The sequence below is a fragment of the Pelodiscus sinensis genome, chromosome 9 (assembly GCF_052426305.1).
Source record: "Pelodiscus sinensis isolate ZL-2025 chromosome 9, ASM5242630v1, whole genome shotgun sequence".
Classification (NCBI taxonomy): domain Eukaryota; kingdom Metazoa; phylum Chordata; order Testudines; family Trionychidae; genus Pelodiscus; species Pelodiscus sinensis.
In genome coordinates this window covers 41,363,091-41,939,806 of record NC_143060.1, presented here as the reverse complement: position 1 = coordinate 41,939,806, position 576,716 = coordinate 41,363,091, and the positions used below count along the sequence as shown (strand labels likewise).

The 576,716-nt window shown below is 43.5% G+C and overlaps 7 protein-coding genes across 14 annotated transcripts; 4 read left to right on the top strand and 3 right to left on the bottom strand.

Moving 5' to 3' along the window:
- Positions 1-151,672: 151,672 nt before the first annotated feature.
- On the bottom strand, positions 151,673-154,331 carry S1PR1 (sphingosine-1-phosphate receptor 1). The gene has a single exon (XM_089780546.1). The coding sequence runs from the start codon at positions 154,329-154,331 to the stop codon at positions 153,189-153,191; it is 1,143 nt and encodes a 380-aa protein (XP_089636672.1). The 3' UTR covers positions 151,673-153,188.
- A 2,807-nt stretch (positions 154,332-157,138) lies between these two features.
- LOC102450245 (putative oxidoreductase ZK1290.5) lies at positions 157,139-277,707 on the bottom strand. Of its 4 annotated transcripts, XR_016350267.1 has the most exons (10): positions 277,576-277,707; positions 249,114-249,362; positions 208,820-208,921; positions 191,844-191,935; positions 184,985-185,167; positions 184,339-184,398; positions 170,875-170,987; positions 168,403-168,553; positions 157,857-157,917; positions 157,139-157,177 (listed from the first exon to the last, which is right to left on the bottom strand). XR_016350267.1 is itself a non-coding variant. In XM_089780548.1 (8 exons), exons 1-7 carry the CDS (start codon positions 277,688-277,690, stop codon positions 170,886-170,888), a joined length of 903 nt encoding a protein of 300 aa, XP_089636674.1. In that variant the 5' UTR covers positions 277,691-277,707; the 3' UTR covers positions 164,224-168,553; positions 170,875-170,885. The 4 variants fall into 4 exon arrangements, 3 of the variants coding, with proteins under 3 accessions (XP_089636674.1, XP_075792733.2, XP_089636675.1); XM_089780548.1 differs by lacking the exons at positions 157,139-157,177; positions 157,857-157,917 and having other exon boundaries at positions 164,224-168,553; XM_089780549.1 differs by lacking the exons at positions 157,139-157,177; positions 157,857-157,917; positions 168,403-168,553 and adding an exon at positions 182,385-182,488 and having other exon boundaries at positions 170,850-170,987.
- On the top strand, positions 277,496-314,638 carry DPH5 (diphthamide biosynthesis 5). Of its 2 annotated transcripts, none has more exons than XM_075936620.2 (8): positions 277,496-277,596; positions 278,153-278,319; positions 280,810-280,934; positions 286,515-286,623; positions 306,880-307,000; positions 310,326-310,365; positions 311,340-311,443; positions 314,395-314,638. In XM_075936620.2, exons 1-8 carry the CDS (start codon positions 277,593-277,595, stop codon positions 314,616-314,618), a joined length of 894 nt encoding a protein of 297 aa, XP_075792735.2. In that variant the 5' UTR covers positions 277,496-277,592; the 3' UTR covers positions 314,619-314,638. The 2 variants fall into 2 exon arrangements, with proteins under 2 accessions (XP_075792735.2, XP_075792736.2); XM_075936621.2 differs by lacking the exon at positions 277,496-277,596 and adding an exon at positions 277,687-277,819.
- Positions 314,639-315,604: 966 nt separating this feature from the next.
- Positions 315,605-369,432, bottom strand: SLC30A7 (solute carrier family 30 member 7). Its single transcript, XM_075936615.2, has 11 exons — positions 369,228-369,432; positions 368,954-369,055; positions 357,948-358,061; positions 351,768-351,855; positions 349,067-349,193; positions 346,427-346,582; positions 345,108-345,158; positions 342,467-342,602; positions 327,798-327,888; positions 326,603-326,752; positions 315,605-322,807 (listed from the first exon to the last, which is right to left on the bottom strand). Exons 1-11 carry the CDS (start codon positions 369,305-369,307, stop codon positions 322,760-322,762), a joined length of 1,143 nt encoding a protein of 380 aa, XP_075792730.1. The 5' UTR covers positions 369,308-369,432; the 3' UTR covers positions 315,605-322,759.
- An 88-nt stretch (positions 369,433-369,520) lies between these two features.
- On the top strand, positions 369,521-386,378 carry EXTL2 (exostosin like glycosyltransferase 2). Of its 3 annotated transcripts, XM_075936617.2 has the most exons (6): positions 369,521-369,868; positions 370,799-370,843; positions 373,614-373,702; positions 379,797-380,224; positions 383,739-383,809; positions 384,479-386,378. In XM_075936617.2, exons 3-6 carry the CDS (start codon positions 373,698-373,700, stop codon positions 384,968-384,970), a joined length of 996 nt encoding a protein of 331 aa, XP_075792732.2. In that variant the 5' UTR covers positions 369,521-369,868; positions 370,799-370,843; positions 373,614-373,697; the 3' UTR covers positions 384,971-386,378. The 3 variants fall into 3 exon arrangements, with proteins under 3 accessions (XP_075792732.2, XP_025038742.3, XP_089636673.1); XM_025182957.3 differs by lacking the exon at positions 370,799-370,843; XM_089780547.1 differs by lacking the exon at positions 369,521-369,868 and having other exon boundaries at positions 369,959-370,843.
- A 4,457-nt stretch (positions 386,379-390,835) lies between these two features.
- CDC14A (cell division cycle 14A) lies at positions 390,836-519,799 on the top strand. Of its 2 annotated transcripts, XM_014571899.4 has the most exons (16): positions 390,837-391,318; positions 391,797-391,887; positions 406,227-406,302; positions 422,193-422,285; positions 436,209-436,288; positions 459,323-459,389; positions 463,706-463,768; positions 469,422-469,509; positions 476,689-476,919; positions 479,439-479,577; positions 493,546-493,663; positions 498,218-498,333; positions 500,479-500,526; positions 504,647-504,775; positions 505,454-505,784; positions 517,385-519,799. In XM_014571899.4, the coding sequence occupies exons 1-16, from the start codon at positions 391,228-391,230 to the stop codon at positions 517,412-517,414; spliced, it is 1,791 nt and encodes a 596-aa protein (XP_014427385.3). In that variant the 5' UTR covers positions 390,837-391,227; the 3' UTR covers positions 517,415-519,799. The 2 variants fall into 2 exon arrangements, with proteins under 2 accessions (XP_014427386.2, XP_014427385.3); XM_014571900.4 differs by lacking the exon at positions 505,454-505,784 and having other exon boundaries at positions 390,836-391,318.
- Positions 519,800-538,159: 18,360 nt separating this feature from the next.
- GPR88 (G protein-coupled receptor 88) lies at positions 538,160-540,499 on the top strand. The gene has a single exon (XM_075937130.2). It carries the CDS (start codon positions 538,362-538,364, stop codon positions 539,454-539,456), a length of 1,095 nt encoding a protein of 364 aa, XP_075793245.1. The 5' UTR covers positions 538,160-538,361; the 3' UTR covers positions 539,457-540,499.
- Positions 540,500-576,716: the final 36,217 nt, after the last annotated feature.

Genomic DNA, 576,716 nt, shown 5'->3' with positions numbered 1-576,716 from the left:
CCCCCAGCCCTCCCCCTCTTGCCGGGACCAGGCTGGCGGCTCCCGGGAGCTTGCCCGGGACCGCAAGAGGCGGGCACCTTCCTGGGCTAGTGCGGACATCGTGGACCTCGTCCACGATCTCCGCACTAGGCACAGGAAAGTGGCCGTCTAGGGCAGGAGAGCTGCCAGCCTGGCCACCCAGGACCAGGTGTGCATGAAAATCAAGGGGGTCCACTGAGACCCCCGACACTGAGCCCTGAGCTTACAATGGCCGTACTGGGTCAGACCAAAGGTCCATCTAGCCCAGTAGCCTGTCTGCCAACAGCGGCCAACCCTAGGGACCCTGGAGGGGATGGACCGAAGACAATGACCAAGCCATTTGTCTCGTGCCATCCCTCTCCAGCCTTCCACAAACTTTGGGCAGGGACACCACTCCTACCCTCTGGCTAATAGGACTCCATGGACCCAACCTCCATGACTTGATCTCACTTCCCTTTAAACTCTGTTCTAGTTGTAGCCTTCACAGCCTCCTGCAGCAAGGAGTTCCACAGGTTAACTATTTGCTTTGTCAAGAAGAACAACTTTCTCTTACTAGTTTCAAGCCTGCTACCCATTCCTTTCTTTTGGTGTCCTCTAGTCCTTCTTTATGGGAACTCAGGAAGAACTTTTCTGAATGCACCCGCTCCACCCAACCCCTGCTTTTAGAGACCTCTATCCTGTCCCCCCTCCATCTCCTCTTTTCTAAGCTGAACAGTCCCAGTCTCTGTAGCCTTTCTTCATCTGGGACCTGTTCCCAACCCCTGATCATGTTAGTTGCCCTCCCCTCTCCCAGCCTTTCTCTTCCCCTCTCCCACCTCCTTTTCCCAGTCTCCCCCAGTTTTTTTTCAATAAAGACAGAGTCAATGTTGGAAGAAACGTTATCTTTATTTTGTACATCAATAAGAAGGGGGGCTAAGGAAGGGTAAGTGGAAGGAGGTGAGGGAGGAATGGGGTACGAGCCCCCGATGGGGAGGACTGGGCTGGCTCTGCGGGCTTCTGGGGGTGGAAGCTCTCCTGCAGCCCCCCCAATTACTCCCTCTCCCCAGATGGCAGCCTGCGGCAAGTGCAGCCGGGCTGATGGCCGAGTGGTGTGATGTGCCCAGTGTGGGCACTCAGGGCACTCCAAGCCAGAACTTCTTTGCAAGCGGGGCACCCCTTAGAACTGTGTGTCCGGGGTGGGGGTCGGGACCCTTTAAGCGCAGCCCTCGGCTAGCCTGAGACAGCATCTCCATGCTCTAAGTCCTCCTTTTATGCCCTGCCGGCACTGCTTCCGGCCATCCTTAAGCCCTGTTCAGAGTCCACTCAATGTGGACTTGCTAGTTCGAACTAGCAAAACGCTAGTTCGAACTAGTTTTTAGTTCTAGATGCGTTAGTTCGAACTAGCTTAGTTCGAATTAACTAAATCGAACTAAGTTAGTTCGAACTAGCGCTGTAGTGTAGACGTACCCTATGAAACTATCCCACACAGTATACAGAAGAACAAAAAATCAAGCAATTTCTCATCTTGGATTCTGCTTTATCTCCCATGCAGACATGCAAAAGTTCAGAGAAAGACAGACAGGGTTCTGCAATGATTGTCTGAAGCATTCACTATTATCAGTCTTTCTCTATGTAAGCCTGTGAAAAGCTATTAAGAGATTTGCTATTCCTAAGAAAAACTCTTTTTCTGTAAGAATGTCTGTTACAGGGTCAGAGAGCTGTAAACTTTACATGTGGGGCATGCAATGCCCAGGATCTCCTTCATACACAGTAAAAATATTTTAAAAATGTATTTTCCTGTAGCCTTTGGTTCAATATACTGGTGAAGTATACATTGTTTAAGTCTGCCACAGTGGGAAAGGGATGCATTTCTGCGACTGTGCCATGCAATCTGCTCCCATTGTGACTTGGCGAACATGGCTGGTGGTGAATAGGAGGGCATCCGCTGAGCAAGACAGATGCAGGGAGGGGAAAGGAAAATAGGTAGATGAGTGTAGACGCCCTCCATGACATGGGTTTGAAAATGGTCTGTTGTAAGAAAATTAGCATGAGACAGAGGCCAATTGCTGGCCAAAGGCATTGGTGCCATTTTGAAAATAAAGAAGGGGTTGAAGTGAACAGGCATGAATAGACAGCATAGGCAACTGGGGAGAAAGGGAGGGTAATGGGAGCTAGAGACTTAAACGGTCCCAGAGCACATCCGTCTACAGTATCTATGACTATATGGTACATGTAACAGAAGCTAGTACAGCCATATGACATGGACTGGATTTTTTACTAGGAATTTGGCTCATCTTCTACCAGGCCAACACTAGGGACCTGAATCCGGAAGATATGTGGGTTTTCTGGGACCAGCTCTTCATTGCCCTATTTGTATTCATCCCCCAATGAGTCCTGCAGCTCATCCTGGAAGATCCACTACTCTTTTGGGTTAGGTAATAGTGTAGTTGATCAAAATCTTGTCCAGCCCCTCATTGGACAGGTCACATTTCTATTGCCAAACCTGTTTCCTGGCATCCTGCAGTTTAATGTACATTCTCTTCAACTGTTACTCCTTTATCCTGTACTCATCAGGGTCCCGGTGTGGACTCTCAGAAATCTGCTTAGCAATGTCAACAACAAAAAAATCTTTATTCCGATGACTAGCCACAACAGCTTGCTGCCCTGATGCTTCTCTTCTGATGGTGAAGCAATTCAGGGTCTCAGCATGGCTCCAAAGGGCTATGGAAGAGATATTGTAAGGCTTCTGGTGTAATACCACAGCAAGGCTGATATATTACAATCCAGTCACAAATGGGTACATTCTGGCCCTGATCCCTGTTTTAAATGGGAGAGGGACATCTGGTCAACCTGAAGTAGTGAAGTGCACACAGGTAAACAGATGGGTAGTAGTGGTCTCCCACAAATCCGTGTAGGATAGCAGTTTCAGCACTGCTAGAGTAGCAAGTGTTGAATGTACATAAACCTTAAACCAAACTCCATTCAAATCAAAATCAGTTCATTTTGAATGAATACTCTGAAGTTCATTAAGCATGTTGAGCTAGTATTCTGTGATGATTTGCGTTGCAGGATGTAGGCAAGTGTCTTCAAACGGGGCTTAGTACAGGAGATCTTCAATTTCACGTATTTGCAGATCCACCCCTCCTCAAGCCCAGCCCCTTCCTGCCAGCACCCTGCCCTCTTACCCATTATACCCTATCCCCCAGGCTGAGGGGGAGAGGATCAGGCCTCAGGGTGGCCTATAGTGGGATGACAGGAGCAATCAGCCCCCCTTCCCGCCCCACCTTCTCCTATACTCACCATGGCAGAAGGGATGTAAAATCCCATCCCATTTGACATCATTAGGAATGTAAAATCCTATTTAAATGTCTAACCAATTAGCCAGTTAAAGGGGAGGTGGACGGGGGGGGGGCCTCTCCAGCCTGGCTGGCCTGAAGGAGCCTCCCCCTACAGTTTGCCTGGGGTAAGCCCATCATGGACAGTGGCTGTAACAGACAGACTGGAGTGCACCTGCCCACGGCAGGCCCCACAGGGCTGGAGCAGCACCCTGCCCACAGCAGACAGGGAGCTGCTCTAGCCCCCACCAGTTAACTGGTTAACCATTCACACCCCTAGAGCTCACTGTGGGGGTCCCACCACCTGAATTCATAGATTTTGCCATTTGCAGCCATGTCAGGAATGTATCCAGCATAATTGGCGAGGGTTTCCGGTATCATTTAAACCCCATCTATACATGCCCTTAGTTTGTTCTTGTCATTGTTCCTGATTATTTTTCTCCATGGGTATGTCTAGACTACATGCCTCTACCTACCGAGGCATGTAAATTAGACATACCGACATAGTCAATGAAGCGGGGATTTAAATATCCCCTGCTTCATTAGAATAAAAATGGCCACCGCGTTGGGCTGGCTCAGCTGTTTGTCGGCACGAAGCAGCAGTCAAGACGGGGATCGGTTAGCAAGGAAAGCATTTGCTGATTGATCCCTATGCCTTGTACAACGAGGTTTACAGGATCGGTCAGCAAAGGCTTTCCTTGCCGACCGATCCCAGTCTTGACTGCCGCTTCGTGCCGACAAACAGCTGAGCCGGCACAATGTGGCGGCCATTTTTATTCTAATGAAGCAGGGGATATTTAAATCCCTGCTTCACTGACTATGTCGGTATGTCTAATTTCCATGCCTCGGTCGGCAGAGGCATGGAGTCTAGACATACCCCTATGTATTGAGTAATATGTATGTTTTCCTAGCAAACATGAACACATGTCCTACATATATCTGTACAATGCAATGGAGAATCAGAGCTACAGTTTCTTATCCTGCTTACTCTAAATGTCAATATCAAAAAACCTCAGTGGCCCAAATCCTCTACTGACATAACTCTGCATGGATGATGATAAAGTTATGCCACCAGCAGAGACAGTGGTATTGGACACTTTTAATAGTGGAGGTACTGAAGGCTAGCCCACTTACCCCTGTCTTTGCCTGCCCCCAGCTGGGGTCGAGAGCAGGGTCCTGTCTCCAGGAGGTGGGGAGAGAACCCAGATGGCTGAAGGGGCCAAGACTGGTTCCGGCTGTTGGGACTTCTCATATGGGGCTGGAAATAAATTCCTACACGAAACCTGGGAGTGCTGCAGCTTCCCTCCCTTCCCAAAGTTCCTGGGCCTATGAGCAGAGAATTTGGCCCAGTGACATAAATGGGAATTGGACTGAATTAATAACAGTTTATTGAGGAATCCTGTTTTCACTTATTTCGATGGGAATTCAAATTTAAGCAAGGACCTGCAAAGAAGTTATTTTCCAAATTTCAGTTGTCTTAGTAATAGAGACAACCGCGTCTTCTACAATATCTCATGAAACTCCATTTTATCAAATGAAGCTTGTGAAGATATTTAACTTACTGAAAAGGAAAACTTCCGTCTGCCAAATAACCTTGAAAACAGCAGCAAGGAAAACTCTTCTTCCTCTATTAAATTTGCAGATTTCTCGGAACTGACACAGTAGAAGTGCAAAAAGCCCTACTAGCTACAACTGCTAAAACAAGATCAGCACTCTGGGGAAGGATGCCGGGCCATACTACAGAGAGGAAGTAATCAAGAGCTATTATGCAGAGGAAGCTAGAATTGTGGGCAAATGAGAAATCTTTCCCCTGCTGTTTTGTGTCCTCCTCTTCACCATAGCATAAAAAAAAAGAGGAGAAAAAGAAATTATCACAAGCAATCCTGAAGTGAAATGAGGAAATATTGAGAAAACAGACACAACAAAAATCAAATCAGCAGACCTGTAAATGATCCCTGCACCAGCAGCACTGCTCCAGGCTGTAGATAAGATCTGTTGTCTGGCCTCTTCCTAAAACAGCATTTATGTGGGAGTGCTTCCCTCTTTTCTATTTCTAATACAAGGTGTTTCCTCCACCACCTCCCCTTCTTGATCGTCCTCCACCTCAGATCATTAAGCAGTCTCTAGGGAAGAGAAGCTGGTTACTTCTTGTTCCTATAATTTCTCTTCCTCACAGAGAGTTTCCTACACCTTAACTGTGGTTTCTTTTGAGATTCCCAAGCCTTCTTTCCCACATTGAATCTTAACACCTTATTCTCTAGGGACCAATCATGCAGACATTATTCAGCCCTACATTTACATATTCTTTGTTTTAGACCTTTGCCTGAGAAGCATCCAGGATTTGGTTCCAATTAATTTTGGTGTGATTAGGTGAAATATGAAAAGGAAAAAGGAAATGGAGGCTAATGCTGCATGTTTGATAATATTTTTCCGACATGTCTTAAGTAATTAAATTCCCTTTTAAAGTATAGAAACCTGAGATTGAAAGTACCTTAGTGTTAGGCTAGAAACGTCTCATTCTATTCCCTTCAGGAAGCGGTATGGGGCCAGAGCCAGGGACACATCACCACAGCAGCCCAGCAGGGGGCGGTGGGCTGGGGGACTGGTAGCAAGGGACCTCTTTGTCTGACAAATTCCCTCATTTGGGACCAGTCAGGTCCTGAAGACAACGGACCAGAGAGGTCCAAATTGTACTAATCATCTCATTGGCAATTTTGTCGTTTGTGAGTGCTGGAAAAGACATGTATCAGTGTCACTGCTCCATTTCTCCTGTGCTTTCTCTGTCTTACTAGTGCAGTGTTTCTCAAACTGTGCTCCACGGAGCCCCAGGGTTCCGCAAGACATCTCCAGGGGCTCCGCGAGGTTGACAAACTGGAAACATCGATAGGTACAACACATACAATCAGTGGACCATTGGCTTGCTGCATAAATTTTTACGCATGTAAAGGGCTCCAGAGCCAAAAAAGTTTGAGAACCACTGTACTAGTGTATAAGTTACAGCAGATCCATACCATTTGGTCAGTTTTACACATTATATCATTACTTCGATCATTCAGTAAAATGTCTCCTTATGGTTCTTCATGGCTTATGCTATGTGCATTTGTATATAATTATATCATATTTGTATGCTTTTATACACAATGGACAACTTCCCAACACCATCACTGTTGCTGCTCACAATTGCTATTTTGCCAGTTGCTAGTGGTACATTCTGCTACTGTTCATGAAGTGTCCTAGTAATAGAGTGTCCAGGAACAGCATAAGCCAGAGCAACAACAGCAGGAGCACTCAAGTTGATGACCTTGTAAGGCTTGTGAGAATGGAACTGGCTATGTTATTTCCTGCTTTTCATTACACTTAATTTTTTTGACTCATTGTGATCAGTTATGATCGTAAACAAGTGTAACTCACACCAAGATACAGAATAATCAGAAAAACACGGGGAAATAGAAGTGAAAGAGATAGAAGGGCCCCTTTTAAATTCTATAAAAGGGGCAAGGTAGAAAACTCTACATTATTTCCTTCATGCACTTCACATGCCTAATAGCTTTCTCCAATAATATACTCTTTACTTTGTGTGTGTTTTAACGTGATATCAGTGCAGCTGTATGAATGGGTAGTGAAATTAAATGTGTTGCTGATATGCAGGACAATGCAGCACTTTTGTAAAAAAGCAGCAAAGTCTTTTTCTTCTGACAAGGTGTTGAATAAAGGATGTGACTTTCTTGTTAGTAACGAAGCAATGAAAAGAGTGATAAAAATATAAATGTCTCATCTTCATATACTCCCAAACAAGCACACAAAAAGACTAACAGCGTTGGGGGGGGGGGTTGGTTTTGGGTGGTTTGGTTTTTTTGTTTGTTTGGTTGGGGGTTTTTTTGTCTGCTGTGGTTTCACTTTAGGATGAGTGACTTTGAAATCAGTGCCAAATGTGTCTAGCTTCTACAGAACTATCAATCAAATCAAATTTACATTATAAAGCATCCTTTATGCAAGCATTCCAGGGCATTGAACAAAGTCACTTTAAAAATAAATCCAATCTAATATTAATAACCTAAGCCAAACAAATACCTCCTTAGTTTATATTTTTTTTTAAAGAACAGTTATTCTGTACCTGTAATAAAAATGCAAATTAAATTCCACAATCAAAGATTGTAGTTGTAGATAAAAGCATGCAGTCCCAACATGCAGACCAAGGAAGTGACACAGCAGAAACAGCAAGCCCGTGAAGAAAGAACTAGGCGATTGCTCACACAAAATGGAACCAAGCTATGAACATATTTTAAAAGAATGACAAATGAGATGATTGACAGTGCAATTGTTAAATAGCCTGTTACCTTTGAAGATGTAGGCCAAGATTTTTCAAATATACTGTAGATGCCTAAATATAGGAGCAAAATGTAAGGCATTCAGTTTTGACTGAATCTTTGACATTCATTTCAAAGTCATGAAGGACATTTGTGTAAATGTATGATAGATTTATCTTAGATATCACTAAACTATTTTGATGCATCTCACATCATTATTCAGGCAAAGCCCAGAGCTGGAATTGAAGGATATTGCAAATCAGTACTCAGATGTACTAACTATTAATACAGATGAACCTTTGTTTGCCATGGGCTCTAAGCTGTATGTAAGGATGCTATAGATTACTATATTTAGTGCTAGTAACCCCTCACTTTCATGACTCCATTAAGTTCATTCAGAACATTTAAAAGAAAAAAGTATGAGGAGTAAATACTAAGATTTTATTGGACTTTATTTTATTCTTTATTGAACTATGGCAGTGTTTCTCAAAGTGGGTCACAGGCAGCACTATGTTGCTAGCAAAGCCACTAGCAGGCCAATTCTGCATTGTTTACATAAAGGGTCCGTAGTCATGTCACCATTTCCAGCCAAGGGGAGTCAGAGGAACCAGAGCCAATGGGAGTCATGAGGGTCCATGGCTACAGACCCTTTAGGTAAACAAACCAGCACAGGCCAAGATGACTGCTGGAAACATCTCGGAGTGAACAGGAGGAACAATCAGATCCAACTGGGACCCTTTCCAGCTGTGAGAAAAGTTTATTAGAAGTACTGTTAAGGAATGAAATTGTACATAACAAATTTCTTAGACTATTAGACTTAGCTGGCATGCTTTGTTTAATTCTGCTTATTAACTTACTTTGATCTGTCTGCTACTATTTGCAACCACTTAAATACTATTTCTTATTCTTAATAAAATCACTTTTGCTTATTAATAAACTCAGTGTAAATCACTGTTACCTGGGGTGGGGAACCACGGCGTATATCATAGGCTTGCTTTGCTGTGAGCTGTACCAAATGGCCCCTCACCAGGGCCATTCTAAGTTATTCCTCCCCAGTGCCTCCTAGGGCTCTAAATCAAGATAGCAGGTCTACATTAGTGAAAACTGCCTCAGACTAATTGTGAGGCTTCCCTGAAGTGTAGACGAGCTATTTTGAAATAAGCTATTTCATGCTATTTCAAAAGCTATTCTGAGAGGCTAAGATGAAGGGGAAAGGAGTCCAGGAGAGCTGGCAGTATTTTAAAGAAGCCTTACTGAAGGCACAGGAACAAACAATCCCAATGCACAGTAAGAAAAGTAAATATGGTAGGCGACCAGATTAGTTTACCAGGGAAATCCTTGGTGAGCTTAAACAAAAATAGGAAGCTTATAGGAAATGGAAATTGGACAGATGTCTAGGGAGGAGTATAAATATATTGCTCAAGAATGCAGGAAGGCGAAAGCACAACTGGAATTGCAGCTAGTAAGGGATGTGAAGGGTAACAAGAAAGGTATCTACAGGCATGTTAGCAATAAGAAGGCAATCAGTGAGGGTGTGGGGCCCTTACTGGATGAGGGAGGTAACTTGGTGACAGATGATGCGGTAAAAGCTGAAGTACTCAATGCGTTTTTTGCCCCTGTCTTCATAGACAAGGTCAGCTCCCAGACTACTACACTAGGCAATGCAGTATGGGAAGGAGGTGGGCAGCCCTTGCTGGAGAAAGAACAGGTTAAGAACTATTTAGAAAAGCTAGACATACACAAATCTATGGGTCTGGATTTAATGCGTCCGAGGGTACTGAGGGAGTTGGCAAATATCATTGCAGAGCCTTTGGCCATTATCTTTGAAAACTTGTGGAGATCGGGAGAGGTCCCAGATGATTGGAAAAAGGCAAATGTAGTGCCCATCTTTAAAAAAGGGAAGACGGATAATCCAGGGAACTACAGACCCCAGAAAAGTCATGGAGGGGATCCTCAAGGAATCCATTTTGAAGCACTTTGGAAGAAGGTGGCCCCTCTTCCGATCTGAATTATTCCCTGCTTCTTTATTTGAAATTACCTTTTTTTATAAGGTTTCTTCTATTGTCTGAGTAATGGGAAGGCAGAATTGGATTTGTGAACACCCTACTGTTTTTCATATGACACCTCGGTGTGATTTGGTGCCTGAATGTACTTAAAGTTGACTCTGAAGGAGGACTAAGTGCAGCATGGACAATCTTCACAAATGGTTTAGCATGATCAAATTTACATTTTTCGGTCAGAATAGTCCAGCATAAAATAAATATGACGTACTTCAAGACTCCTCTCAGACCAATTACTGCATTTCAGGGTAAGTAGTAACAGAAAAATACAGAGAAACTTTATAATGTGGCAGCTTGTTAGGAACATGCTGAACTGAAGGACACTTATTTGCTGGATTTTCTAACCCTTCACTTTCAGCTAGACCTAAACTGCTGAACAAAAATGAGCAGTTCTCCCTTCAAGAATATGTTTGTCTCTCTCATTTTCTTTCTCTTTGCTGTGTTTAATTAAATAACAATTTAAGACTTGCTTGAGTCATTGGAAACTCCACAAGCAGATCTCACCAAGGCTATACACATTTTCTTGTAGATAAAAATTACATTAATGACAGTTTGCACCAGGGGAATTCATTACAGCAATGAAACAAAGCTACTGAGAAACAAAAAAGAACATGAATTTACAAAGGGAATCATTTGGGATGAATATCGTGAATAAAAAAAATCAAAATATTCCATAGTGTATAACAAACCTGGAGAGAACAAAAGAAAGAAAATAACATCTGTTCTGCATGATGTAGGTACTGGAGTCAGTAGAGAGGGATTTATGGTCCCCCGTGTGCTAAATAGTGATTTGAATCAAACCTGTATACACATGTATCATTACTGCTGTGTTTTGTATGTGTGTGTGTGTGTACTGAATATGCAAAGCAGTTAAAGCCTTTATTTCCAGCTAGTACTTGAAGAATTAAGATTGTCATTCAGTTAAGATTCATTTCAAGTTACAAAACCACTACTTGAAAGAGCAATTTATCAGCACATTCTCTCAGCTGTTTGGCTAATTGTTCTTGGCATGGGTCAAATGTCTTCTAGCACCCACATCAGTCAGGGAAGTTAATACAGAAGAAAAGGCTCTCATCTATAAAATTGTCATATTGAAGCAAAAACTTTATAATCTGTCTTTCTTGGTTATTCTTTGACATATGCTACAGTTAGAAATTTAGATTATAGCTCTTGGAGGGATTACAATAAACTGGTGTTGCTCAAAGGTTCTCACATTCTGGGCATCTACCTGTTAATTTTCCTCTTCTCATGATTAAGAAAATTGTGGGCAGCATTATAATCTCAGTTGAATAGTTGTGTAGATCAGATCATAATCTGATCCTTACGTTATTCTTTCAGGAAGCAAGAAAAGCCTTGAGTTCATCTGGTATTTTGAAAGATTATATATGACCTCCATTTTGTAGCCACAGTTTAGCTGGATATATAGGATTGCCTCTGTCCAACCTAATTTATGGCATATATTCCTGGAGTCACCAAAAAAATTTGGTCTTCAAGGATCTAGAAGGATCCTTCACAACTGAGATTTTTTTTGAACGCTTGCTATTTTGATCATTATATCCACCTTTAGTAATCAAAACGTTCTGGGGTGAGAAACACAGGTAGATTTTCTTAAAATATGCATTCTATATATAAAAATGTGTTTGTGAATGCATCTGCACAGTGGGTCAAATGAAGCTTATTACTCTAAGGCTGTGCCTAACACTCCCAAGTTATTTCAAAATAATTTATTTCAAAATAATATCTCCCAAAATAACTATTTTGAAATAAGCTTATTCCTCTTCACAAGCAGGCATTATTATTTTGAAATAACAAGCCCATTCTTTTGAAATAACAGGCTTGGTAGTGTGGATGCTTGCCTTGTTATTTCGAAATAACTCCCCAGTGTAGACATGCCGTATCCTAATCATTCAGTCACCGAGGAAAGTAAATTGTGGAAGTCCTTGAGGAAACTGAGCAACCCTTGCTGATGAAAACAGCCTGACCATATGTAACATGCATCTTCACACTGGAAACAGTGGCAACAGGAAGAGTCACGAAGGCCTCACTTATAGTCCTTAGCTGCATATCTGATCACTATATTTGAAGCAATTGGGCTTACTTAAAGATGACTTGGATGGTCAAAACTAGGAGGTGCGTCTACACAGCAGGGCTTAACTAGAAATAAGCTACGCAAATTGAGCTACGTCAGTTGCGTATCTTATTTCAAAATAGCTTTATTTCAAAATTGTCTACACCGCCCTTATTTTGAAATAGTGCACTCTTCCTCCAACTTCTCTTACTTCTCATACAATGAGGGTTACAGGAATTGGAGTAAGAAGTCCTTCAGCTTGACAGTTTTTCGACATTATTTCGAAACAACTGCCTGCTGTGTAGACGCAGACTAAGTTACTTTGAAATAACGTTCGTTATTTTGAAATGATGTTGCTGTGTAGACATACCCTAGGATCTATTACTAGAAAATCATTGGCTATGTTTAAAACATGTTCTTGCCACCCAGCATGCCACCCAGAGGAGAATTGTCCAAACAAGATGCCTCCAGCTAAAATAATGGCTTGCTGGACTAAATGCTTCTTCAAATGGGGTGGCTGTGGCATGTCTTACATCGTAAGGAGAAAATTCTTCAAGGCCTGATGTCAGGAAGGGTAATGTTGGACAGAACAGGTAGACAGTCCCATGGTGCCTGTTATATGCATGGTTTAATTCAGCTGAATTTCTGTCCTATGCAAAAAAAAGCTGAGTCACACCAAGGAGCAATAATCGGCGACTTAACAATGCAAGGCAAGCCCCAAATTTCTTTGTATCTGTGAACTGGCTTTCCAGGTAGAACCACTAGTTTGTTGATCGGATTGTTTCTTGTTTATCTTTTCAGTGAGATCTTTGTCAGACGTTCCTTGAAAGTCAAGATGCAGCCTTTGGGTCATGTCCATTCAAGAAGATGTCAGACTGTTTGGTGCTAGGTTTAAGGTCCATGCCACCTCTTCAATTGTTAGCATTCAGAGCATCTTCTAGATGTCTGAAATTCTGGCCCTTTACTGCTGACAGAAATTCTGCTCCTTTACAGCACAGATAAAATGGCTGGCAGTAGTATTAGGAAGGTCAGTTGTGATCAGGACCAGTTCTAGGTTTTTTGCTGCCCCAAGCAAAAAACTTTTTGGCTGCCCCCCACTTTTTTTGTTGGCTTTTACACATGTTTGCACTTTGCAATTTTGTTTGTTTGTTTGCATTTTCATTTTTGTCCCGGCATTTAGCCCTATAAATAGCAAATATAATTTTAATTGTTTTTTTTTCATAAAGACAAAGGTGCTTCAAGTAAACTCCCCCTCCCCTTTCACTCGCTGCTGGGTCACAACAGCCTTTTCCCTGCCCTGTTCAGCCCCTCCTTCTGAACAAGCACCCCTCACTACCAACCCACAGGGGGAGCAGGGTGCAGGGACAGCACCGAGCCAGAGAGACATGGGGAACCGGGGGAGCAGGGTTCACCGTGGGGAATGGGAAGCACAGAGCCAGAGGGGCGTGTGGACTGGGGGAAGCAGGGGGACTGGTGTGCGCAGAGCCAGAAGGGTGTGGGGAACAGTGGGGGGGTACAAGGGTGGCATGGGGAATGGGAGGCGCAGAGCCAGAGGGATGCAAGGATTGGGAGGAACAGGGTGCGGGGTGTAGGGGAGGCATGGGAATGGGACACGGGGAATGGGAAGGGCAGAGGTATTGGGGTCCAGGGGCAGTATGGAGAATGGGGGGCACAGATCCAGAGGGGTGCAGGGAAAAGGGGCAGTGGGCTGCAGAGGGGGGAGCAGGGTGCAAGGGTGGCACAGAGCCAGAGAGTCGCAGGGAACAGGGAGAGCAGGAGGACCAAGTTCCAGGAGAGCAGGGTGTGAGGCACAGGGGCAACATGGGCTGCACAGAGCCAGAGGGGCGCAGGGCAGGGTGGGGCGAGCTCAGCGATCCGGGCTGCTGGCAGGGAGTGGTCTCTTGCCGGCGAAGGAAGCTGGGGCCACGATAGGACTGGAGCCAGTGGGGTGGGGCGGAGCGTGGCCACGCCACTCTCTGCAGCCAGCTCCCGAGGACACGAAGCCAGAGCTGAGCTTCTGCGGCTCTTTAAAATCGGCGGGATGGGGCAGGGCGGGGCAGGGCCGGGCATTGCCTGGGGCGACTGCTTACCTGGAAACGCCACCCCTGGAAATGTGCCGCCTTTATTTGCTAGTGCCTAGAGCCGGCCCTGTTTGTGATGAGGTTGAGACACGTTAGTGCTAGAACTGAGTCCTGAGGTAGATGGTTGTTCTGCAGGAGCTGTGGTTCTTTGATGGTGGTGGTCGTGGTTTGTTTTGTTTTGTTTTCAGGAGGAGGGTTTGTCCAGTCAAGTGAAACTTGGAAATAGTGATCTCAGTAGCAGTTCAAGTCAACCCATTTCAGTAATACCATTGACAGCTTGTACAATAAGCCTGTACAGTCAGGGCTAGGGTTAGGGTTAGCATGCCTGCTGTCTGCCTGACAGGCTTTCAAGTCATTTGTACATGCAGCTTACCCAAAAAAGCGAGTCAACTTGTTACAAATCAGTGGACTCTCTCAAGATTTGGCAAGGCGATTATTTTAATTCTGTGCCAAATCTTAGATAGTTTATTCTCCTGGATCACTCTAGACTGAAAAATGACTAACCATTGGCTTCTAGTTTTTCCCAGGTTCTTCAAGAATGTTGGGGAGATGTTACCAAAGCCACAGGCTTTACCTCTTTTCATTGCCCTTTCTATTTAATCTGCGGTGAAAAGTATTGCCAACATGTCAACACTTTCACACTTGTTTTTGTTCACCTGTGTAACATTTGCCAGATGAGTGGGGAGGAATAGAGCAATTCCACATTTTCTGATTAGTGCCCAGGCTTTTCAAACAGATGGTATGATATTTCGTTCCAGGCTAACTTGCCCCCATCTTGCTCGTATAGATGTGTTCATGTCATCTGAATGATGTGTTGTGAGGTCTAGATTGCCACTTCCTTCACATTGCTTGAGGAGTCTGCACATTCTTCATCTAAGAAGGGAATGTAGGACTTCCCACAAGTCAGTCTTAAAATTGACTTGGTGATAGCTTTCTAGATAACTTTTGAAAAAGCGGCGAGGAGTCCTGTGGCACCTTCTAGACTAACTGCAGCGTAGGAGCATAAGCTTTCGTGGGCAAAGACCCACTTCGTCAGATGCATGTAGTGGAAATTTCCAGAGGCAGGTATAAATATGCAGGCCAGAATCAGGCTGGAGATGATGAGGTGGATCCAATCAAGGAGGATGAGGCCCACTTTTAGTAGCTGATCTGGAGGTGTGAATTCCAAGAGAGCAGAAGCTGCTTTTGTAGTTAGCGAGCCATTCACAGTCTTTGTTTAATCCAGAGTTGATTGTGTTAAACTTGAACATGAACTGTAGCTCAGCAGTTTCTCTTTGAAGTCTGGTCCTGAAGTTTTTGTCTGAGGGTTTGGAGCATATGCGGTTGTACCTCAGTGCTTGGCTGTAAACAGACAAGAGACCTACACCTACAAGATCTTCAACAAGCATTCTGCAAACTGCAATACCCACACAAGAAAGTGAGGAGACAGATTGACAGAGCCAGACATGTACCCAGAAGCCTCCTGCTACGGGACAAGCCCAAGAAAGAAACCAACAGAACACCACTGGCCATCACCTACAGTCCCCAGCTAAAACCTCTCCAACGCATCATTAGTGATCTACAACCCATCCTGGACAATGATCCCTCACTTTCACAGGCCTTGGGAGGTAGGCTGGTCCTTGCCCACAGTCAGCCCTCCAACCTGAAGCATATTCTCACCAGCAACTACACACCACACCATAATAACTCGAACTCAGGAACCAATCCTTGCAACAAACCTCGGTGCCAACTCTGCCCACATATATACACCAGCAACACCATCACAGGACCTAACCAGATCAGCCATACTGTCACAGGTACATTCTCCTGCACATCTACTAACATAATATATGCCATCATGTCCCAACAATGCCCCACTGCTATATACATCGGCCAAACTGGACAGTCCCTACATAAAAGAATCAATGGACACAAATCTGATATTAGGAATGGCAACATACAAAAACCTGTAGGGGAACACTTCAATCTTCCTGGACACACAATTGCAGATCTAAAGGTAGCCATCCTGCAGCAAAAAAAACTTCAGGACCAGACTTCAAAGAGAAACTGCTGAGCTACAGTACATCTTCAAGTTTGACACAATCAACTCTGGATTAAACAAAGACTGTGAATGGCTTGCTAACTACAAAAGCAGCTTCTGCTCTCTTGGAATTCAGATCAGCTACTAGAAGTGGGCCTCATCCTCCCTGATTGGATCCACCTCATCATCTCCAGCCTGATTCTGGCCTGCATATTTATACCTGCCTCTGGAAATTTCCACTACATGCATCTGACGAAGTGGGTCTTTGCCCACGAAAGCTTATGCTCCTACACTGCAGTTAGTCTATAAGGTGCCACAGAACTCCTCGCCGCTTTTGCAGATTCAGACTAACACGGCTACCCCTCTGACACTAGATGACTTTTATAAACCTCACATAAGGTGCTTCAGTAGAGATGTGCAGAATAGGTGTGTTAGAGTGTAAAACGAGACCAGTTTGCTTTGGGATCATTTCAGCAAGAATTTTTATTGGTGCTCACAATAGATATGGAGAACGTTGAATATGTGGGAAGTTTTTCAATACACTGCTTCTATACTGAACGGGATGGCTGCCTGCGGTTGTGGTTCAGGTGAGATTAGGGAAGTAGTCTTGCTTTCATCTGGCAGAATGAAAGTACCTCGTTGTTTTAGGTCAGTGGTCCCCAACCTTATTGGGCTGCCAGGCTCTCAGCCGCGTGCCCGGGGGTGGCGCTGCGCATGCACCGTGCACCCGAGCCAGGGGCCGTGCATGTGCCGTGCGCCTGGGGATGGAACCGCACATGTGCCATATGCCCGGGGCAGGGGCCACGCATGCGCCAGGTGCCTGGGGCCCGGGGCGCAAGAATGGCTCAGGCTGGCCCTGGTCTCTAGGCAGGTGCACATAAATGGCCTGGCAGATGCCATGGCACCCACAGGCTCCGTGTTGGGGACCACTGTTTTAGGTCACGGATGAAGTGAATGTCATGAAGTGAATCATATTCAAAGATTATTTTAAGCCTATGAGTCTTTTGGTTCTATGAAGTCCAAACTTCTTGTGATTTTTGTTTGCCTGAGCTTACTTGATTTATAAACATGTATTTTCTGAAACTATACGCAAGGTCTAAGGTCTTAAACTGCAACTCATTGTGATCTTTATCAATCCTTGGAACTCATTATGATCTTTGTAAAACTCTGTAATCTTTGTAATTCTCAGAAATTTACTGTAAGCTGCAACTTTGTAATCTTTGTAACTCTCAGCCACCTTGCTTGTAACTTGCTCTAAACTGCATTCTCATAAGAACATAAAAACGGCCGTACTGGGTCAGACCAACAGTCCATCTAGCCCAGTATCCTGTCTACGGACAGTGGCCAGCACCAGGTGCCCCAGAGAGGGTGGACCGAAGACAATGATCAAGCGATTTGTCTCCTGCCATCATCCTTCTCCAGCCTCTGACAGACAGAGGCCAAGGACACCATTTTATCCCCTAATAGCCTTTTATGGACCTAACCTCCATGAAATTATCTAGCTTCTCTTTAAACTCTATTATAGTCCTAGCCTTCACAGCCTCCTCTGGCAAGGCGTTCCACAGGCTGACTACACCCTGTGTGAAGAAGAACTTTCCTTTATTAGTTTTACACCTGCTACCCATTAATTTCATTTGGTGTCCTCTAGTTCTTCTATTTAGGGAACTAATAAATAACTTTTCTTTATCGGCCCTCTCCACACCACTCATGATTTTATATACCTCTATCATATCCCCCCTCAGTCTCCTCTTTTCCAAACTGAAAAGTCCCAGTCGCTTTAACCTCTCCTCATATGGGACCCGTTCCAAACCCCTAATCATTTTAGTTGCCCTTTTCTGAACCCTTTCCAAGGCCAAAATATCTTTTTTGAGGTGAGGAGACCACATCTGTACACAGTATTCAAGATGTGGGCGTACCATAGTTTTATACAGGGGCAGTAAGATATTCTGGGTCTTATTTTCTATCCCTTTCCTAATAGTTCCTAGCATCCTGTTTGCCTTTTTGACCACCGCTGCACACTGTAGAAGTTTTCAGAGAACTGTCCACGATAACTCCAAGATCTCTTTCCTGATTTGTCATAGCCAAATTTGCCCCCATCATACTGTACGTATAGTTGGGGTTATTTTTCCCGATGTGCATTACATTACACTTATCCACATTAAATTTCATTTGCCATTTTGTTGCCCAATCACTCAGTTTGGTGAGATCTTCTTGGAGTCCCTCACAGTCTGCTTCTGTCTTGACTATCCTAAACAGTGTGAGAGTGTTTGTGTTTGAAGAAGACTGGGAACAATGGAGCACATGGTGATGAGGCATCACAGACGGCTGCTTTTGCTGGATAAAGGGAAGTCTGGGCATGCTCCCTGATGATGCGGTGAATGAGTCACAGGAGCCAGTTAGACACTATTTAAGGAGAGGGAGCACATGTGAGACTCTCTCTTTCTTCCCCTGTGCCTGAGAAACTCCTCTCTACAGCCAGTGTCTCTCCTGACCAGCTTCCCCAGCCATGATGAGCAGACCGACATTCCAGAACCACCATGCCTTGGCTCCTTCTGCAACCCATATGCCTGTGTAAGTGTGTGAGTGCCTGAGGGCAGGAATGAATGGAGGGGTGTGTCCTTACTTGTTTGTGTGTGTGAGAGAAATAGCTTTATATCTTCCTTAGTTTAAAAACCTTTGGTGGCTGCTCTCTCCTCTTTAGTTTTACCTAGTGGAAATAAATCCATACTAGTGTAACCCTGGGTGGTCTCCAGTGAGGATATTTTGGGGGTAACAATTGTAGATTTTGAAGTTCTGATCCTCTACCATGTTACAAAAGTTTTATGCCGCTTCTGAATTCAGTGGAGCTACATGATCCCCAAACCAGTGTAGTGGAATGGACAAATCAAGTCCTAGCTCCCACAGACCTGCTTCTTACCTTGGAACTTACATTAATAGAGGTGGTCTTACTATCTTGGTTTGAAAGCAGATTCTTTGAAAATACAGGGCTTATTTTTAGGCATTTCAAAAAACAATTAGAATTACTAAAAGTGTTGCAAGCTGTACTGCTGTCAGTGCTAGAAGAAAGCCAATTTCCAAAGAGTAAACAAAATAAACACAGCAGGTGGTATAGTGGAGCTCAGCAAATCATGGTTGTTTCCAGAATGAGCATACATTCTGTAGCCCTACACTTTTGTTTCCTTCCTGGTAGGACTAGAAATCTATGTACTAACTCTCCTACTATTGCTCGATAGGGTTGATTATGTGAATTTGAGAGGCGATTTAATAGGTATTGGAATTTTCTCAGTATTGTAAGTTTAAACCTGCCACTCTTGCTCATATGAGCAAATCTTATTCATCTGACTACCACTGTTGAAATCAATGCGACTGCTCAGATGAGCAAGTATTGTGGAATTGGATCCGAAAATAATAAAACATTTTTCACAGGACAGTATAGTTCAAGTCAGATTGGCAATGGCTGGGCAGCTGGTGTACTGTGACTGATGCTTATTACATTTATCATAATTGTCTCTCTGTTACTTTGTGCACTCTCCATCTGTTTGTTGCATCCATTTGTTATCAGTCCTCTGATACTTAATGTAAGATTTCTGAAGCTAGAACTTTGTTATGTATGCACACAGTGCCTGCTACAAAGGGGTCCCAGTACTGATCAGGGCCTCTGAAGTATAACTAACAATATCTAATAATGACAGAAATAAAATCTCTTTCAGATAGTTAGCAACCAAATTTCTTTCAAATGATAACACAACCCAGCGGAAGAAGCATCCAATGCAAGACTCTCCAACATACAGTCTGGGCCTGTCAGTACTTGAGAGCTCTTTGGTTTTGTGACTGAGTGGAATATGTAATAGGGCCAGATCTAAACTGCAAAATTCAGCACTTGGGCTGGATTTCATTCACCCCCCAAATTCAGGTCTTGTTCACATCCAGGGCTTTGGTTTGGTCCATTATAGAGATCTGGGCTAGTTGTAAAACGTGAGTCATTTGGGGTTCACGTGAACACTCCCATTCTCCTCAAGATCGAAGGGTGTTCAAATCCAGAAGTTTTATTTGTGGCTTTTACAGTTTCCCAGTTACATTTCACCGTATATGGCAGAGGAACACCAGTAATTGAAAAGTATCTCGCGGTACTGCAAAGGGTTATTTTCTCCACTAATTTCATAGATCATTACAACTAACAACAGTGGCTCTGCAGAATCAATAGGTCCTCTCCTTAGCACAACGTTATGGAAGAAATATATACACTGTTATTTTGATTTTGAAAAGCAATCAGATTGGGCATGCATTTCATTTTCTTTCCACTACAGCTTCACCAGCAGCCTTAATAGCATCAAGGCAAATCTCCTACCCAAACAGAATAGAAAAATTCTAATTGTATTGTCATTGTTTGAGTGTTCTGCATTGTTCAGAGATAATAGTCACTGACTTAATTTTACTGGCTTTAACCACCTATTTCACATCCTATCTTTAATATACACTTAAATTCCAACTAAATGTGAATTAGAGAAACTATCAGCACTGCTGGTGCTGTTCTGGCTAATATCCCTTGGGTACTGCTCTCTTACAGAATGAATTCTGAGACTGAAAGTGCTGAGAAAACCATCCCATAAAATTAAACGTCACCAGAGGTCATACATTGCCTGCCAGCCCATGCGAAGATGGTGTCACCAGGAGGGCTTTGGCTTCCTCGACCATGGGGTGATATTCCAGGAAGGACTGCTAAGCAGGGATGGCATCCACCTTTTGAGAAGGGGGATACAGAATGGCTAACCTAGTGAGGAGGGCTTTAAACTAGGTTCGACGGGGACAGGTGAGCAAAGCCCACAGGTAAGTGGAGAACATGGAGACCTGGGAGATGGGTCAGAAATGGGAGGGAGTGTGGGCTACAATAGCAGAGAGAAAGGAGGGTCAGGGCAAAATTGGGAGGCAAGGTCAAATCAGGATCTTAGATGCCTATATACAAATGCGAGAAGTATGGGAAATAAGCAGGAAGAACTGGAAGTGCTAATAAATAAGTACAATTATGACACTGTTGGCATCACAGAAACTTGGTGGGATAATACACATGATTGGAATGTTTGTATAGAAGGGTACAGCTTGCTCAGGAAGGATAGACAGGGAAAAAAGGAAGGAGGTGTTGCCTTATATATTAAAAATGAACATACCTGGAGTGAGGTGGAGATGGACATAGGAGACGGAAATGTTGAGAGTCTCTGGGTTAGGTTAAAAGGGATTAAAAACAAAGGTGATGTCAATGCTAGGAGTCTACTATAGGCCACCTACCCAGGTGGAAGAAGTGAATGAGGCTTTTTTTTTAAAAACTAACAAAATCATCCAAAGCCCAAGATTTGGTGGTGATGGGGGACTTCAACTATCCAGATATGTTGGGAAAATAACACTGCAGGGCACAGACTATCCAATAAGTTCTTGGACTGCATTGGAGACAACTTTTTACTATAGAAGGTTGAAAAAGCTACCAGGGAGAAAGCTGTTCTAGATTTGATCCTAACAAATAGGGAGGAACTGGTTGAGAATTTGAAAGTGGAAGGTAGGTTGGGTGAAAGTGATTATGAAATCATAGAGTTCATAATTCTAAGGAAGGATAGAAGGGAGAACAGCAAAATAGAGACAATGGATTTCGGGAAGGCGGATTTTGGTAAGCTCAGAGATCTGATAGGTAAGGTCCCATGGGAATCAAGACTGAGAGGAAAAACAACTGAGGAGAGTTGGCAGTTTTTCAAAGGAACATTGTTAAGGGCCCAAAAGCAAGCTATTCCAATGTGTCGGAAAGATAGAAAATATGGCAAAAGACAGCCTTGGCTTAACCACGAGATCTTGAATGATCTAAAAATAAAAAGGGGTCATATAAAAAATGGAAAGTAGGACAAAATTACAAAGAATGAATATAGGCAAACAACACAGGAATGCAGGGGCAAGATTAGAAAGGCAAAGGCACAGAATGAGCTCTAACTAGCTTCAGAAATAAAGGGAAACAAGAAGACATTTTATAAATACATTAGAAGCAAGAGGAAGACAAAGGAGAGGGTAGGCCCACTGGTCAGTGAAGAGGGAGAAACAGTAACAGGAAACTTGGAAATGGCAGAGATGCTCAGTGACTTCTTTGTTTTGGTCTTTACCGAGAAGTCTTTAGGAATGCCTAACATAGTGAATGCTAGTGGAAAGGGGGTAATTTTAGAAGGTAAAATAAAAAAAGAACAAGTTAAAAATCACCTAGAAAAGTTAGATGCCTGCAAGTCACTGGAGCCTGATGAAATGCATCCTAGAATACTCAAGGAGCTAATAGAGGATGTATCTGAGCTTCTAGCTATCATCTTTGGAAAATCATGGGAGACAGGAGAGATTCCAGAAGACTGGAAAAGGGCAAATATAGTGCCCATCTATAAAAAGGGAAATAAGAACAATCCAGGAAACTACAGACCAGTTAGTTTAACTTCTGTGTCAGAGAAGATAATGGAGCAAGTAATTAAGGAAATCATCTATAAACACTTGGAAAGTGGCAAGGTGATAGGGAACAGCCAGCATGGATTTGAAAAGAACAAATCATGTCAAACCAATCTGATAGCTTTCTTTAATAGGATAACAACTCTTGTGGATAAGGGAGAAGCGGTGGATGTGGTATACCTAGACTTTAGTAAGGCGTTTGATACAGTCTCGCATGATATTCTTATCAATAAACTAGGCAAATACAACTTAGATGGGGCTACTATAAGGTGGGTGCATAACTGGCTGGATAACCGTACTCAGAGAGTAGTTATTAATGGTTCACAATCCTGCTGGAAAGGCATAACAAGTGGGATTCTGCAGGGGTCTGTTTTGGGACTGGCTCTGTTCAATATCTTCATCAACGTTTTAGATATTGGTATAGAAAGTACACTTATTAAGTTTGCACATGATACCAAGTTGGGAGAGATTGCGACTAATCTGGAGGATATGGTCATAATTCAAAGTGACCTGGACAAATTGGAGAAATGGTCTGAGATAAACTTCATCTTATTTAATAAAGACAAATGCAAAGTGCTCCACTTAGGAAGGAACAATCAGTTTCACACATACAGAATGGGAAACGATGGTCTGGGAATGAGTATGGCAGAAAGGGATCTAGGGGTTATAGTGGACCACAAGTTAAATATGAGTCAGCAGTGTGATGCTGTTGCAAAGAAAGCAAACATGATTCTGGGATGTATTAACAGGTGTGTTGTGAGCAAGACACGAGAAGTCATTCTTCCACTCTACTCTGCGCTGGTTAGGCTTCAACTGGAGTATTGTGTCCAGTTCTGGGCACCGCATTTCAAGAAAGATGTGGAGAAATTGGAGAGGGCCCAGAGAAGAGCAACAAGAATGATTAAAGGTCTAGAGAACATGACCTATGAGGGAAGGCTGAAGGAACTGGGTTTGTTTAGAAAAGAGAAGATTGAGGGGGGACATGATAGCAGTTTTCAGATACCTAAAAGGGTGTTCATCTTGGCCTCTGAGGATAGAACAAGAAGCAATGGGCTTAAACTGCAGCAAGGGCGGTTTAGGTTGGACATTAGGAAAAAGTTCCTAACTGTCAGGGTAGTCAAACACTGGAATAAATTGTCCAGGGAGGTTGTAGAATCCCCATCTCTGGTGATATTTAAGAATAGGTTAGATAAATGTCTATCAGGGATGCTCTAGACAGTATTTGGTCCTGCCATGAGGGCAAGGGACTGGACTCAATGACCTCTCGAGGTCCCTTCCAGTCCTAGTATTCTGATTCTATGATTCCTCTTTTTCCTTTGTTAAAATAACTATTAAAAGATGAAGAAGACCTACTGCAGGCATTGCCAGGGATTCAGAAATTGCAGTGTATGTAGAGCAACTTGATTTCAAATTGTTAAAAAAAATCAGGGTGGTGGAGTAGAGATAATAGGCACATATATAACACAAAGCCCCAAATACAGTATCAAGATTGTCCCTATTAAAAATTGGAACAGCTAGACACCCTAAGTATGTGCTGTGTACAGTAGCCCCAAAAATACATCAGTCTGGTAAGTTTCTTTGTAAGCATGTAAAAACATCCCAGGCACTGAAGAGAGCTTGTGGAATGGAGGAGCAAAAGCTGGAAGAAGAAATCGTCTTGCGTTTTGACAGAAGGTGATTATCAACCAGCCATGGAAATATTTCTTGAGGAAGGGCTCTGCAGATAAAGTGCCTCCTTAAAGTTATTTTCCAGGTTCTTGGTACAGGAGAGACCAGTGCCAACCCATGCCTGCCAATAGTGGTGGGTCACAGTGAGGGCAGTAGCTTCAGAAGATGATCTTAAGCATGCTCAGTACATGTGAGTATGCCCAGCAGAAAGCAAGCAGCAAATGAGGGGAGGTGCATGATTCGGCATGCCCCCGCCATGTTTCACCTCCAGCACAGCCATTAAATTAGACCTTAAGCATGGGGAGCAGATGGCCTCAGACTTTGTCATAATCACATAGGGACCATCATAATCACATAGTTTGAAGACTTCCATGACACAGAATCTGACTGAACCACTTAACTCTGGCCTAGGGTTGGCTTCAGCCAGGCTTTGGCTCTCTAAATTCTTTCAGTATATATAGCACATGTGTGTTGCCTTTAGCTTCTGATTGCTTTTCTGTGATTTCGGACATTAAAACTGAAAATACACTAGGAAAGATACAGGCACCAGATTTCTGCCCACTTCAGATCTCCTGTTCTCTTTACCAAAGAATTTTAAATTAAGGTTTATGGGCCTGATCCTAGTGCTGTTAATCTAGACTCCCTTTGACTCCCCAAAGGAAACTTGGCCTGAATAATGACTGCACAAATCAGTACCTGCTCCTCACCATCCCTCCCAGAGCCTGAATGCCATGAACAGCTGATTTGCACAAGTGCTAGCAGGGCAGGATGAGTTGGTAAAAATGGGGCCACCAGCGCATGAGGGGAACAAGGGAAGGGGGCAAAGAGGGGAACTTCGTGCCCTTAGGAACTCCAGCCTCAGATCACCCATGGAGTCAGTGCCTATGCATACTTCAACCAGCTAAGAGAGGCAAAACATATTTTTAAAATTATCCTTTACCCCTTTAAAATATATGTGAATATATATGGATCTTGGCAGCTAGCTGTAATGTATGAGCTTTTTTCTTAAATATGAGAGCACAACATTTCCCTCACGCATCACTGATAAAAAGTTATGGGGCCTTTGGTGCTTTTAAAAGCAATTTCTGCAATCCACTACTATCTATGAAGAGTCTTCAGACTTTGTAGTGGAGTCAGTGGAAGTTACAGTAGCTCACTTTCAGCACATAGAATATTAGCTGGATTCTGTTTTACATTCTGTTCAGTAACGGTTGGCTAATAACAGAAATGTTGTCTTTCCAGTCACCCTTCTGCCAGAGAATGCTAGTTTAAATGGAGAGTTTCGCATGAGAGATGTTTGGAGGAAATATTAGTCATATAGCTCCACTGCAAATTTAGTCTGTATATGTTTCCACAAAAATGATAAAGTCCTCTTGCAGCTTTGAATTCTATTCCAGAGTAACATTAAACGATTTAAGAAGGCGCTGCATAATTCAAAAGAAAAAGTGAGTGTGCCATAGAAGGAAAACTGTATAATGTTGTGGTTTAATGTATTAGAAGTCAGCATTATCTGGAACTTTCTAATCATAATTTCAGCCGTTAAAGCACTAGGGACTCCATCAGTATAGACACTATATTCTGACTCAATTACATTATGCATTAAAAAAATGGTGGTTTACAGCATCTATTAGACTTGTTATTACCCTTGTGCCATACTCAATTGACCAAAGGAAGAAAAAAAAAAGGTCTCTCCTAGAAAAGGAAAAACAAAAAAGCAAATTCAGTGAAATGCATTAAGAGGTGCTCCCTGAGAGAAGACCGTAGGTTTCAGTTCATTTCTTCCCAAGATGAGTATTCCTACAAAATTCATCAAAGTAAACATCATGCCTCATTACCCCTTTCTATTGTTCATACCACATAGAGATAGGTATAGCACTGATTAATGCAAATAAATTACAGTCTACTATGACTGAGAATAAGCAACTCCATATGCTTAGCTGGAGTACTGGCATGAAAAGAATTTCTAAAATATCAAGTTTGGTAGGAAAATAGTCTAAGCCCTGTCCGTGCCAGGTGGACAAGTGGGGGATATATTACCTGGAACTTGAAAAGCCTGTTCAATGCCTTCCTACTGTAAGAAAACAGAAAAGACAAGATGGCTGGCTCAGAAGGTACTTTCTTTAGCAATTTCTCGCCATTGTGAACACAAGCATGGCAGCTGTGTCATTTTGGCTGGTAATCCTAACTCCATCCATCCAGTGCCATGTGCTGGGAAATAACCTGCTCCCAGCAATAAATGCAGCATTTCATTGATTATATGTTTCATGCACCCAGGATACTCTACCACCACTGGAAAAATGGACCAAAACGCAGGCTCCACTACTAGGACAAGCAAGGCAACACCACATTTCTTGCAATCACTGTTTATAAACTGGTCTCTATGTTGCATTCCTAATGACACTTTGGCTAAATGTGTGAGAAGGAAAAATCCAAACACCATATGCCTATCATAGGATGCTCTACTCAAAACTAGAGTGCTCACTTGTGGCCACAGCTGGGGATTAACTCTGCCTCTCCTGAAAGTGCATGTTCCATCTTTTTCTTGGAATGCAATAATTCCCTCTTAGTGGCTTAGCTCTCCAGCCAGGTGACTGTAGTTTCTCCTTCCAGGAGAGGGGGGGTGCATATCAAAGTTTCCTAGAACCCAGTGGCCCAAGCAGACTTCTCTTTCACTGCTGATAGGGAAACCCAGGCTGGTCTCCACACTGTGTTCTAGCCCAGGGACCCTACAGCAAGCAATCAAGGACTACACAGTTCTGATTCTTACTGCTATATACCTGAATAGCATCCTACTTATTTCTCTTCCCCTGAGCCCTGGTCTAAACTATTACATTAGGTCAAAATAAGTCAAATTAGGTCAATTTGGTTCTCATGGGGGACTTTAATCACCTTGACATCTGTTGGGAGACCAGTATAGCAGTACACAGACAATCCAGAAAGTTTACAGAATGTTGGGGATAACTTCTTGGTACAAGTGCTGAAAGAACCAACCAGGGTCATGTGCAGATTGACCTGCTGCTCACAAACAGGGAGGAACTAGTAGGGGAAAGAGGTGGGTGACAACCTGGGAAGCAGTGATCATGAGATGGTAGATTTCATGATCCTGACTGAAGAAAGAAAGGAGAGTAGCAAAATACACACCTAGGATTTTAGAAAAGCAGACTTTGACTCCCTCAGAGAACTGATGGGCAGGGTTCCCTGGGATGCTTACATGAAGGGAAAAGGAGTCCATGAGAGCTGGCAGTATTTTAAAGAAACCTTATTGAAGGCACAGGAACAAACCATCCCAATGCACAGTAAGAAAAACAAATATGGTAGGCGATAAGATTGTCTTACCGAGGGAATCCTTGGTGAGCTTAAACACAAAAAGGAAGCTTATAAGAAGTGGAAACTTGGACAGATGACTAGGAAGGAGTATAAATATATTGCTCGAGAATGCAGGGGAGTTATCAGGAAGGCGAAAGCACAACTGGAATTGCAGCTAGCAAGGGATGAGAAGGATAATAAGAAAAGTTTCAATAGGCATGTTAGCAATAAGAGGGTGATCAGAGAGAGAGTGGGGGCCCTTAGTGGATGAGTGAGGTAACCTAAGGTGTGTCTAGATTTCATGGCTCCATCGACAGAACCATGTAAACTAATTTACCCAACATAGTCAATGAAGTGGGGATTTAAATAATCCCCGCTTCATTAAAATAAAAATGGCCACCATGCTGTGCTGACAATCAGCTGATCTGGCACAGCGCGGCAGTCTAGACGCGGATTGGTCAACAAGGGAAGCCTTTGTCGGCCGCTCCTGTAAACCTCGTTTCACGAGGCATAAGGGAGCGGTCGACAAAGGCTTCCCTTGTCGACCGATCCACGTCTAGACTGCCGCGCTGTGCCGGATCAACTGATTGTGAGCCAGCCATTTTTATTTTAATGAAGCGGGGATTATTTAAATCCCCGCTTCATTGACTGTTGGGTAAACAAGTTTACATGGCTCTGTCGATGGAGCCTTGTAGTCTAGACACACCCTTAGTGATAGATGATGTGGGAAAAGCTGAAGTATTCAATGCTTTCTTTGCGTCTGTCTTCACAGACGAGGTCAGCTCCCAGACTTATGCATTAGGCAACGCACTATGGGAAGGACATGGACAGCCCTTGTTGGGGAAAGAACAGGTTAGGAACTATTTAGAAAAGCTAAACATACACAAATCCATGGGGCTGGATTTAATGCATCCAAGGGTACTGAAGGAGTTGGCAAATGTCATTGCGGAGCCTTTGGCCATTATCTTTGAAAAGTCATGGGCTACGTCTACACTGCAGGCTTCTTGCACAAGAACTGTTTTACACAAGAGTTCTTGTGCAAAAAGTCTTCCACAAGAGTGCGTCCACACTGCCATGTGCTTTTGTGGAAGAGATGTGCTTTTGCGCAAGAGCATCCATGGCAGTGTGGACACTCTCTTGTGCAAGAAAGCTCTGATAGCCATTTTAGCCATAGTGCTTTCTTGCACAAGAAACCCCTGTTGCCTGTCCATACTGTCTTCTTGCGCAAGAGGGCTTATTCCTCATGAGGAGAAGAATAACCCTTGCACAAGAAGCCCTGTTTTCCAATGCTTTACTGTAAATTTACTTGCATAAGAACACGCATGCAGTGTGGATACTCTGCAAGTTTTTGCACAAGAACAGATGAGGTGTCCGGTAGACTTGCAGGAAAGGTAACTAGACTATAGAATCCTGCTGCACCCATTGCTAACCCACTTGCCTTCTTCACCAGGTTCCATATCCTCCTCTTCCAGATTTCCTAGAGTGCAGGGGAGGACAGCCAGAGGGAAGCCCCAGGATGATTCATACTGAAGGCTGTCTTTCTCACTACTTTGATTGCTATACAGAGTGATTGTAATAAGCTATGTGGCCTTATCCTTCCTCCCCCAGCTATGTATCAGACTCTTATTACACTCATGTTTCTTTTACTATTCAGTGGTGCCTGTGTCCAGTATTTCTTAGCGTAAATAAAAATCCATAGATCCAGAACAACAGGATCTTTATTCACTGTGCCAACTGTGGTTGGGGGTAGAGGGAGCGGGGAGAACACCACACATACATGTCACATCAGTAGCTGGTCATTCATGAAACAAGTTTTCCTTGACTCTGTGATAACAAAGCGCCTCAGCGTGCTTTTCTTATTACTCTGCTGTCCAGCTGCTCATAACTAGTCTGCCTCAACCTTCCACCACCTGAAGAAACTTTCCCTTTTATTTTCCCAGATATGGAGTACACAGCAAGCAGCAACAACAGTGGGAATGTGGCTTTCACTGAGGTCTAACTAGTCAGTAAGTTGTGCCAATGCCCTTTTAAATTTTCAAAGGCACATTCTACCACCATTCTGCACTTGCTCAGCCTATAGTTTAACTGCTCCTCACTGTTGTCCAGGGTGCCCGTGTATGGCTTCATGAGCTACAGGAGCAAGGGACAGGCTGGGAGTCCAAGGAAACCTATTGGCTTTTCAACGTCTCCAACAGTAATTTTCCAGGAGAAAGTTCCTTCTTGCAACTTTCTGAAGAGACCAGAGTTCCTAAAGATGAGCGTGACATACACCTTTCCTGACCATACCACATTGGTGTTGGTGAAACAGCCCTTATGATCCACCAGTGCCTGCAACACCATTGAGAAGAACCCCTTGTGTTTTATGTACTCTTTGGCATGGTTCTCTGGAGCCAAGATAAGAATATGTATTCCATCTATTGCCCCATTACAGTTAGGGAACCCCATCATAATGAAGCCATCCACTATGTCTTACACATTCCCCAGAGTCATTAGCTTTCCTATTAGAAGGGTTACTGGCTGGCTACTTGGATCATAGCAGTCCCCCAGAATAGATTTTACCATTCAGAATTGCTTCCCAACTGACCAGTAGCAATCTGGCATTGCAAGCTCCCATGGAACTATCACTATGCTGTCCCCATCAGCCTATACTTGTTTCCTGGGACCAGAATCAGCATTCCACTGTGTCAACATGCCCAGATGGCACCAGCATATGCCAATTGCTTTATTCAATGGTTTCCAGCTGGTCTATGTAGGTGGCCTCCTCACTTTCTTCCTTGCCCTGGCAGTTCCTGGCTATACTCTGTACATACTGCAGGATAATGCGTGAGGTATTTGCAATACTCACAACAGCAATGTACAGCTGAGCAGGGTTCATGTTTACAGTGTTATGATGTCTGCATAGATAACCCAGAAAATAAAGTCACAGAATGATTATTTGCCATTTCTTTCAAGGTGGCAAAGAGGAGGGAGGTAAATGCATCATGGGAGACTGAGGACATGTACCCCCAAACCACCTGTGATACATTGGGAACCTAGCCCAGAATTCAAATGGGCAGCAGGGACTGTGGAATCACTACCCATAGTGCATTGTTCTGTGAGTCAATGCTAGCCATGGTAGTGATGTTGCACATTGCCAACCAATTGTGCATAGTACTAATGTGTCTAATTGCAGTCTCTTTTTCTGTAATCCCCTTCTGCTCACTGCTTCTGGGCTATATATAGGCTACTCCTATTCCTGTCCAGCTGAATTAGTCCTCATTGCTCCCTGGCCCTTCCTCCAGATGCAACTTGAGTAATTAATTGGCCCACCTGCCACCATTCAGGCCTTGTCTAGAGTGTACACCTCATCACCAACCCTCCAGTCAGAGCTCAACAATTTTTCCCCTGGAGCACCGGCACCTTTTTTTTTTTTTTTTTTTAACAAAAAAAGCACTGCACTTAAGTATATAATACAAGCAAATGAAAGTCAAGCAAAGAGATACTGTTTTTTAAATCAACAAAAAAGATTTGAACATCAATTAAAATCTGCATACCACTTAAAGAAAAGGAGCAGTTCATGATACCTTCACTATTTTCATCAAGTATTCATAGATCTTCCAAAACATCTTAAGATACCAAGCTATGAAACAAGTGGATGTGTTTCGCAGAGCAGGAAAGAGTCTGATTTTGCAGTACTTTCCTAAACATATAGCACCCACTTCCTCATTGTCAGTCTCCCCCTGTTGTGCTTAGTCCTAAAGGCAATAACAATGTTAAAAAGAGGAAATCTAAATAATCACCTGTTGGTATCATCCACTACCATTTTGAAGTCCATGTAACTTAACATTCAAAGACCAACTGGACTCTAACTTAAAGTAGCCTGCAAAGTGTTCAGATATTTTCAGAGAAAGTCAGAGGCTAGGCTGAGTTTTAATTTATGGAATATTAGCTAAATGCCATATTAACATATGGCAGTGAAAAGATCGCATATTAGACACTGAGGATATTTTATAAACTGATGACTTATTTCAGTAGGACATAAAATGTTGGTCATGGCTATTCATTAATTTACTACAAAATAATTTTGTCCTTTAGTCACTACGGCCATGTCTACACTAGGAAATTATTTTGAAATTACTAAATTTGACCTAACTCCCAATTCAACAAATTCGAATTAGCATGTCCACGCTATGAGGAAGCCTCAAAATTGGTCCAAGGCAGGCTCTGTTAATGTGGATGTGCTACATTGGACTTAGAGCCCCACAAAGCACAGGACAGTAATTAGTTCAAATTACTCAGGGGAGTAATTATTTCAAAATAGCTGCAGTGGAGCATCCATACTACAGTTATTTCAAAATAACTATTTTGGAATTAGCGTTATTCCTGACAAAAAGATTTTTAATTAAGCGGTCTGTTATTTCAAAATAATGGGCTTGGTAGTGTGGACTTGCCACTTATAAATTTTACGTTGGTGAGGGTTATTTCAAAATAAAGTCTTAGCGTAGTCCAGGGCTTAGACAACATAAAATAAAATAATTTAAAATGCATACTAAGCACAGCACCTTTCTGCCACTTCATGAAAATGTGGTAAATAACCTTTGTTACCCTCCTTAAGCCTATGCTTGTAAGGCAGTGTTTAATCCCTGTAAGTCCTGCAATATGTGAAAAATGTTATTCAGAAGTAAAGGTAGTCTGAAATGGGCTCTCATTTCAAAAAGAGCCCAAGTTCCAAAATGCACAGACTGATTCTCAAGTGAAGGTTTTACCATGCCTCTGCATGCACCACTGCACTTCTCATGGAGCGTTCTTTTTTCTTTTTGTTACACTGGCACAGATGACATTTTCACAGTAGTGCTCACCTACCAGGTTCTGACCATCTGTTTCTTTGCTGCAATGTGTCCTTTTTGGAAGTGTATTATACAGTATACAGATTCACTTTCACCATTTGTGTCAGGGAAAAGATTGTGGTTGATAAATGCCCCCTTCCTGACAATGTTTGAACATCATTTACAGACTGCAATTACCTCTAAACATGGAAATTTTATAATAAATTAGGTTTTGATGAATAGTTATCCATCACACTCTTTTCCCTGGTTTTGAGGGCTAATCTTGCTCCAGTTGAAATCTGTGGCTACAAGGGCCACCTACTTTCCCAATCGAATGGCCTTTGCAGTACATGGTGTCCAGTTGGGAATTTGGCAATTCTAACTACATCCTTACTGGCATTGATGGGTGAAAATATGGACCTTTAAGTTGGGTCTTCCCTCTAAAGCTGAATATTGGCAGCCAGGGAAGCCTAACCCAGGTGTGAGCAGACAATATTCAATTTACTATGACATCACTGTTTCTGCACTCCTCTTATGACTGGGGGCATTTCCCACAGTCCTTTGTGTCGATACGTTCTTTCTCTTCACTACAGTGTAGACAGGTGCTAGCCCAAGGTAAAGCAGAAGCAAAGCTCTAACCTACACCCACAGCTGAATAAACTAACCTGGGTTTAACTCACTTTGGGTATGTCTACACTACAAAGTTAATTCGAACTAACGGATGTTAGTTTGAATTAACTTTGATAGGCGCTACACAAGCGCTCCGCTAGTTCGAACTTAATTCGAACTAGCGGAGCGCTTAGTTCGAACTAGGTAAACCTCATTCTACAAGGACTAAGCCTAGTTTGAACTTACTAGTTTGAATTAAGGGGTGTGTAGCCCCTTAATTCGAACTAGTGGGAGGCTAGCCTTCCCCAGCTTTCCCTGGTGGCCACTCTGGCCAACACCAGGGAAACTCTACTGCCCCCCTCCCGGCCCCGGAGCCCTTAAAGGGGCACAGGCTGCCTACGATGCCCGTGCCAGATGCAAGCCTGCCAGTACCCAGCCAGCAGACCCTGCACCTGGCACGGCTCGAGCCAGCCACCTGATGCCCCCCAGCCCTCCCCCTCTTCCCGGGACCAGGCTGGAGGCTCCCGGGAGCTTGCCTGGGACCGCAAGAGGCGGGCACCGCCTGGTCTAGTGCGGACATCATGGACCTCGTCCACGACCTCCGCACTAGGCACAGGAAAGTGGCCATCGAGGGCAGGAGAGCTGCCAGCCTGGCCACCCAGGAGCAGGTGTGCATGAAAATCAAGGTGGTCCAGTGAGACCCCCAACCCTGAGCCCTGAGCTTACAATGGCCGTACTGGGTTAGCCCAAAGGTCCATCTAGCCCAGTAGCCTGTCTGCCGACAGTGGCCAACAATGGAACCCTGGAGGGGATGGACCGAAGACAGTGACCAAGCCATTTGTCTCATGCCATCCCTCTCCAGCCTTCCACAAACTTTGGGCAGGGACACCTCACCTACCCCCTGGCTAATACCCCCTGGTCCACTCCATGGACCCAACCTCCATCACTTTATCTCACTTCTCTTTAAACTCTGTTCTAGTTCTAGCCTTCACAGCCTCCTGTTGCAAGGAGTTCCACAGGTAGACTATTTGCTTTGTGAAGAACAACTTTCTGTTACTAGTTTGAAGCCTGCTACCCATTCCCTTCCTTTGGTGTCCTCTAGTCCTTCTATTATGGGAACTAATGAAGAACTTTTCTTGATGCACCCTCTCCACCCCACTCATGCTTTTATAGACTTCTATCATATCCCCCCTCAGTCTCCTCTTTTCTAAGCTGAAAAGTCCCAGTCTCTTTAGCCTCTCTTCATATGGGACCTGTTCCAAACCCCTCATCATTATAGTTGCCCTCCCCTCTCCCACCCTCTCTCTTCCCCTCTCCCACTGCCTTTTCCCAGTCTCCCCCAGTTTTGTTCAATTGTCCTTTATTTTGTACATCAGGAAGGGGGGCTAGGGAAGGGTAAGTGGAAGGAGGTGAGGGAGGAATGGGGTACGAGCCTCCCGATGGGGAGGACTGGGCTGGCTCTGCGGGCTTCTGGGAGTGGAAGCTCTCCTGCAGCCCCCCAATTGCCCCCTCTCTCCAGATGGCAGCCTGCAGCAAGTGCAGCCGGTCTGATGGCCAAGTGCTGTGATGTGCCCAGTGTGGGTACTCAGGGCAATCCAAGCCAGGACTGCTTTGCAAGCGGGGCACCCCTGAGAATTGTCTGCCTGGGGTGGGGGTCGGGTCCCTTTAAGCACAGCCCTCGGCTAGCCTGAGACAGCAGCTCCATGCTCTAACTCTTCATCTGATGCCCTGCCAGCACTGCTTCCGGCCATCCTTAACCCCGGTTCAGGGTCCACTCTGTGTGGACATGCTCGTTCGAATTAGGAAAACGCTAATTCGAACTAGTTTTTTAGTCTGGATGCGTTAGTTCGAATTAGCTTAGTTCAAATTAACTAATTCGAACTAAGTTAGTTCGAATTAGCGCTGTAGTGTAGACATACCCCTGCAAAGTGAGATAAAATGCTTTTGTGTGAGGACAGTAGAGGAAATTGGGCTAATACCCAAGAAACAGCCCAGGATAACTCTGTCATGAAGACGCATGTGTAGGTCCCAATCCAACAAGGGTTCCACAGAGGTGGAGTCTGAGCCTACTGGTATGAATAGGGCCCAACTTGGACACTGGGATTCATCTGCATGGAGCACCTTGTACCATCAGAACTTTAGTGAGCAATTCCCAAATACAGACACACATACCCCATTCCCTGCGTGTGTCCCCTCTCAAGCCTTTGCTTTGCCAAAACACACATATATAGAAACATTCCATGGACTAGATCCTTAACTGGTATAAACTGACATAGCTACTGTGAAGTTAATGGAGATACACTGATTTGCATAAGCTTCACAGTTCTGAGGTTCACTCCAAATCAGTAAGGGGTTATATCATCACCTACTCTGCACCTTTAGGTGTTTTAAATGCTGTACTTCTATGGCTCACATAAGTATGCAAGTCATATGCCACCTTCCTTGTACAGGAATACCCACAGTACCCCATTTCCTCAAAACTTTCTCCTGTAGTAGTCACCATTTCCAGAAATGCTAACAGAAGTTACGTTTATTGTTCTTTTATGTAGAGAGTAAACATCAGCTCATTAATTTAACTGTGATTTGCCAAATACTTATTAAACTCTCAGTAATGTGTTGGTTATTACTCAAAGAAGAACAATCTTATTAATCCAAAAGGCATAGATTTAAGTGATACCAACCATAAGAGGAAAAGATAGAAAATTACAGGTAAACAATAGCAAAAATAGTCTTCTAAGATTAGAACTTAATTTCAGCAAATTACAAACTTTGCCTAAGCAGTTCTCACCAATAAATATTCAGTTCTCAGAGACATCAACCCCTTTGCCTGAAGGACCCATTACTTTGTGATTTCAAGATCTCCTCAGGTGATAGCTGCCAAAATGGCTTTCTGTTCTTGCATCTGTCTTCCAAAGTTCCTCTATATATAACTTCCAAAGTTCAGACCAAAGGTCCATCTAGCCCAGTATCCTGTCTTCTGACAGTGGCCAGTGCCAGGTGTCCCAGTGGGAATGAATAGAACAGGTAGTCATCAAATGATGCATCCCCTGTGGCCCATGCCCAGCTTCTGACAAACAGAGGCTAGGGACACAATTCTCCATGCTGGCTAAGAGCCATACATGGAGCTATCCTCCGTTAATTTTTCTAGCTCTTTTTTAAACCCTGTTAAAGACCTGTCCTTCACAATATCCTCTGGCAAGAAGTTCCACACATTGACTATGTGTTGTGATAACATTTGTCTTGTTTGTTTTAAACCTGCTATATATTAATTTCATTTGGTAACCCCTACTTCTTGTGTTATGAGAACAAGGACATAATTTTCCTTATTTACTTTCTCCACACCAGTCATGATTTCAAACTGCAATCACATCCCTCCTTAATCTTGTTTTTTCTAATCTGACTCTGCCAAATGAGGAAAGATTAGTAATGATTCCTAACATTCTGTTTGATTTTTTGACTGCTACTGCATATTGAGTGAATGTTTTCAGAGACCTAACCACAATGACTCCAAGATCTGTCTCTTGATTGGTCACAGCTAATGTAGTCCCCCATCATTTTATACATATAGTTGGGATTATGTTTTCTAATATGCATTACTTTGCATTTATCAACAGTAAAATTCCTCTGCCATTTTGTTTCCCAGTTACCTACTTTTCTGAGATCTTTTTGAAGTTCTTCACAGTCTACTTTGGACTTAACTATCTTCACAGGTGATTAATCAGCCCTGCTCAGTCAATCAGCTTCCTGCACAGAGGCCTGAGCCTGTGACTGAGCAGGGCTGATTAATCACCTGTGAAGCTATGCTGCCACACAGGTTAGAAGGAACACTGTTACTGAACCCCTCAAATAACTCTTGTAGCCTGGTAAGAAAGCTTTCCCTTTACAGAATCCAGGTTGACTTTTCCCCCAACAAATTATGTTCATCTATGTGTCTAAAAATTCTGTTCTTAAATATTGTTTCAACCATTTTACCTGGTACTGAAACTAGATTTACCAGTCTGTAATTGCCAGGATGACCCCTGGAGCCCTTTTTAAAAATAGCATCACATTAGCTATCCTCTGGTCATTAGGTACAGAAGATGACTGAAAGGATAGGTTACAAACCAAAATTAGTTATTCTGCAGTTTCACATTTGAGTTCCTTCAGAACTCTTGGGTGAATGCCATCTGGTCCTGGTGACTTGTTACTGTTAAGTTTATCAATTTGTTCCAAAACCTCTTCTACTGACACCTCAATCTGAGACAGTTCCTCGAATTTGTCACCTAAAATGAATGAGCACTTTCTTATATGTGACTAATTGTAGCTGTGAATAAGAAGTCAAAAATAAACTAGGGAATACGATAAAAAAAAATCAGAGTAGGGAGCTGATAGTTAGAAGGCTGACAGAAAAGAGAGAGGGAAAGGGAAAAGCCAGTATTTTTAACAAAATATCTGAGGTGCTGTTTATCTTTCACTTCTATTCTAGAGAATGTTAGGGCAGTGTTTCTCAAAGTGAGCTGTAGGCCAACTTTGAGAAAGCTGCTAATGGGCTGTTCCAGTTTACTGTATTTACTTAACAGCTCTGCAGCCACAGTGCCTTGCAGCTCCCCTTGGCTGCAAAAGGTGAACCAGAGCCAATGGAAGACAGGACGCTCTGTGGCTGCAGAGCCAGTAGGTAAACAAATGTGAGTGGCCTGTTAGCAGCTTTCTCAAAGAGGGCCTGGGCTCACTTTGAGAAACATTGTGTAAGGGAGATACCAGGCTGTGTTAATGTGGAGATCTGTAGAGAAAGATATGAGCATAGGAGGAAAGTAGATTTTTAGAAGTATTTTTAGAGCAAAATATTTATATAACCAGTGGGCCTGATGAAAAACCCATTAAAATCAGTTGGAATTTTTCTTCTGACTTTTCTGGCCTTTGGATCAAGGCTAATATGAACATGAAGGGGCTTATATAATTAGACACTTCTCATCTTTTCTTCTGTTAATAGTATTTTAAGAAATAGGATATATGTTTTAACTCCAAAGGTTGTTTTAACAGCAAAAGAAAAACATAAACTAAAGCATTTGTGGTGCTGCTATTCAGTATATATGAACTGCTAGTCTTCTCTTCTTAGTCTGCACAGTTAGACTAACAGATGCTGATTTGACTGTTCTTCTTGAGGATGAGAATACTCTAGCCTTGTCAAAATCAGTGAAACTATGTGAGACACCATTAATTTCAACATGCTGTGATATTTCAAAATCCAACAGAGCAGGGCAACCTTGAATGTTTGACACAAGGTTTTAGAAAGGAACTAATCTTTCTTGGTAATTTCTATTAGACTTGGGTCCCAAATCAGGTTCCTGGATATTTTAATAATACACAAACTGGCACTCTGCCACTCTAGTCCAATAAGAAAGAGAATAAGAATGCATCTAACATAATCTAGACATAAAGAGTTAACCTTGTAATAGAAATGATACCATCTATTCAGTTCTGAAGGGATTATATTGATTTTAGTGTATTTAGGATTTCACATTCTCTAAGGCAGAAAAAGAACTCAGGCATTTTCTTGTGAGAAAGTGATAGTGCACAGAAGGGAAACAAACACCACTTTGGATAGAATGAAAACATCTGATCAAACTAAAAATCATATTATATGCCATTGTACAGAGCCAAGATTTGACCAATGACTGTGGCTAACAAAGAAATTGGAAGCTGACCATCACAGATGGCTGAGGAAGATATTATATGTTTTGTGGAAAGACAAACTAACAAATGTCAAAATAAGGAATCTGACAGAGCAGGGTATGTTTGAAAACGTATCAATATAATACAACTTGCCTTCTGTGAGTGAGGAGACCCTTCCAGCTACCTTAATTTCTGACATTTTATAACCAAATCTGTCAGCTACTCAGCACTTCCACTTCTGCAACAGAATTAGACTGAAAGTGGCATTACTGAAGTGCAAAGAATGTCTTGATTCATGTAAAGATGGAGGAAGGGTCAGGAGAAGGAAGGAAGGAAGAGAGAGAACTTCAGGATTATTCTTTCTCTTTCTCCTTACATTTCTACTATGTATTGCATAAAATCCTCCTTCCCCCCCATGCAAAGTCTTTCAATTATTTTTACATGTAATTTAAAAATAAAAACCTACAGTAGCAATAAGCCATATCAGAGTGCTCATACCAATGACATTGATACACTTCATGGCCTTTGGCCTTATGCCTCACAACATATTTAGGGCATGCACCAGTGGCCCAGGAATACAAGCCCCATTGTGGCTTATCACTTAATTGGCAATTATAATTCTATAATTAACTATAGAAAAAAGCCTCTTGCCGAAATGTGAGACATCAAATTCCTCCTAAAACTAATCAACATAGACATTCATCTGCAAATAAATAAGCAAATTGCAGCAGAGAGTTAATGTTGTCAATTACAGCACCCAGTCAGGCCTCTCAGATCATGTGGCTCATATCAGTTCAAAACAACAGAGCAACCATCAAACTGATACTGGCCTTAATAGGTCATTGGCAGTATCCTCAGAAATCAAAAAGACTGAGAAACCCAAGTCACCTTGTCTCTGTAAACACCCTCATATAATCTCCTAGTCGACAATCACTTACAGGAGCAGTGGTCCAATAAATGAGCTCTTGACAATGTCACTTGCAACAGCACATCAGTGGGCTATAAGCCAACACTGATTGGCAACCATCATGCTGAACTTGACTGAATCCTTCACACCAAGCAGCAATACTAATTATTTGAAAACACACAGCTGCAACCCACTTATTCTTTTTAACAAGGTAGCAGACAGGCCAAGACTATGAACAACAGAAAATATATTCTAATAAGATTCAGCTAATCCTTTGGTTTTGGATATTTAAAGTTTTTCCCCATTTCCTCACACATGTGGGCTGTCTCTACACTGGCACCTTTTTCCAGAAATGCTTAAAACGGAATACTATTCTGTTTTCAGTTTTTCCGGAAAAGGAGGGTCTACATTGGCAGCACGCTTTTCCGGAAAAGCAGAAGCCCGGAGCCATTTTGAAGAGGGCAAAGGCCACCAGACCTTTCCGGGGGCGGGGGCGGGGCCAGACCGCCGTTCAGACACGTGCTTAAGGGGGTCTCGCCGGACAGCCGTTGGTCTCCTGCTCCCGTGCCTTGGGGCCACTGCCAGGGACTGACACCCTTAGCAGGTTTGGTGGTTGCCCTCTGAGCTTTGGGGACACCACCCTTTGGCCCCCAACTGCTTTTCTGTGAGTTTTGTTTTGTCTGCCCTGCTCTGTCTGCTATGGAGCCGTGGGTGGCCATGTGCCTGGTCGGACAGGTGCCTGCGGCTCGTGCTGCAGGCCGGTGCCCTGCTGTTCATGGACCAGGAGGCAAAGATAGCCTTGACTGCCTCACCAGGGAGGCTGTGGCAACCGTGTGGCATCAGCACCCGACTGTAGACAGGCCCGTCAGGAGTTTGGACAGCAGCACCGACTGATGGGACTGGGTGGTCCTCGGACTCTGGGACGACCACCAGTGGATCCGGAATTTCTGGATGAGAAAGCGGACCTTCCTGCAGCTGTGCACCTGGCTCACCCCCGCACTGCATAGAGCCACAACCCGGCTGAGGGCACCCATCCCCGTGAAGAAGATGGTAGCCATCGCGCTCTGGAAGCTGGCCACACCGGACAGCTACCGCTCGGTGGCCCAGCAGTTCGGGGTGGGAAGATCAACCGTCGGAGTGATCGTCATGGAGGTAAGTGGGGGAGTGGGATGGGGGGGAGGGTGCTGCACTCCAGGCCCAGGGACAGCCAAGACTCCCGGCTGGGTCGCCCAGGGGTTTGGGCCGTCCCTCCCTTGCACAGGCCCGGTGGGGGGGGTGTGCGGCGAGGGGGGCCCTGGGGTGTGTGTTTGTATGTGTGTGTGTGTGTGTGTAAGAGAGAGAGAGGACAGAGGGAATCAAGGGGGGGGGCCCAAGGGAGCGCACACTCACCCCTGCCGTATGTGATGCGTTCCCTTGTGTTTCTCTGCACCCTTCTGCAGGTCGTCCACGCCATCAACGACATCCTGCTCCCGCGAATCATCCGCCTGCACAACGTGGATGATACCATGGCCGGCTTCGCTGCCCTCGGGTTCCCCAACTGCGGGGGAGCCCTGGATGCCACCCACATCCCCATCCGGGCCCCGGAGCATTGAGCGGGCCATTTCATGAACCGCAAGGGGTACTGCTCCATCATTCTGCAGGCCCTCGTGGACCACCGGGGCCACTTCGTGGACATTTACGGGGGCTGGTCCGGCCGGGCACACGACACCCACATCCTCTGGAACTCTGGACTGTTTCGCAGGTTGGAGGCGGGCACCTACTTCCCCCGGCGAGACTTGACTGTCGGGGATGTGCCTATGCCCATCTGCGTCGTCAGGGACGTGGCCTACTCCCTGATGCCCTGGCTAATGCGGCCCTACACGGGGCAGCCGGACCAGAACCGGGCCCAGTTCAACGACCGCCTCAACCGGGCCCAAAACCCAGTGGAGCTGGCGTTTGGACGTTTAAAAGCCCGCTTCCGTTGCTTGCTCACCCGTCTCGAGATGGGTGAGCAGAATGCAACGGAGGTCCTGGTCGCGTGCTGCGTGCTCCACAACATTGTGGAGCGCAGTGGGGAGGCCTTCCTCCCTGCATGGATGGCAGCTGAGGCACAGACCTTGGAACAGCCCGACACAGCTGCCGTCCACCAGGCGCACCAGGATGCGGTGCGCATCAGAGACATGTTTGCTCAAGCCCGATAGTAGGACAAGCCCCTATCCTTCCCCACCCCTTCCCCTTACCTCCCCCCCAATTGTAAAGCATCGGGTTAAAGCACATCGGCCGTCATCGAGACTGTTCGTCGGGTGCGTCGGGCTTAGCTAGGGTTTTTCTTTTTAGCTTAGGCTAGGGTTTAGGCCACCATCGCCTGTCCCGAAGAACAGCCACGAGGATTCGGGGTTCGTGCGGAAGGCTGAAGTCAGCATACCTGATTCCAGTCATCTTCCGTCGAGGGATCTCCTGGCTGTTCCTCTCCTGAGGCCCGGAAGGACCAAAGGATTGAGGTGGCCAGCAACACCATCAATCGTCCTCCCTGAGCCTAGACTATGTTTAATTAACTGTAGAAACTTGCACAGATACAGACAGACATCATCTTTCTATCCAAGTGCAAGAAGATGGACATCGTACCCAAAGGACTGAAAGTGAACAATTTCATATGTGTTCATTTTTTTTTTAATTGTATCCTTTGGTATATATGGTTGTGACTATTTTCTTCCACTATTTGATCTGAGGAAGTGGGTCTGGCCCACGAAAGCTCATCATCTAATAAACCATCTTGTTAGTCTTTAAAGTGCTACATTGTCCTGCATTTTGCTTCAGCTACCCCAGACTAACACGGCTACATTTCTATCACTTAACTGTAGTGTGCATCTTGTAACCGTTCTTGTTAGCTATGTAAATATAGTTTGTTAGCTATGTAAATATAGTTTGTGGTTTACATTTTACTGAAAAGTCTCAGTATTTATTTATGCACCACAAACCACTGACCACTTAAGAAGGGCCCCCCCAGTGATAGAGAACAGATTTTGTTGTCCACAGTTTGCAACCATGTTAAAGTTAAGTGGCTACTTGGCATCCCACATCATTTCTTACACTAACTAGAGTTACACAATTACCAACACAGGAATGAACAGCAAAATAGAGAACTGTTTATTTACAAGGGGGGGGGGAGACCTTCAACTGGGACGGGGGGGGAGACTTTCAACTGGGACAGGATGGGTGGGCAGTTACTGGGACGGGCGGCCCCTGCGAGTGCTCCTCTGGGGGCCAGCCTGCCCACGCTGGGCAGACCGCGTCGGGGCAGGCTGCACGCAGAGGTGGCCGGGGAGGTGGGCAGGCTCAGGAGCAGGAGCAGGGGCAGGGGCAGGAGCTGGGATAGGAGGAGGGACAGGAACAGGGGCAGGAGCTGGGATAGGAGGAGGGGCAGGAACAGGGGCAGGAGCTGGGATAGGAACAGGGATAGGAGGGGGCATGGGCTGTGCTATGGGAGGGATGGTGGGGGCCTGGGCTTCGCCCATGCCATAATGAATGGCATGCACAACATGTGCCGTCAGCGTGTCCATAGTGGCGCGCATCCCTCAGCACTCGTCCAGGAAGGCAGCCCAGCCCTCCTACAGCCACTGCAGGTCCCCCTGCACCCGCTCAGTGATGGAGGCCTGGATTGCCTCCACGGCGTTACGTGCCGGCGAAGCAGCTGGTCCCTCTGTCGGAGCCTGTGCCTCCGGGGTTGGCCAGCTGGGGGTGCCGCTGCTGCTGGAGTCGAGGGTCTTGTGCTCGGTCCCGCTGCAGGGAAGACAAGAAAGGATGGGTCAGTCAGGCAGGCCATCCACTGTCCCCACAACACATGCCCTCCACCCCTGAGCCCAAGTGACCCCACAGTTGTGTGGCTTGGGCCCACTCGGTTCCCCTACTGCCCCCGTGTTGTATGTTTGCAAGGAGAACCGCCCCTGGAGTAGGGTCCTCCCTCCAGTATTGTAAGCACCGGTCTGTATCCTGGCCCCGTGGACGGCGGGAGGGTGCTTGTGCTGCGTTCACCTGTGGAACTCCCTGCCGGTGGAGACTGTGAAAAGCTTTGGGCTAATCACTGGTGTTTGACAGGGAGCAAGATGCATCCCCACGCAGTGCCTGGGAGCACATCTGGCAGAGGCGGTCTGGGCTCTCAGATCCCCTTGCATGGGATATCTCCTGGATGGAACCAGAAGAGTGACTGGGTGGGGGGATGTTCCATCCTTGCAGCAAAACTCAGGGGCCCTTCTCCCTCCCGCTATCCCTCCCGCAAGCCCAGGGACATGTGTGGTCACAGTGGAGACTTCCCTCGGGGAGGCAGCCAAGGCACCGGGAGCAGGCGAGGGGCTCGGTGGGGGTCCACGGTCACAGGACCGTGACACTGCGGTGTACCCAATAGCAGCTGGCTGTGCCTCACAGCAAGGGACAGTATGCTGTTCTCCGTGCTGCACCCTTGGCAGAGCTGCGGGCTCTGGGCTGAGTCCCTGGGGCCCTGGCCGGTTCCAGCCGGCATCCACCCTTTCCCCTGGTCCCGCCGAATGTGTGTGAGCAGCACGGTCCCAGGCGTGCCCTGCAGCTGCCTGCCGCGGCCACGTGCCGCTTGGTCACCAGGCTGCACGTGGTTGCACGTGCTGCTTGCTGCCTCATGCTATGCAGCATGCAGCTCACGTGGCCTGAGTGACGTCCTCTCCCCGTCCTCCCTCCGGGCACCTGGCTCCCCCCCACCTCCACCCCCCACCCTTTGGGAGTGCAAACTGCACAAACTCACCAGTGGGTTCCTCCCTGGCCTCAGCCTTGGAAGAGCTGCTGGAGGGGGCCTGCTGGGCGGTGGCTATGCTGGCCTCCTCACCGCCGGACGCGCTGGCGCTGTCCTCTCCCTCCCCTGGCTCGGTGGGACGGTTGATGGGAGGGCGCTGGCAGGTGTCCACGGGGATAGCTGGGGCTTCTGGCTGGCTGGCCCAGAAAAGAATTCAGCCGGTTATAATAGGGGCAGGCATCGGGTCCTGCCCCCCTACCCTCAGTGGCCCGCACATACCCCAGCTGCAGTTCTTTAACCTTTGAGCGCACCTGCTCGCAGTTGCGGCCGGGGGGTCCCTGCTGCGCCAGGTTCTGTGCCAGCCGCCTGTAAAGGTCCGCATTACGGCGGCGGGACAGCAGGGCCTCCTCCTCCTGCCACAGGTCCAGGATGGGGCCCGGCGTTTACGGCCCCTGGGGGCTTCCTCCTCTGCGGGTGCAGGTAGCTCACCACCCAGAGCTGCCATGCTGGGCTGAGAGGTGGCTGTTGGGCAGCACAGCGGCACGTGGCAGAGCTGAAGCAGCAGGGTCTCCAGCAGGCTCCTGCCACGGGCGCCCAGCAGCCTCCGAGCTCTTTAAGAGCTCGGGTTAGCAGGAAGTCCAGGGCTCCTACGGGGTCTCGCGGCGTCCAAACTGCTTTTTTCCGTTTCTTCTGCTTTTCCAGAAAAGCTGTCTACACTGGCCCTTTTCCGGAAAAGCTTTTCTGGAATAAGGACTTATGCCCGAGCGGGAGCAGCGTAGCTTTTCCAGAATAGCGGCTGATTTTGTACAGTAGAGCATCGTTGCTTTTCCGGAAATTCAAGTGGCCAGTGTAGACAGCTCGCAGCTTATTCCGGAAAAGCGGCTGATTTTCCAGAATAAGTGTCCCAGTGTAGACACAGCCAGAGTGAACAATTAATCCTTTTAAAATCAACAGGTCTTCTAAGTCGGTGGTTTTCAAAGTGTGAGTTGTGACGCAGTACGGAGTCATGGAATGTAAGGCATTGGGTTATCTTGCTCAGCCTCCCAGGGACTCTAGTCATTCTGGTCAGCATTGCTGACTGGGCTGTTAAAAGTCCACTCAGTGGTGCTGCCTGGCTAAGGCTGGGTTATGACCCTTTCTTTGAAAAACCACTGGGCTAGTCCCAATAGTTTCTGACACTGTGCTGCACTCTGGAAGTGACCGGCAACAGGCCCAGCTCCTAGGTGGGGGGGCCACAGGGCTCTGCACAATATTCCCCTCTCCCCCCACCCTCCCCAATGACCAGCTCCACACTTCCAATGGGTTGGAATTGGCCAATGGGCACTGGGATGGCAGTGCTTGTGGGTGACAGCTGCATGAAGCTGATTGCCCGCCCCTAGTCATTAGGTTCCAGCAGAGGTCCTGGAGGCCTTGGCGGATCCTTGGGCCGTGGCTGCAGTCTCTGGGGTCCGGGCCAGTCGCTGGGATCTGGCAGGGGGTTCTGTCAGCCCAACCCAGTCCTCCCGTGGGGAGCAGCATGGCTGGGCCTGTCTCTGCAGGAACTAGGACCAAGCATCTGGCCTGTTCCGCCATCGGGCTTCAACTGAGTGCTGAGCTATTATACCCTCGATCCCACCTCCCTGCTTCCTGTGGGTGGGGCTGGGCCGCCCACCAAGGGTTCTTAGAGGATCCTTCCTCTTCCAGGTCAGAGGGAGGCCAGGTTGTTAGCCTAGACCCCTTGCACAGCCATGTCATTGTTATATTTGTGCGGCAACATGGACTAGAAACCAGAACAGCCATCAGGATGATTATCCCCAGCAAAGGAAAAGACGACATCAGCATTAAGAGCTGTAATTGTACTTAACTGCATCTTTACATCTTAATATCATTTCCAAAGAAATTTGCTTGCCCTTGGTTTGATACTTCACCCTCAGATGATCACAGAGCAAGGCCTCTCCTCAGCACCAGCAGATCCTGTTAATCTCTCACTAAGGAGTGATTTGACAGCCAGGGTCCACCAGTTGCCTGCAACAATGGTGTCATTCCACGTACTGCCTACCAAATATCTTGAAACAGTGTTGTACCTGCAGTATTTTGTTTGGAGTTGTATTATTTTTTTATTGCCAGGGTACATATTTGGGTTGGGCCTGTGTTTCAAACCCAAATTGTCAAAATCATATCTCACTATTGTTTACCATTCGGGTATGTCTACACTACAGCACTAATTCGAACTAACTTAATTTGAATTAGTTAATTCGAAATAAGCTAATTCGAACTAGTGCATCTAGACCTAAAAACTAGTTCGAATTAGCGTTTTGCTAATTCGAAATAGCATGTCCACATTGAGTGGACCCTGAACCGAAGTTAAGGCTGGCCGGAAGCAGTGCCAGCAGGGCATCAGGTTAGGACTTAGAGTGTGGAGCTGCTGCCTCAGGCTAGCCGAGGGCTGTGCTTAAAGGGACCCAACCCCCACCCCAGACATACAGTTCTCAGGGTTCCCCACTTGCTTGTCTAACTCGATGAGGGACAGCAAAGCAGGAGTGCCTGGAGTGCCCTGAATGAGGAATGAGGAGTAACGGTAGTTCAGACTAGGAAGCCTACTCCGAACTTCCTAGTTCGTGCCACGTGTAGCCGAGTGGCACGGGGTTCGAACCAGCGGGGTTTTAAAAATGGCGGCGCCCAGTTTATGCAAATGAAGCCCGGGAAATTCAAATCCCGGGCTTCATTTGCAAGTGCGGTATGCCTACATTACCCCGCTAGTTCGAACTAGCGGGGTAGTGTAGACATACCCTTAATGACCATAGATAATGCTTTGTATTATAGTTTCCATTGGATGGTTTGCATGTGATACTGAAAAGGACAATGGAACAAAGATTTTGCTTTCAGCCTTATAATGTATTGGAAAAACACTGGTGCTTCAATTTCAAAGTCTCCTTGAAGAAGATCAGGACATTTTCTTGTTAGTGGCGTGATACCATGTGCCTTCTAGTACTGATTTATGCATTTTTAAAATATGGCATTTTTCTGTTCAATCTAATGAATTATGCATGTTGAAAATGCATATTTTAAAATACTGAGTAATTTTCAACCTGTGCTACTACATTACACATTTTTATTATTATTCCAATGTTTTTTCATAGAAAACTGACAATCAAAAGGGTGAGTCCCTCATTTCTACCCAGCTTCAAGAGAGTTGTAAATTGAAAGACATATTGAAAATGGTATGTAGCACTTTAAAGACTAACAAGATGGTTTATTAGATGATGAGCTTTCGTGGGCCAGACCCACTTCCTCAGATCAAATAGTGGAAGAAAATAGTCACAACCATATATACCAAAGGATACAATTAAAAAAATGAACACATATGAAAAGGACAAATCAAATTTCAGAACAGAAGGGCGATGCAGGGGAGGCCGGGAAAGGTAAATGTCTGTGAGCTAATGGTATTACTTTCAGACAGACCCAAGAAAACCAACAATAGAACACCACTTGTCATCACCTACAGCCCCCAACTTAAACCTGTCCAACACATTTCAATAAACTACAGCCTATACTGGAACAGGATACTAAACTCCAACAGGCTCTGGGAGACAGACCCATAGTCTCCTATAGACAACCACCTGACCTCAAGATGATTCTTACCAACAACCACAGGACATACCACACTAATACCAACCCTGGTACCTTCCCTTGCAACAAACTCCATTGCCCGCTTTGCCCACATATTCACTCTGCTGATACCATTATTGGACCTAACCAAGTGAGTTATAAGATCAAGAATACATATTCCTGCGCATCCAGAAATATAATTTATGCTATAATGTGCCGAAAGTGTCCGTCTGCTATGTACATTGGACAAACGTCTCAGACACTTCGCCAAAGGATCAATGCCCACAAAACAGATATTAGAAAGGATCACAAAGAAAAAACAGTTTCTTGCCATTTCAACCAGAAAGGACACTGTCTCAACGACTTAATTACCTGCATCCTGCTTCAGAAGCCTTTTAAATCTGCACTTGAAAGGGAATTCTCTGAACTGTCATTCATGCTAAAATTTGACACTCTACGCGTGGGTCTCAACAAAGACCCTAGCTATCTTACCCATTACAAAGATAGCTTCCCCAATTATCACCTCTAATACCATTAGCTCACAGACATTTACCTTTCCCCACCTCCAATACCATTAGCTCACAGTCATTTACCTTTCCCCTTCCCCGCCCCCCCCCCCCCCGCATCCCCCTTCTGTTCTGAAATGTGATTTGTCCTTTTCATATGTGTTCATTTTTTTAATTGTATCCTTTGGTATATATGGTTGTGACTATTTTCTTCCACTATTTGATCTGAAGAAGTGGGTCTGGCCCACAAAAGCTCATCATCTAATAAACCATCTTGTTAGTCTTTAAAGTGCTACATAGTCCTGTATTTTGTTTCAGCTACACCAGAATAACATGGCTACATTTCTATCAATATTGAAAATGGGGCTTTTGGCTTCTTTCTCCATTCAAAGCAATAGGAGACAGAAAAACATACAAGCTAGTATTTTTCTAGGCAGACCGCTAAATCCCACTTTTGGAACAATACCACCATTTAGCTTATGTTTTATTACAAGCAATCTGAATCTCTCTCACAGATTGAAATTATGCCATATGTGGTTTCACAGCATATATGATGACACTTTTCTCATTTTTTAAAATAGTCATTTGTCCACTATTTTAAAATATTTTATTTTAGGAATTCATGATTAGTTGGGGGTATTTTTATCTCTCAAATTTGAGATGTTGGAACCATATTGAAACTTTCATAATGTCAATGGCTATTTCAAGAAGTGTCCATGTTAACATTAGACTAAACGACATGCTGTTACACCCTATTTAATTACTCATTTTACTTTATTAACTATAAACAGAATTGTTCCGTCTGTAGGAAATTACAGTAGTATATCTCCTGGAGTAAGGTGTGGATTATTGTTTGGCTTTCCATCCTGGTTATTTTCTCTTGGCTCACTACTTTTTCTAGTAGCATTCATCACCTTGCCAAAATGCAGCGCTTTTTCTCATGCCAATCCATCAGCCAGCTAGCATGGGGTGGACTAAAAGCTGCAGCTTTCTCAGAAATTCCACATCTCACCCAGCTTCCAAGAGGTCACAGAAATAGCAAACATGGGACTTCAATCTGCTTCCAAAGAAGTCAGGGGCAAAATTCCTGCTGATTACAGTGGGAGCAGAGAGGCACCAACCCAACTCACACACTGTTTAAACATTAAAGAATTCAAATCCTGATTTTAATCTGAAGTATATAAACCATGAGATGTTGAATTTTATATCTCCATCTTACAATTCAGTGACAAAGCCTGCCATTTCTCCTACTCACATGAAAAAACCTGGCTCTCGTAACAGATTTCAAACCCCCAAGAATATCACAGCAGGTTTGAATTTCACATAAGTCATTGTCCCTTATCTGCGTAAAGTGGTCAAATTCTGTTCTCAGTTGCACTAGCAGAAACATGGAGTAACTTCATTCACTTACCTGGTGAATTCTAGATTCACAGTGGTGTAAATAAAAGGAAATTTGCCTTGGTGTGATCAAATTTTCTCTTTTTCCTTTATATACTATTCTAGTTTACTGAGAAAATATCAACATGCTGAATTAAAAGTTATATAGGACATGAAAGTGAGAATAGACCAGGCCAAATTCAGAGGTGATTTGTAAGTAATGTAAATTAGTCCAACTTAAATTCCCTTATATTAGACTTCCTTCTATTGTTAGATTCCTTTAAAACATCTTATACCCATTTACCAATGCTGAGAGCAAGGTACTCTGAGTGGGCATAATCTAAATACTGAGAAGTCAGAAGAGATAGATGCTCGTGTAAGGGGGCGGGGGTAAATCCTCAATTTCTGTGAGCTGGCATAGCTGCCTTGACTTTAGTAGAATCTTGCCAGTTTATACCAGATGAGGATCAGGGCCACTTTGATGGCCTACGTCATTACAAACCTCTTTTTGGCTACTTTTCTTGATGCACTTTCTCTTCTAGCCCCCATCATATGCATTAAACTAAACTAATGTGGACTCCCTATAAGTAGCTAGACTAAGTGGATGATATTCAAAGATCACTTGAGACAAGTAACGTAAATTACATATTGGTAGGTGGGTGAGAGTTTAAATAAACCAGAGGGAGTCCAGGCGGATATAATTTATAAACTGAGTGAGACAGAAGAAGCTGCAAGTCACTCTAATTTAGATTCCTTCCAGACTTAGACTGATTTAAACCCACTATTGAATTTGACAGTGAGTTTACACATATAGCAAAACCAGAATCCCTGTAATTACAAAATGTTCTAATGGCTGTGGAGTGTAATATTTAAGGGATGTTCAAGTCAGCACATTAATACTTGTGTCTTTTTCAAATCTTTGCCCTTGTTCAGATTCTGACAAGACAGCAGGGCAATTCCTTCTCTGATTTCTATTTCTTTACTTTACTTGGTACTAAAGAAGGGATGTTCAAGTCAGCACATTAATACTTGTGTCTTTTTCAAATCTTTGCCCTTGTTCAGATTCTGACAAGACAGCAGGGCAATTCCTTCTCTGATTTCTATTTCTTTACTTTACTTGGTACTAAAGAAGATTCTGTTTTGCCAGTTCTATCTGATTTAAAAGCTGTGTGTTCTGGACTTAATTCCCTTTGCCCAAAACAATATCAATCTAGTTTCTTGCAAATTGCTACCCTCAGTATCAGGAAATAAAGAAGGATTCTCCACATTTGGTGTAAAAAGGTATTGTATCAGTCTTTGCCAAATCTATAGCATGGAGACTTGGCACATATTTGTTCAGTTTTACATGAATTTTCTTCGGCGGAATACTAACTGGGAATGTCTGCTCTTCCTGAATGCATCATTACCCCTTGGTAGCAATCATATTTATGCAACAAGATGAACTTGTGGTTAAGACACTGGATTAGGGCTCAGGAGTCTGGTTTTGGTTCTGCCACAGACTTTCTGTGTCACCTTGGGCAAGCAACAACTTTTTCTTGTGTCTAAGTTCTCCATCTGTCACATCAAAATTATAACAATTCCCCTCACACACCACCTCACCTGTTACCTGTTTTGTAGACTGTAAACATTTTGGAGAGAGATTGTATCTCATTATGTTTCTACCGCATCTCACATGAGGCAGCAGCTATCTCATTTGCAATCCCTAAATCCAACTTATTATGCAAATTGTTACGGGGTGTGATGCCACCACAGAACAAAGTTCCATATAAGTGTTACACTTGATGCACACTTATGTGTATGGTTTAGATACATTTAATTTGAACCAGGTGTTCTGAAATGATTTTGCACTCAATTTGTACTGCTGCAAGCCTTTCAGATTCCCAGAGAAGTTAGGTTTGCATGTTGCAGCATACAGGCCAGGAATACATGGGTCCTGCTCCTGGCCAAAAAGAAGCTCATCATGCTCTGGATGACGCAAATGTAAATCACAGGTGATTGCTCTGTCTGCTCCACGATTGGAGCAACCACAGGAAAAAATGAGTGGGTGCAGAGCACCTACCTGTACCAAGCTCCCCTGCTTTGCCCATGCCTTTAGTGCACCAGCAGCCCTGCACTTGCCTACTCTGTCCCTTCCCTCCAGCACTTCCAAAGTGCCACAAACAGCTGATTCATGGCATTCATGCTCCAGGAGGGAATGGGAAGAGTGGAGGGAGGTGGGAAAAAGGAATGGCAGGGGTAAGGGCTTAGGGGAAGGGATGGAATGGGGTCAGGGCCAAGATTGGGTGTGGGGGGGAGTGAGAAGTTTACACCTATGATGGAAACTACAGTATTGGATGAAGGCCCAATCAATTGCACTACCATAAGAAAGGGCATGTGTGAAAAAACAACAACGTTGTAAAAAAAGCTCATCAACCTGCTTCTAACGTATTTTGGACCTAACAAGATATATAACAACTTGTATAACCCACTGGGCTATAAACAAAAAGGAATAACAGTCAACACAGGGAAACAGCACAGCAAATAAAAGTTTATTAGGCTTGACAGTGTTAGATATCTGTGAAAAATGTACCTGATGACATTCCTAACATACCCAAGAAGTTAAGTGATCTGTCTGAATTCATTGCATTCCAAATCCAAAACAGGTTTTGCTATTGCTTTAATGGTTGTGCTGTCCATTCACTCTGATTCACTTTTATTATTGCTCAGTAAAGGATGTGCTCTAAGCAGGTTAGGAATGTACCAGCTGTGCCCATTTTATCACATAAACATTATAATAAAATCTGTTACAAAAAAATGCAAGGGAAATAGCAACATAGGATTAGCCATGCCGGATCAGACCATCAGTCCATAAAGTTTGGTATTCTGTCTCCAGAACTAGCAATACCTGATGCGTCAGAAAAACATACTTAATCTATTCTGCACTGCTGTACAATGAAAAAGATCCTTCTTGACCTCTAGGGCAATCAGTTTATGGTCCAAAACTTAAGAGTTATTTAGTCTTATTTTAATATGAAGCACTAGGATAGCCTCTGCAAAGCTGTCCTATACTCACTCCTTCCTTGATGCTAGTTGGCTACTATAATTCTCGATTATGGGAAAAAGAAACATTAGTGCATCATCAAGCAATTAAGCATATGAACATAATCTCACTTTTAATGTAGTAGGTGAGACTGGAAAGTTACATACACTTTATTTTGTATAGGACGCTTATTCCCCTTGCCTGGGTTTTGGACTTTAGATATCCTACTACAAACTCCTTTTTTGTAATAAGATTTTGTATTCTAGTATCTTCCAACAGATGCAGAACTTTACTGGTGACTCAGGGTAATGCCAGAAACTAGGACTCAGGTACACAGACTTATTTTTGCTGACTAAACCTGATGTCGGACAAGATAGGTCTTATTAAGCATCAAACTACATGGATGTTATTAGCAGGAAAAATGGATTTTACACAATTTTTTGTTAAGGAATGGGACTGTAGATGGTTCGGTATAATTACTTCTAAAAGTAGCTCACTTCCACTTTCCTAGCAAAGACATACTGTATTGGGATGACAGTGAATGCATTCAGATTTGGATTTTACTGCTGGTGTAGTCTAATTAGACAAAGGAGTTAACCTTTGCATCAGTGCACTAGGGACTAGCTGGTATATAACTCTGCTCTTTCTTCCATCATGCTATTCACATCTATAGAAAACGAGCTCTGCTCCCACTCTACCCTGTAACCTTTTCTTTTATTTGTTTTCAACACCTGGGTAGTTCACAAAATGAAGTGTAATGACTAGCACCTCCACGCCAACCTGCAAGAGGCACAGAAACAAATCAAATGCAGCACTGCTTACCTTTTGACAGCTGTAATGAATTAAATTGCATACCCACTTCAATTCATTATGTCCTCCAGGAAAGAGAGTTATATGCAAAATGAGCAATCTAAAAACACATTCTGCATTTTTATTAATGTAACACAGTGAATTGTTTTCTATATTGTAAAACTAATAATCCCTGCCCTCACGGTGCTGCATCATGGCATAAAGCTGTGGTGCCTGCCCAATGAAAAGATGCAAAGAGGCAATATAGGGATCAAGAAAATGTCACCTTCTAAGGCTGACTTAGAAGCCACCAGCCTGTGAAAAATGTATTTCGTTTGTTTAGGTGCCTTCATGTACCTGCCACATCTGTGCCATTTAGTTCCTAAATGAATCCAGTATCCTTTTAGTTTCACTGATAGAAATTATCTTTACTATGCAGCATTCCAATTTCTCACTGTTACTCACTGCCATCTACTGGAATTTTAGAAACTTTCAAGCAAAATATGTGTGTATTGTTAATTCTGCACATGCTCTTCCAAGTCGAATACTCTGCCGCTGCATTTTGCTGCTGTTAAAAAGGTTTCATGATTCTTTTTTTATTTGTAGTTTTCCTTACAGTGAGAGTTAAATTCTGCCCTGTTATCCTGCAGCAGTGCCTAGTGAAGCCACACAGGGGTAACTAAGGGCAGAATTTGCTCTATTATTGTTTTGCCATGTAGCTGTGAGTACAGTTAATATTTTAACAAGCCCTATACTTTCGGTTGGGAGCATTATCCTTTTATCTAAAGGCAATAAATGGGTTAATTTATAGGCTCCATATTTTTTAGAAAGGGAGCAACTCTAACTTTACTTTTAATTTTATCTTATATATTTTGCATGCAAAAACTGAGGGGAAATTGTGTTTTGTATGTACATATTATATCGAGTAAGTGGTGTCCCAGGCTTTGATTTACAGAGACAATATGTGATGATACTAAACAGCTGAGCAGTGTTTAATCTTAGACCTTATCGACTTACCCTATGCATAGCTGAAGACAATATACTTATCACAGTGTCTTCCTCGCAGTAAGGTTAGAGGGAGCTGTTCTCCTGTTGACTCCAACTACTCTTCTCATCCTGGTAGAGTACCGGAGTTTACGGGAGAGCACTCAGAGATTGATTTATTGTGTCTAAGCAGACATGATAAATCAACCACCTGTGGATCGGTCGCTGCAGTGTCAATCCACTGTGCCATGGAAACAAGGCCTTACAGCTAGACAGCCAGAAAAATTGCAAGTTCTCTTTGTATCCAACAATCTGGTGTCAGTAGTTAAGGCATTAAAATGGGAATAATGAGATCTGGGTTCTACTCCTGAGAGTACCAGAGACTTCTCACGTGACACTAAGCAATGCTATGCCTCAATTCCCCCCATTGTAAAATGGTATAAATTATACTTCCTCCTACTTTACCAAAGTGATGTGTGGATAAATTTGCTAATGTTGCAACAGCATCTTGAGATCCATGGAGAAAAGGTGATATAGAATCCAAATGTGGCGGTGGTAGTGGTATTATTTTATTTTATTACTCACAAAAATGTAGGGTTGGAAGGAACCTCAAAACTCCAGTCCCTTGTGCTGAGACAGGACGAAGTAAATCTAAACCATCCCTGGCAGCTGTTTGTCTAACTTGTTCTTAAAAACTTCCAGGACAGGGATTCTACAGCCTTACTTGGAAGCTTATTTCAAAACTTAGCTACCTTTAGAGTTAGAAAGTTTTTTCCCAATATCTTAACCTAAATCTTCCTTGCTGCATATTAAACCCATTACTTCCTGTCCTATCTTCACTGGACATAAAGAACAATTGATCACTGTCTCCTATAATAGCTCTAAACATATTTGAAGACTGTTTTAGGTCTCTCCTTCAATTTTCTTTTCTCAAGGCTAAACATGCCCTTCTTAATCTTTCCTTACGATATATTTTTCAAACCTTTTCCCATTTTTGTTGCTATCATCTGGACTGTATCCAGTTTATTCACATCTTTCCTAAAATGTGGTGCTAGAACTGGACATGGTATTACAGCTCAGGTCTCACTGGTGCTAAGTAGATCAGATCAATTGCCCCTCATGTCTTATGTATTACATCTTTTTAATATACCCTGGAATTATATTAGCCTTTTTGCAGCTGCCTCACATTGTTGACTCATATTCAATTTGTGATCCACTCTAACCCCCACATATTTTTCAGTGGCACGATCATCTATCCATTTATGCCCTATTTTGTAGTTGTGCATTTGATTTTTCCTTCCTAAGTGTAATACTCTGCACTTATCCTTATTGAATTTAATCTTGCCAATTTCAGACCAATTCTCTAATATTTCAAAGTAGTTTTGAATTCTAGTCTTGTCCTCTAAAGTGCTTGTAACAACCCCTATCCCCACCCAACTTGGCGTCAAACACAAATTTTATAAGCATACTTTCCACTCCATTCTCAAAGTCATTAATAACAATATTGAAAAGTACCAGACCCAGAACTGACCCCTTTGAAACCTCACTAGCTATACCTTCCCACTTTGACAGAAACCATTAAATATGGTCTTTCAAGCATTTATGCAGCCACCTTATGTTAATTTCATCTAGATCACATTTCCCTGGTTTACTTATGAGTATATCATGTGGGATTATGCCAAAATCCTTACTAAAATTCATGATGTCTACTGCTCCTCCACCTGCATTAGGCCAGTAAATCATGTCTACTGCTCCCTCACCTGTATTAGGCCAGTAAGTCTGTCAAAGTAGGAACTTAGATTGATTCGGCATGATTTGTTCTTAACAAATCCATGTTGGCTATTATTTATAACTATCTTCCCCTAGGATCTTACAAATTGATTGTTTAATAACTTTTTCCAATATCTTTCCTACTATCAAAGTTAGCCTGAAAGGTCTATAATTCCCCAGTCCTCTTTGTTTCCCTTTAAAAGATAGATACTATGGTTGCCCTTCTCTTGTCCTCTGGGACCTCACCTGTTCTATGTGAGTTCTCAAAGATAATAGCTAATAGTTTTGAGATTGCTTCAGTAGTTCCTATTAAGTGCCCTAGGATGAACTTCAGCAGAGTCTACCAATGTGAATAGATCTAACTTATCTAAATATTCTTTAAGCTCTTTTTTCCCTGTTTTAGCTTCTGTACCTTCCTAAATTCCCTGTGTTGAGTTTCTGGACACCATTAGCCTTTCTAGTGAAGACTGAAGCCAAACTGGCATTAAATACCTCAGCCTTCTTGATGTCATCAGGTATTATCTCCTTCCCCACTAAGTAAAGGACCTATACTTTTTTTCATCTTTCTCTTGCTCCTAATTGTTTTTAATGAATCTCTTTTTATGAACATTTATGTCCCTTTCTACTAGATATGTCTGATTTTTGTCTTAGCCTTTCTGATTTTGTCCTTATATGGTTGTGTTGTCCTTTTGTACTCCCCCTTAGCAATTCATCCATGTCTACCTCTCTTCTGAGATTCCTTTTTTATTTTCAGATTATTAAAGTCTCGTGATAAAACCTAATTAGCCTCTTACTATTTTTATTTTGATTTCTGATTAGATAGTCTGCAGTTATGCTTTCAACATAGTGTTTTTAACAAAATGCCAGCTTTTCTGAAGTCCTTTACCCTGAGATTTCTCTTCTCAGGAGATCTTCCCTACAAGTTCTCTGAGTTTATCTGCTTTTTTAAAAAAATCCATAATATTAACTTTCCTACCCTTTCTCTTTCCTCAGAAACATGAAATGTACCATTTTCAGATCATTTTTACCCGAATTGCCTTCCACCTTCAGATCTGAAACCAATTCTTCCCAATTGATCAGAATCAAGTATCCCTGCTTACTGAATCCACTTTCTGAAACAAAATGTTGTTCTGATTACATTCCAAGAAGTTATTGGGCTTTGTCATATTACCTTTACCACAGAGATGTGAATAGTTTAAGTCCCCGTTTACTATCAGGTCTTGTTCGCTATCCTCTGGTACTGCAACAGCATTGGCAACTGGAGCCCTGGTCCTTCAAATCACCACTTGAGCCCCAGGTGGTACACTCTGGTCACCTGTCTGGGCAGGGGCCCAGTGAGGTGAGGGTACGGCAGAGGGCTGGCTCTAGCCATGCCCCTTCTGCCCAAGGCCTCATCCCTTCCTGGAGTACAGAGCCATGCCCCCCGCTCCCACCTTGTTCTGGGACCCAGCAAGTTTGTCAGCTTCCCAATCGATAGCAGATCTCTATAATGGTATCGCCTCTATTTGTTCTCCTTTTAGCTTTACACAATGACTTGCAACTGTATGTCTCTCACATCCCTGTGGCTTTCAGACCAATTGTATATATACTTGGTATATAATGCATTACCCCCTCATTTTTCCTGTTTGCCCTTCCGGAACCAAGATATACCCCTCTCTACCACTATATCAGCCATGAGATTTACCCCACCCACTCTGCAATGTCAATTAAATAATAATTTAGATTATGTTCTGTGGCAAAACTCTGGCCATGCCCTGAGGGTCCTGCTTCTGGTGGATAGTGTTTGCCTCAGAGGCTTGCTATGACCCTCCGCTCATACTCTTCTTTTCTAGAGGCAAAGATCACACCCTACGGAGCCATAATCTTCATAGGATACGCCAATTTGGGGTGAAACTTACTCTCTCCTGTCAGGGAAAGTCTCTGTAGTGGTGTGGGGACGGTTGGGGAGGAACCGGGCCCATCCACTACTCTAGGTAGTGGCCCAGGAACCCTAAGGCAACAGCAGCAGACAGGGTTTCAGCTACTGCCAATCTGGTAGCTTCTTTTCTGGGCTACTTACCCAAACAATCCCTCCCAGTACCTATTCTCTAGTAGGTGAGCAAGTCCATCCTGCTCCTCCACAGCACTCTGCCTTGCTTGCAAACCACAGCTTTCACCCAATGTACACATTCTCACTCACAGATCTTAAGCTCCTGTCCTCCCTGCAAGGAGACCTGATAAACAAGCCCAAGGCCTTAATGGGCTACAGGTGCTCTGATTAGCCTGCTGCCTCTGGCAAGCTCTTAATTGGCCCTGGGTTCCTGCCTGATTATGCTGTAGCAGGCTCAGCCCTGTTTACTAAGGGTGGGAGGAAACTGTTCACCCAGAGCCCAACATATCTGCCCTCCATTAGAGTGTGACAGCCAGCTGGTCTGGGTCCGTCACAGCACTAATACTGCTACTTCTTGTTCCCATACTACTCGTATTTGTGTATAGGCATCTAAGATGTTGAGCAGATTCATTTCCCTCTTGTTACTCCAATGACCCATTTGTAATTCTCCATGCCCACTGCCTCCTCTACAATCTAGCCTTCTTTTAAGGTTGCCTTTTTGTGCTTATGGGTGGGATTTTTTTGTCTGTCCCCTTTGAACCTAGTTTAAAGACTTTCTCCCTAAGTTGATAAGTCAGTGCACAAAGGCACTGGTCAGAAGGCCCTATATTTTCTCAGCAGTCCTCCTTCCCAGAACGTGGTCAAGGAAGCTGAAGTCCTCCCATTGACATCATCTGTGCAGCCATGCATTCACCTCCAGGATACACCTGTCCCTTCCTCCATTACCCTCAAGCTGAAGAGACTCCTTGCCTTGACAGAATGCTCTGAGGGAAGTCACGCTATCCAGAGTCCTGACTGGCTTCAGACAGAGCAGTTCCAGAGCAATGGATCTGTGACTCCAATGCTGTGGCTTCAAGAAATGTTTTAGATTTTTTCCCCAAGTGGACACTGATTCTAATTTATTCCATTTTAAAGCATAAATCAGGCATGTTGTTGGTCATTTTAATATAAACTAGCATCTTCAGTATCTATTCCCCCTTTCAGTGCATAAGTCCACTTCCACTGACACTAATGGAAGTTATGTATGCATCTCAAGCAGAGAATATACCTCTTAAGTCTTTAAAGGCTAACTGTTCTATGCGCTCTTTTGAGGTAGGGGCATTAAGCAGAATTTGTATAACGGTTTAATGAATATAATGATGCAATGCGTGATTTGTTTTCCATGTTGTTCTTGTAGAGCATTTTATGTTTATGGATGGATATAGCCTGCAATTCACCAAGCCATTGTTTTCACACAATGCATGGCTGTCTTACATATTTGTATGGATAAAATGTTAATCAATATTGGGAGCAGGAATTTAAATGTATGAAACCTGACAGCTACTCCCATTGTAGTGAACTCTTTTTGTCTATTCATTTTCTTTAGTATGGATTTCTTTTCTCACCCTGGAAACAACAACTCACTTTATTTTGAATGGTCCAGTTTGGTTTTGTAGATATAGAAACAGAAGGAAAATGTGTCTTGTTTGTTTGTGACTAAAAACCTCTCTTTCTTTCTTAGTTGTTTCATTTACTCATTGCGCACACTCTGAAACAAAGCTCTCTCAAAGCTCTAGGTCTTGTTCTCCTCTGTAATACTCCAGGGCCAAACACCTTAACAGCCTGAAGCTTTTTATCTTGCAGTGTCCCAAGCCAGTCTTTCTTATAGCCTGCTGTCAGTGCTGCTTTCTCTGCAGCAGCCCAAGCCAGATTGGAGTTACTGACTATAGGTATTGATTGGAATACAAATATCATGGTGCTGTTACCGCTATAAATATATTGCAAGATGCACCCACTTCGGATAAAGGTGACATTAACATTTAATGAAACCTTGAAACTAATCCTAAAATATAATATAGGATTTCTATTCCATTTTATGACCAAGTAAGAAAGCCTTGTATGCTCTCAAAGTACTGATGTATGAAAAATCCAGTGATCATAGCATGTCAAAAGCCTGCTTCAGCTGTTACCCACACTAAAATTAATTTAATATCATTTCAGATATTAGTATATCAGATTGAATATGGGAATGTAAATACATGTTTAAAATGCTGGCCGTGCTTTCAGATGGAACATATTAATATATGTATAGCTATAAACGTACATAGGGAGGGAGAGACCTCTCACACACAGACTAAAAGTATGTGTAAATGAGTGCTTAAAATTGTTTACCAGGTCTTATTTATCTTTTTTACAGCTTTTAGAATTGTAAAAAGCAGTCATTCATTCTTTACTGCTTGCAGTCTGAGCATTTGTGGTCTTGGCAAGGAGAATAGATTGTGCAGTGACTGTGAGCATATGTCTAGTAAACGCCATCAAACAACCTACATTAAAGTAACATTAAGGTTTTGACTCAAAGTGACAAAAGTGCAGAAGCTCAGGCCTTGTCTTCATGGCTTAAAAAGAAAAGTGCCTTGTTTTTTTACCTGAGGGTAACTCACATGCATGAGTTATGTGGTAAAAACACAGTGAAGAGTAGGGATTTTACTTTTACCATCTGTTTCTTTTACCGGGTGAACAGAACTATATACCCTCCTGGGTTTCAATGTGGCAAGTTTACATTATGATAAAATGAAGTGACTGGTCTTCACTATGGTTTTACCTCAGAATAGCTCACGTACATTACTAACTCTGAGGTTAAAAAAATGCACCTGTTTAGCAGTGAAAACAAGACCTCAGAGTTAAGTCTGTCACTCTATTTTAACACCCAACCCTTCAGCCACCTTCAAAGGAAAGTAACTCTTAATTGTCCTGACCCTGCTTACACTAATACTCCCTTCACAGGCAAGCAGTACCCTGCTTTAGGCCTAATCCTCAAGTCTTTACTAAGGCAAAATTCACATTGAAGCTCACAGAAATAATGGCTGAATAAGGAATTTAGGATTTGACCAGGATTCATGGGATTTCTCAAAAGAGTGAGGATTATTCCTGCGTGAGAACTGTAGCAATCGAATTAACGTTTGTAATAATACGTGGGCAAGATAGGCTGAGTTAATGGGATGCAAGAAACTACTTAGAATTTCTTTGTTTTGTATAGATCAGGGATCTGCAACCTATGGCTCTAGAGCCAAATATGGCTCAGTATGGAACCAAATATGGCTCTTTTGTCATTCCCAAAACACACACAACATTTTGAATTAAAATGAAAAGTAAATTCAAACATTTAAAATCACATAATTACACATTTCAAGATGGTCTTCTTTGTGTCTATTTCACCTTTAACTATGCATTTTAACAACCATTCACTCATTGGGGTGGTTGTACATATTCTCTTTTTATTTGAGTGCTCGAGAAATCTTTTTGCCATCATACATGATGGTGAACTCTGTGGCCCTCAATAGCAAAAATAGTGAAGAGAAAGAAAGATGACCAGTATTGGATTTTTTCAAAGGGAGCAGACAGACTTGTATGCATGTGTAGCTAGCTATGCAGCCCCACACTGTCTCATTTGTAGGGTGAGCTGTCCTCCAACAAAAGAGAACTCAAAGTTAGAATGGCATTTCATGACAAAACATGTAGCATTTGCTACAAAATACACCGAGTTTGGCACACGAAAAAAGGCCTGTGAGGAGCAGCAGCGAAAAATGAACATTGGGCAAAATAGCCTGGGACAGGGTCAAAAAAAGGTGGGAGCTTAAACTCCGCAAATTTTGCAGGCTCATACACCGTTATTCAAGAGGGGAAACCTTTTGTTGACCAGGATTGCATGAAGAGATACATGCTAAAAATTGGTCATGAACTATTTGATGAGTTTCACAGCAAGGACAAAATCTTACAGAAAATTCTAGACATGCCATTATCTGCAAAAATAGTTCATGACAGAGCTATGAAAATGGCCCATCAAATCAACAAGGAACAAATGCAAAATTTGAATATAGCTACTTATTTGTGTTTTCTTTGGACGAGACAATCAACATATGTGACCCTAATCACTTGTATATACTGGGATGATATATGTGTGGAAATGCTATACACAAAGAAATGATTGAGATATTACCAATGAAAAATCAAACAAGGGGTGAAGACAGCCTTAAAACTGTGATGAACTTTGTAAATGAGAAAGAAATACAGTTGGATCATCTTGTGATTGTGTATATGGACAGTGCTCCTAACATGGGAGGCAAACACAGGGGATTCCCTCTTTTGTCAGAATAGTTAAACTGCCTGCTTTTGAACTTTCATTGCATTGTGCATCAGGAGGCACTTTGTGCACAATCTTGTAGAACCGAACTCGGAAATGTAATGGGACTGGTTGTTCAAGGAAGTAAATTCTGAATACCCCAATCTAATAATGCACAGCAATGTTCACTGGTTATGTCGCGGCAAAGTTTTGTCTCGTTTTGCCTCCTGCATTAATGAGATTAAGTCATTTTTGGATATGAAGGGTGTCAAACAACCCGAGCTTTTAGACTGTGACTGGTTGCTCAAGTGTTAGTATCTCGTCAACATTACTGGTGATTGAATGAGTTGAACCTTAAGCTACAAAGGCCAGGAAATACAGTCCTGACTCTGTTGCAGGCAGTGTATGGATCTGAGTCAAAACTGGCTGTCTTCATCTAAGATATTGAGATGGGCAGACTGGCACATTTTGAAATATTACAAATGTTTCATGATTTGTGTCAGAGAGAAAATCCAAGTAACAGCCTTGATTTGCAGCAGCTTGCCAGTTTGTTTCTGAGCTCCTGATGGCATTCAAGTCTTATTTTGTTGACTTTTGCAAACACCATGCTCTGTTTAAATAAATGATTCATTCACACAAAGCATCCATTGAAGAACTGGATTTGACAGTTATTCCAGGCATCTCAGTCAGCATTTTGGAAATGGAAAATAGCAGATTTCAAGGAGACCCATATCTGGGTGGAAAAAATCGTCCAGCTGAATTCTGATTTAGAATGCCTTGCTTGACAACATGCAGAATTGGCAAAATTGCACAAGTGGGATGACATGAAGAAACTGGAGAACAATGATCATCTAATTCTGAAAACTTGGAATGAACTTCCTGTCGCCTGCAACACCATGCGGAATGTCAGCTTGCCTTACTTTCAATGTTTGGCTCCACCTATGTGTGTGAGTAGGCTTTGTCTCGTTTGAATTACATCAAAGGTAAATTGCGCTCAAGACTGACAGAAGATTGCCTCCTGAAGGCGTGCATGAAGCTGAATTTGACCAGTTATTACGTAAACTTTGAAGAAATGTGTGAAAAGATGCAGCAGCAGAAGTCCCATTAAATAAAGTCTGTGAGTACAATGTTTCATTTGTGCTATTATTAATCATCATGTCAATTATCAATAATATTAAGTTGTGTATTTTCAGTCATGCAAATGAGCATTCTTAAACTGGCTCTTTGTTGACCACTTGTTCTGAATTTCGATGTAGTTTGGCTCTTTGGTTTGAAATGGTTGTCCACCCCCAGTATAGATCAAAGGTCCCCAAATTGTGGGGCATGCTGAGGAATGTTATGAGGGGCATGGGTAGGGCTCAGCCCAGCTCCAACAGGGGACAGAGAGAGATGCCACCAGCTCTTCTCTTCACCCTGGTTGCTGGTCCCAGCTCCCAGTCCCACACCAAGTACTCCTGCTGATGGCTCTGTGCCCTGGGGCTCTGACTGCCGGGGATCTGAGGCTCTGCTCCCGGCTTTGCCGCAATCCCCAGCTGTGACCCCAGCCTCAGCCCCTGTGTCTGCATCTCTACCCTCTCTCCCAGATTACAGTCCTGCTCCTGGCCTTAGCTCTGGAGGTAGAATAAGGGAAGTGCAAGGTAAAACGTTTTGGGGACCACAGGTATAGATTATCCTATACCCTTAATATTTTAAATAGTTTATTGTTGTTATTAGTAGTATTAAATATGTGTCTATAGGCCCCATTTGAAATCATGTCCTACTATGCTAGACACTGTACAAATACACAGCAAGTAAAAGTGCCCACCACAAAGAGCTTTCAATGTGATTTATGAAGAGCAGAAGAAAGGCAATATTATCTCTGTTTTTCAGAAGAGGAACCATCCTAACTCACACAGGGAGTCTGGGGCAGAGGTTTGCTGAGTGCCAGTCCCTTGTTTTAACAAAGCAATCTGTGATGAGGGGGGCGGGAGCTACCACATAGAATGGAACAAAGACCTAATATGATTCAGCAAACTTGACCCACCTAGAGGGTGGACCAGACCTAATTAATGACCCACCCAGCCGGAGCTGGAGGGAAGGGCTGTGTAATGTTATAAACAGAGGAAGTATGGAATAGAATAGGGTGGAAAGAAAACATTCTATAGTCACTTTTCTGATAGTTGGAATGTAAGGGACCTGTGAGAAACAGGAAGCCTCTTGGGCTATGTCTAGACTGCAAGCCTCTTTCGAAAGAGGCTCTTTTGAAAGATACTTTCAAAAGAGCCTCTTTCGAAAGAGAGCGTCTAGACTGCACGTTGAACTTTCGAAAAAGCGGCTTGCTTTTTCGAAAGAAAGCATCCAGTGAGTCTGGATGCTCTCTTTCGAAGAAGCCCTATTTACATTCAAGAACGCCTTCTTTCGAAAGAGGAACTTTCGAAAGAAGGCGTTCTTCCTCGTAAATTGAGGTTTACCGCCATCGAAAGAAAAGCCGCGTTCTTTCGATTTAATTTCGAAAGAACGCGGCTTGAGTCTGGACGCAGGTGAAGTTTTTTCGAAAAAAGGCTACTTTTTTCGAAAAAACCCCTGAGTCTGGACACAGCCTTGATGGCTAGGAGAAAGCCTAATAGAAAGAAGTTCAGGGAGGAGGCAGAAAAAAGTTTTGTGGACTGAACATTGGCTACCTATCCTAAAGTCACTGGACTGAAACCCTGGTTTAAATAAACCTGATGTATAGGATAAATACTTCTCCAGTTGTGTATATGTAAGTAAAAATAGATTTTGAAATAGTTCTGAATTATATGGCATAAAGAGAGCATGTGTTGGAACTTGAGTACAGAATGGACAAAATATTATTGTGCGAGTAATCTGATGGGGGAGGGAAAAAAGAGGGAAAAATCCAAAAGATGGGTAATGAAAACCTGGTGGGGGAAGGTAGGGAGAACAAGGCATTAAATAGTAAATAAATTATTGCAAAGGCAATGAATCAATTCTAGTAAGAGTTGGAAGCTCTTAGTATTCTTCAAATAACCTTAGTTCCTCAAACCAGCTGAATATGTGAAAATCTGGGTATTCAATTTTTTTCTTTAAATGTCTTGTCCTCCTAGTTGTTTTCCAGCAATTGTTAACATGAAACTCAAAAGGCTCAAAGTCAAAAGCAAACATCTAGTATTTAGGAAAAATAAGTGAGTAACACTTGGGATGTGAAAAAGTCAGTGATCTAAATGGTATTTGATGATAATCTTTTGTCCCACTATATAACTTTTCAGTCTTCAAACTTTGCTGAGTTCTGGGATAATGTTTCAAATTATAAAGACAAAATAATTACTTCACTATTTGGAAAGATGAACACTCTGACTATAGGAGAAGATTATAATCCATACAGTCACATTCGGAACATATTCCAGTGTCAACTTCCAAAGTGGGGAGATGGATTAGATAACCCAATAGGTTTTTCCATATATTAGTAATGAGCACGCTGATCAAACAAAGTTAGGCCTAAGTGTATGGGTGGGTCTAGACTGGCATGATTTTGCGCAAAAGCAAAAACTTCCCAGCTATCTACACTGGCCGCTTGAATTTGTGCAAGAGCACTGACTTTGTAATGTACAAAATCAGTGCTTCTTGCACAAATACTGTCACGCTCCCATTCAGGGATAAGCCCTCTTGCGCAAGAATACTTGCACAAGAGGGCCAGTGTAGACAGGCACCTTAATTTTTTGCGCAAGAAAGCCCGATGGCTAAAATGGCCCTTTTTTGCGCAAAAGTGCGTCTAGATTGGCATGAATGCTTTTGCGCAAAAGCATCCGTGCCAATCTAGACGCGCTTTTGCGGAAATATTTTTAAAGGAAAAACTTTTCCGTTAAAAGTATTTCCGCAAAATCATGCCAGTTTAGACGCAGCCTATTTGAATTCTATTTTGAGTTTTTTAACCACCTTTTTTTCAAAATCCTTATGATACTTCGTTACTATTATGAAATACTCACATTTAATAAAGTAAATACGCACAGACTCATTATTCTTCAAGACTCCTTCAAATTCTCCTCTGCTGCAATGCCTATAAAACTTGCAATGATTAAGCAGCTGAGATGCTGTAACAGCATCTTATAACGATGTCTAGTATTGTTTTGTTACCCTATGTCTGTCTGGCACCTAGATTACAAAATCTCGGGGGCGGGAGTGCAGAGACCATCTTTATCTATGTATTGTACAGAGTGTGGCACATAACTGACTACAAATGGAATCACTCCTATTACAATTGAAACAAAGGCATAGAAACCAGAGCTTTGAATATAATTGGCATGACCTGTGTGTGGTTCTGCTCATCATGAGAAGAGAAAAGTTTACTATATTTTGTGAATGCATCTATGGTGCCCCAGCCATAAATGATCTCAGGAAGGAATGGATACCAGTCAAGAAAGATGATCTCAGGAAGGGATGGATACCAGGCAAGACACTGAAGTAGTAAAACAGAGGGGCTACGTCTAGACTGGTATGATTTTCCACAAATGCTTTTAACGGAAAAGTTTTCCGTTAAAAGCATTTGCAGAAAAAAGCGTCTAGATTGGCACGGACGCTTTTCCGCAAAAGCACTTTTTGTGGAAAAGCGTCCATGCCATTCTAGATGCGCTTTTGCGCAAAAAAGCCCCGATCGCCATTTTCGCCATCGGGGCTTTTTTGCACAAAACAAATCTGAGCTGTCTACACTGGCCTTTTTGCACAAAAGCTATTGCTCAAAAGGACTTTTGCCCGAACAGGAGCAGCATAGTAATTCCACAAGAAGCACTGATTTCTTACATGAGATCGTCAGTGTTCTTGTGGAAATTCAAGTGGCCAGTGTAGACAGCTGGCAAGTTTTTCCGCAAAAGCAGCTGCTTTTGCGGAAAAACTTGCCAGTCTAGACACAGCCAGGTTCTTTTCCCATTTTTACCTTCTCCAACAGATGGAAGAGTATGCTTCTAGCTACTTTTCAAACAGACTCAATAATTAATATCTTTCCCCATTAATTATTTGGTTTGCCCATGGGCTAGAAAGCCTGGGGCTAAGCCAGTCCTAATTACAAGATCAGTTACACCTGGTGGGCTGAGCCCAGTGATCCCAGGTAAAAGGCTGTAGAGATGGGGCTCCTGCATTAAGACAGCTGGAGGGAAAGAGAGAGTGTCTCTTGCTGTGGTCCATGAAGAAGGAACAGTTTCTCAGGGAGGAGATGTTTACACTGCCTAAGCCAGGGTGGAAGAATGTTCTTTTGTGTTGGTTTTCAGAGCTTAGTTAACATAATAATAAAGACCATAAGGAGGGCTGTCATTGAAAGAGACTAGAAAGTTTGTTTAAGAAGCTCTAATGAAGGGCTAAACAGGAACAGGGCATGCAGAGGACCCTCTGGCCACAAAGGAGTATGTATGTGGTTACAGGTTCTATTATATCATCCCTCCTGGGGAAACTGAGGAAAATACAGTGTTGTTACTACCTTCTCTGATTTTTAAAACCCAAACGATAGCTTGTGACAAAAAGAATACCAGAGAATGTTATATATCAAAGATGCACACAATTCCTACAGCAATATTAGATGAAAATGAGCAACAACGTAGAAATGCATAATTTATCACAATACAAGAAAAATGTAGGAAAGCCATTTCTGCAGAAAGCACTTTCTGAATATAAGGCACTTTTGAGACACTTGGCCTTTGACTTATTCTCTTGTCCATGTTTATAGTGATGGATGGACTGGGCTATTTTATTGACCGTGAATAGTATCCTGCTATCTTATTCGAGTAAGTGTCACACAGAGCCATTGGGCCAAATCTGAAATCCTCACACGGATGTTGAAAGCAAAGAGTATCTGCCTGTGCAAGGGCTGTCATCTATTTACAGATTCTGCTCTTGAGGGACTCTGCCCTGGCTGGAGGTTTCCAAGACATGTCATTAAACTGGGCGATGAGGATAAAGAAACATGGGAAACTACTTTGTGTTTGAACATAAGCGGCAACACTGGGTCAGACTGATGGCACATCTAACAAAGGGCCCAGCTACTTCTGAGAGTGGCAGCTGCTAGATGCTTCAGAGGGAATAAACAGAAGAGAGCACTTAGAGCAGTGGTCACCAACCAGTAGATCCGGATCTACTGGTAGATCTTGGAGCCTCTGACAGGTGAACCTAACTGGTTTGGCCAAGAGGCTATCAAGTGCCAGCACTTCATCTGCTCATCTCCTGCCCTTGGCTTTGGAGCTGTCCCCTTAGGAGCCGCCTGCTCACTGGGCAGGACAGGGGAGGGAAAGGCAGGAGCTGATGTCAAGGTGCCCCTCTCCGACTCTGTATCCATTCTCCTCAGAACAGAGAGGGGCACAACAGGACTTGGGAGGGAGTTTGCTGGCTACTTTTGGGAGTGGTGCAGAGCCAGGGTAGGGGCGAGCCTGCCTTAGCCCCACTGCACCACTACCCAAGAGCCACCTGCAGTAAGCAGTGCCCAGCTGGAGCCCACATCCTGAAACCCTAACCCAGTCATGAACCCCCTCCTGCACCCCAAACCCCTGCCCTAGCCCCAAGCGCCCCTGCATGCAAACACCCTACCAAAGCCTGCACCTAGAACCTCCTTCAGCACTCCAACTGCCTGCCCCAAGCTAAGCTCAGAGCCCCTCTCACACTTCAAATCCCTTAATCCAGGGCCGGAGCCTTCATCCCATCCCTCTGCCCCAGCCTGGTGAAAGTGAGGGACGATAGGGGACAGAGGGATTATGGAGTGAGCAGGAGCGGGGCCTCAGAGAAAGGGCGCAAAGGAGGCCGGACAAGGGTATTTGGGTTTGAGGTAAATCTTGAATTACACTTAAATTCAAAAAGTGATCTCGTGCTTAAAAAGGTTGGCGACCACTGACTTAGAGTGATCCAGGCCCAGCTTCTGGCAGTCAGAGGCTTAGGGACACCCAGAGCACGGGTGTAACAAGTCTCCCCTCTCCCCAGGGGTCCAGTGGTCCCACGATACTGCCAACCGTGGACCCAATCCCCTTGGCTCCTCACGTCCTGGAGCTTAGTCTCAATGTTTGTAGGTTATGGTTGCATCAACCCTCGTAATTCTGGTGCCTGGATGGGCAGGCGAGCACCCTTTGGCTTAACTCCAGCCAGGGTCCTCGAATTGCCTCAGCGATGGGGGAAGAGGGCTCGGGCCCACCCTTTCTTCAAGCCCCAGCCCAGGGCCCTATGGCAGGGAATTCTATCCCTGCTCAGCGGAGGGTACCGTAACCCCTAATCTCTCCACTCATGGGTTCCACAGCCCTGCCCTGGGCTACTTCTTCCCCCCATCCCCGGACCTAGTTCTGGCTCACTGGATTGGGGCCAAGACTCACCGCTGCCGTTCCCCGGTCTGAGTCCTCTAGCTGGGCATCTGTCCCTCCTTCCTCTTCCCCGCGCCTTTTTAAGCTCCCCGCCGGTGCACCTGGGGACATCATCCCCCCCGCGTCTCCATCCCCGCCTCTTGGCATCCTCAGCATGATGCTGTGGGTGATGTTATCCGCAGTTGGCTCCAGTGGTGGGTGCACCATGCCTCTCGCTCCGCTGCCGCTCTCTGCCCCGGCCGCTTCCCTACCGGGCCGTTCCGCCACACCTCCGTCACTTCCTGCCCCTCCCCCCTTGGCTCTCTGGCTTGGGGTTCAGGGCTTCCTCAAGTGCAGGGTGGAGCCGCCCCATCACAGCGGGGTTGTGTCCATGTGCATGATGTCCTTCGTGTGATTACTCTTTGAATTTGTGCTGCGCTCTAATACTAGGGTGGCAAGTGCAAAATCATTGAATAGCTCAAATATTTCATCCTACCTAATTCAAATGTTGGTCTGCTCATCTTATATGGGGAAAAAATCTACTTGATATGTATATTCTTATGGTGTAGTCTACTACTCTGCTTTAGCACTTGGACATAACGCTGACTGAACAGTTATCTGGCATCAATCTACCTTTGTCTATTCTGCTCAGCATTTCTGAATCCTGTTGAGAATGTAATCAGTGAGGGTATGTCTATATTACAGTGTTATTTTGAAATAAGCTATTATTTAGTTAATTCGAAATAGCTTATTTTGAAATAACGCGTCTACACACAAAATGCATTTCAAAATAGCATTTTTCTACTTCAAATAGCACGTCCACACTGAGTGGATGTTGAATCGCATTTAAGGCTGGTTGGAACCAGTTCCGGCATGGCATCAGGTCAGAAGTTGCCTTTTGGCCAGGGCGGCCAGCAGGGCACCCTGGGAAGGGTTGGAGGCCCCCTATTTCAAAATAAGTGTCTACACAGCACTTAATTCGAAATAGCATTTCAAAATTGGCACTATTCCTCGTGGAATGAGGTTTACCAATTTCAAAATAAGCCCTTCGCTATTTCGAATTAATTTCCAAATAACGGAATGGCTGTGTAGACGCTAGGAAAGTTATTTTGAAATAACTCTGCAGTGTAGACATATCCTGAAGGACTAGGGATTGCCCCACAGCAGGGACAAAAGACCCTCCGTTCCCCAATAAGTCTACTACCGAGGGCTCTACTTCCCACACTTGCATAGTGCAGCTCCTGTCATGGGCCTTTTCCATGCTATGCTAATTCTCTGCCAGCCAGCCCCTCTCCTCTGTACCGAAGGGCAAGCACTTCTGTTGACACAGGAAACCTCTCCTGGTTAAGAAGGCCCTATGTCATTTAAACTTTAAGGAGAACAGGGATATGTCTACACTACCCCGCTAGTTCGAACTAGCGGGGTAATGTAGGCATACCGCAATTGCAAATGAAGCCCGGGATTTGAATTTCCTGGGCTTCATTTGCATAAACTGGGCGCCGCCATTTTTAAATCCCTGCTCGTTCGAACCCCGTGCTGCGCGGCTACACGCGGCACGAACTAGGTAGTTCGGACTAGGCTTCCTAGTCCGAACTACCGTTATTCCTCATTCCACGAGGAGTAACGGTAGTTCGGACTAGGAAGCCTAGTTCGAACTACCTAGTTCATGCCGCGTGTAGCCGCGCGGCACGGGGTTCGAACGAGCAGGGATTTAAAAATGGCGGCGCCCAGTTTATGCAAATGAAGCCCAGGAAATTCAAATCCCGGGCTTCATTTGCAATTGCGGTATGCCTACATTACCCTCTGTGACGTAGTGGGGGTACTTGCTGGGCTGTGGTGACCCCTGCTGTCTGGAGCAAGACCCAGCAGGGAAAACCTCACTAGGCAGAGGTAATGCCAAACTTGTTGAACCAGTGGCCAGACACCCCCCATGGAGAGGAACAAAGGGAGGTGGATGCTGCCCTGGCTGGGGGGCAGGGCTGGAAGTTAGTGAGTTGGTGGCTGGCTGTCGGAGGGCATGGAGGAGAGCCTAGGGGAAGGGGCTGGAGTTTAGGGGCCCAGTCGCCCCATCTCAAGGGGGCCTGAGGCATCCTAGCCCAGTTCCTGTAACCAGATTACATCTGTGCTGCGCTGTGCTGGAGGAGCAATAAACCACCCTCAATTCCACTGGCTGGTGCAGTCTGTTTGTGCCATTTCGGGGTGCAGGAGACGGGGAACCCCCAACGCGCCGTCACACCCTCCTAGTTCGAACTAGGAGGGTAGTGTAGACATACACCAGTTTAATAATGGAGGGGTGGTTTTCACTACTATTGGTGATGTGATACTTTAAGGTAACTTTAAAAAGAAGTGTGGATTAAGTGATCAGAACTAAACTGTACTTGAAATAATCAGATTCTATTAGATAATTACAAATCATGCTTCTGTTGCAGGGTGCAGGAGGAAGGAGCGATACAATGGTAAAAATGAAGTCTCATAGAATTCCCTAATTTTTGGATACCCCTAAACCAGCCCCTGACAAAATTGCCTCTTAACTCTCTCTCATGTGAATGCTTCTGGATAGCCAATATTATGCCTTTGGAATGCATGAGAAGGCACCAAACAAACTGAAATTTCCCAGGAAAGGAACCCATCCCCTCGTACATCATTTGGTAGATTTCTGTAATCCCTAAATAAGATTTTACTAGCTGCCTATGGTAACAATTTTTCTAACAAAAGATACCTCAAAGCTAGTTCAAATTCCTTGTTGCAATAGAGCTAAGTTCTAATGAGTTCCCTGGCCAGTGCAAATAGAGTAATACAGTATCATGAAGCATGTGTTTTCTTGATTTGTTTTGTGTCCAAACCCATCTCATCTGAACACTACATAGTTAGCTCCTGGCTGTGACGGATTTTGACACTCAGCATCATGCAAGTTTGCTGTGACCCAAAAAGAAATAAAAAAAATTTAAAAAATTAACATTCTTCTAAAGGTTCAATGACAGGAAACATTTTCTGGAATATAATTGAGACCCTGGCAGCAGGTCTAATAATATAGTGCTAAGCTTTAAAATGCTGCAGTTATCAGTCAGTCACACAACAGAGCAGGTCATGCATAATAAACAGCTGCTTTATTAGCTTGATGGAGTATGCAGCAAATATGAAATGATAGAATGCTGCTGCAAAGCAAAAACCAAGGAGCTGATGCAAACTATGCTGTTATGGACCAGATAATGCATGCCATTTACAATAATGTTGGAGATCCATTCTGACCATTGCATGTTTGTTATCTGTAACCCCTTAAAAAAGGACAGTGAACAACCTATCTGGGCTTTACACAAGAGAGACGGCAAATCAAACTGGACTCTTTTTTTGTAGTTTATATTTTTTTTCCTGGGAGCTGCAAGGCATAATAAACAAACATGTAACATGAATAAAGATGAGTTGTTCAGTGGCAATTTTTCATGATAAATTAGTAAGGGTAATTGGTGATTTGTTACCATGCTGCTCTCTTTTCTTGTCCTTTTCTGAAACAGATTGAAGTACTTCTTCTGACTTTACCAGCCAAGCAACAGTCATTTATATTGTCCACAGAAGGTGCAAACTAGTTTTCAGGAAAATGAAAGGAATACAGACTGAAGAAAAGCAAGAACCCTTCCTTTTCTGACAAGCAGTATATCTACCATTGTTTGGGTTTTTTGAGTAAATTTCATAGCTTATCAAACATGCTATATATCAGTGGTTTCTCAATTACCTGTCTTTGTACTGGTGCCAGTACCTGAGATTTCCCTGAGACAGTTTAAAAAGGGAAAAAGCCAGTTCCTGGTATCAAAAAGCTTAAACACTGTTATATCTGCTTCTGCAGGCAGCCAAAGAAGTGTTGGCATCTTTTTTTGCACACACATTCTGATTTAATGGTCTCATAAAAACTACTAGGTTGGTCTCAATATGATCAAAGCTAGTCTTTTAAACATGAAAACACAAGAATTGCCATATGAGCTCAAATTCCTAATTCAGTTAGTTTCTCTGACCACGTCTACACTTCGGATAGGATCGAAGCTGTCACAGTCGATCTTCCGGGGTTCAAACTAGTGGATCTAATGAAGACATGCTCATTTGAATTGAGAGGGCACTCCCAGCAATGCTGATAACTCCTGCTTCTATGAGGAATAAGGGAAGTCAAAGGGAGAGTGTGCTCCCTTCGACATCCTGCAGTTTGGATGGCGCCAAAATTTGAGTTAAGATACTTTGACTTATGTTACACAATTAACATAGCTAAAGTTCTGCATCTTAATTCAACCTTATCCCCTAGTGTAAACCAGGCCTCTAACAGTGACCAATGCTAGTTGATTCAAAAGATACCAGACCCCATGAGCACGGGGTTCGCACTAGCCGGCTTTTAAAAATGGCGGCGCCGGCTTTATGCTAATGAAGCCCGGGAAATTCAAATCCCGGGCTTCATTAGCAAGTTCGGTATGAATACATTACCCCGGTAGTTCGAACTAGTGGGGTAGTGTAGACATACCCTCTCTCTTACCAACAGAAGTTGGTCCAATAAGACAGGGTATGTCTACACTACACCACTAATTTGAACTAATTTATTTCAAATTAGTTAAATAAGCTAATTTGAAATTATGCATCTAGACCCAAAAACTAATTCAAATTAGCGTTTTGCTCATTCGAAATAGCATGTCCACACTGATTGGACGCTGGGTCGCATTTAAGGGCAGCTGAAACCAGTTCCAGCAGAGCATCAGTAGTTGCTTTGTGTGGCTGCTGTCTGAGGCTCGTGCTTAAAGGGACTCCCCTGGACAGCCAGTTCTCAGCTGTTCCGCTTGCTTGCCTATCTCTCCGAGGGACAGCAAAGCATTTTCCTCTGCCTGCCTGTGTTGGTGGTTCCCATTGGGGACGCTGCCACAGTTGGCACCATGGAGCCAGAGCTCGCTCTGGGCATGCTGCTCCAGTTTTTGGACTTGCTGCTGCAAGCCCACCAGCAATGGCTGGAAGCTGCCTGGCTCCATCTAGTGCACATCAGCCCTATGGCTCTCCCTCTGGCCTCCCTGGGGGCCGTGGAGGAGCCACAGCAGCGCCCGGATGCCAGCGTGCCCCGCCACATCTGGCTGCAAGGAGGAAATAGGCCATCCCAGGGAAAACGGGGGGGGGGAAGGAGGCGAGGGTTTGGTCTGTCCCGGCCATACTACACGCCACCCACGGCGGCCAAGATTGCAGCGGGGTTTGTTTCCAGGAGTGGGGAGCGGGGCAGTGCCAGGGAACGAACGCTCCCAGCCACCCCGGGTGCCCCAGTGATTTGCAGTTTGCTGTGTCTCTCTGCAGGTGGTCAAGGCCATCAACCGGGTGCTGCTCCGCAGGGTGGTCATCCAGGGGTTCGGCGCCCTCGGCTTCCCCAACTGCGGGGGGGCCATTGACAGGACACACATCCCCATCTATGCCCTGGAACACCAGGCCTCCCAGTACACCAACCGCAAGGAGTACTTCTCCGTACTCCTGCAGGCCATGTCTGACCACTGGGGCCAGTTCACGGACATTAATGTGGGCTAGTCTGGCAAGGCACATGACGCCAGGGTGTTTTACAACTCCTCTGTGTGCCAGAGGCTGCAGGCCGGGACCTTTTTCCTCGACCACCACATCAGAGTCAGGGACATGGACATTCCCGTCTTCCTGGTGGGGGATGCGGCCTACCCCCTACAGCCCTGGCTGATGAAGCCCTACACGGGGCACCTCAACCCCTCCTGGCAGGCCTTCAATGCCAGGCTCACCAGGGCCTTTGGACACGTGAAAGCCCGATTTAGATGCCTCCTCACCCGCCTCGACCTCGCTGAGCACAATATCCCTCCCGTGGTGGCAGTATGTTGTGTGCTGCACAATTTATGTGAATGGAAGGGGGAAGCTTTCCTGTCAGCCTGAATGGCTGAGGCTGACCGCATGGCTGGCCAGTACGCGCAGCCCCGCACCACCGCCATCCAGGAGACCCAGCGGGGGGCCATCCAGATCCAGGAAGCCCTGCAGGAGAGCTTCCATATGGAGGAGGACTGAACTCTCCCTGCATGCCCCACTGGGGCCTTCTTCCACCCTCCCCTCCTTCCCCTTTCCCCTCCCTAACCCCCCTTCCTAATGTCAAATAAAGACACCTGTTTTGCCAACAAAAAATCTCTTTTTATTTTATATAACTGGGGAGGAGGGAGGGTGAGAGAGGGGAGGGGGAAACCTGAGAGGAGGGAGCTGGAAGGGGAGGAAGGGAAGGGAAAGCTCAGGGTTGGGGCTCTCCCTGCTGGCTCTCTTGTATCACAGCACTGTGGGTGTGGGGGTGTCGGGGGGGAGTGGGTGTGGAGGATGGGGCAGGAGGGATGGGGAGTGTGAAGGAAGTGGGAGGGGGAGCAGGGGTGGGAGGAGGAGTGAGAGCTGGGGTGGCCGCAGGGGCTGGAGCAGGAGGAGGCAGGGACCTGTCCACCAAGGTCTGGAGGTGATCTCTGAGGGCACTGCCCTGCTCCTCCAGCGCCTCCAAGCTCCGTTGCCACACCCACAGGTCCTTCTGGACCCAGTGGTCCTGGGTGCGGAGCTGGTGCTCCAGTAGCCACAGGTGCCACCGCTGGTAGTCCTCCAGGTTCCTGGTGCACCTGTTGGCCCGGAGTGCAGCAGGGGCTCATGCATCGCAAGGAGCCCTGCAGCAGGGGGCTCAGGTGGCATGGCAAGCGCTGTGGCAAAAGGGTCCAGCAGCGCAGGTAGCAGTTCTGAGGTTGAGGGGTCCAGCAGCACAGCTGGCTGAAGGCAGTGGGGGCCAGCTGGGGCCAGGAATGGAGCTGGCAGGTGCCTGGGAGGCTGGTGACAGGGAACCTCCCCTGGTCCAGTGAATTCCCTTGTTCAGGACTGATTAGGTCCCAAAGGTGCTGGATCCTGTCCAGCCTGTATATAATCTGAGGGTGTGTCTACCCTGCAGAGGTGTTGCTGTGCCGCTGGAGCACTTCAGTGTAGACAATACCTCTACTGACAGAAGGGCTTCTCCCATCAGCACAGGTAATTCATCACCCTGAGAGTCAGTAGCTAGGCTGACAGAAGCTTCCATCAACTAGTGCTGTCTACACCAGGCATTAGGGTCCATTTACCCATGTTGCTTAGCGATGTGGATTTTTCACATCTGTGAGCAATGTATCTGAGTTCACATTAGTGTAGACCTAAACTAAAGATTTCTTGCTTCAGATGTAGCCCATTTCTACTTGTTTTACCTTTAGTGGACATAAGAACAGTTGATCACTATCCTCTTTATTACAGCTCTTAACATATTTTAAGATAGTTGTATCAGGATCTTTCATCTTACTCTTCTTCTAGTATTGTTATAGACTATTTATAGTACGCTTCCTTTCTATACATCACCCCAATCTTAATAAACTGCTTCATAATAGAAATGCAGATAGGCAGTACTGATATAGGAAGCAATTTTTAAATCAGATTTTAGTTCATAAAAGAAGCAAGGTTAACAGGAAATGTATCACCACTAAATATAGAATCATAAACTATTATCTACCACATCTGATGAAACCTTTTTCTTCTCTAGTCAGACAAAAATTACCTGAAATAATAGATCTGATGCACTGTGGTGCTTTGTGCTTTATTGGTGTATTTGGAGGAAAGGTACCACTTTTAGCTGAGGAACAGTGCACAGGAACTACAATTTGGAATCCCTAAGTGCACCTCTGTAGATATACCCAACATTAGCCTGTGATGTTACTTCAAGGAATCAAACGAAAAGTGGCCCTAAAAGAAATAGTTTTGAGTCACAACTACTTTGATGCCAAGAATGATACAAATGACTACTGACAAATTGATAGTCTGATATTTCTCCCAGCAGACAAAGAATTGAACTTCTCTCTTCTAGCTGAGGATATTTATGTAATGTATTGAGTTATAGAAGGGTATTAAGGGATGAGTCAATGTACTCATCATAAAGTTCAGTAGTTCTCTAATCTTATTAAATGTATTTTACTTGATTCAGGCATTACTGTGCCTATATTCATGCAGACCATTTTCTTTTTCATTTGATAATAATAGGGCAACATGTTGTGTGTGTGTTTAAAACACACACCTTCAAATGCTAATGGTAAAGTAAATATCGGGGTTTGTAGAGGCACTTTATTTACTTCCAAGCATTGTGTCGTTCAACATGATAACCCAGCGCCTTAAGTGCTCCTTTCACACTTTCATTTGTTGTGTGATGGAGTGATAACCACACACAAATTTACCATAGCTCTGCATTTAAAGTTTGGAGACAAATAATAGCAACATAATTTGTAAATATGGAATTCAAAGGGAATTAGCAGTATGAGTTGACTATGAGCAATGATCCTACTGAATTAGGAGCCATGTTTCCAACCTTTTCTTTTCTTTTCTTTTCTTTTCAAGGTTATCTTTGTACTGATTTTGTACATATTTGTGAACTAGTCACTGGCTGTGAACCTTTGTGGGGAAACAATGTATAAAATATGATTCTGTTCCACTATAGTCATTGGTAGCTTTGACTGCCATTGACTTCAATGAGAACAGGACCAAACCCTGTATTTGGCCACTAGTAAAAGTGCACCAAGGTTTCATAGAAGGTATTTAATTTCTTACCAGGAGAAGAAGTGAAGGTTACTACTGAATGAGGTTTGTCCAGGCAGCTCTCTCTACAACTAGTTTTCTTCTTTGCCCTCAGGTTTTAACTGAGGGCTTGAAACAGCTCCAGTCTAACAATTTCCTTAGCCTTCCTCCCATCTCTGAGGCTTCCTTAGCTTTCTTGAACTTCTCCTTGGTTCTCAATATTGTTCCCTGGACTTTGTATCTTTGTGCTTTCCTCACTCCCATGCTTCCTATCAATCCAACTACAGACTCTGGCTTCTGTAAATCCAGTTCAACTAGCCTTAGTACTTTGCTCTCGTCCATTGCTTTTCATCCATAGCCCTCAAAGCGCTTTACAAAGGGGGTCAATGTCACAGACTGGTGTCACTCCCCTTTTTGAGGTGGGTTTTTTTTGTTTACAATTTAGAAAACCGAGGCACAGAGCAACGATATGATTTGTTCACAGCCAATTAGCAGGCCTCTTGCTGAGCAGGAAACAGAGCCCGTGTCTCCTGAATCCCAGCCCAATGGTTCATCCATTATTCCCATTAAGGAATGCTCAAGAAGCCCCATTTCAAACACTGAGACCCTTCAGGGAGCAGTGTACTGCTCAACGAGCTTATATAAGCAGGGTCAGGATAAGCTCTACTCTGACATCTGGTGGTGAATTGTGGTGAGTGGTGCAAAAAAACTTCAGGGGCTGATCTTGTTTGCATAGGCACATCCACCTCGCCTAGTATGAGCTCACAGCAGCTCAAATAGTCATTTTGGCCACTGTGGGATCCCCAGTCTCTCTGTTATTGAAGCAAGGGGGATAAAGTGTTGCTACTCTGATTATGTGAATCAAGGACAGTGGAACAGTGGAACTGTTTTATGACAGAGGGATTTGCCATCAACTAAGTAGCACTCACTAGAGAAGGGGCATGGGTTCCAAACCCAGTGAAGTGAGAGAGGCTGGGGATGAGTATTTGTACCTGGTGGTGGGGCCCCTGTCTGAGGTCCTGAAACACTAACTGCACCCCCTTCTCTCTCTACTGTAGAATATCAGAGCTAATTTGGATTCCATCAGAAGTCTAGTTACAGGCTGCTGAGCTGATTTCACTTTGGGCCAATGGTGCACTAGCACTGAGGCTCCTCTACTATGAGCTGAAATTGCTAAAGAGCTGAAACCTACTATGAGCTGAAATCACTGAGTGCTAGATTGCTGAGCTGCTAGCAAAGCAGTTTGCGGGAACGACCGGTAGGAGCAGCGGCAGGCAGATTGCAGAGTGGCTGGTGGGAACGACCCGCAGGTGGCTGGTAGGATCAGTGGCTGGCAGCCAACAGAGCAGCTTTGGGAACGACCAGTGGGTGACCAGTGGAGTGGAACGAGATGGAGAGGCAGAGCAGGGCAGTTCGCGGGACAGCTGGTGGAGTGACTCATGTTAAAGGCAGCAGCAGAGCCCTGCGGAGAGGCGAGGCCATCAGTGGACCACGTAAGGCATATCAATCCCCCACCCCCTCCGTTCCACCCAGGTTGGGAGGTAAGAACCCTGCAGGTAAACTTTTGAACCCTGGAGTAGCACTGATCCAGGACCGAGACTTTTGGGGTGTTGGACTGTGGGTGATTTTTGGGCTGCTGGACTCAAGAGACTCTTGGGCTGAGTCTACATTGGCGTGATTTTGCGCAAAAGCTGCTGCTTTTGCGCAAAAACTTGCTGCCTGTCTACACTGGCCATGAGTTCTTGCACAAGAACACTGACATTCTAATGTATGAAATCAGTGCCTCTTGCGCAAGAACTAAGATGCTCCCACTCAGGAATAAGCCCTCTTGCACAACTGTTCTTGCGCAAGAGGCCAGTGTAGACAGGCAACATGAATTTTTTGCGCAAGACAGCCCTATGGTTAAAATGGCCATCAGAGCTTTCTTGCACAAGAGAGCATCTACACTGGCATGGATGCTCTTGCGCAAAAGCAAATCTCTTGCGCAAAGGCCCATGCCAGTGTAGACGCTCTCTTCTGGAAGAGTTTTTGCACAAGAACTCTTCCGGAAAAGAGTTCTTGCGCAAAATCATGCCAGTGTAGACGTACCCTTGGGATGTTGGACTCTTGGGGACTTTGGGTGTTTCTTGGCTGGGTGTGGGTCTTTGCTCGTTGTTTGGTCTATGAATCCTAGTTGTGGTGTTTTCCCAATTTAAGGCTGATGTCACTTACCTCATTTTATTAAAGATTTGCTGCTATACCAAGGCTCTGTGCTTACGAAAGGTGAAGAATTGCCTCTTTGAGGTGCCCGGGAGGTGTGTAAGATTTCCCAGGTCACTGGGTGGGGGCTCGAGCCAGTGTTGCATTACTTTGTTGGGTACTGAACCCAGCCCTTCCTGCTATTAACTCAGCCTAGCAGAAGGGTTACACTTATAAGTAACATCCAGAACTATCCATGAAACAGAAGAAAACAGACATAGCTGACCTTGACTGTTTAACACCAGGTTCTTATACTTATCTTGATATAGTAGCACCTCACTATCCATGTGGTTCCTTTAGCGTCAGTGGATCTGCCTGTGCAGTAAGATCTGTTTTAAATAAAGTAAAGCAAGAAAAGGTATTGAGTGTTGTTGGGAGGGGTGGTGACTAGAAGCAGTTTTGCAGGCAGTCATGGGCTGCTGAGGTTTTTGTTGCTTTCATTAACTCACATCTCTCTGTTCCACCCTTGCACCTCCCCAGTTCTGGGGTTTATTTGCCAAAATAAATGGTGCAAGACTTTGACTCTTTCCCCTTTACTAATTGTGAATTACTAGAGCTATATGTAACCCAGACAGGCAGTGTACAAACTGCATCACAGAGCTCTGCCAATATACTTTTATCTTGACCCACTAAACTTGTACTGATCTAGTCCAATGTATATCTTGAATGGAATCTGACATCTGTGTGGAGCTTCTGAGATATTTAGAGACTACCATATAGGATAAGCAACCAGATGCACTTTTCTTTGTGCCCAGATTCATGGCTTGATTGTTTATTTATATCAATATAGCATGAAGGCGCCCACATGGATCGGGACCATGTCTGTATGGGGAGGGAGCATTGAACAAACGGTGTGTGAAAGGGGGATGCGGTGGCACCCTCTGTTCCAAATAACTTTCAGTCAAAAATCTGAACTGATTTTTTTTCTAGATGCCAAAGTCTAATGGCTTCAACCAGTAACCCTAGATAACCTCTCTAGTCTTGCACTTGCCTGGGACAGACAGAAGGTATGTCTACACTGCAGAGTTTTTCAGAAAAAACTTCACTTACATCCACACGCAATCACGTTCTTTCAAAAAAAATCAAAAGAACAGAGAGGTTTTTCCGACATTGGTAAACCTCTTTCTATGAGGAAGAAGCCTTTTTCCAAAAGAGCTCTTTCGGAAAGAGGCATGTGTGGACAGGGAAGAGGGAGTTCTTTTGAAAGAAGAGGAAAGAGGAAAAAAGCACAGGTGCCCTGGTGGCCACTCCCTCCATAGTAATCACAGCTTAAATGTGAGATAGCTTCCATTCAGTGTGGATGCTATCTTTCAAAAAAGATGTAGACACTCTCTTTTGGAAGAAGTTTTTTCAGAAAAGCTCTTGCAGAAAAGCTTCTTCCGAAAGAAGCCTGCAGTCCAGACCTAGCCAGAGAAATGTGTATTGAATAGCTGGGAAAAATCATAAAAACTTGATTCCGTGCAGTGCTGCCATAGGAAGAATCTTTGTAAGAGTCAAAGAGTCCATTGAAGTTCAAGACTGTTTTATCTTCAGACCTTCAAGGCCTGATTCTTCTCATTTTCCACCATTCTAAGCTGGGGTAACGTCACTGAAAATAACTGGAGTTATGTGATTATAACTGAGATCTTATTTCAGTCCCTTTATAATGCAATGTGTTCTGGCAAGTGTTTTTCAGCATTTCATATCTTGGTGTACTCCCAGCCAGAGGAAAAACATCTTTTATTCATCACTGAATATGTAAACGTTTATTGATACTGTAGAGTTAGAGGGAAAAATGAGTAGCTGACATTTTACACCTACTCCAGTGCTGAGTACAGGATACAGGATAAGACAATGGCTAGTTAGTGAATGGAAAAGATACTTTGTTTAGATTTATCATTCTACTTAAATCATACTTAAATTTTCTACTGCAACATCGGATGCACAGATTGAACTTTCAAGGCATGGCTCTCCATATACAATCCCAAAGGAGCCGGGAGTCAACCACCTAGCGTCACAGGGGAATTAGAGTGTATGTGGAAATAGCCCTGCACCCTCCAGGGATTGAGAGTCAAATCCCAATGTTCCCTGTCCCCCAAATGACTGCAGTTCCTGATTGGGTCACAAGGTGGAGTGTGGCCATAAGTTAAAAATGAAGAGATTCTCTGCTTGAGATGAATCCCAGAACTAGCTGAACATCTTCCAACAGAACAGTTTTCCATCAGAAAACTAAAACATTCCAGGGGCTTCATGTTTAAACTTTCTACCAAAACCACACTAGCTGGCTGATCTGCCTGGTTTCCTGCCAGCTCACCTGGCTCCCTGGAATCCTCACTAGCCCACTTAGGATACATCTACACAGCGGCATTATTCTGAAATAACATCGTGCACATCTACACTACAAGCCTTTATTTCAAAATAATGTTACCCTGAAGGACTTCTTACTCCAACTCCTGGTAACCCTCATTTCATGAGGAGGAAGGGAAGTCAAAGGAAGAGCACTCTTCCTTTGACTTCTTGCTGCGTAGACAGCGCCAAAACCTGAATTAAGATGTTTCGACTTAAGCTACGCAATTGATGTAGCTCAAGTTGCATAGCTTAATTCAACTTTAGCTCTGCTGTGTAGACGTACTCTTAGAGGGGATGCCAGATTCCAGACACTAAGCTATCCACTTCCCCAACTATCCCCACTTGGCAGGCTGTCAAGTTGTCTGGGACTCCTGGTTCCTATAGCCCACATGGTGGGCTGCCAAGGAAGTGGGGCTTCCATGATCTTTCCAGGGGATTTATGCTGCATGACACCATAGTTCACTGGCTGGCAGTGAGGATGCCTGGCTCCACAGTTTCTTGGATGGCCAGCTCCTCAGACAACTGGCTCAGTTTCCCACCTGGTGGATTGCTGTAGAATTATATATTTTGGGGAGCCATGAAGGCAGCTGGAGAACAGTGGATTCTGACCCTCTTGCATTTTGGAAACACCATTTTCCACTGCCTGGGCATTTGGAGCACTGTTTCTGAAACACAATGTTTCCGAAATTCCCCTCCTATTAACTATGTAAATTCTTTGACCTTTCCACTGGATTTGGAATGAGAATTATTTTCAGAACTCTAATTTTTTTTTAATAGGAGTGAAACTTTCTTTCCTGGCAAGCTCTAATGAACACATTACAAGTGAAATGGCTGCACTGCACTAGAAAATACCAAAGCTATGCTGTCAACTGCTTTTAACAGCAACACACTCTATGCCTAGAATGCAAAAGCCTTCAATTCATTTAAAAAAATTATCAGAGGTCTCTTAAAGAATGGTTTTTCATTAGAAGAAGCAACATGAAAACAATTTCCTGCCATTACTGTGTGTGCAGAAAAAGTCACCATCTTCATTTTGCTGTATTTCAACATTCCTGATTGTGCAGAACAAGATATACTTTTCAAATGCGCTAAAACTTTGATAAACTTTAAATGAACTCTGTTTCTGAACAAAATGAGATCAATAACAAGAACCAGCTCCAGCAGAAAAGGGATCAATAGCCTAGTGCATAATAAATGAGAAGAAACCTTCAAGCATGTGTCAGGTGAATACTTCCTAGGGAGGAAAGATTTATAGGCTATATTAATTTGAGGGAATGTGAAATGGAGACTTGAGATACTGTGTATGAACTTTTAGCTTGCGCACAAACTACAATCCCTCACAAGCTTTCCTTGTAACCAGAGCCATTGTGCTCTGTCACATGAAAATAACTAGCAGTTGGATGGCAAGAGGCTATGTAAGAATGCAATAAAACAGGAGTGATTGACACATGAGAGAAGGACACTTTCTGATGAGATCAGTAGCACTTCAGGATTTAATAATATTATCATGGAAAGCTGTATTCAGTTCTGCTGAACTGGCTGAATGTGTATTGTTTTGAAAATAGCCCCATATAATGTGATGGCTTTATGAATATAATGAGAACACTATGCAGCAGCAGAGGAAGGTTTGTGATTGCTGCAATCCATGTAGCCATCTGAACAGCAAAAGGTCAACATAATTAACAGCTTAGACACAGGTGATGAAAAAGTAGAGACTAGGGCATATAGAAGAAAAGCTATAAAACAGGAAAGTGAATGGTCTGCTGTCAGAGATAGGGCTGCTAAGAGCTGCCTCAGAAGAGACTATTTCTGTAATAGAGTTGAAACAGAAAAATTGTGTGATGACCCCTGATTTCATCCCAGAGGTCACAGCAAGACTAAAAGCACTGAACATGCAATATTTTTTAAAGATCTGGTAGCAGGACATCAATAAACATTAAGTTTTACAGTCAGGTTAAAAATAAACTTAGATCAGTTTCCAAAGCCAGGTCAGGGTGTTAATCCACCAAAGTAACTCCTTCTGATTCCAGATCATCTCCCTGAGAGGGTTACCTTAAAAATAAGTATTGTGACTTAACTGCATTAATACTATAAAGATACGGAATTCTATATGCTTAGGTAAACATTCAAGGGATCACAGGAAATGCTGAAAAACACAACATGGAAAAGGGTTAGTTTTGAATTATACATGAGTTGGGATCGAGAACAGTGATATGGGTTTAATCAGGGGTGAGCAATAATTTTTGAAGGGGAGCCACTTCATGAATTTCAGAAGTGGTTGGAAGCCACCCCAAAAGTTGCAGGGCCTCATGCAGAAAGGGCGGGACCAGGAGATTTTGCATGCTCCCTGCCCACAGACCCGACTTTACTTTACTCCCTGCCCCTGCCCCTGCCCAGGTGCACATGGCATCTTGAACAGCTGGCAGTTCCCTCTGGTCCCATGCACCCCTGGCAGGGGGAAGGAAACTTTGCACACTCTCCCATCCCTGGGTCTTGATTGGCCTGGGAGCGGGGTATTGGCAGAGCAGCCGCAGGCTGAATCAAAGAGTTCGGCAGACCAGATCCAGCCCATGGAGGCTGCCTTCCCCACCCCTGGTCTAGATTCACATATGTAAAATGCAAGCTGCTATCACATTGTAGTGTAGAGATTCCCCGACAGTGGACTATGGACCACATGGTGGTGATCTCTATGGCAACCTGACTGGTCTCATGGCATCAGCACCTCTTTATTTCACCTTGCTAAACTGCATTAAAGACCGTTTTAAATGCATTGCAGGCTAATTTCAGCAGTTCTTAGCGGGACCAGACCATGTTAAAATGAGGTCCACGTCGTATAAGACCTCGTAATACCAAACCTTGTCTTCAGCATTGATTCAGTTTGATTGCCAATGCTAGCCTCTTGCTTTGTTGGCATGTGCATAGTCTCTGGGTTGAAGAAATGTCTGGTATCACTCGACAGTGTCCAATCAAGCCAAGGAAGGAGTGACAGTGAAGAGTGCAAAGGAGAACTCCAGCCACTCTTCTGGAAGGTTGGTGACTGTCACATAAAATGCGAGTGATGGCTTGAATGGGAATAATTGTGAGACTTCTGATAAGTGTATCAGACCAAGTACGGGCCAAGAGACAAAATGACAAGCTGCTGAATGAATCTGACTTAATATGTGAGCTTGCAGCAACACTGCTGAAGTCAAAAGATCAGATAACCAAATGAGGGCTGTTTTAATGGCAAAATGGCAATCGCCTGCTTCCTAGGAGGAAAAAGTTAATTGAGCTAGACTGTCAGCTGGTAGAAATCAGTATAGCTTCACTGCAGATTACAGAAACTATGCAGATTGCACTAGCTGAGAGTCTGGTCCAGTAACTTCAGCTTGAATCATTAATGGTGAGTCCGGAACATGTATTAAGGAATTTAGAACACTTATGGAAATTGAATGGGCTTCTCTGGCAATTTATCTAAAAACCTGTAGAAGGAGATAGGGCAGAGAGATCCTTTAGTTTGGATGAGCTGTTGATCCAGCCTCTGGCAGGACTATAACTCTCTTGAAAGTACAGAAGCTGTGCATAGAAGGAATAAAAGGTTGCAAGGTTAGAGTTATTTCAACCAGTAAGTAAGGGTATGTCTACACTACAATGTTAGTTCGAACTAACGTCCGTTAGTTCGAACTAACATTCATAGGCGCTACACTAGCGCTCCGCTAGTTCGAATTTAAATCGAACTAGCGGAGCGCTTATTCGAACTAGGAAAACCTCATTTTACGAGGATTAAGCCTAGTTCGAACTTACTAGTTTGAATTAAGGGGTGTGTAGCCCCTTAATTCGAACTAGTGGGAGGCTAGCCCTCCCCAGGTTTCCCTGGTGGCCACTCTGGCCAACACCAGGGAAACTCTATTGCCCCCCTCCTGGCCCCGGACCCCTTAAAGGGGCACGGGCTGGCTACGGTGCCGGTGCCAGGTGCAAGCCTGCCAGAACCCAGCCAGCAGACCCTGCACCTGGCACGGCACAGAGCCACCCACCCGATGTCCCCCAGCCCTCCCCCTCTTCCCGGGACCAGGCTGGCGGCTCCCGGGAGCTTGCCCGGGACCGCAAGAGGCGGGCACCTTCCTGAGCTAGTGCAGACATCGTGGACCTCGTCCACGATCTCCGCACTAGGCACAGGAAAGTGGCCGTCTAGGGCAGGAGAGCTGCCAGCCTGGCCACCCAGGAGCAGGTGTGCATGAAAATCAAGGGGGTCCACTGAGACCCCCGACCCTGAGCCCTGAGCTTACAATGGCCGTACTGGGTCAGACCAAAGGTCCATCTAGCCCAGTAGCCTGTCTGCCGACAGTGGCCAACCCTAGGGACCCTGGAGGGGATGGACCGAAGACAGTGACCAAGCCATTTGTCTCGTGCCATCCCTCTCCAGTCTTCCACAAACCTTGGGCAGGGACACCACTTAGGCCCCTGGCTAAGACAACTCCATGGACCCAACCTCCATGACTTGATCTCACTTCCCTTTAAACTCTGTTCTAGTTGTAGCCTTCACAGCCTCCTGCAGCAAGGAGTTCCACATGTTAACTATTTGCTTTGTGAAGAACAACTTTCTCTTACTAGTTTGAAGCCTGCTACCCATTCCTTTCCTTTGGTGTCCTCTAGTCCTTCTTTAGGGGAACTCATGAAGAACTTTTATGAATGCACCCTCTCCACCCAACTCCTGCTTTTAGAGACCTCTATCCTGTCCCCGCTCCGTCTCCTCTTTTCTAAGCTGAACAGTCCCAGTCTCTGTAGCCTCTCTTCATATGGGACCTGTTCCCAACCCCTGATCATTGTAGTTGCCCTCCCCTCTCCCATGCTCTCTCTTCCCCTCTCCCACCTCCTTTTCCCAGTCTCCCCGAGTTTTGTTCAATAAAGAGAGATTCTATTTTTGACCACACGTTTTCTTTATTTTGTACATCAGGAAGGGGGGCTAGGAAAGGGTAAGTGGAAGGAGGTGAGGGAGGAATGGGGTACGAGCCCCCGATGGGGAGGACTGGGCTAGCTCTGCGGGCTTCTGGGGGTGGAAGCTCTCCTGCAGCCCCCCAAAACGCTAATTCGAACTAGTTTTTAGTTCTAGATGCGTTAGTTCGAATTAGCTTAGTTCGAATTAACTAATTCGAACTAAGTTAGTTCGAACTAACTTTGTAGTGTAGACATACCCTAAGGGTATGTCTACACTACCCCGCTAGTTCGAACTAGCGGGGTAATGTAGGCATACCGCACTTGCAAATGAAGCCCGGGATTTGAATTTCCCGGGCTTCATTTGCATAAGCGGGGAGCCGCCATTTTTAAAACCCCGCTGGTTCGAACCCTGTGCAGCGCAGCTACACGGGGCTCGAACTAGGTAGTTCGGACTAGGATTCCTATTCCGAACTACCGGTACACCTCGTGGGAATCCTAGTCCGAACTACCTAGTTCGAGCCCCGTGTAGCCGCGCTGCATGGGGTTCGAACCAGCGGGGTTTTAAAAATGGCGGCTCCCCGCTTATGCAAATGAAGCCCAGGAAATTCAAATCCCGGGCTTCATTTGCAAGTGCGGTATGCCTACATTACCCCGCTAGTTCGAACTAGGAGGGTAGTGTAGACATACCCTAATAGTGTTACTATGGGTATATCTAGACTGCAGTCTTTTGTCGACAGATTCTTTGTTGACAGATACTATCGACAAAGCTTCTGTCAAAAAAGAGCGTCTAGACTACAGCCAGTTCTGTCGACAAAGCAAGTCGCTTTTTTGACAGAGAGTCTAGATGCTCTCTTTTGAAAAAGCACAGTGTGGATGCACTAGCGCCTTTTTTCGACATAACTCTGTCGAAAAAAGGCATTATTCCTCATAGAATGAGGTTTACCGCTGTCGACAAAACTGCCGCGTTCTGTCAACTTACTGACGACAGAACTCAGCGGCAGTGTAGACGCAGATATAGTTTTGTCGAAAAAAGTCCACTTTTGTCAACAAAACCCTATAGTCTAGACATACCCTATGAGCTGAACAGAGAATCAATAACTTGTATACAGGAAAGCTCTGTGTGGATATTAAACAAATATGTATCAGTGCCACCTAACCTGAAAAACCAAGAATTCAAGATAGAGGTGGTACAGTTAAATACAGTAGGCTTCCGATAATCCGGAACCTATGGGACCTAGGTGGTGCCAGATTATCAGATATGCCAGAGTATTAAGAGGTACTATAAACTGGTTATGTATATACTGTATACAGTATACTGTAATGTTTTAGTTTTTTTAACCCTTTTTTACCCTTTTTGCTCAGTTCAGCTGCTGCCACTGTTACCTTGTGATTCATTTTTTGCCGAAGCTCACTCACTAGGCTCTTGCCATTTTGATGCCGGACTATCAGGAGTGCCGGACTATTGGATGCCAGACTATTGGAGTTTTACTGTACAATGAAAGGGTTGCTCTTTCTCACAAAATTTGTGCTTGACTTCAGTGGATACATGGACTTACTAAATGTGGTGACTGATTTAACGTTTTGTTCAAGTGTGGATCAGTATCTTATCTATAGGCCTCAAAACTTTAATCAAAGTGTCAAAGTGCTATAAGCTTGTTTCAATAATAGCAGTTAATAATACCATCCTCTGAATCAGCTTCACCTCATTATTAATACATAGAGGCTTGAGGCACAAACACACTCTTCAGTACCATTTATAATGGAAAAATTCCCATTGACTTCAAAGCCACTATAAAGCAACAGTATTCTTTTCAGACTAGCTTTTCTGCAAAGCATTGTGAATGGCATCTGAGTGATTATGTGTAGGCTGTTTATTAGAGGACATGGATAACACCCTCAGGAGCAAGCACGATTTCTTCTATGGCTTAGGAAGGCTGGAGAGATCAATAATGATGGCATAGCTGCAAATCAGAATTTATTCATGGAAGTGGGATAAGTTTTCCAAGGTGTAGGGTTTGTTTTAGTTTGGTTGGTTGGGTTTTTTGTGGTAACAGAACCCGGTTAAAATAGTAAATGAAACCCTAGGCCTACCAGAGAGAGTATTCTGAGAGTTTTCTTACTTGCATTTGTAGATTAACACCTAGTTCTACAATCTTCTCTCAGCTGGCAACCCTTACACAAGAAGTTTCACTGACTTTGTCAACTTTGCACAGTAGCCCCAAACTTGTGCTTTTTCTAAGTGAGCCATAGGCAAGGATTGGATCCAAGACATTAGCTCAGAGCCAGCAAATTACATGTAATTTTTCTTCCTCTGCCTTTTGGCAAAAGCTGCAAATAAATGATCTCTCTGAGCTCAAGTGAAAATCTCCATAAGTTATGATATCATTCTTCAGGAATCACCTACAGACATTTTCTATCAAATGTGAACTGTATCTATGCCCCAGATTCAATCTGCTATTTCCATGGCTCTTTGGATGACTTTAGAGGTAACAAAAATAAAATTGAGTTCATAATGGCAACTCAGCTGAGACCTTAACAGAGGCATTTCTGCCATTATGCCATAATTGACTAGCATTGCTCTAAATTAATACAGTAAAATGACTGGTTATTAAAAACATTAATCTTTGGTTTATATATCTGCAATTGACAAAATGATTTCAAAAGCTAATACTCAAACCATAATTCCAATTGCAGGGGGTCTTTTGTTTAATACACAGTCATTTTTCCATTACATCGCAAGAACTAGATACATGGTACCAAAACAAATAATTTCTGTTAATTTTATAATTGATCATTCCTTTGCTGATGCATTGTGCTTGTACTATCTAGAGAAAGTGGTGATATTCTTTTAAGTGACCTATACCTTAAACTAACTTTAACCTAGAAACTGATCCAGCAGCAGCCACACTTGCAGAATATAGCTACCCTCTTATTCCTAGGGCAAGGGACTTACAATGTCAGTTTTCTTGCAACTCATAAATGACATATGAAATACTGAATTGATGTACAAAGTCCTTAATCTTTACTCAGTGTTTGAACCATTTCTTGTATGTCTCACCCAGGAAATTGTAGTCACCAAGAATACTTATCTTGGAATTAGTTACATTTTAACCAAGTTTCTTCATGGGTTTAGTATGGTTTTAGTCTTTGTTTCCCAACATTATGCTTCTGTGATGGAGCAACCAACTTCATGAGGTACATCCCTGGATGGTAGATAGCGGTATATCCACAGATTCAGGACTGCTGCACATTTCCAAGAACCAGTCATGGACTAAATGGTAGTATCTTAGTGGTGTGATGAGGTGGCTACCTCTATAAAATACCACACCTGCAAGGTCCCCTTAAAGAAAGTCTTGGTGGAGCAGATAGGGTTCAATAGTTCCTTTAAGAGGAGGAAAACCCACATGTCAAACCAAAATGTATCAGGTCTGGATAGTTGTTATCCCATGGATATGCTCAAGTGAACTGTTGATGGTACTGCAGAGAATCTCCAATATATGCTAGTGTGATGGCACTGCCTGGACGGGCCATGCTGAGAATGCCAACTCTGGATAGGCTGCAAGAATTAGGGCAAACAATCCCCAAAGATTGGGGATTTATTCCACAATTAGATTCACTCAAGCCAGTAGCAACAACTTCTGTAATACCCGTGGCTAACCAGAAGTAAATACCATCTCCTTTACACAGTACAGCCTTTGGTTCCCATCTAGACAGCTAATACTAATATAGTGAGGGATTATTGAAAACCTTATTCATAATGCTTAAAATTCCACCAGTCCCAAAAGACCCTGACCCATTGCCCCCCAGGTCAATGAATATTCCAGATCTCACCCAAATACATGTTTATCCTTGTTAACTAAATTTAAAATATATTCATAAAAGTAAGAGAGTTACAATGGTTCAGAGATCATTATACACATAAATATGTATAAAGTCCTAGGGATTAGCTTCATGGCAGAGATGATGAGGTTGCTGATTTATAGGTCTTTCTGGAATTCAAAAGTTATAGTCCAATAGGCAGTCCAGGTGCAGTTTGTTCAAAAACTTCCATGAAAATTCCAGAGTAAACCTGGAGATCTTGGTCTTGTGTTGTATACCTTCCCTGTCAAAGTTTAAGCAGATCTGAGATAAAAGAATCAGGCCCAAAGCTTTATTTATAGAAGAAGCAAGTGGAATGCTGTCAGGTAATCCCACCAGATGGTCTTTGATGAAAGTGAGCTGACCATTTGATCTCTATTTACTGGGTCCTTTCTGAGACAATGCATTCAGCAAAGGCCATTCAAATGACTAAGAGAGTTCACTACATCAGATAATGAAGCTGAAAACAATGGAAATACTATTAGTTCCCACAGAATCTTACATCTGTGAGTCAATAGAATACTGTAATGAAGATTAAAATTCAGAGTCAGGATTTTAGCATCTACAAGCTAACTAGAACACATTGTTAAACTCCTAACAAGATGTAAGTAAACACAGATAAATACAATTAACATCTCTTCTTGATTCTCTAACAACACAGGCAAACATGTTAAAGATTTGAGTCTACTTAATATGGCTTTGATAATCTAGAAGGCATGGCCCTATTTACCATTTCAATATCCTCTTAATATACCCTTGAGGGTTGCTTCCATGTCATCAGTCTTGCCATCAAGTGCCAGCAATGCCCCTCTTCCATGTATATTAGCCAAACTGAACAGTCTCTATGATAAAGGATTAATGGACACAAATCAGATATTTGAAATGGTAACACACAGAATCCTGTGAAATGGTCAAATAGTTGGATACTTCATGATTAAAAAATGTGGTTGTGAAGGGGCTAATGTGGATTGTCCCAACTGAAGATAAATTGCAGAAGTCTAGGCTATATAGAGAAGGCTATATCCAGCAAACACCTAAGTTACATTGATAGGATGGCCCTTGCAATAATTGTGGATGGAAAATGACCAAAAGAGAGGCTGAAGACTCATGTGTGGGCCTGATATCAGTGAACCTTAGACCATTTTGCACAACTGTGATGTATACAATCATGATGTTTAGAAGAAGGCTGTAAAAGTCACCAACCCCAAATAGAGATGAAGCAAGTGAGGAGGAGGGAAGAATTTCCCAGTAGAGATGGGCCTGCGCCAAACTTTATGAGCACCCCGGAGATACACAATTTTCAGACCCATCTCTAGTTGCATGAGAACCAAGCTTTGAGATGTCAGATGCCAGCAGTTTTTAGGAAAACAATCTCTTTGATCCCATGTCCATCAAATCAAGGAAAATGCTAAGAAAAAAACTATGATAGATGGAGTTATTAGTTGTTTAATCCTTTCTAATACACTTCTGTAAGGAAAATGGTGCATTTGTTTCATGAGTTGCAATAATGTAAGTTACTCATTTATGAAAATATTGATAAGTCTCAAAAGTTGCAATTTTTAAACAAGCAATATTTCTATATATATGTTTTCAGGTCAGTTGCTACCCAGGTTTTGAATACTCAATAGGTCATTCCTTAAAAGACCTCAACATTTGCCCTCTGAAAATCAGGCCCCTCTAAGAACTGAGCAGCCAAAATTAATAATCATGTTTAAAAACTTAAGCCGTGGTTTTGAGCTGATCCAATCCCATACAATGTTAATATTCAAACTGAACAATTCATAGACAACCAGCAGGCAGCGGCGGATTTGGGGCAGGGCGAGCGGGGCAGCTGCCCTGGGCCCTGCGCTTGCAGAAGCCCCGTGCATGCTCCGTGTCAAGGGGGGAGGGCCCCGCGAAATTGTGCTGCCTGGGGCCCCGTGGCACTCTCATCCACCCCTGCCAGCAGGATTCAAATTTTTGTTGAAACTATTCAGCTGTGATTTGTGAGGAACAAAGATATTTGCAGAAATCAGGACTGGTTGGCAAATGGTGTGCTAACCAAAAAAAGACTTAATTTCTTATATCCATAAAACAGTTCAAACAGCTCCATTTTATATTAGTGTTAATCTGAACACTGCAGGCTTTGTCTTCACTATTCACAGCATAATCAAAATGAGCTCTCTCAACACAGCTCCCAACATGCAACAATAGTCTTATATTGAACAGAGTATTCTTTTTTCACATTTGAGGCCAGATCCTCAACTGGTATAAATTGTCATACCCCGTTGATTACACTATAGGTGGGATATCCCTGACTGGTCCTGGATGAAGGATTTTGCCAGAGCAGGAGAGGTCATATCTGGCTCCCGCATGCTATGTCCCCCTCCCCCAGCCCTGGACCAGCCACTGGCCTCCTGACTGCATTCCTTCCCCTGCCAGCTCTACTACCCTGTCAGTTCTCCTCCTCCCCTTCCCTGCTAAGCCAGGCAGACCAGCCTTGGGGAGCCCAACTGCCAGCCTTCCACCAGGACTTTCTGGTCCTGGTACATCCGTGGTTCTGCCGGATCACAGATGTTGCCAAACAACAGCGTCCTGGTTAACAGAGGTTCAACCTGTACTAATTTTCACTAGTTTAGGATCTGGTCACATGTTCTTTTTGAATGAAGCAGTGTTTGTAAGAGGACTATAAATTCTTCAGGATTGTAAAATATAGCTGGGTTCCTGTGTCTTGTCTGAATGGTATAACTCTGCAAAGCAGATAGAACTTAGTTAGCTCTGTGTTCATGGAAAAGCAACTTATCTGGGGAACATACTTGCAGATTACAGGAGATGTCAGCACAAAAATCTGAGTGAGCATCATGAACCATGATGGATTATGTAAAAAGGAAAATGTTGCTATTTTAGTGGCAAACTTTGAAAATGAGCAGCTAAGAAGACAATAGCTGTCTTGTAGTAGAAGAAATCCTTAGGTTTATGTATTATACTTTTGGAAACAGACTACCCACTGACTTTTCAATAAATATAAGATCCTTATATATCACTACATGTTCACTGGTAGTGGCTTGAGGCAATCTTATTTTGCCAGTTATAAAAATGAAAGGACTTGCTATATGAGTGAATTGATGTTCAGCCTCCATGGAATCAGGCTTCCTGCATTTTTTAAAACTATTTTGCAGAAATGGGCTATCCCAAAACACTGCCTTCAGCTCCCATGGGGAGAGGGTATGACGTTCATCATGTCCCCAAAGAGCAAGAGATCATATTTGCCACTGTGCAGCTCTGACTTTACAACAAATGCATGTGCTAGTGTGCTCTTTTGAGGCAACTTCCATAATACCTCCGGGTATGCCAACACTAGCTCGGTAGTTCGAGCTAGGTAGGCAAATGAGGGCAACCGGAGTTGCAAATGAAGCCCAAGATTTAAATATCCTGGGCTTCATTTGCATCTTCCCGGGTGCCACCATTTTTAAATCCCCATTAGTTCGAACCCTGTGCCCGCGGCTACACACGGCACGGAGTAGGTAGTTAGAATTAGGATCTCTAATTCGAACTACCGTTACTCCTCGGACTAAAGGGGATTTAAAAATGGCAGCGCCCAGGAAGATAAAAATGAATCCCAGGATATTTAAATCCCGGGCTTCATTTGCAACTCCGGCTGCCCTCATTTGCCTACCTAGTTTGAACTACTGAGCTAGTGTAGACATACCCTCCCATATCAGAACTATGTCAAAAAGAGCTTGGAGTTAACATAATGTGCATTTGGTGTACAGGTGCACAAAGGATTACTTCTCATCATCATCCTACAGTGGAATATTTATAGCCTAACACAGCATCACACTTACCTGTCAACAGTGTCTTTTGCAAAACCACATTTCTCCAAAACACTGTGAATGTTACTTATATACACATGTGTAGTGTTCCCCCTTTCTTCACCCAAGTAGTTACTCAAAATGTTGCGTTTTGGGTAGGATTGCCATCTGACTGGTATTTGGTTTGCCTGGATGGTTTTTGTATGGAATTGCTGGTTACTAGAAAAATAATTCATCTGCTGGGATTTATTTGCATTTTCATCACAATACACTGGGGCTACTTCTACATTGGCATGATTTTGCGCAAATACTTTTAACACAAGAGTTTTTGCATTAAAGAATCTTGCACAAGAGAGCTTCTACACTGGCATGTGCCTTTCCGCAAAAGCATCCGTGCCAGTGTAGACGGTCTCTTGTGCAAGAAAGCTCCGATGGCCATTTTTGCCATCAGGCTTTCTAGCACAAGAAATTAATGTTGCCTGTCTATACTGGCCTCTTGCACAAGAACAGTTGCGCAAGAGGGCTTATCCCTGAGCGGGGACGTCAGAGTATTTGTGCAAGAGGCACTGATTTCCTACATTAGAACGTCAGTGTTCTTGCGCAAGTACTTGCGGCCAGTGTAGACAGGTGGCAAGATTTTGCTCAAAATCTTGCCAATGTAGACACAACCTGGGATAGCTAGTGCTAAGTTTGTGTCCAGCTAGAAATGCTGTGGTGTTTCCCACTTCTGCAGCTTAAATGATAACAGATCAAAAACACTGAAAATACAGTAGGTGTCTGCCCACCGAGCAAGCAAACTGTACATGTCTGAGAGGATTTGGGTCATGTAAAAGTGAAGGGTATGCTATGTTATCAGTCTTATCTATATGTCTTACTACAAGCGGTGGTTGTTGGGAAAGGGGGTTGCAGAGTTGCACTGTGGGTGGGGTTGCAGCAGCCTTGCCTTGTGGGAGAGGGAAGGAATGCATAGTTTTTTGCATTTTGAATGTGGTAACCCTACCTGTTCGATGATGTTCCAACTGGGAGTAAAATGTGATGGAATCTGACATTTTCTTTGATGCAGTCTTGTTTACAATGACTGTATAAAGTCCTGCTTCTCTGAATGAAGGAGGAATCAAAACTAAAGGGATCAAGCCCAAATTTCTTCCAGCCAGCATCGCCATCCCAGCACCAGTTGGGGCTTCTCCAGCTGACAGACTGTTTTCTTGGCTTTCTTGCTCTGCCTTAGGCCATATCTACATGACAAGGTTCAGTTGATGCAAGTTACATTGATGTACAGCCACCAATTTTTGCATATTGTTTGGGCACATGCATGCTTGCATCTGCACTGTATGTACTCATCACACATGCTTCATCAATGTAAAATGCAGTGCACCATGGGTAGATATCCTAGTGTGCCCTGTTCTGCTATCCAGTTCAGTGCCTTGTAGGAAATTTCACAGAGCTTTGTGGCATACCAGTGATTTTGCCATGGGATTTCTGGGATCTAGGGCTCAAGTTCCCACCTTAGCACTTTCTCCATCTCATAATGCTTTCCACATCCCATAACCTGTTTTAAAATGCTTACAAGCTCATACCACTTACAGTCTGATAGAAACATGACCCCTGCAGAGCTTAGTACAATTCTCATGAGTATTGCTAGCACAGAGAACAATTCTCCTGAATGTGAAAAACTTGAAAGAATACAACTACAACCAGGATTTCAGAAAGGAAGTTGCAGAGTTTGTTTCAAAGGGTGCATCTACACAGCAAGTCTTAACTCAAAATAAGCTACGCAAATTGAGCTACATCAATTATGTAGCTTATTTCAAAATAACTTATTTTGAAATTGGGAGCACTTATTTCGAAATAGAGCACTCTTTCTCCGACTTCCCTTACTCCTCGTACAGTGAGGGCTACAGGAGTTGGAGTAAGAAGTCCTCCAGCTTAACAGTATTTCGACATTATTTTGAAATAACTGCCTGCTGTGTAGACATGGGTTAAGTTATTTCAAAATAACACTAGTTATTTTGAAATTGCTGTGTAGAGGTACCCATAGATTCCAAAGCTAGAAGGGACCATTGAGATCTAGTCTGACCTTTTGTATAATACTGTCATGGGCTGATTCCCTACTCTGGCATGATAAATGCAGAAGTGGGGGGCCTGCAAATGTCCCCCAAAACCTTATCTCTCCAGGCTTTGGTATAAAACTTCCCCGCAAAATCCTAAAAACCTAGATTTTGGGGACAAAAATCTGCTGCCATCATGAAGTGCTTTTGAACTCACAAACAAGGGTGGACACTTGAAACCAACCCCAGAGCACCCCAAGCTCTTTTCCCCAAAGAGCTTGAAAAAGAAAAAAGAAAATACAAACTGCAGTCTATGGCTGCTATCCCCTAGTCAGAGGCATGCAGATCCCACAGATTTTCCAGGACACAGAACTGAACCAATGACAGGTTAATAAAAAAAGAAAGAACTTTTGTTATCAAAACAGTACTCCTGTTAACAAGCATAATGACTAGATCGAAAAAGTCTCCACTTAATATACTGATGGTAATTCCCTTGGTCCAAAACGTAGATACAAAAGAGAGGAAAACCCATTTCTAACAGCACAGATATCAGATCCAAAGTCCCACAACAGAAAACAATAAAACATAATGGGCTCGTCTACATTGGCCCCCTTTCCGGAAGGGGCATGGTAATTTTTGAAATCGCAATAGGGAAATGCGCGGGGGATTTAAATATCCCCCGCGGCATTTAAATAAAAATGTCCGCCGCTTTTTTCCGGCTTTTAGAAAAGCCGGAAAAGAGCATCTACACTGGCCCCGATCCTCCGGAAAAAGCGCTTATTCCTACTTTGAAGTAGGAATAAGATCCTCCGGAAAAGGGCGCTTTTTCCGGAGGATCGGGGCCAGTGTAGACGCTCTTTTCCGGCTTTTCTAAAAGCCGGAAAAAAGCGGCGGACATTTTTATTTAAATGCCGCGGGGGATATTTAAATCCCCCGCACATTTCCCTATTGCGATTTCAAAAATTACCATGCCCCTTCCGGAAAGGGGGCCAATGTAGACGTAGCCAATGGATGTATCTAAACTTTACCCTACTTACACATTATGAAGAGTCTTTTTCTTAGAGAGAGACATGTCTTCTGTCTCCCTCAGTATCTAGAGCAAACCAGCCTAGAGACAAAGGATGGAAAACCCAAAAATTCCTTTGTCTCAGTTTGAAATCCCTATCTGCATTTCTATTGGCTGACTGCTACCTGGCTAGATACAGTTAACCCCTTAGTCCCCAGGCTGCTGGCCATCCCTCATAACCATGACAAATACAAATCCCAAAGCTTCCCAAAACAATTTCTAGAGCATTTTTGTTTGTCTAAGGATTTATCTAAAAAGAACTGATTGTCAGCATTTCAGACACTAGTGGTAGGATTAATATGTGGAGACTTCACTGCTTAAATCTGTCCAGAATCCCAAATTAAAAATATAGTGGAAAATCAAACTGGAGATGATTAGGGATTGGATATGAGGGTATTTCTAGACTACATGGCTCCATCAGTGGAGCCATGTAAACTAGTTTACCCGACATAGTCAATGAAGCGGGGATTTAAATAATCCCCGCTTCATTAAAATAAAATATAGCCACCGTACTGTGCCGACAATCAGCTGATCTGGCACAGCACAGCAGTCTAGATGCGGATCGGTCAACAAGGGAAGCCTTTGTTGACCGCTCCCTTATGCCTCATGCCGGCAAAGCATGGCAGCCATTTTTTTTTAATAAAGCAGGGATTATTTAAATCCCCGCTTCATTGACTATGTCAGGTAAACTAGTTTACATGGCTCTGTCGATGGAGCCATGTAGTCTAGACATGCCCTGAGAGAAACTAGAAGGAAAATTCCTCACACACATAAATACTCAAATAAAATCCCGTAAAGAACAACAGATCATACACCAGTCTGGTTACTAACCACTGTTTAGTTGGTTAGTTCTTAACTCCTGACAAGCCAGAGCAATTTCTAATTGTCACTGACACAAAGCTGAGTCTTGTGTTATAAACTGATGACTCACTTATCCACATTCCCAGATTAAGAAGAAATTAATTATGCTCTCTAGGGATTGTTTTCTAACAAACTGTGCATGTTGACTGGCTAGGTGATGAGAAATAGTAGGTCTTATGCATATAGGTGTAAATCTTGAGCGATGTTTCAGTAATCACTCGGGCAATAGGAGCCTATGAAGATCCGTTGAACCCAATGGGAAGATGTCTCCAGAAGAGTTGAGTTTAAAGGGGAAAAAATGAAGAATAGCAAGGAACATTCTTTGACATAATGCTGACTCTAGCCAATTCCAGGTTCTGCCTGCAGAGGACTTAGAGACAGTGGATCTAATATGGTTACACAGTGTTCAATGATTATAATGATGCTGGGGCCAGGGAATAAAGACAGTGCTCCCGGGTGTCATGTTAGCACAGCATCAGAAGGAAATTAAATCTTAGGCAAAAAGGGACAAACGAAGCCACTGAAACTATGCCTGCAAGAAAGCCTGTCCGGTTGCATTCACCTCACGAGTATCTGCTGGTGCCTGAGTGTAATCCTTCTTCCTTTCTCTGCTCTCTGTGCCCCATGCCGTCCATTGCCTTTGTCAGGTATATCTTCAGAGGCTCAGCCCTCCAGCTAGGGCACACAGCTAATAGGCAGATGGAAGAACTCCTTCTGGGGTAACAAAGATCCAACAGGCCTATTGCTGTGCTCTAGTTGGTGTCTTCAGCCCTGTCTCTGGATTCAGTTCTCAGTCCTTATTTTAAGAGGAATAAGGGATCTTTCGGAAAAGGCTTTATTTTCTGAAAGATCCGCGTCTAGACTGGCGCTTTTTTCCGGCAAAGCTCCGAGCCGGAAAAAAGCGGCAGCCATGTTTATGCAAATGAAGCGGGGGGGATTTAAATCCCCGCTTCATTTGCTATTGCGATGTGTCTAATTTGCATCCCTTTTATGGAAAAGGGATGCAGTCTAGACACAGCCGACTGGTAATCTGGCAGTTTATTGACTATTTTATCTACACTGTGGGCATGTGTCACAACTGCCCTGAAAGTCACATTGGCAGAGGCAAAGACAGCCATCTAACAACGCCTAAGAAACAGCACTGTTTCCTAAAGTCATCCAGCAGGCTGCTGAGATGGTGCTTGTTGGTTGTCGGAAAGAACACATGCCCCCTCAACACAAGGAGTGGCAAACAGCTTAATGACCAAACAGGCCACTTTAGAAGGAACTGTTTTGAGAACAAGTGACATGCTCAGAAAGCCACTGAAGTTCAGAAAGTCGATTGTTGGCAGGTGTTCAATGAAAGACCAATTGGTCACCCTCTCTGTTCAGAGTTCAAGTTCTATATCCTAACTTCCATCCTAGATAAAGTTACTGGTTCTATTTGTTCTATAGTTGTTTCGTTGACATATTTTATTTCCATTTAATTAGTATTAAAAACAAAAAGTTATATGGTAGGGCCACCGAAGTCAATGAATACTGGTCCCTGCCATGTTTAAAGGGGTAAACATTTGTAATCTTGATGAATGTTATGAGTGGGGCTGGGAAAAGAGGCCAATCTTCCCAGCATCTCTATGTGTCTCTGGAATCTTGTTATTGTAACAACTCTGAGTCTGTAATTGATTGCTTCATACAGTGCAGTATGAAAGGGCTAGTGCTTACAAAGCCCATATTGAATTTCTCTTAGCACTGGAAATCTCACTTTAATCCCTTCCATAATCAGATTGGATTGGAGTCTAATGCAGTCTGGCCTTTCATATGCACTTTTTTAATTAATTTGCTTCCTGATTTCTACCCTCTTATCTCTCTGGAAATGATACAGTAGACTGAATCTTTTGCATTGGGATGGTGTGTTCCAATTCTATAAAAGCAGTAGCACCAAAACTCAGTATTTTATGTATGTAGAATTGATATAATGAAGAGTAACAGTTTACTTCAGTGTTTTTGGAGATGAAGCTCTGCGTGTAGACAGTGTCACAGATCATCAGTTTCAGAACTATTTTACAAACAAGTGGTTGTAATTAAAGTGCAATTATGAGCTAATTCATGTGTGATTTTTTTTCTAATGAAGTATAATGAAGAAATCATCATTTTGAGCCATTCCTAATTCCTAATTAGGAAATCAGTAGCAAATCGTAATATTTTTCACAGCTCTTATTTTATTGCTTTTGACTTACAGCTAGAGGCAGCTTTCTAGTTACCCATGAGAATACTATATCTGAATGTGACATTTGTTTGGCTTTTTCTGATCATGCGTTACTTTATACTTACTTCATTTTTTAGTGAGTTTTGCCTTTTTTAACAGCTTTTTATAGATGCATTTCTAAATGAAGCCAGCACTGAACTTTTTGACAGTACAAATAGTTTTATCATCACATAATGATAGTTTAGCTGGTTGCAGACTTAGCTACATTTAGTGCAATGTAACCTAGGGGTTTGATTGAGAAATAGAGTGGAATTTTGGATATGTCCTGATTTTAACATAATTGGAGGACAGCCATAACAAATGGCTTTAAGGAAATAATCTGAGTAAGGATAAATGCTAGGTAATGGGAAATGTATAAACACACCTATTACTTCCACTTAACCTACACTATAATGAGCTCTACACATTAAAATCAATAATCACTATACAGTTCTTCTGTTAATGTAAACATTAAGAGTGGAGCCGGGGGGCAGGTATTGCTCTGAATCTGTTCAAGTGCAATATATTTTTTGCCAGGACAGCCACTTTGTTTATGTTCAAAATATCTAATATACTTGACTTCTGACTTGGGACACATATTGTATTGCTCTTAAAGTCTGTCTTCTAGTGACACAGATGCAAATTCTGTACGTTGACCATGATATAAGAGCTATGAAACCTGAGCCTGTAAGCTTCAGAGAACCTTCTGTGAGGCAGTAAGACCTTCCCACTCCCTTTTGAGCAAGGGACTCAGCATCTGGCTGAACTGGGCCAACAGACAATACAGAATGTGGAATGATGTCAAAGGCATATCCACACCCTGCCCCATTTGTGGCGTTTTAATGTCACTGTAAGTATGGATTCTCCTTTGTTTGTGCCCTAAAGTACAAATACCAAAATTCTTATTGCTATCTGTACAGGAGTCCGGGGGGAAACTTGAATCTGGACAAACGAGAGGATCCCTGAATTCTTTACCAAACTATTGTGCACTCACATAAGCAGCCATAAGGCAGAGAAAATAAGATAAATCAAAGAAGTTATCGGGTGAATCGGCAGATTTAAATTGATGTCAGAATAAGAACACTTTTGGGGCAGCAGATGTAGACTGGTGCCTTAACTCCTGTTTGCAGACTGAAGACATAGTCTAGAAAAATTATAATGAAAACTACGTGCTGCATAAAATCTGCACGCTGAAATCCCAAACCACATGCAGTCTGTCTAGTTTCAGGCTCTTTTACAAATTCCATACCCAGGAGTTTACTGAGATTTTCTAAGGTACACAAATTTTTCAAGTGAAAAGGATCATTATTTCAATGAACTTCCTCTCTGCTCCCCATCCGGTGATGTTTGTGGTTTTTCATGTGAACTAACCAGATCAGCCATACTGTCACTGGTTCATTCTCCTGCACATCTACTAACATAATATATGCCATCATGTGCCAACAATGCCCCACTGCTATATACATCGGCCAAACTGGACAGTCCCTACGTAAAAGAATCAATGGACACTAATCAGATATTAGGAATGGCAACATACAAAAACCTGTAGGGGAACACTTCAATCTCCCTGGACATACGATTGCAGATCTAAAGGTAGCCATCCTGCAGCAAAAAAACTTCAGGACCAGACTTCAAAGAGAAACTGCTGAGCTACAGTACATCTTCAAGTTTGACACAATCAACTCAGGATTAAACAAAGACTGTGAATAGCTCGCTAACTACAAAAGCAGCTTCTCCTCTCTTGGAATTCACACCTCCAGATCAGCTACTAGAAGTGGGCCTCATCCTCCCTGATTGGATCCACCTCGTCATCTCCAGCCTGATTCTGGCCTGCATATTTATATCTGCCTCTGGAAATTTCCACTACATGCATCTGACGAAGTGGGTCTTTGCCCACGAAATCTTATCTCCAACACTTCAGTTAGTCTATAAGGTGCCACAGGACTCCTCGCCGCTTTTGCAGATTCAGACTAACACGGCTACCCCTCTGAGAAATGTGAACTAAGTTCAGCACACTTTCCCCCTTTCCTTAATATTGGTACTGGCCTGTAAAAGAGGCTGGTGTGAGAAGATCAGTTTTTACCACTTGTGTCTCTTCTGCTGTCTGGGTTCCAAAAAGTAAGAATTCGTGAGGTGGCAAAGAGCAGCTTTGGTTCATGTCTCTCCCTGATCTTTTTCTCCTGGTTATAGGATGGAGTGCTGTGCTAAAGTATAGGCAACTAAGATTTCTGAAAAGATGCAATTTCACGAAGGGCAATGCTGAAAAGCCAATTATAATTAAAGTTCAGCTTCACTTTCAGCACTCTTTCAGGTAGCATCACTTCCGATCATCAAGCATTTTTACTAGCTTTGAAGACATTATGTGGTGCACCTTTCTATAGACTTCTGAAAATCCAAAGTCTTCACAATATAGCAAAAGAGTACCCTGATCCAAATTTTTACATCCAAAATGAATCTTTAATGGTCATGATCCAGATTATTCTGGTGTACATGCCATGGTAATCTGGCCAGCAGCACATAAGTACTAGCCATCAGCACTGGTAAATTGCAGTTTACTATTAGTTATCTTTACTTCTAAAGAGTCAGCACACCTTTTTAAAACTTCTTAGTATAGCTGTGCATAGCTGCACATTTCTTGGGTCTTGTAGTCATGCACAATGAGGCCCCACTTCTGGGCACATTTGTTTGGTGTGATTTCATCTTAAGACTTCATGTATGCATGAAAGGAAAAATTTTGTTATGCAGAAGATCTCCTCTTATGAATGATGCATGCTGAAAGCTTTGTGTCTAATCACAGAAACTGCACAGCAATGATGAGCTTTGAGTCTATGAGGCTGTGGAGTTTTGAAAACCACTTACCATATGTTGCAAAAGAATAAAGGAAACTAGTGTCAAGAGTAAACGTTCAAAATAATAAGAGTTTTAAAATTCAGTCAATCATTTTGGTTTCTGAATGTGGGAGTAACATAATAGGGGTATGTCTACATTAGCCCCCTAGTTCAAACTAGGGTGGCTAATGTAGGCATTCGAACTTGCAAATGAAGCCCAGGATTTAAATATCCCGGGCTTCATTTACATGTTCCCGTGCGCCGCCATTTTTAAATCCCCTTAGTTCGAACTGACTGCCCGTGGCTACATGCGGCAGTCAGAAATTAATCTGAACTAAGTCCTTAGTTTGGATTAACTGTTACTCCTCCTGCAATGAGGTGTAACAGTTAGTCCGAACTAAGGATTTAGTTCGGATTAACTTCTGACTGCCACATGTAGACGCGGGCAGCCAGTTCGAACTAAGGAGATTTAAAAATGGCGCCCGCCCGGGAACATACAACTGAAGCCCAGGATATTTAAATCCCAGGCTTCATTTGCAAGTTCGAATGCCTACATTAACCACCCTAGTTCGAACTAGGGGGCTAGTGTAGACATACCCTAGGAGTGAACAGAAGAGGCACAAGAATTGCCAGGCTCCTGGGCATGATGAGAGAGGGAGGCTGGCTAGGCACTCCCATAAGAGGTGGGGCCTCAGGCAGAAGGGCTGGGGCTGGGGCTAGCCTCTTCCCGCCAGTTCTTCAGCACTGCCCAGAGTATGCCGCCTGGGGCTCTGGTGGTGATTTAAAGGGCCCAGAACTATAGAGTACAGGGGGCTGCTAGAGAACCCCATCACAGAGGAATCTTGGCACTTCTAAGTGGCTGAGTGGTTCGAGATTAAGCTTAGAAGTGTCTAAACCCCTGATCTGCAATGGGCTGGGCTCTGCATAGGCAAAGACAGAGGGTCTACTGGAGTGGATGAGGGCAGGTCCATTGGGTCTTGATGTCACATTTATCCAATCACTACAAACTGGAGGTTGAGCAAGTGCAGAGGTGAGCACAATCCACCTCTACTCAGCTGATTAGCAGAGGTGCAAACTTACAGCTCTCAGTGCATGTTCAGCTGCACCTAGCTCCATCCTGCAGCTGACCTGCTCCCAGGATTCTCCTGCAAGCTGTGTAGACTGGAGGAGAGAAGAGGGGAGGAAAGTGCTGAAGTCAGGGTGTCCCCCTGCCCCTGTATCCCAGAGGTCAGAGGGAAGGTGACACACAGCAAAACTGCTCCAATCTGAAGCAAGGGTGGTCAGTGACTCAGAGGAGCGCCTGTCTTAAGAGGATTACAGAGTTTCTAAGATTTCAGTGCTCTCTCTCACACACACAGACTTCCCCCCATAATCCATCTCTGCAGAGTGTGGGAGGGTGGCAACCACAAAGCAGGACAGCTTTCCCTGTCTTAAAGAGACAGAGTGTTGCTTCTCTCAAAAAGTTATCCAGCAGCTGTCAGCAGATACACTCTGCGTCACTGTCATACACACCAGTCTGTGCTGCACTGTCACTGTACAACACACACACAGTCACTGTCACTGTGCCACACACACTCTCCCATTTCTGTGCCACACACACTAAATCTGTGTCACAAAGTCTGTCTCTCACACAAAGTGTCTGTCTTTCACAGTCACACACTCCTTTTTCTCTCTCTTTCACCCCCAGTCTCAGTCCTTCTACCCAAGGCCTCGTCCTTCCAAGGGGTGGAGCCAACCTGTGACCACATATCAAAATTTGTGAAGTGGTCCCCTTATAAAAATTATTGCCCACCCCTGAGCAAGACTCATCGCACCTGTTCCAGCATAGGGCTGGAATGGAGGAGGCTACAAAGAGATTGAGAAGTTGCCCATAATTCTGTCAGCGGCTGGGAGTAGATTCCATTCCCTGAATCTTCATGTAATTCCCTAGAGCAAAACCTGTTGACATGTGGTGGAGTGTGTAACATTCAAAATACTAAAAGGGTACAGATCAGAGGTTCTCCATCTGGCCCTGCTTCCAGCATAGGGGCTGCTTTAATCTGCTCCCTCTTGCAACAATCTCCAATGGACTATCTACTATCAGAGCAAAAGACGACCATACCACCAAGCTTGAGTTACTTGTCCTCCCTGCCTCATGCATTTGGAATTGGCTACACCAGATCTATGCTTACTGTGGACTCTGTCACACTAGAGGGTTTCCAGTAATAGAATTGGGAATAAATTCTGTACCTTTTCCACTGCAAAACACAAAATAGATGGCTTAGGGCCGTGAATGTATTCTGTACGTTTATAAACTAATAACTTTCCATTCCTGTGCTACTAATGTCCTAGATTGTTAAAAGGGAGTGATTTTTAAAATCCCATTAAAAGAGACCTTCCAGATAATTACATTGAAGGCCACAGCTCACCAGCATGGCAATAAGTGCAATTGTAACCAGCTATAGCAAAAATTTAACACCCTGGCACTCCAAAATCGCGAGGCATATTATAACCAAATGGTGGATAATGTTGAATTTTGCTTAGCCAGTGATGACTTAAAGCAAGTATTCTGTGCTATCGGCAATCTCAGCAGTCAAGAAGTCACTATAAACATTTCTATGTCTATACTATGAACTTTTTGCGAAAGAAGCAATGCAAATGAAGCGCTCATTAGCATTTTCTTGTGCTTCATTTGCATAATATCTTCCAATCCGTTTTGCGCAAAAGGTTTTTGTGCAAAAATAAGCAGTGTGGATGGGTCTATTTTGCACAAAAAAACCTTTTTGTGCAAGATACTTATGCCTGAAAAATAGAGGCATAAGGATCTTGTGCAAAAAGAGGGTTTTGCACAAAATGGACACGTCCACACTGTTTATTTTAGCACAAAAACCTCTTGTCCAAAACTAATCAGAAGAGATTATGCAAATGAAGCATGAGAAAATGCTAATGCATTGCCTCTTCCACAAAAAAAACATAGTGTAGACAACGCCATAGTGTGGAGTTTCCTTCCTTCACCTCCTGACCCTCCTTCCTTTTTAAGATCCTGGGTCCAATCCTGTATTGCCTCAACATAAGTTAGAGCAGCCTCATGGCTGCTTTAATTTGCACCAACAATGACACCCAGGCCCCTTCCCCAGGCCACTCACGTCTAGCACATTCCCTATACTGTGGGTGAGAAGAGGGTGTGGCATTGAGCTGGTTATACTATACATGGATTTCACTGGGCATTGTTACCAGTTCAGATATGATCTTTGTCATTATTGGCCAATAGTCAGTTGTTAAATGTGTTAGTGGTAGTAATACTGTCGGTAATGTCCGTATTTTTTTAAAAGCCACATAGTGGTGGTGTCCACAGAGGCACTGCTGGGATTCTGTATCACCACCTAAGTCCTACTTAGTCCCTGCTAATTAGGGCCACAGCTTGCTGCTCTACCACAGTGAAGATCATTTAGCCAGTATCCATGCCATGTCTGACTTGTGGCTAACCTGAAGATTTTCTTGTCCAGGTCCATCAGTCCTTCACAAAAATAAAATAAAATAAAATAAAATAAAATGGCCAGGGAAACTACAGCAATTTTAGTATGGGGGGAGGGAGATTTGCTGTTTAGTCCCTAATGATTCTGACTAGAAAAAGCCAACCTATGGTTTTAGGGTTTGCCTTAATTATAGAATCGCTGTAGCTGCTCTTCCAGTGGTTTACCTTTTTGTTCGTGACTTTATTTTGCAACTCATTAAATTTTATGGCATTAGCAGGGATTTGAAGCACCAGATTTAATCAATATTTCTTACATCAGCATTTTTGTTCAATTCACTGTATAGTAAGTGATATTTTTAGTATGTCGTCTGACCTTTCCCTCCCCAGCCTGCACTTCCTAATTATAACGTTCCTTGTTTTTATATGATCTATAAGCAAATTCAAGTGCTGTCACAGCACTTGAAAATTTTCTCAAGGGAGGGAAGGGTCACAGAGATGGCCTATCTACTTGCACAAAAGTATATTTGGATTATTTGCATATGTTTGAATTCATGAGATTTACAGTTCTAGGATGCAGTCAGGAAAACTGCTTTAGTTTCCTTTTGCTTGCTTTGTGTTTCAATCACTGTGCTTACTATCACACCCTTTTTTAACTATAACTACATTTTGCCTGATAATTCCCTTTCTATCAATCCCTCTGCCTGTCAGAGGATATCTTTTTGAAATTTGCTGACATAGCAGCAAAAAATGTTTTCTGGGTGATATCTTTGAAGTTTTAATTGCATTAAAAGGTAGTTTATTTTTCTTTGTAGTAGTTTATTTTTCTTTCTTTGAAATGTATTTTTTTCATGTATCAGAGAAAGACAAATGAAATAAATTGCTCTATACCTTCATAACACATTGTTATTTTAAACAGTGGGCAAGTTAAACTCTGTGTAGAAGTATGCCCTTAAAGGTCAAATCCTGGCTCAGATAGTCACTAGCTCCCAAGTCAAACCCTAACCCTAACCCTAACCCTAACCCTAGTCACTAGCTCCCAAGTCAAATCAGATGGAACAGGAAGCACAAATAATTCCATGAAACTGAGACTGAGGCACTTGGGGAAATGTAAACTACCGTATCTGGTGTGAAGAAAGAAACCGGAAAAATGATAATGCTGAAATAAACTATATGGGTATGTCTACACTAGCCCCCTAGTCCTGCAAGCAGATTTAACAGGTAGTTCGATTTAGGGGCTTTAATTCGAAATACCGGATCCCTGCCACATGTAGACGCAGGCAGTTAGTCCGGACTTGTAAATTTCAAAAATGGCAACCGGCCGGGAAGATGCAAATCAAGCACAGGATATTTAAATCCCGGGATTGATTTGCAACTTCGAATGCCTACATTAGCCTCCCTAGTTCGAACTAGCGGGCTAGTATAGACACACCCTATGTGACCACAGAGAGCAAATCAAACATGACTTTGGAAAATATGGTAACAAAAGAAATCAGTACAGGTTTGGACTGCACATGTAAGGATAGTACATGAGCAAGGAGGAAATGCACCTAGATACCATATTAACTCTGAGTGGTTATGAATAAATTGGAAGAAAATCAAAAAAGGCTTCCTAAAAGGGCCTGTGCAAGGCTGAAACTCAGTTTATCCTAGCTTCAGTGGAATTTGAGTGGTGCTCAGCAATCTTCCACAAGACTGACCCAAAAATTATTAGGGACTTGAGAGGGACTGGTTTAACTATATATTCTGTGGCTTGGCTAAAAACAGTTATGTGTAGTCAAATAACTGTATAAGTATATGAATGGTGTAAGCCACAAGAAAGTAGTGGAATTATTTAGGATGATAAAAGGGCCAAACAAGATTTTATGAAGTGAAATGGTAAATGCCAAATTCAGGTGACAATTTTCATAATGAGGCAGTTGTAGAGTACAATAAGCCCTGTCATTTGGGACCATTAAGTTTACATTTAACAAAGTTTTAACATTATACATATTTAATGCTAAATTCTTGTCAGTTGAATAATTACTTTGATCTCTGTGGGAACTAGCAAAGTTTGGCAACAATGGGATCATTATACTGAAATTAAATAATTTACATATTAGCTGAAATGAGAGATTAAGGTGGGATGTTCAAAACAGCCTCTCACTTAGTCACTCAGCTATCATTGAAAGTCAAAGTTAGCTTCTCGTTCAGGAGGAAAACACTATTTATATATATTTTTTTAAAAATCTGATTTGAAATGTGGGTCTAGCGTAGTAGTGGGTAACCTGCAGCCCATAGGGCATATGTGGGCTATTAGGGTGTGTCTAGACTACAGGGTTTTGTCGACAAAAGTGGACTTTTGTCAACAAAATTATACCTGTGTCCACACTGCCTTTGAGTTATGTCGACATAACGTCGACAAAACTCAGCAGTTTTGTCAACGTATGTAAACCTCATTCTACGAGGAATAATGCCTTTTGTTGACAGAGTTCTGTCGATAGAAGGCATTATTGCATCTACACTGTCTTTTGCATCCACACTGTTATGTCGACAAAGCGACTTGCTTTATTGACAGAACTGGATATAGTCTAGATGCTCTTTGTCGACAGAAGCTTTGTCGACAGTATCTGTTGACAAAACTTCTGTCGACAAAACCCTGTAGTCTAGACATACCCTTAGAGAGAACCCACAGGACATTGTTTAGTGTTGCCCACATGCAGGGTTGCCAGATTCTGTTAGTTTCCATCCACATAGGATTTTCCCTACTGATACTAGTAAAATGACACACACATAAAGCAAAGGCACATGAAGCAAAGTGTGTGCTGACTGCACACAACATTGACTGTGAGAGCTGCGCACTTCCTCTGCGTTCAGTCAAAGCGCTGATACAGTTCAGTCAGCACAACGGGCAAATTCTAGGCATGCTAGTACAGTTACCAACACTACCCTCTCCCGGGAGACTGTCTTGGTTATAACAATCTTGAGGCCCACAGAGATGAAGAAGGGACACTCATGTGGCCTACCTAGGTGGCTCATCAGTGAGTTAGGGCCATGCCTTCCCAGGGCTGAAGCAAAGATTCAACATGAATGGCTGTCCAGAGCCTCAAGCAAACAGAGGTTTTTAGTGAACAAGAAATGTCAAGCATTTTACCACAAAAGCTGTGTTCCTGCTAAGCAGGCCATTGCCAAAGAAGCCTAAGAGAGCTGCAGGCTCAAATCCTCTTAGAGCTGTGGGAAATTGTTGAGTGAGGAAGTATAAAGACTAAGCAATAAAATGTCTTGAAGTGCTATGCCCATGCAGAACAGTGAGACAAGGAGGGTGATCACCAACATAGTGAAAGACACAAGCTTATGAGCGCCACACAGCACTCATCTTCAGGCAGATCAGAGTAGGCCTCAAGAGCAGCAGAAGCTACTGGCTGTGAAAAGCTGGGACTTGCAGTAGCTATACCACAAGTCTCCTGACACCTGTCATTGTAAGGTAATGCACTCTTTGAGTGTGCAGCACGTTGACATCACTGCTATTGGGTTCCAGGATCTGACCAAAAAAAACAATTAAAATTAATGGAAAGATGCCCATTGACTTCGGTAGACTTAGATCAGGCTCCAGGAGTGCAAACAGTCATGTTTTGGCAGACTTCCATATGAGTATGCTGAGGAAGAAACATCTCCTTACCCTTCTTCTGCCTATCTCATCTCCGTGCAGGAGCAACCATAATTTGACCCTACACCTGCGACTGATGGATCACAGATTAATCCTACCTAGCTAACTACATAACAAATAAATGTTACAAACACTACAGCATTAGAGCATTCCTAAGCCCAACTCCCACTAGCAATCACTTCTTTAAAAAAACCAAAAACTTAACAGCATAATTGCTATTTTACAAATATTCCAGAAGCACTTATTATGTTGCTAGCTGAGTTTAGTTTATATGATATTTCATTATTTTCACCTAATGTATTAATATCACATGGAACTATTAATCTCATCTGAAAATTGGTGATTGATGAGTACAGAATCCATTGATCTGTGTATAGTGCCCTACCTAGTGGACCAAGCCCACCAATGAGAAAGGGGAGGGGAACCAAGAGGCAGTTGTCTCAGGGCCTAGTGATTTTAAAGGGCTCGGGCCTCCAGCCAACACAGATGCTACTGTAGCAGCAGTGGCACCTGGAATCACAGACCCTTTGGAACTCCATGCAGCACTGAGGGTTGTGGGAGGGACGGTGCAGCATGCTCTCTGCCCCACCCCTTCCACTCGAAGCCCTGCCCCTTCCAGGATCATGAAGCCAGACCCCTCCACCCATATCTTGCCCAAGGGCCCAGTGTGGCTGTTGGCTCCCCTGGACTGAACCATATTCTCTCTGTGGAAAGATGTGCTGCACTGCCTCAGGCCAATGCTTTCCACTATAGCACATGCATGCACATTTACTCACCATCATACTATCCCTCTCTACAAGAAAGCAGCACAATAGAATATTGTTCCTCATAAGTAGTCTGTCCATTCCTTTACCGGAGTGCAATTTATACCTTTTTTTCCATGCACTGCATCATGCAATGGATAGGACACCTAAGCTGAAAGATTTCCAAATCAGTGAGAACCTTTTCATAGACTCATAGAGTCATAGAACACTAGAACTGGAAGGGACCTTGAGAAGTCATCGAGTCCAGTCCCCAGTCCTCACAGCAGGACCCAGTATACATTTTTATACATTTTCAAATGTATAAAAGCTCTTTGCCCTTCCCCAAACAGGAGAGACGTTGATTGATTCCATCTGCAAATACCTGATCTGAATTTCAGTGACTGGACAGAAGTGCCTTTATGGACAAGTGCCTAATGAACAGGTGGATATTTCAGCTCTGGATCGCCACTGTCTATAGAATACTAATTGTGTATCTTTGTATACACAGGTATATACCAATAACAGTCCAGTTTTGTATTACACAAAGGATAGTACACAATGTAATGCATTTAGCACCATTTGTGATTAAGAGTATACTAAATATGTTTGGTCAAATTTAGTGTAACTTTGACTACATTTTCATGTGCATTGATTTCAGGACAGTTACACTAGATATTAATTTGATTCACTCATTTATATTTGCACTATCACCAGGTTTTAATAAAAGCGACAAGGAGTCCTGTGGCACCTTATAGACTAACAGTTGTATTGGAGCATAAGCTTTCGTGGGCCAAGACCCATTTCGTCAGATGCATGTTGTGGAAATTTCCAGAGGCAGGTATAAATATGCAGGTGAGAGATAACGAGGTAAATTCAGTCAGGAAGGGTGAGGCCAACTTCTAGAAGCTGATGTGGAGGTGTGAATTCCAAGAGAGGAGAAACTGATTTTGTGCTTGGCTAGCCATTCACAGTCTTTGTTTAATCCTGAACTAATGGTGTCAAATGTGCAGATGAACTGTAGCTCAGCAGTTTCTCTTTGAAGTCTGGTCTTGAAGTTATTTTGCTGCAGGATGGCTACTTTTAGATCTGCTACTGTGTGTCCAGGGAGATTGAAATGTCCTCCTACAGGTTTTTGTATATTGCCATTCCTAATATCATAGAATCATAGAATCATAGAATAATAGGACTGGAAGGGACCTCGAGAGGTCATCGAGTCCAGCCCCCCGCCCTCAAGGCAGGATCAAGCTCCGTCTACACCATCCCTGACAGATGTCTATCTAACCTGTTCTTAAATATCTCCAGAGAGGGAGATTCCACCACCTCCCTTGGCAATTTATTCCAATTTATCCAATTTATTCCAATATCTGATTTGTGTCCATTGATTCTTTTACATAGGGACTGTCCAGTTTGGCCGATGTATATAGCAGAGAGGCAAGTTTTAATAAAAAGTGCTTGTTTAAAAGAATCCAAGGGAGAGCAGCTTTGATTTTAGTTTTCAATTTGGAAGGGCTTTGATAAGTACAGAACACCCAAATGATGAAGCTAAAAGATAAAAAGGCTGCTTTCTGAAAAGCACAGGATTAAGTGAATAACTGTGTATTAACATCACGTAGCAATTTATTATGCACAAATAGTGTGTTTAGCACTGTAGCAGATAGCCCTTGCCCCTGACAACTTAAAATTCAAACTGACGATATAGAACACAAAAGGAGAACTACAGATAGGTTCTGCTTACTAAGGATTATTATTTGTTCATGGCTGGGCTGGGGACAATGTTCTTTACTATTTGGATTAGCAGCTGGGGCGTCCACAATGGTTGAAGGGCCAAAATCCCAATAATGAGTATGTAAGATCTTGACCACAGTCTCTGTTAAGAATCTTTCACATATGCCTAAACTGGATGGGCCTGGTCTGAGGCCTGGCTAACAACAGACAACACATGGCTAAAAAGAAACAGAGCTAAGCAGAAGACAGGCCTTGTTTGTACAACTAGCCACGAAACAAGCTGAGACAGCAGAACCCCAGGTTGACAGTGGTTGGGGCCTTATCGCGAATTATAGACACATAACTCTTAGAGAGTGGCCTTGAAAGTCTGTCTCACAGGTTCAGGAGGAGATAGCAGTGTATCCTCCCCACATACCAGCCAGCATTCGGGGAGAGGAGAGGGCCAGCATGCCAGCATGAATAAATATATCCATCCCTCACAGATGCCAATCCAGTCCAAATGGGTACATTGATAAATATATACAATTGCCAATGTATATATTGTTCTCTTTGTTTTAAGACCACAGAGGAATGTACCTGTGAGCAAACTTGTCTGGGAGATGCCACCCATTATTTCTATGAACCTGGAATCAGGATTTAACCTATTTACTGCAAAAATGACACTTAAGCCATAACACCTGTTTATTAGCATACATGTAAATCTGAACCATGGGAGGAGCAATTATATAATCTTTTAGACGATTGGCTTATTGTGCTCATTATGTCTTACTGCTAGAACCTATCCAGGGGCTCGGGAACTCCCACCCCATCACTTCTCTCAGCCCATTGGCACCCTATATAATCTTTAGTAATCCATTGTTTGGCATTGAGGCTACATCTACACTACAGCTGTGTCTACACTGGCAAGTTATTCCGGAAAATCAGCCGCTTTTCCAGAAAAACTTGCCAGCTGTCTACACTGGCCGCTTGAATTTCCGCAAAAGCACTGACGATCTAATGTAAAATCATCAGTGCTTTTTCAGAAAAACTATGCTGCTCCTGTTTGGGCAAAAGTCTTTTTCCGGAAAACTGTTCCGGAAAAGGGCCAGTGTAGACAGCACAGTAGTGTTTTCCGCAAAAAAGCCCTGATCGCAAAAATGACGATCGGGGCTTTTTTGCGGAAAAGCGCATCTAGATTGGCCACGGACACTTTTCCGGAAAAAGTGCTTTTCCGGAAAAGCATCCTGCCAATCTAGATGCACTTTTCCGGAAATACTTTTATCAGAAAACCTTTTCCGTTAAAAGCATTTCTGGAAAATCATGCCAGTGTAGACGTAGCCTACGGGTTTTGCCAGAAGAGGCAATGCAAATGAAGCGCTGATTAGCATTTTTTCATGCTTCATTTACATAATCTTTTCCAATCCGTTTTTGTGCAAGGGGCTTTTGAACAAAAACAAGCAGTGTGGACATTTCCGTTTTGCGCAAAAACTCCTTTTTGCACAAGATCCTTATGCCTCTCAGGACCTTATGCCCCCTGAGAGGCATAAGGATTTTGCACAAAAAGGGGTTTTTGCACAAAACGGAAATGTTCACACTGCATGTTTTTGCACAAAAACAGATCGGAAGAGATTATGCAAATGAAGCAAATGAAGTATGAGAAGATGTTAATCAGCGCTTCATTTGCATTGCCTCTTCCAGCAAAACCCATAGTGTAGCCGTAGCCAGAGAGAAAGGAAGAGCAAGAAGGAGGAGGAACTCTCAAATAAGGTGCTAAGAGTCGATTGAAGCAAATAAACAGTATGGAGGTCATTGGAGGAAAAAGATCAGAGGAGAATAGAAAACATCAAAGTATATTAAAAGGATCAAGGAAGTTGAGGCTGGAGAAGAGGACATGAGACTTGGCCGATAAGAATCATTGCTGAGGATAATTTTGGTGCACGTAGTGAATGGACATACAGGAGGAAATTAGAGGAGAAGGTAAAACATCAGGTGTTCAAAGTATTTGCAACTACCTAGAGGTAAAAGTGAGGAAAGAGATGGTGTAGTTAAGAACAGCTGTTTTTTGTCCAGAGTTGTTATTCAAAGTAACATTTGAGCTGGCTTGGATGCTGAAAGAAAAGCTAATCTTGTATCTTTTTCAGTCGTGTTTTTCTTTAAAGCCAACCATATGCTGTACTACTTCAGCTGCTTTATAGCTTGCTAAGAAACATTACAGTAAAGCATATGTGAAAGGAAAACAGGCTGAGGAATTTGAAATGTTTCAGTAGTGTACAAACTTTTAAATACACAAGGTTTGCCATCTTCCCACTAATATGTAACATAGCTAGCAAAATCTGATTTTAGGAAATGAAAAAGCTATGAGCTGTCATAGAAACAATAGCAATTTGTACCATTGTGTAAACTGATATTGGAAGGTGTCACAGGCTGACCATTTTCCAAGCATACAACTGAGAAATACTGAAAGGCTTAAAAATAGCAATTTAATTTCTGCCAAACAAGTTGATCTACCACTTACTTCCCCAAGCACTTTCAAATTGTTGCCAGTTGTTGTGGATCAATTACAAAAGCCCTGGATATGGGAATGATCTGAAAAATTGTTTTCTTGTCTCCCCCAATCAAAAGATGGTATTTGGTAAGTGTTTCCTGTACTCTTACATGCATGAGGCTACATCTACACTGCAGCTTTCTTTCAGAAGAAGCTTTTCTGGAAGAGATCTTTTGAAAAAATTTCTTCTGAAAGAGAGTTCACACTGCTAAAGCACATCGAAAAAGTGATCTGCTTTTTTGAATGATAGCATCCACACTGAATGGACTCTAGTTCACATTTCAGCTGTGATTACTATGGAGGGAGTGGCCACCAGGACACCTGAGCTTTTTCTTCTTTCCTCTTCTTTTGAAAGAACTCCCTCTTCCCCATCCACATACGCCTTTTTCCAAAAAAGTTCTTTCAGAAAAAGGCTTCTTCCTCATAGAAAGAGGTTTACCAATGTCAGAAAAAAAAACTCTCTTCTTTTGATTTTTTTTTTTTTTTGAAAGAATGCGATTGCAGTGTGGACGTAAGTGAAGTTTTTTCTGAAAAATGGCTGTTTTTCCGAAAAAACTCTGTAGTGTAGACATAGCCTCAGTCTCTATTCTGTTGCAGAAAGGTTATTCAACCTCAGCACATTGTTTCCAGCTTTCATCAGTGAGAAGATGCAGTCGATTTAAGGGGCCTATAATTAACCCTGTGATAAAGATCATCTTTAGAAAAGCTGTCCCAAGGGTGAAGCAGCAATGGCAAGGATCACCACTATCTGAGTAAAAGCCAATGTGTTCATGACTTCTCCCTTCATTTCTGACCCCTTTGATGTCTCTAAAATGGCTTCCCCTGTAAATCATTAAGACCACATGTAATTCTGGACCAAACAGTATGACTACGTCTACACTACAAGTTTTCTCAGCAAAAATATGCTAATGAGGGACTCATTTGCATGAGTCGCGATCTCATTCGTATATTTTCTGCCAATCTGTTTTTTCGCTGGGGTTTTTGTGCAAAAACAAGTAGTGTGGACATTTTCTTTTTGTGCAAAAACTCCTTTTCCCATGAGATCCTTATGACCCAAAAAAGGAAGTTTACTGATCTTGCGGAAAAAGGGGTTTTTGCGCAAAAAGAAAACGTCCACGCTGCTTGTTTTTGTGCAAAAACCCCTAGCGAAAAAACGGATTGGCAGGAAATATGCAAATGAGATTGCGACTTGTGCAAATGAATAAAAAGTCATTAGCATACTTTTTGCGGCAAAAGCTCATAGCGTAGACGCAGCCTCATAGGTCTAAATAGCTACATTCTCCTCATGGCTGTAGGGATGAGGAAGGCTTATGCTGGGAATATGATGTGCAGAATTACAGGACATTAGGAGACAAGATTAAAAGAGGTAATATCTTCTATTGGACCAACTTTTGTTGGTGTAAACTATATGCAACAATTCTGTGGGCTCTGTGGCTGAAATACCCATCAGGAAAAAAATAGCAGGTGTTCAGCATCCACTGGTATCCAGGCTGTCCCTTTGCCCCTTTCCTGCCCATTGCTGGTCCCACTTGTCTACTCCTCCCCCTTGCTCCCATCAGCTCATGCCACTGTGAAACAACTGCTTCAAAGTATTCTGAGGCTCCAGGAGGGAGGAGGAAGAGTGAGGATGCAACACACTTGGGGTGTGTCTAGACTACATGCCTCCTTCGACGGAGGCATGTAGATTAGCCAGATCGGAAGAGGGAAATGAAGCCGCGATTAAAATAATCGCGGCTTCATTTAAATTTAAATGGCTGCCCCGATCTGCCGATCAGCTGTTTGTCGGCAGATCGGGGGAGTCTGGACGCGATGCCCCGACAAAGAAGCCTTTCTTCATCAACACAGGTAAGCCTCGTGAAACCAGGCTTACCTGTGTCGATGAAGAAAGGCTTCTTTGTCGGGGCATCGCGTCCAGACTCCCCCGATCTGCCGACAAACAGCTGATCGGCAGATCGGGGCAGCCATTTAAATTTAAATGAAGCCGCGATTATTTTAATCGCGGCTTCATTTCCCTCTTCCGATCTGGCTAATCTACATGCCTCCGTCGAAGGAGGCATGTAGTCTAGACACACCCTTAGGGGAGAGGGTGAAAAGAGGCAGAGCAGGGCTTGGAAGGGTTGGAACAGGAGCAGGGCCTAGTATGGGGTGGGGAGATCAAGCACTCACCGTCTACAGCAGAAGTTGGTGCCTCTGGTGTGAACAACGAGCTTTTGAGCATTACAGAGCTGTTCCTCAGAGTTTCTGAGATAAATACCAGATGGAATAGATTAAGCAAAAGGGTTTCACACATGCTGTAGAAGACAATTTTAAAATGAAGTAGGCAATTAAGGGTTAGCAGGCAGTCGGATGGATTGCAAATTGTAATGAACTGTAAAAGCTGTGTTTCTGAGTCTATGATTTTATAGTGTCCAGCAGCATTATCATTTTAAGTTTCCAGGCTTGTCTTGTGAAAGTGTTATCAATGAAGCATGCGAGTGCTTTGAAAGAGCTCATTTTCTCCAAATAAACAGGAAGGCTTCTTGCGCTGGAGATTAAATATACTTCTGGTGTCTTCTTCCAAAACTCAGATTCCTTCCACCCCTCCCTTCTTCCCAAGCAATGCCTCTTACAGGTGGCAAAGTGAAATATTTTTCTGCAGGTGTTACACACCATCCAACACTTTGTAATGTACTTTTCAGACAAATATCTCTGACTAGAATAGATTATGCACAAGCAGCAATAATCTTAGCTTCATGAAGGCCATGAAAATTAAAAGCGGTATTAAGTAATGTTCCATCTGAATGAAAACTATCACAATAGCCTATTTTTTCTTCCCATCTGTTCCAGATAGTTTAAAACCCTGTCCCATTCAGCAAGGAAATCCCCCTTGTAGAAGACAAAATGACCCAAAAGGCTGTTTGTTCTACGTGCAGAAATTCTTCCATCATATATTCAGTGCAGCGTCTTGATTTTGTCGTGCATGCTGTCAGGCTTCATCTGTAATCTAATGTCAAACAGTTCATTGTTCTTCACAACAATACTGTAAACTCACTTTTTTCTTATCAGGGAATCTGCTTGCATGAGAGAGCACCATTTCATCGCCTTTTATCTCTTAGTATTACCATCCTCAAATGCTCAAAATGCATCAAGAATTGTGAACATGCAATTATTCAATTTCCAGCTCCCTGAAGCCATGAAAATGAATGTGACATAAACAGAGCCATGAGGGAAGTGAAGTAGAACTGCTGAAGGGAGCTGTTCCAATGAGAGTGCTGTTCTTATATTTTAGCCCACAGAGTCTAATCCCACTTTGGATGACAGCCTAGGAACAGACTAAGCCAAATCTCTGCCAAGGTGCTTAGACTGTTCCAACTTGTACTTGGGCCCTTCATATTAATATGTATGGCCTGGTCCAGCAATGGTCTGATACAGGGCAGGAGTGAGTAGGCAGCTGGGGGAGGGAGGAAGGGTTAATAATTTTACACTAACTGCTTTTGTATTGTGTGGCTATATGAAGGGAACAGCAGGGTGAATGAAAAAGCTGCTGCTTTCAGATTTTCATTACTTACTGACTATTCTGCAAGTCCTCTCTTTGGTAAACTTGATAAAATAATCAATCCAGATCCCCCCATTTGCTGTACCAGGTAGGAGGCCTGTTGTGAGACCAAATTTTAACCTAATAATAGATTAGAATCACACAGTGACTTTTAATTTACTCTCACATTTGAGAGCAATCTGTGGTGACTGTCCTTTTTATTTTCTTGATGCTGTATAAAGAAGGCCTAAAATGTGATGAGTTTCTAAATATAGAGGAGGGTTCATGAGAAATTGACCAGGGGAGAATGAAGTCGCCTTTTTTGAACTATTCAAATCCCTACACCTAAAGGCTCAGGAATCTCCCAATCCACATCGCTGAGCCTCCTGGGACCCTCATCAAAATATGGGAGAAATAGATTTGACATTCTGATATATCTAAGATAAATGGCAAGCAGGAAACAAAACATAAATAACCCAAAAGCCCAGGCTTTGAGGCCTTCTTATCTACCACTGAAAAGTCAGAAGCCAGTTTTTTCCCATTACACATCTCATTCATTCATTGAAATACACCAGCCTAGATCATTCCATGGGAGTTAGGTGCCTGACTCCCTCTGGGAATTTGTCCCTAATAAATTCATATATTAAAACACAGGTCCTGAAATGGTGCTATATGAAAACATGGTCAGCATTAGCTCAGCTGACACTTCTTATGCAACAGAGGTAATTTGCAACATGAATGCAATACTTGTTATCCAACATGTACACATGACATGTTATCCAAGTAGAGTCGCACGGTGGCACAACTGGTAAAGTCCAGGTATTTTTCTTAAGATTAAGGGGCATCTGTCATTCATTGCTCTAGCCATAATGACAGGCAGCCAGAAAGAGATGTGAGATGATTTTAGTTAATGAAAAGTTCCAGTAATTAAAGATAATAGGTTGTTTGAGTGTGTATAGATTCCTTATATGAGAGGATATCACTGGTACTTTTTGCTATCTACATAAAAGATGCATGAAATGTCATCAAATCATCTCAATCTATATTATAAAGCAATTATATAGCAAAAACACATAGAACACACTGATACTCAAATAGCTATCATGTTGCTATTAAGTTATGCAGATTAGTTATTAATCCATATTAGCTAAATACTCACAAAGGGAGTTAATGTCTATTATAAATTCACACACACACCCATACCCATATGAATACCGCCAAGACTGGGTTCCTGAAAAACAGCAAATCTGTCTCACTTCATGACTCATGTGTCAAAATACAGTGGCTCAGACACAACAACAAACATACTCATGATCCCAAAGTTTATATCCATTATGTTGCCTCCTTTTTGGAGGTTCATTAGTACGTGAGTATGAGGAATAAGGAAACCGGTAAAGATAAAACCAGAACTGTCCTAGTTCTTCATTTTAAAATGTTAACAAGCCAAAACCAGATGTGGAGAAGGGAAACCAGTTCCTGCTTTTGGAAGTGATCTACCACTGGGATGGTGTTCTCCCCAGCTCAGATGCTTGGATATCATTGTATAAAAATAAACCACAAAATGTAGTCTAGACAAACCATCTGGGCTGTTCTATTTATTGCAAAGCCATATTCAGTAGTTATCCATGGTTAGATGTCAAGCTGAAGCAAAAGGTGAACATAGGAGGATGCCAGAACTTCCTGAGGGTACGTCTACACTACAGCGCTAGTTCGAACTAACTTAGTTCGAATTAGTTAATTCGAACTAGCTAGTTCGAACTAACGCATCTAGAACTAAAAACTAGTTCGAACTAGCGTTTTGCTAGTTCGAACTAGTAAGTCCACATTGAGTGGACTCTGAACAGGGCTTAGGATGGCCGGAAGCAGTGCCGGCAGGGCATAAAAGGAGGACTTAGAGCATGGAGATACTGTCTCAGGCTAGCCGAGGGCTGCGCTTAAAGGGTCCCGACCCCCACCCCGGACACACAGTTCTAAGGGGTGCCCCGCTTGCAAAGAAGTTCTGGCTTGGAGTGCCCTGAGTGCCCACACTGGGCACATCACACCACTCGGCCATCAGCCCGGCTGCACTTGCCGCAGGCTGCCATCTGGGGAGAGGGAGTAATTGGGGGGCTGCAGGAGAGCTTCCACCCCCAGAAGCCCGCAGAGCCAGCCCAGTCCTCCCCATCGGGGGCTCGTACCCCATTCCTCCCTCACCTCCTTCCACTTGCCCTTCCCTAGCCCCCCTTCTTCTTGATGTACAAAATAAAGATAACGTTTCTTCCAACATTGACTCTGTCTTTATTGAAAAAAACTGGGGGAGACTGGGAAAAGGGGGTGGGAGAGGGGAAGAGAAAGGCTGGGAGAGGGGAGGGCAACTAACATGATCAGGGGTTGGGAACAGGTCCCAGATGAAGAGAGGCTACAGAGACTGGGACTGTTCAGCTTAGAAAAGAGGAGACGGAGGGGGGACAGGATAGAAGTCTGTAAAAGCAGGGGTTGGGTGGAGAGGGTGCATTCAGAAAAGTTCTTCCTGAGATCCCATAAAGAAGGACTAGAGGACACCAAAGGAAAGGAATGGGTAGCAGGCTTGAAACTAGTAAGAGAAAGTTGTTGTTGTTGACAAAGCAAATAGTTAACCTGTGGAACTCCTTGCTGCAGGAGGCTGTGAAGGCTACAACTAGAACAGAGTTTAAAGGGAAGTGAGATCAAGTCATGGAGGTTGGGTCCATGGAGTCCTATTAGCCAGAGGGTAGGAGTGGTGTCCCTGCCCAAAGTTTGTGGAAGGCTGGAGAGGGATGGCACGAGACAAATGGCTTGGTCATTGTCTTCGGTCCATCCCCTCCAGGGTCCCTAGGGTTGGCCGCTGTGGGCAGACAGGCTACTGGGCTAGATGGACCTTTGGTCTGACCCAGGACGGCCATTGTAAGCTCAGGGCTCAGTGTCGGGGGTCTCAGTGGACCCCCTTGATTTTCATGCACACCTGGTCCTGGGTGGCCAGGCTGGCAGCTCTCCTGCCCTAGACGGCCACTTTCCTGTGCCTAGTGCGGAGATCGTGGACAAGGTCCACGATGTCCGCACTAGCCCAGGAAGGTGCCCGCCTCTTGCGGTCCAGGGCAAGCTCCCGGGAGCCGCCAGCCTGGTCCCGGCAAGAGGGGGTGGGCTGGGGGGCATCGGGTGGGTGGCTCTGTGCCGTGCCAGGTGCAGGGTCTGCTAGCTGGGTGCTGGCAGGCTTGCACCTGGCACGGGCACCGTAGCCAGCCCGTGCCCCTTTAAGGGGTCCGGGGCCGGGAGGGGGGCATAGAGTTTCCCTGGTGTTGGCCAGAGTGGCCACCAGGGAAACCTGGGGAGGGCTAGCCTCCCACTAGTTCGAACTAAAGGGCTACACAGCCCTTAGTTCGAACTAGCTAGTTCGAACTAGGCGTTAGTCCTCGTAAAATGAGGTTTACCTAGTTCGAACTAAGCGCTCCGCTTGTTTGATTCAAATTCGAACTAGCGGAGCCCTAGTGTAGCGCATAGGAAAGTTAGTTCGAACTAAGGTCCGTTAGTTCGAACTAACTTTCTAGTGTAGACATACCCTGAGTGTAGGCAGGGCCAGCTCTTGGTTTTTTGCTGCCCCAAGCAAAAAAATTTTTGGCCACCCTTTTTTTGTTGGCTTTTACATATTTTCACTTTGCAATTTTTTTGTTTGTTTTCATTTTTGTTTTTGTCCCGGCATTTTAGCCCTATAAATAGCAAATATAATTTTAATTGTTTTTTTCCATAAAGGCAAAGGTGCTTCAAGTAAACTCCCCCTCCCCTTTCACTCGCTGCTGGGTCACAACAGCCTTTTCCCTGCCCTGTCCAGCCCCTCCCTATGGACAAACACCCCTCACTCCTGACCCACAGGGAGAGCAGGGTACAGGGATAGCACACAGCTAGGGGGGCATGGGGAACAGGGGGAGCAGGGTTCACCGTGGGGAATGGGAGGCACAGAGCCAGAGGGGCGCAGGGACCAGGGGAAGCAGGGGGACTGGGGTGTGCAGAGCCAGAGGGGTGTGGGGAACAGTGTGGGGGGTACAGGGGTGGCACGGGGAACGGGAGGTGCAGAGCCAGAGGGATGCAGGGATTGGGGGAAGCAGGGTGTGGGTGCAGGGGAGGCATGGGGAATGGGACGTGGGGAATGGGAGGGGCAGAGGGATTGGCGTCCAGGGGCAGTGTGGGGAATGGGGGGCACAGACCCATAGGGGCGCAGGGAAAAGAGGCAGTGGGGTACAGAGGGGGCACAGAGCCCAAGGGGCACAGGGACCGAGGTGCAGGGGTGGCGCAGGGAATGGGTGGCGCAGAGCCAGAGGAGCGCAGGGATTGGGGGGACAGGATGCAGGGTGCAAGGACAGTGCAGAGCCAGAGAGTCGCAGGGAACAGGGAGAGCAGAGGGACCCGGGGTGCAGGGGAGCAAGGTGCAGGTCTCAGGGGCAGTGTGGATAAAGGGCAGTGCGGAGCCGGAGGGGCGGGGCCGAGCATTGCTGGGGGTGGCTGCTTACCTGGAAATGCTGCCCCTGGAAATGTGCCGCCCCAAACACGTGCTTGATTTGCTGGTGACTAGAGCCGGCCCTGTGTGTAGGATCAAGTTTTTACCACTTGTGTCTCTTCTGCTATCTGGGGTCCAAAAAGTAAGAATTCGTGAGGTGGCAAAGAGAAGCTTTGGTTCATGTCTCTCCCTGATTTTTTTTCTCCTGGTTATAGGATGGAGTGCTGAGCTGAAGTATAGGTGACTACGTTTTCTGAAAAGATGCAATTTCATGGAGGGCGATGCTGAAAAGCCCATTAAAATTAAAGTTCAGCTTCACTTTCAGCACTCCTTCAGGTAGCATCACTTCTGATCATCAAGCATTTTAGTAGCTTTGAAGACCTTATGTTGTGCACCTTTCTATAGAATTCTGAAAATCCAAAGTCTTCACAATATAGAAAAAGAGTACCTTGATCCAAATTTTCATATAGAAAAGCCAGGCCTAAAATTGTACATGAAGACAGAATAAATCTGAAGTGAATCTTTAGCGGACATGATCCAGATTATTCTGGTGTGTATGCCATGGGAATCTGGCCTGCAGCATATAAGGATGTGACACTAGTTCTAGCCATCAGCACTGGTTACTGAAAGAAGAGTTCTAGTAAGCTCTGGATAACCAAACAAACCAAGTATCAGAGGGGTAGCCGTGTTAGTCTGAATCTGCAAAAGCGACAGGAGTCCTGTGGCACCTTATAGACTAACTGAAGTGTAGGAGCATAAGCTTTCGTGGGCAAAGACCCACTTCGTCAGATGCAAACAAACCAAACAAACCAAAAGCTCAAAAATCCTTAGGCACATCTTCTCTTACTGGAAAAGGACCAGTGGATGACACTGAGTAAACATTTCTGGCCCTGGATCACATGATGAGGGTTGCAGTCATAGTTGGAGAATGGACTCAGGCAAGTTTATCATGGACAACACCACTGTTGCTTCCAGAGGAAAAAATATCAGCAGAATTGCTCTGCTTTCTAAATGTAAGATGTTCTGGCAAGAGGCCTGGAGTTAACTTGTGTTTATGCATCATTTATAAATGGTAAAGCATTATGAAAGTAACCAAAGAGGAGCAACTGGAAAGGGAACAGCTGATGTCATGGCTTTCATATATCAAAAGAAATGCACTACAGGGTAATTCTACATGTCAAGTGAACAGCTGATGCTGTGAGTTTTGGCTCTGCTTTAGCTCTGCTTTTACACTAGAAGCTTTTTTATGGTTTTATAATTTATTGCAGCAATACATAAAACTTGCAGCTACTGGTGTTTTTATGGTAGAGCTTTGTTTTGCAAATACTTACAGAAGTTGTGAAAGACAAATCAATTTGTACCCTCTGCTGGCAATATGCATCATTGCAGAAGCTCTACCATATGCAGCAGACCTTTCTCAGCACAAACAGGTAGAAATTTGGCGAGCATGATACCTTTCCTGTTAGAACAGATTGGGGTAATTGAATCTTTAGAATAATTGCCCCAATGATGGAATTCCTCTGATATTCTGAGTGACAGATATATGCCTAGAATGTCCAGTATCATATTTATCTGCTGTGTAAATACTGAGTGTAAAATCCTTAACTTAATGTCCAATTTTCTTCTCACTTGAATTGAAGGAAATCAAAAGCAACTCACGGAAGTCAATGGAGTTATACTGCTTTAAAACTGGCTAAGTGACAGGAGAATCAGACCCTTAGTTTTCTTTAGGCATGTGTCTTATCAGATATATTTCTATACCTTAAATTTTAATCCCCCTAAAATGTCTGTGTGTATGCAGTAACAAAGTACTGATCAAAGTACTTAATCAATGGAAATAAAAATTAAACTGAAATGGCTGAATACACAAAGGCTGTGTCTACATTGGCACCCCTTTCCGGAAAAGGGATGCTAATGAGACACTTCGGAATTGCATTTACATGGCTGCCGCTTTTTTCCGGCTTGGGGATAAGCCGGAGAAAAGCGCCATTCTAGACGCGATTCTCCAGAAAATAAGCCCTTTTCCGGAGGATTTCTTATTCCTACTTGAAAGAAAGAATAAGAAATCCTCCGGAAAAGGGCTTATTTTCCGGAGAATCGCGTCTAGACTGGCGCTTTTCTCCGGCTTATCCCCAAGCTGGAAAAAAGCGGCAGCCATGTAAATGCAAATGCCGCGGGGGATATTTAAATCCCCCGCGGATTTGCAATTCCGAAGTGTCTCATTAGCATCCCTTTTCCGGAAAGGGGTGCCAATGTAGACACAGCCTTTGTGTATTCAACAGCCCAATCAGCATACTGACAAACATCTCCCACACACATTTGGATTGAGGATGATGATGAATGGTTGGCTGACTTTGAGAAGTAGTGTTGGAGAGATGCTGGTCCCAGGATATGAGAGACACAAGGTGGCTAAGAAAATGATGTTGGTCCAATATAAGATATTATTTCACCCGCTTTCTCTCCGTCATTAAGGAGAAAAGCACAGACTGAAATGTGGCTAACAAAATCAGCATTCAGAAAGGAATCCATCCTCTTAGCCTGCTCCAGGGGGTGAGAGAGGAGGGCTGATACAACAGGAATACTGATGGCAGTGGGGAATCTTTCCCATGGCTGGTCCTTATGCTTCTGTACATATCTGGCACTAACCAGCTTCCCTTTCCATCCATTTTGTGTGGATAGAGCTCTCCTGAACCAATGTTATCAGAAGATGGTTCTTTTTCTTACAGATTTTAAGTATGTGTTCTAAGTTTTTACTTGCTTCTCTCACTCACTTCCACAGCTCTGCTAAATTTATTTAGAGATCTGGGCAACTGAGGTTTGGTCTACATAAAACTATAAATCAACCTAAATTCCACTACTTCAGTTATATCAGTTACATAACTGTAAGTAAGCCTATGCCAATGGATGACACTTTCCCACTGATTTACCTCCCACCTCTCAGGTGCTGATGGGATAGCACTCTGCCATTGACTTAGCTTGTCTTCCCCAGACTCACTAAATCAATACTGTTTAGCAGTGCCGATTTAGCCTTATTTCCTAATAGACTTAAAATATGACAGAATAACAGTATTGATATCAGAGAAAAGACAGTATGCTATTAGCAAATTTTTCTTTCAGAGATGCTTTTTTCTTATCCCACTCTACTCCCTGACACCTGGGGGGGGTCTCCGTGCTACCTTTTTAAGCCAAACCCCTTCGCTGAGCAGATTTTATTGAACCCTCTAACTATCAATCCATTAATTAACATTTAGGATTTATTCTATAATTGTAGATCTTTAACCTACCCTGAATTCATCTTGCCTTCCACACAAGTTTATCCCAAGCCAAGCAAGTCTCAGAGAGTCCTCGTGTTTTTCTAAGAATGAATTTATCCATGGCAATGTTCCTTTTCAACTTGGTGTGCTAGAACAATGTGTATAGTGTGAGTGCTGAGAGCCATTGAACCAAGCTGCAAACCTTCTATATGATGGAAACCACTTCAAGCCAAGCGTGTGCCTATGTTTGCTGTGTACCGTAGTCCTTTAGTTGTGTGTAGTAGCATATACAGTAAAACCTGTGTTATTCGGCATGCCTGATTAGGATTAGGGCATTCTGGTTATCTAGAAATTCCGGTTATCTGAGGGTCCCATCAACCTAGGAAAAACCAATGGACAATAATAGTAAAACTCAAGTTTTTAATATTGGTAGTTTTGTAGTGTGAGGCAGTTGGTTTCACATTTCTATTTTGAGTTAAAGATGATTAGTGCTTCTTACTGTACTCAGAATAATCAAAGATCTGCCATCATTAGGGGCCTTACCACATTCATGACTGTGAAAAGCGTGTCATAGGGGACAGCAGGTCTTTTGTATACTTGTACCCTATAATATTGAGTGAAACCAAACAAAAGTGAAGAGTTTCTCAACATGGGGGTCCCAACCCAAAAAGGGGCTACAAGGCTATTGAGGGGAGGTCATGATATTGCCACCCTTACATCAGTGCAGCTGGCAATGGCATGGCCTTCAGAGGTGGGCACCCAGCCAGCAACTGCTGCTTTCCAGTGGCCCGGCTCTGAAGGAAGCGCAGACATGTGAGCAATACTGTGACTTCCCTAAATAGCCTGGCAATTGTATTTTGGATTGGGCTCCCACTCTGAGAAAGGCCGAGTCTTAAGAGCTTTACATGTTTATACTTTGCTGTTTTAAAATAATATCCACCAGGAAATTTCAGAATTAAATATCTGAAACCATGACTTTTAAGATTTTTAAAATGCTATGACCATGACATTTACAAAACTGAACTGTTAATTTGGTTAGGGTCCTAGTTATCGTAAGCATAAATGCAAAGGTATTATACTTGTCTTCCAACACTTCATTGCATCCATCCATCACAACTTGGTTTCATCCATTCCCAGCCTTCATGTTCTATTTTACTTATAGTTTAATTCTTCTCTTACTTCAGAAAAAAATTAAAGGAATAAAGTGATCTGATTTACTACTAAGCAAAGCTTTGATCATGCCAGATTTAAGATTGTATACCTTAATCCGACAGAAGGGTTCTGTCTAGATGCACCTAAAGAGTAAGAAGTTGAACTGATTAAGCAGTTCCTTCAGGTGGCAATGGAAGAAAGGTTTAATGGGACTTTTGAATCACTTACCTGAATGTCTTTTTACAGTAAAGTTTTCTTCCTGAATTTACTGAATTCTCTTAATATCGTGTGTATGTTTAGTGGTCTCATTTTTTAGCACATGCTGTGTCTGAAACTCAAACCATAGGGCCTCTTTCTCTTTATGCATCTTGCCCTTCAAGACTTTCCATCATGACAAATTCAAAACTTGTTTCCTGTGATCATCCATTACTACTTCATTCCTGACTCTTTTCATTGATCCGTTTACCCAGGGTTTTTCCTCTGTCTGACTACTTCAGACTCTCTTTATACATTGTTGACCTTTTATACACTAGAGGTCACATTCTCCTACTGCAGATACAATGAATGTTTATTGATTTTGGTGGGAATTTTCCCAATACTGACACAGAAGAATAGGTCTTTGAGGGTCATTGGCATTGTATAGCTTGACTGCTATTAGGTGCCAAAAAAATGGATTCTTAAGTATTTGACTTGCTAAGACTACTACAAGCCTTGGTATCAGCTGCTTGTGTCTGATGTGTAAGAAAGTAGTGGGCTATGCCATGATGAATTGCATACATTGAAAAGCTTTTGAGAACTCTGCCTCTGCTCTTTATTGGTAATTTTTCCAGATGGGGAGAACCTGGGAATATTCAGTTCAATAACATACCAAAATGGAGACAGAAAGGGCAGTTCATTTCTGTCACCTACCACAAAAGGATACAGCCAATAAAACTGTTTTCATTACTCTGGCTGTACTTCATTTTTAATATTCTCTGCAGTCATAAATATCTGAATTTCTGCAAAAGTTAATTTAACTGGCCCCACAAAGAAAATACAGGAGAACTTTGAAAAGCTCTGTGGCTGGGAAGAGGGAGTTAAACAACCCTTCTGCAGTCAAACAAGAACAGCAATTTTAAGTTTTTTCTCCATGAAAGGATTACAGCAGTGTCACCATTTTTCCTTTCTAGATTATTTTACAATTTGTGCTAAGAAAGTAAATGAGGACAAACCATAGATGTAAAGCTAAGAAGGCTTCCTAGTTTCAGGCTGTCATCAGCTTGGGCTACTGTGTGGGGGTATGTCTACACTTGCCCCTTAGTTCGAACTAGGGAGGCAAATGAAGCATACCGAAGTTGCAAATCAAGCGTGGGATTTAAATATCCCGTGCTTGATTGGCATAATTGCGGCTGGTCACCATTTTAAAATGCCGGTCGTCCAATTTAACTCGCCGCGTATAGACGCGGTAGTTCGATCAGAAACCCTTCCCTCGAATTAACTGTTACTCTTCATGCAATGAGGAGTAACAGTTAATTTGGGGGAAGTGTTTTAAATCGGACTACTGTGTCTACACGCGGCAAGTTAAATTGGGTAACCGGCATTTTAAAATGGCGACCGGACGCGATCATGCTAATCAAGTGTGGGATATTTAAATCCCACGCTTGATTTGCAACTTCAGTATGCTTCATTTGCCTCCCTAGTTCGAACTAGGGGGCAAGTGTAGACATATCCTTGTAGAGTACCACATTTTATGGATAGATTGTTCTGCTAGGGTTCACCAGGGACGACTCTTACACATAGTCTTCCACATTAAGAAATGTGGAAGAGATGGAGTCTTGGTGTGACCCTGGTGCAATGAACTGCACTCTGCTGATGCTCTCGGGGCAGTTGGCCTTCATATCCCCCAGCTCATCACATTTAAAACATGGCCCCATTGGCTTGTCACTGGAGTGAGGTGGGTTGTTGAAAAATGGGGTGACAGGACAAATCAGTATCTGGGGTGTCCTTTGTGGTGGACAGGGCTCCTCCCTGTGAGGGTCCTTGGATTGCCCCTGGGGTTGGTATACCATCTCTGGATGCCCCTTCTCATACTCCCACAAACTACTATTAGTTCTGTTCCTCTCAGTCATCTCCACTAATCTGGCTCCAATTTCCCTCCCTCTATTATGATTTTGGGCTTCCCATCTAGGATGTATCTTTGTATCTCTTCAGAACACCCTCTAGGAACTGTTCTCTCTCATTAGGAGAGAGAGAGCTCTTTCTATAGTCTTATTATTTGCTCCCAATATCCATACGTCTCCATTTTTTTTCAATCTGGTAGGCATTTTGGGTGAATGCCACATCTGGTTTCCACCTTAGGGACTTGAAACAGTGACAGGAATGTTCAGGGGTGAGCCCCATCCTAATTCTGGCCTTTTGTTTAAAAAGTTCGTAATCATTCATGTTTTTTCCCAGGCATTTCAGCTGCCACTTCCACTAAAGGTGCACTGAGTTGTAGCCTCAGCTCCACCATGTACTGGTCTGTAGAAATGCTGTACCCAAGGCGGGCCCTTTCAGAATTCTCTGCATCATCTCCTACCTTGTATACTGAGTATTTCTTGGGTGGGGGAGCATTAGTTGGAGCAGGGTGGTTAATCAGTGTAGCGGGAGTGCCCAGCCTCTCAGCTTTCTCCAACTTAAAGCACCTTTGCTTTTCCTTCTCCTCTGCTTCCGCTTCTAAGCACCTTGTATCCACTTCCAAACACCTCCTCTCTAGGAAGAACTCCAACTTGTCCTTAGTTAAGGTCTGCTGCCTTAGAGACATCCTCCCACCTTGGTACCTGTGGTATGGAATGGACATGACCACCACCAACAGCTACTGGCCTCTCATAGACATCCTTCCCCCCACCCCCCATCCTCACTGTACAGGTCTGCCCTAGGGGTAGATACCTTGTCCTGATCTAGGGCCGTTTCCACCTTGGTGTGCTGCTTTGGGAAGGTTGGTTGCTCCCGGGCTATTCTGCCCAACCGCAAATGCATGCACTGAGCTGCTTTCCTGACCTACACTAACCTAGCTATCTAGTTGCCCTGAAGTGGGGGAGGGGGGACAACAAACAAAATATTTGGTTTGGACTCTCTGGCTTTGCAGGTTGAACCTTCTGTGCCTTTTCCCCCTCAGGCAGCAAAATTAAAAAACAAATCCCAAAACTTCCAAACAGCCAAAAGGGGTAAAAAAATGTATCCTTTTAAAATCCTGAGGTCTGTGCTCCTGGTTCAAAATTATACCACCTGCCCTGCCATTATGTCAAGGCTGTTCCCCACTCTGACACTTTGAGTGCAGAAGATGGGAGCCTGCAACAGACCTTACAAATATCCTGCCATTAAAGGCTTCTGTTTAAAAAACCTCCCCAAGACCACAGATTCCCTGACCTTGGTTGGTAGGCTGCCACCACCACTTCTTCCTGTGGAGTAACCCCAAGCTTTTTAAACCTCCCTCAGGAAAGCTTGAAAACAAACTGTGATATCTTAATAGCTGACTTTCTGCCAACCACAAATTTAAAAAATCATGAGTCAGGCTCACCAAAAATCATGAGATTGGCTTTTACATAATGGGATTATGTAAAAATACTAGATTTTGTGTTTTTATTTATTTCTGCTTTTTGAGCCTTTACGTTACACTGGGCTTACTTTTTAAACTTGCTCACAGGCACGAGGGCTAGAAACTTACGTTTTCTTTAAGCATAAAGGCTGAAATCACCAAACATCCACTTGTCTCAAGGAGCTGTGACCTTAAGGAAAACAACAGAGATCATGAGACTCATGACAAGATCATGAGAGCTGATAGTACCAGAATAATCTGTCTCACCCATTAGAGAGAGAAGCCCAGCTGTGTAATCTGTCTGTAAGCTTCTCCATAGGTCAGTGAAGTTTGGACCTGATTCTGGTTTGGACCTACTTTCAATCATTAATTTTTGTGAACAAGAGGAGGGGTTGAATGTATTTTCCATTTTGTAATTTGCTCCTCACTACCCTTAAAGTTAATTCTCAAGAAACAAAAGACCCAATACACACTTTCTTAGAAACAATAAGTAATCCTGTGGCACCTTGGAAACTAACAAATATATAGAATTGTGAGCTTTCATGGGTAAAGCCCAGTTCATCAGATGAGTTGGAGTGGAAACAACAGAAACCAAGATATCACTAACAGCAGTAGCAGTTGTCTGTTAATTGGAGGACCCATGTTAATGAAGCTATTTAAGCAGACTGGATCTGTTGCATTCATAGCTTTTGATGTGAAAATGTGAGTGGTACAGAGTATAAGTGAAAAGGGGGAAGAAAAAGTGAGGGCAACAGAAAAGACTTTGACTTTGAAAATATTGCTCTTTGTATGTCAGAGGGGCCTAAGGTGACAGAACGTGCTTCGATATGACATAGAAAACTCAGTAGGGCCAGCTGCAGCAAGTTTTTAACCTTTCAGTCCACAGTGCCAGTTTTACCTTCTGAGATGAGAGCCCTCCATAGGGGTGGATGGGTGTCACTGACTTTCTACATCAGTTACCACTGCCTGCATTTTTGAAAGTATGATGTTAATTTACATCTTAATAAATGAGGTGATATCGTGGCCTCACTCTTCTTTTGAATAATTTCCTGTAGAATTTGCAGGCCAGGTCAAGGAGAAGCCACCACTTTTCAAATAGTACCTCACAAAGCCTGCCCTCTGCAAAGATCACCATTGCAGTGCGGGGGAGGGTGAATAGCAGGGTATACTCTGTCATACCTGCATAAAAAGAGAAAAAAACCAAATTAACGAATAGCACGTTGTGCTCTGGTTTAGAGGTCTCTGAACAGGTTTAAAGCAAACAGCCACTAGATGGCCACCATGTCTCGTTAACAGAGAAACTTCCTGCCCTGGAAACCTAATTAGGAATCACACAGACACTTTGCAGCAAAACCTCAAATACAAATTACTTAATTATGCTGGAAGGCAGTTAAAAAGTAACACCTGAAGAGTCTTGTTTGTTATATTATTGCTAATCCGTCACCAATGTGTCTGAGGTATTACGGCTAATCTGCCTATCCGTTTACTAGCTAAGGTCTTGTGGGAGATTGCTACTTCTGTTTCTAGCATATTGACTAGTTTCTCTTTAGAGCTGCATTTTTTCAGCTGCATACATTCCCCCACTGTAGTGCAGCATTCTTAATAGGATAGGGGGTATAGGAAGGGGTTTCTGCTTCTGGGAGGGGATGGGGCAAGAGAGGTGGTGACAGTAATAGTAGTAGTAGTAGTCTCCTAAACTCTGTCTACAAACAATGCTTCACTTAAAATACCAAAAGTAGATTGTCTAGCTCACTCATAAAATGATTACCCCTCTTGTGTGTGGATCAGTTAACAGTATAGACATACAAACTACCATCATTTGGGATTCAGAGTTAACACACATTGGGATAATATGATACTTTCATAACTAGTGTATCAGGCTGTGTTCAGACTAAGGCAGGCATCACTGTAACAATGGAGGCTATTTAAGCAGAGGCTGTGGTTCAAACTTTGAAAGTTGCATTCACAAAGAAAAGGCATAGCAATTTCATAGTATTCTGTTCTGAGCAACCATTTCTTGTCCAGTCCACTGAATGGATAGTTGTAATAGGTCTCACTGTGTGTATGTGAAAGTCTCTGACATTTGGAACAATGCTCTGCTTAGTTCCATGCACTAAATCTCTCTCTCTCTCTCTCTCTCTCTCTCTCTCTCTCTCTCTCTCTTTCTCATCCACACACATTCCACCTATCAAAACCCCAGCATTAACAACCCCTGGGTTATGTCATTCAGCTTCTACTTAGTGTTGCCATGTGTTTGTGTTTCTGGGTGTTAATGCCATTGTATCAGTAACCCAAGGACAATGACTTCTTTCCATTTATGCCGAATAGATATTAATAGCTGTGCCTGACTCATAATAGTACTTACCTGAACCACACTGACCACCCGTTTCTTCTCATTACAACTCTTTGTGAGTTTAGGTTCCCTGGTGTCACATACTTTGCTTTTATGAAACTTCTGATAGTTCAGATCCCACTTTACAGGCTGACAAGAGGAAAGATCTCACATTTTGTATGGAAATCATTGGGCACCAAAAAGATAGAATGCCATCATAGGATTTTTCCAGAGTAATTTGAAAAATTGGTTAGAGTTGAGAGACAAGCTATGAGAATGATCAAAAGATTGGAAAACATTCCTTACAATGATAGATTCAAGAAGATTAATCTATTCAGCTATTACACTCAGGAAGCCAAGACTAAACTATGCTGTGCTCTGGCAACCCCAAACTCATATGCTGTATTTTGGAAACTGTTATCATTTGAGGGTAGGGTTGCCAGGTGTCCAGTTTTGAACCGGATAGTCCAGTATTTGAGCTTTCTGTTCGGGAAACAAAATGAGAAAATATAAATGTCCAGTATTTTTTAAATAAGATGTAATATAGATTGTGTTGTAATGTCAAGTGTGTCTGGTATTTTAGTTGAAACCATCTGGCAACCCTATCTGAGGGATTTTAGAACTGCCCTCAGACTGCTGACTTACTCTAACCAATTCACTATCCTCTCAGTGAAGGAGACAAGTTCACGCAAAGTCTGTAGACTACTTAAAGCACAATAGACTTTCACTGAACAGAGCAATGGTTGCTTTTAGCTGTATATCAAGGTTTTCTCCTTAGCTAGATACATTCATGGAGGTTAGGTCCATCGATGGCTATTAGCCAGGATGGGTAGGAGTGGTGTTCCTAACCTCTGTTTGTCTGGAAATGGATGACAGGAGAGGGATCACGTGATGATTACCTGTTGTGTTCCTCCCACTGGGACATCTGGCACTGGCCAGTGTCAACAGACAGGATACGGGGGTAGATGGACCTTTGGTCTGACCCAGTATGGCCATTCTTATCTTCTTATGTTAGTTGATCTAGACAAATGTTACAAACAATTTTTTTGCAAACAGTTGGGACAATATTAAAATCTGTTCACTTTGACAGTGTGCATACTAAGTTTGTGTTCATGTTCTAAAACAATTGAAAGATCATCTTACTGAACAGTGACCATGGGGAATGAATTTCAAAAAATTGTGAGTATTTTTTGAAGAACCCCTGTTTTAATTATGCATGAGAAGTGCAGGTTCACTACCCAATCAAAGAAAAAGATCCCTTGTGATGACCAATCACAGGAAACAAAAGTAGCATGAAGTGCAAATACTGAATACTTGTAAAGAAATGTTCATGATCAATTAACTTAATTAAACACAGCCAAATAAACAATGCATAATTCTAAATAATTCAGGGAAATCATTATCTGAAAGTGAAAGGAAAGGGCTTAATCATTGAATACATTTATAGATTAAATAATTTACTCAGTTCCAGTCCCTAACATACATGAAGGTGCTATCCCGAATGGGAAAATCCATGTTTGATTTCTAGTTGACATTGGAACACTAGGAAACAGATCTGAGAGGCCTACTAGATATATGTTTGTCATCTTACACATAAATACCCTCAGCTAAGAGTTTCCTTTGCTAAACAGGATACTTCTGAACAAATTTGCTAGGGCTATTCAACTACCTCTAATACCAATTCATGTGCACATATAACTCCTATAGTTGAATAACGCAAAGAGGTGAGACAAATCCGTGCAAGAAATCAGAATGGAATGCACAGTTATGAAGGAAACATGACACACATCCGTCAGTAACACAGACACAATGAGATCTGAATTTGGCACATCACTGTGATTTATGACATACTCAAAGACAGACTCCTAGAACAATTCAATATCGGCAGAGAGTTAGCAAATAGGAGATGACCTACTAGAGCTTTTCCATTTCTAACCCACACAGGGACTATTTTCATGAGAGGGGGCATGAAATTTGGACTCAATTCCTAGCTCAGCATGCCCTTATTGTGTGACTTAGGATAGGTCACTTAGCCGTGGTCTACATTAGGGAGTTATTTCAAAATAACTTCCCTTATCCTGAGATAACAAGTGGAGCATCTACATTACCAAGCTCATTATTTCAAAATAAGGGGCTGGTTATTTCAAAATAATAACTCCTGCTTTCCACAAAGAATAGCGCTTATTTCGAAATAGCAGTAATGTGCATGCTCCACTGCTGCTATTTTGAAATATCTACTCCCCAGAGTCATTCAAAGTAATGACTCCCCAGTGCTTCCTAAGACTAAGCCGAGGTAGCATGTCTACATTAAGGGAGCCTGCCTCGGACTAATTTCAAGGCTTCCCAGTAGTGTGAACAAGTGCTACCAGACTATTTGTTGTTTTTTTAAGTGTATACTGTACAGACTAACTTGGCTACCCCCTGAAGCTTCTATTTCAAAATAAGTTATTTTCATGGGCAGTTGGTGAAGGCAGGGCTGAGGGAGGCAAGCTCCCAGCCCCACCCCTTCTGCTAGGCCCCGCCCCTTTCCCATCCCCAGGAGGTGGGACTGTGCATTGTACATGTGTCCCTCCCTCCCCCCCGCCACCACAGAGAGGGGATGGGAGGAGAGCGGGCACACACTTGCTGCAGTCTCCCCAGCCCAGAGGAAGGTGCACCACACCGTATGGCCTGGCTAAACCCAACCCAGACTTGAGGAAGGGATGAGGCAAGGTGTGCTGCATTGCGAAGTGTGGCCCCAGCCTCCCCAGCCCCAGAGCACCAGGGAGGGAGGAGGGTGCACCGCACTGCCCAGCCTCTCCAGCAGTGGGAGGGCAGGCGCTGGGGGGCAGCAACACTCCACCCTTAGAATTCCTACAGCAGGTGTTCTGGAGATGGAGAGTGGGCGGGGCTATTCCAGGTGGTTTGGGAAGACAGAGTCTTCCCCTGCCTTACATACCCAACTCCCATGGTTATTTTAAAATCATTTCCTAGTGTAGACATGCCCTTAGGCCTTAGGCTGTGAGAGGTTGAGAGCCTCTGCAAGGTTCTTAGCTCCTTCGAATCCTATGGACTTCAGGGGGAATAAGCAAGCTCAGAACATTGTAGGGTCAAAAGTGCCTACCAGTTTTGAACAATGAACTTAGGATACATGGGCAGCTGCAGCTTTGGTTGCTCAGCACCTCTGAAAACTAGGCCCTAGCTGTTTCAAATGTAGGCTCCCTAAATAATCAGGGAGAGGAGAGGCTCCAAGGAGTATGCCTTTCCCTAATGACAGGATGTTGTGCCATGAAGATAAAAATAAACTGGAAAGAGCCTTAGAATGATGGAGGGCTGTATTAAGAGAAAATGGCTTATAAATCAGCTGACAAACAACTGAATACCGGTGATGATTAGTTAAAAGGGACAGCGAGAAGCCAGGAAAACTAGCTGGTAATGCTACAATGCCTTAGCTCAGTGTTGAACCATGATGGGAAGGTGGGTGGGGATGTCAGAAGCCACATGAAGAACACTTGTTGGAAGTGAAGAGAGTTGACAGGCGTTCTCTGTGATAAGAATATGCCCAGTAAACTCAAGAGTAAAGTGTGTAAGAGCGTGAAGAGGGCAGCTATGACGGATAGGTCAGATGGTGGAAAATGAGGAAGAGAAAAGAACTACTTCATGCTGCTGACATGAGAATGGGTAGGTAGATGCTGGGTAAAAGGAGACAGACCCATTTAGTTTTGTGAAGCCCCCTATGACATGCTGTTCCCAGTGCTGGCCCTGGCTATTAATGTATTGGATATACAGAAAAACATTTTTGAGGCACAGGTAGGTGTTCTGCAGAGCTATTATAGCATGGGGGGAGGGCTTAATACTGGGCTAAGATGGGCCCTTGGTCTGACCCAGCTTGGCTATTCTTCTGGAACCATAATCACAACAAAAATTAGAAAATGCTGCAGCATGTGAATACAGTTCTAAATAGAACTATTCCATCCTGGTGGGTGAAATAAGTGTTGTGGGAAAGGGGTCTTTACTGCATAAATAAACTGTGAAGAGAGGAGTTTTTTACTGAAAAGCAACTCATTTGTGTCCATTTTATTTTCTATTTACTTTCAGGAGAGCCTGCAACACTACAACTATGTTCAAATTATTTTCTAATCAGATGACCTTTGAGGTGACTATTGCACTGTGAATACATGTGGGTTGGTTACCAAACTCTGCATTAAATGTTTTGTGTTTCCACCACAACACCACTTTTAGTGTTGGTTTCATGCCAGATAAGAAATCATCTGTAACTGGTGTGTGGTTTCTTCTTGTGATTAGGGTAATCCGAGAACAGCACTTTTAGAAGAAATCCTTTTAAACTATCAGGGTATGTCTACACTACAGCGCTATTTCGAATTAACTTATTTCGAATTAGTTAATTTGAAATAAGCTAATTCGAAATAACGCATCTAGACACAAAAACTAATTCAAAATAGCGTTTTGCTATTTCGAAATAGCAAAACGCTATTTCGAATTAGTTTTCGTGCCTAGATGCGTTATTTCTTTATTTAACATAACTGGGGTAGGGAGAGGGGGAAATGAAGGTGGGAGAGGGGAGGGGGAAACCTGGGAGGAGGAAGTTGGAAGGGGGAGGCAAGGGGAGGAAGGGGGAGGGGAAGCTCAGGGTTGGGGGTTTTGCCGGCCTTCCAGTCTCGCAGCACTGTGGGTGCTGGGGCCTCGGCGTTCCCGGGGGGGAGTGGGTATGGAGGGTGGGGCAGGAGGGATGGGGGGTGGAAGAAGCGGGAGAGGGAGCAGGGGTGGGAGGGGGAGCGATAGCTGAGGTGACCGCAGGGGCTGGAGCAGCAGGAGGCAGCGATCGGTCCGCCAGGGCCTGCAGGTGCTTGCAAAGGGCATGGCCCTGCTCCCGCAAGCTCTCCCACTGCAGCTGCAGGTGCTTTTGCACCCACTGCTCCTGGCTGTGGACCTGTTGTCCCTGCAACCACAGCTGCTGCCTCTGGAACTCCTCCAGGTTGTGGGTGCACCTGCTGGCCTGGGTGTGGGTGGATGGTCCAGGCGGGGTGGTGCATCCTGCTCTCACAGGTGCTGCAGCTGCGGTAGAACAAGAGAAGTGGTCAGTTCTCCCTGGAGACACAGTGGGTGAAACCCAGCCCCCTTCTGCAAGGCGAGGATGGTAGGTCTCCGCACCATCACGTCCTGCTATTCCCAGGAGTGTGAGCTGGCCCAGGACTGCACCCCAGCCCCTGTGCTGCCTATAGTGTAGTGTGTGGGGGGAGAAGTGCCCTGCCTCTGTGTAGAGGGGGCATCTGGAGGGAGGGCAGTGTGCAGTGTCTCTCCCCGGGGTCAGGAGCCTGTCATGTGCCTTCATGCGTAGACACATGTGGGGATTAGGCCAGGGCCCCTGCATGGTACCTAGCTGGGGCCACATGTCCTAGATGGCATGACAGATGCACAGTCTCTGGGCTCCTCTTCCCTACCTCTCCCCCGCCCTGCATAAGGGGGCCGTGATGTCACTCACATGTGGAGGCCTCCCTGGCCTCAGATTAGGCTGCTGACGGGCTCTCCGATTCAGCTCAGGGATCCTGGGTGCAGCGCACACTCCCTGCAGGCTCCTGGCTGCTGTCGTCTTCCTCTTCCTACTCTTCCCCTGTGTCAGGGGCAGGGTCCTCTGCCCCAGGGTTGATGATGACCAGGGGAGCATGGACCGTCTGACCCCCCCCAAGGATGCGGTGCAGGGCCTCGTACTGTGGGCAGGCCTCTGGGTCAGCCCCTGGTTGGGAAGCCCTGGCATAGGCAAGCCGCAGTTCTTTAATTTTGCTGCGCACCTGCTCCTGGCTTCGCACGTGGCCTCTGGTGGCCAGGCTGGCAGCCATACAGTTGTAGACATCTGCATTCCTGTGCCTAGTGCGGAGATTGTGGGCATTGGAGGCCTCCCCCCAAACCTCAATGAAGCCCACGATCACCGCACTAGACCAGGAAGGCGCCCACCTTTTGTGGCTCCTGGCAGGCTCCTGAGAGCCACCAGCCTAGTCCTGGGGAGTGGTGGAGGGCTGGGTGGAAGTGGGTTGCTGGATCATGCTGTGCCAGGTGCACAGTCTACTGGCTATGTGCTGGCAGGCTGGCAACTGGCACAGGCACTGTGGCCAGAGTTTGCCCCTTTCAGGGCTCCGGGGCTGAGGGGGGAGCAGACAAGTTTTCTTGGTTGTGCCCCGAGTGGCCACCAGGGCTCCCTGGGAAGGGCTGGAGGCCTCCTAATTCGAAATAAGTGTTTACACAGCACTTATTTCGAATTAGCTATTTCGAATTTGATGTTATTCCTTGTAGAATGAGGTTTACCACATTCGAAATAAGGGCTCCACTATTTCGAATTTATTTCGAAATAGCAGTTTGTATGTGTAGACGCTATTAAAGTTAATTCGAAATAACAGCTGTTATTTCGAATTAACTTTGTAGTATAGACATACCCTCACAGAGATGCTATTCAGCACTGGTCTACAAATCCATCCCACAAAGAGTTAAAACCACTTTTGTATTTCCCACTAGTGCTTGCTCAGGACTTAAGATAAAAGTTTACAGTGCCCCGTTTTTCCTGCCAAAGCACTTTTTTCGCAATAGTTAACTAATGGAATTGAGAGGAGAACAAAGATTATTTTCTTATCTTTAGAAATAAAATAATATAGCATTTCTAGTTGGAAATCAAACTAATCTGTCAGCAAAAGCAGGTCTTGCTCAGATTCATTAATAATACGGTGCAGAAGGGTGTTTTTTTCTTTTCACTACCTTGCTGAAAAATGCGGAGGCCTTGAAGAGGATCCAGGGAAGACTAACAAAGCATAAAAGCTGTAATAGGATGAACTAACATAAAAGACTCACTGAGCACAGCCTTTTCCCAGCAAAGCCAAGGAAAACTGGAGACACAATATTTCGGCCTACTGATAAAACAGTTTCAGTGGAGTGGATAATACCAAATGCAATAAAATTATTCAGATGAAATTCACTCAACACACAGACCAAAATCTCAGTCTTGGGAAACAAGAGACAGTTTCATCAAGAGTTTTTCAAATTAGACTTTAGCTGAACTTTTGAGGTATTTTTAAATGACATTCTTTTTAAAATACTGTTTAAATACCAAAGACACTTTTTTAATTGTGAGCCTAGTTTTTCAACATGGCTTTCTCTCTAGGATTCCCACATCCTAAATTTGGGCATGCAAGCCAGCACTTGGGAGCGTATAACAGGTATGTACAAAGTGTTTAATTTGAGTGTCTCAGTGGGAGGGGGGCAATGTTGGAACATTGGAACATTTTAGTCTCACGTGTGGATTTAATGCTTGTTATAGGTGATGGACTTACAGCTATTCACTCCTTCATCTCTGTCATGAAGCAGCCATCAAGGTACAAATCACTGCCATTGTAAAGTAGCTGTTTGTTTGCTAGGAACAGGATTTAAACCACTAACCAGCCCTCAGATGATAATAACTTTCAGCTACCATGAAGACCTGGACTGGATTAGCCAGTGACTTGGAGATGAAAGGCAATTCCTCTGAGCAATCCAGTCCATTTTAAAAACTAGTTAAATCATTGATTTCCCCCTTCCTCCCCAGCCTGCTGCTGTCCTTTGCTCCCCTCTAATTTATTTTATGATCCCATTTTCTTTCTGTTTACTTTTGCCATCTCCTGTATTTTGTTGCCTGTCTCCCTGCCCTCAACCTTTCTCTTCTGTATTTTCCTTTCCCCTCCCCTCCTGTGTTGTTTTCTCCTGGCTGTGCTCTGTTCTGCCTTGGCAGAAATACTTGCTAGAATTCTGATCCCTGAATCACTGAGCTACAGAGAGCAGGCTTCTTTGAAGTTTTCCTTACTGTGTTCACAGTAGCCTAGTGGTATTCACTGATTACAATTGTACCCTTGTACCATTTGGAGGTAGGAGGTGGAATGCAGAGTCTGCTGATGTATCTCTTGCATTGGGAGGCTTTTCATGAAGATAATGAGTCAGTAATTTACAAAATGGAAAGAGGCTTTCACTGAAATGCACTTGTACCTCTCGTGGGAACGAGTGTGTTGTGATGGGGAAATCAAGCTCACTTGAAGAATTTAAAGATCTTTAAAACAACAACAAAACCCACCAAACTTGCTGGTCATTTTAAAAACTGGTTTTCCATGTCCACCTGGAATAGGGAAGCCAGATCTAGAGTGCCATTTTAAATGGTGATCCTGAGCAACGCAGTGATCTGCCTCTTCATGCCATATGAGGTATATGGAGAAGGAAAAAAAATCTACATGACTGACACATGCTAAAAAATTGTATTGATTCAAATGTAGGTTGATGGCTGAACTCTGCAACTCAGAACAATAGTGTTCAGATCCACCTTAGTATGGCCTGCAGTGCAGAATATAAGATTTGGGGTTTTAAAACAATTATTTCTAACCCTTGTGCTTCTGAAGGAAACTTTAAAACATGACCAATGCTTGCATCTGTGGAAAACCTAAAACAATCATGCAGAGAGGGGTGAACTCTGGAACCTAACGGTGACAAAGTAAGTGCAGGGGCTTCTGGGGGAAGAGGTTGCGCCAAGGGCAGTCAGCCCTTAGCACCACCCAGACCACAGCATGCCCCCTTCCAAGCCCTCAGAGCCGCATGGAGTGGTGCTGTCGTGATCCAGCAGAAATTTAAAGAGGTCTGGAGCTCCAGCCTCTGCCACTGCTGCAGCAGCTGCGGCAGTGGTCTGGAGATCCGGGCTTCTTTGAATCCCTGGGCCCTGGGGCAATTGCCCCCTTTGTACCCCACCCCTGTCTCCCATGCCTTTCTGATGCTAGAACAGGGGTGGGTGATAAGCAGCCGAAGGGCTAGATGGAGTTTGCCAGGGTTAGCCCCAGGCAGGCTACCAGACACTTTATCCCTCCATGTCCACAGATACGGCCTCCCACAGCTCCCGTTGGCCATGGTTTGCTGTTCCCACAGTTCCCATTGGCTGGGAAGATCAATTCTTCCATGTTTCTCTGTGAAAAACCTCCAGGTTTCCTCTGACGACATTTTAATGTGTTTTCTCCACAAAATGTTTGAAAGATACTGACTGTCTGGGGAAATGTAAAACTGAAAACAGCCATGCAAATAGCACAAGTGACATTGCTTTAATGATCAGGTTACGTTCCATCTAATTTATTTAGATTTAGAACTTCTATTTTTGCATTTAGCTGACTCAGCCACACATAGCTCAGCAGGTTTGTAACAGTAGAGGGACTATTTGGGGAGCATGGAGAAATCAAACAAATCCCCATTCCTGTGCTCTTAAAAAGATCAGCACTGAAAACTATAAAGGCTCAGATCAACAAAGGAATGTAGGTTCTCGGTTTCTGCTAAACCAGATGGCAATGGACAGAGGGATGGGCAGTGAGTGGGACACAGTTAAGTAGGACAAAGCCACGTAAATCCAAGATCACTGTGATATAATTTAGGTTTATGTACCACAGAGGGACCAGGGCATTGAATATGGTCTAAGTGGCGAGATGCATGCATCTGATGAAGTGGGTCTTTGCCCACGAAAGCTTATGCTCCAACACTTCAGTTAGTCTATAAGGTGCCACGGGACTCCTCGCCACTTTTGCAGATTCAGACTAACACGGATACCCCTCTGATACTTGAATGTGGTCTAGTATCTCCATTCAAATAATGCTGAAAAAGACTCTGCATGTTGTGCATTGTAGGTGCATTACCCTGTTTTGTTAGATGCAAATACGTGCTATTCTGAGAAGGTATTATTTAGAGCATGGTGTGAAAAGTGTTAGAATGTCTAAAAATAAACTGTGTAAACACTTAAGAATGTTTACCCAAAATGTGCAATACCTTACAGAGTTCTGAACAGCTGAGGAATGGAGGTTCTTTGTCAAGTCAAATGTTTGTAACTCTGAACAAAATGTCACTGTTGTTATTCCAGAAGTGTGCAACTGAACATTGATTTACAACAGCTTTGAAACTTTACTGTGCAGAAGAAAAATGCTGCTTCTCTTAATTATTTAGTATTCCTCCTCCCCCTCTTCCCCTCGAAGCTTGAAGTCTCCCTGAGGTCTGTGAGGTTAATACATGGTACAGTATTGCTTTTTTAGTATAGTCAAGGGTTTGATAACAAGGGTAAAACTGATTGTTTGAGTACAACATAGCATCCCCAGAATGTGAAGATCAGATGAACGATTTCAATAGATTAAAGGATTTTTGTCTTTCAAAAAACCTTTATGACTGTCAAAATTCTTGCCAGTCCTTCCTGTTGATTCGTTTCAGTTTACTTTAGCCTCTCAACTGTAAGTGAACAAAGCACGTTTATTTTCGCTGATGAAGATCTTTTGTTTCTGAAAACAGTTAATTTGGGTGTTATAGTGAAGGGTGGGGCTCAGGGTCATACTGTCTCATTCTGAAACTCCCAGACACAATCAACTTTGCTCGTGCATAGCAGAGAAATTCTGCAATCACTAACAGGAGTAAGTGCATGCAGTGGTAAGATATTTTTTAAAGAGTGATATTCAAGCAACTCAGTGGATCTTTGTTTTTCACTATGGGCCTGATGATATTCCCACTGAAGCAACGCTAAAATTCCTATTAACTTCAACGGCGCAAAATCAAGACCTTTAAACCTTCAACTAGCATCAATATATCAGTGGTTAAACACTGAATGTTTTGGGTATGTCTACACTGCAACTGAAAAGCTATGGTAGGCTCATGTCAGCTGACTAGGGCTTGGGCTTAGGGGCTGCTTAATTGTGGTGTAGATGTTTGAGCTCAGCCAGGCAAACAGGCTCTAGGATCCTGTGAGGCAGGAGAGTCCCAGAGCATGGGATACAGCCCCATCCAGAATAACTGCTCCACACTTAAACAGCCCCTTAGCCTCAGCCAGTTGGCATGGACCAGGTGCAGGTGTCTCATTGCAATGCAGACATACATTTAGAGCAGTGTTTCTCAAAGTGCTTCGCAAAACCACTTTGAGAAACATATTAACTCACCGCGCTGGTTTGTTTCTTTACCGGCGCCATGGCCAAGGATTTCCATGGCTCCCATTGACTCTGTTTCACCATGTGCAGTCAAGGGGAGCCGTGGGAAGCAGCGTGGGCCGGGACGCCATTTCCCGCAGCTCCCTTAGGAGCCACCAGGCTCCTTGGCCGCGGTGCCAGTAAATAAACCGGCGCAGCCAGTTAACAGGTTTCTCAAGTGGCTTCATGGACCACTGTGAGAAACACTGATTTTGAGATTCATGCATAGCTCTGGGTAAAGTGGGCTGAATTTCTATGGCCTTTTATTGGAATTCCACCTTGTTTTGCCAAGAGTGACTTTGCTCAGGGGAATATACATTACCTCAGTATTGCTTGTTTAATCATCCTGTGCTATCCTTCCCATACTGGGAATGTCAGTTGTACTCCCCAAAGCTACAACTTTCACGTGCTCTTCATCCAAAGACACATGGCTGTCAATTTTCACTTTTCATGTCTAAAAAGGCTAGTTGAAGGGTGCCCTTTAGGGGTCTGTGCACAGCACTTTGTGGTAAAGTGCTTCACGAGAATTAATATTAGTGGAGCTCCTAAGGGGTTTGCTTCCAGTGCAGAGAACTCCGGTGGCGGTGAAAATGAAAAGTCCAATGACTGGGTTCCCGCAGTGTTTATTTCATTTTCACAGCTGAGACACAAACTAATTTCAATTTCCCCCCAAATTTTACTTCTAATAGCCACTCTGTTTACATAACCACAAGTAATAACCATACACGGAAATGCAGTAAAACATCTGCAATGAAAAGAATTATTTGAGAAGAAAATTAGATCATTGCACCAGAGCGTCATGTGAAAGTACAGATGGAAATATGCAATACGTCCTGTTCTTGCATTTCTTTCCTCATTTGCACTGCTTACGACACTTTAGCTCTGTGACCTCTATAATCTATGCAAGTGTAACAGATTGCATACACATGGGTGGGAAAGCCACTAAGCATAGTCTATTGCCTTGAGTTCATTTTGCATAGTGGCTGCCTGGAGGACAGCTCACCCTGCTGTGAATTCTGGAACTGGGAGAGAGCAGGTGCCATGGGTAGCAATTCCACCTTCCATAGAGGGGACTTCTAATAGAAGGTGCACTGGCACTGGCTGGACACTGGCTGGCAGACAAAATTAAATGTTGGAAAGAAAAAAGCTAGTGTTGTGAGAGTCCAAAGAGAATGCCATTCTCTCTGTGCATTTGGAAAACCGTTAGCTCGTTAGGTAGTTACAATGAGGGATGTCAGAGAGTGAATTGGAGCTGGGGTGGGGAAGGTGGTTTGTCAAGGGGGTTGGATGATGTCCAGATCATAGCTGCTTTTGTGCCTCCTCGGTGTTGGCCCCTGTTCTCAGCATATTTTACAGCAGCTGTAGCAATTGCTTTTCCTTAGCATAACTTTGAACATCCCAAATTGACTTCTCCATTGGCCCCACACATCTGAAGTGTAGAGCACTCTGGTTACAGCTCCTCCATTCCTGAGCGTGCTCACTACCATCCCCTACAAACAGGCCCAGCCAAAGAGTTTGCGGGGGCCAAGGCAGCGTGGCTGACCCACAGGGTCCCATTCTAGGCAGCGAGTGAGCAACTAGGTGGGCGGGGCCGGGAGCTGGGCAGTGTGGGGCCCCGAATGCACGGGGCCCAAGGCAACCGCCTTGCTCACCTTGCCCAAAGGCCGGGTCTGCTTACAAACACTGGTCACTACAGGATAGCACAGGAATTTTGCTCACTCTAACTCATCTACAGTACTCTCTGCACTAGGGGACTACCCTGATACCAAATCCAGCTCTTTTTAAGACCCTTTGTGGCCCAGAAACCAAACATTGAAGGAGCCAGATGCCAACCCTTCATGACTTGTGAAACCCAGCGGCTTTGCATCAGTAACTAATTAGAATGCAATGTAGGATTCTGTTGTTGTTCCACAGGAAGGAGTACAATCCAGTGCCCTCTCTTGTTGCTGCATTGGCTCAGCCAGGCTCACAGGACTGTAAATCAGCAACAAACTTATTTTTCCATGAAAGTGAAATGGATTTGACTCACATTCTACAGGGAGCAGGAGTGTGAAGTTGGAAGGGGCCTGTTCGCCAGCATAACTTTTCAGGGCAGAATGCTCAATAGCAGGCAGAAATCTGTTTATTTTGCATATCTCTGGTGCAAGATTGTGCCAGTGTAGACATAGCCTCTCAGTTTCCCTACTATCATTGTCCAGCTAGATTCAATCTTACAGGGTTTTTCACCACTCCTCGGCAGAGTCAGTCACTAGCTAGGCACTTTCCCTAACTCATTTCTCCCTCCCAGCCCATCCTACCGGCTGGTTCCTTCCCAGCCTTTATAGCTTGTGGCTCCTCAGGCCAGCAGGTGTTGCCAATCTTGAAGCAGGCATCAGACTTTTCCACCAGCCCCAATCTGTTCCTCTTGATTGGAGTTGAGGGGAAGGGAGCTAATTAGGTGCTCTTGTACCAGGCACTTCAAAACATACTTCCCTGCTTAGCCAGTGCCAGGCATGATCTTGCTTGGCCTTGACTTCCTCTGCCTGGGGAGTTACTATGGGGAAGCCCTTCCGACCCACCTACAGGAGTCCCTGTGTGATTCTGGCATTCCCCACCCACAAAGGCTATGTTTACACTGGCGGGTTCTTGCTCCAGAACCCACAGAGCGTCCACACTGCCTGCCCACTCTTGCGCAAGAAGATTTACAGTACGGCGTCAGAAAACAGGGCTTCTTGCGCAAGAGCTACACTCTTTCTCACAAGTATAAGCTATCTTGTGCAAGAGCTCTTGTGCAAGAGGGCTGCCATGGATGCTCTTACACAAAAGCACATGGCAGTGTGGACATGTTCTTGCACAAGAACCCACCAGTGTAGACACAGCCAAAAGGTGCATTGGATAGGAGATGGGGCATCCCACAAGTCCAGGTGTTCCCAGGGGTCATCACACCAGTCACAACCCTGAGGCAAACTACACCCAGGCTGCCCAGTGTCTCAGGCTCTGGGCCTTGATCTATTAAGGTTTGGGCTCCCCTTTTTGGAGGCTTCTCTTGGGGCTTCCTTTGGCCTCTCTTCCTCTTGCTCTCTGGCATTAACTCTCCTGGGTGGTCCAGCTCAGGGTGCTCTAGTCCCCTGTCTGTAACTCACATCATGTCTTGACCTCAGCTGTGTTGTCTAGGTCAGGGTGGGGAACCTAAGACCCAAGGGCCGGATGCATCCCTCAGCTTGCCTGGGTCTGGGCCCTGAGGTGCAGGGCTCTCCCTCAGCATTAGAGATCTGGGGATGGTGTTCCAGCCCCACACTGTCCCCCCATGGGACTGGAGCACACAAAATCTACTAGCCTGGGCCCATCAAGGCTCTGGTGTGGGAGGGGTATGTGGGGAGTGTCTTTCTCCCCAGTCAGAGGCTGCCTCAGTGAAGGGGTTTGAGGTTTTGTGGTTTGTTTGTTTGTTTTATTTTTGCTTCTCACTTGTGTGCGGCCCCTGACTGATTTTTCTGTGGATTAGTCCCCCTGACCTTAAAATAGGTTCCCCATCCCTGGTCTAGGGTTTCTGTCTTCTTCCTCTGAGGGTCATGGGGGCCCCCCTCTTTCCCAGGGTCCACCACAGTTGGGGCATCATTCCCCCTTTGGGTTCCTCTCACTCCTTTTCTCTTTTGGTCTCCTACTCATGCTGTCTTTCCAGTTAGGGGCAGGGTCCCAATCCATCCTCAGGACCACAGGGCAAGACAACATTTCTACTACTCCCACCCATTTCCAGACAAACATTCCCTGTATCTCCACAGGCACCCGGGCCATGGGACAATACTCCTTACCCCCATGGATGCATTTAAAGAGCACCCTGTCTCCAGGGATAAGCCAATGTGGCTTTACCAAGTGCCAAGCTGTATGAGAGAGTCGGCTGAGGCCATATCCTCCAATCCCCTCTGGAGCTTTCTCCCCACCTGCACAGGAATGGTAGTTAACCTACATCCCCAAGCCTTAGTCCAATCACAGAACCCAGTGACACCACAGTCCATCACCAGACTATCCCTCCCTCTTGGTCTCACAGGGTCCAATGCCTCCACATATTCCTCTGTCAATTTGACAGCAACTTCTTGTATTCCTATTTGGTGTCTCCACAGCCAGACCCACTTGTGTTTAAAAAGTAAAATTTTAAGACTTCTTCTCAAGTCACTAAAATTAGGAAGATTTTGCTCAATGGAAATTGACTTCCATTGTGCAGGAGGCCCCGCACAAACTGTTCCAGGATCACTTGGTCCATGATCTGCCCCACTGTTTGGGCATAGGCCTGGGACTGCATGCCACCTGTCCACCAAGCTGACTGAAATATTTTCTGGTACTTTTCAGATAAAAGCCCCAGACAATCCAAGATGGCTGCCTTTACTAGGTGATAGTCCCTGGCCAAGGCATCCGTCAGAGTCATAGAGGCTGCTTGCTCTTCCCCATCAACATATGGGGTGCAGGCTCCAGGTTGTCCTGTCTCACCCAACATTCGGGACCACCCATTCAAAGGTGACCAGAAAGGCATCAAGGTCATCAGAAGGAGCCTTTTTAGAGAGGCTGAACCCCAGAGGGTGGGTGCTGTTTCCCTCTGGTGGACTTACCAGTTTCTGGAGGGGGAAGAAGCAGGGGCTAATTAGGTGTTTTTTCACCAGCACCCTGCCCTAGACTGATATGCTCCCATGTACAGAGGGTTAGTAAGAGGCCAACAGATCACTTTCTATTTACTGTATTAGAACAGTAATAGCTAGTGGGCCTCAACGAAAATTGGGCCCCCACTGTACAAACACATCATGAGAGACAGTCCCTGCCCCAAAGAGCTTACAACTTAAATAGACAAGCCAGACAAAGGGGAGAGGGGGTGACAAGGGGACAGCAAGGCAAAATTACTTGCCCATGGCCATACAGCAGTTGGACATAGAAGCTAAATCTCCATCAGTTGCTTAATCTATTGGACTGCATCAGTTCTCATTCTGAGGACTTAAGCAGTGAATATTCCTCATTCCAGCCCTTTGAATGATGGGTTATGGGAATAAATGAGACAGAGAGGATTTAGCTTATGTTTCTTATGGCCTATCTGTACTCTACCTCACTGGCAGAATGAAGGTCGAAGCCAAGAAAAGTTTTATCTTTCGCACAAATACAGATGTGACATTTTTTCCAGCTTTGCTTGGGACACTCATTCAAAAGCCTAGGAAGTAAGTGTACATTAAATCATTCCTTCCGTACAGGCAGACACACGGAGGGAAATTCCAGTCTGTTTCCACTCTTTTGTTTTCAGGGCATTTTTGGAATTTCCTTCAGGAAGTGAGAGGTTCTGACCTAAAGCCTTCCTCGGTTAGTAGGCTCCAGTTTCCCACAGTAAACCTTGCACAGAAATGACGTACTGTATAAGAAGGTGAGGTTTATCTTTACACCCCAACTGTATCCTGTATAAGCTCAATGAAACTTTTAAAGTATTACCTCAGGAGAATGGCAGCAATAGGGGAAACAAAAGAGTTGAATCTTGAAATACAGTAGTTACTCAAAAACATTGGCCAGATCCTCTGCTGAAGAAATCAGTAGAGACATTGATTTCCACCACGTGAGGTTCTGACACTATATTTTAAATATAAACGTTCTTGATGTGTGTAATAAGCTCAGTACAAAATTCATAACTTGTTTAACATTTCCCCCTGTGTCAATATAAAAATAAATCATAATATGGGATTGGTTAATATGTATGTTAATTTATAATCATGTTCTCCTAAATTACACGGTATTTTGTTCTGAATAGTAATTGCAGTGGTGTTTCCACCTCTCCATTATTTGCCATAGTGAAGTTTCTTGCTCCAGAGCATAGATATATCCAGGTTTTTTACTGGCACCCATCATTTTACCTTTGGAGCAGCTTAACACTCATGATCTTGTATCCTCATAAATAAAGGTATCATTATGGTTCTAAGTCCTTAATTGAATAGAAATATCATGCAGAATCAGCTTGATCCAATGCCTCTTGAAATCAATGTGACTCTTTCCATTGACTTCTCTGATCAATAAATCATGCTCCAGATCTTGATGATAGTACAAAACAAACAAAAAAGTGATAGCAGGATCTTAAAAAAATCAGTTTATTAATGTTTAGAAGTCAATAAAGCTATGTGCAAATTGAACAATAAAAGTCAGAAACATTTTAAATACTATTTTTTAAAAACAAAGAGAAAATCAGTTTAATTGCACTGGAAATCACACTACAAGGGCAACATTTTTACAGAAAAACATTTCTATGTTTCACCAATAACTGTACATTAAGCAATTGTTCAGCTACCCTGATACATTTTTTATTATAGTAATGTTCTAGGTGTTGGAAGACTTCTGCATCTCGTTAATTATATACATTGTACACATTCAACCCCATTAACACAGATTAGAAAAATACCATAATAGAAACATTCAATTTAAATGAAAGGTATTTTTTATGTGAATTGATAAAATACAGACATCTTTGCTGAAATTGTGAACATTCTAAAACATAGAAAACAAAATAAGTTTTCCTGTATTTTGTTATGGAAGTGCATTTTTATGTCATATCACCAGTCATTTCACTTGGACTTGCGAAGGTCCTTTTTTATTTCTCTGAATTTCATGGTATTTTATATAGATTTTCTAATCAGTGGAAACACTGTGAGCCAAAACCTGAAGGTATTTTTCAGTTTTCACTTTGTCCTTACTTAGGCAAAACTCCCATTGATGCCAGTAATACTGGATACCAGCTTGTCAAGTATCACATGTTAATGAGAAAATGAACTGTAGGTTTATCCTGCAACTTTTAGGGTCATATAATTTATTTCATACTAAATGTAACCAATCAATAGATCTATGAGGCCAAATGCTATTCTGAGTTCCTCCCACGCAACCCTGTTGACTTCTTTGGGGTTATATGAGTGCAATTGAATGCAGAGTCTGGCTCATGATCTGAAAAGTAATATGAAATTTCAGCACAACTTCACAGAATTGATCTTGCAAAAGAAAAGCTTTGGACTCTGCGGATGAAATCTTATTACATCTAGAAGCTCAGGAAAGTGATGCCAACCTATGGTTATCCGTTATCTAGATTACATTGGCTTAGTCTCTTTCCTGCTGTGTACCAAATGGCAAACACTTGTGACTCAGGATAGCAGAGTCATCCCTCAACTTGGTACAGAAAGATCGTTTGTGTCAGGGCTTTTTCTGCAAGTAAAGAAATAATAACTTCACATTCTTTTCACATACAAAAAAAAAATCACTTTCCCACCTTCCTCCTCCTCCTCTTTCATGCCTGCACGCACTCGCAAACACACGGCACCATTCCACCTAAGCATCAGTCTTTCCGAGTTAGGAATACTCCTGGCAATCCTAAGTCTGCCTCAGTGCAAAGACAAAACATGCTCCAGAAGGAAATAGTTTCAAGCCAGAACAGTCTGTGCCACTTCCTGTACTCCACCCTTTGCAAGTGCCCTGCTTGCGTCTTCAGAACTAAAGCTACCTTGCTCACTTAGGCCACCTTTTTGGAGTTGATACAGTGAGCAGGTGGCTTCTTGTCTGTAGGGTTTCAAAGGGGAGGCTTTGAAACGTGCCCCCAATGGATACCTCTAAGAAGATGAGGTGACGTTGCCTGAAGACATGATTGTCTCTGGGCAGTCACCCTCATCCTTTTGGGGGTGGGAGGAATTGTCGGATTTGCTTCGGCTAAACTCCATCCCTCCAATAATTGGCCTCTTGAATTTGGCCCCAGAATCTGCAGAGGGGCATTTGCAGCAGCACAGGATCTTGATGAAGGCCCTACGCATCTCTTTGTTGGTCAAGGTATAGATGATAGGGTTCGTGGCTGAATTGAGCACAGCCAGTACTAAGAAATACTCTGCTTTGAAGAGGATTGAACAGGCCTTCACTTTGCACCCCACGTCCAGCAAGAGCAGGATGAACAAGGGACTCCAGCAGGCAATAAAGGCACTCAGGACAATGATCACTGTTTTGAGCAAGGCTAGTGATTTTTCTGAGCTCTTCGTGGCTTTGGAAAAGTTTTTACGAAACGTCAGCCTGCGGCTCCTAGTCCTGACCATGGAATAGATCCTGCAGTAGAGGACGACAATGGATAATAAAAGCCCAGTGAAAACGGTGGTGCAAAAGAGAATATAGTGCTTATGGTAGAGGGGCAGCACAGTGGAGCAACTGTGCAGCTGGTCGAGACAGTTCCAGCCCATAATAGGGAGCCCCCCTAGTATCATAGAGATGACCCAGCAGGCGCTGATCAGGAGGAAGGAGCGGAAGCTGTTGCTCCCATTGTGGAGTTTCATCTTTAGCATGGTGATATACCTCTCAATGGCAATGGCCAGCAGGCTGAACACAGAGGCTGACAGAGCCACAAACATGCTGCCTTCCCTGACAAACCACTGGGCAGGGGTGAGGCTATACGTTTTATGTCCAGATAACAAAAGGTTGGCAGTATAAGCCACCCCAGCCAGCAAGTCTGAGAGAGCCAAATTCCCAATGAAATAGTACATGGGTCGGTGAAACTTCTTGGTTTTCCAGATGGTCAGCAGGACAAAAATGTTCTCTAGGATGATGAAGCAGCAAATGATGATAAAAACCACTGATGTCACTTTTATTCCACTGTCCGCCTTTTCATTTAGCTTCCCCGTGTAGTTGTAATGTTTCTTAATGATTTCAGAGTTGACATAATCGCTGACAGTGTCATTTAAGATCTTCTTCTGGCGGCTGCTGGTGGAGCCCATGGTTCCCAGCTAAGCGACACTTCTCCAGCCACCCACCAGAGGGTGAAGTCAAGTAGAAACCTCACCAGCCACCCTTGAGGCAGTATCTTTGAGGTGGAGGCGCCAGTGTTTGGTACTCCCAGGAGTAGCCTCAGACACCACAGCCCTGAAGCAGAGGCATAAACAAAGCAAAGAGTCAGAGGAAAGTGTGCAAACAAGGTGGCAAAATGAAATCAGTGTAAAATAATCTGTTCATTTCACTACGTCAGGCTTACATATGAGTTCATAAATGAATCAGTCAGGACCATTCATCCTTCTCCACCCCACCAAGTAAAAAATGGCTCAGCAAATGGAACAGATAAAGCTGATCTGATAAACTTTATTTTCTTTATGCAGATTTGCACTAATAATTAGACAGCATTAGGGTTTGCACTGTTCGGATCTCACCAGCTCTCAGGCTAAGCCAGTGGAAAAAACAAGGTCCATCTGTTTCTCTCAATTCCTCAAACTTTTGATATAGGTAATACATTTTAAAAGTTCAAACTTCAGAAAGAGAAGACCTTGATTTGTTTTAAATGGAACTGAAAATTCACAAAATAAGCCTGGCATGAAAATCACTTGACTCAAACGACCTCACTTGTTTTTCCGCTGTTAAAATTCAAACATTGTTGAGAAAGAGAGGCAGTTCTGCAATTGATTGATGCCATCTTAAGAAGAGATAAGGAGGTGTGTGTGTGAGAGAGAAAAGGGTGTGTGTGAGAGAGAGATGTGTGTGTGTGAGAGAGAGAAGGGTGTGTGCGTGTGTGTATGTGTGTGTGTGTGTGTGTGTGTGTGTGTGAGAGAGAGAGAGAGAGAGAGAGAGAGAGAGAGAGAGAGAGAGAGAGAGAGCAGGAAAGCTGCCCCAATCACTTCAATTTGACAAAATCATCCTTTACAAAAGTTGTTGCCAGCATAAAACTCAGGAAAGCAAATCAAATTAGAAAACTCCCTGGAATAAGGGAATGGGCAATTGTCCGTTTGAGTATAAACACCAAAGTGTAAGTTCATCAGGCCATATCAGGGTGGGAGGAAAATAAAATCAAATTGGCTGTGCTAAAAACGCAAGGAAAGCAGAAAAGATTATGGAAATGGAGAAGCGGCCAGTGGAGTCCCAGGTGCCTACTACGCTGTCCAAGACAGATCTAGTGGATGCTCAGACCGGTACTTCTCCTTTCAATTCTTGATCTCACTACCACAGTTGGGGCGTTTTACTGCGAAGGGTTCTTTGCCTACTGGCCAAACCCAGCTGAGGAGTTGACAGCTGCTGCGGACACGAGCTAGTCTTCCCCCCTCCGAAGGAGAACCACAGAGCACAGCCTGGGGCTGGACGCGCTCCTTGGAGGCACTTCCACAAGAACCAGAAGTAACAAACCAGCACCTACCCCAGGGGAAGGCGAGGGGAGCCGGAGCTGCCCACGCAGAGCGCTCTGGCGGCAGGAGCGCATCCTTTAGGCTGGGAAGGCTCAGCCCGATGGCTGATTTCTAAGTGTGTGGGTGGGGGGTGCACCCCAAAGCGGGGTCCCTAGAACCCAGGGCTTACCTTGCTCAGGCAGGAGGATTCGCTCTCTGCGGCCGCTGCTTTGCCTGCGCTCGGCATCGCGGCTGCTCCGGAGCGCGCAGAGCTCGCATAACAAAGCCAAGTTTCCTTTTACTAATGGTCCCCACCCCGCGGGTTTTCTGCGAAGGAGACTTGTTAACTCTTTGGTGACCGCAGCCTGCCTGCCCCGCCTCTGCCCCGCCGGGCTGCTTGCCACCCAGCCCCGGGAGAGGGCTGAGTCCTAGGTGGGCTGCGGGACCCGAACTGAAGCCGTTCAACCAGAGAAGCGCCAGGACCCCTGAGTTTTGCCAGGCTCAGCTGCCCCCTCCTACCCTCTCTCCTTGCCTTGCGCCTGAGGCAGCGCTCGGCTGCCAGCAGGGAAGGGCTAAATCCCACCTCCCTCCTGCTGCAGTTGTGGCTGTAGTTGTTGAACACAAAACGCTGGTGGGAGCCCTCGCGGGGGAGTCACTCCGGCGCTGACTTGGTGCAAAACCAGGCTAGCCTCTTCCTTTGCCTGGTGCCCTCAGATTTCGGAAAGTCAGCGGCTGGGGAGCCCCGAGATTTCGGCCAGAGGAGGTGGAGGGAGACCCCGCACTAAATGACTTCATCCCAAAGGACTTAACCCTGGAGTGCCCAAAAGACAGTTCTCCCACCTTCTGGGGACCCCCTGCGTCAGGCACTGGGTGAAGCCACCACCTCTGGGATCCTTGCTCCAGGGGGACACCAGTTCCCCACAGGGGGAAAGGCTGTTTGCCTCACGTTGGCTTGGCACGTTTGAAATACCTGTCCAGGTACCCACCTTGCTAAGCAAACTGGATGGAGCTAACCCAACCTGCTGCCAGGGAGGTAGGGCAGGAGTGTGGTGTGGTGGCCCAGCACCTCAGCTACCCTGGGAAAACAGCAGTGTGGCCAGGGGAAACCCCTTCTTTAGCCCCTGCAGGCAAAGGATGGCACCACAGGTCTTTTGCCCTTTCACTGGTGCGTAAGGAATGTCACAGAAGCAGTTAGGATCCCCCAACCCACCATCCACTCTTCTGCCGCTAACAGTAGGATAATGATGGCTGAAGGGGGACTCCCCTCTTCCACCTGCAGGTACTGGCAGGCCCCTACAGCTCCAGGTGTCAAGGTCAAGACTCACCTGGCTCCTGAAAGCAATTGGCCTCTTTGATCCTGTACAATGACAGGACACTGACCCTAGGGGTCACAGGTTTGGGATTTAATCCATTTGGGATTCTTGCAAATTCAGCCTTGACTCTCATCTTCTCCCATTAATTTCAAGGATCTACTTTTCCTGTGGAAGCCAAGAAGAGAGGAGCCTGGGTTTCAAACTAGGATTTGTCACAAATGAAAAGGAAACACCAGCATCTCTTCTGTTCTTTCACCACAAGAGATGGTGAGGGGAGGAAGGGAGGATGGGAATTTAAGAGGTAAAGAAATCAGTATAACAATGATAGAGGCCATACCAAAATATTGTGACACAGTGTGCCCTATGAACGTCAGGGTGTGTGCTTCTGTTTCAGCTGTGGATTTTTAAAATAACACTTCCTGCAGGCTAGTGGCATGATCACGTTCTGGGTAGCTAACAGAACTTGAGATCTGACACAGACTCCCTGTGTAGCCATAAGCAGGGCACCTAAATTCATTGTGAATCAGATTTCCCATCTCTCTCTATATATAAACAATACCTTTTAAACTTCTCTCATGGGGCGTGCATGGTTGGGGGGAGGGGTCAGGGGGTGCAGCACATCCTGAGGAAGTTGTGAAGCATTTTCAGTTTGCAAAATACTAAATATTTTAAATGTATTATTAGTACTAAAAAGCAGTGACTGGAGTTGAGATAGTTGGCTGATACTACATGGAGAGAAGAGTGAATGTGTGTGTGAGGGAGAGAAAGCGTAGGTAGGGTTTACTCACTCTTTTAAACTTCTAAAAGAAATACTATTCTTAGCATCGGGAATATTAACCCTTACTTGGCTTGTCACTGTAGCGCACTCCCTCCCTTGCACTGTTCTCTTTACTCTCACTCCAGATCTAAATATAAAAGAAATACAATACACAATAAGATTTTAATAAATTTGTTATTTTATTTCATAATTTTGCAATTCAATTGGCATTAGCATGGCCTCACAGACCAGAGCATCTGAAGCTTATCTACTCACTGTCTTTCTTTTTCCTCCACTTCAATTTTTTTTCCTTCTCCCCCCTCCCTCCTTCCCTTATTTATTCTTGGATCTGGACTTCCAATACTCTGGTCATCTGAAGAAGTGGCTCGTTCCCACAAAAGCTCATGATACCATCTATATGTTGTTAGTCTTTAAGGTACTACTAGACTATTAGTTGTTTAAGTTTTTCCTGTTACAGACTAATTTGGCTACCCTATGAAACTTTTATTTATATTGATAGTCTTATTTCAATTGCTCCACACCTCTTTCTGAATGACTCAGATAAAATTGTACTTTTTGTGTTTTTTAGACTGGAGGAAAATACAGCCGTTAAATTGCAACGGTCAGAGAAGGCATGCAAAAAATAAATCATGTTTGAGGTTGACATATGCATCCCCTTTTAACTGCCTGACATGCACAAGTTGCATATTTTAGGGCTACCCCTAATTTGGCTTATTTATGAAGACAAGTGGAAGTGAGCTAATAGGTATCTTTAAATGTATGCCCGTTCAGGAAATCCATTCTCACATAACTGTGCTTTGAGGTAGCGGTACATGAAAGTACACGTGGAGGGCTGGATGACTCAAGATATCTTTGTAGTGAAAGACACAGACTTTCATTTTAGGTATCTGGTTAAAATCCAGCTTAATATGGTCCTGACTAAATGCTGCCATCATCTGATTGACAAATCAGTGGCCTGTGTAAAATGGCTTGGTAATCTCAGTCCAGTTCCCAGGCATATGTGCGCCCATCACAAAATCCAGCAATACTGGTTAACCATTCCTACTTGACGTGTTGGTGGCAGCTCTACAAACAACAAATGGTACGTGCAAGGGGAATTACTCCCTCGCCCTTTCATGCCCATTCCCATTCTTCCTAGAACAGGCATGAGTCATGGTAGCTCTGGGTATGTCTACACTACAGCGCTAATTCGAACTAACTTAGTTCGAATTAGTTAATTCGAACTAAGCTAATTCGAACTAACGCATCCAGACTAAAAAACTAGTTCGAATTAGCGTTTTCCTAATTCGAACTAGCATGTCCACACAGAGTGGACCCTGAACCAGGGTTAAGGATGGCCGGAAGCAGTGCCAGCAGGGCATCAGATGAGGAGTTAGAGCGTGGAGCTGCTGTCTCAGGCTAGCCGAGGGCTGTGCTTAAAGGGACCCGAACCCCACCCCGGACAGACAATTCTCAGGGGTGCCCCGCTTGCAAAGCAGTCCTGGCTTGGCTTGCCTGGAGTACCCAGACTGGGCACATCACAGCACTCGGCCATCAGACCGGCTGCACTTGCTGCAGGCTGCCATCAGGGGAGAGGGCGTAATTGGGGGGCTGCAGGAGAGCTTCCACCCCCAGAAACCCGCAGAGCCAGCCCAGTCCTCCCCATCAGGGGCTCGTACCCCATTCCTCCCTCACCTCCTTCCACTTACCCCTCCCTAGCCTCCCTTCCTGATGTACAAAATAAAGGACAATTGTGTTCAAAAATAGAATCTCTCTTTATTGAACAAAACTGGGGGAGACTGGGAAAAGGAGGTGGGAGAGGGGAAGAGAGAGGGGTGAGAGAGGGGAGGGCAACTACAATGATGAGGGATTTGGAACAGGTCCCATATGAAGAGAGGCTAAACAGACTGGGACTTTTCAGCTTAGAAAAGAGGAGATGGAGGGGGGATATGATAGAGGTCTATAAAAGCACGAGTGGGGTGGAGAGGGTGCATACAGAAAAGTTCTTCATTAGTTCCCATAAAGAAAGACTAGAGGACACCAAAGGAAAGGAATGGGTAGCAGGCTTCAAACTAGTAACAGAAAGTTGTTCTTCACAAAGCAAAGAGTCAACCTGTGGAACTCCTTGCTGCAGGAGGCTGTGACGGCTACAACTAGAACAGAGTTTAAAGAGAAGTTAGATAAAGTCATGGAGGTTGGGTCCATGGAGTGGTATTAGCCAGGGGGTAGGAGTGGTGTCCCTGCCCAAAGTTTGTGGAAGGCTGGAGAGGGATGGCACGAGACAAATGGCTTGGTCACTGTCTTCGGTCCATCCTCTCCAGGGTCCCTAGGGTTGGCCGCTGTCGGCAGACAGGCTACTGGGCTAGATGGACCTTTGGTCTGACCCAGTACAGCCATTGTAAGCTCAGGGCTCAGGGTCGGTCGAGGGTCTCAGTGGACCACCTTGATTTTCATGCACACCTGCTCCTGGGTGGCCAGGCTGGCAGCTCTCCTGCCCTAGACGGCCACTTTCCTGTGCCTAGTGCGGAGGTCATGGACAAGGTCCACGATGTCCCCACTAAACCAGGTGGGTGCCCGCCTCTTGCGGTCCTGGGCAAGCTCCTGGGAGCCACCAGCCTGGTCCCGGGAAGAGGGGGAGGTCTGGGGGACATCGGGTGGGTGGCTCGAGCCTTGCCAGGTGCAGGGTCTGCTGGCTGGGTGCTGGCAGGCTTTCACTTGGCACGGGCATCGTAGGCAGCCCGTGCCCCTTTAAGTGGTCTGGGGCCAAGGAGGGGGGCATACGAGTTTCCCTAGTGTTGGCCAGAGTGGCCACCAGGGAAAGCTGGGGAGGGCTAGCCTCCCACTAGTTCGAATTAAGGGGCTACACACCCCTTAATTCAAACTAGTAAGTTCGAACTAGGCTTAGTCCTCGTAGAATGAGGTTTACCTAGTTCGAACTAAGCGCTCCGCTAGTTCAAATTAAGTTCGAACTAGCGGAGCGCTTGTGTAGCGCCTATCAAAGTTAATTCGAACTAACGTCCGTTAGTTCGAATTAACTTTGTAGTGTAGACATACCCTCTGTTGCTATCTATTCCTCTATTTCTTTTGTGCATCTCCTTTTCTTCTCTCCCATGCTTCTGCTGTTCTGTATTTTGTCCAAGGCTGCTTTCTAAGGAGTCCTTTTGAGCTCCAGCATTTCTCTGGGCTACAAACTACAGGAGCACAGGCAAAGCCAAACTTTTCTGCTTCTGCCAATTGAACAGGCTGAAAAATTCCTGTTCTCAGCCTGACATCTGTGAATAAGCACTTATCCTCATGCAAGAATGATTTCTGAGTGACAACAGCTGATCCAGTACTGGAAAGGAGGCAGAATTCAGGGCCACTCTGGGTTTCACTTTGCTACAGGCTGTTTAACTAGCCTGAATTAATGGTGAAAAGACAAGTGGAGATTCAAAGAAACCATGGCTAAGCAAGAAGCAGACTTGTTAACCTTGCATAGCACTCATCTGTCCAAGGATGGGTTCTCTCTATAATGAATCCATATTAAGAGGTAGAATCTCCATCCTTATTTTAGAGGATCTACTATTACACTCCCTTAAAACAAAAGGGTGCATAAAGAGCCTATCTCCAAGGGGCACTTTTACTGCACCGTGAATTGTCCAGCATTGTTATTATCCTGTCACTGTTTCAGTATAAATCTACATCCCGATGGCATATATTATACCCAAATCAGCCCTGATAAAGCATGGCAAAATTGCTTGCTATTCCATTGCAAGTCACAGGACAAGCACCCATGTACACTAAGAATGTTAAAATGTGGGTATCAGGCTAATGGTATTAGTTGATAAAACCACTCTGCAGAGCTGCTGTGGGGATAACTCCAGGAGCCAGCTCAAGCTGGGACTGAGCTGGGGATTGGCTCCGGGAGCTACCTGCGCCGCAGCTCTGCATTTTAAATGTAGTAAGAGCCACTGGACTCTTACTATATTTAAAATGCAGAGGCAAAGAGATTAGCACAAGCCAGGACTGTTCAGTCCTGGCTCACACTGAGTCCAGCAGCCCCTGTTCACGGGAAACATTGCAAACAGAGGCCGGTGCTGGAGCAGCCTCTGTTTGCGATGGACAAGGCTGGCCACCGCAAACACTGGCTGCTTCGGAACGAGCCCCTGTTCACAGCAGCCAGGACCAGCCATGGCAGCCTCTCCTAACTCCCGCTGCTGCTTCTGATAGAGGTAGCAGTGGGGAAGCAGGTGGCACCCCGGAGACAGTCCACAAGGAGCACTGGGCCAGCGGGGACTTAAGCAGTCCCTGCTGGCCTCATGTTCCTAAGGTGGCAGCTTCAGACTTTGAAATGTATAAGAGCCCCATTTCTACTTACATTTCAAAGGCTGAAGTGGCCGCAGTGGGAATACGGGCCAGTGGGGACTGCTTGACTCTCCGCTGGCCCTGTGCTCCCTGCGGCGCTCTTGTATATTTCAAAGACTGAAGCGGCCACAGTGGGAATCAGTCGAGCGGGGACTGCTTTAGTCCCCACTCATATCATTTCCCTGCCCCCTCACCCTCGGAACTGGTGCTGAGGGGCACTGGCTTTTAAATTGGCTCCCCCCCGCACCGGCTCCTGCTCCCATCCTTGCTACCTCTCTCTGATAAAGGCAGCTTACGCTTATCGGATAGTTGACTAGTCGCTTACATCCCAAATGTACACTAGGGCTGAGTTTGGCCAATGTCTTTCCATTGGCTGTGCTATGACTATTATCTTTTCTTTTCATACTTATTGTACCAGTCTGAAGTTTAAATGACATTACATAACATAAGAACGGCCGTACTGGGTCAGACCAAAGGTCCATCTAGCTCAGTATCCTGTCTGCCGACAGTGGCCAGCACCAGGTGACCCAGAGAGGGTGGACCAAAGACAATGATAAAGCGATTTGTCTCCTGCCATTCCTCTCCATCTTCTGACAAACAGAGGCCAAGGACACCATTTTATCCCCTGGCTAATAGCCTTTTATGGACCTAACCTCCATGAAATTATCTAGCTTCTCTTTAAATTCTATTATAGTCCTAGCCTTCACAGCCTCCTATGGCAAGGAGTTCCACAGGTTGACTACACGCTGTGTGAAGAAGAACTTTCTTTTATTAGTTTTAAACCTGCTACCCATTAATTTCATTTGGTGTCCTCTAGTTCTTCTATTTAGGGAACTAATAAATAACTTTTCTTTATCAGCCCTCTCCACACCACTCATGATTTTATATACCTCTATCATATCCCCCCTCAGTCTCCTCTTTTCTAAACTGAAAAGTCCCAGTCTCTTTAACCTCTCCTCATATGGGACCCGGTCTAAACCCCTAATCATTTTAGTTGCCCTTTTCTGAACCCTTTCCAAGGCCAAAATATCTTTTTTGAGGTGAAGAGACCACATCTGTACACAGTATTCAAGATGTGGGCGTACCATAGTTTTATACAGGGGCAGTAAGATATTCTGGGTCTTATTTTCTATCCCTTTCTTAATAATTCCTATCATCCTATTTGCCTTTTTGCCCGCCGCTGCACACTGTGTGGAAGTTTTCAGAGAACTGTCCACGATAACTCCAAGATCTCTTTCCTGATTTGTCGTAGCCAAATTAGCCCCCATCATACTGTACATATAGTTGGGGTTATTTTTCCCGATGTGCATTACTTTACACTTATCCACATTAAATTTCATTTGCCATTTTGTTGCCCAATCACTCAGTTTGGTGAGATCTTCTTGGAGTCCCTCACAGTCTGCTTCTGTCTTGACTATCCTAAACAGTTTGGTATCATCTGCAAACTTTACCACCTTACTCCTTACCCCTTTCTCCAGATCATTTATGAATAAGTTGAAAAGGATTGGTCCCAGGACTGACCCTTGGGGGACACCACTAGTTACCCCTCTCCATTCTGAAAATGTACCATTTATTCCTACCCTTTGTTTTCTGTCTTTTAACCAGTTCTCAATCCAAGAAAGGACCTTCCCTCTTATCCCATGGCCATGTAATTTACACAAGAGCCTTTGGTGAGGGACCTTGTCAAAGGCTTTCTGAAAATCTAAGTATACTATATCAACTGGATCCCCCTCGTCCACATGTTTGTTAACCCCTTCAAATAACTCTAATAGATTAGTAAAACAGGATTTCCCTTTACAGAAACCATGTTGACTTTTGTCCAACAAATTATGTTCTTCTACATGCTTCACAATTTTATTCTTTACTATTGTTTCGACTAATTTGCCCGGTACTGAAGTTAGACTTACCAGTCTGCAATTGCCCGGATCACCTCTAGAGCCCTTTTTAAATATTGGTGTCACGTTAGCTACCGTCCAGTCATTAGGTACGGAAGCCAATTTAAGGGATAGGTTACAAACCACAGATAATAGCTCAGCAGTTTCCCTTTTGAGTTCTTTTAGAACCCTTGGATGAATGCTATCCGGTCCCAGAGATTTGTTAACATTAAGTTTTTCTATTCATTCCAAAACCTCCTCTAATGACACTTCAATCCGGGACAGTTCCTCAGATTCATCACCCACAAAGGACGGTGCAGATTTGGGAATCTCCCCAACGTCCTCAGCCGTGAAGACTGAAGCAAAGAAATCATTTAGTTTCTCCACAATGGCTTTATCGTCCTTGATTGCTCCTTTTATAGCTCGATCATCTAGGGGACCCACAGGTTTTTTAGCAGGCTTCCTTCTTCTAATGTACTTTAAAAAGATTTTATTTCTTTTTGAGTTTTTGGCTAGCTGTTCCTCAAAATCTTTTTTTGCTTTTCTTCTTACATTTTTATACTTGATTTGACAGTGTTTGTGTTCCTTTCTATTTATCTCACTAGGATTGGACTTCCACTTCTTAAAAGATGTCTTTTTGTCCCTCACTGCTTCTTTTACATGGTGGTTAAGCCACGGTGACTCTTTTTTAGGTCTCTTGCTATGTTTTTTAATTTGGGATATACATTTAAGTTGGGCCTCTATTATGGTGTCTTTAAAAAGTTTCCATGCAGCTTTCAGGGATTTGACTCTAGTCACTGTGCCTTTTAATTTCTGTTTAACCTCCTCATTTTTGTGTAATTCCCCTTTTTGAAATTAAATGCCAGGGTGCTGGACTGCTGAGGTGTTCTTCCCACCACAGGAATGTTGAATGTCACTATTCCCAAGCGGTCCTGTAACGGTTATTTCCTGGACCTGATCCTGCGCTCCACTCAGGACTAAATCGAGAATTGCCTCTCCCCTTGTGGGTTCCTGCACCAGCTGCTCCAAGAAGCAGTCATTTAAGCCATTGAGAAATTTTATCTCCGCTTCTCTTCCTGAGGTTACATGTATCCAGTCAATATGGGGATAATTAAAATCCCCCATTATTATAGAGTTCTTTATTTTGGTATCCTCTCTAAACTCCCTCAGCATTTCAATGTCAGTATCGCTGTCCTGGTCAGTAATATATCCCTACTGCTAATTTCTTATTATTGGAGCATGGAATTACTATCCATAGCGATTCTATTGAACATGTTGATTCACTTAATATTTTTATTTCATTTGATTCTACATTATCTTTCACATACATTGCCACTCTGCCACCCACCCGGCCTGTTCTATCCTTTCGATATATTTTATATCCCAGTATGATTGTGTCCCACAGATTTTCCTCATTCCACCAGGTTTTAGTGATGCCTATTATGTCAATCTCCTCATTTAATACGAGGTACTCTAGTTCACCCATCTTATTAGTCAGACTCCTAGCATTTGTGTAGAAGCACTTTAAAAATTTGCTACTGCTTATTTGTCTGCCCTTCCCTGATGCATTGGATTCCTTTCTTTGCGGTTGTTTGTCTGCTCTGGCCCATGGTTTGCCCTCTCCCCTCCTCTCTTTCTGACTACAGCTTAAAGAATCTCTATCAATGGATTCTCCTCTAAGAGAAGTCTCCCTCTGATTTACGTGCATCTCCGCACCAATTGGCTTTCCCCCATCTCTTAGTTTAAAAACTGCTCTACAGCCTTTTTAATGTTTAGTGCCAGCAGTCTGGTTCCACCCTGGTTTAGGTGGAGCCCATCCTTCCTGTATAGGCTCCCCCTCTCCCAAAAGTGTCCCCAGTTCCTAATAAATCCAAACCCCTCTTCCTTATACCATCATCTCATCCACGCATCGAGACTCTGAAGCTCTGCCTGCCTACCTGGCCCTGCACATGGAACTGGAAGCATTTCCGAGAATGCCACCATAGAGGTCCTAGATTTCACTCTTTTTCCTAGCAGCCTAAATTTGGCCTCCAGGGTATCTCTCCTACCCTTCCCTACGTCATTGGTACCTACACATACCATGACCACCGGCTCCTCCCCAGCACTACACATAAGTCTATCTAGATGCCTCGAGAGATCCGCAACCTTCGCACCAGGCAGGCAAGTGACCATACGGTTCTCCCGGTCATCACAAACCCAACTATCTATGTTTCTAACGATCGAATCACCCACTACTAACACCTGCCTCTGCCTAACTGGCATTCCCTCCCCCTCAGAGGTATCCTCAGTGCGAGAGGATACTGCAACATCCTCTGGGAGGAAGGTCCCAACTACGGGATGGTTTCCCTCTGCTCCCATTGAATGCTCTGTTCCCTTGAGACTTTCATCCTCCTTAAGAGCACTGGGGCTCTCAGACTGGAGGTGGGACAGTACTACAGTGTCCCGGAAAGTTTCATCAACATATCTCTCTACTTCCCTTAGCTCCTCCAGTTCAGCCACCCTGGCCTCCAAAGCCCGAACTTGGTCTCTGAGGGTCAGGAGCTCCTTGCAACGGGTGCACACATATGCCACCTGCCACAGGGCAGGTAATCATACATGTTACACTCGACGCAATAAACAGGATAGTCCCCACTCTGCTGCTGGGCTTCTGACTCAATTTTTCTAATGAATAAATTTAAGTATAAACTGGGATTCTTTTTAAACCTCTGGAATATAGATTATTATAAGAGTAATGTTTTAAAGAAGGTCAGAAGTCACTAGTGTCCTCTAACCTCCCTCTCCAAACTCCCTGTTAGCTGTTCCTGTTCGCAAGCTCTCTGGTCGCTGAGTCACAGGATTATATAGCTCTGGTAGCCCCTCCCCCTGACTCAGGCTCAGCCAATTAACAGAGGCTTCTAGATTTCAAACCTTTCAGAAGCTCCTTCAAACCAACCAACCAACCAACCAACCAACCAACCAACCAGATAAACACAAGCTCAGCACACAGCAAATAACTCCCCCACACACAAACACACACTCCAGACAGCCACTTACCACAAGGATCCCGTTTTTACTCCTCCTTTACCTGGAGAACTCCCTCTCCAAACTCCCTGTTAGCTGTTCCTGTTCACTAAATATTATATGAATATTTAGTGTCAAGGTAAAGTTATACAGGCCAAGATAGATTATTAAGTCATAGTATAATTGCTATCACGTAAATTTCAGATTTACTGAGATAACAGTTGCTCCAAATTTTGCTAAGAAATGAGATTGTGAAAACAATGATCCAAAGCTTTGTATTGACTTATGCAATGTGATTTGAAAACTAGTGTGAACAGAGACATTATGGGTCCATCTAGACTGGCAAGATTTTTGCAAAAACATGCCAGCTGTCTACACTGGCTGCTTGAAGTTGCGCAAGAGCGCTGACTTTGTAATGTACAAATTCAGTGATTCTTGCGCAAATACTTTCCCGCTCCTGCTCGGGAAAAAGCCCTCTTGTGCAGGGAAGAACTGTTTTTCGCCAGTGTAGACAGGGAAGAACTGTTTTGCGCAAAAAAGCCCCGATGGCTAAAATGGCGATCAGGGCTTTCTTGCGCAGAATCGCATCTAGACTGGCCACGGATGCTTTTGCGCAAAGGCACTTGCCAATCTAGACACGCTTTTGTGGAAATACTTTTAACAGAAAAACTTTTTCCGTTAAAAGTATTTCTGCAAAATCATGCCAGTCTAGACGCAGCCTATGAGTTTTATATTGGATAGGAAATGGCCATAAATTTCTTTCTAGCTACTGAGAAGTAGCTGACTCTCAGATGGATACAGTAGGTTTGCATTACTTACCATTTTGTCTATTAATGAACTCGTTTATACTAGCATTTCATTCATTCCTAGTTAAGGACAGAAAGAGGACTTTTCTCTTAGATCTCTTTAGTTTCCTAAATTTAAAATGACTGTTGGCTCCACTTTGAAGGAATCCTGTATAAATACATCTTGAATTATCCTGCTATGAAATTTACCACCATAAACATTTCATATATATGTCTCATTTGAACTTTGTGCACTGGCATCACCTATGTTCAAGATAGGAGAAAGATTATTTTTTGCCCATGATGAGAGCCAAGAGAGTTGCCCTTGGACCTCAGAAATATATCAGAAAACAAATTTCAATGGGATGAATGTACCAGTTAAATGTCTGGCAGTGGATTGTTACATGGCAGCCACTTCATCAGTATGATTTCTTAAAATGTGGGTGTTAGGAAACCATGTTACTGGGAAAGTTTAACTACTGCATCCTGTAATTAGAGCAGTGGTTCTCAAACTTTTGAATTGGGACTCCTTTCACACTGGAAGCCTAGGAGTGCAACTCTGGCCCATCCACTTGATACATTTTTTGTACACACACAATTTTTTGCACACAGGAATTTGTGCAGACAAACCTTTGAATGCAAAACGTTCTTTAATAAGGAAATATGAAGACTGGTGATCAGGAACCATGAGAGCCTTCGGACTGTTCCTTCACGTGAATCAGGAATTGATGATCCTGATTTGCCCAACCGAGGAAGAGTTCAGAGATTAGCCTGCAGGGTCCTTGAAGAATTTACGAAACAGAATGAAAAAGGGAGAAATGTAAACTACAGAATTGAGACTGAGTCAGATTCTGATCTCAAGTGCACCACTCTATACAAGGCATAACTATTCTCAACTTCAACTCTTTATTTGTACCAATGTAACTCAGATCAAAATGTAGCTCTCTGCACATAGTCCAATGACTGGAATGCCACACTGCAAATATTGATTCTATTCCCAGCTCTGAGATTGACTTGCTATATGACCTTGCACAAGTCATATAACCTCTTAGCTTCCACATCTGTAAAATGGAATAGGGCTACTTATTTATGGAAAGCACAGATGAATGTGCCAAACACTTGAAGGCTATGTCTACACCGCAGGCTTGTGCAAAAACGGCTGTTCTTGTGCAAAAACTTGCAGTGTCTACACTGCACGCTCGTTCTTGTGCAAGTAAATTTACAGTACAGCGTCAGAAAACAGAGCTTCTTCCAGAAGAGCTATTCCTCTCCCCACGAAGAATAAGCCCTCTTGCGCAGAGCTCTTCCACAAGAAGGCAGTGTAGACAGGCAACATGAATTTCTTGCGCAGAAATCCCTATGGCTAAAATGGCCATCTGAGCTTTCTTGTGCAAGCGAGTGTCCACACTGCCATGGATGCTCTTGCGCAAAAGCACATCTCTTGTGCAAAAGCACATGGCAGTGTGAACGCACTCTTGCGGAAGACCTTTTGCACAAGAACTCTTCTGCAAAACAGTTCTTGCGCAAGAAGCCTGCAGTGTAGACGTAGCCTTATTTATTTTTTACTAGCACTTTTACCTGGTGTTGCTCAGCTCATTAAGGAGGGGTTCATACCAGGGGGATGGAGGTGGAGTAGTGCAGAATCAGGGCTAGGAGAGTGAGGAGGGGCTCAGAGCGGGGGGTTGCAGGTGTTAGGGAAGAGGGTTGGGAGGCATGTAGGGGCTCAGGGCAGGGATAGGAGTGCAGGAGGTTGGCTGATACCCAGGGATGGCCAGGCCAGTAGGAGCAGCGCTGCCTGGCTGATGGCTCCCTGGGCTGGCAAGGGAAGCAGGGGCCACACTGCCCAGGCAGTGGCTCACCAGCATGGGAACCATACCCGTATATGCTGGCCAGCAACATCCAGAGTCCCGCTCCCAGTCAGCCACTCTTTTACCAGTGTGCCCACACTCCTGTAGTGATTCTGCATAAATGTGCCTGCTAGCAGACTCTCCCTTTGCGTTTTATGGGAAACAATCACATGCCAGGCAAATCCCAATACGCTGGCACAACTAAACCCTTACTTTGCTTTAAGTTATGATAAGAGGAATTTGTGTACCAAATTTGGTAGTCCTAGCTTTTCCATTCAGGAAGAGTTCTTGAATAGATTCATAGGTAAGTAGACAGACAGACACACAAACTCTCTCAAATACAGTAGATTAGATTTTTAAAATGCAGCTTTCAATAGCATTTGGGTGCTGAACTCCTACTGATTTCAAAAAGAGTTAAGTACCTTAGGGTATGTCTACACTACCCCCCTAGTTCGAACTAGGGGGGGTAATGTAGTCATACGGAGTTGCAAATGAAGACCGGGATTTGAATTTCCCGGGCTTCATTTGCATAAAGCCGGCCGGCGCCATTTTTAAATCCCGGCTAGGTCGAACCCCGTGCCGCTCAGCTACACGCGGCACAGACTAGCTAGTTCGAATTAGGCTTCCACGAGGCGTACAGCTAGTTCGGATAGGAAGCGTAATCCGAACTAGCTAGTCCGTGCCACGTGTAGCCGCGCGGCACGGGGTCCGACATAGCCGGCATTTAAAAATGGCGCCGGCCGGCTTTATGCAAATGAAGCCCGGGAAATTCAAATCCCGGGCTTCATTGCAACTCCGTATGACTACATTACCCCCCCTACTTCGAACTAGGAGGGTAGTGTAGACATACCCCTAGATGCTCCTGAAAATGTGCCTAGCTCCATCTCTAAATGCCTAAATACCTTTGAAAATCTGGACCACTGTGCCAAAACTCCAACAGGCAAAACAGAAACAGGGTCCCAAACAATAGCAGCTGAATTCACACATGGAGAAGTTGAGCAGAATAACTTCATCAGCAGAAAATATTACAGAAAGACCTGGATATCAGAGAAACTGATTATTGGGACACATTATTGTGTGTGAGAGAGCGGAGAGACAAAAACTATGCTGTATTTAATTCACTTTGAGCATATAATAGTCAACATCATAAGTGACTGACAGGCACTTTAAAGGTAATAGAGAACAATTTAGATGTGAAATAGTTTTGTGAAGTTCAAAATTCATTAGTGTTTCATTTGTTGCGGGTTAGAACAACCTGGTTTGAAGTTATCCTTTCCACAATGGATAAGTTAGGTGAATCAGTTTTTTGTTGATGTTCAAAGAATTTAAAATTTCCAGATCTTCTTCTCTCAGACTAAAATCAAAAACCTGGTGGGGGAAATATAACAGCGATTAAAATAAAGCAGGTAAAGATAAATAATTTATTATAAATACACTATCAAATAGCAAAATCAGGTTTTATTCTATTGTTAAATAGACTAATAATATTATTAATTGAGATGAACTCATTTAATGCATATATAGGTGTCATAAGAAAGATATTCTCAAACTCACTTTTACTCCAATGATATAAATCGGTCAAGCAAAATTCTGTTAGCTTTCTCTGTCTGACAGAAAATCTAATATAGTACTGGACAGAGCATCACACCTAAACACTGAAAACTAAAGAGCAAGAATATAGTCTCAATTGAAATGATCGCTCGCAAACTGGAACTTAATTTATGTGCTAATCCAAAAGAAAGTGAACCAGAAGACAATTCCCTAGACAGAATGGACTATAATAATCATCCTCAAGATAAAATTAATGGTACAGCAGTATTTTATGATAATCTTGCTATATTTGACATTTCACATGATTAAACAAAAACACTTGCTGTGCCATTAATATAAGGCCTCCATTAAAGTATTTGGCTCTTTCTATGCCAAGGAAGTCAATTGAAGCCACAGCACAGGACTTCTATCACTGTACTGGAGATAGTGATCATCTACTCAACTTGCCATGCATCCACTTGAATAAATTACCACAAACTTCTCTGGCAGTGGTAGACTTAATTTATTTTCATGGCATGGGTCTATGCTGCAGAGAACCATTGGGGAATATAAAACTCACAGAAAAGAACTCTCCCTTCTTTCGCACCATGAAACTGGAAAAGTCAGATGAAAAAGGGAAAAAACAACAAATTATGGATTTGTTTAAGGTTCATGCATCCTCAGTGAATTTTGAAGCCTTTTGCTTAAAAACCCCATACACCTCCCTTTTACAAAAACTGGGAGAGGGAGAGCTAACCATTTATAGAACTATCATAAAGGTAACAAAGCCTTTTTTACTAACTCTGCTCATGAATTATACTCAGCCAACCTTGACTAGTCCGCCCTCAAAAATACATCAAATATGCCCCTGCAGAGGCTCATGGTACAGGCTGAGCAAGAGAGTCACTGATGGCAACATGTTAAAAGCAGTAAAACTTTGTGAAGTTGTTTGCATGGTTGACTGAGATCTGGCACATGTGGCCCTCTGGGTATTGCCGTAGGGATCTAAGGCTGGCCCTGTCTTGTCCACACTTAACAAAGACCATCTGATGTAATCACTAGTGGACATGTGTCATATAACAAATGGATAAGGGAGGTAGTCACGTTAATACTGAACCAAATTAATCTCGGGGTGTATGCTAGTTTTTATTTCAGTGGGTGATGAAGGTGCTCAGAATTTTGGAAATCTGAGCTCTTAGCTCGTAAGACCCAGTCCCTTTACATGTCATCAGTGCTGTTCTTTAATTACTTTGCAGTAGTTGTGATTATTCCTGTTTGGTGCTGAGGATGGATAAGAGGCTGTTGAATAAAAGTGGAGAGTAAAGTCATGTTTATGTCATATATAATCACATGAGCTCATTATAGGAAATATAGTACAAATGCCCCTTTAGAGGCACTGCATTACCAATGGAGGTTGAGAAATGTGTGTAAGGATTGAGTTCAGCCAAACAGTATCACAAAGTGTTAGCACTAGGTTCTAATAGGAACACTGAAGTCAGGGACATATTTCTCAGCTCTTCAAAGCACTAGGAGAAGATTTATGCACTTTGTCTTCATTAATTTCGGCAAGAGTAGACCTGTTCTACTATAGTGCTTTGAAAGAGTAGTATTACTGTTAATTGCCTTTCCTGTCAAAAAGCAGCTAACTTAAAAAAAAAAAAGGAGATGATGTTACACACAGTGCACAAGAGTGGCAGTATATGTTTCTGACTTCTTGACATTCAGGGCTTTCAATTTATAGTTATGACAGCCTGTTTTACACATTGTTCAGAAAACCAATATAGCTACTTTTAAGTGGGGAGAGATGTTAAAGAGTCTCTGATTTTACATAAACACCTCTGCAGCTTGGTCAGAAATACTTTAGGTCTGCACTTTACATAATGATCTCTTCTATTTCTCAACTACAGGGTCCGAGATGCCTTTAATCCACATAATATAAAAGTTGTCAAGAATACAGACAAACATAAACAGAAAAGGTTAAAAAAAGCCAGGCTCAAAAGATCAGACAGAAAGATACTTGGCTGAGCAGCTGCCTCGCCCTTCCCCTTCGATTTTTTCTCCTTTCCTTATTTGTTTATTTTTCTCCTTTCCTTATGAGAACATAAGAATGGCTGTACTGGGTCAGACCAAAGGTCCATCTAGCTCAGTAGCCTGTCTGCTGACAGTGGCCAGCACCAGGTTCCCCAGAGGGGGTGGACTGAAGACAATGATAAAGCGATTTGTCTCGTGCCATCCATCTCCAGCCTCTGACAAACAGAGGCCAGGGACACCATTTCTATCCCCTGGCTAATAGCCTTTTATGGACCTAACCTCCATGAAATTATCTAGCTTCTCTTTAAACTCTGTTATAGTCCTAGCCTTCACAGCCTCCTCTGGAAAGCAGTTCCACAGGATGACTATGCGCTGTGTGAAGAAGAACTTTCTTTTATTAGTTTTAAACCTGCTACCCAGTAATTTCATTTGGTGTCTTCTAGTTCTTCTATTTATTGTTTCAGATTAGTTTTCATTACTATAGCGATCAACATGTACTAGCAAAGATGACTGATCAGGCTTACATATACAGTTCTTGATTCATCAGTATTTCAAAGCAGGTGCTACTTAACTCCAACTAAAGGGGCTGACCTAGTAGCTCAGTGTGTTAATAGTATACATAAAATTGGATAACATTATTCCTGCTCCTATTGGCATGGCTGAGGACTACAGTGATCATGTGCAACAATCTTCTAAGCCCAAATGTACGTCTGTATAAAGGTGAAGATAGTTGGTGTTACTGAATCCCATACATTCTTCCTTGTGTATTTCAACCATTTTAATCACACAGGCAGATCATGTGTGTGCACATTTTGAGAAATTCTGCAAAAGCATCCCCTACCATTGCCCTTATGGGCATTGTAATAAGAGAAAATATAAAGTGAAGTGGAGTTGGCTTTCAGTTTTCATACCTTTAGTACTACATGTTTTCTTGGTAATTGAATGCAGTATACGTCTGTTTCTAGCACAAAACACAGCTACTCATATCCTGACAGCAATGCCAAATGATGTGCATTTGCTCTCTTTTCCTTCCTCACCATTTCTTATTAGACAGACAATATTTAAAAAAAATAAGAACATTAAGCATATTAGGATATTGGTGTAATTACATCTATATGGAGTTCTGATTCAAGAAAGGCTGGAAGCAGCCCATAAAATAACAAAAGTTTCCTTTTTAAACAGCATAAAGTTAGTTAAGACAAAAATGTTAAATATGAAATCAATAAGCCCAGTTCTTTCATGGTCCAACATAACTGAAGCCAAAAAGCCAAAGAGGATTTGTCCTAGTGCTCTAAATTTAAACTAACTTTGTATTAAGCTAGAGAAAATGGTTCACAAGGGAAAGCAAGCTACAGTGTATTTTATTCCCAGCAGTCAGGAGATAACAGGATTCCATTCTTATGATACTCGGTAGAATTAATGCTTCTGAAATGAAACAATGGTTGGTGATTAGTGACGGTACAACGTGCAAAACTGCATATCACTTCTCGCCTGCACGGAAGATAACGTGTCAACTTTATAACAGCATCAGGAAACCAACATAAGCCCAAAGGACTGTATGCTTGTTTTAAAATGATGCTTTTCTGCACCAAGTGAAAAACAAAATATCCTGACACCAAGGACAACCAGGTATAAGGGTAATTAGAGGAAGCAGGCTAACAATGAGTCTTTCACATACATACTATTTCTATCTGATAATTGCCATCTGAGCCTTGTGAACATGTTACCTGCAAGCGTAATGCCAACAGGAGGGACCAAACCTGGGACCTCTAGAGCTCAGTGCATGAGCCTCTACCACTTTAGGTAAAAGCCAGCTGGCTTTCAGCTAAGGCCATAGAGATCTCTGTCTCTGTCTCTCTCTTTAAGTGGTAAGTACCACTTCATGAGACTGTGAACCACACCCAATAGGTGTGTGGATTACACAAGCAAGGAAATATTTAATTTTTTGTACATAAACTAACCTTTACATTTAGAAGCCACAATTTTATAATCAGTATTAAATACTGTTCAAGTTACTCAGTAGACTAGTCTAGTGACTAGTTCAGATGACTTAAGAGACATACCCTGGATACGTTGATACCTCCGCCAATCCCACAATAGGAAGGCTTCTATGTGGACCCCCACCAATGGACATAATGAAAGTCTTGATTTCTACATCGACGTGCTTGAGCTGACATTATCAGCAAACAACAACATATAACATACAACCTCAGTCATGCAGAACCAATACTATACACAGCCTCAAAAACAATCCTAACATCATAATCAAAGAGGCCAACAAAGGAGGTGCTGTAGTCATCATGAACAGGACAGATTATGATCAGGAAGCGAACAGACAACTCACCAATACCAGATTCTACAGGCCTCTGTCCTGTGACCCCAGTAAGGAATACCAAAAAAACATGAAAAAACTGCTCACGAAGCTCCCTGATGCTGCTCAGGAACAAATTTACACTAACACCCCCCTAATCCCCGACCAGAAACTTTCTATCTGCTACCCAAAATACACAAACTTGGTAATCCTGGATGGCCCATCATCTCAAGCATTGTCACGCTCATCACAGCATTATCTGTCTAAATTGACTCCCTCCTCAGACCCTATGCTACCAGCACTCCTGGCTACTTCCGTGACACCACTGACTTCCTGAGGAAACTTCAAAACATCAGTAAGCTACCTGAAAATACCATCCTGGCCACTATGGACATAGAAGCCCTTTACACCAACATTCCACATGAAGACAGATTACAGGCCATCAGGAACACCATCCCAGAAAACTATACTGCACACCTAATTACAGAGCTCTGCGACTTTATCCTCACCCACAACTACTTCCAATTCGGAGACAATTTTTATCTCTAAGTCAGCAGCATAGCCATGGGCACTCAAATGGCACCACAATATGCCAACATCTTTATGGCTGACCTTGAACGACGTTTCCTCAGCTCTCGCCCCCAACTTCCCTACTTTACTTACACTACATTGATGACATCTTCATCGTATGGACCGACGAAAAACAGACTCTTGAAGAATTTCACAAGGATTTCAACAACTTCCACCCCACCATCAACCTCAGCCTGGATCAGTCCACACAAGAAATCCACTTCCTGGACATTACAATACAGTTAAATAATGGACAAATTTCCACCCCCCTATACTGGAAACCCACCGACAGCTACTCTTACCTTCATGCCTCCAGCTTCCATCCCAGTCACATTTCTCAGTCTATTGTATACAGCCAAAATCTAAGATACAACCAGATTTGCTCCGATCCCACAGACAGAAACAAATACCTACAGAATCTTTATAGAGCATTCCTAAAACTAAAATACTCACCTGGAGAAGTGAAAAAACAGATTAACAGGGCCAAAAAAGTACCCAGACATGAAGTACTTCAAGACAGACCCAAAAGAGAAAATAGCAGAACTTCACTTGTTACTACCTACAGTCCACAACTCAGACCTCTTCAGCGCATTATATGCAATATATAACTCATCTTGGAAAATGATCCCTCACTCACAGAGGCCGTGGGAGAAAAGCCTATTCTCGCTTACAGACAACCCCCCAACCTGAAATGAATTCTTTCTGGTAACCATGCCATACAACCACATCATAAGCATCCAGGAACCCAGCCCTGCAACCAAATGTGATGCCAACTCTGCCCACATATTTATACAAGTGAATTCATCCCTGGAGCCAACAACATAAGCTACCAAATCAAAAGGTCATTTGACTGTACATCCATTAATTTGATTTATGTCATCAAATGCCAGCAGTGCCCCACTGCTATATATATTGGACAAACTGGACAGTCCCTATGGAAAAGAATCAATGGACACAAATCAGATATATGTAAAGGGAACATAGAGAAACCTGTTGGTGAGCACTTTACTCTTCCTAATCACTGTTTAAAAGATCTTCAAGTGGCTGTCCTGTCACAAACCAATTCTATTAGCCAAATATACAGAGAGGCATTGGAATTACAATTCATCCGCAAATTCAATTCTCATGCTAATGGACTCAATTGGGATGAGGGATGGTTGGGACACTATCAACCTAACAATCAATGAAGGTACAAACAGCTCTTTGTGTAGATTCTGGTGTTAAGAAGGGTACTTTCTATTGACTTTGATTCTTATCTGCTTCATTTTAACTACCCAGTCTTCAGGTGCTTACTGATTCCCAGCTCTGCCTTCCTGTTTTTCCCTTTGATTTTCCATACCCTCTGCTCCTTGTTTCCCACCCTCCTCCTTTTGCCCTCCCCTCCTTCTCTCCTATTTATTTTGCGTCTGCACATCCTAAACTCAAAACTCTGGTCATCTGAAGAAGTGGGCTGTGCCAACAAAAGCTCATGATACCATCTACAGTTTTTGATAGTCTATAAAGTCCTACCAATTTGTTGTTTTTTCTTGTACAGACTAACTTGGATACCCCCTGAAGCCCTTGATATCTAGTCTGTTTAAAATAACATGAAAAGTAGTTTCAAGTACTACACTTGAGGTCATTCCTCCTCATCCTCTTCAATATTTGGGGGGTGTAAAGAACCTCTCTTTTCCTTTCAACCGTGATAAGACCCACTCACACCAGGGTAAACTAACCAACATGGAAAACAGTGAGACTATCACGAAATGTATTTAGATTCACAAAGTAAACACAATGGAAAAAAGCAAAGAAATAATCTCCCCTCTAACTTTTTCATGGATTGTAAACTTAATCTTAGTTGTTACTTGCCCTAGCCATGATATGTCCCCATGTTCTAGGGAACTTCTTTCCATTACCCTCTTAACTATTTGGGTATCCCTCCTGGAGTCAGAGAGCTAATAGTGGGCTCTCTTGCTTGACCCCAGGTTTGAGCAGATCTCTGTCTGGCACATTTTTTGTATGCAACACTATACTTGAAAAATTTGAGTGTCAGGGTTGTTTGAGGCAATATTTGTGTGTCAGGGTTGTTTTTCAAATTAATTCCTATAGTTTATGAAGTATTGCCCAGGGACAATAAACAAAGCTTTGCAATAGGAGGCTATTGGTTCATTTGGATGGTTCTCTTGCTTCTCAACAGCCTATTTGTGCACAATATGCTTTCTTTTATTGCTTAATTTGAATAATGTTTAATGAAGTCCATTATACTACCTTATTCTGTAAAGTTACTTTTCAGAGGTGCTTTAGTTGATGCTCCCTGGAAAAAATATGTATTTGTGCTTTCTTGCAGAAAGCTCCCCCATGCTCACTTTACTACTGAATTCATTCCTGTCCTCCTTAGAAGACAACTAATGGGCCAAAATGTTTCTTTCAATGGCTTCTCATTTTGGATGTCCATATTTTGTGGGCATAGAGCCTATGTCACAGATCTGCTGGAGTACCTGCCACTCCAACAAAGTGTATGGTGGATATGTTCATTCTGAAAATCAAGCTCCTAGGCATCTGAAGTTGGACATCCAAAAACAGGCATCCAAAATCAGAGGCAACTTGTGAAAAGTTGGACATTAATCTTTGTTAGGAAGTTTCAAAATCTTCCTTAAAACGCAGAGCTCTATGGATGTGAGTGAGGGCTGCATTTGGTCCACTAAGTCTCTTTCCTTTATAATTCTGGTAAATGATATTATAATTTAGGAGTAGAGAGGTAGCCGTGTTAGTCTGATCTTGCTAAAACAAAAGGAAAAACTATGTAGCACTTTAAAGACTAACAAGATGGTATAATAGGTGATGAGCTTTCGTGGGCCAGACCCACGTCCTCAGATCATATTCTGAAAGAGAATTGGCATGATCATATATACCAAAGGAATACAAGGAAAAAAGTGAACACATTATTAAACTGACAGATCATATTTAGAACAGAAGGTGGGGCGAGGAAGAGGGAGGGAGGGAATAGCTGTTTATAAGTCAATGAATGGACACTGTTGGCACATGATGGCATAAATTATATTTCTGGACGAACAGGAATATGTGTCCTTGATCATATAACTGACATGGTTAGGTCCAGCGAAGGTGTCATCAGAGTAAATATGTGGACAAAGTTGGCAACGGGGTTTGTTGCAAGGGAGAGTTCCAGGGTTGGTATTAATGTGGTATGTCCTGAGGTTGTTGGTAAGAATCTTCCTGAGGTAGATTCTTAGGAGGCAGGCTTAGGCATACTTTTTGTGAAAGTCTGTAAAACTACCCAGTGGTTCTAAAACAGCTGTTCCCAAGAAGAAAACTTTGTCTATAATTTACTTAGTTGTGTAGAAACTAAACTTCAAGGACAAACAACAATGCATGGACAGAACACATGGTTTTTTGTAAGTGGATTCTTGATAAAAACCAAGGAGCTTTGTTTCATGACATAACTAAAACTGAACGGCAGTGGGAAAACTACTTCAGGAAGTCCAAACACAATATAAATCATAGTCAGATTTTCCATACCTTTCTAGACACAGGAATTCCTAAAATATCATACCCACATAATTCTATGAGGAATAGTCAGTTGATAAGAGCTTAAAGATATATTTCTCAAAATATGTCTGTAAACTGTATGTACGCATTTTTAACAAAAATATCAAAGGAACGGTATGTGCTGTGAACGAGATTTCCTGAATGACTACACCAAAGGGAAAATTAAATTAATTCTTGTTGCACAAAACACTCATGACTTTGCTATATGAATAAGAAAAGAGAAATTATGTAGATGTTAGAGCTGTCCTGGTTCTGCTAAGTGGAGTAACCTGTTGACAAACAAACAAATAAACCAAACACACTCCTGTCAAATTTCAGTTGAAAAAACCCCCAAAGAAACAGATATGTGCTTTTTTGCTGGTGAGTGATAATGATTGTGGTTGGCTTTATGTACTGTGGGCTGAATTTGGACCCTGATCTCTTGCTCCCTGATTGATCCTAAAGATGTTCAAGCCAGTATGGAAGTAAGCCTTAAGAAAACTGGCTCAAGAAGTGTCAAAATAAGGTGATGTGATGTATCTCTTGTGTAATGGCTGGAGAGTATGTACATTTTTTTACTTAATTTCATTATAAATGTTCTCTTTCTTGCCACATGCACACAGATACGTCTACTGAATGGACACCTATAGGATTAAGGACTGCAGGATCAAACCCTATATTTGCAATGGTGTCAATATGTATATCACTATTTCCAAGCAGTCTATGCCTGGCATTGCTAACTCCTTCAATGTTCTCACTGGTGGGACTAAAATTCCCAAAGCAGATCTGCCTCAGGAGTTGTTCAACTTGTACATTTTTGAAGTGTTTCTGTTTTCTAATTCTGTATCCACATTACTACTTAGACTATAAATTCTTACGTATTTTTTGTTCTGTGTTAGCACAGTGAGGTCTTCGGCCACGACTAGGGCTCCAAGGCACTACTGCAATAACAAATAACTGGAAGACTTACTCGGTGTTGCTTGGGTACTTCAGGGCAGGAGGCTAGCACCGTGGAGGAGTGCAGGAGTCAGGGAAGGGAAGGGACTTGGAAATGTGAGGGGCTCAGGAGAGGTGGCTGGGGATGTGGGATAGTGGGGGGGTCAGGGTTGAGGATGAAGAGGGACTCAGGGCAAGGGATGGGGTCTCAGGAATCAGAGCAGAGCATGAGGAGGGGATCAAGTCAGGGAGTGGGGATGCAGGAATCAGGTAAGGTGTGGGAAGAGGGGGAGTTCAAGGGAGAGGGTTGAAGGCTCAGAGCAAGGGGTGGAGTGGCTGCCAGGTTCTCCCTGAGGTGGCCTGGGAGGCAGGTGCCATGCACCCTGCCCTCTATCTCCTCCCCAGGCGTCATGTGTGTGAGGGGACATTCTGGCCTCCAGCACTTTCTGGGCATAGCCTGAGGGCGGTGTGTGTTTGGAGGGGGTGCAGGCTGCTCACTGGTACACCCCAGGGATGGCCTAAGGCAGTGGGAGGGAGGGTGCACAGTGGCCAGCAGCTGCTCCACTGGGCAGGTCAGGGTGGCAGGTGAGGCTGACCAATGGCTGCTCTCTGGGGTGCTCGCTGCCCCCCCCCCCTATGATCATGCCTGCATATAACTGTTCCTGCTATCACACCCCTCCCTTTCCATTTGATATGAAACAATCTTATTCTATGCACATCCCATTATCTTGGTACAACCAATGACCTTGCTTTAAGTTAGGATAAGAGGAAGCTGCCTACCAAATGTAGTGGTCTGAGCTCTTACCATTTAGGAGTTCTTGAACAAATTGACTCACAGATGGATGGACAGACAGACGAGTGCATATTTCTAAAATGTATTGTAAGATGCTACAGCTTGGTTTTTTAACTCTCATCCAGCATTCTCTCCTTCACATGTTCTAACCATCTGCCAAACAAGCCACCTGACAAGTTGTTTTACACTGAATCAGGTTTTTCTATTACAGGTTGAACCTCTGTAAACTGGGACTCTCTTGTCCAGCAACATCTGCACCACAGATGTTTCAGGACCAGAGAGTCCTGGTGGAGGGCTGGAGGCTGGGCTCCCCCCAGATGAGCTTCTTGGCAGGGCTGTAGCCTGGTTTGTGACAGCAGGGCTGGGGAACTGGGAGCCCAGCACATGTCATCTGGGCTGCCCAGCAGGGCTGCTTCACGAGGTCAGGAGCCCAGCATGCTGGGTGCTGGGCTGCCCAGCTTAGCAGGAAAGGGGGCGGGACCGGCTGGGAGGCTGGTGGCCAGTCCAGGACTGGGGCAGCCAGTAGCTGATCCAGAGCTGGAGTGGCCGATAGCTGGTCCAGGCCTGGGGTGGCTGGAAGCAGGGGGACAAGATCTGACCTCTCTTTGTCTGGCAAAATTCTTCATCCAGGACCAGTCAGGTCCTGAGGGTGCCAGACCAGGAAGGTCCAACCTGTAATACCACTTTCCTTCCATTTCTAAAGAAAAGGTGTAATCTAATATTTTCTATATAAATGGTCTGGTCCTGAAATCAATGGGATGTTTTCCATGGATTTCAGGCCTGAAGAGCATAAAACATTAAGTGCAATATTATAAAACCATATGCAATTTACTAATACAGCAATGTTTTAGACTGAAATTTCACATATGTTTAAGAATACTATCATAACAAATGTATGCTTCAGATTTTGTATGCTTCAGATTTTAAAATCAGTTATAATTACTGATAGCCATCAAGCTAACAACTGCATTCTACTATGAGGCTGTACAAACTTAAATCAAATTTAAATTTAAATTTAAAAATTAAAGTGTGTGGATGGCTGACCGATACAGGGAAAAAAAGCTCAAACCTTGCAATTTATACAATAGAGCTTGGATCCCAGGAAACATGCCGCCCATCATGCATTCCATTTAGCATTGCAACATCGTCTTCTGTTATTATAAAATCAAACACCTATGGAAATGCATATGGTTAATGTAAGGGACACAGAGAAAAAGCTGGACACTTCCTATTATTTAAACCCAGATTTAATTTTGTAGTTGGCTTTTCTATTTCCTTTGCCTTCAAAATGGTTCCTTTTTCTGTTACACAGGACTAGAACCTTAGTAAAGTGGGGTTGAGACACTTCCTTAGTCCTTTCCCTCTTTTTGTAATTTCTATTTACTTCTAGACTTGGCTACACTATTCCCCAGTAAGGGTGGGAAGAGAAAAGAAAGGTAACATGAAAGCTGCTTGTGACAGCATTACACATGGCTAACAGGAAAGATACATGAATAACTTGATTGCAACTCTCTGCAAACCTGAGCTTATGATTTTTTTGCTATAGACAGACAGTAGGTCCAGGGAGTTGCAGCACCCCAAAAGTATTGGTGCTTTAGTCAAGTCAGCAAACCAAGAACTTTATACAGATTACAAAGTACAAATATCCCTTCAGTAATCATGGCGGGAGGATGATGCCCATTGTGATCTACTAGCAAAGAGTGTCATTGATTCCTTATCACTTAATGGCTGGACTTCCACTATATTCACCAGAGCTCCCTTGCTCCACATAAAGAGACAGTGGAGTGAGCTACTGCCAGGCAAACTCCTCCCTCATCCTGCAAGATATGGCTGGTAGAATGATTTCTTGTAGCCATAAACTCAGTCTTCGACCTACTTAAACAGGAACCCCACCCTACGACTGAGGATATGTATTGCTGACTTAAGGCTGCCTTTGATCCCCTCTCACTCCACTGTGCAGAACATGGATCAGTCATGGAAAGAGAAGCCTATGCCAAAATGAGGAATGAAGGGACCAAAAAAGATAGGAAAAACAAAAGCAAAATAGATGTTGCAAATTACATTTAAAATTACTTAATAGAAAGTTAAATGTCAAAATGTGACAAAGTGGTGCACGTGACTAATTTATATGTACATATACCTAGTGTTGTGACTGAAAGGCAAATGGATTCCTTGATCTGGTAAAGTTCATCCTCTTTTCTGCTAACCAGTCTCTGCAGAGAGATCTTTAGGAGCAAGGCTAAAATTTATTTCTGAAAACACACTTTTAGCTTTTGTAAAGCACCAGCTGACACATATTATTAAAAATGGTTCCTGAGGAAAGAGATAGAAGGACTTCACCCCACAATTTACTTGTTGAGACTGTGACATGAAGGGAAAGGAGGAATCAATTACCAGTCATAATTCTGTATAAAACAAATACTGGATGTCACAAGCTGAGATGTGAGTCTCCCTTTGGTTCCAACATCACTTGCTCTGTGCTAGGACCTCCTGGGGAGGGAGTAAGCTGGGTGAGAGGTGACTATGTCAGCTCTGCAGCTTCCACACGCAGGATTTCCTGAACCTGGAAGATCCCTTAGGGCCTTTGCAACCTCCTTTGCAGAGGTCAAAGGTGGATCTCAGTACTACAGTGAAATCCACTATCTTCCTATGTGCCTAACACAATGAGGCACTGATCCTGATTGGAGTCTCTGCATTCTACCATAATCCTAATAATAAATATAAAGAAAATAAAACTCAAAATGTTATTATTATTCCTTGATCAAACTGTTTGAATGCAATAAATTATCATACTGTGTGTTTTATACATAACTATGTCTTCCAATTGATTTCTTATATTTGCACACATTAGACAGCTGAATTTTCAACTGTCTTACAACAATTTTATGCTGGAGTAATTGACTTGATTTTAATGGAGTTGCACTAATTTAAAATTAGTATAGCACAGGGGAGAATCAAACCCAAAATCTTATATAAAAATAATTTGGGTATTAATTCTAGGAAGCCAGTAATCAAAATCTTACCTCACAGTTTTCCTGTACTCTTTCTATTTTTGTAGATTTGGGAATAGTGACAACCCCATTCTGAAAAATATAATCATTTTCATAATTAAAAATAAGAGTTATTTAACACAAAAACAGATCCATTTTCAAAACCTCTCTTAAAGCAATTATTTAATCTAAATTTCCTTCTGAGGCTTTGAATCTGCTCTTTAAATTCACTGGAATGTCTGTGAAGCACGGTTTATAATCACAGATGTACATTATGTACTATATAAATTTCTAACGCAATTCATGTGGTTTTCATTTAGTTTCAAACATGAATACATATTCACTGGTTAGTGATAGATGTTGAGTGAAAATAAAAAAATAATAAAATTGACTGTAGCATTTACATTGAAAAAAATAAGTCTTTTCATTTGTGTTTCCTTTTACTTCGATGAAGCCAAAGATTATTTTTACGGTAGATACTGTCATGTACAGCCTAGGACATTCCTATTACCCATTATCAAGCACTTAGTTCATGGGATGACAGCAGCAGTTCAGAAAATCACTATTTTTCCATATATTGTTATATTTTGGTATGACGACAACATATACATTATCTGAACGGAACTATTCCTTTATCTTTACTCCTCTAAGCATGCACCATTATCTTGCTGCTTCTTACCTGTATGCTCCAACGTATGCAGATCTGTGCAGGGGTTTTGCCATATTTCTTTGCCAGCTGAATTATATTAGGATGAGTAAGAGCTTCACCTTTAGCTAATGGGCAGTAGCCTTCAAAAACAATGTTTCTACTTCTACAATAATCCACCAGTTCTTGGGGCCGTTGGAAAGGGTGATATTCAACCTTTCATAAGGAAAACAGAAAAAGGGAAAATTGTATTAGAATGTATTTGAAGAACCGATTTCCCCATGATAATAAAAATATGGTTGACCTTTCTTTTCTTTTTTTTTTTAATGTAATAGAATGACCATGACTGGAACCACAGTACTGCTGTAAGATTTACATATGGCACTCCATCATCTTTAGAAGACATGGAAAGGATGTTAATGCACAAACCCACTACATTAACTTACGCAGCAATTTTCCTGAACACATTAAGGCCTTATCCCTTGTAAGCATACCATGTAAAGCTGCTGCTTCTCCATGCCACAACTGGAGCTGCATTCTTGTTCATATGGAAATGATATTTCACAGCATTCTCGGGGAACAGCCCCAGATCTAGGCATGTGCAATGGTAACAAAGTTCCTTTTGCTTTCTGCCATTATACCTCCTTGCCCCATTTCCATTTTGATCCTCTTTTTAATGATATGCAACTAAGGGGAGCATATAAGTCTTTAATCAAAACAGAATACCCAGCACCAGGGCTTGGAATGTCAATGCAATGAGCACTGACATTGGCTGTGCACAGGAAGACCCTATATTATATGTTAAAGTGGTGTCAGAGAGATAAGGTGGTGGGTAGCAAGGACGAGTCTGGGCTTAGGTTTGCAGAGTGTCCAGGCTGGGGATGAAGGTCAGAGATTGCCAATAATCTGCAAATGGCTGGTGGAGAGAGTGAGAGTAGTAAGTAGCTAAGAGACAGTGATATAAAGAAGAGGAGGATGAAGGTTATTGGAGATTAAAGAAAGAAACCCCTTGGATAAACAATCAAACATTTTGCTGCTCGCCTTGCCAAACTGAAAGTTTGAAGGTTCACCCCAGAAGGTTCTTTTTCAAAAGATCATGAAAGATGTGACAGATTCCAGAGAACTAGAAGAGGGAAAATAACAGTGCCCATCTATAAAAAGGGAAATAAATACAATCTGGGGAATTACAGACCAGTCATCTTAACTTCAATGCCCAGAAAGATAATGGCACAAATAATTAAGCAATCAATCTGAAAAGTCTAGAAGATAAGATGATAAGTAACATTCAGTATGAATTTGCCAAGAACAAATAGTGTCAAACCAACCTAATATCTTTCTTTGACATAGTAACAAGCCTTGTGGATTAGGGGAAGAGGTAAATGTGTTATATCTTGACTTTAGTTAGGTTTCTGAAATTGTCTTGCCTTCTCATAAATAAACTAGAGAAATATAACCTAGATGGAACTGCTATACGGTGGATGTATAACTGGTTGGAAAACTGTTCCCAAGGGTAGTTATCAGTAGTTCACAGTCAAGCTACAAGGGCATATCGAATATGGCCCAACAGGGACCAGTTCTGGGTCCAGTTCTGTTCAATATTTTAATCAATGATTTAGATAATGGCATAAAGAGTACACTTAAAAATTTTATGGATGACACCAAGCTGGGAGGGATTGCAAGTGCTTTGGAGGACAGAATTAAAATTAAAAATGTTCTGGACAAACTGGAGAAATGGTCAGAAGTAAACAGGATGAAATTCAATAAGGACAAATGTAAAGTACTCTACTTAGGAAGGAACAATCAGTTGCATGAATATACAATGGGAAATGACTTATTCGGAAGGAATACTGAAGAAAGAAATCTGTGAGTCATAGTCGATCGCAAGCTAAATATGAGTCAACAGTGTAAAGTTGTTCCAAACAAAGCAAACATCATTCTGGGATGCTGATTACACCTCAACCAGAGGATTGTGTCCAATTCTGGGCACCACATTTCAGGAAAGATATGGAGAATTTTCAAGAAAGTTCAGAGAAGAGCAACTAAAATGATCAAAGATCTAGAAATCATGATCTATAGGATTTTTTTAAAGAACTGGGCTTGTTTAGTTTAGAGAATCATAGAATCATAGAATCATAGGACTGGAAGGGACCTCGAGAGGTCATCGAGTCCAGCCCCCCGCCCTCAAGGCAGGACCAAGCTCCCTCTACACCATCCCTGACAGATGTCTATCTAACCTGTTCTTAAATATCTCCAGAGAGGGAGATTCCACCACCTCCCTTGGCAATTTATTCCAATATTTGACCACCCTGACAGTTAGGAATTTTTTCCTAATGTCCAATCTAAACCTCCCTTGCTGCACTTTAAGCCCATTACTCCTTGTCCTATCCTCAGAAACCAAGAGGAACAAATTTTCTCCTTCCTCCTTGTGACACCCTTTTAGATATTTGAAAACCGCTATCATGTCCCCCCTCAATCTTCTTTTTTCCAAACTAAACAAGCCCAGTTCATGAAGCCTGGCTTCATAGGTCATGTTCTCTAGACCTTTAATCATTCTTGTTGCTCTTCTCTGTACCCTTTCCAATTTCTCCACATCTTTCTTGAAATGTGGCGCCCAGAACTGGACACAGTACTCCAGTTGAGGCCTAACTAGTGCAGAGTAGAGCAGCAGAATGACTTCACGAGTTTTGCTTACAACACACTTGTTGATACAACCTAGAATCATATTTGCTTTTTTTGCAACAGCATCACACTGTTGACTCATATTCAACTTGTGGTCCACTATGACCCCTAGATCCCTTTCCGCCATGCTCCTTCCTAGACAGTCGCTTCCCATCTTGTATGTATGGAACTGACTGTTCCTTCCTAAGTGGAGCACTTTGCATTTCTCTTTATTAAACCTCATCCTGTTTACCTCTGACCATTCCTCTAACTTGCTAAGGTCATTTTGAATTATGTCCCTATCCTCCAAAGAAGTTGCAACCCCACCCAGTTTGGTATCATCTGCAAACTTAATAAGCGTACTCTCTATCCCAATATCTACATCATTGATGAAGATATTGAACAGTACGGGTCCCAAAACAGACCCTTGCGGAACTCCACTTGTTATCCCTTTCCAGCAGGATTTAGCACCGTTAACAACAACTCTCTGACTACGGTTATCCAGCCAATTATGCACCCACCTTATCGTGGCCCTATCTAAGTTATATTTGCCTAATTTATGAATAAGAATATCATGCGAGACCGTATCAAATGCCTTTCTAAAGTCTAGGTATATGACATCCACCGCTTCTCCCTTATCCACAAGGCTCGTTATCCTATCAAAGAAAGCTATCAGATTAGTTTGGCATGACTTGTTCTTCACAAACCCATGCTGGCTATTCCCTATCACTTTATTACCTTCCAAGTGTTTGCATAGGATTTCCTTAATTACCTGCTCCGTTATCTTCCCTGGGACAGACGTTAAACTGAAGAGAAGACTGAGATAGGACATTATAACATTATTCAAATACCTAAAAAGTTGTTACAAAAAGGAGAGAGGAAAAATATTTTCCCTAACCTCAGATGACAGGACAAAAAGCAATGGCTTAATTTGCAGCAGTGTAGGCTAGACATTAGAAAAAACGTCCCAACTGTTAGGGATGTTAAACACTGAAGTAAATTGCTCAGGTAGGTTGAGGAATCTCCATTGCTAGAGATTTTTTAGAGCAGGGTTAAAACAAAACAAAACAAAACACGTCAGAGATGGTCTAGCTAATATTTAGTCCTGCCATAAGTGCAAGGGATAGAACATCTTGCAATCCCTTCCAATCCTATGATTCTGTAACAAATGTTATTTTGAAAAATATTTCACAACTAGTAAATTGTAAATAAACCCAACCTAAATAAAAAACACACACACCACATCCCAATACATTCAGATCAAACTGAGTATAGTTTCTCCTCACATAGCCACTATATAATCATGTGACATGACTTCAAATCAGATAGCCGTCACTGTTGTTCCAATGATCTAGCTCTTGCGTATTTAGCGGAAAAATATTGTTTAGAACAATTACATCAACATGTGGAATCTGGAAAATTTCTTCCACCATAAGGACAAAAGAACATTTCCTGTTTCTCATCTTTAGTACATGTTGTCTTTTTAGACAACAATAGTCAGAAACAATAGGTTGGCATTTGTTCAATACATACTAAGAAACCCTGCCCCTTAAGGCTGGGCTGAGTCAGCCTAAAAACGCTATGATCTGTGCAGACTGGGGACAAGGTTCAAACAACAGACACATCCATTTCTTCCACCTTTGATGTTTCTTAACCTTTTAGTGGCCTTTGTATTTAATGTTTATATTTATATGGCCAGTGTTTAGATCACTGTTTTATTGGTTTGCTTACACCTGAATAGATTAGAAAATATTTCCATTGTTTGTTACACAGAAGTGTGACAAGAAAAAATAATAAGCCAGTAGTTCATTGCAACATACTGTTTAATAAAATCCATAGCAAATTGACTGTTTGTTTCTTATCAGACAGCGTTACGCTAAATATGAACACTTAGAGAGCCAAGAAGTACTCAGTTGAGGGTAGGAATGATTTTATACTAGTTATTGAACACATTAATGTTAGCACATTTATTTTACAAAAGTACTCTTAGTCAATAAAATGATAAAATCTTCAAATACAGTAACCTAAGAGTGCATTATTTAATTAATAATACTGTATTAAAAGAAAATGAAAATAGGAATAGGATATTTAAGTTGGTTTTCTACTGGGTAGGTGTCATCAATACCTACAAATCATTACAACATTTTTCAAATGCCTAAAAAGTTGTTACAAAAAGGAGGGAGAAAAATTATTCTCCCTAACCTCTGAGGATTAGACAAGAAGCAACAGGCTTAATTTACAGCAGTTTAGATTGGACAACAAAAGAAACTTCCTAAGTGGCAGAGTGGTTAAGCACTAAAATAAATTGCCGAGGGAGGTTGTGGAATCTCCATTGATGGAGATTTTTAAGAGCAGAGGTTAAAAAATACCTTACAAAAGATTAAATATAATCATTACAATGTTATAAGAGATTAAATATAAAGATAATTAATTTTCTAATTCAGAACCAAATTCTACTCTGTTATACCAGAGTAAATCTGGAATAGCCACTGCTGTCAGATGATGTAATCTATGTTTACATCAATATAACTGCAAGCAGAATCTGTCCCGTAGACTTTTAAGGCTTCTGTATTATACAATTCAAGGTTATTTCACAAACATTTAACACAAGCATGGTATGCATCCAACTTGATGAACTGAATGCAGTGCTAAGGTTTCCTTTCTTCTGGAGACAACGAACACTGTATCATCCAGCGATTGGGGAGTCCCAGACGTCAAGAGCTGAATTCTGGGAACTTGTGATATTCAGCGGCATGGCTAGCTAGAGCAAGTCATTTTTTTACAGTCTTTTTTTAAAACTCAGCCCTAGGCATTCTTTTTCCTTTGGATGATTTTTCTAGTGATACTGAATGTGAGGAACAAATAATCTCTGGCTAGAGGAGGCACATGGAGAATGACTACTGCGTAAGCTTCCCCTCTACTAACAACTCCTACTTCCACATCTGCAACACCCATGCTATTCTAGTCCTAGATCTCTCTATCAATCACATGCTGATGGAGTAAGTCCTGCTGTTCTCTGGCACTGCTCTTTACTGAGCCCTTGGATGTGTGTGTGGAAACCTGGTACATATTTAATAAAGGAGCTTGCAACTGAATTAAATCCCACTGGCCCTGCCACATATACTATTAGTTAATCACAAGGGAACCCAAAGTCAGCATGTTTTTTGTATAAGCCATACTCTTGTGGGGAAAAGATACTGAAGCTTCACAGATAGCTCCTGTCCCTATGGATCCAAAGAGTCAATTTCTCATGTACATATCAGATTGTGATTTGTAGAGAGGCTTAGCCCCTGCTCAGCTCTATTTCATGGTCCCCAAATTCCATCACCAGTAGAAGGCTAATTTATAGGAAACTTGAAGAAGGGGATCACACAGATTTTTCCTGCATCTCAGGATTTTACCCGTAACCTTCTCCAGAAGAATTGGTAATTCAGGCCATTATTTTTCTGTGTACAACTAAAATTTGGGCTAGGGGATTAGGTTTGGTGTACAGAATAGTCATTTTAGATCAGATTGTACACATTTCCTAAATAACTAAAATACATTTCTAACTCATGCCAACTATCATCATCAGTTGCATTAGCACACATTCTGTCTTCTTTATTCAAGCAGACTTATGGTTATATTTAAAATGTTTCTGAATTTCTTTACTGGTTTTACATATTTCATAGTAATTAAGAACCAGATTCTGCCACACTTATTCAGCTGGGTAGTATCTTTCTCTATATGTAGTCCATTGAAATGAATGTGAGTATATATGGAATACATTCTTGCAGAATATGAGGAAGGATAGCAAAATCTAGTCCTTACTGAGAAATACGAGTAGAAAAAAGCAAAGAGTTTCAAACCAAAAGAATCTTTAAAATGTGACAACTGTACACTGTTGTGAGGACTTAGTGTTGCCTAAGGGAGTCAGGTGGTCCAGTTTAGCTGGTCTCTACTTTTTAAAGTGCAAGCTTTAAATCTGAAAAAATATCTTCAAGTACTTTATTACTAAGATGGTGATTTGATACCCAATGTCTAGTTGAACATTGTTTATCTGCAAACTGTCAGCATCTGAAATTGGTCTTAGCCGCGACATCAGTCACAAACAGGTATGGTAAGACGACAACAACCCATGTGGGGAAATTATTTTAAAGATTTGTTTGTTTCATGTTTTCAGGTCTAACACTTTTTGATGAAGGGGTTTACTTTAAACTCTTGAATGTTTTAAATGTATTGCAAACACACTCACCTGATTAACATGAGGAGTTATCTTACAATCCTCCTTTAGTTGCTCCAAATGATTAATGAGAAAATTGCTTACACCAATAGACCGACATATACCTAACAAAAGAAAAAGGAAATTAAGTAAGGCATTGTACAGAAGATGAAAAAGTGCTCTACAAAGTCTAAGTTGGGGGTGGGAGAGAGACTTGAAAATATAGCTTTGAGGAAAGAAAATGATTATACACTAACATCTGCATAACAGAATATGGCAGAGACTGACAGACAAACCAATATTGAAATTATTTAAAAGCATGGTGCTATCAGAGTCCTATAACTAAAGTGTTTTATAACCTAAACACATTGGAGGCTCCCCAGTGTATAAAACTACAGGCTAAATTCTGGGAAAGACTAATGTAGTATAAGCAAACAACAATTGGATTTCACCAGAATGAAAAGAAGGAAACGGTGTTCTTAGCAGCTTGCCAAAACTAAAGAAAAGTGGAACATTTGTAGAAAGCTAATAGGGAATGAGTAATAAAACACAAGGACACTCAGTCTAAATGAACTGCCCGCTATTTATATTGAAACTAGGTTAAAACTATGACCAAAATTTATATAAAAACCACACTTACAATGAAATATATGATAAAAATCAGGAAATTCACAGGATCAGGTAAAATACCTACACTGGATTTCTTGGCTTCTGTTAGTGTGCATTTAATGTATTTTAACAAAATTTAAAATGAGTATGTATACAGACCTGCGCAGATACAAAATTTTGTATCTGCATCCACATATGTGTCTGCAAAAATGAGTCACAGATATCTGCATCCACATCCGTTGATGTGGACACTCGTGGATATAAAGAGGATAGCCACAGATTTGCAGTACTAAATATGTGTGGCCATGGTGAGTTAAATGCCCTCTTTTACCTATGAAAATGGCATGGCACACTTCACAACAATACCCTGCCACAGCCCTGACCAATCCTAATGGGGGAGGGAGTCCCTGGTTTCTCTGTTGATTTTGTTATAATCTCCTTTGGCTACCCGTCAATATGAGGAAGACATCTGCCAACAGGGTTACTTGGAGGGATTTAAGTAACAGAAGCCTAATTTGTGCCCTGCAGATTTTCACACAGAAGTGACAGATATAATCTTTGAGGAGACTTAGTTGTTGGCTGGATTGCAGTGCTCTGTCTTTCCTTCTCTGTTGCTTCTCTGTCTCCTCAAAGTGCACTATGGCTTAGTACAAGGTAGGGGTGGGCAAGACCACATCCATGGGGCCAGATCTGGCCTGCCAAGCGGGTTGATCCAGCCCATAGCCGGCCTATTGCTCCCCCGCTCTCAGGCCCCACCCCTTCCACCTGAGGCCCTGCCCCTTCTAGGCAACCCGTGACCACTTCCAAAATTATGAAGTGGATACCGTTCAAAAATTATTGCCCACCCCTGGTAAATCTTGGGGCGTATCTGTCAGCTCTTTATGAAGTGTACTGCCTCCAGTTCTTTGTAGACTGGGATTTATATAACAAAGTATATCACCACAACTAGGGAAGGGAAGGAAAGGGAAGGGGAGAAAAGGAGAGGAGCTATTTTGGTTTCTCCTGAAAATACTTCATCAGGCAATGTCACATGACTGAAATTAAGGTCATTACTGATTAATAGTCTGATTTTAATGCCACTGCTTGCTATGGAACTGAGCCCCACGCTCATTGTACATATATAACTGCCATGAATGGTAATAGGATTCACAGATACTTTAAGAGAAGAATTTACCTTGATTTATAATTTGGAATAAAGTTAATGGAAACATTTGAGAAAATTTTGCCATGTAGACTTCATTTTACACCTATACACACAAATTATACATTTAAAATGCCAAAACACCATAATCCACCAACAGAGTGTAACACCCAGCATTTTTAAAAGCCTGTCTGATTTTGAGCTACATGGCTACAAGGCGTTTTCCAAAATTAGCATATCCATTACTTAATTTTGTTAAAGCAAATCCAATTATATACTACTATGCAGAAATTTTGTAAATCAAGTTACATCACGGTGCTAATTTATACATCCCTGTAAACCCCACTCCAGTAAAATGGGGTTTGTAGAGTTAATACTGATACTTCTTTAATCAGACACACTCTCCAATTATGTCGATTTTACATATTCAGGTAGGACAAGTGGATATATAGTAAAGTAGTAAAACCTTATACCATCAATTTTTCTAATATGGTTTTTGTTTTCAGATAAGAGAGGGAAAAGAAAAATTGTATCAACTGTAGGGCTAGAATACTCTCATTTAGAGAAATGATCATCTGCTCAGGACGTATAACATTAATCAGGTTATGACCTATATCCCTGCAGTTTGCATAATTTGTATTTAAACTGCCAGAAGGGGTCAATACCTAGCTTTAGGCCTTTGGTGACAAACAATCCTGCAGCATCCACACTAATAAATCATTATGCCAAAGAAGTCAGAAAAACATTTGCAGTTTAAACATGAAGGGCACACCAAAATAATATACATTATTGTCAGTGAAGAATTCAAAAAAACCATTCTTTTGTGTTTCTTTTTTGCTAATGAAAGCATTTATTTTAAGCTATAATACAACAAATCTTAGTATCACAGAAGCAAATATAAAAAAGATTTGGTAGATCTTTTAGTCTATTCCCAGAACAAGCTTAAAGGATTTTTCCCTGGAATATATTTTCAAGTGTTTTGTTTACTGCAAGTTCATATACCTCAAGGAATAAGAATTCTACAACTTCCGTTGAAAGGTTATTCTATAGCCTCATCAACTTTATTTCTAGAGAGATTTTCCTAGATCTCCAATCTAAACTCCTTAGTTTGATTAAGCTCTACCCTTAGTCACACTTGACTAGCCTCACTGAAGTCAACAAGGTTGCACAAGAATATTAAGAGGCAGAATTTAACCCTTGTAGTGATATATCTCAAGATTGGCAACAGCATTTGTCAAAACTTTTCTGATAGAAACCTCTGATTAAATAAAAAAGTTTGGTGGGAACATACCACTTTCATCAAAATTGCTGACAGGAAATGACTGCAATGCTTCACTTCAATGAGAACAGAATGTGTTGTTTCATCACATTTAGAATCTTTTGTTTCAATTTTTAAGTTTCATTACATATATAAAAGTCAAAACTTTTAGATTATCATACAAATAGCAAAAATAAAAAATGAGATAAAAAGAAATGATAGGGTATTATCAAAAACAAAACTCTAATGTTTCAACATATCCAAACATTTAAAAATGCAATGTCAATGTTTCAGGAGGAGGAGATTTCACCTCAGTATAAGAAACAGAAAAGGAACTAGTGAGAAACTAAGGTGCTAAACAACTATTAATTCTTTCAGTTCCCCAAAATGTACAGAGTCAGATCACACGAGGTATGTCTACACTAGCCTCCTAGTTCGAATTAGGGTGGCTAATGTAGGCATTCAAACTTGCAAATGAAGCCCAGGATTTAAATATCCCGGGCTTCATTTGCATGTTCCTGGGCGGGTGCCATTTTTAAATCCCCTTAGTTCGAACTGACTGCCCGCGGCTACACGCTGCACTCAGAAATTAATCCCCTCCTGGATTGAGGTGTAACAGTTAATCCAAACTAAGGACTTACTTTGGATTAATTTCTGACTGCCGTGTGTATCCGCGGGCAGTCAGTTCGAACTAAGGGGATTTAAAAATGGCACCCGCCCGGGAACATGCAAATGAAGCCCGGGATATTTAAATCCCGGGCTTCATTTGCAAGTTCGAATACCTACATTAGCCACCCTAGTTCGAACTAGGGGGCTAGTGTAGACATACCCACACAGACTTTTCTTCCAACTGGTGCACAGCTCAAGCATCACAAAGCAGCAATTGGTTCTGTCCTAAAGGTGGAGCTAGAGATTCTGTTGGTATAGCAGAATATTCAGATAATTTTGATGGCTCTATAGCACCTGCTGGCATAATCAAAATGCCATAGTAGAGTATTTGAAGGGAAATAAGGGAATGGAAAGAGGCAGTGTATATTCTATTTAAGCCAGTCTGCGCTGTTGGAGACACACTGGTGGAAAAGGGTTTATCTACATTAAACACAACAGCACCATTGTAGAGCTTCAGTGCAGACACTACCCATGCCAACGGGAGGGATTTTCCTGTTGGTCAAATAATCCATGTCCCTGAGTTGCAGTAACTAGGTTGATGGAAAAATTCTTTGGTCAACCTAGCACTGTCTATACAGGGACTTAAGTCAACTTTTTCAAATGTCTGAGTGCAGTTCTAGTGTGTACCAGGCCTTCAGTAAATGCAGCTGAGAATTGAGATCACATTAAAAACCAAAACCAAAACCTAGTTCAAATAAATGTTTCAATAATTATATATCACTAGGGTTCAATCATTAGGTATCCATGTTTAATGGTAACTAGGAATATAAAATCCTAATTAATCAATTAACCAGTTAAACATTAAGTTTGCCTAGCATTAAACTGGTTAACTGACTAAAGGGGGATCTTGGATCCCAGCCACCACCAATGTAACTCTTGCCTGTGGGGTGCCCAGACACCACACGAACAGAGGCTGCTTCGGGCATGGGAGAAGCCCCTGCCTACAGGATGTCCAGGCCCTCTACAGACAGGAGCTACTCCAGAGGAGGCTCCTTGTGGGGCTGGAGCAGCCCCTTGTCCACAACAGATAGGGAGCTACTCCAGCCCCCGCCGGTTATCGGTTAATTGGATAACTGGTTAACTTTTCATATGCCTAACAGTAACCCATTTAAAAATGTATGGTAATGCTTTACATTTTAAAAAATAAACACATGCATTTTTCTCTATAAAACAGAATCAATGTCAGCAGTCTAGCATTCATGAACAACATTTACAGAAAAATACCAATGTGTGCATGCAGTGGAGAGCGGCAAGTATTGTCAAGGAAACAGTTGCATGTTTCAAAGGGCTCCTTTACAAACAGTGAATTAAAAGGAAAGAGGCTTTAAACTATGGAGCCAAATTCTGTGGTCTTTACTCAAGCAAAATGCCCATTGATTTCAAAGGGAGTTTACTGTGCGTGAGAACCAAGGAAAAAAACTAAGTAAAAATGTGGGCAAATCAAGTTCCTATGTGAAAATAATGACACTAAGACCAGTGATATACTCTCAGGACCAGGGCCGTATTAAGGGGGAGTGGCGGGCTAGCCGGGCAGCTGCCTAGGGTGCCAACCTATAGGGGGTGCCTGATGGCAGCCGTAAGGGGCACCGTGCACCCGGGGCCCGCGCGGTGCCCCTTAGAGTTGCCATCAGGTGCTGCATGCCCGATTGCAGCTGTAAGGTGCACAGCACGCTGGGGGCGGGGCCGCGCATGTGCCGTGTGCCCGGGGGCGGAGCCACTCATGCGTTGCGCGCCCACTGCGTGGGGCGCAAGAATGGCCCTGATCAGGACTTGTGTAGACTAGGAAAAATTTGGGCTTTTTTAATCTCGTTACAGGGGGTCTCCGCTATAAGTCGCCTCGCTATACATCCGTTCCACACTAAGTTCTCCTATTCCCTGCTGTACGTCATGCAAAACACTCCCCACCCAATTTGCTTAAATGGAAGTCAGCCACGGGAAAAAAATTCCCCGCTTTAAGTTGTTTCACTATAAGTCCAAGTTGTTTGGAACGTATCTTGGACTTACAGCGAGGACACCCTGCACCACCTTAGCTTCACTAAAAGTCCCATTTGAAATCACAGAAAGGCTCAGGGCAGGAGACTGGGGTTGAGGAGGCGCTTGAGCAGGAAGTGTGTGGGAGAACAGGAGGCTGGGTTGGGGGCTGAGGAGGGGCTCAGGGCAGGTTGTGTGTGCAGGAGTCAGAGTTGGGGGGTGAAGAAGGGCTCAGGGTAGGGGACTGTGTGTGTGTGTGTGTGTGTGTGTAGGGGGGCAGGCCAGGGTGCACCAAAGCCCTCCCCCAAATTTGTACCAGGGCTGCTTGATCTTCCCATTTCTGTCCCTGCCTCCTGTACTCCCCCAGCTAACAGAGTAGCTACATAATGCATCAGTACATTAAGCTTAACAAACTTTTCCCAACCGCCTAAAAAGCTGATAGAGTGTTTTCCTTTATTTAGTAGAAAACGGTTTGAAGAAAAACTTCTTACAAGATCAAAACTCTCCAGAGTAAGATGGGCACTGTTAGCCTTACCACATTAATCTATAAATATGCTATTCTGGCCCCACAATATTGTTTTAGTACAATAGAATGCCTTATCTTTCTTAAACACTGCTAGAGGTTTTATCAGACCCTTGAAACCTTCTGGTACATTGACTGTACAAAGTTTCATCAAAAAGTTTTTGAAAGTACTTATGCAACAAATCGTGACAGAACTGGATGCTGCTTTTGTGATGCCAAGTTCCCAGTACACTTTAGCCTATCAGAAAAGGTCAGTAGTCCAACTCCGTGTGCAATGGTGCCTATTCCATTACGTTGATTCTGGCTAATGCAACAGAATAAAATCACAAATGGTTCACTTTTCACATGAAACCAGCTACAGTAAGTGCGCTTTTATTAAAGAAGGGTGCATAGGCTGGAAGGCTCAAATTCTGTGTACATTACTCATATGAAGGCCCTATTGAGGTCAATGGAAGTACTTTCAGAAAGTGGCACACAACACAAAACTCTAGGGGATGTTTGCAGGAAGTGTCCAGTGGGCAACGTGTGGCCTGGGAGCCATATGCAGCCCATGGATTTCCCTGTGTGCTCCCCTTCCCCATGCTCCTCTCATGCACTGAGGCACTGGAGCCTTGAACTTCGTACTCCTCCCAGCACTTCTGTAATGCCACAAATCTGCTGATGTGCGCTTTGTCCCTGCTCGTCCCCCTCCCTCCCAGAGCTTGAACACGGTAAATCAGATGTTTAAAGCTGTTCAAGCTCTAGGAGGGAGAGGGAAGAGCAGAGACAGAGTGCGAATCAGGTGATTCATGGCAGTCAGAAAGGATGGAGGGCAGGGGAGGAATATGAAGTGTGGGTCTCCAGTGCCTCAGCGCACAAGAGGTGCATGGGGAAAGGGGGTAGGCAGGGGGCTGCAGACCGCAGCTTGCCCACCACTGGTCATGTGGCCCACTAACATAAAGAAGGGCCATTCATGCAGCTTACTCACTAGTGTTGGTTACCCATTGCTGATCTGAGAAGTAACTCTCCCCAGAGACAACTTTCCCTCTGCTCCTATTCATAGTGGACATTACCCCATCCCGGAAACAAACTGAACACCTTATTTAAAAAAATAGTCTTTAAGGTGCTTCTAGTCTAACAAAACATGTAGATGGTATCATGCGCTTTCATGGGCACAACCCACTTCTTCAGATGAAGTGGGCAGTGCTCCCAAAAGCTTATCATATCTTCTATATGTTTTGTTAGTCTTTAAGGTGCTACTAGGCCAGGGGTGGGCAAACATTTTTGGCCAGGGACCACTTCAAAACTTTTTTAAGTGGCCCCGGGCTGCCCCGGAAGAGGGTGAGGCCTAAAACAGACAGGGCGGGAGGAGACTTCATACGCTCCCCTGCCAGTTAGGATCTGGGGGCAGGGGAAGCACACAAAGTTTCCTCTGACCTGCCGGGAGCATGTAGCACTTCAAAATGCTATGTGCTCCTGGCAGGGCAGAGGAAACTTTCTGTGCTTTCCCCGCCCCCAGGCCCTAATTGGTCTCCTCCTGCCCTGCAAGGAATATGTGGCACTTTGAAGTGCCATGCGCTCCTCACAGGGCAGGGGTAGAGTAGAGGAAACTTTGCGCGCTCCTCCCGCCCCCAGGCCAATCAGGGCTTGGGGATGGAGGAGCACGTGACGTCTCCATCCACCCTGCCCACAGCACGCAGCTCTTCAAAGTGCTACATGCTCCTGGAAGGGCAGAGGAAACTTTGTATGCTTCTCCTGCCCCCAGATCTTAACTGGCCTGGGGGTGGGGGAGTGGCAGGGCCTCTGCGGGCCAGATCAACCTGCTTGGTGGGCTGGATCCGGCCCATGGAGGCCCTTTTGCCCACCCCTGTACTAGACTATTTGTTGTTTTTAAAGTTTTTCCTGTTACAGACTAAGTCAGATACCCCTCTGAAGCTTCTGAAAGGGACCATCCAACACTCCTCATGTGAAATCCCAGGCCCCCCAACATTCATCACTCAGATTCAATGAGTCAGTGTAACAAAGCCTCTTTGGTCCTGCTTCTGTCTCAGTGAAAAAACCACACAGAGATCCTTTTGCTGGTCCAACACTCTGTTCAGGGTATTTATTATTGAGTCCCGACACCTCACAGTAGACCTAGCACATTGCCTTGCAGGGGAGAGCAATCCCTCTCTCCCACTTACTATTAGCACCTCCTTCCCACAAGCCCTTGCTTTCCTGTGCTACTTTGTGGGTTTTAGCTAATGGCTTTCTGCCCTGCCCCACCAACAAATTAGGCACAGGCTAGCATAGTCAGCTCCAATCTGCTTTGCCTGCTGGCTCTGGCTTTTATACTTAGCACTCTATCACAGGCTATGTCTACACCGACAAGGTATGGTGACAAAAGTGCTGTCAACATGTAAAAGTAGCCAAAAGTGAAAACTGGTCAAACCAGTTTTTCTGTCTCACATTGCTAGCACCCTGTTGACCATTCATGACCACATTGCTAGCACCTGGTCAACAGACAGCGCAAAGCAATGTGGGTAAGCATCTCACAGTGCGGTGTTGTGGGACAGCAGAGCTGCTCTGTGAGCTCTCTAGGCTGAGGAATTTCAGAACACCACAGCAGTCTCTCCAGCCCAATCTTGTCAGGGAACATCTAGATACTATTGTAATGCAAATGATAAATTAGAATAATCCTTAATATAGGTTTACTGTAAGTGAGCTCAATAAAAATAATTTAACATTGTCAGGTGATTCACATGAAAGTGTACACAAACAGGACATTGCAATAAACCATTAAACAGAGAGGGCCGAGGGCTCATTTTTGCATTTAGAGTAAAACATGTTACAAAAAAAACCCAATTGCTGCAAAACATGACAAAAGAGCACTGATATTTCTGTTAGTTTAGATCAGGGGTCTCCAAACTACGGCCCACGGGCCGGATGCGGCCCGCGAGGCCCTCTCATCCGGCCCGTGGAGACCTTTTTGTCTGGCCCCACCTTCTTCCGCGTGCCGGCGAGATTATCCCTGAGCTTGAGTCCGAGCATTGGTGTCAGCGGGAGAAACGGATTCGCAGGCGGCTGCGCGAGGCCCCAGCGCGCGCACGGGACAGCAGGTAGCCCAGGTCAGGGACGGCTCCGCGTGCCGCTTGGCCGGGCGGGCGAAAAAGGGGGGTCTCGAAGGCGGGCTCCGGATCAGACCCGGCGGCAGAGGATCGCGGGAGGCTGGACGGAGGGGAGGAAACCCGACGGTGGTTTCTCAGGGGCTAGGAGCGAGGGGCTACTTCTCCGGGGGCGGGGCTGAGGAGCTGGTGCCCATTGCAGGAGGCGGTCTGGTTGCTGTGGCACAGCCTCTGGGTGACGCTGTGCCGTGCCTAGCGCGCTGCCCTGGTCCCTGCAGTGCGCCCTGAAGAAACATCCCTCTCCCTTCCATGTCTGGTCTCTCTCATCCACAACCCAGAGCAGCACCGTCCTGCCGGGTATCAGTCTGTGGGAGCGTTGGGCACTGCTTTCCAACTTCCTTTACCAAGTGATAACGTGTCTGCTTTCAAACCAGCTTTTCCCATTAAAATGCATGCCCCTTGTTCCATGGGGCTATGTTACAAATTGTCACCTCATTCCCTGCATGATAGGAGAGCGATCACATCTCTTCAAGTGTGAGTGTCTTAGGCTGAACATATTGCCAGGATTATGTTGCTTACAATTTTCATCACATTGCGCAGGTGGAAATGAGTTCTCAGCAGTTTCCCCGTTCTGGAGCCCCTCCTGCAGGACTAGGACAAGCACCACCCCCAATTTCAAACAGTGATTTCTAAAGCCAGAAATGTCTGCTATTTTGGCATCCAGGAAACAATTTCACCATTCACACTAATACAGGTGTTCATGTGTAGTGTATCAATGTGTTATTAAATAATAACTGAATAAAATAATATTAAATAAATAATTAAAACAACATCCATGTTTTGATTGTTTTTTATTTGGACCTCAAGTGTGTAGTCGGCCCCCGAACTGCTGTTTGATAGTTAATGCGGCCCTCGGGCAGAAAAGTTTGGAGACCCCTGGTTTAGATTAATTCTCTGAACTATATCACAATTCTAGATTCAGACCACAGTAAGTCAAATATGTCAGTTGCTTATTTTGAAAATGAATGTCTATGGTTTTGTTCATACTGCAGTTTATTAAAGGCTAATTTCCAAACATTAACTTAAAAAATGTGACTGTTATATTTTCTTTCCTGCATAGCATCATCCTGCTGTCTTATCTGATCAACAGGGTGTGGTGCAGTTGACATCCTCCTAAACCACAGACTATGGAGGCATGTGAAAATCTGTTTGATCATGCTTGACTGGTCTGGTTTTTAAAAAAAGAGTGCCATATTCTTTATCTGCCTGTGTAAAAAAGAACATTGCTAATCTAAATCTGAAAAAGGCTCTGTGCTGTCCTTCAAAGTTAGTCACTTGCTTTTCATGACTAAAGGTGCAAGATGAACACTTATACACACTTCATATAGATCTAAATTCACACTCCAAATGTGTGTGCGCCTGTATACTGACATCACTCCACTTTTAGGACAGAAATCGTTGAGTATATGGGAATGATCAAGGTTCTTTAGGTTCTAGCAATGAAAATGTAGATATTAAATTAAAAGAGATGCACTGTCCTCACTAACTGAATTTTGCATTGCCTATACTACACAAAACAGCCATAATGTTTACTCAGCCTGTTGTTCTACTTTGGAAAACTGACAGACATAGGAAGGAAAGATGCTAGCTGCACTGATCTAATCACACAGAAATAAAAAGGCAAGTTATCCAGAAAGGGTTAAAGATTTCTATCCTTAATTGGGCAAAACATTACTGTTGGATAGGATACAGAGACCCTAATCTCCACTATGGGCAGCTAGGTTTAAACAATCTCTACTAGTTTATGAGATGGTTTTAGAGTTAAAGTATGGAGATAACATGAGAATTAAAACAAAACAAAACAAAAATTCCTGGGTCCTGCTCTTTTTAAAAAATGCACTTCACTCTTGTTCATATTGGAGTTTATTAAAGACTAATTTCCAGTAATTGTACTAAACTCACCAATGAGGTGTTTAATGGAACAGATGCTGTTCCCGCTGCAAACACCACATTACTGAGCATTTAACAATGTCCATCTTCAAGTACTGTCCTGCTGATGCTATCATGGGCGGCCTGTACGTAGGCACACTCAAGAAATGTGGTCAGCTGATGAAAACTTGCTCATCCTACATAAGATACCCCTCTCCATTGCCTTCTCACATGTACCATTGGGGAGAACCCCTTACGCGTCTTTAATGAAGAAATTCCCAACTTCATCTCTCAAGTATCACTGCAAAAACAGAACTACCCCTCCTTTCACAAGTGTTAGCAGCGGAGTGTTGGAAAAATGTCTATCTGGGGAATTTCTAACGCACTCTAAGAATGAACAGCCTCTTGACACTTAAACTGAACTAAGTAGAAGTTATATCCACCATATATTTTAGAGAGTTTGTCGGTTTGATCAAGAACTGCTCTCCTAAAAGGCAAGAGCTAGAACCAGAAAATTCAGTATACAGCTTCCTCTTATCATAACTTAAAGCAATACAAAGGTTTGGATGTGCCAGAAAAACAGGATGTTCCTGCAATGGGATTGTTTCCACAGGCTGTATCTCCCTTAACCAGGACTCCCTGGTCCAGCATGGACCACGGATCTTCCGGGACCACAGAGTCCAGGAAGAGGGAGGTCTGGTGGTGGGGCAGGAGCACCGTAAGGGGCACTGGCATCTCAGCTGGGAGGGTGTGTGTGTGTGTGTGTGTGTGTGTGTGTGTGTGTGTGTGTGTGTGGCATCTCAGCTGGGAGGGTGTGTGTGTGTGTGTGTGGGTGTGTGTGTGTGTGTTGGGAGCGGGGAGGACGGACGGCATGGCAGGGAGTTCTGGCCCCAGTGGCTAGAGAGCTCTAGCGTGGCTGTGACTGTGGACCTCCAGCCCCAGACAGGGAGTTCCGACCCCAGCAACAGCCAGGGAGCTCTGGCCTCATCCCTGGCCATGGACCTCTGGCTGCGTTCTGGCTCCAGCGGCTGGGGAACTCTGGCTTGGGCTACGGAGCTCCAGTCCCATCCTCAGAACTCCAGTCCCAGCTGTGGAGCCAGGCAGCTGAAGAGCTCTGCCCCAGATGCGCAGCTCTGGCCGTGGTGTTCCAACCCTGCTACTTCTGGGGCCAGAATTCCATAGCCAGAGAGCCCCAGGGGGGCTGAGGCAGCAGAAGGGACAGGAGCCCTAGGCCGGTGGCAGCACAGCCACAAGGGGAGGGACATTCTCTGGGTCAGCAAATCCCCTTGTTTGGGACCAGTCAGGTCCCCAAGGTGCTGGACCAGCGAGGTCCAACCTGTAATAAAGCCAAACAGAAAAAAAGACAGAATCACCAAATCAAATACCATCCTCGAGATTGACATAAGTGAGCAAATGTTGAAAAGACTGATCCAAGTTGACCCAGAAAAATAGGATGAACGTGGAATAAGATTGCTTCTCAATAAACTTTACAGATAAGAAATAAAATGGAGAAATCTGGAGTAGTGCTCTCTTATGGCACAGGTAAATCAATGCTTACGGTTTAAAAACCAGACAAAAATGTTATTGGAAACCAAATCAAGAATATGCTTTTTGTTAAAACATGATAGGTGAATGATAGGAGTTTGTAGGGATGAAGGAAAAAAATACACTTGATGGAATTCACATTTCAAAAAATTGACTAAAAAACAAATGGAATTTTTTAAATCATCCTTATTTTTAAGAAATCCAAAATAAAAATTAGCTTCATAAAAATAACTGTATTTTTTAAAAATGTAATCATGTACATAAAGCATGTACATTTAAAAAAAAACTTTATTCAGTTAAGGACTTGAGCAACACCGGGTAAATCTGCTCGTATTCAATAAAATTACAATGAGACCCATGGGATCTGATCTCAAGCCTCTGTGTTGCCACTCTTCCCACCTACTATGTCACCAGCCTGGCTGTGGCTCTCACATCACGTATAGCTAGCGAGACAAGAAATTTTGTGTGTGTTGTAGAAGTGTTATCAGGAGCATGGTGGTCCCAATGCTAGCAGTCAGGCTGCTCTCAGACAACTGCTAAACATGCAAAGAGTCACTGTGTTAGCAGTAGACAAGACTTCTAACTCATTACCAGAAGTAAGAGTAGTTCGATACACCATCTCCATCTGCCACCAAACAGATCCTCCAATAGAAATGTTGCCAAAACTCAAGAGAATATTTGATTCAACAAACACATCTCTGAGTATGCTCTAAAGGCAGCCAAACCAGCATTCTGCTGAATTAGAGACAATAATTCCACAACTGAGAATGCCAAGACGCCAACCCACAGAAATTCAAATCACTGGACAGATACTAAGAGAACCCTAGCTGAAATCAGCTGTTGGAACAGGGAAATCAAGTCTCTTTAAACAGAGGCCTAACTGTAGAATAATTGTATATATATATATATTTTTAGACGTGCTCTTCTTTTGGAATACAGTACCAGTGATCCCTTGAATAAACAGGAAGCCTGCTCCAGACTGGTGCTCAGGAGATGTGAGATCTATTCTCAGCTCTTCCATGTATTTGCTAGGTGAATGGGGAAGAACTGGACTTTGAGTGCTCTGGGAGTGATAGAACTATAAATGACTGTCAGAAGTAATTTATACATAAAGATGCTAGAGACTAGGTGGAGCAGAAGACAACTGGCTGAGAAAATGAGACTGAGTGGCTGTTGCATTCCACTTTGCCAATAGTGGGTGCTCTGGTAAGGAAGTGCTATAATAGTGACAAAGAATATACAAAACAGATATTTACAAGTAGTTTAGTTCTGTATGTAAAGTGAGCTTGGTATATATTTTTCACTTTTCAAAAAGATTATCATCCATTTTTTTGTTGAAAAATTATAGCTATAGTTTTATGGGCCAAGGGTGTCAAATAAGTATTACTGGAAAGAGGAATTTCATCTTTCCCAGGTCTGTGAAATACAGATCTCATGCCTTCACTAGAGTCCGCTCCATGGACCAGAGAGACTGTTTTCCTTTCTAATGGAAATAAAATTTTATTTTTAATATATCTATAAACAAGGTAGGTTTGGTGCACGCAGGAGACATGCAAGGGACAATGAAGAAGAAAAAGGTGCATTCCTATTGGATTTGACCCTGTGCAGTACAGTGCTGGGTTCAGAGAGAAATTAGAAGAGAGAACAAGGTTTTAACATAGGACAAGTCCAACAGCAAGATTGCCTTGACATACACATAAACCTAGTTATCTTTTCTGCAATTTCACTGACTGACTGAGCTGGCTAACGGGTAGCTTAAGCTATGTAGTTAACAGAAACTAGGACAAAACACATTTTGTTTTGAATTTTTTTTTTTTTTTATAAAACTCAAAGACAATGAGGTTAGCCTTTGTTCATACGTATTACCATACAGTCTTTAATATCATTAGCACATACTAGCTCTCAAATAATCTTACTACTGTGGCAAAGCCATGGCTGTGCCTATGGGTCCTGTGCTTCTGGAGGATAATGTTCAGCCTCAGAGTCTCCCTGTGTCCCACTACACGGCCTCTTTCTTTTTCTTTTTACTGGAGGCAGGGTTCACAGCATACTGAGTCATACTCATTACAGGCTAGTCCATAATATGGAGGTAAAATCCCTCTCTAGTCCCGGTCTCCCTATTCAGGGAGAAACTCTGAAGTGGTGTGGGAAGGACTGGGGGTAACCTGGGCCCACCCACTACTCCGGGTTCCACCCCAGGGACCCTAAGACAGCAGCAACAGATGGAGTTTGTTCTACTCCCTGTCTGGCAACTACTTCCCTGGGCCACTTCCCCAAACGACCCCTCCCAGTATTTTTCCTCTGGCACCTGTTCATCCTACACTCTCTTCCTGCCTTGCAGCTTCCAGCTCTCGCCAAAACTCCTCTCACTCAGCACTTTGGCTCCTTCCTGCATGACACCTAAGTAACAGAAGTGGAGCCCTTTTAAGCCAGTTGGCCCCAGGTGGTCTAATGAGCATGACTCTCTTTGCTCTGGAATGCTCCTAATTAACTCCAGGTGTTCTAACTGGCCTGATTGTCCAGACTGCTTTTGGAAAATTCCTGCTGCTTCTAGGCCAGCCTCAGTCAGTTTACTCAGGGAACAGAGACCTACTTAGTTTAAGGCTCATATATTTTCCTTCTAACACTCTTTTGTAACCCTCTGACCTGAGCCTGTCACACTATATATTTTAGAAATGTACATCTGTCTCTGTCTGTCCATCCTTCTGTAAGTCTATTTGTTCAAGAGCTCCTCCTAAATGGTAAGAGCTAGGAAGTATGCAGCTTCCTCTTATCCTAATTTAAAGTAAGGTAAAGGTTTGGTTGTGCCAGGATAATGGGATGAGCCTGGAATTCAACTGTTTCTCATAAAATAGAAAGAAAAGGGTGTGGCAGGAGGGAGTTATATTGTAGAATAAACACAGGGGGCAGCTAGGGGCCAGAGATGGGGACTGGGACAGATATAACCCTATTGGGCCAGCACTGGGGAGATATCAAACTTGTAAATGAAATTAAGTTCTGCAGCTTAATGGGTCCCTTAATGGATCTCAAAGTTACCATATTATGACAAGCCAATTTCAAAAACCAGCTTGAAAAGGAAGCTTCAGAACTTAATTTCATTTACAAGTAGGTTTAAACAAAGACCTTTACTGGATTACCTACTACATTCCACATCCTAATGACATAAAAAACCAAGGACTGGGTACATAAGAATACTCAGAACTCACTCTCTCTGCCTCCTTTAGCATGGACACTGACAATTTTATTCCCATTTTTTCTCTTCTTTTTCCCTCCCCATCCTCTCTCTTTCTCTATTTATTTTGTAACCTGGACCCCTTAACTCCATTCATCTGAAGAAGTGGGTTGTGACCATGACAGCTCATGATACAGCTACATTTTTTGTTAGTCTCCAAGGTGCTGCAGGACCATTCGTTGTTTTTAAAACATTTTCAGTTAAGGTATGTCTACACTTGATCCCTAGTTCATTTTTTGAGGAGTAACATTAGTTCGAACCAAGGGGTTTGATTCGAACTACCGCATCCTGGAGCGCACTTCCTGGTTTGAAGCAGATGTTGAGCAGAATAACGCGCAGGTGAGATTAAACTAATGAAGCGTGGGATATTTAAATCTCTGCTTCATTAGCAATTTCAGTCAGCTACATTTGCATCCCTAGCTCGAACTAGGCAGCAAGTGCAGACGTACCCTTAGAGACTAACATGGCTACCACTCTGAAGTTCCTTTCAAGGGGATGCTTTCAAAGTTAATTAACAACAACCCTACAACTTAATTTCTGTTCCTCATCCAAACAGCTTGCTAGAGTTGACCTTTTCTAAACCACAGTCAACAAAGATCCACCAACTACTGCAACTCTATGTAAAAGAGAAACAGCACCTTACATTTAAAAAAAAAAAACTTCAAAGGGAAGTTAAATTAGATGGCATGGCTCTGAACTTATACAAATTGGAGCACAGCACAAAATATTCTGTTGTCTATATTCTATAGATCATCTCAAAAAATCATAGATAACAGAATTTACTTCTTCAAGACCACAATATGATATTTAAGCAGCAGCAAACTTTTTGTTTAATTTGGCAAATTGATAATATTATGTAGGGCTGGGATATATAAACTTGCACCAATGGATTATGCACTCAAATTGCACAGAAAGACAATGGGATTTGTGTACCTAACTTTGTTGGGTACTTTAAAAAATCCTATTCTATCACAATGTTATTGGATTCCTGAACATTTAAATATGTTGCAGTCCCTCTTACAAACTGTGATTTTTCACAGTCCTCCTACCTTTCTCATATAATTCCTCCATGGCTCTCCAGGTTTCAGCTCGGACTTCACGATTACTTTTTCCAGGAACTTGTGCATCTGGCCAGTGTATCAAATAAAGATCTAAAAGGGAAACACAATAAATTTGAATAGAATAGAATATATAGCAGGAATGGGCAATAATTTTTAATGGGGGCCACTCGAAGATTTTGGTAAGTCGTCAAGGGCTGCACTTCAGTGGAATGGCAGGTGGGGTATAGAAAGGAGCTTAGGATAGAGAACTGGGATGCACAAGGGAGTGTGGGGTCTGACAGGGAGTTTGCGTGAAGGAGCGAGTTATTATTTGGGCAGGGGAATGGGGTGCAGGGTCACGGAGGGGTAATTGTGTGCATAAAAGGATTCTGGCCTGAGGGTGGGGTGTAGGAAGGGGTGCAGGGTCTGGGAGGGGAGTTATGACCCGAAGGAGCTTGGGAGAGGGGATACAGAGGGTTTGAGTGGTAGCCTGGGGCAGTTAGTTGGTAGGGGAAAGAAGGTGAGGTGCCAGAGGCAGGCTCAGTCAGCAGCTCTGCAGGAACCTGAACCTCCCTGCCCGTGTGCTGCTCCACGTGGCTATGTTCCAGCACAGGGAGGAAAGGAGGAAGAGAGGGAATGGGGGTGGGGGAAGGGGCTTCATTTACTATCCTTGCCTTCAGCAAAATTTGTCATCTCCTATTAGCTGGAAACCAGCCAATGGGAGCTGAGGGATTTTGCTAGAAGGTGGGGACAGCGCGCGAAGCTTTCTCTTTTCTGCCCAGAGTGCATAGCAATTAGCTGCCTGTTGTTTAAAGTGGCTGTGGCTGCTCTGTAGTAAGGGTGCCAGGGAGGTGGCCATGGGCTGGCTCCGGTGGCTTGGAGGGCTGAATCCAGGCCACTAGCCACCTCTTGCCCACCCATGATATATAGCGAGTGATGCAGCAGAGCAGTTTAATGGCATTCTTCAAACCTTAGCTGTACTAAATCACTCCTAATCTATCTCTATCAAAAAGTTTTTGACTATTACTAATAGGGAGGTGAATGTGTACCGAAGTACATGGTTAACCAATGAGCATGGGTGTATCGATTAACCCATATGGTTACATGCAGCCCCCCCCCCCCACTCCTGCACTGCTGCCACTGATACAGAACCACCTGCTCTCCTGCCCTGTCCTGCCACTCATACAGAGGCAGCAGCGCAGCGAGAGGGAATCAGGAGCTGGTATTTGCGGGGAGCTTGCTTTTAAGCTGGCTCTTACCTCCCTCCCCATTGCACATAAATGTGTAACTGCTGAAAATTTCAGCACATATTTTAACATCCCTAATTAGTAAGTGACCAGTAAGTATACTTCCTTTCTTGATTTCATAAACAAAACCCTTTACTACTTTAGGCCCCAATGCTGAAAACATTCAATTAATATTATTTGTGTTACAGAAGCATCTAGGAGCCCCAGTCACAGATCAGGAATACACACCCATATGAATGGTGCTTAGCTTTGAACATTGAAATCTAAGGGTAGTACTCTAATACATATAATGCATAATAATAATGCTAAACTCACACCAACTCCAGTAGAAATTAACAAGAGGCTAAAAGAGTAGGATCAGATGTTTGTCTGATTATCACAGAAGTGCCCATCAGCCTCAATCCTGTGAGAGGTAAGAATACTCAACACCAATGGTGTTGCATTCTCACAGAAGGGGGCCTTTGATGCTCATTGAAAGAATACTACTGTTTATACATTTCTCTGGGAAATTACAGTACAATCATTCCTTCATGCTGTTATATACTAGAATTGGTAGCATTATGTGTTTCTAATGCAACTAGCCAATTAGCCCGTCATAAGACGGGATTTTCAGGTCTCTCCTCCACGTCGATCTTCTCTCCTGAGCCTCCGGTCTCTCGCTCTGTCTCTCTCTCTCTCTCCTCCTCCTACTGCCTCCCCCCCTCTCTCTCAGCTCTCCTCCACCTCCTGCCTCTCACTTGGGGGACCATGGAGCCCAAATGGCCGTTTAGGCTACGCACTCCCCGTGCCTCATGCAGGGTACGGAGCCCAAACGGTCGCTTGTGCCGCTTGCTCCCACGCAGCAGCCTGGCTGAGCAGCGCAGAAGTCAGCCGAGCGCCATGGCGGGAGGCGAAGGGGGGCGGGGAGGTGACATTCGCAGCCAGAGGGTGGGGCCTGGAGCCGCTTTCACGCCACACGTCACCGCCCCGCCTCCCTTCCCCTCTCACTGTGGCACTCAGATGACTTCTGCGCTGCTCAGCCGGGCCACCACGGGGGAGCAAGCGGCTGTTTGGGCCCCGCACTCCCCATGCAGCACGGGCCGCCCAGAGGGAACAGCCAACATTTCAGGCAACAGCACCCCCCACAGGGAACAGCCAGCATTTCGGCGTTACAGACTCTCAGACACTGGGCTACTATTTATATGATGCTCTTTTACCATTACAGTAAGTTACAATTTTTTTATGCAGCACAATTTATATATATTCATTCTGTTAATCTTTCCATGAAATGAGGATTCATTTTTCCTTCGCAACTAATATTTAAAGCAGAAGAAATGACCCAAATTGGTACCATAGCTTTGTGTGCTGAAAAAAACTAAAATAAGAACGGGCATCAGATTTGTTTGCACCAGATCAGGTACACAGAACCTAGAACCCTGCCCTTTTACCAAAAATGACACATTTCCAAAACAATTTTAAAAAGGAATAATTTGTACATCCTGGCCAAATCTGACTCAAGACGGACAGCTGAAACTGTATTTAAGAACTAGCTAGAAATGTTTTAAAGGTAATGAGCAAACTCAGCTCCCTCTGAAATCAATGAGCAGCTGGATCATTGGCACTTTCAGAATTTGGAGTTTATCAATACCTTTGAAAAGGCATTTTATTTAGATTCTTAAATATGGATTCAAGAGCCTAATTTCAGGTACCCATATTGGCCATTGCCTTGTACTTCTAGTCTAGTGAAATCCAGGCTGCAGCTTATGAACTACATGTGGCTCATTAATGTGTGTCTGTGACTCTTTGCAGCACAAGATATTAAAACACTGTGGCTGCGTCTACACTGGCATGATTTTGCGCAAATACTTTTAATGCAAGAGTTTTTGCGTTAAAAGTATTTGCGCAAGAAAGCGTCTATACTGGTCTGGGACTCATCGTAAGAATGATGCGCTTTTGCGCAAAAGCGCGTCTACATTGGCGGGACGCTTTTGCACAAAAGCAGAAACCCGGAACCATGTTGAAGAGGGCAAAAAGGCAGCAGCCCTTTCCAGGGGCGGGGGCTGGAGCTCCTTTGAGACACGTGCTTAAAGGCATCTCCCCGGACAGCCGTTTCTCTCCTGCTGCGTGCTACAGGACCTCTTGCAGGGACTGACTGCCGTAGCAGTTCCATTTGTGGTTGCCCTCTGCCTTTTTGGACACCACTGCCTTGTGCCTTTAGTGCCTTTGGCTGATTTTTTTATCTTAGCTTGTTTCTTGTGCCATGGAGCCAGGGGTGGCTATGTGCCTACTCTGGCTCTTTCCGCCATTTTGGAGTGCCTGCAGCTGCTGCTCCAGGCTGCTGCAGTCCTCGTCCAGGACCTCAAGGCACAGGTCGCTCTGGACTCCCTCACCAGAAAGGCCATGGCGTCCCTGTGCCATCCTCACCCCAGCGTGGAGAAGCTATTGTGAAGACTGGACACCAGTACCGACTGGTAGGACCGGCTGGTCCTGAGGCAATGGGGCGACCAGCAATGGCTCCAGAACTTTCACATGCGAAAGCGGATGTTCCTGGAGCTGTGTGCCTGGCTCGCCCCTGCGCTCCAGAGAACCACCACCTGGCTGCGGGCACCCATCCCGGTGGACAAGATGGTCGCCATCGCAGTATGGAAGCTGGCCACCCTGGACAGCTACCAATCGGTCGCACACCAGTTCGGGGTGGGTGGATCGACCGTCGGTATGCAGGTAAGTCCCAGGGAGGGGGGGGGGGGGGAGAGTGCTGCACTCCATTCCCAGGGGCAGCCAAGACTCCAGGCTGGGTCACCCGGGGGTTTGGACCGTCCCTCCCTTGCACAGGCCTGCTGGTGGGAGGGGAACATGGGGCATGGGGGCCCTGGTGCGTATGTGTGTGTGTGAGGACAGAGGACATCATGGGAAGGGGGGGGGGACAAGGGAGCATGCACTCACCCTGCCTTATGTGATGTGTTTCCGTGTTTCTCTGCACCCTTCTGCAGGTTGTCCATGCCATCAATGACGTCCTGCTCCCAAGTCTCATCCGCCTGCGCGACATGGAGGCTACAGTGGCCGGCTTTGCTGCCCTCGGATTCCCCAACTGTGGGGGAGCCCTGGATGCAACCCACATCCCTGCCCATGCCCCGGAGCATCGAGAGGCCCATTTCATAAACAGAAAGGGGTACTTCTCAATTTTACTCCAGGACCTCATAGACCACCGTGGCCGCTTACTGGACATTTATGCGGGCTGGTCCGGCAGGGCACATGATGCCTGCATCCTACGCAACTCCAGCCTATTTGGCAGGCTGGAGGCAGGCACTTACTTCCCCCAGCAGGAATTTACTGTCAGGGATGTGCCCATGCCCACATGTGTTGTGGGGGACACGGCCTACCCCCTGCTGCCCTGGCTAATGCGGCCCTACATGGGGCGGCCGGACCACAACTGGGCCCGGTTCAACGACCGCCTCAACCGGGCCCGCAACCAAGTGGAGTGCGCCTTCAGGCATCTGAAAGCCCGGTTCCGTATTTTGCTCACACGTCTGGAGATGGGTGAGCAGAATGTCCTGGAGGTAGTGACCGCGTGCTGTGTGCACCACAATGTCATGGAGCGGAGGGGGGAGGCCTTCCTCCCGGCATGGATGGTAGGCGAGGGCCAAGCCTACGATCAGCCCCGCACAGCTGCCATCCGCCAGGTGCACCACGATGGGGTGTGCATCCAGGAGGCCCTGACTGAGATGTTCTCCCAGGCCCCACAGTAGGGTTGCCTCTGTCTCCCTTTACATCTCCCTCCCATCCCCTACCCTTCCCTCCTCCCCTCCCCTTACCTCCCAATAAACAACAACACAGTTTGTTTGTTTTTAACACAAAGTTGGAACTTTTTATTTACAATGGGGAGGAGGGAGATGTAGGATAGGAAGGGGGGAGGCTCTTACCTGGGAGGGGGAGGAGACTCTTAACTGGGGGGGCGGGAAGCTACTGCTGGGAGGGGTGGCCACTGTGACTGCTTCTGCAGGGGTGGACTTACACATGGGGGTGAGGCCGCGTTGGGGCAGGCAGCACGGGAAGGTGGGCAGGAGGGGCAGGAGCAGGAGCAGGAGGGGCAGGGGCAGGAGGGGCCATTACGGGGGCAGGAAGGGACATTGTAGGAGCAGGAGGCATTGCTATGGGAGGGATGGTGGGTGCATGGGGCAAGGCCATGCCATAATGAATGGCATGGCCAATGTGTGCGGTGAGGGTGGAGATGGCATCTGCCATGCGCACGCACTGGGCCTGGAAGGGGCTCCTGGCCTCCTGGTGTCACTGCAGTTCTGCCTCCACCCGATGCGTGATGGCTGCCTCCACCCGTTCGATGGCCTGCACGTGGCGCCAAAGGAGCTGGTCCCGCCGCCGGACCCGCCACCTTGGTGGTTGGGCGGCTGGGGGTGCTGCCACTGGCGCTGCCACAGGGCTGGAAGGTCCCCTGCTTCTGCTTGGTCCCGCTGCAGGGAACAGAAGAAAGGATGAGTCAGTCAGGCAGCCCGGCCACTGTCCCCACACCCCATGCCCTCCACCCCTGAGTCCAGGTGACACCACAGTAGTGTGGCTTGGGCCCACTCGGTTAACCCCCTCCCACTCGTGTTGTATGTTTGCATACAGGACCACCTCTGCAGTAGGGTCCTCCTCCATGTATTGTAACCACTGGTCTGTGTCCTGGCCCCTTGGGGGGTGGGAGGGTGCGTGTGTTGTGTTAACCTGTGGAACTCCCTGCCGACTGAGGCTGTGAGGCTTTGGGCTAATCAATGGTGTTTGACGGGGAGCGAGATGAATCCCCACACAGTGCCTGGGAGCACATATGGCAGACGTGGACTGGGCTCTCAGATCCCCATCACGTGGGATGTCTCCTGGATGGAGCCAGGAGAGTGACTGCGGAGTGTACCATCCTTCCAGCAAAACTCAGGTGGCCCTAGGGCCGGCCCGAGCGCTTCCCCTCTCCCCCTCCCGCTAGTCCTCACACACTGTAACCCAGGGACATGTGTGGCCGCAGTGGGGACTTCCCTCAGGGGGCCAGCCAAGAACCGGGAGCAGGCGAGGGGTTCAGTGGGGGCCACGCTCACAGGGCTGTGACGCTGCAGTTTTCCCAGGAGCAGCTAGCTGTGTCTCACAGCCAGGCATGGAACAGTGTGCCATTCTGCGTGATGCACCCTCGCGGAGGTATGGGCTCTGGCCTGAGTCCCTGGTGCCCTGGCTGGTTCCAGCTGGCATCCACCCTTCCCCCCTGGTCCCGCCAGATGTGTGAGAGCAGCACGGTCCTAGGCGTACCCTGGAGCTGCCTGCCGCGTCCACATGACGCTCAGTCTCCAGGCTGCACGTGGTTGCACGTGCTGCATACTGCTGATGCTACACAGCGTGCAGCTCACGCGGCCTGAGTGACGCGCTTTCCCTCTTCCCCCTCCGGGCGCCTGGCTCCCCCCTGCCCTTGTGGGTGGAAAGTGCAACACTCACCGGTGGATCCTTCCCCAGCTTCCGAGGATGCACGGAAGATATTGGGGCTGCCAGAGAGGGCCTCTGCGTTGAAGGTCCCGGTTCTGGCCTCGTCCCTCCGACCCGCTGGCTGGCTCTTCTTCCTCCCCCACCTCACTGGTCCTGGTGACGAGGGGGCGCCTGCAGGTGTCCAGAGGGATGGATGGTCCCTGGGGTAGTGCCTGGCCCAGGATGCGGTGGAGCCACTGGTAGTGGAGGCAGGTGTCGGCTCCTGCCCCCTGGCCCGGACATAGCCTAGGCGCAGCTCTTTGACCTTAGCCTAGACTTGCTCGAGGGTCCAGGCTGGATGTCCCTGGTGGGAGAGCGCCTGGGCCATGCGGTCAAAGATATCCACATTGTGGCAACGGGAGCAGGTATCGTGAAGGGCCTCCTCTTCCTCCCATAGGTCCAGGAGGGCCTCCAGCTCCCTCATGGACCAGGATGGGGCCCTCCATTTTCTGCCCCTTGGGGCCTCTTGCGCTGGGAGTGCGGGTGGCTGTTCCCCCCCTGGAGCTGCCATCCTGCTCTGGTGCCTTTTGGGGACGGCAGGAGCCGCGTGGCACAGCTCTGAGCAGAGGCAGCAGAAAGGCTTCTGCCTCGTGGCCTCTGCTGGCTGCATCTGCCTTTAAGGGGTCTCGGGTTACCGGGAAGTCTGGAGCTGCCGGCAGGTATGGAGCGTCCAAGCGGCCACTAGGGCTTTTTTCTGTTTAGATTGCTTTTGCGCAAAATGTCTTGGCTGCCTGTCTACACTGGCCTCTTGCGCAAGAACGCTTATTCCTGAGTGGGAGCATCAGAGTATTTGCCCAAGAAGCACTGATTTCGTACATTACAAAGTCTGTGTTCTTGTGCAAATACTCACGGCCAGTGTAGATAGGCGGCAAGATTTTGCACAAAAGCACTTGCTTTTGCGCAAAATCTTACCAATGTACACACAGCCTGTGTGATTTAATTATTAACCAATCTAAGAGTACATCTACACTTGCTCCCTATCTCGAGATAGGGATGCAAATGTAGTGTACCGAAATTGCTAATGAAGCGTGGGATTGAATTATCCTGCGCTTAATTAGCATAATCATGCCCGGGCCCCATTTTGAAATCCCATTATTGCGAAATAAAATGCCCCATGTAGCAGCGTTATTTCGAGAGAAAACCAATCTCTCGAAATAACGCTGCTACACAGAGCGTTTTATTTTGCAATAACACTATTTCAAAACGGCTCCCGGATTAGATTAAGCTAATTAAGTGCTGGATATTTAAATCCCACGCTTCCTTAGCAATTTCAGTACACTACATTTGCATCCCTATCTCGAGATAGGGAGCAAGTGTAGACGTACCCTAAGTTATTAACCAATCAAGAGTGACTACAGGGCTCTGGGAGTACGGGTGAAGGAGTTTGGAGCGCAGGTGGTATTCTCTTTGATCCTTCCTGTTGAAGGTAGGGGCCGGGGCCGGGGCCGGGGCAGACACAGCTGCATCCTGGAGGTGAATGCCTGGCTGCGAGAGTGGTGTTGCCAGGAGGGCTTTGGCTTTCTCGACCACGGGATGCTTTTCCAGGAAGGACTGCTGGGCAGAGATGGCGTTCACCTTTTGAGGAGGGGGAAGACCCTATTTGGACACAGACTGGCTAACCTAGTGAGGAGGGCTTTAAACTTGGTTCGACAGGGACAGGTAAGCAAAGCCTACAGGTAAGTGGAGAACATGGAGACCTGGGAGATGGGTCGGAAATGGCAGGGAGTGTGGGTTATAATGGCAGAGAGAATGGAGGGTCAGGGCAAAACTGGGAGGCAAGGTCAAATCAGTATCTTAGATGCCTATATACAAATGCGAGAAGTATGGGTAATAAGCAGAAAGAACTGGAAGTGCTAATAAATAAGTACAATTATGACATTGTTGGCATCACAGAAACTTGGTGGGATAATACACACAATTGGAATGTTTGTATGGAAGGGTACAGCTTGCTCAGGAAGGATAGACAGGGAAAAAAGGGAGGAGGTGTTGCCTTATATATTAAAAATGGACACACTTGGAGTGAGGTGGAGATGGACATAGGAGACGGAAGTGTTGAGAGTCTCTGGGTTAGGCTAAAAGGGGTTAAAAACAGGGATGATGTCATGCTAGGAGTCTACTACAGGCCACCTACCCAGGTGGAAGAAGTGGATGAGGCTTTTTTTAAACAACTAACAATATCATCAAAAGCCCAAGATTTGGTGGTGATGGGGGACTTCAACTATCCAGATATATGTTGGAAAAATAACACAGCGGGGCACAGACTATCCAATAAGTTCTTGGACTGCATTGGAGACAACTTTTTATTTCAGAAGATTGAAAAAGCTTCTAGGTGGGAAGCTGTTCTAGATTTGATCCTAACAAATAGGGAGGAACTGGTTGAAAATTTGAAAGTGGAAGGCAGCTTGGGTGAAAGTGATCATGAAATCATAGAGCTCACAATTCTAAGGAAGGGTAGAAGGGAGAACAGCAAAATAGAGACAATAGATTTCGGGAAGGCGGATTTTGGTAAGCTCAGAGAGCTGATAGATAAGGTCCCATGGGAACTGAGACTGAGAGAAAAAACAACTGAGGAGAGCTGGCAGTTTTTCAAAGGGACATTGTTAAGGGCCCAAAAACAAGCTATTCCACTGCATCGGAAAGATAGAAAATATGGCAAAAGACTGCCTTGGCTTAACCACGAGATCTTGAATGATCTAAAAATAAAAAAGGAGTCTCATAAAAAATGGAAAGTAGGACAAATTACAAAGAATGAATATAGGAAAACAACACAGGAATGCAGGGGCAAGATTAGAAAGGCAAAGGCACAAAATGAGCTCAAACTAGCTACAGGAATAAAGGGAAACAAGAAGACTTTTTATAAATACATTAGAAGCAAGAGGAAGACCAAGGGTAGGCCCACTGGTCAGTGAGGAGGGAGAAACAGTAACAGGAAACTTGGAAATGGCAGACATGCTTAATGACTTCTTTGTTTCGGCCTTCACGGAGAAGTCTGAAGGAATGCAGAACATAGTGAATGGTAGTGGGAAAGGAGGAGGTTTAGAAGATAAAATAAAAAAAGAACAAGTTAAAAATCACCTAGAAAAGTTAGATGCCTGCAAGTCACCAGGGCCTGATGAAATGCATCCTAGAATACTCAAGGAGCTGAAAGAGGAGGTATCCAAGCCTCTAGCTATCATTTTTGGAAAATCATGGGAGACAGGAGAGATTCCAGAAGACTGGAAAGGGGCAAATATAGTGCCCATTTATAAAAAGGGAAAGAAGAACAACCCAGGAAACTACAGACCAGTTAGTTTAACTTCTGTGCCAGAGAAGATAATGGAGCAAGTAATTAAGGAAATCATCTGTAAACACTTGGAAGGTGGCAAGGTGATTGGGAACAGCCAGCATGGATTTGTAAAGAATAAATCATGTCAAACCAACCTGATAGCTTTCTTTGATAGGATAACGAGTCTTGTGGATAAGGGAGAAGCGGTGGATGTGGTATACCTAGACTTTAGTAAGGCATTTGATACGGTCTTGCATGATGTTCTTATCAATAAACTAGGCAACTACAACTTAGATGGGGCTACTATAAGATGGGTGCATAACTGGCTGGAAAACCATACTCAGAGAGTAGTTATTAATGGTTCAGAATCCTGCTGGAAAGGTATTACAAGTGAAGTTCTGCAGGGGTCTGTTTTGGGACCGGCTCTGTTCAATATCTTCATTAACGGATTAGATATTGGCATAGAAAGTACGCTTATTAAGTTTGCAAATGATACCAATCTGGGAGGGATTGCGACTGCTCTGGAGAATAGGGTCATAATTCAAAATGATCTGGACAAATTGGAGAAATGGTCTGAGGTAAACAGGATGAAGTTTAATAAAGACAAATGTAAAGTGCTCCACTTAGGAAGGAACAATCAGTTTCACACATACAGAATGGGAAGCGACTGTCTAGGAAGGAGTACGACAGAAAGGGATCTAGGGGTTATAGTGGACCACAAGCTGAATATGAGTAAGCAGTGTGATGCTGTTGCAAAAAAAAGCAAACATGATTCTGGGATGCATTAACGGGTGTGTTGTGAGCAAGACACGAGAAGTCATTCTTCTGCTCTACTCTACGCTGGTTAGGCCTCAGTTGGAGTATTGTGTCCAGTTCTGGGCACCGCATTTCAAGAAAGATGTGGAGAAATTGGAGAGGGTCCAGAGAAGAGCAACAAGAATGATTAAAGGTCTAGAGAACATGACCTATGAGGGAAGGATGAAGGAATTGGGTTTGTTTAGTTTAGAAAAGAGAAGACTGAGGGGGAACATGATAGCCGTTTTCAGGTATCTAAAAGCGTGTCATAAGGAGGAGGGAGAAAACTTGTTCATCTTGGCCCTGAGGATAGAACAAGAAGCAATGGGCTTAAACTGCAGCAAGGGAGGTTTAGGTTGGACATTAGGAAAAGGTTCCTAACTGTCAGGGTAGCTAAACACTGGAATAAATTACCCAGGGAGGTTGTGGAATCCCCATCTCTGGAGATATTTAAGAGTAGGTTAGATAAATGTCTATCAGGGATGGTCTAGACAGTAGTTGGTCCTGCCATGGGGGCAGGGGACTGGACTCGATGACCTATCGAGGTCCCTTCCAGTCCTAGTATTCTATGATTCTATGATAATTTATTTATATAAATTAAATTGTTCCTCTCTCACTCTCTTTAAATATGAATACTTATATAGTAAATGCAACACTGAATTGACATGAGTGAGGATCTTTTGGGTAATGTTGATCTCTAATTTGGATCCTAAACCACCAACTCTCACTGTACTAGCCTAAGATATAAACAGGAAAAGAAAAGGAGTGATTGGCTGAGGTGTGCGTCACTCATAACCACAGACATTCTTTGTGTTTAAAATAGCCGTCTGGCTGCTATCTAGGCTTGGTGAAGGAATGAGAAATTGTAACTCTTCACAGTGAAAGTATTTTTCAGAATACGCCACAACAACCACTTACAATTGTTTGTGAAAACAAGACTCCTCTGGTCTCCATTTTTTAATCTTTTAAAACTTCAGTCAAAGTATTTAGAATAGATGGCACACTGAGTTGGTACATTAGCCTTTCATTTGTAGGCAAGTTAAGTTGAAGCTTGATTTAAGGGAACAAATAAAAATAAATTCCTGTTTTCATTCTGGTCTCCAATCGGCACAACAGAGCCAAAATTATCAAAATATGTGTCTATTCCTGACAGGTATGTGACTACAATGACATAGGGTTTTGCATATGAGGAGTAAGCAGCATTGGCAGAAGTGGGTATGGAAGGCTGCGTACAAAACCATGAGCTACTATTTCAAATTCCAGGTGAGGTAAATAGTCCATCAGGTTTTCAAATAAGACTGTGCATATGAGTAAGGACTACTCATATATATCAGGATTTGCAGAACTGGGATCTGTGCCCTATTAAAGGATAATGCTATTAGTTCTTTGCTTTTATATGCATGTACATCAACATTTAGAAAAAATATTTAAGAACTATAAATAAAGCCTTTAATTTAAACCTAAAAGGCAATTATCACTACTGAACATGGACAAGTTATTACAGTTAGAGGCTGACCTCATCTGAAAGAGGGAAAGTATGCATCTTTAATTGCTATGTTCTCTAGTCCAGAATAATCAGGACTGCTTAGCAATGCCAAAACAATTTATGCAGGGAAAGCTCAATATAACCACTAACCGCAACAGTATTCTTGCAAAGACCGATTATCCAGCTACTAGCTGGACTTACCCGGTGTTGCTCGGGAAACCGGAGGAACAAAATATAGAACATTTAGAAAAGGAGGTGACCCTGAGCCAGGGGACCCCCAGAGCCATGTATCCTGGGGGCTGGTGGCTCCTGGCCCACACCTGACCCTCTGAGAGCAGCAGGACCCTCCTCCCCCCAGGACCGAGCAGCCAGCCCCCAGAAGAACAGTACACAGCCATGAGGCCAGTAGCAAGGGGACTTCTCTTTACAAGTTTGACTCAGGGGTCCACCTGCCCTGCCTTGGCAAGCAAAAGCTCAGAGCTCACATCTAACCCTGATGGCTGGAACCAGACACAGAAGAGCCCCACTCACAGTACAAACAGCAGCCGACTGGCTTCACAGCAGTGTAACGCATCGAGGGTTTAACCCGGCCCCTCCACCCTGCGCTGCAGCAGGCACACGGATTTCTTCTGCTCAGATAAGCCCAGCGAGCTAAGCAGAAAGGCTGGCTGGCTTTGGTTTTGGTTTCCAGAGGGTGGTGAGGTAGCAGGTGGAAAGTAACCCCAGGTGGAGGGGAGGTTACACGCGGGAGGAGCACCCCAGCTCGCGCCCGGGGTTGCAGGTGCCGCGGGGCGGCAGGGCGAGTGCCCGAGCCATTGTGCGCATGGAGGTGGGGGCACTGTGTGCCGGTGGAGGGGGGGGGAGGGAGGATAAGAGGTTTGGTTATGTAACCTCATGGGCAGGAGGGGGAGAGTCCCGGGAGGCTACATGTAAGAGGGGTGCTCCAGTTTGCACCCGGGGCTGCAGGTGCCGTGGGGGGCACAGCGGGACCCTGATTGGGTCCAAAAGTACCTTAAAACCTTCTCCTGGATGAAAGGTTATCCCGTGCAAAGTTTAGTTGCAGTAGCTCTTAGGGTATGTTTACACTAGCTCGTTAATTCGATCTAGGTAGGCAAATGAGGCGACCGGAGTGGCAAATGAAGCCCGGGATTTAAATATCCTGGGCTTTATGTGCATGTTCCTGTCCGGTCACCATTTTGAAATTTCACTAGCCTGAACTCACTGCTGCGCAGCTACACGCTGCAGTGAAACGTTAATTCGAACTAAGTCCTTAGTTCTAATTAACTGTTACTCCTCATTCCACAAGGGAGGTGGCGGGGAAGGGGAGGGTGGCAGCGTGCAAAAGAGCCAATCCCGCTTCCCCTTCCTCATTCTCTCTCCCCCCCTCTGTGTCTGTCCCGGCGCTGGTTTTAACCGTCAGTGCCCTTTTCCACGCCAGCGTCCCTGCCAGTGCCCCTGCTCTCCCCAAGTCTGCCTGCCCGCCAGTTTGCACGCTGGCTGAGGCACACCTGTGCCGTGAGGGCGGTCCTCCGCGCGCTGCCTTTGTGCAAGCGCCACAGGGCCAGAACAGTGGCAGTCTGGGAGCGCATTGCTGCCAGCAGAGCTAGTGCGGGGTGGGGGAAAGGAGGCCCCTGTCACACCCTCCCACAGTGCCTTAAAACCTTCTCCTGGAGGAAAGGTTATCCCATGCAAAGTTTGGTTGTGGTAGCTCTTATAGTGTGCAAGTTATTAGAGCACAAACATACAAACATTCTCCTTTATATATTAGATGCACCAGTCTATAAATGTTCATGGAAATAGCTGCTCTACAGATTTCCATATACAAAGATGCTTTGTACTGAGCCCGAGAAATTGCAACACCCTGAGAATGACTTTTAACAGCTTTGAGAACTGTAAGACCTCTGGCCTTGTAAATCTCAGAAATGCAGCACATTTATCCTTTCTTGTGTTAACATCTCAAAGAATTCTTCAGATGGGAACAGGATTAACTGTTTTTCAGGAATCTTTAGTTTTAGAAGGATTTTGTTTCCATACCTGTGATACCTATATCATCTCATGGCTTTAATTAAATAAAAAAAAAAAATTCAGAAAGCCATAGGTGAACTCAAAATGAGCTTAATGTTGACATAATAAAACAATGCCACATATAGATCTTCTCAGTTTGCAAATTTGTGGTAAAATTTACTTCTATTCAGGGGACATGAACAAAGCCATATTCATCAATTAAACCCTCCGCCCCTAAGTGTATTTCAGCCTCTGTGATTAAGTAAATGCAATCGAAGCAACTTTATTTTAAAAAGCAAAACATCAAAGGTAATCAGATGTTGAAAAAAACTTTATGCAAGAGTGTGCTATACTGCAATGTTTGAAATATACTTTTAAAAGGCAGACTGTGGCTATTTACATGAGGGCTGTAAAAAGATCTGAAATTAGTCTTATGAATCCTCCTTCTGTCCTTGTACAGGGAACACACTTTCAAACCTTTTCTTTCCTAAGGTAAAATTTATCTGCAGACCAGGGAGACGCAGAGCAAAGCCCCAGAGTACACGGGCGGCAGGACCGCGAGGTCCCGCAGTCCGTGTACTCTGGGGCAGCCCCGTTCGTAACTGCGGATCCGACGTAAGTCGGATCCGCGTAAGTCGGGGACTGCCTGTACTCTCTATACCAGCTAACAGAACTGAGGGTCTGTCTAAGCTACCAAGTCTTGTCACATAAACTAATGTCAACGCACAGAAGTAATCAAAACCAAAAATGTCACCAAAGCGTGTGTACACTTAATCCCTCTGTCGACAGATTGTGTCCACATCTTTAGCTTCCCCAGCAACAGCAGAAACAACATACTTGGGGTACGTACCCTATGACGCCTGGCAACACCATCTGTCACTAGGCATCATGGGGCCATGAAACAGTATAGGGCAGTGGTCCCCAACGCGGTGCCCGCGGGCCATTTCTGTGCGCCTGCCAAGTGAACGGGGCCGGCCCTGCCCCTGGGAGCACGGCGCATGGGAGGTGCCGGCACCCTGGGTGCACGGTGTATGGGCAGCGTCGGCCCCGGGCGCGCACCACATGGGCGGCCCCGCCCCCCGGTTTGCAGCATTTGGGTGGCCCTGCCCCTGGGTGCGCAGTGCAAGGGCTGTGCCAGCCCCGGGAGTGCGGCATATGGGTGGTGCTGCACGGCACAGGGGCAACCCGGCTGCGGGCGTGCAGCACAGGAGCAGCACCGGCCCCGGGCACGCAGCACATGGGCATTGCTGGCCCCAGGCATGTGGCGTTTGGGCGGCCCTGCCCCCGGGTGCGCGGCGCAAGGACTGTGCTGGCCCCGGGTGCGTGGCATATGGGCAGCGCCGGCCCCTGGGCGCGCGGCACAGGGGTGGCACCGGCCCTGAGCGCGCAGCACAGGTGCAGCGCCAGTCCCAGGCATGCAGCACATGAGCAGTGCCGGCCCTGGCGCACGGACTATGGGCAGCCCCACCCCTGGGCACACGGCAGAGGAGCGGCGCTGGCACCGGGAGTGGGGCGCATGGGTGGTGCCAGCACCGGGCGCGCGCCGTATGGGTGGCCCCGCCCCCAGGCACATGCCTGGCTCCACCCCCGGGTGCATGTGTGGCCCCGCCCCCGGGTGCCTGGCATGAGTAGCCAAGCCCCCGGGCGCCCGGCAGCCCCAAAAGGTTGGGGACCACTGGTATAGGGCATTTCGGGACTGTGCAAAACATTCTGTCAAATACCACTTTGTTCTGGGGGTTCCCATGTCCTTTTGCACCCTTTTTCCAACTGCCATCCTCTGCTGTGCACTCTGGCAACTGCAGCGAGAAAGAATCAATCCCACACTTCTTTCACATGCTCTGTTATTTCATTAGGATCTCATACATGGCCGTGGAAAACATCTTGAAGTTAATGACAGAGGAAGATGACTCAGAGGAGTTTGACAGCATGCATGATGTGGGCAGCGGCAACCTGTCATTCCATTTGGTACTCATGGAGCAGCTGATGGGATAGAGTATCACTTCTGAGCTACAGAAACCAACACTGGCTGGTGGGACTGCAACATCATACAGATGTGCGATGAAGATCAGTGGCTACAGAATTTTAGGATGTGTAAAGCAACCTTCCTAGAGCTGTGTGCTGAGCTGGCCCCTGAACTGTGGCACAAGGACACGAGAATGAGAGCTGATTTCTTGGGAAGTGTGTGGCAATTGCTGTGTGGAAGCCAGCAACTGCTGAGTGCTACTGGTCAGTTGCAGATCAGTTTCCGAGTGGGGAAGTCTACCCTTGGAGCTGTACTGCTGCAAGAGTACAGGGCAATAAATCACATTCTACTACGGAGGACCGTGATTCTGGGAAATGTGCATGACATAATGGCTGATTGCAGACATGGGATTTCCCAACTGGGGTGGGGACAGGGGAGCGGTGGGAACGGATGGCAAACATATTTCAATTTTAGTGCCAGTCCATCTTGCCACTGAGTACGTCAACAGGAAGGGATACCTCTCAATGGTGCTACCAGCACTTGTGGATCATTCTGGACATTTCACAGACATCAATGCAGGGAGGACTGGAAAGGTGCATAATGCACGCATTTTCAGGAACACTGACTTGTACAGTGACTTTCTTTCCAGACCACAAGATTACAGTGAGGGATGTGTAAATGTCCATTGTGATCCTGGGCAGTCCAGCTTACTCCTTGCAGCCCTGGTTCATGAAATTGTACACAAAACATCTGGACAGCAGTAAGGTGTGTTTTAACAATGGGCTGAGGAGCTGCATGGTGTCAAATGCACCTTTGAGAGACTGAAGGCAAGATGGAGACGTCTTTATAGCAGGCTAGACCTCACTGATTACAATATTCCCTTGATTATTATGACTTGTTGCACTTTGCATAATTTATATGAAAGAGGGAATTGTTTGTCCAGGGTGGTACGCTAAGGCACAGTGCTTGGTTGCAGAGTTTGAGCAGCTAGACACTAGAACTGGCAGAGGAGCTCATAGGGCTGGTGTCAACATCGGAGAAGCTTTGAGGATGCACTTTAAAAATGAGGGGCACAGAAATAAACTTCTGTAATAGTTGTTTCACATACCTGCCTCACCATCCAATGCAACACATACTCGGGAACATGCCTCTAATTGTGCCTCTAATCTGTGGTGCCCCCTCGTGCTGTAAGTGTGCATTAGGCGCGCGCATGGTGCAGCTCCTCCGTTCCTTCTCTACCCCTTCTAGTTGAGCATGGGGCTCCAATGCAGGGGAAGGAGGGAGTGTAGTGGAGCACCCACTGGGACACACATCACGAAGAAGCACTGTTACTGAACAAGGTGACTAAGAAGAAGTTACTCACCCTTTGCAGTAACAATAGTTCTTCGAGATGTGTGTCCCTGTGGGTGCTCCACTCAGGTCTCGGTGTGTGCCTGTGCGGGGGATCAGAGATTTTTGAGAGCAGTGCCCCTCGCGCTGCGCCTGCGCACTCAGTGGCCCTGTACCCCCATGCCTTGGAGTATGTGAAGTGTGCCCATGGTGCAAGTCCCATCTGTTCCTTTCCTACTTGAAGTCCCTGTAGACTCTAAGCAGAGGGAAGGATCGGAGGGTGGTGGAGCACCCACAGGGACACACATCTCGAAGAACTATCATTACTGAATAGGGTGAGTAACTTCTTCTGACCCGCCCGATGGAGGTGGGCATTGGAGTCTCTCTAAATGAAAAGAGGAAGGACTGTATCTACTAGAGATGTGGAAGGTATTGGGCCCTTGTGTAGGGCATAGTGCTGTGCAAAAGTATGGTGTGAGGACCATGTAGTTGCTCTATAGATGCCTACCAATGGTACATTGTTCAGGAAGGCCGTTGTAGTGGCCATCGCATGTGTGGAGTGAGTCCTGATAGGCTGTGATGGCTGTCTACCTCTAAGTTCATAAATGGTATGTATGCAGCCTGCAATCCACTTGGATAGCCGCAGTGTTGAAACTGCTGTTCCTGTGTATGGTCCTGACCATGCAACAAATAGCCTGCCTGATATCCTGGTTGCTCTTGTTCTATCAAGGTAGAACGTGATTGCCCTCCTTGCATCCAACATATGTAATATAGCCTCCTCGGGGGAGGCGTGGGGTTTAGGGAAATAGACAGGTAAGTAAATGGGTTCATTTGTGTGGAAGTTGGATATAACCTTAGGGAGGAACTTGGGGTGAGGTCTGAGTATGACTTTATCCCTGGTAAATGTAGTGAAAGGAGGGTCTGCCATAAGGACTGCAATTTTTTCTACCCTTCTTGCTGAAGTTATTGCCACTATGAATGCCACCTTCATAGACAGGTATTGTGGTGGCGTAGTGGCTAATGGCTCAAACGGTGGCCTGGTGAGTGTGTCAAGGACCAAATTCAGGTCCCACGGTGGCACCGGGGGGGGGGGGAATGGGGAAGTTTGGACTCATTTTCTGTAAACCTGTGAGAAAATGCTTCACCGTGGAATGTGCGAAGAGAGAGAAGCTGACTATTGGATCATGGAAGGCTGAGATTGCCACCAGGTGAACCCGGATGGAGCTGATGGAGAGGCCCATGTCGCTAAGGTCCATGAGGTAGTTGAGTAAAGTAGGTATGGGGACTGTGGTGGGATGCAAATTGCGCATCGTGCACCACTATTGAAAACACATCCACTTGTTTTGATAGGTGCTTCTCGTGGAGGGACGCTGACTGTTTAGAAGAACTTGTTTAACCCTGTCTGAACAGGTGAGTTCTTCATTCTGGAACCATGGAGAAACCACGCCGTGAATTTCATGGTTTTGATATTGAGGTGACATATACTTCCATAGTGCTGTGTTAGGAGATTCGGCACCTCCAGGAGATGGATAGGTTGATCTATCGATAGGTAGTGTAGATAAGGGAACCAGGGCTGTCTTGGCCAAACTGGGGCTATTAAGATTACTGTGGCCCGATCGGATCGGATCTTGTTGATCACTCTGGAGATAAGCGGGATTGGTGGAAAGGCATAAAGTAGGGGTGCTGTCCAGTGGATGGTGAAGGTGCTGCAGTCCCCTTCTGACCTCTTACCTAGTCTTGCCCAAGAGCATGATCTGTGGCATTTGCACTTATAAAGTGTTGCAAAGAGGTCTACAGTTGGAAAGCCCCATTTGTGGAAGACTGAAAGGAGGACATTGGTATTGAACTCCCACTCGTGCTGATCTGAGAACTGTCTGCTTAGTTTGTTGGCTCTCACTTTCTGTTGTCCTGATATGTACATGGCTGTTGGGGTTATCTGGTTTCTGATGCACCAGTTCCAGAATCTGACTGCCTTGGCACATAGAGAGTGTGATCGGGCACCCCCCTGCCAATTGACATAAAACACAGACTTCGTGTGGTCTGTGAGGACACAGATAGTTCTGACTTTATCAGGAAAAGGAAATGGGCACAAGCCCTGCGAATGGCCCTGAGCTCTAGGATATTGATGTGAAAGTTTCTCTCGTGTTGGGCCCATATACTTTGTATTGATGCTGCACCACGGTGGGCTCCCCAGCCCATGAGCGATGCATCTGTTGTTATAGTAACTGAAGGGTCTGGTCAGTGAAAGGGTATACCAGCGAGGAGGTTGTTCAGAGATGTTTACTATTCGAGGGACTGCAGCACTGTGGAGGAAGCAAGAGGTGCTTCGTGAGGCTGTGTCAGGTTGGTATATAGTTGATTGTGAGCCAATGTTGCAGGCAATGCATGTGTAGCTTTGCAAACAAGACCACAAACATCATGGCTGCCATATGCCCCAGTAATTGAAAGCACGTCCAGACTATGGAGAAGAGGGCCTGTCTAACCTGTTGAATGAGGTCGCAGATTGCCCTGAATCTTTGTGGCAGGAGATAGGTTCTTCCCGTGACTGAGTCTTGCAATGTGCCAATGAACATCTTTTGCCAAGTCAGGAAAAACATTCCCTGGTAATAGTTGTCATGGTAGTAGTTTGCTGATAGGTAGGGCCTTTGATTAGACAATCATCTAGGTAAGGGAAGATAATGATGTTTTATCTTCTGAGAAAGGCCGTAACTATGGCTAGAGTCTTTGAAAATACTCAAGGGGCCAAAGAAAGTCCAAAGGGGAGGTCTCTATACTGATAATGATCTATTTCTCCTAAGGTAACTAGCTTTTTCACCTCTGCCCGTAACAGGGGCTCGTGAGAGGGATCCCTAAAGAGGGACAGAATAGAGAGTTGGGTAGGAGGCGTGGAAGTAAAACCCGATCTGATAATTTCTAGGATCCATTTGTCTGTGGTAACTTGGGCCCACTATTGGTAGAAAGCACTTAGGTGGTGACTGAAGGTGACATTGAACTGCACTGGACTTATGGGGTGGTCACTCAGACCCCTGACCAAAACTTCAAATTTGCTGCTTGTTAGAGGTGGACTGATTTGTAGAGGACTGGTTTTGCTGATTCCTCCTCCTATTAGGGCATCGCTAGGGCCTGTTATCATATAGCCTCTGCTGCTGCCTGTAATAGTTGTAATAATAATCCATTAGTTTTTGGTAGGGAGTGTATTTATGCTTCTTATTGAGAGGGGTTCATAATGACGTACGAGAATCCTTCGCAGAAAGCAGGATCTCATCTGTATTTTTAGCAAACAACTGTTTTACTGCTTTGTGAACCAAATCCTCCCTGGCTTTCCGAGGTGCTTCCTTATCTGTAGCAACCTCTCTACGGCACTGCACGCTGGGCTACCAAGGTCTTTGATATTCAGCACGATGCACAAAAAGGAGTCTGTTAACATTGAGTCCTATATTGTAACATTTCACTTACAAACCCCTTTTCTAACATTTCCCCTCACTTTCCCACTGATCCTTGCATGGAACACATCTCAGCAAGCACCTTAATTTATGGTGAATGAAGGGATGGGTGTGGTGACAGCATAAATTGCATCTGGGGCTAGACAATCCCCTTTGCAGGAAGATAGTACTAATTATGCTACATTTCTCCACAGATGGGTAACATCCTGGCAGACATCTCCCTGTTCAGGGTAAGCAAGGAAACTAGGGCACAACTTCTCTGGGCATGTGGCTTTTGCCCTGCTCCATATGCAGCCCACGTATGTTCTGCTTTGGTTCCTGCACAAGTGATTGATGAATAGTACAGGCTAGTGTCCTACAGTGGGGGAGGAGACAAAGCAGCACTTCCATAGAATCTGCAGCAGAAAATGTATAAATACTTTGTCCAAAAGTTTTGATAGCCTCTTTCTGCAGGATTTCACCAAGTTCATTGTGAGCATCAACATGCTGTTTGGCCATATCAATAATGAGGGATTTCAACTGTCCCCATATTCACTGGATACACATCACCTTAGGACAGGATGGAGAGATAAAGTTTCTTGAGACCTTAAATGACTGCTTCTTGGAGTAACAGGTTCTGGAACCCACAAGAGGAAAGGCAATTCTTGATTTAGTTCTAAGTGGAGTGCAGCTTGGAGCAAACCCTGCACTCTACTTAGAACTAAATCAAGAATTGCCTTTTCTCTTGTGGGTTCCAGAACCCGCTACTCCAAGAAGCAGTCATTTAAGGTCTCAGGAAACTTTATCTCTGCATCTCATCTGTAATATAATTAAATGTAACATCCCTGTGGTGGGAAAAACACCGCAGTAGCCGAACACTGTGAAAGGGAAACAACACAAAAATTCAGAGGTAAGTTAAACAGAAATTAAAAGATACAGTGGCAAAAGTAAATCCCTGCAACCTGCATGGAAACTTTTCAAAGATACTATTAATAGAGGCTCAACTTAAATGTATATCTCAAATTAAAAAGCATAGTAAGAGAACCAAAAAAGTATTACCATGGCTTAACAACCAAGTAAAAGAAGCAGTAAGAGATAAAAAGGCATCATTTAACAAATGGAAGTTAAATCCTAGTGAGGAAAATAGAAAGGAGCATAAACTCTGTCAAATGAAGTGTAAAACTATAATTCGGAAGGCCAAAAAGGAATTTGAAGAATGTCTAACCAAAAATTCCAAAAGTAATAGCAAATTTTTAAAGAATATCAGAAGCAGAAAGCCTGCTAAACAACGAGTGGGGTCACTGGACGATCAAACTGCTAAAGGAGCACCCAAGGACAGTAAGGTCATTGTAGAGAAACTAAATGAATTCTTTGCATTGGTCTTCATGGTTAAGGATGTCAGGGAGATTCCCAAACCTGAGCCATTCTTTTTAGGTAACAAATCTGAGGAACTGTCCCAGATTGAGATGTCATTAGAGGAGGTTTTGGAACAAATTGATAAACTTAACAGTAACAAGTCACCGGGACCAGATGGCATTCACTCAAGATTTCTGATAGAACTCAAAAGTGAAATTGTGGAACTACTAACTGTGGTTTGTAAGCTATCCTTTAAATTATCTTCTGTACCGAAAGACTGGAGGATGCTAATGTGATGCCAATTTTTTAAAAGGGCTTTAGCAATTATCTAAGCAATTACAGGCCAGTAAGTCTAACTTTAGTACCAGGCAAATTGGTTGAAATTATAGAAATGAACAGAATTGTCAGACACATAGATAAACATAATTTGTTGGGGAAAAGTCAACATGGTTTTTGTAAAAGGAAATCATGCTTCACTAATCTAATAAAATTCTTTAAGAGGGTCAACAAACATGTGGAAAAGGGGCACCCACTGGATATAGTGTATTTATATTTCCAGAAAGCCTTTGGATTGAGAACTGATTAAAAGATAAGAAACAAAGAGTTGGAATAAATGGTGAGTTTTCAGACTAAAGAGTATTACCAAGTGGTGTCCCACAGGGGTCTATACTGGGATTAATCCTATTCAATATATTTATAAATGATCTGGAGAAAGGGTAAACAGTGAGATGGCAAAATCTGGAGATACCACCAAACTGCTCAAGATAGTAACGTCTAAAGCAGACTGTGAAGAGCTTCAAAACTAGGTGACTAGCTCACAAAACTAGGTGACTGTGCAACAAAACAGCAAATGAATTTTTAATGTAGATAAAATAAAGCAATGCATATTAGAAAACATAATCTCAACTATAAGTACAAAATAATGGGGACTAAATTATCACTCGAGACAGAGAACTTGGGGAATCGTTGTGGATTGTTCTCTGAAAACATCCACTCAATGTGCAGCAGAAGTCAAAAAAGCAAACAGAATGTTAGGAATAATTTAAAAAGGGACAGAGAATATGACAGAGAATATCTTATTGCCTCTGTATAAATCCATGGTATGCCCACATCTTGAATACTGCATGTACATGTGGCTGTCCAAAGATAATTTGGAATTGGAAAAAGTTCAGAAAAGGGCAACAAAAATGATTAGGGCTTTGGAATGACAGCCATATTAAGAGAAATTAGAAAGATCAGGACTTTTAATCTTAGAAAAGAGGAGACTATGTGGGCATATGATAAAGGTCTATAAAATCATGAATGGTGTGGAGAAAGTAAATAAGGAAAAGTTATTTACCTGTCCACATAACACAAGAGTTAGAGATCACTAAATGAAATTAATATGTAGCAGGTTTTAAATAAACAAAAATAAACATTTCTTCATGCAGCACACAGTCAACCTGTGGAACTCCTTGCCAGAAGATGTTGTGAATACCAGGACATTAACATGGTTTGAAAAAGAGCTAGATAAATTCATGGGGGGTAGATTCATCAATGGTGTCTGTGACAGGGCGCCTGCCCTGCACTGGCCCTTTAAGACCAGGACTCAGGCCCTGAGCCAGGGCTGGGAACAGAGAGGCCAGCTGAAGCCATTAGCACGAGTGAGAGCCCAGCCAGCAGCTATATAGAGAAGCACAGTTTGCTTAGAGAGTGGAGCCAGTGAGGGGCTAACTGGAGAGGAAGCAGGAGCTCCCAGGAGGGAGACCAGCTGGGGATAACCAGCAAGGGCTGAGAAAAGGCCAGCTAAGACTCCTCCGGGCTAGGGGCCAGAGGCAAGGCCCAGGGTTTGGAGGCGGATCACAACACGGCTTAGGTAAGCGGGGCAGTAGAGATAACCCCAATGCCAATGATGAGCAACCCATACAGACTGTGACTTGCCCTGAGAGGGGCTAGATGAGGACAGTCAGGGGGCACTAAGGCACGGTGGGGGCGTGCACCCTGACAGTGTCCCTAACCTCTGTTTGTCAGAAGTTGGGAATAGGTAATAGGGGATGAATTACTTGATGGTTACCTATTCTGTTCATTCCTTTAGGATACTTGGCATTGGCCTCTGTTGGAAGACAGAAAACTGAGATAGACAGACCTTTGATCTGACCCATTATGGCTGTTCTTATGGTCTTATGAGGCAAAGAAAATAGTTCATGAATTCAGAAACCCGCAAACCATACTCAAAAAATAATAAATCCAAAGGAATGTATTCTTGTATAGCCAAACCTATAATATCTACTGCTATTTCATACTGGTTTAAAGTGAATGCCAGATAATAATCTTAAATGGAAAGAGTAAGAACCACATTTAGAAAATGCGAGTAATGGAATATTTGTTTTAAACGCTGCCCATAAATAATACGCGTTTCCAGTTTTTCATGGATATATAATCCACGAATTAAAATAAAAACCATGAACTCTGCTCTTCTAATACCATTTGTCCAAAAGTGCTCATAGTACAGTCATGAAAATGTAATGTAGTATCTTATTCTACTCCTTATTCCACATACCCTCTTACAGAAAAATTGCTGGTTTCAACAATGTAGACAAGAAGAAGTTACAGACCTTGGTGCAGGTAATGGTGCAGGACCTTGGTGATGGTTCTTCAAGATGTGTGTCCCAGTGGGTGCTCCACTGTAAGTGTTGGGCTTGTCCCAGTGCCGCAGATCGGGGACTTTCAATAGCCATAGTCAGCCAGACTGTGCATGCGTGGTCAGCGCCTCACGCTGTTTGCACCCTTTGCCTATCACGCACGGTACGGCTCTTGCCAGTTCCTCTCACTCTCGGTCATCTGAAACAAGAAAACTGGAATCAAGATTCCGGAGCAGGGAGGAGGATGGGTTGTGGAACACCCACAGGGACACACATTTCGAAGAACCATCATTACTGCACCAATGTGAGTAACTTCTTCTTCTTCTTCTTCAAGTAGTGTCCCCGTGGGTGCTCCACTGTAGGTGACCATGTAGCAGTACTCAGATTATCTGGATGGTGGGCTCCGGAATCAAGGTTGATTGTGAAGTGTGAGTACTGCTGAGGCTACAGCGGAGTCCACAGCTAAATGTTGCAGAATTGCATAATGTTTCATAAATGTGGCATTGGATGACCATGTAGCTGCTCTGCAGATGTCACGAAAGGGGACTCCTCGTAGGAAGGTCGAATGAGCCTTTCGTTGAGCTGGGAGAATCTTGTTACGAACAGAGTAGCAGGTAGTGATGCACGTGACTATGAATCTTGCAATATATCATTTTGGATCGATCTGCAATCGATATTATCAGATGATCCATTTTGCGCCAATTCTTGGTTCTGTCTCTATAAAAAGCAAGTGCTCGACGCACGTCAAGGGTATGTAAGAGCTCTTCCTGTGATGAGGCATGAGGTTTAGGATAAAAGGAAGGAAGTATGATAGGTTCATTAACATGAAACTCAGAGCAGACTTTAGGGATAAAGGCAGGGTGAGGTCGTAATGTCACCGATCCATTGTTAAATGTTGTGTATGGTGGTGATGCCATCCAGGCTGCTAGCTCGCTAACTCTGCGAGCAGATGTAATCGTCAGCAGGAAAACCAGCTTTATTGTGAGCATATTGAGAGACGCTGTGGTCAATGGCTCGAACGGAGGTATCCAACGCTAAGTCCAGATTCCAAGAAGGCGGTGGAGGCCTACGCAGGGGTTGAGATTAGCCAAACCTTTCATAAACCTTTTAGTAGTTGGGTAAGCAAACATCGATTCTCTATCAATGGAGTGGTGGAAAGCATTGATTGCTGCTAGATGCACCCTTAAAGAAGCAATTGAAAGACCTGTTTGCTGCAAATGAAGGATATAATCCAGGATCTGGTGCAAGAGAGAGGCCTGGGGGTCAATGTGGTTATCGGAATACCAGGCAACAAATCTCTGCCACTTCACCAGATAAGTCGTTTGTATAGACTCTCTTCTACTATGAATTAAGATACATTGAACTTGTTCCAAACAGAGATCTTCTGACACCTTGAATCAACAAGGAGGCAGGCCACTAAGTGTAGGGTCCTGGGGTTCAGATGAAGAAGAGAGCTGTGGTTCTGGATAAGAAGGTCCGGAAGGGGGGGGGGGGAATGGGATAGGGTGGTTGTAACGACATTTGGTGAAGGAATGGGTACCAAGGATGTCGCGCTCAGGCATGGGCTATGAGGATCAGCCAGGCTGAATCCGTGCTGACCTTCTTTAGGACCCTGGGTATGAGCACGTTTGGTGGAAATGCATAGAGTAGAGAAGTCCCCCAGTGTATCAGAAACGCATCTCCTAGCAAAGCCGGTCTGATGCCTGCTCTGGAGCAATAATGAGAACATTTCGTGTTGCTGTAAATGGCAAATAGGTCTACTCATGGGAACCCCCATCGATAGAAGATGCATCGAAGAATATCTGTGTGAATCTCCCACTCGTGGTTGTGAGGAAAATGCCTGCTCAACGAATCCGCTACAGCACTGCTGGTGCCAGTTAAGTAGAATGCTATTAAGGTCGTGTTGTTTCGAATACACCAATTCCATAACTGGACCGTGTCTACACAGAGAGACCAGGACCATGCTCTGCCTCACCAATTTACATAATACATTGCTGCAATGTTGTCAGTAAGTATTCTGGTGGTCATACCACATATGTGAACTCAGAAGTTCCTTCACGCATAAAAGACTGCTCTGAGATCGAGAAGAATTATATGAAAAGTTGTCTCTATTACTGACCATTTTCCCTGCACCATCATGCCAGACATAAGGTCGCCCAAACCTGTAAGGAAAGCATCCGTAGTTATCTGATTCAGTGGTTGGGGTCAGTGGAATGGTACACCTGCCATGACGTTGCTCGGTTTGGACCACCAGCATAGGGATGTGTGAACTTGGAGTGGGGGAGATACTATCTTATGGATACTGTGTCTTGTTGGGATGTAAACTGATGCCAGCCAATGCTGAAGACAACAGAAATATAACCTTGCGTGCTGCACCACAAATGTGGTGGCAGCCATGTGGCTCATCACCTACAGACTAATTAATACTGAGACAGTAGGGGCACGTGCCAGAATGGTCATTAGGTCCTGAATTGCTTGGAAATGCTCGAGAGGTAAGTACACTCATTCCGTAATGTAGTCGAGCTGAGCCCATAAAAAGATTAGAGATTGAGTCAATTCTACCATGGATTTTTGGTCGCTGATGATGAGACCAAGGGAGCGGAAGGTCTGTTTGGTTAATGCAACCATATGGCATGTACTCTCATGCGACCAGCCTTTTATGAAGCAGTCATTGAGATAAGGAAATATCATGACGCCTCTGCAGCACAAATGTGCTGCCACTACCACGAGAGTCTTCGAGAAAACCCTGGGAGTGGACACAAGGTTAAATGGTAGAACTCGATATTGGAAATGCTCATTGCCAACAACAAATGGAAGGAATCACCTGTGTGCTGGGTGAATGGTGATATGGAAATAAGCGTCCTGAAGATTGAGGGCTGCAAACCAATCTCCGTTGTTTAGCGATGGTATAATGGTGGTGACTGTCACCATTTTTAATCATTGTTTCCGGAGGTGTGGATTCAGCTTCCAAAGGTTGAGAATTAGTCTTCAACCTCCGTTTTCTTCTGAGTGAGGAAATAATGGGAGTAAAATCCTTTCCCCTGGAATTCTTTGGGAACCCTCTCTCTGGCTCCAATGGAAAAGAGACAATGGACCTCTTGCTTTAGCAGATCCTCATGAGAAGGGTCCCTGAAGAGGGACGGAAAGGGTGGGGTAGTGGGAGGTATGGATAGGAATGGGATCGTGAAGCCAGATGCCACTATTCCAAAACCCAATGGTCTGGTGTGACATTGGTCCATTGTTGGTAAAATGGCCTTATACTATGATGAAAAAGGAGCTGATGTTGCAGACTGACATCGTGAGAAGTCTGCATGCCCTTGACTGAGAAGTCAAATTTGCTGTTTCACAGCTGGCTGATTGGAGGTGTGAGGCGGTTGGGGTCGCCTCCGCTGTGGATGCTGTCTCGGATGAGACTGGTCATATGTGCGGTGCTGTTCCCTGTGGTACGGGTAATTGTATCACTTCTAGTATGTGTTGTATCGCTGACATCTATACAGAGGTGTGTACATTCCAAGCGTCTGAAGAGTAGTGCGCGAATCTTTCCTGGAGTGGAGGACCTCATCTATTTAGTCAGCAAAGAGCTTTTGTTTCTCAAATGGGAGGTCCTCCATCTTGGTTTGAAGCTCTTTTGGGATGCCAGCCAACATGAGCCAGGAAGATCTCCTCATCGTGATCCCTGTAGCCGTGGAATGCGCGGCCATGTCCACAATGTCTAGAGCGATCTGCATCCCAGCCCTTGCTGATGTATAACCCTCTGGTAACACAGCTTTCAAGAGTGGTCTCTTGGAGTCCGGAAGGTATTGAATAAGCTGTGTCAGATTGGCATAATTATCAAAATTGTGGTTTGAGACCAGGGCGGTATAGTTCACAATGCAAAGTAAGTCACTGATGAGTAATACTTTCTACCAAAATCCATAATCGCCTCATCGATAGGAAGTGCGGCTTAGACCAATGTTGAGGCTGCAGATTTTTCAAGAGGCGATACTGTTTACTCTGCATTTCCCCCAACTGAACCTCCTGGCTTTCCGCCACACGCTTAAACAATTACTGAAATTGTTTCAGGTTGTTGGGTGGGGACATATCCCCTGGAAAGACTGCCTTGTTGGAGGAGGATGAGGACTGGTTTGTAGGTGAAGTGTCAGGTTGTTGGTCCTCCACTTCGGATAATTGACCCTCCTCTGGCTCGGATTGTTGATTCTGGGAGGGTAGGGCTTTGCAATGGAGGAGTAGGTGGTTGCTGTTGCTGTGGCTCAGAGGTAACCGGCTAGCAACTTGATGAATGGCAGCAGCACAGTGACTGCCTGTAGGAGTGCGAGCGGTAATGGTGATGTGAGAAATAATACGGTCTGTGATGATATCCGTAATAACGGTCAGAACGTGGTGGCGATGATTGTCGTGACGAGATTACACTGGAGTGCTGCTTATAGTTTAGGGAACGGGGAAAATGCATAGGCAAGCAGAGAGAGAGGAACTAGTAGGGAAAGTAGAGGTGGGTGACAATCTGGGAAGCAGTGATCATGAGATGGAAGATTTCAGGATCCTGACCAAAGGGAGAAAGGAGAGTAGCAAAATACACACCCTGGACTTCAGAAAGGCAGACATGGACTCCCTCAGAGAACTGATGGGCAAGATTCCCTGGGATGCTTACATGAAGGAGAAAGACTTACATGAAGGGGAAAGCAGTCCAGGACAGCTGGCAGTATTTTAAAGAAGCCTTATTAAAGGCACAGGAAGAAACCATCCCAATGCGCAGCAAGAAAAGCAAATATGGTAGGCGACCAGATTGGCTTACCAGGGATGTCTTTGGTGAGCTTAAACAAAAAGGAAGCTTATAAGAAGTGGAAACTTGGACAGATGACTAGGGAGGAGTATAGATATATTGCTCAAGAATGCAGAGGACTAATCAGGGAGGCGAAAGCGCAATTGGAATTGCAGCTAGCAAAGGATATGAAGGATAACAAGAAAGGTTTCTACAGGAATATTAACAATAAGAGGGCGATCAGAGAGGGTATGGGGCCCTTACTGGATGAGGAAGGTAACCTAGTGACAGATGATGTGGGAAAAGCTGAAGTATTCAATGCTTTCTTTGCCTCTGTCTTCACGGACAAGGTCAGCTCCCAGACAAATGCAGTAGGCAACGCAGTATGGAAAGGAGGTGGACAGCCCTTGGTGGGGAAAGAGCAAGTTAGGAACTATTTAGGAAAGCTAAACATACACAAATCCATGGGCCCAGTTTTAATGCATCTGAGGATACTGAGGGAGTTGGCAAGTGTCATTGCAGAGCCATTGGCCATTATCTTTGAAAACTCGTGGAGCTTGGGAGAGATCCCGGATGACTGGAAAAAGGCAAATGTAGTGCCCAACTTTTAAAAAGGGAAGAAGGACAACCCAGGGAACTACGGACCAGTCAGCCTTACCTCATCCCTGGAAAAATCATGGAGAGGATCCTCAAGGAATCCCTTCTGAAGCACTTGGAAGAGAGGAAGGGTATGTCTACACAGCAAAGTTATTTCGAAATAACAGCCGTTATTCTGAAATAACTTTCCTAGCATCTACACAGCCAAACCGCTATTTCAAAATTAATTTGAAATAGCGGAGCGTTTATTTTGAATTTGGTAAACCTCATTCCACGAGGAATAACACCAAATTGGAAATAGCTAATTCGAAATAAGCACTGTGTAGACGCTTACTTTAAAATAGGGGGCCTCCAACCCTTCCCAGGAAGCCCTGGTGGCCACTCTGGGCACAACCAGAAAATCTCCTCCGCCTTCCCCCTTACTCGGAGCCCTTAAAGGGATAGAGTCTGGCCATAGTGCCTGTGCCAGCTCCAGGCCTGCCAACCCAGAGCCAGCAGTCACTGCCCCTGACTCAGTGGCCCCAACATGAACCAGCAAGCCACCGGCAGCCAGCCCTCCACTGCTCCCCATAACCAGTCCCCCAGCTCCCAGGAGCCTGCCAGGGGTCACAAAAGGAAGGAGCCTTCCTGGGCTAGTGTGGAGATCGTGGACCTGATTGAGGTTTGGGGGGAGGCCTCCAATGTCCATGATCTCCACACTAGATGCAGGAACACAGCCATCTACAGCTGGATGGCTGCCAGCCTGGCCACCATGGGCCACAGCCGCACCCAGGAGCAGGTGCGGATGAAAATCAAGGAGCTGTGGCAGGCCTATGCCAGGGGATGACACAGACACCTGCCCCTATTTCAATGCCCTGGACCGCATCCTGGGGGGCAGGACGGGCCATGCCCCCAGGTGATCGTTAACTCTGCAGCAGAGGGCCCTGACCAGGGCATCGGGGAGGAGGAGGAGGAGAGCCAGGAGCCGCAGGAGACCAGACAGAGGATGCTGAGCAGCCAGGGCACCCGAGGGCCTGTCGCCGGTGTCATCTGAGGCCAGGCAACAACAGGTGAGTGCCATCACTGTCCCCTTAGGCAGGGGGAGGAGGGGACGGAAACCAGGGACTGCGCATGTGGGCCTTGCTGTCCACGGATCATGCAGCAACCCGTGCATGTGCGAGCATGTGCCGCGCCACCCCTGGGCATGTGGCCCCAGCTGGCTGCTACACATGGGCCTGACCCTGTTAGCCACATGCATGTGTGAAAGGACATGACATTCTCCTGACTCCAAAGTGGGACACAGCAGGATGCCCTCTCTCCACAAGGCCACTCTACACAGAGGCAAGGGACATCTCCTCCCACCACAAACACACACTATATATAGCACAAGGGCAGGGGTGTGGTCTTGAGGAAGCTCCCACTCCTGGTGATAGAAGGACATTCCGAACATGACCTAGATGAGGGGATAGATTGCACCCTCAGCAAGTTTGCAGATAACACTAAGCTAGGAGGAGAGGTAGATACGCTGGAGGGCAGGGATATGGTCCAGAGTGACCTGGACAGATTAGAGGATTGGTCCAAAAGAAATCTGATGTGGTTCAACAAGGACAAGTGTAGGGTCCTGCACTTGGGATGGAAGAATTCCAAGCATTGTTACAGGCTGGGGACTGAATGGCTAAGTAGCAGTTCTGCAGAAAAGGACCTGGGGATTACAGTAGATGAGAAGCTGGATATGAGGCAACAGTGTGCCCTGGTAGCCAAGAAGGCCAAGGGCATATTGGAGCATTGGAAGCAGATCTAGAGAAGTGATTATTCCCCTTTATTCAGCTCTGGTGAGGCCACATCCAAAATATTGTGTCCAATTCTGAGCCTCCCACTATAGAAAGGATGTGGACGCACTGGAGAGGGTCCAGCCAAGGGTGAGCAAAATGATTAGGGGGCTGGAGCACATGACCTATGAGGAGAGACTGAAGGATTTGGGTTTGTTTAGTATGAAGAAGAGAAGAGTGAGGGAGGATTTGATAGCAGCCTTCAACTTCATGAAGGGAGGTTCCAAAGAGGATGGAGAGAGGCTGTTCACAGTAGCGACGGATGGTAGAACAAGGAGCAATGGTCTCAAGTTACAGTGGGAAATGTCTAGGTTGGATATTAGGAAAAACTATTTCACTAGGAGGGTGGTGAAGCACTGAAATGGGTTACCTAGGGAGGTGGTGGAATCACCATACCTAGAGATTTTTTAAGTCTCAGCTTGACAAAGCCCTGGCTGGGTTGATTTGGTTGGGATTGGTCCTGCCTTGGGCAGGGGGCTGGACTTGATGACCTCCTGAGGTCTCTTCGAGCTCTATGATTCTAGGGGAAATGTGGCATGGTCCTGGAGGAAGGTGGTGAAGAAAAAGAATGTGCCTTCTTTCCCATAGTGCCTTGCATCCTCCCACTGTGGTTCCCGATATGGAGACCGGGGACTATATCATAGAGAATATGGATGGTTCCTGTAATGGTAGTAACGGACACTTGTTATGGGGGAATCACGTGCCAGAGGTGAGGGAGATGGTGATGGGGAGAAGGTCGGTGCCAGGGATGCTGGTGCTGAGGGCACCCATGATGGTAGCAGTGCGGAATGGATGCCCAGTCCTCAGGGATATCTAGTGCCAACGCTAATCTTGGTGCCGGCAGTGCCTTAGCAGTCAGTAGAGGAATTGCGGCTTTCTTATGTTTGGCGCTCATAGATGCCTGAGAACTCGTAGGAATAGTGCTGGACGTACCCAGCTTGTCCCCCGTGCTGACTCTGCTCGCTGGAGCAGCAGGCAGACAGCTCACCTGAGATGCCGTAGTCTTACACGTTGGGGCCATCTCTGGGCACCACTCTCTGCGTTTCTGAGGCACGGTAGACTCCGGCCTTGCTGATGTTGTAGTGTCTGGGGGTTGAAGTGCCTTGTCGAAAAGGATAATTTTGAGGCACATTTCCCTATCTCTGCACGCTCTGGCTGTCAGCTTGGAGCAGTGTGTAAACTTTTGCGGCACATGCGCCTCCCCCAGACATTGAATACAAGCCACATGGCTTCACAGCAAAGACTGTACTTTTTAAACCTGGTGAACAAGGCATTGTGGAGGTCAGTTGAAACTTGTCCCCCCTCTTCTTTCTTCTTCTTCTTTTTTTTTTAAGGGGCTAAAAACCAAGAAACATTCTAACGAGGGTTTTTTTAGTTTTTGTTTTTTTAACTAGAATGGCAATGGAAACTAACTCACTAACTACTAAATTAACAACTATATCACTATTCTAACTATTCAAAGGAGAACTTCTCACAGGAAAACAAGGAGAGTTCAGGAGCTCTGTCTATGACCAGGGATGGTTGAGAGGAACTGGCGGGAGCTGGACCATGCACAACAGGCAAAGGGCACGAATGGCACAAGGCGCTGACCGTGCATACGCAGTCTGGCTGCCTACGGCTATTGAAAATCTCCCATCTGCGGCACCGGGACAAGCCCGACACCTACAGTGGAGCACTCACGGGGACACTACTCGAAGAAGTCTTGTTTTTCTAAGGAATGTACACATTCCTACATTACATGGAATGGTTACAGAATTACTATAATTTCTAAATCAATCTGTAGTGCTGTTCTGGCCGTTGTGTAGCCCTCCTGTATTACCGCCCTCAAGATCTGACGCTTCGAGTCTGGTAGGTGTTCCAGAAGAGGGACTAATTTGGAGTAGTTGTCAAAATCATGATTCGCGAGGGGGGCCGCGTAATTACACATTCGGAGAACTGAAGTGGCGGAATACAGTTTTCTATCTAAAATGTCTAGGCGGTAGCCTCTTTGTCACTTGCAGTAATTTTATTTTGAGCCGTCTTTGATCTTTGTTGGGCGGCGACCATAACGAGGGAATTGGGCTGGGGATGCATAAACAAAAAGTCCATACCCTTTTGGTTTATAAAGTATTTCTTGTCCGCCCTCCTGTTAGTTGGTAAGGAAGCGGCGGGAGTCTGCCATATGTCATTTGCGACTTCCAGGATAGCCTCATCGAGGGGCAGAGCCAGTTTTGATTTTTGTGAGGATTGCAAGTTCTTTAGCAAGGGGTGTTGCTTTTGCTGTACGTCCGTAGTTTGAATATCCTGAGATTGTGCAACTCTGGCAAAGAGCTCCTGAAACTGTTTGTGATCTTCCACGGGGATAGCTCCCCAGGGAAGACAGCATCGTCCGGAGATGATGATGAATGGTTGGCCGGAGACTCAGGGGTCCGTAGTTCCCTATTTGGAGTATAGTTGTTCTCATACTCATCCTGATTAGTAACTGAGACAGCGCCCTCCACAGGCACTGATGGAATCGTAGGCGAAGATGCGCGAAGTGGAGACGCTGGGCGAGTGGGTTGCGGAGATTGTGATCGCGGATATCGCGTGGTACGAGGACATCGACGGTCATCATAGTAATGATCATATCTCCGACGATGAGTCGGGGAGCGTCTGGGAGAGTAGGCTCTGGACGCATCGCATTGATGTGAATATCTCGAACATCCCGAGGACCTCGGTGATATAGATCTGTCAGAAAAACGAGATGGAGAGCGAGAATAGCAAGAATAGTGTCATTCATCGTGGTAGTGATAGTGATGGTACGACGGTGATCGCTGAGGTGATCTATGGTAGCAGTCCCTAGTGGAGACATAATGAGAAGCATGATGGTTGTCCGAGCAAATTGAAACTGGTGACCAGAGTCCCGGAGAGCACTGCGCTCGGTCAGGTGTGAGTGAAGGAGTCCGAACGCGCCTTGACTTGTTAGGAACCTCAGTCGGCACCGAACGATCAGTAGGAGAAGACGGTGCCGTTTGAATTGGTGTGGTCCTGGTCACATGGCTGCCCTGGAGATGAATCAGCGGTGCCGCGGGAGTTAACAGCTGTGCCGGTGCTGGAGGAGGCTGTGGTGCAGAGGGCTGCGCGGTGCCGTTGATCACCTGCGGTGCCTGAGTCGACGCTGTTGCTTGCGGCACCGCGGAGAGCAAGGTCTCAGCAGCCGGCACCGCGGGCACGGGTGCCGGTAGAATTGCGAGTGGCTGCGCACGCGCAGCATCAGCCGGTGCCGGGGCCACCATTGTTGGTTGTAACCTGACCGTTGGAGCCGCTGCCAGTGCCGAGTCTGCCTGCGGTCCTTTAGAAGGAGCCCGCATTGGGTCTTTTGAGCCGGCAAAAGTCGGGGCTGAGGCACTACAGCCCTTGCCCGCCTTCTCTGTCGGGTGCCTTGGCAAAGAGCCAGAGGTACCCGGTCTGTCCCGTACGCTCCTGCACTGCGGTGGCTCGGTATGTTTGTGGAGCTCCTTTTCAGGTGAACGAGGCAAGTGAGCTCCAGAGGCAGCGGGAGACAGCGTGGTCGCCTCAGACTGGAGGGCTTTGTTAAATAAAATCACCCTCAGCCACATTTCCCTATCACGCTGAGCGTAAGCTGTCAATTTCATTCAGGGAGGGAACTTCATAGGAATGTGCCCGTCCCCTAGGTATTTAACGCAGCGTGAGTGCCCATCTGAGTCGGGCATTGCCTCCTGGCATTGGGAACATTTCTTGAAGCCAGGCATTTTGTATCAGATAACAATAAAACAGTCTTCTTTTCTTTTCTTTCTTTTTTTTTTTTTTTTTCAGGCTACTAACAGAGTATAGACTAGGACGGAAACAAGGATCTCAAGAACTAACTAAGTAATAACTATTAAGAACTATTAACAACTATCCTAACTATGAACTGCCAAGTAGCAAACAGATTTCTAGGTAAAACTCCCCTTTCTCCTCAGGCCGGAGAGGGAGCGCGTCCTAGATCCGTCTGCGGCTGCGGACGGTTGAAGGAAACTGACGAGCCGGCCCGCGCTCAGCTGTAACAGCTCGAACGGCGCGAGGCAGCAGGAGCATATGCATGGGCTGGCAGGGCTCCTGCTGTGGAAGTTTCTCCGTTTTGCGGTGCCGCGATGGACCCAGCACATCAAGTGGAGCACCCTCGGGGACACAACTCAACGAAGAATCATATTGCCTGATTTTCAACTCCTACTGACGCCAAAAGGATTTATGAATATTCAGCTCCTCTAAAAGTCTGGCCCCATTTAAAAATAAAAGTTAAAATGCCTCTGCAGAGGAATATCGAGCAGCCATGAATTTTTAAATTTAAACTGAAAAAATTGTGGACTCTGTTAGCAATCCTAATAGAGTGACAAATGATTAGTGTGAGTTATGACTATGAAATCACAGCAAACGGAAAAGAGAGAATGTATATCAGCTAGGGTATGTCTACACTACCCCGCTAGTTCGAACTAGCGGGGTAATGTATGCATACCGCACTTACTAATGAAGCCCGGGATTTGAATTTCCCGGGCTTCATTAGCATAAGCGGGGAGCCGCCATTTTTAAATCCCCGCTGCTTCGAACCCTCGTTTCACGAGGAGTAACGGTAGTTCGGAATAGGACCCTAGTCCGAACTACCTAGTTCGAGCCCCGTGTAGCCGCGCTACACGGGGTTCGAAGCAGCGGGGATTTAAAAATGGCGGCTCCCCGCTTATGCTAATGAAGCCCGGGAAATTCAAATCCCGGGCTTCATTAGCAAGTGCGGTATGCATACATTACCCTCCTAGTTCGAACTAGGAGGGTAGTGTAGACATACCCCTAGATTCTGTCTGACTTTTAGGTGGTTATACAAGACACTTAAGGTCTGGGTCAAACTGCAGTCCCTGTTCTCTCTACTTACACTCCTGGAGGTACCAGTACACACCAACAATAGCAGGGAGAGATGGAACTGTCTTTGGCGCTATGGCTAGTCAGCAGCATTGGCTTGACCTTCAAAGGGAGTATGCTGCATCCCTAAAGTAGTGCAGCAGTCTGTGTGCTCCCGTGCATAGTGGGGGACTCTGGGAGACAAATGACTCTGTGTGGCAGAATACTGCTTGTGCAGTATAGGTAAGGTGTGGCTTTCTCCTGCCCTCAATGGACGGTTGTAGCTAAATGGCACAATCTTAAAAATACAAGGACTTGATCCCTTACCTCATTTATACAAGTGCAAATTAATATTCCTTGAGATGTCAAGGGAATTACTGTACACTAGTACAAACATGATGTTAAAAACAGAGGAGCAGCAAGGCAGCGATGGGGGGAGTTGAAAGGGCAAAGCAAGGAGAGTACAGTGAGAGGGGAGCACATAAAGGGCTGATGGGTGGGCAGAGGTGCCTTGTAAGTTACTGTCACCTAGCACCTTCTTGTACCCACCAGCCACCACAGCTTGCAGCATACAGCCAGTGCCAGCCTGAAATGGGCAGGATCCTATTAGCTGAAAGCCAGAAAACGATGGGGGCTGTGCTGACAAACCAGCAGGGGAAGCAGCCAGCCTTGTGTGCTGCAGCTTTTCCCCACCACCAGCCTTGTACACCCAACCCCATCATAAGCCACTGGATCTTCCCACTCACTGCTCGTATGTGGGCAGCTGGTAAGTATCTGGACAGCAGTAGGTCTAGACAGTTTTGATGTGGGCGAGATTGAAGATGTGAGACAATTTACCTGCTTTTAAGAAAAAGTCAGAATACCTGCAGGAGGGATTAAATACAGGACTATCCCTTTAAAAACAGGATGCCTGGTCATTCTACACATATGCAACAAACACAAGCTTTCTCACTCACACTCTTTCTCTCATGCCATTCCAGGAACTAGATGGTAACAGCAATTAGAATACTGCGGCCCTCTGAAAATAGGTTTTTGAATGCAACTATTCCTGGATCAATAAAGCAAAAATAATGTATCTATTGAATATTTGTACTAGCTGTGACAGTTATCAATATAATATCCAAAAAGATACAAAAAGTCTGTAGTATTCAAATAAATTATCCAAAAATAATTTCCTGCTATTGGATCAAGTTTTCTCTAATCAGCATTCAGCACCATTGCCACAGCAAGCAAAATAAGAGAGGAAATACAAAACATGAGGGGTGCGTCTAGACCGGCAAGATTTTGCGCAAAAGCAGCTGCTTTTGCACAAAAACTTGCCAGCTGTCTACACTGGCCACTTGAATTTTCGCAAGAGCAAAATGTACAAAATCAGTGCTTCTTGCGCAAATACTTTCACGCTCCCGCTCAGGGATAAGCCCTCTTGCGCAAGTATTCTTGCCATTGTAGACAGGCACCTTAATTTTTTGCGCAAGAAAGCCCGATGGCTAAAATGGCCATCGGAGCTTTCTTGCGCAAAATCGCATCTATACTGGCCACGGATGCTTTTGCGCAAAAGCACTTTTTGCGCAAAAGCATCTGTGCCAATCTAGACGCTCTTTTGCGGAAATACTTTTAACTGAAAAGCTTTTCCGTTAAAAGTATTTCCGCAAATCATTCCAGTCTAGACGCAGCTGAGGAGTGGATGAGTTAAAGGGAGAGCAATGATGAAGAGAATATGTTACTTCTCAATTTAGACGGACTGCATCAAAGTGGTTTTAGAACATTTCACATTAATCTGTAGGAAGCCAGGAAGCCACTGATGGATACATTTGTACAGTTAGAACTAGAATATACTATGGATGCATAGACAGAGCCCACAATTTTTTATTGTATACTTTAAATTATTTGAATTTTCTTTTTGTTCACCTTACAACACACTCAGGGGACATACACCTAAGTCTAGCACTGAATAAGAAACTGTACAAAACCTTTGTATGTATTTTTTTTAAACAAAAGCTGTTTGTTTCTGCCTTATAGCTTATTTATTGGTGCGGATGCTGGAAGAGGAGGAGGAGCAAAGTGAAGACTTTTACTGCTACCACAGATAAGTTTGACCGTTACATTTATTTTTCCTTGGCAGTCAACACTGACATTTTGGTTTGAACGCCTACAATATAATAATCTTAGATTGTTATTTTTCATGTCCTCTCCCTTTTCATTTTCTCCCTTCATCTAGGAAAAAGAAATTGTCCCCCATGTCCCAAAAAGCTTCTAAAATATTCTTTAGTTTTATTTATTTCTGTGACATCTCCCTATTGCTATCAAAAGATAATGGGAACCTAACTAGTGTCACCCCTGCATCTTCTTCTTACCTCAAATACTATTCTATATTCTATAACTGTGGTGTCCAACACTATAGCCACATGTGGCTATTTGGCCTGTGGAGTGTGGGTAGTTCACTCAGAACTGGTTGGACACCTCGGTTCTATGACATAACCTCTCTCATAATCTCCATGTCAGTTTCTCTGATTATGCTATACTACACTATAGGTATATCACTAAGGATATAAGATCTAAGTTAAAAAGTTAACCAAAATTAAATTCCATTTAAACAGCCCCCTGGCCACGGCAGACCCAGAAAGATTGCAGCAGCTCCCCACCCACGACGGAGGGCTGCTCTAGCCTATTCGGGCCTGCCATGGCATGGGCTGCTCCAGTCCAACTGGGCTTGCCAGTTAACCAGTTACCGGTAAGCATCACCTAAATCTCATTGATTTTAGATGTCATTGACGAGCTTTTGAAAATTGTTGCCAAAATCCATGGCATCAGACAACAAGCAAGCTAGTCAAAATTTTTAAAAAAATAGTCATAATTTTAGAAACAGTTTGAAGGGTAACATTTTCAAAGGTGACCCCATACTTTGAAATTGGACATTTCAGAAATAAGCTATAATATACCATACAAGCTACCAGAAATTTACCAATGAATTATTTTAAAGTTTCTATAGCAATCTTTGTTTCCTTAACTAAAGTACTTGAACTGTTGTATTGCTGATCCCCAACTTGATTTAACAATTAATGCAATTTTACAAAATTCATTCTTTAGTTCATTCATAAAGATCGCAAAACAGCTACAATTCTAGGGCAATATTCTGTGCCATCAGTTTCATGCATGCAACCATCATGAAGAACAGCTGAGGCAAGAGGTTTGCAGACATATAACTAAAGAAAGAATTTGGCACCGATGGCATATCTCTGATATGAAGTCCATTCTAGAAGGAATGTATTTCTCTTTCTCAACACTCACATGGGAGGCACAATAAATTAACAACACATAAACATCATACCAAGGTACTGAATGCCAAGTCTTTTGCATGATTCCAGGCAGGCTTGTTTTGTGTTTTCATAGCCATAATCATTTTGCCAGAGTTTGGTAGTTATCCAGAGGTCCTCTCGCTTCACATCACTTTCTTTGATAGCTTTCTGAAGGAGTGATTCACAGCCATATCTTTTTGCTGTATCAATATGACGAATGCCACATTTCTGCAGTGCATACACCACTGCATCATGGGAATATCCACCTTGATGGGATGTACCTAAGCAAAAGATAATAGACATGAATTGTTATTAAACTTGAACCTCTTTAATCTGGCAACACTGGGAAACAGGGTGTGTAAGATTAAAGATTTTGCTGGACCATGGAGGGCATTGCAGTGTTTGAGTGTGAGGAGGATGGGAGTGGGTGCTTTCCTGATGCCCCACTCCAAGGGGCCAATGCAGTTTCGCATCCCCCACTATTCCCAGGCTCCACTTCCTGCCACTACGGGAGTGGCAGGGAAAGGCCATAGGGGAAGTGCATTGCTTCACTGCCATTCCCCCAGCTGGGAGAGGGGGAGAGGCAGTGTGCAGAGTCACTTTCTCCTCCATACCATAGGTGTTCCTGGATTATGGAAACCCAGAGTAGGAAGGTTCAATTGTACTTAGTGAGAAACAGAATTTTGCCAGATGTTTCTGTTTGCAATTTTTGCTGTTGCAACAATTAGCATATTGGGTCAACAAATAATTATACAAAAATGAGAAATGAACGAGAGTGAATACTAAAAAAAAATACATGCTATAGGAAAACATAGGGTCTCATTCTGAGCTCACCTACATTGGTATAAATCAGGAGTAACTCCACTGAAATCTTGGCATTTCAGCAGTAAATAACTATAAAAAAGTGAGATCCAAATTGTAGGGGTAAACTGAGGCAGTCCATGGTATCTTGCTGAGAACTGAGAACTCAAATCCTAAATCATTAGGCAAGGCCTGGGAAGCATGCAGACAGGCAATTACCATAACCGTGGTTCCCCTGGCAACCACATTCCAAAGGGGCCTCACTCTGATAAGGCCTGGCTGGTACCAGCCTGGCTGTGCGGTTTCTCTCACTGTCTCCTGTAATTTCAGACAAATCAGCTTGGATCCCAAGGACTGTGCCAACACAAGGAAGTAGTCATTTCGCAGAAGACATATCACAATTGCAACAAAACAAGCTCCCATCAACATGTCCATTTTGTTTATGTTGGCTTATTTAGCTTGTTAGGAATAACTACCTGTGTTATTGATAAGATGTTTAATTGGCAATGGGCAGAGATACTGTGTAACCTTCGTAGTTCATTGGCTTATGCGCTCATCTAATTTCTGCCGCTAGACCTATCAAATCACTTCCCTTCCATCCATCTTCCGCCTATATAATCTCATGTAGGTTTTGGTTAAGTTAGTGCTCACGAGGTTAACCCCTGATGGGTATTCTACCAGCTGTGTGAACCAGTAAATCCTCTGCTTGTTTTCACCTGCATCCAGTGTGTCCGGAATTATTCCCTACACAAATCAATCCTGTAGGATTGCATGACCTATGAGCATACGCTATCATAATTAGTTGATTCTGAAAGCAGTATCCTAAGAGAAGGACAGTGACAAGTTATATTCAGTCAGGCAAATACATATAATCCACATTCATTCTCCATATGAGGTGTAATATACATATTTACATAGTGAAAATATTAACAAAAAATGAAGGTATCAGTATGTCAGTTCTTAAAAAGAATAAATTAGTTTCAGCAATTTATTGTGTAAGAGACAAATCCTACAAATTCCCACATAGCCCCGTGTCAATACTACACTGCAATACTACATGAAGAGCCATATTAATCTCTAATGTAAAAAGGTATAACTAGGGATGTTAGCTGCAGGAGTAACTGAGCTTTTCAGTTAATCCTAAAGGATATATTCAACCTCCTCCCCCCCTCCACCCCTATCGTTGCCTCTGTATCAGAGGCAGCAAGGGGGGAGAAGGGGAGATGGGAGCTAGTGCCCGTGGGGAGCCAGCTTTTAAGTAGGGATGTTAGATATCATGTACTTTAGTAATTATATAACTGCAACAATTTTTGATGGTTACACGGTTACTAAAATACTCGCCATAGGTGGAGACGGCAGCCAGTGCACTCCCGGCCCCACTCCCGGGGAACCCCTTCACCACATACTGCTGCCACTGTATCAAAGCTGGTGGAGCTGGTCCATGAGGGGAGATGGTTTAAAAATCAAGTGCTGGATCCCACCTGCCCCCCACCTTGCTGCCTCTGTGGGAGACAGCAATGGGGGGAGGCAGCTCCCCAGGAACTGGCATGCACAGGGAGCCAGCTCCTTTCACCCCCTCCTTGTTGCCTCTCTATCAGCAAGGCGGAGCTGGTCCGTGAGGTGATCCAGTTTAAAAATTGGCTCCCCACACAAACTGGCTCCTGCATGCCGCCCCTGTATCAGAGGCAGCAAGGGAGGAGTGGGGCATGTAGTCATTTGGATTAACTGATAAGCCTATGCTTATCGGTTAATCGTTTAAAATGGCTATGCACTAACAGCCCTACTTTTAAGATGGCTCTCCATGTTTCTCAGCTCCCATAGAGCTGCCTGCTCCCCCCATGCTGCCTCCCACAGAGGCAGCACCATGGGGGGGTGGAGTAGATACACATGGGAACCCAGCTTTTAACCCGGCTCTCTACCTGTGCCGGCTTCAGCGGAGCCACCTGCCCTTCCCCTCCCCATGCTGTTGCCTCTGATGGACAGACAGCAGCATAGGGCTTAAGGGGATGGGGGAGGGGGGGCGGAGAGGGAGGCAGGAAGCCAGTATACATGGGAAGCCAGCTTCAAGCCAGCTCCCTGTGTATACCAGCTCCCATACAGCCACCTCCCACCCCACCTGCCTCCTTGCATGTAAATGTGTAATCGCAAAAATTTCAGTGGTTACACATTTACACAAATAAACAATTCTTAACTTTAACTGTAACCCCGTATAAATCTCCCAGCCAAGTTTATTTTATCAAAACACTGGTGTAAGTTACAGATGATATAGGAAATTGACATGAATGGGGTTTAAATGATAAAACTGTAATTTGCAATGCCCAAGCATTCATTGTATGTACAGGTTGAACCTCTGTGGTCCACAGGTATTGCTGGACCAGACAGCCCCAGCAGCAGAGGCTGCTGGCAGCTGGGAGCTGAGCTGGCTGGTGGGTCCAGTGGGGCAGCAGAGCCCACGGGGCACCAAAGCCCACAGCCAAACAGCAGAGCTGCTGAGGTGCTGGAGTTCGCAGGACTGACGCAGCCAAGTGGCCGGGGACAATGATGCCAGGGGGTTGGAGAGAGGAGCCCAGCAGGGTGGCTTGTGTCTCCCCTTCTCTCCCCTCCCCCCCGAGCTTCCTTGGTTTGGCAAAATCCCATGTCCAAGACCAGTCAGGTCCCGAGGGTGCCGGACCAGGGAGGTCCAACCTGTACTAAGTAAATGCATTTTACATGTTAAGAGGTTGGAATGATGAGAAGACTTAGCAGGAAAAGACATTAGCAGAAGGTCTGTCAGATAGTGATTGTGAGTATGTGGAGGGGAATTTTATCTTCTAGCCGCCTGTTAGTTGTTTTTCCTGCTAAGAGTCACTCACCCCTTCACACTCTTTTCCTAACAGCAATATTTTCTAGAATCTCTATTTGGGATATGTTCAGTCAACTCATAAAAGTGAATTTCTAAGGCTATAGCTGCTATGAAATGGTCTCAGTCCTGCAATTGATAATGGGTAAGCAGATTGCTACATGTACAGTACATGACACTTCTTCTTGGGACTCTCCATATTCACAGCAGTCTCCCCACACCAGTGGTTCCCAACCATTGTTCTGCGGACAGGTGCTGGGTTGCAAACAGCTGAATGACAGGCCGCAGCACACTGCAGAGCCAGCATGAACTGGAACTGCTTAGTCATGGCTTGCTCTGGCCCCAGGTGCTACCCCCACTGAATGATGGGGCAGCAGTAGGACTGGCGAGCCCTATCCCCGGGGAGCCCCAGCTAGGCGGGGCAGCCAGTGGTAAAAATGGGGAAGCTGGCAAGGTCCATCCCCAGGGATCCCCAGCAGAAGCAGGGCAGCTAGTAAACCCAGTCCCCGGTGATCCCCAGTGAAGCGTGGCAGAAGTGGGGCAGCTGGCAAGCCCTGTCCCTGGGGATTTTTGAAACTTTTGAAACTTTCTAAACCTCATTCTCAACTCATGGCCCACAAACCCCTGCAGCCCAATCAGCAGCCCATGTGCCATCCTCAGGGTCAAACAGGCATTATATAAACTACATGAATGCGGCACACATAACACATAGAGAACTGCTCATGCCTTCCACCATGGGAAATATGTTGAGAAACACTATTCTAAAGAACAGGTTAGGAATGAGGAGTGTTTGGGGAATTCCTATGTTGAATGAATAAAGCAAGATTCTCCTAAATTGTTGTCACAATATTTCCAAACACTATCTCAGAATGTAAGTCATGACACTGTAGCTCTCTAATTTCTCCCATTATATCATGCCAATTTTAAACAAAACATCTTTAACCTGATAGTGTACTAACTTGAGTGGAGTGAGTCGTGATTTAACCAGTGCAAATAAAATCAGAATCAGGCCCAATGAATAATATTGTACAGTTGCACAGCAAATCTTTTACTTCTTCAAATATGAAATAAAGTATTTTAAAAGAAAAAAACCACAGGGGTGGGGATGGGGGAGGGGGTTAAAAGTGCTCTTTTCTGTCCTTAAACACTGGCACTAAATATGAATGTGAGTTTGTTCACAGAAGATCCAGAAATTAATATACATTTGTTTCACATTAAAATTCACAAAGCTAAAACAAACTATGTTCATATACTAGATGCTGCAAAAGTGTAAAATGAATATATTATAAAATGAAAATGAAATAATTATATAACTGCTATAGAAAAGTTACTACTTTTTTCATAATGATCTCTTCACTTTTAATAAGGTACTATTGGCGCCAAAGAAATTAGGTTGTAACTATTGTGTCTGTTTGTGGTTGAATAGACATTTCCAAGTACAGAATGAATGAAGTTCATTCAGAGGTCTTGCACATGGGCTCAGACCCTTTTCATGCATAATGGATTCCAGAAAGAATATTTAGGACATACGAACTTTTACTTTTTTAACCCTTTTTAAGATGGGGGATTTCAGAGATTGAAGTTTGTTATTGTTTCTCTTCTAATGACAGAATGTGTAATATGTTCAGAGGAAATTAACAGTCAATGAAAAGGAATTCTTTGAATATCAAAATTAGCCATATGAGTCCTGTTACAGTAAATTTAAAAAAGTCCCTCAACAGTTACAAAGAGGAGTAAATACTATGAACAAGTAAAATCATGAAAACCAGGAATTACTGAACTGATAATGCTACTCAGAGTAGGGATTCTAGGAATTGTGAGCTTCTCACAATGTTTATATTGTTACAGTAACATGAGTGCTGTAATTCAGAGAGGCACAACTATGAGTTGAGGACAGAAGTGTAACCTTAGCTCTGAACTTTTTTCTTTATTTTTGGATTCTTTTTATTTTTATTGGTTGGCTAGACTTTTACCATTATTTGAATGTACTATCTGGATCTGGAGTTGTTTAATATCTTTATTTACTACCTGGATGAAGGAATAGAGAGCATACTGATCAAATTTGCAAATGACACAAAGCTAGTGGGGGTTGCCAACATCAATGTGAGTCAGCAATGCGAAAACACAAATACAAGGGAAGGTTGCTTTAACAGAGGCATAGTATGCAAGACACGGGAGGTGACAGTACTGCTCTATTCAGCATTGGTTAGGACTCAGCTGGAACACTATGTCCAATTTTGGTTACCAAAATATAGAAAGGATGTAGGGAAATTGGAAAGGATCCAGAGGGGAGTGACAAAGATGATCAAAGGGATGAAATACAAGCCATATGAGCAAAGGCTGAAGGAACTGGGTGTGTTTTAGTTTGGAAAAAAGGAGATTAAGGAAGGATAGGATGGCAGATATTTGAAAGGCTGCCTTAAAATAGGTAGGGAAAAAAGTTGCCTTGCCCTCTGTGGCAAAAGAGAACATGAGGCAATGGGTTGAAACTACAGCACAAAAGCTTTAGATTAAATCTCAGGAAAAACTTCCTAACTGTAAGAACAGTAGGATAATTGAACAGATGCCTCAGGAGGTTGTAGAAACTCCTTCATGTAGGTTTTCAAAAAGAGGCTTGATGGCCATCTGTCTTGGATGGTTTAGACACAAATCCTGCATCGTAGCAAGAGATTAGACTAGTTGACCCTTGTGATCTCTTCTAACTCTACGGTTCTATGATTCTTTCAAGCAATTTCTTTTTGGGGCATTTGAGGCTTACTTTGTTCTCAGATACATAACTACTTGCCACTGAGTTTGCATGTATCTATTTAAAGAAAAAAGGTGGCCCTTTGTTTTCCAAAATAAAATGAATTGATGCAAAACAAGTTTCAAATAATAATGTGCAAGACTAGATAATCATTCTACCTCTTCTTTACCCAAAAACTTCTTCATTAACACATTTGTGTTTTAGAGTCCTCTGATCAATTCAATATATTATTTAATTACATTTCATTAAGAGATAACACCAGACAAGTTTGCCTCCATTAAAGAAACCACATGCTTCAGTCATTAAAGTCTGTTCAGTTAAGTGCTAGATCTGGCAATCCAGGATCTGTGCAACACAAAAATCCAACTACACCAAGGATTAGGTGGCTATATGAACTGTGTTTCTAATATACCTCGTAAAGGCTGAAAACAATTAAATGAGGGATAACATGCCAAAGAGCAAAAAATAAGCGACCTTTGCCTCCTCCCACTGAGAGTATGACGTCCAATACTAAGCAAGCTCTCTCTCCTCCTTCACTGGAATTTGTGGTTATTTTGTTAGAGAAGCTTTGGATCAATATTAATGCAAAAAAGAACCAAACACTTCTTTTACTCTTTGAGAACTATATTTAAAGCCAGACCGGGTGACAGACTTTGTCACCCTGGACAATGTGGGGAGAGGGCTGGGCTCCAGACTCCTCCTTAAGGGGCAGAGCATTTGGTAAAAGAGGCAGGGCTAAGGGCAGCAAGCCCTCAGCACCACCGAGACCACACCATGCCTACCCTCCCAGGCATCTCATTAGTGCTGCCCAGACCACACCTCGCAAGGCTCCAGTGGTGATTTAAAAGGCCTGGAGCTCCAGTCACTGCTGCTGCTGTGGTAGCAGGTCAGAGTCCTGGATCCTTTTAAGTTGCTGAGCCCAGGGGCAATTCCCCCTACCCTCCCGCAGTGTGCAACACTGCCTAAAGCTGTGTGTGTTAATATGAAAAATGAGCCCATTTCATATGAATCTATAACCTTTTCATATCTAAAATAATAGGGCTTGACTCTCCCTTGTGTTACTCGTTTTATTATTACTAACTTTTACATACTTGAAGTCAATAGGTCTACATACATGCGTAAGTCTTTACATGACTGTGACCACGAAAAAACAAATGTAGAACCCATAAGCATGCTAATTATTCAAACGTTATTTCTTCTAGTTTCTAATTGCTCAACTACAATTAAATAATTATTCAATTATTACATCAGACAATTAAAACTGAACAGCAATATGTCTATTTTTCGTTACTTTTAACAGTGTAAAAATATGTTAAAAAGTGTAAATAAAGTTGTGATCAAACACAGACAGCCTCTTTTAACTTTCTACTACTACTGCAGAAAGTACAAACCACTAACACTTTTATTGCTATATGGTGGTTTGTTTCAGTAACAAGGTCACTTACTATGAAAGCTGCATTTAGCATCCTATAACAAGTAATTCATTGTGACTTATCTGCTTTGGAACAACAAAGATGTTTCATATGTACCAGCTGGACTCAGAAAGTTTCATCTTGTTACAAAATTGTCACTCTATAATTTTCACATAATAATTATATATTAATCTCATTATCTGGCTCAAGTTATGTTCAAAATAAATCTAGCTTTTGCTCAAGTGAGGAATACATTTACAATCTGCCAGAAGTCCAAGAACACCACCTTATATACAATGGCATGAACTGGAGTAAGTGTAGTATAACTGGTAGGGAAATTGCAACAAAAAATATAAACACATTTTTTACTGCCTTCATGTGTCCCCTCCATTTCTAAACCAGCTTTAATGTACAGTTTCTATAGGCCACAAACTCCATATTATAAATGACGTAAGGCATTGATTAGAATGTGTTATAAGGACAATGCTTTGGACAGCCCTGCAGAAGTAAATCGGTTAAAAGAAAAAAAAGTGCATAGCCCACACAGATGTTAAGGTATCAGAGGTATACTCAGGTGTAGCAGAAGCATAATAACCCCCCCTTTTTTTCTGAACAGAGATTCCCTTTTGTGAGGATAAAGCATTAATATACCAGTGCATTGTTCAAACTGCAAAAAAGGTGATTATACACTCACATTCCCAAATCCGCTTATGGGGCTTGCCTCTCTCATTTTCTCCTCTCTTGACTATTCTTGAATTTTGCTCTTTTTTTTTTAAACTTTGCAGTTTTTGAATTTGAACATAAAACTATGTGACTAGTTGAGGTAAACTGTACTGAAGAAATGAGGAAGGTGTTACAACAAGATCCTGTAGTTACTTTAAGTAAGCCACATTTGGGTATTTGTATACATCTCATATATATTCCAAAATGATGTATAGCTCCTCAAGTAGACTTTGCATCTTATTATGGACCTAAGACACTGCCAACCTCTCTGCTCCCCACAACACACATAGAGTTGTGCTCTTGTTTAAATAAATATTAATTTCAGTTGATGGGCACAGATATTTCAAACTTCCCAACACAAAAAAAATGTCACTATAACCTAGTTGCTGTTCAAAATTTTGTCTCCACTAGGGATGAAATCCTGCCCTAGCCTCCTGAAGACATAGTGGGATTCCACCTAGGGACATAAACCCTCTGCTCACAATGGTTTTCAGAAATTATTCCCCCAGAAGTGGTACTGAAAATGGTTTAACAAAGATGGATTTCAATACCAGTTCCAAGGATAGCTGTTCTCTTGTTGGAAGCCAATCTCTTTTAAACTAAAACACTTTAAAGAAAATATTTCTCTTAAGGAACAATGAAGAAATATATAAAATTAGGGATGTAAGCGGCTAGTCGAATAGTCAACTACCCCAATGGTTCCCAACCTTTTCAATACTGGCGACTAGCAAACCCAGGCACAAACTTTTGGCAGACCGGAAACATTTTATTTGTATATTCATTATGCAAATAATAAATCTGCAAATATGCAAGTAAAATGTTACCAATCTGCCAAAAGCCCCAGCCCTCAGAGATCCACAGTGCCAGCCCTAACCCCTCGAGCTCCCCACCCCTCCACTACCCACCAGCACCAGCCACTGACTTGAGTCCCCTTCATCCAACCCCCAGTGCCAGCCTCCCACCCTCAGAGCCCCCAAGTGCCAGCGCTCCATTTCAAACACCTTAGTGCCAGACTCCTGCCCCTTAGAGCGCCCCCACCAGACTAGAGATGTTAAGGACTAGTAAACTATCCCCCCCCCCGTTCTATCAGATAGCGGGGGCTCTTGTACATTGCAAAGGAGGAATGTGGAAGTGCCTATTGACTAGTCGAAATTCCATCGACTACTTGACTAGTAAATTAACCGTTACTTAACATCCTTACACCAGACCCCCCCCCCATGCCAGCCTCGTCTCCAGAGCTCCACTGCACCCAACCCCCCAGAGACCTCCCCAGTGTCAGCCTCCCACCCTCTTAGAGCCTCCCACCTCCAGAGCCCACCAGCACTATGCCCACTCCCAGAGCTACCAGTGTGTGCCCTGCTCCCCTCACCTTGTGCTGCCTCCCAGCCACCAGCTGAGTGCTTCTGCCCAGGTTGCAGCTGCTCTAAGGCTGCCGTGCTGGTCTCCGCATGGAGCTCTGGCCATGCAACAAAGCACTCTTCCACATCCAGGAAGAGACCCCGCCCCTGCCCAGTGCTAGTTGGCAGAGAGGCAGGGCAGGACAAGCCTCTCCCAACAGTCGCGGCGGAAGCGGTGTACCCCAGACCTGGCCCCCAGAGCCGCCACATCCTGACAGCCAGAGGTCCACAGCCCGCAGCAGTTGGGAACCACTGGACTATCCAATAAGCATATGGGGAGCAGGAGCCGGTGGTGGGGAGCAGGAGCCAGTGCTGAGGGGAGCTGGCTTAAAAGCTGGTTCCCCCAAGACCTTCTTTGGCGGGGGCCATCGGAGGCAGAGGCGCAGTGGGACCGCAGGCACGAGCTGGGAATCAGCTGTCCTGGCTTGCACTCGGTGCCAGACACTGCGCCTCTGCTTTTTAACTACATTTAAAAGGCAGAGGCACAGCTTTTTGGACTGGGCGTGAGCCGGGACAGCTGATTCCCAGCTTGCACCTGGCCCTCCACTGCACCTCTGCCTTTTAAATGGAGTAAGAGCAAACGAACTGACTACATTTAAAAGGCAGAGCTGCAGCCGTGTCAGGACCCAGGACCGGGAGCTACCCCATTGCAGTTCTGTAGTTTCCTCCCTTATCGAGCAATTGAGTAGTCAATGGAAATTCCATTGAGTACTTGATTAGCTGGTTAAATAAAATTTTAACATCCCTATGTAAAATATAACTAGAGAATCTAATCTGGACATTCTTTCATCTCTGGGAGAGCTTAAGGAAGCAGAATTTTACATGCTATCTTTATTTTTCAGCTTTATCTGCAGAATTTCATTCACCGTTGAGTGCATAGATGTAATTCCAGAATGTTTCCTTCCTCTGGAATCCACGTTAAAATAAACTGGTAGACTTGCATATGAGGAGGAATAAAAGGAAACAACAGAGCTTCTACACAGCTCAACTCAGATACTAAAAGGCAAAAACCAGTTCAAGTCTAGGTGTGCTAATGAGAGTGAAGGAAGGAGTCTTTTCTCATTTTGTGTGGATCCATTCTGAAAGAAGCCAGAATGCTGCTATTTATTCTTCCTAATAATGGGAAAAAGGAGGGTGTGTGTGCATGTGTACATGCATTCATGTATGTACCATTGTTGACAGAGACACTCCAGGCCCCAAAAGAGGCATGGCTGGGTCGGGTAGAATCATAACTCTCAGGGCTGGTCTACACTAACACTTAAGATATAATGTCTGATACACGGGCGTGTGAAAAAGACATCAACCTGAGTGATGCAAGTTACATTGACTTAAGTGTTGTCCACAATGGTGCTACGTCTACAGGAAATGTTCTCCCCTTCCACCAACATAGCTTCTACCTCTAGTGGAGGCTGAGTAATTATGCTGACAGGATAATACTCTTCAGTGTATCTTCCTTCACCAGATGTGGTACAGCTGTGCCATGCTATAGAATTGCAATCAGATGTTCTACTATAAGGTTCGCTCTGCACATCAGCTAGCATTTCTTTACTCAGGACCTTCAAGAGCCACTTCTCAGGGTACTTCCCATAGCAACCATACAGGCCATTCATGCCTCAGCATTATTCAGAAAGAATGCCTCTCCACTCACTGTTACTGGACACTACTCAGCAACCATCAACCCACCAACGCAATTCTGTTTTTAAAAGTCACAGTATGACCCAGAGCAAGCAAAGACCTTTGCTGCAGAGTGATATGGGCTAACTATTTGAACTATCCAGCTTACCTATTTCTTCCTATTGCTTATAAGCTCTTTGTAGAGTTTATTTATATAGAAGCACAGTGCTGAAATCAGACCTGGACATTTGAAAGGCAAGCTATGAATGTGTAATCCATGTAGAAATTTCATAAGATGAACTGCAGCACACATTTATTTAAATGTCTTTATGGACAGACTGCCAAATCTTGCAGCCTTTTCTTTCACTCAACACTTTCCCACCATCATGAGAACTATTTCTCATTAACAACCAAATTGTTTTCAGATGCTCTACTATAAGATGTTTCCTTAGAAACCATTTGGTAAAAGACTGTGGCTTTCTTCCATAGAAATCTCAAGCAGTGAAAAGGCAGATTTTCTGGCATAAATCAAATCCAATTTCTAGGGTTCACTAAACCTTTTCTTCTTGGAATAATGTTTTGTGACTAGATCTTAGCAGTTAATAGTGCACGAAGAATTGCTGGTGTGAGCCAGTTTTAAATGATTTTCATTTTATCCCTTTTGTTAACTCAATTGAAATTACTTCCAGTGTTTATTATACCTTGATGGAACTTTAACTTCATAACTAGTAAGGATTATGTGTGGAACACACTGGCAAAAAGTATAAATTAAAAGTAAGTAAACTGAACACAAACAAGATCAATGTTCTCCTCCCTTCCCATACTTTATTTAGGCTTTTAATAAATCATCCGGCATGATTGCAATGAAGATCTTGTAATGCACTTATATTAGCTGTTACCGAGGAAATTAAAAAAGATAACTGTTGATCAACAACATTAGGTTTTGGAATCCTTTTTCTAGAAAATTAGTGTGTCTGCATGCGTGTGTGTGTTTCGCATAAAGGTATGAAGCAAATGTGATCTATCAAAAATGAGATAATTGCCTTTGAGGATAAATGTTCCCAACAGAAATAATTTTGCATGAGACCCACCTACGATAGTATAAGTGATGACTTAATATTTGCATAAATGCTCAATGTACCATTTACTGTTATGCATCTATGAGAGTGAAGAAAATATTGTAAATAATATTAAACAGGCGCAGAAAAAAATTAATTTACAGTAAGGTCAATAATTACAAAGACATTTAAAATACCTTTATACAAAGACTGTTAAAATCTACAATGCTACTATATTTAAATCTCTTAAAACTGAAAACAGGTACACTATCATCATAGTATATTTGGGAACTATTTCTATTTTAGTCCCCAGTTCAGAAAGGTACTTAAGTTTGTGCCTAACTTTAATCACAATAAGTAGTGCCTAGTGCCCCTGAAGTCAATGAGACTACTCCTGTGCTTAAAGTTAGGTTGTGTTTAAATGCTTTGCTGAAACAAGGCAGAGACTCTAATCCTGCAAATTGATGCAGTGATGCAGGCTCTTAGATCATATGCAATCCTGCTGAGGTCCACTGGAGTTAGTGTGTTTGGGGCCAAAGGTCTGCATCATCACATCTGTTTACTGCACTATCGCCTAAAATTGAGCATTAACGTTTGACAATAAGGTAACCTTCTGATTAAATGGGTTTTGTTTGTAGTTTCAAATAAGAAAATTGAAGAGATACTTCCTTAATGTCTCCAAGACAAACTAAATTTTTCGTACTTCCTATTACACACAGCCTAAAATACAGCGATGTACTAGAATGGAGTACAAGGAGCTAAGCATACTGTAAATTAAACTTCTGTAAATGCGAACAGCAAAAAAAAAAGTTTCTCCTCTGTTTCTTTCTAACATATACAGACTACTTCAAAGATGATTTGCAAATAACTCTTTTTCCTGTTGTTTTTCCTCTTGATTGTGTTCTGCATTATAAGATCTTCATATCACTCTCTTTGCTGGAGGTCCTTGGCAAGAATAATCGAAAACCTGAAGAAAGTCTATGAATCAGCACTCCTTCTCCCTTGTGGGGGTAAAGGTGGGATTGTGGGAAGAGATAAATGGGGAACTGCTATAGATTAGTGATAGAAATGTAGCTGTGTTAGTCTGGTGTAGCTGAAGCAAAATACAGGACTATGTAGCACTTTAAAGACTAACAAGATGGTTTATTAGTTGATGAGCTTTCGTGGGCCAGACCCACTTCCTCAGATCAAATAGTGAAAGAAAATATTCTTTGGTGTATATGGTTGTGACTATTTTCTTCCACTATTTGATCTGAGGAAGTGGGTCTGGCCCACGAAAGCTCATCATCTAATAAACCATCTTGTTAGTCTTTAAAGTGCTACATAATCCTGTATTTTGCTTCTGCTATAGATTAGGTTACACTCGTTACAGTCTCATGTGACATCACTATTCAGCTCTTCCAAAGAACTTGCCAGGGACCGCTGGCAAAGAAGGAAGTGTGGGCTTTATGCCCCAAATATGAAACGCAAATAGTGAAAAAATGGGTAGAGTAGAAAAACACTTTTTTAAACAAAAAGTTTTAAAACATCTTTCTACATAATAAAAACACGGTGAGCAACTAAAATGAAATATTTTGGTTTGTTTTGCTGTTCATTTCAAAGTTGTTATGCTTAACTCTTACCACTCTATTGCCCATCTGGAGATTGCTTTATATTATTTCCTTTATGTAAGAAAGTTGGCAAAGAAAGAAAATACTAACTGGATTTTTACAAAACCACTTTCCGTTAAAATTACCACTATTAGGTTAAAATAATATATTTTAAAATGTCTTCATCTATGTTAACATTTTTTACTATTAAAGTTAATTGTCTTAAAAATCTAATTTACTTTTCATTATTAATGTTAATTTTTTTTTACTTAACTAATCTAGGACAATAGAAACAAACTACTTATAGATACTATGTTTCATTTAAGTGAAAATCACTTTCCCACTGGGAGAGGAAGCAGAATACTTACTGTATGGAGGAGTACTGGTGACACAATTTGCTTCTGTTTCACATAAACAAGTGCCAGAGAAGCCAGCAATGAGAGTAATCTAGTTAACTTTTTACTCTTAAATTATAATTTGTGGAGCCGATCAAGGATTTGGACAAATGGAGAGATTGTTCTTGAAGTCAGGAAAGCATCCATGTAAGCCAATCTTTCTAAAACAAACAATGGCGTGCAAGAATAGTAGAAGTGAAATTTGTTCCGAAAGAAAGTACCTTTTATAGGGTACTCCTAAAAATGAGAGCAAAGGTACTTTTATACGATTTCACTTCCCTCTTACTCTCCAATAGGTGGCAGCACTCACCCCACATACTTAATCCAAATGGAAATGCCACTGAGGGTGGAATTTGGTTTTGTGAGTTCCAGGGAGTCTCATGGGTTATGTTCATAAACCTCTTCCTTCAGAACCACAGCTATGGGAACAGGACTGAAATCAATCAAGAGTCTACAGGAATAACTTGGGAAACGGATACACTTGCACAGCAATTCTTGGCAATAGAATGAATTTGGTACAAATATTTAGGCCATCCATTTAATACATACTGGAAAGTTCTCCTTTTCTCCCCTCATTAAATCCAGAAGTTTACCACAAATCCCTGAAAAATATCATAAAACTGACAAAGCTCCCAAATGCTTTACCCACTTTTTGAACCTTCTTGTGAAAGCAATATACAGAGAGGACAGTTGTCTTTAGCACAAAATGGTCATGTAACTTTTGTTATAACCACTTTAAAAACATTTCCAGTAGCCTCGTTTTCAAAATCAAGCAGGTTACTTTTATTCTCAAATTCTCTTCCCATCATGCCTATAGTCTGTCTACACAGCAGCATTATTCCAAAATAACAAAAAGCCCGTTATTTTGAAATAAATTTGAAATGGGCTTCTTACTCTAACTCCTGTAATCCTCATTGTATGAGGAGTAAGGGAAGTTGGGGGAAGAGTGCTCTATTCCGAAATAACTGCTGTATAGACAGTGTCAAAAGTTGAAATAAGCTATTTTGACTTAAGCTAAACAATTAGCATAGCTCAAGTTATGTAGCTTATTTTGTGTTTAGCCCTGCTGTGTAGATGAGCCCTAAGGAAGTTTCCCAATCCTGTGTTCAGTTTAGTTGGAAGTATCCATTCAAAAACTGAACTATTATTTCCAGTAAACCAGTCAACGTTACTTAGCTACTAGATGTAAACTTTGCCCTTTTCGAGAATTAGAGACATTATAGATTGGTCAGTGCTTTAACCTTCTGAAACATTAGCCAGATAAGAGCTATCTGTAATTGTTTTCTAAACTTTGTAGTTACAAAACAAGAGGGGAATTAAATATGACCTGCAATGAGGGAAAAATTGTATTTGTGTCCTCTGTCTATATGATATTTCAAACAAGACTTAATTAAAACTTCTTGTGTTTCTTTTTTGGTAACATCTATTTAATTCAAACTTTTAATAAATATTTGGGTAGGAAAGATTTTTGTGAAAGAGCTAATAGTCCCCAGTCCTTTAATATAAGGAGTAAGAAAGCATCTTGGTTCTGATATCTAATTCTCTGCTAATGATTCTAACAAAAAACAGGGAAGGATAACTGGGGTGTTGCAAAGAGGCAGGGGAGAGGAAGAAGCAACTTCTTTGTCAAAATACAAAACCCTTTAGGCCTATTTTATACATAAATGGAAGCAAAAAAAGTGCACATTCCCTTTTCCCCCCATTTGCAGGTACCCTTTAAAATAAGTTAGCTTGGTGTTTAGCAAGTTTGCAAAATAAATAAGCATCAAGTTGGAACTGGGTAATATCTGGTGAAAGTAAAAGAGGGACCAGGCCAAAAGCTAAGTCAGGATATAACAGGATGCTCATTCTATTGCCTGACTGTAAATCTATCGCTGCCTGGACAATGGCCACATTTTGAATATATGTAGCAAGTGAAGTATCTGAAGGGCCTCAAAGATCAAGTACAGCTTCATGAGGCTAGAGTTGCTAAACTGGTAGATGAATGAGAGAGAGAGAGAGATTTATAGACATGGCATTTAGTTCATCACAAGAGGCTATTAAGGAAACTTAGTAACCAAGGGTGAGAAGTAAAATCCTGTCAAGATTACAACAAAAAAAATGGTTGAGATAGAAAACAAAGAGAAAGAATAAACAGCCAATTCTCAATATGAAACAAGAATAATGGTGGGGCATGCCACAGAGTACAAGGACCAGTTTTCCATAAATTTCTTGATCTGAAAGTGGCGCAAAAAACAACAGAACAAAACTGTAGATGACACAAAATTAGAGCCCAATACTTCATTGATTTCAGTGGAAGCAGGTGGAGGCCCTTTCTTATGTTGGTCAAGATTATAAAAGACTGAGCAGCTCTAAAAAAATCCTAATAAACTAGAAAAAAAAGGGGGGCAAAAAAACTGCAGGACTTTGTGTGGACACATGCCAGCTAATCCCAATGAAAGGCATAATTTAAAATACTTGCATGGACCAACAGGATCTCCATTATCTGTAAGCTTTCACAAACAAGACTGATACCTTACAGTGAAAGAGGAGTGATCTGTTTTTGTTTGTTTGTTCTGCTCCAGACAAATTAGACATTAGAATAAACAAAACAGAGACTAGTACAGGAAATATTATATTGCCACAATAAAAATTGATGATACTATATGTCCCTAACCTTGAATGCTGTAATGAGTACAAGTTAATAAAAACATATTTTTATTATCCAATTCAATGGATAAGACTAAATCAGTTACAGGGATCACTTTGGTAGAATAAGGTGCTGGAGCTTTTTTACATTCACTTGCCTGATTGAGACTACAATGTAAGGTTGCCATTTTAAATATTGAAGTCAGGGCATAAACAAATAAAGGTTTTTATAGTAGACCAGTATATATTTAGGTTCTAAAGACATTTTAAAATCTCCATGTCATCTCCTGACCAAGAGCAGTTTTGGTAAAAGAAAACAAAACAGGAGAAAATGAACTTTCAATTCTCTCTCTCTCCCTATTTGTTTTTTCTCTCCAACTTTAGAAGCACTATCAGACCTTGATAAAATTACCAGGTTGGCCAAAGGCCAACACAAAAACAAACATGGGACAGAAATTAACAAGCTCCATGGACAATGTGCTAACAAGCATGGCTCTTCTTGTTTATAGGCTCAGTCTTTTACATCAGCCCCGGCTAAAAAATGAAATAGGTGAAGTTCCATCCCTCAGCTAGTCTTCTTCCTTTCTAATTGCTTGGTAGTTGTGAACAGTGAAGCACTGGTCTTTGATACATAAAGTCCTCCCCACCTTCCAGTTTTGGGATCCTCTCCCTTATGAATAACTCAAGTGCCTGCCTATTTGGTGCTTGCCAATTAACATGACTGAAGAGTTACACACTGACCCACAGGTTATGTTCATTTCCCTATGCAGTTTAGGAAAGCTTAAGCAGAAGCAGAGACATTGGAGCTGTCTGTTTTCAGACTTATGAAGACACCACTGCACTGGTTAAAATGCAGTTCCAGAGGGGTCAGAATTTATTTTTTAATGAAATCTAAAATTCTGCAGAAATTGGTTTAGCCACCCAACCCCCACCAACTCACTCTCTTCTACTGAGTGGATTTTTCAAGCCCTGAGCACCAGCACAGTTAAGACTGTACCAACAACACATTACTATTATATTACTATTATTTATTTTGTGACAGAATGAAAGGGCATGCACCACTGTTCCAAGTGTTGAATTTTTGGTATTAATAGCTTAGCCACAAATATAAATATAGTACAAACTGACTAAGTCTTATGCTTTTTTGTCTGAAGTTTTTTGTCACACACTTAAGGACTTTTTAATATTGCCATATTGTTTTAATATATTATAGGGTCCTTAAAACAGCAGGTGAATTTATAAGCTATATTCTATATAGTACTTTATCTTATGTAGCAAATCAGCCAAATTCTGCTGTCAGTTATAACACGAAGAGGTGAAATTGGTGAGCTAATATCTTTTATTGGACCAGCTTCTGTTGGCGAGACACACATTTTCAAGCTAACTCGTCTCTCTCATCAACAGAAGTTGGTCTAGTAAAAGACACCACCTCACCCACCTTGTCTCTAATATCCTAGGACCAACAAGCTATACCAACACAGTTGTAACACTGTAAATCAAGAGTCATCCCTTTGAAGACATATTTGAAAGCAGTTATTGCCCCAGAGTGTTTCAAACTTAATTCTGAATTTTCTTTCTTTTCGGTTTTGTTAGTACCTATCTTGTGGTTTCACTTAGGAAGTTCTGTAAACAACTGCTTGGTACTTATTGAATGACAAAAGAAGATAAGGCATTTTGAAAAGAATGCAAGAGAGTATTAGAGATACTACGAGCTAATAGATTCTTCTCCCTCATCAGTAATTCCAAATACAGTGATAAACAATTTGTAGTTTTACAATCTCTAGAGAGGGTGGATGGAGGAAATAATTTCTGAGCTAGTGACTAATCTACATATTTTAACTATATTGTAGTGACTGACAGCAAGAGAATTAGTTCATTGTCAACAAAATCTCTAACTCAGCAATTAGGAACTTATTCTGCAATTCAACTATCACAGTTCAAAAACAATGCTGTAAATTTAAATTAAAAAAACTAAAGCACAGGGAATTAGATGAATCATTTGAATTACATAAGCCACTTCATACACATTCTGTGCCAAAAGGGACAGCTGCATCAAGTCCTTATTAAATGAAGGTTAAATGATAATAAAATTAAGTGATTTTAATAAGCAAAATATTTCAAAAAGATTAATATATATATTAACTGTATTGATGAACACTTCCATGATTTTAAAATAATTTGCTCAATGCAATTAAGTGACTAAAATTTTTTAGTTGTATCAAAAACATTTTGGCACTATGCAGAAAACATTAAAAATTGAAAGAGAAAGATTCTGACTGAAATTCTGACCCCATTAAAGTTAATAGCAAAACTCCCCTTGATTTCAGTGGAGCCAGGATTTCATGAGCCACCTCTGATAGCTTGCTTCTGAATCTACTGGGTCTGATTTTGCTCTCATTTATACTGATGGAAGATTACCTAGGATAACGTCATTGAAGTCAGAAGTGTATAAAACCAGTGTAAAACAGTGAAAGTGAACCAGACTCTCAAACTTGAAAAGAAACTGTGCTGGAATATTAATACCTTCCTTTCTATATTGGAAACCCTATTATTTTACAGCTTAATTACTTGATGGTTTCTGTTTGGCTTGAGTTCAGAGCCCCAGACAAAGAACACAAGTGTTTTTGGTTTTCATTTTTTTTTTTACTTGCAGAAAAGCAGTAATATTTACCTAAAGTAGAATAAATAATGCTTCATGTGGAATGGTTTGAAAAAGGTTCCTCAGTTTTACAACAAGCTGTCAAATGAAAGTGGCTTTTGGAAAGGTCACAAAGGATAAGGAAAAAAAAATCTTTCACTGATGCGTGAAAGCGTATCTGACCTTAATCAAATGGTCAAATTAACTACAGGCAGTCCCCGAGTTACTTACGTCGGATCCGCAGTTACGAACGGGGCCCTTCCTCTCCCTGGTCTCCAGCAGACCAGGGAGAGGAAGCAAAGCGGCGGAACACGCGGGCAGCGGTCAGGGCTGTCCGCTGCCCACGTGCTCCGCGGCTTGGCTCTGCTTTGCTCTGCTTTGCCCACCCGTCCCCCTGGTCTGCAGACCAGGGGGATGGGGGGGCAAAGCAGAGCAAAGCAGAGCCAAGCCGCGGAGCGCACAGTCTGGGCTGTCAGCTGGTCGCGTGTTCCGCCGCTTTGCTCCCCGTCCCCCTGGTCTGCAGACCAGGGGGACGGGGAGCAAAGCAGAGCAAAGCCACGGAGCCCGAGGGCAGCAGGACAGCCACGGCGCGTCTGGGCTGTCCCGCTGCCCCCGTGCTCCGCGGCTTTGCTCCAGATACCTGTGGTACAGCAGCTGGGGCGCTGCCAGTCGGTCCAGTAGCGCCGCTCTGGGCGCTACTGGACCAACCGGGCAGCACCCCAGCTGCTCTGCCCCAGGCGTCCTGATTCAGCCACTGCTCATCAGTTTCAGCAGCGGCTGAATCAGGACACCTGGGGCAGAGCAGCTTGGGTGCTGCTGGGTTGGTCCAGTAGCGCCGAGGAGCGGCGGCGCTACTGGACCAACCCAGCAGCACCCCAGCTGCTCTGCCCCAGGTGTCCCCAAGTCAGCCGCTGCTGAAACTGACCAGTGGCTGACTACAGGAAGCCCCTGCCCCGGGCTTCCTGGAATCAGCCGCTGATCAGTTTCAGCAGCAGGTGACTTGGGGATGCCTGGGGTTCTTAAGTTGAATCTGTATGTAAGTCAGAACTGGCGTCCAGATTCAGCCGCTGTTGAAACTGATCAGTTTCAGCAGCGGCTGAATCTGGACGCCAGTTCCGACTTACATACAGATTCAACTTAAGAACAAACCTACAGTCCCTATCTTGTACGTAACCCGGGGACTGCCTGTAGTTTGTTTTACAACATACAAGAGATCAGATTTGATTTGCTATAAGACAAGCACAAAAAATTAATAGCCATGAACAAAAATGTTTGAAAAATCAAGTCTGAGATTCCAAACTTCTATGCTGGGGGAAGAAGAGAGAAATCCTCCAAACCAGGGGTTCCCAAACTTTTTGAAACGGGGACCAGTAAATCCATTCACAAACTTTTGGAGCACCGGTAACATTAATTTGCATATTCATTAATCAAATTATGGATATTCAAATAAGTTGTTTCTGGTCCTCCCAAAGCCCCCAGTGCCAGCTTTAGCAAAGCATTTGATATGGTCACCCACAATATTCTTGCCATCGAGTTAAAGAATATGGATTGGATAAATGGAGTGTAAGACAGACAGAAAGCTGGTTAGACCAGGGTTTCCCAAACTTTTTACTTTAGTTGGAACCCTTTTTTCCCGTTCTGTTTTTTACAGCCCAAAAATATAAACACTTAAAAAGAAACTGAGAAAATACCAGACATATAACATGTCTGGTATTTTCTCATTAGGTACGTTTTATTATTGCTAGTTGTATCAGTTTGTAGTTTCAAACTGTCTGGCTCCTAAATGTGCTCAGGCTGCATGAGTGTGTCTACCAGCCAGCCCGTTCGCAACTCCTTGAGGGAGTGAGGGTGGGGGGACATAATAGAATCCCCAGGCAGGACTCACTCGTGATTTGCAGGGGGAAGGGGAGCAGTGCCCCGAGATCTACATATGGCCGGGTCAGCCAATTCTCCCCCACTTTTCTTCCCCATCTCTCTTGGCCAGCCCCGCTGCCCGCGTCCAGCCCTGCTTCCAGCGGCCGCTTCTCTCCCCCACCTCCCACATCTTCCCCAGCCAGATCCCTACCCCTGACCTCGCGCCCCCTGGCAGCCCTGCTTCCGCCGGCCCCCCAGTCTCTCCTGGCCAGCCCCGATGCCCCAAGCAATCCCTACTTCTGGCAGCCTCTTCTTCCCTACTCCTCTCGATCTCCCGGCCAGCCCCCTCTCCCCAAATCTTCAAAGCCTGTCCCAATTCCCCTGTCCAGTGCTGCTTCCCGTGGCCGGCTCTCCCCTCCTCCCCCGACCTCCCCTAGCTACGCCCCTAGCTTCCGGGAGCCAGAAGATCGGGCTGCAGGTTATGCCCAGGCTGGCCAACGGCTTGCCAGACCCAGTGCCACACGGGCACTCCAGGATCCCGGAACACTCCGACAACCACGCTGAGGCCCGGTATTTTTTTCCTGTAGCCTAATACCGGGCTGCAGCCCATAGTTTGGGAAACGCTGCTCCAAACTGAAGAGTAGCAGCAGATCCACTAGACTATACAGTATTTATTTCAGCCCTAGGGCTGCAGCCACTCCCTTCCTTCCAGGTACTTTGCTCCCACTTTGTGGGATCTATTTGCCATGCTTTAGTCTCCACTTATCCCTGTCCCATCTTTCTATATAGGAAAGTCTGTGCTTTTTGGACATCGGAAAAATTGAAGTTCTCTATCAACTTAGTGGCTACGTCTACACTGGCCCCTTTTCCGGAAGGGGCATGTAAATTTCACTAGTCGTCGTAGGGAAATCCGCCGGGGATTTAAATATCCCCCGCGGCATTTAAATAAAAATGTCCGCCGCTTTTTTCCGGCTTTTAAAAAAGCCGGAAAAGAGCGTCTAGACTGGCCCCGATCCTCCGGAAAAAGTGCCCTTTTCCGGAGGCTCTTATTCCTACTTCAAAGTAGGAATAAGAGCCTCCGGAAAAGGGCACTTTTTCCGGAGGATCGGGGCCAGTCTAGACGCTCTTTTCCGGCTTTTTTAAAAGCCGGAAAAAAGCGGCGGACATTTTTATTTAAATGTCGCGGGGGATATTTAAATCCCCGGCGGATTTCCCTACGACGACTAGTGAAATTTACATGCCCCTTCCGGAAAAGGGGCCAGTGTAGACGTAGCCATAGTGTATAGCGTGGGCTATGACAACACAGGTTGTAGTCATACTGTCTCACCTACATGTTGTTATGCTGACTTTATGGAGGGACAATCTTTGGGAATAAGAAGGAAGTTCAGACTTCATGTCAGTTTAATGCTTGTATTCTGCAGAACTTTCAGCCAAGGAGCAAATTCAGATGGCTGTGAGGGACAGATATGTAATTGGGGCACTAGAGATGCCAAAAAAGAATGTTCTAATCCAAAAGAAACTTATTTTTTCAGGATATTTCAACTACAGTTCAATGAACAAGAAAATCCTTTTCTCTAATTCTCAAAGAACAGAGGAAAGGAGTATCTGCTTTGCTCTGCTTCACTGATAAGAAAGAGGGAAATCCTTTCTTTCAAACTTTATGGAAACTCTGATGCCTGAATAGGCATAGCAGGGGTATATTCTGGCTAGTTTGTGTTCTCAGCTGATTTTTATAAGTCTCAGAGGGGTAGCTGTATTAGTCTATAACTAACAACAATAGTTTTTTATTATCTATATTTTTAATTGGTCTCTAAATTGCTATAGGACCATTATTTTTTTTAAGCAGATTTTTATGATGTAATTTCTCTGACCCATCGCTAGCTTTGATCAAAACAGTTATTGTGCATCCATATAGGTTTCTACTTTCTTCTTTTAACTAAACAAAGCTCCCTCAAGTGGCTCAATAGCCCTAATGTTGGATTCTTTGCTATGCTATCAATATTTTGTGTTTTAATTTTTTTATTGACACAAATATGTTTTCACTATCATTGTCCTAGTATCAGGCATAGAATATGATTTTTTTAAGAAACATGTTTTCATTAATAATGGTTATTATAAAAGCCAATATTTAACCACTTAGCATCATATTATAGCTATTAAGCACTAGTATTTGGCCCACTGCATGAACGAACAGTACAGCCTCAATCCTGAAAAATTCCAATTCCAAAATTTTCAAAATAAGTCATTACCTTACTATAGTACAAAGAAGGGTTTGATATAGTAAAAAGCAAGGCAAATGATATCTGGTAGCCTTCAGCAAAAAAACCCAACCAACCAAGCAAACCATAACCCAGGAGAGAGCTCAATACAAATTCACATTGACCGACTGGCAGCAAGTTTGATATCTGTGTTAGGACTACAATATCAGGCAAAGAACTTGCTTTATATCACTGGTTGCAGTGTTGCCTTCTATTGTGATTTTCTGTGCTCTTCTTAAAGTTCTGGCCCCTGGAGTTATTTCATTAAATGAGAATTTCTGTTTTCAAAAATTTCTAGCTCTCATGGTTGCAGAGAAAAGCTGCGGAATGTGGATGCTGAAGACTCAAAAACAGAAAACAAATATAGCCCCCAGAACCTCATTTTTTTAAATCTCATGATTTTTAAACTTCCCTCGTGACTCTTGAGGGCCTGACTCATGATTTTTGACCACTTGTGGTTGGCAGTACCGTGCTTGTATTACAGAATATATTTGCTGAAAGTGCCAGACTTTTATTATGCAACAGCATCCCCGTCAATGACACAAGGTTCCTGGGCCTAATATTCATCAGTTGGATTTGAACTGTGGACTTTAAGCAAATAAGCAAAAAATGAGTAACTCTTTTTAATATAGTGATCCACTTCACTGTTTTCATGAACTGATTAAATAACCACTGAAAATTTTACCCTAACTTTAACTGAGCAAAGAATATTTGTTTCCCCTTTCATGACCTCATCTTACCTTCCTGCAAATTTATGCATGTGTCTAATTTTATTCACCTCTATAAACCCTTAATAAACAAAGCATTTGAAAAATTATGTTCTCAGTCCTTAGGCACCTGCTTTATGTCTCCTTGCCACACTTTCACACTTTACATGTTAGGAAATAGACATATTACTCCAGTGTTTCTGAAAGTGCTCCATGAAACCACTTTGAGAAACACATTAACTGGCTGTCCTAGCTTGTTTATTTACTGGTGCCTCGCAGCTTCCATTGGCTCCGTTTCACTCTTTGCAGCCAAGCAGAGCAGTGCGAAGCGGTAGCCCGGCCCATGCTGCTTCCTGTGGCTCCCTTTGGCTGTAAAGGATGAAATGTAGCCAATGGGAGCCGCGAGGCTCCATGGCTGAAGCGCCAATAAATAATCTGGGGCAGCCAGTTGATGTGTTTCTCAAAGTGGTTTCACAGAACACTTTCAGAAACCCTGTATTACTCTATCACATCCCACCCTTCAACCTGGTGCCCCCCACTTAAGTTTCTCAGAAAAGTCAATCATTCACGGATTTGATATTCAAACCAAAGGATCAAACTCCACTATATGAGTAGCATACAAAACTTCCAGTCAAGACAAGAAGCAAAATGTGAGTCCAAAATAGGCAGGAGTGAGATGATGACTTAAACTAAGGTGTACTGCTGACTAGAGATGTTAAATTTTGATTAATTAGCTAATCGAGTACTCGATGGAATTTCCATGGACTACTCAATTAGTTGATAAGGGGGGGTACTTCCTACTGTGCCTCTCCCTTTGAAATGTACACTCTAATTTATTTCAAAGGGAGAGACTCAGCTGTTTCCCTCTGCCTCTCTCCCTCTGAAATATACAGGAGCTGCCCGCGGCTCTTGTATATTTCAAAGGGAGAGAGGCAGTGGTTTGCTCCTCCTCTTACCCTCTGAAATGTATAGGAACCGCCTGTGGCTCTTCTTTATTTCAAAGGGGAAGACAGTGGGAACCCGCAATTCCAAAGGGAGAGAAGCAGGATTAGGACTTGTGTGAACAGGACTATTTCAATCTCTGCTCACGTTGTTTCCCCCTTGACCTCTGCCTCCCCTTTCCTGTTGTGGAGACAGTGCTGGGGAAGGGGAACCAACTTTTAAGCTGGCTCCCCCCAGCACTGACTCATGTTCCCCTACTTGTGCTCTGTGATAGAGGCTGCAATGGGGGGAAGAAGGGAGGAGCACTTGCTTACTGGGTAGTCAACTAGTTGCTTACATACCTACTGCTGACTTGTCCCCATTAACTAATTTTTTATTATCCAACTCTCTCAGAGAAAGAATACCTTAAGTAGTATTTCTACATTTTCTTGAGTGTGTTTATCTTAGAATTTTTGTAAGTTGCTTTCTGATTTCTCAGCAGAAGATTAGAAGGATCATTTGGGCTGATCTAAGAGCAACATTGAACATTAGGGCTTGTCGATATTTCTTCCATTTGATTTTTTGTCCATCTTTAAAAAAACCTGAATTTTTGGAAATTTTGTTTCAAAATGGCAAAAAAATTGTTTACTCCCCACCTAATTTTTCTCCATTGGAAAAAAGAAGGGATGTAAAAATAAGAGAGAGAGAGAGAATCAAAATTAGTAAAATTGGGGGGGCGGGGGGAGAAATCAAGAAGTTTTCTGTACATACACCTGCCTGATATCTCTTCAGTTTCACTTTGGCAACTGCTCTTACAGTAATAAATACTCTTTTACAGAGTATGGGACACACTGTGCATACAGGAAAGAGCGCAGATCTCCCCAGAGCAGTACACGTAAATGATGTCATTCTGCTAGAGCAGGGGTGAGGAACCTTTTTTGGGTTAGGGGCCACTGACCCACAGAAAAATCAGTTAGGAGCTGCATACAAGTGAGAAGTCCCCCCCCCCCCCAAAAAAAAATCCTACTGATTTGGCCTCCAACTGAGGAAAAAGACATTCCCCACATTCCTCTCACACCAGAACCTAGGAGGGCCCAGCCTAGTAGACTTTCCGTGCTCCAACCCTCCAGTGAGGCAGCAGGGGAGAAACGGGGGAGAGACTGGAGTGCCAGTGCAGGCTCCCCAATGCTCGGGGAAGCAGGGGGGAGGCTGAGCTTTGGGGACCAGATCCAGACAAGACAACAGCCAGATCCTGAGGCTCCCCACCCCTGTTCTAGAGTCTGAGTCAGGAAGTTCAGCTGACCATCAACAAAACAGTGAAACACTGTACTGTATAGAAAGTTCAGTCAAATATGCCAAGGCACCCAAGTAAAACAGTATAGAAATATTTTATGATTTTTTTCTGTTACAGTAACCATATGTGTTATTTGTATGAAGAGCTAACTTGTACCAGAACAGTGATAAAAGTATTGTATATAGCAATCATTTGTGATACCTTACAGTATTACAACTCTAAGCAATAATAATAATAATAATAATAATAATGAAAATAAAAATAATGAGTTATCTCCTGCGCTGCCAAAAATGAGATTTTTAAAAAGTAGATGAGTTATTTGCCTTCTGCTGTCTGAACCTTTAGGGTACACAAAGGTCACACTTTCAAGTATCTGCCTGCAGCAACGAGGGCTATATATTTATATTTACTATATATAAAAAAAAATGAAAGCTGAGATTCCTCCAGAGACTTTTGAATCTAGCAACTGGTGCTTTAAGAAAAACACCTAATATTGAAAGACCTAAGATAAAATCACAAGAGCTAGCAACATTGCTTTAAACAAATTTACTGAACCCAGAAAAAAACAGTCAAGAGAGAGATGGCAGAGGCAACTTATTTTTCCCTCATTTCTGAGGGAAAGACACATCCACCACTCCACATTTTCCCTCATTCTGGAGGAGGAGGGTTCTGGTTTTATTTAATGTGTTTATTGTCCTATACAGAACCTATACTAAGTACATAGGTACATCACAATAGTAATTCAAACTTACATATGCCAAAAAGACACCTTGCTCTGTGGCTGAATGATTTCACTGTGTGTATTTTATTGTCACATTCATGAACTGATTTTTATATGAGAAAGGCTGAAGTCTTAATACTGAATCAGAAAATGTATGCCTTTACATGACTGAATGTGCAAGTCAGGTAATCACACAAGCAGATAATTAGGTACACAACCAACTAGCCATTTATGCTCAATTTACATATGCAATTAAAGGTGCACACTTGCAAATGAACACAGGTGCTTTTTGAAAACTCATCCCAAATATCTCCCTTCTTCCAAACTCTGTGAGGAACATAGTGGTTACTTATAGGCAACTTTTACAGTCCCCACTTCAGGGAAACAAGTGTTTGGTAGGAAAGAAGGGGCATATTCATGAAGTGACACAGTCTCTTACTCTGAATAGGGGAGGGTGTGTATTTCAACAAGGCTTAAGATACTTCACCTTACGACTTTTTGAAGCCTCACACAGAAAACAAACAAGCTGCAACAATGGGCTGGTGTGTGGTACAGAGCAGGAAAGGGCAGAGTAGTGGCATGAGCACTGGACAGCAGGCTCGAAATTATGTTGTTACTAGAAAACAGCTGGTTCAAGGTAGTGATAGGCTGCTGTGATGTTGGGACTGTTGGTGCAGGGCAGTGACACGGGGGCAGGGCAGTGGCACTGGGGGTGATGTGGCGAGGGGAAGGGCGGGCTAGGGCAGCGGCAGAGCAGTAACACGGGAATTGGTGTGTGGGGGGAGGGGTGGCAGGGAAGGGGAGGAGGGGCCGGGCACAGGGCGCTAGCAGGGGGGCTGACGTGCGGCCGGGTCAGAGCGGCGACCCCCAGGCCCAGCGGTGCGAGGCGGGGCACTTACCCAGCCCCAGCACGGGGATGCGTAAGCCATTGGCGAGGGGGAGCGTGGGGACGCTCAGCGCCCGCCCAGACGCCCAGGAGGCCATGCTGAGCCGCGTCTCCATAAACCGGCTCATCCAGCCGCATCGGGCAACTGTCTCTAAGCCCTGCCCTACGCCTCCTTTGCCGTCGTAAAGCGCCGCAAAGCGAGGCGGGCTTTACGGCTGGGAGCCGCGAGCCCTGCGGGAAGGGGCCGCCGCGAACAGGTTCCTGGCTAGTGGGGCCGCAGACCCCCCCCCCCGCCCGAGCGGAGCGAGTCGGGCGCAGCGCGCTCCCAGGGTGGCCTGGGCGCCTCCGCGCGCCGCTGTGGCAGCCTGGCGGCGGCTCTGGGCGCGGAAACCTTGCAGCGCAGACCTGCGAGCCGGGGGGGGGGGGGGGGGGCTTGTGCCCGAGGTCCCCAGGGACATCGCGCTGCCCTGTCCGGTGTCCCCCTGGGGGGAGGGCCCGAGGTCTGCCAGCGCCCGCCCAGCCAGAGCGCTGCAGGGGGAGCGTCTCTGACGGGCTGAGCCTCTCTGATGCCTGTTTCCGTCCCCTGGCAGGTCTCGCTCTGGACCCGGCTCGTGGGGCTAGGATGCTCTATCTGGTTGGTCTGGGGCTGGGGGATGCTAAAGACATTACCGTGAGAGGACTGGAGGTGGTAAAGCATTGCCGCAGAGTGTACCTGGAGGCCTACACATCCATCCTCACCGTAGGGAAGGAAGTACTGGTAGGTTCACTGAGCTGAAAGTCCTTTCTCTGGCTGTTTCAGACACAGAGAGATCCAGGGAACTGTGGCTCAGTAACATTACTTAGGAAAAACAATAATGCAGCTCGGAAGAACATTAAAACACGTTTGGGAGTGTAAATAGAGTCCTGAAAAACCAACATGTGCTGGATATGAACAAGTCTCTCTTGCTTGTTAATCCACAGGAAATTTCGATACGTCAACATTTGTTTTCATCCCAAATTGGGACAGAGTCTAAATATCAGGGTTTTTCTTCATGGAACAGAATGTTTTAAAAAGTCAGGTTTTAGCAATGCTTAACATTTTGTTGTTTACCTGCATTTTTTAAGGAGCTGCTTTTATAGCAGAGGAGTATAAATTCTATTGTGTGCTTGTATGGCACACAATAACCCTTGCTGGTGCACACTAAAAAATGGTTTTCAAACTTTTTCTTCCGCATTACACAGTGGAAGAAAATTGTTGATGCCCGCAATCCAGCATAATTATATCTTTTGACTAGAATGAGAGGTACAGGGTGGGGATGGGCAAGCAATGAAGAAGGGGACTCAGGACTGTGGCAGGTAATTGGGGTGCAAGGTTACTGCCAATGGCTCCCAATTAGCAGTGCTGCAGGGGTGCTAAGGTAGGTTTCCTGCTTGTCCTTGCACCACAGATCATGCTGTATCCCTGAATTGGTCAGCAACAGGTTCAGTCTCTAGGCAGAGGTGTGCAAGCAATCTGCCTGCTGTTCTCACCAGCATACACTCCTCCCCTTTCTCCCTGCCAGCACTCATTGGCTAGAAGCTAGCTAAAGGGAGTGGAGAGCTGGTGCTGGGGCAGGGGCAGCACTTTCATCCCTGGAATGCTCCCTACCATGGTCCTCCGAAGAGCTGGACCTGTTGCTGACCACTTCCGGGGTGCAGTGTGGTCATCCTGCAGCAAAGCGACCTATGCCTGGGACCCGGTACTGGGTCACAGCCCATACTTTGAAAACCACTGCACTAAAAGATCCCTACTGCACATTAATATAGTAGTATTTCAAATGGGACTACATTAACATGCACTAAAAAAACTTTTAGTGCCCAGAAGCAGGATCCACACAGGCCAGTTAGTACACAAAATTCTAGTGCATGCTAAACTCTGTACGTTTGCTGTGTGGATTAATGCACCGTGTGTACAAAATCTTGGTTTTGGTCTGCTGAATGTTAAATGGTATGTACCTATGATCGCCGTACATCATGGAAGATGTAGTATAGAGTGCACTCCGTAGGACAAATATGATGGTGTAAAACACTTGAACTATTGCTCCTGTGAGGCACAACTGCACTGTAGGCCGATGTCAATTCCATTTTAAACTATTTAAAACATAATGTTTCAGTTTGTTGATTTAGGTTTAACAGAAACAAAATATTTGGTGGAAAACTTAGGCAAAATTGAAATTTTGTGTGGAAAAGTTTGATTTTTGCAGAATCTACATTTTCCATCAAAAGAAATTCCCCAGGTAGCTCTACATGTTTAATTACCAAAAGAAAAAAAAAGGAACAAAACAATATAGCTATTATTAGTCTTTCAAAAAGCTTTTCATGAAACACCTAATATTCCTAGGGTGAGAGAGACCTTCTCTGATCTTTGATCTTTGAAACTGGATCAGTGATAGGAAACCAAAAAACAGGAATAGATAGCCAGTTCTTAAAATGAAAAAAGTAACCTTAGGACATGGCTGAATGGATGTTAAGACATTCAAAGTAGATGACACCTGGAAATTGGTTGCTAAATGGTTTAGAGGGCAATCACATATGAGTAACAATATAGGGAATCAAAAAAGGACTCTGGCCTGCAATGGATTGCTAAAACGGCCCCGTATTTGTGCCATGCAATGTTGTCTCTTGTACTGGACCTAACTCCCTGCTTTGTGTGTTGCAATCTGGCATATAGGGTCCCAGCATGACTCTTCTTTTCAAGTGCTTTACTGTTGATCTAAAATAAGACAATCATTGTATTTCTACCACAATGTTTAGAATCAGCCATCTCCATCCTGGTTAACCGCAACAAACCTGACATGCTTTGCATTTAAAACTCGGACTGGCAGGCTCGTTCAAGTTTTAAATGAAGAGCATGCAGGGGAGCCGTCTGCCACCTTGCGCTGCTGTCTCTGATGTAGAGTAGGGATGTAAGTGACTAAGTTGACTGTCCAATGACGAGCATAGGCAAAATGTGTTATCAGCAGTTATGGAAAGGTATTCAGTGGGAAGAACCAGAATTAGAGGGTGAATCTAAAGTGCAAAAAAAACAAGCATCAGCTGTTGGAGTCTCCTTTCTCTGGAAATACTAATGAAGAATGAGCTAAAGATTGGTTAATTACAACATATTAAAGAAATTAATCATAGCATAGGTTTAGTGAATGTCAATATCTGGTTGGATACTGCAGAAAACAAACTGAGACAAATGGAAGTCATCCGCTGTCTCATTTTGATGTTTTTCTTCACTTTCTAGGAGGAGTTCTATGGGAGAGAACTGATTCTGGCTGACAGAGAAACCGTGGAGCAAGAAGCAGATAATATGTTAAAAGATGCTGATCTTTGTGATGTTGCTTTTCTTGTAGTTGGTGATCCATTTGGGTAAGAAAAGGCAACATTTTATTCATCTGGCTGCTTCTAGCCCTTAACGAATGGGAGCACCACAGGTGAAAATAAGCTGGTGCACTGCATGCATAAAAAAGTGGCTGGCTGGGGTTGGGACTCTGACCCATCTGCCTTAACCTGGTCCTTCTTCATGCCCAGAGCTGAGACCAGGAGCAAAGTAGAATGTAAAATTCCATTGAATTAGATAACTGATTAAACAGGGTAGGGGACCATCCCAGCTCGCCATGGCAGGGGCTGCTCTAGCCTGGCTGCTTCTGACTCTGCGCTGGGCTGTCAGCTCCTGTCCCACAGAGGCTGGGAGTTGGCAGCCTCATGTGGGGCCAGAAGAGGCAGCGAGCGGGGAGGTGCTGCCGGTTTCCATCCCACATGGGCTTGTGGGCTGGGAGTTGTCAGTCTCCAGTGGGGCAGAAGGGAGCTGCAGACCTCCCCTTTTCCATGTGAGGCTGCTGACTCCCACCCTACTTGGAGCTGAGGCAGCTGTTAAGGGTGATGTTTACCATGTAACTGGTTATCTGATCACATCCCTAGAGCAAAGCTTTGGTGGTATGGGGCCAGCAGCTAGGACCCTGGCACATAGGGCCAGGAGCCTGGGGTGCTGTAATACCCTCCCCCCCTGCACTCCTAGTTCCCTTTCTATGTCTGTTGTCACTGCTCCTATAGCTCTCATTTGGCTGGGAACAGGAGCAGCACGGGGCAGGGTAATCAAACAGGACTGCCTCAGCCCTGAATCTTTCCCCCCACTATGTCCTACACACATGCACCTCTATCACTCTTCCCTGAGACACGCACTGTGTGATACAACAGTATCTATATTTTCATACTGGTAAAAAGAAATATTCCATTTTCATCAACGGAAGAGTGTCTCCTGTTCATTTTTGTACACATCTAGCTAGATTTGAATTTAATACAAATGCAAATAAACAGTTCAAACTTTATTATCAGTCTTGTTTTGAAGATCTCACATCCAGTTTGCAAAGCATCCTTATCAGATAGGAACATGGGCTCTCGCATAGATTTATATATTTTCCCTTCAATAGTCAAGCGATTGCTATAAAACTAATTGCCATTATCGAAGCTGTCGGTATTAAAAAAAACTATTGTTTTAGATTTTATCAGTTTAGCAGAAGTTATTCTAGGCTATTACAAAATATGGTGCATCTCTTGATTATATTTTAATCGTGGTTGGTATTTTCTGTTGCTTTTTAGTTGAATGCTGGCTGTTAGTTGCACATGCTTATGGTTTTAACTATTCTAGATTTTTGGATGTCTGGGTCATTGTAAATGTCCTTTCAGTTTGGTTTATTAAGTTTCCTATTTCTGTTTGCTATTCCTTCTGGAAGCTATAGCTTTTTTTTCTATCACCAGAAGGATGTCTTTCTGCTTATCTAATCAACCATCATCAATCTGTAATGTCAAGCCATACAGAAGAGCTCTTTGTCTCCAGCTGGTGATCCAAGACTTGTATCATAGCTTGAAGGGGCACAGGAAAAATTAAATCACTGAGCACAGTTTGCTGAGAAGGGTGTTGAGTAGGTGGGAGGTTATAAAGGAGAGGAGTCACTTATGTACATACAAAACCTGGGAATATTTTTTTATTAAATTATGTAGGTATAGTTGATGCTGGATATTTAGAAATCTTCACATAATTATACTTACAATGTCCATTTGCCATTAAAATCAAGGTTCAAGTTAAAGCTAAAGTACCAATAGCCTCTTGCTGTGACTGAGAAATAAGTTTAATGTATCATCTGTGCCCATCAAAATGTAATTGGAGGTTGTGTGGAGTCAGCTGGCCTGCTTCTGCAGATGAGTATTCCAATGTTTTAATGATTAGAAACATATGCTTTTATTATAGCATAGTACTTTGTCTTGGAAGAAGTATAAATAGTTTTCTAAAGTTTTTATTTATATTGCCTACGTTGCTTTTAGGCCCCAATTCTGAAATCAGATCTGTGTGGGCAGTGTCTGGGTAGAGTCCCATTGACTTCAGTGGGTCTCCATACAGGGGGATGTGAGGGTTTCCATGCAAGGATCATTTGGTTAATTGGTGGTGATGTTGTTCTAGAGCATTGGGCAGTATATTATATAGCATTTTCAGTGTTGGTTATCTAAAGGTAGTCTCCCCACCCCAATGAAAGTGTCTTGCTGTTCAGATAGATTGAGCACCCTGAACTTGTGCTATCAATATGAGCTGCCAGTGCACAGCATCTCTGAGAGCAGGCCACTTAAGTGCCTCACTATGGATTTAACAGTTTAATTTAGGTGCTCAGATTCAGAAATTTATTCATGTTCCTTTTAGAAACTTTTCCCTCTGGAGTGGCCATCTAAACTGGGGCCAAATCAGTTTGAGATGGAGGAAAAGTTGCAAACAAGAAGGGAAACTAAAGTTCTCTTGCTAACTTGTTCAGACTATAATATGTGAATTTTGATGCTTAATCTGAGGGAAATATGGATTATTTTTAGCAGTAGATATAAAATTAATAAAGCTTGTGACAGATTTACCAGTTAGCAGCCTGAAACAGTCCATGGAGTGTACTTAAGTCAGTCAGTGTTTGGAGTCTCAAGAGTATTGAAGGCAATTTACTGAAGAACAATATTCTGAAATTTAATGTACCCAATTTCAGATGTCTCTTTCTACCTAATTGCTCTACATACACTTGCTTCCTAAGGGGGTGGGTCTATGAGGTGATTGGCTGGTTGCTCCTATTAACCAAGGGCAGAATTGTCCTATCTTGTGGAAGACTCTGTGTGAGGGTAACAGAGCTAGGAAATTCCACAAGTTGACCTGAGTTTTCAGGTAATCCTGTCCTCAAAGAGAGGTTTAGTGAGTGCACAGAGGCGTAAGTGGGCTTTCAGCCCCACAGGTAAGAGATGTCCCATCCTGCTGATTCAAAGGCATCTACACGAAGGACAGTTACGATGGAATTTTTAAGTTCTTATCCCTCACCACTGATGTATTTGCTGTTGTGACTGCAATAGTGGTAGAATGAGTAAATGTAAAACAGAAAACTTTTAGCATTGTGTCATGACTGAAATAAATGCCCACTTCCATCCACTTTATGAAAGTGGTTCCATCACTGCTACAGCCTGGAAATGTGCTACTGGTGCTAGCCCAGTGGCGGCATAGACAAGGGCACGGGACTGACTCTTTCAGACTCCCTGCTGTAACTGGCTGTGTCCCCATTATGTGAACATACTGCCTGCAGCTGTGCTGCTACCCTTGCACAGAGGCCCACTGGGAGGAGATGCTGATTAGAGCAGATTGCAGTAAATAATGCCAGCTGTTTCCCTGTTCACTATTAGCAGATACACACCGTCTCCAGAGCCCTTATGCCATGGATCTGGAGAAAAGGAGACAAGGCTGAAGAGCCAGCCCTCCCACTTGCTCAGTGCAGATGTGTCTCCTTTTCTCATGGAAGAGGAGTAAGCATAGGAGAGAGTTTTGTAGTTAATGAGGGAGCTGTTCAAAGCCTAGATTACCTTACTGCTGTTGTCTGAGGTAACAGTCTATTTGTAGCAGCACTTCCTGACTGCCCGTAATTCAGATTCTTCTAGAAAGTCTGCAGTAGAGATAAATGAGACTTTATCGTATTTTTAAAAACGGACTCTTCCTCCCACCCTCGCCAGCTGCTGCCACATTTGTGTCAATATCCACAGCACCGAGCTGTGCAAGTAGTAATGTAACAAATACATTAATGTTGGGAAGTGGTCAGGCCAGGGACTGAGGAAAGTCTGTGGGAATTAGGCTTGAACTACAGAGGATGTCAGAGCTAAAACAGCCCTCCTATTTAATTACTGAGTTTCAGCCAGATACTACTACTTTCCCTATGGAGTCAGCAGCAGTGACTGAGGTACCTTAGGAGAAAAGGAGTCCGGGTGAAACCATTGTTCAGATTTGACAGCATTCTTATTTAAATGAATGCATTACCACATTTCACTTGTAATGTGGTGAGTGCAATATTTCTTAAACATCTTAACAAGTATGTATACCATATAAAATAATTAATTTAAAATAAAGCGTTACAATCCAAAAATAAGACTATCTGGGGTCTATTTGAGCTTCTGATGCTTATAGTAGTTGCAATCTTCATCTGGGCAAAGCTCCCATTAACCCAAATAAAGATATTAAGAGACAGGCTAATTGTGTAGTTGATATAACTTGTATCGACTACATGATTAGTTGATGAGGGAAGGTGCTCGGTCCTGGCTCACACTGGATTTGGGACTTACTCCCGCTGCATCTCTGCATTTTAAATGTAGTAAGAGCCAGGCTGGTTCTTGTTACATTTAAAATACAGAGCCACCATGGTCCTGTACCTGTTGTGAGCTGGGACTAAACTGGAGTTGCTCAGTCCCAGCTCATGCGAGGTCCCAGACCTACTTCTGCTGCAGCTCTGCATTTTAAATATAGTAAGAGCAACTACATTTAAAATGGAGAGCTGCTGTGAGGGTAGGTCCCGGACCTGGCACGAGCCAGGACTGAGCAAGTTCTGTTCAGTCACAGCTCGCTCTGGGTTCAGCAGCCCATGTCCACGGGGGGGGGTGTCCCAGGAGAGAGCTGTCTCCTCCTCTCCCCTGGACAGGGACTGCTGCCAGAGCAGCCTGTGTTCCCTGCGCTGCTGCTGGGCTGGCTGCAGTGGGGGACAAGCGACACCGCAGACACAATGCTATGGGGAGCTAGCTTTTAAGCCAGCTTGCACCAGCTCCTGTTTCTCCCCCACCCTCCTCCCATCTTTGCTGCCTGTGATACAGAGGCGCGGGGAGGAGATGTGTTTAGCCTAGACTTACTGGGTAGTATACTACTCGCATCCCTAAACCTGACTGAGAGTTTTGTCCAAGCGCAAAGATGCAGGGAGTATATATTGACACTCAGGCATATTGAGCCAAACTTAGTTTGTGGTAAGTTTAATTGAGGATTGCCCCTATTTACTTCTGGAGTGAATTTGAATGTTGCTCTTAGTCTTGTAGACTTCAGTACTTAAATATATAAAAAAGAATAGTTTTAGAAGCGAAGCGTGGGTTTTTCAGGTTAATGTATATCTACTTTATATACATGTATGCAAAATGTGTAAATCTTTAAAATATGTTCTATATGCTGTGTAGTGCTGTCTTTGTAACATATTTTCACAGGCTCTAAGTTTCACAGTAATTATAGGAATACTGGATTTATGCCCAAGCTATTCTCTGTGCTAAGCAATGCTGACATTTGCTATTCAACAGATGTCCAGCAGACACCTGCAAAAGACAAAGGACACATGGAACTTTCTTTTTTAAGTTGCTACTAGAAGATACTTTAAAAAGTAATAAATATGCTACTGTTGTAGTTTTAACTTTGAGAAAGCAGCGGAGAGCTGTAAAATTCATGTGACTCTTTGCTTTTTAGCTCTTTTGCTACTCATTGTTACAGTAAAGTCAGTCTTATTACCACTGCCCTCTTGGCATACTGCATAGCTTTACTCATGATGCATTTTAATTTTTCTTTCAGAAAAAGCTGTGTTGATGGTTATGCTCAGTTACAGTATTTTGTCCATATAACCCATTCCTTCTTCACCACAGGGCCACAACACACAGTGATCTTGTTCTGCGTGCAGTAAAGCTGGGGATTCCATACAGGGTTATTCATAATGCTTCCATAATGAATGCAGTGGGCTGCTGTGGTTTACAGGTAACTCTTATACATACTGTTCTACAACTGATAATATTAGACTCAGCAGTCTCTGAAATTTTGGAAGGGCTGCATGACGCAATCTTAACTTTAAGGAAGATAAATGTACATTCTGGCCAGTTCTTAGATTGTGTTAGCATTTCTTTTTCAGAGTGTTCCATGCATTTATCATTATGTGACTTGAAATTTGAAAGGCAAAATGCCTGTTTGTGTTGACGTGCATGTGACTAAATGGGTGACAATTCTTGTTTCTCTTCCCCATGAACAAAACTAGGTGGTATTTTCTGGGTATTTCATATGTAAAGCATTGTGTATGAATGATAGTTTTTGCCCTGTCAGCTTACTGCTTCTACGGGCAGTGCTCTTGTAAGGTGAAGTTGTTATTCCCTGGAGAAATATACTGTCACTGGAAATAAAATGGGTCCGTACATAGTTGTGTGTATTATCCCAAATCATCAGATTAAAAGTGATATAAAAATTCATCATCAGACACGTTCTTTCCCTGTGGACTTGACCCTCACCTCTTTAATCACCCTCCATGCCTCCAAATTGCTAAGAGATCTTTGATTTTTGTTGTTGTTCTGTCGGGGGGAGTTCAGGTTTGAGAACCATATATCCTGAAATTTAGAAATTAGCCTATTGCATGACCCACAAAAGTTTAGAAAAACAAAGACCTATTTTCTTCAATATTTTTAAATGTATGCCATCATCTATAGTGCCTGTCTTGTAGAACCTTCCTCATGTTCCCCTCCTCACTTCTTTCCCTATTCCAGCCCCCTGATCAAAGAATCTACAGCTGGAAACTGTATAGTTTCAAAGGAAGTAAAGAAACTAGAGTATTTTCATTTTATATATATCTGGAAAATGGGTCCTGGTTGATGGGGAAACTCACATGAACTCCTTAATTCAATCATGGGATAAGTTAATATCCACTATAAACAGTTCTCAAGCCATGTAACTATGGTAGGTCTGGTTTCTCTGCTTCTTACAAAGTTAAGGCAGTATTGATGATCTTCTAATGGTGTCCAGCAAGCAAATACTAGGCTTACTGGACACCTTTCATAGATGTCCAGAAAACTCTGTGCTTTTCATACGGGAAAAATGCTAGACAAACATGTACTGTCACTAATCATAAGTACATTATCCACCTGCAACTATCTGCTGTTACTCTTGCTAATGAGGAACATTGACAGTGGGCTCGGTCCTAACACAACTCTGCCCCCAAAAACTTGTTGCCTCTGTCCTGCGACTGGTGTGTAGGCCTCCTGTGAAGAGTCAGTGTGGCTCTGTGAGCATAGGGGCCAGTTGGAGGAGCAAGTTGTAAACAAGCAATTAGAGGCATGTCCAGGGCACTTTCATTTGAGATGGACATAGTCCCTTTTAGCCAAAAGAAGGGAGCACTTCCTCTTTTTTCTTTTTCTTTTTTTTTTCAAACAGAGATAAGCCTGGGCTTATTGGTTAATCCTGTCTATTATATGCACTCTCCCCCACTTGCTGCCTCTGTATCAGAGGTAGCAGGGGGAGGGGGAAGAGAAGGTGGGAACTGGTGCCTGTTGGGAGCCAGCTTTTAAGATGGTTCCCTTCGAGCACCAGATCCTGTGAAGCTGCCTGCCCCCACATCTGCACTGCTGCCTCTGTCATGGAGCATGGAGGGTGAGGGAGGGGGCAAGCAGGACCTGGTACACATGGGAACCGGGCTTTTAAGCTGGCTGCCTACACATATCTGCTCCCATGGAGCCGCTTGCCCATCGTTTCTTGTGCTATCATTAGAGGTCAAGGAGAACAAATTTTCCCCCCTTGTAACACCCCTTTAGGTACTTAAAAACTGCTATTGTATCCCCTCAGTCTTCCCTCATAGCTCATATTTTCTAGACCTTGAATCATTTTTGTTGCATTTCTCTGGACCTTCTCCAATTTCTCCACCTCTTTCTTGCAACTTGGTGCCCAGAATTGGACACAATACACCAACTGAGGCCTAATCAGTGCAGTATAGAACAGAAGGATGACGTCTCGTGTCTTGCTTGCAGCACTCTCATTAATGCATCCCAGAATCATGTTTGCCTTTTTTGCAAATGTCACACTATTGACTCAGATTTAGATTGTGGTCCATTATGATCCCTAAATCCTTTTCTATAGTACTTCTTCCTAGACAGCCACTTCCTGGTCTGTATGTGAGAAAATGATTGTTCCTCCCTAAGTGGAGCACTTTGCATTTGTCCTTATTAAACTTTATCCTGTTTACCTCAGACCATTTCTCCAGTTTGTCCAGATCATTTTGAATTATGACCCTATCCTCCAAAGCATCCTTATTTCCAATCTTACACCAAAAAGAGTAGTCCTCTTCAGCAGTTGCCAGCAACAGCATAGCTGTACCGTCATAGATATTGCATAGGCTTTAGCTCTGAGCAGGCTTTCATGACACAGGATATGTCTTCAATGGACCGAGAGGTGTAGTTTCCAAGTCAGGTAGACATACCCATGTTGGCTTTGATTGAGTCAGTGTGCTAAAAATAGTGTAGCTGTTTCTGCACAGGCAGTGAGACAGGCTAGCCAACCCAAATGCAGTCCTGTCTGAAATCCAGGGTATGTACTCAAGGTGACCCACTCATTCCTCGGCCCCCACAACTTTGGCAACGTTGCTCTTTTTAGTGTACTGGCTCTGTCAAAGCTAGCATGGGTCTGTTTTTTCCTAACTTGGAAATTCCACATTTTGCTCCATAGTTGAAATTCTCGTAGTGATAGAAATGTCTGCTCTAATAGTTAAGCATGAGTTAAGCAGCACCATTCTTAAAATGTGAACATTAATTGTTGTATACGCATGCCCACAGGGAACACAGCCCATGACCTTAGCTATGTGAAAATCCTCCCCATGAGAACTTTCTCACAACACCTGCCTGTTGCTGAAAGGGAAGGTCTGATTATCTTTTAGGAAGGAAGTAGACTTTCAGTGTTAAATCTACATATGCAGTAGACAGGTGGCAGCTGTCACATGGCTGCACAGAATGGGTAGAGTAGCACAAGGGCTGACTCCCTTCCCCTATCTGCGTTATGGTGGTGCGCAGCTTACCTCTGCTGTGATAAGTTGGCAACGGGTTCCTACTACTTAGGAGCACGGCATGGTCTTGTTTTCTATGCCATTAGGAAGAAAACTGCAGGACTCACTCTCCAGTACTACCCCTGGCAGAGCAGGTGCCTGAATAAAAAATTGGTGGTAATTCTGGAAGTTTGCACTAGTCCCTAATCTGCCCTAAAACCAATCCACGCTATAGACTTTGCATGCATGTCTCTAAAGAATAGTCGTTACTTTATCCAATGCTGGGGGAACCTACCTTGAAGGAAACATGAGCTTATTTATCCTGGCAATAGTCATTTTCCTTGTTAACTAGGGAGGGACTTCTTGCTCATAAAACAACATATTCCCACTCTTATGAAAATCACCCTAGGAAATATTGATTGTTGTATTACCGTAACCAACTGAATGTTTAAATCTTCAGTGTTCTTTGAAAGAGCAAAAAGATGATCAAGGTAGAACAAAGCTGACAAGGAATCTGACTTTTAATAAAAGTTCAGAGGGGTAGCCGTGTTAGTCTGAATCTGCAAAAGCGACGAGGAATCCTGTGGCACCTTATAGACTAACTGAAGTGTAGGAGCATAAGCTTTCGTGGGCAAAGACCCACTTCATCAGATGCATGTCATGCATCTGACGAAGTGGGTCTTTGCCCACGAAAGCTTATGCTCCTACACTTCAGTTAGTCTATAAGGTGCCACAGGACTCCTCGTCGCTTTAATAAAAGTTGTAGCTGTTACTTTCATTGTCCCTTACTACTATCCACTTTACTTCCATATTTGTCTCCTGACATTAATTTATTTCATTTTCTTAAGAACAATTGGGGTTTTTTAAAATTTTGTTATTTTTTAGTATAACAGGGATTCCGAGAGAGAGAGAGAGAGAGAGAGAGACACACACACTCGACCACAGAACGGGTTCTTTTGTGTGTGTGTGTGTGCCTTTTATTCTGATCTTGATACAACTTAACTGGTGAAAAACAGGAAACACCTTTATAGATTGCACTTATGGTTTTCAGAACAATGAGCTGGAGCTGCTGATTAGTCTGACTGGGTGAAATGCAGTTGCTGCTCACAAAACATGTCTCTTATCAGAGCAATGTTCATTTTTTTCTGTGAAGCATATGACATGCAGTTAAATGAATATTTTTACTGCATGGAGGGTTACTGAAGTCAATGGAGTAAACATTCTGGTACTACACACCACTTTTGTGTACTGATTTCTTCAAAGATGCTGGCATAAGCTACAAACTACAGATCACAGCATGAGCTAAGGCTGGATTACTTGTTTCTGGGACTGAAGGAGTAGAAATGTAGTCGTTGTTGTTTTGTACATCAAAAGCTTTTTAAAAGTTAAATTGTTTGGAAGGAAAAAGATATGCACCCACTGTGTAAACATCTTTACTATACAGCCCAGAACTGTGCTGCTAGTATGGAGAATCACTGTGGTAACTGATTAGAGACTGTATCTAATAAAAATGTTAAAGAAGCTATTGCATTGGTTCCTGTCACATTAAAGGGACAAGATCTTCTAAGACCTTCAGTGCCAAACTTCTGAATAGCTCTTTCCTTGCAGTTTCTGATTGGCTGGAGCTTTTTTGAGAGCTGGGTCAGTTAGGTACATTGCAAGATGGATGCAGGCACTAGTCATGTTGTGCCAAAGCCTCTAGATCCTGCCTGTGCCCATGTCTCTGCACTTTTGTGTTCTGCCTTATTGTTCAGAGTATCAGGCTTTTGTTCAAGAGCTGGCAAAAATTCCTTTTTTTAGTTTTCCAAAATGAGACAAGACCAGTGGGAAAGTGTCTTAACAAAATAGAATAGAACAACAAGGGAAAGAACCAACTAAGGGTGAGGGGCTTGGAATAAATGGAGAAAGAAAATCAGAAGCAAACTGCTCTAGGTTTAACATGTTGCTTTTGGTAGTATAGCCAATTATTGTCACCATTAATTAGCTGAAAATTGGCCTTTCATGCACACTTCATGCACCACCCTACCTTTATACTCCCCTTGCCATTTGAAAGAAAGATTATTTCTCAGTTTATCAGACCAAAGCTAAATGATTGCCCCAGTGTGCCTCAAGAAGCAGCTCTAAAGAGCCAGTACATGGGAAGTAGTCCAGACGTAGGCTGTCTGCAGTATAGTGTATTGCTGTAGTTTTCCTTGCATGCCCTTACTACTCTGCCAAAGACCTTTGTGGAAGTCATGGCTCAAACTAGTCCTTTTGCATAACTTCCTTTCCCTGGCTTAGGAGCTGCAGTAAAGTTGCCGAAGCCCTCAGCCTCCATCCTTCCATCTAGTGCTATTCATCTTTTTGATGGGGTTCAAGGGTTGTACTGACTGACATAACTAACAGCTAGAGTAAGAAGAGCTGCAAAGCTCTGGGAAAACAGAATTGCCAATTTACATAAGCATTATTTAAAACGGTAATTAGGAAAAATGCCTCCTGTCCTGACCCTTTTGCAAGGTAAATCCACTTGTTTTGCCCATTCAAAGCACACGAGATCTTTTATAGGGGAGAAGGCAGTCTGCCGCATTTATTGAGAATACAACAATTAGTATATGCTTTTCAGTCACACACACACACCATGCACACGGTTCCACCAGTCGATGTTATGTTTACCGGTCCAGAGTCTGGATCAATCTAGTGGCCAGCCAGATTGATCGCAGAGGGGAGCCGGGCTCTGTTGGTCGTGAGCCAATGCTCCTGGAGTTGGTGGCAAGACGAACCCAAAGTCCCATGGCAAAGCACCCTGCTCTTATAATCCTCTTTTCTCTGTTGAAGTCTGTGGATTTCACTGTCAATTTATGACTGGTTACTCCTTAATTGGTGTTATCGTATGATGTTATCATTCCAAAAAACCTCAGAGAGGGTCATCCTGTCCTGGATTGAGTTAATCAATTGTCTTTAGAGGTGCCAGCACCACCTTAGAGTCACCAATCTGCTCTTACTTAATCATGGATGCGTGTGTGCTGATGGTTCTCTGGTGTCGGTAGTCTCGTTCTTCACCCCTCCTCTCTTGACCATATGGTAGTTAACAACGGCCTTCACACCTTATCTTTTCTGATGCATACATTCCTCATTCACACAAACAGTTTTTTTACAGAGACCTTCAAAGGTATACAAATAGCAGTGTTTTATATTGAGCAATAAAAAGCATTGTAAATTAAACCTTACTAAATCTTGTAATCAAAATAGTTCACATTGTGGCCCAGGCCTTCAACATTCCTCTAATCTTATTAACATAGACACAGGATCCTGTCTCTCACTTACTAAACCTTAAAACAAAGAAATGGGTATTTAACTAAAGGGCCTAATGGTCTGTCCCTGCCTTTAGCATTGGTACAGACACTGGCAGTCTGTCAGATGCGTTTGTACCAGTGCCCCCAGAGGGTCATAAAGAGGGTGGCTGGCAGGATGAAATTAAGTCATACATTACTATATTATTAAACCTGAAATATAAATATAAAATCCCACTCCAACACACTCAGCCTGATATTTTGTAACTGAAAAATACAAATACAGAGCTGTGGTGCCCACTCAATAGTATCTGACCCCCTTGGAAATTTATTCATTCCTTCCATGTCCTAGAGGAGAAGTGCTATTTACAGTTGGGAAACTGAGGTATGTAGTAGTTATGAGATTTGCCCAAGGTCACACAGGAAGCCTGTGGCAGCTATAGAATTTTTTATTTCCTGTATCTGTTCTATGCCTTAACTACACAGCCATCCATCCTCTCTCAAGTGGGAGAGTTCTAATACAACAAAAAATTCATTCATGTAAAAAGTAAACAACTTTTATCTTACTGTCTCCAGTTGGTTTTCCAGCTAAAATGCCCTAACCCTTCGTTATCTAAGTTTGCACTTGTTTTGCTCAACATCTAAACGCTAGTTCATTGCAGGGTATCCTACTGTATTGCTTATATGTGCTGTCTAAGTTACAGCACCATTTTTCACCATTAAATTTGACCTAAATTTAGCATCCACTTATTTGGCACCTATGTAATTCAGGTTAATATGGGGGATAGGTGAGAGGGTGTTGGGAAAAGATATTTTGATCTAGTGTCTCTGTATATGAATAACCTGAGAAGAATACCAAAACCTCTTTGAGGTGACTTTACCCTTTTGGATTAAGTTCTGTGTCCTACAAATGCTATTGATGGAAGGAGGCTCTTAATTCTCTTAATGTTCCCATTCTGCTCCCCTGGAAGCCATTTCCTGAGCATCAACAAGGGAAGGTAACTCAGCAGAGAGAGGCTCTTCCCTTTGGTTCCTTTGCCTAAAGTTACCAGGTTGAAAATCATGTCTGCTGAGTGGTATCAGCCATAAGGTGCAGAACATGGTCATGTTCAACGCACTTTCTCCAACTTGGTAGCCATCTCCCCACATCTCCATACTCTATAATTGACAGATCCCAGGAGTTTTAGCTCAGTTACATGAGCTGCAGAAACTGCATTTTAAGTAAAAGTTCTAACTTTTCATGCTTGCAGTTTTATAAACTTGGGTAAGACAGTGTTGAAAGAGAAGCCATAGACCTATGGTGTCCAACCAGTTCTGAATTAGTCACACTCAATCAGCTAAATAGCCACATTGTTCAAGCCAACTAACCACTCTGGCCAAATAGCCACATGCGGCTAGCGTGTTGGACCCCATAGCTTAGACTAATGCTCAGTTTAAATGGCTAGAAGCCTTAAGCAACTTTGGATTTATTTTTGGTTTTAGTACCTCTGCTGACAGAACTGTAGCTCTGGTAACTTCCCGGTCTCGCCTCTGGTCATTCGATATTAGCACAGTATACCTACTGTAGTCTGAGGAATATCAGGGGAATCAAGCAGCAAGGGCAAAAAATTCCTTTAAGGATGAACTTACTCTTCAGGTAGTCCCCGTGGGTGCTCCACTCTATGAGTCGGGCTTGTCCCGCACCGCAGTCCGGAGATTTTTTCAGCAGTGGTCCGGCTGGGCCGTGTATGCGCAGTAGGCACGCGCCACTTATGCCGACTCTGAGCGTGCGCAGCCCAGCTCCCACCAGTTCCTCCTAACCGCCTACGGCTGCAGACGTTATCCGCTCTCCTGTAGTTTCTGAGGAAAAGTTGTAAAGATACCTAGTTAGTGATAGTTAATAGTTCTAATTTATACTTTCTGTTCTAGTTATAGTTCTTGTTATAAAAAAAAATTCTCTTCACAGCATGCCTGGATCAGCCAGCTTCAAAAAACGTGCATCTTGCCACGACACAATGCCTGCCTCAGACAGGCACTCTAGGTGCATCAAGTGCCTAGGAAAGGGGCATATTCCCCCAAAATGTCTGTGCAAAACTTACAGCGCGAGCCAGAAGGACTGCGAAATGCGGCTCAAAATGCTCCTTTTTAATAAAGCCCTGAAACCATCTGATGACCCAGAACATTCCGACACAGCAGTAGTGCACAAGAGGTCCGCTCTAAGTCCTGTGGAACAGAGACCCCCGCCCTCTTGTCATTCTACTTCAAAGAGGGCTAAGAATACTGGAAAGCCAAGTATCTCCAGAACGGGCTTGCGCCTCGTGCTGACAAACACAAGACCGCCCGTAGCACGTCAGCACCGGGCCCCACTCCGTCAGGGGTTCAGGCGCAGATACAAACGTCGGCCCCTAGAGCGGAGTCAGCACCAGCAGTTACCTCACAAACTACAACTGTGTCGGCATCGAGAGCACCTGCGGCACCGATGGCGAGACCGGTGCCAACTGCTACCTCGGCACCGAAGATGCATCCCGAGCCGCAGCACACAGACGGAACCAACTACCGCACCGAGTTCCCCGACACTATTTCAGCACTGTCCGTCTCGGTGCCGACTATGGCATCGAGTCCAGCACTGAACATCACAATAATTCCGTCAGCACCACCATCACTGATATTAGCACGTCAACAGCCAGAAATATGGTCGCCCCGTCAACACTCTTCCGCACCATCTGAAGCGCTGTATTAATCAAGAAGGATCATTACCCCTTCTCCTAGCCCAGAATCAGTGCTCTTTTCTCTGGGGCCCTCTACTCACACTTCTCCATGCTCTCACACACTCAAAGTCATGATAGCCCCACTACACGTGGTCGCTGCCATTCACCACACTACTCACCATCCCTTCACCATTATCACCGGCGCAGGTCCCCATCATCCCCAAGAAGACGAAGGAGTAGATCCCGCTCAAGATCTTTGGCCTGCTCACCCTACTCCCAGTACCATTATTCCACAAGAAGGGCATATTCTCCATGGACAAAGGCTACCACTCCCACCGCCAGTGCTACGATTACCACTGTCCCTACTCAGCACGGCACACCTGATTAAGATTGCCTGAGTGTCGACATACTCGTGTGTTGTGATACCGTCAGCCCACCAGTGACATCAATACCCACTGGACCATCCATCCCAATGGGGGATGTGACCTCAGCACCGTAGCCTGCTCCGGCTACAGTACCTGGGACCACGTCTGTCCAGCCACAAGGAGAAACACCAACCAACCAGTCTTCCTCATCCCCAAATAAGGCTGTATTTCCGGCCAACAGCTCACCTACGGATGATGCACGCCAATTCCAAGATGTCTTTAAGCATTTGACAGTCACAAGAGATACAGTTATCACAGGTGCAACAGAAGCAACATAAGATGCTTAAGAATTTGCAACCTTCTCAAAAATCCAGAATCACCTTGCCTCTGGATGATGCGATACTGGAGATAGCCAATGAAGTATGGCAAACACCGGCCTCTGCTCCCCCAACAAGTAAAAAGACGGACAAAAGATACTTTGTCCCTGCTAAGGGTAGTGAATTCTTTGGTAATGGACACAGCACAGCAGAGATCTAAAGCCCCCAACACAAAGCCACTTCAGGGGATAAAGAGGGTAAGTGCCTAGACCTATTCAGGAGAAAGGTCTATTCATCAGCCACCCTAATGTTGAGAATGGCGAATTATTCTGCCCACCTCTCTAACCACAGTTTTGACAACTATACCAGGCTTATCCTCTCCTCGAAGAATTCTCTGATGCTAACCGTGAGATCTTGAAGTTGGTCGTACAGGAGGGCTACGCTGCCTCGAGAATGGCATTACAGATAGCCCTGGATATTGCCGACACAGCAGTGTGAACAACTGCCACCTCGGTGGTTATGTGAAGAGCATCCTGGTTGCAGGTGGTGGCTGTACGGAAAGATCTACAGTCTAAAGTAGAGGATATGCTGTTTGATAGGCAAGCTCTATTTGCTGAGAGAACGGACCAGCTGCTCCACTCGGGCAAGGACTCAAGGACCACTCTCAGGATGCTTGGCATGTATACCCCACGGTATCACCGACAGCGGTATACACCTTACTACCGACAACGACCGTTCTCATAAGCGCCTAATTGATTTAGGCAATACGACCAACAAGACCCAGACAACGTCCACAGAGGCAACGCCCTCAAAATAACAAGACGCCCAACCAACAAAACAACCGACAGCAGGTTTAATGGTCTCGTCGAGGGTCTGTGAGACATTCCCCTTAGAACACCATTTACAAGAACCAACCAGAATCTTCCACCATCGCTTGAGACCATACTGTCTTCATTGGTTTGCCATCACCACCGACAGATGGGTTCACAAGCTAGTTACATCAGGCTATGTAATCCCCTTCACCTCGTTGACCCCTTCCTCTCTCCCCTCCCCATCCCTTTTCAGGGACCCATCTCACGAGTCTCTTTTAAAGGCAGAGGTTCTCCATTTTCTTGAGATTGGCACTATAGAAAGTGTGCCCAAACAATTCCAGGGCAAAGGATTCTATTCTTGATGCTTCCTCAGTGAGAAAAAATGGGGAGGGTGGAGACTGATATTAGACCTTCAAGGCTTCAACTGATACTTACGGAAACAACACTTCAAGATTGTCATGCTGGCTTCCATCTTACCAGCGCTCAACACAGGGGATTGGCTCACATCCCTCGACTTACAGGACACATATTTTCATGTGACCATACATCCGGCTAACAGATGCTTCCTAACATTCCAGATAGGCGACGAACATTTCCAATACAGGGTTCTTCCCTTCGGCCTCTCTTCTGCACCAAGAGTCTTCTCAAAGACACTAGCGGTAGTTGCAGCGTACCTTCGCCGCCTCGGCATCATAATTTTTCCCTACCTGGACTGCCTCATCAAGGCCCCCACTATGGAAGAGGCATCACGAGCCATCAACACCACCTATTTCACACCCTTGGTCTTGTAATCAATTTTTCAAAGTCGTCCACAACTCTGCAACATTCTCTTGAATTCATTGGTGCTCGACTAGATTCCACTATGGCCAACGCATACTTACCCCTCGCCAGATTCCAAGCAATCCAAGAGCTTGTACGGATACTCTGCTTGAGTCCCCAAACATCGGTACTTACCTGTCTGAGGCTCCTAGGCCATATGGCTGCCACCGCATATGTGGTTCAACACGCAAGATTGCATCTCAGAAGTCTGCAACATTGGTCAGCTTCCATCTACTGTCCGGGAAGTCACGACATTCATAAACTAGTTTCCGTTCCTCCCATGGTACGAGAATCCTTGAAATGGTGGAGCAACACCACAAATATGCTTACCAGAGTCCCCTTTTGGCACCCACAACCCACCGTTGAATCAGATAACAACAGATACATCCCTACTGGGTTGGGGAGCCCACCTTGGGGACTCTCAAGTTCAGGGATGCTGGTCCCCTCACGAATCTCTCCAGAACATCAGTCTGCTCGAATTAAGGGCAGTATTCAATGCCTTCACAGCTTTCTGGTACAGCATTCAAGATCGCACCATTCAAATTCTTATGGACAACATGACGGCAGTGTATTATATCAACTGTCAGGGCGGTGTTTGTTCGCGATCCCTTTGTGCAGAAGCCACACGTTTATGGAACTGGTGCATCCGGCACAGCATTTCCATCACTGCAATGTATCTACGAAGGAAAGACAACATCATTGCCGACACTCTCAGCAGGCACCTCATTCATCTGCGCGAATGGTAATGGGACCTTCAAATAACAGAACAAATATTCCAGAGGTGGGAATATTCCACCATAGACTTATTCGCAACATATCACAACGTGAAGTGCCCTCTTTATTGTTCAAGAGCAGGCATCAGTCACAACTCTCTGGGAGATGCCTTCCTTATAGACTGGAGCCAGCAACTGCTCTTTGTTTCCTGATTTCCAAGGTCTTGGAGAAGATAGCTAGGAACAAAGCCAAGGTCGTTCTCATGGCTCCTTTTTGGCCTCGTCAAACATGGCTCCCTATCCTCCTTCAGATGTCCATCTGTTCCCCATACAATCTACTGGACTGTGCACCCACAGATCCACAAGTTACATCTCATGGCATGGTTCCTAACTGGTTCTGACACTCAGAAATAGAATGCTCCCAAGATGTCAAATATGTACTGTTGCACAGTAGAAGGGATTCGACACGCCGCACTTACCTTTATAAATGGCGCCGTTTTCAGTCCTGGTGCCATGCCAATAACTTTGATCCCAATTCTATTCCTCTCCAGCACTTTCTTGATTATGTCCTGCAGTTACAAAGATCGGGTTTATCGCTCCCTTTGATTAAGGTCCACATCACAGCAATCTTGGCCCTTCGACCCTTGATACAGGGCTGCTCGATGTTTTCTCACCCAACGACCAAAAATTTTTCTCAAGGGTCTCGCTAACTTATATCTGGCACACAGAGAACCAGCAGATGCTTGGGACCTGCAGCTGGTCCTACAGTCTGATGGGTCCCCCCTTTGAACCCATGACATCATCTGACCTGATGATGCTTACCATGAAAGTTACGTTCCTGCTGGCTATCACTTCAGCTTGGTGGGTGGATGAACTCGCCGCTCTCTCGGCTACACCACTGTATACACTGTTCACGAACCAAGAACTGATACTGTGTCCTCACCCCAATTTCCTTCCCAAGGTGAACTCACAGTTCCACATTAACTAACCCATCGTACTCCCAATCTTCCACCTGGAACCACACTCGTCTCCACAAGACTCCCAGCTGCATACCTTGGATGTCTGACTTGCCCTTAAACTCGTGTTCTAGCCAAGTAGATTTTTTCGCAAATCACAACATTTATTGTTGTCCACAGCTCAGTGCTCCATGGGCCAACCTATTTCAGCGCAACGTATCTCAAAGATTGTTGTCTCCTGCATTTCTTGTTGCTATGCATTACAAAATAAGGACCCGCCTCATTTACTGAGGGCGCATTCGAAAAGAGCGATCGCAACCTCCACAGCATTTATAAAAGAGGTCTCCCTACCAGACATCTGCAGAGCGGCCACATGGTTATCTGACTCCACATTTGCGAGACACTATGCTATTAACATTTCTACCCATGACTCTGCAGTAGCCTCGGCAGGACTTTATTAAAAAGGAGCATTGTGAGCCGCATTTCACGGTCCCTTCTGGCTTGCGCCGTAAGTTTGGTGCAGTGCTGACGTTTTTGGGGAATATGCCCCTCTCCTGGGCACTTGATGCACCTAGAGTGCCCGTCTGAGGGGAGCATTGCATCGTGGCAAGACGCACATTTTTTTGAAGCCGGCTGATCCAGGCATGTTTTGAAGAGAATTTTTTTTTTAAAATAATGAGAACTATAACTAGAACAGAAAGTATAAATTAGAACTATTAACTATCACTAACTAGGTATATTTACAACTTTTCCTCAGAAACTACAGGAGAGCGGATAACTCCGTCTGCAGCTGTAGACGGTTTGGAGGAACTGGTGGGAGCCGGGCTGCGCATGCTCAGTCGGCGTGAGTGGCGCGTGCCTCCTGCTGCACAAGTGCGGCCCGGCCAGACCACTGCTGAAAAATCTCCAGTCTGCAGCGTGGGACAAGACCGACACCTAGAGTGGAGCACCCATGGGAACACACCTCGAAGAACCATTGTTACTGCACAAGGTGAGTAACTTTTTCTTTGAGCAATATCACAGCCAAAATCCTAATACCAAATGTGAAGGAAGGGGAATCACTTCTTGTAGTGAGGTTTACCAGCAAGTAAGTACTAGTATCCTATGATGCAAGATGTTGAGTAAACCTTAATTCCCATTGGTGTTTTCCCACCTAGATTATTGGGACCATGAGTCTCCCTGCTGACTTCGGTGTGAGTTAAGGACACACACATCTCCCAATAACAGATGTCATAATGGGATCAGTTGCCTTCAAGAACATCCCATGATATAATTTGTGATTCCCAACACAGCAAAAAAGATCAAAAGTAGGCCTTAGTATTGGCCAGTGCCCTTTGCAGTCAAACTGGGAGTCTGCATGTGCATAAGAGCTGCCAGTTTGGGTCTAAAATACTTAACGACAAAATCTTTTTGTATTTACCTCCTGAAACATTCCTGGTGAGTAAACCCATTTTCTGAACAGCTTCTAAAGCTATTTTGAAGTTTTAGGAAAGGAGACCGTGTACGTAATTGACAAAATGCAGTGTCACTGTTACAGTTGATACAGCAACAATTCTGGGAAAAAGATACTATAAATAAACTTCTGTATGTTGAAATATTTCTTTCTTTGTTTCACTGCAGTTAGGGCACTGGTGGCCTGGAATATTAAATTGCATCTTCTCTGCTGTTTGTTTTAGTACCCTATTGTGTTTGAGGGGAAACAACAGCTTTTTGTTTACTTTCTCCTACTTAGCCTCTGCTCCTTCCTTTTTATGCTTTGTGTTCCTTGCCTATTTGGCCACAACACTAAGAACATCTTATGAGCTGGACCACAGCAGTGGATTTATGCTGTTATATGTGAGATTAGAATCTAGTCCATTCTCTCTCATACTTCATTCTACCTTTGCAGTTTGTAATTAGCTCAAGTGCTGAACCACAGGGTATGTCTACACTTGCACTGTAGTTCAAACTAGAGTGCAAGTGTAGACATAACCACAGGCTGTGCCTAGACTGGCCAGTTTTTCTGGAAAATCAGCCGCTTTTCCGGAAAAACTTGCCAGCAGTCTACACTGGCCGCTTGAATTTCTGCAAAAGCACTGACTTCCTACTGTAAGAAATCAGTGCTTCTTGCAGAAATACTATTCTGCTCCCGTTCAGGCAAAAGTCACTTTTGCGCAAAAGGGCCAGTGTAGAAGGCTCAGATTTGTTTTCCGCAAAAAAGCCGTGATTGCGAAAATGGCGATTGGGGCTTTTTTGCAGAAAAGCGCGTCTAGATTGGCACGGACACTTTTCTGCAAAAAGTGCTTTTGCTGAAAAGCGTCTGTGCCAATCTAGACGCTCTGTTCCGAAAACGCTTTTAACGGAAAACTTTTCTGTTAAAAGCATTTCCGGAAAATCATGCCAATCTAGACGCAGCCACAGTGTTTAACAGTACTAGCACAAAACAACTGTAGGCTTCCTAGTCATTGGTGCAAAAAGCTGCTTGCTTTCCTGTCGTATGTCTGTAAATAAAATTGAAGACACAAAACATATTTTCAGTGAAGGTTGAAGAACAGGGGAAATTGGCCACCTTTTTTGCATTGCTTTATGTTGCATTTTGTGGGAGGCAGTCTGATCTTAGTAGATCCAGCACTGGATTGGGAATCAGGAGACCTGACTGCTCTTCCTGGCTTTTAGTAGTTTTTGCAATGGTATTCCATTATTGTTTCAGTTCCGTGGGACTTCCAAAATGACAGTATACTAGTACATTGTCTAAAGTAACTTTCTCCTTTTTATTGCTCCTCTCTTTCATTCCTCAGAAGGAATATAGATGCTTTGTGACCTTTACTAAGGTGCATGCAGTAAAAATAAGGATATTTGTCTCTAAATCTAACTCATCCAGGGGTATAAATGATCTGGATAGTTGTGCCTTCATTAATACAGTCTTGTTGCTCTGAAAACAATTTTCAGGCTAACCAGTTGGTCAAAAGCAAGTGTTTGGAAAGCTGTGTTAAATGTGTGGTGCTGGAAGAATTGCCTCCTTATCAAATCGATACTTTGGGAAGGTATTCAAAAGTATTTTACATTCCAGTAACAGTATTTTACTGACTTTTTTCTTTTCTTTTCCAAGATTCCCATACATCTTTTGGACCCTCAGTTTAAATGAAAGACCTGTTACTGATAGTGTATAAAAGACCAGTCTAATGAGCTAGCACAGTTGTGACAGGGGTATCCAACTGCTTATAAAACAAGGTACGCATTCAGTATTGTCTTAGTGAAGGAGCCGTCTCTGCCATAATTCAGTGAGAAGCAGTGTGGTGGGAGATACCACTCCTGGGTTAAGCGGTAATAGGAAGTGGGACGTTTTAACTACTAGGTTTCTAGTTCATACCTAGGCTGGGTCAGCAGCCATTGTGGAAAGTGGTCAAAGGAGCAATTGACCTCAGAATTGTCATCATGTGATAATGGTTTCTGTCCAGCTGATAACAGAGTGGTTGTCAGTTTTGCAGACGTCATCACTGAGTTATCACCCAATCTCTTAATCACCCTTTTCTGTGATGTGTGGTGGTGAAGAAAACTTTTCTGTTCCATGTACCACCACAAGTAGCTATTAATTTACATTCAGGCCTTTGTTTGGAGAGGAGACCACTTTTGCCTGGATAATGAATGATCTGATGGTTTCAAACATCAGCCAGTAAGCAAGTCCATTCATGCTGAGCCCATGACTGATCAAGCCTTGCTGCATCAGTGACTAAAGGATGCTGCTAGTAGGGATGTTAAAAAGTGGGTAACTGTGTAAACGTGGAACTGCTGAAAAACTCAGCAGTTACACAAACCCTCAGGTGTGCACACTGCTTTTGGGGAGCTGGCTACCTTCCCACATTGCTGCTTCTGTATTCGTGGCAGCAGTGCAAGGACAGCAGGTGGCTCCCTAGGAGCCAGTGCATGTTGGAAGCCAGCTTTTAAGCTAGCTCCCCACGCATACTACTTCCCCATATTGCTACTACCTCTGTTACAAAGGTGGCAGCATGGGTGGCAGATGGCTCCCACTTGTAGCCCTGCTCCTGGGGAGCTGGCTGCTGCCCTGCACTGCTGCCTTCAATGCAGCCAGCTCCCCATGAGGAGGGCAGGAGCCTATGTCTAAACGTGAACGTTCACCGATAAGCCCAGGCTGCATGTCTAGCTGCTAGTTTGTCTGGAATGGCTTCTCAGTGATCCCGGTCATATTGGGAAGACAGTGCAGAATATTAGAATTAGTCTCACTGGCAGATCTGATAGCCAAGATGTTTGGATCCTGCTTGCTTGCTTCCAAGGCTCATTTTTTATGAAACCTGGTAGCAAGATACTTCTAATCTGGAGGGAAAATGTACTAGGGATATAATATCCCAATTAATTAGTTAACCAGTTAAACATTAGGTGAACCTAATGTTTAACTGGTTAGCCAACTAAATGGGATCCAGTTCTAGGGGCAGCTGCCACTTCCGGCGGCAGAAGGCTCCCAGCACCGAGGCTGGAACTGTTGCTACTGCCGGCTACTGGTCCCACTGGGGGAGCCACGGCTTCCACTGGCAGGCCATGGGCAGGGGGCTGCTCCCTGGCATTAGTTAACTGGTACCTGGTAAGCATTACCCGGTCATATCCCTAGAATGTACCCAGTAATGACAATGTACAATTGTGATTGATTTTTTTTTTTGTCCCGTTAACTCAGGTTCTGCCTGTGTTTTTGATAACTCTAAAATGGCATTTCAGCGGAGAAGATTGCACTGTGAAACTGAACATTATTTATTCAGCTTTAATATTAAAAGGCTAATCTGTTTCCATAACATATGCCATATGCTTTAACTTAAAAAAAGGGGGAGGAGGGTCTAAGCCGCTGACCTGTACTTTAGTAGCCTCTAGACCATGTTTTGGTATAAAATGGAGAGGGTTGAGCTAACTGAAAAAATATGTGGAGGGAGGAAAGTTTCTACAAAATGGGCCTCGAAAAGTTAAAAATTAAAGCAAGGCCTTTTCCTTGGGTGTGACGTTTTAAATTTACCAGCAGGGCCTCATGGTTATGAAATGTGAAATATGGGTTCATGTCTTTGAGTTACTGAAGTGTAATATTTAAATGAGGAAATAGTTTGTGTAATATGCCAAGAATCATTGAACATACCGTCCTCTTGTCGGCATGAATGGGTAGCCCTTGGGCACCAGCTCCATAGAAAACTAACTTGTTTCTGCTCTGAAGCATCACAAATAGCAGAGCTGAAATAGAAGACCTGATTCTCTGGTGTACTTTGGCCACTTTGTGCTGTGCTGGCAGTGAAGAGGGATGCTCATGGATTAAATGGCTGCAAGGAAATGGCACATACCCATCATAATACCTTCGGTGTAAAATAGAAAAAAGGGGAGAAGAGGGCTGAGTGCAGCTTCCCCTTCTCTGCTAAAAGCAGGTGGGGATTCCTCCTCCTGACCCAGGCTGCCAGAACCCTCCCCCCCTTTAATTGTTTCTTGTCTGCCACCTGTAGCTAGGAGCCAGGTAAGGAGTGGCAATGTGATACTCTTCCAAGCTTGGGTTAGGAGGAGAAGCTCATCTGCTTTTAGCAGAGAAGAGGGACCGAACTTTAATGTAGGATTTAAAATAGGGGAAGCACTGGGGGAGGAAGGGAGGAGAAAGGGAGTTGGCCATGGTGTAGAGGAGAAAAGGACAGGGCCAGGGCATTCTTATTCTCAGGGCTAGAGCCAGGACCCACCATGCCCCATATCTGAGAGATGCACATCTAGCTTTGATGGCCCTAGATCAGTACTGACCACAACATGGCTAAACCAAGGTTTTGAAGACGTGATTCTGCCTTTCAAGATTCTAGTAAACCGATTTGGTGTTTATTGCCTTTGCTACTGTCCAGATCAAATTAACTGAACATAGATGCATAAATGTGTTTTTCAGCCCTGCAACTCAACCTGGGATTTTAAAGCAGAGTGATTTCTTTCTATGCATTGCCACCAGTAATAAATTGACAGGCCAAATTCTGCCTTTAATTACATCTCAGGAGAATATTTCTATTTTATGCTGCCCCTTACGATAGAATGCCCTTCTGGGACTGATCAGCAGAACTATATGAAGTCTCCCATAGCCCACCTTCCCCATTACTCTGAGAAGATCACCAGTATACGGTGACTGAGGGACAAATGAATCTAATTGCCTCCCTCTGTCTACAATTAAATGTGTGCACATGCACATACAAAATGTATCTGTCCTCTCAGGGCATTGGTTGTCTCTTTTAGAGTCACTACTTTTGTACAGGGACAGCATCTTCAGAGATAGTGCACATCTTCTATTTTAATACTTAATTACAAAAAATAATTTATGCCAAGGCTTGTAGAAACATAGATTTAGGCAATAATTTACTTGATACCTACAGTTTTCCTTTAGTCTTTCAAAAGGGCCTAGTCCACCTTGACTTAACTGGGGAATTTTACCTGAATAAGGACAACATGCTATTTGTTCTTTTAAGTCATGGTGGGGAACCTTTTTTGGGTTGAGGGCTGCTGACCCACAGAAAAATCACTTGGAGGGGGGAGGAGGCTACACACAAGTGAGAAGTAGCAAAAAAATCCTTGCTGATGTGACCCCCAACTGAGGAGAAAGACACTCTTCACATTCCCTGTGTACATCAGAGCCTAGGAGGGACCCAGACTTGTAGATTGTGTGCGCTCCAGCCCCACAGTGGGTCAGCAGAAGGGGATGTAGTGCCAGTGCAGGCTCCCCAATGCTGAGAAGGAACCCTAAGCCTCGGGGCCTGGATCCAGGCAATCCTGGGGCCACATTAGGCCTGCCCACCCCTTTTGAGTGTAGAAGGAATATTGAAAGTTAATGAAGAATGGTGATCAGAATGGAGAACTGGTTGCAAGGCTTAGGAGGCAGCATCACTGCTCGTTCTCTAGCACATATTGCTGCCTGGAGGAGTATGACAAAACAGTAATAAACGTTCTATTCCATAACAGAGAAGAAAACTTTGTTCCAGACTTAGCTACAAAGAGAAAACAAATAGTAATGCATTTAGAGCATTCTAAGGAGTTGCAGTACAGGAGGTGGAGAACAGGGACCCCTTTTTTAAAAAAGAGATTAAGTTATTCATTCTTGTGTATGCAACAAAAACATTTAGAAAATATCCCATTATATAATGGTGTCTGTAATCAGCTCCGTCTTATGCGCCCTGCTTAAATATGCTCAAACCCTCCCACCTTTTAATTTCCTAATATTTAATTATAGAAACTGTTTGTAATCCGCATTTAAATAATTTCTTCTTTGCATGTGTGTGGGGGGTTCTCTCTTTTTTATAGCTGTACAACTTTGGAGAAACGGTTTCTATAGTTTTTTGGACGGATACGTGGAAACCAGAAAGCTTTTTTGACAAGATTCAGAAGAACAAGAAGAATGGAATGCACACACTGTGCTTACTTGGTAAGGGACAGCTGTCTGTTCTGCAACTGTTTTCTTGTATGACATCCAGAGGCGATGGTCATGTAATACATTTAGAAAAAAATTTGAAATGTATAGTCCTGAAAATAGTCCTCAACTTTGATATTTGACTTAAGCCAAATGGCAGTTACGGCGTTTATGAATTGACACGGATTCAACTTAACACTGTTGGTTTGGACTTCGACACTCAGTCCTGTAATGGAGTGGATTGCAGTTCCAAGTTACAACTTATGATGCAGTTCTCAGGCACCACTCATATCGTAAGTCTGAGGACTACCTGCATATCAAAAATTGCATCTTTTGTGTAGACCATATGTGAATTTAGAATTGGCTTAATGGCCATAGCTTGTTTCATGATGGTCTACAATTTCTAAAACGGAGTCAAGAAATTAAAGAGAAAAAAAGAGGTTCAGTAGCATTCATTAAAATACATCATGAGTTTAAGGACAAATATGTCCTGTTCAGGCTCCACATCAGATGGCAGTAATTAGCTAGTGTCATATTAGTCAAATTTGTTGTATTTAATTAATTTGAATGTCTTTACAATATAACAGTTACATGTGTACTAAAAGCACTATAAAGCATTGATCTAAAACAGATGACTGGATTTAACATTAGCAGTATCCTCACTAGCTCCCATTGTTTGTCTGATCCTTTTTATTTACCCTGATCCTGTAATCCAAATCTTAAACCCCAATGCTGGATACACATAAGCCTATGCATAATTAACAACATGACACACAGTTCCCTTGGCTTCAATGAGCCTGAACACATGCATAAAATTACATACATGCTGAAAAGTGTGTGGGTTTGAGCACTTGGTTTGTTACCGGTTCAAGAATGAGACCAATTCCATCTGTCTCCAGGCTTGAGGACAGAGCTGTCAATGTTTAACAAATTAATCATTTAAATAAAAACATGCATTCTCTCTGGGGGTTGGAAGAACCTTAGTTCAGAGTGTACAAGTGTCACTGCATTTCTGGCTGACTTTCCAGATGCTCAGAAATTTGTTTTTCAGAGGTGGTTACAGTCAGATCTGATAACTTTTAAGCTTACTTAATTAAAAAGTTCAGACAGAAGAGAAGCAGGAGGGAGATAATTTTTCTGTTTACTCTGTATCCATTAGCATTCAATCCTTTGCACTGTTCCCCAGGTTTGTAACGATTTTTAGCAGCAGCATGGGAGAAGACAATTTTGTAAAAATTGCAAAACTAACATTTTGGGGGAAAGGAAGAGATTCATGACAGGTGTAAGACTCTAATTTTAAGTCACATTTGAAACTTGATAATTTCAAGTTGTGTTCTTTTAATACCACTTGATTGTTGTCTATTTGATTGTCAAATTTTATTAAGGGATGTTTCACAAATGAATTATAGCAAAATGCAGAAACAGTTCTATTTATAATACAGTTCTGATAGTACTGTAAACTTTAACTTACGATAAAGTGTAGCTGTAGTTCCCACTACTTTGTTTTGGATTATTTTCTTTTTAAAGGCCAGGTCATGCACAGATCTGGTTATAAAAACCTTTTTCTCAGAATTTCCTTGGCAGAGCTTGATGCCAAAATCTGAACAGCTATTTTAAAACTAAAAACATACCCGGTTTACCTTTTTTGGCACCGCTTTTTTTGTTTTTAAACACATTGAATAGATTTAAAATGAGTGGTGTGTCTCCTGTCTCTGTAATGCACTCTGATTTGAACACTAAGTTAAAAATTGAATGTACAAAGAATGTACTTTTTAGTGTATAATTTCCATTGCTGCCTATTAAGAATGTTAAAATTAGAGCAATCAACTAAATCGAATATATGGAATTTCCATTGACTATTTGATTAGTCGATAAGAGTGCTTCCATTCTGAAATGGACAAGAGCCCAGCAGGGGCTCTTTTCAAAGATTGAAACAGCGCATGGTGCCTGGGGCTGAGTCCCTCACTAGTCCCATGGAGCACTTCCACTTTGAAATGTACAAGAGCCCCGCAGGGATTCTTGTACATTTCAAAGGTGGAATGCCACCAGTGTGCCACTGCCCCCTCCCACAGCTTCCCCAGCACCCCTTCCTCTCTCCCCCCCCTTGCTTTCTCGGATAGAGGGGGGATGTGACTAATCAACTAGAGCATTAACTATCTGATAAGCAAAAGCTTATTGGATAGTTGATTAGTTGCTTACATCCCTACTGACTGTTGTAGAACCTGAGTGCTTGTCGAGATATTGCAGACCCCTAAGCCCCCATATAGTTGCACAGTTGCTCCATATTTAAAATATATAAATCCAGAAATTGAAGCAGGAAGGAACCTCTAACAAGGTGGACTTCAGCGTGGTGGTTAAAGTGAACAGTGTCATTCAGATATGCTGCTTTAACCGTCTGACCACTGAGCTGCAACTGAATCTAGAATGTCTGAATGAAGTGTGCCATACCTCTGGCTTGCAGAAGCTTACGTGATTGTTTTGCAAAAGTATCATTGAAAAATTTCAATTGTGACAAAAGCTCATCTTTGTAGTAGAGGGTGCACCTCCCTGGTCTAGCAACCTTGGGACCTGAGTGGTCCGGAAGGAGGGATTTTGCTGGACAGGGGGAGGTCATTTCTGCACCCCTGCCACCAGCCTTGCTGCTCTGCCATGGCATCCCATTTCAGCTTCACCGCAACAAACCACTGCCCTGACAGCCCTACTGACAGAGCTCCGGGCTCTACTGCAGCAGACTGCTGGCCTGCCAAAGCCTGCTGATGTTCCTGCTGCCCTACCACCAGCTCAGCCAGACTCCCATGGCAGGGCTCCCAGCCACTGGTATCCCTGCAGCCAACCTGGCTGGGCTCCCAGCCCCACAAGGCTTCTGCCTCTGGCCCTCTACCAGATCTCTCTGGTCCAGCAACAGCCACGGTCCAGCCAGACCATGGATGTTGCTGGACCAAGGAGTCCCAGCGGAGAGAGGCTGAACCTGTACTTATCCACTAAATTTAAATTTAACACTATAGCACTAAGTTTTAATGGCTGTTTTAAATTGTTCTTATTTGCACTAGAATCCTAGAAGTAATGCAATCCCAAGTAAAACTTCATTTGTATAAAAGGAAAGGAAAATGGTTAAGAGCAATTTTTTCTTCATAACATGAAGCTCAGAACAGAGCTGATACTCTTTTGCTAACTATCTACGTGTATAGTTCCCACAACAGCTAAAATATTGCTATTTGAAAAGCAGAAAAAGCCTGCTAATTTAAACTAAGCTCTCCATTTAGACAATTAAGAAAAGTGGGAATATTACAGTACCTCAGATGAAGTCTTTATTGTGCCTAATGAATAACTTCTCTTGCAGACATAAAAGTAAAGGAGCAATCTCTGGACAACCTGATGAAGTGAGTCACTATTTTGAAAATAAATATACTGTCAGCATGTTCTAATGCAAAGTAGTTGACGATCCTTCCTGCTTAGTAATGCTGTACTTACCTGTTCCTTACATAATTGCTCATTAATTAAATAGACCACTTACACTGGGCCCTGCATTCACTGTAATAAATGGGAAGTTTGCCAGTGATTTCATTAGGATTGAGCCCTTGGTTTGCAGCAGTTGCACAATGGTTTTTGGTATTTTGTTCAGTAAGCAAAGTATTGTGTGTTAACTAGCTCCTTTGATAAGGGCTTGTTAAATGAAGTCTTATAATTTCTTCAGTCTTGCAGAATGCAGTCTCTCTCTTTTAAGCAGATGAATGGCTGAAAGCAAGACAGGGCTCTCAATCCTCTCAATGAAACTGCAGCTGGAGTACTGATGTTCCATGTTAAGTCCATTTAGATGTCTCAGAGAAGCTTGTCATTTGTTAACCATCTCTTTATAACTGGGCCTATAAACTGTTGTTGCTTCAAGATGTGCTGTAATTTTGGCCTACGCTCACATTCAGAAACTTTGCTTTATGTATCCCGAATTGGCCAACTAGCTGAAGAAGGATGCTTAAGAATGATTGAATATATGCCTGCTATGTAATTATCTGCCTACATGATGACTGTTGGGAAAACATGTTATTTAATTTTTTTTCCTAAAGTAAATGCAGACCCTGTAGTTTCCAGCAGTCTCATTTGAATCCTAAGATAGCAAGAGCATGCCCTGCAGCTTTACAAGTGTGCACAGTGCCCAGGGACTGCAATTGAGCAGAAATTCACCCTCCAGTGCATACCTCCCCAACCCACCACAGAACCTATGGAAAACTTAAGCCATGTGTGTTGTGTTAAAGCTGAAATCTAGAATGGAGATAGTGGAATGTGAGTGGTACAGTAACCTATTATTCTGTGGTTTAATACTTTTTGGCACAACAGTTACTTTGTTTTTTTCCACCAGAGGAAGGAAGGTTTATGAGTCGCCACGGTACATGAGCGTGAACCAAGCTGCGGAACAGCTTCTTGCCATTGTTCAGAACAGGAGGCTGCAAGGAGAAGAACTGGGTATTTAATAGTTGTTTCTAGAAGCTAGAGCACCAGGCTTCCCCTTTCTCTGCCTTTACTGAGGAGTCTCCATTATAGCTCAGCTTCTGTTCCTTCGAGTAGCCTCTGACCTGAGTGGAACTGGGCTGCCTTTAAGCTTAGTCAGCTGATCACAAGTTGGGTTTGTCAACTCAAGATGTGAGCTTGGTCCTGTTGGAGTTAGTGGTTCCTTGTGATATAGGCACAGTCTTTAGTTTGGTTAAATAGTTACAGTAATCATAATTTGAGAACCAGCATTGCCATTCATCTTTCCCTTTGGTCCATCAGCTTACACAAGGGGAGGCCCTTCAAAGGGATCAGAATGGATGGTGTATTTACACAGGTTTTTAGAAGGGTTGTAGCATTTTAATGTTAACCGTTTCCCTTTAACTGTACAGTGAACACCTTAATTACCTCAAGATTTTCCTATGATAGACACCTAAGTCTATGGTTAAGGATAACATTATCTGAAGTGCTACCACTTCAATGCACAGGACCAGGTAGACAGGCAGAACTGCACTGTCTCAAGATGTGGATGAGACAATGTAGGGAGAAGGGGGTTACGTTTATTAGGAACTGGGGAAACTTTTGGGAAAGGATGGGCTTCACCTACACCGAAATGGAACTAGCTTTCTGGCACTTAATTAAGGTGGTCATATAGCAGTATTTAAACTGTGGGCTGGGGGGAAACAAAGATTTGGAGAAGCGGATGGATCAAACAGATGTCCTTTAAAGGACGGTCTATTAGTAGAGATTCTCTGTGGCCTAGTAAAGAGGAGAGGATAGAAGCTAAGATATGGGTAAGATCAGATGAGAAACAGTCAAATGAACGAGTCCCATTCAATCACATAATGGCAGAGTGACAAGTCTTTAAAGTGCTTATATACAAATGCTAGAAGTCTAAACAGTAAGATGGGTGAACTAGCATACCTTGTATTGAATGAGGATATTGGTATAATAGGTGTCAGGCACTTGGAGTGACGATAGTCAGTAGGACACAGTCATACCAAGATAGAAAATATATTGGAAGGACAGAACAGGTTGTGCAGGTGAGAGAAAGCATGGAATCAAATTAGACAGTAGGAGCCAAACTGTTCCATAGAATCTTTATGGTTTGTAATTCCCCGCTCTAATAATATGAATATAGCAGTAAGGACATAAGCAACCCTCTGACCAGGATAGTGACAGTGACTGAAATGCTAAGGGAGATTAGATAGACTATAAATTTTTTTTTTAAAAAATAGGGGATTTCAATTATCCCCATATTGATGGGGTACGTCACCTCAGAACAGGATACAGAGGAAAAAGTTTGACACCTGAAATGTCTACTTCATGGAGCAACTGGTTCTGAAATCCATGAGGAGAGGCAATTCTTGATTGTCTTAAATGGAGCACAGAATCTGGTCAAAGAGGTGACTATAGCTGGACCACTTGGAAATTGTGACAATATAATTAAATCTAACATCTCTATGCATCCTGTACACAAAAATGAACAGTTACATTTAAAAGTACAGTGCCAAAAATATAATCTCTACAAGCTGCATGGAAACTTTTCAAAGACACCATGACAGAGGTTCAACACAAGAGAACTCAAGTGCCACCATGGCTTAACCAAGTAAAAAGAAAAAGGCATTTAAAAAGTGGAAGTTAAATCCTAGTGAAAATAGAAGAGCATGAATTCTGTCAAATGAAGTGTAAAAAGATAGAGGCCAAGAAGGAATGTGAAGAACAGCTAGACAAAAATTCAAAAAGTAGCAATTTTAAGTATATTACAAATGGGAAGCCTGCTAAACAGTCCATGGGGGCACTGGATGATCAAGATGCTCAAAGAAGAAAAGGTCATAGAAGAAAAATGGCATCAGGTCGTCATAGCTCAGGATGTTTGGCTCAGGTTTGAGAATCTCCCTTTCTTTTTAGGTGACAAATCTGAGGAATTGTCCCAAATTGAGGTGTCAGAGGAAGTTTTGGAACAAATTGATAAACAGTAATAACATAAGTCATACTGAAGACTTAAGTCATTTCACTAGTTATTGGGCAGTTATTTATCCCTTCATAAATTTAGATCAATCCCATTAGTATAAGCAGGCTAGGTATATACACAAGCTGACACATATTAAGTCAATTTACAGAAAATTGCTGCCTGAACTTATATTTGATTTAAAAATACTTACATTATATATTTTGGCCAGATTGACAGTGTGTAACATTTGAATTTGGGCATGAACTCACTAGGCACTCCCCATAACTGAAATTTTAAATTGATCAATAAAAAAATTAAACCCCATATTTGTGGACATGTAAAAAAATTGGAGAAAATGCTTAAGCTACTATTGATAGATTAGTTATACAAAATCAATTTCTACCAGGGTTATTTAAAATAGGTAGCTACTTTACATTTTCATTGTTACTGAGAGCAGAACTAAAAGAAACACCACATTAATTTGCTTGTGTATTTCTATTAAAACTTAGTTTGATCTTTATTTACAAAACATACATTTTAGAGCAAATTCCCTGTCCTTATGTCTTAGTAGTTGATTTCTCTCCTCTGAGGTCAGAAAGTAGTGTGAAGTAAGAGTCTTCTCATCTAAGCCAAATTCTTCCTACTGGCACTGAATTGAAAGGAGGATTCATTTGAAGGGAACTAGCTCCCCTTTATTACAAGCAGCTTCCTACATTTGCCTCATCCCATTTTAACTACTGTAAAGGTGTGGCTTCTAGTACTGCATCTCAAAGAACAGACTTCCATTTCACATCAAGTAAAGCCAGGTGTTTTATTGCAGTGTTAGATTAAGAACAACTGAAACTTAAGACTGAACACTTTGGATAATGTTCATTACTTTCAGTGAAGAAAGGATTGTTCAGTAAAGACATAGAATTTGCTCTCTGGAAACTGAAAAATGAATTTTCCTGAAATTGCTTTTCTTTTTAAATAGAAATTACAGAGAATACACTCTGTGTTGGTCTAGCAAGAGTGGGTGCCATGGATCAGAAAATTATTTCAGGAACCTTACAACAGATGTCCACAGTAGAACTCGGTGGTCCACTACATTCCATTATTGTAGCTGGCAGTCTGCACCCTCTGGAAATAGATATGCTTAAGCTCTTTGCTGCAGATGAATCTAGCTTTGAAGACAATGAATGTCATCGGAACACTTGAATAAAGAGACTTTACTTGTCCTCTGCTTTGTGGCAGCTTAGATTTTTTTCTCCATTCTTACTTTACACATACAAAATAGTGTAGCAGAGTTATGTTCACCTACTTACAACACCGTGGAAGTGTGAACATTCCCCCCTCACATGAATTCATATACTCTGCAGATGAAGACCTAGGACTGCAAAGACACTGTCCTGCTGGTGTCAGGATCTCTTATTAGAGTGGTTTTACAGATTTGAGATCATTGTGGTGAAAAGCTTCCCCTTCCTAGGCATGCATCATGAATGCCAGAAGACCTAACCCTGGAAAAGGAGAAATGGCCTCTGGCTTGGTAGTGCAGAGGAAAGTTCTGATGAACCTGAGCAAGATGGTCAGGGTAAGTGTGGGAAAATAAATACCTTGCAGCTCTGTGTGTTCTACACTATTTGCATTGTCCCATCAGCTCAAGGCAGACCTGCACCACAGTCCCCAGATAAGGGAGAAAATAGGATCCATGCTCAGTTCCTGTCCTACCCAAGCAATGAACAGTGCCTGGGCAGTCCAGATAGCTGTTTAATATTTGGGTCACTAAAGATGCAATTACTCTGCCCTATTGTGTACAAACAGGGAAGCAAATGTGGGGAAAAATATAACCAAGGGTTATGGGAAATGGCCAAGCCTGTCTATAAACCCTGCTCTGCCTTACAAAATGGATAAACGTGAGAACACTGCAGGCTATGGAACCCACTGAAATGGTGACTGTTAATCACCTGACAGTGGCAGGGAATGGAAGAGACCATGTGGTTTAGGTATGCCAGAAGACATCGCAATCTATCATATATAGTGCTGACATCTGTTGTGTGATGTAAGTGACCTAGCCATTCTGAACTGTTATAAATGTACAGCTTGATATTAAATTGAAGTTTTTTTTAAAAAAATCAGCACTACAACATGCATTTTCAACATCCTTACTTATCAGCTAGTCACATCAGAAAAATATATATACAGGGTGTTTTAAAACCAAGTTTTATTGAAAGGAAATTTGATCCCAAATTTTTCAAATACATCAGATAAAACATTTTACTTATACCACTGAAGTAAAAAGATTACATTAAAAATTATATTGCACTTGGAGCAATTCATAATGGCTTCACTTCAGCATTTCTAAACCAAGGTACAGTTTACAGTCTCCACAACTTTAGTCTGCAGTAAAATAATCAAACTTTTTTTGAGATGTTCTAATACTATTAAATTGTAAGCACACCAATAAGAGTACTTCATGTATTTGAAAATTAACTGGAAAGGCAGTTGCTACAAATGATTTTGGCAATTCTTTCCATTCACATTCCTTCATGTATTAGCCCGCCCTCTTGATAGCTATTAATTTCAATTCTTGAACAAGATCCTGGCACATATTACCATTAAGGAGTTTTGTATATGTGGGAAGTGAAATAAGCAAATTTCTTTACACAACAGTGCTTCCACCAAACATTCTGTGTAGAAGAAAATTACCCCCAGGCAGCAATGTACACTTCAGGTGTGGTTCTCTAAATCTGAAAGTTAGATTTTTCTGTATTTACACACAGAGATTTTCAATTGCTTGCAGATACTGGGAGAATGCCCTGCATTTTTTGGCAAGTACTATAGCAACCTCTGGCCTGTAAAGGCCAGTTATGAATAATCACCAACAGAGGGGGTTTGAGGAAAAGGGGAAGGAAAAAGCAGAAAAAGGTCATGGGGAGGTAGAGGGGAAATTAACCACTGCAAGAGTGAGTAGCAGTATTATTGTATGCAATGCAGCAGCCTTAGAAGGTGGGGTTTAAGACAACCACATTTTGTTTTTGCAAAATGAGTGTTAACAATGAGGGAACTGTTAAATAAAGCTCTTCTATTTTATTCCTTAAACATAAAAAAATGCAGCTGTCATACCAAATATAATCATTACAGCTAATTGAAAATGGGACACGGTTATTCACAAATGAAGATGCTGATCTGAACTGTTACTTAAAACAGTCTTAGATGTATTTTAGGAGCCTCGTGCCTATTTAAAGTTTTATTTTTTGTTTCATATAACTCTGAAAGTCTCTCAAACAGCTGAATTATGCAGTAGCAGGTCAGTAGGTGCATAAAGGTACACTGAGTAGCGTATTGATCTGTTCTTCCTGTAAATTCTATTAAGCAATTTAGCTTAGTAGGTGAAATCTGAAGGAGCAAAGCTATTCAAAAGCTGGTATCTCATTTACATCTCCACAAAACATTGTTAGTTACCACCTGTACTGAATTGGTGGGTATTTCCTTCTTCTCTTCTCTACCCAGGTTTAATGCTTAAAAATTAAAAGTAAAAACAAATCAACTCAAACACAAAGTGCTTCCACCTCTGAATTAGGCTGCCGGGGTATTACCAAAATCCAGAACTATCTACAAGAATTTAGATTTTAAAATTTCAGATACAGAACTTCTCTAATGAAAGAAAGATCAAATGCAGATTACTTCAACAATTCATTACAAAAAAGTACTGGTAAAATGTCTTAGAGGTGTTGCCGAGTTAGTCTATAACTAAAAATGAGCAGTCCTATGGTATCTTAGAGACTTACACATTTATTAGGTCATAATCTTTCATGGGGAGGTTTTACCCACAAAACTCATGGCCTAATAAATGTGTTAGTCTCTAAGGCACCATAGGACTGCTCGGTTTTTTGCTTATTTTTGTACTGGTTAAATCTATATTGTAGTGTAGTAAGGATACTAGATCAGTGTTTCTTAAACTGTGTTCCGTGGAGGCGTGCCGTGGAGAACAATAGAGTTCAAAATGGCCACCCTTGAAGAGGCAAGTGACTTTCTTTTTTCGCTCAATAACTCCCCCCCCCTCCCCTTTTTTTTTTGGCTCAACAAAAAATCCTTGGTATGCCTCAAAAAAAAAAATTGTTTGGTGTTCCTTGGTCTGAAAAAGTTTAAGAAACACTGTACTAGATTTACTTGAACTCCTTCTCACTTTGTGCCCACTCCTGTACAAAGTATAACTTTACTCAAGTGGTTACAGGATCCGATTGTAAACTCTTTAGATGGTCTACTTTTGTCCATGTTATGTTCAGTGTGAAGCAACATTGTAGGTAATTTTATACACATTTCTAATGAGTCACTATAGCACCTTGCTGTTATACCTTCCTGGCAAGTTAGATACGATTGCTGGGTTGACAGTTTGACAATTAGAAAAGTGAAATTTAGCAAGGGTTTACATAGTTCCTACTATAATGAAGCTTGTGCTTTGTGAACTTGCTTGAAGTCACGATAGTCTTCAGTCACAAAGAAATACAATCATACTGGCCTGAAAACAGGAGGTTTTAACTGTATGAAAAGAAAACTAGACTAGAACCAACTGATTCAGAATCTAATACCAGGAACCTCTCTTTCCCTCCATAAGCATAGTCACCCCCCCATCCCAATTCATTCTTAAAATAGATTATCTCTTGCAAGAATTCAGTCATCTTTGGACATCTAACAGTTTAAAATAAGCACAAAAGATGAAACTCAGATTACTAAAACCCAGCAATTGAACTATAAAACAACTGTAAATAGTCACTGATGTTCAGCATTTCATGGGTTTAAGATGACCCACATGATATATAGCTTTCAACATTTCCAACTCACCTAACAGTTCGTTCGTAGATTTTAAAAAGTAATTGTCACTATTAGAAGCAGGAAGAAAGACTTCCCAGAAGACGTACAATACAATGGCTGGATAGCCTGACTCCTGCCCCTTATAGGCATCCTACCCCATAATCCATCAGATTTAGCGCAAGATTCAACATCCTGAAGGTATATAATGTATGTGTTATCCTTTATACTGCCCAGCTACGTCTACAGTGGCCCCTTCTCCGGAAGAGGCATGCTAATTTCTAACTTTGGAATAGGGAAATCCACGGGGGATTTAAATATCCCCGCGGGATTTAAATAAACATGGCCGGAAAAGCCGGAAAAGAGCGTCCAGACTGGCACGATCCTCCAGAATAAAGCCCTTTTCCGGAGGATCTCTTATTCCTACTTGCGGGAAAAAAGCGGCAGCCATGTTTATTTACCCCCGCGGATTTCCCTATTCCAACGTTCGAAATTAGCATGCCTCTTCCAGAGAAGGGGCCAGTGTAGACGTAGCCCCCCAAGTGCCAATAGGAAAGCTACCCAACCAACACTGTTTGGACTTCATGCTACAGGGTGTGACTTCTGCCACCTTTTGGCCAATTTACTCACATTATTTTAAAGTAAATCTACTCAGCCAAACAAATAAACAACATAATTCTCTTGCTCCACAGCAAACTGGCTTCCATACACTATCCTCATAATTAAATTACGTTTTATAAAAAAATGTGGTATATATCTTGCTATAAAATGTAAAGACATCCCACATGACACACAGACAGTCAACCTGATTGTAAGAACAGATGCATTTCCCTTAAACATGACCCTATAGGACTGATTTCTCTTCGCCCTTCCCCAAGAGTCTCAAATTATAGATCTTCCTAGGCAAGAAAGACATATAGTCTTTTTTACAAAGTAGCTCAAAGAGCAATTTTCATTGAAGCTCAGTATGCAGTAAACTGATTATATCCTCAGTTAAATACTGTTTTGGCAAGACCAATTAGCCTTCTGACAATGCTGAATCCTTTGAAAATACATGAGAAAACCACCAATATGCAAGCAATTGCTCACTTGCAATGAGACATTTAGCAAGTCACAACAACTGAACAAACATCCCACTAACATTCAGCTAAAACATTCACGAGTGGCCTACCCCAGTAGTTTGGCTAGTGTTAAAAGTATTCTATGAAAGTTAGGAAGCTTTGCTCATCAGCCCAGAGACAAATCAAAGCTGCAAGTCTCAAAGAAAGAAATAATCATGCCAAAGAGTAAACTTGAAATTCAAAGCATGTACAATTTAGGTGAAGGAGGCTGGACCTTCTAAAATGGTGGTTCAAAGTGAGAGATCATCATCCATAAGATCAAGAAATTGTTACATTATTGAATGTGTAAAAGCTCCCCCAAACTAAAGACAGTACCTACTGACCATGGTCTGCCTGACATTACAGAAGCAATGGAAGAGATCTCGCTTTGGGGTTTGAATCACAAATTAAGAATAATTAGTTCATTCAGCACTTGTGTATCTACATCAATCTGGCAAACTCAAGGCACACATGAGCAATCGAGCAGCATTTTCATATATAAAAATATAGAGTGTGTGTCATACAGGAGGAATAAAACAAAATCTGTCTATCTTCCACGGAAACTGAATAATACAGAAACATCTGCAGCAAACCATCCCTTCAGTTCCATCTTAGGAATTTCTATAGTGTCTATTAAACTCAATACTCATCAATTATGACTGAAGTTGAATTGATTAGAACTACAATGCTCCTTGATTTTAGTACTATCCATTACTGGGTATTTATTCAGTTACAGGGAAGTACAGGCAGTCCCCGACTTACGCGGATCCGACTTATGTTGGATCCGCACTTACGAACGGGGCTTTTCTCGCCCCGGAGCTCGCGGGCAGCGGGACCGCCCAGAGCGCAGCGGTCCTGCCACCACGTCCTCTGGGGCGAGAAAAGCTGCTCCGGGTCTCCCTGGTGTGCTGGGGGGGGACTCCCCAGCACAGCAGGGGGACCCGAGCAAAGCCACACAGGCGGTGGGGTCCCCCGCCTCTGTGGCTTTGCTCCTGTCTCCCTGCTGTGCTGGGGGGAGCAAAACCGCAGAGGCAGGGGACCCCGCCGCCTGTGCGGCTTTGCTCAGGTCTCCCTGCTGTGCTGGGGGGGACTCCCCAGCACAGCAGGGAGACCCGAGCAAAGCCGCAGAGGCGGCAGGACCTCTGCGCCTCCACGGCTTTGCTCGGGTCTGCCTGGTCTGCTGGGGGGGGAGGGGGCGCAGCTAGTGCGCCCCCTCGCCCCAGCAGACCAGGCTTTTGTTGCGGGATGCCTGGGGTAGAGCAGCTGGGGTGCTGCCAGGTTGGTCCTGCGGGGACCTACCCGGCAGTGCCCCAGCTGTTCTGTTCCAGGAGTCCGGATTCAGCCGCTGTTGAAACTGATCAGCAGCTGATTTCAGGAAGCCGGGGGCAGAGCAACTCTGCCTAGGGCTTCCTGTAGTCAGCCGCTGATCAGTTTCAGCAGCTGCTGAATCTGGAGCCAGTTCCGACTTACATACAAATTCAACTTAAGAACAAACCTATAGTCCGTATCTTGTACGTAACCCGGGGACTGCCTGTATTAATATTTGTATCAGAAAAATATCTAGAATTTGTACCAGTCAGCACATTTGATTTTTCAAACAAGCATTCTTGTTTTGTTGTATGCCACAACACACTGAACATTAAGTATAAATGTATTAATTCAAACCCTTTCCCCTCAACTAGCAAATGTATTTCTGATTAACCAAAATGAGACTTCCTTTTTCTTGCTCTATGTCCCATTGGGACTAACAGCCTCAAATATGGAAATCAAAATGGCTCTTTTCTATTCAGTCTCTGAATTCAAACAGAATGGGAAACTTCATTAAGCACTGATAATTGTAGTTAATCTAATTTTAGTAGAAGCATTGCATCTATAATACAGGTGTTGTTGGACTGTCTCGGGAATTTAACATTTTCAGTACAAGATGTAAATATATATAAAAATGTCAAAAATAGATGGTTTAGGGGTGTTTCTGAAAACTGCTCGTTGGACACTTGTGTGCGTGTGGAGAAATACAAGACATTAATGAGAAAAATCACACTCAAGTCCCAATCAAACATGTCAACTAAGAAAATGTGACTTTACATAGCTCATACAACAGACCTCATTTCCACTGCAGATACATTTCCCAGGACAGCTCCTTTCCTTTCCTTCTCCCTAGTTTAGGGTTAGACACAGTAACTACTTCCATCCTTTTTAATAGTCTATTAAAACCTAGCAGACTAATTTTCACAGCAAGCTTCAACAGGGAAAAAAAAAGTCTGAAAGAAAAAAAAAGCAGAACAGTTCAATTACTATCATTATGTTGTAACTGCTTCTCTTTCATGGTGATATTATGAACATGGTTATTGAGCTACAACTTCTGTTTTCTATAGCAGTATTGAGAAACTTTAATTCATAGATTTTGACACAGGGTCGAATGTTTAATTTGGTTAAAACAACTCTTAGGATAATATGTATTAGATAGACAGATGTTTTGAAAGCAAGTCTCCTCACAAAAGCTTTAACTTGTAAAGTAAATTAAACAAATGTAACCCCAGTTCATTTGATAAGATGAAACAGTAAAAGGGAGTCTAAAAATCTACAATTACGCAAGTACACAGTCACAGACATCACTAACAAGACAACGGTGAACAAGTTGTAACCATAAAAGTAATAAAACCTCTATGTTCCACATCAATGCTGGCGAATACTTTTTCTGATATAAAGGCACTTTGAAAACCCAATATGGTTTGGTTCATTAAGTTTGCAAAGTACAAACAATTTTACAAACATACGATTCTCATGAAGAATGCCACTCGTTGTGGCATTATGTACAAGACAGCGCTCCAATTTGTGATAACACTGGTTTTGTGGGAATGAGCAGCTTCAGGCTTGTTACATTAACATTTAGTTTGTGGCAAGATAGGGTGTGAATCTACTCAGTGCTAGACTGCCAAAGACTTAAGTGTCCACATGATCCCTGCTGACATGCACTTAGATCCAGTCCTCTTTAGAATGGAACTAGATCAAAGTGCATTAATTAACTTAATGCATATCAATAGGGGCCACAAGGGCAATTTGCAACAGACTAGTGCAGAACAGATTCAGACCTCAGCTTGCTATGAAATTGTTTGTTTAGACAAGCCCTTCATTAAAGACATGACCCAGGGATTATAGTCCCAAAATCTTAGTTTCCTATTGGAACAATTGTAGAAAATAAAAAAAAATTCTAAAAAAAATTAACACAGCTGGAGGGGGAGGGGATGGACACAAAATACAAGACCAGAAGTCCAGGACATCCTTTCAGCTTTTACTCCTTTGATGTGGACTCCAGAAGTAGCCAAAAGGCAGCAGTCTATTTGGTCTTGATTAACTGGGCTGGGGTGGTTCTGTCTTGACGAGTACAATGTTTTATACCATTACAGTACCAGAAAACTTTGGTCCAAAGAGCATAATTTATGATGTTCTCTACATGGTTGCAAAGTCAAGCTGTATATAAAGCTGTCTCACTCCTGCCTGTAAATAAAAGAGGGAGAATTAGAAAACTGGAAAAAAAAAAATCACTCGTACAACTATACTCCAGTTCCAAATGCTATTATATTTATCTTTATTTGGTGAACAAACAAATCTGCTTGATAGCTTGTTCTACGTAATACTTCTGGCAAACAGTCAAACATCCATTAAAAAGGGAAATGCGTAAGTGCAGGAGTTAAAGATGTATAGGGCTTCTACAAGGTTAAAAACGGCCTCTAAAAATGTGACATGATTTTTAAAAGAGTCTAATGTGTATTTTTAACCGTTGGAACAGATGCTGGTTCAAGTGGAGCAAAGTGTAAGGATGTGATATAGATTGAATTATGAAGCCATTTTCCTTGTCCTTCCCCCTCTGCCACCACACTGTCCTCCAGGAGTGTCTTGGTGAGTCAAAGCCCCCTTGGATCACATGCAGCTGGTCACAGAAATGGCATGGATGGGTCTGGTGTATCACCGCAAACATTTGCCTCCTTTGTTTTGTGGTAGGATTGCCATAGTTCCTTTATTTTAACTCTGCACTGCTGGGTGTTCCTGAAGTATCCTTTCTCCTCCATTGTCTTTGCGAAGATATCAGCATTTCTTTTGCTGACTCAGAACTTGGAGAGAATGGATTCCTCTCCCTGCACCTTGATGAGGTCCAAGATCGCCTGCACACGCCATGCTGGCTATATTTTGCACCCCCCTAGGAACTGGAACTCATGGTACTTGAAGTATTGGAAGCCATGGCCACATGTGCTGCCTGCTGTGGGATGTGTTCTCAACCCTGACCACACAGGAAATGAAATGCAAGCTTTCCCAGGGCTTTTCCTGTTCACCTGCAAAGCAGGTGAGGCATAAGTTCTGGCCAGAGTGGGATATTATGGGATGCCTCCTGGAGGCCATGAACCTCGATTTTCACCAATGCTGCATCTTCACTACTCTAAATTCAACCAGGCAAGCTTGCAAGTGGCATTACTCCTCATAAAAGCAGGAGTACCTGAAACTGACCTCAGCACCCCTTACAGCTGATGATACAGGCTTGGTAGTGCAGACACATCATTTAGAAAAATCGACCGTATATGACTAAATCCCGTCTAAACTAGTGTAAACCAGGCCTAAGCCAGAAAGCCATATCTACTATGAAATAAAGTATCCACACAGGATATTATAAAACAGTTTAAATTGTTACGTTATTTTATACTGATGAGATTCATGTAGGCATTAGGGAAGTCAACATGTTGCCAATTACACAATTAATTGATAAGCGTAGGTTTATCAGTTAAACCTGTGGACTACACACATTTCCTCTCTGCAGAGGCAGCAAGGGGAAAGGGGAGGCAGGAGCTGTTACACATGGGGAGCCAGCTTTTTAGCTAGCAGCACGGAGAGTGAGGGGGACAGGCAGGAGCCAATACACGTGGAAAGCCAGTTTTTAAACAGCTCCCCATGCATTCCAGCTCCACGGACCAACCTGTTCCCCGCTTTGATACTTCCTACAGAGGCAGAGGCAGCAGCAGGGGGGACAGGCAGGAGCCAGGGCTGGGGGGCACCTGGCTTTTAAGTCAGCTTCCTACATCACCAGCTCCACAGAGCCACCTCCTCCTCCCACCACCTCATGCTGCTGCCTCTTGAGGTAGCAGTGCAAGGAAGGTGGCTGCCACAAAACAGTCTCTCTGTAGCAGGCCCAGGCTCACTCTGAACAGAAGCTGCTCTGCGGGATGTCAGAGCAGCCCTTGTTCGCAGTGATCCGAGGTCCTCATGGACATGGGCTTCTCTGGCATCCCACAGAGCAGCCCCTGTCTGCAGTGAGCCTGGACCAGTGGGGAGCTCAGACTCATCATGGACAGGCTGCTCCCTCTGTATCAGAGGCAGCAATGCAGAGTCAATCTGCCTGGGAGCCTGGTTTTTAAACCCGTTCCCCTCATGGACTGGCTCCCACCTGCCATCCCAGGGTAGCAGGGGGCTCCCCAGGAGTGGGGCTGGAACACCCTGGCAGCCAACCCTGCCTCCAAGGACTATTGAATATTTGTGTCATCAGTAATAATTTGTGCTGTTACACAACTATTCAATTACACTAACATCCTTAGACATCATACCATAATGGTGCCATACTCTAGAATAAAACCTGAGAATTGCACTGACTTGGCGTACAGCTTTAGGAACAGGTCTTTTTTAGATGTCAATGTATCTTGTGACCACACTTGAGAAAGCTTAACTTGTTTGGAGTCATGATGTGCAGTGGACTGTTTCATAACAGTACTGAAAATATTGGATATCAAAAGTCACTTTGACTAACCTACCAATTACAATTTCAACAACTATGATCTCCACTATTGCTCAAAAAATGTTTGTTCAACTATACCTTCATATCAAATGGGCAGGAAGGTGTATCATTTCTCCTAAGTTAATATGACACCAACCCTATAGTACCAACATACAGAAACCCACGTACAAAAGATTTCATCCCTTACTATTTACCTAGATATTTAAATGCTGCTCTCTCGCTCGCTCTCTCTCCATACTATCAGTGCTTCAGAGAACACCACGAGGATTTAAGATTAGAAATGACAACAAACCCTTACTTTCTTCATACTTTGTAGTAGAAGGAACTTCGTTATAGTTTTGTTTGCAAAAGTGCATGTGTTCTCTGCACACACTTTTTTGCCCGCCAGAAAAGCTAAGCCAAATAAATTTGAGTTTTGCATTGAGTTCTAGAAATGGGCAGAGGTCCCAGAGCCATTATTTCCTGCAGAAGTGAACTGTATACAGTAGGTCCAAGTCCTGTTCAAGTTCTGTCTCAACTCTCCCACTATTGCTTCATAACTGTGTTATTCCAGTAAACCAACGGTTTTCAGCCTTTTATTGTGGAGCCTTAGAAAAAATTTCAAATGGTGCAGACCCTTTTGGAAATCTTAGTCTACGGACACCCAAGAATCAAGACTGAAAGCGACTGCAGTAAATCACAGCTGTAATGGGAGGCACAGTTGCTGGAGTAGACGAGGCCAAGAGCCAGTCCCTGGAGAGAGTCACATCAGGATTGCTTGTTCTGTCAACATCCCTGGGCAAGTTGGTCACCCACACTCCAAATCCTTTCGCCCAAGATCAGAGTCCACATCCCCCTCCCTCACTCCCCATCCCTCTGCCCCCAGCCTGATAAAAGTGAATGAGGATGGGGGAGGGAAGGGAGGGTGGGAGGATAGAGTGAGCAGAGGCGGGCCTTGGAGAAGGGGCGGGAAGGAGATGGGGCAAGGGTATTTGGGTTTGAGGTAGATCCTGGATTGCACTTAAATTCCAAAAGTGATCTCATGCTTAAAAATGTGGGAGACCACTGCTTCAGAGACTACCACCACCTGGAAGTTGCTAAAAAGCAACAAAGCAGGCACAAAATGTGACTTAAAGCAACATAAATGAATGCCGATACAGAGGCATCACAATGGATGCAGAAATCGGGCTAGTTTCTGTAACTAAGATACTATAACATAGGGCTTCAATGCACATCTGAGACTGCAGCACTCTCACGTCCTGTCTCCACAGAGGCAATAAAGAGATTGATGAAGAGGAATAGGCTACATATATTGAACACGTTTCAGTTTAACCATTCCGTTTCTGGTAGCTGGAGTTAACAATGACAAGTTAAACAACAATATTTGGTTTGTGGTTAAAAACAGAACACCGAGCTGTTAGAGCAACAGGTTTATAAAAGTATTTTATTATATCCATGTTCTCTCACTCTCACACCCCACCATGGTATCCAACCATACTACTGTATTCTGAGTTTCTATTAATAAAGAGACATACCTGAGTAAAAATATTGTGAGTTTGGCTTAAAATCCATCTGGCATCGGCATCAGGAGCTACAAATAGTTTCAAGGTCCCTATATAAACATCAGTACACAGTGTCCAGAAGTGTGGATCATGTAAACTGTATACTCCTTGCAACTGCTGAACCTAAAATACCAAACATTTAAAAAATTATTTCTTTATAGCAAATTGTTAAAAGAAGCATCAGGCAATATTCTTCTCTTCACGAGAGTATTAAGTGAGTTCTCATCAAAATTAGTACTTCGTCTTCATGGGTATGAAGAGAGTTAAATGGAAAAGCTGAGAGCATATATCAACACAACTGCTCCACCAGACTACAGCTGTATTACACCTTCTCTTCACTGGAAAAAAGTGTTCTTCACTCCTTTCTAAAAACTATTGTTTGAAGCAAGGAAGGCGGCACACAGTTATTTCAGGGTACGCAAGATGCACCCAATTGACATCTCAGCCGGAGGGGGCAGGGCGGGTGGAGGAGGGCACCAAGGACATTTCTTTGGTAGATGCATCATGCTTGCATTCCATGAGACATAGAACATATGCAACACATAAAGGACTGTATACGTGTCAGAGACACATTGCTAAATGCGAACTATGACCTTCCTTTTGTATTTCCTTCCAATGTTTTTAATGTGCCTCAACACTTCCTACGGTGTACAGTCACTACACCGGATGGGGAAAAAATATTGCTAAAAATCCTTGTACTAGTCAAAGCAATGGTCGCTAAACATCAGTTTAGAACCGGAGAACAACCATATAGTCTATGGACAATGATCCAACTGGCCTTCTTGCAAAATTTCCATTATACTGCTCTCTAATAGGCTTACATTTTGTGACAAGATACATTTAATAATGGTTTTGAGATCTATTCCAAGCCAAAAGTATATACTACGAAAGAGCAAATTATTTCAGAATATACAGTTTCGGTTGGAACTGCAGACTATGTAGAATTTGTTACTTCAGACTGTCAACTACTGTTTTTTGTTATGCCTTTGACCATTTCTAAATAAGCATTCATTCATTTGTATACATTTAGGATAGAGGTAACAAATCTTCTGAGGATTTATTGTTAGGAAAACATTCTAAAACACCCTCAAGAAGTCCAACCTTTGTTGCTTATTCATTTAGTAGTTAAATCTTGTGTAAAAAAATATCCTGAACTGGAACAGCTCACCCTCTGATAGCACTGAGGCAGAACGCTTTCCAGGGAAGGCGGAGTTCGCTGCATTAAGATTCCAATGGACTCTCTTAAAAGGGGAACAACACTAGAAAGAAAGGAAATAGTTAATTACAGCCACATCTTCAAAGAATGCAGAACACGACAGTAATATTACTGCTTTCTAATAGAATGAATAAAGTCAGTCAGGATGTATGAAGTGACACACTGAGGAGAAAGCATTATTACAGATTCACGGTGGCGAAAAAAAGAGGTCCTACAAAAGTCACAGGGTTGACATCATAGTAATACTGCTCAATAAAAGTATCAATCTTTATGTCTCAGGCATTTTCAAGCAAGAGTAACATTTTCATTTTGTGGCATTTAGGATGGAGTCTGAAATTATGTCCTAAAACATATGAAAGAAAAATCATATGTTAAAGTATAGTTTAGAACCAAGATCAATTTCAACAGTAATTATAATAGCCATAAAAATGTGCAAGAAAAGTTAAACCATTCTTGCTCTTGTCTCTGGCTTGAGACATATCTTTCTTATGAAATAAGAAAGGAGGGCAAGGAAATAAAACAAAATTAGCATGAGCCAGTCCAGTCATAACAAAATGATTTGTGAAGAATAGCCAGCTTAGCATATTCTTGATGTCAGTTAAATGTGGGAGCCTCATCCAAATCCAAGCAGTGAACATTTGGAAGCAATTCGAGATTTCTTCTTGGCAGTCTAATACAAGGAGCAAAGGAGGAGCATTAAAGCAGGTATGACAGAAAGGTTTCATACACCGAACAAGTTTTACAATACGATACAAATTCTCTCATCAGAAGCTAATGTTATAAGTTAAAATGCCCTTAAAATGCATCACCTTATGTGCATCAAGAATAAAAATACTCTGAACACCATCTTAAAAACACTGCACCCTTTGGCTTACTGTAACATAAGGAATCTTCACAGGATGAAAAGTATTTTGAATCTCGTACAATGTGTCTATATTTCAGGATACTTTTAAAACGGATTGCATTTGTAAGGATCAGCAGTGTCAGAAACTGTAAGCCAGATACCAACACCAGTACAATAACTGGAATAAATGCATTGCTTCTGAGTGTCAAATTCAGAGGAGTGATGGGATGAATGTAATCAAAGGGAATTTAGAATGAATCAGGAAAGATTTTGCAAAAGTGAGATCAATTAGATCATTTGCCAAAAGAAATTGTGAAATCCTTATTTAAACCCAAACAAAGCACTGGAAAGCCACTGTAGAGAACAATTCTGTGTTGACACAGGGGATCAACAAGATGATCTCATAGGTCTTTGCCATTGCCAATTTGTTAGTCTGTGGCAAATTTCAACAGTGAAGTGTCACATCTGTTAGTTTGACCTATAAGAGTGGAGGAAATAAGCTGTTCCTGACAATGGGCCCCTATACTATGTATATGTATCACACATCACTGTTTAAGGAAAGGCATCCTTGAATGGATGTCAAGTTAACTTGTGAATTATAATTCATAGGTTTACTCCTTGCTATGTGAGCTTTTACAGTACTGTGAATAGGAATACCACCTGAACACTAGCTTATTGAGAAATGTATGTTTCACAGTGACTGCGTCTCAATATTTGAATATAAAGCTCCTGTACCTACAGTGTAGATAAACCACAGATATGAGGATTGCACATTCTTCCAGAGAGAAGGGCTAAACAGCCTACTAACTTGTCTTCCTATTTAAATTAAAATCTCTCTCTCAGCAAGAGAAAGAGGCAACACCTTTCAGCAAAACATATGAAACTGAACTTTGCTGGAAATGTTTATGACTTCCTGGTAAAAATATGACTGCATGTATAGCATAAAATATTTAACTTGTCATTTGAAATTGGGGGTGGACATGATCTACCCCTCTTGAAGGTCTGAATATTCTTGTCATTTGGTGCAAATTAATCCATTCTAAAGATTAGGTTTGGCGGGCCACTATGACTGGAATAATAAAATTTAAATCTGGCAAACACTGGACAAAGAAAACATCCTGCTAGAAAGCTGTTGAGCAAAAGTCATCCTTAAACTACAGTTGCTTAATTCTGCAGGAGGCCGACTGCAGACACGACTAAAGAGACGGGGCATTTCTAAAGGTTTGTAATTATGAGTCCCCAGAGTGTGTGTGAAGCATTCCCTTGACAGGTAATAAATCCAGTTGTTGCAACACTTAAACACAAACGGAATCATCTGCCCAACCTCAACGGTTACACAAGTAAATGATTGAGAAATTAAGAGAATTCAAAGGATGAATGGGCGAAAGACAACCCCACGATCTCCCAATACAAACAATGTGGCAGGAATGTCTTGCTGACAGGCAAAAAGTTGTCTTGGAAAAGTTTAAAGACAGTGTCTTGCCCCTTTGAAGAGACTTATGATCTCATTACTCGTACAGTAAAACTCCATTGGTCCGGCATCTGATGGTCCGGCACCATCAGGAACCCAGAAGTGTTCCGGGCAGTCGGACCATTGGAGCTGCTCTGCCCCCGGCTTCTCTGATTCAGCCGCTGCTAAAACTGACCAGCGGCTGAATCGGGGAAGCGAGGGGCAGAGCAGCTGGAGTGCTGCCGGGTAGGTCCTGTAGCGCTGCCCCTCGGGGCTGCGGGACCAACTCGGCAGCACCCCAGCTGTCCCCGATTCAGCTGCTGCTGAAACTGACCAGCGGCTGACTCCAGGAAGCCAGGAGGCTTCCTGGAGTCAGCCGCTGGTCAGTTTCAGCAGCAGCTGACTTGGGTACACCTGGGACAGAGCAGCTGGGGTGCTGCCGGGTTGGTTCCCGCAGTGCCGAGGTGCAGCGCTGCGGTGCAGCGCTGCGGGGACCAACCCCGCAGCACCCCAGCTGCTCTGTTCCAGGTGTCCATACTCAGCTGCTGTTGAAACTGACCAGCAGCTGACTCCAGGAAGCCGGGAGGCAGAGCTGCTCTGCTCTGGCTTCCTGGAGTCAGCCGCTGATCAGTATCAGCAGCAGCTGACTTGGGGACGCCTGGGGCAGAGCAGCTGAGGAGTGGAGCTGCGGGACCAGCCATGCAGCACTCCAGCTTCTCTGCTGGAGGCGTCCCCGATTCAGCTGCTGCTGAAACTGACCAGCAGCGGCTGAATCAGGGACGCTTGGGGCAGAGCCGGACTATTGGAAGGAGGGGGTATGAGGGATCTGGGGTGGCATCCCCCCCACCCCACCCCAGACCCCTCATAGCCCCCCCTTCCGATAGTCCGGCACCCCCTGGGTCCTAAAGCTGCCGGATTATCAGAAATTTACTGTATTTATGAAATGGTCCTAACAGCTTTGAAACAGATGAGAGTTTCAGGCAACAGTACATGTAACATATTCGCCTGCTTCCTATCTACACAGAATTTCCTACAAAGTAGCACTGCATTTATGAAAAGTCCAACCACTGTACCAAACCAGCTCTGTCAAGGAACCTGGTTACTACACTGTATGTTACAAGCTGAAACAGTGAAACTTAAAAAATCTTCTGTAATCAAGCTAATGCCTTACTATCCATGTCCCTATCTTGGTCACTGAACTTAGTCCGGACTGCCTATGGCGGTGAACCATCATGGGCCCAACTGCCTATTGCGCACTAACTACCCCACATAGATCCCACTGGCACGAACTAAAAATTATCCCATTCACACTGCACAGTACAGTTGGAAATGGCACTACATCAAGGTCGACTAGGCATCTTTTAGTTAGAGCCAGCAGGGTCTACAGAGGGAATTTCAAGAGTGCAGTGTGTTAGAATTCTCTGCAATTCACAATCCTTTAATCCAGGCTGTGGTGTCACGTAGACAAGTCTTATGTTGAGATTGGGTTTCCTGACTCAATATATCTGTAGTGCAGAAAGTTGCATTGTAAAAGACATCTTTGCAGCAGAAGGGGACAGCTTTTATTTCATGTAAAGTGAAACTTGATTTTTCAGAAAATATTTTGTGTGCATATTATGTGTGACACAGTTTCTCTTATGAATTGCAAGATTTTCTTTGAACAAATCCAGATGGGGCTTGACAATGGACTGGTGATTTGCTAATAAGTAGCAAACAGGCCTGGTCCTTTGCAGGAAGCCAGTTGATGAACAGAGAGCAAATCAGGAAAGGATCAAGTGACCAGTAGCTAAGAAAGAAGAACAAGAGAGTTGAGGGGCCAAAGGGAGTGGATCTGTGTGGGACATGGTCTGCTGGAAGCGAGGGATATAAAGATCCCATTTAATTGGTTAATGAATTTAAAAAGGGGGTGAGGAACCCCTCCAGCCCAGCTGGCCTGGAATGCCTCCCCCTCATCCCCCATTGGGCTGGAGCAGCCTCTGCTTGCAGGGCACTTGGGTCCGCCGCAGACAGAACATTCACGTCCTTACTGGTACTGTAAGCAAGGATGCTTCCTTCAGGACTGGGGGCTGAAATGAAGAGCCCTGGGTTCCACCCAGACCTAGAGGGACTTGGCTGTTTTCTATTCTCCTTGATAACCTAGGGGTACTCCAAACTTTTAACAAACCCTTCCATTTTACATCACTGTCCAGGAGTCACTCCAGTCTAAAGAGGCCAGGGTTTCATTGTTCTCCTGTGGTGTACAAGTCTCCCCCGGAGATCCCATTCAAGTGGACTCACTGAGGAGAGCTTGCAGAGTGAGGCAGGCATGCTGAAGGCTCAGAGGTGCAGTCCCTGGAGGCGGTGAAGCCAAGTGGCTTACCCCAGCAAGGGAGTGTAACCCTGGAGGAGAGCAGACACTCTGAAGGGATTCCGTGAGCAGACACTGTTGAACAGCGCCATGGGAGAGCACCACTGCACTGCAGTTCCAGGATACCAGGATTAGTCAGCCTCTAAAAGTGAGAGAAGAGTTTAGACCAGTGTTTCTTAAACTATGTTATGCAGCACAGCAGTGTTCCGCGAGGCAGTCGAAGGTGTGCCACAGAGAACAGGTGACTTTTTCTTTTCACCGACCCTTTTCCCCTCCTCAATAACTTTCCCCCAACCCTTTCTCCCCCCCCAAAGAAACCCTTGGTGTTCCTCAAAAAAAAATTGTTTGGCATTCCTCGGTCTTAAAGAGTTTAAGAAGCACTGGTTTAGACCCATTGATTAGCTACAGAAAAGCAAGCCTTGTAAGAAACTACATTTTCCCTTTCACAATATAATACTTGTAAATAAATGCAGCTTAATCACCCAAAAAGCACTAGGAATATGCTGACTATATGCCTGTGAGTACAGCTACTTCCAGAGCCAATCCATCAGGAACAAGACTAGCGGAGTAAAAAGTGGAGTTTGGTCAGACATCACCAATACGTTTTTATTGTCCAGGTTTTTTAAATAGTTGTGGTGCAGGAAATTCTTGGGCAGTTTCTCGTGAGGCAGCTCATGCACTGTAACTTCCCTTTGCTATAGTTAGTTCTTGATGGCTAGAGTGGGAAGGAAAGCAAACAGTGTAGAAGCCTCATTGGGCAAAGCTAAATGGTAGCCATAAGTGTTCTAACTCAAGTACACCCTGCAAACTATGCAACTAACAGAAGATGCAATTTCCATAATGACCATGTCTGGGAATAGGAAGAGTTGGGGCAACAATGTCTGGATAGTGCAAAGAAATTATAAAGTAGTAGGAGATAGGGCGTCAATCTGCTGCCTGCAGAGAACAGTTCTGTGGATGCCCAAATATGCATAGCAAGTGCAGAAGTGAGCATCAAAGCACATCACACTCAAATACAGAGGAAATGAAAGGTGTTAAAAGGAAAATATATGAGATATTTGCCAGCCTAAACACAGTTTGTGGCTAACAAGGTTTGGCCAATGATCCAAACATACCAAAGATTCTCCAGATTAAACAATGAGCTAGCTTCCTGCTTCACTATCAAATACTGATTTAATAATTTGCAGACTTTCGTGTCACATTCAGAAAAACATCTGAGTTCAATCTGAATTACTGTATAACATTGTCAGTGCTAGTGCAGCTGCATCATTCCTGGAAAAGAAGCAAGTTTTCTAGAGTAGACAGCCTTGAAAAGCAAGAATGGGAAAAATATATACAGGCCGAACATTGTATTTATACCATAAATAGGAAGTTAGTATTTCAATTGCTGGCATCCTTAAAGTAACAAAAAATTGTGAAAATCTGCTGGTGGCAAAACAATCCCTGCTGAGTTTCAGGGACCAACTCCAGCCCTTCTCATAAATCCTGGGCCTAAATATCTAAATTCAGATTTCAAAATTTCTTCCAGAAGCTAGCCCTTTTTATTTGTAGTATCAAACTTACAACTGCACAAATATTTCTGTAATATTTTTACTTTTGAAAAAGAGGAGCGACACTTGTCTAGACAATGTTTTATTTAGCCAGACATCACAGTTAAGCTAATTATGTTTGGGAATAGATTTTTCCTTCTTGGGGGAGGGATAGCTCAGTGGTTTGAGCATTGGCCTCCTAAACCCAGCGTTGTGAGTTCAATCCTTGCAGAGACCATTTAGGGATTTGGGGCAAATATTTGTCAGGGATGGTACTTGGTCCTGCTGTGAAGGCAGAGGACTGAACTCGATGATCTTTCAAGATCCCTTCCAATTCTAGGAGATAGGCAATCTCCATTAATTTAATTTAAAAAATTTCTTGTGTTTATTAGGGATGTTAAAAATCATGCATTTGTGAAAACATGAAACCACTGAAGTTTTACAAGTTACAGGTGGGAGCTGGTGCTTGTGGGGACCCTGCCCTGCACTCCAGCTGCTCCCTCTGATAGAGAGGTAGCCGTGTGGGGGACAAATAGCTCCATGAAAGCTAGTATGTGCAGAGAGCTGGCTTCCCATGTGTACCGGCTCCTGCTGGCTTCCTCCTACCCAACCTCTCCCCCCTCCCTGCCCTTACCGGGCTGCAGCCTTTGATACAGAGGCAACAACACAGGATTGGGGGAAGCTCGTGGGGAGTCAGCTTTTAAGTCATCTCCCATAAGCACCACTTTTGCCTGCCTCCCTGTGCTGCTGCCTCTGTGGGAAGTTGAGGGGTGAGGTAGGGAGGCAGCTGCATGGGAGCCATTATGCACAGGGAGCCAGCTTCCCATGTGTATCAGCCTTCGCCTGCCCAACCTCCCCACACTACTGGACAGGCAGCTCCATGGGAGCCAATACGTATAGGGAGCCGACTTTTAAGCCAACTCCCACCTGCTTCTCCCTCTGTTCCCACCACTGTTGCCTCTGTGGGGGGCAGGTAGCTTGGGAGTTGGCACATACAGGGAGCCAGCTTAAAAGCCAGCTCTGCATGGGCTCCCACCTCCCCCCGCCAGAGGGACGTAAAAGTCACGTTTTGTTACTTAACCAGTTAAATGTGATGTTTAATTGGTTAACCAATAAGGGAGGGGTGCTCCAGCCCAAATGTGGCTTCCTGCCACAGGCAGAAGATACTTTAGCCTGGCCAGAGCAGCCCCTCCCTGTGCCTCTGCCCCCCTTCCTCTGCCCAGGTCCACTGCAGATAGGGGCTGCGTCATACACCGGGAGCAGTTCCTGTCTGCAATACACCAGGTGGTGGATCCCATTGAGCTGAGCCCCTTGCCCACAGCAGATGGGAAGCTGTTCCAGACCCCCACAGATTAACCAGAACATTAAGCACCATCTGCTAAGGGTGATGCTTACTGGTTAACCTTTCACATCCCTACAGTGGGAGGGGTGTATCCATGTGTAACCATTAAGAGTAACTGGTAAGTCTGGGCTTATCAGTTAATAATGAAAACAGATACATGATAGAATCCCTTGAGCTTATTCCACTTATTTTACAGTGCTGTTCATCTTGGAGTCCTTTGGTGAGGCATATTTTGGCTTTGTAGCAAAAAGCTAACTAAGGCCAGAAACTCAGTCACAGCTGTGACCCTTAAGTGTAGAGAAGGTCAAGCTGGAGTTTACACTGAGCTGATAAAGATTTCCCCATACTTTTAATTGGGCTAAACTCAATTAGCTTAATCAATGCAACCCCCGGCTCTGTTCTTTTTTTACACAATGGAGGGAAGCTCAAGTTCAAGCTCTTTTTGTCTTGTTTTCACTTGGAAAAAATGAGTGTTTAACTCAAGTTAGCAGAGGTAATGTGCTTCTGCAGTGGAAATAATAAAATCCAAGTGAGAGATCCTATACTTACCAAGGCAACAGATGCAATTTAACAACTGTGGCCAATAGTAAATAGTACTGCAAAAATGCTGGTTTAGGACACTTACTTCAGAATTCTCTTTCTGAAGATTAGTGAAGGTAGGTCTTTGCAAGCTCTATTTAGAGCCATCTCAAAATTCAATATTAAAAATAATCTTGGATTAAAAAAATAAGAAGTTTGATATTTTGCTTGATTTTAATCATATAATTAAATGTGATGATTTACTATTGTAGTAACTGTTCACTTATATATGTAAATAGGTTACCTTTTTCAAGACCTGAAGAAGAGGTCTGTGAAGCTCAAAACCTCATCTCTTTCCCCATCAGAAGCTGGTCCAGTAAAAGATCTCACCTACCCTGTCTCATATATGTAACCTTCCATTTAAATGGAGTTTCATAAGTCTACATTTATAACATAATATCACATCTTCCTCTGCAGTTCATTTGTACCATTTTATGACCAGGCAGTTTCAGTTTTTAACCTAAAAGAGAGGGGGCAGAAGGGGAGGAAAAAGTGAAAGTATAATCCACTGGAAAGAACATCTCTGGTAAATTAAATGTTTGTACCCATTCAGTCACTGTAGTTAAGTGCCTCATTTCGTTGACTGCTTAATATGCAGTCCATGTGCTTTCCCAGATCCAGTATCATATTTAGTCTATGGTATCTTGCTGTAATTGCTGTAGCTTGAAAAGTGGTTTCTATGTTTTATCCTGTCATATTTGTCTTTTGAGGATTAATTCTATACAGATACTTCACCACATTGTTTAGTATTAAAATTGCTTCAACATTTTTGCCTTATGTTGCCTGAAGCTACAAAATACATAATTTTTATATTTCCATACTGAAATAGTTAAGAGCCTTCGCAATAATTTGTGGTTTCTGGAACCCATTACATTTAAGTGGACCCATAGAGAAAGACCAGAAGAAACTTAGAAAACAACAGTTGAAGCCTCAGGAACATTTAAGAAAAGGTACTTGGCTAGACATTTAAAAACAAGATTTTCTGTTTAATCTTGAGAAGAGACATTATCAGGAGTGGGAGAACAGGAAAAAGTTCAATCTTTATTTTCTGTTAACTAAAAAGATCAGCAGAATTCACCTTTGCTTCATGAGCAGCATGATCTGCCAGCCTTGTTGGAAAGCAGACCACTGAGTTTCACAAACATTTCATTCTCTTTTGAAAGGAAATACTATATTGGCAGCAAAATAAGTGTGTTCTAAACTCCCAGACATACCTTGATTTGATATATAATTAACTACATGCGAGAGAGGAACATAGCAGTTTTGACAACACTGTTAAATAACTTGGCAGATCTCATGAGATAGGCAAAAGATCTAAGTGGCCCAAGAATAAGTTGGATACAGATCTGTTCACCTTACAAAAGGAGTTGTGTTTTTCCATGTTTAAGTTTAATATGATTTCCACAAGCCTCATTAAGTTACCGAGTTTTAGCATATAAAACCCGCACTCATATATAACTCTCACTCGTGTACAACTCGCGGTTTTTCTTTGCTATGTAAAAAAACCCTTCAGATTACCTGTGGACGTGTATAACCCATGGGTCCTACAGGCTAATTCACGATATCAGGATAAACTGCCATTGTCCTGCATTCCACCCGTTTTTTGTTAGGTACCCTTCCTACTGCCAGCAGGGGGAATAGAGCATGCAGCACAGTGCAGGTAAGCTGGCCGGCCTGCAGGAGGGGAGCCACACTCATGCCCAGACCCCCATGCAGCCGCAGCCAGGTGCAACCCACCTTCCTCTGGGTAGGGGAACAGAGAGCACAGCACAGGTGTGCTGGAAGCTTGTCAGACCCTCCCTGCAGCGGAACGGAGCTGACCCAATTCTAATAGGGCAGAGCTGTTTCTGACTAAAAATAAACTTGTACACCCCGCAGACATGTATACCCCACGGGGGCAGGGTCTGTTAAAAACGTGTATAACCCGCAGGCTACATACGCTAATTTACAGTAGCTCTGCACAGGAAAGGACCAAACCCACGTTTAAACAATTTTAAAAAATGTACACTCAAATCCACGCAGTCAGGTAATACATGCACAGAAACAGCTGAGGGAGAAACTGTACTTGAGTGTTCTAATGAGCTTTAGAACGTTCCCAAATCCACAAACAGGGCCAAGGTGAGAGATGCGTCAGAGGTCCCACTATGAACAGGAGTTTCTAAGCACGAAAAGAGATTTCTGATGTCAAGCCAGCTTACTTACAGCATCTTCATGCAAAACTGACCTTCTGCTAAATAGAGGATTGAGAAAACAAGCAGAATATAGACAACTTCCTGACTCAGAGCGCACCCTCTCTGGCAAGGCAACAAAAAATCATCAATGGAGAGTGGGCAACTTTTGCTGACAAACAACAGAAGTACAAAGAAGTTTCCAGGGTAGTCAGTTTTATCCCTACAGTCAACAGCTGAACACCAAGAGTGAAACTGGTCTCCCTTCTTCCAGCTTCTTCCCATTAGGCTCTACTTCTCCATGTTTCGGAGCAACACAAAGTTGAGCTAGGTCTTCTCTCCCCAAAAATGCAAAACAGAAAACTAATGTTAATTATCTCTCAGGAAAATTCGAGTGGAATGAAGACATTGTAGTTTTTGCCACTACATAACCCTCGACACTATTGCCCCCACTTACATGGGGGTAAAAATGATCAGTATTTCAACTTCACTGAGATTCTTAAGTGAGATTAATAACTAATCAAGTTAGTTGTGATCTTGCTGTAAAAAAAAAACACCTTTTGGGGATGAAGAATCTTATGCTGTGTCTTTATGGTAGGTAACTGTTTACTTGTACAATAAAATTAACCCTTTTGAGTTAGCCGCTCTCAAGCGAGAGCAACTACACAGAACTGAGTGTACAGAACAGAGAACAGTCTCAAACAGTAACCAACCAACTGCAGTTGAGGGAACTACCACACTTGAGTTAAAAGTTTGTATGAAAGACTCAAATTAGGAGCAACAATAATTAACTCTGCAACGAAGACAAGCTCAATTCCTTGCATCGTTCACTGTGCATTCTGAAAAGCTGTGAGCTGAACAGAGATATACAGATCATTAATAGAAAGGGAACAGGAGATTGCTCTTAAAGCTACATCAGAGAGCTATTTGCGCTGGTACCAGGATTCCCTAACATTAAGTGAAAATTCTAAATTGAAGCAGACATTTAATCCAAATCAGTTGCTCTCTCACAGAGGAAATGCATCAACAAGTGGTAGGGAGATTAACATCTTGTTTGAAAAGGACAATGTCCTTTGAGCAGACTGTTTTTCTGCTTACAATTTGTTTCAATTAACCCACTACCGTATTGTCTGAACAGATTAGCATATCCGCCATTCTCTTCTTAGGAACAAACAACAAACTGTCCTCATTTTCAGAATGAATGGCTATTGTACAGTACATCTTGACTTCCTTCTGTTATTGGGCAAACGTAACTGCACTCACGGGTAAGATACAATTTACATACCTCATATCAGCAAAATATGACCACCACATATTCCAGCAATAGATGCAATGTCTAAACCAATCACTGTATAGTTGAAGAGAAACTGTTTTATATGCAATTAACTCTCACCTCTTAACTATAAAACACTAAAATTAAATGCTATGAAGAATTTTAAAAAAAATTACTTTACACTAAGTTCTTTACAAGCTTTGAACTTTCATTTTTCATATTTGATTTTGTTTTATAGCAGCACACTATAAAAAGGCAATTTATCTACTCAAAAACCCTTAGTAAATACTCTAATACACTTAAAAAGCACCGCACTATCACTTTTTTTCAGCTTGTCACCTCAAACAGTTAACCCGAATTCCTGCTTAAGAGACAGGAAATCAAAACCAGGGCTTTAACAGTGAAAGTGCACAAAACAGGCACACTCTACACTTCGCAATTCACACCTTTTTCTGACACATCCAGCCTCTGCAAACTGCATACTCCTATGCAAATGCTTTCCTTTGAACTCTACTTGTTATTAGAAAACTTGTTAGGGTTTCCAGCTAGAATAAGCATTTTTACGCACTACTTTAAAACCACATGAAAATGTGCAGCACAATATATTGGCACAACATGGAAGTTGTCAGATTACACAATAAAACTCCATTATATTGCTCAGATATTCATGGCATTACACTGGCATCAAGCCAAAGCAACATGACAGTGCAATTTGATTTCAACTGTGCTTCACAATAAAACGGGAACCACTTTTTTAAAAAGCAAGCACTTTTGTTTCCCAATTTTCTTGTTTTTCCAATGTAGCATCCAACGTAAAAATGGCCATACGGGGTCAGACCAAATGTCCATCTATGACCTGACCTCCCCAGGTGAATGCTGTATCCCTTAGGCCATGCCAGAACCCACCCTGCCCACCTTACCTTCAAGGTGTCCCTTATCCTGCCTTCCATCAGGGCCACCTGGCTGATGGCTGTCCCATCCCATCCTGGGAGAGGCAGGACTTGAACTGACCACAATGCCATCCCCAGGTGACCTCCCTATTCCATGCCAACAATAGCCAACACCAGATGCTCCAGAGGGAGGGATCACAACAGGTAATCCTCTCTCCCCTATCACCAACCTCCTGAGATACAGAGGCTAGGGAAACCAATTCTACCCTTCCTGACTAATAGCTATTGATGGACCTATCCTCCATGAATCTATCTAGCTCTTTTTTGAATCCTGTTGAAGTTCTAGCCTTCACCGCATCCTCTGGCAAGAAGTTCCACAGGTTGAATGTGCGTTGAGTGGAAAAAACCTTTCTTTTGTTTGTTTTAAACCTGCTGCCTATTAATTTCATTTGGTGACCCCTAGTTTTTATATTGTGGGAATAAGTAAATAACTTTTCCTTATTCACTTTTTCTACACCAGTCATAATTTTATAGACCTCTATCATATCCCTCCTTAGTCTCCTTAAGTTGTGCTGTCATCAACAACACTATCAAAACAGTTATAAAAAGTGTTATATGATCTAGCAACAAGTTTTGTAGTCTCAATGGTACTATATTGAGGGGCAAAAGGGGTGTGTTAGATTTATGATATGGAAAGCCATGTAATCTCTATCCCTGCCACATGAACCTAGGCTGACTAAGACTGAAAAATTAGCTGCTTTAAATCAAGGATGTGGCTGATCAGTTGCCAACCTGGGCAGTGCAATCATCCCAAAATGGTCCTGGGAGAGTTTACACAGTAACCTGGGCAAGGAAAATAATATTTAAAGCACTTTCTGATGATGACCAACACAAACCTTGCCAATGGTTTTATTTTTCCTGTCTAAGCATTATGTCCCATTGAACAGGTCTCTAGTAGCCCTTTCATTACATGCTGGAAGTTCTCTTAGCAAAAGAGGACGTGTTATTCTTACGCCCACAACACCAACTGATATAAACTCTACTAAAGAGCTAGTCAACATCTTCAAACATCCAAACAATGTAATTTATTGTCCCCTCATTCACTTAGATGGTGTTTTTTGCTTTGTTTAGCATCTTATATAAAATTTAAGCCTATGCAATAAGTTGCCATAGGACTGGATCCTAAAAAACAGAATACTAGACTACAAAAGTCACAGTATTCCACTAAGCTACCACTTTAGTTATATCTTTTCCCTATTGTCACCTTGACTTTTCAGTTATAATTTGCAGTTTCATCTATACAACTGCTTAATTAAAACATACGAAATAATTTAACTGGCATTGATAAAAGGACAAAATCATATATTGTTATAAAATCTATGTATGGTGTGGATATTAACACATGCAGTCAAAATATAATAGCTTATTCAAATGTACTATTAAATTGATTCAGGCATCCCTGACAAGTTAGTGCTTAAAACATACTCCCTGTAGTTCTAGAAGTTATGAAAGGAAAGTCACATCAGACTGCCTCCAAATATGGCCATGTATTACCTTATGATACTAGTACCCGAGAAGAATGCCCTGGTTTCAATGAACTCCTACTTACACTAATTTCAGCAAGCAGCAATAGTGGAGAAATATATGGCACTAACCATCTTCTACTAATGTATACCTGAACAAGGAAACTACTTTTTAAATGATGCCAGTGTATTATTTAAAAAGAGTATCCAGAAAGCTTCAGAATATAAATACAATCAATACTGTCTGATGAGCACGGAAGCTTCCTTCAGCATGGACCAGGCCACATCTTATGCCAGCAAGTTGGACCCTACTTGGTATTGCTATTTTAAACTGATGTACTGCACGAAGGGAGAGAGCTGTTGTACAACATGGATCAGAGCAATACATACATAGAGCTAAACCAATAAAACAAAATACGCAGATTTTGTGTAGCAGCAATGGAGATAAATGCTGAAAAAGAGCAAGATGATTCAAGCCAGAACAGGTACACAGAATGGAAAACACAGGGAAAAAGAGGAAACATTTTTTAGCGCTAAAAAGTTAAGACTGTCATGAATCAACATTGTAATTTTGTTTTTTGTTTTTTTTTTTAAAACAGACCTACCCTTACTTTAGCTTTGCAATTAAAACAACTTAACAGGTCACTGAATATTTTACCATTGTATCAATGCTTACCTTACGCCTATAAGTAGAGCTATGAGCATTGAACAGATAGGATCTGCTATCATTAGACCATAGTTCTGCATCAGTATAGCGGATATGATTACACCAACACTTCCAAGAGTGTCTGCAACAATGTGTAAAAATACACCTACAAAATAACATTAAAAAAATTAACACAAACTCAAGATCCGCCCCCCCAAAAATGGATAGAAATATTAACATTAAATCTTTAAAGCAGACAAAAAAAATCTGTGCTAGCAAACTTGGTGCTGATGTACAAGACAATGTAAATGAACACAGGATTAGGTTCTATACCTTAAAGAATAGCTAATCATAGCATTCAGGGAAACCCTTTTTGTTTTGTGGCCATACTATGGAATATTCTTGATTATTACCATCAGCTGAACTGATGGCTAAATGCCAGAACAGATTTAACTAGGTAACAGTCCTTCATCTAAAGGCTAGAAAGATTAATCAAATCTTTACCCCTTGTGGTCAACAGGCAATATTTCTACTAAAGGAGATCGAAAAAAATATTCTGCCAGCAGTAGCTTCGCAAAGCTTTTGCAAAACAAGAATGTCTTGCAAGTTACATAAACACTGTCCATACAAATTATCTGACAAATTTGACAGATTACTAAACATATTGTTTAAGATTAATAAATATATGGTTTTATATGGGAAGATACCACTTTAGGATAAAACAGTTAAAAGCCAACCTTTTGCAGCCAGCTAAAGATTAGTCTGTGGAGCTCTCTGCTGGCAAGTGTTGGTACAGTCACAGTTCATCAGTTGCTTTTAAAATAAGTGATTGTTCACAGCTTGAAGTATTTCACTCACAAACCTCAAAATATTTGACCAGATTAGACAAAGATTTGTATTTAATAAAATTCTTTTCAGCAGAATTAAAATTAACTGAAGCTAGTTTTTTAAATTGTTTGCATAAGTAGACTCTAAACTATAAACACAAAAAAGTACAGCAACTTCAATATTTTTACTGGGAATTTCAAATACTTTTTCTGCCAAAATAAGGAAGGTTTTAGTGTTCATTTCAACATTCATTGTTTGCACCACAGGCAGGAAAGATGGCTTTGAAATATGTAAAATATATTCTAAATAATCGTCCAGTATCACTAAGTTTCATTTATTAAGACAAAACAGAGTAAGACAAGTTTGAATTAGATGAGTTAAACTCACATTTCATTCTAATTAATATCCTCTGCTAAGACCAACAGGCAAGAAAATTGCCTTAATTCTTTTTTTTTCCTGTTATACATTTGCTTCTGAAATTCAGTTATTCACAAATATTTTTATATTTTTTCTCTCTCCTCCCATGAACATTAAATAATAGGTATGGTAGAAAACATCAGGTAAGGTTATGTCTTCCAAGTGATAGGTCTGACACCTACAGAATAATCCCGAGGCCACAAAAGCATCCGATAAGAGACACCACAAGTATGGTATACATTGCTTTATATCAAGTATAAATAAAGCAAGAAAATATAGTTACATGTCACATACTGGCTGGAGTGTGGTTGGGTCAGACAAATAGTGATTAAATAACCAAAGTAATTTCTTATTTTTCTTGTTTAACCTCCCCATATGCAACCAAAAGTTCCCTTTGGAACTCATGCATTGTTCTGTTTCATTAAAAGCCAGACAAAACCAAGCACAATTGCAGATATCAGACAGCCTTCATGCATACCCTCCATAGAGTTCTGGTAGACCTTGGAGGAGAATAAAAATATCATTTTCTTAGGGTGATGGAATGCAAGTAGAAAATTAGATAAATGGGGCTGCAGAGAGAGGTTCACAGACACTGAAGCTGTACAACCACTCAGTTTCCTTCTACTCTCCCAGAACAAAGTGTAGCAACTCTCAGTAGGTAACCTTAGCAGTCTTCCCCAAATCCCTTCAATTACTAGGAATCACCCAAGGCCTTCATTCTGAGAGAAGAGGTAAAGAGATAACTGTTTCCTCTGTAGCAGCAGATAAAGCCACAGCATGGACAGCTCAGATATCCCCACAACTGCTACGGCATAAATCACAAAAAGCCGGAAAAAGTTAAAATAGAAAGGCAGCAGTATCGTCAGCCGCCATCTATCCTATCTAGTGGCTCCTAATCCCTCCACCCCCCTTCTGTTTATTTGGAGATGGAAGAACACTACACATATCCAACACTAATACTGCAAGATATCGACTGGGGTCGAGAGATGTTCTCTACCACCTGCAATCCCTATTCCCAATATTACACTATAGAAAAAGAGTTGATCCATGTATCCAGAATGAGCTATTTAGAGTTTAGCTTTACCTAGACAAGATGGTTATTCACTCACTATATTCTCACTTTCCTGAAAAGTGAAAGTAAGTTCTGCAACCCTCAATTCTTTAAAATATGAATTATTGGTCAAAGCTTTTCAAGTGTGTTCCAGTATGACATTTCATTACTTTCCAGAGCATGTATTGCCATAGGCATCTGAAATGCAAAAGTTAGGTCACTTGTATAAACTTTTCACATTGAATTTTCCAAGAAAATAAATCCAACACTTAACATTATTTTCTGCCTGTTATTAATATCTTAAAGAATACCACTGAATTTAAAGCCAGCATCTAAATGAATCTATTCTTTAAACTATGATTATTTTTGTCATACCTTCTAAAATCTGTCTGCTGGATCCTGCAGCCCCTTCAAGAGAGTGATCATCTGTAGAGATAATTATTGGCAAGTTAAGCCACATATAATGCATTCTTCTAACCTTATCAATTCTCTTGAGCATCAGAAAGTAAAACCAAGTTAAGTGGCCCATATGATTATTTTTGACAAGCAGTCATAAATTTGGCTACAAAGTTTCATTCTGATATAGCAGATGCTAAGGTAAAGAGCAAGTTGAAATGAAGATTTTGGGTGGGAGTGTGTATGCACACACACAGGTACCCACAAACACCCTGTTTATTTAAACCCTTTCTTTTTTCCCCTAGCACAAGACACTTGCTCCTGAGAGCACATTATTTATGCTGGGAGGCAAGGAATAAATTTGGATAACAGTGATGTTTGGATAATAGTGTAGACCAGTGTTCCCTGTAAACTATGCATTTGTGGGGCCGCTGAAGAGAGTTTCAAAGCCACTCAGCTGATTAGCAGAATGCCCACAGCTAGGTTTTTTTGTTTCTACTGGTGGTGCACATTCATACATGCCTTGGTGCACATAAAAAAATATTATGCACATGGATGGGGAAAAAAATCCACAGATGGATAGAAAAAAAGAGATAGGAGGGAACACTGGTACAGATGCTGAGCCACGAGAAGGAGCCACTGCTGCCCCCGGAATATACCATTTGAATTTTCAAATGCATAAAATGTATAATAAAATGCCAGATCTTCAAGACACAAAGTGTGAGGGATGGCAGAGGAGGCTGCAGTCCTGGTGGGGCAGAACAGAAACTACATTTTGAACCCTGACCTAGACACTTGAATACTTGGGTGGGAATAACTGTTACATCCAAAAAGATATATTTATTTTGCTATGCATAATGCATACAACAAATATAATTTATTCAAGTAATATCAACTACATGGCATAAGTCAGGCTAGTTTTGGAAAGGGCTTTTTGAAAAGCTGGTACCTTCAAGTTTTCTTCTACACCAAAATGTTTACAGTGAAAGTTGCATATTTACTGCAACTCAAATCGTAAGTATTAGATCAGTTCTTACTGCAAAGCTGAATTTAGTACAAAGCTCACAATAAAACATCCCTTATATGCCTCAAAAAGAAGCAGCATTAATTCATGTATGCTACAAGATGCATTAAATTGAGAAGAATATGCCACTAGCATTCTCCTTTTAGAAACATTTATTCCATATGCGCTGGCTAAAACAAGCTGCCAGCACCTTCTCTGACAGACCTGTGCCAGTAAAATGTAATGGTGCATTCCAACCCTCGCGTATGGCTTTTGTTTTCAGATCAACACTTACCGTGACAATAATCCTGATCGTGTGAGTGTCCCTTCCCATGACTGTGACCATGAGTGTGCCCATGGCCATGTTTTGATTCATGGCTGTGACCGTGGCCTCCATGACTGTGTTCATGGCTGAGAACACCATTAAATAGAGAATGACTGTGTTCATGCCCTATAAATAAATACAAATGTCAAAATATTATATATTTGAACATTAAAGAAAAGTATGTTCACATTCACTTCTGAAGTTCTTAATATCTAACTACTCCTCAAGGAAAAATAAACTCTCCTTTTCTACAGAGGTTAGGTAGAGCAAAAACTAATACATTATGGATGTGAATAGGTGACTTAAGCATTACCTTTAATACATTACCTTTAAAGGGTGATGCCTGCCGGGTAATGGTTAACCATTACCCAGGAGCAGCCTGCTGAGTGTGAAGGACTGCTGGCTCCTAGCCTGGATAGGCTGGGAATTAACAGCCTCACACAGAGCTGGAAGCAACTGCAGGAGAGTTTGCTGGCTCCCAGCCAAATGGCAGTCACACAGGAGGCCGGAAGCAGCATCCAGGGGGAGAGAACAGGGGCTGCTGCTTTCAGCCCCACAAAAAATTGTGACTCGTAGCCCATGCGGGCTGGCAGCCAGCAGTCCACCCACCGTCAGAAGCATCCAGGTTGGAGCAGCACCCGCCCATGACACAGTACTAGAGCAGCCCCCTCCACTTACCCCCATTAAGGGGTTAATCAGTTAAATATGGCATTTAGCTGGTTAAATGGGATTCTAACACCCTATAATACATATAATTCAAAACCTAAATTAATCCAAGTTATGTTGCTGCACAAAATATTTACTTAACTTGAACAAGAAAGTCAAAATATTTTATAAGGTAGGGATGTTAAAATGCGCGTAATTTACTAACCATGTAACTGCTAAAACTGTATCAGAGGCAGCAGCTCAGAGTGGCAGGCACTTCCTTGGAGCAAGACCGGGAGCCACATGTAACCATTTGGGTACCAGATAAATTCATGCTTATCAGTTACCAGTTTAAACAGCTACATTCTTATATCCCTATTATGTGTTATTTTCTTAAGGCAAGCCATTTTATACTACCAGTGAAATACAGTATTCTGTATGCGTTTTTGTGCACTTCCAGCTAAGTTTGATGAAAGCGGCCATACTATTCTGCTGCGTTTATACTAAGTTTTTTTAAAATCACATTAAAAAGACTGCATAAAATACTTGTTACTTTCATCTGTCAGGATCGTTGTCATTCACAGACTATCAACAAAAAGTTAAAGCAATACCAAACATAGAAATATTGCATATAAATATTGCATGTAATTTGAAAAACAATGCTAAACAATTGCAAGGACAACTGAAAGATTTTCTTCTTAGATTTAAAATTTTTCATCAGCTATTCCCCTGTACAATGCTCTAAGGACATTTCAGTCTATTTAAAGAGAAAAATCTCTTGTATAAATACAAATTCTTGCAATCTCTTCCAATAAACTCAAAGTTCCAGACAGCAGATTCATATTTTCGCAGTTTCCATTTACTAGGAGTTCAATAAGAGGAAAAATGGGAACTTCCTTAATTATGCAGAAAAAAACCAAAGCTGTACATTAGGGATGTCAACATGTAGACAACTACAAGATAAACCAATAAGCCTAGGTTTATCCATTAATCCAGTCCACTACACACATTCCCCCACCTGCTGCCTCTGTATGAGAGGCAGAAAGGGGGGTAAAGGGGGAGAAGAGACGGAGCCAGTGCCAATGGAGAGCCAGCTTTTAAGCCAGTTCCTCATGAGCACCAGATCCACCTGTCCCACCCCCTGCACTGCTGCCTCTGATAGAAAGGCAGCAGTATGGGAAGGTGAAGGGGTAGGCAGGAGCCACTCTGCACCTGCCAGTTCCACAGAGGGAGGCAGGAGTCAGAACTCAGGGGGAGCCAACTTTTAAGCTGGCTCCCCTCCAGCACCAGCTCTGCAGAGCTGCACCTGCCTCCCCCCCCCCCCCCCCCCACACACACACACAGTGCCTTTATCAGAGGCAGCAGCATGGGTAAGGGTGGGCAGAAGAGACTGTCACGGAGCAACCTCTGTCCACGGTGGGCCTGGGCTCACTACAGAGGCTGCTCTGCAACAGCAGTCCCAGTCCGTAGGAGAGGAGGGGGTGAGCTCCTTGTGGAAAGAGGCTGCTCCATGCCAGAGCAGGCTCTGTCTGTGGGGAGCTCAGATCTGCCCATGGACAGGGGCTCCTACAGCAGAGCAGCCTCTGTGCTTGGGGAGCTAGGGCACTCCATGGACAGGGGCAGTAAGCAGAAGCTGGTCTGCACAGGGAGCTGGTTTTTAAATTGGCTCCCCCTCACAGACCAGCTCCCACCTGCCATCCCACCCTGCTACCTCTGATAAAGAGGCAGCACCACAGGGTGGCAGGGGGCTTCCCGGGAATGGAAGCCCCCTACCCCCCAGGGACTACCAAGTAGTCATGTAACCACTAACATTTTATGTGGTTACACAACTATGTAATTATGTGCTACCACCCCTACTGTACATGACTCATGCTTGCCACTGAAAGACACAAAACATGCACCAAACAGGCCCTGAACACAAACCGCCAAAAAAGAATAGAATAATGGGAATTACATCTGCCATACCAGAGCCATGCGAGTGTCCATGGCCTCCATGTTGAAAAACAAATATTCCTATAAGATTCACAATGAATCCTAGGATAGACACAGGAAGAAGTCTCTCATGATGAACATCAGGAGGCTCCAATGCTCTCTACAAAAAGAAGCAAGTTTAATGTATTAGCTATAATCCTACCACACAATTAGAAGCAATATTAGAGAACAGAGACAGTATTACATATCTGATTTGAAGCAGGCATTTTCTGATTCAATATCTAAAATCAAGAGATTAATGACAGCTAATTAGGAATTCTGGTATTCTAGAACAATTAGGAAAGTTTTAAAAACCATAGTACCAAACAAGGAGGAATATAGGTAGCAAGTCACTAAATTTTCCTAGGGTCTTTTCATGTGTTATTAGAGCTACCTTTCACGGTCATCTCCTTCCTCATATTATGTTATGGCATTATTCAGCTCAAAGTAATATCAAGTCATATTAGTTCCCAGCTGTACTGGGACTAGGTACAATTATTTCTCAGTCTAAAGACCTTTCTGGAGAGAAAAGTGTCGATGTAAGAAATGGAGCACAGGGTCTCTTCTTGGAGTTTTAATTACCCCTAAAAATCTTATATTAAAAACTAGCTGGACTTACCCCGGCGTTGCTTGGGAAACCAGAGAAACAAAATGTAGAAAATTCAGGAAAGGTGGGGACCCTGAGCCAGGGGACCCGCTGAGCCACAGACCCTGCGGGCTGATGGCTCCTGGCCCACACGTGACTGAGAGCAACAGGACCCTCCTTCCCTCCAGGACCAAGCAGCCAGCCCCCAGGAGAACAGTACACAGTCATGTGGCCAGTAGCAAGGGGACTTCTCTTTGCAAGCTTGGCTCAGGGATCCACCTGCCTTCCTTGACAAGCAAAAGCTCAGAGCTCACATCTAACCCCAATGGCTGAAACTAGATACAGAAGAGCCCCACTCACAGCACAAACAGCAGCCGACTGGCTTCACAGCACTGTGACGCATTGAGGGTTTAACCCGGCCCCGCCGCCCTGCGCTGCAGCAGGCACACGGATTTCTTCTGCTCGGATAAACCCAGCGAGCTGAGCAGAAAGGCTGGCCTGCTTTGGTTTTGGTTTCCGGAGGGGGAGGGTGGCAGGTGGGGAGCGACCCCGGGTGGAGGGGAGGTCATACGCGGGAGGGGCACTCCAACTTGCGCCCGGGGCTGCAGGTGCCACGGGGGGCAGGGCAGGTGCCCGAGCCGTTGTGCACATGGGGGTGGGGGCACTGCGTGCCGGCAGCAGATGAGGGGGGAGAGGGTCAGTTATGTAACCTCGCGGGCAGGAGGGGGCGAGTCCCAGGAGGCTGCATGAGGGAGGGGCGCCACAGCTCATGCCCAGGGCCGCAGGGGGCAGGGCAGGACCCTGATCGGGTCCAAAAGTACCTTAAAGCCTTCTCCTGGAGGAAAGGTTATCCCATGCAAAGTTTGGTTGCGATAGCTCTTAAAGTTTCCAAATTATTAGCGCACAAACATACAAACATTCTCCTTTATATATTAGATTGAAACAAATTCATCACTAAAAGGGACATCACTAAAAGACTCGGAATTATTTTTGCAGTTAGTGATGTTTCCTCTGACACCAGTTAATCCTATAAGTATATCTAACAAATGTGGAACAGGGCTAAAAAAGGAAGAAGTGCCTGCACATCTACCACGTGAATGGGTAGGGAAAAACCAATGCTCTGAAATTAGACTGTCTATTACCAAAAGGCAAATATAAGATGAGAGCATGAAACAGGGGGAGCACTCTAATGAAAAACCCAGTCCTACATTCACAACAGAAAAGGCAAGCTGTCATTTTACCAGGTTACTACTTTTAACCCCTGTGTTGGTCCCTCCATACTTCATATCAGGCTTTGAGATAGTATTTTTCCCAGCTAGTTTTTGTAGTCTTGGAACAAAAGTTTCCAAAGTTTTAAAGTGACTTATGAACCTATGTCTCACTAACTTTCAACTAAGGAACTAAGTCACTTGTGAAAATAAGATTTCCTGCTTTTGAAAGTTTTACCCTTTTATCATCACCAAATAAATAAGCTACTGTGAACAGACCAGAAATCTAAGAAAACACATCTGAAAGTTTTCAGATTGTTACTAAAACCTCTTGTAGGCAAAAATCCTCAGAATAGTAAAAAAACCCATTTTTTCTATTATTTCCTGCTGCCATTTTTCTTCACGATACTGATCTACACTATCACTGCTATTTGACAATCGTATCCCTTTCTTTCCCTTTGACAAGCTACTAATTCTAACTTCTTACTTAGAATGCTCAGGCCATACAAAATGCTCAAATGGCTTTTGTTTTTCCAGACTCAACAAGGAAAATTTCACAGAGTACTATACTGGCTACAGAAGAAAAGAGTTAATCTGACAGAATTTAGTATCGTTCATGTGATCAAAATATGTTATTCTGAAAGCCAATACAGATACTCTGAAAAATGAAGATATATATATACATATATACACACACACACACATCCAACATCGATGCCATCTGATCTTCTTTAGTCTGTTCAGCTGATTCAAATTTAATTGGTTAGGAACATGATTACACACAATCCATTAAAAACATTTAAGTTATGCTATCCTCTTAAATATGCTCTCCAATAGCTTCTGCAAAGTTGAACATTTTTCAGGGGATACTTATTTATGGAAATTGACCTTTAAAACATACCTCGACACCTTCAGAGAAAATGAAGAATGCTGTGAAGATCAGAAACAGACCATTTACAAAACCAGCCAATACCTCTGCTCGAACATACCTAAGAAGAATCAAATCAGCAATACCATGTTACCTCTCCCTTTTATAAGCTTAACATATAGATGTACTCAGAGTTTCAAATTTCAATACAGCTGAGGCAGAATGGTGCCATACACTGGAGTATAGTTTATTCCCTTGTTCCTTTGTAGTTATGTACAAAGGAATTTTTTAGATGGAAAAACTGTTATATGAATTAAATGGGGGAGTTATGAATGTCAACCACCTGATTTTTCTTGGCTTTGATATCAAACACAACTATTATCCACATTGTAACAAGTTCTTTTCAGATGATGTCAAAGTATATTACATAGGGATGAGAAAATCCTTGTATTACAGACAAGGAAAATAGCACAATATTTAGGGACCCCTGGACAAGGTCTTTCAGAAAGCCACCAGCAGAGAGAATAGGACTAATGTCTCTTGACTTCAGATCACTGATATAAACACTGTAACAACCTGCTTCTCTTTCACCATTTGTTTACTGTTTTTCAAATATCACACTGAGATGAAAGAAATGGTTATCACCTTGTGGTAACTGTTTGAGATGTTCTATAAGCATGGATCCCATGGTTGGTGCAGCAGCACCCCTTGCACGGGTATTCTGAACTTCAAATAACCGTGTCCAGTAGAGGTCACGCATACATCTTTCATGCCCATACCTCCCCTCTCCCTACCTGTTCACCCTCAGTTCCTTCACTGCCCAGAGTCTCAAGATGAGTCTCCAAGCAGCGAAGATGGAGCTTGAGTCAAGGGAGCCACGCACAGAACCTCTTGAACAACAGTTACCATAAAGTAACAGTTTCTTCTTTATGTTCCCACGTGCATGGCTCCCATTTATGGCGACCAACTAATTCAGTGATATAGGCAGTGGGAACTAGGAGCTGTTCTTCCAAGCTGAGCACATTCTGAGTTCAACCTGCATTCCAGATGTCTATACCAAGAAGAGTAGTGGTTGGTCTGAAAGCAGAGCATCACATAACTGCTTGTGACACATGGCCAGAAAGGGTTAAACATCCTGGATAAATGACCCAAATTTAATCTTTAGAGACATACTGGTTTGTCATGCACACACATAATGTTACAGGTTAACAAAATGTAATGGTTCCTGTCTAGCCTGTATTCATCTCTCTTTGAAGTGTACAGGCAGTCCCCAACTTACGCGGATCCAACTTACGTCGGATCCGCACTTACGAACGGGGCTTTCTTGCCCCGGAGCTCGCAGGCAGCGGTCCCGCCACCTCAACCTCCGGGGCGAGAAAAGCTGCTCCCAGTGCCCCTGGTCTGCTGGGGACAGTCTCCAGCAGACCAGGGACACCGGGAGCAAAGCCGCAGCGGTGGCGAGGTCCCGCGCCTCTGAGGCTTTGCCAGAGCAAAGCCTCAGAGGCGGGGCACCCCACTGCTGCTGTGCCTTTGCTCCCGGTGTCCCTGGTCTGCTGGGGGGGGGGGGCGCGCAGCTAGTGTGCCCCTCCTCCCCAGCAGACCAGGCTTTTGTTGCGGACCCTGGGGCTCTGGGCACTACTGGACCAATCCGGCAGCACCCCAGCTGCTCTGCCCCAGGCGTCCCCAAGTCAGCCGCTGCTGAAACTGACCAGCACTGACTACAGGAAGTCCAAAGCAGAGTAGCTCTGCCCCGGGCTTCCTGGAATCAGCCGCTGATCAGTTTCAGCAGCAGCTGACTTGGGGACGCCTGGGGTTCTTAAGTTGATTCTGTATGTAAGTCGGAACTGGTGGTCAGTTTCAGCACCGGCTGAATCTGGACGCCAGTTCCGACTTACATACAGATTCAACTTAAGAACAAACCTACAGTCCCTATCTTGTACGTAACCCGGGGACTGCCTGTATAGTAAATCAGCTGTGAACAGAAGAAAGCATTTGCCTCATGTTAATCCATATAAATAAACTACCAGAGATGCTTGCAAAATAGGTCTATTGGGAAGAGTCCATAATTGCCTATTGTTTGCCTGTGACAAGAAGCCTAGGACTATATGAAGACACTTGAGATCTGATCCTTTTTAATCTCATATCTATTTAAGCTTCATTGGGGTAAGTTTGAATCACAAGACTGAGACCTTCAAGACTACTTGGATTCACCCTGAATACACACACTGGACTATAACTCCGGGCCTAATTCTGTCAGAACTCTTTGCATCTACAAAGCTCAACATCTCTACTACAAATCTCATCTCAGTACTGTATACAAATCTGTCTGTGCTGATCTTTTAACCAACAATCTCTCTTTTTAATTAAAAAACTAAATTTTATAACTGGCTGGATGTATTTGGATAAGCTGAAATATTCATTAACCTGGGACATGATGGGTCTCATCGTCTAGGATTGGTAGAACTTTCTGATATAATAAATAAGATTTTCAGTCATCCTCATCACATTTGACTTGGGTGTCTGGGTGGAAGCCTAAGGGTGAGTTTCTTTAAAAGCAGTGGTCACCAATTGGTCAATCGCAATCAACTGGACGATCCTGGAGACTCTCCCAGTTAACTGCGACCCCAGTAGTAAGGCATGCTTGCTGATTAGCAGAGCCTGCACAGTCTGCAGCTTGGGTTCAAATGTCTCAGCCTATCTTCCTTGTCCTACATCTGCTCCTGGGATCTTCCTGCTAGCTATATGGAAGTAGGGGAGAAGGGGAGCACGCAGATCAGGCGGTCCCATCTCCACAGCTTGGGAGAGGGCACAGCCTGGCTCAGGAGGACTCCAAGCAATTTCCTCTGAAATGTGGTATAGGACTCAGTGCAGTGCCTTTCTTAAAAGGGATAGTGCACTGTTTAGAAATTTCCCGAACAGACAGCTCGCACAGTCTGTCGCATACATGCTCTCCCTGCCACCTCTTCTCATACCTCATCTCTACAGATCAGGTAAAGGAAGACAACAGGGCTCAGGAACAAGAGCAGGAGAGCTTTCAGTGCCTTAAAGAGATAGCTCATGGTATCTCCCAGAAATGTACTTATTCCGCATTAGCCAACAATGTGGCCCAAACACTCTAGATCACAAACACAGCGCATACACTGTTACCCATGCACACATCTTCTGTGTTACATACACACACTAGGTCATACACATACTGTCTTTCACACTCATCTCCCAAAACAAACTTGTATTATTGTTCTTGCTACTTCATGGTACTTTATGCACTGCACAAATATTCTCTGTAATTTTATTTTTTCAAAAGTATGTTATTTTAGTGTTTTGATTGGTCTATGCATTTTTCCCCCCTTACACTTAAATTTAATTCTTTGAGTTCTAAAATGCCTAGCCTGTCCTGGCTGGAGTAATTATAGTTATAGCAACTTTTAAAAAAATATATAACATTAGCAGATTTACTCAGTATTGCCCCGTAGTGCCAAGACAGAGCACTATTTCTCCATATTATATCCATATTTCTCAACAAGTCACACCTAAATCCCCTCCCAGAGCCATGAGCTCATACCGCCTTCCTGCCCCCAAACACTCTGCCCCAGTCCAGAGTCCCCCTCCTGCACCCAAACACCCTCCCAGAGCTTGCACTCCTTATTCCTTCTGCACCTGCATTTCTTAGCCCCATCCAGCAAAAGTAAGCGGGGAGAGGAAGCGAGTGGTAAGGGGTGGGGAATGGAGCGATTAGGGTGAGGCTACAGGAAAAGAGTGAGGTAGATTTTGGTTTGCCCTTAAATTTAAAAAGTGGACTTGAGCATAAAAAGGCTGGAGACCACTGCTTTAAGGGAGGTGTGTTGTTGGATTCTGAGTAACCAGTAAGGTATTATAGAAGCTGTTATGGTACAGCTAAGTACTAGACTATCCACCAGCTTTGGGGAGTGGCTCCCCCATTCTTTGCAATTTACCTAACTGAATAGCTCAAGTGCTGCTCCCTACTCTTAGGAGTCACAAAATTTGGCAATACTTCTCTGGTCTCTGGGGCACTGACAAATAGGGCCATGGCCATTAAACCTGAGAGTCCTTTAAACTCTAGCATGTCAGTCTGTTTGGGGTCTCAGAGTTCTCCATTAGAAGGAACCTCAGTCTGTTCAAATTTCTAGGTGTACCTTATAAAAGTTGTGCAGATAGCACATTCTGAGGGGACACAAGCACGGAATGAATTAAGAAGCCAATAACTACAATGAAGTTAAAAGGCTAATAAATTGCAACAGTAACAAACTATACTAGCAGCTAAATCATGACAAAGCATCCCACTCACTGCCAAAAAAGCAGTTAGAAGGAACCGAGGCTCAACAGGTCATGCTGCTCCTTTACGCCCATGAAGGAAGAGGGTGAAGTGCAATGAGTGGGCATAAAGAGCACCTGAACAACTCCTACTGGAGAACACCTGTGCAAGGGATGTTGCTGCACCATATGTGGGATTCGCATGTGGGATTCGCATGAAGTAGAACTAGAATAAAGCTTCGTTCAGTACTCTAAAATCTTCCCCACTAAGGCTATGTCTACACTGCCTTTTTTTTTTTTTTTGGCCAAAGAGGCAATGCAAATGAAGCTCTCATTAGCAACTTCTCGTGCTTCATTTGCATATTCTCGTCCAATGGTTTTTGCACCAGAGATTTTTGCGCAAAAACAAGCAAAGTAGACGGGTCCGTTTTGCACAAAAACCCCTTTTGTGCAAGATCTTATACGGGGATTTTTTGCGCAACACAGACCTATCTACTCTTTGTGCAAAAACCTCTGGCACAAAAAGCATTGGACGAGAATATGCAAATGAAGCACCAGTTGCTGCTAATGAATGCTTCATTTGCATTGCCTCTTCTGCAAAAAAAGAGGTATTGTAGACATAGCCTCACATAAGCCACAATAGGAAGAGCATTTTCATGCTCCAGGTAAATGTATAGAGCCATCAAAGCACTATTTTGCCTACTGTTCATAGCTTTATATGGATGACTGCTCCTACTAAAATGTAAGTAACAAGTCAATTTTCACTAAGGACCCAAACTGATGTTTTTAAAATACACAACCAGTGTTTCAACCACTCCGTTTTTCAACAAGGAAACCAGAACCAATTTAGTGTAGTATTCTGCATTCCAATATAGGGAATATTCAAGTTAAGATTGGTGAAAGACAGAAAGAAAAAGCCATTTCAACTTTGGTTTGTCACCCATGAGGGTGGATGCTAGCAGACAAAAACTATCAATAGCAGCTGAACAATATGCAACATGACATTTTGTTTTGCAACAGGATTTTTGTTTCCAATAATATCAATCAGCAAATAATTGAGAACATCTTAAACTTCACACTAAAAACAATAACACTTATTTTATTTATAACCAGAACACTTACCTGGCATTGCTCAGGTTCTTCAGGGCAGGGGTCTGGTGGTGGGGGGGGATACAAGTCAGAGTTGAGGAGGGGCTCAGGGGAAGGGGTTGGGAAGTGTGGGGAGCTCAAGGGAGCCCCAAAACTGGCCTGCAGCAGCTCCCTGGGGGTGCCTTAGTGGCAAGGGTTGCTGTTCCTTGGTGGGACGGGGAAGGACTGCAGCAGCGGAGCTCCCTCCCTGTGCCCAGCTCTGAGACGGAGAGGCAGTGGTTTGGGGTGGAGAGCCACTTACCTGTGGCTGGCAGCCTGCAACATGCAGTGTCTCCCAGGTGTGGCCACCCCCCTGTGATCACTCTGCAATATAACTGTCTCCCATACTTGCTGCTGTCTTGTGATCATTGCAAAGCATAACTGTCCCTGCTATCTGACCCTTCCTTTTCTGTTTAATGAGAAAATCAGATTCCACACACATCCCATTATCCTAGCACAGCCAAACCCTTATCTTGCTTTAAGATCTGATAAGAGGAAGCTGCATACCAAATTTTTGCTTCTAAGTCCTACTGTTTAAGAGAAGTTCTTGAACAAATGGATTCATGGACACACAGATGCACAAATTCTCTAAAATATATACTAGACTATGCAGCTCTTCTCTAGGATAGACTTACATGCCAATTTAATGAAACTCAGGTTAAGTTCAGTACTTTACCCTTCTTTATAGACAGATAATTGTTTCTACAAAATATATTTTAGAAGTAATGCTACAATTGGCATGGAAACATGAAGTGCAACCTTTGCACTTATGAAAATATATTTCCTATGATATAAGCAGCTAAAATGTCTTACCCATATGAGAAAGCATCATTTGATCTCCACTTCGAAATGACTGAAGCTGCTAATCCAGCCAATAGAGCAGTACAGTCAAAGAACATATGAAAGGAATCTGATATTAGACCTAAACTGGAAAGGAGCAAAAATATTTCAGTTAGTTCAATAAGGTCCATGTTAAGTTTGAAAATCAAAGTGCTTTAAACCACAAACACACACACACACACACACACACACACACACACACAAGCAGTGTACACTTCTGCTTTTTTGTGACTGAGATCGTACACCTTGCTGATTACTGTATGACATTCAGATGTTGGGGGTATCTGAACTTGGCTTACCTATTACATAACCGTCGTAATACCCTGAAGAATATTATGATGCTTTCCATGTGATGCCTTAAAAAATACCATGTGGAAAAAATCCTAATATTAAAATACCAGACTTCCTAAAGTCTGTATATATAACCTTTGGAATCCAAAGGGTTCTACATCTTGTGTCTCAAGAATTAGATTATATTTACTTACAGGCAAAAAGATGCCTGCTTTTTTAAACCACTAACTCTGTTAACTCAATCTAGATTGTAAAAGTAAATTTCTTACAGGTACTATCAGGTGCAACCCTGATGTTGCCGGACCAGACAGTGCTGGACTAGAAAGGTTCAACCTTTATCATTTAGTATTACTATTGTGGCAGAGCCTAAGAAGGACTGTAAACAGACATTAAGGTTCCACTGTACAACATACTGTGCAAAAGCAGCCACAAAGACTGTCCTTGCCATAGGAAGCTCAAAATCTATGAAAGAGTCATCCCTAGGGTACAGCAAATCTAGACAACTGCTCTAGGCCCCATGTTTTGGAGGGCCCTATGGGCTGGCACAACTGGCCAGTCCCAGAAGTGACAGATTCATCACTTCTGCCCCAGGCCCAGCATCTGCCCCAGGTACGTTCTCTGACCTATGATACACAACAGATAATTAACCTTCTAGATGGGGGAGTGGGAAAGCCAAGGGAAGAGAACAACATGAAAGTAGAGACAGGTTAATTGGCACAGGCAATATATAGATTAAAATCACTGATTTAAATGTCCAATTTTAATAAATCAACAAGTAGGAAACTAGGAATGTAAACCACTTTAATTGGCCAGTATCAGAGGGGACAGTGTTGAGCTGCCCTGATCCAGAACTGATCAGGTCCTGAGGGGTGCTGGACCAGAGAACTCCAACCTATAGTAATTTAGAAACTAGGGCTGTGAAAGTGTAACCATGTACACAATTAATCAAAGAGCATGAGTTCATCAGTTACGTTCACCATTACATGCAGGGTCCCCCTTCCTCGCTGTGCTGCTGCCTCCATATCAGAGGCAGCAGTGCAGGGGAACAGGACAGGAGAAAATCAGCTCCTGGGGAGCCGCCTGCTACCCCTCTTCCCCTGCGTGTAACTTCTGAAATTTTGAGTGGTTACATATTTACTTGAACACATTTAACATCCCTATTAGAAACTGACACTAGTTTCACATAGATCATTCATACGCAATATTCTGTGCAGTTAGTTATTGCTTCATTAGTACTCTAAGTTGCACAAATCAACTGGGATACTGCCAAGCACTCTAGCCAGTCACATAAATCCTGGAGTTGAAGATAGCAACGTGACCATAGAACCAGTACCTCATAAGCTTCGTTGGTGCTCTACTAGTTTATAGATACAGTTTATGGTGCTGGTTTTCATCTAAAAAAATCCTTATGTGGCATGAGACTCACCTACCAGAAAACTGTCACTTGATTATTGACATCTTCAATTGATCTCACTGTACTTTCCAGGTGAGATTTTTAACAGCACTTACAACACTAATCTAACTTTAATGTTTGCAGAACACTACAGTCTGGCATTTTTTTTATTTGTTAGTAAGCTTATATAAAGATCTGAGGTTTTTACCCTCTAAATGCAAGTGTCTCTGATCCTTAGCATCTACCATCCAAAAAACCACTACCTGGTTTACTCATCTTTTTAAAGCTCAACGACAAAGTAGAGCAAATTCAGATGCAGGTATCCAATCATCTCACACATGATCACTTGTATATTTACAGAAATTGTATTACAGTAGACTTCCGATAATCCGGAACCTCTGGGACCTAGGTGGTGCTGGATTATCAGATATGCCGGACTATCAGGAGGTACTATAAACTGGTTTTATATTATTTATTTATATATATATATATATTTATATATATATATATATATACACACACACACACACACACACACACACACACACAGTCCCCGGGTTACGTATAAGATAGGGACCGTAGGTTTGTTCTTAAGTTGAATCTGTATGTAAATCGCAACTGGCGTCCAGATTCAGCCTGTTGAAACTGATCAGCGGCTGATTCCAGGAAGCCCGGGGCAGAGCAAATCTGCCTCGGGCTTCCTGTAGTCAGCGCTGGTCAGTTTCAGCAGCAGCTGACTTGGGGACGCCTGGGACAGAGCAGCTGGGGTGCTGCTGGGTTGCTCCAGTAGCGCCGCTCCTCGGCGCTACTGGACCAACCCAGCAGCACCCCAGCAGCTCTGCCCCAGGCGTCCTGATTCAGCCGCTGCTGAAACTGACCAGCAGCGGCTCAATCAGGACGCCTGGGGCAGAGCAGCTGGGGCGCTACAGGACCAACCGGCAGCGCCCCAGCTGCTCTACCACAGGCGTCCAGAGAAAAGCCTGGTCTGCTGGGGGAGTGCAGCCCCCCCCCCCCCCAGCAGACCAGGGAGACGCGGGTGGCGGACCGAGACGCACCGCGGTCCCGCTGCCCGGGTCCTCCGCAGCTTTGCTCCACGTCTCCCTGGTCTGCTGAAGACCAGCAGACCATGGAGAGGGGGAGCAAAGCCGCGGAGCACGCGGGCAGCGGGACAGCCCAGACGCGCCTCGTCTGTCCCGCCGCCAGCGTCCTCCGAGGCTTTGCTCCCCATCTCCCTGGTCTGCTGGAGACAGCAGACCAGGGAGATGGGGAGCAAAGACAGCCACGGCACGTCTGGGCTGTCCCGCTGCCCGCGTGCTCCGCGTTTCCCTGGTCTGCTGGGGGGGCTCCTCCTCCCCCAGCAGACCAGGGAGACGTGGAGCAGCTTTTCTCGCCCCGGAGGACGCGGGCGGCGGGACCACAGCGCATCTGGGCATCCCGCTGCTCCCGTCCTCCAGGGCGAGAAAAACCCCGCAAGTGCGGATCCGACATAAGTCGGATCCGCGTAACTCGGGGACTGCCTGTACTGTATACATTAAATACTGTATATAAAGTGTTCTTAACCCTTTTTATTGTACATACTGTATACAGTATACTGTAATATTTTAGGTTTTAAGCCTTTTTACCCTTTTTGCTTAGTTCAGCTGCTGCCGCTGTTACCTTGTGACTCATTTTTTGCCAAAGCTCACTCACTAGGCTCTTGCCATTTTGATGCCGGACTATCAGGAGTGCTGGACTATTGGGAGTTTTACTGTATATCCATATGATTCAAATTTTTACCCTGGCTTTTACTTCAGTCTTCTTCATTGTAAGACTTAAAATAAAAAAAGATGTGATACAGCTATACAAATGAGCATTGAGAGTATTCTTGGTTTATAATGAACATTTTAATCTACATAAACAATATTTTTGCCACTTGTGAAAATCTGGCAAATACTTCTGAAGATTTTTTCCCCTCCCACCCAAACACTGGCTGTCATTCTAACAGGCACTAACTAGACACCTCAGTTCTTGTCACCACAAACATATCACAAAAAGTGATTTACTGCTGGTAGTAAATCCTAATAAACTACTGAGTTCTTTCATGATGAAATAAACAAATGTAACTCATTTCTTATAAATCAAAATTTCTTACTCAATTCAAGTTTACCTAATTTAACAAATCCACTTACAGAAATCATGTTGACTTCTCCCAATCAATTATGTTCATCTGTGTGTCTGACAATACTGTTCTCAACCAATTTGCCTAGTATTGAGGTTAGATTTACAGGCCTGTAATTGCCAGGATCACCTCTACAGCCTTTTTTTAAAAAACTGCTGTCACATTAGCACAGTTAGTAGATCTAAAAGTATTAAAGTGTGAAACTGCAGAACACTTGGGAAAATGCCATTTGGTCCTAGTGACTTGTTACCATTTAGTTTATCTACTTGTTCCAAAAGTTCGTCTAATGACTCCTCAATCTAAAAAACAGTTCCTCGGATGTGTTACCTAAAAAGAATGGCTCAAGTTTTGGAATCTTCTTCAAATCCTCAGCCAGGCGGACAAGTGCAAAGAATTACTTAAATTTCTCCTCAATGACTATTTTCTTTGAGTGCTCCTTTATCATCTCGATCATCCAATGGCCCCACAGGTTGTTTAACAGGCTTCCTGTTTCTAAAGTACTTTAAAAAGTTTGCTATTTTTTTTTAAGCTAGATGTTCTTCAAAACCCTTTTTGGCCTTCCAGATTATATTTTTATACTTAATTTGACAGAGTTTATGCTCCTTTCTATTTTTCTCACCAGGATTTAACTTTCACTTTTTAAATGATGCCTTTTTATCTTTCATTGCTTCTTTTACTTGGTTGTTAAACCACAATGGCACTTTTTTTGTTCTCTCACTGTGTTTTTTAATTGGGAGTATACATCTAAGCTAAGCTTCTATTAAGGTGTTTTGGAAAAGTTTCCATGTATCTTGAAGAGATTTTACTTTTGACACTATACTTTATTTCTGTTTAATTTATCTCATTTTTGTGTCATTTCCCTTTCTGAAATTAAATGCCATCATGTGAGGTTGCTGTGGTGTTTTTCTTGCCATAGAGATGTTAAATTTAATTGTATTATGGTCACTATTTTCATGTGGTCCAGTTATATTCTCCTCTTGGACCAGATCTTATACTCCACTTTGGACTAAATCAAAAATTGCCTTCCCTTTTGTGGGTCCTGGGAGCAGCTGCTCCCAGAAGCAGTCATTTAAGATGTTGAAAAACTTGATGGATGGCCTAGACCAGTGATCTCCAACCTTTTTACACCCAAGATCACTTTTTAAATGACAGACCAAGCCAAGATCTACAACCCTGCCCCTTCCTTGAAGCCCCACCCTCTCTATTCTCCTCCTGTCCATTACTTGCTATCCCCAATCCTTATACTGCTGCTTTTTAAAAAAAAATAATAATAATAATTCTTCTGTAGGAAAAGGTTTTCCAACATTTGGCCTGCCTAGACTGGACCAAATGTCAGAAAAAAAACCCTTCTTTTGGAAGCCCCCTTATTCCTTGTGGGAAGAAGAATATAGGGGTGACCGAAAGATCATGTTTGCTCCTCCACTAAAAAAGCAGAAGAACAAACGCAACCTTGGATGCAGAAGAGTTTTTCTGGGATATCTCCAGAATCCTGAAAAACTCCTGCAGTCTAGCCGGACCCTTGCTAGGTTGAGACAGGATGTGTAGTCTCTGGGTGGGAATGAGGGAGTTGGGTGTGGGAAAGGGTGAGAGGTGCAAGCTCTGGGAGGAAATCTGGATCCAGGAGGAAATGGAGAAGGGGACACTAGCTCGGAGAGGGGGCTCCAGGCCGGGCAGTGCTGGGGTACTAAGCAAGCCACAGGCTTGTGGATGTGAGGGTGCAGAAATTTGGGGTTGGGGTATGTGAGGGGCTCAGAGCAGGGAGTTCCAGTGTTTGATGGGCTCAGATCTAGGGTCTGGGGAAGGGGGAATGCAGGAGTGGTTGTGGCCAGATGGAGGTTTATCCCCAATTGGGGGTTTGTTGGCCAGGCTTCCTTTTTAAATAAAATACTATGTTAAACACAAAAAGTTTCTGCATTGTCTTTATTTATGAGAAGGGCAGGGAACCGGCCTTGAGTCAGGGTCACTGACCCACAGAAAAGTCATTCATGAGCAGGGGACACAGTACTGGGGAGGGGTGCTAGTGGGTTCTGGGGCAGGGAACAGGGTACCAATGGGGGCAGGGGAGAGGGGACAGGGTGCCGGAAGGACAGGTTTCTGCAGCAGGGGACAGGGTATGGGGGGGGGGGGGGAGAGACAGGTTTCTGCAGAGGGGAGTAGGGGCACAGGTTTCTGCAGTAGGGAACAGGGTGCCAGAGGGAACTGGTTTCTGCAGTGGGTGCAAGTTACTGCAGCGAGGTGGTGGGGGCAAGGGAGAGGGAACATGGGGGCAGGAGGACAGGGGACAGGTTTGGGGTAGGGGAAAGGGAACAAGGTTGGGGGCAGGGAGTTCCCTACACCAGCCACGGAGGGAAGCCTCCGCCCCGCGCTCCCTCTGGGCTGACCGTAGGGCAGCCGGACTGGAGCAAAGAGAAGCGGCTTCTCTTCTCTTCGCTCCACCCCAGCTTCACTGTGCTCAGCCCGGGAAGCTTGCTCCAGCAGAGTTGGAACTAGGCGCAGCCTCCCTGGGCTAAGCGCAGGGCAGCCAGGCTGGAGCTAAGAGAAGCGGCTGCCTGGCCAGCTGGCCATCGCGCTCAGCAAAGGTGCACCATGCTTCATGTGGGCTGGTGCAGTGGGGAAGCTACCTGGCCAGCTGGCTGTGGCATTCAACCTGGAGGAGGCTGAACCACACTCCAGCTGATCAGGTGGCTTCTCCTCTGTGCCTGTCCACAGAGCGTGGTACACACTGGCTGAGCACCATGGCATAGTGCTCAGCCAGGGTGCCCCACCAGGGCGCCCCACATGGGCAGGCACAGAGGAGAAGCCGCCCAATCAGCTGAAGCGTGGGGTAACCTTTTTCAGCTGAAAGCCACAGCCAGCTGGCCGGGGTGATTCAGCCCTCCCGACCTCCCAGCTCCCACCATTCCACGCCGCTACTCACCTGTGTTGTTGCTCAGTGAGTAGCTGCTCCTCAAATGACAAAATCAAATTTAAATGTACTGCACAGGCACGCAGTTCAGAGAGGGCTCAAGAGCGACTCTTAGAACCCCTGAGATCAACCAGTAGATCGCGATCTACTGGTTGGTGACCACGGGTCTAGACAGTATTTGGTCCTGCCATGAAGGCAGGGGACTGGACTCTATGACCTCTCGAGGTCCCTTCCAGTCCTAGTATTCTATGATCTCTGCATCCCATCCTGAGATGCTGCGTACCTAGACAATATGGGGATAAACACCCTTATTATTGCGGTTTTTTTATTTTTATAGCCTCTCTAATCTCCCTTAGCATTTCACAGTCACCATCCTGGTCAGGTAGTCAGTAATACATCCCTACTGCTACATTCATATTACTATAACATGGAATTACTAACCATAAAAATCCTAAGGAAAAGTTTGATTCATTTATGATTTTTACTTCATGTCATTCTATGCTTTCTTTCACATACAGTGCAACTCTCTGGTATTACTTTGTTCCACTGATTATCCTCATTCCACCAAGTTTCTATGATGCCTATTATATCAATTAGGGCTGTCCATTAAACACACATTAACACTTGCAATTAACGCAGGGCAGAATTAATGCATTAATTTTTTAAACACATTAATCGCAGGTGTTTCCACAGTGCTGCCCCTTTCAAATGGGCAAAGCGGAGCGAAGCCAGGGTCAGCTGGAGTTCCCAGCTGACCCTGGTATCCATGTAGTGCTGCCCCTTTGAAACACCACCACAGCATTTCAAAGGGGCAGTGCAAGTGGAGCCCAGGATCAGCTGTGCGACGCTGCCCCTTTGAAACATCACCATGGCACTTCAAAGGAGCAGTGTCGCAGGAGCCCAGGATCAGCTGGAGTCCCCAGGTGACCCTGGGCTCTGTGCAGCGTGCTCAGCTGACCCTGGGATCCTCTTGGCAGTGTTTCAAAGGGGCAGCACTGCATGGAGCTCAGGGACATCTGGGGACTCCAGGAGTCAGCTGGAATCTTATTGTTTAACAGCACAAGTAATCACAATTATTTTTTTTGCTTAACAGCCCTAATATCAATATACTCATTCAAAACAAGGTACTCTACTTCACCCATCTATTTAGACTTCTAGTGTGAACATTTTTGGCTATCAACTGTATTTATGCAAAAGCAGTTTACTAAATAGGATAAAATGTTCCTTTGGCAAACAAATTGGGATTGTAGAAGAAAACATACAATACTCCTACATATCTGATTAGATTATACACTCAGACCTGATATACTCTTAAAAGTTAGCTTAAATGCACACCCCAAAGCACCATAGCCATGCTGATCTAAACCAAGTGTATATGCAGCTAGATCAACAGATTCTTCCAGCAACTTAGCAAAGCTGCACAAGGAGAGGCATTACCTACAGCAATGGAAAAACCTCTTCTGTCACTAAATAAAGCATCTACACCACAATGCTATAGCAGCATACCTACAGCAACGTAGCAGTACCACTGTAATGCCCATACTATAGTCAGGACCTTAGACATTACACTATGATAATGGGTGCTATAGAAAAGCCTCAAATATCTAACCTTTCAGAGGTTTATTCTAGAATGATACAGGGATGTGAACGTGTACATGTTTCACGGGTAAGCCTGGGCTTATCGGTTAACGTGCACGGTTACATGAAGCCTCCCTCCCTGCACTGCTGCCTCTATCACTAGAATGATACAACAGCTCAAACAACTCTTTCCTTGTGTTTACAGATTTTAATCTTTTTTCCTTTTTTTTTTTTAAAAAAGAAAAGACTTTAATTATCATAAGGTCCAGTACTGATAAGACATTGTTTTGAGGCCACTAGGACATTATATTGAAGAGATGACAATTCCCCCAAAACAGAAAAAAGCTGGTCACATCACTTACCCATAGTACTCAAAATCAGTCTAACAACAAGTATTTTGCAGCAGACTAGAATATTCTAATATTCATAACAGATGCCAACTATAGGGGCAGCAATATACCTATACCCACCATTCTCAACTTGGGGTCAGGGGACTTATGGGAACCTGCATATTATGTCTAAACAGATCCACATCACTATTCAAAACATTTTAGGCACCCACAAATGAACAAAGATTGAGAAAGTCATCTATGCTACACTGCATTTTAGCTTTGTCAAGTTTCCTCTGATGCAATACACAAAGCATTTTTTCTTTACAAGAAATGGCTTCACAAACACAAATGTTATTCCATGGTTTCTTCCTTGGCATAAACTCAGAACAACTGCAATACAGTTTATAGAAATTACATTAGAACAGCAAATTTATCCAAATCTAAATTTATGAAAGAATGAAAATGAAACGTCCAGTTCAGTCAGGGAAGATGTGGCCCACTTCTAGCAGCTGATGTAGAAGTGTGAAAACCAAGAGAGGAGAAACTGCTTTTGTAGTTGGCTAGCCATTCACAGTCTTTGTTTACTCCTAAATTTATAGTGTCAAATTTGGAAATGAATTGAAGCTCTGCAGTTTCTCTTTGAAGTCTGTTTTTGATGTTTTTTGTTGCAGGATGGCTACTTTTAAATCTGCTACTGTGTATCCAGGGAGACTGAAGTGTTCTCCTACATCAGCTGCTAGAAGTGGGCCACATCTTCCCTGACTGAATTGACCTCGTTATCTCTGGCCTCCCTCTTGATTGGTACTTCTTTCTTTTCATGTGCCTGTATATTTATGCCTGCTTCTAGAATTTCCACTACATGCATCTGACGAAGCGGGTCTTTGCCCACAAAAAACTTATGCTCCAATAAAAGTGTTAGTTTATAAGGTGCCACGGGACTACAAAATCCAAGTAATGGAAATCTAAAGAATTGATACACTGCATTGCTCCAAAAAGCGCTGAAGCAGCAACTCTTTTGATGAAAGCAAAGGATTTTACCAAATGTTTCAGTGAAATATTTAAAAATCATAGGAGGGTAACAGGAAAAAAAGAGCTCTGGATCTTTAGGTTACTACTTCAAGGTGCACTATAGAAAATTGAGTTTAAGTCTTAAAGTTTGTGAAGTGTCTGATCAAAATCAAAAGTTTAGAAAGCAAGGATCTACTACTGATACTAGCTGATAATTCTGTAACCAGTCTCTGTAGAACCCAAAATGAACACAAAGACTGAAATCTTTCATCATTAGGACAGTCCCTCTGTCAACAGATAAGAGGTGCAAAGAAATCTGCTATTGTTTCTACTCTGTCCTTTAAGGGAATAGATTTTTTCTATCTGCACTAGCGTAAAGTGAGCAATTTAAGCCAGCATCAATGTCACTGCATTTTTTTATTTCAATTTTTACTAATGAAGTCTTTCATTGATTCTTAAGCTTTCATCCTGTCTGTGTCTTGTCTAGCTTTCTGAGTATCACTTTATCTATTCCAGGATGTTTCAATGCCACTTACCAATACAAAGGGCACTCTGCTTCTGCCTTTTGGGTGTCAGTTTGTCAACACTGCCACCTTCCAAGATAAAGGATCCACGTGGCAGGTGAGGAGAGGGGAGGAGGAGGAGGAGGAGGACTGCAGCAATCTCTAAATGGTGCAGTGCACTCCAGAGCCACCACTACTCTGCCCTGAACCCAGAAACCACAACAGAGGAGACAAATCAAAAACACTTTTCATCAGTGTGAATAACTCATGAAAGAGAAACCCAAGAGACCTGTACTGGCTGCATGATTTTTAAATCTCATTTCTGGGGTCTGTAAGCAGGATGTGACACATCTTTCAATTCACAGCCTTCTCTAATCCAAAATAACCTCAACATGTAGAAAAGGACTCAGCCTAGCAGATTGCAATGTCAGGATAGGGAAACTTGCAGCCTCTTTATCACAAAGCCAACGTTGTAGGAAACGTTCTTCAATAATCCAAAAGCCTCATTCAAACCTTCTTATCAATCTAAGACACAGATTTGGGCCACTGCTAGCCGGGGAAAGGGGAAGTTTGAGATACTGAAGCTGGTGAAGGCAAGGTTGGGGAGAGGTGAATTGGTGCCTGACTTCTCCCCAGCTCACCCAGCCTCCATCAGTTTCAGGGACTTCCCCATGGGACATCTCTGCCTGCTGGCGTGTGTACGGGCGCGCATACACCCCCACCCCGAAGGCGGAAGAGCCGCCACCTGCCGCCCCAGCGGCTCAGCAGACGTGGCACTGGCAGCCGCCGGAGCCGCCCCCCAGGCCAGTACCTGTTACTCCAGATGCCGTAGAGCAGCTCCACGAAGGCGAAGGAGAGGTTGAGGCAGAGGAAGAAGAACAGGTTCCGCGAGGTCTTGTCGGACAGGATGGACCTAGGCACAGGGCACGGCGGTCACTCGCTGCCGGGGCCCGGCCCGGGGGCCGACAGCGCGTGCGGAGCCGCCCCTCCCCTCCGCAGCTGGCGAGGTGCCTTGGGCGCCGCTCCCGGCCCCGCCGCTCCCAGGCACAGCGCCCCCGCCCCCCTCAGCCGCCCCCGCCGCTCACCTGAACCAGCCCGAGACTTTGCTGGGCAGGTTGAACTTGGGCGGCTTGTACTCGTCATCCTTGATGGATAAAGGCAACATCTTGCCGGCCGGCGTCCCCGGAACAGAGCGGGGCAGGCTGGGAGCGGCGCGGCTGCAGCGCCCCTTCGCCGCGCCGGGATCCGCTTCCGGCCCTCACCTGCCCTGCGCCTGCGCAGGCGCCACGAGGGAAAGTGGGCGGGACCAGGAACCCTAGTTCCATGTTTGAAGGCGGGCGGAACTAGACAGGATGTGGAGCACGATTGGCAGGGCAGGGCGGGACGGTTGGCGAAGGAGGCCTGGGGTAGGCTGCCGGGGCTGTATGTCTGGATGCCGCGGTGCGATTGGCTGCGATGGGCGCCGGTTGCTAAGCTACGTCAGCCAGAGCCCGCTGAGCCGAAATGCCCGGGACCTGCCTGCCTCACCGAGTGACTTCGCCTTGACCGGCCCGTTGTCAAGACTCCTCTGCGGGACGCCCAGGCGTGCCTCCGCGCCAAACCGAACCACCCCTTAGTGCTGCGTCGCTTTGCGGCTGGCACAGCCCCGTGGCCACTGCAGCGTGAAGAGCCGCTCAGTAAAATGATTTGCCTGCACAGCACCATCTTTTGACAGGCGGGGAAGGAGGCAAGTGGGTCTCTCCTTCGTCCGCCGCCCCCCCCCCCCCCCCCCACACACACACCCACCCGCCTGGGGACGCCTTCCCGGCCGCAGTGTCGTTCGCTAGCCCGTTTCCATTCATTGCCACGGCGTTCTCAACGGCAGTCGAGCCCTAAACCCTTGCTTGAAAGATTAAGTTGTTACTAAATAAAACCTACGGAAGGTATCTTCACTGTTCGATAATGCCCTGCTGGGTAAAACAGTATTTGTATCAATGGGTGAATAAGCCAGCTAGCTGGGTTTCCTTTAATTTTCTGTCAAATGAACGTCACAAAATTACAGGATCTTACTTTTCTGTGCCACCTGCAACCTATAGAGAAATATTTGCATTTGAACCTAATGAAGAAGAGATTCAATCATGGAGACTGTTAGGCAAATTAGGGGAATTTAGTTTTATACATTCTCAGGTCCATTTCGAGGTGTACTCCCTCCCCCCATAGAACAGATGGGTACGAGCTCTAAAACTAACACATGCCAAAAAATCTGATTCTCTGTAATTATCAAAGCTTGCTTGATAGGGTTACCATATTTTAACTTTCTAAAAAGAGAGGGCGTGTATCTGTATCATTATCTGTTAACTGGATTAATGTGTTTGGATTAATGTGTTATCAAGCCGTTTGAAAGTAGGGATAACACAAACTATATTCGACCAGGATAAAGCGAGCTACAAATCCAAGCTTGATGGGAGGAAGAGTGTTTTCATCAGCAGGAAGTACTATGTCACAGAAAGGGGAGGTAGTTCAGGCTTGATCCAGCCCTTTTGCTGGGATGAAGAGGGTTTTTCTATCAGTGCTGTTGATTGAAAAATACAACCAATGCAAGCTGAGTTTACAAAGAATGTGCAGACTTATTATGTTTGTTTAAAAAAAATCTCCATTCTTCCTTATGTAAATCAAGGCTTAGACAAATAAACTGCCTGGCTCACGGTCTCCAGCATTCTAGGTAAGGATACAATAATGTGCAATAATATGGAAATTTCACTGATGATATGAAGTGGCTGTTTGAATTATTTTATTTGGTTATTTTATACAACAAACTTCAGAAAATGAATGCTGATTATTAGAATGAGTGAGGAGATACTGTCTAGGCAGAGAAACAGCATCAGAAGAATTATTTCTTAACCAAGAGGGTTAAAACAGCATTTTGTGACCTTTTTGGAATTTTTATTTTATTTTTAGTTTGAGGCAATATTCTTTACAAAAGGTATTTTGAGACTCTGAATGGGGGTAAAGCCCCATACAATTGCAGTGGAATTTTATATCCAACTTTGCTGCATTGTCCAGCATATTCATACATGATGCATCATGATACTAACTCTAATGTAATATATTAAATAGAGATGAACTTATATTATCCTTATTTATAATTTACAGCCAACTATATGCCATTAAGTAAACACAAATGTACAGAAACCCAGAATTTTAAAATAACAAATTGCACTTGTTTGCATTTTCAAGGTACAGTACTTTTAAAATATTAACTAGTTATCTTCACAACAATCTTGATAAGTATCATAACACCTGTTTTGAAAATAGAGAATCTGCACATGTATCAGTTGATGGGAGACCATTTTGAGATACTGTACCTATGGGCTGATAAGTTCTGAGAAGCTGTAGGTCTTATAGATTTCATTAGGCATTACACTTCCAAAAGTTAAGCACAATGTTGTCTCAAGTTGATCACCCGCAATCTGAGGCAGCCAAAATCAGTGGTTTTGTTTTGAAAATTATGTGATTTCCTCTGAGGCCACACAAAACCAGAACCTAAGCATGGAGGTCCTGACTGCCTATCCTATGTTCAGATTATTAGTGTGTGCTGTAAATATACAGACTTTCCAATCTGCATTTCTATTAAAGTTTATATAACCTAAAATAAGTTATTTTGAAAAATTGTTCTTGTTAAGCTTTGAGGCTAGGAGAAGCAATGGGCTTAAATTACACCATGGGAAGAACAGGTTGGATATTAGGAAAAACTTCCTATCAACATAGATAAGCAAAAATTGCCTAGGGACATTGTGGACTAACAGGGATAATAAGTTTTTAAGAACATGTTAGACAAACGCCTGTCAGAAATGGTCTAGTTATTATGCAATCCTACCTTGAAAGCAAGAGACTAGACTAGATTACTATTGAGGTTTCTTCCAGTCCTGTGATTCTATGCTTATCTTTCATCCAAAATGTATGAAATGCTCATTCTGATTGGCAAGCATGGAAAATGCCATCTCTGCAGTTCATAGATATCTCATAAAGTGCTCACCCTTATTGTGCTATGCACAATTCAAACAGAGAGCAGAACTTAAGAACAAACCCAAATAGCTTAATATTTAAAAATAGATCAAGAGGGGAAGTATTTCCTTTTCTATAAAATGAGTGTGCCATAAAATAGAGAGATTAAGGCCCCAGTCCTGCAATGACCTACAGACAGGGAGACCCCAGATCTTTCACTGGCACAAGTGATTTGTCCACTGTCATGTGGGAAATCTGTGACAGAAGTATGACGTGAACCTGGATCCCCTGGACCACAATCTAGTGTCTTAAGTACAAGATGATCCTTCTTCTCTGCCCTTCTGCTTTTGCTACCATCCTGTCTATTCCCTTGCCCTGAAACTTATTGACATATCCCACCCCACCTAACCTGCCTTCAGATGAAATAGAAAAAATCGTAAAACCAACTGATCACCGTGTATGCTTCCCCTTAAACCTCTAAATCAGCCAATAAACATGGGAGAAAGAGAAAATGAAAAGTATGTGCTGGAAAAACAGAAAAATCATCACCTGGACCAGCTGTGATTATTGTAGCCTACAATGTACTCTAATGTGATCTTGTGGATAGGGAACATTGGACTGAGATTGAGGCTACCTGAGTTCTGTTCACAGCTCTGCATGTCTGATCTGATGTTTGATTTTGGGCAGGTCATTTCATCTTTCTGTACCTCTGTTTTTCTTTCCACACTTTTAACTATCTTGTTTATTTAGATAGGAAGCTTGCCAAGGCTATCCGGCACAATGGGGCCTGGTGTTGTTTGAGACCTGTAAGAGTTACCGTAACACAAATAAATAATACAGCTTGAATCTCTCTAAACTGGGACTCTTTGATCCAACAGGACCATGGATGTTCCTGGATCAGAGAGTCCCATCAGCTGGGAGTCCAGCTGGGCAGGCAGCAGGGGTACTGGTGTCCGGCAGCCCTGCTGGTCTGGTTGCAGTGGAGGAGGGCTAGCAGTAGTGAGGCCAGGTGGGAGTGGCAGTCCTGCTGGGACCAGGAGCCAGCAGAGGGGCCAGGAGCCTTACTGGGCTGGCAGCAGTGGTGCTGGCAGCCCTGACAGGGCTGGGAGCCCAGCAGTGACCTCCCCTTGGTATGGCAAACTCCCTCATTCGAGGCCAGTCAGGTCCCGAGGATGCTAGATCAGAGAGGTCTAACTTGTATTGCAAGGAGCAGTTAAAAATGCTTGAAGTAAAACTTTTTTCTTTTTAACACACTGGTTTAGGAATGCATTTTTTAGGATCAAGAAAACCAACGGAAACTCTTTAGCTGAACAGATTCATAGTAGCAAAGACTGTATACAGGAACAGATTCATAGTAGCAAAGACTGTATACATTCATCAGTTGTAAAGATGAATATACATACACACGCATGATTGTTACAGGATCTTGGTTGGGCAGAGGGCAAATGCCTGATCAAAAATCACATAATTCCTTTCACTTCCAACAGATCTATTGCCACGCAGAATTGATTTCACCTAATCAGCACCATTCTTTAAAATAAATCAAAATAAACTGAAACAATGAGACAATAATGAGGTAGGTGCATTTTTCAAACAAAGTCTGACTTTACTAAATTGTTTCATGCTAATATTTTTTAAACTGGTCAGTATATTGTGTAATTAATTAAGTGGTTGCATATATTGTATCTAGAATAAAGTTTACAGGTATTTTATTTCCAATCATTTTTCTAGGGGTTTAAAAAAGAAGGATCATGATATGTCATCAATTTGGCATTGTGACAAACTGATTATGTGACTAAGTTGTGTGCTTGCTTTTCTGTGTATGCATAAAATGAATGGAAGAACCTTGAAATACAGGATTTTCTTTTTAAATTGAATTATATATTAAAATAACCACCAATAATGCACTATATTGTAGAATATAGAGATGTAAAAGAGCTAACTGGGCATGTCAAACATCTCCCTTCCACTTGCTCATTCCTTGTCACATTTTCTTGTGTTTTATCAAACTATGTTAATTGACTCATCCCACACTTTGCCTTTGAATGTTCTTGTTATCAAGTCAAAGGTTGGTTCATAGATCCCCATGATGATGTGATTCCTATCTAGGCTTTATTTGCTTTCTTGTAGCATACCCAAGAATGTGCTCAGTGTGCCTGTGATAATGGAATTCACTGTCATAGTTGTCCTTGCCGACTTCAGCCCAATGCCTGATATAGGAAGGAGAAGCTCTGCAAAAGTTACAGACTAGTAATAAGAAGAAATTAACCCAGCCACATACTCTCCCTCTTTCCCTTCACAATGCAAACATGGCTTAGTCTTTCCCATCTTAAATAAACAAATAAGCCCACAACTCACTGGTTGACACCACTTTTTTCTCCAGATCTTACCCCCATCTCCCTAAGATCACTGATGTAGTATTTGCTGTAGCTATCTGGAACTCTTTTCCAGTGAAATCCTAAACCTTCTCCAATTAAGCTTCCACTTCTTGCACACAATGGAAACCACTCTTACTGAAGTCTTTAATGGCTTCCTCTCAGAACTAGTACTGCATCCTCATTCTCCTTGACCTCTGAGATGGTTTCAACACATATTGCTTTCCCTCAAATCTGTCCTCTCTTGGCTTCCATATTTGTGTCCTCTCCTCTTCCTTTCCTCTCTCTATTGCACCTCCTACCTCTCTGATTGCTCCATCAGCATGTACTTCAGAGGATCCTCATCTTCTCTCCCCTTCCATGTTTCTGTGGGGATTTGCACAGGTCTTTGGTCTCTCTTCTCATCTTCCTTCACGATTTATCTCTCTGTAATCTCACCTGAAAACACAAATGCAGCTACTTTCTGACATCTTTGTTGATGTCCAGCCAGCAGCCCAAATTCAACATGGCTAAAAAAGAGAGCTCTTACTTTTCTCACCAAAACCCCTCTCTGCTACCTTCTTTCTTTTTCACTGGAAACACTACCACCATCCTACCTTCACTTGGACCCATAATCTGATTATCATCTTCAGATCAGACTTCTTTCTAGGTCCTCCAATCCAGGCTATGTCTAATCTTGCAAATTCTTTCTACATAAAATCTCTAATACAGGCAGTCCCCAGGTTACGTACAAGATAGGGACTATAGGTTTGTTCTTAAGTTCAATTTGTATGTAAGTCGGGACTGGCTCCAGATTCAGCTGCTGCCACTGAAACTGACCAGGGGCTGACTACAGGAAGTCGGAGGCAGAGTTGCTCTGCCCCCAGCTTCCTGGAATCAGCCTGATCAGTTTCAACAGCTGCTGAATCTGGAGCCTGGGACAGAACAGCTGGGACCAACCCGGCAGCACCCCAGCTGCTCTACCCGAGGTGTCCCGCAACAAAAGCCTGGTCTGCTGGGGAGGGTTCCGCTGCTTGGGCGGCTTTGCTCCCGGGCAAACGAGCAAAGTTCCCGGGCAAACAAGCGGCTTTGCTGGACCCCCCCAGCAGACCAGGGAGACCGGGAGAAGCTTTTCTCACCCCGGAGGACCTGCCGCCCGTGAGCTCCGGGGCGAGAAAAGCCCCGTTCATAAGTGCGGATCCGACGTAAGTCGGGGACTGCCTGTACATGGCCTTTCCTATCCATCTACACAGTTAAAACTTTCATCCAGCCTCTCATCTCACAAAATGATTACTGCAACTTTCTTTTGTCTGGCCTTAACAAATGCAGTCTTGTCTGCTCATAGCCTTTCAGAATGAGGCTACAAATACTATTTTCTGAGTCCATCGCTTGGCCCAGCAGTTCCCAACTGCCGGGCCACAGTGGCTCTGAGGGCTGGGGTACATCACCCAGAGCCTACCCTCCCTGCAGCTGATGGGAGAGGCATGTCCTGCCCCAACTTTCAGCCAACCAGAGCCCAGCAGGGGCAGATGTCTCCTCTTGGATACAAAAGAGCAGTATTTTGCATAGCAGGAAGGCCACATGAAGCCCTGCATGGCAGCCTTAGAGCAGCTGCTACCCAGACAGCAGCACTCAGCTGGCAACTGGGAGGCAGCGCACAGCTAGGTGAGGGGTGCGGAGCTAGTGCTGGGGGACTCTGCAGGTGGGGGAACTATTAGAGGAGGGGGGCTAGCACTTGAGAACTATGGGGATGAGGTTAATATTGGGGCGTGGGGGCTGGCACGGGGGGGCTCAGAGCAGTTAGATGCAGTGGGGCTCCGGAAACAGGAGGCTGACACTGGGGAGTCTGGTGGGGGCTATCAGGAGCTGGCACTGAGGAATATGGGATGACGGGCTGTCACTGGGGGCCCCTGAGGGCATGAGGCTGGCACTGGGGGATTGGGTGCAGGGCACTGTAGGATTAGTGGCTGCTACAGGGGCTAGTGGAGGGGTGGGGACTTCTGGGGGGGCTCAGGTATACCCCTTCCTCAGCCCCCAGAGTTCCCCTGCAAACAGCCAGCTTTGGCTACAGCAGCAGCCCACCATGTAGCAACTGCCAGAGCTAAAGCTGGATGTTTACAGCGGCTCTAGGAGCCAGGACTTTTGGCATTATATGCATAACAAATATGCAGATAAAATGTGGCTGGTCTGCCTAAAATTTGTAAATGGGTTTGTTGGTCCTCAGTATAAAAAAAGGTTGGGAACCACTAGCTTGGACCTTGTCACTATTTGCATCCCCATTAGGTTTCCCCTCATTTCTCTTGCACTAAATATTCATTACTTGTTTTCACTTCTGAGGTCCATTACAACATATCTCCATCTTCTCTATCATCTCATCTGGTACTGAGAGGTTAACCCTTGACTCCAATCAGCCTATGATGCAAGCTTCTATCACCCACTTGTTAAATTTCAAAATAAGCATCTTTGTGCTTTCTCCCATGCTAATCCTCATACTTGGGAGGAACTGTCTCCCGTTAGGGTACTCCCCACCATGCCTCAGTGACCCACTGGCTACATCTAGACTGGCATGATTTTCCGCAAATGCTTTTAACGGAAAAGTTTTCCCGTTAAAAGCATTTGCGGAAAAGAGCGTCTAGATTGGCACGGACACTTTTCCACAAAAGCACTTTTTGTGGAAAAGCGTCCGTGCCAATCTAGACGCAGTTTTGCGCAAGAAAGCCTGATCGCCATTTTCGTGATCGGGGCTTTTTTGCGCAAAACAATACTGCATTGTCTACACTGGTCCTCTTGCGCAAAAGCATTTGTGCAACAGGGCTTTTGCCCGAATGGGAGTAACATAGTATTTCCGCAAGAACACTGACAATCTTACATGAGATCATCAGTGTTCTTGCGGAAATTCAAGCGGCCAGTGTAGACAGCTGGCAAGTTTTTCCACAAAAGCAGGTGCTTTTGTGGAAAAACTTGCCAGTCTAGACACAGCCACTGCCTGTCTTCATCTAGCCCATCTCAGGGCAAGCTGCAGTCTGTACAGGCCACTCATCACCAGCACAGGGTGTATATCTGCTTCCCCGGGCTGTGTTGCTGCCAGCCTCCAAGCCCCAGGCCCTACAGCCAGGGAGCACCTTGGCCAGCACTCCTCTAGCCCTGCCTGGCCACCCCAATACCATTCTCCCTCCTGAGAGCATCCTGCTTCTTCCACTACCAGCTCTTCACAGCTCAACCCCTCCCCTAGGGGGCTGTTCTTCTTTATATAGCCCCCAGCTGGGCTCTCATTAGCCCTAACAGCCTCAGCTGGATCTTTGCTTTCAGCCCCTGCTCTGGGCCTCAGTTCTGCCCTTAAAAGGCCAGTGCAGGGCAGGCACTCTGTCACACCTTCACAAACACACTTTATTGTTTCTCCTTCAAAACTCTCCGGTGTCATGATACCTATAAATAACTTGACAATGGTTTGGCTGGCATGCTGATACTACTGTCTATCATGCCAATACTTACTCATTATTTCCTTGTACTCCCTAATCTGTCTCTCAGCTGTCTCTTATTTTATATTTAGATTGTAAGGTCTTTGAGGCAGGGACTGTTTTTTTGTTCTCTGTTTGTACAGAGCCCATCACAATAGATTGCTGAACCATGGTTAGGGCTCTTAGATGTTATGATAATAACAATAATAATAATAAACCAAACTTCTTGCTGCCTCCTGTCCTGCATGGCAGAATCTCTAAAGATTGATTTTCCCTGCCATTCTCCTATAAAAATGGACAACTGTTTAATGATTTAGTAAGCAGAGTCAGGAAACAGTACAGTGGATGAGGAGAAAGAAGTGGACAAAACTGAGCACTGAGATCTCTGAAGAAATGTCAAGCCTTGAAGAGGCATAGAGACCTCCGACTCCTTTATCCCAGGGCTACGTCTAAACTGGCATGATTTTCCGCAAATGCTTTTAACGGAAAAATTTTCCATTAAAAGCGTTTGCGGAAAAGAGCGTCTAGATTGGCACGGACGCTTTTCCGCAAAAAGTACTTTTGCAGAAATGCGTCCGTGCCAATCTAGACGCACTTTTCCGCAAAAAAGCCCCAATTGCCATTTTCACGATCTGGGCTTTTTTGCGGAAAACAAATCTGAGCTGTCTACACTGGCCCTTTTGTGCAAAAGGACTTTTGCCCGAACGGGAGCAGCATAGTATTTCTGCAAGAAGCACTGATTTCTTACATGAGATCGTCAGTGTTCTTGCGGAAAGTCAAGTGACCAGTGTAGACAGCTGGCAAGCAGCTGCTTTTGCGGGAAAAACTTGCCAGTCTAGACACAGCCCTTAGTGTTAATTTCTTCCAGTAAATTTGGGACAGGTTAGTACAGTTTGCTTATAACTATGCTGTACCCACTGAAATCATAAACAAAGGACTCTGGAATGGTTAATCCAGGATTTTTCATTAGAATTAAAATTCACTTATACAATTATTTAGGTTTATAGACTCTTTGGGTCAGAGACTGTCATTTACTAAGCTTGTAAAGCTCCAGCAAAATGAGCCCCAAACTTGTTTGGCCTCTGCAATCTATCTTAATATAAATGTTTAGTGATGCAAGGAGGAGGTGGTGAGAATGGGCAGGAGGTGACATTTGAGTGAGGTTTTAAGTGGGAAGGAGGAGGAGCAGATGTTCCTTGATTCTACTCTCACTATTCTTAGCATAAGCCCCACCTGGTAGAGTTAACATGCATGAGCTATGGAGTAGACTTTGTATTGGATTCATGATACATCTTGAATAGTAATAGAGATGATATATCTTGGTTTTGCTACCACACATGCATCTACTGCCTCAGGCAGCTATATTGCTTCACCTTGGGTAACAGCCCTATATCTTTCATTTAGGTCATCATTGTGTAGCACACTTTTCTGGAAAAAATGCCCCTTTGATCCTCTTTCAATCATCTGCTGTTTTTCAGAGGGTGATCTCTTAGGCAACAGTACTTGTAGATTAACTCATGGTGGACCTGCCATACAAGTGTAAATTCCTGAATAGTTTTACAGACTAAGAGTTATCTCATGTTTCACAGAATGATCATACAAATAACATTTTTAATGAGCATCTCAGACTATTTGATAGTTATTTTTATACAAATAATAATAATGCTGTCTGTTGCAGGAGCATGCAGAGGCCCCGTAAAGAATTATTAATTTTTTACTCGGGCAAAACTCCAGTTGACTTTAATGGGGAATTTTGCTTGAGTATGAACTGAATGAGGTCTATGTTAATTTTATATTGAATTGACCAATAAGTAGGTTGATGAATTTTCTCTTCCTATTTCCATGTTTATTAACAAAGATGTCATCACATCTGTAAGCTACCAGGAAGAGTTATGGGAATCCGACTACTTCACTTTTCTTCTGTGGTGATCCTTGTCCTACTCCTTGTAGCAGGTGCTTTAATGGCTTTGCTTCCTAACATTAAAGATGACAAAATGCCCAATTTGCAAAGAGAATCAAAATCCCAGAGCCAATCTGCCTTGGATTCATTTACTCTTGTTATGCAGACATACAATAGAACTGATTTATTGCTGAAGCTCTTAAATCATTATCAAGCCATCCCCCATCTACATAAAGTGATCGTTGTGTGGAATAATGTTGGCGAGAAGATACCAGAGGAAATGTGGAATTCCCTGGGACCCCATCCCGTACCTGTTATCTTCAAAGTGCAGACAGTGAATCGCATGAGGAACAGACTCCAGATCTTCCATGAACTGGAAACAAAAGGTAATAAATGCCTCAATCTTATAGGTAGCATTGTTGCTAACAGTGTTATTTTCACTTTTCAGGACACTTCCCATTTTACCTATCACTCAAAACAACTGTATATTTTATCATTATGGGAAAAATCCCACAAACCAAGTGGATCCAGAAATCTCTGAATCTAACTGATGTTGAGCAATTCAACTTAGCAGAAAACAGTGGCAGGGAAGATGTAAGCAGGACACATGGGCTGTGTCTAGACTGGCCAGTTTTTCCGGAAAATCAGCCGCTTTTCCGGAAAAACTTGCAAACTGTCTACACCGGCCACTTGAATTTCTGCAAAAGCACTGACTTCCTACTGTAAGAAATCAGTGCTTCTTGCGGAAATACTATGCTGCTCCTGTTCGGGCAAAAGTCCTTTTGCGCAAAGCTTTTGCACAAAAGGGCCAGTGAAGACAGCTCAGATTTGTTTTACGCAAAAAAGCCCCGATCACGAAAATGGCAATCGGGGCTTTTTTGCGGAAAAGCGCGTCTAGATTGGCACGGACGCTTTTCCACAAAAAGTGCTTTTGCGGAAAAGCGTCCGTGCCAATCTAGACGCTCTTTTCCGCAAATACTTTTAATGGAAAACTTTTCAGTTAAAAGCATTTGCGGAAAATCATGCCAGTCTAGACGTAGCCATGGAGATCCTGTAACATGGATGTTAAGTTACAGCAGCCCAGAGACTGTATTAAAAACACTGGATGGATAAGGGAATGGAGGGAGAGCACACACTGTACTCATGGAAATGTGGCTGCTATCTCGGTTGTTTTCTTCCAGGCAAAGGTGACTAGATTAGGGATGTTAAATATGGGTTAATTGACTAGTCAATTAACCTCATTAATTTTTATTGGTTAGTCAACTATTCTGTAATATCCTGCGGCGGGGCCAGCAGCCAGTATGCTCCAGCACCATTCCAAATAAGCTCCTTGCCACTCTGCACTGCTAGCTCTGTATCAGAGGCAGCAGTGTGGGATGCCAGGTGGGAGCTGGCCCATGAGGGGAGCCAGTTTAAAAACCAGCTTCCCTCGTGGACCTGTTGCCTGTTGCCCCGCATTGCTGCCTCTGATACAAAGCCATCAGTGCAGGGTGGCAGCAGCCCTTGTCCAGGGGAGGTCTGAGCTCCTGGACCCGCATGAGTCAGGACTAAGCTGGGCTGCCTGCCTGCCCGCCCAGCTCCTAATATGCTTTAAATGCAGAGCCACAGCAGGGCTAGGTCCTGGACCCATCGCAAGCCAGGACTGAGCCAGGCTGCTGGCCAGCCTGTTAAAAAATGTACTCCCAGGGTGGCGGGGGGAGTGAAATGCGTATAATCTATAGCATTAACCTATAAGTTTTTGCTTATCAGTTAATCGACTACCCTATTACATTCCTAGACTAAATAAATTAGCCTTCCAACCACCACAGACAGGGGTTGCTGCCAGACTAGCCTGCGTTCATGGTGTCCAGCTTGGGCTGCTGTGGACAGAGACTGCTTTGCGGCAGCCTCTTCAGACATCTTCATTCCCCGCAAGCAATCTCTGTCCACAGGGAGCTCGGACCCTTGTGGACAGGGGCTGCTGCCACCCTACCTCTGTATCAGAGGCAGCAGCATGGGGCTGTATGCACCAGTCTGCATGGGGAGCTAGTTTTTAAACTGGCTCCACTTGTGGACTAGTTCCTGACTGGTACCCTACACTGGGGAAGGCAGGAGGCTCCCTAGGGCTATGTCTAGACTGCAAGCCTCTTTCGAAAGAGGCTTTTTCGAAAGATACTTTTGAAAAAGCCTCTTTCGAAAAAGAGCATCTAGACTGCAAGCGGAACTTTCGAAAAAGCAAGCCACTTTTTCGAAAGGCAGTCTGGACGCTCTCTTTTGAAAAACCCCTGTTTGCATTCAAGAACGCCTTTTTTCGAAAGAGCACTTTTTACCACCGTCGAAAGGCTACTTTTTCGGAAAAAAACCCTGAGTCTGGACACAGCCTAGGAGTGGGGCCGGAGCACACTGGCTGCTGGCCTCTCACCCGAGGACTATCAAATAGTCATCCAACCAATAAGAATTCATGTGGTTACATGACTGTTCAATTACCTGACATCTAACAACATCCCTAGAGATAGCAAGAGAAACCGAGGTGAATGAATGCCTGTGATTTCTGAAGTGTCAGGGAACTGATTTGAGCTAGATCCAGTTAATCCCTGCAGTTAATTGCATCCCATGCTGCAGAGGAATCCCAGATCCCAGGTCACTGGATCTGAAGCAATGGGTTTTATCCTGCACTTAATAAGAAGGGATTTTTGTGTGTATAATATGCTAATTTTGCTTGTCTAGATTCCAGAGAAGTGGTATGGAAATATTTATGTCTTGGTGTTTCCTTGATATTAAGAAATAATTCTGTGGAATATCATGGAATCCATCCCACAAAGTGGACAGAGCTCATTGGTCAAAGCATGAAGGGGCATACAAATGTTTAGTATATCTGGCATGTAAATAACTTGTGATGCTAGCCACAAAAGTGCCATGCAAACCGGGGATGTGAATGGTTAACCCTTCATGGACCCTCTTCCCGCCTATCCCCATTTAATCAGTTTATCGATTTAAACATAAAGTTTAGCTGGTTAACTAATTAAATGGGATTTTACATCCCTAATGCAAATACCTGTTCTCACTTTCAGATAATATTGTAAAAAATAAGCAGCAGCATTCTCTCCCATAAATGTAAACAAATTTGTTTTAGCAATTGGCTGAACAAGAAGTAGGACTAAGTGGACTTATAGGCACTGAAGTTTTACGTTGTTTTGTTTGAGTGCAGTTATGTAACATAAAAACCCTTAGATTTGTAAATTACACTTTCACGATAAAGTTGTTATACTATATTATGTGTATGAGATGAACTGAAAAATACTATATCTTATCATGTTACAGTTCAAATATTTGTAATAAAATAACAATATACACTGTATTCTGTGTTGTAACAGAAATCAGTATTTGAAAATATTTAATACATTTTAATTGGTATTCTATTGTTTAATAGTATGATTAATCAAAATTGATTTTAATCACGATTAATTTTGAGTAAATTGCACGAGTTAACTGCTATTAATTGACAGCCCTATTAAAAAGCTATTAGGACAGCAACCTGATCTTCAATTAGTAAAGTCTGTTGTATTTTTTCCCAACCCCTGCACAGCTGTTCAGCTATGCTACACAACTTTTAAAGCTACAGTGATAGTTTATGATTAATAACAGCAAAAACATCCTAAACATTATGTTTGGTTTAGGTCAATTAATCATCTGCTGCAATTTCAAAGTTAAACATTCTTTTTCACTCTAATATTAGTATGTAAGTATACTTTTTCAGCCCAGTACCTGTTGATTTAGCTGTGAAGCTAATTCTAATGTTTATAGAGTTGTCTAGCTAGCTTGTCATTGTATATAGCACAGGTATATTCTCACGGTTATCACTTAATGATTTTAATGTTTTTACATGTATTACACAATTAAAATGTCTCCCCCTCCTTTCAGCTGTTTTAATGATGGATGATGACACACTGGTTAGTGCCTATGATCTTGCATTTGCCTTCTCTGTTTGGCAGGTAATGTTTGTATATTACATCCAGCGTATTTATAAGGGAGTATATATTAATTTTACTAAATGGAAAAATTAAATCAGCTTATTGTTGGTATTCCTCGGACATGGTGATATTATCTGTCACATGGACCATCAACTAAATTCTAAAGGGCAAGAGGTGCTGAAGAACAGTATTTTAATGATAGAAAATGATATGTTTTTACCATTCCTCTGCTTAAAAAGCAAATTACCAAGTCACAGATATCAGAAAACCTAATTGGTTAAATGCAGCAGAGAAAATTTAATTTTATCAGGAATCTCTGCAGCAGAAATCACTGGTAATATTTCTCTTTACTGTGTAGAGATTATCTGTAGGCTTATTTTTTATCTCAAACACATGAATGCAAATTAACTTCAGCCAGATGCTACTTGGCAATGTATGATGTGGTATGAAGCACAGTGTTTATACAGGTCATTTTGTATTAACTTGCAACAAAATCTCCATGTGGTTCAGGCCAGCAAACCATACAGCTGATTATATTATCTGAATCTTTGATAGCAATTGATTTGCACCTCTAACTCTAATAGCCTCAGAAGGAATACTTTATATAAGAGGTTTTGTACTGCTGTATTGATTCACTTTTTGACTCTAGTGCAGAACTTTTATTTTGCTCCCTCTTGATTTTTCTTACAGCAATTTCAAGATCAAATAGTGGGATTTGTTCCTAGAAAGCATGTTTCCACTCCTTCAGGTATTTACAGTTATGGCAGCTTTGAACTGCAGACCTCTGGATTTGGAAATGGGGATCAGTATTCCATGATTCTCATAGGAGCAGCATTCTTCCACAGTGGATACCTAGAACTCTTTCAAAAGCAGCCTGATGCTGTTCGTGCTTTGATAGATGAAACTCAAAACTGTGATGATATTGTCATGAATTTTTTAGTGGCAAAGCATACTGGAAAGCCTTCAGGAGTGTTTGTGAAGCCTGTTGACATAAGGAATTTAGAAAAAGAGACTAACAGTGGCTATTCTGGAATGTGGCACCGAGCAGAGCACTTGCTCCAAAGATCTTACTGTCTAAATAAATTGGTTAATATTTATGACAGCATGCCCTTAAAATATTCTAACATTATGATTTCCCAGTTTGGTTTCCCTAATTATGCCAATCACAAGACTAAAATGTGAGCGTGTATAAGAGGTATCAAACAGTGAACTCAAGTCAGCATAAAATAAATTAAATTCTGGTGGAATTACTCCAGCTTGGCCTCCTTTACACATAATCTCTGAATTTTGCCCTCAGTATTTTCCCTCAGTGTAAGTTATTTTGCAAGTTTAAAAAATAGTATATGCAGTGTTCACTTGTCATAAAATCACCTGAATCTCTTAATACTTGAAATGATGCTATTGTCAATATTATAGGGGCAGATCTTCAAAGGCATCTGCAAAAAAATGTGCAGTCCCTTGGTGCACAAATATAAAGAGCATAAACTCTATTTCTTTAGAATATATTTACCTAGTCAAATGATATTTTGGCATATTTGTGTTAAGTATATTTTGAGACTTCTATGTTTCTCAAAAATTCCTACTGAAAACTTTTAATTGCTACACTGATCTATTTCCCATGGTATTAGATTTGGTTATAAAACTCTACAAAGCTTGCATGCTAACTATTGTTCTTCAGCATGAAGTTTTCCTAATGTTCCAATCAAAGCATAAGCCTAAAAAAGTCATGGAACAAAGCACAGTCTCAGTATCAAACAACTCTAGGAGCTTCACCTACAACAGCAGCCACTGCTGAGTTCTGGACCATATTACTGATATTGCCTTTTTCCTATCATAACTTTGCCCCCAGTCACTGGGGTGCTGCTCCAATTGAAAGGAACTTGGGTTAACTTAGGAAAGATAGTGAATATGCAAAACATATATAATAAGAAATATAACTTATGTTACCACATATGAAGCCAAAAGAGATACGTGCCATATTTGCTGCTTACTATGGACTTTAAAACTTACTCTTATTTCAGTGTTTTGCATAAACAGTAGAACCTCAGAGTTACAAACACTTTGGGAATGGAAGTTGTTCATAACTCTGATGTTTTCATAACTGAACAAAATGTTATGGTTGTTCTTTCAAAAGTTTACAACTTAACATAGTTTTAATATAGCTTTGAAATTTTGTTATGCAGAAGAAAAATGCTGCTTTCCCTTGTTTTTTTAGTAGTTTAACACTAAAGTATTTGTTTTTGTTTTCTCTGCTGCTGCCTAATTGTGTACTTCTAATTCCAAATGAGGTATGTGGTTGACTGGTCTGTTTGTAACTCTGAGATTTTACTGTACATTATGTCAGAGAAGTGTGCCTGAAAACCAACTCATATTTTTAAAAGAATGTTTTAAGTACAGTTCTTGGTTTAGCTTCAGATAGATTTTATGTCTGTCTAGCTATTTTACATCTGAACCTGAAGGTATATTTTGTAAGTGTACAGGTCTACTTTTTATTTTCTTTTACTGTTTGAATTGAATATACTCTATTTTTGTTTCCTTCACCTCTGTTTTCAACTGGCAAAGCTAATAAAAGTCTATGATAAAAATAAAATGTCTTGTCATCAATGGAGACTTTAGGAAATACATGGTAGGCTACATGCCTGCATTGGCAAGGACTGGACTAGGTGACTTGTTGGATCTTTTCAGTCTCCGAATTCTCTGGCTATACCTACATTAAATGAACCTGTTACCATCGGTTGTTGTCAGCTTGGGACCACTGAAAATATTTTAAATGTTAGAATACAAGGATAAAACCATTACAAAAATATTCTTGACATAATCTATGGCAAGGCCCAGATTATTGGGCCTTGATGGAACCAAATCTCAATTGTAGAGTTGGAAGAAAGGAGGTCATTGAGTCCCCCCCCCATACGAGCAAAGGCCTACAAGGCACCATTGGGAGTGGAACCCAGGATCTCGTTTCCTAGGCAGGTGCTTTAGCCAGCTAAGCTATGGTGCCCTTCTCAGTTCTAGAAAGGAGTTAGTATCATCTACACTAACAGCAAAAATTGTTCTTAGTAGTAGTTAAAAGAGGATCTGTGGCAGGCAAACATTGTCAGGAATAGTGATAGAAATGTAGCCGTGTTAGTCTGGTGTAGCTGAAACAAAATGCAGGACTATGTACCACTTTAAAGACTAACAAGATGGTTTATTAGATGATGAGATTTCGTGGGCCAGACCCACTTCCTCAGATCAAATAGTGGAAGAAAATTGTCACAACCATATATACCAAAGGATACAATTTTAAAAAAGAACACATATGAAAAGGACAAATCAAATTTCAGAACAGAAGGGTGATGGGGGGGGGGGGGAAGGTAAATGTCTGTGAGCTCATGATATTAGAGGTGATAATTGGGGAAGCTATCTTTGTAATGGGTAAGATAACTAGATGCTTTATTCAAACTCAGGTGTAAAGTGTCAAATTTTAGCATGAATAACAGTTCAGAGGATTCTCTTTCAAGTGCAGTCTTAAAAAGTTTTTGAAGCAGGATGCAGGTAATTAAGTCACTGAGACAATGTCCTTTCTGGTTGAAATGGCAAACTGTTTTTTCTTTGTGATCCTGTCTAATATCTGTTTTGTGGGCATTGATCCTTTGGCGAAGTGTCTGAGACGTTTGTCCAATGTACATAGCAGACGGACACTTTTGGCACATGATAGCATAAATTATATTTCTGGATGCACAGGAATATGTATTCTTGATCTTATAACTCACTTGGTTAGGTCCAATAATGGTATCAGCTGAGTGAATATGTGGACAAAGCTGGCAACGGGGTTTGTTGCAAGGGAAGGTACCAGGGTTGGTATTAGTGTGATATGTCCTGTGGTTGTTGGTAAGAATCATCTTGAGGTTAGGTGGTTGAATATAGGAGACTATGGGTCTGTCTCCCAGAGCCTATTGGAGTTTAGTATCCTGTTCCAGTATAGGCTGTAGTTTATTGATAATGTGTTGGACAGGTTTAAGTTGGGGGCTGTAGTGCTACATAGTCCTGTATATTGTCAGGAATGATTCACTTACCTTTAAAGACCCCAGGATTCTGGCAGCTTTAGTTTCCAGATAAGTTTTGTGACTAATCATTTGATAGGAGGAAAGATATGTCTCATTGCTAAGTCAGAAAGACTACAGGTGAGAGAATAACTTCTCAGACCTGCCAGTGAAGCAACAGCTGTAGCAGTTTATCTTCCTCTTGTAAAGATTTGGGAAAGGACGGAGCATGATTAAGGTTATGTCCAGCTAGCATGTCAAAGATAGCTTGCAACTACTGTATATGGCTGCAGCTAAGGAGTGAAAATATGATATGCAGAAGGTGGTGGAAGGGCTGGAGAGAAAACCCCTACAGCAGCAGTGGGCAACCTGTGGCCTGAGGGGGACACATAGCTCATTGGAGTTCTGTGTGGACCATGAGACATTTTGTTTGTTAGTGCCTATGCACAGGGTTGCCAGATTCCATTGGTTTCTGTCCATATCATTTTTTTCTACTGATATTACTAAAGTGACACACGTGTAAAACAAAGGCATGTGAAGTGAGATACACGTTGATTGCACAATGACTGTAAGAGCCATGTGCTCCCACCGCATTCAATCAAAGTGCTGCTGTAGTTCAATCTGCACATTGCAAATTCTAGGTACACAAAAGCAATTAGCAAAACTACCCTATCCAGGGAGAGCATCTTGACTACAACTGTCCTGAAGTCCACTGAGATGATGGAGGGCCACTTATGTGACCCACTCATGACCTAGGTTGCCCATTGCTGCCCCTCAGTTGGTGATATGAGGGGAGGACAACAAAGAAAATCTAACTGAAGGTCTGTGAAGCTTGTAAGCCTTAAAGATAAGGTGCATGAGAGGGAGATTCCTGTTCAAGTATTCAAATAGAACTAACATTTTATTAAAACAGAGAGAGTGATCCTATTTTGGAACTCTATGCATGTAATGTGTGAGTCTTCCAAATGTCTGATTGCAGAGGAAACTGAGGCATAGTGGTGTGCCTGAAAAGAGAGACTACGTAATCTGATTTACCCAAACTTGGGCTGGCAAAGGAATTGCATCAATATGAAGTGGTAGGAGAGGTAAGGTACAGCTATTTTTGAAACTATAATCACTCTGTGAGGGGGGGGGGACACTTATCTACACACACATCCCTTATTCTAGGCATCAGCTACTACAGGTTGCATCTCCCTAAACCAGAACTCTCTGGTCTGGCAACATCCATGGTCCAACCTGACCACGGCTGTTTCTGCATGAGAGCGCCCTGGAGCAGAAGGGCCAGCAACTGGGAGTCGGGCAAGTGTGGTAGCAGCAGGGCCACAGCAGCAGTGCTGGGGCACCATCCGAGCTGCCTACCACCTGGCAGCAAGGCCACGTGATTAGGGCCACCTGCTGTCCGGCAGTGGGGCTGGGGCTGCAGTCACAGCAACCTGGGAGGGGAAGTCTGGCTGGGGCCATGGCAGCCCAGCAGAAGCAGCCTGATGGGGACCGCGTGCCACTCCACAGCAGACTGAGGCCACCTGCTGCCTGGGCCATACCAGATCCAGGGCTGGCCAGCAGGCAGCCCAGCTGGACCGAAGGAGCCAGGCATGGGCTGAAGGGTTGGTGTCAGGGGACCTCCCCTTGTCCAGCAAATTCCCTCGTCCAGGACTGGTCAGGTCCCAAGGGTGCTGAACCAGCGAGGTGCAACCTGTACTGCTTCTACCAAACAAAGCAAAATAAGGGTATCTAACTCTGTTTCACCTCAGCTGGCCTAAGACTTAAAAAGACATCTGAACTGACCAAGTATTAGTCTTTCATTATTACCAGGTATAAACAAGTTATGAAAGCTTTTATCATAGTACAGATATTTCCCAAGTCTTTACAATAGCAGCTTGTATTAAATATTACATCACTGGATAACTTTTAGAGGCACCAGAAGAATGGGCTCAGAGTGGCTGTAGCTTAGCCCAATGCACTAGGAATTTTTGTAGTGCAGTAAGAGGAAGCTAGCATTGCCAATAGTTGCGATGCCCAACCTCGCTTTCAGAGACTGACACTAGCTTCCCAAGTTTCCCATCCAGAAAAGTGGTATTCATCAATACAGCAGTTCCTATGGAAACATTATACCTGGGCTAAAGCTAAGAAGTTGGAACAAGTACCCACTGGCTGAGTGAAGCCCAGCAAGACTGGGACACACAGAGGAGTGTGAGAGGTCTGCCACCTCCCCTGGATCCTTGCTCACAGACAGGCCTGAGGGGAAGTAATTCAGTAGGGGAACTTAAGAGGTATATCTGAGGGGGCATGACCGCAGTGCGTCTACCTGGACTTATTGGAAAAAACTGGGAGGTGGGTGGTGCAAGCCTGCCCACTTCTAAGTGCCTCTCTCCCATCCTTGAAGGAGAGACCACTGGGCCCAGGACTCAACTCAACTTTAAAATGAGGGAGCTGGAAGGGGACACTGAGCAGAGAACCTCAGAGAGCCCCTGCTGTTCCTGGAAGCTGTCTAGAGAGCCAGTGGATGCTGCCCAGAGGAATGCTACCCAGAGCGTGACACTAGCCGCTTGTCCAGCATCCGCCTTCTGGTGCTGTAGATGGTGGCCTTAGCCAGGGCCAGGAGGAGGTTGAAGAGCTGCTCCCAATGCAGCCACCTGAAGATCTCACCCTGCTCTGCCCGCCAGCCTGGTGCCCTGCAGCGGGAGCGGGCTCACCACGTTCCGGCCCGGGCTCCGAACGCGGGAGGGCGCTCGTCACTGGCTCACCGCGTTGCGCACCCCACGACAGGTCAGTCCGCAGCGGGCGCTGAGGAGACTTGGCTCTGCACGTGAGGCTCAGGGGCGGCTGCCTTGGGAGGCGCGGTCCGGGCGGGGTCGCTCACCGCGTGTAACTGGGGCGCTTCCGCCCGGCTCGGCTCTGCAGGAGGCTCGTCCGGCGCTGAGGCGCCACCCTGCGAGGGGGGCGGGGCGGAGCTGGCTCGGTGCAAGGCGCCTCGGAAGGGGCGGAGAAGGGGAGCGGCTCGCAGGCGGGGGCAGTGGGCGGAGCAGCGCTGGGGGCTCTGAGGAGGCGGGGACGGCCGGGCCGGGCCGCCAGTGTCTGCCCCCTCCCCCGGCGCTGTGTCCGGTGTAACAAAGCCTTGGTAACCGAGTTGCTAGCGCCGTGGTCGGTGCCTGGTAACCAGGCGCTGCCCCTTTAAGCGGCCGGGGCGTTTCCTTGCCGGAGGCGGGGAAGAGCCGAAGTTCCCTCCGGCGCCCGCCCGCTCACTCGCTCTGTGCGTGCAGGAGCTGGCAGCTCCCGGGTCCCGGTTCTCACTCCCATGCGGGCGGTGACGGCAGGCTGGGTAGCGCGGCCGCGGGCGGGCGGCTCCTCTCGGCATGTCCTGGGGGCGCCCTGCCTGCTGAGGCGGCTCAGGTCCCGCCGGAGCGGCCCCGGGGTCCCATGAGTTCCGAGCTGCTTCGCGCCCTCTTTAAGATGGAGCCGGCTCCGTCCGCCTCCGAGTTACTGGTGGGAGCTTCCGAGTTCCTGAAAGGTGAGAGCCCGAGGGACCCAACGCCACGAGCCCGGCTGCGGCTCCTTCTCCCGGGACCTTGCCTGCCTGTGCCTAGAGTTGTGTGGCCGTCGGCGTCCTGCTCTGCCCTTGGGACTGCCGGGTCCAGCTCCCCAGGCTGGTGGTCTCTACGCCGGTACCTGTCGCCACGAGCGCTGCGCTGGGGGCTGTCCCTGCAGCGTGCTCGTCCCACCCAACCCGTGCCTGGGGGCAATGTGCGGCCAAGCGCAGGCTGCCCAACTTTGTTGTCTCCTTCTACGCAGGAGAAATGTAGCCATGCCCCGCCCGCTTGGAGGCCGAGGGTTAGAGAGCGGATGGCGAAAGCTCTTCTATCCCCTGGCCTTGAGCTACTCCCGCTGGTTGGGGGGAGAGTGGGGAAATAAGTACAGGTTGGAGGAGGTGGAGAAAGGAACCAGCACATCTGTGTGGCTTTCGTCAGTTTCCTTCAACTTTGTTTCAGATCGATTATATTTTGCTACTTTACGGAATAAACCCAAAAGCACAGTAAATACCCACTATTTCTGTACTGATGAGGAGCTGGTGTATGAAAAGTAAGTGGCTTAGTTTCTTACTACCATTGTGCTTGCTGTAAGGCTCTTGTTAATTGCTTAAGCCTCTTGTTTCATTTCAGTCCTGTGTAGTGAATCAAGCCCAACAATGGTGAAATACATTGCTTTCTCCCCCTAAATCAGTGTTTCCCAAATGATGTTGCATGGAACCCTGGGGTACCGCTAAGTGAAAATAAGGGTTCAGTGAGAAAATTCTATTACACTAACATTTTATGATTTAAAAAAATATTTAAGCATTTATGAATTTTATTGAAAACAATTTTTATTTGCGTTTGTCATGATCTTGTTTCACTTTTATTATCCTTACTTATTTGTGATCTACTTTTTCAGCTCCATATATAAGACTGTGAATAGGGCTTCTGCAAAATTCTTTCTAGTTTAAAACCATTCCATGGTGAAATAAAATTGGGACACGCTGCCCTAAAGAACAGCAAGACTGCAGTAAAATTTCTTAAATTGTAGTTGTCCAAGGAGTGAGTGGGATGGACATGCTATTCAGGATTTATTTGTAAAGAGAGGCCCCTTTAAGGCTAATTGAATCTTATTAAATGAAGCTTTAAATAGAAGTCTGTGTCCTGGGAAGGCCGGTGAAACAACTGTCTTCTCTGTTTTGTTAGTGATTAACACCTTATTTTCAATATTCTGAAAAGTATAATGTGATTTTACGATTATGAGATAGTAAAGCTTTGATCAGCTCTTAAGAGGAACCTAAAACTGGATATCTATCCCAATGGGGGGCGGAGGGAATAAAGGTAGCTTTTACTAATAATTTTGTAGGCTTTTTTTAAAAAGTTTGTTTAACTTTTTTCTGTCCTGTGGGCTGTAAAAGCCACATACACAAGAGAAACTGATATTTTAGGGCCAGCAGTGAAATTGACTGTACATAAAGTGGTGGCACCTGCACAAAACTGAAAAATATAGATTAAACATATTCATAGATATTGGCGATAAAAGTACTTTTAGATGTGTGGCTTTTTTAAATTGATTGTGGCTCTTCTCAATAACATTATTAAAACAAGGTGGTTTTGTTATCCTGTTATCTATTTTATTTGTATGATCAGAACTCCTCAAAGGTAGGCTTATAGCCTCATTTTGTTGAATGAAGTTATAACTTAGCCTATAGAATACAAAATTAATATTAAACTCAAGAGAACTAGACTATATTTTGTATGTATCAAGTATGATCTGTTTGTAGCTTTATCGCAGTATGGGCATTCAGAGTTGTTTAAGTAGTACACAAAAATGGCATGATACTGGAGGCCAAGGGAAGAGGCATGAAGAATAGGGACCTGAAACTAAAGGAGAATACATTCTAACTTCATGTGCTTATTTGCTTTTAATCTGGTTATCTGGGGAATTCATTACACAAATGTATTTAGCAAAATTTAACTTTGACCCTAAACAGTTTAGTTTTGGAATTCTTGTATGCAAAAGTTCCTTTAATACAGTGCATTCATACAAAGATGCAACATGTATAAGTTGCTCTTTTGGGGGCAAGTTGCTTATCTGATGGAATATTTTTGTTAGCATTTGGTCAGTCACCCCCAAGGAGACTTTTGGGTTACTGACAGCTTGATAAATTTGTATTTCTGCTCCATTAAAAATAATTCTGTATGGTTTTCACCTATTTGCAGATTAATTGCTTTTGTGAGTTGTGCTTCTGTGTCAGGGGGAACAAACAAGTTAAATTTCATATTCAGGCAGGTTTAACTTTACTGAGGTTCTGAGGATTTATGAAAAATGTCATACTGAGCCAGTGCATTTTTACACTTGAAATGCTTTAGCAACAAGGCTGCATTAGTGCAAGTAGTGATTTGGTGAAGATACTAGTACACTGATGGGAGTAAGTCAGCTGGACAGATACTGTTTTGGACGGCAGTGTTAAACATACACAGATAACATCCGGGTCTGTCATCTTTTTATTGCATTTGGATGGACAGTATGTATTGGGATTAGGAAAAAGTAGCTGAAAGAACCTGGTAAGACAAGTAACGTTGCCAGATGTTTCCCCCTGCCTTAAAAACAAGTGAGACTGGTATCACTTCTGAAGAGATCGTTTGTCCTCTTGCAACTGCGAGATACCCTTAGATCTACAGTTAATTTTGGTAAGGAGTGTTACTTTATTAAAATAGCAACTAAAGCACTAAGGCTGTACTTATTTGGTGAAAATGCCCGTGACCTCTTATGGATGTGGATACAGTTTTGTCCATATTCAATCACTACAATATGGTCTGCTAGAGGAGACCAGAAAACCACATGGAGTTTTCACCTAGTACACAACGCATAGGCCCAATTATTTAGGTTAGGTATATGTTAACCAACATTGCTGTAAGAGAAGTTTAAGTGTGACTTTTTGCCAGAAAAAATCTTAATGTAGATGAAGTTTTATTGGCAAAAAGTGCTTTTGCTGCTGTAGTGTATTTACCCACTGAACCAGAGTAAACTATGTTGACAAAAGCACTCATGCTTGTATGAGGGGCTTAAGTCTTCCAGTTTTCTTCTATAGTTAAACCAACAAACCTTTAAAAACATAGATTAGATCAGAGGTCAGCAACCCCCAGCACACACGCCACAGGCAGCATGTGATCCAATTTTCGATGGCACATGGGGCAGGTGTCCAGCCCATGCAATGGGAAGCTCAGGCCACGTAGCTGCAGACCAGAGCAACAGGTCCGGCTTCCTTCTGAGGTACGGAATGGCAGAGGCACATGCATACACACAAGTCTCTGGGGTTGCCCCATCTCAGCCTGGACATACAGCTCCCAGGAGCTGAGGGGTTAACCCCTGTCTCCTGACTACAGGCTCTGCTTCCTGCTTCGGGGTGGGAGCATGGCTGGGCCTGCTCTGCAGAGCCAGGGCTGGATGGCTGGTCACATGTGGCACACCGAGGCCCAGGCTGCACCGCACTGCTCCCCATGGGCTGTGTGCAGGCATGCAAAGCCCCTTCCCCAGTGTTCTGTTGTGCCCAGCTAGGCTGGAGCCAGCCCTGGGCTCTACCTGTCCAAACCCCAGAGCCTCAGTCTGCAAGCAAATGGCTGGGCCTGGCAGGGAAGAAACTCTGCGCCCCTCCTCCTCCACACGTCTTTCCCCACCCCAGCGCTGCTCCCGGGGGGCTGCAAGTTCCTGTGCTACTGTCCTGCTGGTGAGTGTGCTGGAGACGGAGGGTTGTGGGTGCAAAGTGGGTGAAGGAGGCTGTGGGGACAGGATAAAGGGGACATGGGGAAGATGTCAGTGGAGTGGGATGCAATTTTAGTTTGCAGAAGCTGCACTTTACTCCCCAGTTCTTTGCCTCCCTCCCCAACTAGCTATTTGACTGCATTCTACCCTCTCACCTTTTCTGCATTACTCCCCCTCGGACCCACATCCTCTTCAGCCGCCAAACTCCCTTCCAGACCCTGCCATTCTCACCCCCATCATGAACCCCACCTACCACCCAGATCCTGCATCCCTGTCCTACTTGCTGGCAGCCCTGTCCCACACATTGAATCCATCATTTTTGTTCCCTCCCCTCCCCCCCAAAGCCTAAGGGGGGTCCACAAAATGGGCTAACTTTGGAACCCCAGAAAAGTAAATCTAGCCCATGGGAAGCCCTGAACCTGAGTCCTCCCGTTCCTTCCCCCTCACCTGTGAGAGCTGGAGCGCCACAGGAATGAGGTGTCTCAATTGGGAGCCACATCATTGAGGGTTGGAGGTTTTGGGAGGAGGGTTTTTTGCTTCTCGTTTATGAGGTCCCCAGCTGATTTTTTTTTTTCTGTGGGTCAGTGATGACCCCCCCCACACCCACCCAAAAACGGTTTTCCACCCCTGCAGTAAATAAAACATTGAAACCTTTTGTTGGAAATAACAATGTACTTAGTTTATCAAACTTCATTTTAAAACGCTTAATCTGTTCAATAATTTAAATTAAACTGTTCTCCCCAGCTGCAGAACTAGCAGAATGGCTGGGGCATGATTATGTGATAAATGGTGAGGTTCCATCAGCAACTGGTAGTTTGCAGAAAGGTGTGCACTGACCCATGTGGTCCATGGGGCACATGGTAGAGAGAGCCCCTTCACTTTTCCCTGGAGAGTAAATCTTGGCACTCCACCTGGGAAAGGTTGCTGACCCTGAATTAGACCTTGGTTGTAATTCTTGAGCTAGAACATGATACCTGTGTTCCATGATTTTTATTGCCTTTCAGTTTACCTTTCAGATGCAGTTCAAAGTTATGGGTTTATTTCTGTTACAGTATTTCTTGGGTTTGAGCTACCTAAGACTTTCTCTTTCCATGTTGGCCCACACAGTTGAGATCCCCTAGGTTAGAGAACACATCTGTAATCTATCTTGCCAAACAGTAGAAATTTACAGGAAAAATGAGTATTTCCGGTCCACTTACATCCATTGATTGTTTTTCATATAGCTTTAGCAATAGCTTGTTAATTGCTCTTTGAGTCACTAGGAAGAGCCCAAAAATGTTATTTCATAGATTAATGAAAAATAGTTTTTAGTTTTTGTGCACAGAATGACTATCTTTAATAAAAAAAAAAAAGCTTCCTGAGGGGAGGGGACTGGATATTTAGAAACTAGGTGACAATTATCAGCCAATATATAGATTTTTAAGTAACTTTGTGCAGGAGTGTGTACAGGTTGGACTTCCCTGGTGGTGTAACCGCAGGACTGGAGTGGTCCCAAAGGAGGGAGTTTGTTGGACCAGGGAAGATCAGGCCTTGGGCTGACCCAGGACTCCCCCTTCTGGTCATAGGCCCGACCAGTGGCCTTCCCCTGACTCACTGGCAGAGTTTCACTCAGGGATTCACCTCTGTTCAGATTGGCGAGGCTCCCTGTCCCTAGATGGCATAGCCCTGGATGGTATGAAGCTCTTCCACTCCAGCTGGCAGCACCTTCAGGGCTGGTGGGGTTCATTTACAGGCTCACTCCCTGCCCCTAGGCCACTGCCCCTACAGGCTGCCTGAAGCCAGACTCTGAGCTCCCAGCCACTGGCAACCTCTGAGGTTGGGGCTGTAGTCTAGCAACATATGTGGTCCTTCCGGAGCATGGATGTTGCCAGACCAGAGAGTCCTAGTCAAGAGGTTCAACCCGTACCTCCCTTTAAGTGACCAATGCAGAGTTTTGCCTTGACGTTTGTTACTCTTTGTTATTCTTCATATAAATATAGTAGACACAATTTGGATGGCTTCAGCAGTACTTTGTCCTCTACAGAACTTCGGTCATCCACAGGAAAGTGCATGATGGCCTAGCAACAGTATCCTCCATATGTTTTATTCATGTATTTGTCTGAACATAGCAGGTAGTAGCAAAGCTGGAAATAGAATGTAAGTCTCCTGATAGCTGTAGGTGTCATATCGAGCAAACCAGTGGCCTTGTAATGCTTCCTCTGTTTAGAGTACTGCAAGCTTTCTGTGGCAATAACTGTCTTATTAGGTTTTTGAGGATCTGTGAGGTATCAGTTGAGATCCCAAATTGTTTGAGAGTCTTTATAGGTATAAAAGAATGTTCAGAATAATGGTGAGATGTGAGTAATCACACAGCTGATGACATTATGAATGTGTCCTCTTACCTACCACTCGGATACTTTTTTACAGAAGAAAATAAGCCTGTCTTTTATGATACCATTATAAGAACCCAGAACTTATATATTTAATTTAGTTGTAGAAACTCTGAGGCCCATTGTGCATCAATTAAAGCAATAGATATTTCCTAGCTAGTAACTCCAGACACTTAGGCTATGTCTTTGCTACCAAGTTTTGTCAACACCCAAAAATTGACACAACAAAACTCACCAGAGGGTGTTCATGCTTGCTTCCTGTTGACAATCATGCCCACACTGGAGGCATGTTGACTGTGAGCAATGCACTGTGCGTAATGCACTGTGCGTAAGTATCCCACCATGCAGTGTTGTGGAAAAGCAAAGTTGATCACATCTTGGGATTCCCTTCCACAGCCTCCTCAGCAGCTGACAGTGGCATCATGAGTAGCTCTGTGAACTCTCCTGACTAAGGAATGTCAACGCAGAGCAGCAGTATGTTCCCTTCTCCTGCAGCAGCAGTCTGTCTGCTTCTGTGTTTTTAGTGCAGGGCAGAACAGGAGCATTCTCATGATTTGCTTGGTTTCCCAAATAGAGCAGCTCACTCAGCTGTCGGATACTTCCCAGAGTTCTGAAAAAGGAGGGGTGTGTACATAGCACAGATCAAAACATTGAGCAGAGCGATCAGGGAAGGCATTGTGGAAAACTGGCAGAAGACAGTTCTTTTGACAAAACAAATTGACAAAACACTGGCCTTTTCTCAACAAAAAAGGGGAATGGAGAGAGTCTGGGGGGGGGGGGGGGTTATTTGTCACCAGAATGGTCATCTTAACAAAAATCACACTGTAGTATAGGGATATAAGCAACTCATCAACTAGTCACTGTCTGATAAGCAAAAGCTTTTTGGATAGTCGACACACTAGTCAACTAGTTTTTCTTCTCTCCTCTTCCCCCGCCCCACCCCCCCAGCTGCCTCTAACACCCAGAGGCAGCAAGGTGGGGATGAGAGGCGGGTCCTGGAGGGAGCTAGCTTAAAAGCTAGTTTCCCTCCAGCTGTATGGGAGGAGGTCAGGGTGCAGCCAACTTGGAAATGTACAAGAGCCTCAGTGGAGCCAGGCCAGCAGGGAGTCCCCCGCTGATCCCAGGCTCCATGTGGCTCTTCCTCTTTGTAATGTACAGAAGCCCCAGCAGATTGGCACTCCGCATGAAGCCTGGGGTTAGCAGGACTCTCTGCTGGCCCCCGGGCTTTACACGGTGTTTCATTCTTTGATCTGCACACTTGTACATTTCAAAGGCAGAACGTGGAAGTTCTTATCGACTAACTAATCAAGTAGTCAATGGGATTTCCATTGACTGTGATTGATCAAAATTTAACATCCCTATTGCAGTATGTGTACACTCACTGTTGTCACCAAAAGACTGTATTTGGAGACAAACTTGGTAGTGTAGACAAAGTGTTAGGCTGAAGATTGCTTTCCTAGTGGTATTTATCTGATCGCTCCAATATTTAAGATCTGTCACCTATACAGCTACGTGTTCTTCAAACAGAAGTCTGTGGTGTAAAAATGAATAGTTGTTAGACATTCCATTTTAATAAACTGAGATGGACTCCCAAAAATTCCTATGCACGTTTTACGTGTTCAATCTTAAATTCTGGTCACTCACATAATTTAAAGAGAACTTTTAATACTATAACTATTTCTTATAGTCCATCCTCTGTACTCTTGCTCATACATTCAAATCAAATGTCTATTTTATCAAATGAAATGCATTTAAAAGCTATTTAATCATATCACAAATGCCTACTATCTTGAATCTTACTACTGTAATAACTGTTCCACATAAACATGTTGTGCATTAACTTGAACCTATCATGCCATGGTGCATAAATGAGAGCTTGATGAAAACCACTTTCTCTCCTCCTTCTTCTCCTCCTCCTCCCCTTCTGCCCCCCATTTTCCCCTTCTTCCAGCTCCCCACCCCCATTTATTTTGGTCCAGGACATCCATTATTTTGGTCCCAGACATCCAACACTCTGGCTACCTGAAGAAGTGGGCTGTGCCAACAAAAGCTCATGATACCATTTACAATGTTTTGTTAGTCTTTAAAGTGCTACCTGACTTTTTTTTAAGTTGATTCCTTTTTCTTGCTAGCCTTGTATATCAGCAAATGAAAGGGAAAAAGCTGAACAGAATAATCCATCTGTGGTAGTATTAGATAAAATTGGTTCTGATCTAGTGAAGGTTATAAAACCACATAGTTTCATTTAAGATAACTGTTGTCCTTCTTCAAGAGGTGAATGCTTTCATCTGTAAAAAGGTATACCAATTTTGATGCCTTCCAAGGCATAGAGCTGACGAGAACCCAGCTTGTAAATGATGACACTTTGGCATGAAGACATAATAATAGTTAATGAGTTAGGCACTGGTAAATGGCTTTCTTCAAGAAGAATAGTGGCTCTTGTTCATTTTTCAGCAAACAGAGCTGGGTTGGGCATCCTACACTTGACTGATCAACTTACAATAGGCTTTCACTTGTGTCCAGCAAGCTCTCTGGTTTTTCTTTCAATTTTATTTATTTTTTTATAAAAAAAAAAAAAAATTATAGTACTGCAGTAATGAGGCATAAGGATCCTTCACTGTCTTCCTAATTTATTCTTTAATCAAGAATTTATTCTTGCTGATGATTGCACTTACTATGAAGACATCACAGATACTATGCCACCAGAGATACTTTGTGAACAGCCGCGGAAATAATTATATGTGACAGTGGAACATTTTGTACACCATATACTTCATATCAGCAAGAGGATCTAGGTTAACTTAATCAAAGTATGATATATTACCGTAGAACATTTACGCTTGATTCCAAGAATATATACCCCCTTGTTTTTGAGGTTAGGAAGTAGTAAAGTCAGTATCTTGAATGCTTGTTCTGTAACAAAGTTAGATTTAGTACTGTCTAGAGCTGCATGGGTATGAAATGTTTCCTTCACTTCCTTCATGCTTTTTAAGAAGCAGTTTTTTTTTCCTGAAAGAGCAGTAGTAAATCTTCCACTTACGACATTAAATGTCTACCCAGCAAGTGTAGCTGTGCAGAAAGCCCTAAATAGTCCCTGATTCAGTGGCTGTAGAACCAATAGTGCAAAATGAAAAATGTGACTAACTTTGTCATACCACACAGGGCTACCACTTCACACAAAAAACAGTTTTGTTCCTTTCAACAGCATGTGGTGGTCAATTGAACATCAGTTGATCAGTCTTGTCAGGTGATAGATTACAGCAAAGGCCATTTTAGGTTAACAAGTTTTCTTATTCCCTTTTAAACCTATAACACTATAACAGTGGTCCCCAACCTTTTGGGGCTGCCGGGCACCCAGGGCAGGGCTGCACACGCACCACACGTGCGGGAGGGCAGGATTAAGGTGGGGGCTAGCTGGGCAGCTGCCCAGGGTGCCAACCTATGGGGGGGTGCCTGATGGTAGCTCTAAGGGGTGCCGTGCGCCCAGCCGCGTGGCGCCCCTTAGAGCTGCCATCAGGTGCTGCACACCCGGTTGTAGTTGTAAGGTGCGCAGCACGCCGCAGGGTGGGGCCGCAAATATACTGTACGCCTGGGGGCAGAGCCGCGCATGTGTCGTGCGCCCACTGTCCAGGGTGCAGGAATAGCTCGAACTGGCCCTGCTGGCTTGGGCCGGCCCTGGTCACTCGGAGGGCATACATAAATACCCCGGTGAGCGCTATCAGCTGATTCTCGGCTCATGCCTAGTCCCGGATGCCCTTCTGCTTTTTAAATGTATTAAGAGCCTGCCACCCACCCGCTGTTGGCTCTTAACCCATTTAAAAGGCAGAGTTGCAGTGGGGTTAGCCCCAGTGTGGGCGCTAACCCCACTGCAGCTCCCCGCTTATCGACTAGTGGATTTTTAAATTTAACATCCCTATGGCAAACTGTTCTATTTATATAGGTTGAGTGCTTGATTCGCATTCCCATTCCCATTCAATCCTAAATATGCTGACCTTGAATAATCCAGCATGAAAATGGAAAGCACAGGGATCACTGTGGCCAGATTGTTTTCTAGCAAATCAGATGTGGAACAAGGGGATATATAAAACTTATTCTGAAAATACTAGTTGGTCATTTTAACATTAGAGATGAATGGAGAGCTGGACATCTTAGCTTTGACCTCTTCTGGTAGTTGGACAGGAGGAAGCTTTTAGTGAAAAGGAGAATCCAATCTCTGTTAATTCTCTGAAATATTTCTACTTTTCCACTAATCTCTTATGATTTTTCTTGAGTTTGATGTCCACACATGTAGAATTTCTGACACAGGATTTGCAGCTCTGTTGCTTAACTTGAGAATTGCCACTAGTCATCAATAACACTTTCATGAAAGGTAATAGTTACCTTTTGCTTCTACTGCTTGTCCTCCAGACACCAATGAGCTAGGGCACAACACTGAAACAAGTATTCAGAAGATCCAGTATCTATAGCCCCTCTCAAATATCACAGCTGTGTTAAGATTTGACTGGAAACTTGCTCTACTTTGAGAATGATCATCTTGAAATTTTGGGTCAAAGATGGCTGTACTTGTGTGAACCATGTGTGGCTTCACTCACCACCAGTCTGATGTGGTAATAGTTCCACATCCACTGGACTTCCAGCAACTTCTCTACATAAACTGATTAAAGTAGTTTGCCTAAAAGGAATAAGATTTCTACCCTCCTTCAATAAATCCAATGATAATTGTAGCTCATGAGAATTTGGGAAGCTGAATGGTGGAGCACAATCATTTTACAGACTAATACTCCTGTAAATACCTTGTCCATTCCTTTCTCAGAGCAGCATCACTCTATAACACTTATTTGTTTAATAATAATAAATAATAAACATTATTTGTTTAATAATCTTTCTGAAGGCTAGTGCATCTGCAGCCAGGCTGAACTGAGGACTGTCAGGGATAAAATTGGCACCCCAGTAAGATATTCACTGAATTAGAAAGTGCTTGTTCAGTACTTTATTTGATTATTCTGTTTCTAAACGTTTAGGAAATTATTTTCAAGGTTGAGAGGGTGCCAGATTCATTGCACTTAAAGACTTCTCTCCCACACACTGTAGTTATGTATTTTAAATCTCCCAGCTCCCACTGATCTCAAAGAGTGCCTCAGTTGTGACATGGACGCACTACATCAAGAAGCCAAAGAATGAATTTTCTAAGCTTTTAACCTTTCAGTCTACCTGCTGAGGTAGATTCCATAAGGTGCTATAAATAGGCGAAGTTGTTGTTGATGGTCTCAATGTGGAGACGGTTATCTGATAATCTGTGAAATTAGCAAATATAGGTTGGCAGTAACAAAATAAGACCGCTTCAAACTGATGATTTAGGGTCTCACTCTGAATCCATTTCTCCTAGGTCAGTGGTTCTCCAAATTCTATTAATAATATGAATGTTCTCCTAATGCAGATTCTTTAGGAGAGGCAGTCCCACACTTATTATAGGCTACTCCTTATGCCTAATTATAAGGAGTAGCCAACTATACCGTTAACTATAAGCCAGAGGCGGCAGTGCAGGATGGCAGGGGGCTCCCCGGGAGTGAGGCCGAGTGCAATGGCTGCTGGCCCCGCTCCCGGGGACTATGAAATAGCCATGTAACTAACAATATTTTGTGCAGTTACTTGATATCTAATATTTGTACTTATAATAATGTAACATCTTTGTAGAAAGTACAGCAACTGTTTACATAGTAAAGCAGGACTGATCATCTACTTTCAACTTACTTTTTTTAGTTGAAAAATTGACCAAAACATTTTTTTTTTTTGTGTGTGGAAGAACTGAAGCCCCAAACTCACAATATCCATCTTTGGATAGGCCACCAGTGCTGCAGTTTTGTTACCTCAACTTGCTGATCTCTTCAGTGGCCACGCTTATCAGCTGTACTATAGCTGTTTTGAACAGCTAGTAATTCCCTCTGATGCCATGTGCCCCTGCCAGGTGGAGGAGACTTTGTGCTCTCCCCCTGTCCATAGGTCTTGATGGACCTGGGGGTGAGCGCAGCAGCAGGGTGGCCAAGGAAACTCGCATAAGTTAGTAAGGGGGAACTTTTTAAATAAAAGAAGCAAAAATGTTGAAGACAAGTGACCCTCTTATACCCCCAGTTTTTTAAAAAACAGGGCAACAGATATGAAATTAGCATCTTTGTACTAACTAGACTCTCTTCCCTCTGTTCCCCCTTCTTTCCGTTCTTCTGACTCTCAGAATATTTTCAGCAGAGGAATATGTTGAAACTAATAATCACTAGCACTGCACATTTCTCTCCCTTTTGAATAAGAGGTGGCAGCTTGCCTGGCTAGAGGGAGCATTGGCTGGGCTGGATGGTAAAGACACTAAAAGACTATAACAACTATAGCCAACCCGCGGCTCTTGCCCCCCCACCCAGAAGTGTGGCTCACGAAGCCACTCCTGCGTGACCCCCACTGGCTCATCCCCCCCGCATCGTCATCCCTCCTTCCCCTCCTCCCCCGCCAGCCCCCAGCTTCCCTGTACTTACTGGGTTGGAGCTGTGGGATTTTAAAAATGGTGCCCAAGATGGCGGCTGTCTTAAAGGGGCAGCCTCCTTTAACTTTTTTAAATTTTTTTGTTTGTTTTTTGCTTGACAATTCTGTTCTGGGTTGTTTTTTTCCTTGACAATTCTGGTGTGGCTCTTCGCAGTTTTTCCGCTGCTGTTTTGGCTCTTTGTTAAACGGGTTGGCTACCCCTGGACTAGAAGCAGTGATGTCTTTAAAAGTTTCACAGTGGCTTCCATTGTAACCCCTTGTGTTCAGTCACGCAGGTTCAGGCCAAAATTCTTTAAAACACATGGAGGGTTTTGACTTAAAATTTCACCTTTTCTTCAGTGGGTATGTGTTCCTTAATGCAGTAACCTAACTCATAGTATAATCCTAGTGGAGATAACTTGTGTGCAAATTACATACTGCCTTAACAGGTTGATTTAATAGACTGAGTTAAAAAGCCTAATTAATGCACTTTGCACCATAATACACACAAGGAGGCAAGAAAATGCTTTTAACTTTGGTATTTTCTGAATTTTAAGCTAGGGGATAGGGGGGACACACACAAACTGCTAGGCTTTGGGGCTGGTGTGCAAGGGGAGTGTCTTTTCTGCTTCTCAGTTGGAGGCCATATCAGTGAGTAGGGGGTGTGGTTTTTCTTCTCACTTGTGTGGCTAAAACTGATTTTTTTCTATTAGTGGCCCCTGATCCCTGCTTTATGGCCTCAGTGTCCCTTTTTAACAGGGTTTTGTTTTTCTGTGTAATTATGCTACATTCAAGAAAGATGTTAAGACCATTGTTTTTCAAGGAAAATGAAGCATTCAAGTTTTAGGAAATGCTGAGTGTAGGATTGCTGTGGATACCTTAACATTATATCTTTACATGTGCCCTAATTACATTGTCACTTTTTTTAGAGCTCCATTCAACACCTAGGATAGATAAGCAAAGGGACTAAAATTAAGGTTGCCGAGGCAACCGTAAATTTGCAACTTAACTATAAAGTCTGTGACTTTGTACCCTAAATAATGTTCTACTAATGTAAAGCTTCAGAAGGGTAGCAGAGTTAGTCTGTAATAGAAAAAACTTAAACAGTCTAGTAGCACCTTTAAAGACTAACAAAACATGTAGATGGTATCATGAGCTTTGGGTTGTGCTAGTAGACAGTTTTAAGTTTTTCTTGTAATGTAAAATAAGGTTTTCATGAGTGTAACTTCCTACACCAGGTTTTTAAGCTAAAATAGAAATTTATACTTTTAAAGGTTACAACTTCCCACTCTGGTGTTTATATCCTTAATTGTCAGCACCGCAGGGCAGTGACTGCCCCTTAAACTACATAATTAATGACATTAGCTGAAAGTGTGAGGGATGTTTTCCCAGATGTAGAAATGGGTTGCTGGAGCCAGGTACTGGATCTGGGAGGTGCTGGAGGTGAGGAGGTCACCTGGCCTGGAAATACCTTCTCTTTCCGGCTCAGGAGCTGGGCAGGCTCCTGTTCCCTGGTGTGTGGTGCCAGAGTGAGGAAGGGCCTTTTGAGTCATGTTCTGGGTCCATAATGGTAGTCAGTTTTTCCCAGCTTTTCTCTGATCCTGCACAGCTATTTTGGCAGTTTCCAGTGCTGTCGTCAGCAGTTGCTCTTCATATGGTAGCATGGGCCCAGTGTTAGAATGTTTATTTGTATTCAGCTATCATTTGGACAGGCTGCTATAATTTCCCAAAAAATGAAGGGGAGAGAGTGACTGTTTTCAACAGTGCAATTCTCAATAAAAACGGAACAGACTAAATGGAACGAACAGAGGGTTTCTTCAAGTTTTAAAAATATTTTATAAGTTGGGCAACTAAAATATATAGGCCCCCGATAATGAATAAACGTCATTTTAATCTCACAATATACTGAATAGATAAGGTGGTTGAGGTAATATCTTTTATGGAGCAACTTTTATTGATGGGAGAGACAAGCTTTAAAGAGCTTTTCTTTTGCTCCATGTAGGCTTGAAGACTTCTCTACCACCAACAGAAGTTGGTCCAGTATTGTTTTGTACACTTTGTTTCTCTAATATCCTGAGACTGTCAGGGCTACAGCAACACTGATGACACTGTATCTAAAATGGAACATAGCAAAATTACTAACTGGCTTGCAGTTTAAATGCCTAGAAGCAGAAGTTCATTGAAGTACTTGAGTTCTTTTCTAAATGTTTTTTTTTGTTCTCTTCTCCCCCCCCCCCCCCCCCCCCCATTTGTTTCCCCATCCCACAGTTTCTATGCAGATTTTGGACCTTTAAATTTGGCGATGTTATACAGATACTGCTGCAAACTAAATAAGAAGTTAAAGGTAAAGTTTGAACCCTTTCTATTTAGATTTTTGTACTGAATATTCTTTTTAACCAATTGCATACATAGCATTGCTATGCAAGTGTCATTTACATGGTTAACCTTGAGCTTTGGACGTGGAAGTTGTGCTGCCTTGTCATGGATATACTACCCATGAAGAAATGAAAAGTGAACCTTTTTATTCAGCAGTTGAATCACAGAAGACAATGTATACCTTTCTCCAAGAGCAAATGTAATATAAGCCAAAGGAAGTTAGTGGAACAGTAAGCAAAGTGGTGAAAGCCAAAATCATTTTGAGTTGTGTTGATATCTTGAGTTCATTGCTAGCATACTTGTCTGTAATCTATAGCTATGTTAGTATTAAAAGACTGAAGGCTGAAAATGTATGTTTAAATGAATATTTTTTTCAATGGAAGAGTTGGCGCTAAGGATGTAAAAGTTGTTTAAAAATGTCAGTGTAACAGCTAAAAAATTTAGTGGTAATATGTGCTATGGGCTCTGCAGATAAAGTTTTAGAGTATTTAAAGCTTTAAATACTTTGTCTACAGTGAAGCCTCATGGGGGAACAAGGCTAGTAGCCTCCTCTAGCCCTGCTCCCAGGGCAGCTCTGCTGTGAGCTCTGTAGTATGCAGCAAAGCCTCCTTGGGAGTGGGACTGGCAAGAGCTGATGACCCCACCCCTGGGGAAGGAGGCTTTGCTGTCACAGCGAAGCCACTTTCTTGAGAGCAGGACTGCCACACTCCTGGGAAGCCAGCATGAAACCTGCAGCGGGGGGCAGAGGCCTACCATGGACAGGGTCTGTTCCAGGCCTATAGGCTTGGAGCACCCCCATCCCCAGGGAGAGCTAGGAGCTATTCAGCCCCTACTAGTTAACTGTAACCAGTGAGCCTCTCCCATTATTAAGGATGAGGCTTACCAGTTTACCATTTACATCCCTACGGTAACCCCTAACAAATGGGGTTACCTTATAAGAAAAGCAAATATCTTCACTAAACTTTGTTGGCAATCTTCTGACAAACAGGCTTTTGTCAGAAAATGTGACGTGGTCTAACCAAAAATGTTGACACATCGGGTTTAACTGATTTCCACGGGTTCTCTCATCAGGACTTCCTGGCAAGATATTGATGATTCCAGGGTCTGCAGCAGCGGGGCAACCCTGCTATGCAGACTCCAGTGAAGACCCTGGAGTTTGCAGGCTTCCTGTTTGGAGGACTCCTGCTTAGCAAGTTTTGAAAATCTTAGCTTGGCCTTCTAGGTCCATAGATCTGGTGTAGACCTTCCTATCAATTTTCACTGCTGTTTTTCAGAGATGGATAATTTGAAATTGACAAAAGTATATCCATTTCAGCCGCCAGCTGCTGGATTCTAGGGCACAGGTTTTGTTTTGGAAACACCATGTGCTGGTGCTTCTAAAACTAAAATTTTACACAGTTTTAGGTTCACAGCAAACTCTGAAATGGGGAAATTTCCCATCTACTACAACTTTCCAAGTTTTGACCAGTTCAAATTTTTTTACTTAGAAAACATTTTACCAACTAGAGAGAGTCTCAAACTAATTTTTATAAAGTTTAATAAATTTGTACTGAGCCTTTCAAATTGACTGTCTATGCAATATAGTGGAAAAGTGATTACTCAAACATGAAGTACATTACTATCGCCTAATTAAGTGTGTGGACAATTGGATAGACACTTTTTTTTTTTAAAGATTGTCTGGTAAGTCAGGTTGTGATATAGAAAGGTTGTAGTTAGGTGCTGCAGAATGTTGATTTATTGGTATGTTGTCATGTAGGTTAGTTAGAACTGACAGCCAAATTAGAGGGTGCCCTGCTGCTTTGAATCATTGAGTAGGCGGAAGAATTAATATAGTTAATTGGTGGCACTTGGTATTATTTAAGATTACCTTATGAATCAACCTCTATATTATCCATTTTATTCTATGAAAACTTCCTGAAGAGTTTTAAGCAGTTGTCAGGCTGATTGCTTCCATTTTGGTGGCTAATCAACAATTTCAGTTAGTTGCATTCAGCTTTTACAGTTGGTAAACTTGTACCCTTAGGAACTGACATTGCTCACTTTAGAATCATAGAATACTAGAACTGGAAGGGATCTCAAGAGGTCATCGAGTCCAGTCCCCTGCCCTCACAGCAGGACCCAGTACCGTCTTACACTTATCAGGGATAGTCATTTATATTTTAAATATTTGCTCTGTAAAAATGATAGCATAGTGATGTTAGAAATTGTTTAATTTATTGTGTAACCACCACCATTTTTACCAGTTACACATTATTCAATGATCCCCACGAGTGAGGATGGCAGCCAGTGCACTTCTGGCCCCAATCCCAGGGAACCCCTTGCCACACTGGATGGGGTGTCAGACAGTTCCCCTGCATGCTCTTGATTTCCAACTCAGACCAGGGGACTGGGCCAGCCTGCCTGTCTGAGTTTTAAAAGTAGCACACGTGAAGGACAAGATGGTTGCGGCCTGTTGTGGCTAAGTGGGACTGTTAACCAATAAGCAATAGCTTCTTGGTTTAAACCAGTGGTTCCCAACCTTTTTTGTACTGCAGACTGGCAAACACATTCACAAACTTGGTGATGAACTGGTATTCAACTGATATTGAATATGCAAATAAAATGTTACTGGTCCACCTAGCCCTAATCCAACCGCTTGTTCCTCCGTGCCTAATGAGGAGTGCCGCTTGCTCCTCAGTGCCTTTGACCTGCCCCCCCATCCCTACACCCTGTGCCCTTTGACCTTTTAACCTCTGACCCCTACAGCCCAAGCCACACCCTCTTGCCCTGTTACCCATCACCCCTTCGCCCCCTGTCCTCCCCAGAGCAGGCTTAGGCAAAATATGGCCCATGGGCCAGATCCAGCCCACCAAGCCACTGGATACAGCCTGCAGAGACAGCGGGGAGCCCCAGGCAGGCTCCTCTGCTTCCCCGGAGAGCCCCTTCCTCCCCTGCACTGTGAAAAGACGTAGCTGCCGGGCTCTGTTTCTTTCAAAACTACAGGGGAGGGAAGAAGCTTCAGGAACCACCCCACCCTCAGTCCAATCCCATTGGCTAATTTCTGGCCAGAAACCAGTCAATGGGAGATGGTTATTTGAATAACAGACAGCCAAGAAAAACCTCTCTTTGGCTTAGTTATTCACAGAAACACATGGACAGGCAAGTAGACAGGCTAGTTGGCTGGGAAATGTGTTAATCTCTGCAAGCCTTAACTCTGTAGGTAGGCAGGCTGGTTTGGCTGCTTGCTGGTAAGTCTCCTGGCCACAACCTGCCTCTGGCACCCCATCTCCTCCTTGCTCCAATGCTCTGCCCCCCACTCAACATACCCAACCCTCTCTCCCATCAATTTTTGTTACATAATTTCACTCAAAAGTCCATTCAGTTCTACATCTTGTTCAGCCTACCAAGACAACCAAGTTGGGTTATGTTTATGGAAGATATTGCTGCCAGCTTCTTATTTTTAATACCACCGGAAAGCAGGAAGTCACATGGCACTGTTGTAGTCAGTGTTGTAAAGTATTTCTGTACTAAGTATGCTAAACATTTTTATGACTCTTCATGCTTTGGCCACTATTCTTGAGGACATGTGATCTACATGAAAACTTGTTTTAAAAAAAGTGGTTTAAATAAATTTTGTGATTGAACTACTTGCAGGAGAATTGTCTCCAGCTCTGTATTACCCACATCCTGCCATATATTTCATGTTGTCTGAGTTTCAGATGATCCATCACAAGTTCTTCATTTTAAGAACATTTTCACTGCAGATTTGAGAGAAGGCCAAAGAAACCATTGAGATTTCTAAAGATAGCTATAGCACTCAACCTGAGGTTCAAGAATCTGAAGTGCCTTCCAAAATCTGAAAGGGGTGAGGCATGGATCTATTTCAAAATAGCGCATCCACACTGATTGGGGGCTGAATTGCGTTTAAGGCCCCCCCTTTTCCCCCCACCCCTGGAAGCACTCTGGGCAGGGCATCAGGACAGCACTCTTCTTCTTCAAGTGGCCCCGTGGGTGCTCCACTCTAGGTGTCGGGTCCCGTCCCGGCGCCGCAGCTCGGAGACTTTTCATAGCCGTGCTCTGCCGGCTCGTGCATGCGTGGTTCACCAGGATAGCGTTCGCGCCTTTGATCAGCCGCGCATGAGCCGGCAATCGTCAGTTCCTCTCAACCGCCTCAGGTCGGAGCTCCCTGATCTCTTCTTTAGTCATGGTTTTAGGTAGTTATCTACCTGTAAATAGTTAGAGTTTTAGTGTTAGCTGTGTTCCTGTTTAAAAAAAAATCTTTAAAACCGTGTAATTGACTACCCGCAGCGGGGTTACACAGGAATCAGTTTTTTTCTGTAACTCTGCTGAAAAATGCCAGGATCAACTGGTTTTAAGAAATGTTCAGCGTGCCGTGAAGCCATGCCAATGGCTGACAGCCATGACACTTGTATTAGGTGCCTGGGGGAGACTCACGTCCCTGACAAGTGCACCCATTGCTGCAAATTAACTTCAAGAGCCTGGAGGGAGCGGGAGATGAAACTAAGAATGTTTGTTTGGTAAGGCATTGCAGCCTGACCCTACCCCTCCAGCAGCCACAAAAATCTCCCAGCACAAGAGGAGAGTGGCTTCTCTGGGACCGGCAGGCTCCAAAACGTCAAAGCCGTCCCCGACACACTCCCTCCCTGCGGCAGTTTCAACCCCGGCAGCGGCTTCTAAAGTGACCCCTGGGGGGTCCAGACAACTCACGGGGGATGGTATAAGGAGCCTCCACCATCCAGAGGCAGAGCGGCTTCAGCGCCAACACCGGGAGTGGCTCTGAAGCTGACCAGCAAGCCGGCATCGGCTTCAGTTTCATGCGCCTTGAAATTGACAAACGTGCCGGCGCCGCAATTGATCAGCCTCCCGGCACCGGCTTCAGCAGCTTCAACGGCACCCAGTGGATCAGCGCCTGTTTCCTCTGCCCCTACTCTGGCACCAGGTGTCCTGCTGGCACCGACATTAGATCAGCAGCAGCTGACCTCTCCGGCACCGTCTCACCTTCACTCGGTGCCTGGTTCCCCTATGCTTCGTGGTAGGGATGAGACTTCAACATATAGGAAGTCATTGTCAAAGACCCATCATAGGGACAGGTCTCTTTCCCCGCCTGCTTCACCAAGAGAGCGAAGCCACTATCACGGCTATTTTTCCCCCCCTTGGATTATGTACAACCGGCACGGTTATAGGGACGCGGTGTATTTAGATGCACATCAGTCCCGTTCACGATCCCGGTCGCCCTCCCGTCTCTCGAGATACGGATCAGTGAGGCGCTCTCTATGCCGCGTCTATTATATCCAGCATGATAGCGCACGTTCTTCTCGATACCCCTCTCCGTCACGCTCTGAACGTTGCTGTGACCGCTATCATAGATCGTATGACGATCGCCTCCAGCGTCACCATTCACCACCATTGCATAGGGGATCTTCTCACATCTGCCAATCACCATTAGCAGAATACTTGCCTCATAAATCACAACCATTACGCTCACCTTCTCCAGTTAAAAGCTCAACAATCCAGTTAGACCAATCCAAACCAGAGGAGGGTCAATTATCGGAAACAGAGGACCCTAAGATGGAAACTTCCCCGGCGGACTGCCCATCATCTTCCCCGGATGAAGCAATTTGCCCAGCTGAAGTCTCCCCACCGGATGATCTGAAACATTTTCAGGATCTCTTCAAACGAGTGGCAGACACACAGGACATACAGCTAGCAGATGTCTCTTAACAGGCACATCGCCTTCTGAAGAATCTCCGCCCACAACAACGTGCGAAAGTCGTGCTGCCAATCGATGAGGCGATTATGGAAGTGGCAGACGAGATATGGCAAACCCCAACATAGATTACACCTACAAGTAAAAAAGCTGATAGAAAATATTTTGTTCCAGCAAAGGGGTTGGACTTTTTATTCAATCACCCCCAACCCAATTCACTGGTAGTAGATGCAGCGCAACGTAGGAGTAAGGCGCCACAGTACAGAAATACCCTTTCAGACCAGGACAATAAAAAATTGGATATTTTTGGGAGGAAAGTGTATTCTTCAGCTACACTCTTACTTCGCATTGCGAATTACTCAGCCCATCTGTCAAACCATAATTTTGATAATTACTCCAAACTAGCAGATTTGTTGCACCATCTCCCAGACACCAAGAAACCACTCTTGAAAGCAATAGTACAGGAGGGGTACGCATCATGTAGCGCTGCGCTCCAGATTGCTATGGATGTGGCTGACACAGCAGCTTGGGCTTTTGCTACTGGTATCGCCATTAGGAGATCATCTTGGCTTTCGTCAGCAGCGGTGCCCAAGGAGTTACAAAGCAAGGTTGAGGATCTGCCCTTTGACAAACTTAAACTTTTTGCGGCAAACACCGATGAGGTCCTCCACTCGGGAAAAGACTCACTCACCACTTTACGTACACTGGGGTTGTACACCCTTCCTTCAAGCGTAGGCGTTATTTCCCTTACCAACGGAGATATGACTTCAATTTTCCTAGACAGCAATCACGTCCCTTCGACAACCAGCGTCCTAGACAGCGCCCCCAGCGCAAGTGACCACAGCAGAACCGTTCGGGTAATCAGCAGTCGACTAAGCAACAGATTTGACTTGCTTGTCAAGGATACAAACCAATCGTCCATAGTCAATACGGAAACCCATCATCTTTTTCACCATCGTTTATGCTCTTTTTACCACCACTGGTCTACGATCACCTCAGACAGATGGGTGCTAGAGGTAGTTCAATCCGGCCTCTCCATCCCCTTTCTCTCTATTTCCCCCCTACCACTCCCCTCTCCCCGTCCCTCTTCAGGGACCCCTCTCATGAGAAACTATTGGAGCAAGAAGTTCAACGTTTGCTCACCATCAGGGTGATAGAGTTCCCAAGCAGTTTTGGGGGAAAGGTTTTTACTCCCGATATTTCCTCACACCAAAGAAGTCAGGAGGATGGAGACCCATCCTGGACCTTCAAAGACTGAACCAGCACCTTTGGAAGCAGCGTTTCAAGATGGTAACTTTATCAACCATTCTTCCGTCATTGAACGAAAAGGATTGGTTTGCAGTCCTCGACTTGCAGGACGCTTATTTCCACGTAGAGATTCACGTGGCACACAGGCGTTCCCTTCGTTTCCAAATGGGGAGCGAACATTACCAGTACAGGGTTCTTCCATTCGGCCTGGCATGTGCTCCCAGGGTTTTCACCAAGATGTTAGCAGTAATCGCGGCCCACCTACGCAGACTAGGGGTAACAATATTCCCCTACTTAGACGATTGCCTTCTCAGGGGTACGACCTGCATGGAAACATGTCATATGGTTCGGACAGTATCAGACGAGTTTGCTACCCTGGGCCTTCTCATAAACTTGAAGTCAACACTAGTTCCATCCCAAAATCTCATGTTCATAGGTGCGCGCCTCAATTCAACCATGGCGTGCGCGTATTTACCGATGGAACGTTTTATAATAATCAAGGAATTGGTGCACATGATGGTCCACGCTCCAACAATCCCCACACGTGTCTGTCTACAACTGTTGGGGCATATGGCTGCTGCCACCATCATAGTGTGCAACGCAAGGTTACGTTTTCGTTGCCTCCAGCACTGGTTAGCCACGGTTTACATCCCGTCAAAGCACGGTGTCCACAGGCCACTAGTGGTGCCGCAGTATGTCCGGGAATCCCTACAGTGGTGGATCAACCCGACCAATCTCCTCACAGGTGTTCCATTTCATCGCCCTCAACCTACTACACAAATAACGACAGATACCTCCCTCGTAGGCTGGGGAGCTCACATGGGCAATCTCACGGTCCAGGGACGGTGGTCGGCAAGAGAAATGCTATTGCACATCAGTGTGCTCAAGTTGAGAGCGGTGCGGCACGCGTGCAAGCATTTTTAGTCACACATTCAAAATACGACGACAAGGATTTTAACAGACAACGTGGCGGCTATGTTTTATATAAACAAGCAAGGAGGTGCCCGATCCCATTCTCTTTGCGCAGAGACCATCCGTTTATGGAATTGGTGTATTACCAACAACACTGTTCTAACAGCTTCCTACCTGCCGGGTGCCGACAATTTAGTAGCGGATTCTCTCAGCAGGCGTTTTCCACACGACCATGAGTGGGAGATTCGCTCGGACGTACTGAATCGTATCTTCGCTCGATGGGGGTTTCCAACGATAGATCTGTTTGCAACAGAACTCCATTTGAAATGTCCCAATTATTGTTCAAGAGCCAGGATAGGACACCATTCGCTGGGGGACGCCTTCCTTCTCCATTGGGGGCCGTCATTACTGTACGCTTTCCCACCAGTAGTATTAATTCCCAGAGTTCTCGAAAAGATCAATGTAGACAAAGCTCGAGTAATCCTTCTGGCGCCAGCATGGGCTCGTCAGCCTTGGTTTTCAATGCTCCACCAGATGTCAGTGAAAGCGCCATATCCTCTACCTTCCCTTCCGAATCTGTTGACCCAGGATAATGGATCTCTCAGTCATCCACGACCGGAGGTCCTACACCTCACTGCGTGGATGCTGGCTGGTTTACCAACTCCGAGCAATCCAGCTCCCAGCGAGTCAAGCAAGTGTTGATGCATAGTCGGAAACAATCTACTCGAACTGCTTGCACAGCTAAGTGGACAAAGTTCCAAGCATGGTGTGCGGACAATAACGTGGACTCGCGTTTTGCACCCTTCCCTTGTGTATTGGACTATCTCTTGCTACTACACGACAATGGTTTGGCAATTGCATCGCTACGGGTGCATTTGGCAGCAATTAATGCATTCCATCATAGAGATGACGGTATTTCTTTGTTTGCTCACCCCGCTACGAAAAGTTTTCTGAAGGGGCTTTTGAATCTCCACCCCCCGCGGAGGCCCCTCCCCCATGGAATTTGGATCTGGTCCTACAAACTTTGACTCGACCCACTTTTGAGCCCTTAGCGACAGTAACACTATACTTACTTACGCTCAAGCTGGTTTTTCTCCTAACCCTCACTTCAGCTCGCAGTGTGTGTGAGAGAGCAGCTTTCATGGCTTCACCGTCCTATACAGTCTTTTCGAAAGAATCAGTAACGTTGAGGACCCATCCAGCGTTTATTCCGAAGGTGTCTTCTGAATTCCACATAAATGAACCAGTGGTCTTACCATGCTTCTTCCCAAAACCCCATACCTCAACACAAGCAGCACACTTACATACTTTGGACGTGAGAAGGGCGTTGGCGTTCTACATCGACAGAACACGGGTTTTTAGGAAAACAGACCGTTTTGTTGGTGGCAGTGGCGAGTCACTCAAAAGGACAGCCTTTTAACTTCTCAGCGTATTTCTAAGCTCATAGTTTTATGTATATCCATGTGTCATTTGCTACGAGGGAAGTCTCTCCCCTCTCGCCCTAAAGCTCATTCAACTAGGGCAGTTGCTGCTGCTACTACGGCCTTCCTCAGTGGAGTGTCCTTTCGTGACATTTGTAGAGCAGCAACATGGTCTTCATATGCGATTTTTATGAAACACTACGCTATAGTCGAACAGTTTACTTGAGATTTTTCCGTGGCTACAGCGGTACTAAATCGTGTTGATAGTCTTGGTTCCGGAGCGCTTTAATTCTGCTCTGTGTACTGCTCCGGAATCACCTAGAGTGGAGCACCCACAGGGCCACTCGAAGAAGAAAGAGAAGTTACTCACCCTGTGAAGTAACAATTGTTCTTCAAGATGTGCCCCGTGGGTGCTCCACGACCCGCCCTTCCTCCCCGCTCTGGAAATTTTTCTTCTTAATGTCTCTTTCAGATGAGCGGATGAGAGGAACGGACGGTTGCCGGCTCGCGTGCGGCTGATGAAAGGCGCGAACGCTATCCTGGTGAACCACGCATGCACGAGCCGGCGGAGCACGGCTATGAAAAGTCTCCGAGCCGCGGCGCCAGGACGGGACCTGACTCCTAGATTGGAGCACCCACGGGGCGCATCTCGAAGAACAATCGTTACTTCACAGGGTGAGTAACTTCTCTTTCCTGTAGCTGCTGCCTTTAGGCTATCAGAGGCTTGTGCTTAAAGGGGCTCCCATCTATGGCTGTGTTTCAGGCTCTTTAACTTTGTCTGCCTCCCCAAGGGTCAGCAAACTCTTGTTACTGCGTGCTTTGGCTGCCCTTGCAGACGCCGTAGTACTCCAGCCATAGAGCCAGACTTGTTGCATAGCACTTGCCAGCTCTTGGACCTCATGCCGACCCTCCTGATGCAATTACTGCAGACTGCTCATGTGGCATTGCAGGAACAGCTCTATGGTTCTATGATTCTATGTACTTTAAGTTAAATGGCTTCTGAGGCTTTGTACTTCAGGTGTGTGTGCAGGAACATGGTAGGGAGAAAAGTCTGCTTGCTTTTTTTTTTTAAGGTTTGGATTGGAGAGTGTCGAGTAGTTTGTTTTTAAAATGTTAATTGTAATTAAAAAAAACCATCTTTTGCACAGTCAACTGTCTCAAGGGTATCTTTTTTGAGAAAATTGGTGATAAAGCACTGAGAGGTTACGCTTGATAAGAGAGCCTGTTGCCATTTGTTTTGATCTCTGATTGCTGTGGAGATGATGTGATGCTGTTCTGAGTAATCAAAAGCAAGACAAGAATACTAGATCATAGTATCCTATTTGATATTTGAAACTGAGCTTGAATGAAATACTTAACCCCCTTTAACATTGCAATATTGTGGAGCTTGATTGAAAAAGCACACTCATTAACTTCCCTGAACAAACAAGTGAAGAACAAATACAGTATGTGGTGCTATATTACTGTTTTGTTCTGCTAAATAAAGCTGACTTCATAAACCTACTATAACAAATTACTTGCAAACCTTATTTTGAACACTGCACAGAGCTTTAGGGCTTCAGACTCCAAATTATGCTAGATGACAAGTTTTTAAACTTTTTCTTACATTATAACTAAGAAGTTCAGATAAATCTAACTTTCTGTTAAATGCAAAGCAGTATGTTCACCTTGAATAATGCGAGGGCTGTGCCATATTAATTGATTAGTATATTTGTGACATCCAGTGACAGTTCTAATGAAATGCTAATCTAATCACAGCACAACTGAGAATTTTTAAAATTTATAGCATTCTCTTTTGTAAGGCTTACTCGGTCTTGGATCACTTTATAATTGAACATTATGAACTTTTTGGTGATTCTGTTGTGTAAAATGAATGGGTTAATTTTTTTCTTGTAACTAGAGAGTAGTATGTTGCTTTTCATTTTTTTTATATTACAGAAGGACATACTGTTACATGCTTTAACTTAAAAATAACGTATTTCAGGGTTTACCATGAAATGTATAGCACTGTTGGCATGTTTTGTCTAAGTGGACTTTTGCCTCCTTAACATATTTCTATAGTGATAAATAAGCCTGATGGTTTGTGTATAGTTAACTCTAATTAAATTACTAAAATAACTTTAAGGTATATTTTTGATATACATAAATACTACAGTACTATGTGATGACTTCCTAGAAAACCAGAGAAAATATTCTCAGTTCTTTGCATTAAACATATTACATTGTTCTTTACTTATATCCTGTGCTCCCTATAAGCTGTGCACTTGTGTAGCCATTCAGGAAAGATTCAGCTGCCACTAAGTGGGTTAGCATATTGCCCATAGCTAGATTTATTTGTTTGTTTCTATGGTGGTGGTTGTTCACATGTGCCTTACTGCATAAAAAAATTGATTCTGCACATGGATGGAAAAGATTAGAGGGAACATTGTTTCAGCTAGTTTTTGTAGTCTCTGTAGTGCCATATACTAACTCTCTTTAAAATAAGACATCGCGACACTCTTTTCCTTCCACATGTAAATTTTTTTAAACTGTAGGTATTACTATTTCTAAGTGCTATAGCATAACTAAAGGCCTGTCCCTGTAAGCCAGTGGTTCTCAAACCTGCAGTCCATGGACCACTAATGATATGCCGCCACCTTGTGGGTGTGTCCCAACTTGAGGTTCAGCCCCCCCCCCCCCGATTCCCTTGAAGCGTGGAGCTGGTGCTCCAGCCCTCCCTTCTCTCCCTCCCCCTATCCCCATGAGGTTGGAGTGCCAGTACTGGTTTCCCACTTGGTGGAGAGAAAGCTCTGAGCCTTGCAAGGGGAGCAAGTGGCTCCGTGCGCTGCCACTCCCCCTCTCCCTGGGTGGGGTCACAGCCAGAGGGAGTAACTCTTGGGAGTGGTAGGGGGTGCAAAGTGAGTTAAGTGCCCCCCCATCCTTTCATGAACCTTCCCTTACTCTTGCACCCTCCCTCCTGGCCAGAACCCCCACCTTCAGCCCTCTCCTGTGCCCTCCATCCCTTCCTGGCCAGACTCCCCATCCCCAGCTCATACCTGTACCCTCTGTCCCTTCCAGACCCTCTTCACCCCCCCCCCCCCCACCCCAGCCTGCTCCTGCACCTCCCTTTTTGGCCCCAAGCTCCCACCCAGATCCTCCATCCCTATCCCACTCCCTGGCAGCTCCCTCCTCGTATTGAACCTCTCATTTTTGGCCTCACCCCAGAGCCTGGGGAGATCACAATCCACTAACCCCAAAAGAGTTAATCTGGCCCATGGGAAGCCCTGAACCTTGGTCCTCCTTGCCCCCTTTCCACCCCATGGTGCCAGGGGAGTGATTTTCAGTTGAGGGCCATGTCAATGAGGGTTAGGTTTTTTGTTCTTTTTTTTTTTTTTTTTTGTGGGGGTGGGGGGAGGGTTTTGTGACCCCTTACTGATCTTTCTGTGGATTAGTGGCTCGCGATCCAAAAAAGGTTCCCTATCCCTGCTAAATAAAGACAAAATTGAAACCTTTTGTTTTGGACATATATTAACGTTTTAGTTTATTTAAAATGAAGTTTAGTAAGCTAACATGATAAAGTTAAAGCACTTAATTTGTATTTTGATTTTGATGTTTTCTTTCTTACCGTTATATACACCCTTACGTTATAGCTCCGGTAGCCTAATATGAATAAGTTAGTATTTGGGTATTTAGAGGTAAGTGATGGCATTTTGTCATCATGAGCGGCTGGCTGATGATCCATGAAAAGGTTTGCACTACGCCAAGTGTGCTGTGGGCCAGAAAGTTTGAGAACCACTGCTGTGAGCTGATCTCAATAGTGGACATCTGTGACACTCCACAAATCTCAGAGGAGTCTGTGCTTTTTAGGTTTGTTCCCACATGGATCAGCTTGAAGAACTGGTATCTGTTGGGTTAATATGTTAAATATAATCTGTTGCATTTAATTCTAGTCTGTCTAACTTTAGCTATAGCAGTGAAACTGGAATTGATGCTGGGCCTGAAGTGTTGATACCTAATGCAGTGCTTTTGCAAACAGTGTGACTTCAACCAATAATGGTAGCCATTGTTCCCACATGAATAGGATTTAATATAGCATGGAGGTACTGTTCTACATTTCTGAATCTCCTGGAATTTGCAATTCAAATGTTTGTCTTGTAAATTTCCTTCAGCATTTGCTGTATTGCAATTTTTTTCATGTCAGTTCAAGACAAGTTTTCAATTTCATATTCAAAGCTTCAAGCTTATCAAAAATTGATTTTAAATGTACACTATCTGGGTCCCTAGAGATTAAAGGGTAGCTTTCACTTCTTTTTGAACAACATAGGAGCAAAATTCTGTTCCAATAGTTTAAATGTCAGAGATACTTCTGAGAATTTGAGGGTATGTTGCTCTCCCACCTGTGCCCCGGTACACCAAGAACACTATCTGTCATACAGTGTTACTGAAGTCTCTTGTCACTCTATTTTTTAAAAATGGCTAAAATGTCTGCTTAAATAGAGGAGACTTTTACATGATTGGTAACCAATTTTTTAAAAAGCAAATTCCACAATACTCTTATATATAGAAATAATTTACCCTTTTTAAAAAATAATTCTATTGCTATAAACTATAAGATGTAGACAATAAAATGCAATTGTAATAGCTTGTGTGGCACTCTTACTGTAATTTTGTCCGATTTAGAGCATAAGAGATTGGCATCCAGAGTTCTCTGATTTTGTCCAAATGTGATAAAGAAAAAGCTTATATCTATATTTTTGAGCTATTGGTGTGGCTAGTCTGATTTTAATATTGGTTGAATTCCAGAGAAGATGGGGATTTGAAAATAAATATAAAGCAGGTCATGCTTGTCTGTCTCCAAGCATGATCTGTTGTAATTGATGAAGATGCCCTCCCCCACTCTGAGGGATTATAGTCCCATTTAGATGTACTACAGTCACATTAATTTAAATCATACTGTTTATCCTCCTGTGTAAGGAGTGGTGAATAAGACCAGCTTATCGAAACATACAGTCAGATCCACTGCTAAAGGGGCTATCCCTATGGAGGACAAAAATAAAGAAACTGATTAATATATTACAATAAACTTCTTATATTTTGTCAACTATTTTTGGCTTTCATTTAAAGAAATTCTTTTTTGTATTGAAGATTTTTTCATATGAACCCATATAGAAACTTATAGTTTGTTTTATTTTCAGTATGTACTAAAAGTCAATAGGGTTAGCACCAATAAAACTACAGGTTGAACCAGCCTGGACCATGGATGATTTTAGTTAGTGGGCTGCCCACTTATGTGTGTGACGGAGTTTTCTGTGGTCCCATAAATTTTTACAGCCACCAGTCCAGTCCTGGCTCTGTGTTCTGAGCTGTTGTCTTCTAAGAGCCCAGTAAGCAGTGGAAGTGTTAGTAATGCTGTTAGATAATATTGACCTCTTGTGGTTCAGCATATTCTCTGATTTGGCACTGGTCTGGTTCTGAGGATGCCGAACTAGAGAGGTTAAACCTGTACCAGCAATTCTTGGGGGGGGGGGGGGGGAAAGTCTGTGGCAGCATGCAACACTCCTTAGTTTTCAGTGCTTAATCTGAGGGAGGTTTCTGTCAGACCTGCTCCCTCTGAATTCAGTCTTCACAAATATTGCTTAAAACATTTGCAGAAATAGATGAGCATGGATTTTTACACTTTCTGAAAAATGCATTGTGATCTGAAGCTTGCACAGTTTACTGGAATTATATTTTTAGTTATTCAACACGTTCACTGAGTGAGCTGAATTTCACAGTATCGTTGTGGTTTAGATCAGGGATGTGAACATATATCTTTGTATGCAGTTAACTGAGTATTGGCTCATTAGTTAACCCTTACGTTACACATAGCTGCCTGCCCCTTTACCAAGGAGGGGAGTGCCCTCCTTCACACCCCTGCACTGTTGCCTCTGTATCAAAAGTCCTACGAGCACCGGCTCCTGCTTCCGCTTCCCTTTCTCCCCTTGTGTAAGCATGTAACTGCTGAAATTTTTAGTAGTTACATGTTTACAAAAACAAACGCATTTTAACATTCCTAGTTTACATGTGCTTTAACCAACAGTATTCTAGTTTTAAATCAGTTATAGATTTCTGAGACTTCAATGATTATAAAGTCTCAATAAGAATGGGTCTTTAATTCTAAAGAAAAACCTTGTGAACTAAATATGGCTGTTTTTAAATACTTAGTCACTGTGACTTTTATCTGGTAGTCTGTGCTGCTAACTGTTTCCTTTTGGGTGGCTTTAGGAGGATTAGTAAAATCAATGCAGGAAATAAGATTAGGTCTAATGCTAAAGTTACATCTACACTAGTTAAAAATGCATGGCAGGCCCATGCCAGCTGATTCAGTCTGAGTCCTTGTGAGCACAGTGGTCTGTTTAACATGAGCCTAAATGTCTGTACCACAGCTGAAGTCTACGCTCTGGGACCCATTCACCAGCAGAAGTTCCAGTAAGAGATTACCGCACCCACCTCCATAATATTTTTGATTAGCAAGTTGAAAATGGCTCTAAGTCTTGTGACTTATTGTAATTTAACATAGCTAATGCATCCTTCTCCTTTTTCTTTAAACAGTCTTTCAGTCTATCGAGAAAGAAAATAGTCCACTATACCACTTTTGATCAACGGAAACGAGCAAATGCGGCACTTTTAATAGGGTCATATGTGGTAAGTATCACTTGTTTATATACACTTCTATTCTTCTCTGAGAAGACACTTTAGCTACCATTTTACATGGCAGCGAAACATAGACGTCAATGAAATAGTGAGACTGTTATTCAATCTTCTGTAATCAAGCTCTTTGTAGTGTTTCTTCAAGGTGTAATTAGAACTTTGCAGTTGCTTTTTCTGTAGCAGCCTATTCTGGTCTCTAAAAATTTAACTTCAAGATGAATTGTTTATGTAGTCAGTAATTTAAATGGGTTATCCAAAAGTGTGCTCTATAGCTGAACTAATTGAATAACACATTATTATATATTTTTAATTTACAATGCAAATACAATTAAGTCAACTGACTTCTTCTGTTTACCCTTGAGTTGTACAACTCCTGATTGAATTAATATGCCATTTATACAATACATGGGAAAAGTTCTTAAGTCTTTTTTGTAGAAGACAAGTTGTAGGTTTGCTAGCAATTGGTATTTCTTGCTCCAGTGGTATGTGTTTATCTTTTGTAAGTGAATTATTTCTGTAACATTATCTACATTAATCTGTTGAGTTCTCCTGTAGTGGAAGGAGACTTGTATAGATATCAAACGTATACCTTTTTTCAGGCAGGTAGCACATGTCTTGAAGGAAATCAGAGCAGGTAATCAATGGAATTATCCCAAAATTCTGAAGAAAGCCTTACTAATGGAAAATTTAAATTTAAACACTTCTGCACTCATGGTGGTTCAACTTGGACCCTTTCCCTTTATAATCTAGCTTTCCTTAATTGCAAATAATCATGATTTGACTTGTGAAATTGTCCAATATTGAGTATTATCATATGATGTGAGCAAGTAAGTGGATCTGATTTGTGAATGAAAAGTTTTTGTTAATTATGATAGTGACTGATAACTGCAAACTCTTGCAAGATTTGCCACATTACTCTTTTTAATCAAACATTACTCTTAATTGTAAAAGCTTTGTTAGAAATCGGAGTACAAAAAGCGTTTTATAATTTTATTGCCAAGCATTACCCCAAAATGGATCTGTGTATCTGAAAATTAAAAATTGGGGTTGGGTTGTCATGAAACATCAAACTCTGGAAACAGAGGTATTTATAGGATAGGAAGAAAGAGATGTTCTTCAAAATTCTCAGCTTGGCTTCAGGTGATACTCATGGGCCCTGTGGGGCACCCATAAGGGGGGGGAAAAATCTCAAAGATCTGTACAGGGTAAAAAACTTCTCTTTGCATCCATCCTCAAGACCTGATCCAGATTCCAGGAAATTAACAAAATTGTAACTATGATTTTTACCAGTAGAGAAATACCAAACTGAGGACAAACTATTCTCCAAAAGAGAGAGGAGGTGGATTTCTGAAATCTATGTATTCTAGAGTGTGTTTGTGTGTCTGTCTAAGAATTCCTCTTACACAGTAAGAGCTACGCCACCTAATTTGATAGGCATCTTCCCCTTCTCCTAACTAAACCAAGGTCAGGTTTTGGTTGTCAGTACATTTGGAAGTCCCCTTCAAAGGCAAGGGCTGCTCTTCGAAGGGTTGTAGTATGAAAGTGGCCACTGGGGCAGCGAGCCTGCAGGGCATAGCTATCCTCCGGAGTGTCCACTGGAGGACAGCTGTACCACCAAGGGAGTGGCCAGCTGGGCTGGGGCTCCACCATTTTGTCTGCTGACACGCTGGAATAGCCCCTTGAACACAGAACTGAAGATGAAGTTTGGAGTGGGGGACAGAAAACACAGTTGGTAGCTGCGAAGTTTTTCAAATGAGAAGGGGAGAAAAGGCCCGTGCTCCACCTCACCCCCAACTCCTTACACAAGACTGGGTCACCACCTTGCTCATCGGCACACCTTTGAGATTGGAATGTGGTGTACACCTCCAAAAGTTATGAAGTAGATATTGATCTGAATCTTATGATCCCATAAGAGACTTTCCTGCATGGGAAAAGGCAGCAGGAGCAAATGGCAGGCTCTCCCAGATAGGGTTTTTTAACTTTAGCCCAATTCTCTTTCCTTAAATGTCAAACTTAAACCATATCCTAATCTTCTCAATGCCCAAACTGCCAAAAGGCAAGAACCCAGGGTCAGAGTATCTGATGGTGGTACTGGAGGAAGAAGGGACTTTGGGGGGTTAAGTCTAAACTGCAGCAGGGAGCCTGTGCCTCAGGCTTAGTAGACAAATTTGTGCCAGTGCTAAAAATTAACTACACTGTAGATGTTGTGGCTCAGGCTAGTTACCCAAGCACAGTCAACTAGGCAGTTGAAGATAAAGGTTTTGTGAGGCCCTGGGACAGAGCAAATGGGGATAACCCTCTCCACCCCTTCTGCCTACAGCCCCAACCTGTTCTGCCCTGTTCCTCACATGGTCATTCCCATTCTCCCCCACCCACTTTCCATCGGTGAAAGAGAAGAGAAGTTTCTGTGTCCCACCCCTTCTTCATGCCCCGAGGCTGTAGCAGGGAAATAGTGCTCCCCCAGTCTGGGTCATAGCTATAGTTTGACAGCTATATTTGCAGAGGACAAAGCATGTGTGCATTCCTGCACACTGAAGTCAGTTTCCTTGGTTCATTGACTCTTTCCCCACCTACAGTGGTACCTTGGCTACTGGTGCTGGATGGGAGGAGAAAGGGGGAAGAGGAGACAGGAAGGCATAACAGAGGGGAGCCTTAGCTACTGCTGGTGACCACTGTGACACTGGATGGCTGCAGCAGTTGACTCTGTGCCAGGGCTGCTGCTGCTGCTCAAGGAACTTCCCTGACTCCTGTTCCTGTATCCCCTTCTTTCTTCTGTGCCTCCCCACTTTCTCAGCTGCCTCTCTTCTCCCCCCTTTCGCCCACACTCTCACTTGTGGAAGAAACCAACATTAAGACCCGGGAGGCAGCATCTAGCTGCTGAGGAACAGCTCCAAGCACAGGGAGAAGAGCTGCTAGGTCCTGCTCTGTCCAGGAGCCAAAGGGTGCCCATTTTTCTGGGGTCCCCCAGTGGGTGGGCCCTGGGCACAGACTCATCGGCCTCATGGCTAATCTACTACTGTGTACCCAGATTGATAGTCAAGCTGCAGCAGACATACCACAAGAGCAGTCCTGGCCAAAGACTCTAGTTTAGAGCCATAGTAATAGATTGAGACAAGGAACCACCTAAACCATTTTTCTCTTCTAAATAGTACGTTATCTCTAAATCATGCGCAGCGCTCGACAAATAATGCAATCTACTTGCCCATGGCGAGTAGATTGCAACCTGGAAGAGCCGGATTCGGGCATTGTGCGCATGTGCAGATCGCCAGACAGTGCGGCTGGCGAGCCCTGATCATGCGCTATACCTTAAATCGGGGTGGGCAATATTTTTTGATGGGGGAGGGCGGCACTCCAAGAATTTGGAAAGTGGTCGAGGGCTACCTCACTCTTCCATGATATTAGTGGTGGAGGTACAGGGTATGGGATGGAGGTTGGGTACAGAAGGGAGCTTGGGATAAAGGAGGGAGTTTGGGAGAAGGAGACAGTTGTGACCTGGGGTATTGGACTGGGATGCATGGGGTTGGGTTGTAAATTAGGGCAGGAGGGGATTGTGATCTGGGGCAGGGGATTGGGGTGAAGGATCTGGGAGGGGTATGGGTTTAGGAAGGGAGCAAAGGGTTTGGGTTTTGGATCAGGGAGGCAGGAGTGGGGGGCAGAGGGTTGAGAAAGGGAGGGGCTGCGGTGCTAGAGGCAGGCTTTGGCCAGGAGACTTACCAGCCAAGTAGCCTGTTCCTGAATCAGCCTTCCTGCCTGCCCTGCCCCCGCACAGGCTGCAGCCATGTGCTCTGTGAATAACTATGAGCCCCTTGGGCTTCATGGCTGCCTGTTTTTTTTTTTAAATGGACTGCTCCCATTGGCCAGAAGCCGGCCACTGGGATTATACTGGGGGGTGGAAGCAGCTCTTAAAGCCTTCCCCTCTCCTGGCTCCGTTTTTAAAGTGAAACCACCTCTCAGCTGCGTTTGAGTGGCATGCGAGTGGGACGAGGCAAGCAGGGAGCCTGCTTGGGGCTGCCCGCAGTATCTGCAGGCCGCATCCAGTGGGTTTGTAGGCCATATTTTGCCCATAACCATCTTAAATTAATGCAGTTATCCTAGTCACAATCTTGGTACTTGCTATTGACTTTGCAGTTCTTAAGATGTAACTGCTCATTTATCCCCTCAAAATCAGTATATTACTGCAGTGAAGAAAATTTCTGTATTTGTATCATTTAGCTAGCTTCTCACTTAGGAAGCCAACATTTTACAGGGCTTGGTCTGTAAAGACTGCTGTACTTTCACTTTGAAGGTCTGTTTATGTTCCCTTGTAGCCTCTGAAGCATAACAAAAAGACCCCTGCCATAATGTGGCAGAATTAAACATTTATACTTAGATTAATCTAATTCACATTTTGAATATCTTTCATTTTATTTCTTCACAGGGTAGAGATCAATTCATCCTTAACATATATTCATTACTAAAGCAGTATGCAAGAGGTGACCACCTTTCAAGTTCTAACTAGCCTTTATAGGAGAATGCTTCAATCATCCTGTTCAAGCCATTTTTTTCTTTAATGTACACTTTAATTCTATCTCCAAATAAAACCAGAAAGGATAACTTTAAGAATTACATAGCCCTGAGGTAACAATATTTGGGGACTTATTGAGACTGTGTAAGTAAACCAACAGACTCTTGGCAATAATTTAAATCCTATAGATAGGGACTACATATGATCTAGTGAGACTCAAAGTAGTATTAGGGGTCCTTGAACATTATAGATAATGTTTGTTCCTTTGCTAGTAATATTTCTAAACAATAGATGATATGGCTCTTGCTAGTGAGAGCTTTTTTGTGTGTGAAATACTTGCATCTGAAGTTGGATGTTATAAAAATGTTTAAAAATGATAACATTGATTTTTTTTACAAATAGACTTAGTTGCAAAACAAGCCTGCATATTCTTGAAGTACTTTTTAGAGGAAGATGTAGTGAATACTGTTTGGCACAAAACTGCTTGTTTTAACAACAAATTAAAAAGAAATTGTTTTGCAAAAACGTTAGCTAATTGAATTTCCAACACTGGAATTAGATCTGAACCTTAAAGCTCAAATTCGAAAATAAGGCTGCAGAGATTTAAAAAAAACAACACCTGTATCATAACATGGGAAGTTAAATATTGTAAACAGAAATAAACAAATATTCAAAAAAAATTAGATTACTTTGTCACTATCAATAACTTTTCATTCAGTGCCATCTTGAGGATATACATTGTAATTTCTACTATAATATTAAGCCAGTAAAACAGATTAGTTAGACCTGTGGAAAACTTAGGTCTCCATAGAAATCATTGAAAGTTAAGACTGTCAAGATAAATATCATTTTAAGAATGAACTGTTCTAACTTGGTTACTAGGTAACTTGATAGTTTAACAACTGGCGAAGCCAACTATTAAAACTTTTTTGTGGAAAAAAATCTTTTTTTTCCCCCTGCTGGTTTTTACTAGAACTAGAGTTTTCAGAGGTCCAGTCTGACCTGGAAACTTTAGTGATGGCAGATTTCTACCTGGTTTATTCGAGCACTTAAAAATTTATTTACTCCAGATATAATGGTTAAGAATAGCTTAGTAAAGTTCCCTTTTAACTAGTACTTTAACCAGCTGTATTTGGGGCTCTAATTTTTTTTGAGAGAGAGTTCTAAATTACCTCCCTTCTGTCTTGCACCTTATCCACCATTCTTTTGGTCCCCTTCCTGCAAATTCCTGCAGTCCCATCAGTGGGGCAGCGCTTAGCACAGGTTAATGTATTTTATTTCCTTTTCTCTTCCTCCCTCCCTGGTATCCTTTATTTCCCTTTCCCTGGTACCTTTAACAGGATTATTTGCTGCCCTTACTAGCCTCTTTCCCTCTGTTAATATAATGATGTTAAAAGTAGATCTTCAATACTTGTTCAGAACAACATGGCAGGGGTCCAAAAGTAGAGAACGGTCTCTATGTGTGTTGAAATGAAGTATTCCTGGTAATAGGACATTCTTAGAATATGTAAGAATGCTGAACTAAAAGAGATGGAGAGTAAAACTGGATTCCCACCACAAAGCTCATGTAAAGAAATCCAGAGTAGGCAAGGAATCTGGAATAGACAGGATATCATGTGCTTCTGCAGAGTACCTGTGAGAGAGCTGAAGACATATAAAGGGCAGGGTGTGTTCCTTGTGGAGGAAACATTCAGATGGCCCTTGATCCAGGCTCTGTTGCTCTGAGTAGGAACTGTCTAAAATTGCTGTTTCAGTATTTAATGCTGAAATAAAATCAACATCTGGGGCTACGTCTATACTTTTTGCGAAAGAGTTCTTGTGGAAAAACTCTTCCAGAAGAGAGCGTCTACACTGGCATGTGCCTTTGTGCAAGAGATGTGTTTTTGCGCAAGAGCATCCTTGCCATTGTAGACACTCTTGCGCAAGATGGCCATTTTAACCATAGGGCTTTCTTGCACAAGTAATTCATGTTGCCTGTCCACACTGGCCTCTTGTGCAAGAACAGTTGCGCAAGAGGGCTTATTCCTGAGTGGGAGCATCATAGTTCTTGCACAAGAAGCACTGATTTCATACATTAGAATGTCAGTGTTCTTGCGCAGGAACTCGCGGCCAGTGTAGACACAGCCTAAGTGTTGCAGCTTTTGCGCAAGATTGCGCCAATGCAGACACAGCCTAAGTGTTGCAGCAAGTTAAGTATTTTTAAATGTACCAGTGGGAAGGGCCTTGGAAAATTTCCATGTGGTACAGTTGGCAGTCTCTGCTAATATGAGTGCTTGCCGCAAGCTATCCAGTCCTAACTAATGCTTTCTGATTGCCAACACACTGCCAGGGCTTGTATGTGCACAGGATACTATTTTTCTCTTTGAAAAATAATCTAGTGGTTTAACAATCCTTGGGCTGCTTAATGCTGTAAATCTCTGGTCACTGATGTGCAGATAATAGCTTGGTCTGTTAGATGAGTGTGACTGTAAAACAAAATATTGTCCCCCTTTCATGAGATTTTGATATGCATATTACACTCTTGATTTTTAAAAAACAAACATACAGCTTCTAAAATAGAGAAATATAATGAGTCTCATTTTATACCACTGTGCAATTTTCATGCTGAAAAACAAGTTTAATTTTAAGGAGTTTAAATTCATTCTTTGATCTGTCTAGATAATCGCAGAGTGAATTTTTATAGTACCTTCATGAACTTGGAAGTGTATTATAGAAACACATGGACACCTTTTCTTTTCTGTATTATTCTGACTCCCAACTAAGTGCTGATGGGTAAATGTCTGTAGTAATTAATACAGTGAGTAGCTTTGACCCACTCTATATAATGTGGTCTTAATAAATTGGCTGCTATAATTGCCCTTGAATCCAAAAATATTCATTTTCTGTAACTTTTTTATTGTGCATAAGTGTATGTTAACAGTGATGTTTGGTACACAGTCATCAACTGTGGGAATGTACAGTGTTAACTTTCCCTTGAAGCACAAGTGCTCTAGTTTTTTGACATTTTAACATCTGAAAAGTGGCTCTCTTCCCTAGTAACTGTGATACTTTATTTATGTGCTAGAGAAGAATCTGTTGGCAAATAAATGGAGTGTACCAGTCAGATATGTTTTTTGCTTGGGGACGCATACTGCTAATCTAGTAGTACACCACACAGTCTTCACACATAATGGAAACAACGCTATCCTAGGCAGAGTAATATAGCAGTATTTTCAAATAAACAAGCTGTTCATTTTCTACTGTAAACTTTCTGATTCTATTGCAAAGGATTAAATCTGAAATTCCAAAGAGCCTGTCAGTGCTTAATTGGCTTTACTCAGGCCAGGATTACACCCTGATTGCTATATTTTTTCCCCAGCTGTCAGTGATCCTATTGAAAATGTACAAGTATAAGACCATCTAAGTTGGCAAGAAGTGAAAGGTGATAATTGTGTATAATTCCAACACTGGATTAATTCTGGGATTGAGATTTGAGTGGTAATAATTTTATGCTCTGGCTTGGTACCAAAAAAAACCCAATTTACATGAATTGCCCTAAACCATCCCAAGTTAATAAAGGTATCATTTAAATAAAGGGACACCCTTGAAGGGAGGGGTAAGAGCTGCATAATGTGGATATGACTGAATTAAGGATGTTAAGGACTAGTCCAGTCAACTAGTCGCTTCTCCCCCTTGCTGCCTCTATCAGAGGCAACAAAGGGGGAGAAAGAGGAAGTACTTCAAAGCGGCAGCGCCACACAGAGCCCCAGTAAGCAACAGCATTTCAGAGGGGCAGTGCCACACAATTGCTGCATGCCTGGGCACCCCACAGGCTGGGGCTGCTCTGGCAGGGGGCTAGTAGCTGGGAATCAGCAGAGCCAGCCCTATGTGGGGCTGGTAGCAGGACCCTCCTCCCCCTCCCCCCCATGGATTGGGGGCTGCTCAAGCTGGGCTGGAGTGGTTCCCAACCCAGATCCCACTTTAGTCAGTTAACTGGTAGGTCAACCCAATGTTTAATTGCTTAACTGATTAATTAGGATTTTATATCCCTAATATAGGGATGTGTGAGCATACCATTCTCATTTTCTTCTCTGTTGCCCTTGGCCCAAGACAGAACTCAGATGTATCTGCCTAGAGCATACTTGATTTTTCTCATGATCTCGCTTTTTGTCAAGTTAGTTGGCTTAGGGTGATTGGTAGAGATTATATAGTTTTAGGTGAGAAGACTGTCTCCCCCCCCCCCCCCCCCCCCCTGGAAATTTTGTTCTCTTGTGACAGAGTATGCCTGGTTCACCAGGGTTTATGCCCCCCCCCCCCCCCGACAGCCTCTACTGGTGAGAAATAGGCACTCCTGGATGTCCATTTTCTGGACACCTCTCCGAAATGTTCATTTTATTTAGCCCTTAAATCCTTGTCTAGAAAGATGAGGGAAATAAAGCTCAGATGACTGGGGATGGCTAAGAGGATGGTTGCAGTGAATGTTCCATGTCAGGAGAACAACCCCTATATGTCTGTCCTTGCTCAAAAGGAGCACTGGACTCTCCTTCATCCTCACTGGTTGCTCCTTGCCATCCTGATGGTTCTCAGTAGGAAAATTCTATACCACACCTCATACGTGGACTTCCCAGAATGTTCCTATTGAGAACCTTAGGTTGTCTATTGGCAACAATTCAGAGACCACTGGTACCATCTCTTAAGGAGACCACGGTTTCCCATCCACCCCTCTATCCTTTCATTGCAATAGGAAATGTTTGAAGAGCTGGAGCCTGGGACAGATGAGTCATCCCAAGATTCTCATTTTATTGTTGGCCTAGGTTGAAGTGTTTGTACTTTCCCTCTTATTCTATTGCTGACAACTTCAGACAATTCCAGACATTATGGTAATTGATGCTCTACAGATCTTTCTGGAGGAGGCCAAAGCTCTTCAGCACAAGCACCTTGATATTTTGCAGTTGGCAATATACTCCAGCCTGGTGCTGCCTATTAATGAGGCTCTCCAGTTATCTGGCTAAGACAGTATGGAAGATGCCAACTGCTATTGCCAACATGCAAAACAGAAAACAAGAAATACCATGTCGCATCCCAAGGGTTGTGACTTTTTATTTTCCCATTCCCCACCTGTGAATGAATGGGGTAAGTAATATTTTATGAGAACTAACTCCTACAACAAGTACCACAAGCAATTGAATCTTTTGGGACCAAGTCTTACTCATCTGGAATCCTTCAGTTTTGGATCGCAAACTTATCAGGCAGTCATGGCCAAATAGAGCTTTATCAATTATAACAAGGCTACTCAACACATGGCCTGCAGGCCACCTGCGGCCTGTTCGCAGCCCACGGGTGGGAGCTAAGACAAAAAAGGAGACAATATAATGGTCTTCTGTTGATATGCGTTTTAGTAGTTAAATTTCTGGACTGTCATTGCTCATTAAAAGAGCTGACATGGATGGAAATTGAGTAAATGCTGCATTTTATTATCAGCAGAACTGACTTAAATGGGGCCTGTGTGTTGTGTAGTCTTGCCTTAATTTTGATATTCATGCACCTCAGTGTGAAAAGCTATTTGCATATATATTTGCATGTATATGCAACCACACTTAAGTTGTGACCCTCCGCATGTGCTGTGAGTATCATTGTGGCTGCTGTGGCTTCCAAAGTTGAGTAGCCCTGAATTACAACATGCTCATGGCCTTTATAAAATATCTGCCATGTTACTGCAGAGAACAGTTCTAGTCAATTATTTAAAGACGACCAGCTGCTGGCCAAAATGGCTCTGCAAGTGTCCCTAGATATTAAGGACACTACTGGTTAGATCCACTTCTACAGTAGTAGTTATGCACAGGGCATCCTGGTTACTTGGTCCCAAGATCTTTGAGGAGACCATAGATGATGCCCATCAGAATCTTTCAAGGACTGCAGGACTACCTTATGTTCCTTGGGCATTTACACACCTATAGGCAGGAAGTGTTCAGAAGGTCACAAACTAAGCAGAGATCATATGCTACTCACTTGTCAGCATACTAAGCACCTACAGAACAGCCAGCCACCCCTCACCGCAGAGACAGGTTTCAGAGAAGAAGATTGCCCAGCTACAGTCCCTGACCATCCAACAATCATCAAAACAGCTGTTTTCATGGGTTGGTCAAGGATGTGAATCTACTGCTCATTTGCTTCTTTTAGCCCACCTCTTTCCCTCTAACATGAATTTCTTTGTAGTATCAATACAAAGAATACAGTTTATAAGGGTTTCCCTGGGCTCAGTGACAACTGGGGTATACCTTCTTTTAGACAGACTTATGATTCTGTAGGGACTAAGGATGTTAAATTGCAGTTAATTGACTAGTCAAGTAGTTAATTGAATTTCTATCGACTACTCAACTAGTCGATAGGCACTTCCACATTCCTCCTTTGAAATGTACAAGAGTGCCTGCTGGGGCTCTTGTACATTTCAAAGGAGGAATGTGGATCTCCGAGTGCAGCCTGGAGCCAGCGGGAAGTCCCGCTGATTCCAGGCTGCATGTGGGCTGCCTGATTTGAAATGTACAAGAGTCCCTACGGGGGCTCTTGTGCATTTTAAAGCCATGGAACCCAGGATCAGCTGGGGAATTCCCAGCTGACCCCGTACTCCGTGGTGCAGCCGCCACACAGCTTATCCCAGGCTGAGCTGTGTGGCAGCTACCCCTTTCAATCACTATCTCGGTGTTTCAGAGGGGCAGCACTATGGAGCCTGGGATCAGCTGGAGAGTCCCCAGCTGACCTTGGGTTCCACGGAACTGTCGGCATTACAAAGGGGCAGCACCTTTGAGCCCGGAGTCAGCTGAGGACTCCCCAACTGATCTCGGATTCTGAACAACATTCCAGCGGAACCTGGTATCAGCTGAAGATTCCCCAGCTCACCCCAGGTTCTGGGGAAATGCCACAGGGAACCCAGGCTTAGCTGGGGAGTCCCCAGCAGACCCCAGGCTCCATGGCACTTCAGCATTTTAAAAGGGCAGTACTGCACAGCTGATCCACAGTGTCTCCATCAATCTGTTGAGGCTCCAGGTGATGAGAAATGCTTGCTTTCATTTGCTGCCCTTCATCAGGCCAAAACAGAATCCTGATGGACAAAAGGTTCTGTCTGTCACTCATCAGCAAGCAGGGAAGAGCAGGATCCTCCTCCTTGTTTGCTGAAATCATGAAGTTCTGGAACTGGTGCATAACCAGCCATATCCAAATTTCATCAGCATACCTTCCAGGCATCTGAAATACCATGCCAATGCCCCCATCAGTCACTTCTGTATGACTATGAATGGGAGCTGGATGCTCAGTTCCAGAAATTGATTGGTGGTGAAACAATGAGAATAGGAAGTGTCCTATCTTCTGTTCAAGCGGGAGTCTGGGTCACCACGCTCTGGAGATTGCCTTCCTTTTACTGTGAAAAGAGTCTATTTCATGCCTTTCTTGCAATGCCTCTAATTTTAACAGGGATAAACGAGATCAACAGGACAAGGCAAAAGTTTTTTCTCATAGTGCCTATTTGTCCAAGACAAGCTTGGTATGCTTACATCCGTTAGCTCTTAGTCCACTTGAGTCCACCAGAAGAAGCATACAGATCACGCCCCCAACTATGCGTCCTCTCTTGTCTCAGAACATGAGCTGTATGTTTCATTCCAATCTGATGGCTCTCAGGAATGGAGGTTTCTTGCTCAATGGAGGTGCAACAGGTGCTAGCTATTGTTAAACAGTTAAAAAATCAACCTGTAATACTTACCTGCAGAAATGGAAGATGTTTGTGAACTTTGTCATGCTACCTCTGACTTAAATTAATTCCCCTTTCTTTCATCCTAGATAACCCAAATGTCTTCATGTAGATAAAAGTAATCAGTTTAGTCAAGTATGCCTGGCTTCCATATTAGCTTTTTATTGCCCACTGAAGGATTTGTCACTGAAGGATTTGTCATTTTTGGTCCCCAGTATTGTCCAGATTCATTAAGGGTCTGCGTAATCTCTTCCATGTTAGATACTCCACTCCGTTTTGAGACCCCGACCTGGTGCTAGACCACTTCACAAGACTTCCACTTAAGTAGCCATTGGTTTATTCCCTACTTCATTTATCTATGAAGACTGCCTTCCTACATTATCCAGTAGGATTGGGAGACTGGCACCTTGATGGCAGATCTCCCTTTTACCATATATACATTTTCATATTAAGGTCTCTACATCCACATCCTAGGGTCCTACGCAAGATTACATTGGATTTTCATTTATCTATCCATCTACCAGTATTTTTTTAAACTCAGTTTCAGCAGGAATTCTGTTTCTGTACTCAGGGCACTAGAAAGGCCTTAACTTTCTACCTGGATAGCAAGAAACAATTTAGGAGATCTCCTAGATCAGGGTTCTCAAACTCTGTCTGTGGGCCAGCTCTGGCCAAAGTGAATTGGTCCAGGACTCTCTCAATTACTGTCTTCCCCACCCCCGAAGCTCCACCTTTTTCCATCATCAGTGGCTTTAGGGATCACTGGGCGAGGGGTTGGCACCACACAGCAACAGTGGTTAGCCTCCTCTGCACTAGATGAATGCACACACTCCACTTTCCTGCGGCCTCTGCTGTTGTGGGACATGTGGGAAGGGTGTGACCACTGCTGCTGTGTGGCACCAGACTCCTCCCCCGGTGATCCCTGACTGAAGCAGGGTCCTCGGGGGAAGGGTGGGATTATGTTGGGAAGGGGAAGAGTTTGGAGGCTAGTAATGGACAGTCTCTCTCCCCACTCATCTGTCCCCATCCTTCCCAGCCCATATTGCACAACTGCTCCAGCTGGGGAGTTTGAGACCAGTGTCCTTTGTGGATAGATCTAACAGAGCTCCCATTTTTACTAATCCCTTTAGATTCTCTTTGTTGGGTTATTTTTGTGCTTGTTATGAGTCTGTAAGTTCCAAACTTCCCCTATCCCTAGGGGTGTGAGTGTATTTGCTAGGTCATGAGCCATATCAACTGCATTTTAAGAGTGTTTCAGGACCTGAGAGATGTTCTGGTGGAGTTGGGAGCATTCTGTTCAATAACTTATTCCTAGCTGGGGAAGTCATGGGAAAGAAATGGTCCAACTGCTGAATGTGTAGATCTGTTTGTGAACATTTTCCTAAGATGAGGTTAAATCATAGGAATAGTTATGTATTGAGTCTTCGTTGTGTCCCTCTAGATTGCAGTAATCTTATCAACAATATTTCTGTTCACCTATAACTTTTGTTTAAGCTAATTTCTGCGTAGATATATTCTAATACATAATAATAGGGAAGGAATAAATTACATGCTAATTAAGATGACGAATACAGATTACTATATTTCAGTATCAGAAGAAATGCATTATACAAATTAAAATTTGACTTTTTTTATGACTACTTCACACCCTAGTCCAATGGCTATTTCCTAATGTAATGCTTTTTTTTTATAGGTAATTTACTTAAAGAAAACACCAGAAGAAGCATACAGAGCACTTCTATCTGGATCTAATCCACCATATCTTCCATTTAGGTATGTCTGCAAATTCAATATTACTTTCTTGAAATTTTTACTTCAGAACTTGCCAACCATACATTCTTGAGGGCTTTTTCAAATTTGTGAATGTGTGATTATGTAAAAATCATATGATTACTTCCCAAGACGTTCTTCTTTATCTTTTAGAGAAAACAGTTTGCGCCCAGATAAAATAAGAAGTCTATTTGGATTGAGACATGTTTGACACATTTCCATGTGAGACAATCACTTCTGAACAGCCACTAAATAAGGCTAAAACACTGTAGTTTAAAGTTATCTTATTAGAAAGATAACTTGCTAATACAATATTCCATGTCTTACACTGAGTTTTACAAGTAGCAGAAACCATCTCAGTCCATTTCTTTCATTGGGGCATGTATAGCCCAAGACTTACAAATTAAATTAATGTTACAGAAGTGTATTTTGTATCCATTGTAAAGATCTCCTGCCCTAGGGAATAGCCCTGATGCAATGGGACCTCTCTGCCTATTCCATGGCAGTGTAGGAGGCATTTTCAGGGCAGGCATACGTGCCTGGGAAAGCAAACGGAGCATGTTGAGAGAGCTGAACGTAGGGTATCCCAGAGGACTGCCTGTGGACTGTGCTAGCTCCTGCAACTGCTCAGTGAAGGAACAACAAACAGCCATCCCTCTGCTGGTGTCTGCCTGAATTAGGCTATTGGACAAACGGTTGGGAAAATGCTAAAACAGTTGGATTAAAAACAGGCTTTATGAAGTCCATTGTAGATAGAAAAACCTTTTGCTGATGACTTTGCTGCTAAAAGAACTTGGCATCAGTCCACTGGTAAAACTGATTGCTGGAGAGTTGTTTTGTTCACACCTTGTATTTAAACATCTGCTAAAAATTATACAAAGCTTGCCAAGCTGCTGGCATCAAAATCCTGCTGAGCGGCAACTATTTATAAAATAATAAAAAGGCACTCGATGGCTTGCATAAAGAAACGTACCATTTACATGCAAACACCAGTGCTTGTCCATAAAATCCAAAGGACTGAAAGTGCAAAAGGCAGCTGAACTAGTTTGTAGTTAGTCTAAGTAACTCTGTTCCAAACAGTGCATTTTTTCTGGTTCCTGGTTCCTTCTAGTCTGCAGGTTGGGTGGAGCCTCCTCTCTCGATGCAGATGCTGTTTCAGAGACTTTAATACAGGGGTGGGCAATAAGTTTTGCAGTGGGGCCACTCCTTGAATTTTGGTAAGTCATCTTTGGCTGGCTCCAGGCCCCTGGAAGGGGCAGGGCCTTGGACATAAGGAGCAGGAGGAGAGTGTGTGTTGGCTGCTGCTAGGTAAGCTTCTGAAATACCATGCACTCTGTACAACCGGGAAAGCCTTCCTGCTCTGTCTCCCCTCCCTTGCTCTGCAGAGATAAGATATATGGGTGGGAGAGACAGAGAGCGAACTAGCTTTATGGGCAGGAGAGACTGAGCGCACGAACTGGCTTCCAGGGAAATCTTTAAAAACAATGCACTGCCTCATTGAGGCACTTCTTTCAGTCACTCACCATACGTCATACTGGAGTAGCTCTTCTCTATGTCCCTTTCTCCAACCCCTCTTCTGCAGAGATGGGGTACAGGCACAGGGAACACCCTGACTTCAGCACTCTCCTCTCATTTCCCCCCCCCCCCCCCCCAACCCTTAACAGCTAGCAGGAGGGTCCTGGGAGCAGCTTGGCTACAGGATGGAACAAGGTTGGAGCAAGAGAGGAGATGCTAAATACACACTGCTGGCTTCAAGTATGCGCACACTGCTAATCAGTGGGGCGAACTGTATTTTGCCCACTGCTGTTTTAAGATTGGGGTGGGCAAGATAGGGTCTGTGGGCTGGATCTGGTCTGCATCCACCCTGCCATTCCCCCACCCCAAGGCCAATCAAGACCTGGGGGTGAGGGAGATACCAGAAGTCTGCTCCTGCTGCCAGGGCGGAATGGCACCTAGAGGGAACCTCCAGCTGTTCAGAATGGTTGCTGGTTCTCTCTAGGTGCTGTGTGCTCCTGGCAGGATGAGAGTGGGGGGTGGGGGAGATACTTCACATGCTTCCCCACCCCAGGCCAATTAGGGCCTGGGAGCTGGGGATCATGTGAAGTCTCCTCCCCTGCCAGGGGTGGGCCACATCTAGAGGGAACAGCTCCCTTTTGCCTGAAGCCCCGTAAAGATTACTGCCCACCCCTGGTATAGACCAAGCCTTAGAAACAACTGTGAGAGCAGTTCAGTCCTTTTCAGTTCTTAGGCAAAAAACATCAGATCTCCTTACCCTGTTGAGGACTTTGATGAGCAAGAAATATATATATTTTTTAAAATTCTCTGAATCCTCATTGCGTTCCACCTGGCAAAAAAAACCCTCCCATGATCTCTTAAGGGTATTTCCCTTCACTGCCTCTCTAACTACATACTGAATGATGAAGAGATGCTATCCAAAATAGAGCACCAGACAAAAGAAGGTGATCCTACAGAAATGATGACCTCTTCCACTCATCACAAGACAAAAATGTTAAGACCTTAAAAAGGAGGAAAGCCAATAATTGCCTCAGCTTGACCTCTTCTCATAAACTCTAATACCTCCATCAAAGGATTTGCTTCAAGATTTTGAAAACTCTGTAATGGAGAAACTGGAGCATTTCTTCCCCAGGCATGTTTGAATATGAGTGGATTGATTTTGCTTTTTAAAATAGTGACTTTAAGTGTCTGACTGTATTGTGATTTTTAAGTAAGCAAGAAGGACTTGAGTTACTTTCCTAAAGAGAGGATGATTTTCATCAGCTGGTATAACTGTTAAAATATCTTGACTTACAACCACTGAATATAACCTTTACACTAAACATGGGGTTAGATTTTGTTTTGCTTTTTTTTGGGGGGGGGGGGGTTGTTTGCTAATCAAGATACACTATATATACACATCCCTTTATTTAAGCAATTACATACATTAACTTACATTCATTCAGAGTTTTAATTTTTACGTTTGTTTGAAAAGACATTTACATACAAAATTATAACGTGATTTGTTCTATCCGTATTTGTAATTTGGAATTCAGTTAAAATGCACAATTAAAACATTTTAGTTAAATAAAACTAAATATGCAACATACATGTTTTTTGCATTTAAAACTGGCTCATTGAACAAAGGAAGTATTTGTAATTAGTAACCAGAAACAATCAATTCAGTTTTTGTCCTTCCAGTTTTTTGAACTAGTAGACCATATAGTCTTATGTCTTGTTTTTATTTATGGTTTTGTACAAGAAAGCAAGCTCATCTGTTTTTGAATTCCCAGTTTGCTTCTCAGTTTTGAATGAACTATTTGAATAAACAAAAACAGAAAAAAACATTTTATTTTGAGAAGAGGCTGGTGCTGTCAAGAGATGATTTAACACTTTAGCAACATCTGATGCCAAGTCTTAGCCAGTGAGTTCCATCAATTCAATGGGTGAATTTTCTTTTCAACTTGAACAACAAATTTTAATAGTTTGCCTTAATATAAATGATTCTGATTTCAAATTTTGATTATACATTTATTTTTAAGACATTTTTAAGTCTGTTTGTTTAATGGATTTTTAAAATTGGCTTTAGTGGGAATCCATTTGGAGGAAGGTGGTGGGATATCCAACCTCAGAGGATGAGCAAGCTAAATCTAAGGATAACTATCTCCTTTGAAGCATTTTAAAATAAGTTGCAATCCCCTTGTATTCCTCTTTTTGACTAAGCCATTAGGAAATAGTGGGGAAACTCCTGACAAAGGAGGCTTGTCACATGCTCAAATTCTAAAGCATCTTAGAATGTAGCCTGTTGTCCGAGTTCCCAAGTTGATGCTGTAGAGGCAGAAATGGTAAGCTCTGCAAAAAAATAAACCCTTCTGACCAATCCAGTTGAATATAAAGCTCTCAATACAGAAACTTCCTGAAAACTGATGATCCTCAAGGCCCATGATGAATGTAACAGAAGCTTGAGATCTTGAGTAGTGTTCGGGATGGGTGGCTTCTGTGAAGTTGGCAATAAGAATCATGACAGCAATTCAGTGACCAGAAGCCAACTCTGTCTTATGCGCTGGATAGCAGATAATTATCCAGAGCAAATCGTATGTGAATTTAGATTCACAGAATTCTGCTCCAGGAGAAATTGGATAAGTTAGAAAATGAGACAAATTAAAGTGTTCACTTTTGGAAGTACAAGAAACTATAAGACTCTGCTGTAAAGATGAGAACAAAATTTACTTCTAACCTCTTCTTATTGAGAGGCAGCAGAGTGGAGAATGACAGGGGCAGGTGGAAGCAGATACATATGCTGAGCTTTCCCCTGCCCCTCCATGCTTTTGCCTTTATAAGAGGTAGCAGCGTTGGGGGCAGGAGAGGATGCCACTGAGCAGTCTCTGTCCATGGCAGCCCAGGCTCACCATGGACAGAAGCTGCTCCGTAGGATGCTGGAGCAGCCTCTGTCTGCGGGGAGAGACCAAAGCATGTGGCGGCAGCTGGGAGCAGGTCTGCGCAACCTCGCGGGGCCAGCTCTCACTTGCCACCCCACACTGCTGCTCTCATACAGAGACAGCAGTATGGGGTGTTGGGGCTCCCCAGGAGTGGGGCTGAGAGCGCACTAGCTGCTGGTCCCACCCCTGGAGATTGTCGAATAATGGTGTAACTGCTACATTTTGATGCGGTTACACAGTAATTCAATTACTTGATATCTAATGTCCCTAGCATGAAGTTTCTTCAAGCAATTACTTTTCATGTAGTATTAAATTAAGGCTGAAGAATCATTTTGGAATTATTTTTTTCTGCCTTACTACGCTTAGTAAATCTCATCTATCCAACCCAGAATGGAAAATATAGTAACCTCGTAGCTTCCCTTGGGAATAAAGAAGTCCATTAGTTCAGTCTATTCAAGATGTGTCTGCATATCTACATGATAGCTTCCTTAGTAGATCAGTTAGAATTGCTCTACACGTTATTTCTAGTGCGGGATGTCTAATGCATGTGTTAGGCAGGATTGGTAGCACTGCCTGTTATAAAGTGTGAAGTGTCAGGTAATCATAAGACCCCATTTTCAATTACTTAAACTTTGTTGAAGTTTAACCATGTTGGCTGAAGGGTCCCCAGCCCTGGCTTAAACACTTACAAAGTGGTTCAAATTTCACAAGGACATTGAACTGGTTAAGATACTTGCACCACATTAAATTTTCAACATGCTGGCTGTGGCCTCTACTTAGAATCACAGAATTGTAGGATTGGGAGGGATCTCGAGAGATCATCTAAATCCAACCCCCTCCATTCAAGGCCAGACTAAGTATTATATAGCATCCCCAACTTGTAGCATAGTATTTTGGTTATGTCATAGTCAATCAATTTATGAATAATTTGGTGCGCCAATGTGTCCAAAAATTGCACAGATGTTAACGTTCATTAGTGTTAACTCTGCTTGCCAGTGCTGGCAAAATAAATATGCTATCTTGGGTCAAGACATTCTGGTTATATAAATGGCAACTAGAAGAGATTGAAATCCTCAAATGCAGATTAATTCTGAAAATGCTTTGCAACAAAAAAATAAACTTTGTGATGTAATGATATTAGATGTCAGAGTCGATTCTGAGGGACTAGCAGAGCAAACAATGATTTTTAATGAAACCAAGGCATCAGTTGGTCAAAGCTGACTGTTTACCCATAAAAAATGAAATTAACAGAAGTAACTCATATGGGAGAGCAAAATTAATAGCATATAAATATGAATAACTCTGAACATCAAAAGGTCTCTGAGATCATGTGAATCTTTTGGAAAATTAGGAAGCCTTGCTCAATAGGCTTTTGAAACTTATGCCTTCAGTTTCCCCATCTCTGAAATACAGATTTTGAAGCCTTAATGGTGCCTGGGCTTTCCAGAGACCAGCCAAGTTAGGTCAGTTTGCAGACTAAGTTTGACATTCAGAAAAGACAGAAAGCCATCTTGCCAAACGTGAGGTAGTTTTGTGTCGTGACCCACTAAGGAAAAGTAAGAATTCTGTCAAAGCGCTGTGAATCCAACCAAACACAGGATGATGTGGTGACAGTCTATTTTTGGGTTCATGCCTTTTCCCAGAGGGGAGCTTTGAAGCACAAATCAGCAAAGCGCAATTTTCAGAGGCTTAAATTAACTGTTGAGCCAAATGTTACACTGAATTGCAGTTAAATGAATCACGGTGACACTATAAATTCTCCGAAGACTTTCTTTTGTGCAAGATAAAGAGGGAATAGAGTATTTTCCTTGGCATATTTTTTTAAAATTTGTGCCTACTTACTGTAACTCTGTTTGTTTAAAATACATGCCTGCAACCCGCCTTTTGCCTTGCAGTACTCAGGGGTAGCACTCAAGCCTTTTGTTTGTGGTGCCTGCCCTGGCTGTATAAAAGCAGTGCCTCTGTGTGGCCCTAGCCCTCAGAGCAGCTGCTGGCCACCCACAACGCGGCTCTGGCCCTGGCTGGGGACACTGGTGGAGCAGCTGCTGGCCACACACAACATAGCTCCAGCTCTGGCCCTGGCTGGAGACCCCAGAGAAACAAGCACTTACCATGCGGCCCACAGCTCCAGCCTTAGTGAAAGGCTGAAGCTAGGGCCAGGGCCATGTGGTGGCTGCCTAGCTGCTCCTAGAGCGGGCCAGCCACCTGACACGTGGCCCTGCCACCGAACAGCTGAGCAACCACTGCACAGTTCTGTTGACGAGGTGGTTGGGCCTCAGATTCTTGGTGTGTGCCCACACAGGCGCTAATCTTAGAGCAGTGTTTCTTAAACTTTTTAAGACCAAGGAACACCAAACAATTTTTTTTGAGGAGCACCAAGAATATTTTTGTTGAGCCCCCCCCAAAAAAGTTGCTTGTCTCTTTAAGGGCAGTCATTTTGAACTCTATTCTCCGTAGTACACCAGTGTGCCACAGAACACAGTTTAAGAAACCCAGCCGTAGAGGGAACACTGGTTGGTATTATGGAAGGATGAATTCTGGTTGCCCATGTCCTTGCCAACTTCTCTTCAGCACTTTAGGTTTGACATTGGTACTGAGTAGTAAGAATGTGCAAGAAAATGAGCTGAAGATAGTACTTGCCCCCGTATGTTTTTTTACAATGCTTGTAATTTTATTGCATATTTCTTTTTAAGATCTTAATCAGTTCCTTGCAAATTTCAACAGCATCAGCAATAAGAGCTATTTCTCTGCATTTTGTTCTAGTCGACAGAAATAGGCTTCAGAGTACTCAGCATCTGTTCAACATTTCTCTTAAGTCCAATGTTGAGAACTTTTGCTGTGACAATTTTTTAATGATTTTGTTTACAAACTGTCATGAGATGAGGTCAGTTCTTGATACAATGATCAAAACAGTCCATTACAGAGTTCCCTCAAACGTCTTGTGGGAGAGTTAGCTTGGTTTGTCCCACTTTTTTCAGAGTAGCTGCTGCAAAGTGGTTGTCATGGACTTATTTTGCAATTTCAACATTAGCCTTTATTTCTGGAACACTGAAGTCTTTGGTTAGGAGGTGTATCAAATGAGCACTGCAACCATATATTATTAGCTTGGGACTTTCTTCATTCTCTTATTTTGCATACATTTTCAGCATTGTCTGTGACCAAGCTGCGTAATAGACATTTTGATTTTTTTTCCACTGTCTTTTATAGCTTTTACTGCTACTGCTTGTAAGTATTCTTGTGTGTGTGTGTGTGTGTGTGTGTGTGCACATTTCCTGTTGAAACAATTGTTTTTGTAAAGATGACATTCCTTCTTTCTGTTGTCACACAAGCACATACAACAGGATCATTGTGGACATTACTCCACCAATCAAGACTCAGGTTAACAATTTTACCCTGTAGACTTTTAGTGCACACTCAATTTCTTTCATACACTTGATCCATCAATTTGCCTGCAACATCCACGCTGTTGGGTGGCCTGTATCCTGGTCTTAATGACTAAACCAGGTTAATGGAGTGTGGGTTCTCAGTCAGATGGAAAAGAGAATTTGTTGCATAAACAAACCGGGCAATTTTTTCATCAGTTACCTCTTTTTGTAATCTGCTAGTTCTTATCACAAACTTATCTATGGTTGTATCTTGATGGAGATTTTTTTTCTTTTTGCTATAGGTGATATACTGTGGCTGTGTGACATTGTAATCTATGGAAGTCACTGCCAGGGCACTGCCTGCTGGTAACTCTGGGAATTAGTTCTTCAGGCCTGGCACACCCCTTTTTGGCTGGTGTCACGCCTGCTGTTACATTTTATCCTCCACCAATTTGGCTGTGTGTAGACTGACAAGTTTTTCTACAAAGTCATCTGCTTTTGCGGAAAAACTTGCCAGCTGTCTACACTGGCCGCTTGAGTTTCCGCAACAGCACTGATCTCATGTAAGATTGTCAGTGCTTTTGCGGAAATACTATGCTTCTCCCGTTCGGACAAAAGTCTTTTTCCGAAAAACTTTTGCGCAAAAGGGCCAGTGTAGGCAGCAGAGAGTTGTTTTCCGCAAAAAAGCCCCGATCGCGAAAATGGCGATCGGGGCTTTTTTGCGGAAAAGCACGTCTAGAGTGGTCACGGGCGCTTTTCCGCAAAAAGTGCTTTTGCGGAAAAGCATCCCCCCAATCTAGATGCGCTTTTCCGAAAATGCTTTTAACAGAAAACTTTTCTGTTAAAAGCATTTCTGGAAAATCATGCCAGTGTAGATGTAGCCTTTGTGATAGGACACACATCCCTCCTAGACCTCAGCATCCCCTCTGGGTACTGCCCTGCTGCAGTGCCCCCACACTCTCGGGTCTTCTCTCCCAGAGAACACCCAACTCCCTATGCCTATCTTGCCTCAGTGACCTTACTACCAATCATCATCTAGCCTCTGCTTCGGGGCAAACTGCAGTCTGAAATGGCCACTCCACACTGGCAAGGAGGTGTGGATCTGCTGCCTGCTTGTAGCCCTAATACTCTCAGGCCTTGAGAGAAAGCCTCAGCCTGGGAGTTTGCTTGGTCACAGCTCCTCAGCCCTACCTGCCTTTCTCCAGCTCGCTCTGTATCAAGAAGCCTCTAGCTTCCCTGGCAGCCAGGTCCCTTCTGATCCACAGCTGGAGCAACAGTGAGTCTTTCCTCCCCTCCAGCAGCCTTTATTTATACTGCCCTCAGCTGGGCCCTAATTGGCTAATATCTACCACAGCTCCTGGCTCCAAAGCACCAGACCTCTCACAGGGCTGGATTTAACCCTTCTTAGGCCAATGAGAGGCAGATGCCCTGTCACAGACATACATGATATGGCTGAAACACTATCATTGACAGAACTTTGAAACTATAGAAAATGATGGTGATCTTGAAGGTGGATATTCTTCAGAATCCTGTATGTTGAGGACAGATTTTCCTAAACAAAATAAGTCAGTGCAGTTATTTAATATTACCATACTGCTCATTTAGTATTGCATTCACTGACACTTGGTACTAATTTAAAGATGAAATTATAAAAGGAAGATCTGCCTATTTCAGCTATTTTTTATCACAACTGCATAAAAAAAGTCCAGAATAGGGTTTGCCAGGTGTCCGGTATTGACCCGGACAGTCTGGAATTTTCACATCCTGTCTGGTGTGTTTTAAAAAAAAAAATTCAGAAAATACTGGACACCTAAAATGTCTTGTATTTTCTGACTCCCCTCCTTTCCCCCCCCCCCCCCCACCCCCGGCCAGGAGGTGAAAATACTGAACACCTGGCAACCCTCTCACACTCAGCAACTGGACCTAGACCCTGGACCCTCTGCCAGGTCCCCCCTCCAGGACACCACCCTCCCTCCCTCTGCCTCTTACCTGGTTCCGCAGAGGCTTGTCTTGTAGCTGGAAAGAAAAACAAAATGGCTGCCAGCTATGTGGATTTTTTCTCAACTTTGGTCTCGCCTATTTTTTTCTCTATTTTTTTCACATTGTTTTTTTGGGGGGGAGGGGGGCAAGGGTTGGGTTCGATATTTTTGGTTAAACTATCTGGCAACCTTAGTCCAGAAGGAAGATAGGCAGTCCTTAAGAAAAGTAAGAAAAAAAAAATTTCCAACCTGAAGATCCTGCATGTTTAGACATGCTCCTTTCATCATCTTCAATGCAGCTTCCTCCTGAGAAGAAACACTTCTCATGGCATTGTTTTATTTGGGCAACCAGGCCTTGTATTTCTTTGAGCTTACATCCCTAGCTCAAACAGTTTCACTTTTGTTTCTATTGCCTGTCCCTCCCGTCTCACATTTATCTACTGACTTCTTTTCCTTGGCCATATCTATTCCGTCCCCAGCAATTCATTGAAGTTTTTGAAACTTTGCACCTTTTAGAGTGAAATAAGGGATTGACTCTCATAAACATTTACAGAGGGATGATAGGACTGAGGTCTGTTTTTTCTCACCTCTATATATTATTTATTTTAAAACAACATGCTTGCTAACAGCAAAAATATCTCTGGAGCCATTAATTCAAGTTGATAACTGCAAAATTAATCATCTCTGGTATCTTCTAGGCTGAACACTGAGTTCCATTGGGTTAGCTAGAAAGAGTTAACCTAAATAATCTATACAGAAGCCTCTGGAACCCCATAAGATTCATTTTCAAAACTTTTCTTAAACATTACATGAATATATTGTTTCCTATTATAGAATTAGAATTTCTCCCTATTCCATGCAATATCTGAGCTATATTGCATACTTTTTTCCCCTCAAAGCGTTTTATGAAAAAACTGTTCTTTTTAAATGATTTTTTTTATCCACCATTCATAGAATCATAGAATATTAGGACTGGAAGGGACCTTGAGAGGTCGAGTCCACTCCCCTGCCCTCATGGCAGGGCCGAGTACTGACTAGACCAGTGGTTCTCAACCGTGGGCCATATGGCTCCCCAGGGGCTATGCCCTACCTCTAGGGGGGGCCATATGGAAAAAACGGAACATTAGGTAAATTATGTACCCTTTTTTCCAACTAACAGTGGCTATAAGGGGGGCCACAGAGGTAAATGAGGCTCAGAAGGGGGCCATGAGCAAAAATAGGTTGAGAAACACTGGACTTAGACATTTATCTAACCTACTCTTAAATATCTCCAGAGATGGAGATTCCACAACCTCCTTGGGCAATTTATTCCAGTGTTTGACCACCCTGACAGGAACTTTTTCCTAATATCTAATCTAAACCTCCCTTGCTGCAGTTTAAGCCCATTGCTATCCTCAGAGGCCAAGATGAACAAGTTTTCTCCCTCCTCCCTATGACACCCTTTTAGTTACCTGAAAACAGCTATCATGTTCCCCCTCAGTCTTCACTTTCTAAACTAAACAAACCCAATTCTTTCATCCTTCCTTCATAGGTCATGTTCTCTAGACCTTTAATCATTCTTGTTGCTCTTCTCTGGACCCTCTCCAATTTCACCACATCTTTCTTGAAATGCGGTGCCCAGAACTAGACACAATATTCCAACTGAGGCCTAACCAGCGCAGAGTAGAGCAGAAGAATGACTTCTTGTGTCTTGCTCACAACACACCTGTTAATTTATACACTTTCATATTGTAACCTTGGGTTTAAGATTTTCTTTACAACAGAGGGGAAGTCCTTTTTTGCAAGATTATTTGTACAGAAATGGGCATGTGCTTATAGTCAAGAAAAAAGCAAAATGTTGCTTACAGTAATTGCATTTGAAAGTCTTTTGATTTTTCTTAAACACTGAGGAAAATGAAATGCAAAAAGCACATCTAAACTGTTCAAAAGCAGTTAGGAGACATTATGAAAAGTCCTTGGTTGTGTGTGTATGGAGGGGAAGGGTTGTTTATTTTTAGGAAAGATGACCTGTGTTCAATTGAATGTGCTATGAGAGCAAAGCATACTGAATAAATATCTTTGAGCTCTGATGTTTGTATTACTGTGTTTACAGGTCCAACGCAGATACCAGTAATAGTTTCACATTAATACCTCACATATAGATTAATATTTTGAAACCAATGAATACAAGTCTGCATAAAGTAGCAATTGGTAATGATTTAAAAGAAAAAGCAAGGGTTGCAATAATTTAACGAGTTGGCCACTTGAGATCAGAAGAGTTCTTTCGGTGAGCTGCCAATAAATTACAAGACAAGCAACAGAAATACAGAATATAGTATAAATTCATAGAATTAAGTAGCAAATGCCTCTGTTACCATTTCATGATTTGATTGATCTAATGTCAAGTGATCTCAGTCTTTCTTCATTCCTAATGTAGAATCTAAGGAATTGGAATATATGAAATACAGGAAAAACTGGAATTCAAATAGCTGCTGTACACTTCAAGCATTAAAGCTCTGTGCTTGCAAATAGTTATGCACGCTTTCACTATTTAAATAGACTGTTGAAGCCAGTGTTACTACTTACTCTTACAGCTAAGCACATGCATAAATTTGCATGATCGGGGCCCCATCATGGAGAGCAAATGACTTGCTTTTTAAGACTTCACTGTTCAAAATATTTTTATCTGAGATTCCTTAATTTTCCTAGCTAGCACTGTTGGGGTCAATCTTGCACCCCAGGTACAACTGTATTTCAATTATACTTTGTATGTATGACATATGAAGTACTTTAGAATACCTAAGAATGAAAGGCCCAATAAAAATATAGACTACAGTTAAGTGAACAAGTGCAGTTTGCTCTACACAACTAGATTGCAAGCACTTATAAACAAAACTTATGCAGCAGCTAAAGCTCAGATTGTATTATCTGGTTTACAGGTTGTTACTAAAGTTAATGATAGTGAGACTGGAACTAATTTAACAATTTTGTTTATGCATAAACCAGAAAAGAATCAAGCTCAGCTCAGATGTGTAACATGATCGGAATAGCCGAGATTCATAAAAACATAAATGGTAAAAGTTGTTTTTGTCTGTGCACAGAAGGCAGAAATATCAAGTAAGGTTAATCTTTGCTGCTGCTTTACTGCACTGCAACTTTCTGGCTCAAGGTATGAAAAATACCACCCCTCCTCCCAGTTCAGCAAGTTACAGTGCTGTCAAGTGCCAGTGTAAACAGGCTCCCATCCCGGTGCTGTTAGCTCCTCTCTCAGGGAGGTGGTTTACATAGAGTGCTCAGTGAGCTCTTTCCCAGTGCTTCTACCACAGCTTCACTTTCAATTAAAGTGCTGACAGGGCTGCACTTTAATTTTAGAATTATAGACAAAGACTAAGGCAGTGCCAGATATTTGACTGGACTCACCATTTTAAAATCTCACCATATATTTTATTGTATATTCTCTCATCCAGGGGCAACTAGTGAAGGACAATCAATGGCCATATGACTTCCCTCTTCTCTCTCTCCCCCCCCCCCCCCATGACTCCTCCCTGTACCGCCTCTAGCCTGGGATAGGACTGAGACAAACCTCTTCTGCCGTAAGCCTAGACTCTCCCCTGACCTACTTCTTCTCTCAATCCTTAACCACCTATCAGTGCTGCTTGGTGATGGTGGGGATGGGGGGGGAATAGTGAGGACTGGCACTGACAGCAGGCGTTGCCTCCCGCACACTCAGCAGCAGTAAACCGAAAGACCCTCAACCTGCTCTGCTCTGCCTGGCCAGCCAGGTCACTCCACTTTCCATCGGTGATGTTAGGGTTGCTAGGTGTCCGGCATTTGTGCTCTGTCTGGTAAAATAATCAGACAATACCGGACATGTGCAATGCCTGGTATTTTCTGATTTTTTCCAGCTGTGCACCTGACAGAAGCCTGCCGTGGGCGGCAGGGAGTGGCTGGGAGTCCCAGCTGGGAGGTGGGGCCGCGATTTCCACGGGGAGCCCTTAGTTGGTTGAGTGTGAGGAGGAGGGGAAGCCTCCTCCTCACTCATGCGTTGCTAGGAGCCTGCGTGGGACAGGCAGCACCCCAGGATCTACAAGTGCCCGGGTCAGTCCCACTCCGGGCAGGCCAATTTGCTCACTGCCCCCCATCCCTTCCAAGCTGGCTTGTTCTCCCCCACTTCCCCTCCTGATCTTCCTTGGCCAGCCCACCTGCACCGCCCCCTAGCTCTGCTTCCTGCCGGCCCGTTCCTCTTCCTGATCTCCCTTGGCCAGCACTGCTGTACCATTCTCCCCTCCCCCCCAGCTCTGCTTCCCACCCCCCTTCCTGCCGGCCAGCCCCGACACCCCCAGCTGTGCTTCTCTGCCGGCCGGTTCCTCCTGTCCAGCCTTGTGGCCCTGACCCCCCCCCCCCCACACACACACACCTCTGCTTCCCGTCTCCCCTCCCTCCCCCTTCCACGATCAAGTGTGTCCAGTTTTTTTTTTGGGGGGGGGGGGGTCTACCTGGTAACCCTAGATGTTAGACCTAAGACTGACCTGGTAAGAGGACCTTTAGAAAGATGGGTCCCCCAGTATACAAAGGGAGGAAAAAAAGGTTATCCAACTAATTGCTGTTTCAAACTTTACTTGTAGTTTTCCTGGCCTCTCAAAGGAATAGATTTTACAAAAGTTGAATTTTTTCTTTTGTGCAGAAAATGAGACACTTTTGGGTTGAATTGCTCTACCACTAAAAAAAGAAATAAAATCAATATCAAATTAGCTTTCAAACTCAAAAGCCTTATCAATATATGATGTTCCACTCTCCCTCCCGATAGGCCCCAAACCTGCCGTCTCCAGACCCGCTGCTTATTCCCCACGGCATGGTCAGGGGTTTTCCCAAATGTGGAGCGCCCCCACCCCAACACAGGGGCCATTCCAATATTTTGGTAAGTGGTCAAAGACTGCACTTTTCTATGAAGGGGATGTGAGGTCTGGATGGAGGTTGGGTGTAGAAGTTAGCTCAGGGTAGGGGATACGGGCATAGGAGAGGTATAGGGTGCGAGAGAAAGTTTGGGTGAAGTAGGGGGTTTACCGCACACAAAGCTTCCTCCTACCGCCAATGGAGAGGCATATGGAGTAACCAGCTATTCTGAGCTCTGGAGCTGCTCCTTGAACATGAGTCCAGTGGGGTGTGCTGCAAGTTGGATTGAAAGGCTTTGCTGGCCTGATCTGACCCCAGGCAGTATCTTGCCCATCCCTGCTCTCCAGCTGGAACTAAACGCGAGTTGGCTCTCACTTAAGGTTATAGAGCCAACTCATTATTTCTCTCTGTAAGTGGTCAAAGTGCCACTAGATGAGACAGTACACTATGCTCAGTAGGTATGTGGGTTACACCTCAATAACTCTGTTAGTCTTTAAGGTACCACCGGACTCCTTGTTATTGTAGATACAGACTAACACTCTGAGACTTTGTACCACGTCAAGCAACTTGAAAAGATGCATAATGTTATAGCAGACCCTTACACTTCTCTGTAATCAAATCTCAGTGCAACAAAAAGGAAGCTCTCCTTTTCCCCAAGTATCTTTTTTAGTCAGTCAATAAAACTAGATGTGTCCAGGTTTCATGGCCAGTGGCCTGGATACCAGCAAAAAGGAGGGAAGGACATAGATCACATGGGAGAGCAGTTCCCTGTTCTCAGTTTCTCTGTTCACATTCATTTACTATGGAGCAGCCATTACATAGAGGGTCCAATTTAGACCTTGTAGGCCTGAGCTGCAGTTTGCTCAGTTACTCTGAGAACACTGCATATGCAGTCTTGCTATGAGAGGCTCAAACATGCTTACTTAGGGCACAACCTCAAATATGTTAGCTGCTAAATGTCAAATAACCCTACTGAGCATGTGTAAACAGCAGTTTTTCAAAGAATTGTAAGTTGACCACATTTGGACAGATTCTCAGCACGGCACGGCAAAATGCACATCCATGATACATGCATGCCTTTTTCAGATTTGAAGTTTTTGTTCCAAACCATGGGAGGAGATAGAGCTTTCCAAAAAAGATGCTGACAATATTTTTTTAATACTGAGGGGAAAAAACCAGCCTCTCTCAAAAAATGGCCGCTTCACTTTGACTTAAGTTTCAAACAAAAAATAAAAGTCTGAGGCACTCTCAGCAAGAAAAGTTTCTGACCAGTTAAATTTTGGAAAAATTATCAGCATCTGAAAATATGGTCATCTTTTGGGAAATGTCAGGCAACTTTAATCATAAGATGGTATCATGAGCTTTCGTGCGTATAACCCACTTTGAAAAGTGGGTTGTACCCACAAAAGCTCATGATACCATCTACATGTTTTGTTAGTCTTTAAAGTTCTGCTAGACTTTTTTTTTTAAAGTTTTTCCAGTTACAGACTAACTCAGCTACCTCCTGAAGCTTTTAATAAAAAGCAGGGCTCCTAGCCCTAATTATACATTTTGCTAACGTATAATGTAATTAATACTAGTTTTTACTGAGTCCACTAGAATAAAACTAAGTCCATAAGTCTGAAAATGAATGCATGTTTAATTTTATTTTAAGCATGAAACTAAGTGTTTGTTAGATCAGGGCTTAAAAAAATAAACAGAAAAATAGATGCTTGAAAGCTTGCAGTTTTTAAAATTGACTTATTTTTTAATAGTTAAATTGCGACAAAATATCTTTAAATGGCATGCTCTGAAACTCTAAAACAAATCTTTTAAAATATTTTAAATATATTTTTCTACTTGCTTGCTAATATTTAGTATGGTCTTTTGGGTGGGCCTAGGAGTAATTCCATGACACCTACTTCAGTAACACCCTTATCTTTCTCATTTGTTCACTTGCCTGGCTGCTCCTTCCATATGCTTTCTATACATATGCCTTTCTTGCTATTTAGTTTTCATCTCTGCTGCTATTGTTACTGGCAAATGCCTGCTTGCAGAACTAGGGAGAGAGTATACAAGTTACCTCCCCAGATCAATATGTACCAGCATTGGTATCACATTAGTGCATAAGACAGGCAATGCTAAGGGACAGACTATAGTACATGGAAATCAACAAACATGCATAGTCTACTACAGGCAGTCCCCGGTTACATACAAGATAGGGACTGTAGGTTTGTTCTTAAGTTGAATTTGTATGTAAGTTGGAACTGGTACATATTGTAAGGGAAACTCTAGCCAAACATTTCTCCAAAACTCATTAACAATTCATCAACCCAACCTGTTGCAGCGGGTCCGTCGCCACAACAACAGCCCCTTCCGTGCACCCTCATTGGCTGAGCAAGAGAATGTATCCATTGAGACGTTCTGTGTTTGTATCCATTGAGGAGCTGCCTGGCGCTGGGGGTGTGCGGGGCTGATTCAAAGGGACATTGAGCACATCAAGGGGCCAGAGCCGCGGCGGAGGAGGAGGGGAAATCACGATGCGAGAAGCAGGGGGAGCCGGGGCTGATGAGCCGCATGCCAGGGGCCAGAGAGAGAGGGTTTCCCACCAGAGCAGGGACCGTGTGTTGTGCTCAGTCAGGCGGCGCGTCTTGGCGGTCCCGCGCCCATGTCCTCCGCGGCGAGAAAAGCCGCTCCACGTCTCCCTGGTCTGCTGGGGGCGGGGGGCGGGGGGGGGGGGGGGCCGCAGCTAGTGCGGGGTTGGCTCATCCCGTTTGTAAGTAGGGATCTGACCTAAGTCGGATCCACGTAACCCGGGGGACTGCCTGTACTACAGATCACCACTGCACTAGTCAGAGTTACCAGAGTTGAGGGTACTGCACTAGATGTCATATAGTAAAGTTCCCAGATCTGGCTCAATCATGTGAATCCAGAAATCTCTGGGATAGTCCTGTTGGCAGTGCTGAGTAGGATCCCAGGGCATGCACTTCATATATCAATGGAGAACTTAGGAGCACTGTGTACGGAAGAGTTTTTGTCCCTCTCGGTAGTGTGGCCAAAGAGTATGCAATGCTGTTTTTAAATATAATGAGTGATTGAAAGCTTTGTGAAATTGTGACACTTCACACAAAGTTAAATGATTTCATGATCTGGATGTGGTGCTGACAGTGTATATAGAATTTCTCAAATCACTCCAGATTTTCCTGTAAGAAGGTCCAGGTTTATGACCCATGTAGCAATAAATATTCACAGAAATCCGGTCAAATATACTAAGTAAACTAACTGAAACAATAGAGAAAATTGTTTTTCTGTAATCTTTCCATTCGTCATCTTGTTAATTGTAACAATAAAACATTTTTAGATAGAAATTCCGAGTTTCATTATTGAGTTTCATTTTGCAATGAAAACTGCCATAGAATCCTTAAAGCCCATGAGACCATTCAGGATCTCTGTCTTTAACATTGGGTCTGGAAAATCCTCATGAATTTGATTGGTATTCACTTTACCTATGTAGTCGTCCAAGGAAAAGGATGGATTGACCCTATTAGGATCCAAAATTCGTGTTTCAGGGAAGCTGATTATTTTCATCCTGTGATTTAGATCATCAGAACTTTCATTTGTAAATTTGTCTAAATAAATTGATGGTTTAAAATATTTCCACGTTCCAAATGTACAGATTTTTTATTTCTCTAAAAATTGAAACAGACACCTGTTATCTCTGTACAGAGCCTTATTCCTCGTTATGCATATTAAAATGCATCTTCTAATACAGATTAATAGAAATAATAGATAATGTGTAGTTTTTAATTGAGATAGCTTAATGGATTTTTAATCTATTTGTAGAACAGGTAAGGGCTCTGGAAATTAGTTCATACTTTTCACAGCTTCCTCTGTTTGTCTGGGTTGTTAAGAAGGCAGACAATTTATATTTACTCTTATCTTGCATATGAAAAATGGGACTACTGTATTCCTGTTCCTGTTTTCTGACAAGATTGCTTGGTGTTTCTCCAATCACAGGTATTAGAAACATGGTGGCTGCTAGTTTTGCTCTCCCTTTTGCTCTTTGATCCTAGCTTTCTCGTGCTCTCTTTTTCTCTAACATTTCATTGTCATGATGAAGAAATTCTGTGAGTAAACATTTTATTCCAGTGAATACTTGCTTATACATTTATTTAAAAATTGAATCTTTAGCTTCAGTATAGTTAATGAAACTCTATCCTCGTGCAACTATTGTTACAAAAAACACTTCATGCTCTTTTCTCCTAGCTTTGCTACTTAATTATCTTCTCCATGTATAATAAACTTTTTGTTACTGCTACTCTATTCAGGGATTTTTCATTATATATCCCTATGTGTGTTCCTATTCATCCTCTTTCTCTCAGACATAATATTAAAATACATTTGTGTTTATCTTCTCAAAATTGCTTCTTATGCAATTCAACCCCAACCAAAATTGTATCTCCTTTTATGTAATAGAATTCCTTATTTTCTGTATTTTATTAAGCTTACCAAGAGAATATTTTGATTCTTCTATCAGAAAAACTTGAAAGCTTTAAAATTTTTGAATGAACCATTTTTTTTCCTTCTAGTGAGAATACATATTCTTCTGTTAAAGCACATGAAAATGTGTATATTAAAATAGTAGCCAGATAAAAAAGGGAAGCTACACAGCATTATGTGAAATCAAAGCTCACTTTAAATGTTTTGTTCTATATTTTCTGACACATTTAGCTTAATTAGGACCATAGAACTTATCAGATAAGACAGACCAAATGTCTTTCTAGTCAGTAATTCTGTCTCAAGTAGAGACTAGCATCAGACCATGTCTTCACTGCTGCTAAATAGAATTCTGAGGGTGCCTGTTGACTCCTCGATTAGTTTATTCCCGTTGACCCCTTCTGTGGAAATGGTGCCAAAGGTCGAATGAAAGTACATTGACTCCAGTAATTAATGTAGCAATTCAAGCTTCCAGGTAAGTATAGACAAGGCCTCAGATGATTCAGAAAAGAATATAAAAGATTTCCTGAACAGCGTATCTATAGGGCAAATTATCTCACATCAGGCAGTTAATCCTTTCCTGGAGCATCAGAATGTTTCTTCTGCATTTTTGTCTTACTTAGCCAAGGATGATGGACTTGAGACATTTACATTGATCATTTATAGTTATCTGGTGCATGTATGGCCGAGGCAAATGGTTACTTCCTTTATAATCCCTTATGAGAATGAGCCTAGGTGAATGTGCTTACCACAGCTGTATGCAGTGGGGTCCTTTTTTGGCAGCTTGGAAAAATAGGGATTGTTACCCCTTTGCGGGTAGCAATTGGTAGCAGGAAGTGAGAAAGACGAAAGTAAGGAAAGGAAAGGAATCATTTGACCCCAGGTTCTGATTGCGGGGCAGGGAAGGTCCAGTTTCTTCCAGATGTGCAGAAGTTAGGGCATTTATACCTTGGCCAGTCCCAAATAATCTGTCTTTTACTTGGATCGGGCTGACAGAATCTACAGTTTCCACTCATGAAATCTGAAAAAATCCTGGTTTCCTTCATGACCTGCAATGGGTATTATACTGGTCACCACTTTTTCCAAAGGGACTGGAGAAAAAAATCTCTTTCTGACAGATTGTCCAAGAAGTGAGTTTTCACTTTTCCCCAGTGTAGGTTTGGGGTGGCGGAAGGAGGTTTAGGGTATATCTACACTACATGGCTCCGTCGACCGAGCCATATAGATGAGCTTTGTAGACATAGCAAAATGAAGCGGTGATTTAAATAATCGCCGCTTCATTTACATCAAAATGGCTGCCACGCTGTTCCGATGAGCTGTTTGTCGGCTTAGCGCGGTAGTCTGGATGCTCTGCAGTCGACATCAAAAGCCTTTGTCGACCGTCCCGTTGTGCCTCGTGGGATGAGGTTTACCGGGACGGTCAACAAAGGCTTGTGATGTCGACTGCGGAGCGTCCAGACTACCGCACTGAGCCGACAAACAGCTCATCGGCACAGCACGGCAGCCATTTTGATGCAAATGAAGCGGCAGTTATTTAAATCGCCGCTTCATTTTGCTATGTCTACAAAGCTCATCTACATGGCTCCGTCGACGGAACTATGTGGTATAGACATACCCTTAGGCTATGTCTACACTCACGGCTTCTTGCGCGAGTAATATGCAAATGAGGCTAAGCGTGGAATATCGCCGAGCCTCATTTGCATACCTAATGAGCCACCATTTTTTTCAGAAGAGGCTCTTGCGCAAGAAAGAGCATCTACACTGCCTCTTCTTGCACAAGAAAAACCCTTATGCGCAATGCCGTTCTTCCTGTCAAGTAATAGGTGTAACGACATTGTGTAAGAGGGTTTTTCTTGTGCAAGAAGGGGCAGTGTAGATGCTGCTTCTTGCACAAGAGCCTCTTCTTAAAAAAATGGTATCTCATTAGGTAGGCAAATGAGGCTCGGCGATATTCCACGCTTATCCTCATTTGCATATTCATTGCGCAAGAAGCCGCAAGTGTAGACATAGCCTTAGAGTGTAATGTCATTATGGAAAGGACATGGTAATTAGATAAAAGAGTTTGGGAAAGGATTTAAAGGAAAGCATCCCTTAAGGGAGATGTGGAAAGGGTTTTCAGGAAGTCCTAAGTCCAATACAAGGCGGAGCCACCTTCCTTTTTTTCTGTATTTACACAATAGATATTTTAGATGAATAAAGTTGCCACCTAATTAAACCACATCCAGTGCCTTCTATCTTTCTTTGGTGTAATGGGACAACAACAATGTGGGAATGAGATGAGTTTATCTCTGAGGCTACGGCTACACTGCCTTTTTTTGCGGCACAGGATATACAAATCGTGTTCTCATTTCCATATCTTCTGATTCTTTTTGCAGAAGAGGTTTTGCCAATAAAAAGCCGCATGTAGATGGGGCCATCGGTAGGGAAAAAAACCTTTTTTCACAAGATCCCTTATTCCTCAAAAGTCAAGGTTTACAGGAACTTGCGAAAAAGGTTTTTTTTTCCGATTAATGGTCCCGTCTACACAGGGCTTTTTATCGACAAAACCTCTTCTGCAAAAAGAATCGGAATAAGATATGCAAATGAGAACAATTTGAATATGCTTCCTCTTCCACAAAAAAAGGCAGTGTAGCCGTAGCCTGAATGTGCCTGTGTTGTTTGTAGGTTTTTTTTCTTGATAGTGGGTTGGGTTGTCTCTAAGTGTGCTTAAGTCATGCAGCAATACAAAAACTGTAGATAACTAGCAGATAGACAGAAACAGTAAATTTAAAAGAATAAGCAGTGAACCAAAATCACTCCTTACACCTGCCTTCATGGACTGTCAATATAAAATTAATGTATCAAATTGACCATTCTATATGCAAATTAGGAATGTATTTATGTGTTCATAATGCACAAATCATATACTACACATCTACACTTTCATAATGGTCTCTCTGTACTACATAATGAATAATGAGAAAATTCTCAAGTTAGAATGTTGTATTAATGTTTTGGCAGTATGTAGAAAAAAAGTTAAATAAACTATGACAACATTTTGAAAAGCTTTATTTTTTCCTGTTTATGAGTTAATTATCAAAAAGTAAGTTGTCTCAAAATATTAAGATGGGAAACCATTTATGAAGTATATGTTCCATGAAACTGTAAACAGTTTTAAAAAATCATGTTTTCCCTTCTGCTTGTCAATTTTTATGTGTGTATTCTCTGTAATATTTGAATGTAATATGTTTGTCTTTTGGGGGAGGGATATTTTAATGTCTGGTTTGGTGATTGTATGAAATTCACTAAGGGGAGCTACATTTTTGCCCTGGGGCAAAGTTGGTAAGGATGTCAGAGTATTTATTAGTTACATCGTGTCAGGATAATTGTTAATTATATCTGCAGTGATGCAGTTAAGTGAAATAATTGTCAGAAGAAATGCCAGTTGATGGTCATCTTCACCTCTCTCCTTAGTGTATCTGGGCTGATTAAAAAAGGAATTAAGACTATTTCCGATTTCTCTTATGCGTTTGTTTATTGCTGACTTCTGCCAAGACTGCTACTAGTTTTGCACATGGTGCAGTAAAGACTTTTTTGAGAGAGAGGTTGCTAATCACAGCTGCATATGTAATAGAGCGAATCATAAAGCAGTACTTCGTGTTTCCCAAAAATGTATTACAGCTGAGATGAAATAATTTTGATTTTTTTAAAGATAATTTAATATTAGTCACTAGAAATTGTGTTACTCACCGTTGGAGGAAGATATTTAGCATATTCATATTTGTAAGTGATGTCTTCTGCTAACTAGATTGAGCTTTCAGTTGAGAATTGAATAACTTTGAAATAAATCTATGTAATGCTGCTATGGTTATGCCTTTTCTTGACTGACTTTTGTCCTGTACATGTTAACATTAATTTGTATTACATTTGTAGGGATGCCTCATTTGGAAACTGCACATACAATCTCAAAATCCTGGATTGCTTACAGGGAATAAAAAAGGTAATAACATTTACTGTAAATTGCAATGATTCTTTTAAAAAATTAAACTGAAATCGGATGGATTTTTTTTTTTGTAAATTTGCCAAGAAAAAGTCATCTCTTGCCACAAAATTCGAAAGAGTGAGGACTTCTTTCAAATGCTGAGAGTAGGAGAAAGTGTTAAACTATTAATTTATTATTTAACCACCACTTGAGTTTTACATACTTCTGAAGGTCAGTAGATGTGTATAAACTTGTATATACTCCAAACCTCTTCTGTGTTGAAATGTTTCTGTAACAAGTTAGTGGCTCAAATTAAAAATTAGTACAAAGGAATTACTTAAACTAGTATCCTTACTTATTGAGAAAACAAACTAAGATTTCATTAAAATTTCATCTAACTGGTATTTCACAAACAGTAGCTTTATCACAGCACTTATGAATAACAGTGAGAAAATTAACAATGCTTAATCAATTTTTATTACTAGTTTTATTCTCATTATAACCCGTACTAAATAAAATTCTTGGCCCACTGACTTTTATGATCTGAAATAGCTTTCCAGCCTTTCCAAAACTGTTGAAAAAGAAAAAGAGTAATGCAATTTCTATAACTTGCTTTGCTTGTATTGAACCATTCCCTTCATGCAGCAATTTGACTAGTCTTGAGTATTTCTTCATTTTCAATTTATGGTTTTCAAATTGGATTTTCACTTTATGATTTTTGTGTCAAACTTATCAAGAAAACTAGCTTAAAAAATTTATATGTATATTTGTTAGTCTCCTAAGTGGTGTTTCTGATGGCAGCAAAATAAATAGTTCTGATTTTGAAAGCAGTACTTCTTTGCTTCCTCCACCTTCACTTCAGTTTGGCCAAAAATTGCATTGCTGTTTGGGTCTTTCTTGTGATGTTCATGTAACATTGCCTGAAACTATACTGGGTATACTGAATCCACCTAATGTACCTTAGAGACAAAGCTAGGTACTTTGTAGTATTGTATTAGGCATTCATTATACAGTTTTCAATGGGACTGGTGCAGCTGACGAAATAAGTACTTTCTAGAAAACATATGACAAGATGCCAACATTAAAAATAAAAACAAAATTGTCAGGGTCCCTAAATTCAGGAAATTGTCTTAAAAATGGAAATTACAAATATATATTTATGGGGAGTTACCTTCTGGTTTTTGGACTGATAGGGTACACTAAGCTTTACTTTACAAGCCTGAGGGGAACGAGTTTTGTTATTAAATGCAACCTGAGATTCTTGTCTATTCACGTGACTCTGATAGGTGGGGTTTTAAGAAACACACCAGCTACGAGATTTTAATTAGTAACATTATACTACAAGATAGATGAACAGAATTTGGCCCTATCTCATCATTGACATCAGTAGAATCACTTGCTTCGGTGATGAGAATAGGATTTGTCTTAACTTTTATATTAGTCACCAGTAGAAATATGCAATCTTAATTGTTCTGCAAGGGTATTGAAGCTAAATTGTTTCTTTAAAATAAACCAAAAGACAACAACTTCTTAGCTGAATATTTTTGAACTCCTTACATTGGTTTGAGAGGTCCTGCCAGTGAATAAGGCACAAGCACTAGGAAATCTCGCTGAGAGATCTGGGAGATGTCTAGAAAGAGCTGTTGTAGGAACGTACAATAGTGCACATTAAATGAATGTGTGTTCATCAGCAAGGATAGGGATCACAATTTTTGTTTGTTCCATGATAGTGGTCATTACTGAAGTTCTAACCCACTGACCTGCAAAGCCAAAAACATTTTAAATTGAAATCTCCTCTAAATCTAAAGCAAAATTCTTGGCCTGCTTTATTAATTTGGAAGAAACTATTTTTTTCTGCCTTTAAAAGTTTATGCTTGGCATTGTAGAATTACACAATGGATTTTTCACCTATTGCAGAAACTAGTTTAAATGTTCCTTAATCCCAAAGCACATTTTGTATAATGTACATTAATCAGAAGATGGATGTATCTAGTTCAATGGTATAAATACATATGCTAACATGCTGCAGAAGTCTACTTCATTTATTCCCCAAAGACAGTTAATGCCACGTCTTTCTTCATTCACAAGACGTTATAGACTTAATTATCATCAGCCAGGGTATGTCTACACTTGCACCCTAGTTCGAACAATGGATGCAAATGCAGGCTTTTGAAATAGTCAATGAAGTGGGGATTTAAATATCCCGCGCTTCATTACCATGATCTCGCCGGTGAGCTAGTTCGAATCACAGGTGATTAGAACCAGGAAGTGCGTGCTGGGACGTATTAGTTCAAACCAAACCCCTTGGTTTGTACTAACGTTACTCTTCCCCAAAAAATGAGGACTAGGGTGCAAGTGTAGACATACCCCCAGAATAAAAAAAAAAAAGTTTATGCAAAATTGGAAGACTCCTACAGTGCTTCACAAAATATATATTCCACCAAAAAAAAGTTGGAAAACATATAGATGCATAATTAACAATTAGAATTAGAGAATACCAAAATACAGGTTGCACACACAAACATAGCCCTTTTGCCCATTTGCATAAACAGTATGATCTTTAATTATGTACTCTCATATTATTTCTGAAGTATAATATATATGTATACATTTTTCACTTACCTTAGGGCACATCTTCACTCACTGAGCTGGAGATCAATATTCTGGCATTCAGTTTAGCAGGTGTAGTGTCAAGCCCATAAGCGGGGGGGGGCAAAGGTGCAAAAGCACCTCACTATGGTCCTCCAAGTAAGCATGCTCCAGCCAACCAGGAGAAGGCAGGAGCAGTGTGCTGCCCAACCCTCCCTTGTTCATGCTCTGACCAGCCAGGCGAAGGCTGAGGCTGATTTCCTTGCTTTGGGGCCCCTAGGGGGTGCATTCACACCCTTGCAGTCGACATTTCCAGAAAAAAGTACCCCACAATGAAATTCCTGCATATAGGCCTGAATATAGACCCATAAATTGAACACTAAGGGCAACTCTGGCCAGCATTTGTACTCTTTGCAGTTGTGAGGAGTAAGGGAGGCCAGGCCGACAGGAGCATTTGTTCCTGTCGGTCTCCTGCAGTGGAGATGGCGCCAAGCTTGTCTTAATGTAAGCCAGTTCCAACGAGGTATTCTATGTAGCTGGAGGAATATACCCTAAGCCAGGGGTGGGGAAAAGGGCCTTTGTGAGCTGGATCTGTCCCACTAAGTGGGTTGATCTGGCCCGCAGAGGTCATGCTGCTCTCTTGCCCTCAGGCCAATTAGGGCCTAGGGACTGGGGAGCACATGGCACTTAGAGTCAAACCTGGCAGTTGACTGGCGGGGGAATCTGCTGCTCAGCTGGCGGGTGACTCTAGACACAGAGCTTCCTTGCAGGGTGGGAGCAGACTTTGCGAGCTTCCCCTGCCCCCAGGCCCTGATTCACCTGGGAGCAGGGAGGAACGCGCAAAGTCTTCTCCCAATACCAGGCAGTGGGTGCTTCGAGGGAAATTCCAGCTGTTCAGAACAGCTGGCAGTTCTCTGGAGGGGGATGGGGGCAAAGACTTCACGCACTCCCCAACCCGCAGACCAGTTGGGCTCTGTGAGTGTGGAAGCACAGAAACGTCCTGGCCCCACCCCTTCCATCCGAGGATCTGCCACTTCCACCTGAGGGGCCATTCCAAAAATTTCTGAAGTGGCCCCTAGTCAAAAAATTATTGCCTACTCTTACCTTAAGCTAACCTACAAGGTCTTGTATAGACCTGGCCTTATACTACATTTTCTACTCTGTATGTCAGACAGACTCCATAAGTCATTTATTCCAAAAAATGTTGAAGGAAGATATCTTGTTCTCATTCATTGTGCACCTTACACACACTATATAAAATACATAACACTATATAAAATAATAAGTAGTTAAAAATATTCAATTTTATTATTTGAGAAGAAGTAGAGTCTGCTAATGTAATCAAAGGCTCCCTTGAAGAAGGACTTCCCAGACAACAAACCAGAATAGATAGCCATGTTTGAATAATCACCTGATTTTAAATAAGTAATGTATGATGTCTTAACATTTTATTGTAACTTTGCCTTAGAAAAAAGTGACTGTACAATAATTTATGTATAAGGGGATAAAATGAAGGTGGCAGTGGCATCTTTATGTTAACGTTCTGAGTTTTCTAATCTTCTCAAACACGTAAGCTTCAGGGTTCTCTTAGTATACACTTTTGGCTTTTCGACATTTTAAACATAGGCAGGTTTGCTTTTGTTGATTTTCAAATATGCTACAAAATACGAAGACCTGACAATGTGCTATTATGATCAGTCTCTTATGTAAGAAACTATTTTTGTTGTTGTTGTTGTTGTTTTTAGGCCTTTCAGCATGGATTTTTTGATTTTAAGACATTTGATGTGGATGAGTATGAACACTATGAGGTTTGTATACTTAATATTTCATTCTTAATTCTAGCTTTGCTCAAAGTATGTTAGATTTGCACGTACAGTGGCATATGCTTTGAATTAGAATGCAGGTCTAAATAGAAATCAGCTGTAGTATTAGACTTGGGATTTTATTTTTGCATTTCTCCCAAGATATGCCATAGCCTCATTTGTATATGTTTTGTGCAAAAAGGCTACAGTATAGACATAGTCTCTGTATTTTCAAAAATAATTCATGTAGCTATCAGAAAGGCATTGGTGTCCCTTTTTAAGTACAGGCAGTCCCCGGGTTACGTACCAGATAGGGACTGTAGGTTTGTTCTTAAGTTGAATTTGTATGTAAGTCAGAACTGGTACATATTGTACCCCAGGTATCCACGATTCAGCCGCTGCTGAAACTGACCAGCGGCTGACTACAGGAAGCCCGAAGCAGAGCTGCTTTGCCCCGGGCTTCCTGGAATCAGCCGCTGATCAGTTTCAGCAGCAGCTGACTTGGGGACACCTGGGGTAGAGCAGCTGGGGTGCTGCCAGGTTGGTCCCCGCAGCACTGAGGTGCGGCGGCGCTGCGGGGACCAACCCGGCAGCGCCCCAGATGCTCTGTCCCAGGCGTCCAGATTCAGCCGCTGTTGAAACTGACCAGCAGCGGCTGAATCGGACACGCCTGGGGCAGAGCAGCTTGGAGTGCTGCTGGGTTGGTCTGGTAGCGCCGACCCTTGGTGCGGCGGGACCAACCCAGCAACACCCCAGCTGCTCTTGGGGACGCCTGGGGCAGAGCAGCTGGGGTAGAGCAGCTGGGGTGCTGCTCTTGGGGACGCCTGGGGCCGACCCTCGGCATTGCGGGGACCAACCCGGCAGCACCCCAGCTGCTCTACTCCAGGTGTCCCCAAGTCAGCTGCTGCTGAAACTGATCAGCGGCTGATTCCAGGAAGCCCAGGGCAGAGCAGCTCTGCCTCGGGCTTCCTGTAGTCAGCCGCTGGTCAGTTTCAGCAGCGAATGACTTGCGGATGCCTGGGGCAGAGCAGCTGGGGTGCTGCTGGGTTGGTCCAGTAGCGCCGCACCTCGGTGCTGTGGGACCAACACGGCAGCCCCCCAGCTGCTCTACCCCAGGCGTCCTGATTCAGCTGCTGCTGAAACTGACCAGTGGCGAGAAAAGCCTGGTCTGCTGGGGGGGAGGGGGCACACTAGCTGCCCCCCCCCCCCCCCCCCAGCAGACCAGGGAGACGTGGGCAGCGGGACCGCCGAGACGCGCCACGGTTCCGCCGCCTGCGTCCTCTGCGGCTTTGTTCCGCGTCTCCCTGGTCTGCTGGGGGGGCTCCCCCATCAGACTAGGGAGACGCGGAGCGGCTTTTCTCGCCGCGGAGGACGCGGGCGGCGGGACCGCGGCGCGTCTTGGCGGTCCCACCACCTGCGTCCTCTGCGGTGAGAAAAGTCTGGTCTGCTGGGCAGGGGGGCGCCCCCAGCAGACCAGGGAGACGCAGAGCAACTTTTCTCGCCGCGGAGGACGCGGGCTGCGGGACTGCGGCGCGTCTGGGCGGTCCCGCCGCCCGTGTCCTCCACGGCGAGAAAAGCCCCATTCGTAAGTAGGGATCCGACATAAGTCGGATCCACGTAACCCAGGGACTGCCTGTATATTGGTGCAGTGGCTTAGGCTTATATTAAATACATCATAAGATTTGTAGCAGTGCTGACCTTAAAAAAGCTTTGACTCCATTAAAATGCTGTTTTATTTATTTGATATAAGATGACAGTATATGAATTAAGATCCCTCTAAAGTATGAGAGACTGTAGGAAATAGGCAAGAAGAATGGTCATTGAGAAGGCAAGTGAGCTCTTAGTATGCAAGGAGTGAAATCATAGACAAACCTTAAACTCTGTATTGAACATTCAATATACACCAAATTGAGTTTTCCCATTCCTCTTGCCATCTAGCTGTTTCCACAGCTTTAAAAATCTTTGAAAGAGGGTTTTCAGTATAGTTGTGTGCTATCACATATAGGGCACATCTAGACTGTGTTTTACTTTCAAAAGAAGATATGCAAATTTGGCAGAATTTGCATATCTTCTTCCAGTTGCTTTTTCAAAAGAGTTTTTTTGAAAAAGCAAGCAGTCTAGATACAGTTCTTTTTTTAAAAAAAAAAAACCTTTTTTTCAAAAGAACCTTCTTCCTCAAAAATTGAGGTTTACAGTTCCTTTGGAAAAAAGGGGGGGTTCTAGAAAGAACTGCTCCTAGACTGCTTGCTTTTTCAGGAAAAAAAAAACTCTTTCAAAAAAGCGATCGGAAGAAGATATACAAATTCGCACTGAATTTGCGTATCTTCTTTCGAAAGTAAAATGTAGTCTAGACATGTCCATAGAGTGAACCAAATTTGTTCTCCACAACAGCCTATGTTGCATTGCTTAGCATTTTTTGTTTTAGTTACTATAGTTTATGTTGAACAAGTAATCAGGCTGGATTTTTAAATTCTGTTTACTCTTTGTATACTGTAGTAAAATACTTGTTCTAAAAAAACTGAAAGATGGTTGATTGAAAAAGGAAGGTTCTTTGGAATGTGTACAGCACATGCCTGGTCATGTTTCTCTAGGAAAGTATGTACTTAGTAGTTTAAACTAGCAATCTGTGTACTAAGTGTTCCATTATTTGTTAAATGTTTACATTTGAGATAATTCACTCTTGAATGAGAATGTGGAATGTGATATTTAAAGGAACATTGGTATCTCGAATTAATTATCTATTTAAAGAAATGAGAATCTGGGTGTCTCTTCAGTTTCTTTTCTTGAATTCTCTCAGGTTTGCCCATTTAAAAAGTATATGTGTTTTCCTTTCTCCAGTTCTCCCAAACTCTCTCATAACTTCACTTACTTATATATTTTTATTTCTCGTTTAAACTTTGAGTATACACGCAAAGTAACCTACTCTGTTATTTATTCAGTTCAGATACTTCCAGTATGGGAAGCTAAAATGTAAACATTTTTTGTATTTTTTGACACGGTCATAAATGTGATGACTTTTAGTTTAGATTGGTGAATTTTTTAAGAATAACTTTGAATAGACAGATATGCAAGAATAAAAGCCATAGAAAACAATTCTCCTTCATTGTCCTACACAGGTCTCAGATTATAGATTATTTCCCCTTTTCATTGAACAAAATTGAAAATACTAAATTTATAGTAGTATCTTAGATTCTTATCAACTATCTCCAGTTGTGTCAGCTATACATTTGTTCAAGTAGATTAAAAATCGAGGTGTGGATCATGCCCTTTTTAAGTACAAAGCATTCATTATTCATGAAAACTGCTGACAACATTGAGTTAGTCCCCCCCTTCTAAAGTGAAAAACATTCTTATATAAAATTCTAGTTAATCTACCGAAGTTACAGCTATTTGTATAAATTTGCTTATGTTTCTGCTTTTTGCCAATTGAGTCAGACCACCAATCCTTAATTCCTATTTACTTCAGCATAAATTTTGCTTGTGGAAAGACCATGGAATCAGTTGTAATGGAGTGGCCCACCAAATAGTTTACAAATCACCTACCATAATGGACATAATCAGAATTTTTTCACGTGGCAGGTTATGTGGATTGGAGAGCTGGACCACTGAATACAGCATCTACTGTATGTACAGGCAGTCCCCGGGTTACGTACAAGATAGGGACTGTAGGTTTGTTCTTAAGTTGAATCTGTATGTAAGTCGGAACTGGCGTCCAGATTCAGCCGCTGCTGAAACTGATCAGTTTCAACAGCGGCTGAATCTGGACACCAGTTCTGACTTACATACAGATTCAACTTAAGAACTCCAGGCATCCCCAAGTCAGCTGCTGCTGAAACTGATCAGCGGCTGATTCCAGGAAGCCCGGGGCAGGGGCTTCCTGTAGTCAGCCACTGGTCAGTTTCAGCAGCGGCTGACTTGGGGACGCCTGGGGCAGAGCAGCTGGGGAGCTGCTGGGTTGGTCCAGAAGCGCCACCGCTCCTCGGCGCTACTGGACCAACCCAGCAGCACCCAAGCTGCTCTGCCCCAGGCGTCCTGATTCAGCCGCTGCTGAAACTGACCAGCAGTGGCTGAATCAGGACACCTGGGGCAGAGCAGCTGGGGTGCTGCCCGGTTGGTCCAGTAGCGCCAGAGCGGCGCTACGGGACCAACTGGCAGCGCCCCAGCTGCTGTACCACAGGTGTCCGGAGCAAAGCCGCGGAGCACGGGGGCAGCGGGACGGCCCAGACGCGCCGTGGCTGTCCTGCTGCCCTCGGGCTCCGTGGCTTTGCTCTGCTTTGCTCCCCGTCCCCCTGGTCTGCAGACCGGGGGGACGGGGAGCAAAGCAGAGCAAAGCCACGGAGCCCGAGGGCAGCAGGACAGCCACGGCACGTCTGGGCCGTCCCGCTGCCCCCGTGCTCCGCGGCTTTGCTCCGGACACCTGTGGTACAGCAGCTGGGGCGCTGCCAGTTGGGGGTGGGGGGGGGGCAAAGCAGAGCCAAGCCACGGAGCACGCGGCCAGCTGACAGCCCAGACGCTTCTGGGCTGTCAGCTGACCGCGCATTCCGCGGCTTGGCTCTGCTTTGCTCTGCTTTGCCCGTCCCCGTCCCCCTGGTCTGCAGACCAGGGAGGCGGGGGGGGGGGGGCAAAGCAGAGCCAAGCCGTGGAGCACGTAGGCAGTGGACAACCCTGTCCGCTGCCCGCGTGTTCCCCCGCTTTGCTTCCTCTCCCTGGTCTGCTGGAGACCAGGGAGAGGAAGGGCCCCGTTCGTAACTGCGGATCCGACATTAGTCGGATCCGCGTAACTCGGGGACTGCCTGTAAATTACATAAAAATTGACATACAAAATACAAATACAGTGGCATTACATAAAATGTCACAGGTAGAGCAACTACATTGTCAAACTAGGAATGATCCCACCTGTAATTTTTTTAAGATATCTGAGAGATTTTGAGCACAGTTATGTATGTGCAAGATGCTTTCAGCTTTGGCAGGTTGTATGAGCAATAGAAGAATTCCAGGCTTATAGATTACTTGTGAAGCTTGAGTGTAAAAATGAGAAACAAAAATGTTTTGTTTGTTAGAGGAACAGATAATCTTGTGATTTCTTTTAAAGAAAACCCTCTTTCAAATGTTAATATACTTTTATTGATTCATATTTTGGGGGGGGTTACTGACCCATCAGAGCTATGCCAGTGCATGGATCACAACTTTCAAAGGGACGAAACTAAATTATTTTAAGACCTATTTGTCTTGATTTTGTTTCCTATTCATTTCTTTTTTGCCAGTATTCATGATGTGGCAGATTTCCATAGCCTTTAATAATGCATAAAATACAATTGGCATTTGCCAGCACCTGTTGTATTTCATAAGTATAAATACAGAGGAAAGCCTGAACTTTTAAGCAGAAATGTCTTAGATCAGGCGCAGAAAAGTTTGCCCATTTGAAGATCTCTCCAAAGCAAGCTTTTCTAAGATTACCTTTACTATATTGTAAACTAACTTCATGCATGTCTGATTTTTCCCATTTTCTGAGCTAAATTATTATGTCTGAAATGTTTTGCTCACGTGATTGCTATAGAGGGATACAGTTTAAGTTTAAAAGTATTAAAATGAGATTTTAAACAGCTATGAGTGAATTTTAAAATGTTTTTCCTTTCTTCTCTCCTAAAATGCTCATTAGCGAGTAGAAAATGGTGACTTCAACTGGATTGTTCCAGGAAAATTTTTAGCGTTTAGTGGACCCCACCCAAAAACTAAAATTGAAAATGGTATGTTTTTCTTGTCAATCATATGTCAAAACAGTGTATTTATTTTTCACTTTTATAATCCTGCTATTTCTGAGTATAATTAGTCTTTATTTCCAGTCTTTGATATATTTGGGAAGACAGTGTATAAAGGTTACAGTATATTTTTTAAAAATTATTGATTCCAATAGGTGGAATGGAAAGTTGGTGGGATTTTGGCTTTCTTGTTTTTTTTTAATTTTGTTTTGGCAATTTGGATAGAACTATATATAGATTTTTTACATCAGATGACTTAATTTCATTCAGTCATGATTAGAAGAGATGTAGGGAATTCACTTAGCAAGTGGCTCAGAATTTAAGTGCCACCATACTTTTCTTCGGAAACTGACAGCTGATCTCTCTTCTGTGTAGAATTAAAGGTGAACTACAAAGTGGGAAATGAAGCAAAGAGATTTTTTTTATGTTGTATAAAAAATGCCCTAAAGGATTTTTAACAATGCTGTTTTTACATTAGAAATTCAGGTATTGCCAACTGAAGATTCTGTATGTGGTAGGGAAACTAGTAGGTTTTATATCTTTAGATAGAGCAAGAAAGTGAAGCCTGAGTGAAGAAGGCAAGAGATTGTTATTCATGCTACTTAAAGGGGCAGAATCAGATAGAAATCTAAATTAGTTTTTAAAACTTTGGTTACAAGTAGATTTTTTTTGTTACACTGACCTCAAATTTCTGTGTGGTTTTAATAGTTACACTTTCTAATTTTTAATGTCGTGTTCATCTTCTGTGTTTAATGGTAAACATGCATACAGATTTAAAGGGAAACCAACTAGCTGTACAGAGAAACTGCAAAGGATGGATGAATGTATTGAGTACGTGAAAAATGCTAACTTTTTAGTTACAGCCTTTACCTGCAGTAGGCAAAACACTTTCACAGATGTGACTTATAAATTGTTCTTTTAAAGCACATATTTAAGTAAAATACTGGAGTGGCGGGATGATCCAGCTGGAAACCAGTGTGCCAGATGAGCCCTCAGGATGACTGTGTCTGGCCACTAAAGTATCCATTTTTCCCTTCAAAATTGATGTCCTCAGCCCAGCAGGACTTTACGTGTATGGTGCATGCAAGGTCACACTGCATGGACACCCTTTTATAAATTAAAATTGCATTCTCTGCACATTGCCTTGGATACACTGAACATCCAAAGTCACATCTCACGGAGGACACTATTTTGTTTATGTACCTTGCCTGTGGAGATGCTACACTGCTGTGAATGAAGCCCACAGTACTGAAAAGACTGGACCATTGTGTGAAGTCTAAACAATTTAGAAGGTCTGAGCAGCCACATAGCAAAGCCATTCCCAAGTTACTGTGTCCTTGCTGCTGCTGCAGTCACTTGCATGTCGCCAGTATTTAAGGGAGTATATCTTGTAATTCTTTGTGTTGCAGTAAGCTGAGCCATTCTTTAACTTTTTCCCAATGAATTGTAGAAGATCTTGTCTGTCTTCTGTACATACAAAGCATACTGTGATAATGCAATGAAGGACTATAGTTGCTTGAGTAAATTAATGTGCATTCTCACTGCAAAGTGGGTGAGTTCTTCGAGTGATTGCAGACGTGTATTATACTGTAGATATGTGTGCACCTCATGCACAGTTGTCAGGGAACATTATCCCTTAGCAATATCCACTGAGGTGGCACAAACATTTTCCACCATCACATGCCACTGTATGTAGGTATAAAAATATGGAGTTGCGGTTAACCCACTTCTGTTCCTTCTTACCACTGTGAACATTGTTAGAGTACTTCTGGTCTTGCTGTCACAAGCTTTTCCTATTGTAGTTTTAGATAATTTATTTATTCTCTTAATAGTCAGTTAAGTTAGAATATAGTTAGTGGTAGTGATAGGCTTCAGTTTTACATCCTTTTGGGCCCAGATTTGAATCTCTGTACTGATACCAGAGCCATGCCTCGTGCTATGTGGTTTATATCTTGCCAGTTGTGCCAGGCTGATGCCAAACAGCAACCTGTACTCCAGTTACCTAAAATGTTTGGGGGAGTCCCACATCACAGACAAATAAAGGATTTATGTCCCACTCTTTTTTTTTAAGAGATAGAGAGCAGCCAGATGTCTCTTCATGAAGTTGGCACCCTAACCTCCATTAGAGCCCTCCAGTTCAGAGCATACTCCAAATGCTACACATTTCAGTCTGGAGCACACAGCCTTAGAGGCATTTGGCATCTCATTCATGTATCTCTGGTACCAAAGAGAACCAGACTTGGTACCCTATTCAGAAAGAGCATCAGTACCAAGATCTTATAGAGGCACTGGGAGAGAGACTGAGTGGAGGCATTCCCCAAAGTATTCCTCATTTGTAAAAGGGAAGGGGGGATTTGTCAACTCTCGGACCTGCTCTGAGTCCATCGAGGCTGACCCCTTACATTCCTGTGTAAAAAATTTCAAATTCATGACCTGGTTCTGATACCAATAATGCCAGAGGCATAGGCAGCCACTAGAGAATTGCTCTGCTTTTTGGAACAGGTGTCCCTGGCAGTTTCAGCTGATACCAGTGACTGTGATTCTTACACCAGCTCTGTAAGAGCATGAAATATTCTACATTTCAGGCATGTAAAAGGAAGAACAGTTCAGGGGCAAAACACCATTAATATCCCCAGTACTGCCATCCTCAGGCTTGGCTTATCCCCTGTGCACATGTGTTCTGTTCAACTGTTATCGTAGGACTTAGTCATTTCTTATGACTCAGAAGCGCAGGATCACTGTGTCCCATACAAGCCGGATGCATACCCTCCATCAGAGCCTTGAGGTTCATGTATCTTAAAGTTGTCCCAGCAGTGAGCACATCTCAAGGGACAATGACCTGTGCAAGCATGGGCCCTAATATCATGTCAGAGGTCTTTCTGAACACCATGGAGCAGTGTTTCTTAAACTGTGTCCCCTCCTCCCCCTCCGATTTTTTTTTTCTTTTTGCTCAACAAAAAATCCTTGGTGCTCCTCATAAAAAAAATTGTTTGGTGTTCCTCGGACTTAAAAAGGTTAAGAAACACTGCCATGGAGTCTCTCCCTTTACTCAGACTTCCTTTCACCCAGCGGAGTGGAGTTCAACAGGGGTGCATTGAAGTGGTCAGCACCACAGGCAACATTTTCTGATATGATACCATGCAACTGGAAGTTGCTCAGACAGCTCCTCCACCTCCGGAGACAGATCAGGCCAAACCTTGCTTTGGTATCCTGGTGCATCATCTTCTTTACTACCAAATGATCTTATAAAGATGGTGAGTGATTCACCACCCCCACTGAAAGACAGCAGGGTTCACCAGAACTATGTCTTTAGTGTTAGATATTCAAGGGAAGAGGTTTGCAAGAAATGCTACAATCTAGTGAACATACTAGCTTCGATGGCCATGTCCTGATTTGCACTTTCGATTACTGAAGCAATTGGTAGGAGGGAGAAGGGCATCAAGTGTTCACACCAAAGAGACTGACTTGTTTCACTATAAATTTTATTCAATGAGAGGGCTGTAACTAACAATTGTTAACCAGCAAACTCCTCTGAGTTGATAGGACTGCTCTCTGGGAGAACATAATGAATTTTAAAGATAGGCTACTGGAAGATTCCAAGCAGGATTTCAGTGTTGTGGTGGAAGAGACCTAGGTGATGGCCACAACTGCTTGAGTCATCAGACTGGTCATCAGACTCAGCAGTTCAATTCAGTATGTCTGCCATATTTACGAATTCATGACTGCAGTCTACTGATCTCCCTCCTGAAATATGACAGGCCATTCAAGATCCCTTCCTCTTTTCAGAAAAGATGGACAATCAGGTACATAGTCAAAAGGATTCCAGAGCAGCCCTGAAGTTGCTTGGAATCTATGTGCCAGCGGCAAAGAGGACCCACTGCAAGAAAAGGGCAGAAATTATTGGAAACAACCAACTCCTCACTCCTCCTCTGTGGCAGCTGATTCTTCTTGATCAGCAGTCCATTCTGAAAACATTTTTGATGGGTTAGACTGGGGCAATAAAACAATTTCTACAGGTCCATCTGTTCCTTCCATATGTTTTCCCAACCTCTATCCCATTTCCTCCAGGCTGTTCATGGACACTATCAAAAAACAGTTCTTCAGCAGGAGGTTCAGTCTTCTCTTCTAGCAGTACAGGCAGTCCCCAGGTTACGTACAAGATAGGGACTGTAGGTTTGTTCTTAAGTTGAATTTGTATGTAAGTCGGAACTGGTACATATTGTAGGGAAAACTCTAGCCAAACATTTCTCCAGGGCTCAGTTTTATTCTCCCACACCTCACTTCCCTCAGTCCTTTATTCTCAAGCTGAGGTGTCTGCCGAGAAAAGCTGCTCCGCATCTCCCTGGTCTGCTAGGGGGAAGCAGCTAATGCGGGGTTGCCTCACCCCGTTTGTAAGTAGGGATCCGATGTAAGTCGGATCCATGTAACCCGGGGACTGCCTGTAGTTATAGAGGATGTTCCTATGTTTCTCAGGAGAAAAATTTCCCCTTTTCCAAAGCAAAAGACGGGTTCAGATCTATTTTAGCTCTAAGAGTTAAAGATATATCTGAGGAAAATAAAATTCCACATAACTACCCTAGTTTCCATTATGCCTTTCTTAGAAAAGGGGGGCTAGTTTACTACCCTCAGACAAGTCACACTTTTTTAAAATAATCAAACATAAACAGCAAATGTGTCTCTTCTTTTAAAGATCCCCTGAACATAACATTTTTCTCAGGTTTCATCTGATGGAGAGCAACTTTCCTTCCTCTCTGCACATTTTAATGCAGATGATCTGAGGTACTTAATTGCTAATGAAGACACAGTACATCAAAGACATGAAAGAATATTTTATTTGAGATATTTGCCTGTGAGAGAGCCAACTAGGAACCTTCTCCAAGACTGTCTTTAAAAAGATCCAGGTTCGTCTGCCCTCTGCGCCTTCCCTGCCAGAGTGAGGAATATAGCAAACTGTGTACTTTCCCCTGGCTTCCTGATGAAGGAGAACAGCCAGCAAATTAAAGGGGAACAGCCAGCAATGTCCCCATACAAATCGGGGGAGTGGAGTTTCAGTCCTTCCTACCGGGTTCTGGGAGGATGGGAGGCTCAGGGCTGGGGCAGTCCCAGATGGGTAAGGGCACTCCCAGCCAGCCCCTTTCACCTGCCTAGTGATTCTGTCTCTTTTCTGTATGGCTTTGAGAGGCAGTCCCATTCCAGACATATCCCATTTTCCTGGAACCACCACTACCTTGGTTTAAGTTGTAAGAGGAACCTGCACACCGAATTTGGTGGTCCTAGCTCTTACTGTTTAGGAGGAATTCTTGAACAAACACACAGACGCACCAACAGATAAACTCTCTCAAACACATAGTAGATTTTCTCCATCCCCACCTTTACCTACCCATATGAGGAATTCTGTCTCCACTTGGCACAGTTCAGCTTAGTGCATAGACGAAATTGGTAAATAACTAAGGTCAAGAAAAAAAAAAAATCTGACCTTTTCTTAACAAAAGATGCTATTTTCTCCACATGAGTTACCCTCTCTTAACCTAAAATAAACAATTGAAAGTTCAGTTTGGCTAGATCTACTATTCACAGAAATAGTGAGAAGTAAACAGAAAACCAATCGAAAATGAACACATTTGTGATAAACCTAATGTGCTAGCATAATAGCAGGATATTTTCTACTGTGGCTTCTTAGGAATGTTTCTGATAACATAATTATAGCAGGTTGGACTCACCACTGCAGAACCTCCTGCTGGTTAGTCTGGGAATTGGCTCAGTCACTTGAGTGCACCACATTCTGGTCAGTGTCTTGTGCATTATTACTCTGCTTTCCTGTCTCCCCTCTACTGGCTCTGCGCCTGCATTGCTCCTTTGAATTGTGACAGCCTCTTCAGAAAAATGCCCACCAGTCCATTCTCCCCACTTTTGGTGGGGATCGGCAGTCCTCAGACTTGCACCTACCTCAGCAGCCAACCACATCTCAAAGTCTAGCCCTTCACCTGAGAGGCAAGCTGCGCAAACTGCCATAACCATGCTCCCTGGTGGCAAGAGGTAGTGCAACAGGAGTGCTCCAGGCTCACCAACTACTCTGGGTTCTGACCCAGGGATCCTCTAGCAACAGCCTTGTCCTGTCCTCCTCCTCTTCCTGGCCTCTTAATGTTCTCTGGCCACTTCCCTGTGACCACTTTCTTGGCTCTTTGTAGCTGGTATCGGGTTGAAGCTTCCCCCACTCTGCTCTCCTGAGTCTATTCAGCACTACGGTGTCCAAAATTCTGTGCCATCAGTGAGAACCAGTCCTTGACCTTCGCTGGTCAGCATCCAACTGCTTTCTGCTCTTCTGAGAAGTTTCTTATATCTAGGCTGCCCCACCAAGCTGCTTCCTCACTGGCACCTAAGAAGCCTATCTCTCAATGGCTGGGTTCTGCACAGGTTCTTTCCAGCCTACCTTAACCCCTCATTCTGTAAAGTGGAGCAGCCACTCCACTACAATAATAGCTACTAGCTGAATGACTGACTCAATGTTTGACTCACAAAGCTGAATAAACATAAATCAAAGCTATAACATATACATACTAAAACTATGTAATTCTTAATTGCGTTGATGTAAAATTCAGAGATTCACAAAAATAACTGCAGTTGAGAATGAGATTTTAGTTCCAGAAGATAACCACTTGTTCTAAGGTTTTCAGTCTCTCTCTCCACAACAGGTAAACATGTACACCATATGGAATTGTACAATCGTCATACATATGCCTCACTTGAAACCGGATAATCCTTCATTATAAGTTTAGCTTTAGAGTTGGGGTAGAGAATCTACTGTATTAATTGTAAACCTAACTTCTAACACACAGGACATTGTACAGTACCAAAGAGACATTATGCTTTCACATCTTCTGATGCCTTTGTTTATAAGAATAATAGCTTTATAAACCTCAGGCTAAATCTTTTTGTTAATTTTTAACCAAACTTAACATGTTCTTGCAAATAGATACATTTATCTTTATTAAGATGTCAAACATGATTGTTAACAGCACACTAATAACATGTTTTTCATTTAAAATGTGTTAATTTGTTTTGTTTTGGGTTTTTTTTTTTTTTTAAAGAGAGGTTTGGTTTGTGTGTGTTAAGATAGTTTTCAGAGATTTACTAATGGGTGGATGTTCTTTTTTTTGCATATTTTAGGTTATCCTCTTCATGCACCTGAAGCCTACTTTCCCTATTTCAGGAAGCACAATGTCACATCGATTGTAAGACTAAACAAAAAGATCTATGAGGGAAAACGTTTTACAGATGCTGGCTTTGAGCATTATGACTTGTTCTTCATAGATGGAAGCACACCAAGTGACAGTATAGTGCGACGGTTCTTAAACATCTGCGAGAATGCCGAAGGTGCTATAGCTGTACACTGTAAAGGTATGTAAAAACCTTACAGAGTGCTTATGAGTTTGCAGTTCAAAATAAGAATAAATCCTCATTAATCATGGAAAAAGCATTTTGCCTGATAATAATTTTACTTAAGAGTTTTTGGTCCTCTGCAGGTTGTATTCCTTTTTCAGGGTTCACATTAAATTATTTTACTCTAGCATGAGAATTATACATTACATTATTTGCCACTCAGTGCTATGCAGGGTTTCTTTTTTATTCTGTGTTATGATGATGCTGTTTATTTTTGTTTGTTTATTTTGTGTCTAGTGTTTATGGAAAATAGGTCAGTAGACGTTAAGAGGCACACAGTCCTTTTCATGCTTCTGAACTGCTACTGTAAATTTTGTCTGAAGAACATAATTTTTTATTGTAAAATACAATTTTGCAGTTATTGATGTAGCCTGAAAAAGATTAAAACATCAAGTACATTGCACCGTAACTTAATACAGGTTGCACCTCTAAAATCTGGGGTGCTCTGGTCTGGCAATGTTCATGGTTTGGCATCACCATGAATGTTCCACGATCAGATAGTGCCGGAGCACTGCAGGAGAGTGAGGGCTCTGGAACCAGCACACGGCTCAGTGGGGCTCCGAGGGTGGAGCCAGGAGCTGACACGCGGCTCAATTGGGCTGTGAGAGGGAAGCTGGGACGCCTGGAGGGCAGGGGCAGCAGGGAGGGTTGGCAGCAGGGGGCATGAAATGACCTCCCCTGGTCCAGAAAAATCCCTCATCCGGGACCACTCCAGTCCCGAGGGTGCTGGATCAGGGAAGTCCAACCTGTACTGGGTAGCACATAATAAATCTTTATATTCTGCCTGGAATGAAGTTTTGTGTTAGCTGTAGCATGAGGGACTTAATCAATATTTGATTACTAAAAAATGATAGATTATGTATCCAATTAAAATTTTAGACAAAGGAGAGGTCCAGTATCCTAGCCAGAGCAGCCTGTGTCCGCAGCAGGCTTGGGTGCCCCACAAGCAGGGATTGCTTTGACCAGGATGCCAGAGCAGCCTTTGCCTGCGGGGCATCCTGGCTGGCCACAAGCAGGGGCTGATTAGAGCCCCTGTTCACATCCCCTTGCTCGTATCCTTTTAATTGACAATTGAACACAGCCAATTAAATGGAATTTTACATCCCTAATAGAAACACTAGTCCAGGCAGTCCCCGGGTTACGTACAAGATAGGGACTATAGGTTTGTTCTTAAGTTGAATTTGTATGTAAGTCGGAACTGGCTCCAGATTCAGCTGCTGCCACTGAAACTGACCAGGAGCTGACTACACGAAGCCGGAGGCAGAGTTGCTCTGCCCCCAGCTTCCTGGAATCAGCATGATCAGTTTCAACACCTGCTGAATCTGTAGCCTGGGACAGAACAGCTGGGGCGCTGCCCGGTAGGTTCCCACAGGACCAACCCGGCAGCACCCCAGCTGCTCTACCCGAGGCATCCCGCAACAAAAGCCTGGTCTGCTGGGGGGAGGGGACCCCGCTGCCCATGCGGCTTTGCTCCTGCCTCCCTGGGGTGCTGGGGGAAGTCCCCCCCAGCACACCAGGGAGACCCGAGCAAAGCCGCACAGGCGGAGGGACCCCGCCGCCCGTGTGGCTTTACTCCTGTCTCCCTGGTCTGCTGGGGGGGGGGTCCAGCAAAGCCGCTGGACCCCCCAGCAGACCAGGGACACCCGAGCAAAGCCGCCGCCTGGGCAGCTTTGCTCGTTTGCCCGTGAGCAAAACCGCCCAGGCAGCGGGACCCCCGCCGCCTGGGTGGCTTTGCTCCTGTCCCCCTGGTCTGCTGGGGGGGGTCCAGTGGCTTTGCGAGAAAAGCCCCGTTCGTAAGTGCGGATCCGACATAAGTCGGATCCGCGTAAGTCGGGGACTGCCTGTACAGTTTGCCCAATCTGCAAACATAATTTTTAAAACATTTAAATTGAATGAGTGCTCACTTAATAACATGATTTAGTGATCAGAAAGTCAGTTTGGATCTCAATCCTGCCAATATTTAAATGCTTTCACACCCATGCTGAAGTGTTTGCAGGAATTGGGCCAGAACTTGTAAACTAGTCAGTCTTAAAACTTAGATTTTACTTTATCGGGTAATGCATTTTGCTTTTTTAACATTTATTATAGGATGTTAGATACATTTTCATATCTTGTAATCATAACAAATAAAAACTTCCCTTAAAAATCATTATTGAAATAAATTGCAAAAGCAAGTTATAATCTAAAAAGTTTTACTGGTGAAATCATAATGAAATCCACAATTCTACCTTTCTTCATTGTTTTCTTAAACACTTCTACAAAAACAAACTTCCAACAATTTGGTGCTTGTTTAGGTATCTGCCTAGCTTTATTTCTAAAACATAGCAAATTCTGTAAGAAACATAAGTGGCATGGATGAAATTGCTATATAGAGTTGTGATAGTGGTAAGGAGGAATATTTTGATTTCAAAATACTTAAGTGATATATATATGTAATTGTATATAAATAGTTATTTTAATGATTTTGTCTTTTATAGCTGGTCTGGGGAGAACAGGAACATTGATAGCCTGTTACATAATGAAACATTATAGATTCACACATGCTGAAGTCATTGCTTGGGTTAGAATATGCCGGCCAGGCTCAATTATAGGACCCCAGCAACACTTTTTGGAAGAGTAAGTATAGCACTTTTTGTTACTCTAGGGAGTCTACTGCTTCTAACCAACTCTGTTTTTACCTATTTGTAGTATCTACCAAATCTAAGCTATATAATCTCATAGGGTTTTGTGGCACCACTCATCACTTTAGTTTTTGACTACCTTTCACATAAAATCAGTAGCAAGTGTGACACATCTATGGAGTCTCTGGCAATTTCCCTTTATTATATTTAAAACTGTTCTGAATTTTGAGATTTTTTTTTTGAGAGAGAGGCAGATGTGGAGAGGTTAGAAATTGAAAAGGGTGTCACTGTTGGGGCAAAAAGTATGTGGGGAAAAATATGTGATAAAGTTTTTAAAGATGGTATCTTAATGCATATGCACAAGAATCCTTAATCCTGGCATTACCCGATTTTTGAGTGCTTGACTTTGGACCCTGAATATTCGTTTAATAATCATGTGTTGTGGCAGTTCTGTCCAAGCCCAATGGGTCTCTCACTGCTGGCAGATAGTATTTGCCTCAGAGGCTTGCAGTAGCCCTTCCCACAGCCTCCTTCCATTTAAAGAAGCAGGGACTACAGCTTACCGAGCCATACTCATCACAGACTATTCAGGGTTTCAGAGTGAAAACCCCTCCATAGTCCTAGTTAGAGGGTGGTAAGTAATGTTTAATGGAAATGCAATTTCCATCAACTACTCGATTAGTCAATAAGGAGGGTGCGCGCTACCCCCGCTGGGCTCTGAAGTTTAAACGTAGTAGGAGCTTGACGTGAAGGCAGCCCGGCTCCTACTACATTTAAACTGCAGAGCCGCAGTGGGGTTAGCTCCTGGGGGCAACACAAGCTGGGACTGAGCAATTCCGGCTCATGACAGCTCTGGGATTGCTGCAGCTTTTGCTTTTAAATGTAGTAAGAGCCGCCTGACTCTTACTGCATTTAAAAGGCAGAGCCACAGCGGGTGACCCAGCATGAGCCAGGACCACTTCAGTCCCAGCTCGCACCGGGTCCCCAACTGCTGTGCCTCTGCTTTTTAAATGTAGTAAAAGCTGCCTGGATCCCCCTATTTCAGCTCTGCCTTTTAAATGTAGTAAGACCAGGAAGCTCTTACTACATTTAAATAGCAGAGGCGCAGCAGTCAGGGACCCAGCATGAGCCAGGACTGAAGCAGTCCCAGCTCATGCTGGGTCCCTCGCTGCGCCTCTGCTTTCACTGCCCTCCCCTTCAGAGATGGTGCTAGGGGGATCCAAAGCCAGCTCCCTCTAGCACTGGCTCCTGCTCCCCGAAGCGAGTAGTTGAGTTGTGACTTGACTACTCAGTAAACATAGGCTTATTGGGTAGTCGACTAATTACTTACATCCCTACTTACGTCTCCCTTCGTGGGTCAGTCTCTGTGTTGGCATGGGGGAGGTTTGGGGAGAACCTGAGCTCACCCACTACTCCGGGTTCTGGACCAGAGACCCTAAGGCAGCAGCAACAGATAGGGGTTGTTTTGCTTCCAATCTGGCAGGTTTTTCCCTGGGCCACTTCCTCAAACAATTCACTTTGTTCTGATTCATAAAGTGTTTTTCTTCTGAGTTGCATTGGTCATCTGGTCTCAGAAGTGTCTGGCTATTATAACAGAGTATTAAAGAAGTGAAAAACAATGAGTAACTGCATTTACAACCAAGCAAAATTTAAAAAAAAAGAAAAGAAAAGAAAATTGGGCAACAATAGATGATGTGAGGAGGCAAATATTGTATGTGTTTTCTTAGTAGTTCGTTTCATATGTTACATCATAACTGATAGATAAAATGTGGACAGTTGAGAGAGTGTAGATTATATTGATTTGTAGTAAAACAAAGTTTGCTTTTGCAGTTTGGAAAATGATAGCATAGGCAGAGTGGCAAATCAAATTACTGGGCTTAGTGTATTTATCCTCTTTAGTAAAAGGTCACAAGTTTAAATGTCATCACCAAGTAATAAGATGTTTCAACACCTAGATTTGCTTGGTGGTGTTGATTTTTTTTATTAACTTCCAAGTAATAATAGGCAGTAGCAGACATTTTAACAGATATTATAAGAAATGGGGATGTCCACATGAAAGTGTTATAATTACTTTTAATGATTAATATTCGTTCTGGGTCAGTTGACTCTTTTTTTTTTCATTTTTACTAGTTGTCTTAACAAAAAACTTAGTGTGGAAAAAAATAGGACTACCTTTTCTAATGGTGACCCCTCCAAGTTAAAGCTAATAGAGCCTTCTTGGTAGAGCCCAGGAGGAACTTTGCATTTCCTTCGTTCGTATTGTGATATACCTATCCTTGCATAAAGGAATTCACTCTCTAAAATGATCAGCTGTCTTTCCCAAGAATTAAATTCACTTCTGTAATAGTATTAACAGAAGACTGCCACTACTACCAGTATCCCTTTATCGCTAACCATCTTTATTCTGATCTGTTTTTCACCATTCTTTGGTTTTGCCTCTTTCCAATGTGGGTGGCTTCTCCCAGCCTTTATTGTGATTGGATTTATACCACGGAAATTCCTGATAAAGACTTAAAGCACCCGTGCAAGTTGCAAAAGAGGTGTCTGCTCTTTTTAATCTTAAAAAAAATGTTCTGGAGCAACTAAATTAGTCCTTAACTAGTCTACAGTTACTGTAATAAGCAACATTACTGCCAGAAGACTGACAGATACCTGTTCCACTATTAGAGACAGAGAAGGTGAAATAATGTAAAAGATATTGTTGGTCTCAGGACATTTAGGAGACAACAAAGTTGCAACATTATTGTTCCACTTGTGTCATTGTGAAGTACAGTTTGGTAACTACTGGTTTATTTAAGCTCTGAATGTCAAGTAAGACAAAAAATCAGCCATATCATAAACTGCCTTTAACATTTAAATTTAGCAGTAATAATCACCATAGAAAGATGCTACTAAGGTAGCTAGTAAACAGTAGACTTAATTTTGTTATATTATTGGTGTAACAGAATAAAGAATCAGATCCAGTGTTTTTTAGAGGCAACATACAAACCCAAGCACATATGAGTCAAGTACAGCCAGTCCCCAAGTTACGAATGCGATCCACACTTATGAACAGCACGGTCACATTTAAATGAATGGGGTCCGACTTACGAACAGATTGAGTTACAACCAAGTGTTTGGAACGTAACTCGTTCGTAAATCAGGGATTATCTGTATGTATCAAATGCCGCAGATTTTAAAATTTGATGTTAGGTTAATCTGTATTTATGTATTCATAGAATGAAACTTGTAAGCTAACAGAATTGCAGCTGTATTTTAAATACAGGTATCAGTAAAATAAAATTTGCAACTGCCACCTTGTAAAAGGGTAGGAAAATCTTCATTGGTTTTCTAACTCATCTCTACTCTCATAGCAAGCTTTTAGCGCATTATGAAAATGACATAACAGTTGACTTTGCCAGTCTTTTGTCTAATGAATTCAGCGTTATGAAAAATAAAGAAAGTGATTCTGAAAAGGTTTATAAATTAAACAGCTTTAATAAATTAATGAATAAGTTAATGAATAATTAACTTCATCAAGATAATTATAAAATGGAAATATGAAAACTTAAAGCATATGTCTTGTTTCAGAATTGTCTAAAGTATAATAGAACAACGATGGCCAAAATGGTGATTTTTTTTTTTTTTTTTTTTTGCTTAGCAATGCCAAAAGCATCTTTGATTATTTAGGTTCAAATAAAGGCTAGAGCTGTGATAAACTGAGATTTTGATTTAAAATAAATAAGTTACTTTGTTATTGTTGCCTTCAGTTTGGTACTAATGCCTGGATTTGGGTCACAAACCCACATATTAAGTGTCTGATTTAAAAAGCTTTATGTAAATTTAATTATATATACCCCCTGATTAATAAGCTTTCATTTGGCAATAGGACAGAGGGTTGTCTGAAGAGGTCAGTAAAAGTATTAAATTAATAATATCTTGGCCTGCTAGGCTGCCAACACCAGCCACTTTTTCTGCTTTCCTCCACTCATGCCCTGATTTAGTTGGGCTGAAGATGCTCCTCTCATTTCCTCCACTCCAAAGGGAACAACAACCTAATATGTATTCTAGGGAAGTTAAATTGCAGGTTATTGACTAATCAAATAGTCGATACATTTTGCTTTGGCTATTCAATTAGTCAATAGGGTGTCTCCACCTTTGAAGTGTAGCAACAGCCTTAAGGCTGCGTGCAGCACTGCCACTTTGAAATTCTCCCTGGGCTGCATGCGGAGCTGCCACTTTGAAAAGCTGTGGAGCCCAGCCTTTGAAACGCTAGGATTGGACTTCCACAGCGCTTCAAAGCGGCAGCGCCACAAGGAGCCTGGGATCAGCTGAGGACTCCCCAGCTGATCTTGGGCTCCCTGCAATGCTGCAGCTTTGAAATGCCACCGTGGGAGCCTGTGGCCCGGCTCCCGCATTTGTTTCAAAGTGGCACCATCGTGTGTAGCCCAGGGTGTGGCCCCAGGCTCCACGCAGCGCTGCTGCTTTGAAGTATCTCCTTCTTCTTTCCCCCTGCTTCTTTCTGATAGAGGCAACAAAGGCAGGGGGAGCCACTAGTTGACAAGCTTGTCGGCTATCCAAGAAGTATTGGCTTATCTGATAATTGACTAGTCCTTCACATCCCTAATGTATTTAGTAGCTTCCTTTGGGGATGAGCCATTTCCATGGAATAGGAAGGGGGCTTTGCATGTGTGTCACAGATTGTGCTAAACTAACATTTATTTCTACAAATATAAATACAATATAGTCACAAACTACCCTGTTACTCAGAGCATTAGTACTCACTCAGTGGATCTACACAGTGTGACATGACTCTGGGTTCTGCAGCAGTCCAGTGTGGCACATTGCAAATTTTAGTGGAAAATGCAGAGATGTTTTAAAAGGGAGTTATAAAAATGGGTATCACAATAAATACAGTTAATATTTTTAATCTTTCTCTGACCTAAATCTTTGTATTTGGCAGCACAAAACGTAATTGTAGAAATTGTTAGAACAGAGCTCATGGTTTTAATATTTGAGTTCAGTATTGGCACCTGAGGAAACATGGAAAGTGCTTTGAGATTCTGCTTGGGATTCTGCTTTTGTTAAACCATGAAGCAGTGAAATAGGTAACAGTTTTCATATTTTAAATATTGTTAGTGTTTAGAGTGAACAAGGATAGAGGTAAATGGAACAGCTCATGATTTACTGAAGAGTTACAGGCAGTCCCTGGGTTACATGGATCCGACTTACATCGGATCCCTACTTACAAACGGGGTAAGGCAACCCCGCATTAGCTGCTTCCCCCTAGCAGACCAGGGAGACGCGAAGCTAGCGCCCCCCTCCCCCCCAGCAGACCAGGGAGATGCTGAGCAGCTTTTCTCAGCAGACACCTCAGCTTGAGAATAAAGGACTGAGGGAAGTGAGGTGTGGGAGAATAAAACTGAGCTCTAGAGAAATGTTTGGCTAGAGTTTCCCCTACAATATGTACCAGTTCCAACTTACATACAAATTCAACTTAAGAACAAACCTACAGTCCCTATCTTGTACGTAACCCAGGGACTGCCTGTACTTACTGATTTGGGCTGTAAATAGATGAAGAAAACATTGTTCTCATCTGGACAGTTAACTTCTCCAAACAAGAGAGCTAGAGATATTATATAGATCCAGATATACATAAATAGATACAGATTTATTTTCAGTTATTTGTTCTACTTTTTATTGAAGCAATGTCAGAGTTCCTCTTTGACCAAAAGAGTGTGTTTATGCTACAGCTCCATATCCTATATTGGCTGGTTTTATTTTTAAAATTCCCACCACAGCAGCAGCTGTGTAATCTCAGATCATTCTTTAAATACATGGGATACTGACTTTCCTCACTCTGTGTAGGAACACTTTTTCAGCTGTCTGATCCTGCTGTATTTACTGATTATCTGACCTCCCACTGGGAGCTTTTCTCTGATGCAGATAATCAAGTGTCTTTTTTTGTTTATTGCTGAAGTTGTCACTTTTTTTCCCCTCTAACAGGAGCTGTATGCAGGAGCTCATAGTGAGATTTGTGTGTTATGCTCCCACTTTTATTAGTTGTGTTATACTTTAAATCTTTTTCAGAGGGATAAGACAGAATGCCACATTTATTGATAATGTAACATTATTCTAGCATATGCATATAGTGCAACACACCCACCCACCCACTTTGTTGATGTTATAGTCACTGGCTAGGTGGTTTGATGCAGGGCTTCTGCCAGTCCGGACAGGTGCTCTAAGCTTGACAAGACGAGACCGGAAGATTCATGCAAAACACCCATCTTTTACAGCACTTTTCTTCCATTCAGTTCTATGCATTGTGCACCGTCAGTTCCTAATCAGTTTGTGTAACATCTGTTTATCTAGAAGTTGTTTTTTATGTCAGCATGTTGTGTTATCTGTTTTAGTTAGGGATGCTTGTCTTTAACTCCAAGGCCATCTGTCTGTCCTGCACCAGTCTCCCTTTTATCCAGGGCCCATTAGATAGTGTCTGCTGCTCCCGAGTCTTTAACTCCCCCTTTGGGTCATCTGGGCACTGAGGTAACCTTTAAGTTTTTATCTCTCTCTCTCTTCAAATACTCATATTCCTTGCACCCATTCACTCCTTCACATCTCCCCCTTTCCCACATAATTGCTTCACATAGGCAGAGAGATATAATTGCATATCTAATTCTAATACCAATTCTTGTTAGTACAAAACTTTAGTTATTTATTATATCTCTTTTACACCACCATCTATATTCTAGTTATTCTTTGGAGCAACAGTGTGATCATACTAAATTGCAGGAATTCTTCTGATCTCTTTCTGCCTTGACATCAGATAACAGACACAGTCTACCTGATGCAACTCCACCAATGGCCTAAAAGACAGTTCCTTCCTGCTAACCAGAGAAGGGTGGGCAAGAGAGTTAGTTGTTTAACATTTACTCTCATGCTATCCATTAAGCACATTACACAAAATACTATACAACTCTGTGGTCTACATCTAGAAATATATCACCTCAGGTAAATAGTTCACACCTGCTGGCAAATATGCAAATATTTGGTATGTGTGGTAATATTGTTTGAAATTATTTTAAATTGTACTGATATAGTCCATCTTTATCACTGATTTTATAGATATGTTATATTCATATTTTAAGCCTATACAAAGGAATGTGTTAGATGAGGAATAAAAGGTTTCCAGTTCACTTCTTCATATGCTTTTGTGATGGTCACTCATCTCTGGGACTTAGGTAATGATTTTCGTGTTGAAAATAAAAAAGGTGTTTAGTTTCTGTGAGGAAAATGAAGTAGGTAGAAGAAAATGCATTGCTTCGGTTTGCCACTGCTTTTCTTAGCAGTAAAGTGTCAAAAAAATCAACTTGAGAGTAGTTTTGTGGAGACTATTTACTGGGCTCTGTGCCACAGTGTACATTATTGGTAAGAGGACTGAACTTTCAAATGATCTGTCTGATCATTTTTATTAGACTATGTAAGTTTGCTTTCAAATATTAATGGGCAGCACTAAAAACAGTTACAAGCCTTGGTCCCTGTACGCAGACACCTGGGGAATGGAAAGGGACTGGAAGGGAGCTCTCTACACCTGTCAGGCAGAAGGCTTGAGACACGGAACCCCTGGAGGGAGCAGGCTGGCTAGGGAAGGCTATGAAGAAAGGGATATAAGCATTTTGAAGTCCAAAAGACAAGGGCTATGACAAGACCCTGATAGGTGGTGAAACTGGTAGTTTTTTTTGGTTTGTTTAGCATTTTATTAATAAAGACATAAGAAGAGAACAGAGACTGAGTTATTTGAAGCATGATTTTCTTCCCTAGCTAGCAGATTAGTCCTTCCATTTACAACCACATTTTATAATAGACTTCCAGATTATATAAACAAAAAGGTAAATTAATTTTCTGCTGCACAGCTTCTCTCTGCATTCATCACTAATGGGTAATCTTTCTGACCTGTGCTTTTTAGAAGCAATACAGCGTTGTTGCTGGAGGTGCCACCAACTAAGTTCCACCATCAACTCATGCCAGCAAAATTTTGTCTCTGGCAACAGAACAAGTTGGCTGTTCAGTTTTATTTCGTAACTTTAATTTGTATTCATTATTATGCAGTAGCAACTTCATGTTAGCATCTAACCCTTCCTACTCTCTCTTGAGCTGAAGGATCACTGGAGCATTGATGCTCTAGCTCTTTGGTTCCTCCAGTGCAATAGCACCACTTAGCAAGCTCCCTGTACCCCCATCACAGTAGCAAAGAAGTCCTGCACTCATTGAGCCAAGTCTAATAAGTGCTAATAAGATGGTTTTTCAGGAGCCTCACAGGATGAACTGTGCCCTGCTACTACTAGACACTGATCTTCGTTCTGCCAGCATATGGTGCTTTGAGTTAAACTGTCATGCCCTCTCCTGTCTCCCTCCTACTTACCATCCCCAAACCACAACTCTGCTGTGGGAAGGCTCATTGAGGAAGATGAGGATTTCCAAGGAGAGGAGAAGCCTTTGAGCCATCTCGGGAATAAATCTTGCAAACTCTAGAGGTTCCAGATCCAAAATAAAAAGCAAATATAGTCTTTGTAAGGCATGATTTCACTTTGTTAATGAGCAAGTGGAATAAATATCGGGATTTAAACCCATTCTTCTGTGCCTTCACACCAGGCAAAGTAGTAACTGGGATTTTTCTGTTCTCTGTAAAGTTCCTTCAGTGTGCTTGGTATCAGTCCCATCTTCACCCTGTAAGATATGTGGGCATGCGGAGAAGCTGTTACTCCTGTGAAGCCTTACCTCAGCTGAAACATAATAGGTATTGTGCCTTCCTAGCTTTAGTCCATGAATGTTGGCTCTCCCAAGGAAAAGTGCTCAGATTTCAGATAGTAGGGGAATAAATATTGTGCTTGTTTTTTGTTTGCTACCTGCGGACCATTACTTGACAGGGAGAGGAGATCAGAATATGAAGAGAAGCTAGAGGTCTTTCTCTGCCCCTCCCCATCTTCATGAGCTGGCTCCACATTAGATTGTAAGGAGCACCTTAAGAAGTCTGTACCTACTGTACAAGCACATTCCATGTGCAGCTACACTATGGGATTACAGAAACGTAAGTGAGAAATGCTTTCTCATGTTCAAACTAGCTCCTGATTTACTGAGTGATTGGTACTATGTTTCTTCTGAAATACTCCTATATTTTCTATATATTCACACACTAGTGAAAAGACATCACACCCTCAGAAAGAGGACTTTCCATAGGTAATAAGAGCAAGGAAGACATTTAGAAATTTTTAAACCTAAACTATAGCCATTCAAATCAAAATCTTTCCTATACTTAGTAAAGAACATCCATCCGTTTGGTGATTAGCAAGTATTTATTTGTCTAGGTGTAGATTTCTTGTTTTCAATGTGAAAGATTACAGCTTCGCATTCTGGTCAAATCCTTGTAGTAGCATGTTGGCTATTTTTTTTATATGTCAAGAGGTATGGCTCCAAACTCATTGGCTGCAAAGAATAATTTTACCACCACTGTAAAGATTTGCAAAAATCTAAAACTTAATTGCATTCCTGACAGTAGTCATCCTTACCAGCTATCTCTAGCAGGTAGGATTACTAGCACTGTTTATTGATATGTATTGATATCATTCCTTGAGCAGGACTTCACAGAATATTCCTCAAGAAAGTCCTAATGAGATCATGGAACCACTTGTTGTATGCAATACGAAGTTAAGCACCATTCCCAGTACATAGCTGAATGTCTCTTGTGAGGTAAATACAGACAATATACTAAAAGCCAATCCAGGTTCACTCTGAGTCTTTACATGCTCATTGTGGAAACAAGCTTCACAATATGGGATGTGTATGTGAAAGACTAGGTGAGCCTGGGGTTATGATTCCTCACTTAGAAAAAAGGAATCATCTAACACTTTCTCCACCTCTCACCCTCTACTGTACAAATTTACAAAATCTCAGGCTGTGCATCTTTTTACTTAATTTTGAGAGATCTATCAGTTGCATGTTTGAAAAAAAAAGTAAATATCCATGCAAGATTGACTACTATGGTCCATTGAGTCCAGTGTTCTGTATGACCATAACCAGACTAGCAGCTGCTTTGGAAGAAGGTGCATCAAACTCTGTAGTGAATTTGATGGAACAGCTTTCCCATATGGGAAGTTTTCTCTGCCTTCCTCTGGCTTAAAAATTAGCTTGTTGCCCTAAATCCTGAATCCATTCCAAAATCAGCGAATAACTAAAGGTCAGTGTGACGGGGTGAGGCAACCCCGCACTAAGGGTACCCACCCCCCAGCGAGGCAGGGAGAAGCGGCGTGGCTTTTCTCGCCGCCGCCAGGGACGCGGTCGGCGGGGCAGCGGGGACATGCCGCTCGGCAGGCAGCTTGACTGGCACGGCCCCGAGCACAACGGGAGAAGTGCCCCCCGTGCTGGGAGAGACGGTGGCAACGGGGGAGGAATGCCACCCCGCCAGCCTCGGAGCGGGCGGCCCTGTAAACGCCCCCAGGCAAGGCCTATTCCCCACTGATGCCAGCGGCAAGGAGGACGCCGGGGGTGAGTGGAGACAGCTGGGGAGGAGAGGGTGGAGCCGCGGGCGAACGCCGGTGCAGGCGTTCTGGAAGGGAGAGGGCGGCACCCTCCCCAGGTATAAAACCCGCAGAGCCAGAAGGGGAAGGGGAGGCGAGGAGGAGGACGCCGGATGAAGGGACTGAGAGGCATGAGGAAGCAGCGGGACAAGCCGACTGGTGAGCGGATGAGCGAGGGTGTGAGGAAGCAGCCCAGGGCGGGTGCATACTGGAGCCCGCGGGCTGATGTGTTGAGGCTCTGTGCCCCATCAGCCAGGTTGGGGGAGTGAGGTTAGTCTCCCCCGCCTTAGGGCCCTGGGCTGGGGTCTGGAGAGAGGGTGGGCCCGGACCCCCCTCACCTCCTCGCTCGAGGGGTCGTCTGGGCGACCGAAGGGAGGGTTGACCGGGCACCGTTTAATGAAGACTGGGAGTGACTGAGACAGCGAACGGGGCGGCGGGACTGCCCGGGGCGGGGTGAGCCCCTGTACCCCATAACAGTCAGACCTTGACTGAGGTAATGGAAGACAAAAAGAATCTAATGTCTTTAAATCTAGAGAAATGAAGTCTCCTTCAAGACCACCATTGGTCTAAAAGACAATTGTTTTGGACTTGTTAAGCAGTCAAAGAATCTCCTTTCTATGTGCAACAAAGAACCAGACCTCTCACAGCAAGGACCTCTTCTCCGTCCATACATAGACCAATCACTGTTAGCAGCCAGATGTTGAAGGAAAAGTGTAACACATCAGTTCTTCATTAATTTTATTGGTACATTTTGGAATCAAGACAGAACTCAGCTAGAAAATATTTTTGGTCTTGTCAAATGCAATTTCTGATATGACGACAAACAATCATTACTTTGGGGCAGGGATGTTCTATGTTATATTTTTACAGTGCCCACAGCTGGAAGCAGCCTATAGATGTTTCTGTAATACAGCTTTTAATCGTCATGAAATTTTGCACATGAGCTACACTAGAGTTCCCCCAGGATTGTAGGACTCATCAGAGAAAAGTAGGTAACAGCCCTACCAGCATTCTTTATGCAGGTATATTGGACTCTCCAAATGATGTCAAGATTAAATAATATCAGATTAGAAAAGCTTGTGTGTGGCCTTTCTAGTTGCCATCACAAGAACCCACGCTCCTTTTATCATGAAGAAAAAATTATTCTTACAGCTCCCAGGAATCTTTCTGCCCATGGTAGGTGGTTCTTAAAACATTTCCTGGGAAATAGTTCTCCTATGATTTTGTTCTAATCCTCAGCATTTCTTTGGCATAACTAGGCATTCCTAAACCTCTAAAAATTGTGACATGAAAGTGTCTAGGCCCTACCTGAAGAAGAAAGTCAAAGGTTTCTATTCCTCTGCCAGAAGCATCCTCTGGTAGGAGGATGCTACTGTGTTTCCAAATAGTTCTTTAAATTACAGCGCTTTTGCCTTGTATTGGGAGGCCCAGGTTTTTGCTTATTCTACTATAATAATTAGTACTTTACTTACTAACCCATCACTTAACCCTCCACATTTTTGTGTATCACTACTTTCCATTTGTTATGAATGAGGAGATTACCTATGCAGCAATATAAAACATTTCTTACCCAATCATTTTCTTTGATAATAGCTTCCATCTTCATTCAACTAGCATGAACGTCTGGTAAATGACTAAAACACAATTTGTACCAAAATGAATGTTTAGAGAGAGACTAAAAATGTAATTGCCTCTTGTTAATATAATTTCAAGTTGTTGTTGAATGCTAATACTCAGATCCTGGTGTTGCTGTAGTGTTGCAAAATCTCATCTGGTAGCCTGAATTGAAGCATGGGCCTCGTTGTTCAATCTGCAAATTCCACATGAGAGAAGTGTTATCTATTTGTTATGAATAAGGAGAAAATTCCTAACAGAAATGTGATACTAAAAATTCTCATTGTCATCTCCTCTGCATTATTATTACTAAAATGGAACACAGTAGTGTCTATAATAGGGATGTGAATGACTAGTCGCTTCCCTCACCCTTGCTGCCTCTATCAGAAAGATGCAGCGGCGGGTGGGAGAGAAAAAGGTGTGCTTCAAAACGGCACCACTGCATTTGGCGCTGCTGCTTTGAAATGCTGCGTACAACCCAGCTGTTGGGAGTCCTCAGCTGGCCCAGGCTACATACAGCATTTCAAAGTGGCAGCGCCGTGTGGAGGCTGGGGTCCGCTGGGTACTCCCCTGCTGACTCCAGGGTCCATGAGGCCCTGCCGCCTTGAAATGCCACATGGAGCCTCAGGTCAGCTGAAGACTCGGAGTCCCCAACTGACCTCGGCTCCGTGCAGCACTGCTGCTTTGAAACACCTCGGGGAGCATAGGACCAGCCGGGGACTGCTCGATTCCCCTGTTGGCCCCACAGCACTTTCACTTTTGAAGTGTAGCAATAGGCCTGGGGAAGACAAAAGTGCCCTTATTGACTAATTGAATAGTCAATGCGAATTGCATCGACTATTTGATTAGCCAAATAATCAAAATTTTAAATCCCTAGTCTAAAAGCTACAGATTGTGGTAGGCATTTATGCATACACACAACAAAAACAGTTTTTGTACTAAACAACTTCCAGTTTAATCTATATACAGTTTGCAAGATCATTGTGTATGTTAGGGATGTTAGAAATTGTAATTGAATAGTCGTGTAACTACATGAAATCTTAGCAGACACGACTATTCAATAATCCCCTGAGGCGGGGACAGAAGCCAGGGCACTCCTGGCCCCAACCCCAGGGAGCACCCTGCTACTCCGACTGCTGCCTCTGAATTAGAAGCAGCAGTGTGGGGTGGCAGGCGGGAGCTGGTCTGCGAGGGGAGCCAATTTAAAAACCAGAAGTCTGAGCTCCCTGCGGAAAGAGGCTAGTCCACAGTAGCAGCCCCTACGATGCTGGGGGAGAAGGGTGTCTGAGCCTCTGTCCACAGAGAGATCAGACCCTCTGTGGACAGGGGCTGCTGCCACAGAGCAGCCTCTGTCCGCGGCAGACCCAAGCTTGCCATGGACAGAGGCTGCTCCATGGGAGGCCATCTGCGGGTAGCTGAGGCTTTTCGGTTACATCCCTAGTGTAGTATGTGTGTGGTTTTAACATGTTGTTCCAAAATGACTGGGTTCTGCAGTACATTGTTTGTCTTTCTGATTCAGATAAGCTTCTTTTAAACAAAAACCTGAAGTATTTTGGAGGAAAAGAGACAGATGTAATATATATATTTGACGCACATAACCATACAGGGATTCATATCTGAGCCATTACTTTTTTATTTATTACCAAAGAAGAGATGTACCCATTAATTATAGGATGTATTTATGAGTATATATGAAAGACAGAATGTTTTCAGTTGATGGTTTGATGTGTCTCACTAGTTTTGGCTGCATGTAAATTTGTTGTTGATACTAATTGGTTTTGGTTTAATTTAAACAGGAAGCAAGCAACATTGTGGATCCAAGGAGATGTCTTCCGATCCAAACAGAAAAAACAATCAGTTGATGACGGAACTGTGAATAAAATTCTTTCTAGTTTGGATGACCTTTCAATCAGTGTGAGTTTTAGTAAAGCATAAAACTTAGAACAAAGTGGGGAGGTTAGCATTCACTGGTAGAATCATGCACCAAAAGGATGGGACTCATAAGTTTTAATAATGAACTATATCCAATTTTAAAGCTTTTTTTCCATAGTATAATGACTGTTAAAATCACATATGAATTGAAGAAGAAAATGGATCTTTTAAAAATACACATATTAAATGAGGATAATAAAAAGAATGTTCTTGGTGTTCAATAATGATAAAGGAAAAATAATTTATAATGAATTTATAGATTCAGAGGAAAAATATTTGGACCACGTGAATATTTATGATAAATAATACAAAGAAACTTAAAGCTTATTTGTTATCTATTTCAAAAAGTAAATTCAAGATTAAAATCTTGATAAGATAGAATGAGAATAGCAGCATTGGTAAATACGTTGGCTAAAGAATATGGTAACTATCTGCTATTTAGTATTTTGAGGAGAGGACAGTAGGTAAACAACAACAAAAACAAAAAACCCAAAAGCTGGCCACTACTCACTGAACTAGAAGTTGGCATGCCTTGTGTGACTCTTTGACAAGTTCATTGATTCAGTCAACTTAGTTTTCCAGCCAGTTCTATTGAAACCTAGATTTTGTTCTGGTTTCAATATAATTCTGAATTATTCTATCACCTACACTTTCCCAGTAGTGCTTTTTTATACAAGGTAGCACTTAATTGCTCTCCCAATCACTTAAGTAGCCACAGTACTCATCTCCAGCTGGCTGATTTTCAAATACTTAGCAAGGAGTGTAAATGAATCCATGTACTTTTTGTGATTCTGATCACAGAGCAAAGGTGTGGAGAGGTTTTCTCATTGGTCCACTGTCTTTAGTGTAGCAAAATAGGCATTAAACATCTCAGCCTTGATGTAATCAGTTATTAGCTCTTCTTCCAGCTAAGCAGAGGACCTGCACTTTCCCTCACATTTCTCTTGATCCTAGTTTATTTGTTTGTAGAGCCTCTTTTCCTTGCCTTTTATGTTCCTTACTATGTTTAAAGTATTTTGTCTTAGCTGTTCCTATTTTGCGTCTACATGTTGTGCTATTCTTTTGTGCTCCTTAGCAATTTGCCATTTTCCACTTTTTGCAGAATTCCTTTTTTGATGTTTCAGGTCATTACATTATTCCTGAGCTTTACTATTCTTCCTGTTTTCCTTTGTATCAGAATAATTAGGCATTCACAAGATATTGTTTACAAGTTTTCAGAAAAAATCTTTGCCCATGCCTAAAATACCCAAGAGGTCTCAAATTTACATGTGGGGGGCAGGGGTTTCCCCAGGAGCCTGTATACGTGGGAAACTAACTTAAAAGTGGTCTCCCTGCACATACCTGCTCCCAACTGCCTTCTCCCACCCCAGGCATGGGGGAAAAGGGGTAGACAGCTCTCTGGGAGCTTCTGTGTGCAGGGAGTCTGTGTGTAATCATGAAGGTTGATCACATACAATGTTACACTTTCACATCCCTAGAGCAAACTTTCTGGGCTCTTGGAACCAGACATACTTTTTCTTCTTGTTTCATTTTATAGTGTGCAATTTTTCATATTTTTTTCCTAATCGAATTGTAATTTAAGGCATTTTAATTTTTGCTTTCTTTATTCTTCCTGTTGTGCTATTTACTAAAGGGCTTTTTGGATCATACTTTTAATGTTGTGGGAAATATACCTAACTTTTGCTACACAGAGGATCTTGAGTCAGAAATACATTAACTTGTACTACTTTTTAATTAAATTCAAAGATCAATGGAAGATGATCTGTAGCTTATTAGATTCCTCAGTACAGGCAGTCCCCGGGTTACATGGATCCGACTTACATCAGATCCCTACTTACAAACGGGGTGAGGCAACCCCGCACTAGCTGCTTCCCCCCAGCAGACCAGGGAGACGCGAAGCTAGCCCTCCCTCCCCAGAAGACCAGGGAGACGCAGAGCGGCTTTTCTCAGCAGACACCTCAGCTTGAGAATAAAGGACTGAGGGAAGTGAGGTGTGGGAGAATAAAACTGAGCTCTGGAGAAATGTTTGGCTAGAGTTTCCCCTACAATATGTACCAGTTCCGACTTACATACAAATTCAACTTAAGAACAAACCTACAGTCCCAATCTTGGACGTAACCCGGGGACAGCCTGTATCGATCATATCCTGCTCCCATTGAAGTTAATGGCAAATTCCTTTAATTCGTTAGGGTAGGATCAAATCCTGTATATGCTATTAAAATATCCACTACAAAATATTTCCTGTTTAGTTTCCAGTATTTTATGTCACTGATCTGTGACTCAGTACATAATTAAGGCTGTATCCTGTGGATATATGCCTCCATAGTGCTTCATTGAAGTCAGTGGGATAATGCACAGGCATAGCAGCATGCCATGATTCAATGAATCATAGAATTGTAGGACTGGAAGCTCCATTCTGCACTAGGGGATAAGTTTGAATTAAGATACTCAGCTTCAGCTATGTTAATTGTGTAGCTTGAGTCGAAGTATCTTAACTTGAATGTTGATGTTAAGATACTTCGGGAAGTTCACACAGCGGGAAGTAGAGGGGAGCACACTCTTCCTTCAACTTCTCTTAGTCCTCGTAGAAGCAGAACTACCAGCATGGACAGGAACACTTTCACAGTTCAAATTAGCGTGTCTTCACTAGACCCGCTAACTCAAATCCCAGAAGATTGACTGCGGCAGCTTTGATCTTCTCTGTAGTGTAGACATGGCCGAAGGGACCTCGGGAAGTCATCTAGTCCAGTCCCCTGCACTCTTGGTAGGACTAAGTATCTAGTGTCTAGATCATTTCTGACAAGAGTTTGTCTAACCTGCTCTTAAAAATGTCTAATGGAGATTCCACAGCCTCTCTAAGCAATTTATTCCAGAGGTTAACCATCCTGACAGGACTTAAACTTCCCATGCTGCAATTTAAGCCCATTGGTTCTTGTCCCGTCCCCAGGAGAATAATTTTTCTCCCTCCTCGTTGTAATAATTTTTTTTGTACTTGAAAACTGTCATGTCCCCTCTCTCTTCTCTGTTCCAGACTAAACAAGCCCATTTTATCTTCCCATATATTTTTAGACTTTTGGTCATTTTTATTCTTCTTCTCCTCTGGACTTTCTCCATTTTTGTCCACATCGTTCCTGAAATGTGGCAATCCAAGGAGTGCTCACAGTACTCCAGTTGAGGTTCAATAAGCACAGAGTAGAGAGGAATTACTTCTCTTGTCTTGCTTACAACATTTCTGCAAATATATCCCAGAATGATGTATCCTTTTTTCTTTTTTCAGCAACAGTAGTATTCTGTTGAGTAATAGCTTGTGATTCATTATAAACCCTAGATCCCTTTCTTCAATACTCCTTCCTAGTCAGTCATTTCTCATTTTGTATGTGTATAACTGATTGTTCCTTCCTAAGCGGAGTACTTTATATTTGTCCTTATTGAATTTCATCCTTTAGACCATTTCTCCAGTTTATCCAGATAATTTTGAATTTTATCCTGTCCTCCAAAACACTTGCAACCCCTCCAAGTTTGGTCCACAAACTTGGTAAGTAGAGCCCTGCATGTATACAAAATTTGTATCCACATCTGCATTTGCAAAAATGATCCATGGATATCCACATCAATGGATACAAGTGTACTCCCCATGCCATTATCTAAATCATTTATGAAGATACTAAAAGACTTACCTGGTGTTCCCCGGGTCCTTCAGGGTAGGGCTCTTGCTGTGGCGGGGGAAGTATAGGATTCAGGGTAGGGCCTTGGAGATGTGAGGGGCCAGTGCAGGAGGCTGAAGGGTGCAAGATTGAGCATTGGGGGGGTGAGGAGGAGCTTAAGTTATGGGTTCCATCCAGCACAGGTCTTTTCTCTCCCACCAGCCCCGCTCTCCCCCCTCCCTCCCCCCGGCCACCAGCAGCCTTTTTTCTCCCTCCAGACTTTCCTGAGATTGCCCTTTTTCTCTTCCTCTGGTGCTGCAGCCAAGGTCTGGGTTGGGGGGAGGGCTGGGGGTAGGGAAGCTACTTACACAGTGTGCTGACAGGCAAGATGGCAGAGCCCCAGCCCTTCTGGCTACAGTCCCTTTCCTGGCACTTCTGGTTTTCCTCGGACAACCAAACCCTGATGTTTTAAATTAAGCAAAAAGGAAAGTGCATACCAAATTTGGTGGTCCTAGCTCTTACTGGGAGCTAGGAGAGTTCTTGAACAAATGGTCTTGCAGACACACCACAGATGTACGCACAGACCTCTAAAATATATGTATATATATAGAGAGATTGAACAGAGTTGAGCATATAACTGAACCCTGTAGCATCCCACTCAATAAGCTCTTCCGGCTTGACATAAATCACTGGTATGTACTCTGTGAGGATGGTTTTCCGACCAGTTATGCACACATCATCTAGGTAGTATTGCCCTAGTTTGTTTGTAATTGCGCTATCTGACTTAAAATGTTGTCTCTGCAAAGCAGAAGTAATCTTTGTGGCACTGAAGTAAGATGATTGTTCTGAAGATTTTGTATTTTTATAAGAATGCACCTTCCCTTTCTTTTAGAATGACAACGAAGGCAGTGCAGAATTGGAATCTAAGAATGGCATGACACAGGGAGACAAACTTCGTGCCTTAAAAAGTCAGAGACAGCCTCGATCTGCTACAACTGGTGCTCTGAGGTAACCCTCTTCCAATTTGTTATATTATTAAATACTTTGTGTATTAATTCTTTATGACAAGCATATGTTCCTCTGTGTGTTTGTTTCCTATTATAAGTAATGATATGTAGACCTTATCATTTTTAGATTACTTTACAAACATTAGTACTGCCAACTTTACAGTGAGTTAGTTAGGTGCTCCACTGAGGAATCTGAAACTGAGAGGGTGAATTACTTGCCTAAGACTGCAGAAGTCATTAGGTTTTGAGCTGGTGTTAAGGGCCCTATATGCTATAGTAATACAAACAATAAATATTTAATAGTTGAGTTCAAGTTTCTAGCTCTTTGTCTTGTGCTTAGTCCGCCATACTAACTTCACTTTCTTCCCACTATAAACGTTAAATTTATACAGATTTGTTATTAACTATAAAGTTCACTGCTTTCTGCCAGAATTGTTTGCGCAATCTTAAGCTTTTGTTTTCAAAGCTTCTTCAGATTTACTTGTTTATCAAGTTTGTTCACACCGCCCTTCAAAAGCTCAAGAGGCAGCATATGCTAATATCAAACAAAACCACCCTTTTAGATTGGTTAATGTTAGCAGCTGATATCCTTGCTGTTTGGTTGGACTGTATTTGTGGGAGGCAGATACTGCTTCCTGGTGTAAAAGCTTTCATAACTGTAACAGTTTACTGATACAATTTAACATGAGCCTTCAGAATTTTAATTAAGCCAAGTAAAAGACCAGTGTCTATGTTTCAAGAAGGAGAAATTCATTTTAGATAAAGAGGAGTAGTCTAATGGAAGTTCTCTGTGCAGACACATAGGAGAATGGATTTCAATTTCCTGTTCCCTGTTATGAACTGGGATGTAGTACCCTTTCATTACTGGAAAGATAATATTTTATATTTCTCAAAAGTGAACCCTTGGGAGTTGTGGCAGGCACCAAACTAGATGCCACATATTGTCCTTCAGCAGGTGGATAGGGTTGCTTCCTCATATGTGAACACTTAAAGAAGATAAAAATGGTAGGAGTTCTAAAAGCTAAGAGATGCAAAACTGGGGAAACTTTAAAGAGTGGAGCTGGAATTATTCTCTCTACCAGTACAGCAATAAAGAGATTTTTACTATGCCTGAGCCTCTATTAGTTATACCAGAAGTCTTCTCAGAAAGAATTGATATAATACAGACAATTTTATATTTTGTTCTTTTACATTCCTTTCCATTTCTTTCTCTTTCTTTTTGCTGCTACCAAAATAACCATGTACTATCAGGCTCAAATAAAAATTTTGAAAATTTCATCTAAAAAATCTAAAGTGTCATTTGTTGTTATATTGTAAATTAACACTTAACTCAACATATAAAAGTTGACATTCCTATTAAAATAATTGGCAGTATATTTTTCCATAACTAAATGATAGCTTTTAAGGGTAACAGTTAAACCAAGTGCTATTTAAAATGTAAACAGTTGAAGCCAAAATGCTTTGCTGTGGCTTAGTAATGGCACATAACAAAAAATGTTTAGTATTCTCTTCTGCTCAAAAATGTTCTTATTTTTAGATATAACTGTAAAAACATTGTCTGTGAAAAAAGTTTAATGCCAAAGTCGTTATTTAAACTTATTGTGCAACTTCTAGTAGAAGTCTTTTAAAGCTGAAGACATCATGAGTAGTACTCCTAACATCCAGAAGGAAATGCAAACATTATCTTTCATGTAACTTTTCCATAGTAAACTCACCCAGATTTACACACACATGATCTTTTAACATTTGCAGGCTTCCATTACAGGTGAAAAAGGAATAGAGGTTTTATTTCTGTTCTTTAAGTTTATATACTATGAGGAGGAGGAGAGTATAAGTACCTAGATAGTCAGCTTTTTATCACAGAATTTTCTTATTAATATATGAAGCTGGTACTGTAGGACAGGAGATGGCAGCTGATTGTAGATTTGATTGATCTAGTTGAAAAACAATGTTTCAAGAGTACAATTTTAAAATTATATATTTTTATGATGCATCTCACAATTTATATGAAACATTTCTTAGTTTATGTATGCAGCACATAAATAATAACATTGCCCAGATCATAGTCTTTGTTCATATCTTTATTAGAAAAATTGAAATTATGCTTTCATAATGTTTTGTGTGATGACTGCTTTAATTACTGTAGGCTGGAAGATATGAAATTGCACACCAGATCAACATCACAACCTTTCAGGTATTTATTTAGTTAAACTTGTGAGAAAAATTTTAGTTCATTTAAATTTCATTTGTTTAAATATTTACTATACTATTTAAGATTTTAGTGCTTTGTCTTGTCATGAGTTTGGTGTGTAGCAATTTGTCAGACTTCTGCTTATGATACTGAAAACTGTTTTAAGTGGCCATTTAAGGGACAGGCAAAAATTGGTTAATTAGCAGAGCTAATCTTCTAGTAATTGTGCAATACAGACAGACCCCGGGTTACGTACAAGATAGAGACTATAGGTTTGTTCTTAAGTTGAATTTGTACGTAAGTCGGAAATGGCTCCAGATTCAGCCGCTGCTGAAACCGATAGCCGGCTGACTACAGGAAGCCCTAGGCAGAGTTGCTCTGCCCCCGGCTTCCTGGAATCAGCCGCTGATCAGTTTCAACAGCGGCTTAATCTGGACTCCTGGAACAGAACAGCTGGGGCACTGCCGGGTAGGTCCCCGCCGGACCAACGCGGCAGCACCCCAGCTGCTCTACCCCAGGTATCCCGCAACAAAAGCCTGGTCTGCTGGGGGGGGGGGGGGCACACTAGCTGCGCCCCCTCCCCCTCCAGCAGACCAGGGAGACCCGAGCAAAGCCGTGGAGGAGCAGAGGTCCCGCCGCCTCTGTGGCTTTGCTCCTGTCTCCCTGCTGTGCTGGGGGGGAGTTTCCCCCCAGCACAGCAGGGAGACCCGAGCAAAGCCGCAGAGGCAGGGGACCCCGCCGCCTGTGCGGCTTTGCTCAGGGGCAAAGGAGCAAAGCTGCCTGTGCGGCTTTGCTCGGGTCTGCTTGCTGTGCTGGGGAGTCCCCCCCAGCACACCAGGGAGACCCGGAGCAGCTTTTCTCGCCCTGGAGGACGCGGTGGTGGGACCGCTGCGCTCTGGGCGGTCCCGCCGCCCGCGAGCTCCGGGACAAGAAAAGCCCCGTTCGTAAGTGCGGATCCGACGTAAGTCGGATCCGCGTAAGTCGGGGACTGCCTGTAAAATACTCTAATGTTATAAGGTTCCTTTCCTGAATAAAGTCTGCATGTCGTATAAAATGTATAGTGGCTTTATGAAACTGATAGATGTGTTTTAGAGACTAGAAGGCAGCTATTTCACTTGTGACTTGGACCAGATCAGTAGTCTCTGTAAGCTGTGCACTTGTGCAGCAGCTCAGGAGAGTTCCAGTGCTACCCAGCTGATTGGCAGACACCCACAGCTAGGTTAGTGTTTCTCCTAGTGATGCAAATTCACACATGCATTGCTGCACATAAAATTTACTCCATGCATAGATGGAAGAAATCTGCACATTAGTGGAAAAGATTAGAAGCAACATTGGATCATAGTTAAACATTTCTGCAAACCTTGTGCCCACATTAAAGATAATACAATTTAGTATGAAAAGAGGTGTTAGTATGGAACCATATTAGAAATAGTACTACAGATAAATAGATAAATTTAAATCATTATATCAAGTACTTTGTTATTTCCATTGTGCCTGTCATCAGATATCTAAGGGTATGTCTACACTACAGTGCTAATTCGAACTAACTTAGTTCGAATTGGTTAATTCGAACTAAGCTAATTTGAATTAGCGCATCCAGACTTAAAAACTAGTTCGAATTAGCGTTTTGCTAATTCGAACTAGCATGTCCACATTGAGTGAACCCTGAACCGAAGTTAAGGATGGCCGGAAGCAGTGCCGGCGGGCCATCAGAGTAGGACTTAGAGCGTGGAGCTGCTATCTCAGGCTAGGCGAGGGCTGTGCTTAAAGGAACCCGACTCCCACCCCGGACAGACAGTTCTCAGGGGTTCCCCGCTTGCAAAGCAGTCCTGGCTTGGAGTGCCCTGAGTGCCCACACTCAGCACATCACAGCACTTGGCCATCAGCCCGGCTGCACTTGCCGCAGGATGCCATCCGGGGGAGGGGGTCAGTCGAGGGGCTGCAGGAGAACTTCGTCCCCAAGGAGCCTGCAGAGCCACCCCAGTCTTCCCCATTGGGGGCTTGTACCCCATTCCTCCCTCACCCCCTTCCACTTACCCCTCCTTAGCCCCCCTTCCTGATGTACAAAATAAAGGACACGTGTGTTCAAAAATAGAAACTCTCTTTATTGAACAAAACTCGGGGAGACTGGGAAAAGGAGGTGGGAGAGGGAAAGAGAGAGGCTGGGAGAGGGGAGGGCAACTAAAATGATCAGGGGTTTGGAACAGGTCCCATATGAAGAGAGGCTAAAGAGACTGGGACTTCTCAGCTTAGAAAAGAGGAGACTGAGGGGGGATAGGATAGAGGTCTATAAAAGCATGAGTGGTGTGGAGAGGGTGCATAAAGAAAATTTCTTCATTAGTTCCCATAATAGAAGGACTAGAGGACACCAAATGAAATGAATGGGTAGCAGGCTTCAAACTAATAACAGACAGTTCTTCTTCTCAAAGCAAATAGTCAACTTGTGGAACTCCTTGCTGCAGGAGACTGTGAAGGCTAGAACTAGAACAGAGTTTAAAGAGAAGTGAGATAAAGTCATGGAGGTTGGGTCCATGGAGTGGTATTAGCCAGGGGGTAGAAATGGTGTCCCTGCCCCAAGTTTGTGGAAGGCTGGAGATGGATGGCATGAGACAAATGGCTTGGTCATTGTTTCGGTCCGTCCCCTCCAGGGTCCCTAGTGTTGGCCACTGTCGACAGACAGGTTACTGGGCTAGATGGACCTTTGGTCTGACCCAGTACAGCCATTATAAGCTCAGGGCTCAGGGTCGGGGGTCTCACTAGACCAGGCGGGCGCCCGCCTCTTGCGGACCCGGGCAGGCTCCCGGGAGCTGCCAGCCTGGTCCCGGGAAGAGGCAGAGGGCTGGGTGGCAGCGGGTGGCTGGCTCGAGCCGTGCCAGGTGCAGGGTCTGCTGGCTGGGTGCTGGCAGGCTTGCACCTGGCACTGGCACTGTAGCCAGCCCGTGCCCCTTTAAGGGCTCCGGGGCCGGGAGGGGGGCAGAAGAGTTTCCCTGGTGGTGCCCAGAGTGGCCACCAGGGAAAGCTGGGGAGGGCTAGCCTCCCACTAGTTCGAATTAAGTGGCTACACAGCCCTTAATTCGAGCTAGTTAATTCGAACTAGGTGTTAGTCCTCATGGAATGAGGTTTACCTAGTTCGAATTAAGCGCACCGCTAGTTCGAATTAAGTTCGAACTAGCGGTTTGCATGTGCAGCGCCTATCAAAGTTAATTCGAACTAACGTATGTTAGTTCGAATTAACTTTGTAGTGTAGACATACCGTAAGTTACATAAATAGTACTATCTAGGGGAAAGTATTTAGTAAATAAAATAATATATTGGCTACAATTAGCACCACTGTGATTTTAAGATGTATAATATTTGAGGGCGTTGATCTCCACTACTCCTCCTTTGATTTTGTCTACCTCAGAGATTCCCTGTCATGGACTTAGAGAAGCTCCCACCCAAAGTCATTATTATCGTGCTATTTCAATTGGAACTTTTAAGAATACAAAGCACTTTCTTTCCTCAACAACCGAACATACTGACTTATCAACTATGAGAATGAGAAGCTATTGCATTGCCACTAGGCTTTAGGACTTGCCCAAAAGTACTACTGCACCATATTTTTGGTATTACTAAAACATATATTACTTAAAGCCCAGTCCTAGAAAAGAAAGGTGCTGCGTACTTTTGGACATGATTTCAAGAGTGGTGCTCAGCACTAAAAACAAGAATGAAAAGCAGAATTTAGGGGGGGAAATGAACTTTATAAGCTTCAGATATTCAATTTTAAATTGGCAATTGCTGTTTCAAAATTTTAGCATGATGAAGAAGGTTTTAACCAAACCTTACAAGCTGTGATCATTTAATATATATAATTATCTTCATTCTGGTTTTTTTAATGTGTCTAGATATTATTACCAAAAATGCATCAATAGAAGCAAAGCAGAGCCAAGTTTTTTTTTTAAATTGGGATTTTTCAAAACTGATGTGAATGGGAACTGCTGAGCTCCTAATTAAGTTCCTATATAGATTTAGAAACCACCTCTGAAAAATCTTGGCTCAGGTGTTTAAAGTAATTTTATTTCTGATGTTCACATTTGAGTAATATAATTTTGCTCCCTATTAAAGCTTTGCACTTTTTCAGGTTGAATAGTTCAAGTAGTATACAAGGGTCCATGTCTCCTTTGAAGTCCTCCAAGGTGTCAGTAGCTGTTTCACCCTCTGCAAAGAGAATAAGCAAAAGCCCTACATCCTTAGGATCTAATTTAAAAAGGTACATTCTTTTATCTGTATGAGGCTTTCTGGGTGATGTAAGGGAGGGTTATGTCACTTTCTGTAAAGTCACATGACAAAGTATGAAGTAGGCCATTGTGCTTGCTTTATACATTTGTCATTCATGTTTGAGATTGAATATAAATTAGTGGGAACACTCCCAAAACATATAAAATTCTGTTCATCTCAAGAAAACAGTTATGTGAGAAACCACATGTCCCTGTTATCAACTTTCTATTTGTTGCCATTAGGTAATAACTTAAATATTTCTGCTATTCTGAATAATGTTGAATGTTAAATGAAACTTGCAATGGTTGATGGATTTTGACATAACTTCTGGTCATAATGAATATTCATTAAGATAAAATGAGGTGTTGTATTAGCTCAAGTAAATGCTTTAGTGAACTTAAGGCACCTTATTTTTACTCTGTGAATATTCATTAAATAGCTTTTTGGCTACTTTGGCTTGTCTTATATTACTACTTTTGAGATGCAATTTTTATAGAACTTGGATTTGCATTATTTCAAAGAGAAAATAAAGCTGTGTGCTGCTACCGTTTATGTGTGTCAGAATGGTCCTTGTCATTTTCCCCCAATGTCTTTAAATGTGGTGTGTGAGTGTGAAATCTTCACATGTATATACATTGCATGTATTTTTTCCCACATGTTTTCCACTCAGCGTTTCCGTAAACTCCAGGCTAGCCAATTCTCTAGGGAACCTGTATGCCGCCTCAGATGACACAGAGAGCAAAATGACGTCAGCATCCTCTAGGACAGGTTTTTCTGTAAACCAAATCTCCAGTCATTTGAATGGCAGCTTGCAGCTGCCTGTCAGAAATTACCATGAGCTGAACAACAACCTATACAACAGAAGCAGCAATAATGGCACCAACCTCAACAGTCATGCCAGTTCTCTCCGCACCGGGACAGATGATGACTACAGCATCTACCATCCCTCCTTTACTGGGTTAACTGCTACTCCAGCACGATACCTGAGTCGTTCAATTCCTGTAAGTTCACAGCCACAACAGCCCTCTCAGGGATCTGACAGAAACTTATCTACCTTGCTTCCTCAGCCAAAACTATCACAAAAATCTCTTAATTTCAAAGCAACTTTTTAATCCCTTACCTTTTAAAATTTCCTGAATGTATATAGCACCTTTGTCTATTTCTAATGTTCTTTGAGCTGCTTCCTCTTTGCCTCTCCAGAATTTGACTCAGAGAAAGGTGTCATGAAAGTGGACAGTTTATAAAAGTACCTATCATGATTACAGCTCCTGATCTGGGGTTTTTTTCCATTTCAAATCGTTTGTTATATATCGGAATTCTAAAAGTTATATGTAATATAGGATTAGAGAAACTGCTTTGTATATATCACACTGAATTGAAAATAAGTATGAGTAAAATCAATTTTTTAAATAGTCGCCGTTGAAATATCTTCATTTCCAAACTCTGAGTTCAATAGTTAAAGGTAGTATGCCAGCCCTAAGAGTCCACCTTCTATTTTTCATGGTTTTATAACACTGTTTTACTTTTGAGGGAGGAAAGACTTGAGAATGAGTAGAAAGATATAAATGCTTTTTCTTTCTTGCTGTAAAATACCCGTAGAGAGGTCCACTGATATAGTAGTGAACTCACTGTACATTAACAACAAGGAGTACTGTAGCACCTTACAGACCAACAGATTTGTTTCTTTCATGCATTATTTGTTAATAAACACTGGGTGTGTTTAAACCCTCAGAATAAAGATCATTTTAGATATTAAAAGATCACAGTTTGTTAGTCATAGCCAACAAATTTTTCCTCAGAATATTAAGTCACTTATTTCACTATTTGAGCATGCAATGAATGTTTTCTCTTCTTTTATAATCTTTATGCTTATAAGTGCCCATTGAAACCTTCTTGTGACCATTTTCCTTTTGTGCACATTGCCTCAAAAACTCTCCTTCATGGCCTTCGAAATGTATCATGTTGTACCTGGGTTTAACTCTGAAAGGCATTTGGAAACTGCAGCTGATGCAGAATGCAATGATTTAGTATGGTCCAATTGGCCTTTGAACAATTTTTCCAGTGTACCAAAGAACCCAATTCCTGTTTGTTTCCAGCTGTGTTTTAAGATATTGATATTGTTCTTAGCTTTGTGTGATTTGTGTTCTACACATCTTCCCATGCACAACTGTAATTGTTGAGATCAGCTCTCAAACCCATGTCAACATCTACTAGATTTGTAATCTTGGCATTAGAACACTAGCATTTTCAGTGGAGACCTTGCAATAGTCTTCCTTTTCAATCGGAGAGACCAAGGTACAGTGTAAACACTTTTCCCTGAGATATTTTGGACAGGACCATTTTTTATATTTTTAACAGCTTAATTATGGACTACAGCCCATTTATTTTTTATTAATCAATACTTTTTGTTAATACAAAGCCAAACAACTGTGGTAGATACAGTCTTCCATTTGAAAAAAATTGAAAGCAGTGATTGCTAGTTTTCAGTCATTCATGGAGGAATTACTCAACATGTACAAGTGTCTTTTCCATTTGAAGTCCCACAAAGTCAATTTTGTCCCCATTGTTGTTAAAGGAGTATGTATTTAGCCATTTAGATAGCTGAGCATGTAACATAGTGTCATTGATCTGTAAAGTATTACTGTCACTGCAGAGGTCTTCAGTTCTCTCTCTTTTCTGTTTGGCTCCAGATTGTGGAGTAGAGATAAAATAGCTGTTTGAGGGCCAACACTGAAGTATTGTTAATGGAATGATGAAAATATCAAGAAGATTTCATTTATTTAGTGACCGTTTTATCCATTTATTATGTTTGCTATAGGCAGGTTGATGTGTTTTGAACTCTGGTATCATTTTATGAGAATTTGAACATGGAAGATCAATTTTTATAGTGATCAAAAATGACTTTTTTCATTACCAATCTATTCTGCAATGGCAGCCTTCCTTCTGACCCTAGATATACCACAGTGATTCAGGTCTCTTTGATCTCTAGGCTGACATACTGTAATGTACGTTGTTGGAGCTTTTCTTTGAAAACTACTCATAGATTTCAGCTTAGGTAGAACATAGCAGCATGTCTTCAAAGAACTTCACCATGAAATTTGATATGTTATCCATTGATGGTAATTATCAAAGTCTTAATATTTAAACTTCAAAATAGTACTAGTCTGCTTAAGGGACAGCCTGCAGTTAAGGTTGGAACAGTTGAAAAGAATTTAAGGAAGTTCAAATACTGAGACCTTAATGATTACCATCTATTGGATAACAGATCATCAATTGTCGTGAGTCCACTAATCCTGGATGTTTGTGTGTGCACTTTTGCTGTACCTTACCAAGTGGTTATGTTTTCTTTCCATTTATATGGTGGTTTGGTGGATTATTGATCTTATTATTTGGCCACTTCACTGTGTTTTATTTTATAATTTTTGTGTGTACAGGCAGTCCCCGGGTTACGTACAAGATAGGGACTGTAGGTTTGTTCTTAAGTTGAATTTGTATGTAAGTCGGAACTGGCGTCCAGATTCAGCCACTGGTGAAACTGACCAGCGGCTGACTACAGGAAGCCCGAGGCAGAGCTGCTCTGCCCCGGGATTCCTGGAATCAGCCGCTGATCAGTTTCAACAGCGGCTGAATCTGGACGCCTGGGACAGAGCAGCTGGGGCGCTGCCGGGTAGGTCCCCGCAGCGCCGCACCTCGGCGCTGCAGGGACCAACCCGGCAGCACCCCAGCCGCTGCTGAAACTGACCAGCGGCTGACTACAGGAGTAGCTCTGACTCGGGCTTCCTGTAGTCAGCCGCTGGTCAGTTTCAGCAGCGGCTGACTTGGGGATGCCTGGGGCAGAGCAGCTGGGGTGCTGCCGGGTTGGTCCAGTAGCGCCGAAGAGCGGCGCTGCGGGACCAACCCAGCAGTGCCCCAGCTGCTCTACCCTAGGCATCGACAAGAAAAGTCTGCTCTGCTGGTGGGGGGGGGGGGTGGTGCACTAGCTGCCCCCCCCCCCCCCAGCAGACCAGGGAGACGCGGGCGGCGGGACCGCCGAGAGGCGCCGCGCTCCCGCCGCCCGCGTCCTCCGCAGCTTTGTTCCGCGTCTCCCTGGTCTGCTGGGGGGGGGGGGGGGGGTGCAGCAGACCAGGGAGACGTGGAGCAGCTTTTCTTGCCACGGAGGACGCAGGCGGCGGGACCACAGCGCGTCTGGGCAGTCCCGCCACCCGCATCCTCCGCGGCGGGAAAAGCCCCGTTCGTATGTAGGGATCCGACTTAAGTCAGATCCACATAACTCGGGGACTGCCTGTAGTCTATAAACAAATTCCTTTTGTTTAGTGTCATACTCCTGTTGTTAAAGTCTAGCTTTTAGTTTCATTACTGGGGTTCAAAAATGGCTTTAATGGGGAAGACTTTAACTCAGAAGGAAAATTTAGGCACAGATGAATAAAATAGCTGAGAGAGGTAATTGAATACTACCTGACCAAAGAATGATAGTAGGGTACTACTCTCAGCCAGCCAGCTGTTTTTCATTTTCTGAGAGAACCCAAAAGAGAAAGGTGAACAGCCATAATAGAGTACGGGTTGCCTTGGCTTAGATCAGAGCTCTTCAGTCACACCCATATAGGGGAGCATGGGACAGTTGTTTGGGGAAGACACAGCTGGGACTCAAGCCAGCCCCCATAAGGAGCAGGGATGGAGTACTATCTAGCTCCACACCTGGCCCAGCTGCTGGCCCCTCACCTGGGTCCCATCTGGCCACACCTAGGCCTATAGCCAAGACTCTGTTCCCTCACCCAGCAGTGGCTCCAGGTTCAGCCTCCTTACCCCTTTCCACATCCCCCCGTCCTGGAGCCATGGCCCTGCTCCTGACTCCACGGGAAGGGGTGGACTGGGGTAAGAGGAAGTGTGAGGTAAAACGTTTGGGGACCACTAGCTTAGATAAAGGTGGAGATGCTGTTTTTTCCACATGCAAGTGCTGAGAAATCAGGGTAGAGAGGAGAGAATTGTTTATTTTAATCTGCATATGATCATGAGACCCAGATGACTGGGTCTAAAGAGAGTTTATTTACGCAATCTAGGAAGTTGCCTGGTGAGGCAGAGAACCTTTGAGAAGAAGGGGGAGGTGTTGTCTAGGATATGTAATTGTCCTGTTTTAAAACACTCAGTTTTTTATCTTCTCATCAGACACCTATATGACTCAGTAGAGTTCTCTCAGCTAGAATGATGTAATCTTTCAATAGTTCACATTCTAATTATCATTCACTAGTAAGGAACAGAGGTGTACATAGCCAAATACGATGTGAACTTTTTAAGTGCAAAAGCTGTAATCTTTTCAGTAGTGTCTAGTTAGTTGTGAATAGAGTTTTTTTCCATTGTTCCTGTAAATAGGGAGCAGTGAAGGAAAACACCTGTGAAATAGCAATAGTTTGTCTGATTTCAGTGCAATGGCCTAGTAACTTTAAGAATGGTTGTAGTCAAAAAGGGATTCTGAAATTGTCACCTTCCTACACCACAAATGTTTGTTGTCTCTCTTTATTCTGTATTGGCTTACTTTTCTGACTAAAATACGTTTTTCACTCCTTGTGATCTTGTCAGTCCTGCAAAACAGTCACAAAACAAGGGAGAGAGCTGGATTCTCTTTTAATTTATGCATCATCAGATGAATTATCATCTGTGTTACAGTTGCAGGAAAAGGCCAGAAGAAGCCATTCCTGCATATCCCAGTAACCCTATATTGATTTCAATAAAGTGTTTGACTGAAGCATGTGTTCCAGAAAGGCATCCAGTTTTGATTAATGGGAGTTTGTTCCATGGGTTAACCACCTTCACCATTAAGAACTGTGTCAAATTCAAATTAGAAATCCATCTGAAATTCAGCTTCCAGCCACTGCTATTGTTATGCTTTTCTCCACTAAATTAAAGTGTCAGTATTTTTTCTTGTGGGAATTCTTATGTGCTGTAATCATCTCCTCTCTCAATCTTCTTTTTGATAAACTAAACAAATTAAGCTTTTTAAGTCCCTCATTATAATGGTAAGGTGCTTTCTCCAACCTTCAGCTTGGTATTATGTTTTTTTCTGGACCCTCTCCAAGTTTTTAACATCCTTTGTACAGTAAAATGTGGATATTAGAACTATACATTTTTTTCAGCATCAGTCTATTCAGTGTCAGATAGAGGTAAAATTACGTCCTTACTCCCCTTGTAATGCATTCAAGGACCGCATTAGTTGTTTTTGGTACTTCGCACTGGAAGCTAATGTTGAGTTGCCTGTCCACTATGACCTCTAACTCATCGTCACTGCTTTCCGTGATCCAGTCCCCGCTTCCTTGTTCCTAGGTGTTTAGCTTTTTGCATTGTTTATATTAAAACTTTTTAAATGTATCTAGTTTACCAAGCAATTCAGATAGCTCTACATTAGTGTCCTATTATCATCCACAACCTTTTCACCAATCTTAGAGTTGTTTGCAAATTTGATCATCAGTGATTTTAAAGTTACTTCCAGGTGAAAAGGTTGAATAGCATCAGACCTAATATGTTGATTCCTATGGAACCCCACTTGAAGCCTCCCCATTCAATGATGATTCCCCGTTGGTACCTACATTTGAGAACTGTTAGCCTGTTACTGATCCATTTGACATATCCTTTTTTGCTATTGTAGAGAGCTAATTTTTAATTCAATACTAAGTCAAATGCCTTACAAAAGTCAAAGTATGTTACAACTGTGTTTTTTTTTTATCAGCTACATTTGTAATCTCACCAACAAATGCAGTTAGGTTTGTTGGATAAAGTTTGTTTTGCATTCTGTGTGACATGAAACCTGTTACTTTGTTGTAACTCTGTACAGGTTGAACCTCCCTGGTCTGGCACCCTCAGGACTTGACTGGTCCCTGACCAGAGAATTTGCAGGACCAGGGGAGGACAGTGTTTCAGGGTTCTGCTTTTCCTCCTGGCTGCCCTGCTGCCACATGGGGTTCTGCTCTCCCCATAGGGGGCTCCACTTTTCCCCGTGTGGCTCTATTGTCACCTGGGAGAGCTCCACGCTTCCTTCAGCGGCTTCCGCTGACTCCCAGGGTTCCATGCTTCGCCCAGCAGCTCTGCCGCTGCCAGGGGCTCGCCCCAGCAGCCCTACTGCCACTTTGAGCTCCATACTCCGCCCAGAAGCTCCACAGCCAGTAGAGGCTTTCCCTAGCACCAAGGGTGCCGTTTGCATCAGCCGTGCATATTAGGACACGGCTTCCTTTTCTTCCTGATTCTCTGACAGTCAGGGAGCAAGGAGAAAGTACACGGCTTATGTGTATGCCTCTTACTCCTGGCTGGTGAAGGGAGGGGGCAGAGGAGTAATTCACAGAATACGAGTACTTTCCCCTTGCTCCCTAATAGTCAAGGGACTGAAAAGAAAAACAAGCTGCATCCCGGTACTCCCCCGCCCCTCTGCTCTTCCAAAATGGTGACCTTGCCCAGCCACCTGGGACTCCCCAGTTATTCCTCACCAGTGCCTCATCAGGCTCTAAATCGAGATAGCACATCCACATTAGGGAAGCCTGCTTCGGACTAATTTTGAGGCTTCCCTGAAGTGTAGACGTGCTATTTTGAAATAGCCAGGCAGTGTAGACGTACCCACAGTGCCTTAGTATCCACCAGTGAGCTATGCATGTTAATATGCACCAGAAGGTCTTGCACTAACTGGCTCATGTGGACCCTGCTGGTGCACGGTAAACGTTCTCTAGTGTGCACTAAAGTAGTACTCTTTGATACAGGACTATGTTAATGCATAGTAGGGAGCTTTTAGAACTCACAAGCAGGATCCACATGGGCAAATTAGTACAGAACACACTGGTGTGAATTAAAATGTACACCCCCTTCTAGTGTGCATGAAGGCCATTGTAATCAATATATAGACAAGCCCTGCTCTGATGTTGAGACATAAAATATCAAGTTGCATATTGCATCAGACTACACCAGGGTGCTTTAAGAAAGCTCCCATGAGATCATACAGTTATCCTTTTTTAAAATATCCCTTTTAATTTAATTTGCTTATTTTTATTACTTGATTTACTTTTACTACTTAGTCATGTTCAGTAAGAAAAACACTTTTTATTAACTCTTTATTTTTCCCATTTTAAATTCTATTTTTCTTCAAAATAGATAATTTCTAAGTTTTGTAAAAGCCAGATAATTCCAGGGTATGTTTCAGAAAGTGTAAAAATTAGTAATAACAAAATTCAGTTTGGTGGGTCCTAAGTACAGTGCACATGTACACAGATCTAAAAATGTAAACTCAAGAAGTCAAAAAAATAAATCCAGTCTACAAGCAAGAAACAAGGTTTGTATTATAAGATCCAAAACATTCTAATAGTTAGTATATTGGGGTTAATGGCAGCAAGATTTAATCTACAAAGAACTGAATGGCTTGTTATCATGGCCAAATGATACTGTATGCAAGAGGAAATTACCATTCTTTAAAATCAATTTAGTTTTTCACTGTGCTTAAAAATGTATTTAGAACAGTGGGAGGAGGATCCTTTATTGCTATTAAGTAGAGATGATTAAGGAGGCGGAGATGCTGAAAACAGTGTACGTCACAAGACAGAATCTCCTATCCCATATGTGACAAGCATTTAAAAGACAAACCAAAATAAGGGATCAATGTTTGAATCTCTCTGTACATGTGCTATATGCATATTGGTCATCTTTTTGATATGTTGCTATGGATTTTTATCTTTCACATCCTGATGTTCCATTCTGATAAAGTACAGAGCTTCTAATAACAAAATCTCAGAAGTAAAATGTTACTTAAATTGTGATTCCAGTATCATCCACCATTATAAAATGTCCAACTAATTTTTTAGATTTCCGGTTGTTAGGCAGCACTACTTTGAATTTAGTTTTTAAGAGATCACTGCAAAAACTGTTACCATTCCATATGAACTACATTTCAGTCATTATAGAATGTTTTTAAAAATATCTTAGAGATAAGACCAGGAGAAATATTAAGTATTTGTTGTTAAAAAAGAAATAAACACCCTTCAACATCAATTCTATAATGTAATGGATTGTCTTACTGATTTTCTTAACAGGGATAATAATCATGGGGCAGGTTTTAAGTTTAAATTGTGGTCCTAAAATCTGTATAGGTTGGACCTCCCTGGTTCAGCACCCTAGGGACCTGATTAGTCCCGGATGAGGGATTTTGCCGGATTAGGGGACGTCCTTTCAGGCTGCCCTGCAGCGGGTCCTGCCATGCTACCCAAATCGGCTTCCAGGCTCCCCGAGGGGAGCCCAGTTCAACACACCAGGCTCTCTTGTCTCACACAGCACGGCAGGACTCTGACCCTGGAACATCCATGGTCCTGAGAGATCATGGATGTTGCTGGACAAGAGTGTCCCTGTTTACAGAGGTGCAGCCTGTAGTAAAGTATTTTGTAATTTTAAAGCCTCTTTCTGTCTTTTCTTTCTTTAACAAGTACCTGTCTTTATATGTTTACTCTCATCTATAAAGACATAATCCCTTCAATTTGAATATATTCATTATATCTGAGCCTCTAGCTATCAACTTTATAAAATCATGGGAGACAGGAGAGATTCTAGAAGACTGGAAAAAGGCAAATATAGTGCCTATTTATAAAAAGGGAAATAAGAACAACCCAGGAAACTACAGACCAGTTAGTTTAATTTCTGTGCCAGGGAAGATAATGGAGTAAGTAATTAAGGAAATCATCTGTAAACATTTGGAAGGTGGCAAGGTGAATGGGAACAGCCAGCATGGATTTGTAAAGAATAAATCGTGTCAAACCAATCTGATAGCTTTCTCTGATAGGATAACGAGTCTTGTGGATAAGGGAGAAGCGGTGGATGTGGTATACCTAGACTTTAGTAAGGCGTTTGATATGGTCTCGCATGATATTCTTATCAATAAACTAGGCAAATACAACTTAGATGGAGCTACTATAAGGTGGGTGCATAACTGGCTGGATAACCGTACTCAGAGAGTAGTTATTAATGGTTCACAATCCTGCTGGAAAGGTATAACAAGTGGAGTTCCGCAGGGGTCTGTTTTGGGACTGTCTCTCTGTTCAGTATCTTCATCAACGATTTAGATATTGGCATAGAAAGTACGCTTATTAAGTTTGCAGATGATACCAAGCTGGGAGGGGTTGAGACTGCTCTGGAGGATAGAGTCATAATTCAAAATGATCTGGACAAATTGGAGAAATGGTCTGAGGTAAACAGGATGAAGTTTAATAAAGACAAATGTAAAGTGCTCCACTTAAGAAGGAACAATCAGTTTCACACATACAGAATGGGAAGCGACTGTCTAGGAAGGAGTACGACAGAAAAGGATCTAGGGGTTATAGTGGACCACAAGCTGAATATGAGTCAGCAGTGTGATGCTGTTGCAAAAAAAGCAAACGTGATTCTGGGATCCATTAATAGGTGTGTTGTGAGCAAGACACAAGAAGTCATTCTTCCGCTGTACTCTGCACTGGTTAGGCCTTAGTTGGAGTATTGTGTCCAGTTCTGGGCACCGCATTTCAAGAAAGATGTGGAGAAATTGGAGAGGGTCCAGAGAAGAGCAACAAGAATGATTAAAGTTCTAGAGAACATGATCTATGAAGGAAGGATGAAAGAATTGGGTTTGTTTAGTTTAGAAAAGAGAAGACTGAGGGGGGACATGATAGCCGTTTTCAGGTATCTAAAAGGGTGTCATAAGGAGGAGGGAGAAAACTTGTTCATCTTGGCCTCTGAGGATGGAACAAGAAGCAATGGGCTTAAACTGCAGCAAGGGCGGTTTAGGTTGGGCATTAGGAAAAAGTTCCTAACTGTCAGGGTAGTTAAACACTGGAATAAATTGCCCAGGAAGGTTGTGGAATCCCCATCTCTGGAGATATTTAAGAGTAGGCTAGAGAAATGTCTATCAGGGATGGTCTAGACAGTATTTGGTCCTGCCATGGGGGCAGGGGATGACCTCTCGAGGTCCCTTCCAGTTCTAGTATTCTATGATTACAAAAGCTTTGCTACTTCAAACCTGTTCAAAAATGTATACAGAGAGTGGTTTTGTATAGATGAAAGAAAGCACTTAGATGCTGTCAGAAACATCCAAGCTGTGCCAGATATCTTAGGGTTATATCTGTGATAATCAAAATCAATCATAAAAGTATGTGTTTTTGAACAGATATATAGGTTTGCTCAAATGTTTCTTAAAAATTCAGTTGCTGGGGAGAGGCTAACTATTTTTTAATTAGCTCTATTGTGGACGATAATTTAGCTTATGGATGAATTAATTGTGCTTATTCATTTTTTAAAACCATTTTTAATCAGCCTTTTGATAAATCTCTGAGAATCCTAGTTTCCTTGGAGTGCACATTGGAAAAAGCTGAGTTCTGTTCCCAACAGTCCTCTGCAATCTTATTGCATTGCTACCTAAGTATATTTTGATATAGTTTGTATATACTTATTTTTTTTTAAATATATGCTAATGGAATTGTGATGAACCTTCAACATAAAAGTTATTTTTAATTCATCAAAACAATTTCATTAGAATTGGTAAATATTTACAGATGTGCATTAATTACATAGCTACTGCTCTAACAGAACCGTGATACAGATCATATCCTTACTGGAAGACGTACAGACAGAATACAGTGAACACTGTGTCAATCTGAATTTTACAATCCTTTATATTAAAAAGTTATATTCATTACTAACTGATAAAATAGTTGTTAAATATTATGGTTAATCAGTTACAGATAAACCAACCAATAAAGGCCATCATGCTTTCCTCTTAGCTGTACTAATTTTCTATCTGCTATTCCAAGTTAACTGCTTGCAATAACTGTGCACATTCATTTCTCTTTAGTTTTTTTTCTTTTTGTTAATTATCTCTGGAATGTTCCAGTGTATTTAATTATGTGCCACTTTCTTGCTTCCTTTCACAGTAATTACCCATATCTTACATGTTTCCTGTGTTATCTGAATAAAAATCTCTAGAGTGCATTGTATATTTTAGTAGCATTTTCATTCCCATTGTTTGAGAGAGAATGAAAACATTTAAATTACACTAACTGCAATCAAATTTTTTTCTGTTCAGCTCAGTTTTAAGGGTATTATATTGCTTGTGTATTTTGGATTTGAATTTCATAAGCTTTTCATTTTAAAAAAACTATTCCTAGAAATATCTGGATTAGAAATAATTGAATTGAAATGTAGTGAATTATATAAAAACACAATTCCAGTTCCATCTTTAAAGAATTTTTTGTACCAGTTACTCACAAACAGTATCTCTTGGTACGTAAAAACATTTAAAAGTAATTCTGTTTCCTGACACTTCAGCATAAACTAAGGAAAGCTAGTAAATATAAATCTGCATTTAGAAAAGATGCATCTATTTTATAGAGCATTTGCCTGATTTTCAAGAATTTGCTGTACTGTAGTACAAAATATACATTATTTTTTGTCTATGTAGAGCAAACTATGGAATATTCCTGTTTTCCTCTATGGATTAATCTTTTTTTTCTCATAGAAATAAATTTTCTGGATTTGAAGGTACAGATTCTGTGTGTGGTTTAAAGTGACTTCTCTGAAACTGAATTTTAATACCAGTTTCTGTTTCTCCTCTGCACAGTCCCTTCAGTCTGAACATGTTCAGTACTAAAGGCTTGCTGCTTCGATGAAAGCTGCCCAGCTCTTAAAATCCCATTTCTTCATGGAGGAACAATGTTGAGGGGAAGAAATTGCTCACTGAGAGGAGAAGTCTTCATCCTTAGATAAATTAAAACATTAAAAACTTAGACATCAAGGAGCAACTTTGAGCACCAGAGATTTCTGGTTTAAAAACTACTGCAAATGCACTGAAGTTAACATTATGAAAATTGCAATGATTTTTGTATACAATGAAAAATTTTAATGTTGATGTGAGGATATTTCTAATGGATTTCAATAATACATTTATAATTACATTTGTGTATACAGTGTTACAATATGTATGTATTAAGAAAAGGAATATTTTGGTAAACTGAATATATATATATATATAATTATGTAAAAATTAGAATATATTTTGATTTAGGTTTCTTCACTTCTTTGCTACCAAAAATATGTATTTTTAAATATATATTTAAGGTTTATCTACAATGTATGAAACCATTTTATGAACAAAACCATTTTTTATTTTGATTTTATGGGTCCACTGTTACTGCTACAAGCTCAGTTTAATTATATTGGCAACTAATCTGCTTTATATAACTTAATTAGGAAGTTAGTTGTAGCATCAGTAGAATGTAGTATATTATCAGGTTTTCCTTTTCAACTGGTAATGTTCCATGCGGTCATCTTAAAAGGAACTTAAAATAGCTACCTGTGGATTAGAGAAAACTCTACATTCCTGTCCTGTCCTCCCTTTGAATGAAAAAATAATATAGCTAATAATTCTGGTATATTGCTAATGTTTTCCCTCTGATGATTTATTTTAAAGGGATGTTTTAGCTCTTTACTTTCAGCATGGCGGAATGTGTGAACTATTTGGTCTACCCTATTATTTGTGTTGTAGTAGTTTTAAAATGAAACATAATTCAGAATTAAACTTCTGCTGTTCATTTAAACCGTGAATGAAAAGAAAGGCCAAATTCAAAACCGACAGAAGCAGAACAATTCCATTGAATTTGGAGGTGTTTCACACCTTTTTATAACAATGACCAGATGTGTAACCTGGGTGGCAAAAAATGTTACTATAGATTTGGACATGAAAGTAGAAAACTATTTGTATTAATGTTTGCAAGTAAATTAATATCTTTTATAGACATTTGCTCTTGACTTTACTCATTAGCTAGTTAAGACATATAGTTAAACTATTAATTATTACACCAAACTTATTTCACCAATAGTAAAGAAAACCTTGAACTTATAGATGTATTTAGAGCTAATTAGGAATAAAACTTGGTGAAAGCATTTCAAACAATGTTAGCAGATGAAGTTTGTAGTACTTTACTATAGGTTTAACCTCTCTAGTCCGGCACCCTCAGGACCTGACTGGTGCCGAACCAGAGAATTTGCTGAATCATTAGAGGTCAGTATTGTCAAGCAACATTACCAACACTTCCACTGCTTACTGGGCTCTTAGAAGACAGTTATGGGTAAATTAGAGCTAAATAACAGCACAGAACACCGAGAGCCAGGACTGGTAGCTGTAAACAAACATGGGACTATGGGAAACTTGGCTGCACCAATGATAAGTGGACATCTGGCTAATTAAAATCATGCTGGACTATATGGATGTTGCCAGACCAGAGAGTGCTGGACTGAAGAGGTTCAACCTGTATAACAAAGCTATTTCTCCTCTATTTATGGGAGAAAGTGTGTTGGTGGTAACATGTACATATATCTGCAAAAAAGAAAGTTCTTTTGAAAAAGTGCACTAATTTGATTCTGAAATGGATGATTAGTTTGATTCAGAATGCAGAAATAAAATACATAGAATTGTCAGCTACAAGTCTTATCACTAGTTATAGAAAGCTGAAGAGGAAGTATTTGGCTAAACATCCAGTCCACATTGTTAACGTTGAGTGGACTAATCTGAGTAAAAGTACAGGTAGGTGTTGGGATAGGAAATGGGGCAGCAAATGAAGCTATGATCATTTAATATTATGAAACAAAAATTTTACATCGCATTTTGAAAGGGAAATAGTCATAATGAAAATCCCTGTAGTTACATAAACCCTGTTGAATGCAGCTATTTAAATCACTGAATAAAATTTACATGCAATAGCCTTGTGTATATGTGACATATACACACACCAGGTAGCGTATGTTTGTGTGTGTGTGTGTGTGTATATCTATATATAGATATATATATATAGGCACACATTATAATGATATACTGTATATAAATGATTGTTAGGTAAATTATAAGGTAATTCTACCTCCTATAAAATTGTATTTTGTTATGAATAGTTTGCTTTCATAAAAATACATATTTTGTTCTATTTTGAAGTGTAGACACACTGCTAATCAACCATTAAAAAAATGCAATGCTTATATAAGTCATCTGCCTCTTTTGTTCTTTCATCTCTCTATCTCACATTTAATTCTGGCTTTTGTCAGTTCCTGTACAAGAATATAGTTGACTCTTAATTATATAATACTCAACTGCTTTTTCAAAAGCCCATAATTCTACTGATGTATATAATGCATTTTAAGAGAGAATCTGAATTTCACAAAAATAACTAAGTACAGAAAACCATTCCTTTTAGTAAAAATGACAGCCAGATAGGTCTTCACTTTGAGTGCCTTAGGCTGTGTTCAGTCAATAATGTAATAATAGTGATTATAAAAAGAACACTACTCTAATGAAATCTGTAATATGGTTAAACAAATGACCTCTGTGAAAGGACAATTATTAAAGGTACTACTTTTGTTCCTTCATGTGTACAGAATAGTACACTTAGTTTGCTGTCAATTATTCTTCCCAATATCAGGCTCTGTGTCCACTAAAACTTCAAAAATACTGCTTTTTCTAGGTCCTCAGTTACAAAAAGGGAAATGTGTCCTCCTTTAATGCAAGCTGATTTCTGACCACTGACAGATCTAAATACAGTTCTGCTTTTATAAGGATGCTTAGCACCTGTATTATGTTATGAGGGAACTAATCTGCACAATTCTCCTGTGACAGATAAATTGTTTTCTGTATTATTAATCCACTTCACATGGGGAATTTATGCAGAGAGGATGTTACTTGCCTGAGGCTACACTTTAAAGAAGTGTCTGGGCCAGAAACAGAAAGGGAGTCCTCTGAATTCTGATCTCAAGATATTTTCAGTATTGTTGTACCTGTGTGCGGTAAGAAGTCTATTTCCCTGAATTCAACTGAGTAACGGATGCCTTGTAATGGGCATGTACCAAATTACTACAAACTCAAGCCAACTACTAAAACTGTTAAAGGTTAAATCTAAGATTTGAAATACAACCCCTTTCTTTGAATCTGTCATTTGCTACCATTTTGATGCATTAATTGATTCACTATGACATACAAGGCAATAAATCCTCTGTGGTATTTGAGTGGTACAATCCCCGTCCTATTCAAAACAACATGAAACATACAGCCTATGCCTTCATTAATACAGGTGACATAGCTGACATCCACTGGAGCCAGTTTATATAAAGCACAGTAAGGTTGCTAGTCTCCTTTAGAATCTGTTCTGAATTCTTATCACAGTGTGATGCTGGCCTCCCCACCCCTGTCAGACTTTTCAATAAGGACAACCAGGCCCTAAAGGGAAGGCAGGGGAGTCAGACCCTGAGAGAGAAGGAAGAATTAAGAGTTGTCCTAGACACAGATGGAGGAGACCTGAATTGAGAGCAGTAACTCAGCTGCTAATGAGAAGCTTAGAGGCAAGAATTGACCAAAGCTGGAGACCTTGCATGGAGAAACCATGATAGCTGTTTTCAAGTATCTAAAAGAGTGTTACAAGGAGGAGGGAGAAAAATTGTTCTCCATAGCCTCTGAGGATAGGACAAGAAGCAATGGGCTTAAATTGCAGCAAGGGACATTAGGAAAAACTTCCTAACTGTCAGGGTGGTTAAACACTGGAATATATTGCCCAGGGAGATTGTGGAATCTCCATCACTGGAGATATTCAAGAGCAGGTTAGGCAGACATCTACAGGGATGATCTAGAATAGGGGTCGGCAACCTCCAGCACATGTGCCATGCCAATTTTCACTGGCATGTGGGCTGGAGCTCAGTCCTATCCCTCACCCCTGCCCCACAGCAGGGAGCCTGCCCTGCTGCTTGAGCCTCACAGCCAGCCTGCGCAGGCAGGGAGTTCAAATGATTTCAGGGGGCGGGCCATTGTTAAGCAGCTGCTAAAAGGAGCTGTTTCACTTGAAGTGGAGCAGCAAGATAAGGAGGTGTCAATGGCTTAGATTTACAAACACCTCGGCTGTGTCTAGACTGCAGAGTTTTTTCGAAAAAAGTAGCCTTTTGTCAAAAACACTTCACCTGCATCTAGACTACAGCCACATTCTTCGAAATTAAATCGAAAGAACGCAGCTTTTCTTTTGACGGCGGTACTCCTCATTTCACGAGGAAGAACGCCTTTTTTCGAAAGTGCTCTTTCGAAAAAAGGCGTTCTTAAATGCAAACAGGACTTTTTCGAAAGAGAGCATCCAGACTGCCTGGGTGCTCTCTTTTGAAAAAGTGGCTCACTTTTTCGAAAGAAGAGGTTGCAGTCTAGATGCTCTTTTTCGAAAGAAGCTTTTTTGAAAGTATAGTCCTAAAGAGACAGATAGGTGCCTAATGGGAATTGCATTCTTTTCATTTGACTTTTAATGGGAGCTAGACATCTGGGGTTTTCTGGAGTGCAAAGCAAGTTAGGCATGTATCTGCCTCTTCAGGCACCCAAATACCTCTATCTTGTTCTAGATCTAAAAAACAAAGGTAAAGGCTCTGATGGGAATTGTCAACAAAAGCAGAACTCGTGATTTTTTTCCCTGTGTTACAAGAACTGGCTGAAATATGGTGATATACTTTCACAGAGAGGAAAAACAAAGTATTCACTCATGAATTTGTTTTCATTTCAAAGCAAGCCAAATGGACCCATTTTTTATTTTTCTCCTTTTTCAAAATGTCCTACATCTTTTCTATTTCCCCTCTGTCCTCTCCCAGGAAGTTAGTGAAATTTTTCCTTTGCCAAAAGCCCCTCCAAAAACTGGTGCTAACTAGTTATAAAAGACTTTGAAGTTTGAACTATGTAGCACTTCAAAGACTAACAAGATGGTTTAATAGGTGATGAGCTTTCGTGGGCCAGACCCACTTCCTAGGGCTTTCCCTAGGAAGTGGGTCTGGCCCACGAAAGCTCATCACCTATTAAACCATCTTGTTAGCCTTTGAAGTGCTACATGGTCTGATTTTGCTAAAACAAAAGGAAAAATTGACACGGCTACCTCTCATTACTATTTGAAGTTTGAGTTAGTGAATAGGCATGACACTTTTCACACAAGAATCACCATTTTGACAATGTCGACAGTCTGGGATGAACTTAAAAAACAACAAATAGCGTAGTAGCACCTTAAAGACTAACAAAACATGTAGAATCATAGAGCTGGAAGAGACCTCAGAAGGTCATCAAGTCCAGCCCCCTGCTCTAGGCAGAACCAATCCCAACTAAATCAACCCAGCCAGGGCTTTGTCAAGCTGAAACTTAAACACCTCTAGGGATGGAGACTCCACTACTTCCCTAGGTAACCCATTCCAGTGCTTCACTACCCTCCTAGTAAAATAGTTTTTCTTAATATCTAACCTGGACCTCTCCCACCACAACTTGAGACCATTGCTCCTTGTTCTGCCATCTGTCACTACTGAGAACAGCCTCTCTCCATCCTCTTTGGAACCTCCCTTCAGGAAGTTGAAGGCTGCTATCAAATCCCCCCTCACTCTTCGCTTCTGCAGACTAAACAGACCCAACTCCCTCAGCCTCTCCTCATAAGTCATATGCTCCAGCCCCCTAATCATTTTGGTTGCCCTCCGCTGGACCCTCTCCAATGCGTCCACATCCTTTTTGTAGTGGGGAGCCCAGAACTGGACACACTGCTCAGATGTAGCCTCACCAAAGCCAAATAAAGGGGAATAATAACATCTCTGGATCTGCTGGCAAAGCTCCTCTTAATGCAACCTAATATGCCATTAGCCTTCTTGGCTACAAGGGCACACTGTTGACTCATATCCAGCTTCTCATCCACTGTAACCCCCAGGTCCTTTTTTGCAGAACTACTAAAGTGGTTGGTCTCCAGCTTGTAACTATGCTTGGGATTCTTCCGTCCCAAGTGCAGGACTCTGCATTTGTCGTTGTTGAACCTCAGATTTCTTGTGGCCCAATCCTCCAATTTGTCTAAGTCACTCTGGACGTATCTCTGCCCATGCGTATCTACCTCTCCCCCTAGCGTAGTGTCATCCGCAAACTTGCTGAGGGTGCAATCCATTCACTTATCCAGGTCATTAATAAAGATATTGAACAAAACCGGTCCTAGAACTGAACCTTGGGGCACACCGCTAGAAACCGACCGCCATCCTGACATCGAGCCGTTGATCACTACCCGCTGGGCCCGGCCTTCTAGCTATCTTTCTATCCATCTTACAGTCCATTTATCCAATCCACATTCCCTTAACTTGCTGGCAAGAATATTGTGGGAGACCGTATCAAAAGCCTTGCTAAAGTCAAGGTATATCACATCCACTGAATTTCTCACATCCACAGAGCCAGTTACCTCATCATAGAAGCTAATCAAATTGGTCAGACACGACTTTCCCTTTGTGAATCCATGCTGACTATTTCTAATCACTTTCCTCTCTTCCAAGTGCCTCAAAATGGATTCCTTAAGGATCCCTTCCATGATTTTTCCAGGAACCGAGGTAAGACTGACCGGCCTATAGTTCCCTGGATCATCCTTCCCTTTTGTGAAGATGGGCACTACATTTGCCTTTTTCCAATCATCTGGGATTTCTTCCAACCTCCACGACTTTTCAAAAATAATGGCCAAAGGCTCCTCAATTACATTTGCCAACTCCCTCAGTACCCTCGGATGCATTAAGTCCGGACCCACAGATTTGTGTACGTTTAGCTTTTCTAAATAGTTCCTAACCTGTTCTTTACCCACCAAGGGCTGTCCATCTTCATCCCATCTTGCATCACTTAGCGCATTAGTCCGGGAGCCCACCCTGTCCGTGAATACAGAGGCAAAAGAAAGCGTTGAGTACTTCAGCTTTCCCCACATCATCTGTCACTAGGTTACCTCCTTCATCCAGTAGGGGCCCCACACTCTCTCTGATCACCTTCTTCTTGTTAACATGCCTGTAGAAACCTTTCTTGTTATCCTTCACATCCTTAGCCAGTCGCAATTCCATTTGCGCTTTCGCCTTCCTGATAACCCCCCGGCATTCTCGAGCTATACATTTAAACTCCTCCCTCGTCATTTGTCCAAGTTTCCACTTTTTGTAAGCTTCCTTTTTGTGCTTAAGTTCACCAAGGATTTCCCCTGTAAGCCAATCCGGTCTCCTACCATGTTTGCCTCTCTTGCTACTCATCGGGATTGTTTCTTTCTGTGCCTTCAATAAGGCTTCTTTAAAATACTGCCAGCTGTCCTGGACTCCTTCATGTTAGCATCCCAGGGGATTCTGCCCATCAGGTCTCTCAGGGAGTCAAAATCTGCTTTTTTGAAGTCCAAGGTGTGTATTTTACTACTCTCTTTTCTTCCTTTGGTCAGGATCCTGAAATCTACCATCTCATGATCGCTGCTTCCCAGGTTGTCACCCACCTCTACTTCCCCTATTAGTTCCTCCCTGTTTGTGAGCAGAAGGTCAAGCTGTGCACGGCCCCTGGTAAGATCCTTCAGCACTTGTGTCAAGAAGTTATCCCCAACATTATCCAAAAACTTCCTGGATTGCCTGTGTACTGCCGTATTGGTTTCCCAACAGACGTCAGGGTGATTAAAGTCCCCCACAAGAACTAGGGCCTGCGATCTGGAAGCTTCTCTCAGTTGTCCAAAGAAAGCCTCATCTACCTCATCCACCTGATTCGGTGGCCTGTAGCAGACAACAACCACAACATCACTGCTGTTGTTTGGTCCTTTAAACTTAACCCATAGACTCTCAACAGGTTTTTCTCCCTCTTTATACTGGAGTTCAGAGCAATCATAGTGCTCTCTTACATATAGTGCAACTCCTTCTCCTTTTCTCCCCTGCCTGTTCTTCCTGAACAGTCTATACCCTTCCATGACAGCGCTCCAGTCATGCAAGTCATCCAACTAAGTCTCTGTTATCCCAATTAAATCATATTTCTTGGACTGGGCCAGGGCCTCCAGTTCTTCCTGTTTGTTGCTCAGGCTTCTCGCATTAGTGTACAAACACCTCAAGTAACCAGTTGATTGCCCTATCCTCTCCATTCGAATCAGGGGTCCTCCTTTCTTGCTCATTCCTCTCTGCATTTCTTCCCGGGATCCGACTTTCCCACTCCCCTCAGGGTTTTGGTCACCATCCCCCGACGAACCTAGTTTAAAGCCCTCCTCACTAGGTTTGCAAGCCTGCCCACGTAGATGCTCCTTCCTCTCTTCGTTAGCTGGATCCCATCTCTTCCTAACAATCCTTGTGCCTGGAACAGAGTCCCATGGTTGAAGAAACCAAAGCTCTCTCTGCGACACCACCTGCACAACCACGCATTTATGTTCTCAATTTGACAATCCCTGCCCAGTCCTTTCCCTTCAACAGGGAGGATGGACAAGAACTCCACTTGTGCTCCGAATTCTTGGATCTTTCTTCCCAGCGCTACATAATGCCAGTAACCCGCTCAAGGTCATTCTTGGCCGTATCGTTAGTTCCCATGTGGAGAAGCAGGAAGGGGTAGTGATCTGAAGGTTTGATCAGTTTGGTAAGCCTCTCAGTCACATCCTGAATACGAGCTCCCGGTAAGCAGCACACCTCTTGAGATTCCAGGTCCGGACGGCAGATGGATGGCTCAGTCCCTCTTAGACGGGAGTCCAAGACCACCACCACCCGTCGTTTTCTTTTGGGGTGGTGGCCGTGGAATCCCCATCTCTAGGACTACACATCCCATGCCTTCCAGTAGATGGTGTTCCTTTCCGGTGTCTTCCTTGTGAGGTCCCTTCCAAAGCATTCAGCACTGCAGAGCCTGTGGAGAGAGCCTGAAAGCGATTACTTACCTCTTTAGCATTGGGGGATTCCCGTGCTGGCCTTCTTCCCCTTCTAGAAGTTACATGCTGCCAGTTCTCTTCTTGGTCACGTACTGCCCTCTCTGGCTCTTCTGCCTGCCGTGCTTGAAGGATTAAACGCTGCCTTCTATTGAGGAAATCTTCATCCTCTCTGATCGAGCGTAGGGTCGACACTTGGGCCTCCAGTCCTCTTAATTTTTTCTTCCAAAATGGCGACCAGCTTGCACTTAGTGCAGATGAAATCTGTTCTTTCTTCTGGGAGGAAGACAAACATGGCACACGCTGTGCAGGTAACAACAGAAGACCTATCACCATCCATCGCTGTTGTCCTGGAGAAGGGATTTAAAAAGAAAGACAAGAGAACCTCACGTCCTTCCCAACTCCCTCTCTAAACTCCCTGTTAGCACTCACCTGTTCGCAAGCTCCTTGGTCACTTGCCCACTGCCTTATAAAGCCCTGGAGTGCCTGAAAATCCCTCCTCCTACCCAGGCTCAGCCAATCAGCAGAGGCTTCTAGAATTTAAACTTTAATTAGAAGCCAACAGTTTCCACCTGCCAATCACAGCACACACTCCGTGAAGGGGAGGGGGAGGACAAAGGGGAAGTGGAGGAAAAAAAAAAACCCTCACTCACAAACACATGAAAAAACAAAAAAAGAACACACATGTAGATGGCCTGTAGAGTATTGGAACACACAGAGTGTTGGAAGTCCAGATTCAAGAACAACTTCCAACACTTCTGTCATCTAAAGAAGTGGATTGTGCACATGAAAGCTCATGATACCATCTACATGTTTTGTTAGTCTTTAAGGTGCTACTATACTATTCGTTGTTTTTTAAGTTGTTCCTGTTACAGACTAACTCGGCTACCCCTCTGAAGTTTGGGATGAGACAGTTTTGTTTTAGAAAAGAGTCCTTTCCTGCTCCTTCAAAGAAAAAAATAAAGCTTTACAAATTTCAACCAGCTCAGTGTTTCACTCAGACACTAGTGCCATCAGGAGGTGTGTGCGCTCCACACCTTAGAGCAGCGAGTTTTAACTGCAGTGCAGACCTCCTCTCAGTGCCCTAGCTTAGCTAAAGGTAGTGTGTGTATGTCTTCTTGAGCTGTAATTTACACCTTCAGCTGTAATGTAGATGTACCCTTGGGAGCTTATCTGAGCTCACTCAAGAAGTCTGTGATGGAGCCAAGAACTAAGCCTGTGTATCCCAAAGTAAGAAAGATAAAGGTTCTTTTAACAGATTTTTTTGAAGTGTTGCAGATCTCTAAAACTCTGATCTTAACGATTTTTTAAAAATCCTGTGTTACTAAAACAGTATTATTTGCATCATTATTTATTAATGGATCTGTTGTAAGTAGGACTATTATTGACTTTAAAAAGTATCGACGGCACACAGACCCATAAATAGAAGTGAATAAGTTAAATCTCAGCATGCTGCTTCTGAAAGGTTGCTGACCCCTGATTTAGAAAGTGCTTGGCCCTGCCATGAGAGCAGGGGGCTGGACTCAACGACCTCTCAAGGTCCCTTCCAGTTCTACTGTTCTATGATTCTATGAGTCTACCTCCTATGTGCAGAAGGCACAGTGTTGAAGTTGAATCCTACTTTGTAAGGGTACCAGCCTCTGAACGGGGGTTCACATAGGCTGGTTCCAACTGTATTCCTCAGAGATCAACACATATAGGGCCATTCAGTGTAGAAAGACTGTCCAGGAAACAGACAGAAGGAGGGCCTCCATGCTTGCAAAATACTTGGAAAGACTTTGGCCTGCCTGGGCCCCATAAGACTGATAGGCAACCTTGAAAGCTTTTACCATGCCAATAGGAACCTTTAAATGTTTTCTTTGTCCTACTTCTATGTTAAGAATAAAGGTGCTTGTTTAGAAAAAAATGGATAGTGACTTGTAATGGATAGTGACTGGTCATTGCCCTCAGAGGGGGAAAGCAGAGCACAGGGGCTTGCCTGTTAGGCAGGCTGGCTTGCTGGGGATATTGCAGAGTGACGCAGAAAGCTGTGCAGTCTTCAACCCCTCAGCCAAAAGGAGTCAGGGTATGCTCCCATTCCCCAAACTGCCAACCAGAAGTCCTTTGTGCTCTCACTACAGAATCTCCCATGGCTCTGTATGCCCCCATTCTACTTCTCCAGTTCCCATGGGAGGGGTTCTATGTGCCTCTATTCCCTTGCCCCCATAACAAGATCTCTATGAAATCCCCTTTCCCATACAAAGGTCCCCCGTTTGCCACTCTGCCAGGGTTCCGTGTGATCCCCCACCTCCTCCCCTCTCTCTATACCAGGGTCTCAAACTCAATTTACCTCATGGCCAGTCATGGTGATTAATCAGCTGAACATGAGCTGCAGGTGTGGCATTGTCTCCAGAAGGGCTAACAGGAACCTGGGATGCATAAACGGGGACGCTCGAGCAGAAGTATCAAGGTTATTTCACCTCTGTATTTGGCACTGGTATGACGGCTGCTCCACTACTGTGCCCAGTTTGGGTGCCTACTATTCACAAAGAATATTGATTGGTAAATTAAGGAAGGTTCAGAGAAGAGACAGAGGATGATTAGAGGAACTAGAAAACATGCTGTGTGGCGATGGACTCGAGTACCTTTGATACAGAGGCAGCAGAGGGTGCGATGAAGGCTGGAACTTTAACAGGGTTTTAAAAAAAGCGCTAGATAGATTCATGGAGGTTAGGTCCATCAATGGCTATTAGCCAGGATGGGTAAGGATGGTGTCCCTAGCCTCTGTTCCTCCAGAAGTGGGTGACGGGAGAGATCATATGAGGATTACCTGTTGTGATCCCTCCCTCTGTGGCATCTGGTATTGGCCACTGTTGGCACACAGGCTACTGGGCTAGATGGCCCTTTGGTCTGACCCAGTATGGCCATTCTTATGTTCTTGGGGTCTCCAGGTGGCTCCATAGAAGCTGGCTCCTCCCCATGTGTAAGCATATAACCGCTGAAATTTTCAGTTACCTGAATAATTACTGAATAAATGCTTTTTAACATCCCTAGTTACATGTACATGCTGGTTGTGCAAACTGAAGTAACGGTCTTAGTCTTGCAATGATGCTAAATATCTTTGAGCTCTCTAAAATGTGGCTATTAAAGTACACACATTGGGACATATTTCCTGTTATGATTTGGAAAATATCGTTCAATTACAATGTATTGACGCTAAGATCCTCTCTTGTTCATCGTGATGGGATGAATTTCATATGCAAAAATCACTTTTCTAACGTATGACCTCTAAATTGTGGAAACCTTAAACAAGGTTACACCTTGTTTGTATCAGGTGCCATGGAAAGGAAAGATGAGAGAAACAGTAAAAAACTTAAGCAACTGCTTAACTTTAAGAATATGAGTAGTCCTCTTGAAGTTACTGGGACTGCACATGTGATTAAAATTGAGTATTTGCATAAGTGTGCTTTGCTGGGTCAGAGCCTAAAAGCACTAGTAGCCTGCACTTGCAAACTGAGCTCAGACCTGGTACATACTTACCTGTCATTAGAGCCCTGCAGATATCTGCTTTATACCTGGGTGTATTCACATCCGCAAATACAGATGCAGATATCCCTAGCTCATTTTTGCAGATATGGATGTGGAAACGGATACAAATTTTGTTTCTAGAACCATGCAAATTTGCAAATATCTGTAGATGTCAATATGGATAACCGCCAATCATTTTTGCAGGTGCAGATACAAATATTTTATCCGTGCAGGGCTCTACTTATTGTATCATCAACCACAAAGGGAAGTGTTTGTGTCATAGAAAAGCTGCTATTCCTCAGTGCAAAAAACCAATCTGTACATACACATTAATGTCCAGACTTTTATGAGCTTAAATCACAGTCATAAAGTTCTGTTAATGTCGTATTTTAGGTTAGATATCTCACAGAAGCTTTACCACATTTAAAAATATATTTTTAATGTTTTTCAATTGTGGGGATCATTTCTAACCAATTACCTCCAAGTATGGAGATCATAAGATGCTGGTTCCTCATTTACATATGGGTTACATGGGAACCACAAAGAAATAAAATTGACTTTGCTGACTTGTTTTTAGTTCAAATGAAATATTAATGTATTTTTACTCACCTTATTTGTTAATTGAAATATGCTAAATATGTGCTGTGGTGGCCTGAGGGTAGCCAGGCTGCCACGTAACAGCCCTATCCCTCCCCGGTGGCCTGGCAAAGCCGGGCTGCTGCACCGTGGCCCTATCCCTCTTTGGTGGCTGGGCAGATCCGGACCGCTGCGCCATGGCCACAGCCTTCCCCGGTCGCTGTGGGGAGCCAGGCTGCCATGCTGCTGAGCTGGGCTGCCTTCCTTGGTGACTGGGTAGAGTCAGGCTGCCACACCGTGGCCTAGCCTTCCCTTGTGGTGGCCCCAGCCTTAGGTGGTCGGGCACGTAGGCAGGTTTGAGAAGGCTGTGCCTTCCCTTGCCTATGTTACCGTCCACCCATGAGTTGGAAGTTATGTAAGCGTAGGCTGGTATGCCTTTAATATTGGAGAAGGAAAGTCCAAAGAATGCTCCTTTCTTTTGGGCTGGAAGATGATGAGGTGTGTAATGGTCTCCGATTGTTGTGGGAGTTTGTTCCACAATGTTGGGCTAACCTCTTGGAAAGGTCTGTTGGCTGCATTGGTGACATGTTGCCTACAGCCTTTGTCCTGGAGCTTTAAATACCATGGGCCTAGGCTGCTGAACACTTCAGAACTAAGAATAAAAGCCTTGACATTGACTTGAGATCTTGTGGGAAGCCAGTGCAGAGAGCAAAGACAAAATATTTGATGTGTTCGCAGCATGCAGAGTTAGTGAGATGCGCTGCAGAGTTTCATACCAGTTGAAGTTTCTGAAGTGAAAAAGGCTTCATGCCCAGATATGTCTCAGTGCTGTAGTCCAGACAGGAGGTGGTGAAGGCATGAATAACTGAGATCAGGTCGCCATCTGCCAGAATGAGATGAAGTCTTTCTGCCATCTGGAGCTGGAAGAAAGTGTTAATTGAGGATGTTGCTATGTGATAACTTAGCATCTGTGAGGAATTCAAGAGCACTCCTAAACTAGGGGCTGAACTGACCGATTGCAGGTCAGTTAAAGGAGAGTGTACTGTGGCTGCAAACTCATCACAATGCTTTCCACTGCCCAGTTCAGCTTCAGCTAGCTATGTCCATGAGTTGGTGGCAATGATATGGTCATATGTGATGAAGGATCAATAGATTCCACAACCAGAAAAGACCTCTGTGATCATCTAGTCTGGTATCCTGTAAAGCACAGGCCAGAGAACTTCTGCAAAAGCATTTCTGGAGTATAACTGTACAATCTAAAAGTTGTCAGTGATGGATAATTTCACTGTGACACTGGGCAAAACCTTCCAATAGATAATTACTCTCTATGACAAATTTACACCTTATTTCCAGTCCAAATTTGTGTAGCTTCAGTGGGATCATGTTACACCTGTCCCTGCAAGACTGAAAACCCCATTGTTAAACCTGTGTTCCTCATTTAGATATTTATAGACTGAAACCCTTAATCTTTTCTTTCCTAAGCAAAATAGATCAAGCTCGATGGCATGTTCACTATATGGCGTGTTTTCTAGTCCTTTAATCCTTCTTGAGACTCTTCTCTGAACCCTCTGCAATTTATCAACATCCTTCCTGAGTTCTGGGCACCTTAATGGACACTATTCCAGCAGTGGTGTTACAAGTCCATCCCCTGCCTGGGGTGGGCCCACCGCTTCTGTTCTTTTTCCATGCCTGTAAGTCCTTTCTCCCCCTTTAAGTAGCTCTGGATGCCCTGGCGATGGCAGTGAGGGAAGGGGGACCTGGACCCTCCTTCTCTCCAGGTCCCAGCCCAGGAGCCTAAGAACAGGCATCACTGATGCCCTGTTTGACCGGGGGGGTCGGGGTGTCAAGGCTGCAAGTCACCAACCCTTGGGTCTTCCTTGTGCCCGTCTTGGGCTCCTTCCTCCCCTCGGGTTGTCCTTGGTCCGGTCCTCACACTCTCCAGGTCGCACGGCTGCTCCTGCGCGGTCCAGGCGGGTCGGTGCCGTCTCTCCTCCGTACCCTCCTGGCTCCTGTCCGCTGGGGGTCCTGGCTTCCTCTCTGTCCCCGAGCCTAGCAGCCCCTCTGGTGTGCGGCCTGTGCGGGTTGGCGCTGCTGATCCCCAGCGTCTCACTGGCCTCGGTCCTTGCTCTCCCCCCCCCTTCGGGGCGGGAGCCCTCCCTTTTCAAAGCTGGCTCCCCTTTCCTGAAACGCCGGTGCATGTGCTCCACGACCCCTCCTCCCCTGCCTCGGTGCGCCCGCTGGGGAAACTCCCTCGCCTGTGCAGGCGGCTGCCGCCAAGCAGACTCGGCAAAGCTGCTTGCGCCTTGTGGCACTGGGGCCGCCCGCCGCTCAAGTGCAGGGCGTGGGGCTTACCTCTTCAGCCCCCGCCACCCCATCTCGAGTGGTTGCCCCAAGCAGAGGGGGGGGGAACCTTTCTATTCCTAATCGTGCTTGTTCTGTTTATGCATCTAAAGAGGTTTAAAACCCACATCTTGGCATGAAGCCAGATTGTGCCAGATCTAGGATATTGGCTTCTTGAGCCTTTGTCTAGCTTCTCCAGGAGATTGCTTGAGGACATAGATTTTGATAAGGGGCAACAGCTAGCTAGAACCTATGTATCCAGGGTAGGTTTCATCACTGTTGGTTAGATTATTGTGTGCTTCATGGAGAAAGGGATTATTGTGTGCTTCATTGGTTATTTTGTTCATAGCCCCGGGGAGAGTATATTGGAATTTAGGTGGGTAATCTCACTAGAAGGTTCTGGGCTTGACGTCCGTACCCCAGGTTATAATATATGAGAATTGTGGGGTTCATTTTCTGGAGGTGGATCAGGGAGTCCACAATAGCAGCCACACTCACAATGAGAATAGTACTGAATTAAAACAAGTTTTATTATGGCAGGTATTAAGTTGGCAAATAGAACAAAGCATACAGTACCGATGATATAAATTGATTGAATCACCTGTGAAGGTAACCTTAACAAAAATCTGGTTATATAATTTGTGCTTATCTCAGTATACAGATGCCGGGTATGTCTACACTACAGCACTATTTCGAATTAACTTAATTTGAAATAGTTAATTCGAATTAAGCTAATTCGAAATAACGCATCTATACACAAAAACTATTTTGAAATAGACCCTGAACCGAAGTTAAGGCTGGCTGGAACCAGTGCCGGCAGGGCATCAGGTTAGGACTTAGTGTGTGGGGCTGCTGCCTGAGACTAACTGAGACTAAGGCTGTGCTTAAAGGGACCCTACCCTCACCCCAGACAGCCAGTTCTCAGGGTTCCCCGCTTGCTTGTCTACCTCGATGAGGGACAGCAAAGCGGTCCTGTCTTGGAGTGCCCTGAGTGCCCAAATTCGGGACACCACAGCACTCAGCCACATGGAGCCAGAGCTGCCCCTGGGCATACCGGTGGGTCTCGTGGGGTCGTTGCCATCAGCTCGGCTGCACTTGCTGCAGGCTGCCATGCAGGAGGTCCACCGGGGGGCTTTCAGGATCCAGGAGGCCCTGAGGGAGAGCGTCCACCCTGAGGAGCCCTCAGAGATTTCCCGGTCCTCCCCACTGGGGGCTCGTGCCCCATTCCTCCCTCACGTTCTTCCACCTATCACTCCCTAGCCCCCCCCTTCCTGATGTCAAATAAAAGACACGTATGTTCAAAAATAGAAACTGGGTTTATTGAACAAAACTGGGTGGGCGAGGGAGATGAACCTCTGGGGAGACTGGGAAAAGGAGGTGGGAGAGGGGAAGAGAGAGGGTGGAAGAGGGGAGGGGGAAACCTGGGAGGAGGGACCTGGTAGGCGGAAGCAAGGGGAAGAAGGGGGAGGAGAAGCTCAGGGTTGGGGTTCTCACCAGACCAACTTGACTTTCATGCTAACCTGCTCCTGGGTTCGCATGTGGCCTTTGGTGGCCAGGCTGGCAGCTACCCTGCCATAGACGGCCACGTTCCTCAATCTAGTGCGGAGATCATGGACGTTGGAGGTATCCCCCCCAAACCTGAATAAGGTCCATGATCTCCACTCTGGACCAGGAAGGTGCTCGCCTTCTCCAGCACCCGTCAGGCTCCTGGGAGCTGGCAGACTGCTCCTGGGGAGCGGTGGAGGGCTGGCTGCCAGTGGCTTGCTGGCTCATGGTTTGGGACCACTGGTTCAGGGGCCCCGTTGGCCACTGCTGGCTCTAGGCTGGCAGACTTGGAGCTGGCACAGGCACTGTGGCCAAGGTCGACCTCTTTAATGGCTCCGGGGCTGGGGGAGAGGAGAGTAAGTTTTCCTGGTTGTGCCCAGAGTGGCCACCAGGGCTCCCTGGGAAGGGCTAGAGGCCCCCTATTTCGAAATAAGTGTCTACACAACACTTAATTCAAAATAGCTATTTCGAATTTGGTGTTACTCCTCATAGAATGAGGTTTACCAAATTCTAAATAAGGGCTCCACTATTTCAAATTTATTTCGAAATAGCGGTTTGCCTGTGTAGACGCTCTTAAAGTTAATTAGAAATAACAGCAGTTATTTTGAATTAACTTTGTAGGTAGACATACCCACAGTTACCTAATATAATACCATACTCACATCCCCATCTCCCAGAAGACCGGGCGTGGAAGGACCAGCCTCCCTCCACGTGTGGGACTTGGGTGCAAAGTGGAGTGTGGAAAACTTAGATGCAAAGACTTAAGACAGAACAAGTAAAGTGAAGCAAGGAGCTGAAATGAAAGGAAGAAGTACTTGATTGAGGAAGAAGATAGAGCTTGTGTTCGAGCCCCCAGCTTCCTTATTCCCACAGTTTTTATCCCTCTTTTTGTGTCATTGCCCAACCTACAATGGCCATAGTCAGAATTCTGAACCCTAAGATTTTGTGGGTTCATATACTTGATAGGAGGGTGATATTCGGACATCTTTTGAATATGCATTAATTAAATCATCTGATGCCTCCCTTGGACCCATTCCCAGACATGGAAAAAGCAGGAGCTTTGTGATTAGGTACAACAGGCCTGTTTTCTTAATTCAAGACATCAGTTAGCTGGGCCATGCAGATTTGACCTTACTTGGTTATCACAAGACACTGAGTCACATACCCATCTGTGTACTGACCCAACTGAAGAGCTCGCCATAGGGTCTTCCATAATTTTCTAAGAAGGTATTAAGAATATTTAATTTTTCAGAATGTAATTCTAACCTTTAATTATCACACTACACTACTGCTGAAGCCAACTCATGCAGGATAAATCAGATCCTGCAGGCCTTGCATTACTGGCATGACTATTAAAATATAGGAAAAGGGATGGGATAGGAAAAGATATAGCTTAGCAGGCTACAAGTGGAGGTTGTGTCAGTTACTTCTGACTCTCACTTTTATAGGAAAGTAGAAGTATGAGTCAGATTCACAGGACTTTGGTTGAGGCTTCTTGCATATCCACTACTTGCTGATGAGTGAATGTACGACACTCCCGACAAAACAGGCATGCTGATGTGGCTGGGTACCGCAAATCTGGAAGTTGCTCCACTCAGCACAGTGCACCCTTTTAGACATTAAGTCCAAAATGGTTGCTTTAGTCCACTGTCACCTTTTCCCATTCTGTCGCTGTGATTAGCAGGGGCTCCAGGGCTGGAGAGCCCTTGCTGTTGGGAAGGATGCTGCCAGGGGGCGCTTTGTGAGGGCTTCTACTGCTCAGCCTACGGATTTTGTAATTCACTAACCACCACTGCAGCTGAGTACCATCAGGCAGTGCACTAAACAGCTTGAACAATATCTGCCCCAGGTGCTATGTTCTCTCATCTTCCCATCAGGGGGTGATAGGAAATGTGCGTGTGGGCAGCGTTGTGTTGGTGTAGGCTGCTATGTGTTGACATCACTTATGACACCCATTGCAAAGCAGCTGTGTTGTCTCTACACACACTTGGATTCCCCATGCCTGGGATACCTTCAGCTGTGGAAGTACATTCAGTTGTGATTCCCTTTGTGCCACTGTGGTGAAAAGACTGAATCTCTAGTTGTTCCCTTTTTATCTCCATGCCACTTCTGATAACCTCCAGATAACCTGTCGAAGGGGATTGGGTGGCATCGACACCAGTTTGTGATGTCAGGTCTGGAACTTTCGCTGGTTTGTATCAGTTTCCTGCTCCTGAAATCCTCATAATTTGCCATTAGTAGGATTATTCTTGGAAGTAAGGACTGAGGCTACGTCTGATACGAGCCTCTTGCGGAAGAGCAAATGCAAAGGTCGTGCTCTCATTTGTATTTCCTCTTCCTTTCCCTTTTGCACAAGAGATTTTTGCGCAAAAAAGCGCTGTGTAGATGGTGCCTTTTTGCTAAAAAAAAACCTTTTGTGCAAGAGCCGTTCTTCCTCAAAAAATACATTTGCTCTTCCGCAAAAGGCTCATTGTTTAGACATAGCCTGAGTGTTTGTAACACTAAATAAGTAGTGGGCAACCTGCAGCCCCTTTAAGGTTTTATGTGTGGCCCACAAAACATGTTGTTTACCGTTGTCCACACACAGGGGCTGCCAGATTCTGCTGGGTTTTGTCCATGTCGTTTTTTCCCTAGCAGTATTACTAAAGTGACATGCACTTAAAGCCAGAGTATGTGAGGTGAGGTTGGTGCTGATCACACACAACACTGATTGGACGCAGAAGGAGTGCATGGCTCTCACAAAGTGCTGCTCTGGTTCACTTAGCACATCCTGCAAATTCTAGGTACACAGGTGCAGTTAGCAAAACTACCCTATCCAGGGAGACCATCTTCGTTATGGCAATCTTGAGGCCCATAGAGATGAAGAAGGGCCACTCATATAGCCCACTCACTAGCCTAGCTCGCCCCTCACTACACTAAATTGTTCACAGTCAAAAGTCATGACATATCCAACACAGAGGATGGGTAATGAGTTTCCATGTACTCCAGTCTTCCTTTCCTTGCCCCTCACCACACCACTAAACTTACATTTAAGTGCATTTGAGACTTACCTCCCTCAAACAAAAAGTACTTTTGACAAGATGTCGTATATAATAAGTGGGAGGGTTAATTAAAGAGCATGTCGCTACTAGAAACCTGCTCTAAAATTATACTTTTTTAAAAAAAAATAAAGGTTTATAGACGCACAGAATGCTTCCTAACAGTGTGAATCAGAAGAAATCAGTTCAAGAGAGTAGTTCGCATGGGAGTTTCTACCTCAGCTGGACTGCATTTCAGAGGCAGGTGAATTAAGTCCATCCAAGTCTGAGACACTTATTGAGGATGAAAGGTGTTGTGTAAATGTAAGGTGCTATTAGAGCCAGGGAGCTGGTGAGGCAGGGAGAAAAATCAGTCGGCGTAACTGTAATATTTTCAGAGCAAGCTGGGTTTCTTCTGCTTTTGCAAGTAGGAAATCTCCTGAATAATTCATGAAGAGCAGGAAGGGCTGAATTTTCCTGGAGCGATGTTCAGTGTGCGTACCGTAGTGCAGAAAAAACGCTGCAGGGCTTCAGATCAGCTGCTGCTTCTCTTTGTTGCTGTTGGTTGCAGAGTGCTGCTTCTCTTGGTATTTTCACAGCTGGAGCATCCTTTCTGCTACCTGCCCTGAACCATCCTTATTTGGTGCATGCTTTGAGCCATCCCTTCTAGCTGCTTCCCTGGACCTGATGCTGCCTGCCTGCTCTGGACCACCCATTACTAGCTGCCTGCTCTGGATGCTGCTAGCTGCCTGCTCCGGATCTTGTATGCTCTGAAACATGCCTGTTACCTGCTGTGGATCCTGCTAGCTGAATGCTCTGGCTTGTCCTCTGCTGCATGGTCTGTGTCTCTGCTTCCCAGCCTCCTGGCCAGATCACGATGGGATTTGCCGACAGGAGTCGAAGCTGAGCTGCATTCAACAAGATGCCCAACTTTTCATCCTCTTCTGTCTGGAGTGCAAGCTCCTCGCTGCTGCTGCTGTGTGAGGAATCTGCGGGGACCAGAATCTCCTTGTCTCTCATCTATTCGCTGTTGGCCATTGTGGGGACCTTGTCCAACACGATGGTCATTTACCTGGTCTTCTCCTTCAAGAAGCTGCAGACCACCAGCAATGCCTTCATTGTGAATGGCTGCATAGCTGACCTGAGCGTCTGTGCCCTCTGGATGCCGCAGGAAGTGGTCCTGGGGCTGCTGCCACCTACCGCTTCTTCTGTTCATTCACCAGGATACCAGCTGCTGTGGGGTGGGCTTCTTGGACTCGGCCTCACGGTCTCCCTGCTCTCCCACCTGCTGGTGGCCCTCAACCGGTACGTGCTGATCACCAAGGCACCCAGCACCTACCATGCACTTTACCAGCAGAGGTGCACGGGGTGGATGATTGGACTTTCCTGGGGAGTTGCCCTGCTCTTGGTGCTTCTGCTGCCCGGGCTGTGGACACAATGGCTCTGGCAGCTGTCATCCCAGCAGGAGGTCAGCAGTTCACGCTACACAGCCCTGCTGGTGGCGCTGGCTGTGCTCAGCCAGACGGCGCTGCTGCTCCATTGCTACTTGGGCATCATGCGCCGGGTGCGGGTCAGCGTCAAACGGGTCAGCGTCCTCAACTTCCACCTCCTGCACCAGCTGCCCTTCCCTGCTGCCCCGCCGCCGGCACGCCGTGTTCAGCGGCGCCTGAGCAGTGTCTCTGTGCTGCTCCTGTGTTGCGTCTTCCTCCTAGACACCCAGCCCATGGTCTGGGTGAGTCTGCTGGGCTTCTTCCTGCCCTCTGTGCCCCGGGCACTGCAAGTGACCAGCTGGCTGCTATTCTGCTCCCTGTCTGCATTCAACCCGCTGCTCTATACCTGGAAGAATGAGGAATTCAGGCGCTCTGTGCGCTCAGTGCTGCCCAGAGGAGAGACCCCAGCTGTCACAGTGGTGGCAACAGCAGCAGCTGCTGCCCTCCCCCCGGTGTCACTGCCTTGCCAGGAGCAGCCACGGCTGGGTAGCAGAGCTGAGAGCCTGGGGAGCCTAGTGCTCCAGTGATCTGCTTGGGTACCCATACCCTTCCAGAAGGAGCATCTGACACATTTGGGATGAGCGTGAGCGGAGATGACTCACTGAACTGCACAGCAGAATCCTCCACTCCCTACGGGAAAGACATTGAACGCTGCCGCATAGACACAGCCAGGTTACAATGTATCTCAAACCCATTTCCTTCCCGGTGTGGGGGCTTACACGAGAGAGAAGCTTTTTATGCCTCTAAAGCCCTGTCTCATGCTGTTGGTTTCTCTGTTGCATTTCTCTGAGCGCAGATCACGCCATTAGACTTGTTTACCGTTGGTTGCGCTTCACTCTCTCGGTCTTTTGCTTCAGCAGAATGCTTCTGTGTTGGGGTTACAAGTGCAGCCTTGTAGACACACTGCTGAAGAGACTCTTCAACAGTGCCTGGGGCTGCCCACATCACCTCAGCAGAGGGTGATGCTTGTGCACCGTAGGCATATTTAAATGAGGGCCTCCAGGTTCTAGACAGGCTCCCAGAAGTTGGGGTACTGATGCAAACATGGGGTAGCCCCCAGGACCCTCCATCCCCACAAACCCTCTACCCCACAATAGACATTGTTATTTCAGCATGTCCACTTGGGAGGATGCCCCCAAAATGTGCTTAGGTTCACTCCTCCATGTGGGAGGATGTTATGCCCTGTCCCTCTCCTCTAGTTTCTCCCCTCTCCCTGGCACTTTCCCTGAAGGTCTGTGGGGCTTCCCCATCTTTTGTTCCCCACCCACCTCTTGGAGGTCCCTCTCTCCATTGTTATTGAAATCCTGTTTCTCTCTTTCCCTATCCTCTCAATTTAGCTCCTTTTTGTGCCCCCCAATTTGCTCTTCCTCCCCAGTTTTACCCTCTGCCCTCTCTTTTTTACCACAGCAATGGGGAGGATGACAGTCGCTGGTCAGCACAGCCAGCGGACTAGGAGATGGGTAGCTGGTGTTCCTCATGCTTGGTGTGTAGCCTGGATAGTCTCACTTCTGCCTCTCCTGCTAGTAACTTCAGTGCACAGAGGTAGACAAGTCCTCAGCCACAGGCTGCAGCCTGCCTTCCCTGCACAGCATGATCTAATGTTAGGAATGCTGCTGCAATTTTTTTTTAAATTGCCTGCCTGGTGCAGGAGTTAGCACCTGCAGGACTCAGTTTGGAATTAAGGATAGTCCTGACCAAATTGAAATAACTGGTAAATATGCTTGGGCGTGTCATTCCTTTAAAACATACCCAGCTCGTTCCACTGAAATGAAACACCCATCCAACCACCGCTCGTAAATTGTTTTGTATAAAATGTAAGAACCCTGACAGTGTCTCTTTGAAGTGACCGCACTGCTCATTTTCACCATTCCCAATGCACTGGAGATGTTTATCCAGAAGTTAGTTACTATCTCCTACCATCCAAGGAATCCAGGAACTGCTTTTGTCAGCTCCCACTTCTCTTCCTTGCTTTCAAAGCAAAATCCTCCTTTTAGTTCCCATGGGAGGTATCAGGGATGGAGAGGGATAAATTACATGCGGAAACTCTCTCATATAAAGGGAGAAAACTCTGTTTTTAAAATAATTTGCTCTAGATTTTTTTTGGACAGTTCTTTAAATAAAACAAGTTTTGACACTGATCTCTGCACTGGGAAATTCTTTTTGATCAAAATAACCTACAGTTCTCTCTGTGTGTATAGTATTATAAGATGCCCAATTATTTGTTTTATTGTGCTAGTTATTCTGGCATATAGCTTCTGATGGCACAAATAATGAATTACACATTGAGTAAGTGATGTGACCACTCTATCACAGCAGCTGTGTCTGGAGAGGATAAGTTTGTCTGTCTACCATCAAGACAACAAAGAGAGTTTGTTCTTGAGCACCAACGGTAAAGATGCAAGTTAAACCACCCATGACCTGACAAATCCTGTTGTATCAAAAAAGGGTCTTTTGGTTCACATGGTTGTGCTGAGACTATGTAAGAGTTGATCTGGAGAGACTTAGATAACTCAGCTCTGCACCCCTACCTGCCAAGAAATGTGCTTTTGATCCAAAATATAGTCCCGCACCACTTGCTTCAGTTGTTCCTTAGGAAGGTTGTATCTGATGTACTCTCTGAGGGTATGTCTACACTACCCCCCTAGTTCGAACTAGGGGGGGTAATGTAGTCATACAGAGTTGCAAATGAAGCCCAGGATTTGAATTTCCCGGGCTTCATTTGCATAAAGCCGGCCGGCGCCATTTTTAAATGCCGGCTAGTTCGGACCCCGTGCCGCGCGGCTACACGCGGCACGGACTAGATAGTTCAGATTAGGCTTCCTAATCCGAACTAGCTGTACGCCTCATTCCACTTCAGGAAAGGGGTATTTGACGTTATTTGGCCTTTCTGGCATGGCTTTGAGCTGAGATTGTGAAGTTAGCTGTCTGTCTGGTTGCCTGTGCATAGTAATGGAGATAACAGACATCGGAGTAGATGGATTTTCTAGCATTTGTGGGTGGCAGTAAATTCTGCCGCTTAGGACGCAGAGTGGCAGTGAAGCTTTTTGGTAGCCACTCTTGCAACCTCAGCACTTCTTCAGAGGGTGGACTTGGAATCTTGCCAAATTAAAAAGCTCCCTCTTCCCACAAGGACTGCCATTGTACTGCCTCACTGTGGAGACACTAGGTTATGATGTGAACATGGCTGTCGCCTGTGCCGTATGCAGTGAGGGCTGACAGTAGCTGGAGCTGCAGCAGAGAAACACAGTGGACTGCTTCCCACAACCCCACGTTAGCCAGTGGTCTCCACTGAATGCCTAAATCCTGCGAGCTGCGAATAAAGGTGGGGAGCTGATGTATGAATATGAATTTAGCAAAGGTGCAATAAGTACATCGATTTGAATGTGGTGGGGACCAGGGGAGAAAGCACATGAACAGCTCAGTGATGCTGAGGGGGCTAGTAGCAACATGGTAAGACAGGGGAGAGGGATGGTAAGACAGCCTCCTCTTCAGGGGCTGTGGCCCCAGCAACCTACACATTTCCAGTTTAGAAAGCTCTGTGCACTTTGCTTCCTTACCTCAGGTGGTTTGCTTTGCATTAGGCTTGAATGGTCCCCTCTCCTTCGGTGTGTATCTTGTGCTCAGCTGAAAGGCTAAACAGGCAGATTCCAGGGGGGAATAAGAGACAACAGGAGGGAGATCCCAAAGCTGCTTCTCCCACCCAAAATGTATCATTTGGTTTCTGTGTGAAAAGGATGAGTGAGAACGGTGTGAAATGGGAGACTGTGTTTTAGCTAATGACCGTTCTGTGTGTGACTGTTTGCGTTGTTAGGGAGGGCTGTTCTGGCCAAGGCCATACTACTCACCTGGCAGACTCAGTGGGACTAGGAGGACAGCAAGGTAACACAAGTGCAGAATGCCTGCATTTCACCACCACGATGCCCATCTTTTCAGCACCCTCACCGGAGAAGCAGGAGATCCAGTGTGTCTCTGCTGCACCCGCCCTGCCAAACCTGTCACCATCCTTCCTGCTAGGATGAGCGAGGAGGAACCCCTCATTGGAGCTCTGCCATTTCCAAAGGTTACTCTTGAGCAGGGGTGGGTAAGATACAGCCCACAAGCCAAATCCGGCCTGCCAAGCTTTTAATCCTCCCTGCGGCCCACCCAGCCCGCCCTGCCAGGAACCCACATCACTCAAATCATATGGCTGTTCCAAGTGCCTCTCTGTGCTGTGGAGGGGGAGGGGGCAGAGGTTTTGCACACTGCCCCCAAGCACAGCACAATCTCCACTCCCATTGACCAGTTCCAGGTCACCACCCAAACCCTCTGCACCTCCTTCCCCCTGACCCAGGTCACAACTCTCTCCCAGACTCTGCACCCACTCCTACATCCTTCCCCCAGGCCAGAATCCTCTCCTGCACCCGTACCCCTCCCGGACCTTGCACTCCAATCCTCTACACCAAGTCACAACTCCCTCCTTCACCCAAACTCCCTCTCAGACCCCACACCCTCTCCTGCACCCCAGTTCCCTACCCCCAAGCTCCCTTCTGTGCCCAACCTCTGTCCCAGGGCTCACAGCCCCTCTATAGAAAAGTGCAACCATTGACCACTTACCAAATTTTGGAGTGGCCCCCTTCAAAAATTGTTGCCCACTGGTGCTCTTGGCACTGCCAAATTCTTTGCCGCCCAGAACTGAACACTCTGGCTAATCACGGGTTGATTATTTCCATCATTGTAAAACCATCTTAGTGCCCAAGCCTGCAAGAGCCAAGCAGCTTCAATTCCCACTGAATCCATGGGAGTTGAAGGCACTTGGCACCTTGCAGGACTGGGCCCTTAAGTAGAAGAGCAAGTGTTAAACTAATAAACAAATCTGCCAGCCAAAGCCAAATACAAGGGAAGAGAGCTGTCTTGTGTTTGAGCCCAAACACAGTGCTGCTTTAAACATCCAAGCACAAGAAAAATTGGAGGCAGCTGTTTTTCCTTCCTTCTGGAACAATGCTGCAGATTAAATCGAAAATGATTGTTTATTTTCATATGGCAATATTTGAAACCCAAGTTTATTTAATTTACATTTTAAAAAATGTTGTCATGTTCACAACTCATATCACCTAAGAGCTGGGTTTGGGATTTTTTCCAGAGATTTTTGCTATGTATTAAATTCTACAGCACAGTTGGAAAGCTTTTGGGAACTTCTGAGGCAATTACATTTGATTTGCTAATCTTTGCGGGTGGGTCTTTAGAGATTCAGGTGACCAGAAAATAACATTAGAAGACAAACTTTGTTCTGCACAAAGAAATTTCCACAGAATAATTTGTAATTTCAGATCTCTCCTTCCCCAAGTAAAATTGCTGCTCAGAAAGATCTTGTGTTCCTTGACCTAGAACCAAGCTGTTTGTCTTCCTACAGCATAAATAAACCATGGCCTATGACACTGTGAGGTCCCCAACACTGTCTTTTGTTTGGGGCCAGCCTTAAGGATAGGTGAGCATGTGGGCTGCTTTGGATGTAAACATCTGAGCGTTTGGCCTTACTCTGCCATTCAGCAGTGTTGGGATTTTTGCTTAGCTGGCCTGGGTGGGATGATGCCATAAATGTTTTCTGTTCGGGACAGCAAAACCCAGTGACAGACCAAAGGCCAGCCCTGCTATTATCTAGCACTCGCAGCCCCACTTCTGGGATGAGAAAGTAGATCAGACTCCTGGGCATCCCTGCTATGCTGTGGACCACGTGACTGACTCGACCCCATCAGCTGGTGGATGGTAATGCCTTTTGTTCACTATTGAGCTGCCTGTGTCATAGTCAAACCCTAACCCACAGGTGAAAGCCTTTTCAGAGTTGATTACCATTCCAGATGCCTGAGCCAGTCAGTCCTCCAACATGTGTAATTTAACGTGGCAGGTAGGGAATTGGCAAAGTTCTCCTTCCTTGTGATACATCATGACCCAAAAGCTGCTTTGGGACATGGACTAAAGAGTCCTACCATGATTCAGCTGCACCATTTTTGCTTTGGCCATTAAGGAATCCACCCCCTTCTCTAGAGAGTCTGCTCTTTGGAGATGGCTATAATTGTGACAGGACAGTGTGATGGCAGAGGCTAGAGCCATGGTTGTTCTGGGAATCAGCCTGAAGGGGATGTCCATGTGACTAGCCATCTTCCACACCATGGAGACTAAATGCCATCATTCAACCGTATAAGGAGCTAGCAAGACACCCCGTGCCACCTCTTGATTAAAGTAGCTGCTAGGACAACGTGATCTTTGCTCCCAAGCTGCCATACTGAGGCTATTTTTAAAATGTTCCCATACAGATTCATTTCAAGTAAAGCCGTTCAAGTGCAGCATCTTGTTAAGGAAAAATTGCAAATAAAAATGACAGTATGTAATTTGCCCATCCCTTTCATCCAAAAACGTGCAAGTAGATTACTGCAGCTTCAGTTAAAGTCAAAAGTTCTATCTCCAAGTGACAGAAACAAATGGCTTTTCTCTTCATTGTTGTCTAATTTGTAAAAAACGGTTCTATTTTTGCTCCTTGACTCCTTTCTTTCCCATGCATTCTGGATATTCTACTGCTTTCTCCCACGCCACCTCTTTATTTTTTTCCAGATCATTAAAGACTTTACTGCAAGTTTTCTGTGCTTAGAAAAAGCATTTGTTGTGTATGCTCTGGAGACTTAGATGATGCTATTTGTACTGAGAGGATGTTTGAAGACTGACATACACATAATCAATAACAAAACTTAAGAGACAAATCCTAGATCCATGTAGGTATAAACAGGGGGATAGGAAGATGATTTTACCTCTGTATGGGGCATTGGTGAGACCAGTACTAGAATAGAGCATTCTACTCTGGTGACCACATTTTAAAAAAAGTTATAGATAAATGAAAAAGGTGCAGAAAAGAGTCACAACAATTATTCAAGAGATGAAGAAAGTTCCTTACAGTGAGAAAGTTAAAGAGCACAATCTATTTAGCTCACCGAAGGGAAAACTGAGAGTTGACTTGATTACTATGTATAATTGCCTTCACAAGGGAAAATAATACAGAATTCTTAAAGGCTCTTTAAACTAATGGATGAAGGCGTAACAAAAAACAATGGCTAGAAGCTGAAGCCAGACCAATTCAAGTGAAAAATAATGCACAATTTTTTTAATGGAGTGATTAACTAGTGGAACAGACCACCGGGGAAATGTGGGATTTGTGATCTTTTTTGATGTGTTCACATCAAGACTAGAGGCATTTATAGAAAACTTTCCCTCGTCAAACATTAGGCACCAGGTTCAGTACAAGGGTAAATAGGTAAAATTCTAGGGCCGGTGGTAAGATTAGACAATCAAATGCTTCCTTTTCAATTTTAAAAGTCCTGCTGTATGGGTATGGGCCGCTTCTAGCAATGGCAGAAATACAGTTCTGCTAAACAAGGATAGGTAGGAATTTGAGGGGAACAGGGATTATGTACCCCCTTTGTGATGCGGTATGCATATCCCACACTGACACAGGAAGGATTAAAACCCTGTGGGCAGAGGAAGTACCCCCCCCACACACACACTCAGACTGGGCATGTTTGCAGTGCTGGAGCAGCGTAAAAGGGAGTAGCTCAGTCTGGGCTGGATGCTGGAGGAGAAGGACCTACTGCAGGAGCTCCAGAATTACCCCAGGGAGATTGCATCGAGCTGCCAGCGCCAGAGGAGCCCCAGGGAATGGCTGATGCTGTGGAACCGGAGGACCCGGAGACCATGTGGAGCATCCCTACGCTGGATCTGGTAGGAAGTGACCCAGGGAGGGTGCTGGACTGGTATTTCATACCTGAGTGACCTCAGTGCGCTGTGGTTGGATTCCCTGCTGAGTGAGTGGTGGAAAACACTCTGCCACTAACAGGGCCCTGTGTTGGGACCGAGTGGGGTGGACTTGGGCTCCTCTACCAGGGCTACTGCCCCAAACCAATGACTCTGGCCACTAGGCTGTGCTGCCCTGAACTGAGGGCTGTGATTGACTCTAGCCATTAGGCTCTGCCATCCTGCGCTTTAGGGCTGTGATTACTGACCCAGGCCTATAGGCCTCCACACCTCAGGCAATGGACTGTTACAGGTCACAGATGGCCCAACAGCCAAACAGAAGGCGTCCACACCCCTTGGTATCCACACCCATGGTTTGGGCGCGCATACACTGTGACATCCTTACATAGCCTACAGTTCGCCTCAGTGCAATGTAGGAATGGGGTGGGAGGCAATGCTAGTTGGGGGTTCTTCTGGGTTTTTTTCTCCTGCTCCTGACAAAGGGATGCAGTAGGGCTATGGAGGTAGTATTGGGGCAGCCCTGTGGGGCAGCTCCATAGGAGGTTTCTTATCCAAGCACCACAGTACAGATGGAGATGCCACTCAGATACGCAGGCTATGCCTGGGATGAGACGGCATGGAAACAGAGACACATTTTTTTCTTAAAAATTAATCTGACCTCAGGGCTGGCCCTGTAATGATTCCTGGCTTTGCCACTTGAGATTCAGCACAGAGAGTAGTCTCTGCAGAGTGGTCGACTGCATGCCCCATACTACACAGTATGATTACAACCTACAGCGACATGAAAAAACTGCTAAACTATGGCAGTTAGCCTTTGAGAACTGTGTTCCCTCAGGGAGAGGGGATGATCGGTGCCTACAGAGCTCTGAGAGAACAAAACTCTTTTTCTTGGGCTTATTTTCACTGCTTTATGATGCAAGTATGGCTGAAAGAGAGCCAAAAATAAAAGCAGAGCTCCTAGGATTCCTTGAAGCCTATAACTTTATGAGGTGGAGCCATCATCCACAGCCTTGAGGCCTTCCCTGTTTTTTTAGAAGGGACTTCTTTAGAAAAAGTCTAAGTGTAGGCCTCATGCAGTCACTGCTGAGGGCCCCATACCGGCATAACTATACAATCCCACCCATCTGTGCTTGTCCCATGGCACCATACGGTCACTTTCATGGAAGTTTGCGAATGGCTTTTCCTCACCTTGAAGCGCAGCAGTAACAGAATGAGACCCATTCCGACAGTTGAGAAGTGAGTGGCATTTCCTCTGGAAGCTTGCAATGCCAGACAGCTACTGGTCAATTGGAAATCTATTTGGGGTGGGGAAATCTATAATGGGGATTGCTGTGATCCAAGTAGCCAAGGCAATCAATACCCTTCTGCTATGAAGGGTAGCAGAAGGGTACTGATTGCCTGGGAAAATCTGGGCAAATCTGCAGGATATAGTGATGGGGTTCCTTCACTGTGGTGGAGAGAGAGGTGGTACACACATCCCTTCTTGGCACCTGACCACCTCGCCACAGAGTGTATAAACTGGCAGGGGTACTTCTTGATGGTATTGCAGGTGCTGGTGGATCACCAGAGCTATTCCACAGCCATCAATGCAGGATGCCTGGGAAAGGTACATGACGCGCACATTTTTCAGAGCTCCAGTCTCTTCAGAAAACTTGCAAGATGGAAATGTCTTCCCAGCCCGGAAAATTACTGCTGGAGGCTTTGAAATGCCAATAGTGATTCTTGGAGAACCAGCCTACCCCTTGCTCCCATGGCTTATGAAGCCTCACACAGGCAGCCTGGACCACAGTAAGGAGCAGTTCAGCTACAGGCTGAGCAAGTGCAGAATGCTGGTAAAATGTGCTTTGGGGCATTTAAAGGGACGGGTTTGCAGTTTATTGACTAAGTTAGACCTCAGAAAAAGCAACACTCCCATTGTTGTTGCTGTGCGCTCCATAATATCTGTGAAATTAAGGGGGAAAGTTTTGTGCCAAGTTGTGGGGGGCTGAGGCAGAGTGCTTAGCCACTAATTATGAGTAGCCAGACACCAGGGCAATAAGGAGAGCACATCGAAGGGCACTACATATCAGAGAGGTTTAGAAAAATAGCTTTGTGAATGGCCAGACAGTAATATGAGAGTCAGGTCTATTGCTAATGAGGTGCCCCCTCCAATAAGTGTGCTGGCCTGTACCTCTTGTAAACTCTCCCCCCCCCCCCCCCCCGCTCCCCATGCAACACAAGCAATAAAGATACTGTTGAGAAGTCATGTGTTCTTATTTAGGGAACACAAGGTAGCAGGGGCAGAAAAGGAGTTCAAGGTGGGCGCTTTGGGGCAGGGGAGGAGAGCAAAGGGAAAGTGGGGTATTACAATTTCCCTGTTCAGCAATCAGACAGGTGTGAGAAGGACAGCCTTTTGTTCCAGGACATATCCCTGGCAGTTGAGTATGAGGCTCCTCTTGACTTCTACCCTTCCCCGTGCATTCTAGAGCCCCTGGTAGAATGCGGGTCAGCATGGGCCAGAGGGGGAACCCGTGCATCTAGCTGCACTGCATTTGCTCATGGACTATGTCATCCCTACTATGTTTTCAGATAGGTGGTAGCTAAACAGCGGGAGGAGCCAGACCCAGAGGATCGTGCAGCAGGCTCAATGTTGCACCCGCTGTAATGAAAAGTGAAGGGCGGACTTCACAGGAAAGACACCCAATCTCTTAGCATAAAGGAGGATCCATCCAAGACAATAGAGATGTGTTATGTAGTAGGGCACAGTTATGCTTTAAAGCACCCACTATGCAGCAGGTACACCACAAAGAGATTTGAAGGGAGCAGCTAGGCTCGGTTTGGTGGCAGGCATGGTAAGGGACAGGTCGGGGCTTGCGCTTTTGCTTCTGCTTTGAAAGCAGTTGTGTCACAGTGCCTACAAATAGCAGCTCCCACAGCTAGGCAAGCATCTGCATTTGTAAAGGGGGAGGCGCAATCATGTGGCAGCAGAGCAGGACGGGGGCTCACATGGTGCCCGTGTTTTTAGCACCCCCGCCTTTGCTGGTAGAATGCAACTTTCCCTTCCCACAGAAGCCTAGAGGCAGGAGAGTGTCTGGGCGTGGTGGCAGGACAGCGCAGGGGCTCATGAAGTGACCATGTGTTCAGCACCTCCTGTGTGTTGGGAGAGTGCAACCTTCCCTTCCCAGAGGAGCCATCTGAGTGGGAGAAGGAAGGGGTCTGTGTGTGGCAGAAGGGCAGGGGCTCGTGAGGATACCAAGGAGCTGTGGGTGGAAGCGGGAGAGTGTCTGGGCATGGCAGCAGGACAGGGTCTCAGACAATGGCTTATTGGGGATGAGCAAATGGAGGTGTACTGCTGTGGTATCAGTTAATAGCTTCCCCCGCTTCATCCAGGTGGCCTGGCACGATTTCAGACTTCTCCAAATCACAGATTAATTAGGAGCCTGTGCTGAATGTGGCCAGAAACTTGGACCTTATGCAGATGTGCTTTGTGCTGCAATGATGCCAGGCCATTTACTTCTGGATTGGCGTGGGAAGGTGTCCCACCAGCATGTGGACGGAATAAGGCAGCTTCCCCAGAAATCTTGTGAGGAGGATGAAAGGGTACCACTATGAGAGCTTTATGCAGATGTCTCCTGACACTTTAACAAATGGTTTTGGGGAGCCCCCGCTGAGTAGACAGAGTGGCTACCACAGAAGATACCTAATTGCCTTAGCATGATTAAAAATGTAAACTCAGCAGAAGTCACCTGTCATGAGGGCCCAGCAACGAGATGTCCTGGGAGGAGGGGATTGTCTCCAGAGTTATAAAAAGGTCCTGGCTGTCAGTAAGATTGGATGCTCTTCTTGCCTGCTGACCATTCTCCTTCTCCTCTTCCTCATCCACACTGTCCTCCACGCTGCGGCCCAAGGCTGCCCGAGCAGTGCGATGGGAGGAATCCATGGACTGGACTGGGAAACTAGTTTGGTCCCCCACTAGATTCCCATGCAGTGGCTCATAGAAGCAGCTTGTCTGTGGTGATGACCCAGACCATCCATTTGCCTCCTTCGTCTTCTAATACACCTGCCTGAGCACCTTCATTCTCACGTGGCACTGCTGGGTATACCTGGCGTATCCTTTCTCCCCCTTGCCCTGTGTGATCTGGGCATAGATACCAGTGTTTCTTTCTCTGCTTCATAGCTCTGCCTGAACTGATTCCTCTCCCCACACACAGCAGTGAGGCCCAGGATCTCCTGCGTGCTCCAGGCTGGAGCTCTTTGCACCCCTGGCAATTTATGGCAGCAGTGTTCCCTTAAGATTTTCCATCTGTGGGCAGAGTGAGTTTTGTCTTGTGCACCAATATTGAAGCCATGTGCACTTGTTTGGACATGTGCCACTGTGGCACCCAGATTATAAACCTCTCCCTTTTCCCCTCTGCTGACATATCTCCCACCCTCTCCTCACCCCATCTGCATCCCTGGTGCCTGCTGCTGCCCCTCCCTCCCCCCGCCCAGTCCTCACCCTCCTCTGATGTCCTGGCTCCTGCCCTTCTTGCTGCCCTCAGCCCTCCTGGGACTTGACCTGCACCTGCCCTTCCCTCCCCACCCCGTGCCCATCCCTCCTGTAGCTCCCCTATCCTCTCCTAACACCTCTCTTTACCCACCTGCCCTGCCGCTCTCCTCTGATCTGTTGCCCATCCCCTCTCCCCTCCCCATGTCTGCTCTTCTGCTTCACGCACCACAATTCACCTGGCACCTGCACCTTCCCTTACCCCCTGCACCCTCCTGGTGCCTCCCCCTTCCCTCACTACTCCTACCCTCCCAACATCTGCCATCCTTCTCACCACCCTCTGCCTCAGTTCTCCTCACACCCCTCTGTGCCCTCACACATTACTTGCTCCAACCCCTGCCTTCCTCATGCCCACCCCTTCTTTCAACCCCTCTTCTCCTGGCACCCACTCCTCCCCTTTCCTCTTCCTCTTCCAGCATCGCCCTGTCCCCTCTCCTCACCAACCCCCACTGACACATTCCCATTCCCCCCCATCCCCACTCATCCTGCCCTTTCCCCTCACTGTCTCCTCTTGGCCCACTGACATTTGTCTCCTCCATCTTTCCCCTCGGTGCCTTCCCTTTTCTTCTCCTGCTCTGGCCCCTCCTCTCCCCTCAGCACAAGCCCCTTCCTCTCCTCACCCCCATCTTCCTCTTAGTTATCCCTCTGCCCTTTCCCTCACCTTCTGCCTTCCTGACACCTGCACCTGCTGGGTGGGGCAGCATGGTGGACAGCTGCCCTGTGTGCTGGGGTTGGAGCCAAGGCCACAGTGCTATTTTTAGTACTGTGGCCCCAGCCCAGGAGCAGCTGCACCATGGCCCAGCTCCTGTCTCACCACACAGGCAGCACACCCTGTGAGCCGGACTCACACTGGGGCCAAAGTGCTATTTTTAGTACCTCAATCCCAGCTCCAGCAGCCATCATGCAGCCATTGCCCCAGCTGCTTCCAGGGGCTGGGCCACGTGGTGGGCGGCTGCCCCATATGCCATGACTAGAGCCAGGCTACAGTTCTATTTTTACCGCGGCCCAGGCTCAAGTTCTGGCAGCCGCCACTCAGGCTGCGTGGTGGTTGCCCAGCTGCTCCTGGGGTGGGCAGTCACCCCCCATGCAGCCCCACACCTGGAAGAAGCAGAGGCTGCAGCTGTACTGCTCTGCTGAGGTCGTGGTCGGGAATGAAATTCTTGGTGTATGCCCATGCACTTTACAGGGAACCCTGATGGGCAGGTGTGCTGCTGAGATGTGTTGCCTACTCTGAGGTCTGCTTACCACCCTGACCACACAGGAAAAGAAATTCAAAATTTCCTGGGGCTTTTCTTGTCCACCTGGAGAGCAGTAGAGTTGAAAGTCTTAGCCAGAGTGGTCACGTTGGGGCACTGTGGGACACCTTCCGGAGGCTAAGAATGTCAACTTTCCTAGAAGCAAAATGCAGGACAATGTAGCACTTTAAAGACTAACAAGATGGTTTATTAGATGATGAGCTTTCATGGGCCAGACCCACTTCCTCAGATCAAATAGTGGAAGAAAATAGTCACAACCATATATACCAAAGGATACAATTAAAAAAAATGAACAAATATGAAAAGGACAAATCACATTGCAGAACAGGAGGGGGATGCGGGGGGGGGGGAAGGAAGGAAGATAAGTGTCTGTGAATTGATGATATTAGAGGTAGGGAGAGTGGGATGTTTGTGAGTTAATGGTATTACAGGTGATAATTGGGGAAACTGTCTTGGTAATGGGTGAGATAGTTCAAATGTTTGTTGCGTCCTTTTTGGAAAGTGTTGAATTTTAACATGAATGACAGTTCAGAGGATTCCCTTTCAAGTGCAGATGTAAAAGGTCTTTGTAGCAGAATGCAGGTGGTTAAGTCATTGAGAGAGTGTCCTTTCTGGTTAAAATGGCAAGAAACTGTTTTCTCTTTGTGATCTTGTCTGATATCTGTTTTGTGGGCATTAATCCTTTGGCGAAGTGTCTGAGATGTTTGTCCAATGTACATAGCAGACGGACACTTTCGGCACATGATAGCATAGATTATATTTCTGGATGCGCAGGAATATGTGTTCTTGAATATGTGTAACTTTCCTAGTGCTGCATCTGCACTACCCTAAAGTTGACCATTGAAGGTCAAATGCATCATTATTCCTTGTGAAAAGCAAGAGGACTGAAGTCAACTTTAACAGTCCTTGAAGTTGATGGAATGGGCTTGGTGGGGTGGACTCACTGTTTAGAAAATTGTGGTTAAGTTCAACCTGAACTCCTTGTGTACACAAGGCCTTATTCTTCATCATAAAGAAAAAATTCTGTTTTCCTTAGGCGGAATGAGAAATACAAACAGCTCTTACAGAAAAAATACTAGGGGATAAGAACCATGAATGGCATTACTGTCAGCGTGAAAGGATGAATTACCAACATAGGTGTTTTTATGGTACCAAGGAACATCCTGTAAAAGTGGACACACCCTCTTACAGGGGTTAACAGATACAGTAAGAAAATGCAGCCTTTGAAATAGTGGCAAATGGATGCACTGAGACCACTTTGTTTTATGAGGAGTCAGTGTAACTGACTGGCAATGTTTGCTTCCCATTGCTAGAAAGTGTTCATTAGTCCAGGAAATAGTTAAGCGGGTTCTGGTGACTCAGTGAGGAAGGTGACTTATTTCCCCATTTGGATATGGAGGGGGTGGGAATGTTTCTCCAGGGAAAGGAGAATCTGGTGTGTCAGCTGAGTGGTTCCCGAGGGAAAATCTCTAGGAACAGCTGAAGAAAGTTCTGCCGTTTTATTATTTTTTGCTTTTTTGTAAATGAAGCCAAACCCCAGATCTGTGTTTTGTGGAGCAGCTTTGGAAAAGTGCCTGCTCACACTTGGCTTCTGGCAATCTTAAGGTCCCTACCTGCCATAGGACCCACTCATTATAGAGCAGGTCTGCAGTATCAATTCAATTGTCACAAAGGAAGAAACTCAGTAATCCTTAATCCTGATCTTTTTTGAAGGTCATTATGAGGTGGAGCCCGAATGCCACTCTTAAAGCAGTAAAACTGTGAATTTAATAATGTATTAATGAGAAATAATGTTGGTGGGAGCCAGAATTTATCTAGCAGCATGATGACAGTTCACACCATGCTCTTCTTCTGCTCCACCTCAGCCATAGAATCAGATAACCCCTTTATTTCCTTCTCCCACTCTTTTCTCTGGGCCGTCTTCTCTGCAGCTCTCTTACTGGAACTCCCCTTCCTCTCCTTGGACATCATGTTTCATCCCTCTCCTTCCCATCTTTCCTTAAAATACCTCTTCATGCTCCTGTAAACTTTCCTCTCCATTCAGAGTGGACATCACAGTTCATCGCTTTGATTTCTGTTGCATCTTTTTGTCTGGTCTGTCTAGGAGCCCTTCCATGTCGGTGTGTTGGCTTCTGTAAATTGCCTGCTTTAGTTTTGTGTTGTATGGTTAATCTACTATATATTTTAGAAAGTTTGTCTGTTTGATCAAGAACTCTTCCTAAACAGTAAGAGTTAGGACCACCAAATTCAGCGTACAGCTTCCTCTTATCATAACGTAAAGCACTGTAAGGCTATGTCTACACTCGCAGCTTCTTGCGTAAGAAATATGCAAATGAGGCTAAGCGTGGCATATCGCCGAGCCTCATTTGCATACCTAATGAGTACCATTTTTGCAGAAGAGGCTCTTGCACCAGAAGGAGCTGCCTACACTGCCAATTATTTTCAGGAATAACGGCATTGTGCAAGATGGGGCAGTGTAGACAGCTCCTTCTGGCGCAAGAGCCTCTTCTGCAAAATGGTGGCTCATTAGGTATGCAAATGAGGCTCAGCAATATGCCACTCTTAGCCTCATTTGCATATTTCTCACGCAAGAAGCCATGAGTGTAGACATAGCCTAAGGGTTTGGTTGTGCCAGGAAAATGGGATGTGCCTGGAATGGCATCTCATAAAAACAAACAGAAAAGAGACAGAATCATCAAATCAAGTACAGCCCTCAAAACTGACATAACTGAGAAAACGCCTAAAGAGACTGAACCAAGATGAGCCAGAAAAACAAGATGAACCTGCAACAGGATAGCTTCTCAATACACCTAAAAGAAATTATGCAAAACAGAGAAATTTGGAGCAGTGCTCTATTTTTGGCTCTGCTAAATCAATGCTTAATATATGAAATCTAGAGGAAATTGTTATTGGAAACCAAACTGAGTATAGCTCTTTTTCATTAAAACATAGTGAATGATAAGAGTTTATAGGAATGAAGAAAAAATATGTTTGATGGAATTCTCATTTTTTTAAAAATTACTAAAACAATTAAATGGAAAAATTTTAACAATCCCTTCTTTTAAGAAATCTGAAATAAAAATTAACTTCATAAAAATAACACTGTATTTTTAAAAAATACAATCATTTAAATAAAGCATGTACATTTTCTTTTTGTTTGAAAAGAAATTGGGTTAAGGACCTGAGCAATGCCCTGGGAAATCTGCTAGTAATACATAATTTGTAAAAGCATGATAGGAAGGAGAAGGTCTTGCAGGAACTGAAATACTAGTCAGGCCCCACTGGTTGTCTGCCAAGGTTTACATATTTTAATTAGGTACTGGGCACGTTTGAGGTGACTCTTTGAACAAGTTTCTCCCCTTGTACTGTGGGAGGGACTCTCATAATCAACCGGTAGCAGCTGCAAATAATTATTATGCATTGCCGTAGCCAGTGAGCATCTTCTGTTTATGAACTGGACTGGGTTGTATATAGTAGACAGAGCAAAACACATCTGCTAACTCCTCCCATGAGCAAAACTGCCCTCTCTTTCCTCCACTCTGACACCTCCCCTACCTACCTGTAAATGGGTATTTTCCAATCTGTGTTATTGCATTCCCGCAGAGAGCAGTGATTGATGAAATGTGACAGTGGGTAGGCAGAAATACTACCATGTAATGGTACAGGTTGGGTATTGCTTAATGGGGCCTTCTTCCATTGTGTTGATTCTTGCAGAAGATTAAAAGGCTGTTGACAGCACTCGGAAGCACCCAGATGTTTTGTACCAATTTAAGGCCAGGTGGTGTAGCAGTTTCTGTGATACACGGAGGATAATAGAGCTGACATAATATCAGCTGATATAATATACAGTCTGAACAGCTATATGAGTACCGTATATGGTGAGGATATGAAAGCTTTCCCTGCAAAATTCTGCAGCAGCAGATCTTTTTTTGGCGCTTTGTGATATGTGATAACTGTCATGTGTTATTAATAGAAACAGGAGAGTGACACTAAAACTCAACATTGCAGGATGCCGGTGAGCTGACTAGAGAGACAGATGATTTTCTTTTGTTTCTTGGATTATTATCTATGTTATTTTGTGCTCAGATTTTCTTATGTTATACCTGCTACTCTGTAGCAACCATCATAGTTACAGTAATGTAATTGTTACTATCTACCCAAACCCTACAAAAGAAGAATAGTTGGAATGTCAGAACTTTCATTGTAACCTTCTGTTCTCATGTGCTCAGAACATACAACAAAATGCGCAAAGCTGTCAATGCTTTGTCTCAGCCCAGAGGTGAATAATTTTTTGAAAGCTTTGAGGAAAAACTGTCTCTGCTGTTTCTGAGTTATTGAATGTACATGGAAAATGACAAATGTCAGCCCTTTGAGACTACTTTTCCTTCCTGAACAAGTGAAATGAACACAAACCCTCCAGACTGTGCATGTGAATAGTCCCTTTTAAAGACTTCTGACCACCTGCTGGGTTTTGGATTTGAAGAATACAAATAAATTGATAAAAATTCACTTCTGAGCCAGTGTATAGCCATAGGGGCCCATCGGGATGGACCCCAACTTAGGGTGGGTGGGCAAGAATGGGGGGAGGGAGAGGGACAGTTGGGATAGGGGGGTAAGCCCTGACTCTGCTCCCCAACTAGAGCACTAGAGCAGAGTGGGATAAGCCCTGATACCACTTCCCAGCTGGAGAACTAGGGTGATACTGAATAAGCCCCGGCCTTGCTTCCTGGCTGGTGAGCCTGGATACAAAGTGGGTGGGCCACGGCCTGCCCTGACTCCTCAGGTCCACAACTTGTTCTAAACATGCTCAACATTATGCCCCAAGAGTATGTCTAGACTACATGCCTCCATCGACGGAGCCATGTAAACTAGTTTACCCGACATAGTCAATGAAGTGGGGATTTAAATAATCCCCGCTTCATTAAAATAAAAATGGCCACCGCACTGTGCTGACAATCAGCTGATCTGGCACAGAGCGACAGTCTAGACGCGGGTTGGTCAACAAGGAAAGCCTTTGTTGACTGCTCCTGTAAACCACGTTTCACGGGGCATAAGGGAGCGGTGGACAAAGGCTTCCCTTGTCGACCGATCCACGTCTAGACTGCTGTGCTTTGCTGGATCAGCTGATTGTCGGCACAGCGCGGTGGCCATTTTTATTTTATTGAAGCGGGAATTATTTAAATCCCCACTTCATTGACTATGTCTAGTAAACTAGTTTACATGGCTCCTTCGATGGAGCCATGTAGTCTAGACATTCCCTAAGATATTATGCTAGCTGAATTAAGTTTTGTCTTTTTGTGAACAACTGCTGAGATGTAACAGTAGGTACCAAGATTCCTGATGTGGCAGAGGATAAAGGCCTTTGTTCCCAGGATGCAGAGCAGGTAACAGGTATCAGGAAATAAAGGTCAGACAATACTTCTTTAAGTTACACTTGTATAATACCATGGACTCCTGACAGTGCACTTTATATTAAGGAGATTTGCTATGGAATCTTTCAAAAGAGATTAATTCAGGGCATGAGTCTATTCCTATGGAAGGTGACAGCAGCACTCCCCTGGATCTCAAGGACAATAAGATGAAGACATTAAAATGAATCTTTTTTCTGATTCTGTTGCTTTCATCTGCTGATATGTGTGTGTGTGTATATAAAATATATATACATATATATCTCACATGCATTGCTCGGGTACTTTGGGGCAAGAGTCTGAGAATGTGAGGGGGTGCATGAGTCAGGGCAGGGTCTTGGGGATGTGGGGGGCTCAGGAGAGAAGGTTGGATGTTGGAGGTGCAGGAGTCAGGTTTGGGGGCGAGGAGGGGCACAGGGCAGAGGTCTAGGGTATTGGAGGTGGGTGCCACTCACTTGCACTCCCCATGGCTGTCTCAGGGTGGCAGAGGTCATGCAGCCTGGCTGGCAGCTGCTCCCCAGGAAGGCTGGGGTAACAGAGCCTGACCATGCTGCTGGCCAGTGGCTGCTCCCCAGGGTTGGCATGCTTCCTGCCCTTGTGATCATTCAGGAGTAAAACTACCCCATGCTTGCTGTCCCAGCTATCACACCCCTCCCTTTCCATTTGAGAAACAGTCACATTCCAGGCATATCCCATTGCCCTGGCACAACCAAACCCTGACCTTGCTTTAAGTTATGATAAGAGGAAGCTGCATACTGAATTTGGTGGTCCTAGCTCTTACAATTTAGGAGGATTTCTTGAACAAACTAGGGAGGTTAAATTGCAGATCATCAGCTAATTGACTAGTTGATGGGGTGGCACTCACTACCCCCACTGTGGCTCTGCAGTTTAAATGTAGTAGGAGCCAGCCACCTACATTTAAAAGGCAGAGACACAGCGACTGAAGCAGTCCTGGTTTGCACTGGGTCCCCCGCTGTGGCTCTGCCTTTTAAATGTAGGAAGGGCTACCTGGAGATGGTGCTGGGGTGAACTGGTTTTTAAGCCAGCTACCTCTAGCCCCAGCTCCTGCTTCCCGCTCTCCCCCCCCCCCCCCACACACACACCCATGTGCTGCCTCTGAGGCAGCAAGGGTGGGGAGAAATGCGAGTAGTCGACTCAACTACCCAATAAGCCTAGGCTTATCAGACAGCCAACTACAGTATTTGGCTACTCTTTTACATCCCTAAAACAAACAGATTTGCAGATGGACAGACAGACACACAGATGCACAAACTCTTTCAAATATATGGGAGCCATACAGGTTGAACTTCTGAAATCTGGCATTCTCGTGTCTGGCAACATCTGTGGTCCAGCAGGACCATGGATAGTGCTGGACCAGAGAGCCTGGCTGGGAGTGAGGGCAGCCAGAGTCATGAACAAAGCCCTGGCCAGCAGCAGCAGGTCCAGTGGCTGGGAGCCCCTGTCAGACTGGTGGCTGGGAGCAGCACCACCCAGGGCTGGTGGCAGCTGGCCCGACATAGCAAGGAGTGCAGCCCTGGCCAGGAGCAGAGCCCAGTGGCTGGATCTGATGTCCCAGAGGGGCCAGCTTTAGAGGAGAGCCTTGACCTTCTCTGGTCCTGCAAACTGCCTGCTTCGGGACCGCTCAGGTCTTGTGGGTACCAGACCAGGGAGATCCAACCTGTAATAATATTTCAGCCTTATTCATCCAGCCCTGAAGAGCAACCTTTCTCCTTATTTTCTCACAAATCTATCAACCAGCAAATAGAAAAAGAAATACATTAAATGCAAAAAACGTATGTGAATGTAACATTGACGGCATAGGTTTAAATACAGAGAGGCAGTAGAAGTTATGGTTTTCAGAATAACAATTTTCCCATTTAATGCATATTTTAGAGCACGTGTTAGTATATTTATTTAGCTATTGTATATAGTGATCTCTGTGCAATATGAGGAAGTTCATTTTGCTATGAGACCATTAACTTGGATACATTTCAGAACTAGTGCCATAAGATTGGAATAGCATGGTCAGTTTTGGTTACCTGATAAACATCACCCTTCCCAGGAACAGCTCAGTGTGGTGGGCCCAGAAGGGTGGAGTAGTCCCCGACCAGTGTGGGTGGGGGGCTATTTCAGTGGCCCACAGCCACGGCATGATATGGCAGACTGATTAATCACTTAAATATATAGTTGAACTGGTTAACATTTTAAATGGAATTTTACATCCTTATCTGGGGCAGGGAAATGTTTAAAATCCCAGATAAGATTTGCAGTTCTTCTTTAAAACATGAAGTGACTAGTAGAAATCCAAGGGAAATCTGGCAGTTTCAAATTAAATCTGTTGGCAATTGAGGCCTGAAACCTGGCAAATTATATTCATACTGTGTGGGGAATGGATCCTGTTCTGCAATGAGATACAGCAGGAAATTTCTCTCCATGGCAGTAGGAGCAGCCAGATGAATGAAGAGAGTACAATCCGAGGATAAAATGAATATTGTTTGGTTTTTGGCCTTAGGGAGCTTCTGGGGGAGGGTAAGACAAGCCCAGGCTTGCAATGGGCTTCATCAAAAGGACTGGATTTGCTGTTGTGCATGCAAAAATAGGCAGGTCTTGGACATGTTGCAAAGACTAATGAGAGGCAAAGACCATTTCTGTTGACCACCAGTTGTTCTAAATGTATTTCAGGCTCTTGCTGAAAATGTAGAAACTCATTACACAAAAAGAGTTCCCATTTTGGCAGGCTTATTCGGGGGCTGTGGTCACCAACCAGTAGATCACGATCTACCGGTAGATCTCAGGGGCTCTAAAAGTAGCTCTTGAGCCCTCTCTGAACTGTGCGCCTGCGCAGTAAATTTACATTAGATTTCCTTATTTGAGGAGCAGCTACTCACCGAGCAACAACACAGGTGAGTAGCTGCAAGGAATGGTGGGAGCTGGGAGGTCGGGAGGGCTGAAACACCCCAGCCAGCTGACTGTGGCTTTCAGCTGAAAGAGGCTGCCCCATGCTCCAGCTGATCGGAGGCTTCTCCTCTGCGCCTGCCCACGTGGAACTTGGTGCACCCTAGCTGAGCGCCATGGCCAGCTGTCCGGGCAGCCACTTCTCTTCCCTCCAGCCCGGCTGTCCTGTGCTCAGCCCATGGAGGCTGCGTCTAGCTCCAGCTGTGCTGGAGCAAGCTTCCCAGGCTGAGCGCAGGATCACAGATGCCCATCTGATGGACTATATACGACTAGCAATCTCAGACTACAATCCAGACTTCAAGACACTGGCAGATACTGTTCAGTCACAGGTGTCACACTGAGACTTTGTTATTGGAAGAAAAAATATATAATTATCAATACTTGATTTTAGATTTACAAAACAGCAGAGAACAAAATGTATAATTGTAAATGCTTCATTTGACTTTTAAATAGCATGAATTAAAAATGGACCATTTATTCATAACTATAAACGTGATTTTAATTTTATATATTGCATAATTTAAATAAAACTGTTTAACAGAGTGTATAAGGGCTGGGGATAGCAAGTGATGGACAGGAGAACAGAGAGGGCGGGGCTTCAAGGAAGGGGCGGGGCTTCAAGGAAGGGGTGGGGCGGTAGATCTTCACCTGTTCTGAGACTTAAAAAGTGATGTTGGGCGTAAAAAGGTTGGAGACCACTGTTCTAGGGGGATATTGTAGGTTTGCTTGGTGACAGTTTGGTTCAGCTTCCATCTTTCAAGTATCTGGGCAACTGGGGTACATACAGACAGATCCCCCTAAAGCCCATAGGAGCATTGCAGTGAGGGGTATCTGTTAGCTCATGATGGTCCTCACTTTCTCTTGCCTTGTAGGAAGATTTGCTCAATCTCTTCAATGAAACCCCTTTTGGGACGCGGATCACTTTTAAAAGAAGCCCTTTTGGGGGCAAAGATTACCTGGCAGTACTGTCCCAGTGCAGCAGCAGTGTCTCTAATAAGTGAGGGTTAGCTAATACTGGGGTTCAGCACTATAACAGAGGAACAAGGTCTCCCCAAAGATGTTCGAAGGGGGGCCATTTGGATCTCCAGATCTTCACGTTGTAGGGGACAGCTCCTGTGCTCCAAAGAGAATAAACCTTTGTCTCCATAGCAACACACTGGGCAGAATGATGAAGGAAGAACTAGTTTCCTTTTCCTTAGGCTCTTTCTGTAGTTTATTCATGATATGAAGAAACATCAAACCCTTCATTTTGGGCATATATGTCAGACCTTTGTGACCATAGTCCATTTAAGAAGATTGGCCACAGGGAAATATTTCTTAAGACACGAACTGTTCAATTTTGCTGAACAACCCTAAAGAGAAAAGCTAGAGGGCACTGTGCTACAAGGAGATCACACTCTTCAGGCGAGTAAGTAATCAGTAGCACTAAAGTTATCTGGCCTCAGAAGCCAGACTTTAATAGATGTCAGCAAAAATAGGGACAGAATTTCAAAGGTGAATTGGGAAGTGTAGGTGCTTAACTATACATTATTTTCTTTTGTTGTGAAAACTAAAATAAAGCTAAATTTATTCAAGAAATTACCTTAGAGACAGAAATCAAAGAGTAGGATGAATTGATCAGTTTTTCATCGTGGCAAAAAGTTAACTATCAGGTGTTCCAAGCTTGCATTACAACCAGTGCTTAATGTATTTATTCCATTTTTCTTTTCTTTACATAAAATCTATGTAGTTAAGAAGTTTTAACAAGTTTTCAAATTCTTGCCATGAAAATATCAGAAACAAAACAATAATTGCAGTGGTTAGCTTTTGTGTTAGAGACATTATACAAAAATATAGTCATCAGGTCTTTCTATTTAACAGGGAATTACCATATTAAAAATTGAGCATCATTACTACATCCATCGTTTCTAGAGACTTTATTAATTTGAGTGAAATCTCTCTATATACATTTAACAGATCAAGCATGTCTAGTAAGTGTGCATATTAAAAAAAATGGACAGGTGTGCTGGATTGTTTGTTTGTTTGTTTTTTCTGCGGAGGAATGTGCTTTGAGTACTGAAAAAATTACAATCCTTTAGCTAAGTATCTATCTATGGTCTGTCTATTTTGCTGAGTATGTAGTTGGTGTATTAATTTTTCCATATTTAACCTCTCATATTTTTAACCATTCCTCAATGGGTAGGCTATTTTTCTTTTTCCAGTGAGGCTACCAATAACCAAGCATCCACTAGAAGATGAGATATTAATTCATCTTGTGTGCCCATTGATTAGTGTTCTGGAATGTAGGTGAACAGTGAGATGGCAAACATTGCAGGTGATACAAAATTACTGAAGTTAATCATATTTGGAGAAGAATTTGAGGAACTTCAGAGGTACCTAGCAAAGCTGTGTGAATGGCTAATAGAATTAAATCAAAGGCCCACTATCGTACTTGGTATCAACATGTTCAGAGTACATATTTTGGATATAAAAGGCAGTAATTCATGCTTTCTAAGGGATATGAACCTTCATGCTTCTGGACATGAGCAGGCAATTAACTGATGGGCATTAGGAAGAGACTTTAAAAGACTATTAAAAATCCTCCTATACTCTCAAAAGAATTTCAAGAATTGTAGCGTCTTTCAGGACCATCTGGAAACACATCGTCCTTGTTTATCCGCCCTAAGCTCATGAAGGCTGGCTCTACATTTTTTGCCGCCCGAAGCAAAAAAAATGTTGCCCCCCCCCCTTTTTTTGTTGGCTTTTACACATGTTTGCACTTTGCAATGTTTTGTTTTGTTTTGTTTTATTTTGTTTTTACTGTTTAAAATAAAAAAAATGAAAACAGAAAATGTGTAGTTAGTGAAATAAAACAATTTCCTACTAGTGTTCTCATTTAATTTTAACAAAATTACAATTACAAACAATTTGGGTTCAACTATATACTGTAATGAAAAATGTTAGTGTCTTCTGGTGTGCCCAGTATCTCAAAATTAAAAGAATTTATATGAACTGATTTTTTCTGGTTTTTATACTTGTGTAGCCTTTTAATAATTCTGTAAAATCTAATTTTTTATAGTGTACTTTCAATTGAAATTAATGAGAGTCCTGACAAACGATTTTGAGACATGGTGGACCTCAAATAATTTTTTAGTAATTTCCGTTTTGAGAAACTGTGCTCACCAGAAGCCACCGATACTAGTAATATTTTAAAAATGCATAATGGTATAGCAGTGTTTGGAGTGAAAAAATCATTTCTTGCTATAAATTCTAATACTTTTAGAGGAGAAGTTTTAGGACTTATTAGCTCAGACAAAGCTATTAATTCATCATACAATTCTACTCCATCAGTGTCAGTAGCATTATTACTACTGAATGCTAAATGTAGGTCCTGGCAGTGCTTCATGAAGTCTTCTTTAGAAAACTGATTTTTAATATTTTCAATATCGTATAAAATTCAAAAGTTTCACAAAGACCATGCAATTGATCAAATCTTTCTTCAATGGAAGTTATAGCTACATCCAAAATACAATAGAAACATTCAACTTTAAACCTTTCTTTTGGATCGAGACTAGGATCATCATGAGCCTCATAACACAACTGTCTTGTTTTTTTCGAGAACAAATGAATTGTTGAGGTGCAAACGTCGGTTCAAAATCAAGATCTTCTGTTATTGTTGTTGCTTCTTTGACAGTCTCTTCAAATCCTTCATCAGAACGGTATTTTTTTAAATATTCCAGGGTTTTATTCAAAATCGTCTTTGGCTCAGATATGTCTATGGTTATTTTCTGTATAACTTTGCTGGCCAAATTAATTTGATTTAGAATATTATGCCAAATCACTGTGCAAAATGAAAATTGAAACTGAATCATTTTCTGAGCCAGTGTTTCAGCTTCATGTTGAAATGAAGGATCATACGACAAGTCCTGGCTTATTTTGAATAATGCATCATAAATCTCTCCTGATAAATATCGGAATGGTCTAATAGCGTCTATCCTGCTTTCCCATCTAGTTTGACTTAGAGGTTTAAATGTGAGTTTTTGTTCAAGATGCTTCTTCAAGACTGCCCAATGGTGTGGAAGCACTAAAAAAGTTGTAACTTGTTTGTACAGTGGTAAAATATGAAACGGCATCTTTAGATGATTTGGCAACATCCCTGACTACCAGATTGAGCAAATGCACATGGCAAGGAATGAAAAAAGCTCGATTATTTAAATTCAATATTCTTTGCTGTACACCTGCATGTCGTCCTCGCATGTTTGAGCCGTTCTCATACCCTTGGCTGTGCATATTTTCTAAAGGTATTCCATAGTGTTCCAGTCTCTGTAGAATTACATCTGTGAGGGCTTTCCCAGTAGTTTCATTCACTGATGTAAATTCTAGAACGTGTTCACAAATTTTCACTTCTGCACTTTCATTAATTTGCACAAATCATAAAACTATTGACATTTGCTCGGTTTTGCTCAGATCTTGAATACAATCCACTATAATTGAGTAATATTTGGCATGTTTCAAATCTGATAAAATTTCATTATGCACTCCATTAGAAATTAATTGTATTATTTCATACAGTACCTACAGCTTCTCCAGCGCCTGCAGGCCCTTGTCCAGCGCAGTCTGCATGGCCATGCCCAGGGGACAGGGGCCCCAGTGGTGCCTGGCCCCACTGCAGCCATCATGGCCCTGGCCAGAAGGGAGACTGCACTTCCTGCACCGGGGCCATCCCCCTGCGAACCCGCCCTGGCCCCCTGTGGGCAGGGCTGACCTGAAGTAGGCAGCGGAGCCAGGCAGCAGCAGGAGGCAGAGGGCGGCCAGCAGGCTCTGGGCGCACATGGTGCCAGCGCTGCACAGCGGGTAGTGGCGTCTCCCGTTGCTCTTTAAAATCGGCGGGGTGGGGCCGGGCAATGCCTAAGGTGGCTGCTTACCTGAAAATACCACCTCTGGAAATGTGCCGCCCCAAGCACATGATTGATTTGCTGGTGCCTAGAGCAGGCCCTGAAGCTCATGTATAACAAGTATCCACCTGGAATTACCTGCAGTATAGCAGTCACCCAACTAATAGTATCACCCAATCACATAATACATGCTGCCATATCTGGAGTCTCATCCTTAAGTAAATAATGAACTGTTAACACTTTAGTAACCACTGATCTTAATCAAATTTAACAATATAAGGCTTTGTCTACATTGGCAATTGAGTGATAAACCTTTTGTTGTACACTCCTCCACTCCCCGAATGACAAAAGTTTTTCCACTGGCCATCTTTTAGTGACACAGTTGTGTCAACATAGCTGTGTCACTAAAAACTGTGTTGTGTAGACAAAGCCTAAGACTATAGAGAAACTTGTCAATCTATTTCTTCATCCACGGTCAAACTCTACAATCTTTATTCCAGCAAAATTCCTGCTGATTCCTAAGTAACGCCTGCAGAACTCATCCTTTGTCTTTATGCTCAATCATATTTTGACAAAGCTTCAAATGGAAAAATTGTGATATTGGAAGCGCAGTTACTGAACTTCTGCATTTAATGCCATCTCAGCAGGAGGAAGATGCTTTTGCAGTAAACACAATGCTTAAGGGACTTACAGATGTTTTATTTTTATATTTGTCAGATAAGCACTTCTTTTTCCTAAAAATTGAGGAAGCTCACTTTTGGGGGTTAGGAAGCCATTCTTAAATAGCTTGAATTTTGGCTGAACTTCTTACAGATCTGAGCTGCTAGTGGCTCATCTGAATTAAAGTCATAACTATTGCTTATGGACATCAGAAGTCTAGAGTCATGTTGTAGGTGAATCAAGGTAGACATACAGTGGCAGGCGACAATATGGCTTAAACAAACAATGGCTGGTGGCAATTTCTCTATTAGGGATGTGAGGGTTTCCTTGTTATATCTGATCTATTTCCTGTAATTATATCTTTGTACAGCATGTTCCCTTCACATCTGCCTCAATTCCTGATACCCTTAAAATACATGGTCTAGAATTTTTGTTCAAAATAATGTGTTTTTTCTAGGAAATGCTGATGCCAAATAAAATACAAATAGTTTGGATCACAGCAGCCCACCCCAAAACTAGCAAACACAGCAAGAAACCCAGTATAATATTTGTTTGTGTTTCTTGTTGTAGATGATGCTAATTTAAGAGAGCAAACGCAGGTACATTCAGTACACTTTAGATTTGGATAAATTCTGGAAAAAAAGCCTTGAAAATTCATTTAAATTTGTTAGCTAACTTGCTGCCCAAGTGTGAGAGGCTTTCTTGTGTTGACTTTCCATGAATATTCTAGTAAGTGAATTTATCATGAAGAGTGTATACCAACACAATGAATTATAAGTGAATCTTGTAGCTTATTTGTTAAATACAACATCTGAATGGGTAGTTATAAATAATGTGTGTTATGTTCTAGGCTCAAGAATTGTTCACAAAGGCGAATGAACTCAGTGGAAAGACTCAGCAAAGCTGGATCAGACCCAAATTCATAGGGTACGTCTACACTACAGTGTTATTTTGAAATATCTTATAGCTTATTTTGAAATAACGCGTCTACACACAAAACGCATTTCGAAATAGCATTTTACTATTTTGAAATGGTGCGTCCACACTGAATGGACGCTGAATCACATTTAAGGCTGGCCGGAACCAGTTCCAGCAGGGCACCAAGTCAGGACTTACTGTGTGGGGCTGCTGCCTGAGGCTATCTGAGGTCTGTGCTTAAAGGGACACGCCCTGGACAGCCTGTTCTCAGGTTTCCCTGCTTGCTTGCCTACCTCAATGAGGGACAGCAAAGCATTTTGTTTCTCCGTGATCTGGTTGCCCTCACTTGGGACACCACAGCACTCTGCAACATAGAGCCAGAGCTGTCCCTGGGCAATCTAGTGCTTCTCTTGGACACATTGCTATGAGCCTGCAGGCTGCCATCTGGGAGGTCCATCTGCCCTGTGGGAGAGCTTCCATCCTGACGAGCACTAAGAGCCTCCTTGCTTGTGCCTCATTCCTCCCTCACATCCTTCCACTTACCCCTCCCTGACCCGCTTCCTGATGTCAAATAAAATACACATATTTTCATGAACACAAACTCTCTTTATTTAACGTAATTGGGGGGGGGAGAGAATGAAACTCTGGTGAGACTGGGGAAAGGAGGTGGGAGAGAGGAGATGAGAGGGTGGGAGAGAGGAGGGGGAAACCTGGGAGGAGGGAGCTGGAAGGGGGAAGCAAGGGAAAGAAGGGGGAGGGGAAGCTCAGGGCTCAGGGTTGTCGGACCAACTTGATTTTCATGCAAACCTGCTCCTGGGTTCACGTGGCCTTTGGTGGCCAGGCTGGCAGCTATCCTGCCATAGACGGCTGCATTCCTTCGTCTGGTGTGGAGATCATGGAAGTTGGGGGCATCCCCCCACAAACTTGAAGAAGGTCCCTGATCTCCACCCTGGACCAGGAAGGTACCCACATTCTCCAGGCCCCGGCAGGCTGCTGGGAGCTGGCAGACTGCTCTTGGGGAGCAGTGGAGGGCTGGCTGCCAGTGGCTTGCTGGTTCATGTTTTGGGGCCACAGGGTCAGAGGCAGTGACTGCTGGCTCTGGGGCGGCAGGCTTGGAGCTGGCACAGGCACTGTGGCCAGAGTCTACCCCTTTAAGGGCTCCAGGGATGGGGGGACGGAAAGAAGTGTTCTTGGTTGAGGCTAGAGTGGCCACCAGGGCACCCTGGGAAGGCTGGAGGCCCCCTATTTTGAAATTACTGTCTACACAGCACTTATTTCAAAATAGCTATTTTGAATTTAGCGTTATTCCTCATAGAATGAGGTTTACCAAATTCGAAATAAGTGCTCCGCTATTTCGAATTAATTTCCAAATAGCGATTTGGCTGTGTAGGTGCTAGGAAAGTTATTTTGAAATAACTTTGCTGTGTAGACTTACCCATAGATACGTAAGCACCTAATTCCTGATTGGAATCTATGAGAGCAAGGTGGTTAAGTACCATGGTGAATCTGGGGCAAAGTGTTGACAAACACACTGATTTTTCTTGAATGTGTTCGTTCTTCTGAATTAATGAAGAATCACTTCTTTCTAAAATTCTTGTTCTGAAACTGTGTTGTGAACCATCTTTTGCTAGTACTTGATATTAGAAATGTGTGATTCATGTTGCTTTGAATAGATACCTAAGCCACACGATATGTTTCTCTTCACTGACTGGATGAGAACAACTGTCTCTCAATCAAGATTCTGGTGTGAAAATTCACCATTATAGTCAACTGTATTGCAATGTTCACTTCACCCAAACAGTCAACTTTAAGTTTTGCCAGTACATTTAAGTCACTTGGATGTTTGTGGAAAGTGATACAAGAACATGCTCTCAATACATACTGAGTATGTTTAAAATGTTTAATGAATATTCATGGCAATTTCTTGCAGTATTCACCTAGCTCTATGCAAGGAACATAGAATTTTCTTATTTCTGCCTTTCCAATCAGTATCAACTGCAGCAAAGACCTGGGACTCTTGTGGAGTTTGCTCTGTTGGGGGGCATTTCTATCACCCAAAGTGTTGTTCCATCCATTTTACAAGGACAAACAGTGATAGAAAACAAATGTGCTTGAAGTTAGATTTAAAGTAGAGATAGGCCCTAAATTCTATCATGCTCAGTCAGGAGTTGTAAGGAGACACTATAATCATATTGCAAATCTGATCAGCTGTATCGGTACAAGACTATCTTGTTGCTTTTGTTTGAGTTAAACCCATTGTTGCAAGCAAGGGGGAGGGTATAAGGAACCCTGGGAGATATGCGTTTACTTGCAACTAACCTTGGACTAACAAGCATTGGGATCACAAGAAAATGAGCGCAAATGGCTTTCATTGCTTTAACCTACTCTGAAAGGAGGAGAAAGGGGAGACTCACTCTCACTATCCGCAATCACACTTACAGCCTGACGAAATACAGGCTGAGCGCCAGGCACCTGGAGTTCATGCTTAGGTTCATGCTGTTGGTATCTTCCCATGATTACCCTGGATCTAGTTCTCTGGCCAGGAGATCTGAGCAGAGGGTGCCCTCGGGAGGTCCTGCTTGGTGATCCCCCTTCTGGGTTCTCTCTCTCTCTCTTTTATGGATCGACGATGTACAGATCTTTTATGGATCTTTTATGGATGCAACTTCTGAGTCTGTAGGCCTTCCTCTCTGTCCTTGCTGGGCTGTGTGCACTCTGTGCAGGGGGCCATGTGCACTCAAGTTCAGGTGAGTAAAAGTTCATCATCCACTGCATGTTCGTTTCCCACACACACCATGCATTCGTTCAGGAAGGGGAACCATAAGGGGAACGTACAGAACTTAAGCCGATAACAATTCAGCTTTACACCAATTATAACTAACAAACAGAGAACAACGTCTTTCGCCCTCAACACCATAATGCTGGAGCTGTGTCCTTTCCTTCCCTAAAAGAATAACCATTTCCATGGACACTGATAAAAGCCCTGGAAGTCTCTCAGTGTTTCTTCTATAGCCTGCCTGCTTCCTTTGCTTAAATTAATTCTGTACATTCAGGGTCAGAAGGAGTTTCTATCCACAAACTGTACATGAACCCATTGAAGAGACAGAACCTGTGTGGAAGGAAATATTGAAGCTGAGCCCATGATATCTTCCATTAAAAATCTGGTCTGGCAAAGGTACAGAGAATGATAACACACGTGATTAGGGGTAGGGAATGGTTCCCAGTTGGAGAGATTACTATGACTGGAATTTTTCAGCTTGGAAAAGAGATGATAAAGGGCTATGTCTACACTGCAGGCTTCTGGCACAAGAAGCTTTTTGCAAAAGCAATGTGCTTTTGTGCAAGAGAGCATCCAGACTTCATGGATGCTTTATCAAAAGAAAGCTCTGATTGCTATTCACAGACTAGCCACCAGAGCACCTGTGCTTTTGTTGATTGGCTCTTTTTGCACCAAACCCCTCTGTTGCCCACCAAACAACCTTTTTGTTCAAGAACTTTTGCGCAAAAGAGTTATTCTTCATAGAAAGAGGAATAATTACACTGCAAAAACCCCTCTGTTCTTTTGATTTACTGTAAATTTACTTGCTCTATAACATGCTTGAGGTGTGGACGCTCCACGGGTTTTTGCGCAAAAGCAGTATTTTTTGTGCAAAAACCCTGTTGTGTAGTCGTAGCCAAGGGGAATATGATTAAGGGCTATAAAATCAAGACTGGTATGGAGAAAGTAAATAAGGAAGTGTTATTTATTTCATAACACAAGAGTTAAGGTCAACAAATGAAATTAATAGGCAGCAGGCTTAAAATAAACAAAAGGAAGTACTTTCTCACACAGTGCACTGTCAACCTGTGGAACTCTTTCCAGAGGATGTTGTGAAGGTTATGGCTGGAACAAGGTTTAAAAAAAACTAGATAAATTCTTTATGTAGAGGATAAGCCAGGATGGGCAGGGATGGTGTCCCTTGCCTCTGTTTGCCAGAAGCCTGGAATGAGTAACAAGGGAGAAATCACTTGATGAACCCTGAAGCAGTTCCTCTGAAGCATCTGGCATTGACCACTGTTAGAAGACAGGTAATGAGCTAGATGGAGCTTTGGTCTGACTAGAGATGTAAAATAATCCCCACTTCACTAAAATAAAAATGTCCGCCGCGCTGAGCCGACAATCAGCTGATCCGGCACAGCACGGTAGTCTAGAAGTGATGTGGTCGACAAGGGAAGCTTTTGTTGACTGCTCCCTTATGCCTCGTGAAACGAGGTTTACCGGAGCGGTCAACAAAGGCTTCCCTTGTTGACCACTCTGTGTTTAGACTGCCGTGCTGTGCCGGATCAGGTGATTGTCAGCACAGCGTGGCGACTATTTTTATTTTAATGAGGTGGGAATTATTTAAATCCCCACTTCATTGACTATGTCAAGTAAACTACTTTACATGACTCCGTCGATATAGCCATGTAGTCTAGACTCACCCTATATGGCTACGTCTACACTATGAGTTTTCTCAGCAAAAAATATGCTAACAAGGGATTCATTTGCATGAGTCCTGATCTCATTTGCATATTTTCTGCCAATCCATTTTTGCGCTAGGGGTTTTTGCACAAAAACAAGCAGTGTGGACATTTTCTTTTTGCACAAAAATCCCTTTTTCTGCAAGATCAGTATACCTCCTTTTTTGGGACATAAGGATCTTGCGGAAAAAAGAGTTTTTACACAAAAAAGAAAATGTCCATACTGCTTGTTTTTGCTCAAAAATCTCTAGTGCAGAGACGGATCGGCAGAAAATATGCAAATAAGATCATGATTCATGCAAATGACTCCCTCATTAGCATATTTTTGCTAAGAAAACTTGCAGTGTAGCCTATGAGGGTGGAATTGGAGCAGAAGAGAGGATAATAAGAATGGATGAAACAAGACTCCTATTCCATCTCCCTTTAAGCTTGACACATAGTAGTGTTATAGACTTTATTTTATAGCTTTGTTTTGTGTAGTTATATAGATTGTTTCATAAGCTTTGTTTTATAGCAATTGCTAGATATTAAAATATATAAATATGTCAAGGATCTGCCTCCATCAGAGTGCCCCCTTCGGATACCACATAAAACGTGCATTCACATTTCAGCAGATGCATTCAATGACTGTCTAGAGATGGCAGGTTCTCAGTCCTCCAGCCAAAGCCTTTGGTCTGGTCTCCCCTTTTCAGTGTTTTGAGTAAAACAAATAATCCACGGTGTGCAAAAGTGATTAAACAAAAAGGTAAAGGAAAAAAAGTTGTTAGCTTCTATCCAGGATATTTGATCTCTCTTTGAACCACAATTTACAACAAGGTACACTGGGTCTCCAGCACAAATTATAGGATGCAATCTATTCCACCTCTTTTAGGCCTCATCCCCAGGGTTACTTTTTCATTAATGCAGTAGCTCTGCTAGGTACCAGCTCCCTCTTTAGGAAGCTCAGCAGCCTGCTCTATTTCAAGTGATGCTTGCTGATGTGGGGCACTTCTTTTTAAACTCTTCCTCCATTCCTGGCATGGCTTTGAGGGGTGGTGATCAATACAACTTCAGCAACTCCTTAACCCCATCTATGTAGGCTTTGTATACCCTATCATAATATGCTTAAGTCCTTTGCTAGAGTGAGGACAATGATTGCCCTGTACAGGCTTGAAAAAGTAAATAGTTCAAACAGTGGTAGCTGAACCAGAACTGTGATCTGCTTTAAGGATTGTTTTCTCATTTCATAGAATCATAGGGCTGGAAGAAACCTCAGGAGATCATCGAGTCCAACCCCTTGCCCAAAGCAGGAATAACTTTAACTAAATCATCCCAGCCAGAGCTTTGTCAACAGGGGCTAAAAAACCTCTAAGGATGGAGATTCCACCACCCCTAGGTAACCCATTCCAGTGCTTCACCACCCTTCTTATAAAATAGTTTTTCCTAATATCCAAACTAGACCTCCCCTACTGCAACTTGAGATTATTTTTCCTCGTTCAGCCACCTGTCACTTCTAAAAATAGCCTCTCTCCATCCTCTTTGAAATCTCCCTTCAGGAAGTTGAAGGCTGATACAAAATTCCCCCTCACTCATCTCTTCTGCAGACTAAACAAGCCCAAATCCCTCAGCCTCTCCTCATAGGTCGTTTGCTCCAGCCCCCTAGTTATTTTCGTTGCCCTCCACTGGATGCTCTCCAATGCATCCACATCCTTTCTGTAATGGGGGGGCCCAGAACTGGATTCAGTACTCCAGATATGGCCTCACCAGTGCCAAATAAAGGGGAAAAATCACTTATCTAGATCTACTGGCAGTGCTCCTCCTAATGCACCCTAATATGCCATTAGCCTTCTTGGCTACAAGGTCACACGGTTGACTCATATCCAGCTTCTCATTCACTGTAATCCTCAGGTCCTTTTCTGCCAAATTTCTGCTTAACCAGTTGATCCCCAGCCTGTAGCAGTGCCTAGGATACTTCCATCCCAAGTGCAGGACTCTGCACTTGTCCTTGTTGAACCTCATCAGATTTCTTTTGGTCCAATCCTCCAATTTGTCTAAGTTACTCTGGACCCTATCCCTGCCCTCCAACGTATCTACCTCCCCCCTTAGCTTAGTGTCATCTGCAAACTTACTGAGGGTGCACTCCATCCCTTTCTCCAGGTCATTAATAAAGATATTGAACAAAACCAGCCCTAAAACTGATCCTTGAGACACTCTGCTTGATACCAACCATCAACCAGACATCAAGCCATTGATCACTACCCATTGAACCCAACAATCTAGCCAGCTTTCTCTCTACCTTACAGTCTATTTATTCAATCAATCCATACTTCCTTCCATTTGTGGAACGCAAGACTAAAACTGTTAAAAAGGATTTGTAAAAATATTAATTACTTTAGAAGATTTTATTTTTTGTTTTGTTTTTTTGTTTGAGATTTGATGATGAATTTTATAATTTACCAAATACTTTTGTTTTTTCTTCTCTCATCTTACTCTTTTTCTTTTCTATTGAGCTTTGCAATTTTGGTAACTTCTTAAATATTTTTTAGGATTCTATGCAGTTATGTGGGGGGGAGGGAGGGAAAACACTTCTACCAATGTAGTACAAAAGAAAATGTAAGAATAGAGCTCCAGGATATGCAACAGCTCTACTATAAAGTCAAGGTGCGGGACAGGTAACAAAATCATTTTTAATTCTACTCTTGCTGTATTAATGGAACCAAATGCACTGAAGAATCAGGAATAATTTTTTATCAAAAGAACAATAGCATGGTTACATACGAACCTTCCAAGTGATGCTGAGCTAGACATAAAGCGGTCCTGGAATTGAGGGATTTGTTATTACAGAATTATGCTAATTTGGAAAGGTGTCAGAAATTTAACAAGACAAAATATCTGGGCTCTGTGGCAGCTAACAGTAGTTTTACTGGTTGCCAGGGGCGGATATAGGGCAGGGCGAACGGGGCAGCCGCCCTGGGCCCCGCGCTTCAGAAAGCCCCGCGCATGCGCCATGGCAAAGGGGGAGCACCGAGGAATTATGCTGCCCGGGGCCCCGCAAAATGGTCATCTGCCCCTGCTGGTTGTGGACTCCATACAGTACTGGCTGGTCCCTCTGAGGTATGCAGTCAGTTGAACAATGTTGTTGCCTCCTTTTAGATAGGCATGAGGAAATATATTCAAAAGAAAAATATGGTCCGTTGACTTGCATGATGAAACATTTCCCCATTTTTGCACTCCCAAACACAGCTCTGGGGCATTTACCGTTTTTATCATTACAAAAATATGTGCCAGACTTGCAGAGGGGAGGCTTTCTTTCCACATGTCTATTAAAGTACTTTGCAGCTATCTTTTCATAAGTCAGCTGCATTCTTTAAATATTTATACTTGTTGCTGACTGCCCTCTCTCACACTGCACTGAAACATTGTCTTAGTACCAGCTGTAACTGCTCACGTGCCGACAAAAAGCAAAGTGAAAAGAGGAAATTATCTTATGACCCTGTGGACTAAAGCTGTTTATGTTCTCTGGAAACTGGGCAAAGCCAAACTATGCTTCTAAAACCTCTTGAAAATGGTTAAGAAAGGAGCTGAATTAACATGAATCAATTCTACTGACAAGTCATGTGAATGTTTAACATTTAGTTTAGTCTAATTATCCTGGCGGAGGTCATAGCATGTTTGTTTTTTAAAAATAAATACAAAAAGAAACCAATACACACGCACCCAAAACCCAGGGCGGAGGCAATTATTTAACACTTTAACAATAAAAAATGCCCCAGACCCATGGGCAGTGGGTGAAGGTAGGGCTGGGGGAGGCAAGCCCAAGTCCTGACCCTTCTGCCTAGGTCCCACCACCTCTGCATCGCAGGGAGGGAGGAGAGTGTGTGGCCCCAGCCTCCCCAACTCTAGAGCACATGGAAGGTGGGCGGCCTTAGTCTCCCCGACCACGGAGCACATAGAAGGAGGAGGGCACATGGCCCCAACCTCTCTGCCCTGAGTATGGGTGGCACCAGGCTGGTGGTGTAGGAAGGCAGTGCGTCCCCTGCCTAGCATACCCACCACTCATGTCCAGACCTGTGTTTGGTATTAGGAGACAAGGCATTCTAACAAGCTCTGATAAAAGCAATCCCTCAAGGAAGACTCCACAAGAAGATGAGAAGACTGATCTATTAAAAGAAACAATGTTAGACTTCTGTCCACCTTCCACAAAGTAGTAATGTCCTCAAGCAAAAAGGCCTAGTGAACGCAGCAAAGAAAGAGTATGTGAGAAGAGTTAAAAGGAAAATAACATTTTTTCATAGAATGTAAAATGGGATGGAGTATCGGGGACATCAGGCTGCAAATCAGGTCTAGGTTCTACATCTAGCCTTGCTATGTGACTTTTCACAAATACCATGACTTCTCTATGCCCCATTTTCTGCATCTGAAAATAAGGATTAATAGACTCCAAAGCCAGAAGGACCATGGTGACCATCTAATCCAGGGGTGGCCAACCGCAGCTCTTGAGCCTCTCTTTGCTTAAAGAAATGTGGCTCTTGCTAGTTCTGAGCCATGCGCTCGGACTGCTCACGGCTGGCTGCTCTGCGCACGCACCCCAGCGCCTAGAGAGAGAAGCACGTGGCAATGGCGGCTCCAGGACCCAGGTATTGGGTTAGAGTGAGGAGGAGCTGGGGTGCCTGGCTCTGGGGGAGGTGGATTGGGTTAGAGCAAGGAGGCAGGAGGCTGGGGGTGCCTAAGGGAGGGGGAGGGCATTGGGTTAGAGCGGGGAGGTCGGGAAGGGGGCCTGGCTCTAGGGAGGGGAAGGGGGTTGGGTTAGAGCAGGGAGTCTGAAGCACCTTAAACTGAAAGTCTTTGTGGATGCAGAAAAGGCAGACAACACATATGTCCTATTTAAATTCCAGGGCAAAAAAAAAAAAAAAAAAAAAGAATCAGCATGTACCTG

Bases quoted from the DNA above. Each gene is read 5' to 3' on its own strand.
- S1PR1 (XM_089780546.1), bottom strand. From the start codon at position 154,331: ATGGGCTCCACCAGCAGCCGCCAGAAGAAGATCTTAAATGACACTGTC.
- DPH5 (XM_075936620.2), top strand. The intron at 280,935-286,514 runs GTAAGAAAAGGC...TCTTCACCACAG, and splicing joins GTAGTTGGTGATCCATTTGG to GGCCACAACACACAGTGATC. The intron at 310,366-311,339 runs GTGAGTCACTAT...TTTTTCCACCAG, and splicing joins TCTCTGGACAACCTGATGAA to AGGAAGGAAGGTTTATGAGT.
- LOC102450245 (XM_089780548.1), bottom strand. From the start codon at position 277,690: ATGAGCCGGTTTATGGAGACGCGGCTCAGCATGGCCTCCTGGGCGTCT. The intron at 208,922-249,113 runs GTATGATGTTTA...TTTCCCTTTTAG, and splicing joins ACTTGGCATTCAGTACCTTG to ATCTTTATTTGATACACTGG. The intron at 185,168-191,843 runs GTGAGTGTGTTT...TCCTTATGAAAG, and splicing joins TAACTCCTCATGTTAATCAG to GTTGAATATCACCCTTTCCA.
- SLC30A7 (XM_075936615.2), bottom strand. From the start codon at position 369,307: ATGTTGCCTTTATCCATCAAGGATGACGAGTACAAGCCGCCCAAGTTC. The intron at 369,056-369,227 runs GTGAGCGGCGGG...CCCTGTGCCTAG, and splicing joins AAAGTCTCGGGCTGGTTCAG to GTCCATCCTGTCCGACAAGA. The intron at 346,583-349,066 runs GTATGGCAGATG...ATTTATTTATAG, and splicing joins TGGACACTCGCATGGCTCTG to GGCATGAACACAGTCATTCT.
- EXTL2 (XM_025182957.3), top strand. The intron at 380,225-383,738 runs GTAATAAATGCC...CCCTCCTTTCAG, and splicing joins CCATGAACTGGAAACAAAAG to CTGTTTTAATGATGGATGAT. The intron at 383,810-384,478 runs GTAATGTTTGTA...TTTTTCTTACAG, and splicing joins TTGCCTTCTCTGTTTGGCAG to CAATTTCAAGATCAAATAGT.
- CDC14A (XM_014571899.4), top strand. From the start codon at position 391,228: ATGAGTTCCGAGCTGCTTCGCGCCCTCTTTAAGATGGAGCCGGCTCCG. The intron at 422,286-436,208 runs GTAAGTATCACT...TTTTTTTTATAG, and splicing joins TTTTAATAGGGTCATATGTG to GTAATTTACTTAAAGAAAAC. The intron at 463,769-469,421 runs GTTTGTATACTT...AATGCTCATTAG, and splicing joins ATGAGTATGAACACTATGAG to CGAGTAGAAAATGGTGACTT.
- GPR88 (XM_075937130.2), top strand. From the start codon at position 538,362: ATGCCCAACTTTTCATCCTCTTCTGTCTGGAGTGCAAGCTCCTCGCTG.